Source organism: Balaenoptera borealis (genome assembly GCF_965194805.1).
Source record: "Balaenoptera borealis genome assembly, chromosome: 17".
In the NCBI taxonomy this organism is placed as follows: domain Eukaryota; kingdom Metazoa; phylum Chordata; class Mammalia; order Artiodactyla; family Balaenopteridae; genus Balaenoptera; species Balaenoptera borealis.
Window position 1 is genome coordinate 44,664,628 of NC_138876.1, and position 487,587 is coordinate 45,152,214.

Genomic DNA, 487,587 nt, shown 5'->3' on the forward strand with positions numbered 1-487,587 from the left:
TAAAGCAACCTCTTTGAGTTACTCATTTTTCCTGGATATCACCCGTGTATACATGGGGTATTTTTTTTTAATTAATTAATTAATTGTTGGGTCTTCATTTCTGTGCAAGGGCTTTCTCTAGTTGCGGCAAATGGGGGGCCACTCTTCATCGTGGTGCATGGGCCTCTCACTATCGTGGCTTCTCTTGTTGTGGAGCACAAGCTCCAGACGTGCAGGCTCAGTAGTTGTGGCTCACGAGCCTAGTTGCTCCGCGGCATGTGGGATCTTCCCAGACCAGGTCTCGAACCTGTGTCCCCTGCATTGGCAGGCAGATTCTCAACCACTGTGCTACCAGGGAAGCCCCTACATGGGGTATTAATGTTAGTAAATTTCTATTTGTTTATCTCTTGTTAATCTGTCTTTTATTACAGGAGCCTCTAAGAACTCAGAAGGGTAGAAGGATAATTATTTTTCCTCCCTTACATTGGCTTCAATCAATCTTGGAGAATTCTTGGCCAGTATCTTTACATATATTGTTGTACCCCCATTTCTCTCCTATTTCATTCTGGGATACCATTCCAAGTATTTCATAGAGTTTTACAGTGTCCCACATATGCCCCAAATGCCTTGATAGACATTTATTTCCTTAATGTTAATATGCTTTATTCCCAAAAACTACTCTGTTAAATATTTTAATTTATTAAGTTTACCTGTAGGAACTTCTATGATAAAATGATAATTCAGGCACTATTAAATTTAAGTCTAGGGGGGAAAAAAGTAGAATTTCACATCTTCTTTGTATATGAGGGCTGAAATAACTATTTTTGGTATTTTCTCTAAAGCAGAGAATGATCCTTTGAGATTTGCACAAATTCCCTGATTATAGACAGTGGCACCAGGAATGTTCAAACTGGATTTCTGCCAAATACAAAAAACAAAACAAAACAAAACAAACAAAAAAAAAACCCCAAAAAACTAAGGCAGGGTTTTTGGAGTTTAACAAACAAAATGTCCATTAATTTAGGCCATCTGGGAAGTGCTTCTTTGTTTGAGTCATAAAGTCAGGGATCTTTCTGCTCTGTGGTTTTTAACCAGATTATTTGTAATGATGAGGTTCAGATAGTCAATATTAGGCAAGATTATCCCAAACTATCATTTACTAATCTTTTCTATAGTGGATCTTCCAAAGTGGTCCTTTGGATACATGTTAGTTTTCATTAAACCCTGTTTACTCCTTCCTTCTTTCTTTCTTCTTTTCTTCATTTTTTCATTTGTTGTCCATTGTAAATTCTTGCCAAACCATAGTTTTTACATTTCTCCACAGGAAAGCACTATATTTAAACTTTAGGAATTTAAATATTACCTTCATGAGATTTTTCTTATTCACATACCACTTATACCAAAATTTACTTTTTAACTAAATTTAAGTAGATTTTTTATTTAGCCTTATCTTAAGCAATTATATTCATCAAATTAGTGGTTCTCAATCTTTAGCACACATTGGAATCACCTAGAGGGCTTGTTAAATAAAACAGACTGTTGGACATCACCCCCAAAGTTTCTGATTCAGGAGGTCTAGGGTAGGGCTTGATAATTTGCATTTCTAATAAGGTCCCCGGTGATACTGATGTTATTTGTTTGGGAGCCACATATTAAGAACCTCAACATTAAGTTGTGGTTTGTTGTGTTAATTATGCAAACACACATATATCCACACATGTTTTCTAATGCAGTTATAGATATTCAATACGTAATTATTAAAGTCAAAAATTTGTTTTGTGAACCACCAACAAATTTTCTCACCTATCACACTTTTTTAGGAGGAATTGTCTAGCAGATCTCACTTGATTTTCCTGATGAATAATCCTCTATCTGATTATTCTTACTTCTTCTCTGCTTTTCTTCTTTGATTTTAAAATTCTGAATGCCTATTATGTTATCTGACTACAGATAGAATGTCACTTGGCATACCCCATACACCCAGCATAGAGGGTTATCAGTTGCCCATTAGTTGCTGGGAACAAAAGTTTTGCCTCAAGAAACCTAGGGAAAATAAAGTGTCCAACATTCACTAGCACAGAAAACTCAGTTTTCACACTATGACTTAGAATAGCACTGCACCCTCTCTTCCCCTTACCGCTGCCACTAAATCATTATTCCGAATCCTAGAAGTCCATGTTCTTTTCATCATGTTACTACTATATTAGTGGTAAGTAATGAATTTGGAAAATTGCATTTAAGGATGGTTCTTTATTGACATATATTGACACTGAAGAATATAAATGCTGATTACACAAATAATATGGCAAGTAGATTACTGAGATATCAGTATTATTTTTATTATTGTCTAATGAACATTACTATTACTAATGCTCTTAAGTCAACAATGACAGGGTCACCAAAGTCAGAAAAGAAATGGAAATTCAAAGCATTTACTAAAACCATATCCAAGCCATTTAGGTTAAGACACTCAGTGCCATATTTTCACAAACAAAAGGAAAATGTACACCTTGCTTACTTTCACCCTTAGGATTTCCCTCACAATGCCTTTCTCATCTGGAATGTCTTCCTTTCTCACCTCTATCAATTCAAGCTTGAACTTTGCTTTAAGGCTCAGCTGGAACACCACTCCTCTAACAGAGTCTTCACCAGTCTTTTATTCCTTGGAACACCTAAAGCAATTATAGAATGTACCGCTTAGCACTTATATTCTGTTACATATTTTTCAACATTGTTTAATAAATATTTTTTCCTCAACTGAAGAGAGAAGGGTGTTCCCCACTGTCCCTGTAACTGTGTTAAGTATTTCTCGGTGATTCATTTTGATTGGGTTTATATATTCTAGTGAATCCTAAAGAAACATCTAATTATATTGCTTTTCTTGTTATTTAAATCAATTTCTTATTTTACTCATAGATAAAAATAGTCTGACCCCAAATTCTACTATTATTCATTATATGATCATATATAAAGTTTATATATGTGTATATTTTACCTACTGTCTTCTTACTAATTTTTCTTTAATTTATTATGGTCAATACAATGCAACTTTATAGAGAATTGGTCATTTTAACTCAAATTCTTTAACATTGTATCTTATTTTCAGATTAGATGCCTAAACAAATAAGCTCTGACTACTTAAAGAATCAAGAAAAATACCCCTAATTTTATAACTGTAAGAAAGAAATGATAATGCATGATATGATTTTTCTGCTTCAGAAAAGAATACATAATAACTAGCATCAGGAAAATTAAAGTTGTGGCTACAAAACATCATACGACTAATTTTTTTGCATTTTTCTTTTGTCAGCATGACATTTGGCATCATGTAGAAAATGTTAATGTCTACATGATGTCAAAATGCTTACTTTAGCAGTCAACTGACATGGGGGTGAAAATCAACATGATTTCTTTCCTATAGTTGATGGTATTTGACATTTTTAATGGAAACAGCTATATTAACTGATATTTTTAAAGTTTATATCGTAGTCTCTCAAATTTAGACTAACAGAGTCTGGAAAAACGTGAATATTATTTTGTGTCTGCCAGGAGACCCCTTGCCACTCTATTAAACCTATGGAGGATTTCTGGCTTAAGGGAGAGATGTTTTACCACTGTCGGATCTAGTTGAAATCTGCTGAGGAGGAGGGGGAAATGCTTTATTGATAACAAACAGAAATTGTCTCAAGAAGCTTCTACCTTTACAAATAAAAGCTCAACTGAAAACCTTTGTGATACTGAAAGCATGATGAATTGGTTCAGAGGAGGAAACAGACCACTTTTTGATCAGAAATGCCATCATTCAACATTTTTCCTTTGTGTAAAAGTACAGAAAATAGTATTAAACTAAGCAGTCATCAATATGTCCTGCCATATTCTAATTACACCATAATTTTTTCTTGCGTTTGATAATAATTCAGATTCTGACAGTTTCCTTTGAGGTGTGAAAACATTAACTTATAAACTCTAACACCTATTTTCCAAAAAAGTACTAAGGTAAAACCAGTATCTAATGCTAAGGGGAAATAAGTCTTGGAGCCAGAAGACTTGGACTCAAGTCTCTGCTACATCATTAACCAGTTCTGCTCTATCATTAACTAGTTATGTCACCTTGGGCTGCTTTAACCTTCTGACTCTAATTCTCTCATCTATAAAATGCAATTATTAATATATGCTTTAACCTTCTGTGGTGAGATTAAATGAAATAAGAGATAGAAATACTCTCTGTAAACCACAAAATGCCAAAATAATAAAATAAAATAAAAATCGGCAGCCCAGATCACTGACATCTTTGTTATTGTTATTCATATTACCTGAAAGCAAATGGGCTTAGAGCTATCGCACACTTTCATGTACTCAACATAGCCACAACCCAATCACTGCCCTTTAAAAATACAGATGTTTAAAGTCCCACCCTCTTGTGAATATTTAGTGTCAAGTTGGATAAAGCACCTGCATGATTGACTTAATTGTTTATTTTCTTTTGAATGTTAGTGCCGTGAGGGCAGAATCTATATATATGTATTTTCAATTGGTCAATCAAAAGAAAAGCCTGAAAAATTCACAAAAAATAAAAGGTGCCTTGCAAAGATGGCAATCATATTAATAACTAAACAAATAAACCTACTCCAGTGTCATTCAATATGCAATGGTGGAAAAGATTGTCAAATTCATAGAATCTTAAGATCTGGAAGAGAGCTTGGAAATTGAATTCTCTACCTCTTTACCTCATGAGATAATCCTCTCTACCATTTTACAGCCAGCCAGATCCTTTTCATTACATCCCAGCAGTCAAGTTTTTCTTCTCCACTCTACAGCTATGTGTTGCCTAGATTCACAGTCATTCCTCAAGTGGCATAATAGTTTTTCTAGATTTCTTCTGATTTTTTTCTGGGAAGTTATCACAAATTATTATGTCAACTCTTGGTGAGAGATCTCAGAGAACCATTTAGGGGTGGAAGGACTGAGTGGCAATGAAAACAACCTCTTTTGCCTGCTATTAAGATGACTTTTAAATGCTAAATAGTTTCAAAAGTTTTTTCAATCTAACATATATTTACACAATCCTAAATAAAATACATTTCATTTCTGTTTGTTAATATCTCTATGCCTCTATACAATTTTTTAATTAAACAGGCATTTTTTTTTAGTAGATATTGTAATAGTTTTACTCTACTAGGTATTTTCAAATCTGTTTATTAAGAGAAACTTCAAGATGGCAGAAGAGTAAGACTCAGAGATCACCTTCCTCCCCAAAAATACTTCAGAAATACATCTACATGTGGAACAACTCCTACAGAACACCTACTTGAATGCTGGCAGAAGACCTCAGACCTCTCAAAAGGCAAGAAACTCCACATGTACATGGGTAGGGCAAAAGAAAAAAGACAAAACAGAGACAAAAGAATAGGGATGGGACCTGCACCAGGGGGAGGGAGCTGTGAAGGAGGAACGGTTTCCACACACTAGGAAGGACCTTTGTGGGTGGAGACTGTGGGTGGCGGAGGGGGGAAGCTTCGGAGCCATGGAGGAGAGCTCAGCAACAGGGGTGCGGAGGGCAAAGCGGAGAGATTCCCGCACAGAGGATCAGTGCCGACCAGCCCTCACCAGCCCGAGAGGCTTGTCTGCTCACCCGCTGTGATGGGTGGGGGCTGGGTGCTGAGGCTCGGGCTTCGGAGGTCGGATCCCAGGGAGAGGACTGGGGTTGGCTGGGTGAACACAGCCTGAAGGGACTAGTGCTCCACAACTAGCCGGGAGGGAGTCTGGGAAAGTCTGGAGCTGCCGAAGAGGCAAGAGACTTTTTCTTTTTTTAATTTTATTTATTTTTTAATTTTATTAACATCTTTATTGGAGTATAATTGCTTTCCAATGGTGTGTTAGTTTCTGCTTTAAAACAAAGTGAATCAGTTATACATATACATATGTTCCCATATCTCTTCCCTCTTGCATCTCCCTCCCTCCCACTCTCCCTATCCCACCCCTCTAGGTGGTCACAAAGCACCAAGCTGATCTCCCTGTGCTATGTGGCTGCTTCCCACTAGCTACCTATTTTACGTTTGGTAATGTATATATGTCCATGCCACTGAAGAGACTTTTTCTTGCCTCTTTGTTTCCTGGTGCGTGAGGAGAGGGGATTCAGAGCGCGGCTTAAAGGAGCTCCAGAGACGGGCGCGAGCCGCAGCTATCAGCATGGACTCCAGAGACGGGCATGAGATGCTAAGGCTGCTGCTGCAGCCACCAAAAAGCCTGTGTGCAAGCACAGGTTACTATCCACACCTCCCCTCACAGGCGCCTGTGTAGCTCGCCACTGCCAGGGTCCCGTGATCCAGGGACACATTCCCCGGGAAAACACACGGCACGCCTCAGGCTGGTGCAAGGTCATGCTGGCCTCTGCTGCCGCAGGCTCACTCCGCATCTGTACCCCTCCCTCCCCCCAGCCTCAGTGAGCTAGAGCCCCCGAATTAGCTGCTCCTTTAAACCCGTCCTGTCTGAGCGAAAAAGAGACACCCTCAGGCGACCTACACGCAGAGCCGGGTCCAAATCCAAAGCTGAACCCTGGGAGCTGTGTGAAAAAAGAAGAGAAAGGGAAATCTCTCCCAGCAGCCTCAAAAGCAGTGGATTAAATCTCCACAATCAACTTGATGTACCATGCATCTGTGGAATATCTGAATAGACAACGAATCATCCCAAATTGAGGAGGTGGACTTGGGAGCAATGATATATATATTTTTTACCCTTTTATTCTTTTTGTGAGTGTGTATGTGTATGCTTCTGTGTGTGATATTGTCTGTAGAGCTTTCTTTTACTCTTTGTCCTAGGGTTCTGTCTGTCAGTTTTTTTTTTTTTTTACTTAAAAATTTTTTTTTTCTTCAAAATTATTTTTTATTTTAATAACTTTATTTTATTATATTTTACTTTATTGTATTTTATCTTCCTTTCTTTCTTTCTTTTTATTCTGAGCCATGTGGAGGACAGGCTCTTGGTGCTCCAGCCAGGCGTCAGGGCTGTGCCATTGAGGTGGGAGAGCCAAGTTCAGGACACTGGTCCACAAGAGAACTCCCAGCTGCATGTAATATCAAATGGCAAAAATCTCCTAGAGATCTCAATCTGAACACCAAAATCCAGCTCCACTCACTGACCAGCAAGCTACAGTGCAGGACACCCTATGCCAAACAACTAGCAAGACAGGAACACACCCATCCATTAGCACAGAGGCTGCCTAAAATCATAATAAGGCCACAGACACCACAAAACACACTACCAGAGGTTGACCTGCCCACCAGAAAGACAAGATGCAACCTCATCCACCAGAACACAGGCACGTGTCCCGTCCACCAGGAAGCCTACACAACCCACTGAAACAACTTTAGCCACTGGGGACAGACACCAAAAAAAACTGAAAATACGAACCTGCATCCTGCAAAAAGGAGACCCCAAACACGAAGGTAAACAAAATAAGAAGACAGAGAAACACACAGCAGATGAAGGAGCCAGGCAAAAACCTACCAAACCTAACAAATGAAGAGGAAATAGGCAGTCTAACTTAAAAAAATTCAGAATAATGATAGTACAGATGATCCAAAATCATGGAAATAGAATGGAGAAAATACAAGAAACATTTAACAAGGACCTAGAAGAACTAAAGAGGAAACAAATAGTGATGAACAACACAAAAAATGAAATTAAAAATTCTCTAGAAGGTATCTATAGCAGAATAACTGAGGCAAAAGAACGGATAAGTGACCTGGAAGATAAAATAGTGGAAATAACTACTGCAGAGCAGAAGAAAGAAAAAAGAATGAAAAGAATTGAGGACAATCTCAGAGACCTCTGGGACAACATTAAATGCAACAACATTCGAATTATAGGGGTCCTGAAGAAGAAGAGAAAAAGAAAGGGACTGAGAAAATATTTGAGGAGGTTATAGTTGAAAACGTCCCTAATATGGGAAAGGAAATAGTTAATCAAGTCCAGGAAGCACAGAAAGTCCCATACAGGAAAAATCCAAGGAGAAACAGGCCAGGAAACATATTAATCAAACTATCAAAAATTAAATACAAAGAAAAAATATTAAAAGAAGCAAGGGAAAAACAACAAATAACACATAAGGGAATCCCCATAAGGTTAACAGCTGATCTTTCAGAAGAAACTCTGCAAGGCAGAAGCGAGTGGCAGGACATATTTAGAGTGATGAAGGAGAAAAACCTATAACCAAGATTACTCCACCCAGCAAGGATCTCATTCAGATTTGACGGAGAAATTAAAACCTTTACAGACAAGCAAAAGCTAAGAGAATTCAGCACCACCAAACCAGCTTTACAACAAATGCTAAAGGAACTTCTCTAGGCAGGAAACACAACAGAAGGAAAAGACCTACAATAATAAACCCAAAACAATTAAGAAAATGGTAATAGGAACATACATATCGATAATTACCTTAAACATAAATGGAATAAATGCTCCCACCAAAAGACACAGACTGGCTGAATGGATACAAAAACAAGACCCATATATATGCTGTCTACAAGAGACCCATTTCAGACCTAGGGACACATACAGACTGAAAGTGAGGGGATGGAAAAAGATATTCCATGCAAATGGAAATCTAAAGAAAGCTGGAGTAGCAATTCTCGTATCAGACAAAATAGACTTTAAAACAAATACTATTACAAGAGACAAAGAAGGACACTACAAAATGATCAAGGGATCAATCCAAGAGGAAGATATAACAATTGTAAATATTTATGTACCCAACATAGGAGCACCTCAATACATAAGGCAAATACTAACAGCCATAAAAGGGGAAATTGACAGTAACACAATCAAGTGGGACTTTAACTCCCCACTTTCACCAATGGACAGATCATTCAAAATGAAAATAAATAAGGAAACACAAGCTTTAAATGATACATTAAATGAGATGGACTTAATTGATATTTATAGTACATTCCATCCAAAAACAACAGAATGCACATTCTTCTCGTGTGCTCATAGAACATTCTCCAGGATAGATCATATCTTGGATCACAAATCAAGCCATGGTAAATTTATGAAAATTGAAATTGTATCAAGTATCTTTTCTGACCACAACGCTATGAGACTAGATATCAATTACAGGAAAAAATCTGTAAGAAATCCAAACACATGGAGGCTAAACAACACACTATTAATAGCCAAGAGATCACTGAAGAAATCAAAGAGGAAATCAAAATATACCTAGAAACAAATGACCATGAAAACACAATGACCCAAAACCTTTGGGGTGCTGCAAAAGCAGTTCTAAGAGGGAAGTTTATAGCTATGCAAGCCTACCTTAAGAAACAAGAAACATCTCAAATAAAAGACCTAACCTTACACTTAAAGCAATTAGAGAAAGAAAAACAAAAAAAACACCAAAGTTAGCAGAAGGAAATAAAACATAAATATCAGGTCAGAAATAAATGAAAAAGAAATGAAGGAAATGGTAGCAAAGATCAATAAAACTAAAAGCTGGTTCTTTGAGAAGATAAACAAAATTGATAAACATTTAGCCAGACTTATCAGGAAAAATGGGAGAAGAGTCAAATCAATAGAATTAGAAATGAAAAAGGAGAAGCAACAACTGACACTGCAGAAATACAAAGGATCATGAGCGATTACTACAAGCAACTGTATCCCAATAAAATGGACAACCTGGAAGAAATGGACAAATTTGTAGATATGCACAACCTTCCGAGACTGAACCAGGAAGAAATAGAAAATATGAAAAGACCAATCACAAGCACTGAAATTGAAACTGTGATTAAAAGTCTTCCAACAAACAAAAGCCCAGGACCAGATGGCTTCACAGGTGACTTCCATCAAACATTTAGAGAAGAGTTAACACCTTTCCTTCTCAAACTCTTCCAAAATATAGCAGAGTGAGGAACACTCCCAAACTCATTCTAGGAGGCCACCATCACTCTGATACCAAAACCAGACAAAGATGTCACAAAGAAAGAAAACTACAGGCCAATATCACTGATGAACATAGATGCAAAAATCCTCAACAAAATACTAGCAAACAGAATCCAACAGCACATTAAAAGGATCATCCACTATGATCAAGTGGGGTTTTTCCCAGGAATGCAAGGCTTCTTCAATATACACAAATCAATCAATGTGATACACCATATTAACAACTTGAAGGAGAAAAACCATATGATCATCTCAATAGATACAGAGAAAGCTTTTGACAAAATTCAACACCTATTTATGATAAAAACCCTCCAGAGAGTAGACATAGAGGGAAGTTTCCTCAACATAATAAAGGCCATATATGACAAACCCACAATCAACGTTGTCCTCAATGGTGAAAAACTGAAACCATTTCCACTAAGATCAGGGATAAGAAAAGGTTTCCCACTCTCACCACTATTATTCAACATAGTTTTGGAAGTTTCAGCCACAACAATCAGAGAAGACAAAGAAATAAAAGGAATCCAAATCGGAAAAGAAGAAGTAAAGCTGTCACTGTTTGCAGATGACATGATACTATACATAGAGAATCCTAAAGATGCTACCAGAAAACTACTAGAGCTAATCAATGAATTTGGTAAAGTAGCAGGATACAAAATTAATGCACAGAAATCTTTGGCATTCCTATACATTAATGACGAAAAATCTGAAAGTGAAATTAAGAAAACACTCCCATTTACCATTGCAACAAAAAGAATAAAATATCTAGGAATAAACCTACCTAAGGAGACAAAAGACCTGTATGCAGAAAGTTATAAGACACTGATGAAAGAAACTAAAGATGATACAAATAGATGGAGAGATATACCATGTTCTCGGATTGGAAGAATCAACATTGTGAAAATGACTCTACTGCCCAAAACAATCTACAGATTCAATGCAATCCCTATCAAACTATCACTGGCACTTTTCACAGAACTAGAACAAAAAATTTCACAATTTGTATGGAAACAGAAAGACCCCGAATAGCCAAAGCAGTCTTGAGAAAGAAAAATGGAGCGGAGGAATCAGGCTCCCTGACTTCAGACTATACTACAAAGCTACAGTAATCAAGACAGTATGGTACTGGCACAGAAACAGAAATATAGATCAATGGAACAGGATAGAGAGCCCAGAGATAAATCCACACACATATGGTCACCTTATCTTTGATAAAGGAGGCAGGAATATACAGTGGAGAAAAGACAGCCTCTTCAATAAGCAGTCCTGGGGAAAGAAATTAGAACACTCCCTAACACCATTCACAGAAATAAACTCAAAATGGATTAAAGACCTAAATGTAAGGCCAGACACCATCAAACTCTTAGAGGAAAACATAGGCAGAACACTCTATGACATAAATCACAGCAAGATCCTTTTTGACCCACCTCCTAGAGAAATGGAAATAAAAACATAAATAAACAAATGGGACCTAATGAAACGTAAAAGCTTTTGCACAACAAAGGAAACCATAAACAAGACCAAAAGACAACCCTCAGAATGGGAGAAAATATTTGCAAATGAAGCAACTGACAAAGGATTAATCTCCAAAACTTCCAAGCAACTCATGCAGCTCAATATCAAAAAAACAAACAGCTGAATCCAAAAATGGGCAGAAGACCTAAATAGACATTTCTCCAAAGAAGATATACAGATTGCCAACAAACATATGAAAGAATGCTCAACATCATTAATCATTAGAGAAATACAAATCAAAACTACAGTGAGATATCATCTCACACTGGTCAGAATGGCCATCATCAAAAAATCTACAAACAACACATGCTGAAGAGGGTGTGGAGAAAAGGGAACCCTCTTGCACTGTTGGTGGGAGTGTAAATTGATACAGCCAGTATGGAGAACAGTTTGGAGGTTCCTTAAAAAACTAAAAATAGAACTACCATATGACCCAGCAATCCCACTCCTGGGCATATACCCTGAGAAAACCATAATTCAAAAAGAGTCATGTACCAAAATGTTCATTGCAGCTCTATTTACAATAGCCAGGATATGGAAGCAACTGAAGTGTCCATCAACAGAGATGAATGTAAAAAGTAGATGTGGCACATATATACAATGGAATATTACTCAGTCATAAAAAGGAATTAAACTGAGTTATTTGTAGTGAGGTGGATGGACATATAGACTGTCATACAGAGTGAAGTAAGTCAGAAATAGGAAAACAGATACCATATGCTAACACATATATATGGAATCTAAAAAAAGAAAAAAAAAAAAAAGATCAGAATAACCTAGGGGCAAGACGGGAATAAAGATGCAGACCTAGTAGAGAATGGACTTGAGGATACGGGGAGGGGGAATGGTAGGCTGGGACAGAGAGAGTGGTATGGACATATATACACTATCAAACGTAAAATAGATAGCTAGTGGGAAGCAGCCGCATAGCACAGGGAGATCAGCTCGGTGCTTTGTGACCACCCAGAGGGGTGGGATAGGGAGGGTGGGAGGGAGTGAGATGCAAGAAGGAAGAGAGATGGAGACATATGTATATGTATAACTGATTCACTTTGTTATAAAGCAGCAACTAACACAATTGTAAAGCAATTATACTCTAATAAAGATGTTAAAAAAAATCTGTTTTTTAAGGTTGTGACAAGTAGAGTTGGGCTTGTTTTACACATAAAATTAATGCATATATAGCATATTAATTTCATGTTCAGAAATTAATTTATAAAAATAATATTGAGTTGGCCAAAAATTTCGTTTGGGTTTTTCCATAACATCTTACAGAAAAACCCAAACAAAAGTTTAGCCAACCCAATATTTTCAGTATTAAGTTATGCTATTCTTCAGGTGTTCTAAATATCACTGTTCTTCCTCTGTCTTTTGCCTTTTTCTCAAATGTAATCAAGGACTTCACCAGAAAGGTATAACTATGTATTTCTATCTACAGGTGGAAATTTTAAAACATTTGTTTTATCAGGAACTGGGTAAAGCACAAGAAAAATTGAAAAGAGAAAAATTGAAAATACATTTTAACTCATATTCTCCAGTCCTCAGAAGTCTGTGACTTCAAAATAAAGTAGTACTTCCTTTGTTTTACTGATTTATCTTGGTACAGACACTCATCCTGTTTGACTTAGAGATGCTAGTCTTTTATTAGATTTCCTTCTCCCAGGTGCCTCTGGAAATCCTGAGAGCATTTGTTATGCTCTTAAAACATAGGCTATCAAAATCTTTTCTGGTACTCACTGGTCACTTGGACCCAGGACCCTGATTCTAGACCTTGTTCCCTAGTTCTGTGCTGAGCTTCAATTCATATGTATCTCTGGAGGGGTTCCCCTTCTTCTTTGACTTCACCTCAAGCATAGTGGCAAGCTCATGTCTCAATTCTCTGAAGCACAACAGGCGTATGCAATTTGTTTAACAAGGCTGTTCCAAAAAGAAACAAGAGAAGGGAACTGTAATACAGAAAACTTATATTTGGTTGTGGTTGTTTTTAGAATCTATAATCTCAAGCCACAGGTCAAAGGTCTCCTGGGACCATTTTTTCCATTAGATTTTGGCCTCCCTCACTGTGGTAAAAATCAACTTCTGTGCCATCTCTTGTCTTTCCTGTCTCATAGAGTTCAGCTTAATTCCTGGTAAATGGGCAAGGAGAATTTCCTAACTACACTTCTTCTGTAGGCTAGATGCCAACTCCCTGAGGCTAAAGAGAAAAGAAATAGCTTTCCTGTTGACACCCCCAGGAGATCTCAATTTCTGCCCTTGATTGACCTCTCCCAGCCTGATTCATGGTGCACATGCATTCTCTTCAGGGAGAAATTCACCCCCTTGCCACAGGTATTGGTCTACCCAGGCACCCTTAAGGACAATTCCACAATACAGAATTCCCTGTGTATTCCCCAAAGTGTAGAATACTGTGCATTGAAAAACATAAATGAAATCAACAAGGTTGGGGCTAGGTAGTAACACTTTAGTTTCTGTTTCCAGCATTTTGTGAGCAAATGCTTGCATGGGAAGCATACAAACAAATGAAGAAATAATAAGTGCTAACCAGGGCAATCTAAATCAGAACCACATTACCAAAGAGAACATTTGCTAACTTAGTCTTAAGTGTCTGCATGTAGATTATTTTTCTGATATCAAGAAATTCTCAAGAAGAAAACGTAGGTAACTTTCTGTATGTCTGAATAACTTTAAAAATCCCCAAAAGATAAACCTTCCCAGAATAAAGAAAAAAAAATCTTTCACAAGAGGAAAAGAAAAAAACTCCATCCTAGAAAACAGAAATTAAGTTCTAGTAATTTTTTAAAAGTCAGCATTTTAGAACAGTTCTAGGTTCACAGCAAAATCAAGAGGAAAAGACAGAGATTTCCCATATACTCCCTGCCCTGACACCTACATAGCTTCCCCTATTATCAGTGTCACCCACCAGAGTGGGTGATACATTTGTTAGAATTGATAAACCTACATTGACACAACATAATCACTCAAAATCCCTTATTTACATTAGGGTTCATTCTTGATGTTGTCCATTCTATGGGCTTGGACAAATGTATAATGACATATATCCATCATTGCAGTATTATACAAAAATTTTTCACTGTCCTAAAAAATCTTCTATACACTGCTTATTAATCTCTCCCCTTCCCCCAATCCCTCACAAACACTGATATGTATAGTCTCCTTATTTTTGCCTTTTCCAGAATGTCATATAGTTGGAATCATACAGTATGAAAAGTACTACTTTTCACACTGGCTTCTTTCACTTTGTAAAATGCATTCCATGTATTTTCATTGTTTGACAGCTCATTTCTTTTTTAGTTCCATTGTCTGAATGTACCACAGTTTATTTATCTATTCACCTATTTAAGGATATGTTGGTTGCTTCTGAGTTTTGGTAATTATGGATGAAGCAGCTATAAATATCTGTGTGCAGGTTTTTGTTGTGGACCTAAGCTTTCAACTATTTTGGGTTGATACCAAGGAACATAATTGCAGAATTATATCGTAAAAATATGCTTAGTTTTGTAAAAAACCATCAAACTGTCTTCCAAAATGGCTATATGATTTTGCATTCCCACCAGCAATGAATGAGAGTTCCTGTTGCTCCACATCCTTGTCAGCATTTGGCATTGTCAGTGTTATGGATTATGGCCAATCTAAAGGCTGTGTAGTGGTATTTCATTGTTGTTTTAATTTGCATTTCCCTGATCACATATGATGTGGAACATCTTTACCTATACTTATTTCCCATCTGTATTTCTTCCTTGGTCAGGTGTCTGTTAAGATCTTTGGCCCATTCTTTAATTGGATTGTATGTTTGCTTATTGTTGAGCTTTAAAAGTTATTTGTATATTTTGGATAATGTTCATCAGATGTGTCTTTTGTAAATAGTTTCTTCCACTCTGACTTGTCTTCTTGAACTGTTGACATTTCTTTCACAGGGGAAAGTTTTTAATTCTTTTTAAAAAAAATTTTATTGAAGTATAGTTGCTTTACAATGTTATGTTAGTTTCAGGTATACAGCAAAGTGAATCAGTTATACATATACATATATTGACTCTTTTTATAGATCCTTTTCCCATATAGGCCATTACAGAGTATTGAGTAGAGTTCCCTTGCTATACAGTAGGTTCTTGTTAGTTACTATTTTATATATAGTAGTGTGTATATGTCAACCCCAATCTCTCAATTTATCCCTCCCTCCCCCACCCCCCCGTTATCCCCTGGTAACTTTAAGTTTTTTTTTCTACATCTGTGATTCTACTTCTCTTTTGTAACTAAGTTCATTTATACCCCTTTTTTTAGATTCCACATATAAGCGATATCATATGATATTTGCCTTTCTGTGTCTGATTTAACTTCACTCAATATGACAATCTCTAGGTCTATCCATGTTGCTGCAAAGAGAATTATTTTGTTCTATTTTGTGGCTGAGTAATATTCTATTGTATATATGTACCACATCTTCTTTATCCATGTTTCCTACTCCTCCACCATCTTGATCCCCATTCTCCAGAATTTTTTTTAATTTTAATGAAGTTTAGCTTATCCATTATTTCTCTCATAGTGATGCATTTAAAAGTGTATCACCATTCCCAAGATTATTTAGGTTTTCTCCTGTGTTCTCTACTAGGAGATTTATAGTTCTATAGTTTTGTGTTTTCCTCTCAGGTCTATGATCCATTTTGAGTTAATTTTTGTGAAGAGTGAAAGGTTGTTTTAATAACTTAAAATTTTTTTTTAGTTTACATTGGAGTATAGGTGATTTGCTATGTTGTGTTAGTTACAGGTGCACAGCAAAGTGATTCAGTTATATATATATATATATATATATATATATATATATATATATATATATATATATATTCTGTTTCAGATTTCTTTCCCATATAAATTATTACTGAATAATAAGTAGAGCTCCCTGTACAATACTAGATCTTCGTTGATTATCTATTTTCTATGTATATAGTATGTAAATGTTAATCCCAAACTCCTAATTTATTCCTCCTCCCCACCTTTCCCCTTTGGCAACCATAAGTTTGTTTTCTACATTGGTGAGTCTGTTTGTTATAAGTTCATTTGTATCATTTCTTTAGATTTCACATTTAAGGGATATCATATGATATTTGTCTTTCTCTGTCTGATTTACTTCACTTAGCATGATAATCTCTAGGTCCATCCATGTTGCTGCAAATGGCATTATTTCATTCTTTTTTTAAAATAATTTTTTATTGGAGTATAGTTGCTTTACAATGTTGTGTTAGTTTCTGCTGTGCAGCAAAGTGACTCAGTTATACATATACATATATCCATTCTTTTTTAGATTTCCTTCCCATTTCGTTCACCACATAGCATTGAGTATAGTTCCCTATGCCATACACTGTGTTTTCATTAGTTATCTGTTTTATACATAGTAGTGTATATATGCCAAACCCAATCTACCAGTCCATCCTACAACCCTTCGCCCTTTGGTAACTATACATTTGTTCTCTACATCTGTGACTCTATTTCTTCTTTGCAAATAAGTTCATCTGTACCATTTTTCTAGATTCCACATATAAGTGATACTACACAATATTTGTTTTTCTCTTTCTGACTTACTTCACTCTGTATGACAATCCCTAGGTCCATCTTTGTCTCTGCAAGTGGCACTACTTTGTTCCTATTTATGGCTGAGTAATATTACATTGTATATATGTACCACATCTGCTTTATCCATTCCTCTGTCAATGGACATTTAGGTTGCTCCCATGTCCTGGCTATTATAAATAGTGTTGCAATGAACATCGGGGTGTATGCATCATTCAAATTCTGGTTTTCTCTAGATATATGCTCAGGAGTGGGATTGCTGGATCATACAGCAGCTCCATTTTTAGTTTTTTAAGGAACCTCCATACTGTTCTCCATAATGGTTTTACCAATTTACGTTCCCACCAACAGTGTAAGAGGATTCCCTTTTCTCCATACCCTCTCTAGCATTTATTGTTTGTAGATTTTTTTGATGATGGCCATTCTGAATGGTGTGAGATGATAACTCACTGAAGTTTTGATTTGCATTTCTCTAATACTTAGAAATGTTGAGCATCTTTTCATGTGTTTTTTGGCCATCTGTATGCTTTCCTTGGAGAAATGTCTATTTAGATCTTCTGCCCATTTTTTGACTGTGTTTTTTGTTTGTTTGTTTTTGTTTTTGATATTGAGCTCCTGAGCTGTTTGTATATTTTGGAGATTAATAATCCCTTGTCGGTTGCATCTTTTGCAAATATTTTCTCTCATTCTGTGGTTGGTCTTTTCATTTTGTTTATGGTTTCCTTTGATGTGCAAAAGTTTTTGAGTTTAATTAGGTCCCATTTGTTTATTTTTAATTTTATTTCCATTACTTTATGGATGGATCTAAAAAGATATTGCTGCAATTTATGTCAAAGAGTGTTCTGCCTATGATTTCCTCTAGTAGTCTTATCATATCCAGTCTCACATTTAGGTCTTTAATCCATTTTGAGGTTTTTTTTGTGTGTGTATCATGTTAGAGAATGTTATAATTTCATTATTTTACATGTAGCTGTACAGTTTTCCCAGCACCACTTATTGAAGGGACTCTTTTCATTGTATATTCTTGCCTCCTTTGTTGTAGATTAATTGATCATAGGAGTATGGGTTTATTTCTGGGCTTTCTATCCTCTTCCATTGATCTATATTTCTGTTTTTGTGCCAGTACCATGCTCTTTTGATGATGGTAGCTTTGTAGTATAGTGTAAAGTCAAGGAGCATGATTCCTCCAGCTCCGTTTTACTTTCTCAAAATTGCTTTGTCTATTTGGGGTCTTTTGTGTTTCTATACAATTTTTAATTTTTTTTGTTCTAGCTCTGTGAAAAGTACCATTGGCTATTTGATAGGAATTACATTGAAAATGTACATTGCCTTGGTTACTATAGTCATTATGACAATATTGATTCTTCCAATCCAAGAACATGGTATAACTTTCCATCTGTTTGTGTTATCTTCTCTTTCTTTCATCAGGGTATTATAGTTTTCAGAGTACAGGTCTTTTGCCTCCTTAGATTTATTCCTAGGTATTTTATTCTTTTTGATGTTATGGTAAATGGGGTTGTTTCCTTAATTTCTCTTTCTGACCTTTCATTGTTAGTGTATAGAAATGAAACAGATTTCTGTGTATTAATTTTATATACTGCAACTTTACCAAATTCATTAATGAGTTCTAGTAGTTTTCTGGTAGCATCTTTAAAATTTTTTATGTATAGTATTGGATTGGCCAAAGGTTCATCTTTAAGATTTTTTTATGTATACTACTGGATTTGCCAAAAGTTCATTTGGGTTTTTCCATAACTTCTTACAGAAAACTTGAATGAACTTTTTGACGAAGCCAATATCATGTCATCTGCAAAGAGTGACAGTTTTACGTCTTCTTTTCCAATTTAAACTCCTTTCACTTCTTTTTTTTCTCTGATTGCTTTGGCTAGGACTTCAAATACTATGTTGAATAAAACTGGTGCGAATGGACATCGTTCGCTTGTTCCTGATCTTAGAGGAAATGCTTTCAGCTTTTCACCATTGAGTATGATGTTATCTGTGGGTTTTTCATAAATGGCCTTTATTATGTTGAGGTAGGTCCCTCTATGCCCACATTCTGGAGAGTTTTTATTTAAAATGGATGTTAAATGTTGTCAAAAGCTTTTTCCACATCTATTGAGATGATCATGTGGTTTTTATTCTTCAATTTGTTAATGTGGTGCATTACTCTGATTGATTTGAGGGTATTGAAAAATCTTCGCATTCCTGGGATAAATCCAACTTAATCATGGTGTATGATCATTTTAAAGTATTATTGGATTCAGTTTGCTAGTAATTTATTGAGGATTTTGCGTATATGTTTATCAGTGATATTGACCTGCAATTTTCTTTTTTTGTTGTATCTGGTTTTGGTATCAGCATGATGGTGGCCTCATAGAATGAGTTTGGGATTGTTCCTTCCTCTGAAATTTTTTGGACTAGTTTCAGAAGGATAGGTATTAACTCTTATCTAAATGTTTGATAGAATTTGCCTGTGGAGCCATCTAGTTCTGAACTTCTGTTTGTTGGGTTTTTTAAATCACAGTTTCAATTTCATCACTTATGATTGGTGTATTCATATTTTCTGTTTATTCCTGGTTCAGAGATTTTACCTTTCTAAGAATTTGTCCATTTCTTCTAAGTTGTCCATTTTATTGGCATATAGTTGTTTGTCATAGTCTCTTATGATCCTTCGTATTTCTGTGGTGTCCATTGTAACTTCCCCATTTTCATTTCTAATTTTATTGATTTGAGCCCTCTCCCTTTTTTTTTCTTGATAAATCTGGCTAAAAGTTTAACAATTGTTTTCTCTTTTCAAAGAACAAGCTTTTAGTTTAATTGTTCTTTTCTATTGTTTTCTTGTCTCTATTTCATTTATTTCTGCTCTGATCTGTATGGTTTCTTTCCTTCTACTAACTTTGGGTTTTGTTTGTTCTTCTTTATCTAGTTGCTTTAGGGGTAAGGTTAGGTTGTTTATTTGAGATTTTTCTTGTTCTTCTGAGGTAAGATTTTATTGCTTTAAACTTCCCTCTTAGAACTGCTTTTTCTGCATCACATAGGTTTTGGATCATCGTGTTTTCTTTGTCCTTTGTATCTAGGTATTTTTTAATTTCCTCTTTGATTTCTTCAGTGATCCATTGGTTGCTTAGTAGCATATTGTTTAGCCTCCACGTGTTTGTGTTTTTTACAATTTTTTCCTTGTAGTTGACTTCTAATCTCATAGTGTTGTGGTTGGAAAAGATGTTTGATATGATTTCAATTTCCTTAAATTTACCAAGGCTTACTTTGTGACCCCACATGTGATCTAGCCTAGAGAATGTTCCATGTGCACTTGAAAAGGATGTGTATTCTGCTGCTTTTGGATGGAATGCTCTATAAGTATCAATTAAGTTCGTTAGGTCTAATATGTCATTTAAAGCCTGTGTTTCCTTATTGATTTTCTCTGTGGATGAGCTATCCATTGATGTAAATGGGGTTTTAAAGTCCCCCACTATTTTGTTACTGTCAAATTCTCCTTTTAAGGCTGTTAGCATTTGCCTAATATATTGAGATTCTCCTCTGTTGGGTGCATATATATGTATAATTGTTATATCTTCTTCTTGTACTGATATTTTGATCATTACATACTGTCCTTCTTTGTCTCTTGTAACAGACTTTATTTCAAAATCTATTTTGTCTCACATGAGTATTGTTACTTCAAGTGTCTTTTGATTTCCAGTTTCACTGAATACTTTTTCTATTCCTTCACTTTCAGTTTGTGTGTGTCTCTATGTCTGAATTGGGTCTCCTGAAGACAGCTTATATATGGGTCTTGTTTTTTCACCCATTCAGCCAGTCTTCATCTTTTGGTAGGAGCATTTAATCTGTTTAAATTTAAGGTAATTATCCATATGTATGTTTTTATTGTCATTTTGTTCATTGTTTTGGAATTTTTTTAAAGATATTTTTTCATCCTTTCCTTTTTTTTTTTTTTTCTTTTCCTGTGATTTGATGACCATCTTTAGCATTGTGTTTGGATTTTTTTCTCTTTTTTGTATGTGTGTATCATAGATTTTTGGTTTGCAGTTACCTTAATGTTTTGGTATAGCAACCTATATGTACACCTGATTGTTTCAAGTTGCTGATCTCTTAATTTCAAATGTATTTTAAATATCCTGCAAATATCTTCTCCTCTTCTCATGCTTACTGTTTTTGATATCATTTTCTGTGTTGATGCTTTCCTATCTTTAGTGTATGTTTGCTTCTACCAGTGAGCTTTTCCATTTTGTATTGTTCTTGTTACTAGTTTTGGCCTCTTCTTTTCTGCCTAGAGAAGACCCTTTAGTATTTTTTGTAAAGCTAGTTTGGTGGTGCTGTATTTTTTTTAACTTTTGCTTGTCTGTAAAGCCTTTTATTTCTCCATCAAATCTGAATGAGAACTTTGTTGGGTAGAGTATTCTTAGTTGTAGGTTTTTCCATTTTATCACTTTTAATATATTGTGCCACTCCCTTCTGGCCCGCAGAGTTTCTGCTGAAAAATTTGTGATAACCTTATGGAGATTCCTTTGTATGTTTGTTGATTTTCCTTGTTGCTTTTAATAGTTTCTTTTTTCTTTAATTTTTGTCAGTTTGATTACTATGTGTCTCTGTGTGTATCTCCTTGGGTTAATCCTGTATGGACCTCTCTGTGCTTCCTGGACTTGATTGACTGTTTTCTTTCCCATGTTAGGGACTTTTTTAGCTATTATCTCTTCAAATGTTTTTCTCGGACACTTTTGCTCTCTCTTCTCCTTCTGGGACCCCTATGATGCAAATATTGTTGTGTTTTACATTGTCCCAGAGGTATCTTAAACTGTCTTTGTTTCAAAGTAGACTTTAAAACAAAGTCTATAATAAAGGACAAAGAAGGGTTTCATATAATAATGAGGATCAATTTAAAAAGAAGATATGATTTGTAAACATATATACATCTAATATAGAGCACCTAAATATATAAGACAAAAGAAATAAAGGGAGAAACTGACATTAAAACAATAATACTAGGGCATTTTAACACCATACTTATACCAATGGACACTAATAGAGACAGAAAATCAATAAGAAAATAGTGAGCTTAAATGACAGAATTGCCAGTTGAACTTAATAGATATCTACAGGACACTCCATCCAAAAACAGCAGAATACACATTCTTTTCAAGTGCACATGGAATTTCTCTAGTATAGATCACACAATAGGCCACAAAACAATCTCAACAAATTTAAGAGGATAGCAATGACATCAAGCATCTTTTCCAACCACAATGGCATGAAGCTAGAAATCAATTACAACAAGAAAAATTGGAAAAACACAAACACATGGAGATTAAACAACATTCTACTAAAAAAAACAATGGATCTGTGAAGAAATCAAAGAAGACATTGGAAAATACCTTGAGACAAATGAAAACAAAAACGCTACTTTTCAAAATCTATGGGACACAGCAAAAGCAGTTCTAAGACAGAAGTTTAAAATGATACTAGTCTACCTCAAGAAACAAGAAAAATCTCAAAAAAATAATCAAACCTACCATCTAAAGGAATCAGAAAAAGAACTTGCAAAGTCAGCAGAATAAAGAAAATAATAAAGATCAGAGAGAAAATAAATAAAATATAGACCAAAAGAAAAAAAAATCAGTGAAACCAAAAGGTGGTTTTTTGAAAAGTTAAACAAAATTGATAAGCCTTTAACCAGGTTCATTAACAAGCAAAGAGAGAGAACCAAAACAATAAAATATAAGAAATGCAAAATGAGAAATTAAAACTGATAGCACAGAAACACAAACCATCATAAGAGAATACTATGAATATTATATGCCAACAAATTGGACAACTTAGAAGAAATGGATAAACTCAAAAAAACATACAATACTCCAAGACCACCAAATCAGGAAGAAATAGATAATTTGGACAGATGAATTACTAGTATTGAAACTGAATCAGTAATTATAAAAAAAACTCCCAACAAACGAAAGTCCAAGATCAAAAGGCTTCACATGGAAATTCTATCAGACATATAAAGAAGAGATATTATGAGACTGGCATGCTGCTGGGTATGCTAAGAGGGCAGCTTTCTTGCCTATACTTCTCAAACTATTCTACAAACTGGAATAGGAGGGAATACTTTCAAATTCATTCTATGCAGCCACCATTACCCTGATACCAAAACCAGACAACAAAAACAGAACAAAAAACCCCCACAAATTACAGGCCAATATTACTGGTGAACATAGATTCAAAAATTCTCAACAAAATATTAGCAAATCGAATTCAACAACACATAAAACATGATGAAATAGGATTTATCGCAGGGCTACAAAATTGTTCAATAGCCATAAATCAATTTATGTGATACACAACATTTACAAAACAAAGATTAAAAGCCACGTGATCATCTAATAGATGCAGAAAAAGCACTTGACAAAATTCAATATCCATTCATGATAAAAACTCTCAACAAAGTGGGTATAGAGGGAACATACCTCAACATAATAAAGGCCATTTATGACAAATCCACATCTAACATCAAACTTAACTTTGAAAATCAGGTACAAGACAAGCATGCCCACTCTCAACATTTCTATTTAATATTGTTTTGGAATTCTTAGCCATAGCAATCAGACAAGAAAAATAAATAAAGACCATCCAAATTGGAAGGGAAGAAGTAAAACTATCACTATTAGTAGATGACATGATATTATATGGCGAAAACTCTGAAGTCTCCACCAAAAAACTATTAGAACTAACAAATGAATTTGGTAAAGTTGCAGGATGCAAGATTAATATACAGTTGTATATTAATTGTACAGTCTGTTGCTTTTCTATACTCTAATAATGAACTAACAGTAAGATAAAGCAAGAAAGCAGTACCTTTTAAAATCACATCAAAAAGAATAAAATACTTAGGAATAATCTTAACTAAGGAAGTGAAAGATCTGTACTTTGAAAACTATAAGACATCATTGATGAAGAAAATTGAAGATGATGCTGATAAATGGCAAGATATACCATGTTTATTGGTTGGAAGAATTAGAATTGTTAAAGTGTCCTTACTGCCCAAAGAAATCTATAGATTTAATGCAATCCCCATCAAAATACCCATGACATTTTTCACATAACTAGAACAAACAATCCCAAAATTTGTGTGGAAACACAAAAGACCTGGAATAGCCAAAACAATCTTGAGAAAGAAAAATGGAGGCTTCCTGACTTCAGACTCTACTACAAAGCTACAGTACTCAAAAAAGCATGGTACTTGCACAAAAACAGACATGTAGATCCATTGAACAGAATAGAGAGAACAGAAATAAACCCATGCATATATGTCTTTTCACATATGATAAAGGGGGCAAAAATATACAACCGGGAAAAGATAGTCTCTTTAATAAATGTTGGTGGGAAAACCAAGGAGCTACATATTAAAGAATGAAATTAGAGCATTTCCTCATACCACATACAAAAATAAACTCAAAATGGATTAAAGACCTAAATGTAAAACCTGAAAGCATAAAATTCTTACAAGAAAATAAAGACTGCACTCTTTGACATAAGTCTTAGCAATATTTTTGGATCTGTCACCTCAGGCAAGGGAAACAAAAACAAAAACAAAAACAAAAAATGGAACTAATTAAACTTAGTAGTTTTTTCACAGTGAAGGAAACCATCAACAAGATGAAAAGACAACCTACTAAATGAGAGAAGATATTTGCAAATGATATGTCTGAAAAAAGTTTAATACAAAAAAATTTTAAAAATCATATAACAATATAACAAATACAAATAACCAGATTATGAAATGGGTAAAGATCTGAATAGGCATTTTTCCAAAGAAGACATACAGATGGGAAACATGAAAAGATGCTTAATATCACTAAACATTAGGAAAATGCAAATCAAAACCACAATGAAATATCACGTTATACTTGTCAGAATGGCTATCATCAAGAGAACAAATAATAAATGCTGGTGACAATGAGGAGAAAACGAAACCCCAGTTCATTGTTGGTGGGAATGTAAACTGGTACAGCCACTATAGAAAACATTATTGAGGTTTCTCAGAACATTAAAAATAGAACAACCATATGATCCAGCAATCCCATTCCTGGGTTATACCCAAAAAAACAAAAACACTGATTAGAAAATATATATGCACCCCAATGTTCATAAAAGCATTATATATAATAGCCAAGATATGGAAGTAACTAAGTGTCCATCAACTGATGAATGGATAAAGAAATTGTGATAGATAGATAGATAGATACATGTGGCTATAGATATAAAGAGAGACGGAGAGAGAATATTATTCACCCATAAAGAAGAATATAATCTTGCCATTTGCATTAACATGGATGAACCTAGATGGTATTAGGCTTAGTGAAGTAAGTCACACAGAGAAAGACAAATAGTATGGGTTTTCACTTCTATGTGGAATCTAAATAATCAAACAATTATATATTACAAAAACAGGAACAGACTCATAGATAGAGAACAAACTTGAGGTTACTAGTGATAAAAGGGATGTGGGGAGGGGCAAGATAGGGAAGGGGATTAAAAAATACAAAATAATAGGTATACAATAAATAAGATACAAGGAAGTAATGTACAACAGGGAATATAATGAATATTTTATAACTCTAAATGGAATATAACCTAGAAAAACATAGAATAACTATGCTGTACATCTGAAACTAATATATCATTGTAAATCAACTATACTCCAATTTTTAAAAAAAAAGAGGTAGAATGGCTGAATGGATGAAAAGCAAGATCCATATACATGCTGCCTACATGAGACTCACTTCAGATCTCAAGACACTCAGACTGAATGTGAGGGCATGGAGTCATTCCATGCAAATGGAAACAAAAAGAAAGCTGTGTAACAATACTTATACCAGACAAAATAGACTTTAAAACAAAGACGCTAATAAGAGACAAAGAAGGTCATTGCATGATGAAAAAAGAATCGATCCAACAGGAAGATAAAACAATTTTAAAACAATTTTAAATATATGTACACCCAACATAGCAGCACCTAAATACAAAAAAGCGAATATTTAACAAACATACAGGGAGAAATTCATAGTAATACACTTATAGTAGGGGATTTGAACATCCCACTTACCTCAATGGACAGCTCATCCAGACAGAAAATCAATAAGGAAACTTGGCCTTATACAACACATTACCAGATGGAATTAATAGATAAGTATAGAACATTCCAACCAATAGCAACAGAATACACATTCTTTTCAAGTGTACATAGAATATTCTCAAGGATACATCATATTCTAGGCCACAAAACAAGTCTCAATAAATTTAAGAATACTGAAATCATGTCAGGAATTTCTTCCAACCACAATGGTATGAAACTAGAAATCAATGACAAGAAAAAAACTGTAAAAAACATAAACATGTGAAGGGTAAGCTATATGATACTAAACCACCTATGGGTCACTGAAGAAACCAAAATCGTATCCAAACGACCTGGAGAGAAACGAAAATGGAAACAAAATGATCCAAAACCTATGGGATTCAGCAAAACAATTGTAAGAGAGACGTTTATAGTGATACAAGCCTACCTCAGGAAACAAGAAAAATTTCAATAAACAATCTAACCTTATACCTAAAGGAACTAAAGAAAGAACAACAAGCAAAAACCAAAGTTAGTAGAAGGAAAGAAAAATAAAGATCAGAGCAAAAATAAATAGAGACTAAAAAATAAAAAATAGAAAAAAATCAATAAAATAAGAGCTGGTTCTTTGAAAAGATACACAAAATTGATAAACTTTTACCCAGATTCATCAAGAAAAAAAAGAGAGGGGTCCAAATAAAGAAAATCATATATAAGAAAGGAGGAGTTACAAAAAACACCATAGAAATACAAAAGACCATAAGAGATTACTACAAATGATAAATGTCCAACCTAGAAGAAATAGACAAATTCCTAGAAATGTACAATCTCCCGAGACTTAATCAGGAAGAAATACATAATGTAAACAGATTGATTACCAATAATGAAATTAAATCAGTAATTTAAAAACTCAACAAAAGTCCAGGACCAGATGGCTTCACAGACAAATTTTATCAAACATTTAAAGAGGAGTTCACACTCATCCAACATCTAAAGAGGAGTTCACACTCATCCTTCTCAAAGTCTTCCAAAAAACTTAAAGGAAAGAACACTTCCAAATTCATTCATTCAAGTTATCAACACTCTGATATCCAAACCAAAGACACACACAGAAAAGAAAATTACAGACCAATATTACTGATGAACAATGATGAAAAAATCATCAACAAAATATTAGCAAACCTAATTCAACAATACATTAAAAGTATTATACATCATGATTAAGTGGGCTTTATCTCAGGGATGTAAAGATAGCTGTAAATCAATCAATGTGATATACCATGTTTAAAAATTGAAGAATAAAAATCATATGATCACCTCAATAGATGCAGAAAAATTTTTGATAAAATTCAACATCCATTTATGATAAAAAGTCTCAACAATAGGTATAGAGGGAATATATCTCAAAGTAATAAAGGCTGTGACAAACCTATGTCATACTCAATGGTTAAAAGCAGAAAGCATGTCTTCTAAGATCAGTAACAAGAGAAGGATGCCCACCCTCACCACTTTTACTCAACGTAGTATTGGAATTCCAAGCCACAACAATCAGACAAGAAAAAGAAAGAAAAGGAAAGGAATAAGTAAAACTGTCACTATTTGCATTGACATGATAACATGCATAGACAGTCCTAAAGAACCTACCAAAAAACTATAAGAACTAATAAATAAATTCAGTAAAGTTGTCAGATATAAAATTAATATAAAGAAAGCGGCTGTGTTTCTATAAATAACTACAAACTATCAGAAAGGGAAATTAAGAAAATAATCTTATTTATAATTGCATCAGAAAGAATTAAAAAATACGTAGGAACAAATCTAAATGACTTAAAATACCTATACTCAGAAAACTATAAGACATTGGTGAAAGAAATTGAAGATAATACAAACAAAAGGAAAGATATACCGTGCTCATGGATTAGAAGAATTAGTATTGTTAAAAATGACTCTATGGACTTCCCTCATGGTGCAGTGGTTAAGAATCTGCCTGCCAATTCAGGGGACATGGGTTCGATCCCTGGGCCAGGAAGATCCTACATGCCACGGAGCAACTAAACCTGTGCACCACAACTACTGAGCCTGCACTCTAGAACCCAAATGCCACAACTACTGAAGCCCCTGAGCCTAGAGCCCGTGCACTGCAACAAAGAGAAGCCACCACAATGAGAAGCCTGTGCACTACAATGAAGAGTAGCCCCCACTCACCACAATTAGAGAAAGCCCGTGCACAGCAACAAAGACCCAACAAATCCAATAAATAAATAAATAATAAATACATTAAAAAAAAAAGACTCTACTCCCTAAGGCAACCTACCGATTCAATGCAATCCTCATCAAAACACCAATGGTATTTTTCCTAGAACTAGAACAAATAATTGTAAGATTCATATGGAAACACAAATAGCCAAAACAATCTTGAGAAAGAAGAACAAAGCTGGCTGTCTCATGCTCCCTGATTTTGAACTGTACTACAAAGCTATAGTCATCAAAACATTTTGGTACTGACACAAACAAAAGACACATAGATCAATGGAACAGAATAGACAGCCCAGAAATAATCCTGCACACATGGTCAATTAACCTATGACAAAGGAGGCAAGACTATACAATGGGGAAAAGACAGCCTCTTCAATAAATGGTGTTGGGAAAACTGGATATCTACATGTAAAAGATTCAGAATAAGCTACTTTCTTATACAATATACAAAAATAAACTCAAAATGGATTAAAGACTTAAATATGAGACCTGAAACCATAAAACTCCTAGAAGAAAACATAGGCAATATGCTCTTTGACATTGGTCCTTGCAATATTTTTTTGGATATATCTCCTCAGGCAAGGGAAATAAAAACAAAAATAAGCAAATAGGATTCATCAAACTAAAAAGGATTTACACAGTGAAGGAAACTATCAACAAGAGAAAAAGGCCACATACTAAATGGGAGATGATATTTGCAAATGATATATCTGATAAGGGGTTAATATCTAAAATATATAAAGAACACATATAACTCAAAGTCAAAAAGCCAAACAATCTGATTATAAAATGGGCATAGAACCTGAATAGAAATTTTTCCAAAGAATATATACAGATGACCAGCAGACACGTGAAAAGATACTCAGCATCACTAATCATCAGGGAAATGCAAAAGAAAACCACAATGAGATATCACCTCACATCTGTCAGAATAGCTATCATCAAAAAGACAACAAATAACAAGTGTTGGCTAGGATGAGGAGAAAAGGAAATTCTCATGCACTATTGGTGGGATTGTAAATCTGTTTGGTCACTATGGAAAAAATTATGGAGTTTCCTCAAAAAATTAAAAATAAAAATGTCATGTGATCCAGCAATTTCACCTGGGTATTTACTCAAAAAAATCCTACTAATTTGAAAAGATATATACATACTAATGTTCATTTCCACATTATTTACAATAGCCAAGATATGGAAGCAACATAACTGTCCATCAATAGATGAATGGATAAAGAAGATCTGGAATACAGTGGAATATTTTTCAACCATAAAAGAGAATGAAAGCTTGTCTCTTGCAAAACATGAATGTATCTAGAGGGTATTATGCTAAGGGAAATAAATCAGACAGAGAAACACAAATACCAAATGCTTTCACTTAGATGTGGAATCCAAAAAAACAAAGTCAACAAAGAAACAAAACAAAATGAAAACAGACTCATAGATACAGAGAACAATCAGATGGTTGCCAGAAGGAAGGGAGTGGTGAGATGTGCTAAATAGGTGAAGGGAATTAAGAGGTACAAACCTACTTTTATATAATAAATAAGTCACAGGGATGAATTTTACAGCATAAGGAGCATGGTTAATAATATTGCAGTAACCTTGTATGGGAACAGATGGTTACTAGAATTATCATGGCAATCATTTCATAATGTATGCAAATGTCAAATCATCATGTAGTACACCTGAAACTAACTTAATATTGTACACCAACTATATTTCAATAAATAAAAGAAGTATTTGCATTGGTTAAAAGAAAGATTCTATTATGCATGAAAGAAGGGAATCGATGCTTTGGCTAACTTAATACAATCAATCCTTTTTTCTTTTTTCTCTGAGTGATGTCAGTTATTTTGGCATTTCTTGTTTCCTTAAGGTTACCAATAGCTGTTACAACAGATAAATCTCCAAATTTCGGTGGTTTAACATAATAAAAGTGTGTTTTTTCTCACATAACAATTCAATGAGAACATTTGGCACATAACTTTCCATGTAATGATTCAGGACAAAGAATCTTTCCATGTTCTGTCTACCACATCCCCTAAGGGTCTCAGGGTGTTTTGTTTACAGCTTGGGAGAAAGGGGAAGTGAAAGTAGAGAAAGCACATCTACTTCTTTATCAGTTTGGCTAAGAAGTGGTACATCTCTACTCATATTCCATTTACAAGAGGGAATTTTATGTCCCTCCCCCACCTACTAATATGCAGAGCAGAAAATGTAGTCATTTGGACAGCAGCTTCCTAGAAAATATTCTCCTTTATAGAATGGGAGCATGGATATTTACTAGACAGCTGAATGTGTCTGTCACAGTTCCCAATAGCTGGACACTTGGCCTCAGATAGACAAAATCATATGACAGTTATTGAGTGAATGAATGAGTGTATTTATGTGCATGTTTACATATTTGAGGATATATGTGTTAACTGAACATATAGAGACTACAGTGAACATTAGTTGTTTTAGTTTGTGGGATATTCCTTCCTACTGGTAACACATTTTTTATGGTTTGGCTAGAGCCACAAAACCCACTGCCAATTCAGGAACACATTGATCAGGCCTCGTGATTCAGAGTGGAATTGACCATTCCTCTGGTAGCAGTAATTGGCTCATGAACCAATCTGGGTTCTCCACAGGATTTAGTAGCTTAGAGGATGTAAATATAGGGCTGCCAGCAGCTATCATGCCCTTCATAAGAGTGTTCATTAGAAAACCTCAGAGACCATTGGAGAAGACCTAGCTCAAAGTTATTTTATTTTCTCATCTTCATTTATCATATGTCCTTCTTACTTGTACTCTCCCTGGTATGGTTCCTAAAGAATAAGCAGCAAGAAGAAAAGGAGCTAATTAATAATGAAGACAAGTATATAAACAATGGAGGGGAGCATCTGCAGAAGATGCTGGCCTGGTTGGCAGCAGAGAGGGCAGAGGCTTAAAGGAAGATGCCATTGCTCAGTAAGGTGTGGCCATATCAGAAAATATTTTTAAAGTTGGAAAAATTAGTGTGAGATTTCTTCTGTGGACAGTAGGTGGACATTAAGATTTTTGAAGAAAAGTAGAAATATTGAATCATAAAACAAGTAAGAATTTGTGAAACTTCAGAGTTAGGAATATATAGAGATCATTTTATCAAAAAATTTTTTCTCTATATTTAAATTCTGATTCAGAACTGAAAATTGGGTAATTAGAAGATAAATCTGCATCCTTGTGGGAAAATAAAAAATGGAATCATGCAGGGTGATATCAGAGTGGGCTTGGGCTAGGAAACTGGCCCTGTATAAGAATTATAGTAATTAAAATCATTCCATATAGAGTCCCAAAGTAAGGAAAAGTCATATGCACTTAGATTTCAGGTGAAAAAATGGAGATATGGTACCACTGACTAAAACAGAAAAGTTAAATGAGAATGCCAGTTTTGGAGAAATACCATCAGTTCTGTTTTAAATGTATACACTCAGAGAATGTTGAGTTTCTGAGTATAGCAAATCACACAGGAAAATTTTCCAATAGAAATAGTTATAGGGGACTTCCCTGGTGGTCCAGTGGTTAAGACTCTGCACTTCCACTACAGGGGGCGTGGGGCAACTAAGATCCCACATGCTGTGTGGCTTGGCTAGAAAAAAAAAAATGAACTAGTTATAGAGCATATAGTAAGGGCTAAGAACTATAAGTGATTTATTTACAGATACTATCAAATTTGATTCTCACAACACTTCTTGGGGTGCTTAACGAGAAGGTTTAATGGCTTTGCCTAAAGTCCCAGAACTACCAAGGGTCAGGGCTGGGAGTGAAGCCAAGACTCAGCTGTCTTCCAGGCTCATCCTCTCAATAATGACATCTCCCATTGTCTTGTCTTCCTAAAGATATTTTGGAGGAGTAACCAATATGACTCAGTGACTAACTACATATGGGCCCTGAAGGAGGTGAAACAGTCTTACTTCCAAAGTAAAGGTGTACATATGCATTGCAAAATCATTGGTATAGAGATGATTGTGTATCCTTTGAGAAGGGCATGGGGCAGTTCTCATGCTGTGGTAATGAAGTGAGGAATATGGAACAAAGACAAGATCTTAAGTATCCATACCCACAATAAGGTCCTGCACAGAAAAAAAGAACTAATAACAGGGCAGAAAAAGGAAACTCAGAGAAAGTGGAAGACTTAGAAATGGCAGGTTTTAAAGTATATAGTATCTTAGAAAGCCAGGAAGAAGAGGTTTAAAGAAGATGGATTTAATTACTCATGTCTAAGGCAACAAAAAAATCAAGGTACAATTGTGAAAAAATAGATTTGGCCATTATGATACCATGGGCACCTTAGTGAGTGCAGTTCCTTAGTAATGTGGAGCAAGCCTGTGGTGGTGAAATAGAAAGATAAAGGTACAGAAATAGAAACAGTGGGTCTAATTCTGCCTTCACATGGATTTTTTTCTTCATCTGCTTCTGTATCATATAATCATAACTGCATATAATCTATATTTCTACATTTGAAACTCTAATCAGAATATTCACTTCATTTAGACTTTGATCCTTTGCTCACTGGTTCTCTCAATTATTCTCAGGTCATCTGTCAGCTTATAAGCATCTCCATGCTCCAAAAAGAAGAGACGTTGCTGCCTATGTTCTAAATCCCAGTGACTTAGAACACGCAGAAATCCCTTAGATGGGGAAACAGTGGGAAAGATCTGTGTAGTGATAAAGGAAAGAGGACAGACTTGGTAGAGCTTTTTAAAGGAATTCTGTCTTTTCCCTACTGTTACCTGTCTGATCACAAATCACTCACAGCCAGATGGAACTAGATTTACATTATCTGACTTTCTGGCAAAGGCCAGACTTCTCTCACTTCTCAAAGAAAAGTATCCAGTCCTGCTGCAGAAGCAGCCCTTCTTTTAGATTTCAACATGGAATTTTTATGCTGTTTTGCTTGTTCCTCTTTGGTGTTATAAAACAGTCAAGCAAGATGAATATGGCTGGTAATTTATACTAGTAACTTGCATTGAATTGTACTTGGATGACTTATTAAATGAAGGATATGATCAATATTACATCTGTCATAAATGAAAAACTCCACTTTTGAATGGATTTAATCCATTCATTGTTTTATGAGCAGAGTGGCCTCCATAGAGAGTCACAAATCCAAATAATGTCACTGAGTGATGGATTTTATGTTCTCTTCTCAGACATGGCTAAAAAATGTGTGAGATCCTTATGCAGAATGAGGGTTCCCCTTTGGCAAAGCATTGAAGCACTGAAAGAATCTTTCATAGAAAAGTTTCATGAGACTATCAGGAAATGTCTTTGTTCAGCTGCAAAGATTATAAAAAGCAAGGCAGTAAATGGCAGATGGGTAAATATGGTCTCAGATAAACAGAACCTCTTGTTTCCTTACTAGTCCCTATGAAATCATTTAATGAAAGAGGCTAGATTTGGAAGTCTAATGTTCCTTCACTTGGTGAATGTTGTTTAGCTCACTCACTGTGTTTTGCAACAATGCCAAGGAAATTAAAAACCACAAAAGTTTCCTCATTTCCTGAACAATATTTCCTATTATACATAATATTTTGCATTAATTTGTAATGCTTAATCTCTTTTTGATGAACTATAATATCTTCCATACAAGACACAATCCATTTTGTGTAAACTCAACTCTAAGATAAAAATGGATGACTACTATTGTAGAGTTCTCTAGAACAATAGTAGTCATCCATTTTAAATTAATTTTAAATAAAATTAAAATTATTTAATTCTATAAGACCTCAATGAGATAGGTTATATTATTGTTCCATTTTTAGACAAGAAAACTGAGAAATAAATATTATATTTTTTGTTTTTTGTTTTGTTTACATATTGTCTGTGGCTTCTTTTTTTAAACTGAAGTATAGTTGATTTACAATATTGTGTTAGTTTCAGGTGTACTACAAAATGATTTGGTTATATATATATATATATATATATATATATATATATATATATATATATATATATAAAATTCTTTTCCATCATAGTCTATTTACAAGAGAGTGAATGTAGTTCCCTGTGCTATACAGTAAATCCTTGTTGTTTATCTATTTTATATATGGTAACATGCATCTGTTAATTCCATACTCCCAATTTATCCCTTGCTCCCTTCCCCTTTGGTAACCATCAGTTTGTTTTCTACGTCTGTGAGTCTGTCTCAGTTTTGTAAATAAGTTCATTTGTACTATTTTTTAGATTCCACATACAAGTGATATAATATTTGTCTTTTTCTGTCAGACTTACTTCATTTAGTATGATAATGTCTAAGTCCATTCATGTTGCTGTAAATGGCATTATTTCATTTTTTTATGGCTGAATAGAGAAATATTTTTAAATTGCTTAATATCAAATAGCATGCTTCAGAACTCCAGAACTCTTACTCTTAACCATTAAGTATAATTCCTCATAAACCTCGTAAATCACTTGTAGAGGAAAATTTCCGAGTGAATATACATTATTCTACTGATTAAAAGGGCTCATCAAGTGCCCAGTACAAGAGATGAAAAAAATATCTCACCAAAGCTCATCTTTTTGAAATCTCACAATAGGAGTGAGGAGTAGTAACTATAACTAGAGATTTTAGAAAGAATAAATATCACCTACAAAGGGATGGAGAATTATATGACATAAGGTATTTTAACAGCAAGTTTCAATGCTAAAAAATTTATACCCAGCCAAACTCTTAACCAATAGACAGTAGAATGAAGACATTTACAGACAACTATGGCCTCTGAAATTTTATCTGATATGTAGCTTTTCTTAGGGAGTTCCTTGAGAGTGTACTACAGCAAAAACAAATAAGTAAATAGAGAGGAAGAAACAGGTTTCAGGAAACCACAACTGAAACCCAAGAGAGCAGTAATAGGCCATCCCAGGAAGATGTCTGTGCCCCAGGCCCTGAGAACCCTGAGGAAGAACTGGATAAAATTCACTAAGGAAAAGGCTTACTCATTAAAATGTAAGAAATGATGGCATGTTTGTAAAGAAAAAAAAAAAAGAAAGAGGATTACTTTAAGTCATTTTCTTGGGGAATGGGAGAGAATGGATATTTCAGAAAGAGAAATCAATGGTTTGATTAATAATATACTGGGGAGGAGATTGGTTCAAGATGGTGGAGTAGAAGGACATGTGCTCACTCCCTCTTGCAAGAGCACCATAATCACAACTAACTGCTGAACAATCAACAACAGGAAGACACTGGAACTCACCAAAAAAGATACCCCACATCCAAAGACAAAGGACAAGTCACAATGAGACAGTAGGAGGGGCACAATCACAAAAAAATCAAATCCCATAACTGCTGGCAGGGGGGGTGACTCACAAACTGGAGAACACTTATACCACAAGAGTCCACCCACTGGAGTGAAGGTACTGAGCCCCATGTCCAGCTTCCCAACATAGGGGTCCAGCAATGGGAGGAGGATTTCTTAGCGAATCAGACTTAGAAGTCTAGCAGGATTTGATTGCATGACTTCAACAGGATTGGGGAAAACAGAGAATCCACTCTTAGAGGGCACACAAAAAGTAGAGTGCACATCAGGACCCAGGGAAAGGAGCAGTGACCAGACCTACCTGCTAGTGTTAGGGGGTCTCCTGCAGAGGCAAGGGGCAGCTGTAGCTCACCGTGGGGACAAGGACACTGTTAGCAGAAGTTCTGGGAAGTACTCCTTGGCATGCGTCCTCCCAGAGTCCATCATTAGCCCAACCAAAGAGCCAGGTAAGCTCCAGTGCTGGGTCACCTCAGGCCAAAAAAACAACAGGGAGGGAACTCAGCCCCACCCATCAGCAGAGAAGCAGATTAAAGTTTTACTGAGCTCTGCCCAACAGAGCAACACCCAGCTCTACCCACCAGCAGCCCCTCTCATTAGGAAGCTTGCACAAGCCTCTTAGATAGCCTCATCCACAAGAGAGAAGAAAGCAGAAGCAAGAAGAACTATAAGTCTGCAGCCTGTGGAACAAAAACTACATTCACAGAAAGACAGACAAAATGAAAAGGCAGAGGACTATGTACCAGATGAAAGAATAAAATAAAACCCCAGAAAAACAACTAAATGAAGTAGAGATAAGCAAACTTCCAGAAAAAGAATTCAGAATAATGAAAGTGAAGATGATCCAGGACCTTGGAAAAAGAATGGAGACAAAGATTGAGAAGGTGCAAGAAATGTTTAACAAAGACCTAGAAGAATTAAAGAACAAAAAAACAGAGATGAACAATACAATAACTGAAATAAAAAATACACTAGAAGGAATCAATAGCAGAATAACTGAGGCAGAAGAACAGATAAGTGACCTGGAAGACAGAATGATGTAAATCACTGCCATGGAACAGAATAAAAAAAAAAAAAAAGAAGGAAAAGAAAAGAAGACAGCCTAAGAGACCTCTGGGACAACATTAAACGCAACAACATTCGCATTATAGGATTCCCAGAAGAAGAAGAGAGAGAAAAGGGGCCCAAGAAAATATTTAAAGAGATTATAGTCAAAAACTTCCTTAACATAGGAAGGGAAATAGCCACTGAAGTCCAGGAAGCACAGAGAGTTCTAGGCAGGATAAACCCAAGGAGAAACAGGCCGAGATACATAGTATTCAAATTGACAAAATTAAAGACAAAGAAAAATTATTAAAAGCAAGAAGGGAAAAATGACAAATAACATACAAGGGAACTCCCATAAGGTTAACAGCTGATTTCTCGACAGAAACTCTACAAGCCAGAAAGGAGGGGCATGATAGATTTAAAGTGATGACAGGGACGAGCCTACAGCCAAGGCTACTCCACCTGACAAGGATCTCATTCAGATTTGACAGAGAACTCAAAAGCTTTACAGACAAGCAAAAGCTAAGAGAATTCAGCACCACCAAACCAGCTTTACAACAAATGCTAAAGGAACTTCTCTAAGTGGGAAACACAAGAGAAGAAAAGGAACTAAAAAAAAAAAAAAAACCCAAAACAAGTAAGAAAATGGTAATAGGAACATACATATCGATAATTACCCTAAATGTGAATGGATTAAATGCTCCAACCAAAAGACAAAGGCTCACTGAATGGATACAAAAAAAGAGACCCATATATATGCTGTCTACAAGAGACCCACTTCAGACTTAGGGACACATACAGACTGAAAGTGAGGGGATGGAAAAAGATATTCCATGCAAATGGAAAGCGGAAGAAAGCTGGAGTAGCAATACTCATATCGGAAAATATGGACTTTAAAATAAAGAATGTTACAAGAGACAAGGAAGGACTCTACACAATGATCAAGGGATCAATCCAAAAAGAAGATATAACAATTGTAAATATATATGCAACCAATCTAGGAGCACCTCAATACATAAGGCAACTGCTAACAGCTATAAAAGAGGAAATCGACAGTAACACAATAATAGTGGGGGACTTTAACACCTCACTTACACCAATTGACAGATCATCCAGACAGAAAATTAATATGGAAATGTAAGCTTTAAATGACACAATAGGCCAGGTAGATTTAATTGATATTTATAAGACATTCCAACCAAAAACAGCTGATTACACTTTCTTTTCAAGTGCACATGGAACATTCTCCAGGATAGATCACATCTTGGGCCACATATTCAAGCCTCAGTAAATTTAAGAAAATTGAAATCATATCAAGCATCTTTTCCGACCACACTATGAGAGTAGAAATCAATTACAGGGGAAAAAATGTAGAAAACACAAACACATGGAAGCTAAACAATACGTTACTAAATAACCAAGAGACCACTGAAGAAATCAAAGAGGAAATCAAAAAATACCTAGAGAAAAATGACAATGAAAACATGATGATCCAAAACCTATGGGACGCAGCAAAAGCAGTTTTAAGAGGGAAGTTTATAGCGATACAATCCTACCTCAAGAAACAAGAAAAATCTCAAACAATCTACATTAATACCTAAAGGAACTAAAGAAAGAAGTAAAAACAAAACCCAAAGTTAGTAGAAGGAAAGAAATCATAAAGATCAGAGAAGAAATAAATGAAATACAAACAAAGAAAACAATAGCAAAGATCAATAAAACTAAAAGCTGGTGTTTTGAGAAGGTAAACAAAACTGATAAACCTTTAGCCATACTCATCAAGAGAAAAAGGGAGAGGAATCAAATCAATAAAATTAGAAATGAAAAAGGAGAAGTTACAATGGACACCACAGAAATACAAAGCATCATAAGAGACTACTACAAGCAACTCTATGCCAGGAAAATGGACAACCTGGAAGAAGTGGACAAATTCTTAGAAAGGTTTAACCTTCTAAGACTGAACCAGGAAGAAATGGAAAATATGAACAGACCAATCACAAGTAATGAAATTGAAACTGTGATTAACAATCTTCCAACAAACAAAAGTCCAAAACCAGATGGCTTCACAGGTGAATTCCATCAAACATTTAGAGAAGAGCTAACACTCATTTTTCTCAAACTCTTCAAAAAAACTGCAGAGGAAGGAACACGCCCAAACTCATTCTCTGTGGCTACCATCACTTTGATAACAAAACCAGACAGAGATACTACAAAAAAAGAAAATTACAGACAAATATCACTGATGAATGTAGATGAAAAACTCCTCAAAAAAATACTAGAAAACAACACATTAAAAGGATCATACACCATGAGCAACTGGGAGTTATCCCAGGGATGCAGGTTTCTTCAATATATGCAAATCAATCAACGTGATAAACCATATTAACACATTGAAGAATAGAAGCCATATAATTATCACATTAGATGCAGAAAATGCTTTTGACAAAATTCAACACCGATTTATGATAAAAACACTCCAGAAGGCAGGAATAGAGGGAAACTATCTCAACATAGTAAAGGCCATATATGACAAACCCACAGCAAATATTATTCTCAATGGTGAAAAACTGTAAGCATTTCCTCTAAGATCAGGAAAAGGACAAGGATGTCCACTCTCACCACTATTATTCAACATATTTTTGGAAGTTCTAGACATGGCAATCAGAGAAGAAAAAGAAATAAAAGGAATACAAATTGGAAAAGAAGAAGTAAAAGTGTCACTGTTTTCAGATGACATGATACTATATGTAGATAATCCTAAAGATGCCACCAGAAAACTACTAGAGCTAATCAATGAAATTGGTAATTTTGCAGGATACAAAGATAATGCACAGAAATCTCTTGCAATCCTATACACTAACAATGAAAGATCAGAAAGAGAAATTATGCAAACAATCCAATTCATCATTGCAACAAAAAGAATAAAATACCTAGGAATAAACCTACATAAGGAGGTTAAATACCTGTACTCAGAAAACTATAAAACATTGATGAAAGAAATCAAAGATGACACAAACAGATCAAGAGATATACCATGTTCCTGGATTAGAAGAATCAATATTGTGAAAATGATTATACTACATAAAGCAATCTAGAGATTCAATGCAATCCCTATCAAATTACCAGTGACATTTTTCACAGAATCTTAACAAAAGGTTAACAAACCTTAAAAAAAATTGTATGGAGACACAAAAGACCCCGAATAGCAAAGCAGTCTTGAGGGGAAAAAAACAGAGCTGTAGGAATCAGACTCCCTGACTTCAGACTATATTACAAAGCTATAGTAATCAAGACAATATAATACTGGCACAAAAACAGAAATATAAATCAATGAAACAGGATAGAAAGCCCAGATATAAACCCATGCACTTGTGGTCAATTAATTTATGACAAAAGAGGTAAGGATATACAATGGAAACAGACAGGCTCTTCAATAAGTGGTGCCTGGAAAACTGGACAGCTGCATGTAAAAGAATGAAATTAGAACACTAGCTAACACCATACACAAAAATAAACTCAAAATGGATTAAAGACCTAAATGTAAGACCAGACACTATAAAACTGTTAGAGGAAAACTTAGGAAGAAAACTCTTTGACATAAATCACAGCAAGATCTTTTTTGATCCACCTCCTAGAGTAATGGAAATAAAAACACAAATAAACAAATGAGACCTAACTAAACTTAAAAGATTTTGCACAGCAAAGGAAACTATAAACAAAACGAAAAGACAACCCTCAGAATGGGAGAAAATATTTGCAAATGAATCAACAGACAAAGGATTAATCTCCAAAATATATAAACAGCTCATGCAGCTCAGTATTAAAAAAAACAAACAACCCAATCAAAAAATGGGCAGAAGACCTAAACAGACATCTTTCCAAAGAAGACATACAGATGGCCAAGAGGCACATGAAAAGCTACTTAATATCACTAATAGAGAAATGCAAATCATAGCTACAATGAGGTATCACCTCACACCGGTTAGAATGGTCATCATTTGAAAATCTACAAACAACAAATGCTGGAGAGGGTGTGGAGAAAAGGGAACCCTCTTGCACTGTTGGTGAGAATGTAAATTGATACAGACACTATGGAAAACAGTATGGAGGTTCCTTAAAAATCTAAAAATAGAATTACCATATGACCCAACAATCCAACTACTGGGCATATACCCAGAGAAAACCATAATTCAAAAAGACACATGCTCCCCAATGTTCATTGCAACACTATTTACAATAACCAGGTCATGGAAGCAACCTAAATGTCCATCGACAGATGAATGGATAAAGAAGATGTGGTACATATGTACAATGGAATATTACTCAGCCATAAAAAGGAATGAAATTTGGTCATTTGTAGAGACGTAGATGGACAGACTGTCATACAGAGTGAAGTTAAGTCAGAAAGATAAAAATGAGTATCATATATTAATGCATATATGTGGAATCTAGAAAAATGGTACAGATGAACTGATTTGCAAGGCAGAAATAGAGACACAGATGTAGAGAACAAATGTATGGGCATCAAGGGGGGACTTGGGGGGCATGAATTTGGAAATTGGGATTGACCTATATACACTATTATGTATAAAGTACGTAAGTAATAAGAACTAATAAGAACCTGCTGTATAAAAAATAAATAAATAAAATAAAATTTAAAATTTAAAAAAAAGAAAAAAAAAAAAAGAATCAAAATGGGCAGAAGTAAGAAAAAGTTATTTTGAAGCAGAAGTATTACCAGTTGAGAGAATTTTATCTTGTGCTTCTAAGCTGACCATGGTAGAAATTTATTTTATATTTCCGATTAGGCCACACCCAAAGTACTTTTTTTCTTATCACCTTTTGTTGGTTGGAAGGGACTTTCTTGTGGGTGATGCAGAATGAAGGAGGAAGGATGCTAAAGAGTTTTCCTTCCCTACCCCCGCCATCTTCACCCTTCACCCTGGCCCTATTGCCTAGAGGAGAAAGAGACTAGATTCCTTAACAGAATCGGCCAAAATGGCCTGGATCTAGAGTAACATTTTCTGCAAATTTCCAAGTCTATGCTCGCATCGTGGGAGGGAATTCATCAAGGAGGGATGAGGAGAGACACTTTTAGTAAAGGAATCAACATTTCAATTTGGAGTAGGAGTTAATCAAGTCAAAGTGAGCAGTAGGGAAATTTTTCCAGGCTGAGGGAGTAGCTTTGTCAGGAAGTGAGGAGACCATTTCACATTCTGATAAAGTGTTCTGTGTGACTACACTGTGAAAGATCTCAACTCATGTGAGAAAAATACACTAAAAAGGAAGAGAGCAGTTCAGAAAATCCTTGCTGGAGGAATGGACTCTTCAAACCTGAGCTATTCAAAATGAAACTGTTCTGAATCCATGTCCAAACATAGGGAATTTGGATGTTCCAATATTTTTTTTTTAAACTGAGAAAAGAGAACAAACACATGTGAATGGAGAAATAAAACTTTACATAAAAAATCCACAAAGCAAGAAAAATGGTGGAAAGCAAATGTGATCACACTGAGTAGAGATAGTTCCTATAGTGTTCAAACATGTTGAAGAATTAGCTATAGATTTGCAAGACCGAAGTCACATTAAGAGCATTTATAAACTATTTTCTCACTATGAAAGTCATGGATGTTGGATGTTCACATTTAACAAGGTAGGATTAGTGACCCACAGGGTGCATGTGCTGTGGCTTCAGGTGATACTTAATGGGAAGAATGTGTCCCAGGACCAAGTCAGGAAGTAATTGGCCCTTTCACAATCACAGTACATATCAAGGTAGCCAGGCCAGTAAAGAGAGACTTGAAGTGGGGTTCACTAAAATAGAGTAGATCGCTTAAATTCTGGTCAAAATAACACTCATTTGAAGACAATAACTGCCTTTGAAATCTGAACAATGAGAGTCAAGAAACAAAACAGGATTAATTCAGGACATTTTCTGATCTATACCAGGATTGCATCAAAAGAACTGTGTTTCTTACTCTAGTGGTGTACAAGCTGTGTGTTTTCACATAGAGGTTTTATTACTGCTTATGTTTTTTCTTATTAATCATATTCCATATATTTTGACAGCCTGTGTACTGTGTTCTTGTTTTATATCCATGAGATGAGAGAAAATTATTCAGGAAGCAAGTCAGCTATCATTTTTGACAAAATATACTCAAACATCTTATGGGAGCTCCTCCGCCCTCCAGAAGGAGACACAATTGACTTTAATATCAAAGTCACAACTGTAGGGAGTACAGCTTTTACTAACAGGAAAAGGTTGAGGCCTAAAGAAAAGAAGGTCAGGAGGAAGCAAGTTAGGGTTTAAGGAGAACTGGAAGCCTTTGAGAAGCACATATGGGCAATGGATTTTACTGGGCTAGAAGTTTGGGGACAAACATTAGTATGAAAAAAATGGGCATTTATCTGTAATTTAATTTAATTTTATGCAGAGGCATATATTCCCTGAAAATCCAAGTGGTTGAGGATTCTGTGACTTGAGGCCTCAGTCATTCCTCTTTCCCTCAGGGACATAATTAACAATTATTATTACTGAAATATAACTAACAAATATTTTTAAAATATTCACTAGTTATCTATATACAATGGCTCTAGGATAGAATGTTTCTCTTTGAAATAACAGAATTTTTAAAAAGCACAATAAAGAGCAGTTATTTCTTAAAAATAAAAAAGGGAAGATACACAAACTCTACTACTTTTTTTATTACAAATAGATTATAAATTCCTTTTACAAAATTAAGGAAGTACAGGTTAGGAAAACTGTACACAGTTTAAAAAAACTTTGAATCACATCATACCTAGCTTTTTAATCTGCCTTTTCATTTATATTTATATATCATCAAGAGTAAAGAGTCAGATACTTGGCTTCCTTTTGCTCCCCCCCTTCATTTATTTCTTTCATAATCAATCAAGCTGGTTTCAGATATTTTCTCTCAATTTTTTAATTTATCAAATCTTCAAAGAGTAACAAGGGAAAACACTAATCTGTATACATAGACAATGCAAAACTAAAATAAAGACTGTCCTCATCTTGGCCAAGAATTAAAACACTTAATACTGCTATGGAAAGAAAAATAGTCATTTCTTTTGATTGAAATACTAAACAATCTATGCAATTATCTAGTAAGAATAAAAATTCAGTAAGATGACCAATAATACTCTCTTTACTTTATATTAATACCTATTAGGCATTTACAGAGGAAAAGAAGACTCAACATCCTCTTTTTTTCCACATTCAGGTTTATGTTATTAAAATAAACAGATTACTTACAGTGGGGAATTTGTCTTGTGTTTCCAAATTCAATCTGATTGGGTAGTATTAAGCCTAGGAGCTTATTAGGAAACCTTTAAAAATAAGCTTATTCTCATTTCTGCTTGAATAAAACATTATTGTGAAATAAATCTCTTAGATGTGCAATTATATTATGTACATGTCTTAAACTTTATTTTACCTATTTATTTATTTACTTACTAAAAGTATATCCTGAACAGGGTGTTACCTTCATGGTCTAAATGTTAGTGAACTGTCATAAGTAAAAGTCAGTGGGCAACCAGGACTTCTGGAATATGAACTCAATCCCTCTCATTTTAATATGTCAGCCTACAGTGCTAACATATGTGAGTATATCTGCCATTGCTCTAAGAGCATATTACACCCCCCTATGTCTATCCTTCTTCCTCATTAGATTGGAAGCTCCCTGAGGATTGGGATCTTATCTTTCATGCCTTCATGTCATCTTCACTTCCTATCAAAACAATGGAAGTGTAGCAAAGTTGAACAAATATTTGCTAAATGAATTAATATATGTCATCCATTCACACCAGGTCATCAAACTACTTTTTTTGTTGACTTAGTGAGTATATGTCTTCAAACATGTCTGTTAGAAAGAATACCAAACCCTGAAAAAATGTAACACTATTTGAAATGTTCTATTTTATCACCACTCTGTTTATCTGTTCTCAAGGACTCATGGCTAAGACATTTTAGACAGGAAAATAGAACATGCCATGAAAATGAAAATAGTTTGAGATAAAATTGAACCTCACACTTATCCCATGCAAAATCAAATTAAGCCCTCCATATCTGATCGGGTTATTGAAATGGATGGCAGATAATCCCACAGAAAGATGATACTAATAAATAAATTTTGGGCTCCCAATGAAAAGGTGGGGGGAATTTGTATATTTCTCTCAATCTTTTTTCTGGTGTTTTTAGAACTTAATCTTCTATATTTGGGTCAACAAAGTTGGGAAGGGTCAACAACTCCCAAGAATAAAGGAGAAAGTAATAAGGTGGTTGTGGGGCTTTGTGGACTATAATTGAAATCCTTACTTTTTAACAGGAAAATTACTTTTACCCACATTTTTCTTTAGAGCTAAACAGACCCTTGAACTATACTTGAATCCCTCTCTTTAATATGTAGCAATACCATGCTTTCTTTGCTAAGAAAGCTGTACTGTGCTAGTATCAAAGTTGAGATGCAAGACTGGGTTGAATATCAAAATGTGTTTCTTTGTAGACATGTTGTGCCGGTTGAATCACCTATACACAAGGGAATTATTTACTTCATTTTAATTTATTTAAAATATCTTAGAAACCATTTGATGGCAAACCATTTTCACTGAAAAGGAAATAGTGACATCTGGTGGAATATTTTTATCTAAAAGCCTAGTCATTAACATTTCTACTCCCTCAAAATAAGTGTTTAAAATATGCACTCTTTCCCTGGAGAACAAATGTGCCTTTGTAATGGAACTGACATCTGCTATATATTATGATGTTACATTATGGTTCCAATACCAGTAACTAATTCCCTTCTTAAAATAAAAACATGGAGATTCTTCAGTTAATGTCCACAGCAATAAATCTTAAAAAAAAAAAAAAAAACCAGAAACTGATTACAAGGATTTGAGTCTTCTATCATTCTAGCCATTTGAGCAATACAATCTGAAAGTCACAAGCAATATGGTATGTACAGAGATATGTAAACATACTCGTATATGTATATGTGCATATATGTGTATGTATATATTAATTATATATTATATGCTTATGTATATATTAATTATATAATATATGTTATATTATTACATTATATTAATTATATAGTATATGTGTATATAATATGTGCATACGCATATATAATTATATGTACATATACATATATTAATTATATATTTACACTTTATATATTTAATAAAAATATATATATATACAACATAAAAACATAATTTGTGAGGTCAGGTAACCTGGAGAAAAGTGAAACATGCTTCTATAATGCTCAAGAGGGCTTAACCCAGACCATAATGAACTTGCAAATATTCAAATGCCTGTGTAGCATATAATTTTTAAATTAATTTATAATTGAGTTTGAATAGTGAACCATGAAGTAGTCATAAATTACAGTACTGAATGATGGTCTAGCCTGGTGCCCACATAGCAGCCACAAAGGGTAAATGTTTCCATGATTACTAATTGTACTACATGTCTTGGAATGTGAGTCATTTGTAGCTACTGTGTATTGCAAATTCTAAGTCAAATAAAGCCAAGGATCTCCTCTAGGTTACATGGTTCTTGAGAGGTAGTTTAGATCTTAGACTTGGATTCCCACAGACCTGGGTTAGAATCCTGGTTTCAAATTGGTTAAGTCATTTAATTTCTCTGTATCCCCATAAGTAAAATGGGGACAAAAGTGCAACTGAGTTGTTGTAAGTATTAATGGAAAAATATAGGTAAAACACTTTAGCAGAGTGACTGGAAAATAATGCTTATTTGTAACAGTTATGATTACTCTTATTACTCCCTTTCTATGTCACACGTTTTTTAATACATTGTGTAACACAGTATGTTGTATCACATATTTATTTTTGTGTAAAAATTTCTGACCTTAAGTACAAAGGTCATAGCTGCACAGCACTTGAGAGCTTGGAGTCTAGAGCAAAATCAGAATGTGGTTCAAATCTTGGCTCTGTCATTTACTGTGTGGTCTTGGGCAAGTTACTTAATTTTTCAGTGACTCAGTTTCATCAGTTATAAAATGAGGATAAAACTTTATCTTACCTCATACAGTTTTATTATGAGAATTTATTGTAAGGTTTTATTGTGAGGATTAAATGTGTTTATGCATGTGAAGCTTTAGAGCACTGCCTGGCAGAAGGTAAGAGCTTTATAAATATTACCTCTTAGTATTGCATTATCTAAAGTGTAATAACACAGAAAACAAAGAGAACACTTGGTCTACTATTCCAAATAATTTCAGTGGATGTGAGTGGAGAAGTTGATCTAAATTTGACTCCTAAAGTATAAATAGCCCAGAGGAGAATTCTGTGGCCACTGCCACTGATCACTTCAGCTTGCTTATCCATTAATGAGTATATGTACTCAACTGAAATGTGTAATTCATTTTTCCTTCTTATGTATATATAATCTCACCTTGGGCCTAAATTATGCTCACTGTTGGGATTCAGACATCACTGGGTATCTCTGGCTGACAGGAAGAAATTGCGTTGGGGTAGTATTGTGAGTTGGACCTAGATGGTAAATAGAAACCAAATCAAAAAGGGCCTTGAGTATTAAGCTTATCTATCAAATGGGAAAGTTGTAATGCATAGACTCTTGTTCTGGTCTTTCATGTAGCATTTCCTGTAATGGACATAAAGCCCTTTCTCCTATATCACATGGAAACGTAGAAGCTCAGGATTGGGTGAAACGAGCTCCTAATTCCAATATGAGGCAGGAATTCTGTCAACAGTCCTCTTGAGTGATTGTCCGTTCTCTGCTTGAACACCTCCGGTGACTGAGAACCATCGCCTCTTGAGATATCACATTATGCCTTTTAGAAAGTAATTACTGTAACTAAAGTCAAACGTGAAATATTGAGCAACCCATTTATCTCCCCTCTTCATCTCCAAAATCCAAGTAAAACAAGGAAAGAATTGCTTTTTTAAAATTCCACAAGAGTAAAGAACCAGGGATGTTAATTAAACTTTGGAAGTTGATTTGGCAGAATAGAGAAATGAGAAACTCAAGTCTGCAAGGCAGAAAACAAACCATGGAAAGGCTCAGGTACATCTGAAGTGTGATGTGGGGCTGAAAATGAGAAGTTATTGAAAGGCTTTTTAAAAAGAGTCAGTCACCCAGATTCTCTCCCTCACCTCATAAAGCCGGAGAACTATCCTCCCTCTTACCCAGGCATACTGAATTCCTTTCTGAAGATGTTGAACCATAAAGATTGTCAACACTTGGACACCAGGCACAGGGGATGGTGGAGGTGAAGCACCTTCTGAAAACAAGGGGATTAAGTGTAGGTCTGTATATTGAACACTGAGCCTCTCAAAAGGCCTTCCAGCACAGTAGTCACCACCCAACTCCTTCCCCAATTTCATCTGTGGAAATTTACCAGCCCAAGAGAAATATCTCTGATACTGATACTTAAGGACCTCCTTAAGTGATCACTCTCCCAAAATGATCACCTTGTGGTGAGGTCTACCATTTGCCTAACCTCACACACATCACAGAATTTAATTGCCTTGCTGTTGTGGATTCTGTAGTGTATCATCTAGATTCTCCCTTTAGGACTGAGGTGATGCTCCCAGTTGCTGGATGTATTAGTGGCTTATGGATCATAGCTGATTTCCTCTTAGGAAATCACCCCAAATGCAGAGAGTTGCCTTGCCCAGAGGACTAGCCCAAATCCTTTGATTTGTAGATGATTGCAGTCTTTCCCGGAGGACATCCCAAATCCAACGATTTGTAGATGTGAGGCAAAGAGGTCTGGCCCTCTTGCCTCAATTTAGTCCATCTCTGATGTGTCATCCCATACCAGAGCTTTCCTTGTGTTTGCCTGATAACTGATTGAAACCATATTCCCACCCAATTTCTCTCTCTCCCCCTCAGGTGTTGATCCCAAGAAAATCCCAAGTAAACCTGCTGCACAATCTATTTTCCAGGGAACCTAATTTAACAGACTCACTCTAGAATATGAAAGGATGCCCCAGTCTTTAGTTTTTAGGAAAGACTCTAACATGAAAGACTGATTCCAAATCAGTGCACAGTGAGGAGGAAAAAAAGGAACTTGAAGGAGAAAGGTAATGCAGAGAATATTAATACTAAATTATTCTCAAAGAGATAATACTTTATTCATAAAATGAAAAACAGGATGCTCTAAGAACAGAACTTTCAGAGAACAAAGACGAGCTCTTGAGAATTAAAAATACAGTAATAGAAATAAAAATTTTGATAGACTGAAAGATAGAATTGTGGAACTCTTCAGAATATAGAACAAAATACAGAGAGATGGAGAGTAAGAAAGACAGCATGAGAAACTTATATCTGGGAGGCACAACATTTTACTAGAAAAGTAATTTTAAAAGTAGAAAAGTTCTTTAAAAAACTAATAGAGAACATGAGAAAATTTCTCAGAACTGAAGGCCAAGAGTTTCTAAAGTATCCACACAATCAATAAAAAAGTTCCACATTAATGCAAGTCGTTGAGAAATTTCAGACTAGAAAGTATAAAGAGAATTTACTGAAAACTTTCCAGAAGGAGAATAAACAAATAAATGCAACATATATGCAAAGGATAGTCTCAGGCTTCTTACCAACAATCCTGAAAGTTAGAAAACAATGATGAAACCCATGCCTTTAAAATTTGAGAGAGAGTAATTTCCAATCCAGAATTCTAGGCCCGGGAATACTCTTAATCAAATTTAGGAAAGAATAGAGACATTTTCAGCTGGTCAAGTTTCAAAAATTTTATTTATTATACGTGAGGAAGCTTACTGGAAAAAATGTTCCATTAAAATAGGGAAATAGAACAAGAAAGAGGAAACTGTAAAATTCAGGAAATAGGTAAAGGGTATTGAAAGGACCACAAGTGCATCAAGATAGGAGCCAGTGAGCTGAAGGCCCCAAAGAGAATTTTGCTAAGAAAAAAGGGCACTGAAAGATTGACCGACAAGTTTTACTGCATTGATTGAAGCCTTGCAGCTCTGATGGAGAGTTTGAGGATGAATTAATAAAAGCACCCAGGGGAAATAGCAAAAATAGGATAATCATTAATTCTAAGGAAAACAAAACATTGTATAAGACAGAAAATATCATCTTAATATTTTATGTGACTCAATCATGAGCTATTTATATAAAGTACATTCTGAATATTGATTTAACCAGAAACAGTTATTTAACTATGCTGGGAGAAGGGGAGAAGAGGGGACAAGGTGATAGAGAAATAAATTCCCATTTTCTATACTAGAAGTCATTAGATTTAATGTTTTTAAAGCAGAATATGCATGATATTTAGAAAACAGAGGGAAATACTGGAAACATAAGTGAAAATAGTCCCTAGAGGTTGCTCTGGGGAGCAAGGATTATGGTGGGGAGAGAGAAGATAACTGTTGTTTTAAATTACATGCTTTGCAGTGTTATTTGTCTCTGTTAATTGTGTGTGTGTGAATTACTTTGATAAACATTTTTTAAAAAATGAACATTTAAAATAAAATTTCTTTCTTGTTCTGACCTAATATCTGTCTCTCTACCTTCTGGTCCTAATTACACTCTCCGTGACTCAACATATAAAAAAATTAAGACTTTCTCTTCACCATGACTATCCTTCAAGTACTTTAAACCAGAGCTCTTATTCTTCCTTCAGTTTGCATTTATAAGGGCTAAAATCTCCCATTTCATTCAACCGCGCCTTATGTGAAACCATTTGCTTCCCTGACTTGATTGCTTTTCTCTGTACTCAATGGAGTGGTATCTGGAGCTGAGGAAGATACTCTGGAGATAAGTCTGGCTAATTTACAGCAACATTATCACTTCTTTCATTCTGTACATTATAATCCATTAAAGGCAACAAAGATCACATTAACTATCTTAGAATCCAAAACACATTAATGCTTCATAGTGAAATTTTAAAGTCTCTTCCGCACATGTTTTTAAGTCACCTATCCTACGGGTAGAATTTGCTGTTCAGATCTTTTTTTTTTTTTTTTTTTGTCTTGGTAGAGAGCCTTACATTTACCTCTGTTAAAAAGTGTGACTTATTAAAGTCACCTTATTGTCAAACTGAAAAGAAAATATATTTGGCTCTTGATCTATTCATAGATGTTATTAGCTATCTCTTCCAAATTTGTGTCACATAAATGTGATAGCTGTACTTTCAATTCAGGTCTTGAGTAAAAATGGCAAACACCACCAAACCTAGCAAGACAGAGCCCTTCAGCCACTGGAACACGTGTTTCAGGTTACCAACCATCTGTTAGTCAGCTTTAAGTTACAAGTTGTTCAACTGTTACAAGATCATCGAATCTGGCCCAGAGCCAGATACACCAAGTAGGTAACAGTCCTATATTTTAGCCATTTTATTAGCCCAGTCATTAAAAAGATAAAATAATATAATTAAATGTATTACTCTTTATTCTGATACAAATTATACAAGCAGCTACTATCATTCCTACTTCATTAGCTATTCAGACACAGAACCATCATTTGACTTGTCTGTTATCTTATAGTGACAGACCTGGATACAAGTTTTGATTTTGGCTCCTGACTTCAAGCTCTATTCTTTAGAAGTGTCTTGGAATATATTATTATTGCTGTTGTTGCTGTTGTTATCTTAATGTGAGTTTGTAGGCCAAAGATTTTTATCTTCATTTTCATACCCTGAAATCCCACGTGGATATAGCATGGCTCAGTCCTGGAGGTCATGCCATAGATATTTACATTTTAACAGGCAAACCCTGGCCTCCCCAGGCCCAGCTATTCCCATTGCTTTCTGACAACTGACTGAAGATACAGCTTTAAGCCTTTAGATGTTCCTAGGCAAAGAGTCTGTACTTTGACATTTGCATTTATCTCATTATGTTTGACTGGCATATTGAGATCCATAAGCTTGTGGTTAATATACTGTCAAGGATTCTTAATTAAGCTGGTTGTACAAAAAAGGCATCAGAGTCTCTTGAGAAATGTATAATCTTTGCCAGTCATTCACTTTGAATTTGCCTTGCTGCCCTGGTGGTATAACAGTAGCACTACAGGGAAGATTGGAGGCTTGACATAACAACCAAAGGCTTATAACCCGGTTCTGCCATTTGAGTTGGGAGGCAAGGAAAACTGTCACGATAGAGAGGGAAGACATGCAGAATACCTAAGTTCATATTCCCTATGGACAAATGAAACAGAAAAACAAAATACATCACAGGCTAATCTGCCAGTTGTCATACACCGGGGAATTTGTGAACATTAACATGTTTACTTTTTACTTACTTTTTCCTACTAGCCTTTTCATGAAATCAGGGAAGCTGAGGCAAAAAACAAATCTCTACTGAATCAAAGCCACATATATGTGGCTGTGTACTGTAAGGCAGTGGGGCTCAAAGTTTGCTGCAGGGACCAGCAGGACCAGTATCAGCTGGCAGTTTAGAAATGCAAATTCTCAAGTCCCACTCCAGAGCTATTTAATCAAAAACTTTAAGGGGAGGGCCCAGAAATGGGTGTTTTAACAAGTCACCCAGGTCACTCTGAAGCACTTCAGTTTGAGAACCACTGCTATAAAGGAACCACTCAAATTTTCCAAGGTGGGAACCTCTCAAAAGAGATGATAGAGTGATTCTGAACAAGGCAAGAACAGCTCATGGAAAACTCTAGGCTGAGTATACTCAATTTTTCCCCTGCCTGCTTGACTGTCATTGCATTAGCATCCCCTGTGTGGCAAAAGCCACAGGGACCACAGTGTCCATCAGATGTCCTTAGGGGTTTCCTTTAGGAAGCAGCATTCCTATAGGAGAGGCATGATGCTTTTCTCCCCATGATCCATTACCTGCCAAAGTAACTTCCACCTTTGCCTTCTGTCTTCTTTGCTCTACCCCATGACCATGAGCCTTGTGAGAAAATTAATTTTGTTGACTTTGGACATTATGCATTCATGTCATTCACGCCTTCCCTCCCCTTCCTGTTCAGGATTCCTCCAGGCATCCCCTTTATGGCCTGACCAGCATGATGTTGTGGTTTAAATATAGGTCATGCAACGTGTAGTGTGCCACTGGGATCTAGGCTGCTCTGCTTTCCTTATACCCTGTTTATTTCTAATGATCCCATTCTCAGTTTTGTTCCAAACCCCTAGATGATGCTTCCCTGGCACACGATGGTTGAGTCGTCTCAGCTCTGCTATGCCCACTGAGAATCTGCTAAATACAGAGAATGAGTATTAGGCTTTAGTCCAAGAAGGGTTTGGTGACATTTCCCTTAATTGTCATATATACCAAATATCCCTATGGCATGCACCCCTGAATAGCAACTGTTCTACTAGGAGGCATATGAGGGTACATGCTGAAACAAATGCATTTAAATCTTTTCGATCTGTGGATTCCTAAGATGTTTTCCTTTTGCTATTCACTCACTGTGCCTAACCTTTGCCAAACAACAGCAGAACTATGATCTGGCCACAGGTTTTATTTGTTGCCTTTAGTCATTTTCAATTTCTTAGCAGAAGCAAATATGAGAGTAAAAGTCAATGGAAAGCAGGTTTAGGTAAGCTCCATTCTGTCCATACATATTGTCAAGAATCCCTGCATGTACTTGAGGCAAGGAGGTAGTTTCTGCTTGGATTTGGAACACCATAAATCAAATAACTATGGTTCAACCACCCCCAAGAGCACTGATATGGCTCCCTCCCAATATTTATTGCCACATGTAAGAACTTACAAATGCCAGCATAAGTATGCTGCCTGCACCTGGCAAATTATTTCTGGTTTGTCAGAAAATCCAGGGGCTGCTTTTGTTTGATGTTAGCATGGTTCAGTTATTGTTCCAGTGCCGTTTGAATGACAATCATTTCACAGTATCAGAAAAGGTGGGAATCACCAGGAGAACCTCCAGACCTCATATTGTATAATCCTTTTCTCCATAATGCTCACTGACAAGCCTCTCTTCATATGTGCCAGCATTTAAAGATTTCAAAGACAGAGGTGACCAGTGAGTTGTTTTCATAGCTATCAGGTATAGTTAGTTGAGTTGTCATTTTACATGGGTGAGAAAATGATGTGTTTGATGAACATTTCGTGAGTATCTAGTATGTGTCAGCTGCTGTGCTGGAGACAGTGGACACTGACCCTGCCCTCAGGAAGCTGACATCCTTTGGCACCATTTAGGAGTCCAAGTGGCTTTCTCCCTGCTTGTTTACCAACACACGTGTACCCCTTGATGTCTGAGTGGTTCTTAGCTGTTCTCTGTTGCACTGAGCTCTGTGGGATGGAGTTAGTTATATTGTCATTGTAGCATAGCTAGTGACAAGGTCATAGAGGATATGACCCAAGGCTGGCCATTCCAATATGGTCACATGATTCTACTAGAGCCAGTCATAGTATTTCCTAAGGCTTTTTACTTGAACTAACAAGGAGTCCAGGAAGATGTACAGGAAGCCATTCTGATGGCCACAAGGAGAGCCCCTGCCTGCAGAATGAAATCAAGTAGAGAGACAAGCAAAACAGTAAAAGAGAACCCTAATGATAATCTCTGATTTCTGGGTTGTAGCTATATCTGAAGTTGGCTTTGTTCCTAGAATTCTAAGTTTCATGAGACAGTAATTACTATTTAGCTCAAGCTGGCTGTAGATTTTTTTGATACATTCAAACCAAAAAAACCAAAAAAACAAAACCTATTTGAACATACAACTCCAAACTATCCCACAGAGCTATAGGAAATACAAAATCTTAGGCCAAGTCTGAGCCACATTGACTAGAATGAGGTTCGGAGGGCTGGTGGAAGAATTTATCAGTTTGATCAGAACTACATATCTAAAGAAGGGAACCAATTCTCAGGTTAAATAAACTGAAAGGGCATTTAGAAATGTATTCATTATTTAAAAAAAAGATTTATTTATTATTTATTTATTTATTTAATTTATTTTTGGCTGCATCAGGTCTTAGTTGCATCATGCAGGATCTTCACTGAGGCATGCGGGATCTTTCATTGCGGCATGCAGGCTTCTCTCTAGTTGTGGTGTACGGGTTTTCTCTTCTCTAGTTGTGGCGTGCAGGCTCCAGGGCATGTGGGCTCTGTAGTTGTGGCACACGGATTCCAGAGTGTGTTGGCTCTGTAGTTTGTGGCACACAGTCTCTCTAGTTGAGGTATGAGAGCTCAGCAGTTGTGGCACGTGGGCTTACTTGCCCCGCGGCATGTGGGATCTTAATTCCCCGACCAGGGATCGAACCCGCGTCCCTGCATTGTAAGGTGGATTCTTTACCACTGGACCACCAGAGAAGCCCCTATTCATTAGTTCTTACACACTATGTGCTTTTTTTTGTATAAATATGAAATAAGAAAGCTCCAACTCATATCCCATGTCATGGTAGTCACTGAAGAGGGAAGAATACAATGAGTAGAAAACATGGCCCTCGTTTCAAAGAGTTACTAACCTAGTTTGACAAAATTGATATATGCATATTTCCTGTTGCTTAACTAAAACCTAAAAGAAAAGTGATCAAAGTAACTCACTTCTATAGCCTGTTCTACTAGGACTTTTTAGAATATATGTTATGTATAGGACTACATAGGATCAACACATTTTCCCCAGTTAGACTCCAGCTGATGCTAGGATGCATTCTATGAAGGTATGTAATATGTAATATATGAGGTAATAGAAATAACACTGAACTGAGAGCCAGGAGACCTCCTGTAGATGAGTTGTTAGCCCCAAGTTGTCACGCGACTTAGGCTTATCATTTACCTGAGTTCTAGTTTATACATCTATTCAACAAGCAACTTAAACTTCATAGGTTCTAGCACTAAAAGTCAGAGATTCATTATTCAAAATATAATACCTCAGAATAAGGAATTAGAGTTGTCCCTTAAGACTATTGTTTCTTCAGTTACTCAGCCCACGTCACCACTTTGGTGAATCCCCTGAGCTCTCTAGACAGAGATATAGCACATCTAAGTATTCAAGATGGTTGAAAATAAAGAATGGAAAAAGATATGTTAGGCAAACACTAACAGTAAGCTTGTATAGGTATATTAAGAACATTATTAAACATATCATAATTTAACAAATTGTTATAAAGTGCCCACCACTTTATTGTTATAAAGTGTACCCACCACACAGATCAGGAAAAGGAGGATTACTGGCAGGACTGGCCCCCACCTGAAACCACTGTGCGTCTCTTACTAAGCACAATGCTTTCCTTCCCTCCTTGAGATATGACAGTAACTTTATGGTAAGAATGTTCTTGCTATACATTATATTTTTACCATCATTATTTTTCAACTGTATGTGAAACAGATTCATAGTACATACATTTCTTTGTGATTTGCTTCTTTAAAGTAACATTATATTTGTTGCAGCCAACTGCAATTTGTTCACTTTTATTATCATATAATATTCCATGTGTGCCAATTATTGATTTATTTTTTCACTTACCCTTCCTTGCCTTAGCTTTGTGATACTGGAGCTAGATCTTGCACATATTTTTTTTCTGCCAACTCACACAATATTGAGCTTTGTTAGTAGAGCACACTGGAGAGGACCTATAGGAAGAAGAGGCTTTTTCTTCCTGGTCCTAGTGTGTTTTCTTCTTGTTTTTGTGGTTCACAGCTGCCAGCTTCATCGGGGACACCTGGTGACACTCATGTCATGCATTTCAGTGACACCTCAGTGGATGACTGTTCAGGGAGTTTCACAGCACCCCTGCAGGCAGGCTCCTAGTGAGTTTCACTGGCATCCCAGTTCATGGTTTCCTGTATACCAACCCTGACCTGTCGCACCTCAGCAAATTTCTCTGACATGCAGTGGGCCACAGCCTCACCCTCCCCTTGAGGTGTGAACCTCACCCTTGTAGGGACCCTTCTTCCAGCTTCTTCCTTCCTTGGGTGCTTTCGCTCAACTCTAGGCTATCCCTGTATCTGCTCTTTCTATATTGGTTAGAATTCACTTTACCTCTCTTAGTAGTGTATATTCTGTTACTAATTATCTCTTTTATTAAATTTTGAAATTAGTGATATGGTTTCTATCTCCTGCCTGGACTCTGACTGATATATTTCATACATGCAAATATTTCTTAATTGTATTAGTTTTTTTCAAAGAACCAACTCTTGGTTTTGGTGATCTTCATCTTTGTATATTTCTGTTCTATATCACTAATTTCTGATCTTTATTTCACCCTTTCTTCTACTTTACTTTCTTTTACTAACGTCTGAGATGGATGCTCATTTTATTTGTTTTAATCTTCTTATTTTCTAGTATAGGTATTTAAGGCTATAAACTGCTTTCTAAGTACTACTATAGTTCCAACATGCATGTTTCTAAGATTTTGCTATCATTCAGTCTAAAATATGTTATTTCCATTTTAATTTCTTTTTAACTCATGGAAGATTTAATTTCCAAATATTTGGGAATATTCTAGTTCTCTTTTTGATATTAACTTTTAGATTTCATTTCCCTTTGTATCAGTTAACAGTCCCTATATGATGTAAGTTCTTTGAAATTGTTGATGCTTTTATGTCTCAATACATAGGAAATTATTATTTTCTATTTCTTGAGGTGATATTATTAGGTTCATACAAATTTTAAATTAGTATATCTTTCTGATGAATTTAATCCTTTTATCAGTATGAAGCAGATCTCTTTACCTCCCTTAATGTTTTGTCTAAAATCTATCTATTATTAGTGCAGCTATAAAAACTTTCTCTTAGTATTTGCCTAGTGTATCTTTTCCCATTCTCAGATTTTCAACCTTTCCATATTCTTAGGTTTTGGGTGTTTCTCTTTTAAATAGTATAATTGGATTTTGAAAAATTCACTCAGAAAATCTTTACCTTCCTTTTTTTCTACTTGCATATGTATAAATACTGGTATATTTGGGTTTAAATCCATTATCTATTTGTCCTGCTTGATAAATATTCTTTTTTCTCTTCTATATTACTTACTTTTATATTGCTGAATATTTGTAGCATTTTCCTTTCTGGTTTCAATATTTTAATGTTTATCCTAAGAATTAAAACATGCATACTTAAAACATCAACATTAAAACATGTATAATCAACATTTACCTTCCTCTCAGATAACACAAGGGCCTGAGAATATTTTACCAGCAATTTACCCTTACTCTTGACTGATATTTCACAGTTTTCCACGTATTTTGACTCAATAATTTTTAACTCTCTTAGACATTATTTTAACTGTTTTGTATATCATTGTTCATTTACATTTGCCCACATATTTACACTTTTTCCCTCTTAATTTGCTTTTGCATCTCACACCTTCCATCTGGGATCATTTTAATTCTTCCTTAAACATCTTTTGAATATCCTATTGAAATAATGCTATTAATAAATTATTTTAGATTCATTTCTTTGAAAATATCTTTATTTTGAAAAATATTTTTGATGGTTTTGGAATTTTAAGTGGACAATTCTTTTCCACAGCAAATAGAAAGTATCATTACACTTACTTCCACCTTCCGTTTTTACGGTCCAGTCAGATGTCAGTAGCTTAAACAGAATTTGGGTTTGGTTTGGTCTCTTCAAACTTTTAAAGATTTTTTTCTCTTTTTAGTTTTATGTAATTTTATTATGGTATGACTAAGTGTGGAGTTTTTAATTTTATTGTAGTTGGAATCCTCTGGGCCACTTCACTCTGTAAGTGGAAGTATTTCTTATTTCTCATTATTATATCTGCTCCTCCTTCTGTGACTCATCAAATGTTTGTTAACCTCCTTAGAGTTCCCCCCACATTTCTTGCCCTCTATTTCCATCTTTTTCCCTCTCGGTGTGTATATTGAGTGAATTCCTCTGATCAATTTTTCAGTTTACACATTCCCTATTTCTTTATTCTATCTGCTGCTGAACACTTCCATTAAGTTTTCTTTGTTTATTTATTCAGAAATAGATACAGCAATACAACAAACATAATACTCACACAGCTTCAACAATTATTTGCTCGCAGCCAGTCTTGCTTCATTTATATCTTTTCTCACTTCTCTCATACCCATAACATTTTTTTATACCCATAACATTTTGAAGCTATTCCCAGGTAGCATTTCACTTCATCTGTAAATATTTCAATGTGTTTTCCAACAGAAATATTTTTCTTCAAAAATAATCACAGTAATATTATCACAAATTAAATTTTAATTGTCTTTACTGTCACCAAGTATCCAGAGTTAAATTTCCTACTGTTTTATAATATCTTTTATTCTGGTGCTTTTGTTGTTGTTTTCCATTAAATCATTGAGCATATTTATAAGAGGTCTTTTAAAATCTTTATTAACTAATTTAATCATTTCTGTAATTTCTGGGCCTGTTTTTATTGACTGCTTTTTCTACCAGTTATGGGTCTTTTTTTTTTTTTCCTGCTTCTTCACATTTCTAGTAACTTATATTAGATACCAGACATCATAAATCTTATTTTTGAATATTGGATTTTGTTGTATCTCTTTAGATTTATGGGCTTTATTCTGGCAGGGACTTAGGGTACTTGTGAATCAGCTTGATCTTTTCTGGGGCTCTTTTTTTTTTTTTTTTTTTAGGGCTCTTTTTAAGCTTTTGTAGGGCCAGGTCAGAGATGCTTTGCTCTGGCCTTTGTTTATTCCCACTGCTAATATGTGCCCCTTTTATATCTCTACTTAGAGGCTGTATATTCAATCAACAAGGTCTCTCCACTCTGTCTAGTGCAAACACAAACGATTCCAAATCTTTGTGTTCAGTTTACTGTTCCTTAATAATTATTATTTTTAAGCTTTTTTTTTGCATATTCTTTGGAGTTTCACCTTACATATACACAGATGAGTATTAAAACAAAGATTCAGGGAAATCCCTATGCAGATTTCTGTAGCTCTTTCTCTGCATAGTTCCTTCCTCTAGGATATTCTACCTGCAAATTCTGTCTCCTCAACTCAGTAAAATTGCTGCACTCTGTTTGGGTTCCCTACCTCTGTATCAATTCAGAAATTGCCACCAGACCTACAGTTGCTGTAATTGTAGGGCTCACTACTTTGGTTTCCCATCTCTCAGATCACACAGTTCTGAAATCACCATTGTTCAGTGTCTGAAAACAGTTGTTTCATATATTTTTTCCAGTTTTATAGTGATTTATAATGATAAGGTTTAAGTCCTGTAGAAATTAATCTCTCATAATCAAAAGAAGTCTGATAATTATTTTCTTTTAACATAGAAACTATAGAAGTTTTATAATCTTTGGATAATTCTAATATCTGAAATCTGTTTCTGCTCTCTATTTTCTACTTTGGTTCTCACTTTTACTACCTTGTAGCCTTGATGTCTATTTATCTTTGGCAGAATGATAGTCACTGCATTTTTTTTTTTTTATTACATAGAGGTTCCCTAAGGCCCTAGGATGTATGTGTCTTCTACCAGAGGCATTTGGATGGGAATCTCCTCAAACCTGGGGCAAAAAGAAAATAAAGGGGAATATTAGTCTACTGTCATAAATTTTTAGATATTTTTTTCTCTTTTCTCCTAGTTCATTGCTTAAGTCATATTTTTCAGCATTTGGGGAGAAAGACAAAGATAGTTTTAATTATGGGTTGCCCTTATTTCCTCAGTGAGACCAGTCCTAGCTTAATGTGGGAGAGACTCTCTTATAAACTGTGGGTAGGATCTTTTATGAAAAACAAAAACTTGAGTTTAAGCTTCTGTTTTCCTTGCCACAAGAGGCCCAATAGTGTCACTTTCACATATCCTCAGCATAAAACAAACAACAAACGACAAATAAATGGCTTTAGTGTTCTGATATTCTGTTTATTTTGCCTAATTTTCTAGGTTTAGACTTTTTCAAATATTTAATCTTTGATATGCAGTTTCCTACTAGTATATATTAAAAATACATAAATAATATATAACTAACTTGTAAAAAATAAATAATAATATATAACATATTATTCCATATATATTAATATAATTATATATTGATATATAGTATATACTAATGTATATACTATATATTATTATAATATATAATATGTACTATAATATATATTAAATATGTACTATAATATATGTGATATATATGATATATATTTGGAAAGAGCATATAATTCCACTATATCTTACTGTTTTCAGCAAGAGAAAGTAATCTAAGTAATCTAATTCATCATTCCCAGAAATAGAATTCTTTCGAACCAATTTCTTAAAAGCTGAAATAATGAAAGGTGAAGAAATTGTTCTCTTTTTCCTTCTCAGCCTCAGTGCAAGGTGAAGTAGTGATTTTGGGTAAGCGTGACTGCTCTGAAGACCACTCTTCCCATGTGGGCTGTTCTAAAGTACAGGCTTAGAGGGATAGATAGTATTATCAGCTCCATTTGATTGTAGATCTATAAGCATATTCTTTTTTCATCTTATAACTGGAAGTCTGTACCTTTTGACCACCTCTAGCCATATTCTTCAATCAGATTTATCTATATAGTAAAGCTTATATTTGACCTCCAGTTCTCTGTTTCCTATGTCTTATTTCTCAATTGCTTCCCAAACTTGGAAAAGAAGAATGGTTACCTATTCTATCGAAACCCTTCCCCCCAAAAAGAAAAACACAACAGCATATATTAAAAGATATTTTTCCTTTTAATTCCTAGCTAAATTTGTATGTGGAATTATGAAAAGGTAGATGAAAAAGAATGATGCAAGAAAAGAGAAACAAATCCTATGTGCTAGTCATGGTCACTGAGATGGGAAAGAGGACTAGTTATTTCTTGTTTCTCCTCTGCTACCCAGAGAATAACTTGATGATCCCTACTACTAAGTCAAATGGTGCCCAAAAGATACCTTGCTTCAGTATGTGGTTTTACAGTTTGTGGGTCCTCAAGATAAGTATGTTACATTGTTTTATTACTCAGGACAACCAAAATCATTACACACAGCAGTGTTTCCTTCTAGCACTTTTACTCAATGACTGCTCTAAACCTCACCTGTTAAATATTCATTTGAGGGACCTCTTCATTCCTTTAACTTCTTTGGCCAGAAAATAAGAAAACATGTATGAAATAATTAAAGACATCTCAATGAGGTTAAGGTAAGAATTAAAGAAAATTGCTTAGTTCTTAAATACACCTAAAATAATGAGCCACAAAATCTCTGCTTTCTATGCACTCTCCAAATCATTCTGGTTTCTGGTGCCTGGGACAGGCTAAGATCAGCCTACACTGTAACTCAATTACCAGTCCACTAGTATCAGTTATGCATGATGAGACAACAATAATATTGGATGACAAGAGAGTCTGTGTTGGAGTGTAAAAAAGTTAAAAAGTCAGAAAGGTAAACAGAATCAGGGTCATTCAGAAATTTATAGGTCATTAAAAGGATTTTAAAAGCCATATGCTGTCTAGGAGGCAGCCAAGATAGAGATTGTAAGATGCGAGAAATATGATCTGTAGATCAAGTCCTAGTAACAACGCTGGCAGCAGCAGCATTCAAAACCATCTGCAGCCAGTTTAGCAAACAATCTGGAGTGCCACCAGGAACAAATTAAAATAGTCAGTCCTGAAAGAAATGAAAGCCTAGCATGGATGAGTGAAATGTTGTTTGCTGGAGAATGCAGAGCCTGTAGTCTTACAATATTCTAGAAACCATAAAAAGAATTTTTCACCACCAATGTAATATGGAGATTGAAAGTTAAATTGAGGGCCATAAAAAGAAACATGTGTGGAAAAACTGCCTTTTGAGGCAATGAACATGAATCCCAATCCCATTTGTTCTGCTAGCATAACGTGCAGCTCAGTTGGGAAGGAACAAGGTTAACTCTGCCACAGTCTGTAAGGGACACTGCTCACCTGGTCAGCCTTAGAAGCACAATAATGTTGAGTTTTGGAGCCAGCAATTTGAATAATGCCCCTTGATAATACCTAAAGTGGACTTTTAGATCAGAACTATATTAAGACTGCAACTCGATTTGTTAACACTTGTTGAGAATGAACTCACATCATTCAGTAAACTTATACTGATTCTTAAATAGCAAACAAAAGCAGAAGCAAACATACATGATCACTAACATTTACTAAATGCTTACTCTATAAGCCAACACAGTTCTACATGCTTTATATAAAGTCTAAGGTCATTCTGACATCATGAAATACTGTTATTATTTACCTGTTTCCTTTAGGCTAAATGCCTGGTTGTCGTATAACTCCTCTTCCTAACCCTTCAATGACATTGCGCAGGGAGAAAAATCCATGCCCTGTCCTTTGCAATCACTGGAGCAGAGGATTCCTTAGAATAAGTATGGGTTTCTAGCATTGCAAGTTTACGTGTAGAAACTGATGAGACTAAATGTACCTGATGATGAAACATTACCAGTGAAGTGATCATCCCCATTTTACAGATAAGAAAGCCAAGGAACCATGAAATTTAGTAGCTTGCACTTTAGTGCAGTGGTCCCTTAGTATTCAGGACCTCTCTGCCCCAACCCCATGGATACCAAAATCTGTGAATGTAAGTCCCTTACATAAAATTGTCTAGTATTTGCACATAACCTATGCAAATCCTCCCATATACTTTAAATCATCTGTAGATTATTTATAATCACTAATACCATGTAAACTCTGTGTAAACAGTTGCAAATACAATGTAAATGCTATGTAAATAGTTGTCAGCACAGGGCAAACTCAAGTTTTGTTTTCTGGAACTTTCTAGAAATTTTTTTTCCAAATATTTTTGATCCACGGTTGGTTGAATAAGGGCCAACTATGTGTTGCTGGGCCAGAATTTGAACTCTGCTGCTTTAAAATCTTATACAAATCTAACCTCATAGTGGTTCTGCATTGTCGTTGAGTTCCTCTTGAGCCAGCTACTCAACCTCTCTCCCTCTTTTTCTGTTCCCCCATGTGAATGAAAAATATTGCTTACCGTATCAATAAACAAATCATGTTGCAGCCATCAAGCCATAACATTACAGCTGCCCCGGGAAGTTAGCCCTGAGGAGACTCAGGAAGAGAAAGAACAAGATACTGGCCCCAGATAGCTGAGGTGCATATCAAAGGAATGATTTCAGTGAGTCCAGACTCTTGCATCTTCCCATACATAGAAAAAGAGCTAAATTCCTTAACCTGAGATATCTGGTTTTCTTTAATTAACAGTGACTCTTTTGATGTTCTGACTACCTGGTCTTTGTTGCAAAAACTCTTATATGTCCTGGGCTCCCCCTTGCCTCCACAGAGCAGTCTCTAAGAGCTATCTGAGATGCTGTGTCCGGGCTTAACTCCTCAGTTTTGTCCACTGAATAAAACATAATTCTCAACTTTTAGGTTGTGCATTTTTTTCAGTCAACACCCATTACTCATTATATAAATTTAGAAACTAATGATATGCTTCAGTATCTATCTGAAATTGTTCACAATTCAGAACTTTTAAAGACAAAATGCCCCGCAGGGAGATTTAAACACCTCCAGCTCTCCATCTCATTTCTGCAATGTTAGAACTCCTATGCTCATTCTAAGAAGTTGTCAGCTCTAGTTGCTTGCAAAGAGCCTTGTATAGCCTTTTTTCTGTCTTGGTAATGTCACTGAGGAGTTAGGGAGAAAAGTAACAGGATAAATTTGGCAGTACAAGCATACCTCATTTTATTGCACTTCGTTTCATTGTATTTCACAGATACTGCATTTTTTTACAAATTAAAGGTTTGTGCCAACCTTGCTTCAGCAACTCTATTGGCACCATTTTTCCAACAGCATTTGCTCACTTATGTCTTTGGGTCTCATTTTGATAATTCTCACAATATTTCACATTTATTATTTATTTCATACTTTATTATTTCACACTTTATTATTATTATATTTGTTATGGTGATGTGTAATCAGTGATCTTTGATGTTATTGCTACTACTCACTGAAGGCTCAGATGATGGTTAGCATTCTTTAGCAATAAACTATTTTTTAATTAAGGTATGCACATTGTTTTGTTTAGGCATAATGCTATTGCGCATATAGTAGACTACAGTATAGTGTAAACATAACTTTTATATGCACTAGGAAGTCCCAAAATTCATCTGACTCACTTTATTGCAGTGGTCTGGAAAAGAACCTGCAATATCTCTGAGGTATGCCTATAATAACTTTCTATTTGAGCTCTGCCTAAAAAAGTTTTATCCCATTGTATTGACTTCTTAAAAGTGTTAAGGATAATTTCTGTGTTATACTCATAAAGTCTATCCCCCTTTACTTCAGGAAAGAGTTACGAGTGTTGACCAGCAGCACCATCCTGGTATTTAACATTTCAGGCTCACTGTGTTGGCTTCACTTGCAGGCTCCAAAAGATCAACTATGAATCATGGGAGATTTGCAAGTGGGCTTAAACTTCCTCAGAAATAACCCTCACCCAAGCACAAATGGACAAGGATACATTAACTACAAAATGGTAATATTTGGTTAAACCACAGCATAACCAGTGAAAAATTAGATGAATATTTGAAGGTTTTTGTTTGTTTTACCATGATTCTCAGAAGAGGAACAGTAACAGGAAAAATCCATCTGCGAGGAAGCCAGATTTTATATGTAAATTCTGAGAAAGATTCAAAAGTCGGTTAAGATTTGCATATGATTTTGATATTTTAAGTAGGATGGGTGCCTTGTAAATTTGCTCTAAAATATGGTTAAGAGATTATTCTAACTTTGAAGATTACTGTTAAAACTGCATCTTGAGCCTAATTTATGATTGAGGAAGGACATTCTGATATTCTAAAAAAATGTAAAGTATCAAATTTACATACAGAGGTGTATTACTGACATTGATAGCAATTGATCCTGTGAATAAAGTTTACAATAGTCGTGAAGCTATTTTTATCTTTATCACCTCTTTACACATCAGACATAATATGGACTAGAATTAAGTGTTTTAATAGCTAATTCAGTAGACTACCACTGATGATTATTGCATTAAACTAAATACTAACTGCTGGTTCCCTAGTTTATACAAAATTTCACAGCAAAGGAAGAAACTAGGAAATGGGATGGAAATAAACTGAAAGAAAAAGAGTAGAAGTCATGTATTCAAAGCTTAAATTTGCCAGGCACATCCTAAATATTTTTACATTCGGTATTCATTTGATTGACACTGCACTATTAATGGCCCTTTAGAGAAGAGGACTCCAACTATAGTAGCCAGTGGGCAACAGGAAATTACCACTTAAAAGCATAAAAGTAGACTAGTACTATAAATGTTCAAGTCAGTGTTTTAGGATTCAGGATTTTGACATTTTCTGTAGATGGCATTATTGTTTCCTGAAGGAATATCTAAATGTTTATTTCAGTATTTTTTTTCAAGAAATATTTTCACATTCTCATAAGTGCCAGAGATTTCATATATAAATACATAATCATATATATGTAAATATACATATACATATACTCTGAAAATAACTGACATTTATATTAACCATTCAAAAAGTTGGGCAAATTTGAAACCTTGTGCATATATGTTCATAACAACATTATTCATAGTAGCAAAAAATGGAAACAACTCAAATGTTTATCAACTGATAATGGATAAATGAAATATAGTATGCTCATACAATAGAATATTATTCAGCAATAAAATATAATGAAGTATTGATACATGCTACTTGAACCTTGGAAACATTAAGATAAGTGAAAGAATCATAGTCTTAAAAAAGCATGATGTATATTTCCATTTATATGAAATGTCTAGAATAAACAAATCTATGGAGACAGAAAGTAGCTTAGTGATTCCAGGTAGTAGGGAATAGGGAGTGACTACTAATGGGTATGGGATGATAAAATATTATAAATATAGATAGTGGTAATGGTTGCATAAGTCTGTGAATATACTAAAAAAAAAAAACCCTCTGAGTTAAATACTGTAAAAAGGCAAGTTTTATGAAAAATGAATTACATCTCAATTAATTTATAAAAATATAACTATGATCACATTTAGAATAATATAAATTTGTCAATTCATGAAAGCAACATACATCAAGAGAAAATCATTGACTAGAGTCATGTGACATATAAAATTAGGACAATTTTGATGCAGTTCCAGTCTAGATGTTATTAATTTTAAGGGTAGAAAACTGATTATCAAAAAAGAGAATATGTGGGGCTTCCCTGGTGGTTCAGTGATTGAGAATCCGCCTGCCAATGCAGGGGACGCGGGTTCGAGCCCTGGTCCGCGAGGATCCCACATACCGCGGAGCAACTGGGCCCGTGAGCCACAACTACTGAGCCTGCGCTCTAGAGTCCCCGAGACACAACTACCAAAGCCCGCACGCCTGGGGCCCGTGCTCCGCAAAGCGAGAGGCCACCACAATGAGAAACCTGCACACCGCAGCGGGGAGTGGCCCCCGCTCGCTACAACTAGAGAAAGCCCGCGTGTAGCAGCGAAGACCCAATGCAGCCAAAAATTAAATAAATTTATTAAAAAAAAAGAGAATATGTGACCAAATCAGCTTTCATAGGCAAATAATTGCCAATCTAGCTTAAAATTTGAGAGTCACTTTAGTAAGCAATTTAAAAATATTATTTATTATCTTTAGTAAACAAGACCATTCTTTCATGGTAAATGAAGAGAAATCCACTCAATCCAAAAATTAAGCTAATATAAATATATTCTGTCTTTTATAAGAAGATGTTATTTTTACTCTCACAGGTAAATCTATTTTAAAAAGACCTAAATAATACTATCTGTGACTCTTTAGAATAGGACATGGTGCCCAAGAAGAGGACTTATATTCAGCTGGTACCACTGGTATGACCATACTAGTGGTTAAAATAGTGAAATAGTCTGTACTTTCTGGTAAATAGCCTCTACCTCTAGGCTCTTAGTGCCTCCCTGCCTTCCAGTTAACCTGAACTGTACCCTAGATTCCAGCCTCAGATCTCTCTATAAAGCAAGTATAGGATTGAAAATCTGGTGTCCATACAATGCAGTTGTAAATAATCAGAATATAACACCTGATTAGAAATAATAATCTGGCAAAAGCAACAGCTAATCAAAGCATAGCATTTATAGCTTATAAATTGCTTCCACACATTTTTTTAATTAAAGCATAGTTGATTTACAATATTATATTAGTTTCAGGTGTACAACATAGTGATTCCTGTAATGCAAAGTTGTTTCAACAAATGAAAATCAATCAATGTCATACATCACATTAACACAATTAAAAACAAGATCATCTCAATTGACAAAATTCAACACTGTTTCATAGTCATGACATTTAGCAAATTAGGAAGAAAATTACCTCGTAATACGTAATAAAGGTCATCTATGAATAACCCACAGTTAACATCAAATTCTATGATGCAACTAAAGCTTTTCTATTAAAAACAGGAACAAGATAAGGATGCCCATGTTTGCTACCTCTATTCAACACAGTACTGAAAGTCCTAATCAGAGCAATCAGGTAAGAAAAACAAATACAAGTAATCCAAATTGGAAAGGAAAATATTTATAAAATTATCTCTGTAGATGGAATGATCTCATATGTACCAATACTAATGATTCCACATTTTTTAAAAAAGCTGTTAAAACTAATTTAAAAATTCATCATTCACTTATGAACATACAAAAATCAACATCAACACAATTTCATTTTTTTACATGTAGTTGTCCAGTTTTCCCAGCACCATTTATTGAAGAGACTGTCTTTCCTCCATTTAACACCACACACAAAAATAAACTCAAAATGGATTAAAGACCTAAATGTAAGACCGGACACTATAAAACTGCTAGAGGAAAACATAGGCAGAACACTCTCTGACATAAATCGCAGCAATATCTTTTTCAATCCATCTCCCAGAGTAATGGAAATAAAAACAAAAATTAAAAAATGTGACCTAATTAAACTCAAAAGCTTTGGCACAACAAGGGAAACCATAAATGAAAAGAAAAGAAAACCCACGGAATGGGAGAAAATATTTGCAAATTAAGCAACTGATAAGGGATTAATCTCCAAAATATACAAACAGCTCATGCAGCTCAATATCAAAACAACAAAGAACCCAATCAAAAAATGGTCAGAAGATCTAAATAGACATTTCTCCAAAGAAGACATACAGATGGCCAAGATGCACATTAAACTGTGCTCAACATCATTAATTATTAGAGAAAATGCAAATCAAAACTACAATGAGGTGTCACCTCACACCAATTAGAATGGCTATCATCAAAAAATCTACAAACAGTAAATGCTGGAGAAGGTGTGGAGAAAAGGTAACCTTCCTACGCTTTTGGTGGGAATGTAAATTGGGACAGTCACTATGGAGAACAGTATGGAGATTCCTTAAAAAACTAAAAATAAAGCTACCATATTATCCAGCAATCCCACTCCTGGGCATATATCCAGAGAAAACCATAATTTGAAAGGATACATGCACCCCAATATTCATTGCAGCACTATTTACAACAGCCAGGACATGGAAGCAACCTAAATGTCCATCAACAGAAGAATGGATAAATAAGATGTGGTACATATATACAATGGAATATTACTCAGTCATAAAAGAATGAAATAATGCCATTTGCAGCAACATGGGTGGACCTAGAGATTGTCATACTGAGTGGAGTAAGTCAGACACAGAAAGACAAATATCATATGATACCACTTACATGTGGAATCTAAAAAAAATGGGTGCAAATGAACTTATTTACAAAACAGAAGTAGAGTCACGGCTATAGAAAACAAACTTATGGTTACCAGGGAATAAGGGGTGGAGGGATAAATTGGGAGATTGGGATTGACATATACCCAGTACTATATATAAAATAGATAACTAATAAGAACCTACTGTATAGCACAGGGAACTCCATTCAATACTCTGTAATGACCTATATGGGAATAGAATCTAAGAAGAGAGTGGATATATGTATATGTATAACTGACTCACTTTGCTGTACAGCAGAAACTAAGAAACACTGTAAATTAACTGTACTCCAATAAAAAATATTAGATAATAAAAAAATCAACACAAAAAATCAGTTGTGCTTCTGTACACTAACAATGAATAATCTGAAAAGGAAATTAAGAAAACAATTCCATTTACAATAATATTGAAAAGAATAAGATACTTAAGAATTAACCACGATGATGAAGACTTGTACATTGAAAATTATAAAGCATTACTGAAGGAAATTAAAGAAGACAAATAAAAAGAAAAGCATCCTGGATTTACAGATTGGAAGACTTAACATTGTTAAGAAACCAATGCTACCCAAAATGATCTACAGATCCACTGAAATCCTTATCAAAACCCAATGACTTTTTTTTTTTTGCAGAAATTGAAAAATCCACCCTAAAATTCACATGGAATATTAAGGGATCCTTAATAGCCAAACTAACCTAGAAAAAGAGCAAAGCTGGATTTCAAAACTTACTACAAAGCTACAGTAGTCAAAAAAGTGGGTTACAGGCATAAAGGCAGACATATAGACCAGTGGAATAGAATGGAGAGCTCAGAAATAAACCCTCACATTTATCTGCTTCTGTCAAAACTTCCACTCTTAGAAAATATCCCTGGGTTAAAATAGTCCATAACATTTATTTATACTTTTGGTTTACAGGATTAATACATAAAAATACATTCATGTTTTATTGGTCCAATAACTGTGTTGTGACTATATTGCCAATAATAACCTTTCTTGTCTCAGTAGTCTAGCTGGTAATGGTATACAGGGTCAGATAGATGGGTCAGGGTTCAAATCTTGCAGAAGAGTGGGATTTATATTAACTATGTGTACCAAGGAAGAGTTCTATGGTTAGAGAAATACACAGAGGACAAATTGAGAAGGGGATCTCATGATGCATGTTGTGTTAATACAGGCATACCTTGGAGATATTGTGGGTTTGGTTCCAGACCACTGCAATAAAGTGAATATTGCAATAAAGTAAGTCACAGGTTTTTTTCAGTTTCCTAGTGCATATGAAAGTAATATTTTACATTATGGTGTAGTTTATTAAGTGTGCAATAGCATTATTTCTAAAAAACAGTGTGATACCTTAATTTAAAAACATTTTATTACTAAAAAAATGCTAACCAGGATTTCCCTGGTGGCACAGTGGTTAAGGATCTACCTGCCAATGCAGGGGACACAGATTCGAGCCCTGGTCCAGGAAGATCCCACATGCCGCGGAGCAACTAAGCCTGTGCGCCACAACTACTGAGCCTGTGCTATAGAGCCACAACTACTGAAGCCTGTGAGCCACAAATACTGAAGCCTGCGCACTTAGAGCCTGTGCTCCGCAACAGGAGAAGCCACCACAATGAAAGCCTGTGCACCGCAACGAAGAGTAGCCCCTGCTCGCCGCAACTAGAGAAAGCCTGCACACAGCAATGAAGACCCAACGTAGCCATAAATAAATAAATAAATAAATGTATTTTAAAAAATGCTAACCATCATCTGAGTCGTTAGCAAGTCACAGTGGTTTTGCTGGTGGAGGGTCTTGCCTCCATGCTGATGGCTGCTGACTCATCAGGGTTGTGGTTGCTGAAGGTTGGGGTAGCTGTAGCAATTCCTTAAAATGAGGCAACAAGGAAGTTTGTCACATCAATTGATTCTTCCTTTCACAAACAAGTACTCTGTAGCATGCAATGACACTTGATAGCATTTTACCCACAGTAAAGTTTCTTTCAAAATTGGAGTCAATCTTCTCAAACCCTGCTGCTGCTTTATCAACTAAGTTCATGTAATATTTTAAATCTTTTGTTGTCATTCTAACGATCTTCACAGCATCTTCACCAGGAGAAAATAACATCTCAAGAAACCACTTTCTTTGCTCATCCATAAGAAGCAACTCTTCGTCCATTAAAGTTTTACCATGAGATTGCAACAGTTCAGTCACATCTTCAGGCTTCATATCTAATACTAGTTCTCTTGCTATCTCCACCACATCTGCAATTACTTCATCCACTGAAGTGTTGAACCCCTCAAAGTCATCCATGAGGGTTGGAATCAACCTCTTTCAAACTCCTGTAATGTTGATATTTTGATCCCTTCTTATGAATCGCAAATGTTCTTAACAGCATCTAGAATGGTGAATCCTTTCCAGATGTTTTAAACTTACTTTGTACATATCCATCAGAGGAATCACTATCTATGGGAGCTATAGCTTTACAAAATATTTACCTTAAGTAATAAGACTTTAAAGTCAAAATTACTCCTTAATCCATGGGCTTCAGAATGGATATTGTATTATCATGTATGAAAATAACATGAATCTCATTGTCATCTCCACAAGAGCTCTTGGGTGACCCAGTGTACTGTCAATAAGCAGTAATATTTTGAAAGAAATCTTTGTTTCTGAGCAGTAGTTCTCAACAGTAGGCTTAAAATATTCAGTAAACCATGTTGTAAACAAATGTGCTTTGTTTGTTCTAGTTTTAGAGCAGAGTGGATTCAGCAGAATTCTTAAGGGCTCTAAGATTTTCAGAATGGTAAATGAGCCTTGGCTTCAACTTAGAAGTCACCAGCTGCATTATGCACTACCAAGAGAGTCAACCTATCCTTTGATGCTCTGAAGCCAAGCATTGACTTCTGTTCCCTACCTATGAAAGTCCTAGATGGTATCTTCTTCCAGTATAAAGCTGTTTTGTCTACACTGAAAATCTATTAATTAGTGTAGCCACATTCATTAATTATCTTAACTAGATCTTCTGTATAACTTGGTGCAGATTCTACATCAGCATTTGCTGCTTCCCCTTACACTTTTATGTTATGGAGATGGCCTCTTTCCTTAAACTACGTGAACCAACCTCTGCTAGCTTCAAACTTTTCTTCTACAGCTTCCTCACCTCTCTCAACCTTCATAAAATTGAAGAGTTAGGGCCTTTCTCTGGATTAGGTTTTGGCTTAAGGGAATGTTGTGGCTGGTTTGATTCTTCTATCTAGACCATTAAACTTTCTCCAAATTAGCAACAAGGCTGTTTTGCTTTCATATCATTCATGTGTTCACTGGTGTAGCACTTTTAATTTACTTCAAGAACTTTTCCTTGGCTAACTATTTGGTGCAAGAGGCTTAGCTTTCAGCCTATCTCAGCTTTCAATATGACTTCCTAAGGCATGATTTCTAGCTTTTGATTTAAAGTGAGTGATGTGTGCCTCTTCCTTTCACTTGAACACTTAGAGGCCATTGTAGGCTTATTAACTGACCTAATTTCAATGTTGTTGTGTCTCAGAAAGTAGGGAGGCCCAAGGAGAGGGAAAGAGATGGGGAAGGGTTGGTCAGTGGAGCAGTCAGAATAAATGCATCTATTGATTAAGTGTGTCATTTTATATGGCACAGTTCAAGGCACCCCAAAACAATTACAAAATAACATCAAAGATCACTGATCACAGATTACCATAACAAGTATAATGAAAAAGTTTGAAATATTGTGAGAATTACCAAAATAAGACACAGAGACATGAAGTGAGCAAATGCTTTTGGAAAAATGGTGCCAATAGACTTGCTCAAAGCAGGTTTGCCGCAAACCTTCAATTTGTAAAAAACACAATTATCTGGGAAGTGCAGTAAAACAAGTTATGCCTATATGTCACTGGGTATTTGTTTGGATGTGGCTGGGTTGTTCCATGAGGGAAGAGTTTGAAAAGAGAAGATTGGTGAAACACTAAAAAGCAGGTGGTGAACGTGTTAATGTAGGCTCTTTACAAAGCATCTTGCTTGTTTGGGAGCAATGAGATCAAGTGTTGTAACCAAGCAGGACACATCATCCCCACCCTGCCATGTCCTCCACATTGTCTGTAGAAAAACTTTAGCCTCCTAGGCCTTCCCCAAGTTCCAATGAGTAAATTTATTCAGAGAAGTGAGAAAATGCATAAGGAAAGGAAAACAGTCAAGCAAGACAAAATAATAATTGTTTTGCCAATAAACAAAGTCAAGGACCTTTAGTTCCTCCTCAAGGGCTATAGATAATATTCTGAGCCATATCCTTTTAGCTGCTTTACAGATAGTGAAACCCCCACCAGGTGGAAGAAGTTAACTGTATGCTGCCCACAAGCATGTAGAACCTAGACCAGTTGGAACCAGAAAGTTGATGGTTTTGATTCCCAGTTATCTCACCACCAACCAGATAGAAGAATGTACACAAGCTGATCTTGCACCCCACAATCCCTCCTCCCTCACCCTCTCTTTAAAAACCTTTCTCTGAAAGTCTTTGGGCAGTTCAGGCCTTTTAAGCACTAGCTACCTAGACTCCTTGCTTGGTACCCTGCAATAAACCCTGCACTTTCCTTCACCACACCCAGTGTCAGTAGATTGGCTTTACTGTGCATGGGCAAGTGGACTCAAGTTTGGTTCGGTAACAGTGTGGCTCTCTACCACTTAGAGGTTGGGTGTAGTAGCACCATAATGGGGATACTGAGCATCTAATTAACCCCCCTACAACTATCCCATCTCCCAGAGTTAATAGGTGATGTTTCCCTTGAATTGTTGTTATATAGAGGTATGAGAGCTGTAGACCACAAGAAGTATGGGCTGCTATTTGGAGAGGTTTTAGTAGGTATGACTCCCACACTTACCTGTCCTTGGCTGGTGCTTACCTACTGGCTGATCCAGCCCCACTGAATGAGGTGTCAATTTCATAAGATATAAGTAATGTTTTTCCTACCTTTAAATCAGTGATCATTGGTCAGAAAGCTACAAAAGAAAAAAAATGACCCTTCTCCTGTTGCTTGGCAATATGACATCTTTATTTGAAAATTCTCAGCAGAATGTGGTAGAAATAGTATACTCACAAAAAGAAAAGCCAGTGCTATGTTATAGTGGGTTTTGTTACTATTTCCATTCCTTTAACAAAGATAGAAGTGAAAGGTGCTGGTGCTGTAAAAAGATGAGAATCTGCAATCTCCAATGTACAACTAATCAAGATTTGGATAACGTTATAGCCATTCAAAATGGGACAGGAAAATATGAGCACAACACTGAGGTTAAAGGGAAGTAAGGAAAACCATGAAAATCTTAAGACAACATTTGGAAGAACCAAATGCAACACCATCACAGGTACTTTGAAGAACTCTTTGTGATATTCAGATGCTATAGGAAAGAAGCTGATTAAAGAAGCAAGTAAATAGAACTCAAAATAAACATGATACTTTTCACAATTGACTTCTCACTAGTGCAGCAAACTAAAAATATTTCTTTCTGGACGATTAAGTTTTTTGGGAAAAAATTTTAATGTTTTTTATGTGTTTATCTTATATAAGATAATTTTTACTTTGTAACAAAACCAACATTACCACTAATAAAACATTGTTCTTTTATTAAATTTTAGAGTTTTGATAACAGATGCTTGCTGATCAAATAGTTTATTCACTTGGTTCCCAAGAAATTATTTGATACTTCTGGAATGTCCTATTATCACAGAGAAATACCTAACAATGCATACATATTACAATGATGGGCAAATTGAAGAAATTTGATAGGTAGTAATAATTATAATAAAAATAATGATTAAGATTCAAGGAAAACATGATTTTCCATATAAAAGTGGATACAATTCCTGTATTTAATCAGAAATCACTCAACATACAATTATTGAGTGCCTACTATGTGCAACTCTCAGCAATAATCTCTGAGAATAAATAGTGCATCAAACAAAAACTATAAAAATAGTTAACACAAAAAGAAGGCTCTTTTCTTCTGTTTACAGATTCTTTGGAACCCTATTTGCCCACATACAACATAAATTCAATTTGCATGATTTATAGCGTAATACTTTGAGTGGGATTTTTTTTTCCTTCAGTACTCCATGACCACCCCTAATGCAAAATTACTACTAATATCTATTTCTTTCACATATGGTTCCATCATTGCTGGAAAATGTTAAAGACAAAGAGATCTGTTCCTGAATTCTTCTTGAGAACTCTGAAATTTGGCTCACTATTCTTCATTTACTCCTCCAGCACTTCCTAGAAGAGAAAAATAGAAGTTGTTGGCCAGAGGCAAGAATATAAAGTTAGGAAGAAGTTGTGCTCTTTCAACTCTTTTTAGTTCACTGGTATTTCACATACATTAAAAAAAAAGAGAGAGACAGATAAAAGAAAAATGATAAGAGAAAGAAAGGAAAAGAAAAACCACTGTGGTAGCCCAGTTAAAAAAGTTTGAGAACAGTCAGCTCTGTCACAGTTTTTCTTTGAGAAATTGAGAAAAGGAAGGTCAAAAAGGAAAAAGTCTCCATTCAATGTTGTTTTGTAAATGGATTTCCCAAAGATTTTTCAGCTTTCCTATAGGAAAGAATCAGAGTTCATTGATTCAAATGGTCATCTCTGCCTATGGGATTAAAATCAGATGAACCTAGATCTTTTTCTTGGCTAAAATCCTCAAAAGAAAGGAAAAGGGATACAATGGTGGTTGACTACAGATGAGAAAAAGAACTGGTTTGATTCACAGCTTTTCTGTAGTTCAATGAAGAAAATTTTCTATTATTATTCCCTGAACTCAGCGCTGTATTGTATTACCAGGCTAAAATTATCTTTAGACTTGCTAATATATATATATATATATATATATATATATACACATACATATATACATGAATGTTTCTATTAGAATTAAAATGCTCTTTGCAATTATTTGATATCAATCTAGTTGGCTAGAATTATATACATCTATTTATCAATTTGGAGATTAATCTCAAGTAAAATAAAATAACATTAAATTACTAAAATTATTGCTTTGTGTTGGTTGAAGTGAACAATGCAAGATAATTTGAAAATGAAATGCAGAGGCTGTCTGGTTCAATTTCATACAAACTGACTTAGAGTTTTGTTTTGAATATTAGGAAACTGACCTAAACTGGGAAGCTACAAAGCTTTCTATGGACAATTGTGTATAGGTACATCAATTTATTATTGTTGATCTTTGAAAAATGAATATGAAGCTTAGCTCAGGTGATTATACATACCAAATTTGAAGGTGATAATCATAAGGGTATTTACCACGAAAACTTTGCCTCAAGACTTGGATGAGTCTCCACTGGATTGCTTCTTGTTAATATCAATCTCACTTCACAATGCCTAGAAACCCATGTCCTAAAGGAGATCTCCTTTTGGTTTTATTCCCATTTATTTTGTTAACTTATGTTTTTGACTAATACTATAAATTGACTTATTATACCTTCTATAAAATGGAAACAATAGCATTTGTTCTTTTCTTTGTTCCCATAGCATATATATAAAGTGATAATACGGAGCGTTTCTATAAGTACTTCCAAAAAATTGATAAGACTTCTCCCTGGGCACAAAAATAATCCTCCTTCAAAATAGTAAGCATAAATTGTAAAATCACCCATGATTTAACAAATATTAATTGTGCACTTTCTCTATCTCAGACACTGTGATCAGTGATATAAAAATGAAGAAGGCAGTGTCCCTTTTCTCAAAAATTTTACCACCTAATAAGGGAAATAAATAAATATAAAATGATAAATTCTGTATCTATGGTAAGGCCCCCAAAGCATAATGGTCAGTCTAATCTGAAGGTATCAAGAAGTAACTTGGTAAGATTTGATGTTTAAATAGAGTCTTGAAGGATGATTCTTCAAGCTCATCCACAAAAAATGAGGAGGAATTCTGTGTGCAAAGACACAGTGACATGAGATGGGAGTGTGTGAATGTGGTGCAGTATGGCTAAACATTAAATGTATGTGTGAGGATTATATGAATCAGTAATCTTTTGATTGCAAGAGAAAGAAATACAGCTCAAATGAACTTAAACATATAAGGAAAATCTGTTGATTTAAATAAACTACAAAAAGACAAAGATATTCTTTAAGGCAATAGGATCCAGAGTTCTATTAGGACTCAGTTTCTCCATCTTTGTCTCTAATCTCTTCTTTGTTTGTTATCTTATGGTTTGTTCCTTTCCACTATGCAGGGCTTTCTCTACAGTGTAAAGAACACAAGCACTGGGAGTTCGAGATTCACATCCTAACCTAACATCAAGAGAGAAGAAAGCTTTTTTCTTTCTTCCAGCTACAGAATGAGAATTTCTAAGGAAGGAGTAATAATAAAATAGGTCAGTGTGAGTCTTATAAAAGGGAGCAAATATAATAGCTACAACCTTATTACAGATAAGATAGGTCATAGATCATTGAGAATTCTTTATGCTATGCAAAGTTTGGTTTTCATCCTTTATCTTAAAGGACACCAGTGAAGGGTTTTAAATAGAGGAGTAATAGATCAGGTTTCTATACTTAAATCACAGAGTATGATAGGGTAAAAAGAGAGAGGGCAGGATGACAGGAGGTGGTTGCCTTGATCTATATGTGAGATGATAATGGCTTGATTTAGAATAATAGCAGTAGTAGTCTAGGAGAAATGGAGTAAATAGGAACTAGTGTTCACTAGTCATAGGTGTTTGAGAAGGAAAGTTGTATGGAATGACAAGAAGATTTCTGGTTTGTGTGCTAGGTAAATAATGGCACTGTTAACCAGAATGAGAACTATGCAAAGAGGAAAGAGTTTCATTTTGAATAACTTGAGGATTATGTGAGATATCGAGGTGATGTCCAGCAGCATCTTGATTATCTAAGTCTAGAGCTCAGGAGACAAGTCAGCTAAGCTGGGAATATAAAGTTGGGGGATATTCACATAGAAATGGTAGTTGAAGTCATAGAGGAGGCTGAGGCAGGCAAGAGAATATGTAAGGTGAGAAAAGAACAAAATACAATTGTCCCTTGATATTCATTGGGGACTCATGCCAGGGCCCCATGCAGATACCAAAATCTGAAGATGCTCAAGCTTTTTATACAAAATGGTGTAGTATTTGCATATAACCTACACATATCCTCCCATATACTTTAAATTATCTCTAGATTACTTATAATACCTAATACAATGTAGATGCTATGTAAATAGTTGTAAACCCAAGGTAAATTTTGAGTAAATGGTTTCTGGTGCAGGGCAAATTCAAGTTTTGCTTTCTGAAACTTTCTGGAATTTTTTTTTTTTTTTTGATTTGTGTTTGGTTGAATCTACAGATATGGCAACTGAGAATACAAAGGGCATACTGCACAGAACACTATTGAATTAATGGATGACTGTGATGACTATGTAAATTGTCCACTTCACTGAACTATATTTCCTAGAATTCTCTTTTTTTGGTACATTTCCAGTTGAAGTGGACTGGTGATTCTCTTGCTAGAGATAAGGGAGCAGAATGGAGGTGACAGCTATTTTGTGTTGTGGCCAAATATGTGGAGAATATTCAATGTGTTCTTGAGAAGAATATCTATTCTGCTTTTGTTGGGTGGAATATTCTATATATGTCTATTAGGTTCAATTGTCTATAGTGTTGTTCATGTCCTCTGCTTATTGATCTTTTGTCTGATTGACCTATCCATTATTAAAAGTAGAGTATTGAAATATACTATTATTTTTTACTATTTCCCTTTTCAATTCTGTCAGTGTTTGCTTCATATAGTTGGATGCTTTGCTATTTTGTATGTAAGTGTTTATAAGCATTATGTCTTCCTGGTGAATTGATTATATATGATTATATAATGTCCTTCTTTGTATCTTGTAATGGTTTTTGACTTAAAGTTTATTTTGTCTGCTATAAGTATATCCACTCCTACTCTTATTTGGTTACAATTGCTTGGTATATCTTTTCCCATCCTTTTACTTTCAGCCTATGTATGTCCTTATATCTAGAGTGAGTCTCTTTTAAACAGCATATATCAATAGACCTTGTTTTTTCACCCATTCATACACTCTATGTCTTTTTATTGGAGAGTTTAAACCCTTTATATTTGAAGTAACTGGTGATAAGAAAGAAAACCTTATATTGTCATTTTGTTTATTGTTTTCTGTATGTTGTATAGCTATTTTCTCCCTCTTTTCCTCTCTTGCTGCCTTTCTTGTGTTTAATTGATTTTTTGTAAAGACAGAGTTTGATTCCTTTCTTGTTTTCTTTTGGGCATCTTCTATAGGTATTTTCTTTCTGGTTACCATATGGATTATATAAAGCATATTATAGCTAAAACAATCTATTTTAAACTGATAACAGCTTAAGTACAGTGACATAACAACTCTACTCCTTTAAATTTTCCCCACTACTTTACATTATCAATGTCACAAATTACATCTTTTTTTTTTTAAACATCTTTATTGAAGTATAATTGCCTTACAATGGTATGTTAACTTCTGCTTTATAACAAAGTGAATCAGTTATACACATACAATATGTTCCCATATCTCTTCCCTCTTGCATCTCCCTCCCTCCCACCCTCCCCATCCCACCCCTCTAGGTGGTCACAAAGCACCGAGCTGATCTCCCTGTGCTATGTGCCTGCTTCCCACTAGCTATCTATTTTACATTTGGTAGTGTATATATGTCCATGACACTCTCTTACCCTGTCACATCTCACCCCACCCCCTCCCCATATCCTCAAGTCCATTCTCTAGTAGGTCTGTGTCTTTATTCCCGTCTTGCCACTAGGTTCTTCATGACCTTTTTTTTTTTTTTTTTCCTTAGATTCCGTATATATGTGTTAGCATACTGTATTTGTTTTTCTCTTTCTGACTTACTTCACTCTGTATGACAGACTCTAACTCCATCCACCTCATTACAAATACCTCCATTTCATTTCTTTTTATGGCTGAGTAATATTCCATTGTATATATGTGCCACATCTTCTTTATCCATTCATCTGTTGATGGACATTTAGGTTGCTTCCATGTCCTGGCTATTGTAAATAGAGATGCAATGAACATTTTGGTACATGACTCTTTTTGAACTATGGTTTTCTCAGGGTATATGCCCAGTAGTGGGATTGCTGGGTCGTATGGTAGTTCTATTTGTAGTTTTTTAAGGAACCTCCATACCGTTCTCCATAGTGGCTGTATCAATTTACATTCCCACCAACAGTGCAAGAGTGTTCCCTTTCCTCCACACCCTCTCCAGCATTTATTGTTTCTAGATTTTTTGATGATGGCCATTCTGATCGGTGTGAGATGATATCTCATTGTAGTTTTGATTTGCATTTCTCTAATGATTAATGATGTTGAGCATTCTTTCATGTGTCTGTTGGCAATCTGTATATCTTCTTTGGAAAAATGTCTATTTAGGTCTTCTGCCCGTTTTTGGATTGGGTTGTTCGTTTTTTTGTTATTGAGCTGCATGAGCTGCTTGTAGATCTTGGAGATTAATCCTTTGTCAGTTGCTTCATTTGCAAATATTTTCTCCCATTCTGAGGGTTGTCTTTTGGTCTTGTTTATGGTTTCCTTTGCTGTGCAAAAGCTTTTAAATTTCATTAGGTCCCATTTGTTTATTTGTGTTCTTATTTCCATTTCTCTGGGAGCTGGGTCAAAAAGAATCTTGCTGTGATGTATGTCATAGAGTGTTCTGCCTATGTTTTCCTCTAAGAGTTTGATAGTGTCTGGCCTTACACTTAGGTCTTTAATCCATTTTGAGTTTATTTTTGTGCATGGTGTCAGGGAGTGTTCTAATTTCATATTTTTACATATATCTGTCCAATTTTCCCAGCACCACTTATTGAAGAGGCTGTCTTTTCTCCACTGTATATGCTTGCCTCCTTTATCAAAGATAAGGTGACCATATGTGTGTGGGTTTATCTCTGGGTTTTCTATCCTGTTCCATTGATCTCTATTTCTGTATTTGTGCCAGTACCAAACTGTCTTGATTACTGTAGCTTTGTAATATAGTCTGAAGTCAGGGAGCCTGATTCCCCCAGCTCGATTTTTCGTTCTCAAGATTGCTTTGGCTATTCGGGGTCTTTTGTGTTTCCATACAAATTGTGAAATTTTTTGTTCTAGTTCTGTGAAAAATGCCAGTGGTAGTTTGATAGGGAGGGCATTGAATCTGTAGATTGCTTTGGGTAGTAGAGTCATTTTCACAATGTTGATTCTTCCAATCCAGGAACATGGTATATCTCTCCATCTATTTGTATCATCTTTAGTTTCTTTCATCAGTGTCTTATAATTTTCTGCATACAGGTCTTTTGTCTCCTTAGGTAGGTTTATTCCTAGATATTTTATTCTTTTTGTTGCAATGGTAAACGGGAGTGTTTTCTTAATTTCACTTTCAGATTTTTCATCATTAGTGTATAGAAATGCAAGAGATTTCTGTGCATTAATTTTGTATCCTGCTACCTTACCAAATTCATTGATTAGCTCTAGGAGTTTTCTGGTAGCATCTTTAGGATTCTCTATGTATAGTATCATGTCATCTGCAAATAGTGACAGCTTTACTTCTTCTTTTCCGATTTGGATTCCTTTTATTTCTTTGTCTTCTCTGATTGCTGTGGCTAACACTTCCAAAACTATGTTGAATAATAGTGATGAGAGTGGGCTACCTTGTCTTGTTCCTGATCTTAGTGGAAATGGTTTCAGTTTTTCACCATTGAGGACAATGTTGGCTGTGGGTTTGTCATATATGGCCTTTATTATGTTGAGGAAAGTTCCCTCTATGCCTACTTTCTGCAGGGCTTTTATCATAAATGGGTGTTGAATTTTGTCGAAAGCTTTCTCTGCATCTATCGAGATGATCATATGGGTTTTCTCCTTCAATTTGTTAATATGGTGTATCACATTGATTGATTTGTGTATATTGAAGAATCCTTGCATTCCTGGGATAAACCCCACTTGATCATGGTGTATGATCCTTTTAATGTGCTGTTGGATTCTGTTTGCTAGTATTTTGTTGAGGATTTTTGCATCTATGTTCATCAGTGGTATTGGTCTGTAGTTTTCTTTCTTTGTGACATCTTTGTCTGGTTTTGGTATCAGGGTGATGGTGGCCTTGTAGAATGAGTTTGGGAGTGTTCCTCCTTCTGCAATATTTTGGAAGAGTTTGAGAAGGATAGGTGTTAGCTCTTCTCTAAATGTTTGATAGAATTCACCTGTGAAGCCATCTGGTCCTGGGCTTTTGTTTGTTGGAAGGTTTTTAATCACAGTTTCAATTTCAGTGCTTGTGATTGGTCTATTCATATTTTCTATTTCTTCCTGGTTCAATCTCGGCAGTTTGTGCATTTCTAAGAATCTGTCCATTTCTTCCAGGTTTACATCTCTTTTTATATTTTTTATCCATTAACATTTTTATGAGTATATTTTTATGTTTTTATAATTTAAATTCTATACTTGAACTGAAAATAATTTATGTACCACCACTACAATATTACAGGATTCTGTATTTGTCTATATATTTACCTTTACCAGGGAGATTTATATTTTCACATCCTTTTATATTCCAGCCTAGGGTCTTTTATTTTAACTTGAAGGACTTCCTTTAGCAACCCTTGTAATGCATGCTTAGTGGTGATGAACTCCCTTAGCCTTTATCTTGGAAGTTCTTTATTTTTCCTTCATTTTTGACGGTCAGTTTTGCCCCATATAGTATTCTTGGTCGGCAGGTTTATTCTTTCAGTACTTCAACAATATCATCCCACTCCCTTCTGGCTTGTAATGTTTCTGCTGAGAAATCCTCTAATAATTTATGAGAGGACCCTTATATATAACAAGTCACTTTTATTTTGATGCTTTCAAGATTCTTTGTCTTTAATTGTGTGTCTCATGCATTTGTCCTTCTGAGTCAAATTACTGATGGGTACACTGAAAAATGAAATTCCTGGACTTACAAACCCAAGAGCAAGACCATACTTTCTTAATCAGTTAATTTCCCTAGGAGGTCCTCTCTTAACAGCAACCTGTGAGCTCCTTGAGAGTATCTTCCTTCTTTTTAGCTGACGTAGTTACTGCTCAGTCAATATTTGTTAAATAAGTGAATGAGTAAATGGCAAGCCAGCATCTTTAAATGATTGTTCAATAGTCCAACTCAACAATATGGATCATATTTGGAGGATTTTGAGTGTTTTTGAAAGAAGAATCACTTGAAACCAAAGGAGTGTAATGAAACACACCATAAATAATATTAATCTCTTTATTGTCTTAGAAACATTTTTCTAACATCTTACTTTCTTTATGAAGACAATTCTCACAAAAAGTGTTCAGCATTTGATAATACGGTTGCCCTGATACATTATTCTCAGAAAGAGGTCCTGAACCAGAATATGGCTTTAGCTGTTGTAGGGTGTGATGGCACCCTCTCAAAGTTCTGTGAACTCTGATCTCCTGTGGGTTGTTCTGTAGAGTCATGGACTTAGAAGTTAGGTCCATCTTGGTGTAGATGTTCCCCTAAGTTTTCATGTAGGTGTTGAATGACTTCTATTTTTTAAAAAAGTTCATTTTTTCCCCATTTTTGTCCTACACAGATAATATTGGTTGTCCATTAGTTTTCCAAAATATGTCCTCCAAAGTACTCATCCTGGCTCTTCAATACATTTCAAAGTAATATCAGGTAATATCTTTGAGTAGATAATAAAACCCACTCACTAAGTGAGTTTCTTTAGGTATCATGACCACAGACAAGAGAATTTCTTATTTAACTTCTAAAAATAGTAATAGAAAACAGTGGTTTCTTGGTGATATAATCAACTTAATATCCATAATCTTCAATACAAAACCAGTATTAACTAGAATTATGCATGGATTTTCCAACTTTAGAAAAAAAAATCAAGTGTACATTTTAGAAATCTTGGTCAATTTGGATGGAATGAAATTTATAGATCAGGCTATCTAAATTTCTCTGGTTTAGTTAGTGCATGCAAAGTAAGTTTATGCAGCTGAATTAATCACAAGCTCAAGCTAATGTTTTTTGCATCCTTTCTAATCAGGCTAGGATTTCTGTTCTATGAATGTAAACACAGAAAGTTCAACAGTTTTGCTAGGGGCATGTTCTAAGTCATGGGAATTAAGTGAAAAGTCATCTTTCATTCCCTTGCTGGACTAAAAACAGACTCCATCCTTAATACTGAGTTTTAGATAAGGTGGAATGTGCTGTATTCACAGAGCATATACTTTCTGAGCAACAACGAAGGTCATTATAGGATTGTCAGCCAAGTCCACAATGGTTCTTTGAATAGTGAAAAGTGGTTTTGCATATTACGCCTTGGGATGTTTCTTTACTTTTTTTCCCCTCCAGGAAGATTTTGTGGATTGTGATAATGCTCCACATGCTGACTTTTAGTGTGAGATTTGCTACTTGATGTGCCAGAGGTGATGGACAATAAAGCAGATAGCTTAAATTAATTTAGAAAGTTTGTGTTTTTCTCTAAGAGAGAAAATATTATATTACTTTAGAAGCCCTTATAAAAGATAGCAGTTGGGAAATTACATAAAGCAAAGTTCTTCACTCTTAAAGTTTTAGAATGTAACAATTTTGAAAAAAATCACAAAACATTGGTTGAGGTTTTGCATTTTAAATTTCTATTACCCCAACCCCTATATACCACAAACCCATCATGCTCTCTTAAATACATCAAAACGCAAGCGATTTCTTCTTCACTGTGGTGACTATAAAGCTTCATAGCATCAGCCGAAAGAATTTCAAGTGAAAATACTCCTCAGCTCCAAATCTGTACAATAGCTTTAGAAAACCTATTTCACTCAAATAATTGTGCGACAACTAAGAAATACTGGAATGTGATTCTCTTCTAATTTCTATAACTTTATGTTTTTGTCCAGTTTTCTGATATTCTGGGTATTTGGCAGATCATTGAATGTGGAAACTCTGCCTAAGGTCACCCAGGGCATTTGAAAACCATAGTACTCATTTGTTCATTATTTTATTTGTTCAACCATTGAACAAATGTTTATTGGACCCATCTTCAAGCTAATCACTGTACTAATGAACATATCTTTTCCCAAAGGCCCTAGGTGCTCTTCCTGGGAGGTCTCATCTCCCTCTGACACAAGTGATTCCCTCAGCTTTGCCCAAATCATGCTTCTCTGGCATTCTCAACACCAGTAGCCCAAGGATACATGGATAGTTGCTGCTCTCCAGTGGCAATGGATTCTATTATCACTATTAATATATTGCTCACCCAATTGCCCTTCTAGATCCCAGAATAGTGCCCACAACTGAACCAAAGGGCATTCCCCTTATCTAAAGAAATCTGTGGAGTTTTATGTATTCACTGTGCCCAATTATCCCATGAAGCCAACAATGTGTCCAACAAAAGTTAGACCCTCTCCCTTCCCCAGCTTCAAAAAGACACTTGGCTAACACTCTAGCTTACAACAGAAGCAATACCAGCAAACAGCTATTGCCCTCCTGGGATGGAACTGCCACTGTTGAGATACAAACACAGAAAGTAAAACTTCTGCCCTTGAGGGGCTCATAGCTTAGCTCAGTCACTGCTGTGTTACTTACCACTGCCTTTGCTTTATACTCTCTCACATATCTAGGTCTAGAGCTTCCTGATGCTCTGATTGGTACTCCCACTTGAGTCTTTTTAGCTCAGCTGATCACTGGAATTTGAACACCTTATCCCAAAGTTCTCTTTGGGTAGCAGATCTGATCTCAGACACTTTGGCACCCAGATTGTCAATACAGAATAGATGGACCCATGTGCAATTGACCAAGAGAGATCCCGGCATACCTGGCACTAAGGTACCTGGGTAACTGGCATACTTGTCATGGGCTCTAGGAGTGGCACATAACCCCTAAGCCTTACTAGGCTGAGGATGGGTCACCTGTATCACTCTTTTTTTCCACTTATTCAGTACCTACCAGGACTCAGGCTTAGTCCCAGGAATTTAGCATTCATTAGTACTAATCTCCACTAATAAATTCTTCTACAACATAGGTACAAAGAAGCTTTTGTCGCCCAAGGACACAAAGCCAAAATTCCAACCTCTTCAGCTTTCTGGTTGTGGTACTAATTCCCTGATGAGATTGATGTGCTACCTTGAAACTAACCCATTTGGCTGGTACTTGTGTAATCTGCTTGGTTCTTGCCAATTCCTTTCTCTAAGACAGAAACCTCTTCCCTAATACCCCAAGACATTCTCAAAGACCCTTATATTTGGCAGCTTTTATTTGGACAAATTCTATGGGTGCTGATGCTGCAGCTTACCTGGCTGAAAATATCTCCATCATCTGACTGCTGCTGACTTCACCCACCAGGTCTAACTCCTTGGATGATGATGATATGAGTGACATGGGAACCACCAGTTTTCAAAGTATCATACTCTATACTAGGACCTTTGCATTTAGTAGGTAATTTATTGATCACAAAAATTCTGTGATATGGACATTGTCATCTCTGATTTATGAATGAGGTCCAGAAAGGTTACGCCATTTGCCCAAGTTCTGTGACTAGAAACTGGATTCAAACTCACTGTAGTACTCCAAAATCCATATTCTGACCCTTAGGAAATAGTATGATACAGGGCTCCATTTAGAGGATCAATCTCTCTGATTTAGGAGTGACCCATCAGCCTGATTCTCCTGGGACTATCCTGGTTTTAACTGAGAAGCGCCTCTTTTCTCCAAGGAAACCCCTCAGTCTTGGAAAAGCCAGTACTATTGGCCCCTAGCCTGTGTTAGAAGCCTTAACTTTGGCTCTTCCTCTTTTTGTGGTACTACATGGTCAGTCCTGCAGTAGACCCAATGTAGCAGTAGACACGTGAAGGCCAAAGTAACTCCTTCCTGGTGTAACTTAGCAAAGATTAGAGGCTTCTAGCCCTCTGATATCGAGAGTTATCCAATTCTGAGACTGTTTTGATTTCTGTTGGTAAGGAACTAGGGGAGCATTGGGAAGCAATGTCCTTAACTCACATATTTTTTACTTTGTACTGTTGGTTTGTTTCTCAGTAGTAAACCGAAGAGACAACAATCTTCAGCTGAGCCCAAGTTGTCACTCTTGGCACTCTTAAAATCTGAGCCAGTTTTTGGTGAAATGGCCTTACTTACCTTCCCTAGCCCCTTTCTCTGTCCCATACAAGGCTAGGTTTCTGGAATGTTTTTACCATGGGAGCCATCTACAGCTTTAGAGCCCCCATGCTCTTGGGATGGCTCATGGTTGGATTCCTCCTCAGGTAGGCAGCAGAGGCCTATTTACCATGAAGTTATTGAAGCTTAAGCTTCAAGGTCCTGCACCTGCATTGTCTTTTCAGAGTCCCTGAGAAAGACTTCAGTAATGTATTCACATGATGGAACTTTTTTTAAATAATATTTTTCAAAAGTAAGACATTTTAACCTCAATTGATTAAGACAGGTGTCTCTTTCCATTCCTATGACTTCTGCATATATTGTACCTTTGATAGGTGACTTTAGCATAGCTGTGACTATATTTTAGGATTGGCTAAGGAAAAGGTAAGCTGGGAATATGCTGTATTAAATGAAATTTAGAAGGATGTTTTAGAAAGTTTCAATAAAACAAATGGAAATTACAGATAATTGATTTGACCTTATATTTTGTCTGTTTTAAAATTTACCTATTAAATATGTTTTTTAAAACTCAGATTAAAAATTAATGGAGTAGGAAACAGAATCAAAAATATGTAAAGGAAATTAAGACAATGATTCTACAATGAGAAATGAATTGCAGCACAACAAAAACTCACATAATACTAAAATCAGTAATTCTTTGTATGAGGGGATCATTTCCAAATAGAAATAATGAATAGTCACTGGTTTATTTGAGAATCCAATTAATGAAGAGAAGTAAACCATATTAACACATCTGAAGAAAATATTTAAATTGCCTGCTGATTTAACCAATATGAGCAATGAGAAAGATAATAAAATACTCAGAATACTACAGTATAACAAGAACACCAGTGACAAACTGGTTAATGCCAATTGTCAATTCAATGGCCACTTGAAAGTAGTCATTGTACAAGAAAACTTGAAATGCCCTGAAATGAGACAGCTAATACATAAAAGAAATTTTGATAGAGATTTTCACAACTTTGAAAACTATCCTAAATATCCACATAACATTATTAATACCAAGTCACAAATCTAAAGTATTTTCAAAATTACCAACACAAAAATACAATTATTACTCAACAATGCTAAAAGAATTAATAAATTTTCTATGTTTAAAAATTTACACTCACAGTCATCTAGAAGTTCTTGATAAAGAACAACGTTATCATTGAAAAATGTTGGAGAGAAAAGAGATGCCTAATGGAGCAAGATCCTTTGGGTGATGTGACAGGAGGCACCAAAAGGAAGAAGAGTTGAACAGAAAGCAAGGTTGCTTCTTTTGGGATTAGAGACAGGGAGGAAGGTTGGACCAGAGACAGTAAACCTGGAGGTGTGAGCAGGGCCAGCTTCAGGGGCCTGCGACTGTGCGGTGGCAGGGGCTCACCCTCACAAGGAGCCTATGTTTGCCCACTTTCAATTTCTTAATAGTGTTCTCTTTGAACTTGCATCTCATATGTGGAGTCCAATGGGACCATGAAGCACGCACATGAACAGAAAAGGTACGCCTGGCGGCTGTGAGCACACACTCAAGTTCAAGCCCACAGACACAACAGTCAACAGGCAGCCCACTGATATGCATTAAAGCATATCAGGGAGTTATTAGACTATTTCAAAGAGTTCAGAATTTCTGGGTTTGAAAACTGCAACACTGCCAAGGAAACGTCCATTAAATTGCCATGGTATAAATTTACATTTAAAATTAAATTCAGACTTAACACAGAACTGATTTGTATGAAGAGTTAAATCTTTTTAGAAAAATTGTTCCACGAGAATCATCAGCTCTAGATGTACTAAAATTTATATTTCAAAATAATTTGTCAGAAATTTATCTCAATGCTGTCATAGCCTATAAAATACTCTTAAGAGATCCCAAATTATCAAAAATTATATGAATCTTGCAGTGGAAAAGAGCAACTGATGTTGCTTTCAATTATATTGTTTGAAAATGAAGTTGCTGAAAGTAAAAATTGTGCCAACCTAATTAATGAACTTGTAGAAAAGTGAGCCAGAATAATCTTGTGATTAGAATGTCACATGAATAAAATATTGTCAAGTATTGTATTATATATAATTATGATACCAAAGATATTATTGTTTGTAATTTGTAAGCTTATGTTTTATTCATCTGTCACCATTACTCCTAATATATACTGCAGTTAATAAAATATTTTTAAAGGAAAAAAATTTACATAATTGCTGTCATTTGAAGTGGTGATTAAAGATTATGCAGGGAAAAAATGTTTTAAAAACATTATAGAAGTGGGATTTCCCTGGTGGTCTTAATACTCTGTGCTTCCAATGCAGAGGGCACAGGTTCAATCCCTTTTCAGGGGACTAAGATCCTGTGTGCCTCGGGGTGTGGCCAAAAAAAACCCAAAAAAACCCATTATGGAAGTGAATCCAGAAGTTAATTAACTAAAAATAATATTATTTTTCTAGGTTTGGTGGTGTTTGTGATATTTGTCAGTTTTGTTACATTTAAAAAATGTGATTTAAATTTTTTCTCAGTATAAATACTTATTTTTATACCTAATTTCATAATCTTTTTCTAGATTTGAGAGGTCACTTCCCATAGTTTAAGCTCCAGATCCCACAGAGCCTAGACCTGCTTTCTTCTTAGTTGCAATGCCTGAGGGCTGTAGATTCAATCAACCAAGCCAGCCTGGGCTATTTCTATATGCAGAGTCAGACTCCATCTTATGTAACTAGAACTTCTACTTCTTTCTTCAGGCACTAGCCTAAGAATTGAAACTACTCAAAACTTTCCTATTTTAAGCACAGAAGATAGTGATTCTCCAAAGCAACGTTTTGGAAGTATACTTATTAGGATACAAAAGTGTCCACCACTGCTATTTCCCCCAGTACATTTTAGCGTCTGTTTCTGAAGTTTTGGCTTAAATACTACAGAGCCCCAATAGATGTACAATCATGTATTAATTATTTGCATGCAGTTAGAAGATTTGACAGTAAGTAAAGTTTTATAAATTTAATCAGACTGATAGCAGAATCAGCTGGTTTTACTTTATTTATTGTCACTATGTTACTGTAGTAGCATTACAGCTGGAAAAATCCTAAACATGAGATGTCAAATATACCCAAATATACTCCACCCTATCCACCTCAGACCATCTGGTCCTTCACTTAACCTAGATTCTACTCATTTATCTATAGCATTAAGGAGTCTGGAAAAACTAGATCCTATTGTATAAAAAATTGAGGTGAATTAAATGCACCATAAATCAGTTTACTTAAAATAATTTCAACCTTTTGGGGACTATCTAGTTATTTACTAATATGAACAATCAAGTTTATTTGAAACATCTACCTTATTTATTAGAAACAGCCCAGGTCCCATGACAGTGAAGTTTGTTCAAATTATGACTTATTCCAAATGTATAACTTATGTATAACTTATGATTTCAGAACAACAGAGCAATAGAATGAAAAGGGTACAAGAGCCACACCTGGAGGTGACAGACTGAATTCCTGAGAATAGATGTTTTAGCACATGAAATTTATGTCAGAAAATAAAACTAATATAAACTATTTAAAGCGGTCTTTGGTCTTAAGGCAGCTGAATTTAGACTTTGTGAACACTGGATTAGGAGTCAGTCAGACCTGGGTTTAAAAGCTATCTGACATGGCCAAGTTATTGAGTTAGCTACACCTAACTTCCCTGGTATGTAATAATAATAATAATACTGACCTTATAAGGCTATTGAGAAAAATGTACATAATAGACACCAATAAATGGGAGATATCTTTAACCCTGTTCTAATAAAAGTTATACAATGATTTTTAAAAATAAGAGTGGTGGGCTTCCCTGGTGGCGCAGTGGTTGAGAGTCTGCCTGCCAATGCAGGGGACACGGGTTCGGGCCCTGGTCTGGGAAGATCCCACATGCCGCGGAGCAACTGGGCCCGTGAGCCACAATTACTGAGCCTGCGCGTCTGGAGCCTGTGCTCCGCAACAAGAGAGGCCGCGATGGTGAGAGGCCCGCGCACCGCGATGAAGAGTGGCCCCCGCTTGTCGCAACTAGAGAAAGCCCTCGCACAGAAACGAAGACCCAACACAGCCATAAATAAATAAATAAATAAGTTAAAAAAATAATAATAATAAGAGTGGTGTCTATATTATCTATAACTTCCATTGTTTATTATACTTCGTTTACCAATGTACAATTTTTTAATAATTAGGAGAAAAATTTGGATGGCAGGGAGGATCTTTCAAAATATATTTGTCAGGGAGGAATCTCAACCTTATAGGAAGGGAGGGAACAAACTTGCACCATTCCATAGATGCCAAATGTAGATGAGAGTTTATCACTCATAGCAGAGCACACAGCAGGGACATCAGCATAGTGGTGCCGGATCCCGGGTCCCCAAGTCCTACGGGCAACACCATGGGCCCAGATGGATGCCTAGAGCCAAGGGACAAGCAATCCTTGAGCAAGCAGCACACAAGCCAGTCCCACTCCACGAGGGAATGAGGCCATTTTGTGGTCATCCGAACTTGCTTAGTGGCCCATGTGGCTAACTATGAAGACTGCTCAGAACCAGGAGATGGATAAACCTTGCAGTTTATGCACATGGCAAGAATATTGAGGGACACTCAGGGCCCTGGCCAATTGCTTTCCCTGACAATGTTATTTTCAAGAAACAACAATCTTCCTTTGAAGTTAAACACTAACTGGAGATGATATTGTTTACATAATCTAATTCTGATTCGATCTTTTTACAAATTAAAGTTTATGAAATGATGAAGAACCTTCTTCTCCTCTTCCTACCTGTCTAGAAGTTTAGACTTTACAATTTAACTGGTATAGTATAATATAAACTGCTCTTGTAATACAGACTGACCATTTCATTTTGGCTATTGTGTTACCCTTTCTCATCTACACATGTTTTTTTCCAGATCAGTTTCTGCTTCCATCTTCTACTCAGCCATAGGAGGATGTGGTAAATGATGATACAAAAATACAAAAGTCCAGTAACAATCCACAAAGCATTAGCAGTTAAAAAACAAGTAGGTTGATTTTAGATTCTCTCATTGCCCCTTCACCTTAATAAATTGTTGGCAAAGTTACTGTAAGTCTCAGAACAATTTTTAACTTCTATAAAGCAAAAGATGAAAAAATATGTAAGATTATGCTAAATATCATTTAACACCATAGATTTTCAAAAGATCAACTGCCTTATATGATGTTAAATATAGTTGAATGTGGTCCCACATCTCTGCACCACTTGCCAAGTTTCCGTCGGATGCGATTTGCAACAACATATTAAACCTCCATAAATAGTCATTATAATGTAAACACTGAACACGCCTTATTGCAGCAGTGAAAGCAGCCTCTCCAAAATATATAAAACAGAAAGCAAATCCTTGAATTTCATCTCAGGGCAGAAGGTGGATTTGAATTTGGAAACATGCCAAATGGTAATTTTGGGCACAAATATTTCAGACAAAGCTGATCCATTATGAGTAATAACAGCATACATTAGTTTCTAAGTCAGTTTGCATATGCCACAGGAAGCACACCCAATTAGTATGTGAGGCCATTTACACTTCAGCAAAGTTCTGAAGAGTAAAGCATAACAATGTAGGTATAATCAAATTATAACTTCTATTTTAAATATACATAAAAATCAGACACAAAAGCAACAATAGGGAGAAAAAGAGAATCTTAAATGAATTAAATCAGCAAATTAACTTCTTCTTTTTCTCCTTCTTCTTCTTCTTTTTATTATTATTATTTTATTTTCACATAGCCAACTGCTATGGCTCTTGACAGTTTCCTTTTAGCTAGCTAAGCCTTAGAGGATTAAAGAAGACATTTGGCCTTTATGGTTTTCTGTGTCTGAATGTGTATGTCCTGAGGAGAAAAGGAGCTGTGCAAGAAGCTATTAAGACCCAGTGAGTGAGCACGGATGTGGAAGATCTGAGTTATGTTCACTGAAACAGATGGCGTGTCCCAGAATTCCCTGAGCTGCCTCAGGCTTTTGCTGGTGTCAACCCTGTGGTAAATGGGTTTTCATAATGAATTTACTGTTAATTTTCACACACACACACACACACACACACACACACACACACACACACACACACCATTAGAATCACATTAAAGGGCTGACTAAATGCCACCAAGACTCCAAGCATGACTGTCTTTTGTTCATTTGGAAGAAGCTCTGAAGAATCCAGAATCTCAAATCACTCATTCATGATAGCTTGAGGAGAATAACAGGCCTCCCTGTGGCTGGAGAGGGGCAAATACTTTTGGGGGTTCCCAAATCCCACTCACTAGAGCAAGGCTCCTAATTTTTTTCCAGATAATCACAGTAATGATCACAGCTCTCATTACCAAATATAGGGTATCTTATCAAACTAACTTGATTTTTAAATTTTTGTTTAGTCATTTCTCTCTAAAATATGTTTTAGCAAATAAAGCAAAAAACCTTTGGTTGGAATAAATAATGTAAATATATTAGAGAAACACATATTCCACAGAGACTACCAACTATGTGTGGAATATCTAGAGGATACAATAGCTTAATATAAATGCTCTGAAGGTAAGTATAAAAACAACAGAGAGAGTCACAGAGACTGACAGAAAGACAGACAGATAAGAGCATTATCAAAAGGGGACACTCGAAGTGAGATCTGTTTTTCAGAAAATAGCAAAGCTACTAGTACTGCTAAAAATAATAAAGACAGCAATCAATTCTGTTGATTGAGCACCCATTATGTTTCAAGCACTATACTAGACGGTTTTCGTACATTACCTTGTTTCTTTCTCATAAAAACGTCAAGAATAAAAGCTAAAAGCATTTGTAAATTCTTCCTTCATGCCAGGCTCTGTTGTCAACACCCACACCATCACCCCCAAGCCATGCTGTTGTCCTTTCAACGTTTTAACACTTGAGATTTTTCTTGCAGCTGAGTTTTCCTCTTGGAGTCGTCTTGTGTCAGCTTCACCTACCCTAAACTTGCTTTTTGGGGGATATCTCCCTCTTCTCCATAACTTCTCACTTAAAAATCTTCTCTAATAAGCGTTAGGTTCCCAACAGTCTCACTCAATCCCTCCTCTCCCCTCCTCCTTCCCAATCCCTCCTCTCCCCTCTTCCTTCCAGCTGTGTTATTCTCTATCATGGTGGTGACTTGCTTAGTTCCTCAGGGCACTTTCTCAATTTGTAAGTATTTATTTGCCTTACTTTTGTCTTACTGCAGTAAAGCATCTTAAGATCAGGTTCCAGCTCCTTTTCAGTCACCAGTCAATACACAGCAAATAACAAGGGATGTGGTGCATGGTTGGTACTCAATAAACATTCATTAGATGAAAGAATGTGCTAAATGCTTTGCATTAATTATCTCATTTACTGAATGATCTTCTTGTGAGCTTACTGAGGACAATGTGCCCTTGCCCACACAACTAATAAATGCCTATGGTAAAATCCAAAGCCAATTCTGTAGGACTGCAGACCATGACCTTATCCATTATATGCCCATTTGACAATCTCACAGATTCATAACATCAATTTGGTATAGATATTTAAGGCTGTAGATTGTTTCATGTTTTTTTAAAAAATAATCTTTCACAATTTTGGCCAATGCACAATTCTTTTCAGTGTTGCTTTAGCACTACTGCTCTCGAGTGTTCATCAGCTACATTCAGCTTAGTAGCTCATCAGCAACTTGGAGTAAAGTAGATCAAGAAAGGAAAAGGCAAGACATATAGCTTCTGCAATATATATAGCTCTCGCTGTATAGAAGCCCAAGGAATAAAAATCTCACCCTGTTTTAATACCTCAGTATGGGTTAAAGCCACATGAAAGATAAGGGGGCTTTGTTAGATGGGGCTTTGGTTAGAACCTGAAAGGAATCATCATTCTATTTTACTGAGGCTTCTAACTTTAAGCTACTATGATATATGTTTGTTTTTTTTAAAAGAGAAAGCAATGAAGTTTCTATGGACTGAATTATTTCCCCCCCCACCCCCCCACCCCGATTCATAAGTTGAAGCTTTAGCTTCCAATGTGATGGTATTTGAAGGTGGGGCCTTTAGGAGGTTTAGATGAGGTCTAGATGAGTTTAGATGAGGTCTTTAGAGTGGAGGCCTCATGATGGGATTTGTGCCTTTATAAAAAGAGACATCACAGAGCTTGCTTCCTCTTTCTCTCTCTAATGGCAGGCACCAAAGAAAGGCCATGTGAGGACACAGTGAGAAAGCAGACATCAAAAACCCAGAAACTAACACAGTATTGTGAAGCAATTATACTCCAATAAAGATCTATTAAAAAAAAATAAAAAAACCCAAGGAGAGAGCTCTCACCAGATACCGACCCTTCTGTCACCTTGACCTGGAACTTTCAGGCACCAGAACTCTGAGAAACAAATACCTACTGGTTAAGCCACCCAGACTGTGGTATTTTGTTATGGCAGCCCAAGCTGACTGGGACAGTTTCCTCTGCCAAAAGCAAAACCCCATATAGTGTGACTACTTGATATTGTTTCCCATACATCATTTATTTGTGACTTTAGGTCATGTCCTTATGCTACTATCTTCCTCACAGTCATTGACCTTTGGGATATTGGGGAAATTTAAAGAAATAGAGACTACTTGCATACTGGCTTCTAAATATTTGTTTGGTGACATAGCATTTCCCATATTTTTGGAACTGAGCATATTTCTATGCTAGGAAAAAAATTACATAAAAAGTTTTCACAAAACCATTAATACACCACAGCATTGTAATATTATCTCATATTTTTCTCCCAATCCCATCTTTATTTTATATATATAGGAAAAATGAGCAGAAGAGATTCTTAAATATATCTTATCTCCTAGATAGTCTAAGATTTTTATCTCTGAATTTGTCATTATGCTTTGAAAACTAATGATTTCAAGATCTATAGCTCCATAAATTTCAGATCATGATCAATAAATTATCATTTATATTTCACCCTTTAACATTTTAGACACTCTCCTGTGTGGCTGAACCACACTGACTCCAATTTGCCACCTCTGTCTTAGGCCCCAGTCCTAGCCCCACCCCTTTCCACATGACTGAGCTTTAGCCTACTCATAAGGAATGTACCCAAGCCAGATAAGTTCCCTATCAACATTTACTCTGCCTTTATCTGATATGAAAACTGAAGAATGCCTTTTGCTGATGCAGATAGTGGCCATGAGATCCCTGGTGGCGGGTGCAGATGTGCTTCTCCCTAATAGTCAGATTCTACTTTTAGCTTTGACCCCTTTAAATCCGCCTGTACCCTTTTCAGCACAGAATGCAGCTGCAAATCTCTCTGGACCATCGTCAGCCCAATCCTCCCTATATGTAAGTTACCCACAATAATCTTCATAATTGCATTTTATGGAGTTGCCTGCCTCGTTTTTTGGTATCAAATTTTCTTCTCATTTGGGAGGGTATTATTCAATATCTTCACCTTCCAACACTCATAAAATGAATCAATCAGGTGTACTTTATAACCTAGAAATATAACCAGCTGTTTATATCCTCAATTACTTTGTCACTTTCAATATTGATTTTGCCTCCTCTTGGCATTGGTCAAGGTGAAGAAGAGAATAATCTCTGGACATGTTATATTGTTTTTTCAACAGTGGCTTGAATTAGTTTTTTTTTTTTTTTTTTTTTTTTTTTTTTTTTTAATTTGTTTCTCCTTGATGTGCCTTTCCACTCTTAATCATGGAAAGAGATAGGATGCTATGTGGATATCCTGACCAAAGAATTTTGCTATGAAATTCATGAGATGGGGCATGTATGGCTGTTAGCATAACTGATGCCATCTTGGGCCCTTACAGTTTCTTCTGTCCTTTCACTGACTCTACTCAGGACTGTATTGTGAGTAAATCACTCTCTGTCATCAAGGGCATTGTAGTTAATATATATTGTTTGTTAATCATTAGGATCAAGTAGCCTCTACGGTCTATTAGTCCCCAAACAATGATAAAAAACTTCACTGACATATTCCCAGTGCCCACGAGACTAGTTATCAATTCATAAACTTTGACTTAGGAATGTACATTCTGTTTCCAAGCACCCACCTCCATACCCTAGGTTAACTATAAAATTATCCCAATGGCCCCTCGGTAGTGCGGAGTGCAGCTGTGAATGCTTTTGGATCGTTGTCTGTCTGATCTTGATCTCACTCTGTAAGTTACCCGACTGACCCATTGATTATATGGCTATGATGCTCAGTTCGGTGGGCACTTTTTGTTCCCTCTGTCCTCCAACAGGGTGAGGCAACTAGTTGTTTAGGTCACAGATTGGGAAGTGGGTGTTGTCAGGTCAGGGAGAGGAGAAAATAGAGACTGGAAGGAGGCTTATTAGTAGGGGCTGGAAGAGCAGTGAGGAAGTGCTGCTGGAGACTAGTAAGAATGAAACTGAGTTACATAGTGGCAGAACAACAGAGAGAATATTGCCTGCAGGAGTTTGAATATAGAAAATGAATTTATGTATCTGGCTAAGGAGAGTGTCAGGTAGCATTGAAAGTGCCATTTGGTTTTGGTTTTTGTTTGTAGCTGCGTCTTGTAAGGTGAGGGAAAGGAGAGATGAGTTAAGAGAGAAATTTTCAGTTTGAAAGCAGAATGTAAAGGAAATATAGAAAAGCTAAGAATTGCTTGGTTAAAATATAAAACCAATTCGCATTTCCATCCTGCAGAAGATTCTCATGTAAGAAATGATCTATAAATATATATAAATATAAAGTAAATATCTATTTAAATATGAAGTTATAAAACCCCTTGCTAAGATCTCAGAAAGACTAAGGGTGGTGGCTAGTTGATGCTTAATTAGTCAAAGGTTTTCTAAAAATCAAGTGTGTTGTCCCACAGCAGTTTTATATGCTCAAAGTAGATAGAGATCTGTTCCAAAAAGAATTATGTATATCACTTTTGGGGCATGGCATCAACCCCAATAAGATTCATGACAATTTGAAGAGAATGATATTGATGCAAACCCTGCCTCCTTGGACCAAAAGGAACAGAAACAGGAAAAGAAAGGCCTCTGGAACTTTAACTTTCTATGAAAACTAGAGCAGGCTAAGACAGCTACTCAACTGCAAAACCAGCTATTTCTATCAAAAAGAGAAGACTTCTTAGACAGCAGAACCAAAAAGCCTGAAGCTGAAGTCAAGATCCAAGAACAATGGATTTGAGAATCACTCCCAGGCTGCAGAACTTGACCCTAATTAAGGAACCTGCCTTGATCCCAGAGGAGGGAAAGCTGGTGACATGTACCCAATTGTTTTTCAAAATTACAAGAAAATCATGACTGCTATGTGCTTCCCACTCTTAGTCTCGTTGTTTTTCTTAAAGTTTTTTAAAATTTTAGATTACTTTTATATTTACTGAAAAGCTACAAAGATAATAGAGAATTCCCATATACTCCTCATCTACTTTCCCAAACTATTAACATTATACACAACCATGAAACGTTTGTCACAACTAAGGAACGAATATTGTAATTACAATATAGTAATATAGTAATTACACTACTAATAATGAAACTCCACAGTGTTTCATTATTAAATAGTGAAAATTTTCACTATTTCCCCCACTGTCCTAATGTTCTGTTTCAGAATATTCTGCAAGATACCACAGTGCATTCAGTCATCACGACTCTTCAGTTTCCTCTGTGATGGTATCTTAGTCTTTGCATTTGATGACCTTGACAGTTTTCAGGTGTACTGGTCAGGTATTTTGAAGACGAACTGGGGGTCTTTGACCCTCTAATTAAGTTTTTCAGTTTTTTTTAATGACCTAGAACCAGCCATCTCTCCAAGGAGCTCTGGTTCCTTCTATTGCTTAATAGAATTAGAAAGCAAGATGTGGGTGTTGAATATTCCCATTGCTCCATTCTTACATTTTTTGAACAGGAGTGTCTATTATGGTTATTCTGCCCCTCTCTTACCATTGTATACTGTGGTGTGTGACTGGAAGATCATTTATGTTTCTAGTTCCCAGCTCTTAGAATCAAAAGAAGCTGCACCTGAGGAACTGGACCTGAGGAGCTTCACCCACACTGAACCAGACACTGGTTATGAGATACTGGACTCAAAACCTGATACTATAATTGCGGTGAGAATTTGGAGTCCTTGGATGTGAGTGAGCATATTTTGCATGTTGAAGGAACGTGAATAATTTGTGTGAGCAGAGGTAGACTCTGATATATTGTTTGATGGTTAAAACATTATGCACATCTCTTTGTAAAGTGGCTTTGCCACTCCTCCCATGCAGAGATAGAGTCTATTTCTCCATTCCCTTAAAATTGAACTGGCCTTGTGGTGGAAGAAATGTGGTGGAAGTGACATTTTTTGAGTTCCCGAGCATAGGCCTTAAGAGCCTTGCAACTGCTGCCTTCATTCTCTTGGAATCCTATGACTTCTCTAGGCTTGTGAAGAAGCCCAGCCATGCACACAATCCCAGGTGAGCCCAGCCCTCAGTTAACTCACCAGCTGAATGCAGCAACATGAGTGAACCCAGGGGAGCCCAGCAGAATCCAGCCGACAAATAGAATCATGAGAAATGATAATTCACTATGTTTTGGAGTAGTTTGTTAAGAAGAAATGGATAATTAACACAGTTCAACTGACTACCAAAAAAATATCATATTTCTATTGATCCAATATGTAAGTTCTATTTACCCAAGTCAGGATTTTTGGTGGGCAATAAAATATAGTCAACTGTAATAGCAAGTTAATATCTTAATTTTCTCTTTTCATTTTATAGTATTTTTACTGATGACATATGGAATTAATGCTTTACTGGAAAAGAGTTTTATCAGTAAAAATTCTGAGAATTGTCACTAATTGGCAAGGTATTTGGAGAATTGAAACTTCTGATTCCCCCTCAGATGTCATCATAGAGATACCTGCTTACTCCACCTGAAACTAGAGATTAGTTCTCTGGGAGTCAAGGTTAGGACACTGCAGTGTAATTGTGACTGGAAACTGGCAGGCTTATATTGTTCAGTAGAGACAGCAACTTTTTCATGAAGAAAGTTCTATTTACCTCTCCAGATTTACTTCAAGTTACTGACCTTGTTTATTCTGTCCTAAACACCCTGGCCTTCTGAGTCCATTGAAGATAGATGCCAACCTCTTTTCCTTAGTTGATTCCTAGGTTTTTAATATCTTTACATAGTGTTAATTTGTAGTGACATCATTTCGTTCATCTCTTCAACAAACACATATTAAACATAACATTTAATGAACCAGGAATACAACAATGATTACTATATAACTGATGCCTTTAAAAAGATACAAATGAAAAATTATCATTAAATACTGTCAGTGTAACCTTAGAGAAGGGAATGGGTAGGCATCTAATGTAAATTGGGTGAATTGTAATAAAGACTCTCCATTATTTGACTACTGCTGACAGCTTTTAAAACAAACACCTTTCTTTCCCCCTCTACCCCACATCTGGGCAAACTTATAGGAAGGCTTGAGTGCTTCCTTCTTTGTTATGGGAGGTTCAAGAACACTTTCCCTGGCCACACTCCCTAACCACCACAAAAATCTCAAGCTAGTCTCCTTCCCTTGGTCTCTCAAATCATTTTTTATGAGGGTAGGAGGCCCGCCCACTATCCCCAGAAAGCTGATTATGTAAGTAACAAACATTTTCAAACCTTCTTTGTGCCTGTGTGGCACCATCATTCTCAAGCCAAATTTTGAGAAAGGGTAGCCATCTTGTCTCTAAAGAGTGACCACAAAAGAGGTGATCATGAAAGGTAGCCTGGATGATATTTGAACAGCATCTTAAACTGTGTGTACTTAGCATGTAGGATTATAATTCTCTTTTTACCTATTTATGTCTTGCCCGGAAGTAACTAATATCCTTAAAGGCAAGAAATTACTCATTCTTGTATCCATATCAACCAGCATGGTACATGGAATGTAGTAAATGTTCAAACACTTTTTGAACACATGAATGGTTTTCAGATGCCAAGAGAGAGCACGATTTTAAGGAAGAGAGGGTAGTTGAGAGTATGAAAAGCAAAGAGGATAAATAAGAAGTGTATTAAAAAGTAGCTACTGAGTTTGGGAATTTAGAAGTAAATGATCATGTTTTTTCAGAATCCTTTAAAGTGTGATGAGGGCAAAAGTCAGGCTGCGAAGGACAGAGATGGGCAAGTTGAGACAGTAAATGTTGACTACTGTTTTAGTGAATTGGAATAAAGATTATTCAGGCAAGACTGAAGATAAGCAGAGAGAAGAGCAAGAAAAGAAAGCTTGGCCAGGTGAGGAATTTTTTTTTTTTTTTTTTTTTTTTGAGGAGGGGAATAAGATAACAAAATTTTTTTTTTTTTTTTTTTTTTTAATAAACTATGGTTACATCCAGTCAAGCAAACGAGATTAAGATAAGACACTAGAAAGAAGAGTTAATTGATAGATCTTGCCGGGAAAGGCAAGATGGAAGTTTTGGATTTTAAAAAATGAAGCTAAACTAACAAAGGTGGGGAGGAGAAAATTGCATGTGGCAGATTTGATCTTGATTAGAAGAAAGTACAACTCAACCAAATATACTCAAACAATGTAAGTACATATGGATATGGATGTGTGTATCTTTTAGGTGGCTAGGCAACAGGACTTTGAGGGAGAAAATGCATAATGGCTTCCTAAAGTGGTGGAAACAAGGTTATCTGTGGAGGGCCCTGAGGAATAGGATTTAGAAGGGGAATTAAGGATGTGGTTATGGTTTAGAACACTGGAAAGTAGGAATGGCAGAATCACTGAGCACAGAGAAGTGAAAACATTGACAGAGAGCACACAAGGCCCACCTTGTGGTAGAGACTAGGACTTTTCAGGGACACTGATCTGCAGAAATGTGTATATATTTTTGTATATACCACAAGAATTGGGATCCAGGATCTCAAGACTATACATATTAGATTCCCCTCCATTTTCACTCAGACTGCAACTAATTTTTCTAACAATTATTATGTCCTGTTTTGCTTTATCCTCTCTCTCCCTCACATTGATGTTAACCTGGATGGTTTGTCCTGGGCAAGCAAGACATGGGAAGATGTGCAGAGAGGTCCCGCTCACAGCTCCTCTTGGACTTGGGTTGCAGAACATTGCTATATAACATCCACTTTAGAACAATTTCTGATTTCTTTAAAAAGAAAGAAATTTAAAAAAGATTGAGATGGAGTCCAAATACATATTTTTATTAATTTTTGGATCTTCTGAACATTTAATGCAATTAAATCAATTACCCATAGAAAGAGAATCACTTTAAAAAGTGGATAAGGAATATACTGAAGTAAGAATATTCCAGAAAAATGAAACCTGAAGACATACATTCACACATGTGGCAGTGATTCATAATTGAATATTATTTTCTCTGTAGTTATGATGGTTTACATCAACCCCATTCCCAAACTAAAAGTAGCTGAGTAATATTACTGACACCGTCACTTTATCCTAGCTCCATACGTGCAAAATAAAAGATTTTAATTACAATTCACTCTGGTAGCATTACACAGGAAATTTCAATGAAAGTGCTGAGAGAAAATAATCACCCATGGAGCCTTAGGCTGGAAGGGAAATCTCTCTCTCTCTTTATGAAGTGTTTCTAATAGATATGTGTGAGGAGCAGCTTGGAGGATGAGACCATTTTCTTATATGACTATATTAGTATCTTTCAGAAACAGTATAAATTTGTGAAACAAGGAGGAGACTGAAATTTTCCATGATGAAAGATATTAAATACAAACTGCCTGTCTTAGGAAATTCACCCAAGAGTATATGAATAGGGATAGTATGTTTCAGATACTTTCTGACTCTGACAAACTCATATTGATCAAAAGGTATGGTGAATTTGACACAGTTCTTTGCCATGTTATGCTCAGTTCTAGTAACTGAAGAATAGCACTGTAGATCCACTATATATCCACAATACACTGTGACTGATGCACAAGCCCAAATAAAACAAGTGGTGAACACATATGTGACTAAGACTTAGAGTACAGGGCTTCTTTCTAATACCAGACTAAAGAAAGCCTTTGTGACAGTGATTCCAAACTTTAGTGTGTAAAATGAAAGTGGATGATTTTTTAAAAATTCTTATCCACATAGTCACCCCAAAGAAATTCTGATCCACTAGGTTTGGGGTAGGGTGCTTAAATCTACATATGTAGAAAATACCCATGGTGATTCTTGTGCAGATATTATAAGGATCACATTTTAACCAAGATTTAGGAGACAGCTGGCACCATCATTTTCTTGGTTTTAATTGATTAAGCCTCTACTCTACTCTGTTAAGTGAGACCCTCACTACTTCAATCTTTTCATTGGCAGAGTGAAGAGGAGCAATTGAACAAAAAAGGTTTACACAAGGCAAGAATTGTATGTCAATTCCATTTTTGGCAGTTACACTGCTATTCTCAAATTTTAATTCCAGAGCCAAAGCCAAAGGCATGGGTCCAAGCTCCAGGAAAAGCTGATATGTGGGAAGAACTGTGTTTGGCTTCATAAACACCAGTTCCACCATGTCTGTGTCTTTGGAGTGAGGTGAAAGGGTGAGGGCCTGGCCATCCAGTTATGCCTGAGGCACACTGTTCAGCCTGTCTCCCAAAGCCACATCGCCATTCTCATCCCTGCCCTCAGCAGCACCCTGAACTCCAAAAGAGATCTTTAACCAGCCTTTCCTCATCAAAATTCATTCTGTGCTTTGTTTTTTCCAGCCCTTGATGACAGTGTCATAAGCTTATCAGATGAACCAGTTCTTCCTAAGGCTAACACAATGCATGGCAGGACTTACATATGTTCTTCCTTTCTTATAATATTTACTCCATCCTAAATAGGTGGTTAATGCTGAGAATCTCAGGTCCCTTGGAAGACTGATGAAGTATATATTTGGACTCAGAAGACAGCTAGATATTCCTAAAATCATAGGGTTTGCCATGCCAACCAACCTCCTCCTCATCTATTCACTACCTGCCTTTATCCTCAGCCTTTCCTCCTCCCCCAAAACCATCTAGTGCCTAGGCATTGCATTCACTGCCCTCCCTTCCCCATTCTCTCTCAGGCTTCATTAGCCTAAGGAAAGGCACCTTTATTTAAACAATAGATCCCTTGCTACAAATTAAGAAAATAGGGAGCATGGAAGCTTGAGAACTCTGTAGCATATAAATCAAGGTGTAAAGAAGTGTAGAAATAGGGCTGTTAAATATGGAAGTTGATTTGGAAAACATATTACAGTCTAATAGAGTCTGTCTTTCTTTACTTTTCTACCTTCACAAGGCCAGAAATTGCTTTAAAACGAAGAAGGGAAAAAAGGCAGCTCTAAAAGCAAGGGAAGTAAAGATACAATTCTATTTTTTTTTAATTGAAGCATTTTATTTTTTTAATACAACAATTGTTCTTGTTAAGTATAAATTCTTACTGGACTTATTCATTAGCCAATTTCTAAATGTGGCCATAAAAACAAGAGGCTCCAAATAGGAAAAAAATACTAAAAAGCTCTCTATACTTAGTAGAGAGACTGGTCTTTATTATTTAGGACAGAAAAGAAATATGTTTGACCAAGATAACTTTCCTGTTGCTGGATCAATAGAAAATGAGTGAGGATTTTTACATAATGAGCACTCTGAAAGCCATAATTTCAGAGCACTTAGCTAATTTGTAATAACCTAGTATTCTTTCCTTCTTAATAAACAAACAAAAAAACACAAAGAAACAAACAAAAAGGTGGAAAGCTCTCACTGCAGTTAGCATCAGGACTCTGTTCTGCACCTGTCTCTGTGACAACTGGTAGAATTAAGCATGTCTCTTGTTATTTTCTTTAACAATATGATAGTTAAGGGAAAGCTAACTAATTCAATTCTATCTTCAAAACAGGATGGCTAATCATTAGAAACCATCACCAGAATATAATATCTCAGCTTCTGAACAACCATTGGTATACTGCAAACCCATTCTGACCACTTCACATGTTTCATGGCCAGAATCTCATCTCAGTAGCCAGGTATGGCTAGTAATATCTATGCTAACCTACACTTTCTAGCATTGAAATGCTTTAACCAGACAGTTCACAATTATTTCTCATGTTTTTGATGCAAAAACATCACATTATATTAAATATAAATAAAATTCTAGTAAGCCTAATTTTCAGACATAAAAAAAGGAATTTTTTAATATATAAGAAATTTATAACTCCCTGCTATGGACTTGTGTCTCCCTAAAATTCATATATTGAAGCCCTAACCCCCAATGTGACTGTATGTGGAGATTGAGCATATAGGGAAGTAATGAAGGTTAAATAAGGCCATAAGGGTGAAGTCCTAAGCTTATAGGTTTATAGGATCCTTTAGAAGAGACCAGAGAGCACTCTCTTTCCACCATGTGAAGGACACACCAAGAAAGTAGCTGTCTACTACTAGCTACTAACTACAAGCCAGAAAAGAAGCTCTCACCAGAAAATTGACTCAGTTGCCACCTTGATCTTTGACTTCCCAACTTACCAAACTTTGAGAAGTAAATGTCTATTGTTTAAGTTCACCAGTCTGTGGTATTTTATCATAGTAGTCTGCTAAGACATTCCTGTTATCACCATTCCTGCCACCCTATCTCAGGACACAGCACCCACATTTCTGCCATACTTTCTATTTTCTTTCCTTAATTTATTCTTATTCTTAGCACATATTATCATTTAACTTATAATAAAGGTATTTAAAGTTTATCCCATTTATTTTGCCTTCCCTTGTTAGAATGTAAGTTCCATGAGGGAAGGGATGTTTTTTCTGCTTTATTCACTGCCATACCTCCAACACCTAGAAGAGTGACTTATCTTCTTGTTCTTTGAGCAGTAACCCTTAAAATGCTGGAGAATATTGAACTCAGCCTAGAAACTCAGGAAAGACAAACAACAGTATATAAATGAAGAACCCAAACAAATTTAAAAATTAAATTATATATTAATTAAAATTAGAACACAAAGGATTTAAACCTGGTGTAAAAGGATTGTGTAAATGTAGTGTTGCAGCAAAAAGTAACTTTATTAGCCTTCCATAAATTGGCATACCATACCTTAAAATTTTAGGTTTAAATTTTGTAAGAACAAATTACAAAGAATATTTAATCCAGGAATTTTCAACACATTAGACTGTGGTCAGTCTAAGACCGGAAAATGTAATATTTGCTTTACAGGAGAGTAAATAATTTGAAATAATGCACACAAATCCATTTAAACTTAGTAGTTACCGTATTTCAATTTATTTCCACGTAAATTAGTTGTTATATGCTGAGTCAGTGCAAAGGATTATTTAAAAGATAATTAAATGCATTGAAAAATATAAAAATATGTGTGACATATTAGATGATACGATTTTTAACTAAAAATCTTAAGATTGTACAAGCCTCACTTAACTCCCTATTGAAAATCTGGCAACAAAATCACTGCCAAAAAGCATATTTTACATTGAATTAGACGATCATCCCACAGAATGCAGAACATGCATTTCTAGGCATACGTATGTTCAAAAACATACTAATATATTTTGGTAACCACTAAATGTCAAACATTATCCATACAAGGTATTAACACATTAATGTTTTCATTAAAAAAGAGGGATTTCTTTCCTCATTACATTACATATTTATACAATAAAGATCTGTCACATAAATTACTGCAAAGTAATTCAAGTTAGACTTTATAACACTTGAATCATATAATCGGGAAAATAACCTTTAAAATGAAAGACAAATGGTAAAATTTAAGGGCATTTAATTTGCATAAATGTAATGTTAACTGTCTTTTTCCTGGTTACACACTTTATGGTTAATTTATATATGTCACTCTATTAGGTCCTTAACTGGTCTTATAGGTCAGTTTTAATTTTTCCCAATTTTATTTTACCATAATAAGTAATATGAAAGTAATTTATCATATACAAAAATAAGGTAATCTCATAAAACTAATTCATCATGATTAGAAACAGTCTAGCATCAGTACCATATTATAGTTCTTCTGTTATTAATGTCTGCTTTGAAATAAACGTTTATGTTTTAGAATCTTGTGTGTCTGAAACTCATAGTCAGTTATTAAGTTCTCAAAACTCAATCCAGGGGTTCCTACAGGTCTAGTCACTGGGACCTTAGTATGCAAGATAAGCCTTAGAACAAAGGGTTATTTATGGTACATGTTTTGGTCTTCCTTTACTTTGAATATAATAACATTTGACACCAAAGTTATTAGCTTTTAAGTTTTATCCATTAGATGTCTACTATAAACACTGAAATGCATTCAAATACATCTTCTCATACAACTATGTGTCAGCTTTGTTAATAAAATAGAAGAAACCATCCATTGATTACCTATAATGATTTTAATGCCATCTACAGTCCATAATCTCTAACAAATTAGAAAATGCTTACAGTGCATGCATTTAATAATAGACTAAATTTGCACAGAAATACATCAATTTACACATAGCAAAATATATTTCTTTCTTAACTTCCCTTGACTCATGTTTATGTGCCAATGACCAATGGATTAGAGATGGTGAATGTTGCCACCATCCACCACTGGAATAATTTAATCAGAAAAGGAGAGTGAAATTCCTTTCTTTAAGGAAATTTTACTTCTAATTATTACTTCCACATTTTCTTGGAACAGTATTTGATGGGAAGAAAAATTGGCTTCACTCATTTCAATCCAAATTAGTGATGAAAGGATTGAAGCTTCCTGTGGGAAAAATACTACCCTTTGTAGTTCATGTCAATCAGAATTGACATGGCTAAATAAGTTACAAGAATTTGAAATGTTTATTATTCCCCTTTCATTTTATTACATTGTCTGCCTAGGACTCAATGGTAAAAATAAGGGCCATGTGAATGTTTACTACACATTTGCTAGGAACCATTACATCACACGGCAGATATTAGAATTTACTCTTACAGATGTTCTCAAAAACACCTAAATTACCAGTCTTTTAATTTTGTTTTCAAGTTACTTCTCAAACTCACTTTAAAGTACTTGGCTTTTTGTTAACTGGTAATTTCTAGAACAGTTAAAATGGCTTAAGACTAAAACGTGCATCTACATCTATCTTTGAAAGTGAGATTTCTTCATAGGTAAATCAAATTGTTAGATAAAAATATGAAACTATATAATTGTATGTGACTGAAAATATATGTAGAAACATGAAAACAATAACTTATACAAGTCAGCCTGGCCTGTGGTATTTATTTGTCAATACACTGTTGGTTTAGTGGGTTTAAAGATAATCACTTACCTAAGCTCCCTTCTAACAAAAGAAAAAAAAAAAAATAGGATAGGAGATCTACCTATCTATACGGATATAGATAGATAAATGTACTATATTATATTGACTATCTCTCTGAAATAGGAAAGTCCCAAACTACTATAGTCAATCCTATATTTGAATAGTACAAAGCTATTCTACTGGTGATATTTTCTCTTCTAAAAATCGTATTTGTGAAAAAAACATAAAATGTGCAACTTCCACATTCTCCGATTCCAAAAAAACTAAAGCTGAAAATGGAAACTTTTATGGGGTGGGAATGTGGAAATTAGGGCTATAAGGTCTGAAGATCCTAAGCATTTCCAATATTCACAGCAAAACAGACTAATGTCAAGGACATGGTTTCACTGGGATACTACTTATGTTGAAAACATTCCTGAAGACATCCATGCATGGAAAGGTATGGAGAAGAACGGTTTCTAGTTTGTCATTTGTTTTTGTTTGACTTACTTTCTGTGAATTTCATAATCATATAGCATGAAGTAACATTTAAGCTTATTGATATTTAATGGCTTTTTTGGTTAGGGAAAATGGCACACTTGCTAAGTTGTTTTTATGTATTAGTTACAGATGATCCTGCATTTTTACAAATGGCTTGCAAATGTTCTAAATCTCTTATATGACAAAGTATTTCTCACTTTTACAAATGAACTACAACAAACTGAATTAACACAAAATACTTTGGTATGAAAAAAGGAAATAAATTCATGTTTACCTTTCAGTACACTAAAACTAAATGCATACTGATTTTTATAAAATAACTATACAATAACCTACAGAGTGAATTTGCTTACTAACAAAGATTAGATAAAATTGTTGGCAAATCTTGAGCAGTGGTTATGTGGTTACTAAGTCACATCACACTTATTTTAGTAGAGGTCATTTGTAGGATCTACATAACAAAAAATGTTGTGAAAATACTTGAGTATGGCCTCTTCGGGGCAGTTGCTAAAGAGAAGAGCTGTACTGCAGCAAAAGAGTCTCAGATTTCACTGTGGTCACTGAGTTTGCTCAAATTCTGAAATAGAAGGGGAAGAAATTAGCACTTGCTACGTACTTAACCCTTAAGTTGATATCATAGTCAAAGAACAGTAGTAACTGAAGCAAGCTGTCCAGCCAAGCTAAGAAAATAGATATTCTCTGAGGCATCAGAGTATAGAAGTTTAAAGCTCCAGGTTCTAGGTCAGACTGCTGACTTTGAAACTGGCTCTACCACTTACAAATGGTATATCTTCCCTGGACCTCAGTTTCCCTATTTCTAAAAATAGGTTCAATAATAGTATCTACTTCATGAGGTTGTGGCAAATTTAGTGAAGTAACATAGGTAAAGCTCTTAGCACATTCCTGGAACATAATGAGCACACAGTGAATATTAGATATATAACAGTAGCAGCAGCAGCAGCAGCAGCAGTAATAGTAGTAGTAGAAATGATAATAATAACAATAATGTTATTATTATTATTTTGTAAATACATACTGTTCTAATTGCACATAATAGAGATGACTCAGAGAGATAACAAATGCTGTTCTAGGGATAAGGAAAGGCCAAACAATTCAAAATCAAAGAAAAATTATGGGAAATCAAAGTTCTAGGAACAGTTCTAAAACTAACCATACAGCCCAGTATTGGAAGGTAACTTTGACTCTTCACACCATGTGAGTGTTGGGCTCTGCAAATAGTATTTCCAAAGGTGGCAATATGAGCTTAGAGTAAAGGGTATGAGAGCAGCAAAAAGCTATAAGGCTATATTTAGAGTTTTTGCATTTGACAGAGGTGGATTCCAATTCCCAGGATAGTAGATCCTGGAAGACGCATTTATTTTATAAGCAAGCAGTTTGCACTTAATAGGTGATCACCAAATCCTCTAAGCAGTGATATTGTTGGAAGATCCAAATTATTAAACAAGTCATAACTTGTCCACAAAAGGAATGAAAAAATTCCTTTACTTGTAGCAGAGGACTCTGAGGAGAGGGCACATTTTAATAGGTTTTTAGATGTCAGTGGGATAATAGGCTAATATAAAAAAAATGCAAAGCCCTTGTATTCTACATTCCAATTTTCTTATAATTCTGGCATGCAAACTTACTCAACTTACCTTATTTAAGTGGATGTTACTTATTGCAGCAGACACTGATTCAAAAAAAATTGGTTTCTCTGAATCTAGGTTTCCCCAGTATTTCATTGCTTTTATCAAGGAAGCTATAAGAAAACACAAGTGATATAAGGTTACATGGAGCAGCAGAAGGATTATGTCCAATGTTAGCCAAGGATACTCCCTTACCTGTGCAGTGGACTAATGATACATCCACACTCTTGTTCTTACAGTCCGTGTAAACCTGGAAGAATTAAAATAGTACACCCACAATTAATTCAGGATAGCTGGCAGGAAGGAATAAGATGAGCTTCAGAAGGCAGAATTTCTAGTAAAAAAAGCCAGTGTTTATGATACCACACCACCAGGGGGTGGCATTGTAATACATTCAGGCATACTCTGACCCACTTCTAAAAGAGACGGTCTTAGCAAAGGAAGATGAACGTCAGCAAGGCATTTACCTTTTTTTCTTTCTTTCTTTCTTTCTTTCCTTTTTTTAAAATAGATCTTTATTGGAGTATAATTGCTTCACAATACTGTGTTAGTTTCTGTTGTATAACAAAGTGAATCAGCTATATGTATACATATATCCCCATATCCCCTCCCTCTTGCATGTCCCTCCTACCCTCTCTATCTCACCCCTCTAGGTGGTCACAAAGCACGAGCTGATCTCCTTGTGCTATGCTGCTGCTTCCCACTAGCTATCTGTTTTACATTTGGTAGTATATATATGTCGATGCTACTCTCACTTTGCCCCAGCTTCCCCCTCCCCCTCTGTGTCCTCAAGTCAATTCTCCACGTCTATGTCTTTATTCCTGCCCTGCCACTAGGTTCATCAGTGCCATTTTTTTTTTTTTTTTTTAGATTCTCTATATATGCGTTAGCATACAGTATTTGTTTTTCTATTTCTGACTTACTTCACTTTGTATGACAGACTCTAGGTCCATCCACCTCACTACAAATAACTCAATTTCATTTCTTTTTATGGCTGAGTAATATTCCATTGTGTATATGTGTCACATCTTCTTTATCCATTCATCTGTCAATGGACATTTAGGTTGCTTCCATGTCCTGGCATTTTCCTTTTATGTAACTAAGTTTTGCTGCTTACATTTTTCATTTTATTTAATAAAAATAAAAACACCACCTTTCCTTCCCTATAAGAATGATATAAAATTGTTTTCAACCATCTTTTATTGGAAGTCAAGGACCCATCTGTGAATATGAAACTGCTTACCTACTGCTTACTTTAATATTTTACAACAATTTGTACACATTCATGGATTCTCTAAACCCCATCCATGGACAGTAAATTGAGAACCTCACTATAATCAAAGCCAAGTTTGATTGCCCAACTTCCATTTTTAGGGTCCACCAAGATGAGAGATCCTGACTAATTTTCTTGGCATACTGCAGGGTCTTGCCTTCTTTAAGTCCAAGAAAATCTCAAGTAGTAACAACCTTACTGAAGGCCCTGATCTTAAATTCACCCAGACCAAAGTCAGCCGACAAAACTCAGTAAATCCAGAAGTTTTAGTAACAGTAGGATGGATTTGGCTACATAATAGTAAAGTGTCATACATATAAAATGTAGAATGCTGCATTTACAAAACATTTTAAGAGTATGCATGATACACCCAAAAATTTCCCTTATATTCTTCCAGCAATAAGCAGTTATCTCTATGGTAGAAGAATTGTGGAATAATAGGAGACATCACTCTGAGCATAAATAAACAAGCAAATAAACAAATAAATAATACATGGCCTGAGACTCGCCATTGAATAAATGGCTCCCGTTTTTGTAAGATAAAATGACAATTCAAAGTGATCTGTCAGTGTTTTACTTTTTCTTAAGCTCAGTGAAGCACAAACACATTGCTATGGGTGGTTTGTTGATGCTGATAAACATATTCTCTATTTCACTAAGTAGAAGTGTCCTAAGTAGAAGAATAAATAGAACTCACTCCATTTTCTTCAACCTATAACTCTTAGGAGAATCTTCCTTATACCAAAGTGACTAAGAAAATAATCCAGGGAGTGTTTTTGGGAAGCAGGAAGACATGCATGGCTGAAGAGACTCTGTGGCTCTTTACTCTGGACCCTATTTCAGGGTGGCAGGAACTCAGAAATAGTATTAGTTGCAGTGATATTATTTTAACAAATGACTTTTGCAAAATGAGAACAAATAATAGAAGCTAGCATTATTGAATACTTACTAACTTCTAGAAACCTTTTTATATGCTTTATATACAATATGTCATTTCTAAGCTTCACAACAACTTGAAGTATTTCTACTTCCAGTTTACAAAAAAGCAAACAAATACTTAAACCCAGATCCTAGAACTAGTTATGTAGCTAATATTTGGACCTAGAATTTGTCTATATTTAAAGTCTATGGTCATAACATACATCATAATTTACTGTAACCATGATGAAATAAACTAAATAGTAATAAGGAAACTAAAAATAGCAAATTGATACAAAACTGCTGGTTTTGTATATACAGAAGGGCAAATGTCATTTTCTGCCAATTTAAAAATAAAATGCATCAGTTGACTTATTCCTTCATTATGTTGTGTAGTATTTTAAAACCATTAAGATGAATTCTTAAAAGTTTCTTTCTCAGCATGCCCAAAACCTAGATTATTTGAATTCCTCTGAATTTTCAACCTTAGATCTTAAACTCACTGACAATAAGTAACCATTTCCTCCTCTTTACTAACTCTAAGTCCTGATTTGCAATATCTAGAGGACAGCTAATAAATACTGGAGTATATTCAAAACAAATTTTAAATACAATTAAGCAAAAAATATACATACTGACTTTTCCCAGTAAAAGGACAATCCTAGTCTAGTATTGCTCAAAACATAATCCTTGGACAAACTACATTGTTCAAAATGATTATTCCTGGGCCAGAACCAGGACTCAGAAAACTGCATTTTCTTCCTTCCAGTTTTATTGAGTTATAATTGACATACATCACTGTATAAGTTTAAGGTATACAGCATAAGGATTTGACATACATACATCATGAAATGATCACCACAGTAAGTTTGGTGAACATCCATCATCTAATATAGATACAAAATTAAAGAAATAGAAAAAAGATACTTTTCCTCTGATGAGAACTCTCAGGATTTACTCTCTCAACAACTTTCATATATAACATACAGAAGTGCTCATTCTATTTATCATGCTGTACCTACATCCCTAGTACTTTTTATCTTATAACCAGGAGTTTGTACCTTTTAACTGCCTTCATCCAATTCCCCCTCCCCTCACCCCTTGCCTCTGGTAACCACAAATCTGATCTCTTTTTCTATGAGTTTGTTTGTTTGTTTGCTTTTGGAGTATAATTGACCAACAACACTACGTTAGTTCCTGCTAACATAACATAATGTTTCAAAATTTCTGTACATTTCAAAATGATCACTCCATCAAAAGACTGCATCTTAAATAAGCTCCCCAGGTGATCCTTATACACATAGGTTTAACAGTGTTCTTCTAGACCTTGGCAACACAGTAAATAAAAGTGCTGAACACAAGAAGCCCTCCAATGATGAGAGACTCTCTGTTTACAGTCAGGATTTAGATGCAAGAAAAGTATTGAGGTTGAACCCTATGCCAAATTGTGTGAAGTTTTTATGGTGAGCAACAAGAAATTAAAAGCATGTTACACATGGAAAAGGGTGATTTACCAAAAACAGCCACTAGATTTAAGGCCTAGGATATTTAAAATTCAATTATTTTGCATAATTTATTTCTTTTTTGAATATCTACTAAATCTGAAACAAAATCGCCCCCCCCATTTTTACAAAATGAATAAACTGAGATCCAGACAGGTTAGACAATTTTCCTAACACCTCCCAGCAGATGTGATAGATCTGAGACTACACTCTGTCACATAGTAAGCTGCTTCTCTTCACATAGTCCCACCCCATCTTTACAGGAAAGCCAGACTGAAGCTGACCTTTGTACTATCTTGAGTTTGAAAGGTTGGACATTTCAAATTTAAAATATGAATGAATAGAAACAGTTATGCAACACCATGGGAAAGCGATCATAATCTACAATGTGAGACCTTCTAAAGACTACTGGTTTTAACTCTTTAAAAGTCAATGTCCAATTTTGACTTTTGGCCATGAAGAGTAATTAATATAAAGACTATCCTATCGTCTGTAAATAAGTAGACAAATGGAGAAAATATATAAATTGTTTTCCGGCAATGGGAACAGGCAGCAAAGGACTGAGTTCTCTGAAAGAAAGAAAACAAATGAGGTGAGCTCTCAGATCATCTCAGCTTTCTGCTGCAAAGCAGTTTGTGGACCACGACATGATGAGGGGGGACCCAAGCAAAATGCAGCCACTTCACTGAGCAAGAAGACAGAACTGGCATTCAGGAAGGATTGAGTGGGTGAAATTTATGGGAGAGAGTAATGGAAAGAAGGGACATATGCAGGGAAAGAGCTCCAGAAATTGCCATAGGTTATGATTAAGTTTTTGGCTGAATACAAAGCCTCACACAGCATGAGACTGTATGAAGCCAGGGTAAGAGAACCGCTGGGGAGCAAACAGCCAAAGGCGAGGTGAACCAAGTTCCACACAGCAGAAGCTAATGGAGGACTGAGGACAGCTGAGAAATAGACACTGCTTGATCCTCAAGATCCTCTTTCATATTTAAGGTATTGAGGAGAAAATAAATGGAAATAAGAAAGGGAGTACGTTCCTTGTTGACTTAGTATTTACTCAAAAAAAAAGGAGGAAACAATTCCAGAAGTGTCTGAGTTTTCCTTGAATTGGCAAAATTAGGTGTTCCATCTAACTAAATGGAGGCTTCAGTTTTAAAGAAATAAAACTTTTATTTTTTGCAATCAGGATCATGGAGACCCCATGGAGATCATGGGGTAGAGGACACCACTGTCTGAGAGAATGGAGAAAACCCCCTGCACTGGGTATTATTTCAGAGACCAGGAATGGTTTCAGGTCAGACTGTACCCATCCACGATGTGAGAGACGACATCCTGCCATCATCAGGCCACTTGCTCATGGAGGGGACTTTTCTCCTCCTTTCTAGAAGCCTAGGAGTTGACTGCCCAGCATCTGCTATACCAATTACATCTCAAGTCTATGTTCTGTTCTAACACCCCACATGAATATCCACCTCTACTCCTCCCGCCCCCTCCAGATTCACACACAGTTAGAAACTTCACGGCATCTCCTGAAAAGAAATCTACAGTAGTGGGAGAAATAAAGTCTATGTCCTTTGGGGAGAATGGGTGAGATGAGTATTGAAACAAGCAGGATCAAAACCCCAGAGCTGAGAGAGAGGCTGGTGAAACCCTGTTACTAAAGGGAAGGGAAAGAATCAGTCCAAACACAAGTTGTGCAAATACCTCAACAAGCATGGAGACTCCAGAATAGTCAGAAAAGGTCAATCCACTGCAATCTAGGATTAAAGAACACTTCTGATTCAGGCAGGGTTGTGTTGCTTCTTCTGTAGGAGGAACAGAGTTGAGTTAGGGAGAATTCTTAGAGATTTTTACTATTGATATTGTTGAACATTGGGAAGATTAACGGTGGCCTCGTGTTTAACAAGGACAATTCCAAACACTTTTAATTTTTACATTTTTCAGTTAATTACTAATTATTTTTGAACTCTTTGATTTTTGAATATTCAAATGTTATCTCAGGTAATTATTACATAACTCAGATAGGAAGATGGGCTAACTTAATTACCAGTATCATTTCACAGATAAACAAACTGAAGCTCAGCAAGTTTAGATGATTCTGAAAGGAGACCTGGCAAGTTAGTGCCAAACACAGCCCAGAACCGAGGCCACTAGACATCCTCAAAATTCTCTTTGCAGAATATCCCACATTTTCTTTCATGCATATGCCCAGAGGTAGAGCCCTATTTTGTGGTGTCTGAAGTTTATACAATTTTCGTGTCACACTAAAGAAAAGATTCCATCTTGGAGCTTGTCCCTCAGACTTAGAAGCGTTCTGTGTGAGGGGCCTGAAAATTAAACTTCATTTGGTTCATAGTAAATCTGACTCTGAATGCACCTGGTGGGAATTTTGTTTTTAATTAGGAGTTCATGACCTCTTTTTCACTAATGTCCTCAGGGCCACAGTTTTCTCGTGTGAAATGACATATTTCTAAACAGTGACAGGCCACCACATCTGAGGTCCCTCTAAGGAGTGATAAGGTTCTGAGAGCAAATCATGTAGGCCAAGATTCCCCCACCATTAGTAGGGGGAATTCAAATAAACTCCAATTCATTCATTATTATGAAATTCTCTGAAAATATAAATTTTTAATTGGAATAGTTTTGCTATGTAAAATGTCCATGGTTTTCCTCTATAGTGGCTACAGAAAAATGGGAATATGGTTGTTTCTCAATTAGCATTGAAGGGAAGTATGAGGGAAAATGGGTATTTTTAAAAACTAAGAAATGCTAAAAAGTAATTTTTAATGTATTTTAAGAGTGGTATTCAGGTATAGGATTTGTTTCCAAGTTTCATCTTTAGATGTATATTCATATTTATTAATTGAAATAATAACTATAGAGCATGAGTATGTTCAAGAAATTTTTTGAAATGAAGTGAACGATACAAATGTGCAAGATCCTATTACTTTCTTCTAGGAGTTTATTTTAGTGCCAAGGATAATATTGGTAAATAATACATGATTAAAAATGAAAGAGAATGGACATTTAAAAGAGGAAGAAGTGTCTTTGGGGCAATCAGGGAAGGCTTCACACAAAAGTAAGCTTGAAGGTTATGTTTAATTCTAAAAGGTAGAAATAAGATGGAGTTGTAAGCATTCTAATCATATGGACAGCTTTAATTAAACACTAATGATAGTCTGAGATCTCAAACTTTTCCTGCTCCCAGTCAATCAATATTTATTGGGGGCCTACCTCATGCCAGGTACTCTAGTAGTGCCTTCTGTTTCCCTTTTTCTCCCATGAGAAGGAGGGCTGAGGGTAAGTATAGATTCAGGCTATGATACTGGCTCAAAATGGTAAATTAGAAATTCAAACAAAATGAAAAGTGACCACAACTTAGCTCTTCCACTGACCACTTGGTAGTAACAATTATAATTCAATATTTGCCTAACTAAAATAGGACCTAGCCCTACTATGCCAGGGCTCTTATTTATAACTCACATATAATGTGTCCCTGCTCATTATCAGAGATTGGAGAGAGGGTTTAAGAATACAGGAAAAATAAAAATATGTATCTTAAGCAAAGATAAACAGTGGAATGTTGATTGGTATTTATTCCTTTTATCTCCTAGTCTCACAGACACACACACACATGCACACACATACGCACACATATAGGTTGGCACTACATTAATTAGTTTAGAGATACATTTATTCCACCTTATTTAGAATTACAGAGGCAGAATTACTAGATCAATATTAAAAGATTGGCTAAGACATTTGGCCAATTATTTGTTTGTGATATGTATTTCCTTGCAATTTTTTTATGATTCATAAATATACTTTTATCCAATTTGGAAATATTTTATTGAATTTTCAGAGTATAAGAATCTATAACAATTAAATATCAGATAAGCTTTCCTACAAAAGTTCAATAATTCACAAGATAAACATACATAAAATATATAAAATGGATTAGATATTTCCTTACAAAGTTAGATATAAAAAACTTTAGTAAGACTAATCGTTTGCAATGTACCATGGAGTTCAAAATTTGAAGGGGTCATATGCAATTCTCCTGAATATATCTGTTTTAGAAAATAAACTGTATATGATTTTTTAAAAGACATCTCAGACCAGCTCTTTTTACATCTTTTCAGAATGTCAATAGTGTACATATCTTTTCAAGCTCTATGTTTAAAGAAAACATATTTATACCATGGCAATTGGCAAGTTCAACAAATCAGTGCTTTTCCACCACCCCAAGCCATAACCTCCACTCCAAGAGTTGTTTGTCAAAGACTTACCAGCACATCACTACGTAAATCTGGTACTCTTGTTAAACAAAGAAAATAATCAATAATGTTTAAAAATTCAATGGCTTGGATTAAATAAATAAATGAAACCTCTGACATATTTAGCAATAGATCTTAAAATGACAGTGATGCTCTACACACAGCCTGCTGTCTCTGCCTCCATCTTGAGTTGGGATGCTGTGCAACCACTTTGAGCTAGAAACTCTGGTCTGAAGGTGCTGGGTTTGAGGTCTCTGCAGGCTGCAACCTATAAGCCAGTGAAACTAGACTAAGTGCAAAACAAAAGAAAAAAAAAAGTGGCCTGGAACTGTACCAGCAATATTTTCAAGGTTCTCCTGTATACAATTTAATGAGTTTGGACATATGCAAACACTCATGAAAACATCACCATTATCAAGCTGAAGGTGTCATTACTGTGATCTGTGGGATGATTCTGCACACGAGCTGGTATTTCTCTTTCCTCTCATCAGACTTGGAGCTGTGTGGCTGGCAGGGTCTTGGTGCTCCAGCCGGGTGTCGGCTCTGTGCCTCTGAGGTGGGAGAGCTGAGTTCAGGACATTGGTCCACTGAGACCTCCCAGCTCCATGAAATATCAACCAGCGAAAGCTCTCACAGAAATTTCCATCTCAACCCTAAAACCCAGCTCCACTCAGCAAGCAGTAAGCTACAGTGCTGGACAACCTATGCCAAACCTCTAGCAAGACAGAAACACAACTACACCCATTAGCAGAGAGGCTGCCTAAAATCGTAATAAGGTCACAGACACTCCCAAAAAAGCCACCAGACGCAGTCCTGCCCACCAGAAAGACAAGATCCAGCTGCATCCACCAGAACACAGGCACTAGTACCCTCCACCAGGAAGCCTACACAACCCACTGAACCAACCATAGCCACGGGGGTAAAGACCAAAAACAATGGGAACTACGAATGTGCAGCCTGTGGAAAGGAGACACCAAACACAGTAAGTTAATCAAAATGAGAAGACAGAAAAACACACAGCAGATGAAGGAGCAAGGTAAAAACACACCAGAAAAAAAAAAAAAAAAAGAGGAAATAGGCAGTATTCCTGAAAAAGAATTCAGAGTAATGATAGTAAAGATGATGCAAAATCTTGTAAATAGAATGGCGAAAACACAAGAAACGTTTAACAAGGACTTATACAACTAAGAGAAAACGAAAAATGATGAACAACACAATAAATGAAATTAAAAATTCTCTAGAAGTAATCAACAGCAGAATAACTGAGGCAGAAGAACGGATAAGTGACCTGGAAGATTAAAAAAAATGGAAATAACTACTGCAGAGCAGAATAAAGAGAAAAGAATGAAAAGAATTGAGGACAGATTTAGAGACCTCTGGGACAACATTAATCACACTGACATCCGAATTATAGGGTTTCCAGAAAAGAGAAAAAGAAAGAGTCTGAGAAAATATTTGAATAGATTATAGTTGAAAATTTCCCTAACATGGGAAAGGAGAAAATCAATCAAGTCCAGGAGGCACAGAGTGTCCCATACAGTATAAATGCAAGGGGAAACACACCAAGACACATATTAATCAAACTATCAAAAATTAAATACAAAGAAAAAATATTAAAAGCAGCAAGGGAAAAAACCAAATAACATACAGGGGAATCCCCATAAGGTTAACAGCAGATCATTCAGCAGAAACTCTGCAAGCCAGAGGAAGCGCCAGGACATATTTAAAGTGATGAAAGGGAAAAATATACAACGAAGATTACTCTAACCAGCAACGATCTCATTCAGGTGTGATGGAGAAATTAAAAGCTTTACAGACAAGCAAAAGCTAAGAGAATTCAGCATCACCAAACCAGCTTTAAAACAATTGCTAAAATAACTTCTCTAGGCGGGAAACACAAGAGAAGGAAAAGACCTACAATAACAAACTGAAAACAATTAAGAAAATGGTAATAGGAATATACATATCCATAATTACCTTAAATGTAAATGGATAAAATGCTCCCACCAAAAGACAGAGGCCAGTTGAATGGATACAAAAATAAAACCCGTATATATGCTGTCTACAAGAGACCCACTTCAGACTAGGGACACATACATCCTGAAAGTGAGGGGATGGAAAAAGATATTCCATGCAAATGGAAAATCAAAAGAAAGCTGGAGTAGCAATACTCATATAAGACTAAAAAGACTTTAAAATAAAGACTATTACAAGAGACAAAGAAGGACACTACATAATGATCAAGGGATCAATCCAGGAAGAAGATAAAGCAATTGTAAATATTTATGCACCCAACATAGGAGCACCTCAATACATAAGGCAAGTGCTAACAGCCATAAAAGGGGAAATCAACAGTAACACAATCATAGTAGGGGACTTTAACACCCCACTTTCACCAATAGACAGATCATCCAAAATGCAAATAAGTAAGGAAACACAAGCTTTAAATGATACATTAAACAAGATGGACTTAATTGATATTTATAGGACATTCCATGCAAAAACAACAGAATATGCTTTCTTCTCAAGTGCTCATGGAACATTCTCCAGGATAGATCATATCTTGGTTCACAAATCAAGCCTTGGTAAATTTAAGAAAATTGAAATTCTATCAAGTATCTTTTCTGACCGCAATGCTATAAGACTAGTTACCAATTACAGGAAAATATTTGTAAATAATACAAACACATAGAGGCTAAACAATACACTACTTAATAACCAAGAGATAACTGAAGAAAACAAAGAGGAAGTCAAAAAACCTAGAAACAAATGACAATGAAAACACACAGACCCAAAACCTTTGGGATGCAACAAAAGCAGTTCTAAGAGGGAAATTTATAGCATTACAATCCTACCTCAAGAAACAAGAAACATCTCAAATAAAAAACCTAACATTACACCTAAAGCAATTAGAGGAAGAAGAACAAAAAAGCCCCAAAGTTATCAGAAGGAAGCAAATCATAAAGAACAGATCAGAAATAAATGAAAAAGAAATGAAGGAAACCATAACAAAGATCAATAAAATTAAAAGCTGGTTCTTTGAGAAAATAAATAAAGTTGATAAACCATTAACCAGACTCATCAAGAAAATAAAAAGGGAGAAGACTCAAACCAATAGAATTTGAAATGAAAAAGGAGAAGGAACAACTGATACTGCAGAAATACCAATGATCATGAGTGATTACTACAGGCAACTATATGCCAATAAAATGCACAACCTGGAAGAAATGGACAATTACTTAGAAATGCACAATTTCTGAGAGTGTACCAGGAAGAAATAGAAAATATGAACAGACCAATCACAAGCACTGAAAATTAGACTGTGATTAAAAATTTTCCAACCAAAGAAAGCCTAGGACCAGATGGCTTCACAGGTGAATTCTCTCAAACATTTCGAGAAGAGCTAACACCTATCCTTCTCAAATTCTTCCAAAATATAGCAGAGGGAGGAACACTCCCAAACTCATTCTACAATGCCACATCACCCTGATACCAAAACCGGACAAAGATGTCACAAAGAAAGAAAACTACAGGCCAATATCACTGATGAACATAGATGCAAAAATCCTCAAGAAAATATTAGCAAGCAGAATCCAACAGCACATTAAAAGGATGATAAACCATGATCAACTGGGGTTTATCCGAGGAATGCAAGGATTCTTCACTATACGCAAATTGATCAATGTGATACACCATATTAACAAATTGGAGGAGAAAATCCATATGATCGTCTCAATAGATGGAGAAAAAACTTTTGACAAAATTCAACACCCATTTATGATAAAAAGCTCTGGAAAGTAAGCAAAGAGGAAACTTACCTCAACATAATAAAGGCCATATATGCCAAACCCACAGCCAACCTTGCTCTCAATGGTGAAAAATGGAAACCACTTCCTCCAAGATCAGGAATAAGACAAGGTGGTCCCTTCTCACCACTATTATTCAACATAGTTTTGGAAGTTTTAGCCACAGCCATCAGAGAAGAAAAAGAGATAAAAGAAATCCAAAGAGGAAAAGAAGAAGTAAAGCTGTCACTGTTTGCATATGACATGATACTATACATAGACAATCCTAAAGATGATACCAGAAAACTTCTAGAGCTAATCAATGAATTTGGTAAAGTAGCAGGATACAGGGTTAATGTACAGAAATCTCTTGCATTCCTATACATTAATGATGAAAAATCTGAAAGATAAATTAAGGAAACACTCCCATTTACCATTGTAACAAACAGAATAAAATACCTAGTAATAAACCTACCTAAGGAGAAAAAAGACCTGTATGCAGAAAACTATAAGACACTGATGAAAGAAGTTAAAGATGATACAAGCAGATGGAGAGATATACTATGTCTTAGATTGGAAGAATCAACATTGTGAAAATGACTATACTACCCAAAGAAATCTACAGATTCAGTGCAATCCCTATCAAAGTACCAATGGCATTTTTCACAGAACTAGAACAAAAAATTTCACAATTTGTATGGAAACACAAAAGACCCTGAATAGCCAAAGCAATCTTGAGAAAAAAAAAAAAAAAAAAAGGAGCTGGAGGAATCAGGCTCCCAGAGTTCAGACTATACTACAAGGCTACAGTAATCAAGACAGTATGGTACTGGCACAAAAACAGAAATATAGATCAATGGGACAGGATATAAAGCCCAGAGATAAACCCACGCACTTATGGTCACCTTATTTTTGATAAAGGAGGCAAGAATATACAATGGAGGAAAGACAGCCTCTTCAATAAGTGGTACTGGGGAAACTGGACAGCTACATGTAAAAGAATGCAATTAAAACACTCCCTAACACCATACACAAAAATAAACTCAAAATGGATTAAAGACCTAAATGAAAGGTCAGACACTATAAAACTCTTAGAGGAAAACATAGGCAGAACACCCTATGACATAAATCACAGCAAGATCCTTTTTGACCCACCTCCTGGAGAAATGGATATAAAAACAAAAATAAACAAATGGGACCTAATGAAAGTTAAAAACTTTTGCACAGCAAAGGAATCCAAAAACAAGATGGAAAGACAACCCTCAGAATGGAAGAACATTTCTGCAAATGAAGCAACTGATAAAGGATTAATCTCCAAGATTTACAAGCAGCTCATGCAGCTCAATATCAAAAAAACATATAACCAATCCAAAAATTGGCAGAAAACCTAAATAGACATTTCTCCAAAGAAGGTATACAGATTGCCAACAAACACATGAAAGGATGCTCAACATCACTAATCATTAGAGAAATGCAAATCAAAACTACAATGAGGTATCACCTCACAGCAGTCAGAATAGCCATCATCAAAATATCTACAAACAATAAATGCTGGAGAGGGTGTGGAGAAAAGGGAACCCTGTTGCACTGCTGGTAGGCATGTAAATTGATACAGCCACTATGGAAAACAGTATGAAGGTTCCTTAAAAAACTAAAAATAGACCTACCATAAGACCCAGCAATCCCACTACTGGACATATACCCTGAGAAAACCATAATTCAAAAAGAGTCATGTACCACAATGTTCATTGCAGCTCTATTTACAATACCAGGACACGGAAGCAACCTAAGTGTCCATTGTCAGATGAATGGATAAAGATGTGGTACATATATACAATGGAATATTACTCAGCCATAAAAAGAAATGAAATTGAGTTATTTGTAGTGAGATGGATGGACCTAGAGACTGTCATACAGAGTGAAGTAAGTCAGAAAGAGAAAAATAAAAACTGTGTGCTAACACATATATATATGGAATCTAACAACAACAACAAAATGATTCTGAAGAACGTAGTGTCAGGATAGGACTAAAGATGCAGATATAGAGAATGAACTTGAGGAAACGGGGAGGGGGGAGGGCAAGCTGGATGAAGTGAGAGAGTGGCTTGGACTTATATATACTACCAAATGTAAAGTAGATAGCTAGTAGGAAACAGCCGCATAGCACAGGGAGATCAGCTCTGTTCTTTGTGGCCACCTAGAGGGGTGGGATAGGGAGGGTGGGAGAGAGATGCAAGAGGGACGAGATATGTGGATATATGTATATGTATAGCTGATTCACTTTGTTATAAAGCAGAAACTAACACACCATTGTAAAGCAATTATACTCCAATAAAGATGTTAAAAAAAAGACAGTGATGATACAGTTTGATAACAAAATTAATGAAGTCTTTTTTTACATCTCCTTACACAGCATTGTTCTTAACAAATGACATATGTCATATATAATATATTACATATTTCAAAATAAGCTAAATCTAAAATCCTTAGTCCAAAAATTTACATAGAAAAAGTTATCATTAATATCTAATCCCCCAAATTATATAAATTATGAATTTTTGAGATCTTTAAGCCATATTCTGTATTTACTAGAAAACATAATTGTTATTGGCAATATTTAATATAATTAAATATATATATTAAATATAATCTGAAAAATATTAACAACTATTTTATTTGGAAAATGTCAATGCACTGCTTTTCCTGAAGGAGATACATAAATTATTACCCATAACTAACTTTATGGCATGTGTTCTATCATCCCCATTCCTTAGCAAGCCAAACATGGCTGATCAATCATGGTAATTTTTCCACTTAGATCAAAGAAGACCTCAGAATTTTTATCAATTCAGTGCTGCAGGAAGTCACTACTAGTTCATAAGAAATTTACTTGTTGATCTGAACATAATATTCCAGTGAAAAAACTCTGTATATATTATTTGGAGAGATTGATCACTAGATCTAAATGATTAGGAACTGGTGGTTAAAAGGTACAGAAAATTATTTAAGAAATAAGTTTTTTCTCTTTTCTATCCTATCACATTTATTTCACTTGTAAATTATACTTGCCATTCTCTGTATTTTCTTGCAATTATTTCATTATTTAAGTGATGATAGATTGTTAACTATGAAAATGTTTGGGTTTAATCAATAGAGAAACAAAAATTTTCCTTCCATTGTTTCAGTGTGCTTGCTTTGTCTTTCATTTTTACATTCGAGGTTCCTCTTTTCTGCTCCTTTAATCAAAATACATGCACATTTTCACATCATCCAAAACAAAATAAAAGAAAATAAAAGAATTGTGCCATGTATTTGTGGATAATCATTTAAGTAAGCTATATTAAGAGAAGCAATTCATGATGTTTTTTGTAAATAAAAAGACATTCTTAATGGCAAAGTTACAATTTCACTCAAATGGAAATTTAAATACAATGGACATTTCTGAAATCTTCCCAAAAATAAGTGAAATTTTCTTTTACACTCTCAGTTCTGCCATTGTAATGATTTTATGGCTATATCCTTGGGTTCTAAGCTTCTAAGTAAATCAACCAGTGCAATAAAAATCACATTGTTATAGAAAAGAGTAAAGTGAATGCACAGCTAATATCCTGCCTTATACAAAATGAGGTAAGCTGGGAGCATGTACAAAAGAGACAACTAATCTGTACCCATGTGGGATGTGGTAAATGATGGGCTTTATCTACAAAACACAACATTTCAGAAAGAAATTAACCACCAGGTGTGGGTGAGCAATTAACTCCAGACTGTGCAAGCCAGCTCTTTCCTGCGGAATATTCATTAACTCCTTTTATTAAAAAGTATTCATAGTTGCATAATTTAGGAGTGCTTCTTTTATACTTCAAAATGTTCTTGACAGTCTGTGAGTCATTCATAATTTTTTAAAAGAAGGCATTTTCTGTTGATATCAAGTAACTATTGAGAAACAGATTTACATCTCAAACTTTTCAAGAAAACAAGGATATCAGAAATATTTAGGACAAACCAAAACACTATCATTTGAAAACATGTGCACATATTATTGAGCATCTCTCTAATTCATTCATTCATTCATTCATTCAAGCAGTCAATCAATATAGAAGTATTGGGTGCTTAGTCTAATCATTGTCATAAGAAATACAAGCAGAATGATGGACAAGAGAGATGATGGTCCTTACCCTCAATAGACTCACAACCAAGCTAGGAAACCAGTCAGTTGAACTAGTAATCTGAAGTGTTACAAAGACTGGGAAAGTTATGCAGAAAGTGCTAAGGAGGTACAGGATAGACCTGATATTATAGACAGAATAATGACCCCCAATTATGTCCATATCTTAATCCCTAGAACCTGTGGAATATGTTGCCTTACATGGCAAAAGGAATTTTGCGGACTTGATTAAATTAAGGATCCTGAGATGAGCAGATTACCCTGGATTATTGCGGTGAGGGAGGTCCAATGTAATTACAAGGGTTCTTATGAGAGGGAGGCAGGAGGGTCAGAGTCAGAGAGGGAGATATGGTGATAGAAGAAGAGGTCAGAGAGATATGAAAATGCCAACACTGCTGGTTTGAAGATGGAGAAAGGGGTCATGAGCCAAGGAATGTGGATGGCCTCCAGAAATTGAAAAGGACAAGGAAGTAAAATTGTTCTCCCCTAGAGTCTCCAGACAAAATACAGCTGGTTTGGGGAACTGGAAGCGGGGGGGCAGTTGAGGGAGGGGAGCTAATTTTGGTTTCAGCATCCATGATGACAGAAATCATGCCTGCTTTCTTCATCCTTGAATATACAGCATCCGTCATTGTGCCTAGGACTCAGAAAATGTCCATTAAATATAAAAATATTTGCTGAGTGAACAAGGACATGATAATACAGGAATGAAAGGAAGAATGGGACATGTAACCTGAGATTTGGAGGATAGTTTGAAGTTAAGCAGGTAAGAAGGTGGTGGAGGGAGACCTTCAAGATGTCAGAAGAGTAAGACGTGGAGATCACCTTCCTCCCCACAAATACATCAGAAATACATCTACATGTGGTACAACTCCTACAGAACACCTACTGAATGCTGGCAGAAGACCTCAGACTTCCCAAAAGGCAAGAAACTCCCCATGTACCTGGGTAGGGCAAAAGAAAAAAGAAAAAACAGAGACAAAAGAATAGGGATGGGACCTGCACGAGTGGGAAGGAGCTGTGAAGGAGGAAAAGTTTCCACACACTAGGAAGCCACTTCACTGGCGGAGACGGTGGGCAGGGTGGCAGGGGGGAAGATTCAGAGCCACGAAGGAGAGTACAGCAACAGGGGTGCAGAAGGCAAAGCAGAGAGATTCCCACAAAGAGGATTGGTGCCGACCAGCACTCACCAGCCTGAGGACCTTGTCTGCTCACTCACCAGGAAGGGTGGGGTCTGGGAGCTGAAGCTCCGCCTTTGGAGGTCAGATCCCAGGGAGAGGACAGGGGTTGGCTGCGTGAACACAGCCTGAAGGGGGCTAGTGCACGACATCTAGCCGGAATGGAGTCCAGGAAAATGTCTGGACGTGCCTAAAAGGCAAGAGACCATTGTTTCACGGTGCGTGAGGAGAGGGGATTCAGAGCACCGCCTAAATGAGCTCCAGAGATGGGCGCGAGGCAGGACTATCAGTGCAGACACCAGAGACAGGCATGAAATGCTAAGGCTGCTGCTGCATCCACCAAGAAGCCTGTGTGCAAGCAAAGGTCGCTATCCACACCTCCCCTCCCAGGAGCCTGTGGAGCCAGCCACTGCCAGGGTCCCGTGATCCAGGGACAATTTCCCTGGGAGAAAACATGGCATGCCACAGGCTGTTGCAATGTCATGCTGGCCTCTGCTGCCACAGGATTACCCCACACTCCGTACCCCTCCCTGCCCCTGGCCTGAGTGAGCTAGAGTCCCCTAATCAGCTACTACTTTAACCCCATCCTGTCTGAGTGAAGAACAGATGCCCTCAGGTGATCTACATGCAGAGGCATGGCCAAATACGAAGCTGAACCCCAGGAGCTGTGTGAACAAAGAAGAGAAAGGGAAATTTCTCCAAGCAGGCTCAGGAACAGTGGCTTAAATCGCCACAATCAACTTGATGAACCTTGAATCTGTGGAATACTTGAATAGACAATGAATCATCCCAAAATTGAGGGAGTGGACCTTGGGAGCAAAGATATGTATATTTTTTTCCTTCTTCTCTTTTTCTGAGTGTGTATTTGTATGCTTATTTGTGTGATTTTGTCTGTATAGCTTTGCTTTTACCATTTGTCCTAGGGTCCTGTCTGTCCATTTTTTTAAATTACTTTTTAATTTTTAATAATTATGTTTTACTTTTTATTTTAATAACTTTATTTTATTGTCTTTCTTTATTTTTTCCTCCCTTTTCTGCTGAACCATGTGGCTGACAGGGTCTTGGTGCTACACCAAGGTGTCGGGCCTGTGCCTCTGAGGTGGGAGAGCCGAGTTCAGGACATTGGTCCACCAGAGACCTCCTGGCTACATGTACTATCAAATGGCAAAAGCCCTCCCAGAGATCTCCATCTCAACGCTAAGACGCAGCTCCACTCAATGATCAGCAAGCTACAGTGCTGGACAACCTATGCCAAACAAGTAGTAAGACAGGAACACAACCCCACCCACTAGCAGAGAGGCTGCCTAAAATCATGAAGAGGTCACAGACACCCCAAAACAAACCACCGGAAGCGGTCCTGCCCACCAGAAAGACAAGATAAAGCCTCATCCACCAGAACCCAGGCACCAGTCCCCTCCACCAGGAAGCCTACGCAACCTACTAAACCAAACTTAGCCACTGGGGGCAGACACCAAAACCAAAAGGAACTATGAACCTGCAGCCTGTGGGAAGGAGACCCTAAACACAGTAAGTGAAGCAAAATGCAACGACAAAGAAACACACAGCAGAAGAAAGAGCAAGGTAAAAACCCACTAGACCAAACAAATAGGCAGTCTACCTGAAAAAAAATTCAGAGTAATGATAGTAAAGATGATCCAAGCTCTTAGAAATAGAATGGAGAAAATATATGAAAGGTTTAACAAAGACCTGGAAGAACTAAAGAGCAAACAAACAATGATGAACAACACAACTAATGAAATTAAAAATTTTCCAGAAGGAATCAATAGCAGAATAACTGAGGAAGAAAAACTGAAAAGTGACCTGGAAGATAAAATACTGGAAGTAACTACTGCAGAGCAAAAAAAGGAAAAAAAGAATGAAAAGTATTGAAGACAGTCTTAGAGACATCTGGGACAACAATAAAGACACCAACATTTGAATTATAGGGGTCCCAGAAGAAGAAGAGAAAAAGAAAGGGACTGAGAAAATATTTGAAGAGATTATGGTTGAAAACTTCCTTAATATGGGAAAGGAAATAGTTAATCAAGTCCTGGAAGCACAGACAGTCCCATACAGGTAAAATCCAAGGAGAGACACGCCAAGACACATATTAATCAAACTATCAAAAATTAAATATAAAGAAAACATATTAAAAGCAGCAAGGGAAAAACAACAAATAACATACAAGGGAATCCCCATAAGGTTAACAGCTGCTCTTTCAACAGAAACTCTGCAAGCCAGAAGGGAGTGGCAGGATATACTTAAAGTGACGAAGGAGAAAAAACTACAACCAAGATTACTCTACCCAGCAAGGATCTCATTCAGATTTGACGGAGAAATTAAAACCTTTACAGACAAGCAAAACCTGAGAGAGTTCAGCACCACCAAACCAGCTTTACAACAAATGCTAAAGGAACTTCTCTAGGCAAGAAACACAAGAGAAGGAAAACACCTACAATAATAAACCCAAAACATTTAAGAAAATGGGAATAGGAACATACATATCGATAATTACCTTAAATGTAAATGGATTAAATGCTCCCACCAAAAGACACAGACTGGCTGAATGGATACAAAAACAAGACCTGTATATATGCGGTCTACAAGAGACCCACTTCACACCTAGGGACACATACATTCTGAAAGTGAGGGGATGGAAAAAGATATTCCATGCAAATGGAAATCAAAAGAAAACAGGAGTAGCAATTCTCATATCAGAAAAATACATTTTACAATAAAGACTATTACAAGAGACAAAGGACACTACATAATGATCAAGGGATCAATCCAAGAAGAAGATATAACAATTGTAAATATTTATGCCCCCAACATAGGAGCCCTCAATACATAAGGCAAATACTAACAGCCATGAAAGGGGAAATCGACAGTAACACAATCATACTAGGGGTATTTGACACCCCACTTTCACCAATGGACAGATCATCCAAAATGAAAATAAATAAGGAAACACAAGCTTTAAATGATACATTAAACAAGATGGACTTAATTGATATTTATAGGACATTCCATCCAAAAACAACAGAATACACTTTCTTCACAAGTACTCATGAAACATTCTCCAGGATACATCATATCTTAGGTCACAAATCAAGCTGTGGTAACTTTAAGAAAATTGAAATTGTATCACATATGTTTTCCGACCACAATGCTATGAGACTAGATATCAATTACAGGAAAAAATCTGTAAATATTACAAATACGTGGAGGTTAAACAATACACTATATAATAACCAAGAGATCACTGAAGAAATCAAAGAGAAAATCAAAAGAAACCTAGAAACAAATGAAAATGAAAACACACAAACCTAAAACTGATGGGATGCAGCAAAAGCAGTTCTAAGAGTGAAGTTTACAGCAATACAATCCTACCTCAAGAAACAAGAAACATCTCAAATAAACAACCTAAACTTACACCTAAAGCAATTAGAGAAAGAAGAACAAAAAATTCCAAAGTTAGCAGAGGGAAAGAAATCATAAAGATCAGATCAGAAATAATTGAAAAAGATATGAAAGAAATCATAGCAAAGATCAATAAAACTAAAAGCTGGTTCTTTGGGAAGATAAATATAATTGATAAACCATTAGCCAGAATCATCAAGAAAAAAAGGGAGGAGGAGGAGCTTCAAGATGGCGGAAGAGTAAGATGTGGAGATCACCTTCCTCTGCACAAATACATCAGAAATACATCTACATGTGGAACAACTCCTACAGAACACCTACTGAACACTGGCAGAAGACCTCAGACATCCCAAAAAGCAAGAAACTCCCCTCGTACCTGGGTAGGGCAAAAGAAAAAAGAAAAAACAGAGACAAAAGAATAGGGATGGGACCTGCACCAGGGGGAGGGAGCTGTGAAGGAGGAAAGGTTTCCACACACTAGGAAGCCCCTTCGTGGGCGGAGACTGCAGGTGCAAGAGGGGGGAAGCTTTGGAGCCACGGAGCAGAGTGCAGCAACAGGGGTGAAGAGGGCAAAGCAGAGAGATTCCCGCACAGAGGATCAGTGCTGACCAGCACTCACTAGCCTGAGAGGTTTGACTGCTCACACGCCGGAACAGGTCGGGGCTGGGACCTGAGGCTCGGGCTTCAGAGGTCAGATCCCAGGGAGAGGACTGGGGTTGGCTGCGTGAACACAGCCTGAAGGGGGCTAGTGCACCATGGCTAGCCAGGAGGGAGTCTGGGAAAAGGTCTGGACCTGCCGAAGAGGCAAGAGACTTTTTCTTGCCTCTTTGTTTCCTGGTGCACGAGGAGAAGGGGTTAAGAGCGCTACTTAAAGGAGCTCCAGAGTCGGGCGCGAGTCGCGGCTATCAGTGCGGACCCCAGAGACGGGTATGAGATGCTAAGACTGCTGCTGCAGCCACCAAGAAGCCTGTGTGCAAGCACAGGTCATTATCCATACCTCCCCTCCTGGGAGCTTGTGCAGCCCAGCACTGCCAGGGTCCCGTGATCCAGGGACAACTTCCTCGGGAGAACACACGGCGTGCCTCAGGCTATTGCAACGTCATGCTGACCTCTGCTGCCGCAGGCTTGCCCCGCACTCCATACCCCTCCCTGCCCCCGGCCTGAATGAAGCAGAGTCCCCTAATCAGCTGCTCCTTTAACCCCATCCGGTCTGAGCAAAGAACAGAAGCCCTCAGGTGACCTACATGCAGAGGCAGGGCCAAATCCAAAGCTGAATGCCAGGAGCTGTGCGAACAAAGAAGAGAAAGGGAAATCTCTCCCAGGAGCCTCAGGAGCAATGGATTAAATCTCCACAGTCAACTTGATGTACCCTGCAGCTGTGGAATACCTGAATAGACAACGAATCATCCCAAATTGAGGAGATGGACTTTGGAAGCAAGGATATATCTATATTTTTTCCCTTTTTCTCTTTTTGTGAGTGAATATGTGTATGCTACTGTGTGTGATTTTGTCTGTATAGCTTTGCTTTTACCATTTGACCTAGGGTTCCATCTGTCCGTTTCATTTTTTTTTCTTTTTTTTTAGTATAGTTTTCACCACTTGTTATCATTGGTGGATTTGTTTTCTAGTTTGGCTGTTCTCTTCTTTCTTTCTTTTTTTTTTAATTAATTAAAACAATTTTTAAATAATTATTTTTGGTTTTTTTATTTTAATAACTTTTTAATTTAATTTAATTTAATTTTATCTTTTTCTTTCTTTCTTTCTTTTTTTCTCCCTTTTATTTTGAGCTGTGTGGATGACAGGCTCTTGGTGCTCCAGCCAGGCATCAGGGATGTGCCTCTGAGGTAGGAGAACCAAGTTCAGCACATTAGTCCACCAGAGATCTCCCAGCTCCACGTAATATGAAATGGCAAAAATCTCCCAGAGATCTCCATCTCAATGCCAAGACCCAGCTCCACTCAACGACCAGCTAGCTACAGTGCTGGACACCCTATGCCAAACAAATAGCAAGACAGGAACACAACCCCACCCATTAGCAGAGAGGCTGCCTAAAACCATAATAAGGTCATAGACACCCCAGATACACACCACCAGACGTGGACCTGCCCACCAGAAAGACAAGAGCCAGCCTCATCTACCAGAACACAGGCAACAGTCCCCTCCACCAGGAAGCCTACACAACCCCTGAACCAAACTTAGCCACCGGGGGCAGACACCAAAAACAATGGGAATTGTGAACCTTCAGGCTGTGAAAAGGAGACCCCAAACACAGTAAGTTAAGCAAAATGAGAAGACAAAGGAATACACAGCAATTGAAGGAGCAAGGTAAAAAACCATCAGATCTAAAAAATGAAGAGGAAATAGGCAGTCTACCTGAAAAAGAACTCAGAATAATGATAGTAAAGGTGATCCATAATATTGGAAATAGAATGGAGAAAATGCAAGAAATGTTTAACAAGGACCTAGAAGAACTAAAGAGCAAACAAACATCATGAACAACACAATAAATGAAATTAAAAATTCTCTAGAAGGGATCAATAACAGGATAACTGAAGGAGAAAAACAGATAAGTGACCTGGAAGATAAATAGTGGAAAAAACTACTGCAGAGCAGAATAAAGAAAAAAGAATGAAGACAATTGAGGACAGTCTCAGAGAATTCTGGGACAATATTAAACACACCAACATTCGAATTCTAGGGGTCCCAGAAGAAGAAGAGAAAAAGAAAGGGACTGAGAAAATATTTGAAGAGATTATGGTTGAAAACTTCCCTAATATGGTAAAGGAAAGAGTTAATCAAGTCCAGGAAGCACAGAGAGTCCCATACACGATAAATCCAAGGAGAAATGCACCAAGACACATATTAATCAAACTATCAAAAATTAAATACAAAGAAAAAATATTAAAAGCAACAAGGGAAAAACAACAAATAACACACAAGGGAATCCCCATAAGGTTAACAGCTGATCTTTCAGCAGACAATCTGCAAGCCAGAAGGTAGTGGCAGGATATATTTAAAGTGATGAAAGGGAAAAACCTACAACCAAGATTACTCTACAAAGCAAGGATCTCATTCACATTCATTGGAGAAATTAAAACCTTTAAAGAAAAGCAAAAGCAAAGAGAATTCAGCACCACCAAACCAGCTTTACAACAAATGCTAAAGGAACTTCTCTAGGCAGGAGTCATAACAGAAGGAAAAGACCTACAATAACAACCCCCCAAAATTAAGAAAATGTTAATAGGAACATACATACCGGTAACTACTTTAAGTGTAAATGGAATAAATGCTCCAACCAAAAGACATAGGCTTGCTGAATGGATACAAAAAAAAAGACCCGTATATATGCTGTCTACCAGAGACCCACTTCAGACCTAGGGACACATGCATCCTGAAAGTGAGGGGATGGAAAAAGATATTCCATGCAAATGGAAATCAAAGGATATTTGGGGGGCTTCCCTGGTGGCGCAGTGGTTGAGAATCTGCCTGCCGATGCAGGGGACACGGGTTTGAGCCCTGGTCTGGGAAGATCCTACATGCCGCAGAGCAACTAGGCCCATGAGCCACAATTACTGAGCCTGTGCGTCTGGAGCCTCTGCTCCGCAACAAGAGAGGCCACGATAGTGAGAGGCCCGTGCACCACGATGAAGAGTGGGCCTCACTTGCTGCAATTAGAGAAAGCCCTCGCACAGAAACGAAGACTCAACACAGCCATAAATAAATAAATTAATTAATTAATTAAATTAAAAAAAAATAGAAATCTGGAGTAGCAATTCTCATATCAGACAAAATTGACTTTAAAACAAAGACTATTACAAGAGAAAAGAAGGACACTACATAATGATCAAGGGATCAATCCAAGAAGAAGATATAATAATTGTCAATATTTATGAACCCAACATAGGAGCACCTCAATACATAAGGCAAATACTAACAGCCATAAAAGGGTAAATTGACAGTAACACAATCATACTAGGGGAATGTAACACCACAATTTCACCAATGGACAGATCATCCAAAATGAAAATACATAAGGAAACACAAGCTTTAAATGATACATTAAACAAGATGAACCTAATTGATATTTATAGGACATTCCATCCAAAAACAACAGAATACACTTTCCTCTCAAGTGCTCATGAAACATTCTCCAGGATACATCATATCTTGGGTCAGAAATCAAGCCTTGGTAAGTTTAAGAAAATTGAAATCATATCAAGTAGCTTTTCTGACCACAATGCTATGAGACTAGATATCAATTACAGGAAAAACATCTGCAAAAAATACAAACACATGGAGGATAAACAATACACTACTGAATAACCAAGAGATCACAGAAGAAATCAAAGAGGAAATCAAAAAATATCTAGAAACAAAGCACAATGAAAACACAATGACCCAAAACTTAAGGGATGCAGCAAAAGCAGTTTTAAGAGGGAAGAGTATAGCAATACAATCCTACCTTAAGAAACAAGAAACATCTCAAATAAACCACCTAACCATACACCTAAAGGAATTAGAGAAAGAAGAACAAAAAAACCCCAAAGTTACCAGAAGGAAAGAAACCATAAAGATAAGATCAGAAATAAATAAAAAAGAAATGAAGGAACGATAGCAAAGATCAATAAAACTAAAAGCTGTTTCTTTGAGAAGATAAACAAAATTGATAAACCATTAGCCAGACTCATCAAGAAAAAATGGGAGAAGACTCAAATCAATAGAATTACCAATGAAAAAGAAGTAAAAACTGACACTGCAGAAATACCAAGGATCATGACAGATTACTACAAGCAACAATATGCCAATAAAATGGACAACCTGGAAGAAATGTACAAATTCTTAGAAATGCAAAACCTTCCTAGACTGAACCAGGAAGAAATAGAAAATATGAACAGACCAATCACAAGCACTGAAATTGAAACTGTTATTAAAAATCTTCCAACAAACAAAGGCCCAGGACCAAATGGCTTCACAGGCGAATTCTATCAAACATTTAGAGAAGGGATAACACCTATCCTTCTAAAACTCTTCCAAAATATGGCAGACGGAGGAACACTCCCAAACACATTCTAAAAGGCCACCATCACCCTGACACCAAAAGCAGACAAAGATGTCACAAAAAAAGGAAACTACCAACCAATATCACTGATGAATATATATGCAAAAATCCTCAACAAAATACTAGCAAACAGAATCCAACAGCACATTAAAAAGATCATACACCATGATCAAGTGGGGTTTATCCCAGGAATGCAAGGATTCTACAATATATGCAAATCAATCAATGTGATACACCATATTAACAAATTGAAGGAGAAAAACCATATGATTATCTCAATAGATGCAGAGAAAGCATTCGACAAAATTCAACACCCATTTATAATAAAAATCATTCAGAAAGTAGGCATAGCAGGAACTTACCTCAACATAATAAAGGCCATATATGACAAACCTACAGCCAACATCATCCTCAATGGTGAAAAATTGAAACCATTTCCACTAAGATCAGGAACAAGATAAGGTTGCCCACTCTCACCACTATTGTTCAACCTAGTTTTGGAAGTTTTAGCCACAGCAATTAGAGAAGAAAAAGAAATAAAAATAATCCAAATTGGAAAAAAAGAAGGAAAGCTGTCACTGTTTGTAGATGACATGATACTATCCATAGAGAATCCTAAAGATGTTACCAGAAAACTACCAGAGCTAATCAATGAATTTGGTAAAGTAGCAGGATACAAAATTAATGCACAGAAATCTCTTTCATTCCTACACACTAATGATGAAAAATCTGAAACTGAAATTAAGAATATACTCCCATTTACCATTGCAACAAAAAGAATAAAATACCTAGGAATAAACCTACCTAAGTAGACAAAGGATCTATATGCAGAAACTTATAAGACACTGAAGAAAGAAATTAAAGGTGATACAAATAGATGGAGAAATATACCATGTTCTTGGATTGGAAGCATCAACATTTTGAAAGTGACTATACTACCCAAAGCAAGCAACAGATTCAATGCAATCCCCATCTAACTACCACTAGCAATTTTTACATAACTGGAACAAAAAATTTCACAATTTGTATGGAAACAGAAAAGACCCCGAAGAGCCAAAGCAATCTTGACAAAGAAAAATGGAGGTGGAGGAATCAGGTGCCCTGACTTTAGACTATACTACAAAGCTACAGTAATCAAGACAGTATGGTACAGGCACAAAAGCAGAAATATAAATCAATGGAACAGGATAGAAAGCCCAGAGATAAACCCATGCACATATGGTCACCTTATCTGTGATAAAGGAGGTAAGAATATCCAATGGGGAAAAGACAGCCTCTTCAATAAGTGGTGCTGGGAACACTGGACAGCTACATGTAAAAGAAAGAAATTAGAACACTCCCTAAAACCATACACAAAAATAAACTCAAAATGCATTAAAGACCTAACTGTAAGGCCAGACTCTATCAAACTCTTAGAGGAAAACATAGGCAGAACACTCTATGACATAAATGACAGCAAGATCCCTTTTGACCCACCTCCTAGAGGAATGGAAATAAAAACAAAAATAAACAAATGGGATCTAATGAAACTTAAAAGCTTTTGCACAGCAATGGAAAACATGAACAAGATGAGAATACAACCCTCAGAATGGGAGAAAATATTTGCAAATGAAGCAACTGACAAAGGATTAATCTCCAAAATTTACAAGCAGCTCATGTAGCTCAATATCAAAAAAACAAACAACCCAATCCAAAAATGGGCAGAAGACCTAAATAGACATTTCTCCAAAGAAGATATACAGATTGCCAACAAACACATGAAAGAATGCTCAACATCATTAATCATTAGAGAAATGCAAATCAAAACTACAATGCGATATCTTCTCTCACTGGTTAGAATGGCCATCATCAATAAATGCTGGAGAGGGTGTGGAGAAAAGGGAACCCTCATACACTGTTGGTGGGAATGTACGTAGATAGAGCCACTATGGAGAACAGTATGGAGGTTCCTTAAAAAACTACAAATAGAACTCCCATACGACCCAGCAATTCCACTACTGGGCATATACCTGAGAAAACCATAATTCAAAAAGTCATGTACCAAAATGTTCATTGCAGCTCTATTTACAATAGCTAGGACATGGAAGCAACCTAAGTGTCCATCGACAAATAAATGGATAAAGAAGATGTGGCACATATATACAATAGAATATTACTCAGCCATAAAAAGAAACGAAATTGAGTTATTTGTAGTGAGGTGGATGGACCTAGAGTCTGTCATACAGAGTGAAGTAAGTCAGAAAGAGAAAAACAAACACCGTATGCTAACACATATATATGGAATCTAGAAAAAAGAAAAAATGGTCTTGAAGAACCTAGGGACCAGAAGGTAATAAAGATGCAGACCTACTAGAGAATGGACTTGAGGACATGGGGAGTGGGAAGGGTAAGCTGGGACAAACTGAGAGAGTGGTAGTGTATATATATGGACATATATACAGTACCAAATGTAAAATAGATAGCTAGTGGGAAGCAGTCACATAGCACAGGGAGATCTGCTCAGTGCTTTGTGACCAGCTAGAAGGGTGGGATAGGGAAGGTGAGAGGGAGGGAGATGCAAGAGGAAAGAGATATGGGGATATAAGTATATGCATAGCTGATTCACTTTGTTATAAAGCAGAAACTAACAGTATTATAAACCAATTATACTCCAATAAATACGTTTTAAAAAGAAAAAGAAAAAAAGGGAGAAGACTCAAAACAATAGAATTAGAAATGAAAAAGAAGTAACAACTGACACTTCAGAAATACAAAGCATCATGAGAGATTACTACAAGCAACTCTATGCCAATAAAATGGACAACCTGGAAGAAATGGACAAATTCTTAGAAAAGCACAACTTTCAGAGGCTTAACCAGGAAAAATAAAAACAGATGAAACACAAGCACTGAAATTGGGACTGTGATTTAAAATCTTCCAACAAACAAAAGCCAAGGACCAGATGGCTTCACAGGTGAATTCTATCAAACATTTAGGGAAGAGCTATCACCTGTCCTTCTCAAACTCTTCCAAAGTATAGCAGAGGGAGGAACACTCCCAAACTTATTCTATGAGGCCACCATCACCCTGTTACTAAAATCAGAAAAAAATGTCACAAAAAAAGAATACTACAGGCCAATATCAGTGGTGAACATAGATGCAAAAATCCTCAACAAAATAGTAGCAAACAAAATCCAACAGCTCATTAATAGGATCATACACCATGATCATGTGGGGTTTATCCCAGGAATGCAAGGATTCTTCAATAAATGCAAATCAATCAATGTGATACACCATATTAACAAACTGAAGGAGAACAACCATATGATCATCTCAATAGATGCAGAAAAAGCTTTGGACAAAATTCAACACCCATTTATGATAAAAAAAACCCTCCAGAATGTAGGTATAGAGGGAACTTACCTCAACATAATAAAGGCCATATATGACAAACCCACACCCAACATGGTTCTTAATGGTGAAAAACTAAAACCATTTCCACTAAGATCAGGAACAAAACAAGGTTGCCCACTCTCACCAGTGTTATTCAACATAGTTTTGTAAGTTTTAGCCAGAGCAATCAGAGAAGTAAAAGAAATAAAAAGAATCCAAATCGGAAAAGAAGAAATAAAGGTCACTGTTTGCAGATGACATGATACTACACATAGAGAATCCTAAAGATGCTACCAGAAAAATACTAGAGCTAATCAATGAATTTGGTAAAGTAGCAGGATACAAAATTAATGTACAGAAATCTCTTGCATTCCTATACACTAACAATGAAAGGTCAGAAAAGGAGATTAAGGAAACACTTCCATTTACCATTGCAAGAAAAATAGTAAAACACCTAGGAATAAACCTACTTAAGGAGACAAAAGACATGTATGCAAAAAACTATAAGAAACTGATGAAAAAATTAAAGATGATACAAACAGATGGAAAGATATACCATGTTTTTGGGTTGGAAGAATCAACATTGTGAAAATGACTCTACTACCCAAAGCAATCTACAGGTTCAATTCCATCCCTATCAAACTACCAATGGCATTTTTCACAGAACTAGAATAAAAAAATTCACAATCTGTATGGAAACAGAAAAGACCCCAAATAGCCAAAGCAATCTTGAGAAAGAAAAACAGAGCTGGAGGAATCAGGCTCACAGACTGCAGACAATACTGCAAAGCTACAGTAATCAAGACAGTGTGTTACTGGCCCAAAAACAGAAATATAGATCAATGGAACAGGATAGAAAGCCTAGAGATGAACTCACGCACATATGGTCCCCTTATCTTTGATAAATTAGGGAAGAATATCCAATGGAGAAAAGACAGCCTCTTCAATAAGTGGTGCTGGGAAAACTGGACAGCTATATATAAAAGAATGATATTAGAAGACTCCTTAACACCATATACAAAAATAAACTCAAAATGTATTAAAGACTTAAATGTAAGGCCAGGCACCATCAAACTCTTAGAGGAAAACATAGGCAGAACACTCTATGACATAAATCACAGCAAGATCCTTTTTGACCCACCGCCTAGAGAAATGGAAATAAGAACAAAAATAAACAGATGGGGCCTAATGAAACTTAAATTCTTTTGCACAACAAAGGAAACCATAAACAAGATGAAAAGAAAACCCTCAGAATGGGAGAAAATATTTGCAAATGAAGCAACTGACAAAGGATTAATCTCCAAAATTTACAAGCATCTGATGCAGCTCAATATTAAAAAAACAAACATCCCAATCCAAAATTGGGCAGAAGACCTAAACAGACATTTCTCCAAAGAAGATATACAGATTGCCAACAAACACATCAAAGGATGCTCAACATCACTAATCATTAGAGATATACAAATCAAAACTACAATGAGGTATCACCTCACATCAGTCAGAATGGCCATCAACAAAAAATCTACAAACAATAAATGCTGGAGAGGGTGTGGGGAAAAGGGAACCCTTTGCACTGTTGGTGGGCATGTAAATTGATACAGCTACTATGGAAAACAGTATGGAGTTTCCTTAAAAAACTAAAAGTAGAACTACCATGCGACCCAGCATTCCCAGTACTGTGCATATACCCTGAGAAAACCGTAATTCAAAAAGAGTCATATACCACAGTGTTCATTGCAGCACTATTTACAATAGCCAGGACATGGAAGCAACCTAAGAGTCCATCGACTGATGAATGGATAAAGATGTGGCACATATATACAATGGAATATTACCCAGCCATAAAAAGAAACTAAATTGACTTATTTGTAGTGAGGTGGATGGACATAGAGACTGTCATACAGAGTGAAGTAAGTCAGAAAGAGAAGAATAAATATGGCGTGCTAACACATATTTATGTAATCTAAAAAAATAAAACAAAAAATGTTCTGATGAACCTAGGGGCAGGACAGGAATAAAGACGCAGACATAGAGAATGGACTTGAGGACAGGGGGAGGGGGAAAGGTAAGTTGGGATAAAGTGAGAGAGTGGCATGGACTTATATATACTACCAAATATAAAATAGATAGCTAGTGGCAAGCAGCCGCATACCACAGGTAGATCAGCTGGGTGCTTTGTGACCACCTAGAGGGGTGGGATATGCAAGGTCGGAGGTAGACGCAAGAGGGACTACATATGGGGATATATGTATATGTATAGGTGATTCAATTTGTTGTAAAGCAGAAACTAACACACCATTGTAAAGCAATTATACACCAATAAAGATGTTAAAAAAAAAAAAAAAGAAGGTGGTGGAAATGAACCTGAAAAATCACAATGCTAAGAGAGACGTTGACAGAATGCCTCTTGGTAATGGCACAATGTGACTAAAGTGTTTTGGAACACAACATACTAAACATGTTAATGGAAGATTTGTTCACATTTGTGCAGTTTTTTTTTCATTCAGAGCAATATGATGACTTCCATGTTATTATTTATGTAGTTTATATGATTTACATATTTTGATTATTCAATCCAATCTTCCTCTTCTGTAAAGATTGTTGGGAGGGGGTATTTTTTATTATCTTTCCTCTTTCCTACTCCCTTTCCCAGCTAATATCTCCTTTTGCTTTAGTTACTTCCAGATCTCTTCAGTGGTCCCCAAAACTCATGGATGTCTCCTGCTGGTCTCACAGTATCTTAAATTCACTATCTTCTAAAATAAACTTCCCTTTCCTTTTAGCTACCCTTCTGGATTTCCTGTTATTTATCCCAGTTTGAGCGTTTCAAAGCTTCAAATCATTATTTGCATTGCCCTCTCTCTTCCCCCAACACCCGAACAGTGCTGGTTATGTTAATTACATACTGAAATCTCTTTTAAGTCCATCCTCTATCTCCATTTTCACAAGCTTTCAACCAAAGCAGAGGAAGATGGCACTGTCTGTTACCTCCTTTTCCCTGTATTAGCACCAACCCACCCTTCTTGGTTGTGTTCCTGCAGACTGCATCTGGCTCAGAACTCTCAAATCCCAACCTTAAGCAACCTTTCCTGTACACACATCTGTCTTCGATAGGGACTTGAGTTCCTCCTCTGTCCCTAACCAAGTGCACAATCCTGAGAAAGTTACTTATCTATGTCCTCAACATTTTCATCAGTAAAATGAAGAGTATCCTATTACCTATTTGAAAATGGAAGTATAGTTACCAATTATCTATTTCAGTTATTCAGAAGAATGTCCTTTGAAAACTTGGAAGTGCTATACAAATATTAGCATTGTAATTTTCATTTACTGACCTAGTGTTCATTGGACAATGAAGGATAATGCAATGGAAATTTAAAATACATTTCTTCCCTTAGAAATCTAGTTAGGAGGAAAATATGCATGAATGAAACACTTTATAACCATGTAAGGTGATATGTGACTGAGTGAGGCATGTGGTAGTCTCTCCATGTTACTATGATTTCCATCTTATAGCTGAAGACACTGAATTCCAGGCTGCACTTGACTGTATATTCCCCTCTATGGATCTGGCTGACTTCTTCGTCTACCTGAGATTGCCAAAGAGTGTGTCCCTTCAATTTACTTTACTTCTTTATTAAACCTTGAAGAAAGTATAGTATTTGGATTGGCAAAAAAGTAGATTGTTTTAGAAGGGAGAATATAAATAAAGGATCAGATCCAGGGACGATAAAATTAGATGTAGGGGCCATGAACTGATTCATCTGATTGGGAAAGAGAACTTGTGTAATGTGTAGTAAAAGGGAAATCAGTTTGAGAAAATAAGGAAAGGTTTTAGGTGTCAAGATGAGTAGTGGGCACTTGATCCTCAGAAGGGAACCTTTATAATCTCTAATGCCTCAGAAGGCTTTTTAAAAAAAGGTGATTTAAGATTAATGTGTCATTACATCACAGAATAGAATAAAGCTGGGATGGCAACTACATCTCAACTTCTGTGTCAACACCAACCATTTGTAGCAACTTCTTGCAACTGCCTGTTTAGAAGATTCTCAAGTTACTTTGGCTCATAGGAGGAAGTGCCTTGATTAATTAATTCTGTCTGATGTAAGCATGGGAAACTGGGTATTTTCTACCCGTGGAGTAAGACCAAGACTGTCTCATAGCAGAAAAAATTAAAAATATGAAAGTCATACTAATTCATTTTGAATATGGTTAAGGACAGAATTAGAGTCACAGAAGTGAAAATGTAAAGGCAATAAAACCAAGAGTTATAGGTTTTACTAGTTAAATTGAGAGAGGAAACCAAGAACATGAGCAGTAAATGAAACCTGAGGATTTAAAGCTCAGGGAAGTGAGAACAGGAGGTTGCCCCTGAACAAGAGTGAGAGATGGGAGAACCTAGGATACTTTGGAGTGTCAGAAGAGGGGAAAGAAGGAAAATACCAGAAAAATATTCTGGTCAACTAGTCCTGGCTACTATAAAAGGGCCACTGGGTGCCAAAATTTCACAAGGACACAGCAAAGGTGACCATGCCCATCAGCTACTGTTCTGTGCAAATTGAGCCTGATTTAGTGATGCAGAGGTGAGAATGCCCTTAAAAAGTTTCCAGATTAGCAGAAAAGTGAGACCCTTAAGAAATGATCATTAAATAAGTACAATAACAGTATTATACAAGCGTCCTTTGAAAGCACAATGTAGGAGAAAGTAAATTTGCTACAAGAAGTCAGAAGAGACCAGAGAAGCTAACATCTGAGCTGCATCCATGTTGATGTGGGTCATGCAATTAATTCATATATTTATATGATATTTATTTTATTCTATTCTATATGTTATACATTTATTTAGAATACTTTACATAAATTAATATAATAGATATTATAATATGTATTTATTATAATAAGTATTTATATAAACATTCCATATGTTCTTTATCCACTGTACTGTTAATAAATATTTTAGTCGTTTCTGCATTTGGGAGAATGATAAACAAAGCTACTATGAACAATCTTGTATATGTTTCCAGGTACAAATATTAAGAGATTCCTTTTTTATTGTCTTTAGAAAAACAAAAATCAATATGTCAGCTTTTCCTGTTTTTTTTTTTAAGTTTATATAATGGAATTTGAATTTAATGTTTTCTTTCACCTTTTTATCTTTGCCCAATTATGTTTATAAGACTCATCTAGTTTTCATTATTGTATATGTATATAGTATAATAAATATATCAAATAAAAATTCAAATGTACAAATATTCCATAGTTATATATACCTGATAATTTTTTTTTGAAATATGAGCTGTTTCCAGATTTATGTAGTTACAAACAATACTGTGTGAATGTTCTTGTTTATGTAACTTGCTAGAATGTATAACTGGAAGTGGAATTGCTGGTCATAAGGTATGGTATCTTCAACTTTATATGATATTGCCAAACTGTTTTCCAAGATGGTTGTAACAGTTTACACTCCCACTAGCACTGCAAGAAACTATTTGTTGCTGTACATCCTCACCAATACTTGGTATTGTCAGACTTTTAAAAATATCAATTATATATATATATATATATATATATATATATATATATATATATAGTGTTTTATTATGAATTTAATATACATTTCCTCAATAATTATTATAAATAACAATAGTGAATTTAAGCATATTCTCATATGTTTATTGGTATATTTGAAAATGTCTCATTTTGTGAAATGCCTGTTCATGTCTCTTGCCCATTTTCCTAACAGGCCATCTGCCATTTTTACTCCTTGATATGCTGGGGAGTGCAATACTTTCTCCATTTTATTTGTTACACCTATCTCCATTTACTCTGGCTTATCTTTTTATGCTTTATATGGTGCCTTTTGGTAAACAAAAGCTCTTGATAATAATCTAGTGAATTTTAATGATAATGTTTAATATTTCTTATATATATTCTCCTATATTCTCTTCTAAATTTATAATTTGTCTACCACTCCTAGGACTTTGATCCAGCTGGTACTGATTTGGGGTATGGTATGAGATAAAGGTCTAATTTCATTCATTATGGATACATGATTGTCTCATCATTGTATATTAACAAGACTGTCTTTTACTCACTGCTCTGCAGTGCCACTTCTGTCACAAATAAAACACCAATACATGTGAGTTTTTTTCCTCACTTCTGTGCTCTCTACTCTGTCCTATTGATCTGTTCACTTATCTCTGAACCAGTACCACATTGCACTGATTATTAGGGCTTTATAATACATCTATACATACATAAGAAAACATGCTCTCCCGCTTGTTCATATATTTCAACAGTTGTGCCTATTCTTGGCCATTTGAGTTTTTGTACAAAATTTAGAATGAGCTTGTCAATTGCCATTAAAATGTCCTATTGGAATTTTAATTGTGATTCAATTTATATCTATAAATAAATTCGAGGACTGACATCTTTTCAATATTGTACATTCTGATCAGTGGACATTGTATTTCCTTCCATTTTTACAAAAAAATACCATTAATTTGTGTTTCAGGTATTCTTAATGCCTCATAATAAAGTTGTACACCTTCATCCTTTGTAGGTTTATACATCTTAAATTCACTTCTAAAAGATTAGGAGGATGAGAGGGAAGAAGAAGAAAAGAAGGAGGAAGGGGGAGGATAGAATAGGCGTGAGAAAAGAGAAAGAAGGAGGAAGAGAGAAAAAAGAGAGGAGGTTGGAGTAGGCAAGGAGGAGGGAGATGGAGGAGGAGAGAATGGGAGGAGGGAGGAAGAGAAGGTGGAGAGGAGAGGGAGGATGCAGATCAGGAGGAGAGAGGGAGGACAGAAGTAGGAGGCAGAGAGGGAGAAGAAGGGGAAGAAGATTTCATTCTCTGGCCTATATTCAAGTCAGAACACTTAGTTTTTTTTAAGCTAACTCACCATTGCAAATGCCATTGGATAGAGAATTGAGCAATGTGTTTTGTTCACACTGAAATGAAAACAAATATAAAGAAGAATAACATTATAAAAATTCATTTCTGTCCCTGAAAAAGAACATCATTCTTTTCTCCATAAATAACAAAGAAAACTAGTCTCCAATGATTATTTTTCCTAGCTTTTTTTCCAGAATGATAAATACAACAAACTAAAATAATAAAATAATTAGTTCTAAGTTTATGTTAGCTCAGTAGATAATTTAAATTATCAAGTCAGACTATCTTCTTTAGAACATTTTCTGCAAGATTAAGTTTGTTTTGATATTTGATCAGGAATTGAACATTTGTACATGTTTTTCATTGTAGCCTATCTAATCAGAAATTGACTTCATTAACACAGCACCCTCAAAGAGAGACCACCAACCATATATTTCATATTATACAAAAGTTAGTTGTTCACTTAATATGATAAACTCTAGGTCCATCCATGTTGCTGCAAATGGCATTACTTTATTCTTTTTTATGGCTGAGTAATGTGAAGTAAGCCAGACAGAGATAAATATCATATGATATCACTTATATGTGGACTCTAAAAAATAATGATACAAATGAACTTATTTACAAAACAGAAACAGACTCATAGACATAGAAAACAAGTGTATGGTTACCAATGGGGAAAGCGTGGAGGAAGAATAAATTAGGATTTGGGGATTAACATATACACACTACTATATATGAAGTATATAACCAACAAGGACCTACTGTGTAGCACAGGGAATTGTACTTAATATTTTTTAATAACCTGTAAGTGAAAAGAATATGAAAAAAAAGATACATATGTTTGTATAACTGAATCACTTTGTTGTAACCTGAAATTAACACAATATTGTAAATCAACCATACTCCAAAAAAAAATAAAAATTTTAAAAGTTAGCTGTTCATCTGAAGCTCCATGAAAATGTCCAAGAAAAAACATTCCTGATTTATGAAAATGCTGGAGAATGAAAACGACTCTATATCCTACAATTAAACTTCTTTGAAATTAAAAATAATTGATGCCTCTAAAATTATAACATGCTATGTACTTCTCAAAAATGTGTTATTGTTATTACTGTTAATGATGATAGCAATTGTTATTTCTTGAGTACTTACTATATACCAAGAACTTTACATTAATCATTTAATCCTCAGAATAATCCTATGAAGTTACTGAACTCATTTTTCATCTGAAAGTTGGAAAATTTCTGAATTTGGAAGACTTCTAAAGATTGAAATTGTTAAATAATTTGACCAAAGTCACAAAGCTAGTAAGAACTGAGTTAAAACCTGAGCTCATATCTTTCCACTCTGCACCCCATGCTTCAAACTTCTACATTATACTGCTTTTCCCATGAAATCAGATTTCATCTTAGAGGGTGACCACAAAACATCTATTTTCCCTTCTTAATCCCAGTGGTTCAACTTATATATTTTAAGTCTGATTCTGACAGTTATCAAATAATTTTCACCAGGTTATTTTACATTTCTAAGTCTCAACTTTCCTTTATTGTAACATTCAGGTAAAGTCAGTTACATCATGGGGCTGTTGACAATTAAGTTAGATAGCCCATTTAAAGGGACTTGCCCTTGAGAGACAGTCAACAAATGTGCTTCCTTTCCCTCCTCTTAAAATATCTTGTCTGAAATATCTCCTGCAGAAGAATTTTAAATCAGATACTCCACCCTCGAGAAGGTGGAGAATGACTCCACACTCCTTAATACAGGCTGCACATAGTGACTTGCTTTCAAGGACTACAGCATGGAAAGGGGAAAAAAGAGTAATTTTACAGTGAAGAAACCTGACAAATACTATCTCATCCAGGTGATCAAGGTCAACATCAACAGTGATAAATCATGTTTATATTATGTACCCTTGAAACAATGTGATGAAAATGGCACTTCACCTCTATAGTTTTCCTCCTGAAAACCCATATCTCCAGTCCTACCATGAGAAAACTAAGAGATAATTCCACCAGAGGGGCATTCTACAAAATACCTGACCAGTACTACTCAAAACTGTCAAGGCCATCAAAAAAGGGTAAGTCTAAGAAACTATCACAGCGAAGAGAACCTAAGGAGACAGGACAACTAAATGTAATGTAATATCCTGGTTGGAATTCTGGAGCAGTAAAAGGACATTAAGTAAAACTAAGTAAATCTGAATAAAGCATGGACTTTAATTAATGATAATGTACCCATATTGGTTGATCGATTATAATAAATATGTCACACTAATACAAGAAGTTAATAATAGAGGAAACTGTGTGTGGTGTGGGGTATATAGGAACTCTCTATACTAACTTCTCAATTTTCCTCTGTAAATCTAAAACTGTTCCAAAAAATAAAGTCTACTTTAAAAAAAAACCTTGTCTGAGCAAAAGAAAATTTTAGGTAAACAGCAGATTGAAACTTCTCTTGCAAAGTGAGACCACAAAATGGTGATAATATTACAGTGAATATCTGTAGCCTATATAATAATGAGCATGAATCCATCAAACACTAGCAGCCTGAGATCCTTCTAAGCTTCTCCATTCAGGGAGATATTTAATAGTGATATACAGGAAGTATAGCAGTATAATGATATAGAAGTATATAGTTACATAACCTAACAGGGGATCCTTTTTCAGTCTATATTTTGAATAGGATGTAAATCTTCCTGCTCTGGAATGTTTTAAATGCCCTTCCATCACTACTATCTGTTGAAAATGCAGCTGTCAGAGAAGAGAAGATCAAGTCCCTGGCAGAGCACTCCAGTTCAAGGCATAACTATAGACTGCTATGTTCAGCCTGATAAAGGGAGGCAAAGCTGCAGCAGAGATTAATTGATGCAGACTTGTTACTCCAAAACTGAACTTACAATAAGTGCATAGTCCTTAAAATAAGTAGATATCCTAGGCAGACAGTGTGTGACAAGGACAATATGAGATGCCCAAAAGAGCATCCATGCTCAAGACTATCCTTTTAAGCATTCTGAATGAAGGTTTACCCCAGGTTCCTCTGAGAGGAGGAATTCCAGAGTACCATCTGAATCCTTGGTGTGTCCTTTAAAATTCATAATATACAAATATACATACAATATTTGCTTTATTATCATTAGAGTAGAACTCAGTTTCAACAAATTCTTTCTCACCATCATAAAGTTCTGAATTAAAGAATCCTTTTGGGTGCCATTACGTACCAATAATCTAGATTCAATAAACTCTATTTGATTTTTAGACTCAATTTTCTGAAGTCCCAAGTAGGTAAAATCATATATGTAGAACCTTCTCACAGACGACTGTGTTAATGAGATTTGTTTCTAAGGTATACTACAAGGTAAACACATGCTAATTTGCAATTTCTGAAAATAAGTTGGAGCAACCTTAATCTTGCAGGAAAATATTCTAAGGAAAACACTATCAACTATCGATAAATAATTTGTTATAAGAATCCTCATGTCAGGTACTCTACTAGAAATGATAAAGCCTACAAACTAGTATATTATTTCAATAAGTAAATTTAAATTTTGGTAAAATAAGACCACAACTTCTTGTGGGTTAATTAGGTTATTTGACACTCTAGACAGATTTTCCCACAATATTGTTACGCATGGTGGTTATGAGCTTCACGTCAGCCACAAGAACCTACCTCTCTCATAATACAGTTTAACACTCTGTAAGGTATAGAATGGCTTTGTGATTAAAAATAGACCTAATATACAACTTGAACAATTAGGAATATATCTCCCCCTTTGGCGTAAGAGCAAGTTTTTCTCACCCCAAAATCACAGGTGGTAGTTCCTAATATTACAATGAAAGTGACATCCTAAAGATCAGGTGAGGGGTAAAGAAGGTCTGGAGATATATAGACAGGGCCAGCTTCATGGGCTTGAGCCCTGTGCAGTCACACAGGACCCCATGCTTAGAAGGGTCTCTCATTTGGCTTAATGCTCTGTTGTCACCATTTTGAAATTCCTAACAATTCTTGAACGAGGAACTTCACATTTTCATTTTGAACAGTGCCCAGCAAATTTCATATCTGATCTTGTATTTAGGACCTCTGTTGTGTGGATCACTATGAGGCCCAGAGGCAGACGCATGAAGCTGCAGAGACAGGAATGTGGAATTAGCTCCTGAGACACCAGAAGTGGAAGGGCCAAGGTCTCCTATGCATCTGACTGACTGGGAGATAGTATATTCTCAAGGATACAAGAGAAAAAAGAGATCTTTGTTATCTAAAATAGTCAAGAAATGCTTCATTGAGAGGGCATTATTTGCACTCAATCAAACTAATAATACTAGCTAAAATTTTATAGTATTGAGTAAGCCAGGTGCTATTCTAATTTCTTTGTGCATATTAACTCATTTAATCATCTCTAGTACTGATTAGGAAACTGAAACAGAAAAGATTAAATAACTTGGTTAGGGTCCCACCGTTCCTAAGTGGCTCACCCAGGCAGCTTAGCTCCAAAGTCCATGCTTTTAACATTGCAGAGAGCATAAGGATTCAAATGATTACAGATAGCTCATTCACATGAACTCATCCTGATGCACATTTGATTTGCTATCTGTGTTAATTGAGATAATTTATGGAGATAAAGAATGATGGCATTTAAAAATAACGTTATAATGATGGCAACAGTTTATACTTCTCTGAGTCATTTACCATATTCTCTTTTAGAGGTAGATCTAACTCTTCTTTCTCTTGGTAAAAAGATCCTTTGATTTAAGTGATTTGTCTTATTTATTCTTCTCAGGGTTATAGCATTTAGTACACATGTCCATTAGATATATGCTGAATTAATGAGTAAGTGAACAACTGAACAAATGAATGAACAAAAGCAATTACCTAAAAGCTAACTACAAGGGCCAAATAAAAAGTATAATACAGGGGGCTTCCCTGGTGGCGCAGTGGTGGAGAATCTGCCTGCCAATGCAGGGGACACGGGTTCGAGCCCTGGTCTGGGAAGATCCCACATACCGTGGAGCAACTGGGCCCGTGAGCCACAATTACTGAGCCTGTGTGTCTGGAGCCTGTGCTCCACAACAAGAGAGGCCGTGATAACGAGAGGCCCGTGCACCGCGATGAAGAGTGGCCCCCACTTGCCATAACTAGAGAAAGCCCTCGCACAGAAACGAAGACCCAACACAGCCATAAATTAATTAATTAATTAATTAAACTAAAAAAAAAAGTATAATACAATATAAGGTTTTGTGAGGGAAGAGGTCTCTAAACACTTCTATAACATATTATATTTACATGATAACGTTTTTGGGGCATCATGATATAAGGTTATCTGTAGCATGATATTGTAATCATGAAAGAGTTGACCCTACCTTGCTGATTTCATCAAGTGGCTGGTTGCTGGCATTTTCTTTTTGGATTATGTTCATTAGATCAGCATGAAACTTCTTTACATTCAGAAAAACAAGTGGGTTGTTTATTGAGATAATTTTCACCTGCTGCAGGGTTTCCTTTTACAAGAAAAATAAAGGAATAGATTCAGAGTTCTGAATGAAATAAATCCTACAATGAATCGAAATCCTACAAGTCCAAATGCCACTCATTTATGGAAGCAATCTCCTGGCTGATATTTTCATTAAAATTTCTTTGGAGAATTTAATATGCTATCATACTTCTCGAGGAAAATATGTACTTCCTCTTTATTAAGAATCATTAGTAACCATGAGATAAGTCTGCGGCTTTTCAGAAAAATGGCCCTTATCCCTACTAATTGGGTTTTGGGGAGGCAACAGCCTAGACTATCCAAAGAGTATCATGAAGACTTATCCTCCTAAAAGTACCTTTCCCACTCAGTCTAGAAATTTAAAATTCCTTTACCTAGCCATCAGTATTATAAAAAATGAAAATATGTCCTAAAGGGTCACTATCAGTCATTTACCTCATAATGACATAGTCTTCCTTAGGCTGGAGTATAACCTTACAAGTGACTGATAGTTCTAATTGAGAGAAAGAAACCAAGAGGTATTATCAGGAAGGTAATTTCACTTTGGGCAGGCCTAGATTACATTGGATTTAGGATGTAGGCAAGACATGAGGAAATGGGGAAGGAAAAATTTCAATACAAAAGGTGTCTGCTTTGGCCATTTGCCCAGGTCTTCCTGGCAATACCGTCTTCTCCATGACCTTTGGGGCTGGGATCTGTCTTAGAAACTGAGAGGATTGTAAGTTCTATGAAATGATAACTCCTTACCAACTAAATAAAGCAATATTCCTTCAGACTTTAGTACTCACATAGAGGAGGAGACACATACAGGCAGAGATAGAAAGATAAAAGAAAATATCAGATATGTGAATTTGGACAATTAGTTTAACCTCTCTTAGCTTCCTTGTTTTTTAAAGTAGGTAATTTTTTTAAACAAATTCATCATTTAATAAGTCTGAATTCATTTTTACCACATGGTATTGTACATGGTCAGCTGTTGAAACAGATTTCTTTTAAACAGATCTTAGTTTTAAAAAAGTCATAGATATTGTGAGTTCTGTATAAACTGGTGGATAGTAAGTTAGTTCCTTTGTTTTGACTTGTAAGCCGCAATTTCACTGCAGAATAAAGAATGTAGGCCAAAGAAAGCATAATCGATCACTCATATACAACAGTATTATTTCTATAATTTGAAGCTTTCTGAATGGATGGGTTCAAGCCTGATATAACTGTAAAAAGATTATTTAATGAAAAGACTATATGGAAATCATACAAAATGTTATTAACTTTAATCAATAGCTTAAACAGCACTATGTTACTAATTGCTATTCAAACCCAAAAGCCTGTTTTTGAATCCCCATGAAGGCGGCAGGGGTACACAACCATGCCACCTTGTACTTAGGGGAGTGTCAATATATATTTCAACAGAAACTTTGGCTTTAGGAAAGAATCACAAACTTTAAAATAATGGCTTTAATTGTCATTTTAAGTATACCACAGGGGAAAGTGTGCTTTAATTAAATATATATACCAGTGATGCTGGTAAGGTTGAAAGTTACTCCTAACTTTGATAGCTATAAAAACTAGTTTGTACATGACAAGACAATGAGAGAAAAAAAAGAAATTCCTTTGAAACAAACAAACAAACAAAAAAGTTCACAGTTTTTTGTATCCAACAGCGTGCATTTTATGACAATAACGTACAGATTGAGCACACTAGGTCTCTATATCCTAAAGAAAATGAGCATTTACATTATTCATGGGCTGTACTGAATTTTTAAAAAAGATCAACTATACACTCACCCCTTACACAGAATAAACTGTCCTGGGCTGTATAGCTTTAGCATCATCACTAAAGTTGTTGGCAAAAGGAACAGAGAACAAAACAAAACAAAACATTTTTTCCTTGGGAGTGGAGAATCTTTCATTTGCTGTTATAACCAGAAAATACCATTCATTAAGTCAAAAATGGAAGGGGGGAGGCCCATAAACACTATTTGAGCAAGCCGACCAATATACATTACAGTTTTAAAAATGAAGGATATATAGTATATGTTACAAGTCTCAAGTAGGCAGTGTCAAAATGACATCTATTTCTTTGCTTGCTTTGTGATCATACCCCTTGAAGGTGTTATGGGTCTCATGGTATTTGGTTTCTTTTTCTCTGCAGGCTTTAAAATCTGAAAAGAACACATTAGTGTTTCATCCACACTCATCATGGCACCTGCATTGTCAAACCCTCCACAACAATTGGGTGCAGAAAACAGAGTGACCAATTGTCTCTTTGCAAAAAATTTATATCCGTCTTCAACCACCTGATAGGCTCTACATATAAGATCCAAATCATACTTATGGAGAAATTTTGCAACCACTTCACCAAATGTGAAGGACATGCCTCTGTCATTTTCAACCCAGCCTAAGACATCTTTATCAGGGTCAGACCACAAAAGATCACAAAGAAGACCTTGATCTGGTACATCAATTGGTCGAATAATTCACTGAATCTGCTCCGTAGACTGAAGATCCTGGTGATAAACCTCCATGACAGCAGAATATTTTCTCATCCATGATGGCTGCTATCGGTAAACAGTTAAAGCAGTCTGTGAAATTTTTCCATAGTTTAATGTTGTATCTTCTTTTACATTCATCATAAAATCCATAAATTCTATTGATGCTGGCACATTCGTGATTTCCTCTGAGAAGAAAAACATTCTCGGAATATTTGGTTTTGTAAGGCAATAAGAGGCATATAGTCTCCAGCGACTGCTATCCCCTGTCCACATAGTCCCCAAGAAACAGGTAATTGCTTTCTGGCAGGAAAACACCGTACTCAAAAAGTCGAAGCAAATCATAGTATTGCCCATGGATATCACCACATATTTTGAGTGGTGCTTCAAGTTTTAGTAGGATAGGCTGACAGTGGAAGATCTCTCCGAACTTTAAGCAAAGTCCTCTGATTTCGTTCTCCTGTAGCTGTACAATCTTACCAGGCTTGGACTTTCTCACTTCCAGCAGCCATTGGATGATGCTGTTGATGTTCAGTTTATATCTTCCATTACGTTCCCACCGCCTACCCTCCCGCAGCGGCAACAACTACGGCTCGCGCCTTGGGATTCACGCCTCCTTTCCCACACCACCAGCACAGACATGGTGGTGGCTGCGGTGGCAGGGGCTCCCTGTTTCCTCCTTCTCTCCCCACTGGAACCACGAGAGCTAACGTAGGCAAAATTTTAAGCTAGATAATGTCAAAAAGTTTCTATAGCTACACAACTGTTTAAACTCTAGAAAGTGAGAAGATTTGCTGCAAATAAACAATTCAAGAAAACAAAAATGCTTAAGTTACCAAATTAACTTTTAATCACGAGGAAATCTCTTATAAGCCAAAAATAAAACAATTATTTGGCCTGTCATGTTTAGTTATGACAAAGACCCACATCTTAAATTGACTCACTAATCACACCACATGTTTGTGTCAATATGCTTTAAGATAATATACTTTTTAAAGATAGGTATTTATTAAGGAACAGAGACTCAAATGGGGCAAAAAAAGAAATTCTCAATAGAGTTGAATTCACTGAGTGGGGAGGGGTCTTCCAAATTGAGAATGAGTGTTTCATGTGAAGAAGGGGTGGGAGCGTGCATAAACAGAAGGGAGGAGTGACAGATCACCACTACTCTTGAAGTCAGCTAAAAATTCCCCCGAAGAGTTCATATTCAAATCTTTCTCTATCTTAGTGTTTTCCCTCTTAGTTTTGATACAAAACATTAAATAACTAGTGAGGTGTAATCTAACAAATTAAGATTTCCATGTGACACTGTTATTATTCAGGTAGGTGGCTAGACTGGAACAAATCAAGTTTTAAAGACATGGAGAAATTTTAGCACTTTCATCTTCCTACAAATACCCTCATTCACTTCCTCACATATTTAGCTTGAGAAGAAGGTATGACTTAGGTAGAATTTATTAACCAGTGTTCTTTAAACTGAAAAATACCAAACTTGAATTCTGTTTCAAAGCTAAGAATGTCAAGGCTATGGTACATGGCTGTACGTGTCGGGTGGATACACTGAGGACTTTAGAGGCCTGAGTCAGTCTGGGACTTTGCATGAGCATTAAATTCCCATGGAAAATGTAAAGGAAGAAAAGAAAGGGATAGGAAAGAAAGGTAGCATTGGTGGAAAACTTGAGCCTGGGACACCTTCAAAGAAGTCTTTGAACTCCAATAGCTTTCTATGAAGCAAATCTTTCCATACTTGTTAAAAAGCACAAGCCATTTCCCTAGGTGTCACAGAAGGACTCCTGCTGCTACTTTCTACTTCCACTCTACTCAGAAATACCCTGACACTGATCCTTCTTATAGGAGGCCAGTTGTCTCTGTTCTGAGGGCAATCATGAGGTACTAAAACAAGTAAAAATGAAAAATAAAGAAAAAAAATGTTAGTGAAACATTACAAAGCAGGTTCAAAGTGAGGCCATTTTTTTTAATTGACAAAAATTCAAGTTGACATTTTCTTTCTTCACTTTAAACTTGTTTGGGTCATCCTTCAGAACAAGAAGCTAGAACTCAAACATAATTGGCCTGCCTAAACATGGATTGAGTGAGACAATTTATATGTTGTTTCCTTAAAAAGGTGTCCACTGTGCAAGAAACAAATCCTAGTGGCATCAATTACCCTCTGCTAATAAAACAGAGGGTCACTGATTGTGTTAACAAATACCATGACCCCATTTTGCTTTATTCCCTTCCCTATTCCCTATCTTCCTCCATCATTTTATTTGGAATAGACTATTAATTTAGTTTGACTGTTTTATGTCAACTTAATAATGGAAAAGAGGTTTCCAAATACCTGAACTAGTCTGGACCATGATTATTCTGTGAACTGTACATCTATGAACCATGCTATCCTCTTATCTGCATGCTGATACAAGATTTCTGTTGTTGTTCTATTGATTTGTTGCATGTTGATTGCTATATTTATGGTGGTTACACATGCCACTGAAAGTTCAAACTAATCAAAAATAGAATTATCATTTTTAAAGTAGTAATTTATCTGCTTCTTATGATACCTTGAAACTATCTGACTTTTACAAAAATTACTAATTGCACGAAGGAAAAGGAAACTAAACTTACATCATCCATTTCTGTCTTCACTTTAAATTCCATTTCTTTCATATTTTTTATACTCAGAGTCTTTGCTCTAGAATTAAGGCAGATATAAAATACAATGTCATTTCCAAATTACTACATTAACCATGAAGAAATCAAAAGGATAAGCCATTTTGTTTTAACAATTAGAACGTATCTAGAATGGTTTAGATGCTATATCCCATTTGTTCATAAGACACTGGTAAATGTGTATCTTTCTGGGATCCTCAGAAACAGAGACATCTAAATAGAGATTTTAAAATGTAATTTATCTCATCTGGGCTCCCAGTTACCATATCTTCAAGCTAAAGAGGTGGATTGATAAAGAAGAGCAATAAGGGAGAAGGCTAGAAAGTATACGGTATTTAAGAAAATCTTGTTTCAAGGTAAAGGAAATAAAGAGGGAATCAATGGCAAGATTGGACCACATAACAATGAATCTATATATAGAGACTTAATAAAGATAGAATCTATAGAGGTAAAACTTAAATTTTTAAGAATATATTATTTCACAAAGAATTTCAAGGGAAGGATGAGAAGTGAGTAGAAGCATTATCGGATGATGAACATTGGGAAACAGAAAAATAATTGATCAAAATATGGAATGGTTTACAAATGTGCAGTAGGAAACAAAAAGAATGTGTTCTTTAATAAATTATCTAGAAAAAAGTAACTAGATTAATAAAGCTTCTGAAAAATTAAATTTGTTGAGGTTATTTAACTTTTCAAATGATTACATTGTTATATGGTTTGTGTCTCATTAGATACTATATCCATTCACTTAAAAAAAATAGCTCTGTGGTGCACTGTAGAGCTGTGGGGTTAATTTATTTACTTTAATAGATTTTATATATTCTATTTTATAGTTCTGACAAAAGATTTCTCCTCATTAAGACCACTGTTATTTTATATCACATGTACATAAAAACTTCTCTTTTTGTCTCTAAATATAAATAAAACATGAGAGTGTAATACTATCTATTCCACAGAAATAAAAGTAACTGGCAACAGTATATTTGCTGCTGTGTCAGAATAAACAACATTTAAATAAGATCTTACCTTGGGAAACGACCAATCACAATAGCTATGGTACACACAACACCAAACAGCAGCCCCACATTGGCAGCAAAGCATATTGTAAATATATATGTACTGACCCATATGCCCTGAAAGAGAAACAGGAAACAAGATATGGGTCCTTTGTAGTCTCATCTTTCTCGTGATTGCTAAATTCCTCACAATCTTCTTCTCTACCATTCCTGTGATGAAATCTCTCAGCAAGAATACATTACTCAAGGAGTGGGAAACAGAAGCCCAGGAACACAGAAACAAATCCAGGCCCCAGCGGACTCCCAGTGACAGAGGTTAAGGGAAAGGCAAAGGGAAAAGGTGCATTCTTTTTATATAGATGCTGCCAATCCTTAGTTCAATCCCCAACAAACTTTCTATTTAAGATCTGTAAATAGTTGGCTGATGTGCTTGGTTCAAAAGCATTCCATAATTTCCTACTGTTTTCTCATTTGGTGTATTAATATTACAAACAAGTGTTTGTAGATTTTTGGTCATTCTCAGCAATATTCTGTTTTCTGGGATTGCTATAAAAAGAATTTATACTTATTATTCTTATAATAAGGTAGCTTATTACTATTGATACATAGGACTCTCAAAGCCTATTTTTAAAATGACTGACTCTAACAGCACGACCAAAGCCATTTTTAGACCAACCACTATAAAAAATAGTTATACTTTTATTTGCAAGGGTTCACTTGTGAAATTGTGAAAGCTAAAAACTCAAGGCCACCTTAGTTCTTGGGAATATTTCAAAAGATTGCAAGAAAATTCTAGTTCTCCTTTAATTGGGATTCCAACAATATTGCAGTTTTGTCTACCACCTGAAATTACAATTTGAAACAGGATACTGTATTATATTGGCAATTCTAAGTTTATTTCTGGCAAAAATAACTTTAAAAGGAAAATAATTTGTGAAATCCAGAAAGCTATATTTTCTAAACACAAAATTCTGCATTTAGCAAATAGTAGACCAACAAAGTTTTCAAACTCTCTCTTTTCTCCCAAATTATCTGCATTACTTTATGCAAGTAATTCTAAGTTGATTTCTTTCTGTCCCAATAGCTGTATTACCATTTTAAAACATTTTTAACAACATAATTCAATTCCATATGCTAATGAAAAATAAATTTCTCTATAATCTGAAAACAGCACAGATTCTTGGAGGGGTGTAGTTTTTTTTTTTATCCAGACAAGTTTGAAACAAATGTTTCTAAAAGGTATTTTTTAACTTGAAATTTTTTACTTCTCCTTTGTCTGTATTATTTATCTACACTGAGCTTGAGTGGTTGAGCTATTTTCAAAAGCTAAGCCCTTGGAAGCAAATGGACAGATTTTTATCTGTAAAATTCCTTTTTGCTATAGAAGAAACAAACATTTGGGAATAAATAAGAAACCATATTTTAAGTGTTCTCATGTTAAGATCCATCACCTACAAATGTAATGCTGTTAGTACTTATTATTACACCATCCTGTCATCTAATAGGTTAGACACTGAGATGTTTTTCCTCTATTCAGGTGAATGGAGAGTCATTTGAATCTTCTATTTGTACACAGTGTGTTTTTTCCTTCCCAACTTATTACACCAGACTTGATTGTGTACAAAATAAGGCTGCAAATTTTTGATCGTTACTTCAACTTGCCATGATTGCTCTGTTTCTCACTCTTCCCCTGATGTTTACTGAACCTGCCTGGGTGTGGCAGAATAAGACTTCACCAAAAGCTTTATAAGTCCTGTTCCTCCTGGCCAACCTCCATGATTCAATATAGCATGGGGAACTGAGGATCCTGGTCCCTGCCATTTAAAAAAACACAGAGCCTGGAGGCTATGATTCATCAGAGGGACCAAAAATGTTGGTACCATCTGGTTCTATTTTTAAAGTGAATTTACTCTCCCACAATATCATCTATTGTAAGCTGGGCTTATAATGCTTAGTTATTTTCCAGGCCTACATTTATAACTTTGAAAAAAATATCAAATAGAAATTAGTAACATAGACAAGTAAATAGTCCCACTGGTTAGAATAAGGCCTAACACTATTCTGTAACAATTCCTAATAAAGATCCAAATCCTAGATGTCATAGCTATAAGGAATTGGGTTCTTGAAACACTTTTTTTTTTTTTTTGAAACGCTATTTTTTTGCATTGTGCATTCTTACTTGATCTCCTCCCTATTTGGCACTCACAGCCCCTAAACATAATATAACTCCAAAGTTGGCCTCAAGTAGGGAACACATAAACTCTTCCTTTTATAGAAAATGTATCAGTGTAAAACACAGTTCAGCAGCTACTCAATCACTTCACCTCTCTGCTCCATCTGTTATGCTGTTTTGGTGATTGATCCATATTATTAAATTTCTGTAGGTTTTAATTCTATCTCTACTGTTCAGTTACTCAAACTCTGTTCTAAGTCCATCAGTAAGGCTTCCATTTTGGATCCCTATTTCCTCATTATCTCAAAGAGGGTTTTGATCTACAACTCAAAGTAGAATTATTATTAAACTGTAAAAAATTTAAAAAAATAAAAATTTCTAATTTTTCTTTATTTTTTTAACATCTTTATTGGAGTATAATTGCTTTACAATGGTGTGTTAGTTTCTGTTTTATAACAAAGTGAATCAGCTATACATATACATATATCCCCATATCTCCTCCCTCTTGCCTCTCCCTCCCACCCTCCCTATCCCACCCCTCTAGGTGGTCACAAAGCACCGAGCTGATCTCCCTGTGCTATGCAGCTGCTTCCCACTAGCTACCTGTTTTACATTTGGTAGTGTATATATGTCCATGGCACTCTCTCACTTCGTCCCAGCTTACCCTTCCCTCTCCCCGTGTCCTAAAGCCCATTCTCTACATCTGTGCCTTTATTCCTATCCTGCCCCTAGGTTCTTCAGAACCTTTTTATTTTTTTTTAGATTCCATATATATGTGTTAGCATACGGTATTTGTTTTTCTCTTTCTGACTTACTTCACTCTGTATGACAAACTCTAAGTCCATCCACCTCACTACAAAAAACTCAATTTCGTTTCTTTTTATGGCTGAGTAATATTCCATTGTACATATGTGCCACATTTTCTTTCTCCTTTCATCTGTGATGACTACTTACATGTTATCTTAAACTTTCAACTTTCAAATTACTTTACACATACATAAATCTTTGGTAACTTTTCTTCGTGATATTTAGGTATATTCTAACTATTGAGTTATCTGGACATATTCTGTCTACTGGGTGATCTAGCATATATCCACAAAAGTCTGTGCAATGTTATCACTACAAATGCTTTGCCCAGATCATATCCCAATAACCCATGGCCTCTCACTGTTCAATTCCTTAACAACTAGAGATACCTGTCCACTTCAACAACAGGAGGCCATTGTCAAGCTAAACCCAACATCGCATTTAATTATCATGTACCTGCTATATCCATGTCACCTTTCTCAACATTATTTTCTTCACAAACCATACTCCCTACTTACTCCAGGTTTTCAACTATTACCTCTATGTAGGAGATTACAAATTATGAACCATTAAAGCAGTTTCAAACAGTCTACCAAATACCTTCAAACTCAATGTGTCCAAATGCAAACTCATTAACTTCACCCCCCAAGTCTTCTTCTACTGTTATCTTTCAGTTATAACACTAATATTCTTCAAGACACTACAATCAGAAACCTTGGAATAATATTTTACTATTTCTCCTTTTTCATCTACCTGTCCAATCATTTCCAAGTCCTATCAATTATTAATAAAAAATACCTCAAATTATACCCTCTTCTCAATTCACTGATAATGTTCTAGTTCATACTTTGTTATTGTTCCCTTAAACTGTTCTAACAGCCTCCTACTTAACTATCTGCTTTTGTTATCAACATTGTAAACCATTTGCCATACTGCTTCCAGAATAACTTTTCTAAGTAGATTTAGATAGTGTATTAAAATCATTTTTACTTTACTCCCCTCTATTAAACTCCACCCAAAGCAATATAAAAATGAATATATATGGAGGAAAATCCAACTTTGATGAAACAAGAACATGGTCACAACTCCTAACTATAAAATACAATGTAGACTTGCAAAATTTGTAAGATATCAAGGACACTGGAAGCCAACAAATTTATCCTCAAAGTTTAATCAATTATAGATTTCTCCATGAATGTCACAATTTTAAAAATTCTATACAATAATCTTCTGATAAGAGGTTTAAGTTCTAGGGGCAATAGTGGACCACCAGAGAAGAAGGAAAGGTACCCGTATGGTATCTATTTGATACTATATAAAGAAGAGCAGTAAGATAAAATGCCATTTGTATCACTTACAACCTAGCTTCCTAACCAAAGGAGACTGACAGAGATGAAACAAGGTGAAGAAGGTAGAGGAGACAACTAGTATCAGATCATCAGAGAGCCTGTGATTTGTGAGGCTTTATTTCAACTAGGGACAAATCTTCAGATGACATAGTTAAATCAGAGTCGTGGGATGCTCCACCTCACTTCCTACCTCCTGCCCTCCCCACATTATTTTTCAGCAAATAGCTACATCCACTAAGGATGCATCATAATCATAAAGGAATAATCAAGGAACCTATTTATAAAAATTGGAAAAAGAAATAAAGTAACAAAATAGAGACAGAGGATAGGTTTAGGCAATAAAATCTCAGGAAAAAACCCTCAAAAATAGATATGAAGAGTCAAAGAAGAAAAACTGGGAAAGAAATTGGATGGAAACAAAAATATTACAGAGATAAAAGCCATATTTAAAATTTACTAAATAGGATAATCACAACAAGAAATACATAATCAGAGATACAGTGAATAGTCCAGAGAAGCCATACACACACAAACACAAACACACACACACACACATGCACACCCCAAAATAATCACGGGAAAATGTACAGATTTTAAGAAACAAATTAAATTAAAAATACATAATTCATTAAGAGAACAGAACATATATATTTGAAAAAAATATTCAAAGACATATTAGAAGAAAAATTTTGTATGTAATTCTTGATTCCGAGATCACAAGGATATGTCACTCTCTTAGAAATTTGATACTAACTGTTCAACCACAAGAAATATTCTGACAACATTACCAAACTTTATGAGCAAGAAAGAAACTCACTGAGCATCCATTTAGAAAAATAAGCTCACATTAAATAATAAAAAATTATGTTGACCTGTGATTTCTCTGCCTTATCCCTCAATGTCTGAAGATATTTCAAGCTTAAAAAGCCTGGGGGAAAGCATTTTAGACTCAGCCAAAAACTTCCTTCTAGTATAAAAAGAAAACATGTTTTCACCATGAAGTAGCTCTGGGAATATAAAACACATGAGCCCTTCTTGGAAAACTGCTTTGTGATAACATACGAAATACAACTGGAGGAACTGAAATAAATAACTCAGGAATGTGAAACTGTATTTTTTTAAAGACTAAAGGTAACCACCAAATGCATTTAAGCTTCCATATTCTATAATTCAATGAATGACATCATTTTCCTCCAGTGATGTTCCTAACTGAAAACTTAGGAGCCACTCCAGACTGATGCACTTCATGTCATGAATTGGTGATGAGGGATAACTAATGAAACCTCTTTAGTATTTTTCAACTCTATTCCTTCCTCTTTAATCTCAAGTGTTAGTTGTGGTCCAGGCCTTCCTCATTTATTTGCCTGAATTATTAAAGGAGTGCTTCCAATTGTTGCATACTTCATCAGTTCGATCCATCTTCCTCAAATTACTCACATGACCTTTCTTATACATAAATCTTATTCCTATTTCTCCTTTCAGTGATGCCTCACTGCCTTCATGATGAAGTCTAATCTTTGCAGGACATAAGCAGGCTCTCTCAGTCCAACCCTTTCTTAACTTTTCCAACCCCATCTGTTACTACTCTCACCTTCATGCTATATGTTCTATCCATCATTTCCTGGAAAAAGCCTTCCCTGACACCTCTCCCCTTCCATTATGGTAATGTGCTCCCCCTTACGTGATTAATGAGTCCCTTAGAAATACCTTTATCATGGGGTTATAAATAGCTTGTTAAATAAGTTTACATCTCATTTTTCTGTTTCCATGTGCCACCTCACATATATCACCCTAAAAAAGTCATTATCCTCCATTAGCCTAGTTAATTTTGGTCTCTTGGACTGCCTACAAAATACTGTTCCTTCAAGTCTCAGTTCATATTTCAGCTCTTCTGTAAGTCTTCTGTATTAACCCAGTCCAAATTAAATGTTCCAGCCTCATTTTTCTCCAGTACTAAGTTTTTTCTTTTGCTTCCAGGTTATGTTGTATCTTGCTTCATATAATAGTTACTGTTTCTGTGCCTACATCCTGCACAAATATTAGTGTCTAAAGAGGGTAAGTACTTCTTTATTCATCTCTGAATTCCACATGGCACCCACTATTGTACCTTAGTAGAAGCTCAGTAATATTGAGACTTAAGAGGAATATTATCTTTTTTTAACATCTTTATTGGAGTATAATTGCTTTACAATGTTGTGTTAGTTTCTGCTGTATAACAAAGTGAATCAGCTATATGTATACATCTATCTCCCCATATCCCCTCCCTTTTGTGTCTCCCTCCCACCCTCCCTATCCCACCCCTCTAGGTGGTCACAAAGCACCGAGCTGATCTCCTTGTCTTATGCAGCTGCTTCCCACTAACTATCTATTTTACATTTGGTAGTGTATATATGTCCATGGCACTCTCTCACTTCGTTCCAGCTTACCCTTCCCCCTCCCCGTGTCCTCAAGTCCATTCTCTATGTCTGCGTCTTTATTCCTGTCCTGCCCCTAGGTTCATCAAAACCTTTTTTTCTTTTCTTTTTTTTTTAGATTCCATATATATGTGTTATCATACGGTATTTGTTTTTCTCTTTCTGACTTACTTCACTCTGTATGACAGACACTAGGTCCATCCACCTCACTACAAAAAACTCAATTTCATTTCTTTTTATGGCTGAGTAATATTCCATTGTATATATATGCCACATCTTCTTTATCCATTCATCTGTCGATGGACATTTAGGTTGCTTCCATGTCCTGGCTATTGTAAATAGTGCTGCAATGAACATTGTGGTACATGAATCTTTTTAAGAGGAGTATTATTAAAGTACATGCCAGCATAAGTAACCCCCCAAAGTCTCTCAGAGCAAAGGCTCTGAAGGAGGGAGAATACATAAATAATTGCATTTCAATATGGTGAATTCCATAATAGAGCTAAACAGAGGCTACTCATGAAATAATTCACCCATATAGGAGAGAGAGAGAATTTTGGATGTTCTTGCATAGATACATTTCTCTAGAACAAGTATATTAAATATTTATGTTAGTAAAATTCATATTTTATCATTGTTCAATATAATTTAATCTGTTCCTAGCAATATCCTATTAACATAATGCTCCTCTCAATGTAACCCATTTAAAAAACAATTCATGAGACTCTTTGTATTTAGAATGAATATGGTCACTATTAATATGTTTACCCTATATTAATGCAGCATACATTTCTTAGCAATTAATGCTGGCTTTTCATATATGTTATAAATAGTCATATTTCTACTAGCTATTCTTTGATGAACTTTACTTCCAGAATCAATTCATAATGGAAACTGGGAATCCCCAAACCAATCAAGTTAGCTAGCATTTCTTTAAAAGTTCTTAGACACATCAATCAAAATTTGACAGAATTCCATTTCTGTTTCTTATAAAGACATTTTACATTTTAATATTTTTACTGAGTTTGAAAAAAGATAGCTTGTAAAATGTAAGTTTCAAATGGCTAAAACTATTTTTTGTAAATGGAACTATTAAAGCTTATTTTGTAACATGTGTTTAAGCCAAAGATAGTAATTTTAGATAAAATTTCTACTTACCCAATCAATTTTATCCACATTCCAATATTTTTTTAAATCCCGAAACTGTATTAGCATTCCCTTCAGTCCCACAACAATAATACTTGCAAGAACACACTACAAATAAGAAATAAGTTGATGAAGATGCAAGATAAAGATTTTAATCTAAATTTTAAAGAATCATGGTATTTTTATGTCTTTGTCTTTGAAGTACTTACTAAAGAAAAGCAATAACCATTTAGAAGACTGAAGTAATATTCATTTTGTTTCGAACTAACCTATTATTGTACTTTAGGAATATAATAACAATTCTAGAAAATCACAGGGTACATGTTATGGCATTCTAAAAAAAAGGAAGAAAGAAAAAGAAAAGTAATGAATTATAAGGGTGAATGTTATAAGGCTGAATGTCCTCTTAACTTTATAATAATTATTCACTGCCATTTGTTTGAAATCTGTTTGTTGCAAAAATTAAATATTTATATCATGTATTTCTTTATAATTGTCTTGAGTATCAATTTTCTGGTTTCACCTGAATATATTTATAACTCTCTTGAAAAGTGAACTTGGTTATTGGGAGATCCTCTCATGAAAGTGATTTATTCTTATTACATGAATGAAGAATTAGAACAAGAAAGAACTGACACTGTCTCTGGATCTCTGAAGACCAGGATCTTACTCACATCATTTTAGTGCCCCAGGCTTCCAAAAAGCAAGGTAAACAAGTGTACTAATATTCTGAGTCACTTTGTATAACCATGCATCAAGGGTGGCAAGATGAATTTTGTTGCCTACTCTCTTGCCCAGCATGCATTTTCTAAGAGTACAAATTTTATAAAATTCTTCCAAAGTCTACTTCTTATAACAGACTTCCCTGGTGGTCCAGTGGTTAAGACTCTGTGCTTCCACTGCAGGGGGTGTGGGTTCAATCCCTGGTCAGTAAACTAAGGTCCAGCATGCCACATGCCACAGCCAAAAAAAAGAAACAAAGAGTGGCATGTCCTTCTTATAACAGAGATTGCCTAGTTCCATCTTCCAAATGAATACAGAATAAATCTAATTCCATGATGTCATTTTTATACAAAAGCCTAAGAATTAGAAAACAGCCATGGTACCCTCCCATACCTTCCCCATCAAATGTGGGCTCTTTCTACCTTTCCTCCATTCAACCATTACTTATGTCACATAAGGTTTCAGATTTAGGATCACTGAGGTTGTTCTTCAAAGAAAATTTTAAAATATAATGATTCTCATTAAAAATAAAGTTAAAAAGTAAATAATAAAAAGCACTACTTACCATGGGCAGCCAGTAAAGCAAGGGTCCTATTGCATAGATGACTATCAGGATGAAAATGCAAGATATTAGACAAGCCACCTGTAAAATAAAAGACAGTCAAAAAAGAAAGCTTGAACTTCCTTATTATTCCAAAGTTATAGAGGGAAAAAGATAATTCTTTGTTCTTCTTGATAAGAAGAAACAAAATGTTGGCACATGATTGTTAAATTAAATAGACTGTCATCTATATTTTGTAGCTGAAGGAACCCAAATGTGACAGCTGACAAACTGGTGCAATCAAATTAAGTCAGCAATGACAAAAAAGCAATTCTAAACAAAGAAATAGGACACCATCAACTTTTATCACACATCACAGCATGGCTTTTTTGTTTGTTTGTTTAATAGTGAAAATGACATTTCAGCTAAAAGTCCTTTAGCCTATAGTTGTTCAGCCTGGCCCCCCTTCTCATTTCCTAGTTGTTTGGGTAATAACTGAATATGCAGCTTAGGGTTTTTCTGTGCTGATGACAAATTTTCACAGAAGCCTTTACTCTCTTCGTTGGAGTCCTTTGTTAATATGAAACAGTTATATGGGATTAAGGGAGCAGTCTCTGCAGTGAAACAGACTTAATTTTATTAATCCTGAAAAGTCATTAGTATTGTGTTCTAACCAACTCAACTTGCTGACAAAAGGTAATTCAAAACACTCACTCCTAGCTATGCTCCACTTAATGGAGAACAAATTTCACATAAGCAAATGCTCATGTCTTAATAGAAACATTTAGCCAAACTGTCAGCCTTACAAGAGAAGAGAGGGCTTTCACAGGACCAGAAAGATACCTAAAATATCTTTATGGAGAAATCAAAGGAAATAAAGCCTATTAGAGTGGCTAAAAATAAATATATAAACAAATAATCAATAGCAAGGGCTGGCAAAGACTCAGAGCAACTAGAGTTCTCAGACACTACTAGTGGTAATTCAATATGGTACAGCCACTTCAAAAACAGTTTGGCAGCTTCTTATGGAGTTATGTATGACCCAGAACTACCTAAGAGAAATGAAAACATACACCTATGAAAATACTTACATGTAAATATTTATAGCAGTTTTATTCATAAATACCAAAAACTGTAAATAACTGAATTGTCCACCAGTTGGTGAATAGATAAATTTTGGGACATCCATACAATAGAATACTACTCAACAATAAAAAAGAACAGACTATTGATACATGCAACAGCATGGATGAAATTCAAAACCATTAAACTAAATGAAAGAAGCTTGATACAAGTTCCTTCCGTATTAAGTGGAGCTCATCTACAGCACTCCCCAGCATATAAAGGGGGAAAAGTCCTTCTGTGGGAAATAAGTCATTAGAGAACTAAGGATTGTCCATAAAAGAAGTTATAGTACACAAAACTGTCACTAAACTGATTATTTAGGAGTAACTGGTAATTTTACATGATAATAATTTTTAAATAACAAAATATTATGCCTGTAACTCCACTAGACTGGAGAGAGCTAGTTGTCAGAAGGCAGATTACAGGATTCATTCAGATACCCGTGTGACTGAGTATATCCATGTTTATGTGGAAGGAAAAAGACACCAACCACTAAGGTGCACTTCATATCAAAAGACAATGGCATGAGGAGGACTTTCAAAGATGGTGGAGGATTAAGATGTGGAGATCACCTTCCTCCCCACAAATACATCAAAAATACATCTACATGTGGAACAACTCCTATAGAACACCTACTGAACGCTGGCAGAAGACCTCAAGCTTCCAAAAAGGCAAGAATATCCCCACTTACCTGGGTAGGGCAAAAGAAAAAAAAAAGAGAGAGAGACAAAGGACTCAGGATGGGACCTGCACCTTTGGGAGGAAGCTGTGAAGCAGGAAAAGTTTCCACACACTAGGAAGCCCCTTCACTGGCGGGGGAGGGGGAGCTTCAAAGTGTCAGAGGAGAGCGCAACAGGGTGTGGAGGGCAAAGTGGAGAGATTTCCACACAGAGGATCGGTGCCAACCAGTAGGTGGGGGCTGGGGCTGAGGCTTGGGCTTTGCAGGTCAGACCCCAGGGAGAGGACTGGTGTTGACTGCGTGAAGACAGCCTGAAAGGGGCTAGTACACCACAGCTAGCCACGAGCGAGACTGGGAAAAAGTCTGGACCTGCTGGAGAGGCAAGAGACCACTGTTTTGGGGTGCTCAAGGAGAGGGGCTTCCTGCTCTGTGTGCCCACAGATGTCAGAGCACCGCCTAAGTGAGCTCAAGAGATGGGTGCCAAGCCACGGATATCATCTCGGACCCAAAGGCAGGCACGGACTGCTACTGCTGCTGCTGCTGCCACCAAGAGGCCTGTGTGCAAGTGCAGGTCACTACCCACACCTTCCTGGGACCCTGTCAGCACACTACTGCCAGGGTCCCATGATCCAGGGCCAACTTCCCTGGGAGAACACACAGCACACCTCAGGCTGTTGCAACTTTACACCGGCCTCTGCCACCGCAGGCATTCCCCACATCACAACTGTGACTAGCGTACCCCTCCCTCTCCTCGGCCTGAGTGAGCAAGAGAGCCCTAATTAGCCGCTGCTTTAACCTTGTCTTGTCTAGGTGGGGAAGAGACACCTGAGGGTAGCCTACATGCAGAGGCAGGGCCAAAACCAAAGCTGAACTGCAGGAGCTGTGCGACAAAAGAAGAGAAAGGGAAATCTCTCTGTGCAGCCTCAGGAGCAGCAGATTACATCCCCACAATTGGCTTGGTAAACCCTGCATCTGTGGAATTCCTGAATAGACAACAAGTGTTCCCAAAATTGAGACTGTGGACTTTGGGGGCAACTGTGGACTTGGGGTTTAATTTCTGTGTTTGACTTATTTTTGATTTTATGTTTATCTTAATTTAGTTTTTAGTGTTTCTTTTCATTTGTGGGTTTGTTTATTGGTTTGGTTGCTCTCTTCCTTTTTTGTTTTTTTTCACTTTTGTGAGCGTGTGTGTGTGTATGTTTCTTTGTGTGATTTGTCTGTTTAGTTTTGCCCTTTAAAAAAAATCAAGCATCTATATAAATACTCAGGAATATAAAACTGGTCAGAAGGAATTTTGGGTTCATGTGATCTAGAAAATATTCAACATTAAACTGATATCTGGTATTGAAGGTGGCTTAAGCTTGTTGATCTAATTAATATAGACATGTCTTTAGAGTCATTAATATTTAGCATAATACTTTATTGTACCTAGGAATCAAATAAGACCTTATTACATCTGTTGCAAGGAAAATAACTTGATAGGATGAAACTTTAAATGTAAATGAGATAAGAGCTTTCAGGTAAATGCTATAGGAATAATTATGTTCTGAAAATTATCTAAAATAGTGTCTCCAGATTTTGGTAACTATTACTTGCCACTTGGTTTTCACTAAAAATTAAGGTTTTTAAGAGTTGGGGACTCTAATTTAGATATGTAATTAAAGCTACTAAAAATAATAAAATCTTTCGCTATATAATAGGAAAGTGGGACATATGTTTTGAGTAAAAAGGAGTTTTATGCATGGTCAGACTGAGATTATATTAAACTTAATTGGGTAAATGGATTTTGTTATTAAAAGTAGACTGGTGCAGGACCAGACTTGGCTCCTCTCTGCTAAGAGAACAAGTTTACTTAGAATGCTGCTTTTGATAACATATTGTGTGAACTATCTTGCCGTTAACTGAGCTGTATTTGTTCTTAAATATTCTATCTGACCAAATGCTTTTTAAGAAAAAACGTTTTGATATTTTGGATGAATTTCCTATCAAATTCTAATTAAAGTTCTTTTGACTTCAGCTAGCTTTGGGATGCTTCAGAGGGCCCCAGAGAGCCTTCCTTATTGCATAGGTTTCACCTGTGGTGGAGCATTGGTTGGGATGTTCCCTTTTGAACTAGCCTTGGTCATTCATTCAGCTTTATCTCCGATGGGGCATTGGTTGGGGTTCTTCCCTTTTGGACTGATGAGGTATTGGTTCGGAATCTTCCATTTTTGTGGCTGAGGAACTGTGACCCCAAGAGACTGATTTCATAACAGGACTCGTGTGTGACAACAGCAGGGTATCCTTCCCTACTGCATTGGTTTTGCCTGCGGTGAAGCATTGGTTGGGATTTTCTTCCTTTTTGGGGGGCTAGGGAACTGTGACCCTAAGGCACCTCAGAGGGGGAAAAAAAAAAAAAATATATATATATATATATATATATATATATATATATATATATATATATATATTAAACTGACTAGAATTGGTTGGTATGCTAAATTACATGGAAAGCATTGTCAAATGAGCAATAAGCCTCCTCAGATTATATGGTATGAATAAATGTTATTAAAATAGATTTTCTAAAAATTATACAAAGTTTCTGAAATTTGCATATGTCCTGGTATAATGCTATAGTTTTAGTTGTTATCTTAAAATGCTGTATGTCATAACAACTTGGATAAGTTTCTTTGCCAAGAAGAATTCTAATCAGATCTTCAACCTTGCCTTTTTAAGACTTTTGTCATTCATAGGCAGCTTAGGTGATGATTTGCAAAACTGCCACATCATCAAGAAGGCTCATAAAAAGGAACATTTTTTAACAAATATGTTTCTGATAGCCTTTAGATAATACCACTAGACTGGGTAACAAATGACAAATCTGGATGAACTGATTACTTCATCCAGATCAACAGGAATTAATTACATGGGACTGAATGAACTGATGAATATGATTTATAACTATATGACTTTGGGAAATATACTAGCCTTAACCTTCGTTTTCCTTTTATCTTTTGTTTCCTTTTCTCTTATGTTATGACCTACAACAAGTTGATAAAGTATACCCTTGTAAACAAAGATGAAACATTTATCTTTTTCTCTCTACCTGATCCTGCCTGAATTTGGCTTCTCCAACTGGCTCTCCTGTGGACTTGATGGTTTATTGTAACTGGATTACAACCAGTTATACTAAGCATTGTTTTTGTTTATTCTTTGTTTCCAAATTGTTTATGCTTTGTGTCTTCCTGCTGCAGTATGACTTTGTCAATGTTACTACCTACATTACTTATATCCTGTCTATTTTATAAGATTGTTGTCTCTTACAGTGTGCAATCAGGCTCCAACAAAATAGATGATGGCTAAACATCCTGAGGAAATAGATCACATTTATGACTCTTATAGAATAATTGTAATAGTATGATTCTAAGTATGGGAAGAAGCAATAAGGGAAAACATTTCTTGGATCATAATAGATTAGAAAGACAGAAGATTCAGAGAATCTTTAATTATCAACAGGTCCTAATCCAGAAATTAGCACCTGGAGTGGCATATCAACAAGAATTTTTGCCTGATCTGGGATGAGCCTCCCAGTGCTGTGGGACAAAATTTGGTCGTGAAATGTCTCCCAAATACTGGTCAAATTCCAGACCAAGAGGAGGATCTGAGAAATTGAATATTTCCATTAGTCTGCCATCTTCTCAGACACCCATTTTTCTGAATAAAGTCGCTATTCCTTGCCTCAACACCTCGTCTCCCAATTTATTGGCCTCTCGTGCAGTGAGCAGAGCAATCTTGGACTTGGTAAAAATATCAGCAAAATTGACTAGTTTTATAATTATCAGATACTTTCATTTTTCATTAATTCTTTCCACACATAGTTATTGAACACCTACTATGTGCTAGGTCTTGGGCTGGACACTGAGGATATGGTGAACCAAAGCAGACATGGGCTGTCTAAGAGCTGAAGTCAAGAGAAGAAGGCAGACATCAATCATATAATCACACTGATGAACACTTAAAGTCCAACAGAGCTAAGGTCTCTGAAGAAAAGAACACAGTTGACCCAAAAGTGTCAGTGAGATCTGAAGAATGGGAGGAGTTAACTTAGAGGAGGCAGCCACAGAGAGAAAAGGAACAGACACTGGAGCCCACGAGGAAGGAGGAGCTGTGACTGGTGAGCTGAGATTGAGGTGGAGAAGAGTCCAAGATGAGGCTGTAGGGGGAAGCACTCAGTTTTGGTAACATAAAGGTCTGAATTCTAAGACCTATGCAAAACCTTTTATGGGTTCTAGGAGGAAGTAACAAGATCATATTTGTATTTTAAAAGATATCTTTCTACAGAAATACTAATAGTGTTTCTGAACAAGAAAGAGTCAGTTGGTGAAATAATTGACAAATGCAAGGTGGTTCCCACTGCTACTTTGATTGGCTATTATTAGCCTAAAAGTTGAAGGGTTTAAATTCTTCTAGATTAATTTACTGGGTATAAGTCTAGTACCTATGAGAGACAGAGCTATTTAAGGGATTTCTTTGTGAAGTCTTGTCACATAGAAAACTGGTTTCACAGCCTATTTAGAACAAAACTTTTAAGACTTGGCTTGCCCAGTGCCTTCTTCAAATCATGTCAGTTATCTCCACGTAAACTTAATAGTTGTAATGCCAAAATGACTACCATGGGAAAGCATCCTCGATTTGGGTATGCACATTAAATCAGATTCCTTCTCTGTACAATTTAATGGGAATTGTTGAGCAGATTAGCGACAATCTCAACAAGCAGAACAGCATGAAAATACTGTGCTGCCAAACTTTGTTTCCCTGAACTAGTGTTTTGTTAGGTACCTTTTGTTTCTTCTGAAGTCTGATGAATAGAATACCATGCAGAAATGATGAGAGGAAATCTAACACACTCATCCTTGTAAGAAACTAGGTGGAAACCACTATAGAATCCTAGAATTTTATAGATAGAAGAGTCTCCAGAGTAAGGAATGATACTTGAGTACACTATGTATTAAACATTCAAATTTAGGTTACAAGTATCTGAGAGTTTGCAAAAATGTTTATGCCAATACACATGATGAACTTATGCTTTAAATCACGAACTGTGTAAAAATCAATCAAATTGTCATGTAAAACAATGTTGAATGAGAATTACACATCTTTGATGATGAGTTGTGGCAATAATATGTCAAATTATTATAGATTCAGAATTTGTTGCTGCTTCCCCTCTGCTCCATGGTACATTCATCAAATTTTATTGGTTAATTTTATGCAATATTTTAATGTTCATTAACCCATCTTTCTCTAGCCACTTGCCCCCAACGTCAAGAACCATATCCTTTTCAAATTTACTCTTCTACAACCCCCAAAAAGGACTTAGTATAAGGTAAACTCCTAATAAATGTTTAAATTATCACGTAAAATGCTTTATAAATTCTCATTCAACTCCAATTTAAAATAAATGTGAATTGTTTTATAATGGTTAGCTGTTAATATTAATTTATTAAATTAAAATATACATGAATTTTCTTGTATAGAACAGTAGTTAAGAATGCAAGATTTGGAGTAGATCTATCTGGGTTCAAATCCCAGCTCTGCCACTTACAAGCTCTGTGACTTGGATAAGTCAGTTTAACCCTCTTTTCCTCAACTTTCTCATGTGGAAATCTAGCATAATAATTACACCTCCTTCATAGAGGTACCTAAAAGATTAAATGAGTTCATTTATATAAAATGTATGACATGCATATAACTCGATATATGCTTCCACCAACACCACCACCATCATCATCATCACAGAAACATCTTTATTACTACCATCGACATCTTATCAGTACCAAGCATAATAACTAGTATATAGCAGGTTCTCAAATGTCAAATTGATTTGAGTTCCTAAAAATACATAATTGTTTCTTAAAATCAAAATGTGCACAGACATCGTATTATTCATTTACATACATGTACATCTCTATAGACAGGAATGTCATTGTCAAGGACTGATTTTTCATACAGTTGTTTTCATTTTATTTAAAGGAAGTGAACAAAAATTTTAAAATTTCAAATTGACTGGTTAGATTAGCAAAACGTACAATCAGAGACACCGCTAGAGGGAGCATTTGTTCAAAGATTGACAACAATAAAGCTGCCATTAATACAGGATTTTTTTGTCTGCTCATTGAATCATTCAGCTCCTCAAGGATCTTTCCTAAGAAAGAGAAGAGATAGAATTCCTTGATACTAGTTTTAAGAAATTGAAGAAGTAAAAATATTCTCAGGACTTTAGAGAGAAGCTCATTCTTCCCACTCTCCAAGGAGAGTAAAGACCCATCAGTTCTTTTGTCCCTGCTGAAAATAAAGTTACCTGTGTCTTTGCTCCTGTGCTATATAGGACAGCAGTCCTTCCCATGGCAGCAGCACTTGGTATGCAGAAGAAAAATGAAGGAATCACATTGCTGAGGCCATGGGCCAAAAATTCCTACAGGAATGATAATAGGAGGATATATCATTTCCTAATCACAATCAACTTTTAGAGACCACCGGTAAAACTTGTCATGGAATGAGACTTATTCTGTATTCTATTTCTGTTCTCTCCACTGGTCGTAATTTAACCATTATTTTAAGAATAGCTAACATTTATTGAGTGCTTACAATGAGCCAGAAACTGTTCTAAGCACTTCATTGTAACAACCTTATAGGGAAGTACAAGGCATTTATTGTATCTGTTGTCAATTTCTCCTCTTTCAGGTCATTAGAATCAAGGTTTTGTTCCCGCCACTCCACCAGTGACCTCCACAGTGCTAAATCCAATGGTTAATTTCCACCCTACCTGGCCTGAGATTAGCATTTGACACAGTCGCTCACTACCTCCTCCTTAAAGGCTCCTTCTAGGACCTCTCACCCTCCTGGTTTTCTCCTACCTCCCTGGCCACCACTTCTCAGTCTCCTTTGTGGTTTCTTCTCATCTAACCAATCACAAATATTGGACCACTTCCCTCTCTAATCTTAGCTACCCAAATACACATTGACAGCTCCCAAATTTATATCTCCAGCCTAGACCACTCTTCTGAACTTCAGACTGACATAGCCAACCTGCCACTCAGCGTTTTCATTTGGATGGTTAACAGGTATCTCAAACTTACCTAATCAGGCTATGCTCTATATATTCCCACCCTGGTTCTCCCACATCCTTCCCTGTCTCAAGCTCCAGTTGCTTGAGCCAAAAGCTTTAGAGATAGTCTTGACTACTCTTTTTCCCAGATGGTGTCCACATCCAATGCAGAATTTGTCCCTTTCTCATCTCCTTCACTGCTACATCCTGGTCCAAGTCATCAAGTGTCATTTAGATTATTGCAAAAGCCTCCTAATGTTTTTCTGCTTCTGCTATTGCCAGTAAATAATACAGACAAAAATCCCTGGCCTCACAGACTGGAGTTCTAGTGAGGGAATGCTGACAATAAACAAGATGAGTATGGAAAGTAAAGCAGAGAAAGGAGTGGAAAATTTTGGAATTTAGGATTTTAGCTTACCAAGGAAGGGCTCCCTGAGAAGGGAACATTTGAATAAAGGAGGCATGTAGCTACCTGAGGGTACAAAATTCCTGGAAATGGGGACAGCAAGTACAAATCTCCTGAGCTAGAAACATGACTAGTGAACTCAAGGAAAAACAAGGCAGTAAGTGTGGCTAGAACTATGAAAGAAATATGAGATCATAGAGGAAAAGGGATGGTGACAAGGTCAGGTATGGCCTTGTAAGCCTCGGTAATAGCCTTTTAATCTGAGTACTATGGGAAACCACTGGGAGGTTTTGAGATGAGGAAAGACATGGTCTGCATTATGTACCACTGTATCCCTTGTTCCTAGACCAGTACCTGGTAAATAGTAGGGTTCAATACACATCTGTTGAATGAATAAATCTGCTTTTTTACAGATGACAAAACTGGGACACAGAAACAATTTCAGAGTGAGATTTAGATATAGGTACTTTGGCATTCTAACCACTATTCCATAGCTATCTCTGCAGACCTGTGCAGAAATGTAGGGCCACAGGGCTTGAGACAAGACACTAGCAGAGGTAGATTCAGAAACATGCTCAGTAAACTCTTCATCCTTTGGTATTCTAAGAATAGACCCTTGTAACCTTTAGTTTTTTACTAAGAAGAGTAATATTAGTGTTTTTTGTATTTTGAAAGTCAGCATGCAATGATAAATATATTTAGATTCTCTCCTAAAACCAAATCATCAAGATGTCCCTCTCTAAAACACAGAGTGTACTATAACCAATCCAAGAAAGTCAGATTTCCACCTTTCAATGAATGACTTAGATATTTTCTTTTGTTTTCTTCTACCCATTTGTGTTATACACATAGAAAAGTTGTATTTTTCATAAGTTCAACATTTTCTGGATCTGGGAATACACCGTACAGTGATACAATAGCTATGGAGAGGTGTGGAGAGGGGTTGGGGCATACTCCACCTGGTTGTCATCAACTGAATATTTGAATTTTTTGGCAGATCCTTGAGCAAGAGCCAGTGAGGCCACATAGCCTACAAGTGCCACTCCAAAAGCTTCAGTGATTACTGCAGAGAGGATGTTCATTGGGGGAGCTCTAGGTGGAGGAATGCTGTTGAAAGAAAGACCATATTGAACTCATCAACTTTCATGTTATTTCTGTAACAACTTGCAGTGAATTCAGCTATGGCAATGACTCTGAAGTTTACATAGAATACATGAAATATCCCTGAGAAAACCAAGCAACCTTGCCCTTAGAAGCCTTTTGTTTTCAACATTATTTAGCAGAAAAGCAAAATCACAAAGAACACCACAAGGACAGCTCCGTGTATCTAACTGGCATTCACTCACGGAGAATTCAGGTTATAGCACAGAAAATTTGACTAAACAAAAATTTCCTGTATCAGAACAAAAGCAAATATGGAGCATTCTTTCATTGAATCTTCCTAAACTTTTATTTGGCTGGCATTAGAAACTGTATTTCCTGCCTTGAATACTACAGTGCTGTATGCAAACACTAGTTTACTGTGAGCTACGATTCCTGAGCTAATCCTTAAATTTTCCGTTGAGTTTATAATCTTAATTATGTTTTTTAACATGATTCTTTCACAGTACACTTAACTATTGTTAAAAAAGAGACAACAGGCCCACAATGGAGTCACTTGTGCTAAGACCCATGTAAGCAAACCAAGAATTAATACCTAATTTAACTGCAGTTTCAGCCTCTCCCAGGAATGTAACCTTAGCCAGTCAATCTAGAATTACCTGGTCAGCATTAGCAAGGTAATTTGCCCTTCTGTCCCACATAGGAAAGTGACCTTGCCTGAAACAATCCACTCTTTGCTAGAAACATCCTTTTCCTGCCCTTCCCCTTCTGACTATAAAAGCCTTTCATTTTGTACAGCTCGTCAGTGTTCCTTTTGATTTGCTAGATGGGTTGCTGTTCAATTAAGAAATTGTTGAACAAAGTCAATAAGACCTCTAAATGTACTCAGTTGAATTTTGTTTTTTGACTCTATGTATCCCATGTTAAGAAAAATATCTATAAAGTGTCCAGCTACACTCTGTTGCAAAATACAGGACCACAGTTAGCTGTTTCTCAGTTGTAAATAACTGTTTAAATATTTCTTCCAACTAATACACAGTCATTGTCTTATTGTCTTTTTGAAAACCACTTGAGCCCAGTGTCATTGTTTATTTATCCCTGATGATGCTTTGTGACACTTACTTCCCCTCTTTAAAAAAAAACCCTCTGGGGCAAAAGTAGAAGAAAAAGGGAAAATAATTCATGCTGATTTAATACTGAGCATGTAAATTGAATGCTCAGCACTTTCATATTAGCAGTTTTATTTAATTCTCCCCACAATCTCCAGACCAAGTACCAGTAATGCAATGTATAGAGGAGAAATCATTTTGAGAAATGTATCTAAATCACAAAATGAATTCAACCTCAGTTCCATTTCTTATCAATGCCATGTTTTTTCTATGATTCTTTAAGAAGATGGGTCTGGAAAGGTTACTCAAAATAAAGAAGAATTAGACTGGATGGAGGAGAGGCATGATTTTTTTTTTAACCACTCCTTCAAGTTTATCCCCAAGTCAAATTGATTTGTACCATTACAAGCCCTAAGATATATGATACATAAAAGTGCTACCATTTCAAACTATAAGAACTTTTGTTTCATAAAAAATTGAGCTTGCCTAATTATTAATAATGATAAACTAACCTAGAGAAAAAAACAATAAACTAAATTTGAAGGTGAAAAGTAGAGAACCCTTTAGAAAACACAAGTTGATTCCAATAATCACTATTAGCCTATATCTTTAGCATAAAGGCTAAAGACAGGATTTTTTTAATTATCTTTTTAATCTCTGAGAATTTTTCTACTGTCCTTCCATTTTAATGTAGTTAGAAGCCAAACTTTGGGACTGGAAAATAAAAATATAGAGGACTCAGCAACTCTAACTTCATCCCAAATTTATAAATATTGGTGTATAGTACAGCCCATTAAAAGAGACATCCCCTTTCTCCCCTAAGATGACTTTATTTTCTTTCAGGCTATATTTGGAACAAAATTTTGTCTTTTTAGGGTGAACACCTCTTCTTCTTGTTAATCTTCCTCTTAGTGTCCTGAGGAAGGCTTTAAGACAGGTGGGGAACATGCCCTCATCTCCACTTCCACCCTCTCTTTCAAAATTGTACACCACTCATATCTATAGGTTTGCTATTTCAGATGATGTTTGTGTATTTTTACTATGTTTTAAGTGAAATAAAAATAGTCATAGGAATATGTGAGTGGATTAGGGAAGATTATATCCTACAGCATGACTCTAATTTGGAAATTCAATGCCTTGCTTTCTTTTTCAAATAATATGCATGTAATTTCCAAATCTTTTACCTGAAGCAATGCTGTATAAAATAGTTATCAACTTCCCAAGTAAGAGATAAGCAGTCTAAGAAGTTATTGTTTTCTTTATTGTGAACTGTTTGTTTCTATCATTGTAAAATAGAAATTAATTGGAATTTTGTCCCATAGAGAGCCTTTGAAAGAAATGAAATTCATACCCACCTACCCCCAGTTGCTTCCTCCATCAAAAAACAAATGAAAGAAAGAAAGAAAAGAAAGAAAAAGAAAGAAAGAAAGAAAGAAAGAAAGAAAGAAAGAAAGAAAGAAAGAAAGAAAGAGAGAAAGAAAGAAAAAAAAAAAGATTACATTACCCTTTTGGAATATGACCAACTACTTCTAATCCATATGTGTTTTCCATATTGGTACAATAACAAGTAAATGATGCAGCAATAATCTGTGTGGTTCCATTTGAAAAAAGAAAAAGAAAATTATTCCTGACTTCTCAAACATCTTAAAACTATTTTTAAAAGTAAACACTGTTCATGTGCCCCATGATTTTCTCGAGTAATATAGCAGTTGCACAGATTTTTAAAGACTAAGAAGAATTTTAAAAATCAAAAAATCCCTCTGGGATTTGACAGCACTTAATTTGCAGTCTCAAAAAGTTAATGGTATTACAATAATACAACTTTTCTTATATCCTTCCCAATTGTGTCTGATTCTGAAGGGGAGCAGAACACAGACTATAGGAGCATGTGTGTGCATGCGTGCATGCTTGTGTATGTACAAATACCACAATCCAACCTAAATACTTGTCTCTTGTAATATGAAGGGATGCTTTATAACACAGAACGTTTTCCCTCCATTGCAGCAACCACCTAAGAGTTTAAGATGTTGCATCAATATTCCTAATGTAAGTTAGTAATCAATGATGATTTACTGTCTCCTTGAATAATTTTGAATTTTGAGTTTTGCTATTTCTTGAAGTAAAATATCCTAGTTAATAATGTGTCGAACTTGATACTTTTGAAATTACCTCCCTGGAGTCTCAGGTACATGACTCTCTGTTATATGATATCATGATATATAATAAGTGAAACCAAGTGTTCTCTGAAAGTATCCATGATCACCTTTAAAATGTATGTTCAGAATTCTGTTCAGCATTTGTTTTTACCAGCCATGCCACCTTAATGTTTTCCATCCATTTTCACATTCTTTTTTCATTTTTCTGATAATTTAATAGGTGCTGTAAATTTCACATGGTTATCATATCAGTTTGGTATAACTATTTATATACTACACTTTTTTGTTTAAAAAAGACACATTAATTACCTATTTAAAGTACAAATTTACCATATACATGGTCAGAAAAAAGATATAACAAAATCACACTAGCAAAATAAGGAATATCTAACAATGCCGATAATATTATTTTGTAGGGATTTTTCCTGTGTATTTCTGTTCTCTGTGGTGATATTTAACTGAATTTATAGAAGTTTTTAAAACATTGAATAGACTTAAAAAGCAAAAGAGTCTTGAGGATATTTTTTAAACGCAGCAAAACTCTACAGGTTATACTTTAAACTTTATAGATATTGTGCTATAATTGTATTTTCTACAGAATATAGTAGTAGTTAAAAGTTCAGGCTATTAGGTTGGAATCAGAAGTATTAATGTATCCAAAAATTCCTAAGCCAATAATAAACTTTAATTGCTATCAATTTTCATGAAATATTTATATCAAGTCAGAAAATACTGTGAGCTGTAAAAGAAAATACACCATAGGCACAAGATGCTGGATCCTTATTGAAAATGGAAGAATATATGGTGTTTAATACACATAGCCAATATTAAAATTAAGTAATCTAAGTCACTAACTTGGTCTTTCAGCCAGTGCTTTAGAGGGTTCTAATCTGGTCATCCTCCAACTGTTGCTCTCCCCATAAAATGGGAGTTTTGTGGGGGCAAAGGGAGGTACCCAACTCAAACCTGGACTCCTCTTTCTGGACCACACCCTGAATCATCAGGAATCTATAATTTCCTGCCTAAATGGCTCCAAGCCTACTTCCAGAATACCTTCACCAGGTCTATCCTTCCAGTGTAGCCCAAGGAAAGGCCAAGGGACAGTTGTGGGGCAAGGGTATCCACATTTATACTTATGAATCCCACTGTAGATGAGATATAGCTGAAGTAGGAAGAGAAGAGGCAGGCCAAGGGACTGGCTTTCCCCTTGCTGCCACATTCTGGCAGAACCCAAAGGATTAGGAGAATTCTCTATTTTAACCTGACTTTCAAGGTAATCACTAAGGTATTTTAGTCAAGATAGGAAAATAGAACCTATTTTATTTAACATTTTGATCTATAACTCTTAAGTATTTGGGCCTGCATTATTATTTTTGCCTTAGGTCTTACACATATTAGGGGCAACACTGTATAAGGAGTACCTTTTATTTTTTGTAAGGATAATTCTTACAATTTTTGTATTGAATGAACAACTGTCTTATTCAGTGTTTTATTCAGTATTGAATAAAAAGAGTTCAAGAGTCTTCTTCCCCAAGGTTATTTTCAATTTCTGGTTTCATGAAACATATAATCAAGCTTTTTTTTTTTTTTTTTTACAAGGTGGGGCATATATTATAAAATATTATAGGAATTCAAAAGAGGCATACGCTACATCCAAACAATCAGAAGAGGCTGCTTACCTATCCTCAATTGATATTACAGAGAGTTGCTTACTTAACATTTACATACTTAACACTTAAACTATATTCACTGCTTGACTTTTTCTCTTAACAAATCTGATGAATTATTAATAAAGTCCCATTTATTCCAAAATCCAAGGAAACTTCAAACTCATTCATGACATATTTATTAAAATAACACATTTAGGGAAAAAAATCAATACAATTGTATACATCATTACTGAAAACTGTATACCATCATACAAAAAAGGATTTTATTTTGGGAAATCAATTCCTAATTTATGGCAAGTTTTACTTTACTTTCAGAAATAAAACCACAAAACAACACAGGATATAATAAGCATTCCTTAATACCTATAGGACTTTGGAATAAAATATGTTTCACAGTTGTTTCCATGAAAACTACTAATAATCATAGTACCCTCCACTTGTATGGCTTATTTGAAATACACACACATATACAAGCACACACACATTATATAGATTATATATATGTATCTCTACAAATTATACAAGGCCTAATTATGGAGAGAAGCCATCCATCTTAGTTATGCAGAAAAAAAGTCATATCCCTCAGAGACAGTTGCCAATGTGCTAGCCTTATACATTTACATAAACCTATACCATTTCAACAGTATGAAGGGATATTTCAATAGGTGAAATTATTTAGACACCACTTGTCATATACATGTATATAACACAAAGACCATTAAAAAACTAAAGCCAATTAATAATGAGTAAGTTAGTAGACTGTGGTTGGTTTAACATTTCATTTTCAATGTAATGCTTTGTTTAGTTAAGAGTTTCCATTAGAGGCACTTAAAATTTCAAAATGTATTTTTTAATGCCATAAGCCTTAGGAGCAAAGTATGATTTGTTGCTTTGACAAGTACAACAACAACAAAAAAATCTTAGAGATTCAGCCCTGGCTAGTGAAAATCATGAGTATCCTTTAATAAAGCAAAATTGGGTCAATAAAAACAGTGTCAATAAATTTATCAATCATTAATGGACATTTGTCAATTGATAATAATTCTGTGCATCATACCATACAAATAACATATCAATAGGATGTGGTATCACTTTTTGTTGCTTTAGGAGAATCATGCCAGAAGTCTTTTAGGTCTCATCCTTAGAAATGTCTCCTTATTTAAAATCTTAAGCTACATGTTCTCTTATTTACCTAAAAAAATACAAGCATCTGTGAAAATTGAAAACATGTGTGCCTCCTTTTTAAAATTATTGACTCAAAATATTTCCTGTCTTTACATTAATGTATAGCCATGCAAATTAGCCCTGCTTTAATGAGAGACAGGATTAGCTGTGGCTTACTTTAGACAATAATGTGAGCCTCTGCAGGTTACCCACAGCAACTGCAAGCATTGCAGGGCAGAATGCTAAATGTTGATTCATACTTACCAAGACTAAGTCAACAGGAAGAACAATTTTAATTTTCCTTTTAAACTGTTCATTCAGCTCTTTAACCAGAACAAGCACCACGATGCTCAGCAAGGATAAGAGCAGTGCTTCCAGTCGCACAGACTTGATGTTTTCAAAGACATATGCATAGATCTACAGTAATGAGGAAAAATACAAACAAAATTCAGGATCACCCACAATATATCAAAACTAAAATCTGGCCCCCAAATGAACTCAGTGATGTTTTGTAAAAAATAGCTGAAGGGGTGGGAAGTGGAAAGGTGGGACATAGAAGGGTAGTCAGTGCTGATATAGAGCAAGCTATAATTCATTTGCATGTACAAAATTGCTTTGCCCTTGATTCTTCCACCAAACACAGTGTTTGTTCCTTCCTACATAAGGACACTACTACACTTCCAGCTCCTCCCCAGACACTTATGGGCAGAGATGCTAAAACTCATTAACTACATGCAGATTCATCATTAAGAGCAAGTGAGGGGACTATAGGCTCCCTTGAACCCCACCACTCTTCTTCAAACCCAAGAATCAAAATACACACATACTTTAAATATCAATGGATATATCTGGAAGCTAATAGCTCTGTGTAAGGAGGTATTTGTGATAATCTGTATCTTCCAAATTTTCTCTTACAAAGATGTATGACTTGTATAATTTTAAAGGTTTCACATAGGCCTTAAATACTTATCTTCAAAATGTCTCAACTCCTCCTTTTCTTCGAATATGTTAAATCGGATTTTTATAAACTCATTTCTATTCATCCACAGCTGATTTATTAAGTGTAGTTTCAAGTGATAAAAACTAGTTTTTACTTTAGCATAGAGACAATTCTTATAGTAGCCCAATTTGTTGGTGTTCTTTGCCCTCTCTTTTTAGTATCTCAAAGATAATTTGACCATAACTAAAAATATTGGATTAAGATACTATATAGACAACAGATCAAGAGAATTTATATAGACTATGTTCCTCAGCATCTCCTAAAATTCTGCTCAGTAGGTTTCCTAATTGAACCCATCTGATCCAGGGATCAGGAACATACCTGGTGTAAATGAGGTACATCAGGCTATCTGAATATGGATTCTATATATTGAATACTATCATTAACACTGTAACTCTTTCAAACAAACAAAGAAAATATACTCAGTTAACATGGAGCCTTGTTGGGTGAAAGGGATCGGGGTAATGTAGAATCCAGAATCTCCTTTGTCCACACAGTTAGAAAAAATTGGTTGTGTAATCAAATACATTAAGGAATAATTAAGATAGCTTTAATTGTTACCTTTTTCACAGCATTCTAGTATTCCACACTCCTTGGAAAGAAAATCAGGTACTACAATATCATGGTTATCTGAGATGCAGACAATATTTTTCCTCTCTGCCTAAGCTGTGGATAATAACTGTTCACAGAACTCCTACAGCAAGTGAAGAAGCAGGTTCCATTTCTCATGGTTACCCCTTACTCAAAGCCCAGGACAAAAATCCAAAATGCTACTCAAAGAAATATATTCTATAGCAGATGGAGTCAGAGGGATGTCAAGAAAATTTGGTCCAAATACACAGCTTTCTGATGATTTATTATGATCCTAAGATAAAATTGAGACTATCATTCAGATGATTTGCCAAGAATAAAACAAGCATCCAAACGTTTTAAAGCATTTAGAGGCTTATTCCTTCTGTTTTATCCATGGTATTAAAAGTATGCCATGACAGTGCTTGTATAAGAAATCAGAGAAATGTGAAAAACTCTCAAGCCATACCAAATTTGCTGTAATGTGCATTTCGAGAACATGTGTTTGCAGTAATAAAAATGGCCACCCCAGAATGAAAGGAATGAGAAACTCTCCCCAGGGTTTTTATTGTCTGTCTGAATTAAACTACAATTTGTAGAGCAAATTACATCTCACAAGATGCTCCAGAAGAACATGGAGGTGGGCAGAGGCTTGTTACAACCAGCACGAAGAACACAATAGAAAAATAGGCTGATGAGGAGTTATACTAATGACTATCATGTGGACCCACATGGAGAAATCACAGCTAAAGATGGCTTGTAGGAGATGGGTGACATTTGGAGATAGAAATAGGGACAGGGACAGGCGTGTGCAAACACACACACATGCACACGTTTACACATGCTCATTTAATATAGGTCTAGGCCTCCTAAACACACATTGACATTTCTCATTTCTAGTATAAATCGAGTCATTTGGGTATGCTATCACACACTACACTTCAGTAGATAAAAATTCCTATTGAAGATCATCATTCATTTCCCAGACCTCAGAGAAGTAATGATAGTTTATATGTGTATAGATAAATAAGTAAACTATTTCATCAGAACTGACCAATCTGTTTTATAAAATAGGAGTTTAGCTCATTTTGAGACTATAATATTAGTAATTCTTTAAACTGGCCATTTAATATAACTTGACATAAAATGAAAAATATCAATATATATAAACAAATGCATTTTGAGATATTTCAAAGAATGAAAATTGCCTATCCAACATATACATATATTATTTTTTATAATTTTCTTTAGAGAGGAGACTTTTCTGAAGCACTTAATGTACCTTTACACAAACACATTCATACACACCACTACTTATATAATGTGTTTTTATCTGATTTGGACATTCTTAATACATTTTTTTTTTTTCACTGATGGATTCTCAACTCCTAGAATAGTGTCTGGCAGATAGCAGGCACTCAATAAATACTGTTGAATGAATAAAAGATTTGGTCTAACATAGTAATAGTAACAATAAATCTGTAAATAGGAGTAGATGTTACCCTGAATAAGCAAAATGACAGAAGAACTCACACTCCTCTTTTCTCACTATCAATACTTAGCTATATCATATTAAGGGGATTTGTAGTTATCATTTATTCATTCACTCAACATATTTTTTCATGTTCATTCTGTTTATATTTTTTAAATTTTTATTTTATATTATAGTTGATTAACAATGTTGTTAGTTTCAGATGTAAAGCAAACTGATTCAGTTATACATATGCATGTATCTATTCTTTTTCAAATTAATTTCCCATTTAGGTTATTACAGAATATTAAGCAGCATTCCCTATGCTATACAGTAGGTCCCTGTTGGTTATCAATTTTAAATATAGCAGTATGTATAAGTCAATCCCAAACTCCCAATCTATGCCTCCCCCTCTATCTTCCACACTGGTAACCATAAGTTCATTCTCTAATCTGTATGTTTCTGTTTTGTAAATAAGTCCATTTGTATCATTTTTTTAAGATTCCACATATAAGTGGTATCATAGGATACTTGTCTTTCTCTGTGAGACTTACTTAACTTAATATGATAATCTCCAGGTACATCCATGTTGAGGCAAATGACAATATTTCATTCTTTTTAAAGGCTGAGTGATATTCCATTGTATATGTGTACCACATTTTCTTTATCCTTTCATCTATATATGGACATTTAGGTGGCTTGCATGTCTTGGCTATTGTACACAACACTGCAATGAATATTGGGGCGCATGTATATTTTTGAACTATGGTTTTCTCTGGATATATGCCCAGGAGTGGGATTGCTGGCTCATATGGTAACTCTATTTTTAGTTTTTTAAGGAACCTCCATACTGTTCTGCATAATGGCTGTACCAGTTTACATTCCCACCAACAGTGTAGGAGGGTACTCTTTTTCCCACACCCTCTCCAGAATTTTTTGTTTGTAGATTTTTTGATGGTGACCATTCTGACTGGTGAGAGGTGATACCACATTGTAGTTTTTATTTTCATTTCTCTAATAATTAGCGATGTTGAGCAACTTTTCATGTGCTATTTAGCCAAATGTATATGTTCTTTGGAGAAATGTCTGTTTAGATCTGCCCATTTTTTGATTGGGCTCTTTGTTTTTTTGATATTGAGCTGCATGCACTCTTTGTATATTTTGGAGATTAATCCCTTGTTGGTCTCATTGTTTGCAAATATTTTCTCCCATTCTGGAGGTTGTCTGTTCATTTTTTTTTATGGTTTCCTTTCTGTGCAAAAGTTTTTGAGTTTAATTAGATCCCATATGTTTATTTTTGTTTTTATTTCCATTACTCTAGGAGACGGATCTAAAAAGATATTGCAGCGATTTATCTCAAAGAGTGTTCTGCTTATGTTTTCCTCTAAGAGTTTTATAATATACGGTCTTACATTTAGGCCTTTAATCCATTTTGGATATTTTTATGTATGCTGTTAAAGAATATTCTAATTGCATTTTTTTACATGCAGCTGTCCAGTTTTCCAAACACCACTTATTGAAGAGACTGTCTTTCCTCCATTGTAGGGTCTTGCCTCATTTGTTGTAGATTAATTGACCATAGGTGCATGGGTATATCTCTGGGCTTTCTATCCTGGTCCATTGATCTATATTTCTGTTTTTTGTGCCACTACCATACTATTTTGATGATGTAGCTTTGTAGTAGAGTCTGAAGTCAGGGAGCCTGACTCCAACAGCTCCAGTTTTCTTTCTCAAGATTGCTTTGGCTAATCATGGTCTTTATGTTTCCGTACAAATTGTAAAGTTTTTTGTTCTAGTACTGTGAAAAATGCCATTGGTAATTTTATAGGAATTGCATTGAATCTGTAGATAGCCTTGAGTAGTATAGTCATTTTGACAATATTGATTCTTCCAATCAAAGAACATGGTATATCTCTCCATCTGTTTGTGTCATCTTTGATTTCTTCATCAGTGTCTTAAAGTTTTGGAGTACAGGTCTTTTGCCTCCTTAGGTAGGTTTATTTCTAGGTATCTTATTCTTTTTGATATGATGGTAAATCGGATCATTTCTTTAATTTCTCTTTCTGATCTTTCATTGCCAGTGTATAGAAATGCAACAAATTTATGTGTATTAATTTTGTATCCTGCAAATTTACTTTACTCATTGATGTAGGAGATTTCTGGTAGCATTTTTAGGATTTTCTATGTATAGTATCCTGTCATCTGCAAACAGTGACAGTTTTACTTCTTCTTTTCCAAATTGGATTCCTTTTATTTCTTTTTCTTTGCTGATTGCCATGGCTAGGACTTCCAAAACTATGTTGAATAAAAGTGGCAAGAGTGAACATCCTTGTCTTGTTCCTAATCTTGGAGGAAATGCTTTTAGCTTTTCACCATTGAATATGATGTTAGCTGTGGGTTGGTTAAATACAACCTTTATTATTTTGAGGTATGTTTCCTCTATGCCCACTTTCTGGAGAACTTTTATCATAAATGGCTGTTGAATTTTGTCAAAAGCTTTTTCTGCATCTACTGAGATGATCATATAGTTTTTATTCTTCAGTGTGTTGATGTGGTGTATCACATTGATTGATTTGTGTGTACTGAAGAATCCTTGCATCCCTGGGATAAATCACACGATCTTGGTGTATGATCCTTTTAATGTATCGTTGGATTCAGATTGCTAGTATTTTGTTGAGGATTTTTCTGTCTATGTTCATCAGTGTTATTGACGTGTAATTTTCTTTTCTTGTGGTATCTTTGCCTGGTTTTGGTGTCAGGGTTATGTTGGTATCATAGAATGAGTTTGGAAGTGTTCCAAACACTGCAATTTTTTGGAATAGTTTCAGAATGATAGGTGTTAACTCTTCTCTAAATGTTTGATAGAATTTTCCTGTGAAGTCATCTGGTCCTGGACTTTTGTTTTTTTTGGAGTTTATTAATCACAGTTTCAATATTAGTACTTGTGATTGGTCTGTTCATATTTTTTATTTCTTCCTGGTTCAGTCTTGGAAGGTTGTATCTTTCTAAGAATTTGTCCATTTCTTCTAAGTTGTCCACTTTATTGGCATATAGTGGCTTGTAGTAGTCTGTAATGATCCTTTGTATTTCTGTGGTGTCCATTACAACTTCTTTTTCATTTATAATTTTATTGATTTGAGCCCTCTCCCCTTTTACTTGATGAGTGTGGTTAAGGTTTATCATTTTTGTTTATCTTTTCAAATAACCTGCTTATAGTTTCATTGATCTTTTCTATTATCTTGTTCATCTCTTTTCATTAATTTCTGCTCTGATCTTTATGATTTCTTCCCTTCTACTAATTCTGGGTTTTGTTTGTTCCTCTTTCTCTAGTTGCTTTAGGTGTAAGGTTAGGTTGTTTATTTCAGATTTTTCTTGTTTCCTGAGGTAAGATTGTATTGCTGTAAACTTCCCTCTTAGAACTGCTTTTGTGAAGATGGTAGTGGGGCAGGACACAGAGTTCATGTCTCCCCACAACTAGGGCACCTGCCAGACACTGTTGGGGGACCTTGATGCCCAAAGAAATGGGAGGAACCCCCAAGTGACCAAGTAGGATGTGGGGGGAGTGAGGGGGGAGGAGAAGTGGAGGCTGGACAGGACTGGTGCCCCTGAGGGGTGGCTGGGAGGGGAGGGGTTCCCACGCCTGGAGGGACCCTCAAGGGTCTCGGAGGATCACAGGGGAGCATGCCTAGCATTTTGCCTGCCCAATTGGACCCCAGGAAGCCTGCAGGGCTCCAGGCCGGGTCTTCCATTCTCTGGGGCCCCCTCTGGCCTCGTGGGTCCTAGGGGCATTGGAAGGAGGGAGAAGGGGGAATAGCAGCAGAAGCAAACATGGAGGGGCACTCTGGGATTGGAGGATCACGGGAGGTGTGGGGGACATTTCCCCCACCCTCTTGAGCCCCAGGAATGCTGCTGGGCTCCTGGATCTGGTCCTGCATCCTCTGGGGCCCTCTCCAGACTTGTGGGTCCTAGGAGCCTGTGAGGGAGGGAGGTGGGGGAAAGAGTAGAAGAGGTGGATGGTGGGTGGGTGACCTTCTACAACAGGAGGATCAGGGGAGGTGCAGCGGGCCTTTCACCTGCCCACTCAGCCCTGAGAAGCCTGCCAGGCTCCCAGGCCAGGTCACCTGCCCTCCGAGGCCCCCTCCAGGCCACGTTGGTCCTAGGGGAGTAGGAAGGAGGTGGGGGAGAAGAGGAGAGGCAGACGAGGAGGGGCTGTCTGGGATCTGAGGATCAAGGAAGGCATGCAGGGCACTTCCCACACTCACTTGGGCCCTGGAAAGCCTGGTACTCTGCCCTTTGGGTTCCCAGGCCTGGTACTCTGCCCTTTGAGGCCACCTCCAGCTGTAGGGGTCCTAGGGATGTAGGAGGGAAGGAGGAGGGGGGAAAAGGAGGAGAGGTGGTTGGGGGGAAAAGGAGGAGAGGTGGTTGGGGGGACCCTCCAGGGCCAGGGAATCAGGGGAAGCACCGCAGGCATTTCCCCCACCCACTCAGGCCCAGTGAGCCTGCTGGGGTCCTGGACCTGGTCCTCCACCCTCCAAGGCCAGAAGCACTGATGGGCGCCTTGTGCTACACTGAACCAAAGTCCAACCCCCTAGCCCCCTTAGCCGTGTGCATCCTAAGCATAGGCTCTGCCCACCACCTAAACCCCGCCCCTTCCTAAACCCCGGCCCCACACAGTGAAAGCCTTTTCTGGCTTTTTTTTCCTCCTCTTTTTCACTATTGCGGTTCTGTTTTACCTTCAGTTGTTGTTTCATCTGTATTTTTATTTTTTATCTTTCTAACATATCTTTTATTTTTCTAACCTTATTTTATTTTTACTCTTTGCTATTTACTGCTCCTTTTTTTCGTTTTTTTCTTTTTCTCACTCTGCATGGCTTGAGGGATCTTGGGACATGAGCTGGGGGTTGGGCCACAGCTCCTGCAGTGAGAGCTCTGAGTCTGAACCATTGGACTAACAGAGAACCTCAGACCACAGGGAATATTCATCAGAGTGAGGTCTCCTGGAGGTCCTCATCTTGGCACTGAGACCCAGCTCTACCCAACAGTCTACAAACTCCAGTGCTGGATGCCTCAGGCCAAACAACCAGTAAGACAGGAACACAATCCAATCAATCAATAAAAACATGAGATGACAAAAAAATATGTCACAGATGAAGGAGCAAGGTAAAAACCTACAAGACCAAATAAATGAAGAGGAAATGGGCAACCTACCTGAAAAAGAATTCAGAGTAATCATAGTAAACATGATCCAGAATCTCAGAAAGAGAATGGAGGTATGGATTAAGAAAATAAAAGAAATGTTTAACAAAGATTTAGAAGAACTAAAGAACAAACAGAGGCAAACAACACAATAAATGAAATGAAAACTACACTAGAAGGAATCAATAACAGAATAACTGAGGGAGAAGAACAAAAAAGTGAGCTGGAAGACAGAATGGTAGAAATAACTGCCGAGGAGCAGAATAAAGAAAAAAGAATAAAAAGAATTGAAGACAATCTCAGAGACTTCTGGGACAACACTAAACTAACCAATATTCGAATTATAGGGGTCCCAGAAGAAGAAGAGAAAAGAGAAAGCGTATGAGAAAATTTTTGAAGGGATTATAGTGGAAAACTTCCCTAACATGGGAAAGGAAATAATCAAGGCCAGGAAGTGCAGTGAGTCCCATACAGGAAAAACCCTAGGAGAAACACACCAAAACACATATTAATCAAACTAACAAAAATTAAATTCAAAGAAAAATATTGAAAGCAGCAAGGGAAAAGCAAAAAATAACATACAAAGGAATCCCAACAAGGTTATCGGCTGATTTTTCAGCAGAAACGCTGCAGGCCAGAAGGGAGTGGCAGGATATACTTAAAGTGATGAAAGAGAAAAAACTACAGCCAAGATTACTCTGTCCAGCAAGGATCTCATTGTGATTTGATGGAGAAATCAAAAGCTTTACAGACAAGCAAAAGCTAAGAGAATTCAGCACCACCAAACCAGCTTTATAACAAATGCTAAAGGAACTTCTCTAGGCGGGAAACACTAGAGAAGAAAAAAACACCAAAAAACAAACCCAAAACAATTAAGAAAATGGTAATAGGAACATACATATTGATAATAACCTTGAATGTAAATGTATTAAATGCTCCAACAAAAAGACACAGACTGGCTGAATGGATACCAAAACAAGATCCATATTTATGCTGCTTACAAGAGACCCATTTCAGACCTAGGGACACATACAGACTGAAAGTGAGGGGATGGAAAAAGATATTCCATGCGAATGGAAATCAAAAGAAAGCTGGAGTAGCAATATTCATATCAGACAAACTAGACACTAAAGTAGTGTTACAAGAGACAAGGAAGGACACTACATAATGATCAAGGGGTCAATCCAAGAAGAAGTTATAACAAATATAAATATTTATGCACCCAACATAGGAGCACCTCAGTACATAAGGCAGATTCTGACAACCATAAAAAGGGAAATTGACAGTAACACAATAATAGTAGGGGACTTTAACACCCCACTTACACCAATGGACAGATCATCCACACAGAAATAAATGAGGAAACACAAGCTTTAAATGACACAATAGAACAGACAGATTTAATTGATATTTATAGGACATTCCACCCAAAGGTGGCAGAATACACTTTCTTCTCAAGAGCACATTGAACATTCTCCAGGATAGATCACATCTTGGGTCACAAATCAAGCCTCAGAAAATTTAAGAAAATTGAAATTGTATCAAGCATCTTTTCTGACCACATGCTGTGAGACTGGCAATCAATTACCAGAAAAAAAAAAAAAACTGTAAAATACACAAATACATGGAGGCTGAGGAGTGCACTACTAAATAACCAAGAGATCATTGAAGAAATCGAAGAAGAATTTAAAAAAATACATGGAAACAAATGACAACAAAAACAAGACAACCCAAAACCTATGCAATGCAACAAAAGCAGTTCTAAGAGCGAAGTTTATATCAATTCAATCTCACCTCAAGAAACAAGAAAAATCTCAAATAAACAGTCTAACCTTACACCTAAAGCAACTAGAGAAAGAAGAAGAAAGAAAATCCAAAGTCAGTAGAAGGAAAGAAATCATAAAGATCAGAACAGAAATAACTGAAATAGAAAAGAAGAAAACAATAGCACAGATAAATAAAATTAAAAGCGGGTTTTTTGAGAAGATAAACAAAATTGATAAAACTTTAGCCACATTCATCAAGAAAAAAAACCAGACAGGACTCAAATCAATAAAATTAGAAATGGAAAAGGAGAAATTACAATAGACACCACAGAAATAGCAAGGATCATAAGAAACTACTACAAACAACTATATGTGAATAAAATGGACAACCTGGAAGAAATGGACAAACTCTTGGAAAGGTACAATTTTCCAAGACTGAAACAGGAAGAATTAGAAAATATAAACAGATCTATCACAAGTATTGAAATTGAAACTGTGATTAAAAATCTTCCAAAAAGCAAAAGTCCAGGACCACATGGCTTCACAGCTGCATTCTATCAAACATTTGGAGAAGAGGTAACACCTATCCTCCTCAAACTCTTCCAAAAAATTGCAGAGGGAGTAACACTTCAAAGTTCTTTCTATGAAGCTACCATCACGCTGATACCAAAACAAGACAAAGATATCACAAAAAAAGTAAATTAGAGACTAGTAACACTGATGTACATAGATGCAAAAATCCTGAACAAAATATGAGCAAACAGAATCCAACAACACAGTAAAAGGATCATAGACCATGATGGAGTGGGGTTTATCCCAGGAATGCAAGGATTCTTCAATATACACAAATCAATCAATGTGATACATCATACTAGCAAAATGAAGAATAAAAAATATATGATCATCTCAATAGATGCAGAAAAAGCTTTCAACAAAATTCAACACCCATTTATGATGAAAACTCTCCAGAAAATGGACATAGAGGGAACCTACCTCAACATAATAAAGGCCATATATGACAAACCCACAACAAATATCATTCTCAATGGTGAAAAACTGAAAGTATTTCCTCTACGATCAGGAACAAGTCAAGGGTGTCCACTCTTGCCACTATTATTCGACATAGTTTTGGAAGTCTTAGCCATGGCAATCAGAGAAGAAAAAGAAATAAAGGAATACAATTTGGAAAAGAAGTAAAACTGTCACTGTTTGCAGATGACAGGATACTATACATAGATAATCCTAAAGATGCCACCAGAAAACTACTAGAGCTAATCAACGAATTTGGTAAGGTTGCAGGATACAAAATTAATGCACAGAAATCTCTCACATTCTTATACACTAATAATGAAAAATCAGAAAGATAAATTAAGGAGCAATCATATTTACCATCACAACAAAAAGAATAAAATACCTAGGAATAAACCTACATAAGGAGGCAAAAGACCTGTATGCAGCAAACTATAAAACACTGATGAAAGAAATCAAAATGACACAAACAGGTGGAGAAATATACCATGTTCTTGGTTTGGAAGAATCAATATTGTGAAAACGACTATACTACCCAAAGCAATCTACAGATTCAATGCAATCCCTATCAAACTACCAATGGCATTCTTCACAGAATTAGAGCAAAAAATTTCACAATTTGTATGGAAACACAAAAGACCCCAAATAGCCAAAGCAATCTTGAGAAAAAAAAAAAAAAAAAAAAACAGAGCTGGAGGAATCAGGCTCCCCAACTTCAAACTATACTACAAAGCTATAGTAATCAAGACAGTATAGTACTGGCACAAAAACAGAAATATAGATCAATGGAACAGGATAGAAAGCCCAGAGATAAACCCACACACTAATGGTCACCTAATTTATGACAAAGGAGGCAAGAACATACAATGGAGAAAAGACAGCCTCTTCAATAAGTGCTCCTGGGAAAACTGGACAGCTACATGTAAAAGAATGATATTAGAACACTACTTAACACCATACACAAAAATAAACTCCAAATGGATGAAAGACCTAAATGTAAGACTGGATACTTAAAACTCTTAGAGGAAAACATAGGAAAAACACTCTGACATAAACCACAGCAAGATCTTTTTTGACCCACTTCCTAGAGTAATGAAAATTAAAACAAAAATAAACAATTGGGACCTAATGAACCTCAAAAGCTTTTGCACAGCAAAGGAAACCATAAACAAGCTGAAAAGACAACCTTCAGAATGGGAGAAAATATTTGCAAATGAAGCAATAGACAAAGGATTAATCTCAAAAATATAGAAACAGCTCATGGAGCTCAGTACCAAAAAAACAAACAACTCAACCAAAAAATGGGCAGAAGACCTAAATAGACATTTCACCAAAGAAGACATACATATGGCCAAGAGGCAAATGAAAAGATGCTCAACATCACTAATTATTAGAGACATGCAAGTCAAAACTACAATGAAGTATCACCTAACACTGCTCAGAACGTCCATCATCAGAAAATCTACAAACAATAAAAACTGGAGAGGGTATGGAGAAAAGGGAACCCTTTTGCACTGTTGGTGGGAATGTAAATTGATACAGCCACTATGAAGAACATTGTGGAGGTTCCTTAAAAAACTAAAAATAGAACTACCATATGACACAGCAATCCCACTACTGGGCATATACCCTTAGAAAACCATAATCCAAAAAGATACATGTACCACAATGTTCATTGCAGCACTATTTACAATAGCCAGGACATGGAAACAACCTAAATGTCCAACAATAGATGAATGGATAAAGACGACGTGGTACATACATACAACGGAATATTACTCAGCCATAAAAAGGAATGAAATTGGATCATTTGTAGAGATATGGATGGACCTAGAGTCTGTCACACAGAGTGAAGTAAGCCAGAAAGAGAAAAACAAATATTGTATATTAATGCATATATGTGGAATATAGAAAAATGGTACAGATGAACTTATTTGTAGGGCAGGAATAGAGATGTAGACATAGAGAACAGACATGTGGACATGGGGGGTAAGGGGAGGGTGGGATGAACTGGGATATTAGGTTTGACATAAATACACTACCGTGTGTAAAATAGATAGCTAGTGGGAACCTGCTGTATAGCACAGAGAGCTCAGTTCGGTGCTCTGTGATGACCTAGGTGGGTGGGATGGGGAGGTGGGAGGGAAGTCCAAGAGAGAGTGGATATAGGTATATGTATATAGCTGTTTCACTTCATTGTACAGCAGAAACCAACACAGCATTGTTAAGGAATTTTACTCCAATAAAAAATTAAAATTAAAATTAATAAATTAATTTTAAAAAGAATTGCTTTTGCTGCATCCCTTAGGTTTGGGATCATTGTGTTTTCATTGTTATTTGTCTCTAGGTATTTTTTTATTTCTTCTTTGATTTCTTCAGTGATCCATTGGTTGTTCAGTAGCATATTGTTTATCCTCCACATGTTTGTGTTTTTTTTACAGTTGTTTCCTTGTGGTTGGTTTCTAACTCATAGCATTGTGGTTAGAAAAGATGCTTGATATGATTTTAATTTTCTTAAATTTACCATGGCGTGCTTTCTGGCCCAGCATGTGATCAATCCTGGAGAATGTTCCATGTGCACTTGAGAAGAATGTGTATTCTGGTGCTTTTGGGTGGAATGTTCTATAAATATCAATAAAGTCCATCTGGTCTAATGTATCATTTAAGGCCAGTGTTTCCTTATTGATTTTCTGTCTGGATGATCTGTCCATTGATGAGAGTGGTGTTAAAGTCCCCCACTATTGTGTTTCTGTTGATTTCTCCTTTTATGGCTGTTTTATTTGCCTTATATATTGAGGTTCTCCTATGTTGGGTGCACATATATTTACAATTGTTATATCTTCTTCTTGGATTGATCCCTTGATCACTATGTAGTGCCCTTCTTGGTCTCTTGTAACAGTTTTTATTTTAAAGTTGATTTTGTCTGATATGAGTATTGCCACTCCAACTTTCTTTTGATTTCCCTTTTCATGGAATAACTTTTTCCATCCCCTCACTTTCAGTCTCTATGTGTCTCTAGGTCTGAAGTGGGTCTCTTGTAGACAGCATATATATGGGTCTTGTTTTTGTATCCATTCAGCCAGTCTATGTCTTGGTTGGAGCATTTAATCCATTTACATTTAAGGGAATTACTGATTTTGTATATTCTTACTGCCATTTTCTTAATCGTTTTGGATTTGTTCTTCTAGGTCTTTTTCTTCCCTTCCTCTTTTGTTCTCTTGTGATTTGATAATAATTTTAGTGCTGTGTTTGGATTCCTTTTTCTTTTTTGTGTGTTTATCTCTTGTAGATTTTTGGTTCACAGTTATCATGAGGTTTTGATACAGTAGTCTATAAATAAACAAGATTGTTTTAAGTTGCTTGTCTTTTATTTTCAAATGCACTTCCAATATCCTGCATTTGTGCTCTCCTCGTCTCACGATTGCTGGTTTTGATATATTTGTGTGTGGATGATTTCCTACCTTTCCTGTATGTTTGCCTTTACCGGTGTGCTTTTCCATTCATATTTTTCTTTTTACTAGTTGTGGCCTTTTCTTTTCCACCTAGAGAAGTTCCTTTAGCATTTGTTGCAAAGCTGGTCTGGTGGTGATGAATTCTCTTAGCTTTTTCTTTTCTGTAATACTTTTGATTCTCCATCGAATCTGAATGAGGGCCTTGCTGGGTAAAGTATTCTTGGTTGTAGGTTCATCCCTTTCATCATTTTAAATATATCATGCCACTCCCTTCTGGACTGCAGAGTTTCTTCTGAGAAATCAGCTGATGACCTTATGGGAATTCCCTTGTTTGTTATGTTGCTTTTCCCTTTGATGCTTCTAACATTTTTTCTTTGTTTCTAAGTTTTGTCAGTTTGATTACTCTGTGTCTTGACATGTTCCTCCATGGATTTTTCCTGCCTGGGACTTTCTGTGCTTCTTGGACTTGGGTGACTGTTTCCTTTCCCATGTTTGGGAAGTTTTCATCTATTATCTCTTCAATTATTTTCTCAGGTCTTTCCTCTCTCTTTTCTCCTTCTAGGACCCCTGCCATGGAAATGTCAGTGACTTTAATGTTTACCCAGAGGTCTCTTAGACTGTCCTTATTTCTTTTCATTCTTTTTTCTTTATTCTCTTCCACAACAGTGATTTCCAGCATTCTGTCTTCCAGATCACTTATCCGTTCTTCTGCCTCAGTTATTCTGCTATTGATTCCTTCTAGTGTATTTTTCATTTCAGTTATTGTATTGTTCATCTCTGTTTGTTTGTTCTTTATTTCTTCTAGCTCTTTGTTAAACATTTCTTATATCTTCTCGATCTGTGCCTCCATTCTTCATCCAAGATCTTGGATATCTTTACTATCATTACTCTGAATTCTTTTTTGGGTAGATTGCCTATCTCCACTTCACTTAGTTGTTCTGGGGTTTTATCTTGTTCCTTCATCTGGAACATATTCCTCTGCCAGCTTATTTTGTCTAACTTTCTGTGATTGTGGTTTCCATTCCACAGGCTGCAGGACTGTAGTTCTTCTTGCTTCTGCTCTCTGCCCCCTGGTGGGTGAGGCTGTCTAACAGACTTGTGCAGACTTCCTGATGGGAGGGACATGTTTCTGCCCACTGGTTTGTGGAACTGGGTCTTGTCCCTCTGGTGAGCAGGGCTGTGTCAAAGGATGTGTTTAGCAGGAAGCTGTGTGCTCAGGAAGACTTTAAGCACCCTGTCTGCTGATGAGTGGGGCTGTGTTGCTGCCCTGTTGGTTGTTTGGCCTGAGGTGTCCCAGCACTGGAGCCTACAGGCTGTTGTGTGGGACCCCCTCTTGGTGGAAAAATGGCAGCCTCCAGGAGTGCTCATGCCAGTGAGTACTCCCCAGAACTACCACTGCCAATGTATTTGTCCCTTCAGTGAGTCACAACCACCCCCTGCCTCCACAGGAGACCCTCCAATTCTACCAGCTAGGTCTGAACCCAGCTCTTATGAGGTCACTGCTTTTTTCACCATGTCCTGGTGCACATGAGACCTTGTGTGTGCCTTCCAAGAGTGGAGTTTCTGTTTACCCCAGTCTTGTGGAATTCCTCCAATCAAACACCACTGGCCTTCAAAGCGATTCTCTGGAGGCTCCTCCTCCCATTGCTAGACCCCCAGGCTGGGGAGCCTGATGTGGGGCTCAGAACTTTCACTCCTGTGGGAGAACTTTTGTGGTATAATTATTTTCCAGTTTGTGGGTCACCCACCCAATGGGTATGGGATTTTATTTTATCATAATTATGCTGCTCCAACTGTTTCATTGTGGTTTCTCCTTTTTCTCCTTTTTCTTTGGATGTAGGATATTCTTTGTGTTAGTTTCCAGCATTTTTTTTGTTGATGGTTATTCAGCAGTTAGTTGTGATTTTGATGTTTCTGTAAGGAGAGGTGAATTCACATCCTAATACTGCACCATCTTTCTGAGGTAGCCCCTGGAAACCTGGAGATCCCATCATGACATGGCTACTGCTATTATTTGGAGAAGCAATCTTACTCAACATGTTTATTAAGGTTCTACTTGTGCAAGACATTGATCTAAATTTTAAACCTATTATTACAGTAAATCTCAAGTAATCCATCTTTGATATATGTTATCTGATCTAAATAATCAGGTGTTTAATCACTCTGTTTTTATAAGAATGAAGCAAAACCCAAAGCTAAGAAAACCTCATATTCAGGATTTAATTAAGAAAAAAAGGAGGTCATACCCTTTAAAGAGTATCTCCTTGTACAACTGTTACTGAAGTTCTAAAGAAGGCCCTGCCTAGAAACACCTGTGCCCAGAGAAAAATAGGTTTGTGTTTCACTAGAGAAACAACAAAGTGATAGTATAACCAGCAACATTTAATAAATCTGACAGTACACTACTTTGTAGTAGGTATTAAGTACTGATCTGAAATCTATGAATCTTAATTCCCAATATACGACTTTGAGTCAGTCATCGACCACAAATCCAGGAATATCTCCAGAAAAATGGTAACATTCATACATGCTTGTTACCATGTGTTCAGACTTTGGTCTGAAAACACATTTGGCATAATCTGTGCATAGACATTTGTCTAAAATCCAGTGACCAGTACCCTTATAGGAGACAGAAGAGGAGCAGACACACACACAGAGGGGAAGGCCATGTGGTGACAGAGGCACAGTTTGGTGTGATGCAGCCACAAACCAAGGAATGTCTGGAGCTACCAGAAGCTAGAAGACAAGGAATGATTCTCCCCTAGAACCTCCAGAGCATGTGTGGCCCTGGTGACACCTTGATTTTGGACTTCTTGCCTCTGTAAATGAGAGAATAAATTTTTGTGTGCTGTTACCATGTTTATGGTAATTTATTACAGTAGCCATAGGCTACAAACACAGTTACCAAGTAAAATGCTTCTCACTGCTGAGACAATGCAAAGATGGTGTAATGGGCTCAATTGTGTTTCCCTAAAATTCATATGTTGAAGCCCAAATCCTCAATAACTCATAATGTGACCCATAATATTTGGAGACAGGGCCTTTAAAGAGGTAATTAAGTTAAAAATGATGCTTTTAGGGTGGGCCCTAATCCAATCTGACTGGTGTCTTTATAAAAAGAAGAGCTTAAGACAGATAGAGAGACACCAGGAATGCACATGCACAGAGGTGCTACCATGAGAAGAGGCAGGAGGGTGGTCATATACAAGCAAAGGAGAGAGGCCTCAGAGCAAACCAGCCATGCTGGCATCTTGATTTTTGATTTCCAGCATTCAAAACTGTGAGAAAATACATTTCTATTTTTTAAGCCACCCAGTCTATACAGTTTGTCATGGCAGCCCTAACAATACAGAGGACAAAGGGACTCACAGCTTTTGCCTTTGGAGTTCCCTATATACCCTAGTAAATTCCTTCCTCTTCAAGTTAACAAAGATAAAAGTAACCAAGATAAAACACAAAATGAAACTAAACAGAAAGCTTTTAGTAACAGTGACTAAACAATTAGTACCATTAAGAGAGACAGCCAACTGATTAAGCACTTGTCACAAATACGCATGGTGGATAGCTGTGGTAAGGATTTCAACTACAGTGCCTAACAAAGGCAGTATTTAGAAGACACTTGTCAGAGCTAGAAAGACCTTAGAAATCAACCAGTTGAATGTACTCATTCTACAGATGTAGAAACCAAGGCTCCAAAGATTTGTAACTTACCTTATCCTAGGAGACTTGGCTTGTGAGTGACAGAGTCAAGACTGTGACTCAGGTTCTCTGAACCCTAGAGCAACACATTCACCAATGCCTCACACACTATTCTCTTCTTTCAGTCCAGCAAACAATTTTTCCAAACTTCCCTGGTGCTTCCTTTTTCCCTTGGGATATATGGAGGGGAGATGCCACCCTTTGAAAGAGAGACTATCATGGAGCATGGAGTCTTTGATTTTGTTTGTTAGTGGTGGGATTCAATGGCACCTATCTGCTTCTCAGACAAACAAGCTCTACCCACCTGCTGCCTTGTGCCTTTAACACCAGCAGCAGAATCACATCAATCCAAGGGAAGCAATAATGCCTTCCAATTTAATTCTAAAAACTGTGAGAACAGGAACCATGACTGTTTTTTCTTAACATATACACATTTGGTGAAAGTATACTTGTATCTATACAGTGCATTCACCTTAGTTCCTTCTCTCCACCTCGAATGGAAAGAAATTTTTATATTATCCCTACCACAAACATATGGTGGGAGGGCAGACTGAGATGGAAAGAATAGGAGAGATTGTTTAAAATTCATCACTTTCTAGAAGAGTGGGGGAACTAACTTTTCCAGGCACTAGGCTAGCCAATTATATACAGTGACTCATTTAATTACTCAATTAATATAAGGTGAGCATAATCACTTCTTCACTCTATCACATTATCTGCTTCAATTACACTGCCTGGTTTTCTTCTTTAACACTATCTGAGATTATCTTGTTCACCAATTTTTCTCCTCCCTTCCTACTTCACATCGCCCCTACCTCAGCATTTCAATAAAACTCCATGAGAACAGGGATGTTATTTCTCAACTGTATTCTCATCACCTATGAGGTGGTCAATTAACATCTGTTGAGTAAGTCCATTATAGTGGTTCTTAAACTCTTGAATCAAGGATGCACACTAATCTTTTCCCATCCACGTGTAGATTATTCTGTTGAATATTTCTGGTTTTGAAACCTCACATTTAGTCCAACTCTCCCACTTTTCAGATGAGACTGAAGTCTGCTGCGGGCCCCGGCTTTTGTTTTTTAAGGTAGCTTTCACATCCTTGGAGCCTTTAAACATGAACCACAATTGCCCAGGCACACCCTCTCCCTGCTCCAACTTGCTTTCAACTTGATTATATTTGTCATTTTTTTTTTTTTTTATGTTTTTTTTTTTTTTGGCCGTGCCATGCAGCATTCGGGATCTTAGTTCCCTGAGCAGGGATCAAACCCATACTCCCTATAGTGGAAGCACGGAGTCTCAACAACTGCCCTGCCAGGAAGTCCCCAACTTGATTATATTTGAATTCTACTTCTAAGCAGATCTAGATTCCTGCTCAGGGACCATTAAAGCCATCTATGATAATTCCAAAATTGATGTTGGCACAAGTTCTCTCTGTTCTTAAGAATTTGATGTCTCCTATAAACTTTGCCTACTTATCTTTAAATAATTTAGAATGGTTATTGTTAAGATCAAGCTCCCCTAATCCCTCTACTTCCCAAAGTAGCACACACTAATAGAAAAACAAGACTAATATTGTTTAAAGCTCAAACACAGTCTGTGTTTTCATGAACACAAACACAACCCCAAAAGGAAGAAAAAAATTACAACATTCTATTATTCTTTACATCATTTTATATGCATATTTCTGATCAATAACTGCTTCTTACACTGGGAATTTATCCCAGTAAACTACGGCTTTAAGGAATACATTAAGTCTCCAACCAAAATGTGATCTAGGGGAAGTATGGTATGTTAAACAGCTAGAGACAGCATGGGTGCACAAAACTCACTTGCACCAAACTCACAATCAAGCATGCCAAGGCCCAAGTGGCATCCAGCCATCCCTTGTTTAGAAAACCAAGTTTAATTTGAATTACTTAAGCAACTGGATTTTGTGCTGATGCATTTTTCAGTGAATTGTGGGGGATGGAAAGCTTAGCCCAAGATAATTGAATTGCTAAAATATTTGCCTTCTGATTTAGAATTTTAAAGTAACTTTTGTTACAAATTCCCATATAATTGTTTCATATCCAAATTAAACCTGCCACATTTTCTCTCCCCTATAACCCTGATTGATTCAAGCTGCAGATTAACATTCCTTTTCTCTCCCCTTCAATTTATTCTGTCCATTTTTCAGGGTGTATTGAACGTCCTTACAATTCACAATAGAAATATCACAATAACTGCAGAGAAAATGTGGGCTGTCATAAACTACCAAAGCATGTTCTTGATTCAGAAATCCCAGAGGGCCTGTGTCTTCAAAGTAGATTTGTTCTCCACATATAAGCCTCATTTGTACATATTTAATTGTGATCTCATTCTCTATGGAAGAAAATGTTTCATTGGCTCTGATTTCCTTCTGATGTTTCTATCCCAGTTTGTTAATATTCTTGGTTCCTGCTGCATAGCCTTCAGAGCTACCCAAACTAGAAAAGTGCTTTGCTTGTACTTCAGGGATGGGAGTGGGAATAAATTGCTTTCTGGTTCTGAAACTCCTCAATTTTAAAAAAGGAAATAAAAACTTCCCAAAGAGGGTAGGTGAATATATTGCCAAGCTTGTCTTGTGCTCTTGGGTTTAATGTACAGAACTGTACATAATTATTTAGAAGAGTTCTCATATAAAGCCATGTCAGTGAAAATAGCTTTGCCAAATTTATCATAGGCTGCTACAGGCTGAGACACTGGCGCCACCTCAAAGAAATTCACATTTGCTAATATGAACTAGTAATTTTTGTTTTATTGTGCCTTTTGGAGGGAAACATCCTTTCTAATAAAAAGATACATCATCATTTCTTAGTATAAAAAATCAATTTTTGTATTGACAAGAATAATTAATCTTTTCCCTGTTATCTCTGTGGGACCAACTAGCAGTCAAAAAATTTAAATTTGATAAAAATTTTTATTTGGTCTTGACCTGCTATCTTCCTGCTCTCTGATTGCCTTCTCCAGGAGCTTTTAGGCTTCAAAAATTCACATAGTGAGACTTTTTCTCTAGATTTTGGTTTTATCAGTTAGAGAATTTGCCTTCTAATGAGTATTAAAATAAACTTCAAAATTATTTTTCTTTTTAAAAATATCTCTCAAAAGGGAGCCCTAGTGCACTGTTAGTGGGAATGTAAATTGGTGCAGCCACTATGGAAAACAGTATGGTGGTTTCTCAAAAAAACTAAAAATAGAACTACCATATGATCCAACAAGTCCACTTCTGGGTATTAATCCCCCAAAATGAAAATGTTAATTCAAAAAGATACATGTACCTCAATGTTCACAGCAATATTGTTTACAGTAGTCAAGATATGGAAGCAACCTAAGTGTTCATCTGTAGATGAATGAATAAAGATGTGGTGTGTATATATATACCATATATATACAATGGAATACTACTCAGCCACACACACACAAAAATGAAATTTTGCCATTTGCAACAACATGGATGGATTTGGAGGGTATTATGCTAAGTGAAATAAGTCAGACAGAGAAAGACAAATACTTTATGATACCACTTATATGTGGGGTCTAAAAAATAAAGCTAAAAAATATAACAAAATAGAAAAAAATTTTAATTTGAGAACACAGGAATTAAATGATTTAACTGGTGAGCCAGGGTCCAAAGACAAGTGACTCATAATATTATTGCTTCTGCTTGTTTTACAATATATTGCAGAACTGTTTATAATTTATTAAATGGGTTTATAACTGGTTGGGGGGGGATTGAGCTGAATAGATGGAACTATTTTAAAATAAAAATAAAATTAAAAACATAGCATTTCTTTACTTCTGATGACTAACCCTCATTAATAGCAGCTAGTTTTTACGTTTTATAAATTTTGAAATCATCTTTATTTGTAAGTTGAAAAAATGATATAATTTTGTTTTATTATTTAGATTTGCTTATCTGATAACAGTCCTCTAGAGAGGAAAAGGATTAGTATCTATTACTTATATAGCACTTTTTAAAGTGCACTGACATAGAAAACGAACTTATGGTTTCCAAAGGGGAAAGAGAATGGGGAGGAGGGATAAATTAGGAATCTGGGATTAACAGATAAACACTACTATATATAAAATAGATAAACAACAAGGACCTGACTGTATAACACAGGGAACTATATTCAATACCTTGTAATAACCTTAATGGAAAAGAATCTGAAAAAGAATCACACCTGAAACAATGTAAATCAACTATAAAAGTCAAAAAAAAAGGATCTATTGGAAGTGTGTTCTATAATCTGAGAGGGAAGAACTGAGCATGTAACACTAACCTTATCTGATTCAAATTAATCCTTTAAAATGTTCCATGGAAACAAGAACATCTGCCAGCCCTAAGTAACCAAAGAGACAAAGATTTTAGCTAATCAAACTAGAGAATTAGATTCTCTTAGTAGAACAGAATCAGGCATCCACTAGGAAGAAGACACGGTAGAAACCATTGCAGTGGCAGATGGAAGATACCTCAACATGTAGTGACCTAAGAACAAGATAAAGACAAAAGGCTATGTTTTCTCTCAAAGTTGACCAGAAGCACTGCTATTACTGAAATTAATTAATGCACATTTTGATTGGTCAATTCTGAATTGTTTTAGGAAATTTGAGTGTTCCAGCTGAGACTATTGGGAGTGGTGACTGGCTTATTGTATAAGAGTCTCAAATAGTCTAGATATTAATTTATGTTCCAAGGAATATCAGTAACATATTCTTTATCCTTCATCAGCCTGAGTAGCTTTCATAAAGGATATAACAGTTTTTAGAACTTAGAAGCAGAAAAAATCCAAAAATGTGTTAAATCACTCTCCTCTAGGTTCTTTGACCTGATGATCAAGGCCTCTATTTTGTCCTCTGTTCTATACCTCTGTGCTGAGTTCAGCTCTCCTCTTTCACATCCCACCTAAATGATCCATGGGCAAGTTCAGATTCTTTTTTAGCCTAACTACACCAAAGCACACCTTCCAAATGTCCCAGTGTAACCTATGCATGATGCAAAATCTATTTCTTAATCTAATGCTCAGATCACAATTTTTGACATTGCAATATCAGCATTAATTTTGAAACCTTGGCAAGAACCAAAGCATCATTCCTACCTAGGTGCCTAACAGTGCAGGGCTCTGAGACTTTGAAAAGCAAGAGCAACTTTTCTTTGTTTTCCATCTGCACAAAGCATACAAACTTCCACCAACTGAGTAATGCAAATTTAGTCAGCCATCTAACAATATTTCTAAATCTCATTACATTTCAGTATGAGAACTTACAAAAGACCCCCAAAAGTCACATTACAGTGTCTGATCTACAAGGCAAAGAAAAAATAGCTTGCAGTTTACCTTCCAAGGAAACAAAATTTTAAAAAGCATACACAAAACACTTCAATGTAACATTTTATGCACATTGCCACCAGAGAAACGAGCTGAAAGACCAAATGTTCTCATATCCGGCTATCCAGCTTCTTTTAACACAATTAGTGAAAAGAGGAATGATTATTTGTGTAATGTGAATATGACTGAAGTAGCCAACTTGTAACCTGCACGCATTTCTTTACACTGCTCATGCACAGACAAGCATGCTGTTCCCAGCCAGGAGATCAGGACAGAATCTAGTACTGATTTGGTTCTGTTGGTGCACACCTGGCATCACCAAAAGTTTTAACTCAGCCAGTCACCTGATAACTTACAGCTATTTTGGTCTACTTTTGTTTGATCTGGAGCTTGGAATTATATTGTTTCCACTTCCAGTTTTAGTGTTCTTGTTTTAGTTTTAAGCTTTCTTATAATGAATGAATCACTGAGCAAGATATTACCTAAATAACAAAAATTCAGAAAAAGCTTCCAGCTTTGTGTTGTCAATTACTATCTATACTAACTACTTTACCAACTAATCAGAGAAACACACAAACAGAAAAGTGATACTATTTTTCACATATCAAAATGGCAAATTTTAAAAATAGTAATAATCAGAGTTGACAATGATGAGAGTAAATATTAATTGGTACAGCTTTTCAGATTGATATTTGGCAAAAATATTTTAATCCAGTGATTCCATAACTAGGAATTGATCTCAATGAAATGATCAGGGATGCAAACTAGAACATAGGAATAAAACAAATCTTCATTGAGCTGTGTATAATGGTGAAATACCAGAAACCACCTCAATAACAGGAATTAGATAATTTATTAAACTTCTATATGTAGAGCTACTATTCAGCCATTCCTTGATTAAGAGCAATAATTTTATGAATGGGAATACTCTCATTATAAAACATTAATGTAATTCAGTGTAGAACATTACATTGTAGTAGACCAGAATATGCCACTCCAAAATATGCCTCTTTGGTATAAGAATTATTTTTAGCTTATTATTTTGAGAAACAGCAGACACAGGGAACCTCTGAGAACAGTATAAGTTACCCTTTCATAGAGAAATTTACATTTATATAGAAAATCTCTGTTTGCAAGGGTGTCTTCCTCTCAGTACCAGGAAGAAAAAGATGACTCTAAATCACAAGAGATTCTTACCAATGGAGAAGGCACCGATTTAAATCTGCATAATAAACCTTACCCATGTTCACTGTATTTTTCATGGTCACCTTCTCATAACTTGCTTCCCCCAACTCTTATTCCTTTGTTTTAATTGAAGATGGTATTTAAACCCAAATCCTAGCCACTTCTTTTGAGTTACTAATCCCAGAGTTTCTCCCATGTGTATATGAAATATACATGCTAATAAACTTGTTTGTTTTTCTCTTGTTAGTCTTTTGTTACAGGAGCTCTAGTTCCTCAAGGATAGAAGGAAAATATACTTTTCCTCCTCTACAATACAAAATTAAATAAAATGAAGTCTGGTTGCTCTCAACTTCATTAACAAGACATTGATTGTCTTATAAAACTCCAGTAGGATGTGACTTCCTGAGCAGTCATAGATTTTAGGTCAGCTTCAAAAAGAGACCAAGAAGAATGGGGAATTATTAGGATAATATGTTGAAACTGGACACATGTTCCTCTCTCAGGTTCAAGTGACTTTTAATAACTGATTGTCTGCTATTGGGACTCCAGACCCCAATTTTGACCAAGCCTCTGATTTGATCTATACCAGGGTTCACAATATGGAAAGAATGTGGTAAGGTGTACTGTTGTTACACTGGGCCACAAGCCTGGTAGATGGCTTCCATTAGAAGTTAGCAACATATCTGGTCACAGAAAAATTCAAGTTATTTTTTTCCAACCATGTTCCCAAATTATACCGTATTTAATTGTTTGTTACAAAGAATTGCTCCCCAAATTAGTAGGTTTTACTAATTAAACTAGTTTCATACCCTTAATCCCATTAAAAATATCCTAAAAGATTTTATTTAAGCCCAAGTTGCTTTAAAATAGAAAAATCTCAGCATTGTAATTAACCAAATTTTACTATGTGAAACACACACACAAAATATATGAACAAAGACATATGGAAAAACTCACATAAAAGAATCCAAGTGGTCCAGATATATATGGCATTTTCATTCCCAAGAGATATTTGACTTGTGAAGTCACGACATGGGTGGCAGCCCCAGTTGTCATCGCACTGATCACAGGCTCTGTAAGCAGGAATGTGGCACTACCCAGTTGTAGCACAAACATGGCCACCTAAGAGGACAAAGGAAGATGAAACTTCCCAAGCTTCCTAGAGGATTAATATCTGACACATTTTCATTTTCAGTACACAGATATAGGGAACTGATGTGAAATGTGTTCCTTAAATTTTATATATTCAATAGCTTGAGTTTTCTTGAGAACATTACTAGTTTCCAAGATTTCCCAGATGTTTTTGGGTATGATTACAAGTGCTTCAGTTAAAGTTAACACAGTCTTTTTCTGAATATTGACTTATTTTCTCTTTTCCCAATAATATATGTTACAAAAAAGAAAATATGTTCAAATCAGTTAATATATGGGGTTCTGTGGGGAAAAATAAAATTTGCGTTATCATATCTATATTTTTTTAAAAATCCAAAGGACATGATTCACTACTTTATACCCAGTAGGCTTAAAACTTTAAAAGCATTGAGGAGAAAAAGCCATTTCTTGAGTTTCTGCCAGGTTCTGAGAAATGGAAACCTACTGTTTTGACTAGATACTCCATCAAGTAGCTTTAAAGGGCAAATATTAATAGGAAAACATCAGGACTTATGTGTATATGGAGAAGAGCAAAAGACAGAAATAGGTTAAAGGTATATGTCTTAAGAAACCCAGGAATCAGTAGGAAAGTCATTCTCCTTAAACTTTTCCTTTCTGCTCCTAGCATCATGCTCCATTGCAAAACTATTTCATGGCCAGACAAAATCATCTCATCTGAGTAGAAGCTGTGCATTGAGCTCTGCTGGGCAAAAGATGGCAGCAAAAATCAATTCTCTTTTCTCTACTAACTACTAACATTGCAATGATTAGTTCAGAGAAAGAACTTTTAGGAGATGGCCCACTCTTTGACTGAATGCATCCATGTAAACTCAGTCATAGAGATTTGTTGTTTTGAAAGTAACATTAAATTATATTCATGAGTATCCACACTGGAAAATGAACACAAAGTGGGTCACGCTGATATATCCTCTTAATGTGTTAATTATAATATTTAGGTCAGGTCTTAAAATTCTTGTTGGAAAATAAGATTAACTATTAAAGAAAGCAAAGGAAAGAATAACAATGAGATCTCCTTCTATCAAGAGGTCACAGTGATAAAAATGAGAAGTATAAAGTGCTATCTAAGTACCACCAGAGCATACATTGCAAAATATATCATTTCCATCATATCACAATGCCCCTTGGCCAAAAGCAGTAATACTCTAAACTTGTATTAGGGTGGAGTTTTCTGGGCTCAAATCTGAAAACTTAAGTTCTGATTCTGGCTCTAACACATCCTAGTTTTTGTGACTATAGAAAGTCTGTTAAAAATGTCCAAGCCTCATGATCTATAAATAATTAGAATGATATCTGCCCTATTGATATTGCAGAATTGTTGTAAAATGAATATGAAATAATATATGAAAGAGCTTTGAAACCTGTAAAATGTGCAACATATGCGATGTACCTTGAATGTCATAAGGTGCCATATATATTTACCCAGCATGGAAAACTAGCCACGAGATTTCAAAATGTAGAAAGAGCCACACCATATTTTCCATTTCTGGAGAACATGAACAAATTTATCAGTGCAAAAAGAAATGTATTTGAACTGTTTGCATCTATGTGTCAGTTTGTCAAATAGAAATGTCCCAAGGGAAATACCCAATCAATCAATAGTATAGGTACAGTTGGAACACACTGATTCATAGTCTGTTGATCTTCATCCTGAAAACACAATTAGTTAAGAAAAATATTGAACCAATTTTTCCCAAGTATCTTTTACTAGTTAATTCCAAATTATGACACTAACTCTTAAAGGCCATGAGCATGAAATTAGCATATTATTGGGGTAAGATGAACTCCAGAGAGTTGGATTTTCATTTCAGCTAAATGCAGTATACAAGCAATCCAAATCTTTGAAATTATGAAACCTGTTTGCATATATGGAATTTTATGCATACATGGAATGTTAGAAAGTTCTTATCTGTATGCCAAGAAATCTTATTTTCATTTATGTTGAGAAGCAAACTCCTTTGGGAGGCCTCTTATAGATCATCACCATTTTACTTTCTGGTTTTTATTTGTTTCCTACCCAGCATCTACTTAAAAGGGTTAATGATTTCTCATGCCTGAGAAACAAACATCACCTAACCTGAAGTGAGTGATACACCAACAACTTCCAGCTAACCACCATCTTCTAGTAGCAACTTCTTTGCCATTTCCACAACCTGAAAGCTACAAATGGAAGGGTATGGGAAAAGTTCGAGATATAAAAAGAGTTCAGCCCTTTCAAATGTTCAAAATATATGTACCTACCTTACAATATAAATCAAAAAGGTGAAGTATCCTCCTTTAAAACTTATCCAAATACTCAAAGTATTTTTGTAATATTCTACTCGTACACATTTTTATACTTTAAAAAAAAATCTTCCCAGCAACGAATAAATTCCTAAAATGGAGAATTCTTGACTTTGAAAGTTCAACAAGCCCCTTAAGACCTTATTTCTGATACAAAATATTGTGTATGTGAAGGATGATTGCAAACATGTGAGATTTAGCTAAAAAGAAATTACTTTCTTCTGGATGACAACATTCTCCATAACCCAAAACAATGGCAGACATTTTAAGAGGGAAAAAGAGGAAGAGGAGGAGGGGGAGGGATAGGACAAGGAGGAGAAAGAAAAGAAGGAGAAATTTAAGAACTCCCCTTTCCCCAGCACCCAAATTTCAACAGTTTATTCACATCAAAATTAGGGATCTAGCATACAGAGGCTGAGGTACACAGGTTGAAGGCAGCAAGTACCTGTGCAACACAGGCTTTGTAAGAGGTGCCCACAGATGGAACTGTTGTTTCCAAGATTTTTCTGGAATTTAAGTATGCAAAATGAGGATCCTTCTAGAATATTTCGCTTGGAGGCCTAGTGTTTAAATTTTATGCCAATCTTAAGCAATTTTTAAGCTAATGACTTAATAAAGAGCTACATCAACGCCTTTTACTAATAATAAGAATGATGATAATTCTAATCTGGCTAGCCAATTCCCAAAACTTGCCCATGCAACATTTTATGAGAAAATAAATTTCTTACAATATATTTCAGCTGTTTGTAGTAATGTTGATGTTCTGGGCTAATGCTGAAAACCTCTGACACACATTATCAAGGTTCACTAGCATGATACTATTTGGTAATGCTTTTATAAACACCATATGTTCTATATAAATTGAATGTATGTCAGATTTCAGGCCATTTTTTGCAAGTGGCCTTCAAGTAGTGAAAAAAGAAAAGAGTGCATGGCAAACAACTATACTACCCAAGTGGATGGAATATTGCATGCATTTCAGGTTTTGTCAGTTTGTCTGCAGTCTGGCTCTCACATTATAACAAATCACTTATTTGTCTGTTCAGTGAATATTTATTGAATACCTACTAGGGGCAAGGCACAACACTGTTGCAGAATACAGAGATAAAGATATAGTTCACACTTTGAAAGACCTTATAAAGTGAGATGAAATGTTGATGTTGGGAGCAGGGAATGTTAACCAGGAGCATAAAGAACTGTAATGCAGGTGTTAATAGGAAGGTAAGGTCTAAGAAGCTGTTTGAGTGGGAGCTAAAACCCTAAAAGCCCTTTGTTCTCTACTGAGTATGGTATGCAGCTTTGAGGGAGAGAGCTAAATTGCTCGTGATAATAGGAGAACAACTGAGTACTGTGTAAGGATATGGCAGAAAAAACCTCTGTGTGACAAGAGAACATGAGAAAAAAATGTCAAATGGATGCCTATGAGGTTATGTGCTGTGGAATTCAGAATATAAAGCCCTTCTCCATAATATTCAGTAATAAAAAGGAATGGCCTATCAAGCCATGCAAAGACATGGATGAATCTTAAATGAATATTGTAAGTGAATGAAGACAGTCTGGAAAGGTCACATACTGCATGATTTCATTTATATGACTTTCTATAAAAGGCAAAACTATAGAGACAGTAAGCAGATCAGTAGTTGCCAGGGGCTTAGGTGTTGGAAAGTATGTAAAAGGCGAAACATAGGGAAATTTTTATGATGGTGAAACTATTCTGTATGATACTATAATGGTGTATATATGACATTAAGCAGTTGTCAAAACCCATGAACCTTAATGTGTGCAAATATTTAGAAAATCATTTGGAGGTCAGGAGACCCCAGGATGGAATGCAGAATGTGACAAAGAATCTAACTGATGACCAATGCTTCATTTATTCTCTATATATGTTTTGCCTTTTCTAGAGTGTCATTTAAATGGACTCATACAATATACCGATTTTTCAGACTTGCTAAATGTATGAACAAATCTCACTGAAAGGAATGCAGAAAATGTGCTCATGTGAATAACTCTGGAAATTGGTAAAGAATGTAAAACCAAAGGTAAAAAAGAAACACTGTACTTGAGTTGATACAGTTATTTCCCATGGGGGTAGAGGTTAACAATTCTGAAACCACTATAAATATACACTGGAATTGAAAAATCAAGTAAATGGATGGTCGACAGTGGGAGCCAGGTTTCTCACTATTGAATAAGTTATAGACAAGCAAGGGGAGAAGGCTAGAATGATCAGTATGGGAGGGATAAGAGTTGCAGACATCAATAGGAAACCATGTTTAGTTTAACACAGATATAGATGGATACATTTAGAAATATATAGGTATGTTTACATACTTTTGTTGATATACACACATATATGTCCTTGCTGTGTCAGCTGAAATGGCTTAGAAGCCAAAAACACCCCTGTGGCACACCTCACACCCAGATCTTAATCTCTAATACCATTGTCCAATGAAAGAAACCAGATCTCCTTAGAAAAATGGTTGATTCTAGGACTAGGGTAGGAAATATACACTATGAGCCTGGGTCATCTTGTAGTGCCAGAAAGTGAAAAAGAACTCCAAAATTAAATAACAAACAAACAAATAAATAAGTGGGAGTATATTAAGGAGGGACATAGAAGCCAACTGAAAAAAAGCTCCCAATGTTCAAAGCTAGAACAATCTGAAGAACAACATAAAGTAGTATTGAATTATAACCCAAAGGATAAAATAAATATGCTTGAATCCATACTGATATAAATGATTGATTAAATTTTAAAATGGGAGAGCTGGAAAACTACTGTTCAGAAGAATTCCAGTAATTTATGTAGATAATCCCCACTCTTTATCTTAACTCTCCTTTAACATAACTCTCACATGTTAAGAGTGGGCTGGGCATATTGACTTCTTTCCAAAAAATGCAGTATGGAAAAGTGGAAAATAGAGTAACTTAGAGAAACCTAACAAACTAACACTAGTTCAACCAGGTGATCCAGGTTAACATTAAGAGTGATAAGTTATGTTGATAGTCGATACTCTTAATAAGATGTGATGAGAATATCACTCTGTCTCTTTCATTTTCCTCCCAAAAACCCACAACCCCAGTTTAATCATAAGAAAAACATCGGACAAATCCCAATTGAGGGACATTCTAGAGAATACTGACCAGTAGTCCTCACAACTGTCAAGATCATCAAACACAAGAAAAGTCTCAGACATTTTCACAGTTAAGAGGAGCCTACCGGGAGACAAGACAACCAAATGTAATGTGGTATACCAGATGGGATCCTGGAACAAAAGAGAACATTAGGTAAAATTTAAGGAAACCTGATTACCATATATGGACTTTACTTAACAGCCATGTATCAATCTGATTCATTAGTTGTGACTAATACACCATGCTAATGTAGATATTAATAATAGGGGAAACTGTGGGTGGGTGGGGTATGTGGCAACTGTGTGTACTATCCTTGCAACTTTACTGAAAATCAAAAATTATTCTAAATCAAGGTTTGTTTTTTAAAAAAAGAAAGAAAAGGAAAGAAAACCTCCTCTACCTCTCTCACAGAAACTTCAGGTAAGTCTACATTTCTCCAACATGCATGTGTTGTTTAATATGAATTCCTGAGTTCTGCATACATGGGGACAGGGGAAAAGAGGGACTCTAGAAGCTCCAGGCAGCTGGGTTTCAGAGGCATGATATGTGTAAATAACCACACCAAGACAAGTCTGCACACATATAAAAGAGAGGAATAGAAAACGTGCCACTAGTTTTCAGAAGGAGAATGCAATACTGCTGGACAGGGATAAAATTGTATCTTGACACCTAAGGAATCCAAGAAGAAAGAAGTTATTAGAAAGCATTTCAGAAAGAGGGAAGAATATGAGTATAAAGCAGGACAGCATGGGATATGCTCAGAAGACATGGCATTGTGAGTTTAGAAGAACAACTAGCCAAAAGGGAGTAATAAAAAATAAAGCAAGACATTTTGAAGTCAAAGTATATAACACCTTAAAAATAGTGAAAAGAGAGTTTTCCAGGTGTGAGGGTCATCACTCTTCCATACATTTATTAAACACTTAATTTTGCAAACAAGTGTGGCTCAAAACACTGGCTCAAAAATCAGAGCTGTGCTTTGGTAGGATCAATCTGATGATAAAATGTGAAACAACTAGCTGGTTTAAAAGGTTAGTATGAGAAGAGTAGCAAGAGGAAAAAGGACAAAAGCAGCTAAACTGGACATAGCAGGAATGGAGAACAGATATGAGACAAATATTGAATTATCCAGTAGGCAGACTTATCATATGTTTAGGAAACAAACACAAATTATTTTTTATTTGATTTTTTATTGTGGAATATATCAGAAATTCACAGGGCTTAAGAATTATTTTATTTGGAATTGCATGTTTGAAGGCAGCCTCATAATCTTTTCAGTTCTCAGACTTTTCTAGATAAAAAAAGCCGCTAAAGCAAGAGGCAGTGGGAATCAGAACTGCTAGGGATGGACAACAATTTGACTCTTCTGCCTTCCATTCTGCTCTAGCTAAAGAAAATGAAAAAGTTTTAAAATGGGATGACTGGAGCATGATATTATTAAAAGAACACAGGAGTGGGGGTTGTAGGAGTGGTTGTATTTTTATTTTTCTTCAAGTGTTGTCTGGGGGATAGTTGTGAGAAGAGGTGGGAGATTTCATTGACTAAGTCTTCACATTTGAGCTAGATGGATCTGACAAAATCCATGGCCAAACTAGACAATTATAATACATTTTCTTACTCTTTTTTCATTAAGAATTGTGTTAAAATTTAAATGGCTATAGACACATTCCCTATCTTCTTGTGGGGGATGGAGGGAGAAAATGATAAATTAGAAAAGGTAAAAATAAAATCTCAATTTAATTTTGGTTATTTGACATAGTGATACTACTAGCATTAAATTGATCTTATTCTTATACAAGTTATTCAACACATATTTATTCTCTACCAGCTGTTAGAATTATAGAGGCCAACAATCTCTGTTCTATAGAAACTAACAGTCCAGAGAGACATTCAAGATGGCGGAAGAGTAAGATGTGGAAATAACCTTCCTTCACACAAATACATCAGAAATACATATACATGTGGGACACTCCTACAGAACACATACTGATGCTGGCGTAAGACCTCAGACTTCCCAAAAGGCAAGAAACTCCCCACGTACCTGGGTAGGGCAAAAGAAAAAAGAAAAAAAAAGAGACAAAAGAATAGGGATGGGACCTGTACCACTGGGAGGGAGCTGTGAAGGATGAAAAGTTTCCACACACTAGGAAGCCCATACACTGGCAGAGACGGGGGATGGTGGGGGAGAAGCTTTGGAGCCACGTAGGAGAGCACAGCAACAGGGGTGCAGAGAGCAAAGTGGAGAGATTCCTGCACAGAAGATCAGTGCCGACCAGCACTCACCAGCCTGAGAACCTTGTCTGCTCACCTGCCATCCGGGACGGGTGGGGGCTAGGAGCTGAGGCTAGGGATTTGGAGGTCAGATCCCAGGGAGAGGACTGGGGTTAGCTGCGTGAACACAACCTGAAGGGGACTAGTGCACCACAGCTAGCCGGGACGGAGTCCAGGAAAAAGTCTGGACGTGCCTAAGAGGCAAGAGACCATTGTTTCATGGTGCACGAGGAGAGGGGATTCAGAGTACCGCCTAAAGAAACTCCAGAGAGAGGTGCAAGTGGAGGCTATCAGCGCAGACACCAGAGACGGGCATGAAACGCTAAGGCTGCTTCTGCAGCCACCAAGAAGCCTGTGTGCAAGCACAGGCCACTATCCACACCTCCCCTCCCAGGAGCCTGTGGAGCCCGCAATTGCCAGGGTCCCGTGATCCAGGGACAACTTCCCCGGGAGAATACACAGCACACCTAAGGCTGTTGCAACGTCACGCCAGCCTCTGCCACCACAGGCTTGCCCCACATTCTGTACCCCTCCTTCCCCCCCGCCTAAGTGAGCCAGAGCCCCCTAATCAGCAGCTCCTTTAACTCCGTCCTGTTTGAGTGAAGAACAGATGCCCTCAGGCGACCTACACGCAGAAGGAGGGCCAAATCCAAAGCTGAACCCCAGGAGCTGTGCGAACAAAGAAGAAAATGGGAAATCTCTCCCAGCAGCCTCAGGAGAAGCAGATTAAATCTCCACAATCAACTTGATGTCCCTGCATCTGTGGAATAACTGAATAGACAATGAATCATGCCAAAATTGAGGTGGTGGACTTTGGGAGCAATCATATATGTATATTTTTCATTTTTCTCTTTCTGTGAGTGTGTATGTATATGCTTCTTTGTGTGATTTTGTCTGTAGAGCTTTGCTTTTACCATTTGTCCTAGGGTTCTGTCTGTTCTTTTTTTTTTTTTTTTAGTATAGTTTTTAGCACTTGTTATCATTGCTGGACTTGTTTTTTGGTTTGGTTTCTCTCTTCTTTCTTTCTTTTTCTTTTTTTCTTTTTTTATTACTTTATAATTTTTTTATTTTTAATAATTATTTTTTATTTTAATAACTTTATTTTATTTATTTTTCTTTCTTTCTGTCTTTCTTTTTTTCTCCCTTTTCTACTGAACCGTGTGGCTGAGAGGGTCTCGGTGCTCCGGCCAGGTGTCAGGCCTGTGCCTCTGAGGTGGGAGAGCTGAGTTCAGGACACTGGTCCACCAGAGACCTCCTGGCTCCATGTAATATCAAATGGTGAAAGCTCTCTGAGAGATCTCCATCTCAAGGCTAAGACCCAGCTCCACTGAACGACTAGCAAGCTACAGTGCTGGACACCCTATGCCAAACAACTAGCAAGACAGGAACACAACGCCACCCATTAGCAGAGAAGCTGCCTAAAATCATAACAAGGTCAGAGACAGCCCAAAACATACCACCAGACGTGGTCCTACCCACCAGAAAGAAAAGATCCAGCCTCATCCACCAGAACACAAGCACCAGTCCCCTCCACAAGGAAGCCTACGCAACCCACTGAACCAGCATTAGCTACTGGGGCAGACACCAAAAACAATAGGAACTATGAACCTGCAGCCTGGAAAAGGAAACCCAAAACACAGTAAGCTAAGCAAAATGAGAAGACAGAGAAACACACAGCAGATGAAGGAGCAAGGTAAAAACACAACAGACCAAACAAATGAAGAGGAAATAGGCAGTCTACCGGAAAAGGAATTCAAAGTAATGATAGTAAAGATGATCCAAAATCTTGGAAATAGAATGGAGAAAATACAAGAAACGTTTAACTAGGAACTAGAAGAACTAAAGAGCAAACAAACAATGATGAACAACACAATAAATGAAATTAAAAATTCTCTACAAGGAATCAATAGCAGAATAAGTGAGGCAGAAGAACGGATAAGTGACCTGGAAGATAAAATAGTGGAAATAATTACCTCAGAGCAGAATAAAGAAAAAAGAATGATAAGAATTGAAGACAGTCTCAGAGACCTCTGGGAAAACATTCAGTGCACCAACATTCGAATTATAGGGGTCTCAGAAGAAGAAGAGAAAAAGAAAGGCACTGAGAAAATATTTAAAGACATTATAGTTGAAAACTTCCCTAATATGGGAAAGGAAATAGTCAGTCAAGAACAGGAGGTGCAGGGAGTCCCATACAGGATAAATCCAAGGAGAAACATGCTAAACAAATATTAAACAACCATCAAAAATTAAATACAGAAAAAATATATTAAAAGCAGCAAGGGAAAACCAAGAAATAACATACAAGGGAAACCCAATATGGTTAACAGCTGATCTTTAAGCAGAAACTCTGCAAGCCAGAAGGGAGTGGCAGGATATACTTAAGGTGATGAAAGGGAAAAAACTACAACCAACATTACTCCAAACAGCAAGGATCTCATTCAGATTTGACAGAGAAATTAAAACATTTACAGACCAGCAAAAGCTAAGAGAATTCAGCACCACCAAACCAGCTTTATAACAAATGCTAAAGGAACTTCTCTAGGCAGGAAACACAAGAGAAGGAAAAGACCTACAATAGCAATCCCCCCAAAATTAAGAAAATGGTAATAGAAAAATACACATTGATAACTACCTTAAATGTAAATGGATGAAATGCTCCAACCAAAAGACATAGACTAGCTGAATGGATACAATTACAAGACCCGTATATATGCTGTCTACAAAAGACCCACTTCAGACTTAGGGACACATACATCCTGAAAGTGAGGGGATGAAAAAAGATATTCTATGCAGATGGTAATCAAAAGAAAACTAGAGTAGCAATTCTCATAACAGACAAAATAGACTTTAAAATAAAGACTATTACAAGAGACAAAGAAGAACACTACATAATGATCAAGGTATTAATCCATGAAGAAGATATAACTGTAATATTTATAATTGTAAATATTTATGCACCCAACATAGGAGCACCTCAATACATAAGGCAAATACTAACAGCCATAAAAGGGGAAATCGACAGTAACAAAATGATAGTATAGGGGATTTTAACACCCCACTTTCACCAATGGACAGATCATCCGAAATGAAAATAAATAAGGAAACACAGCTTTAAATGATACATTAAACAAGATGGACTTAATTGATAATTATAGGACATTCCATCCAAAAACAACAGAATACAATTTCTTCTCAAGTGCTCATGGAACATTCTCCAGGATAGATCATATCTTGGGTCACAAATCAAGCCATGGTAAATTTAAGATAATCGAAATCATATCAATTACCTTTTCTGACCACAACACTATGAGACTACATATGAATTACAGGGAAAAATCTGTAAAAAATACAAATGCATGGAGGCTAAACAATACACTACTTAATACCAAGAGATCACTGAAGAAATCGATGAGGAAATCAAAAAATACTTAGAAACAAATGACAATAAAAACACAATGACCCAAACCTATGGGATGTAGCAAAAGCAGTTCTAAGAGGGAAGTTTATAGCAATACAATCTTACCTCAAGAAACAAGAAACATCTCAAATAAAAAACCTAACCTTACACATAAAGTAAGAAGAGAAAGAAGAACAAAAAAACCCCAAAGTTAGCAGAAGGAAAGAAATCATAAAGATCAGATCAGAAATAAATGAAAAAGAAGTGAAGGAAACAATAACAAAGATCAATAAAACTAAAAGCTGGTTCTTTGAGAAGATAAACAAAATTGATAAACCATTAGCCAGAATCATCAAGAAAAAATGGGAGAAGACTCAAATCAATAGAATGAGAAATGAAAAAGGAGAAGTAACAACTGACACTGCAGAAATACAAAGGATCATGAGAGATTTTTACAAGCAACTATATGCCAATAAAATGGATAACCTGGAAGAAATGGACAAATTCTTAGAAAAGCACAACCTTCTGAGACTGAACCAGGAAGAAATAGAAAGTATAAACATACCAATCACAAGCACTTAAAAAACTTCCAACAAAAGCCGAGGACCAGACGGCTTCTCAGGCGAATTCCAACAAAAAAAACTTCCAACAAAAGCTCAGGACCAGACGGCTTCTCAGCCGAATTCATCAAACACTTAGAGAAGAGCTAACACCTATCCTTCTCAAAATCTTCCAAAATATAACAGAGGGTGGGAAACTCCCAAACTCATACTATGAGGCCACCATCACCCTGATACCAAAACTAGACAAAGATGTCACAAAGAAAGAAAACTACAGGCCGATATCACTGATGAACTTAGATGCAAAAATCCTCAACAAAATACCAGCAAACAGCACATTAAAAGGATCATACATCACAATCAAGTGGGGTTTATCCCAGAAATGCAAGGATTCTTCAATATACACAAATCAATCAATGTGATATACCAGATTAAAAAACTGAAGGATAAAACCATATGATAATCTCAATAGATGGACAAAAAGCTTTCAACAAAATTCAACATCCGTTTATGATAAATACCCTCCAGAAAGTAGGCATAGAGGGAACCTACCTCAACATAATAAAGGTCATATATGACAAACCCACAGCCAACATCTTTCTCAATGGTGAAAAACTGAAACCATCCCCTCTAAGATCAGGAGCAAGACAAGGGTTTCCCTCTCACCACTATTATTTAACATAGTTTACGAGGTTTTAGCCACAGCAATCACAGAAGAAAAAGGAATAAAAGGAATCCAAATCAGAAAAGAAGAAGTAAAGCTGTCACTGTTTGCAGGTAAAATTATACTCTACATACAGAATCCTAAAAGCTCTACCAGAAAACTACTAGAACCAATGAATGAATTTGGTAAAGTAGCAGGATACAAAATTAACACACAGGAATCTCTTGCATTCCTATACACTAATGATGAAAAATCTGAAAGAGAAATTAAGGAAACACTCCCATTTACCACTGTAACAAAAAGAATAAAATACCGAGGAATAAACCTATCTAAGGAGACAAAAGACCTGTATGCAGACAACTCTAAGACACTGATGAAAGAATTTAAAGATGATACAAACAGATGGAGAGATATACCATGTTCTTGGATGGGAAGAATCAACATTGTGAAAATGACTATACTACCCAAAGAAATCTACAGATTCAATTCCATCCCTATCAAACTACCACTGGCATTTTTCACAGAACTAGAACAAAAAATTTCACAATTTGTATGGAAACACAAAAGACCCCAAATAGCCAAAGCAATCTTGAGAAAGAAAAATGGAGCTGGAGGAATCAGGTTCCCGGACTTCAGACTATACTACAAAGCTACAGTAATCAAGACAGTACGGTATTGGCACAAAAACAGAAATATAGATCAATGGAACAGAATAGAAAGGCCCGAGATAAACCCACGCACATATGGTCACCTTATTTTTGACAAAGGAGGCAAGAACATACAATGGAGAAAAGACAGCCTCTTGAATAAGTGGTGCTGGAAAAACTGGACAGCTACATGTAAAAGAATGAAATTAGTACACTCTCTAATGACATACACAAAAATAAACTCAAAATGGATTAAAGACTTAAATGTAAGGCCAGACACTATAAAACTCTTAGAGGAAAACCTAGGCAGAACTCTATGACATAAATCACAGCAAGATCCTTTTTGACCCACCTCCTAGAGAAATGGAAATAAAAACAAAAATAAACAAATGGGATCTAATGAAACTTAAAAGCTTTTGCACAGCAAAGGAAACCATAAACAGGATGAAAAGACAACCCTCAGAATGGGAGAAAATATTTGCAAATGAAGCAACTAATAAAGGATTAATCTCCCAAATTTACAAGCAGTTCATTCAGCTCAATATCAAAAAAACAAACAGCCCAAACCAAAAATGGGCAGAAACCCTAAATAAACATTTTTGCAGAGAAGATTTACAGATTGCCAATAAACACATGAAATCATGCTCAACATCACTTATCATTAGAGAAATGCAAATCAAAACTACAATGAGGTATCACCTCACACCAGTCAGAATGGCCATCATCAAAAAATCTACAAATGATAAATGTTGGAGAGGGTGTGGAGAAAAGGGAACCCTCTTGCACTGTTGGTGGGAATGTAAATTGATACAACCACTATGGAGAACAGTATGGAAGTGCCTTAAAAAAAACTAAAAAATAGAACTACCATACAACCCAGCATTCCCACTACTTGGCATATACCCTGAGAAAGTCATAATTCAAAAAGAGTCATGTACCACAATGTTCATTGTAGCTCTATTTACAATAGCCAGGACATGGAAGCAACCTAAGTGTCCATCAACAGATGAATGGAAAAAGAAGATGTGGCACATATTTACAATGAAATATTACTCCGCCATAAAAAGAAACGAAATTGAATTGTTTGTAGTGTGGTGACTCTATGACCTAGAGTCTGTCATAGAGAGTGAAGTAAGTCAGAAAGATAAAAACAAACACCATATGCTAACACTTATATATGGAATAAAAAAAAAAAAAAAACAGGTTATGAAGAACCTATGGGCAGGACAGGAATAAAGATGCTGATGTAGAGAATGGACTTGAGGACACAGGGAGGGGGAAGGGTAACCTGGGACAAAGTCAGAGAGTGGCATGGACTTATATATACTGCCAATTGTAAAATAGATAGGTAGTGGGATGCAGCTGTTTAGCACAGGCAAATCAGCACAGTGCTATTCGACCACCTAGAGGGGAGGGTGGGAGGGAGATACAAGAGGGAGGAGATATGGTGATATTTGTATATGTATAGGTGATTCATTTTGTCATAAAGTAGAAACTAACACACCATTGTAAAGCAATTATTCTCCAATAAAGATGTTAAAAAAAAAAAGAATTGGTATGTTTAGCTATTGATTCTATATAAAAAAAAGAAACTAACAGTCCAGAAAGGGAGGTAAATACATGGAAAATATTTTCTGGTAGATGAGAAGTCCTATAATGTAAGTTATGAGCAATGTCTCATAGAAGAAGTAAGGATAATCACTTAAAACCATATTAAGAGATGTCAGTGAAGATTTGTCTGAGATGATTATATTTAAGCTGAGCCCTGAATGACATACAAGTGTTGTCATATAAATGGTGTTAGAAAGGACCTTGAAGGTCTCAAGAATGGCAGGTACACAGTTGTACAGCCAAGTCCATTGCCCTACCAGATACCAGACAAGTCATGCCTAGCACACAGGCTGCTGCTACTCTTAAGGAGATAAAATGTTGGAGAGAACTAGCACAATGCCTGGCCGGAGCAGGTGCTGGATTGAATTTCCTTGCTTCCTTTCTCAGTATTAGTTTAAAAAGCTGTGTAGCATAGCACTTAAGAGACTGTATACTTGAGTCCAACTCCTACCCGCCAATTCCTAACTATGAGATTCTAAATAAGTCGCTTAACTTTCAATATGTTCATCAGTATATTGAGAAGTATAATATTATTTATTTCATAAAATGCTGATGGAGATCAAATATATGAATACATGCAGTAAGCTTAGAACAGAGTTTGGCACATAGTAGGATAATAAATATTATTACTCTTTTTAATATGAGGAATTTTCAATCTATAATTTTAAGGATGTTATAATCCTAAATTTATTAAGTGAATTGCATCTTAGATTTGCCAGGTACAAACACAGCTGGAAAGATTTAGAGTAAACAGAGTAATGGCTTCCTGTCTGTAATGGTTGTGAAATAGTAAAACATCATCAAAAGGGACTTTAGATTGTCTTCCCCAGCATTACAAAAGAATAAATTCGATTTTTCTGGAAGGAGTAAGAATGATGTGTTGAATAAGCAGGCTAAATGAGTTAACATCTTAAATCCGTTCTATACTCATGATCCTATTATTTAGAAAATGCAAAAAAATATTTAGTACAAAATAAAAAGTAAATGGAAAATCTCTTATTTGGTCTGCAGCTGGTTTTTATCATTTGTGAAGACATAAGACTATGTGTTTCCAGAATGTACCAGTATGAAATAAAAGACTCTGTCACTAAACACCCCCACCTATGCCACCCCATGCTTGTGCAACTGTTGAATAAAGGAGTCGTATATCCCCACATCCTCCAGGGCAGAAATCTTGTCCTGTGGTTGCTTCAGAAAAGTAAAGCTTGGGGAAATTTCCAAAGGTAAATGGATGGAGGACAATCCCAGACTCCTCTAAGTTCTTGGGAAAAGGAATGGGCAAAGTGCCCATTATGGAGAATAATAAGAGCTACAGGGAAAAGAGAACAATGGTTTTTAAAGTGCCATAATTTTTAATGAGTGTTTGTTTCCCCAACAAAAATGCTTATGAGTGTTTGTTTCCCCAACAAAAATGCTTTGTTTCCCCAACAAAAATGGTTCCACCTTGCCTTGAAATTAACACCTCATTGCTATATGCAAGCAATCAATTCCTCTCTTGGCTGCTACCGTTTTTTGGCTAGAAAATTTTTCCTTGTTTTGAAAAGTAACAATAATAGTGCAAACTTACATCAGTAACATTAGCGTTTCTTTGTAGAATGAGACATTTAATGTATCTTATAAATAGATGACAGAAATGGAAATAAAAATATTCCCAGAACAGTTAGTTCAGTCACAATCAGATAGTGCATGAGTTCTACTCACAGAGGTCCCTACTGTGTTACAAAACCATTACAATAAAACTAGAAAATCAACAACAATAAAGTTATGCAGAGGGAAATAAACCAGACAAAAATAATACAATGGATACATTTTTATAAATCTCTAGAAAATATAAATTAATCTATAGTGCTTAGTGGTTGATGAGAAGGGGGTTTCCTAAAGGAGTGAGAAGAAGGTCAAGTATCAGGGGAATAATTTAAGGGAGTGACAGATATTTTCATTATATTGATTGTTGTGATGGTTTCATGGGTATACCCATATGTCAAAACTTACTCCAAATATGTGGAATTTATACTTCGATAAAGATGTATTTAAAGAGCCCATAATGTAATCTACAACATAGAAACGTATCACATTACATCACTGTGGTGTAAAAGTACATTTTATACTAGCAACATAAAAGAAATAGTAAGGGAGAAGAGAAATAGGAAAGATTTATTTTACATGAATGACAATGAATGAGAGGTATTTGAATGTATTATGACTCACATATGTACAGTTTACCTAAACGGTGATCAAACCACTACAAGGCAACGTCTGTTTATTTTGATGAAGGCAACCTACAGTAATGAATGCACCATTTTTAATGCAAGAAAGATCAAGTAGACAATAATAATAATAATATTAAAGACATAACAACATAATCAGTAAGGTAGACATTAAGAAACACTTTTTCCCCCAAGTGCTCATGAAACATTCACAAAAATTTATTATATATTAGGTTATAAGGAAAATGTTTGTAAATTAGAAAATGTAGAGCTATTACAAATAATAATCTCTGACCACAATGCAACAACAGTAGAAATTATAGACAAAATTGAAAAAAAAAGCCTCATTCATTTGGAAATTTAAAACACTTTTCCTAAATAATTGTTGGGTGAAAGGAGAAATATGAACTGAAATCACAAAAGTTCTAAAAAAATCAATACTGAAACACAATCATAATCTATAGAAACTATTTCAAGCGATAAGCATAGGAAAATTCATAGTCCTAAATGTTTTTATAAATAAAAAAATTTTAAGTTATAATAAATAAATTGAATTCTTAGCTCAAAAACTAGAAAAATGATAAACTAAAAAAATAGCAAAAGGAAGGAAATAATAAAGATAAAAGCAGAGATACCAATAGAAAAAAAAAAGATCTACTATTTCAAAATCCTGTTATTTAAAAAAATAAAGAATTAACAAAATAGACAAACCACCAGCTAATTTGTTCATGAAGAAAGGATAAAAGCACAAATATAAAAATAAGAATTGACCAAGGGGAAAAAAGATTAAAATAAGAGATTATTTTAAAATCATAAGAAATTAAAGACCTACATACAAATGAATTTGAAAAGCTACACGAAAATGATAATTTTCTACAGAAATTTTCTAGCAAAATTCCAATTGCCAAATTTGACAAATTAGAGATAGAATGCTTAAACTGATCAACTTTTGTAGAAGAAATAGAGTACATTATCAGTAAGTCACCCCAAAGAGCACCAGGGAGCAAATGATTTCAATGGGAGATTCTTTAAAGGAGGATTCTACAAAACCTTCAAAGACTAGATGTTCCAAAAGTATGATACATTGCTTAAGAACATTGGAAAAGAATGTTAAGAAGAAAGAAAAACATTGATAACTAGATCTGATAAAGATAGTACAAAAACGAAAACTATACACCAATACCACTGAAGAAGAATAATGCAAAAGTACTAAATAAAAATTTAATAAACAGAATCCAAACCACAATAAGAATAAAATAGAGGTGTGGCCAAGATAGTGGAGTAGGAAAACCCTGAACTCACCTCCTCCTATGGGCACACTAATATTACAACTATTTACAGAGCAACTATCTATGAGAACAACCTGAAGAGTAGCAGAAATGATGTTCCACAAACAGAGATATAAAAAGGAAACCACAATGAGATGGGTAGAAGGGGCAGAGATGCAGTACAGTCAGGAACCACACCCTAGGTAGGCAACTCACGAATGGGAGGACAATCACAATTGCATGGGTTCTCCCCAAGAAGTGATGGGTCCTAGTCACACATCAGGCTCCCGAGCCTGGGGGTTCTACACCAAGAAAATGAGGTCCCATAATGTCTGGCTTTAAAGACCAGGAGGACTTGCATACAGGAGAGCCCAGAGAGTTGTAGGAGCAGAAACTCTCTTCTTAAAGAGTGTTTGTGAAGTCTCACATGTTCCACGTCCCAGCATGAAGGCAGTGATTTAAAATGAGCCTGGGTCAGATCCAACTGCTGATCTTTGAAAGTCTCCTAGAGAGGCAGGAGGTAACTGGGGACACAGATGCTGGGGTCAGCCATTTTTTGGAGCTTGTTCTACCACAAAGACACTGGTGCTAGCAAGTGACATTTTGAAATCCTCCCGCTAGTCTATTAGTCCTGAGGGCATACTTGTCCACCAGTGGGCCAGCACCATCCTGGGCCCACGACAGCTAGCCACCTGGGGATGCAGCCCTGCCCAACCGTGACACTGAACCACCCCAGGATCTCCCAAAATTCATGGCCAGCTATCCCACAACCACTACATGAAGCAGGTTCTTAAAATAACCAGGCCAGTGGCTAGGCCCACGTATACCCTAAAAGGGCCCACACAGCTCATATAAGAGGAAACCTTCAATCATATAGCTCTGGTGACCAGAGAAGAGTGTGCTGCTGAGCCCCACATGAAGTCTCCTACATAGTCACTTCTCTAACATACAGAAACATAACTGACCTAATAGATAGAAAGAAACACAGAGATTTGGGCAAAATGAGGAGACAGAAGAGTATGTTCCAAACAAAGGAGTAAGAAAAAAGCCCAGAAAAAGAACTAAACAAAGTGGAGATAAGCAATCACTTGATAAAGAGTTCAAGGTAATGATCATAAACATGCTCAATGACCTTAGGAGAAGAATGGATGAACACAGTCAGAATTTTAACAAAGAGTTGGAAAATATAAAGATAACCAAAGAGAGATGAATAATAAAATTAATTAAAAATACCCTAAAAAAAAAAATCAAAAGGATATTAGATGGTACCAAAGAAACGAATCAGTGAACTGGAAGACAGGTTAGGGGAAATCACTCAAGCCAGACAGAGAAAAGAAAAAAAAACGAATTTTAAAATAAGGATAGTTGAAGAGACCACTGAGACAACATTGGGACAACATCAAGCCAAGTAACATTAACATTATAGGGATTCCAGAAGAATAGAGAGAGAAAGGCACAGAGAACTTATTTGAAGAATTAAATAAATTAGAAAATTTCCTAATCTGGGAAAAGAAACAGAAATCCAGGTCCACGAAGCACAGAGAGCTCCAAACAAGATGAACCCTAAGAGGTTCACACTAAAACACATTATAATTAAAATGCCAAAACTTAAAGAAAGAATTTTAAAAGGAGCAAGAGAAAAGCAACTAGTTATATACAAGGGAACTCCCACAGAGCTATCAGCTGACTTTTCAGCAGAAGTTTTACAGTCCAGAAGGTAGTGGCATGACATATTCAAAATAATGAAAGGAAAAAAATCTATGACCAAGAATACTTTCTCCACCAAAGATATTTTTCAGATTTGAAGGAGAGGTGAAGGGTTTTACAGACAAGCAAAAGCTAAAAGAGTTCAGTACCATTAAACTGGCTTTAAAAGAAATGATAAAGAGACTTCTCTAAGTGGAAAAGAGAAGACCACAACTAGAACTAAGAAAATCACAAAAGTAAAATCTTATTGGTAAAGATAAACATATAGTAAAGACAGCAGATCAACCACTTATGAAGCTATCAGAAAGGTTAAAAGACAAAAGTAGTAAAATCCTCTATATCCACAATAAGTAGTTAAGAGATACACAAAACAAAAATATGCAAAATAAGATTTCAAAGAAATTAAGTGTGGGGGGGATGAATAAAAATGCAAGGTTCTTCAAATACATTTGAACTTAAGAGATCATCAACTTGTTATACATGAACCTCACGGTAACCACAAAACAAAAACTTATAATATATACACACAATAAAGAAGAAAGGAATCCAAGAATAACACTAAATATTGTCATCAAATAACAACGGAAGAGAGCAAAAGAAGAATAAAGAAACAAAAAACAACTACAAAAATAATCAGAAAACAATTAACAAAATTGCAATAAGTAGATAACTATCAATAATTATTTTAAAAGTTAATAGACTAAATGCTGCAGTCAAAAATCCACTTCACAGAGTGGCTGAATGGGTTAAAAAAAACAAGACTCATATATATGCTGCCTACAAAAGACTCATTTCAGAAATAAAGACACCCACAAACTGAAAGTGAGGAAATGAAATGAGGAAATGAAAGTAAACAAATGAAAATGAAAAGAAAGGTGAGGTAGCAATATTTATATGACACAAAATAAACTTTAAAACAAAGACTGTAATAAGACACAAAGAAGGAAATTACATGATGATAAAGGGATCAATCCAACAAGAAGATATAACAATTTTGAATATATATGCACCTAACATAGAAGCACCTAAATACATAAAGCAAATATTAACAGAAATAAAGAGAGAAGTTAACAGTAACTCAATAATAGTGAGAGACTTTAACAACCCACTTACATCAATAGACAGATCATTCAAACAGAAAATCAATAAGGAAAACTGGCCTTAGATGACACATTAGACCAGATAAACTTAATAGATACATAGAGAACATTCCATCCAAAAGCAGCAGAATGCACATTCTTTTCAAGTGCACATGGAACATTCTCCAGAATAGATCACATGCTAGACCACAAAACATGTCTCACTAAACTTAAGAAAATTGAAATCATATCAAACAGCTTTTCTGGCCACAATGGCATGGGACCAGAAATCAACAAGAAAAAATGCAAAACCACAAACACGTGGAGGCTAAACAATATGCTACTAAAAAACCAATTGATCACTGAGAAAATAAAAGAGGCAACCAAAAAATACCTGGACGTAAAAAGGAAAAACAATGATCCAAAATCCACGGAATACCACAAAAGTAACTTTAAGAGGGAAGTTTATAGTGATAAAATCTTACCTCAGGAAACAAGGAAAATCTCAAAAACAATCTAATCTACACATAAAGGAAGTAGAAAAAGAAGAACAAACAAAACTCAAAGTTAGTAGAAAGGAAAAAATTCATAAAGATCAGAACAGAAATAAATGAAACAAAATAAACAAAATTGGGACAAACCTTTAGCCAGATTCACCAAGAAAAAAAGAGAGAGAACCTAAATAAATAAAATAAATAGAAATAAAAGAGAAGATACAACCAACACCACAGAAATACAAGAGGTCATAGGAAATTACTATGAACAATTATATGCCCATAAAATGGACAACCTAGAAGAAATCAATAAATTCTTAAAAAGTTCAATCTACCAACTCTGAATCAGGAAGAAATATAAAATATGAACTGACCAATTACCAATAATGAAATTGAATCAGTAATTAAAACAAACAAATAAATAAAAGTCCAGGATCAGACAGCTTCATAGGTGAATTTTACAAAATATTTAAAGAAAAGTTAACACCTATCCTTCCCAAACTATTCCAAAAAACTGTAGAGGAAGGAACACTTCCAAACTCATTCTATGAGGTCAGCCTTACCCTGATACAAAAACTAGGCAAAGACACCACTAAAAAAGGAAATTACAGGACAGTATCACTGATTAAAAATGATGTTAAAATTCTCAACAAAATAATAGCAAACCAAAATCAACAATACAGTAAAAGGATCATATACCATGATCACGTGGGATTTAACCCATGGATATAAGGATGGCTCAGTATTCACAAATCAATCAATGTAATACACCACATTAAACAAAATGAAGAATAAAAATCATATGATCATCTCAATAGATGCAGAAAAAGGTTTTCACAAAATTCAACATCCATTTGTAAAAATCTCAACAAACTGGGTATAAAAGGAACATACCTCAACATAATAAAGACCATATACACCCCACAGCTGACATCATACTCAATGGTGAAAAGCTAAAAGCATTTACTATAAGATCAGAAATAATACATGGATACACACTGTTGCCACTATTATTCAACATAGTATTGGAAGTTCTAGCAACAGCAATTAGACAAGAAAAAGAAGTAAATGAAATCCAAATTATAAAGGAAGAAGTAGCAAATGACATGATACTGTGTATAGAAAATCCTAAAGACACCACCAAAAACTATTAGAACTAATATAGGAATTCAGTAAAGTTACAGGATAGAAAATTGATATACAGAAACTTGCTGTTTGTATACACTAACAATAAACAATCAGAAAGAGAAATTAAGAAAACAATCCCATTTACAATTGCATCAAAAAAGAATAAAATACCTAAGAGTATATCTAACCAAGGTGGTAAAAGAACTGTCCCCTGAAAACTATAAGACTGATGAATGAAATTGAAGATGACACACACACAAAAAATTGTAAAGATAATACTGTGCTCACAGATTGGAAGAATTAATATTGTTAAAATGATCAGACTACCAAAGGCAATCTACAAATTCAGTCTTTATCAAAGAATCAATGGCATTTTTCATAGAACTAAAACAAGTAATTCTAAAATTTGTATGGAAACACAAAAGACCCAGAATAGCCAAAACATCTTGAGAAAGAACAAGAAAGCTGGAGGTATCATGCTGTCTGATTTCAAACTATATTACAAAGCTGTAATAATCAAAACAGTATTGTACTGGCACAAAAATGACACATATAGATCAATGAAGCAGAATAGAGAACCCAAGACCTCACATTTATATGATCAAGTAATCTACAATGAAGGAAGGAAGACTATATAATGGGGAAAAGATAGACTCTTCAATAAATGATGTTAGGAAAATTGAACAGCTAAATACAAAAGAATCACTTTAGACTATTTTCTCACATCATATACAAAAATAAACTCAAAATGGTTTAAAGATTCAAATGTAAGACCTGAAACTATAAAACTCCTAGAAGAGAACATAGGCAGTACATTCTTTGACATCATCCTTAACAATATTTTTTTGGATGTCTCCTCAGGCAATGGAAATAAAAGCAAAAATAAACAAATGGAACCACACCAAATTAAAAAGCTTTTGTATAGCGAAGGAAACTATCAACAAAGCAAAAAGGAAGCCTACTGATGGGAGAAGATATTTGCAAATATATGTCTGATAAGGGGTTTATATCCAAAACATATAAAGAACTCATACAACTCAATATCGATAAACAAACAACCCAACTAAAAACTGGGCGGAGGACCCAAAAAGGCATTTTTCCAAAGAAGACAAACAGATGTCCAATAGACACATGAAAAGATGCTCAACATCACTTATAATCAGGAAAATGCAAATCAAAACTACAATGAGATACCACCTCACACCTGTCAGAATGGCTATCATCAAAAAGACAACAAATAACAAGTGTTGGCCAGGGTGTGAAGAAAAGGGAATCCACATGAAATGTTGGTGGGAATATAATTTGGTGCAGCTACTATAGAAAACATTATGGAGAGTCCCCCAAAAATTAAAAATATAATTACCATTTGATCCAGTAATTTCACTTCTGGGTATTCACTTGAAGAAAACAAAAACACTAATTCAAAAAGATATATTCACACTAATGTTCATTACCACATTATTTGCAATGGCTAAGATATGGAAGCAACCTAAGTGTACATCAACAGATGAATGGATAGAGAAGATCTGGTATGTATATACAATGGAATATTACTCAGCCACAAAAGGGAATGAAATCTTGCCACTTGTCACAACATGAATGGATCTACAGGGTTTATGCTAAGTGAAATAAGTCAGACAGAGAAAGGCAAATACCTCATGATCTCACTTATATGTGGAGTCTAAAAAGCAAAACAAAGAAAACAAAATAAAAACAGACTTATAGATACAGAGAGCATATGGGTAGTTGCCAGAGGAAGGTAGGGTGGGAGGTAGGAAGCGAAAGAGTTTCAGGTGATTAAGAGGTACAAACCTCCAGTTATATAATAAATAAGTCACAAGGATGTGATATACAGCGCAAGTAGTATGGTCAATAATACTGTAATAACTTTCCATGGGACAGATGGACTAGACTAATCATGGTGATCATTTCATAATGTATACATATGTCAAATCATTATACAGTACAACTGAAACTAATTTAATATTGTACATGAACTATATTTCAATTTAAAAAAGAATAAAATACACCATGATCAAGTGGTATTTATTTGAGCAATATGATGTTGGTTCAATATTAAGGAATCCATTCATATAATATACCACATAATAGATTTAAGAAGAAAAAAATCATATACTTGTCTCTATAAATGCTGAAAAAGCCTATAACAATATTCAACACTTTTTCGGATTTCTATTCAAAACACAAAATTATAAAACAATAAATAATTTCTTAACATAATAACATATATAGACTTTATTTTTAAGGCCAGCATCTTAATTGAGATGCTAATGGCATTTTGAGTAAGCTTAAGAAAAAGACAAGAATGCCCACTGTTTCCACTATTATTTAACATTATAATAGAGGTATCATCTAATGCAATTGGACACGAGAAATCACAAATTATATGAATTTGTAAAGAAGTAAAAATATCTTTAGAAAATACTAGAGAATCAATGAACAATAAAATGAATTTAAATAATGAACTCAATAAGCTATCAAGATATATATAAAAAATCAATAGCTTTCATAGACACAAACAATAACTAACTAGATGGCATAGTGATAAAGAAAGCCTCATTTGTAGTAGCAACAAAGATGATTAAATACATAGGAATAAACTTGACAAAAATGTGCAAAACCCACGAGAGGAAACACTTCTGAAAGACACAGAATTATGGTTGAACAAAAGGTAAGGCATCCCTGTTATTGGATAGGACAACTCAACATCATAAATATGTCAGTTTAACACAATCCCAATAAAAATGTCAACAAACTTTTGTATGGAGCTAGACAAGATGATGCTAAATTTTATAAGGAAAAACAAACGTATAGGAATAGCTGGAACATACTAAGAAATAAAAACTACAAAGGTGGATTACTGCTGCAAGATAGTAAACCATACTATAAGTCTCCATCTCTAAAACAGGGTGGTACTGCCACGAGGATTTTATGTATAGACTAATAGAATAGAATAGAAAGTCCTGAGCTAGATCTAAATAAATATGGATATAATGAAGGTTGCATCTTAAAACATGGAAACAAAGATGAGCTTCTTAATAAATGTTGCTGGCATAACTGGCAAGCCATGTAGAAAAAAGATAAAGTTAGATCCATCTCATGCCACACACAAGAATAAACTCCACACTGATTATGAAACTAAATGTAAAAGAAAAATTATATATAAACATATATATAATAGAAAATAATTTAATAAATTAATGTGGAAAAATATGGTGAATTCCTCTGTAAACTCAGTGTAGGAAAAAAATTTCTAATGCTGACTCAAAATCTGGGGGCAAAAAAAGAAAGAATTCATCAATTTGACTATATAAATTTTTTTTAATGGCATGGTAAAATAAAGTTAAAGAAGAACTGTCAAATTAGAAGAAAACATTTGCAGCATATATCACAGATAAAGGACTAATATCCATAATACATAAAGGACCCATAAAATTTGAGAGGTAAAGGACCAAAACTGTGATAGAAAAATGGGAAAGATATATGAACAGACAATTCACAAAACTGATATAAATGGTCTTAAACATACGAAAAAGTGTCAAACCTCTCATAATTTAAGAAACACAAATTACCCTTGTAATATAATTTCTCACCTACCTGATTGGCTAAAATTGAAAAGTCTCACAACACATTCTGTTGGTGAGGCTGAGGGAACTCTCATACATTTCCATGGGAATGCAAACTGCTACAACTCGTTTGGAAGGGAATTTGACAATCTCTAACAAATGTACATATGCACCGACTTTTTGGATCCAGGAATTCCATTCTAAGACTTCACCTTGAACAGATACCATTAACATTATGAAAATTCATGTGCACATACATAGCAGCATTGTTTACAATTGCAAAATATTGGAATCAACCAAAATGCTCAAATATAGATGTGTTGAATCACTATGATATATCTATATAATTAAGTACTATGCAGCAATAAAAAAGCATGAAGGACCTTTCTATGAGCTGACATGGAATGATTTCTAGGATATATTGTAAAATAAAGTAAAATACAAAAGAATACTACCTTTCATATGACAAAATGTGGCAAATAAGAAAATACACATGTATCTTCTCATTGTGCAATAAGAAAAACTAGAAGTATAAACCTGGAATGAATGAGATGGGTTACCCCCAGAAGGTGAGTGAGACTAGGATAGAAATGATGAGGATATGGGGAGTGAAGTGTGACGAGACTGAAATTCTATGAGTGTGCCTTCTTTTAAAATGCCCTCTTGATATAATCATAATTAAAATCAACAAATGTCAGACTCAATTATTTTTTTTAATCACAAAATTATTACCTGGCATAATGTTTGCTATTTCTTAGGTTTCAGATTCCTGAACTAATATAGGCATATCTCATTTTATTGTACTTTGCAAATACTGTGTTTCTTTTAAAAATTGAAGATATGTGGCAACCCTACATCAAGAAAGTCTGTGCCATTTTTACAACAGCATTTGCTCAATTTGTGTCGCTGTGTCACATTTTGGTAATTCTCTCAATATTTGAAAAATTTTCATTATTATTATATTTGTTATGGTAATCTGTGATCAGCGATCTTTGATGTTACTGTCACAAGCCTCTGAAGGTTCAGGTGACGGTTAGCATTTTTTAAGCAATAAAGTATTTAATTAAGGTATGTACATTGCTTTTCTAGACATAATACTATTTAATACTTAATAGACTATAATATGCTGTAAACATAACCTATATTTGTACTTGGAAACCAAAAACTTTGTGACTTGTTTTATTGCAATATTCACTTGAGGACCTGGATCCAAAAGATCCAACAGACCATAGGGTTTTGGTTGACAACAGACAGATGGCTTTGGAGGTCAAATAAAGTCCAGCCATTTGTTTAAAAATTGGCTAAAATATAGGTCACATGTCCAGGATCAGAGCTAATGAAAAGGAAAGCAGATGCTTGATGAAGTTACAAGACAAAATATGTAACTCTGGATCAGACCTTACAAGTAATAAAAGGCCATGAAAACCAAACTATTTTTACTATCTTTGATAATATCTTGTTTTAATCTTGTGATTCTGTGGAGTTTCATTCTGGGAAATGAGACATTTATTTTTATGTTACTAGAATTCTGGCATTTACATTTATATTTTATTATCATTTAAATTATTAATCCAGGAAGCAACCTAAATGCCTATTGACAGATGAATAGATAAAGAAGATGTGGTACATATATACAATGAAATATAACTCAGCCATAAAAAGGAATGAAATTGGGTCATTTGTAGAGACATGGATGGACCTAGAGACTGTCATACGGAGTGAAGTAAGTCAGAGAGAAAAAAACAAATATCGTATATTAATGCATATATGTACAATATACAAAAATGGTTCAGATGAACCAGTTTGCAAGGTAGAAATAGAGACACAGATGTAGAGAAAAAATGTACGGACACCAAGGGGGGAAAGTGGCAGCAGGGGGGTGGTGGTGTGATGAATTGGGAGACTGGGATTGACATATATACACTAATATGTATAAAATGGATAACTACTAAGAACCTGCTGTATAAAAAATAAATAAAATTCAAAAAATAAATAAAATAAAATAAAAGAGGTTGCTCGATCTTATTGCTAATTATATATGCTCTTAGAGTTTTAAAAAATACTAAAACTACTTGTTCCTAAAACTACTTGTTCCATGCTGAATGGGATAAGAGAAGGTCCAAACCTAGGAAAAATCATAAATTCAAAGAGAAATATGAATGGATAACAATGGGACCAGAAGAAGTAGTGATAATATCTTTGCTGTGTTAACACAGAGATTTTTATTTTAAATGAACATAAATTAAGGAAAATCTATACCAAATCTATGGCAACATATCCAAGTCTGAATCACCAGTTCACATGGCTGATTATTTCTGAGATGGACACAGATAATAGATTCATGAAGGGGACTCACATAGGCCAAGCTAGGAAGAAAAGGCCACTAACCTTGCTTTTGCAAGTCTCAGAAATAGGCTGACATCATTCATGTCATGTTAAAAATAAATAGCAAAGGTTATAAGGTACCCAGGCAACAGGTTTGTATTTCGTGAAACCACAGACTCAGCCACAGAATATATCTATTGGCCTTCTAGTCTGATAATCTCCTAGGTAAAGCTACCACTCAGATGATCTGTTTTCTGAGGAACTGTGAATGCTGGAGTTCTTTGTCTTACATACTTAATTCTTCCATCCTTTTTACATAGCTAGAAGGCAATGTAACTCTAAGAATTTTAATGTTTCTTTCCCTCTAGGTTATATTTTTCTTCCTACCATCCAATTACAGGCAATCATCAACTATTTTTCTCTCTTCTTGTAATTTACACCATCTTTGACCTTGTAAATAATGTAATACTGTAAAATAGAGCCTCTAGCAACACAGAAAACAGCCACCAAGGAAGTTAATGTATACCTAAGCCAGTTTAAAATGAGAGAGTAAGCCAAAATGGCTATCAAGTAGGCAACCCATGTCTAATAGTCAGTACTTGTCTACATTTATTTTATTTTCACTTCTGAGTTATCTAATTTTGACAACTGATTAGAAACAGTAAATTACACTGTCTGATATTTTTTTTATCTTCTAAATTTATTTATTTATTTATTTTTGGCTGTGTTGGGTCTTTGTTGCTGTGTGAGGGCTTTCTCTAGTTGCGGCTAGTGGGGTCTACTCTTCATTGCAGTGCGTGAGCTTCTCATTGCGGTGGTTTCTCTTGTTGCAGAGCATGGACTTTAGGCATGTGGGCTACAGTAGTTGTGGCATGTGGGCTCAGTAGTTGTGGCTCGTGGGCTCTAGAGTGCAGGCTTAGTAGTTGTGGCACACGGGCTTAGTTGCTCTCTGGCATGTGGGATCTTCCCAGACCAGGGCTCAAACCTGTGTCCCCTGCATTGGCAGGTGGATTCTTAACCACTGCATGACCAGGGAAGCCCCCATAGTCTGATATTTTGAAGAAACAGATAGACTAGAGCAGATCTGGCAACAACAAACATGCTTGATGCTGAAAGGGGCAGACTGGTACAGATCTGAATACCAAACCCTCACACCAGCAAGTCTATGGCACAAACTAAATATCATTTGTTAACTGATGTAGACAGTAAAATCATAAGATCTGAAAATTGGGAAGGATCCTAGCAATCTAGTCATGTCTCCTTCCCATTGTAGGAATTTTTCCTACATTATCCTATGGTGATGATCTGATCACTGTGTGAATACACGGACTACATCATTGCCTTACAAGGAAACCCATTCCCTTTTAAAAAAACATTTTATAGAAAGCTCGTTCTTGAAAAGTGAAGAACTCCTTCCCTGTAAATCCTATTTATTGATTTTAATTCACTTATTCAACTGGCACTTATAAAGTAACTACTCTATTTAGTAGACAATATTTTCATAAAGATAAAACACATCTGCCCTTTATCCATGTAGAGAGACAAACCCATGAACAAGAATAAAAATAAAGCAACAGAGTAAGTGCCCAAGGTGGGGGAGTAGGGAGACCCTGAGCTCACCTCCTCCCACAGGCACATCTAAAATTACAACTATATACAGAGCAACTATTGATGAGAAAGACTAGAAGACTAGCAGAAAAGATCTTCTACAACTAAAAATATAATGAAGGAACCACAATGAGATGAGTAGATGGGTAGAGACACAGTATAGTTGAGACTCACACCCCTAGTAGGTGACCCACAAACAGGAGGATAATTACAATTGCAGAGGTTCTCCATAAGGAGTGAGGGGTCTCAGTCCCACATCATGTTCCCTAGCCTGGAGGTCCTGCAGTGGAAAGAAGAGCACGCAGAATGTTTGGCTTTGAAGGCCATTGGGGCTTATTTTGGGGAGTGCCAGAGGACTGTGGAAATATAAACTCCACTCTTAAAGAGCACACACAAAATCTCACATACTCTGGAACCTAGGGCAGAAGCAGTGATTTGAAAGGAGCCTGGGTTAGACACATTTGCTGACCCTGGAGAGCCTCCTGTAGAGGCAGGAGGTAACTGGGACTCATCCTGGAGACATAGACACTGGTTGCAGCCACTTTAGGGAGCTCATTCTACCATGAGGACACTGGTGCTGGCAAAGGCCATTTTGGAATCCTCCCTCTAGCTTATTAGCACTGGAACCCAGCGCCACCCACCAACCTGTAGGCACCAGTACTAAGATGCCTCAGGCCAAGTAGCTAATCAGGCAGGGACACAGCCCCAACCACCAGCAGCACTGCTGCATTAAGACCCTCTGAGACCATAGCCACCGTGGGACAGGTCCTACCCACAGATGGCTGACACACCAGTGCAACCATACTAGCCTGAGGCCACACCCCCCATGCCTCACAGCCAGAAATAGGGACCCAGCCCCACCCACCAGTAGACCAACATCAACTCTGGAAAACTCAGGGTCCTGAAGCCAGAGACCCTGGGACCCAGCTCTGCCCACCAGTGGGCAGGCACCAGCCCTAGGACTCACTGAGCCCTGGCACCACCCATTAGTGGGCCAGTACACCAATGTCAGATACCCAGGGCCCTGCAGCCAGAGACCCTGGGACCAAGCTCCACTCACCAGTGGGCCCACACTAGCTTTAAGAAATGACTTCAACCACCAGTGGGTGGACACCAGCCCAAGGACCACCATGACCCTGCAGCTTGCGATGTCATGACACAGCCCACCCACCAGCAGACCAATGTCAGCACTGAGACACCTTGGGCACCTCAACCAGCCACCCCAGGAACCTGCCCCACCCACCAGAAGGTTGACACCAGTTTTGGACACCCCAGACTCCCAGCCAACTGTGTCAGGAACAGGTCCTGTCCAGCAGTGAGAAAACTCCAGCTCTGGGACCCTTAGGGCCCTGTAGCCAGAGACCCCAGGACCTGGCTTTACCCACCAGTGAGCTAGCACTAGCCACTGGACCCCCAGGGACCAGGCCCCACATACCAGGAGGCTGACACCAGCTTTGGGAAACCCCAGACACTGCAGCCAGCCACGTCAGGAACTGACCCCACCCACTAGCAGGACAAGACTACATCCAAGATTATTGGGCCCACAACCACGCACCCCAGAACCCAGTTCCACGTACCAGCAGGCCAGCACTAGCCCTGGGACCACCTGGGGCTTTGCAAACAGCCACATCATTACCAGGCCCTGCCCACCTGCAGCAGGCAGTTTTCCCAAAAGGCAGGGCCTAGCAACCAAGCTGGACAGACCATCTACAGTAGTCAGCCCGCAAAAACAGAAGGATGCAGACAGCTCAATAAGGGGCACACCTACAATATATAGAACTGGTGATCAGAGAGTAGTGTGCTGCTGGGACAGATAGGACATCTCCTACAAAAAGCAACTTCTCCAAGGTCAGGAAACATAGCCAACCTACCAAATTCATAGAAATAAAAATAACAAATTAGGCAAATAGAGGTAACAGAGGAATATATTCCAAATGAAGGAACAATAAAAAAAAAAAACAAAGTGAAGTGGAGATATGCAACCTCCCCAATAAAGCTTAAAGGTAATGATCATAAAGATTCTCAGACAACTCAGGAGAAGATTAGATGAACAGAGTAAGAAGGTAGAAGATTTTTAGCAAAGAGTTAGAAAATATAAAGAAGAACCAAACAGAGATGAAGAATACAATAACTGAAATAAAAAAACACACTAGAAGGAATCAACAGTAATTAGAAGAATGGATTAGGAAGCTGGATGACAGAGTAGTGGAATTCACTGAAACTGAACAGAAAAAAGAATAAAAAGAAATGAGGACAGTTAAAGAGACCTCTGGGACAACATCAAGCATACTAACATTCACATTTTAGGAGTCCCAGAAGAAGAGAGAAAGGGGCAGAGAACTTATTTGAAGAAATAAGGGCTGAAAATATCCCTAACCTGGAAAAGGAAACAGACATCAAGGTCCAGGAAACACAGAGAGTTCCAAACAAGATGAACCAAAATAGGTTTACACAAAGGCACATTAAAATAACAATGTCAAAAATTAAACATAAAGAGAAAATATTAAAATAAGCAGGGAAAGGAAATTAGTTATGTAAAAGAGACTTCCCATAAGGCTATCAGCTGACTTTTTGGCAGAAACTATACAAGCCACAGGGAGTGGCATGATAAATTAAAGTGAGGAAGGAGAAAACCCTACAACCAAGAATACTCTACCCGGCAAGACTGTCATTCAGATTTCATGAAGAGATGAAAAGTTTTAAAGACAGGCAAAAACTAAGAGTTAAACACCACCAAAGCAGCTTTACAAGAAATGTTAAAGGGACTTCCCCAAGTGAAAAAGACCACTAGATACATAAAAATTGAGGAAGAAAAAAATCTCATTGGTAAAGGCAAATACATAATGAAGGTAGTAAATCAACCACATATAAAGTTAGCTGGGAGGTTTAAAGACCAAAGTAGTAAAATCATCTAAACCACCATAAGTAGTTAAGGGATATTTTTTAAAAGTTGTAAGATATGAAACATTAAATGTGGGGTGGGGGATGCAGGACTGTTAGAATGCATTTGAACTTAAGAAATGAACAACCCCAAATAATCACATATACATATAGAGGTTGCTATACATAAACCTCATAGTAACCACAAACCAAAAATCTATAATAGATACACACTCAATAAAAGAGAAAGGAATCCAAAGATAACACTAATGATAGTTATCAAATCACAAAGGAAGAGAACAAAAGAAGAATAAAGGAGCAAAAACATCACAAAACGATCAGAAAACAATTAACAAAATGGCAATAAGTAGATAAATATTAATAATTACTTTGAAAGTTAAAGGACTGAATGCTCCAATCAAAAATCCACTCTACATAGAGTCACTGAATGGATAAAAAAACAAGACCCATATATATGCTGCCTACAAAAGACTCACTTCAGAAATAAAGACACCTGCAAACTGAAAGTGAGGTGTTGGGAAAAGTTATTCCATGCAAATGAAAATGAAAAGAAAGATGAGGTAGCAATATTTATATGACACAAAATAGACTTTAAAACAAAGACTGTAATAAGAGACAAAAAAGGACATTACATAATGATAAAAGGATCAATCCACGAAGATAAAACAATTGTAAATATATATGCACTCAACATAGGAACAACTAAATACATAGAGCCAATATTAACAGACATAAAGAAAGAAATTGACAGTAACACAATAATAGTGGGAGACTTTAACATCCCACTTAAATCAATGAATAGATCATCCAGACAGAAATTCAAAAAGAGTGGCCTTAAATGATGCATTATACCAAATGGACTTACTAGTCATATATAGAACGTTCTATCCAAAAGCAGATGAATATACATTCTTTTCAAGTGTACATTGAACTATATTCAGGATAGATCCCATGCTAGACCATAAAGCAAGTTTCTGTAAATTTAAGAAAACTGAAATCATTTTAAGCATCATTTCCGACCACAACACTTTGAGACTAGAAATTAATTACAAGAAAAAAAAACTGCAAAAACACAAACTCATGGAAGCTAAACAGTATGCTACTAAACAAAATTTAAAAATCAAAGAGGAAAAAATGAAAAAGGAAATCAAAAAGTATCAGGAGATTAATGGAAATGAAAAGACAAGGATCCAAAATTCTATGGGAAGCAGAAAAGGCAGTACTAAGAGGGGACTTTAGAGTGATACAAGCTTACCTCTGGAAACAAGAAAAATCTCAAATAAACAACCTAACCTGATACCTAAAGGAACCAGAAAAGGAAGAACAAACAAAACACAAAGTCAGCAGAAGGAAAAAAATTATAAAGATCAGAGAGGATATAAATTAAATAGAGACTAAAAAAAAAAAAATTAAAAGGTCAATGAAACCAAAATCTTGTTCTTTGAAAAGATAAAGGATCATAAAAGATTACTAAGAAAAACTATATGCCAATAAAATGGACAACCAAGAAGAAATGGACAAATTCCTAGAAATGTACACTCTCCCAAGATTGTACCAAGAAGAAATAGAAAATACAAATAGACCAAATACCAGTAATGAAATTGAATCCATTAAAAAAAAAATAAAAAACAAAAAACAAACTACCAAGAAACAAAAGTCCAGGACCAAACAGCTTCACAGGTGAATTCTAGAAAACATTTAGAGAAGAGCTAACATTTACCCTTTTCAAACTACTCCAAAAAATTGCAGAGGAAATAGTGCTTTCAAACTCATTCTACAGCACCAGCATCACCCTGAAACCAAAACCAAAGGTATCAAACTAAAAAGAAAATTACAGGTCAATAGAACTGATGGACATAGATACAAAAATCATCAACATAATATTTACAAACCCAGTTCAACAATACAGTAAAAGGATGATACAGCATGATCAAGTGGGATTTATCCCAAGGATGTAAGGATGGTTCAATATTTGCAAATCCATCGATGTGATACACCACATAAACAAAGTGAAGAATAAAAATTGTGATCATATCAACAGATGCAGTGAAAGCTTTTCATAAAATTCAACACCCATTCTTGATCAAAACTCTCAACAAACTGGGAATAGAGGGAACATACGTCAACATAATAAAGAACCTATATACCCCACAGCTAACATCACATTCAATGGTGAAAAGCTGAAAGCATTTACTCTAAGATCTGAAATAAGACAAGGATGCCTACTCTCACCACTTTTATTTAACATAGCATTAGAAGTCATAGTCACAGCAATCAGACAAGAAAAAGTTAGTAATTCAAATTGGAAAGGAATAAATAGAACTGTCACTGTTTGTCCATGACATGATAAAATACATAGAAAATCCTAATGACACCACCAAAAAACTACAAAGAATTCTGTAAAGTTCCAAGATACAAAATTAATATACAGAAATCTGTTATATTTCTATAAACTAACAATGAATGATCATAAAGAGAAATTAAGAAAACAATCCCATTTACAATTGCATCAAAAAGAATAAAATACCTAGGAATAAATCTAACTAATGATGTAAAAACCTGTATGCAGGAAACTATAAGACACTGATGAAAAAGTTGAAGATGACACAAACAGGGACTTCCCTGGTGGCACAGTGGGTAAGATGCCACACTCCCAATGCAGGGGTCCCGGGTTCGATCCCTGGTCAGGTAACTAGATCCCACATGCATGCCACAACTAAGGATTCTCATGCCACAACCAAGGAGCCCATGAACTGCAACTAAGGATCCTGCCTACCACAACTAAGACCCAGTGCAACCAAATAAATAATAAATAAATAAAATATTTTTTATAAAGATGACACAAACAGTTAAAAAGATATATCATGTTCATAGATTGGAATAATTAATATTGTTAAAAGGACATACTATCCAAGGCAACCTACAGATTCATTGCAATCTGTATCAAAATCCCAATGGCATGCATTTTTCACAGAACTAGAGCAAATAATCCTAAAATTTATATGGAACCACAGAAGACCTCTAATAGCCAAAGCAATCTTGAGAAAAAAGAACAAAGCTGGAGGTATCACACTCCCAATTTCAAACTATACTACGTAGCTACAGTAATCAAAACAGTATGTTACTGGCACAAAAGCAGACACATAGATTAATGGAACAGAATAGAGAGCCCAGAAATGAACCCACACTTATATGGCCAATTAACCTACAACAAAGGAGGCAAGAATATACAATGGGGAAATGACAGCCTCTTCAATAAATGGGGTTGGGAAAACTGGGCAGCTACAAGCAAAAGAATCGAACTGGACTACTCTCTTACACTATGGACAAAAATTAACTCAAAATAGATTAAAGACTTAAATGTAAGACCTGAAACCATAAAACTCTAGAAACAGGCATTATGTTCTTTGGTTCTGTTTTTTTTTTAATTAAAAAAAAAAAATTCAGGTAGTATGCTCTTTGACATTGGCCTTAGTAATACTTTTATTGGATATGTTTCCTCAGACAAGGGAAACAAAAGCAAAAATAAACAAATGGGATTCATCAAACTAAAAAGTTTTGTACAGCAAAGTAATCTATGAACAAAACAAAAAGGTCACCTACTGAATGGGAGAAGATATTGCAAACAGTATATCTGATAATGGTTTAATATCCAAAAAGGTATAAAAAACTCATAGAACTCAACATAAAAAAAAACATACAACCCAACTAAAAAATGGGTAGAGGATCTGAACAGACATTTTTCCAAAGAAGACATACATTTGGTCAAAAGACACATGAAAAGATGCTCAACATCATTAATCATAAGGGAAATGCAAATCAAGACCACAATGAAATAGCACCTCACATCTGTCAGAATGGCTATTATCAAAAAGACGACAAATAACCAGTGCTGGTGAGGATGTAGAGAAAAGGGAACCCTGGTGCACTATTTGTGGGAATGTAAGTAAGTGCAGCCACTATGGAATACATTAGGGAGGGTCCTCAAAAAATTAAAAATAGAAATACAATATTATCCAGCACTTCTACTCCTGGGTATTTATTCAAAGAAAATGAAAACACTAATTAGAAAAGATATATGCACTCCTATGTTTATTGCAGCATTATTTATAATAGCCAAGATATGGAAGCAACCTAAATGCCCATCAGTAGAAGAAGGAATAAAGAAGATGTGGTCTATGTATACAATGGAATATTACTCAACCATATAAATAATGAAATCTTGCCATTTGCAACAACATGGATGGACCTAGAGGGTATTATGCTAAGTAAAATAAGTCAGACAAGAAAAGACAAATACTGTATGATTTCAATTATATATGGAATCTAAAAAACAAAACAATAAATAAACATAACAAAACAGAAGTAGAAATATAGAGAGAACAAATAAGTGGTTGCCAGAGGGAGGTGGGTGGGGAAAGGAAAGAAATAGGTGAAAGAAAATAGAAGTACAAACTTCCAGTTGCAAAACAAATGAGTCACAGGTATGAAATGCACAGTGTGGGGAATATAGTCAATAATCATGTAATATCTTTGTATGGTGACATATCTTAACTAGACTTATTATGGTGATTATTTTGAAATATATAGCAATATTGAATCACTATATTATGTAACTATAAGATAAATAAGTACAATGTGATAAATGTAATTAACACTGCTGTATGTTATACATGGAAGTTAAGAGCGTAAATCCTAAGTGTTCTCAGTACAAGAAAAAAATACTTTTTTCTATTTCTTTAATTTTGTATCTATATGAGATTATGGATGTTCATTAAACTTAAATTCCATGATGTATGTATGTCAAATCATTATGCTGTACACCTTAAGCTTATATAGTGCTGTATGTCAATTATCTCAATAAAACTGGAAGAAAAATTCAATTGACAAGAAAAGTTGACTTTAATAAAGCACCAATTGCCTTTTCTTTGCTACTGTCTCCCTTTCTTTATTCCCAAGTTTCAGTATACTTACCTGAATCACACCTCCCAAGAAGGAAACAGCTGCAGCAACACCAATCCTTTGCATCTCAAAGTCAGATAAGCCCAGCACACTTGTGTTACTCTGTGTGGTAAGGTTCTGACTGTTCAGAGGGACAAGCCGTTCCACTGCATTAGCTGATATTAAGGATGTCAAGGCAAACGTGCCTAAAGCGGGTGGGGGGGGATCTTCTGTTAGTAACAGACTCAGTAAACATTATTGGATTCCACCATTAAAGTTGAATCCATGTTGTAAAACCAAAACAGATCTATTAGAAGCACTCTCTTCTGCACCCCCACTATTCCACCGTTCACTCCATGGAAGAAACAGAAACCCACCTTTTTATATACACATATTTCTTCCACATACAGCCACGCCATCTACTTGCTATTCCCTCCTAGGCCATACATTTTCCTACCTCTCTGCAGACCTACATAGAGAATGTCCTCAGGACAGGGATTAAGATCATGGTGTGGATTTGAATTCAGCTCCTCCATACATCACTATCATGATTTAGAGCACATTACTTTGAGTCTAAATCACCTCATCCATAAAATGCGGGTAATAATGCCTATATTTTAGAGTTTGAGAAGAATATAAATGAGATGATAAATATGAAGACCTCAGTAGGCTCAGTGGAAAATATGACTCTTTGCTGAATCTGGGGCTCATTGACTGAAATGCTTGCTCCTCCAATCTACTTATGAAAACATTCTTGTCTTTCCTGGTCTGGCTCAAATTCCATATTCAACATAGATCCATCCCAGGCCAGGTTAAATCTTTCCATTCCCTGTGCTCTCATAACAGAGTACACCTTTATTATAGTATAACAACAACATGCTGTGGCCCATAAAATGATGAAACATACCATTTCTGTCTATTGTAACTAGATAAGTTTCAAAGGTATTTCCCAGGAATTGTCCTGGCCTGACACAAATGCAGGACCATTTTCAGTGTGTTCCCTTCTTCCCACCAAGAGTTCTGATGCTCTTATCTTGGCACAGCATGTCTGAGAACGTAGCCACACTGGCAGGGAAATGCCATTTCCCAAAGAGAGGGTTCAGCAATTTTGGATTAAAGAAACAAATTGCAGCGTGGTGCAAACATTCCCCCAACCCTTTACCTAAAGACCTTACTTTGCCCCAGGTCATAAATGACGCTGTGTAAAAAAGGGCCTGTCACAAGATGTAGGCATCTCAACAAATGGCATTCAGCCTCATAGGGCAAGAGAGCCAAGTCAGACAGAAACAAGGTCTCAGTGGAAAGCCGACACAGACAATCCTTTGGTTTTACAGGATAAGCGAGGCAGTATGTGCTGTGATTCAGAATAGTATGGTGATCGTAGCCTCCAATAAACCTCACCTTAAATCTCAGTACCATCTTAATCTCTTTATCTAAAGACAGAAATCATTCCTCACCCAATGGGGTTGTGATGAGACTTAAATGAAATAATGTACTATACCACATATCACAATATATTGCATGTAGCTGACACCTAAAAAAGGTAATTCTTAATAAGATTAAAACCAGAATGCTCTGTTATAGTCTGTTATTCAATGTTCACTGTTCCATTGAATTGATGGTATATAAATACATACAGCAAATTGAATATAGTTCTCTTAGGGAGCTAAGTCATTCTCAATAAATCATCAATAAATATCAACTGTCATGATCACTCTTCTCATCATATAGTACTAAATGCCATAGGATCTGCTCTTGCCTTATTTTTTCAAGATATGCTACAACAGAATTTCTCAAAGTCTGATATTCCTGAAAGTAAAGAAGTGTGTATTTTGGTCTTTAAATCTAGAACATAGAGCAAAATGATTTGTACAAAAGCCACTGAACAAATGACTAGCGAACTGAGAACAAAAATGATCTAGAGTTAATTTTTGAGTTTAGGCCTAGCTTTCCTAAGATTTGAAAGAAGATAAGAAGGAATTGAATGGTAAGAGAGAACAGCCATCAAAAATGTTTTGTTGAGAAAAGAAAAGTGAGTCTCACCTGTGTGTGAGTCACATCCCAAGAAATTCTCTAGAGAGAGACATTGCCAGCAATGGATATGGGGCTACCTACTGCGCCAACATGGTTATGGGAGTATTGCCTCTTTTCAAAGGATGACACTTTGCTGTTTCTGAGACAGTTGAGAACAATCAAGGATGTTGAGGCTGCTGGTGACTATATGATGATGTTGTGAATGACATTTTACCTTCTCTATCTTATTGGTCTTGCTTTGTCTTTATCTCCTCCCTACTACTCCTCTGCTCTTTCCTTCACTTTCTCAACTTTTCATTCTGGTTTAACCTACTAGTGGTACCCTTAAATACCACTAAACCCATCTAGTAGCTTAAGAGTGGGTGGCAAGACCTAATAGGAAGTGAATTGGGGCCTCAGAATTGGACAGGCCTAAGTTCAAATTCCTAGTCAAGTTACCTAACCTCTCTCAGCTTGCTTATTTGTAAGATGATGATAAAATATATAGCTACAAAATTTGGGTAGAGATTAAATGATATTTCATATATAAAAACATCTGTCACAATTCCTACCACATTTGGTAAATAATTGTTTGCTTATTTTCTTTTCTTCTACAGAGTATTCTATGGTCTCCCTAATCTTTTCTCTAAATTAATGAACATATTTTTCTCTTTAAAATTTTTTTCTCTAATTTAGAATATAATTATATCCTACAAATTGTCACATATGGGTTATCTTCAACAATTTTTTTTCCACTGGATTGATACCCAAGTTTCTGTTCTTTTCCTTTTTATTCTAAGTTATGTTCTTTGCAAGTCACAAGAAGCAATCAATGATTTATTCCTTTTTAAAATATATATGTATTTTAAATTAAAATAAGAAAATTGTGCTGTTAAAAATACAGCACATTTGGTGTCTTTATATTCTAGCTTTTGAATTATTTGCTTTTAACGATACCTCAAGCATTATTTATTATTGCATTTAGTAATTCATTATTGCATTCTGATTACCTGAGTTAGAGGTAAAATCCCAGATAAAGTAATTTTTCTTTATGAAAGCAACATCAATCTCTTAATAGTAAAATAGTAAAATGGAAGTAGGCATTCCCACACGCATATATACACCAAAATAAAGTACAATAATATTATTTAAAAGAAAAATATGTTCTCTATACTAAATGTTTGCAGAAAATTTAGGTTGGTTCCTATAATTAAGATCATAGGAAGGTCAAAAATAATTTGCTTGTATATTTCTCCTGATATATATATTATATATATATTATATTTAATATTATTAAATTTGTTAAATACAGAGCCTTATATATATATAAATACAATACTATGTATATATTGTGTATATATATAAATATATATATATATATACAATATATATATATATATATATATATAAATACAATACTATGAGGAAAAAGGATCATTTCTTCTTTACTCATTCTAAAGAATTCTAAATCTGTTGGGATAAAAAGAGAAATGAGGAGGTCCAGATGACTCTGTCTTTTGGAGAAGTGCTTATGCAGAAATAAAATGCCTTAAGCATTTATTGTGCTGTACAGTATCTATAGTAAAGTCTGTAAATTATATGTATTTTGAAATGTATATTATTTACCTAGTAGACTACAAGATTCCTATAGCTGTTAATAATATTTGTTAAATACAAAGTTTTATATAAATGGCAATTTCAAAACCATGTCACCAGTAAAATGTTTATGATTCCTTAGGAAATAAAGTGGTTTATGTAAATACATACTTAGGTATATCAAGTTAAGTATTTTTGACTTCTTAAAGTAATTATGGTCTATTGGGAAAATTTTTTTTACCTTTTCTTTTATCCTTTGTTTAACAGAGATGTTTTGAGTTCAGCTCTAAAAATAATCTGCTTTTTCTTGCTAATGACATATTTAAATGTTTTGAAGAATGAAAATAAATTTCCCTAGGAAATTAGGGAGCAGGAAATTTTGAATGTAATAGGCTTCAAGAACTTCTAATTTATTATTGTGCTTTTCTCCCTTTACATCAACAGTAAAGGAAACTGCATTCTTGAGCAGCTGGTTGTAAAGAGGAAAAGCTTGGGCTTCAGATTTGGCCACACCTGGGTTGTGACCCATGCACCTACAACTTAATCTGTGCTGTCACAGAAAACTTTATGAAATGAAGAGGTATTTTTAACCTAAATATGCAAATAATGATGTCTATTTAAAATAATTGTATTAAGATAAAATAACATATGTAAAGCTCTTAATAAAGCATCTAATAAATAGTACATCTAAGGTTCTCAAATTTAAGTACATATATACACATACATGTGTAGATAGATAAGTTTTTTTTAAAACCTGGAGATTGTGTGAAAATGCTCATTCTGATTGAATAGATCTGAAGTGAGAACCAAGATTTTACATTTCTAGCAAGATTCCACATAAAACTGATCCTGCTGGTTCGCGGACCATACTTTAGGTAGCAGTGTTGTAAATGTCTGATAATTGTTGATCCTATCCTCCATGACAAAGTTGATTACATAAGAAGCCAAATTTACATAAATAAGACATTATTTTATGGGTTAATTTCTGCATGAGAAAATGCATGTATCAATGTGGTAGGCAGAATTATGGCCTTCCAAATGCATCCACATCCGGTAAATACCTTATGTTACATGTCAAAGGGTAATTAATGTTGCAGATGGAACTAAGGTTGCTAATAAACTGACCTTCAGATAAGGAGATTATCCTGGATTGTCCAGGTGTACCCAGTGTAATCACAAGGGTCCTTTAAACATGGAGGATGGAAGCAAAAGATCATAATCAGAAAGAGATTTCCCTGCTGACTCTGAAAATGAAGCATTTGAGCCAAGAATTCAGGAAGCCTCTAGAAGCTGGAAAAGTTAAGAAAACCAAATTGTTCTCTAGAACCTCCAGAAAGAAATGCAGCTCTACTGACATCTCAATTTTAGCCCTGTGGGCCTCATTTCAAACTTCTGATCTTTAAAACTATGGGATAATAAATTTTTCTTGTAGGAAATAAAGTTTTCTTCAATAACACAAACTGACCACTGAAGAAATAGACACAAAATGGTATTACTTGCTTATAGACTGATATCTTGCATAAACAAAATGGATAAAAATGCCTCTATGGATATTTCCCCTTGAGTACTTTTATTATTATTACCATAATATTTAAGATTAAGGTATCATTTTTGTAATGATAGCAGCTTTTATTAATTTTTATGTAGCAAGTAATAAATTAGACACTTGTACATCAATTATCTCATCAATACAATCATGATTTTTTTTTGCCATTTTACTATCAAGAAAGCAGCAAATAGGCCTTTAAAACTTTGCCCAAGCTCATGCAGATAGCAAACACCAAATGTGACACACACCCAAGTCTATCTAACTTCCAAGCCCTTGTTTTTAACCAGGCTGCTCTATTATCAGATTACTTGTTCACATTTTATTTGGTAATGAAATGCTAGGCAATGTAAGAGATATACTAATTAGAGGACATTGTAGAACCTAGCTTGGAAGAACTTAAAAGATTGTTTAATCTAAATATTAATTACATGGAAAATAATTTTTAATATTTGAGTAACTAAATTTTATAGTCTTTTCTTCAAAGTGCTTATTTTCATTTCATTGTAAATTCAGAACATTTATCCTTCTCTTACAGTCTTTTTACAACTTAAAAATGAACAGATTCTCTAACAATAACCTTGGTTACATAGTAATATAGCAATAAATCACAGTATGTGTTGAGGCACAGAAAGTTAAATGTCTTGCCCTAATATTTGCTGATATTATTTGCTGATAATATTTGCCCTAATATTTTCAGTAGTAAAGTAAGAATTACATTGGAAATGTAATCCGTAACAAATGATCACTTGAGTCCCTTTCATTAGTAATATGAGAAGCATAAGCATAGACAGAAATTATTACCTGTGGCAACATGACGTCCCATTCCAAATATGGCGTAAATGATGGCAGGAAACAGAGACCCATACAAACCAAACACGGGGTGCACAGATGAGAGAATAGCAAAGGCCAACCCTGTGAAGAAGAACCACGGTAAATAGGACCATCTTATAACCCCAAGATACAGTCCATTACAAAGTAGAATGGATATTGGTTTATTTAATGATGAAAGGAATTATGATGTAATTATTCTACTTGCTCAGTGAAAGACTAGCATCATTGTCCTAAATAACAGAAAATTTACTCATTAGCTCATATTTACATTTCAATTCTAAAACCATTCTTTTTGGCCTACTACTTTTTACTTGATTACAGAGATGGCTACAAGAAGACATTAGCTCAGAGTGTCTTCCTGGTAAAAGTGAGAATCATTTTCACAAGTTCATTCTATTCACACAATAGCATCTGTGAAATAGGCAGAACTAGTAGAAATACCACTGACAAATAAGAAGCCTGATATGAAAGGTAATTAAGGCTGGGGCAAAAAGGATGCACACATTCAAAGGTGCCTGGTTGTCTGGCTAGCTGGCTGGCCTAAGATTGTGTATCCCAGTGTTGGGCCAGTGTGTGAATCCATGCATATCTCATAACTAGACCCCAGCCTATATTCAGGTACAATTTCTTAGAGTGAAAAATAATCAACTTCATTTATTCGAAGAATAAGTAAAGTGTACCTTAAAATTGTTCATTTCTGTTCTCCTTAGATACTACTGCCTGCACAGTTTGTTTGTCACAGGCACATAGAAAATTTTCCTAGACATGTCTAAATTACCACTAGCTATTTAAACGTGACCACAGTATGCATGAGGATAAATTGATTAAAGTGGTCTTGTTTGCCGCTGATCCTTGGCATTAAACAGCCAGTTCTGAGGCAGGAGATAGATGGGCCCCAGGATAGAGATTTACAACTTGCCCGCCTGTTTACATTCCTTGGGGAGAGAAAAAGATGGGCTTCAGGCTGGACACTTACAACTAGCCTCCTGTTTACATTTCCTGAGACAGGAGATAGGTGGGCTCCAGGTTAGATATTTACAACCAGCCTCCTGTCTGCACTTTGAAATAGAAATAACAACAGAATAGGGTAAATAGCTAGGCTTTGTCTCCTGAGGACACTCTAAGATAACAGTCATGGCAGGAACAGAGAGGGGCTAAACCCTGTCTGAGTAAAGATCAAGAGGTCATGCATTTCCCATCCTTGGGGCAAGGGAGACACTGCGCATGCGCAGAAAGGCTCAAAAAGGAGGGGGCACCACCCAATAATATGTGATGCTAAGGCCACCCCTGGGCTGAAATCCATTATGGAAAAAAGTTGCGCGTGCATATTGGGAAGCGTCCTACGGCAGGTCAGGTGTGGAAGAAGAAACCAGATAATTGGCCAAAGGTAAACAAAGACCCTGAAGAACTGCCCTATATAAGTGATTTAACCGCCTCTTTACTGCTCTCCTCCTCATTAGGGAGGACGCCCACACCCTTTCTCTCTGGGTGTGCGTCTCTGCCTCGCTTCTATCTTAACAATTTCTTTGTGTTCTATCCCACTTGTTGTGCTATGTCTCTAATAATAAACTTTGTACCTGTTTTTACAGTTTTTGCCTCCATGAGAAATGCATTTTTCACTGGGGGCGAGAGCCGAGGAAAAATAACTTCTAGCCTCTAGCCCTTGATGGTCTGGTGGCTAAAGTTCCTGGTTTTCATCCAGGCTACCCAGGTTCAATTCCTGGGCAGGGAATTAAGCCACTGCTCATGCTGCCTCTCCAAGATCAGTTCAGCTAGGTTCTGATAATCCGTTCAAGTTTACACGGTTTAATGATAGCCATTTGATTGAGCATAATGGACTTGACAAGCTACAGAAAGATTTGAGGAAGGAGCTGGCATTAGAACCTAGATTACCTGAACATTAGGCCAGTTAATTATTCACACTATGGAGCCTGGCAATCTGGTTCCCATATCAGTACTTTCTACTGTTTAACCTTTACTATTTTAAAGTTAAATTTAATCTCTTTAAAATAAATAAACTCTAGTTTTACATCAAATATTTTGTTTTAAGAAGTACAAGATATTTCAGTTACAATTAAAATGCATGAAAGATCTACCAATAACCAGTCCCTTCTTCAGTGTTAAAAACCTGCTTGGGGAAAAAAAAAAAAAAAAAAAAAAAAAAAAACCTGCTTGGGTTGCTTGTTTGCTGACAATGTATTCCTAAAAGTCTGGTAAAGACAAATAAAAAGTTGTTATAGAAGAGTCAGTGGCAGAGGCTGCTCTAGAATTTCACACAGGCAGGATGAGAGGCAGCAATCTTGCTGTTGAGAAAGGTCGTGTGAAAGTGCAGGTCTCCAAGCCAGGTTAACAGTATAAAGCTAAACTTTCCCCCACCCCAATAACAAACACCTCCTGGCATTTATTATAGTGTAAGCAACTGTGTAAAAACATTGTGTGCATTAAATCAGTCATATGGAAAGCTAAAAAGCAACTTTTTCTCATCCATTTTCAGAATGAGTTACCTGATAAAAATTACCTATCAAGAGACAGAAATACAGAGTGCTTCCAAGTAAGAAAAAATGTTGCCCACATTTCAGATCACCCAGATCTACTAAATCAGTGATGGGGGGAAAGGGAAATATGCATGTGGCATATTTAACAAAAGCACCTTGGCTGAATTGCATGGACACTAAATTCTGAGAGATGAGGTAAATACCAACAGAATCAAGTTTGCCGGAAGTACCCTATTTGGCTAATTTCTACTCCACCTGCAACAGCAAACGTAAATACAAAACTAGAAGCAGCTGGATTCTCTCCTCTTGCCTTGTGAGTAGGTACTTTTTGTTTGCTTTATTACAAAACTCATCTCTCTCTTTCTCTCTCTCTCTCTGTTCATCCCAAGTGAAATCTATAAAAAATTAGTTCAAAAACAGAATTTCTTTGGATCTCTTATTCCTATCAAATTAAAATAGGAATAATCGTGGAAAACATTTCTAACTGCAATCTTGAAAAGATCTCTAGACCTATAAATGCAAAATATCACTTCAGTAGATTTTACAAGAACGATCTCAAAGACCAGAAATCATGTAGACACTTCCTTTATCTCAAATGACACTGATACTGAGCTTTCACATTGAGCAAGTGTTGTACACTCTCAGTGAGAATCTACTTCTCTGCTAATATGACAATGAACAATGGCCAAAATGAAGGAATGAACTAATTCAGAAATGCAATGCTTTAAAATTTCAAGTACCCCTTCCATAGATAACTAAAAAACCCAAACGACCCTCCCATACCCACCTCCAAAAAGGAGAGGAAACTGCATAAAGTTTTCTTTCTCTGATTCATTTATTATTCTGGTTCATACTGTAACCAAAATACATATTTTCATACAAACTAAAATATGTTAAATCCTTCAAAAATAATGAAAATATTAACTAGTTAGAGTCACTTAAAATTAGTAGAATTATCTACACTTTTCTCCATGTTTAATGAAACAGGGTGTTCAATTCAATCAGAGCAGAATTAGAACTCTCTATTACTTTGGGGGAAAATTGCTGCAAATACTGATAGATATTTGTATTATTTAATCTCACTTAGATAAGAGCAAAAGCAACACAACAAACAAAAGTATAGAAGAATAAAAACAAAATGGGTATTAGGCCAAAGGGTGCCAAAAGGGGACAGAGGAGGAATGAGAGGAGAAATGGAGAGAGAGAGAGAGAGAGAGAGAGAGAGAGAGAGAGAGATTGATTGGAGGAGAAAACCCATAACGAGATCTTTAGATAACTGATTATTTTTAAAAATCAAAAATCATGTATTGGTAATGCAAGTCTGATATATCCACTAAAGAATGGTCACTAGAAGACTTTGAAAGATGCAATTTTTAAGAAAGCATGTTTTATAGGTGTGATAACGGTTATTATAGTAGAAGAGACTCCATATTCCCATGTCAATATTATCAGCAGTTTCAGGGCTTATGAACACTCCCCACCTTTTGAGGGACCCTGAGTGTGAAGTTGGACATTTACCACTGGCACCCCTTGCCCCTCCAACCCAGGCTACAGTGAAAATGGCTTCCCTAGACTGAGTGCCTGACTTCTGCCAAGGAAGAACACAAAAGCAGGTAGTTAGCTCACTCTGCCTCTGCACTTACTACAATCTCTTGGCTGAGATTGCTAGAAAGTAACCAATCACTGCTAGTGAGAATGAGAACTGTTTATCACAGAGATGATATTTTATATTTTAAGATACATATTTTTATTTCAGCTTCAGACCAGTTTTATTTGGATTTGCATGATAGCAATTATTTAGAAAATTAAAGAAAACTGGAACTGCAAAAGATCATGTCTAGAAATTGAATAGTGTATCTGAAGTTGTTAATTGGTGCTGGAATTACATACAGAGAGCTGCTCTATTGGGGACTTTATATTTTCTTGGCTTAGTGACCTCACTTCTTTATTGAGAGTCCAGGCAGCTAAGACTCAGAGGCACTGGTTTATTCCCCTCAAGCATGAATACAAGAACAGCAGTATTTCATAGACTGTAGCATTTAGTTATGGAGCTTCAAATACTACCCAGAAAACTACAGTTACCACAACTCAATGAAACAACTATTCCAGTAGAATTCACTGCTCCCAGAAAGTCAATTCTTTTCATGAAACACCTTTGGGCTTTCTTAGGCGTTGAACTGTTCCCCACTCTGATTTATATGTTGAAATCCTAATTCCTAGCACCTCAGAATATGACCTTATTTGGAAATAGGGTCATTGCAGATGTAATTGTGTAGGATGCAGTTATCCCAGAATACAGTGAGTTTATAAACCAATATGACTGATAAAAGAATGCCATGTGAAGAAACATAAGCACACAGGAAGAATGCCATACAAAGATGAAGGCAGAAATCAGGATAACGATTCTGCATACCAAGAACACCAAAAGTTGCCAGAAAACCACCAGAAGCTAGGGGAGTGGCACATTAACAAATTCTCCCTCACAGCTCTCAGAAGAAATCAACTCTGCTCATACCTCGATTTTAGAATTCTAGCCTCCAGAACTGTGGGGTAATAAATTTCTGTTGTTTAAGTCACCCAGCTTATGGTATTTTGTTATAGGACCCCTAGCAAACATACAAGTATTAGTTTTTGGAGGGAGCAGAAAGTAAGAGGTCATTTGATGCTGTGGTGTTCAATCTCACATTCTGAACAGGACTGAAACACTTATCCTTAAAAAATATTAAATAATATTACCAACTTTGAACTTCCAATTCATAATCCCTAAATCTATATAATATCATTAAAAATTCGTATTTTGAATCATCTAAAATAGCATCTAAGCAATTTAGTTCCTAAATAATGAGTGTCTAGAAATTAAGTTGCTAAATGTTAAAGATAGTCTTCTGAAGACTGCTTACTCAAAACTCAGAAGTGAAAGGTAAAGTCCCATTCCATCTCTATTATACATGGTACCATCACTAGAAGTTGTGTTGGGAGGAGTCTCAAGGGCACTATTCTTAGTACTCAGCTTCCATAACCTTAAGGAAATGGAGCTTACTGAGTGTCTAAAGGCAAATATGAGTAAATTTGGGCCAACCACATTTGGAACTGTGGTCAGTCTTTCAAGGCTTTGTAGAACTGAGTTTCTACAAGAAGTAACTTCTTCCACAAGAAGTAATACAATTTAATTGTCTCATTAGTTTCTCCAATTTCTAGTACACAAGAAAGAAAATAGTTGTAAAAATACTAAGAAAGCTGAAACCATGCTGACCTGCTCAAGCAAAGCTCTTACAGGCTCTTGGCCTCTGCGCCCAGCCCATATCTAACCTTACCTGCTGCTAAATCATTCAGTAGCCTTGTGTAAATTAGAAAAAGGGACCCCCTGCTAGATAATCTAACCAACCTTATTTGTGAACAATGACTGAGGAAATGCCACTCTCCAAAAAGCACTGATAGCTTCCCCCTACCTTCTACAAAACTGGAAAGCTTTGGTCAATTCTGAAAATATTCATTTCTCAAAATCATGTTAAAGCACTGTATTCATTTTTTGGAAGTTGCCAAAGAGAAACCAAACAATGATTTTCAAGTCTAAATGTTGAGCTCACAGGTGAATTACTACATTTGGCTATAGTAGAAGAGGAGATATTTATTTTAAAACCAAAGGTAAGATTTTTTATCCTAATAAGTCAGACTACATGATAAATCATAGCATTATCCCACCAGAGTGCATCCCTGTGCACAATCACAAGGGAGCTAAGCTAGATCCAGGGAAGAGTCCACCACCATTGAAGAGCTTCCTATGCATTCCTGTTCACATTTGGGAGGGGGCAGCTCAGTGGTGTGGCACCAACCTCTCTGGCCCTGACCCAGCCTCTAACCAAGGTGCACACACTGGGGAAAAAGTAAAATCAGCACAGAAGTGCAGCCCCAAGCCCTCAGATCATAGCTACCTCCCACCTCCACCTCAAACCAAGGTGGAGATTGCCATCACACTCGAGAAACCCAACTTTGCTACTGCTCCAGCCCCTCAGGCCCCAAACCCAATTGGACTGTGATGACCACCAAGTACAGTAGAAGCCTGACTTGCACCTGGCTCTGGCTCAAGCCCCTCCAATTCCAGACCACCCACTAAGGTGGTGGCTGCCAGCACAGAGGAAGAGGAGCTCACGATCACTTCAGATACAGCTCTCCCACCAAAGACATGGGCACATGCAGACTACATAGGGATGCTCACACACAAGGGCACTGGGAACATGCAGACTGCATAGGGATGCCTTCAAGATCAGGATAGATAAGTGTTTCACATCATTTCATAGAGTCAGAGAAAGTTAAACAAATTAAGAAGACAGAAGAATATGTTTCACATGAAAAAATAAGAAAAAAGCCCTGAAAAAAACCTAATGAAACAGAGATAATTTACCTAATAAAGAGTTCAAAGCAATACTAATAAGAATGCTAACTGAACTGGGGAAAAGAACAGATTAACATAACGAGAATTTTAACAAAGAACTGGAAAATATTATAAAGAACCAGTCAGAGCTAAAGAAACAATAACTGAAATTAAAAATACACTGGAGGGAATTAATAGCAGATTAGGTGATACAGAAAAAAACATAAGTAATCTGTAATACAGAATAATGGAATTCACACAGTCAGGAAAGCAAAACGAAAAACAAATTAAAAATAATGAGGACAGTTTAAGAGACCTCTGGTACAACATCAAGCATACTAACATTCACATTATAGGGGTCCCAGAAGGAGAAGAGAGAGAAAAAAGAGTTCAAAAAATATTTGATGAAATTATGACTAAAAACTGAAGAATTAAACAGATGTCCAGGTACAGGAAGCACAGAGAGTCTCAAATAAGATGAAGTTAAAGAGACCCATACAAAGATATATCATAACTAAAATGGCAAAAGGTAAAGATTTAAAAACAGCAAAAGGAAAAAAAGAGTCACATACAAGGGAAACCCCATAAGACTATAAGCTGATTTTCAGCAGCAACTGCAGGCCAGAAGGGAGTGGTGTAATATAATTAAAGTCCTGAAAGAAAAAAAATGTACAACCCAGGATACTCTCTCCAGCAAGGTTATCGATCAAAACTGAAGAAGCTATAACTTCTTAGAGAAGCAAAAAATAAAAGAGTTCAGCAATACTAAATTGACCTGACAAGAAGTGTTAAAGGGTCTTCTTTAAGTGAAAAAGAAAAGGTTACAACAAAAAACAAGAAATTACAGGAGGAGGAAAATTCCACTGGCAAAGGAAAATTTAAAGACTGTGTTTCAACAATTGAAATAAGCTAGTACAAAGGTTAAAGACAAAAATTGAAAAATCAGCTATGATTGCAATAAACAGTTAAGGGATTGACATGAAGATGTAAAATATGACATCAAAAACATAAAGCACTGCTGTGGGGGAGGAAAAAAGTATGGAACTTTTAGAATGTGTTTGAGTTAAATAAGTATCAGTTTAAAATAAGTAGATATAGTTATAGTTCAATATATATGAACTCCATGGTAACCAGAAATCAAAAACTTACAATAGATATACAAAAACTAGAGAGAAAGGAACATAAACATAACACTAAAGAAAATCATCAAATCACAAGTGAAGATACTAAAAGAAGAAGAAAAGAACAGAGAAGAACTGCAAGAAAACAAATAACAAAATGGCAGTAAGTATATAACAAACAATCGATTTAAATGTCAATGCACTAAATGTACCAATCAAAAGACATAGGGTGGCTGATTTTATAAGACAAAACCAAAAACACCATTCTATATGCTTCCTACAAGAGATTCACTTCAGAGCTAAGAAACACACAGACTGAAACTGGGGATGGAAAATGATATTCCATGCAATGGGAAATGAAAAGAAAGCTCGGGTAGCAATATTCATATCAAAGTAAACTTTAAAACAAAGTTTATAATAAAAGACAATGAATGATATTATATAATAACAAATAAATCAATACAAAAAGATGATACAATATTCACAAACATATATGCACCTAATGTAAGAGCACCTAAATATATAAAGCCAATATTAACAGACACAAGGAGAAATTGACAGTAACACAATAATAGCAGGGGACCTTAACACCCCACATACATCAATGGACAGATCATCCAGACAGAAAAATCAGTAAGGAAAGAGTGGCCTTAAATAACACAGTAAACCAGTTGGACTTAATAGATATCTACAGTACATTCAATCCCAAAACAGCAGAATACACATTCTTTTCAAGTGCACATGGAATTTCTCCAGGATAGATCATATGATAGACCAGAAAACATGTCTCAACAACCTTAGGAGGATAGAAATTATATCAAACATCTTTTCCAACTACAATGGTGTGAAACTAGAAATCAATTACAGAAAGAAAAATGGAAAAACACAAACATGGGGAGACTAAACAACATGCTACTAAAAAAACAATGGATCAATGAAGAAATCAAAGTGGGAACCAGAAAATACCTTGAGACAAATGAAAACGAAAACACAAATTTCCAAAGTCTACGAGACACAGCAAAAGCAGTTCTAAGAGAAGTTTATAGTGATTAATCCCTACCTCAAGAAACAAGAAAAATCTCAAATAAACAATCTAATCTACCATCTAAAGGAATTAGAAAAAGAAAAACAAACAAAGCCCCAAAGTCAGCAGCAGGAAGGGAATAGGAAAGATCAGAGAGGAAATAGAGACGAAAAAAGCAACAGAACAAAAAATCAATGAAACCAAGAGCTGGTTTTTTGAAAAGATAAACAAAATTAATAAACCTTCAGCCAGGCTCACTAAGAAGAAAGGAGAGGAATTAGAAAAAGAACAAACAAGCTGAAAGTCAGCAGAAGAAAGGAAATAATAAAGACCAGAGAATAAATAAATAAAATAGAGATCAAAAAGGCAATAGAATAGATCAAAGAAAATAAGAACTGGTTTTTTGAAAGTATAAACAAAATTAATAAATCTTTAGCTGGGCTAACTAAGAAGAAAAGAGAGGACCCTAATAACAAAATAAGAAATGAAAGAAGAGAAATAACAACCAATACCACAGAGACACAAAAAACTGTAAGAGAATAATATGAACAGTTATATACCAACAAATTAGACAATCTAGGAGAAATGGTCAAATTTCTAGAAACATACAACCTACTAAGACTGAATCAAGAAGAAACAGACAATCTGAACAGACTGATTACTAGAACTGAAGTTGAATTTGTAAAAAAAAAGTGCAGGACTGGACTGCTTCACAGGGAAATTCTACCAAAATATAAAGAAGAGCAAATACATATGCTTCTCAAACTATTCAAAAAATTGAAGAGGATAGGACACTCCCAAATTCATTCTATAAGGCCCAATTACCATGATACCAAAACCAGACACTAAAAAAGAGAAAAGAAAATTACAGGTCAATATCTTTGATGAATATAGATGCAAAAATCTTCAACAAAATGTTAGCAAACCGAATCCAACAATATAGAAAAAGATCATAAACCATGATCAACTTGGATTTATTCCAGGGATGCAAGGATGGTTCAACATCTGCAAATCAATCAATGTGATACATCATATTAACAAAAGGAAGGATAAATATCATGTGATTATCTCAATAGACACAGAAAGAGTATTTGACAAAAATTCAACATTGATTCATGATAAAAACTCTCATCAAAGTTGGAATAGAGAGAACATATCTCAACAAATAAGGTTATTTATGACAAACACACAGCTAACATCATACTCAATGGTGAAAGTCTAAAAGCCTTTCCTCTATTTTCAGGGTAAGACAAGGATGCCCACTCTCTCACTTCTATTTAACATAGTATTGGAAGTCCTAGCCACAGAAATCAGACAAGAAAAATAAATAAAAGGCATCCAATTTGGAAGGGAAGAAGTAAAACCATCACTATTTGCAGAATGGCATGATCCTTTATATAAAAAACCCTAAAGTCTCCACCAAAAACTATTAGAACTAATATATAATTTCAGAAAAGTTGCAGGATACAAGATTAACATACAGAAATCTGTTGCTTTTCTATACACTAATAATGAACTCACAGAAAGAGAAATTAAGAAAAAAATCCCATTTAAAATCACATCAAAAATAATAAAATACCTAGGAATACACTTAACCAATGAGGTGAAAGACCTGTACACTGAAAACTATAAAACATGAAGGAAGCTCTCTTAGAGAAGATGGTGGAAGAGTAAGACGTGGAGATCATCTTCCTTCCCACAGATACATTAGAGATACATCTACACGTGGAACTGCTCCCACAGAACACCCACTGAACGCTGGCAGAAAACGTCAGACCTCCCAAAAGGCAAGAAACTCCCCACGTACTTGGGTAGGGCAAAAGAAAAAAGAAATAACAGAGACAAAAGAATAGGGACGGGACCTGCACCAGTGGGAGGGAGCCGTGAAGGAGGAAAGGTTTCCACGCACTAGGAAGCCCCTTCGCGGGCGGAGACTGTGGGTAGCAGAGGGGGTAAGCTTCGGAGCCACGGAGGAGAGCACAGCCACAGGGGTGTGGAGGGCAAAGCGGAGAGACTCCCGCACAGAGGATCGGTGCCGAGCAGCACTCACCAGCCCGAGAGGCTTGTCTGCTCACCCGCCGGGACAGGCGGGGCTGGGAGCTGAGGCTCAGGCTTCAGTCGCAGGGAGAGGACTGGGGTTGGCGGCGTGAACACAGCCTGAAGGGGTTAGTGCACCACAGCTAGCCGGGAGGGAGTCCGGAAAAAGTCTGCAGCTGCCGAAGAGGCAAGAGACTTTTTCTTCCCTCTTTGTTTCCTGGTGCACGAGGAGAGGGGATTCAAAGCGCCACCTAAACGAGCTCCAGAGACGGGCGCGAGCCGCGGCTATCAGCGCGGATCCCACAGCAACAGGGGCGCAGAGGGAAAAATGGAGAGATTCCTGCACAGAGGCTCGACCGAGCAGCACTCAGCAGCCCGAGAGGCTTGTCTGCTCCCCCGCCGGGGCGGGCGTGGCTGGGAGCTGAGGCTCGGGCTTCGGTCGGATCGCAGGGAGAGGAGTGGGGTTGGCGGCATGAACACAGCCTGAAGGGGTTAGCGCACCACAGCTGGCTGGGAGGGAGTCAGGGGAAAAGTCTGCAGCTGCCGGAGAGGCAAGAGACTTTTTCTTGCCTCTTTGTTTCACGGTGCGCAAGGAGAGGGGATTCAGAGCGCTGCCTAAACGAGCTCCAGAGACGGATACGAGCCGCAGCGATCAGCGCGGACCCCAGAGATGGGCATGAGACTCTAAGGCTGCTGCAGCCACCACCAAAAAGCCTGTGTGCGAGCAAAGGTCACTCTCCACACTGCCCCTCCCGGGAGCCGGTGCAGACCGCCACTGCCAGGGTCCCGTGATCCAGGGACAACTTCCCCGGGAGAACGCACGGCGCGCCTCGGGCTGGTGCAACGTCACACTGGCCTCTGCCGCGCAGGCTCGCCCCGCCTCCTCCGTACCCCTCCCTCCCCGCGGCCTGACTGAGCCAGAACCTCCAAAGCAGCTGCTCCTTTAACCCCGTCCTGTCTGGGCGGGGAATAGACGCCCTCAGGTGACCTACACGCAGAGGCGGGTCCAAATCCAAAGCTGAACCCCGGGAGCTGTGCGAACAAAGAAGAGAAAGGGAAATCTCTCCCAGCAGCCTCAGAAGCAGCGGATTAAAACTCCACAAACAACTTGATGTGCCTGCATCTGTTGAATAGCTGAATAGACAACGAATCATCCCAAATTCAGGAGGTGGACTTTGGGAGCAGGATATATTAATTTTTCCCCTTTTCCTTTTTTTGTGAGTGTATATGTATATGCATCTGGGTGAGATTTTGTCTGTATAGCTTTGCTTTATAATAGCTTTATTTTACTTCACTATATTATATCCTCTTTCTTTCTTTCTTTCTATTTTTTCTCCCTTTTATTCTGAGCTGTGTGGATGAAAGGCTCTTGGTGCTCCAGCCAGGCATCAGGGCTGTGCCTCTGAGGTGGGAGAGCCAACTTCAGGACACCGGTCCACAAGAGACCTCCCAGCTCCATGTAATACCAAATGGCGAAAATCTCTCAGAGATCTCCATCTCAACATCAAGACCCAGCTTCACTCAACGACCAGCAAGCTACAGTGCTGGACACCCTATGCCTAACAACTAGCAAGATAGGAACACAGCCCCATCCATTAGCAGAGAGCCTGCCTAAAATCATAATAAGGCCACAGACACCCCAAAATACACCACCAGACGTGGACGTGCCCACCAGAAAGACAAGATCCAGCTGCATCCACCAGAACACAGGCACTAGTTCCCTCCACCAGGAAGCCTACACAACCCACTGAACCAACCTTAGCCACTGGGGACAGATACCAAAAACAACAGGAACTCCGAACCTGCAGCCTGTGAAAAGGAGACCCCAAACACAGTAAGATAAGCAAAATGAGACGACAGAAAAACACACAGCAGATGAAGGAGCAGGGTCAAAACACACTAGACTTAACAAATGAACAGGAAATAGGTAGTCTACCTGAAAAAGAATTCAGAATAATGATAGTAAGGATGATCCAAAATCTTGGAAATAGAATAGACAAAATGCAAGAAACATTTAACAAGGACGTAGAAGAACTAAAGAGGAACCAAGCAACGATGAAAAACACAATAAATGAAATTAAAAATACTCTAGATGGGATCAATAGCAGAATAACTGAGGCAGAAGAAAGGATAAGTGACCTGGAAGATAAAATGGTGGAAATAACTACTGCAGAGCAGGATAAAGAAAAAAGAATGAAAAGAACTGAGGACAGTCTCAGAGACCTCTGGGACAACATTAAACGCACCAACATTCGAATTATAGGGGTCCCAGAAGAAGAAGAGAAAAAGAAAGGGACTGAGAAAATATTTGAAGAGATTATAGTTGATAACTTACCTAATCTGGGAAAGGAAATAGTTAATCAAGTCCTGGAAGCACAGAGAGTCCCATACAGGATAAATTCAAGGAGAAACACGCCAAGACACATATTAATCAAACTGTCAAAAATTAAATACAAAGAAAACATATTAAAAGCAGCAAGGGAAAAAGAACAAATAACACACAAGGGAATCCCCATAAGGTTAACAGCCGATCTTTCAGCAGAAACTCTGCAAGCCAGAAGGGAGTGGCAGGATATACTTAAAGTGATGAACGAGAAAAACCTACAACCAAGGTTACTCTACCCAGCAAGGATCTCATTCAGATTTGATGGATTTAAAACCTTTACAGACAAGCAAAAGCTGAGAGAGTTCAGCACCACCAAACCAGCTTTACAACAAATGCTAAAGGAACTTCTATAGGTAAGAAACACAAGAGAAGGAAAGCACCTACAATAACAAACCCAAAATATTTAAGAAAATGGGAATAGGAACATACATTTCGATAATTACCTTGAATGTAAATGGATTAAATGCTCCCACCAAAAGACACAGACTGGCTGAATGGATACAAAAACAAGACCCATATATATGCTGTCTACAAGAGACCCACTTCAGACCTAGAGACACATACAGACTGAAAGTGAGGCGATGGAAAAAGATATTCCATGCAAATGGAAATCAAAAGAAAACTGGAGTAGCAATTCTCATATCAGACAAAATAGACTTTAAAATAAAGACTATTCCAAGAGACAAAGAAGGGCACTATGTAATGATCAAGGGATCGATCCAAGAGGAAGGTATAACAATTGTAAATATTTATGCACCCAACATAGGAGCACCTCAGTACATAAGGCAAATATTAACAGCCATAAAAGGGGAAATTGACAGCAACACAAACATAGTAGGGGACATTAACACCCCACTTTCACCAATGGACAGATCATCCAAAATGAAAATAAATAAGGAAACACAAGCTTTAAATGATACATTAAACAAGATGGACTTAATTGATATTTATAGGACATTCCACCCAAAAACAACAGAATACACATTTTTCTCAAGTGCTCATGGAACATTCTCCAGGATAGATCATATCTTGGGTCACAAATCAAGCCTTGGTAAATTTAAGAAAATTGAAATCGTATCAAGTATCTTTTCTGACCACAACGCTATGAGACTAGATATCAATTACAGGAAAAGATCTGTAAAAAATACAAACACATGGAGGCTACACAATACACTACTTAATAACGAAGTGATCACTGAAGAAATCAAAGGGGAAATCAAAAAATACCTAGAAACAAATGACAATGGAGACAGGACGACCCAAAACCTACGGGAGGCAGCAAAAGCAGTTCTAAGAGGGAAGTTTATTGCAATACAAGCCTACCTCAAAAAACAGGAAACATCTCGAATAAACAACCTAACCTTCCACCTAAAGCAATTAGAAAAAGAAGAATAAAAACCCCCAAAGCTAGCAGAAGGAAAGAAATCATAAAGATTAGGTCAGAAATAAATGAAAAAGAAATGAAGGAGACAATAGCAAAGATCAGTAAAACTAAAAGCTGGTTCTTTGAGAAGATAAACAAAATTGATAAACCATTAGCCAGACTCATCAAGAGAAAAAGGGAGAAGACTCAAATCAATAGAATTAGAAATGAAAAAGGAGAAGTAACCACTGACACTGCAGAAATACAAACGATCATGAGAGATTACTACAAGCAACTCTATGCCAATAAAATGGACAACCTGGAAGAAACGGACAGATTCTTAGAAATGCACAAACTGCCGAGACTGAACCAGGAAGAAATAGAAAATATGAACAGACCAATCACAAGCACTGAAATTGAAACTGTGATTAAAAACCTTCCAACAAACAAAAGCCCAGGACCAGATGGCTTCACAGGCAAATTCTATCAAACATTTAGAGAAGAGCTAACACATATCCTTCTCAAACTCTTCCAAAATATTGCAGAGGGAGGAACACTCCCAAACTCATTCTACGAGGCCACCATCACCCTGATACCAAAACCAGACAAAGATGTCACAAAGAAAGAAAACTACAGGCCAATATCACTGATGCACATAGATGCAAAAATCCTCAACAAAATACTAGCAAACAGAATCCAACAGCACATTAAAAGGATCATACAACATGATCAAGTGGGGTTTATTCCAGCAATGCAAGGATTCTTCAATATATGCAAATCAATCAATGTAATACATCATATTCACAAATTGAAAGAGAAAAACCATATGATCATCTCAATAGATGCAGAAAAAGCTTTCGACAAAATTCAACACCCATTTATGATAAAAGCCCTGCAGAAAGTAGGCATAGAGGGAACTTTCCTCAACATAATAAAGGCCATATATGACAAACCCACAGCCATCATTGTCCTCAATGGTGAAAAACTGAAACCATTTCCACTAAGATCAGGAACAAGACAAGTTTGCCCACTCTCACCACTATTATTCAACACAGTTTTGGAAGTGTTAGCCACAGCAATCGGAGAAGAAAAAGAAATAAAAGGAATCCAAATCAGAAAAGAAGAAGTAAAGCTGTCACTGTTTGCAGATGACATGATACTATACATAGAGAATCCTAAAGATGCTACCAGAAAACTCCTAGAGCTAATCAATGAATTTGGTAAAGTAGCAGGATACAAAATTAAGGCACAGAAATCTCTTGCATTCCTATACACTAATGATGAAAAATCAGAAGATGAAATTAAGAAACCACTCCCATTTACCATTGCAACAAAAAGAATAAAATATCTTGGAATAAACCTACCCAAGGAGACAAAAGACCTGTATGCAGAAAATTATAAGACACTGATGAAAGAAATTAAAGATGATACAGATAGATGGAGAGATATACCATGTTCTTGGATTGGAAGAATCAACATTGTGAAAATGACTCTACTACCCAAAGCAATCTACAGATTCAATGCAATCCCTATCAAACTACCAGTGGCATTTTTCACAGAACTAGAACAAAAAATTTCACAATTTGTATGGAAACACAAAAGACCCCGAATAGCCAAAGCAATCTTGAGAACAAAAAATGGAGCTGGGGGAATCAGGCTCCCTGACTTCAGACTATATTACAAAGCTACAGCAATCAAGACAGTTTGGTACTGGCACAAAAACAGAAATATAGATCAATGGAACAGGATAGAAAGCCCAGAGATAAACCCACGCACATATGGTCACCTTATCTTTGATAAAGGAGGCAAGCATATACAGTGTAGAAAAGACAGCCTCTTTAATAAGTGGTGCTGGGAAAATTGGACAGGTACCTGTAAAAGTATGAAATTAGAACACTCCCTGACACCATACACAAAAATAAACTCAAAATGGGTTAAAAACCTAAGTGTAAGGCCAGACACTATCAAACTCTTAAGAGGAAAACATAGGCAGAACATTCTATGACATAAATCACCGCAAGATCCCTTTTGACACACCTCCTAGAGAAATGGAAATAGAAACAAAAATAAACAAATGGGACCTAATAATACTTAAAAGCTTTTGCACAGCAAAGGAAACCATAAACCAGATAAAAAAGCAACCCTCAGAATGGGAGAAAATATTTGCAAATGAAGAAACTGACAAAGGATTAATCTCCAAGATTTACAAGCAGCTCATGCAGCTCAATAACAAAAAAACAACCAACCCAATCCAAAAATGGGAAGAAGACCTAAATAGACATTTCTTCTAAGAAGATATACAGATTGCCAACAGACACATGAAAGAATGCTCAACATCATTAATCATTAGAGAAATGCAAATCAAAACTACAATGAGATATCATCTCACACTGGTCAGAATGGCCATCATCAAAAAATCTAGAAACAATAAATGCTGGAGAGGGTGTGGAGAAAAGGGAACAGTCTTGCACTGTTGGTGGGAATGTAAATTGATACAGCCACTATGGAGAACAGTATGGAGGTTCCTTAAAAAACTAAAAATAGAACTACCATACGACCCAGCAATCCCACTACTGGGCATATACCCTGAGAAAACCATAATTCAAAAAGAGTCATGTACCATAATGTTCATTGCAGCTCTATTTACAATAGCCAGGACATGGAACCAACCTAAGTGTCCATCATCGGATGAATGGATAAAGAAGATGTGGCACATATATACAATGGAATATTACTCAGGCATAAAAAGAAATGAAATGGAGGTATTTGTAGTGAGGTGGATGGAGTTAGAGTCTGTCATACAGAGTGAAGTAAGTCAGAAAGAGAAAAACAAATATAGTATGCTAACACATATATATGGAATCTAAGGGGAAAAAAAAGTCATGAAGAACCTAGTGGCAAGATGGGAATAAAGACACAGACCTACTAAAGAATGGGCTTGAGGATATGGGGAGGGGGAGGAGTAAGATGTGGCAGGGTGAGAGAGTGGCATGGACATATATACACTACCAAATGTAAAATAGATAGCTAGTGGGAAGCAGCCGCATAGCACAGGGAGATCAGCTTGGTGCTTTGTGACCACCTAGAGGGGTGGGATAGGGAGGGTGGGAGGGAGATGCAAGAGTGAAGAGATATGGGAACATATGTATATGTATAACTGATTCACTTTGTTATAAAGCAGAAACTAACACCATTGTAAAGCAATTATACTCCAATAAAGATGTTTAAAAAATAAAAAAATAAAACAAAGATACCCACTGTATAACTTAATTTTTTTGTGTAGTTTGAAAATAGATAATAGAGGGGCAAAATTATAAATGAGAAGACATCCTAACTGGCAAGAAATGAATAATGGTGACTTTTTTTTTAACATCTTTATTGGAGTATAATTGCTTTACAATGGTGTGTTAGTTTCTGCTTTATAACAAAGTGAATCAGTTATACATATACATATGTTCCCATATCTCTTCTCTCTTGCGTCTCCCTCCCTCCCACCCTCCCTATCCCACCCCTCTAGGTGGTCACAAACCATCGAGCTGATCTCCCTGTGCTATGCGACTGTTTCCCACTAGCTATCTATTTTACGTTTGGTAGTGTATATATGTCCATGCCACTCTCTCACTTTGTCACAGCTTACCCTTCCCCCTCCCCATATCCTCAAGTCCATTCTCTAACGGTGACTTTTTATTAAGATAGGAGCACGGACTCAAGAGTTAGAAAGACACACATTTAAATACTTCCTATGCTTTATAGAAACTGTATTACCTTGCAATACAAGCAAACTAATCAGCTTTCCTTCATCTGTAAAATATAAATAATATCAAACTCTTGGGTTATTATGAAGATTCAATGATATAGCACGCAGTGAATGTTTAGCACAGTTTGTGGCACATTTTAAGCATTTAGCAAATGTAATATATACTATTACCAGGGAGGTTGCCACAAGGACAATGGGCATTCAGATACATTAGAGAGACATTAAGAGGAAAGAATTTATAGAACTTGAATAATTGAATATGGCTGAAGGGGGAAAAGGCAGTAAAGATCCCCACTAGACTTCTGGCATAGACAACTGAATAGATGGGGGTGACTTTCAGCATAATAAAGAATAGAGTATAAGGACTATTTTCCCCTTTTATTGCTCCCTAGCTTTTAGTAAACTCTCATACAGACATTTTATCCTGTGTCACCTCTGCCACATGGTAAAAGCTATTGTTCGTTGATGCTCAGGCCAGTATTAAAGCACATCTCTCCTTCCTCCCACACCCTAAGCTAGTGTAGCAGGGGGTATGAGAGGCTCTCAAGGGAAAGAACAGGAGCTCTGGTATAGGTACTTCTTCCCACTGGCACAGCCCTCTTCCCCTCTCAACCAGAATCTCTGGGTTTTATTTTATCAAGGAAGGTGACATGTCATCATGTGATGGGGCAGCCTGAGGGGCTGTTGTGCAGTGTGCTACTCAGTGTCATTCCCAGTCCCACTCAGGTTATGTCTGTTATACACAAAGCAAACTGGAGAACAGAAAGCAGTGAGGTATGAAAGATGGAGCCCAGCAGATTTACATTTCAATCCCTCTTAGCAGTACTAGAATTGAGGGCAAGTCACCCAATGTTCTAAACCTCAAACTCCTCTTCTCATGAAAAGAACTATAAATATAAAGTATGAAATATCTATCTTGCTGGGTTTTATAAAATTAGAGACAATTTGTGTAACACATTTAAATTGTAATAACCCTCAAATGTGTAGTTAAGGTGATTAGAAGTAACCCAACTTAAACCTAATTAACAACAACCAAAAAAGTGTTTGCACATGCAAGTGAAAAGTCATAAGTGTACTAGCTATCATCAGTACTCAGTTTCTCTCTGCTATGCCCTTTGCTGGGTGGCTTCATTTACAGGCTTTGGAGGCCCAGGGAAGTTGTAGAGGCACATCATCCTTACTGTTAGTAGTCTCAGCACAAAAGAAGATGTCTTTTCCTTTCTTCCTGAAAGGTTCCACACATGTCCTAGGATCCAGAGTGATTGGACCTTTCAGGTCATTTGTATTGCCATCACCATTTTAAAATAAGAAATGACTGGTTTGTTGTATTGTAAACCCCCTTGTGCCTAGGGGGGAAATTGTCACCATTGAACCAATCACTGGCCAGGTGTATGGAATTGTGCTAATTATCAAGACGAGCCACAAGTCTTCACCTGGACCAACAAGTGTCTGGATGCAGCTCTCAACACTGATGCACATTAGAATCTGGGACAATTTAAAAAAGAAGAAACACAATGCCTCCATGTCTGGGAACTACTCCCAGGAAAGCTGATTTAATTGTTTGTCATGCAGCCCAGGTACCAATGTTCTTTTAGGCCCCAAGGTGGTTCCAGTGGGCCCCAAATTTGAGAATCCTGGTTGAGGGAGACTTATTTTACTGACCATCCTAGAGCCAAAATTAGAATCTCACCTGAACCATGTATACCAAAAATGGAAGAGGGGTTGTTCCTCAAAACAAATCCAAGGCATAATTACTAAAAGAAGCAAGGATGGATCCTAGCTGGCAAAAACAGAAGTCTATTACTATATACGTCACACACCTTATCTTCACAGCCACTACACATCTGTTTGCTGAAAACCTTCCCAAGTTTTCAACCCTCTAAAATGGAAGGTCATGGTTCTTCCTTGTGAACAGGTCTAAATATTATAGGGAGTATTATTGTAAGTGCAGAAATATATAAATAGCCTTTTAATATACAAATCACCATTAATTTACATTTAAGAAAAAAAGGAAATCAGAAGTGCTGAATGAAGCCTAGAGCTATGGGTAAGAGCATGTGTCATGGGATGAGGGGAAGTGGAGAAGTGAAAAGCCAGCAGAGAGTTCCTAGCTCCTGGGTACATTTTTATGGAGGTCAGGGAAAGTATAATTTAGATTTATTTAGCAATATCTGGCTGTCATTGTTCCTGGAGAAAAGTTACTAGATATAATAAATCATTATAATCTCTCTACATTATAATCTACATGTTTATAGTGATTAAGGGGGTTAGGTTAGAGATATGTAGCTAATGCTAGGATTCTTAACCCTCAGGGCTGAGACCATGGAGGGAAAAATTCTCAGATAAGCCTTTAATTTTCAAAGTGCAGTATGCTTCAGGAATTTCCACTTATCGTTCCACGTGTCACTAAGCTGCCCTCAGGAGTGCAATGAAGCTCAGCTTCCACACATTTTGGTGCCAGTAATGCCACAAGTTTTACATAATTATAAGGAACATACACCCTTTGTCTATGGCTCAGAACACTGTGGTTTGAACATCAGGCAACCCTATGGCAGCATAAAATTTTCATGGTTTGGCAACAAAAATTCTAGGTGATCCCTTGGAATGCAAGTCAAAACATTCTCATATTCCTCCTCAGTGTATTAGGTACTTATATGGCAAGTCATGCATTTTAGGTCTCCACCCTGTCTCAATGCTTGAGTTTTTCAGATTGGAAAAAAAAAGAAAATATTTCCTGCAAGTGGTCATGCAGGGTAGAATGTGAACTAAATACTCTAGAGTCATACTGCTTAACTTGCCAACCATGTTAGTGACAAGTTTAAGTCAATGACATTCTCTAGGTTTTTTTTTCACCTTAAAACTACATTCCGTAGTGAGGTCCTACAAGATGTCAGTTAAAGAACATTGTGGTAGATGCCAGTTATAATGGTTTTCACCTGATGTTAGTACTGAGCGCTCCCAAATGTTTTTAATATTTTAAAAAAACACAAATCATTTCTAAGAAATATTTGAACATGGTGAAAGAATGACCTAAAATTCCTTTTCTTTTTTTCTTTGAAATGAGCACACATACACTTATATTTATTTACTTTGGGGAGTAAATATCTACTTTGGGGACTCCTTTAGAAGTCTGGTATAGCCTATGAACCCCTTCCCAGAATACTTTCTTAACATAAGTAACAGAAAATACATAGAATTATAAAGACATGAAGTATTCACGCTCTCCCTGGCCGGGCCTAAGCCACGCCAGACTAGGGACAGACGTCCCTGCCCCTCGCCTCCCCTCCCCCCAGCCCTGTCGAGGGGTGTGTGGAAGGCAGGGGTGCGGCCTCCGGCCCTGACCCTCAGTCTCCCGCCCACTGCCTCACAGCCTCGGGGGAGCTGTGGTCCTCTGACGCAGCAGACACTCTCGCTTTGCCTCCTTGGAGTGTGCCTCGCCAGTGGTTCTCCCCGAGGTTGGGGGGGTCCCGGGGGGGGTCCCGCCCTGCGCTGCGCTGCGCGCCCCTGTCGGTGCCTGAGGGTGCCTCTCTGGGCCCTCTGTGGTGCCCCTGGAGCGCTCCAGGTCATCCCTCATGTGCCTGAGGCCGAGCAGTGGTGTCATTTCCCTTTCCCAGCGTGCTCCTCTCATCCCCGCCACGGTGGTGTGTCCCGTGAACAGCTCTCTTGGGGGGTTCCAGACGGTAAGAGAGGCGTGCCTGTCCCCCCCTTCGGTTGAGCTAGGTGTCACCTCGTCGTGGTCGTCCTCTTGCGGTGTGCCCTGGGGAGACTGACTTAGGCCGGGCGAATGCCACGTGTGCCCCTTTGTGGGGGTCGCAGGCGGGCGTGGGGGTGATAGCGGTGGGCCAGGGCCTGCGAGAGGGGTGCTGTCACGTTTCTCGGGCGTGCTCCCCCCCCCTTCAAGAGCCCGCTAGACGAGCCTGAGAGCAGCACAGGTCGTTCCCCAGCCCTGACCGTGAACACTCCTGTGGGCCGTGTGCTTACCCATACTGCAGAAGCCCCCGTCCTCTGCCCAGTAAAGGACTGGCGGCTCGTGGAGCGCCTCCGTGGGCCCGAAGGGAAGACGATGGGTGGGGGACGACGCGCCCTCGGTGAGAAAGCCTTCTCTAGCTATCCGAGAGGGAGCCTTGGGGTACCAGACCCCCCAGCTGCTGCCCCTCCCAAGCGCAGTGGCCACTGTGGCGAGTGCCAGAGCACGTGGACAGAACCCCTTGCCTTCCCCAGATGGGTGTGCTGGCCTGCAGTGGGGCCCAGCACCTGCTCTTTGAAAAAGAAAAAAAGAAAAAAAAATAGAAAGAAAAAAATTAAAAACAAAAGAAAAACAAAAAAAGAAATGAAGTATATTAGAATATATTAATGCAAGTTCACAGACCTGAAAGTTGTGCAGATTTAAGTTAAGAGCCTAGTCTTAAGTATTCTCTCTTAAAGGTTTTATTCAAGAATGAGTTCAAGGCATTTCAACAAAACATGTTAGAAAATGTCTTGGCAGGGGATACAAATTCAGACACTCATAGGGATAGGCAGATAATAGGGATACTAGGAGGAAGGGTGGTAGCAGATGTGTGAATGGTGGGAACTGTAGCAAAATACAAAGCACATGCCCTGTCCACAGGGGGAGCCAGCAGGTTTTTACCACATGGGAACATTGGCCCCTTATGGCCAGGTATTTCCCTTTTTCAAGAGAAGCCAGGCACCTAGATTTTCATATGAACTATACAGAAGGATTAATGTTGGTTGGAGGAAAAATTCAACACTGGGACGAAGGAAACACAGACAAATCTTTTACCAGATTTGTCTGGTGGGTTATGAGTTTATAAATTCAGGAAAGTAAGGGGAATTGGAAGAAATTAATTACTCACATTTTTATGTATTTTTTACTATCGATATCTTTATTACATTTATTTTGAAAACATAAGAATTAATTTAAATTTAATTTCCTTCCTAGAGTGGCAGCATGTTACCGTAGAACAATGAGAGGCTTCAGGAGCTAAATTGTTTATTTAATGATATCGAGAAACATTTACTGAAAACCTATGTTACTGAAAACCTATGTCGATGCACCAGGTACAAGTCGGCAAAAATATAAAGATTAAGACATTCTTTCCAAAGCTTACCCACCAGTGCATAAAGAGTTGTACCAAAAGATTACAATACAATCTGTTAAGGCCTATTATAGAGATATGTAAAAAGTACAAAGGGAGTAGGAGGTAAGAAAACATACATCTTTCCCAGGAGATTGGGAGGGATTATCAGAGGAATGATCTCTTTGAGTAGAACTTTGCATTAAGGGGTCCAGATTATTAATGATCTAATAGATTATTCTGAAGAATCGGGCTTTTATCCTAGAGAAAACAGAGGGTCACTGAAGAATTCTGAACGGGGAATTGATGTTTAGATTTTTATGATCATTCCAGCTACAGTATGGAATGGCCTACAGGAGGAGATAGAGTAGAGAATGAAGACCCACAAGATGATGATTTCAATAGGTCAGTGAACTAGGGCAGTAGCCGGGAACATGTAGTAAGACTATTAGTTTGGAAAGATATTTAGGGAATAGAAACAACAGAACCTGGTGGTTGATTGTACACTAGATGGTAGAGTAGCAAAAGAGAGGGAAGAGTTGTGAATGACTTGAGACTCTGTGAGAGTCTGGTACAAAGGTGAGAACATAGTCCCTGGAGCCAGACCACTTGGGTTAAAATTCTCTCTCTTCTAACTCATTTACTGTGTGACTTTAAGCAAGTTATTTATTCTCTGTAAGCCTCAGTTTTGTATATATGTCAAGTGTTCTTTTGTGTCTAAAAATTACTGTTATTATTATTTATTATTATAATTCCGGTTAGGATGGTGGTATCATTCAGTTTGTTTCTTTTAGAAGACTAGCATTGCATTTGAAGTGCTTTTAGGAGATTCTAGGTTTGTATAGTTGAATACGTGGATCTCGGGTTGAGAAGAAAGTTTCAGTAGTACAGTGAAGGTGGTTAGAGCCTCTGATGCAGATAAAATAGCCTAAGACATTTTCAGAGAAGAAGGCCCAGGGTTTGAGTCTCCAGGACACTAATGTTTAATGGGTAGATAGAGTAGGAAGCAAAATCTGCAAAGGCTCATAATAAGAGAAGGCCAGAGAGGTAGCAGAATGTAAACAGAAGAGCAGTGTCTAAAGCGCAAGAGAAGAAATGGTTTTAGAAAGGCTATAGTCAACACAGAAAATACTACAGAGGAATCAATTATGATGATGACTGATAAGTGTCTATATTTAACAACTAGGAAATCTTTAATAAAATAATTTAAAATGGCTCCTTGGTATTTGACATATAGAAAAGGCTCAAATGTTAGTTTCCTTTAACCTTAATTTTAAATGCATTTCTAGAGAAAGAAGAATTAAAAACAACTACTGGATTGAATTATATAATTTTTTGTATTTGTAGGTTAAAAAACATTGAATTCAACAATTTCATGTAATTCAACTATGTTGAATAACTGAAAAGCTGCTTCAAAGACTGGTAGAGTAAAATCAGATCTTTGTTTCTATTGTTTGCATTATGATGCAAGAGCAAAAATTACCCCTTTTTTCTTCTAATTTTTCCTAAATAAATGGAGTTTATAATGATTGCCAATACTCTATTCATATGAATAGCAGGTAATGATATCTAAGTGCCTTCCTTACTCCATGTTCTACTGTAGTTATTTCCCTTGTCACTCTGCCTTTGAGTCTAAAAACTACAGGGGTGAAACCTAAATGCAAAGGTAATTTAAAGGAAAGGATATTCGCACCTTTCCAAAGAAATGCCTTCTATTACTAATAACATTGGTATTATGAAAAAAGTCTAGTTATTTTGGCAGTGTAGAGTATAAAGCATAGAATGTTGAGTGTTAGCTTTGGAATCAAGTTCTGACTCTACCACTTATCAGGCATGAGGTCCAGGGAAAATTATTTACTTGTCTAAGCTTCCACTTTCTCATATGGAAAATGGAGGACTGCTATCATTTGGGATTTTGTTGTGATAGGGTAAGATGATAATGTATATAAGGGATTTACAGCAATGCCCCTTACAACAAATGGTAGCTTATGATATTTACCCATAGTGGGTAAGCATGAGAAAGTTTGAGAGAATTGTTTTTAAAGTACTTTTAGAAGGATTAGTCTGTCCATACACCAACAAAAACCTTTAAGTTCTTTCTAGCAGTGCAGCCTTCCTTGCCCAATCCCTGGGAGCCTTCCAAGAGAACCAAGAGCCAGATCCATAACTTTCAAGACACAAGGGCTGAGTAAGCTTTGTGCTTCTCATCAGTCGGGGGCTGGCCAACATATTTCTTCATAACCAGTGAAATGCATGACTCATAAAACAAAACCCCTCAATATTTATATCCAAAGAAAAGCCATACAATTAACTACCAAAGACACATAAATGATAATGCTAATGATGTATCACAGGTATCTTTATCATATCCCCAAATTTTCTTATTAACCTGGTATTTAACAAAGATGAAAAAAATTTAGTTTTAGAAATATATTTTTCTTTCACTTTACAATAAATTAAAGCAAAATAAATTTATAAAATATACTGAAACTGTCTGGTGAAAAAGTCCTTGTAAGCTCATCACCTTAGTTTCAAAGTCCATGGTAGTGTCTCATTTCGAATTTAAAATTCAATAAATACAATCCTAAAAAATGCCTTAACCTGCTATTTACTTTGCATTTTTATGAAAGACTACTATGCTTTGCTTTTGGCAAAATGGTCATTAAACATATAATAGAAGACTATTCAGGGAAATGGAATCCCAGAAAGTACGATAGTATTATGGATCTTAAAGTAAAGCTGCCAGTGCATATGTTCCTAATCATACTGAAAACAGAAACACATAAACCAGTTTGTTCCAGCTACAGAATAATTCAATTAGAAAAGTGCTTATAATTTAACGGTATGAATAATAGTTCAAGCCAGGGAGGTAGTAAAACTGCAAAAAAAATATAAATCTACAGAGTCTGTGCCAAGGAACATTTTACAAATTCTCAAGGCTGAAAAAATCAGTTCCTTTTCTTGCTACAGGTAGAAAATTATTACCTGAATTAATTTTTAAGAATACAATGAATATACCTTTCAGGAAAATACACACACAAAAAAACAGATACATGCTCATACACTGTATGCACATTAGTTACCTAAGAGCTTTCACCAAGAGAAACACCTATCTAAATCCAGAATATCATTTATAATCTGCTTTGGGAAAGTTAAAATCAGACTTCTCACCAGTTTAAATTTTGTATTGAGAAACAAACAGTATGTAATGTGATACAGAATTAAATCAGCATGTGAAAACATAAGCTCTAAGGACACACAGGATTCTCTCTGCAAATAATGATCTTGGCAAAGAGCCTCCTTTATGTACAGAAAGGTCTACTCCTTGCTTATAGCAACTCTCAAGACTACAAAGGTAATTGTATGTTGCTAATTAGGTTTACAAATGACTTGTTCAAGCCAGGAGATATTTTATAGCTTGATTCAGCTTAAGTAGGAAGCTGTATCAGCAAGGTCAAACTATAAAAACTCATTCTCCCACAATTACTGAAATTATTGATCTTTACTCATGTAGTATGAATTTTAACATTGCAAATATATAATGCCATTAAAAAATTGGTTTGATGCTTATTATGTATCAAAAAATAGCAAAAAAAAAAAAGACAACTAGGAAAACATTTGTATACAGATATTCAATGTGTTTATTCCCCCAAAGTTAATTAAAATACATTTCATTAGTAGATCTTAGGTCACAATACTCTTCCAAGAAAGCAAATTGATATCTATTCTGCATAAGACAGGAAAATCAAATGCAGTACGTTACCTTGTGTCACCTGTTGAACTGCCAGCATTATCCCAGACACAGCGTCTGGAAGCAAATTTTCTTTCAGATTGTAATGTGTTGCCCATTCCAAAATAGGTAGCCGCCTTCTACACCACTGTTTAAAGTCTTCACAATGGGGCATATGCATCTTGCTCCAGAGCACACTTTTCTTTTTTCTCTTTGCCTCTGTCATTTTCAGATTACCTCTTGTAGAAGTAAACTTCTTTAAACAAGAAAAAAATCGTTGCAGAACACCTCCTTTCAATGCCAGGCTCCAACTCGTCTGTGGTTTACAATGTCAAAGCAATCCAGAAAATAAATCAATAAAAGAAAGAGGGAGAGAGACAGCACTTAAATATATGCAGCCAGGCTGTATGTGTTATTATGGTACAGCTAATTATGCTAGATGAAAGATACAGATTAAAACCTTGAATTCTTATTTGAATGAGATGGAGAAATGGTCCCTGTTAGTATAATATTTTTCTCATCTTGGAAAAGTAATGATTCAGTGTTAAGTTGGTGTAGAGTTCTCTTGCCAGTAATTCCCCTTATATTCACTGTAGTCTTATGTTTTGGCTTAAATCCCAGCAGCTAATGAGGTAGTTCTGGGCATGTGTTGGAAGTGGGCTGGGTTATGCTAATGAACCCAGGAAGCATTTAGCTATTCCCGTCTCTCCCTACAAGCTATGCAAAACCATAAAATTGCCAGAGAGGTTTGCCATGCAAAATGTATTCAGAGAATCTAGATTTACTTCTTTGGGGAGTGTATATTTTCAATATATCAAACAACTGCCAGTTCTAAAACATTCAGAAACATAAGAGGCATTGCTAAATGTCCTTATTTTTTTTTGCCTGGGAGACGAGATTTTCATTCATACAGAAACATTCAGACAGCCACTGCCCAGTCTGGGAACAGAATAGCCAGTTCTCATAAACAAACTGAAATTTTATTTCATGGGCTAAGAAAATAAGCATACAATGAACAATTATTTGTGGCAACAGTTCTTTCCTGTCTCTGAATTGTTCATTCAGTTTCCTCTATTTTTCCAATTATATAATTCTCACACTCGTGCTCTTGTAACTGAAATTTCTGAGGAATGACATATGGTTCATACTACTGTTTGAAATGTCCCCAATATTTTTTATGATTCTGGCCTATTTTCACAAGACTTTTGGGGGGTTTCTCTATTTTAAAAAAGATGTTACATTTTATAATGGAACAGTCAGGCTGTCAAAGACCTTTATTTTATGATTGTAAGGCCCAGCCCCCAGAATAAAAAGCCTACATTTATGAGCTGTGCCATTCGGATTAAACCAAAAAGCCAATATATTAACTAAAATTGTGAAGCTAAGAAAAAGAACACCATGTATAAAGTTTGCTGGAGCCCTTTTAATGCCTATTTGTCCAGAGAGTAGAGATCTGTTTTCTGGAAGTCTTTAGAATAACGAAGTACTTGGACACCTTGGCTACCTCCAAGGTTTCCTGCTATAATATTTCCCATTGTTTTTAAATCAAGGTGAAGATCCACTCTCTCAGTCTTCCAAAAATGACATCACTGGCTTTCTATCTGTGCAAAAATACCTCTCTTTTTATAAATCCAATGAATCCTAAATATGTAGTGATATATGTACACTTTATTCATGTGTACAGAATAGAATTTGCTTTGTGTTTTTCCAAATGTTTACATATGTTACATTTATGAACCTTTCATTAATTTAGATTTGGAGTCCCATCAGAGACTCAGTTGTAGTATTTTAGCCCTATTCTTCTGGTGTCAGAAGTAGACTCATCAGATAAGGAAATCCACCTTTAATAGAGATGCTATGTTGCTTTTTCTTCACAAATAGCAATCTAACTTTGTTTTATATACTCTACTCATTACATAAACAAAGAAATTCAGAAGCTATATATAAACTGAGTATTATTACTTTTATAATCAAAATAAACAGTAAAGTTTTTTTTCTAAACATATCTAGGTGAAAAATTCAAATCCATGTTAACAAAATGAGAAGAATAATTGAAAGCTTAAATACTGAAATCACCAATCAACAGCTATGATTTGTGTAATTTCAATCATGTAAAAAAAAATTGTGTTCAATGTTAGTAACAAAGAATTCACATGAATATAATTTTTAGAATTAAAGATGAATCTATATAGAAATATCTAATCATATTAGTGCCAGCAATTGCTCTAAAACATCCTAAGATCAAGAGGGAAAAGAAATTAGTTTGATAAAATAGTTCTGTAGTCTCTCAATAAAAGAAAAAAAACTCCTAAAAGTTACAGTAAATCTTTCCTAAAAATATTTTTTTTAAGTATAAATCTGGAATTACAACTCCAGGTTTTCTTCCAACTCCATGTGCTTAGACATTATTTGAAACATGCCAAAATCTCACTCCAAAGCATGGTATCAAGAGTAGGATTGATTTATTATAACCAGCAATACGAAAAAACCTTTGTGAAAAAATTTATTCACACCCACAAGACTCTTAGAGCACTTTACCCAGCCCATATAGTTCAAGAGTAAACATATTTATTCAAAAGTTTCAATGGCTAAAATTAGCTTAAAGTTCAGTACTACATGTCATCTATATAAGATATCTCTTCCCAAATCTCCAGGTAACACCTATACAAATAAAAAGTTGAACTTATCTTCCACCTCCCATGTAGAACAACAGAAAAATTCTTCTTCCTAAAATATTTTGATCACATCCCTGACATGTTAGAACTTCCAGTGATTTCCAATATTACACTTAAACTTATTAGCACAAGCATGTGACCATTTCTCCACATCTCTACCCCTCCTCTAACTACATATCAACTCTATTTAAATCAGCAAGTATTTATTGATCAATCACATTTTGCTAGACTGTGGGAAATGTGATAGGAGGATGGGGGAGGGGAAGATATTGTCTATTTTCTAGGGGTTATTTAGTGAAGGAAATAGAAAAAGACAGAATAGGATAAACTAACAATCAAGTCACACAATAAGTGTCATGGAAGCTCAAAGGATAGAGAGTTGCATTCCCAGTGAGGAAAAGGGCTTCCCACCTTGCCTAGACCCTGTGTTCTAGCAAGTTAGTATACTTGCTATCTGCTGCACACTGACTCTTCAGTTTATCTCTATACTAATTTCCCTAGTTCCATGGTTTTTTCCTTGTCTAAACATTTACTCAATACTTACCTCTTCCATGAAAATTTCCCTGGCTTCCCCACAGTCCTGTTCTTTCTGAACACCCAAGATCCAGGTAACCAGGCTATTCATGGGTATACAGCTATAGTCATTTTCACTGTCTATTGATTTTCTTCCTCAAAATTTATTGCGTGTGATTTTAACCAGCTCATGAGATTGTAAATTCCTTGTGAGTAGGGATTATTCACATAACTTACTTTGTTTCTTTCCTCAGGATCTAATGGAAGGTTCTGCAGACATAAGATCTACTCAGTAAGTATTAACATATGAATGTCCCTACTCTTGAAATTACCAAAGAATCATTTAATCTATCTCAGCCTAGTTTCAAGACTGTGCTGTTAAATAATCAGGAAAATAGGTAGAGATAGAAAGAGAGTTAGAGATAGTAGTGGGAAAAATAAGGAGAAATTCTGTTTTTACTTGCTCAACCTCTCCCTATTCTTTCATAATATAAGGAAAATCCTATCTTTTTCAACACGATTCCTTTTTCTTATATTATAGAATCTGAAGAATGTAAAGAGGAAAAACTAGAGTAAATGCAGAAGAAGAAAGAGAAGAGACAAAAGAGAGAAAACCTCATGGACAGGAGTTTCAGAGAGAGTTTTAGAGGGTTAGTGTGTGACAGGAAAATTGCTCTGGAGCAATTATGAAAAAAGGGAACTGAGCCAGGCACAAATGAAGAAAAATGTTAAAGAAAAACATTTTAAGAAAAGTTGTGCACTGTAAACTGGATCACATTTAATAGTTTATGAGAAACACTAGTAAAGACTGAAATTCTTCTCACATTACTTTTTATTGTGACACTATGCTTCTTTGAATGTGGTCTATATGGAGACCAGAACACCTAAAGCAGTGATTTATATTCACATTACACTTGGAAATGTAGACTCATAAATATTAGAGGGCATTAACTCCAAACTCAAGCCTACTTCAGGAAGTTGATCTACAGCATTCCTAATAAGAGGACATTGCAAAAGTTTCCCATCCGAGTAGGTAAGTAGTAGCTGAAAGTGAATCCATGTTCTACTAAGTCATGTAACTGACATGGCAATACATCAACACAGAGAGAGCAACTTTAATTAACTCATCCACTAGATATGGTACCTTTTTCACAATTTACCTAAAATGTCATATAGGCTGGCCTAGCCCTGAATCCAACCTATGTTTTAATTCTGCTAATGACTGTAATTGACAAGCTTAGAAAAATAGCTTTTTCCAATTTTCAGACATTCTAATTGTTAGAACATTTTTTCCTATTAGCAATTGAGCCAAGATCTGCTATTTAAAATACCCACTCTTGACCAAAGGACAGACAGCAGAAGCAAGAAGAACTACAATCTCACAGCCTGTGGAACGAAAACCACAATCACAGAAAGACAGACAAAATGAAAAGGCAGAGGACTATGTCACAGATGAAGGAACAAGATAAAACCCCAGAAAAACAACTAAATGAAGCAGAGATAGGCAAACTTCCAGAAAAAGAATTCAGAATAATGATAGGGAAGATGATCCAGGACCTCAGGAAAAGAATGGATGCAAGGATTGAGAAGATGCAAGAAATGTTTAACAAAGACTTAGAAGAATTAAAGAACAAACAGAGATGAACAATACAATAACTGAAATGAAAAATACACTAGAAGGAATCAATAGCAGAATAACTGAGGCAAAAGAACGGATAAGTGACCTGGAAGACAGAATGGTGGAAATAACTGCTACAGAATAGAATAAAGAAAAAAGAATGAAAAGAAATGAAGACAGCCTAAGAGACATCTGGGACAACATTAAATGCACCAACATTCACATTATAGGGGTCCCAGAAGGAGGAGAGAGAGAAAGGACCCGAGAAAATATTTGAAGAGAATTATAGTTGAAAACTTCCCTAACATGGGAAAAGAAGTAGCCACCCAAGTCCAGGAAGTGCAGAGTGTCCCAGGCAGCATAAACCCAAGGAGAAATGCACCAAGATACATAGTAATCAAATTGACAAAAACTAAAGTCAAGGGAAAAATAACAAAATACTTACAAGGGAACTCCCAAAAGGTAATCAGCTGATTTCTCAGAAGAAACTCTGCAAGCCAGAAGGGAGTGGCATGATGTATTTAAAGTGAAGAAAAGGAAGAACCTACAACCAAGATTACTCTACCCAGCAAGGATCTCATTCAGATTCAACAGAGATATCAAAAGCTTTACAGACAAGCAAAAGCTAAAAGAATTCAGCACCACCAAACCAGCTCTACAACAAATGCCAAAGGAACTTCTCTAAGTGAGAAACACAGAGGAGAGAAGGACCTACAAAAACAAACCCAAAACAATTAAGAAAATGGTCATAGGAACATACATATCAATAATTACCTAAAGTGTGAATGCATTAAATGCTCCAAACAAAAGACACAGACTGGCTGAATGGATACAAAAACAAGATCCATATATATGCTGTCTACAAGAGACCCATTTCAGACCTACAGACACATACAGACTGAAAGTGAGGGGATGGAAAAATATATTCCATGCAAACAGAAATCAAAAGAAAGCTGGAGTAGCAATACTCATATCAGATAAAATATACTTTAAAATAAAGAATGTTACAAGAGACAAGGAAGGACACTATATAATGATCAAGGAATAAATCCAAGAAGATATAACAATTTTAAATATTTATGCACCCAACATAGGAGCGCCTCAATACATAAGCCAAGTGCTAACAGCCATAAAAGGGGAAATCGACAGTAACACAATAATACTGGGGGATTTTAACACCTCACTTATGCCAATGGACAGATCATCCAGGCAGCAAATTAATAAGGAAACACAAGCTTTAAATGACACAATAGACCACATAGATTTAATCAATATTAATAGGACATTCCATCCAAAAACAGCAGATTACGCTTTCTTCTCAAGTGTACATGGAACATTCTCCAGGATAGACCACCTCTTGGGTCACAATTCAAGCTCAGTAAATTTAAGAAAAGTGAAATCAAATCAAGCATCTTTTCCGACCACAACACTATAAGATTAGAAATAAATTACAGGAAAAAAATATGTCAAAAACACAAACACATGGAGGCTAAACAATACGCTACTAAAGAGCCAAGAGATCACAGAAGAAATCAAAGAGGAAATCAAAAAATACCTAGAGACAAATGTCAATGAAAACACAAACATCCAAAACCTATGGGATGCAGGAAAAGCAGTTTTAACAGGAAAGTTAACAGCAATACAATCCTACCTCAAGAAACAAGAAAAATCTCAAATAAACAATCTAACATTACACCTAAAGGAACTAGAGAAAGAAGAACTAACAAAACCCAAAGTTAGTAGAAGGAAAGAAATCATAAAGATCAGAACAGAAATAAATTAAATAGAAAAAAAGAAAACAATAGCAAAGATCAATAAAACTAAAAGCTGGTTCTTTGAGAAGATAAACAAAATTGATCCACCTTTAGCCAGACTCATCAAGAAAGAGGGAGTGGACTCAAATCAATAAAATTAGAAATGAAAAAGGAGAAGTTACAACGGACACCACAGAAATACAAAGCATCATAAGAGACAATTACAAGCAACTAATACTGATAAAATGGACAACCTGGAAGAAATGGACAACTTCTTAGAAAGGTATAACCTTCCAAGACTGAACCAGGAAGAAATAAAAAATATGAACAGAACAATCACAAGTAATGAAATTGAAACTGTGATTAAAAATCTTCCAACAACTAAAGTCCAGGACGAGACGGATTCACAGACGAATTCTTTCAAACATTTATAGAAGACCTAACATCTATCCTTCTCAAACTCTTCCAAAATATAGCAGAGGGAGGAACACTCCCAAACTCATTCTATGAGGCCACCATCACCCTGATACCAAAACCAGACAAAGATAACAAAAAAAGAAAACTACAGGCCAATATCACTGATGAACATAGATGCAAAAATCCTCAACAAAATACTAGCAAACAGAATCCAACAGCACATTAAAAGGATCATACACCATGATCAAATGGGGTTTATCCCAGGGAAGCAAGGATTCTTCAATATACACAGATCAATCAATGTGATACATGATATTAACAAATTGAAGGATAAAAACCATATGATAATCTCATGCAGAAAAAGCTTTTGATGCAGAAAAGGCTTTGGACAACAGTCAACACTCATTTATGGTAAACACTCTCTAGAAAGTAGGCAGAGAGGGAACTTACCTCAACATAATAAAGGCCATTTATGGCAAACCCACAGCAAACATCATTCTCAGTGGTGAAAAACTGAAACTATTTCCTCTAAGATCAGGAACAAGATGCAGATGACATGATACTATAGATAGAAAATCCTAAGGATGCCACCAGAAAACTACTAGAGCTAATCAATGAATTTGGTAAAGTTGCAGGATACAAAATTAATGCACAGAAATCTTTTGCATTCCTATACACTAACAACAAAAGAACAGAAAGAGAAATTAAGGAAACAACCCCATTTACCATTGCAACAAAAAGAATTAAATACCTAGGAATAAACCTACCTAAGGAGGTAAAAACCTGTACTCAGAAAATTATAAGACACTGATGAAAGAAATCAAAGATGACACAAATATATGGAGAGATATACCATGTTCTTGGATTGGAAGAATCAATATTGTGAAAATGACTATAGTACCTAAAGCCATCTACAGATTCAATGCAATCCCTGTCAAATTACCAATGGTATTTTTTACAAAACTAGAACAAAAAATCTTAAAATCTGTATGGAGACACAAAAGACCCTGAATAGCCAAAGCAATCTTGAGGAAAAAAACGGAGCTGGAGGAATCAGACTCCCTGACTTCACACTATACTACACAATATGGTATTGGCACAAAAACAGAAATATAGATCAATGGAACAGGATAGAAACCCAAGAGATAAACCCATGCACCTATGCTCAACTAAGCTATGACAAAAGAGGCAAGGATACACAGTGCAGAAAAGACAGTCTCTTCGATAAGTGCTGCTGGGAAAACTAGACAGCTACATGTAAAAAATGAAATTAGAACACTCCCTAACACCATACACAAAAATAAACTCAAAATGGATTAAAAACCTAAATTAAGACTCGACACTATAAAGATCTTTTTTGACCCACCTCCTAGAGTAGTAGAAATAAAAACAGAAATAAATGGGAGCTAATGAAACTTAAAAGTGTTTGCACAGCAAAGGAAACTATAAACAAGATGAAAAGAAAATCCTCTTAATGGGAGAAAATGTTTGCAAACGAATCAATGGACAAAGGGTTAATTTCCAAAATATATAAACAGCTCATGCAGCTCAAAAAAAAACAAAACAAACAAACAAAAAAAACCCCAACAACCTAATGAAAAAATGGGTGGAAGACCTAAATAGACATTTCTCTAAAGAAGATATACAGATGGCCAAGACGCACATGAAAAGCTGCTTAACATCACTAATTATTAGAGAAATGCAAATCAAAACTACAATGAGGTATCACCTCACACCAGTCAGAATGGCCATCATCAAATAATCTAGAAACAATAAATGCTGGAGACGGTGTGGAGAAAAGGGAACCCTCTTGCACTGTTGGTGGGAATGTAAATTGATACAGCCACTATGGAGAACAGTATGAAGCTTCCTTAAAAAACTAAAAATAGAATTACCATATGACCCAGCAATCCCACTACTGGGCATATACCCTGAGAAAACCATAATTCAAAAAGACACATGCACCCCAATGTTCACTGCAGCACTATTTACAATAACCAGGTGGTGGAAGCAATCTAAATGTCCATAGACAGACAAATGGATAAAAAAGATGTGGTACATATATACAGTGGAATACACTCAGCCATAAAAGGAACGAAATTGAGTCATTTGTAGAGACGTGTATGGACCTAGAGACTGTCATACAGAGTGAAGTAAGTCAGAAAGAGAAAAACAAATATCGTATATTAATGCATATATGTGGAATCGAGAAAAATAGTACAGATGAACTGATTTGCAAGGCAGAAATACAGACACAGATGTACAGAACAAACATATGGACACCAAGGGGGGAAACAGGGGGGTGGGATGAATTGGGAGATTGGGATTGACATATATACACTAATATGTATAAAATAGATAACTAATAATAACCTGCATCAAAAAATCTACCAACAATAAATGCTGGAGAGGGTGTGCAGAAAAAGGAACCCTCTTGCACTGTTGGTGGGAATGTAAACTGATACAGTCACTATGGAGAACAGTATGTACGTTCCTTAAAAATCTAAAAATAGAACTACCATATGACACAGCAGTCTCACTACTGGGCATATACCCTGAGAAAACCATAATTCAAAAAGACTCATGTACCACAATGTTCATTGCAGCTCTATTTACAATAGCCAGGACATGGAAGCAGCTTAAGTGTCCATTGACAGATGAATGGATAAAGAAGATGTGGCACATATATACAATGGAATATTACTCAGCCATAAAAAGAAATGAAATAGAGGTATTTGTAGTGAGGTGGATGGACCTAGAGACTGTCATACACAGTGAAGTAAGTCAGAAATAGAAAAACAAATACCGTATGCTAACACATATATATGGAATCTAAAAAAAAAAAAAAAAAAGCTTCTGAAGAACCTAGGGGCAGGACAGGAATAAAGACGCAGTTGTAGAGAATGGACTTGAGGGCCCAGGAGGGGGAAGGGTAAGCTGGGACGAAGTGAGAGAGTGGCATGGACATATATACGCTACCAAATGTAAAATAGATAGCTAGTGGGAAGTAGTTGCAGAGCACAGGGAGATCAGCTTGGTGCTTTGTGACCACCTAGAGGCATGGGATAGGGAGGGTGGGAGAGAGACGCAAGAGGGAGGGGATATGGGGATATATGTATATGTATAACTGATTCACTTTGTTATAAAGTAGAAACTAGCATACCATTGTAAAGCAATTATACTCCAATAAAGATGTTAAAAAAAAAAAAATAACCTGCTGCATAGCACAGGGAACTCCACTTTGCTGTATAGTAGAAACTAACACAGCATCATAAAAACAACTATACCCCAATAAAAAAAATTTTAAATAAAATAAAATACAATAAAATGCCCACTCTTTAGTCTTTATCCTAATCCCTGTGACACATAACAACCTCTCAGGACTAATTCATTTAGTGCTATCCCCAAAAAAGCTCTGATGCTTTTATGATGCTGTTCATTTTAGAAAAACTGCTACATTTAAATGTGGATGCACATATATGTCAATTACAGTCCTTAACAGTGCAGTTAATATTTTACTCATGATAAGCCAACCAGTAAAGAAAAATGAGCACAAACCTGTGCTCTCAGTGTTGATTGCTAACGTAACTTACTTTGCTCTCTTCGGATTAAATAACACTTTACTATCTGTTGCTTTAACATGTTTTTTCTTCTGCCATTAGTTTATGTTCTGTGACTTATTTTGCTTCATAATAGGGGTCAAAAGGAAATAGCTCTAGTGAAGTAAAAAAATGCCTAGGGAAAAGAATCACTTGTACTTTCAAATGAATGTTTTACCAGGATCCAAGGCATTTTCAAAGAAAAAGGAGGGAAGGATGGGGGGAGGGGAGGTAGGGAGGGAAGACAGAAGGTGTTATGGACTGCAGGTTTGTGTCCCCCCAGTATTTTTATGTTGAAACCCTAACAACCAGTGAGATGGTATTAGAAGGTGGGGCTTTTGTGAAGTAATTAGTTTTATACAAGGTCTTGAGGGTGGAAACCATGTTGGGATTAGTGTGTCTATAAGAAGAGAAAGAGACTAGAGCTTGCTCTCTCAGCCATGTGAGGATACAGCAAGCAACTGGCAATCTACAAGCCAGGAAGAGGTCCTCACCAGATATAGAATTTCCTGGTGTCTTGATCTTGGACTTCCAAGTCTTCAGAAATGTGAGAAATAAATGTCTGTTGTTTAAGCCACCCAGTCTATGATATTTTTGTTATAGCAGACTGAACTGAAAAAGAAAGGAAGTAAGGAAAGAAGGAAGGAAGAAAGGAAGGAAAGAAGGGAGGGAGAAAAAAGGAAGGAAACAATAAAGAACAGCAGTTCACTAAGGATTAGTAAAAGCTCCTTCTCATTTCTGACCAACAATTGATGAACAGTAAGTAAAATAAACTATGGCTGGGGACACAGCATGACATGAAAAGATCTGATGATACCAAGAAGGAATTATCCCATGCAGTGCTAGAAATTCACTTCCTTAGAAGTGCATGATTGTAGATCTATGACTGCTGCTTCAGCTGTCCTATTTGTAGGAGCAATAACACTCATGCTGAAGGAAATATGTGTAAATATTTATATGTCCTTGTATTTAATGTGGATTTCTTATAGGCAGCATAGAGTTGGGTCTTGTTTTGTAATCCATTGTCACAATCTCTGCCTTATTTGGAGTATTTAGACTATTTATATGTAACGTGGTTATTGATATGGTTGGGTTTAAATCTATCAATTTTTTATTCTGTATTTATCTCATCAGTTCTTTATTTTTTCCTTTTATTACCATCTTTTGAATTATTTTTATGATTCTATTTTACTCCTTTGTTGGTTTATTAACTATAACTCTTATTTTGGTGATTGCTTTAGAGTTTATAATGTACATCTTTAACTATTAAAGTCTATCTTCAAATGATAGCATACCACTTCACATTTAGTATAAGGACATTACAACTGCATAATTCCATTTTCCTTTGTACTACAGTTGTCATACATTTATGTCTACATGTGTTATAACCCGAAAATAAAATATATATATTTTTTTGCTTTAAAGTTGCATATCTTTAAAAGACATTAAAATAATTTTAAAAGTCTTTTATATTTACCTGCAGAGTTACCATTCCACTATTCTTCATTTTTCGTTGGATAGTTCCAGATTTTCATTTGGTATGATTTTCCTGCCTGCAGTACTTACTTTAATGTTTCTACTAGTGCAGGTTTGCTGGATAAATTATTTATATATCTGAAAAATGTTTTATCTTCCCTTTGGTTTTTTTTTGTTTGTTTTTAATTAATTTTTATAGGAGTATAGTTGCTTTACAATATTGTGTTAGCTTCTACTGCACAGCAAAATGAATCAGCCATACATGTACATATATACCCTCCCTTATGGATTTCCCTCCCATTTCCCTCCCACTACAGTGCATTAAGTAGAGTTCCCTGTGCTATAGAGTATGTTCTCATCAGTTGTCTATTTTATACATAGTATCAAGAGTGTATATGTGTCAATCCCAACCCACCCCTTTCCCCCTTGGTATCCATACATTTGTTCTCTACGTCTGTGTCTCTATTTCTGCTGGGTAAATAAGGTCATCTATAACATTTCTCTAGATTCTACATATATGCATTAATATACAATATTTGTTTTTCTCTTTCTGACTTACTTCACTCTGTATGACACTCTCTAGTTCCATCCATGTCTCTACAAATGACCCAATTTCATTAATTTTTATGGCTGAGTAATATTCCATTATATATATGTACCACACCTTCTTCATCCATTCCTCTGTTGATGGACATTTAGGTTGCATCCATGTCCTGACTATTGTAAATAGTGCTGCTATGAACATTGGGGTGCATGTGTCTTTATGAATTATGGTTTCCTCTGGGCGTATGCTCAGTGATGGTATTCCTGGGTCATATGGTGGTTCTATTTTTACTTTTATACGGGACCTACAAACTGTTTTCCATAGTGGCTGTATCAATTTACATTCCCACCAACAGTGCAAGAGGGTTCCCTTTTCTCCACACCCTCTCCAGCATTTATTGTTTGTAGATTTTTTGATGATGGCCATTCTGACCGGTGTGAGGTGATGCCTCATTGAAGTTTTGACTTACATTTCTCTAATAATTAGTGTAGTTGAGCAACTTTTCATGTGCTTCTTGGCCATCTGTATGTCTTCTTTGAAGAAATGTATATTTAAGTCTTCCACCGTTTTTTGATTGGGTTGTTTGTTTTTTGATATTGAGCTACATGAGCTGTTTATATATTTTAGAGATTAATCCTTTGTCAGTTGCTTCATTTACAAATATTTTCTCCCATTCTGAGGAATGTCTGTTCCTCTTGTTTATGGTCTCCTTTGCTGTGCAAAAGCTTTTAAGTATAGTTAGGTCCCATTTGTTTATTTTTGTTATATTCATTTATCTAGGAGGTGGGTCAAAAAAGATCCTGTTCCAATTTATGTCAAAGAGTGTTCTGCCTATGGTTTCCTCTAAGAGTTTTATTGTGTCTGTCCTTACATTTAGGTTTTTAATCCATTTTGAGTCTGTTTTTGTGTATGGTGTTAGGGAGTGTTCCAATTTCATCACTCTACATGTAGCTGTCCAGTTTGCCCAGCACCACTTATTGAAGAGGCTGTCTTTTCTCCATTGTATGTTTTTGCCTCTGTTGTCATAGGTTAGGTGACCATAGGTGTATGGATTTATCTCCGGGCTTTCTATCCTGTTCCATTGATCTATATTTCTGTGTTTGTGCCAGTACCATACTGTTTTGATTACTGTAGCTTTGTAGTATAGTCTGAAGTCAGAGAACCTGATTCCTCAAGCTCAATTTTTCTTTCTCAAGATTACTTTGGCTATTTGGGTCTTTTGTTTTTCCATACAAATGGTAAAATTTTTTGTTCTACTTCTGTGAAAAATGCCATTGGTAATTTTATAGGGATTACACAGGGGAAAAAGAAGAAATACAAACACATGGAGGCTAAACAACACGCTACTAAAGAACCAAGAGATCACTGAAGAAATCAAAGAGGAAATCAAAAAATACCTTGAGACAAATGACAGTGAAAACATGACAACCCAAAACCTATGGGATGCAGCAAAAGCAGTTCTAAGAGGGAAGTTTATAGCAATCCAGACTACCTCAAGAAACAAGAAAAATCTCAAATAAACAACCTAATATTACACTAAAGCAACTAGAGAAAGAAGAACTAACAAAACCCAAAGTTAGTAGAAGGAAAGAAATCATAAAGATAAGAGCAGAAATAAATGAAATAGAAATGAAGGAAACAATTGCAAAGGTCAATAAAATTAAAAGCTGGATCTTTGAGAAGATAAACAAAATTGATAAACCTTTAGCCAGATGTATTAAGAAAAAAAGGGAGAGGGCTCAAATCAATAAAAGTAGGAATGGAAACGGAGAACTTACAACTGACACCACAGAAATACAAAGGATTATAAGAACAACTATATGCCAATAAAAATGGACAACCTGGAAGAAATGGAAAAATTCTAGAAAGGTATAACTTTCCAAGACTGAACCAGGAAGAAATAGAAAATATGAACAGAACAATCACAAGTACTGAAACTGAAACTGTGATTAAAAATCTTGCAACAAAGTCCAGAACCATATGGCTTCAGAGGTGAATTCTATCAAACATTTGGAGAAGAGCTAACATCCTTCTCAAACTCTTCCAAAAAATTGTAGAGGAAGGAACACTCCCAAACTTATTCTATGAGGCCACCATCACCCTGATACCAAAACCAGACAAAGATACCACAAAAAAAGAAAATTACAGACCAATATCACTGATGAACATAGATGCAAAAATCCTGAACAAAATACTAGCAAACAGAATACAACAGCACATTAAAAGGATTATAACCATGATCAAGTGGAATTTATCCCAAGGATGCAAGGATTCTTCAATATACACAAATCAATCAATGTGATACACCATATTAACAAACTGAAGAATAAAAACCATATGATCATCTCAATAGATGCAGAAAAAGCTTTTGACAAAATTCAACACCCATTTATGATAAAAACTCTCCAGAAAGCGGGCATAGAGGCAACCTACTTCAACATAATAAAGTCCATATATGACAAACCCACAGCATACATTATTCTCAATGGTGAAAAACTGAAAGCATTTCCTCTAAGATCAGGAACAAGTCAAGGGTGTCCACTCTTGCCACTATTATTCAACATAGTTTGGAAATCCTAGCCACGGCAATCAGAGGAGAAAAATAAAATAAAATAATACAAATTGGAAAAGAAGAAGTAAAACTGTCACTGCAGATGACATGATACTATATGTAGAAAATTCTAAAGATGCCACTAGAAAACTACAAGAGTTAATCAATTAATTTAGTAAAGTTGCAGGATACAAAATTAATACACATAAATCTGTTGCATTTCTATACACTAACAACAAAAGATCAGAAATAGAAATTAAGGAAACATTCCCATTTACCACTGCAACAAAAAGAATAAAATACCTAGGAATAATCCTACCTAAGGAGGTAAAAGACCTGTAAGCAGAAAACTATAAGATGCTGATGAAAGAAATCAAAGTTGACACAAATAGATGGAGAGACATACCATGTTCTTGGATTGGAAGAATCAGTGTTGTGAAAATGATTATACTACCCAAAGCAATCTACAGATTCATTGACTTTGTTTTTGAAAGATATTTCCATTAGGTGTAGAATTCTAGGTTGGCAGGTATTTTTTGCTGCTATTGTCATTTTCTTTTTGTTTTAGTACTTTAAAGACATTGCTCCACTGTCATCTAGCTTGCATTGTCTCCAACAAGGAATTTTTTTGCCATCTTTATTGTTCTTCTGTACATGTTTTCTTTTTTTCTCTAGAGGCTTTTAAGATTTTCTCTTTAGGTCATCTTAAAGCACCGAGTTGATCTCCCTGTGCTATGCTGCTGCTTCCCACTAGCTAACTATTTTACATTTGGTAGTGTATGTATCTCGATGCTACTGTCACTTCGCTTGGGATAGGGAGGGTGAGAGGGAAGTGCAAGAGGGAGGGAATATGGGGATATATGTATGCATACGGCTTCTTCACTTTGTTGTATACCAGAAGCTAACACAGTATTGTGAAGCAATTATACTCCAATAAATATCTATTTTTTAAAAATTAAAAAAAAAAAGATTTTTATTTACCATTGGTTTTAAGCAATCATTATGCTGTACCTTGGTATTTCTTCCTTCCAACATATTGTGCTCTTATTTATTTATTTATTTATTTGTGCTTGGCGTTTGTTGAGCTTCTTATATCTGTGGGTTTACAGTTTTTAACACTTTTGGAAAATGTCTAGCAATTATCTACCGAAATATTTTCTATCCTACTTCCTTTGGAAACTCCAAATAAATATATATTAGGCTACTTGATGTTGTCACACAGTTTAATGGTGCTTTGTGTATTTTTTTAAGACATGTTTATGTTTCATTTTGAGTAGTTTTTATTACTATGTTTTCAGGTTCACTAATTTTTTACTCTACCATGTCTAATCCAGTGTTAATTCCATCCATCTTTTTTTTCATCTCAAAAATTAAAAGCCAAACCTGAATTATACTGATAGGTGGGACAAGATCAACATTTATTCCCACTATTGTGGCTGAACTCGTTGCCACTTGACGCTCTGTGGACCATGGAATTTTCACTCTGGGTAATGGAAACATGAACCTTGTGTGAGTCCCTGGGATTGCTCCTTCTAATCATTTCCCCAGTGTCTGTAAATTCCCTACATTTCTGTGCTAATCTTTACTTAGCTTAACACTATGCACAGGTGTAGATTTCTGGGGCTCTCTCTCTGGCACTCTGCCATGTGAAATCTAGCTACTTCAGCCTCTCTAGACTTCCAGGTCCTTCTCTTCAACTTAGGGAGACTATCTCCTCCTGGGTTCTCCTCCACCTTCATACTCTGCTGCACAATGGCCTGGAAACTCTCCTAGCAGTAAATTGGGACAATCACTGGGCTCATTTCATTTGTTTCCAACCTCTCCAAGATTATTGTCTTTTGTTGCCCAATGTCCAAAATCTTGACAATATTATTTCATATTTTGTCAGGTTCTTATTTGTTTCAGGCAGGAAGATAAATGTTCCTGCAACTCCATTCTAGCTGGAAATTATCATATAATATGACTTTTTATTTATTTATTTATTTATACATGAAGAAGGATTTTTTTTTTTTTAATTTGGTTGTGCAGGGTCTTAGTTGCAGCAGGTAGGCTTCTTAGTTGTGGCATGCAAACTCTTAGTTGTGGCATGCATGTGAGATCTAGTTCCCTGACCAGGGATTGAACCCGGGCCCCCTGCATTGGGAGTGCAGAGTCTTAACCACTGTGCCACCAGGCCAGGGAGGTCCCCATGTAATATGACTTTAAAATTGTCCATCATTATGATCACCCTCCTCATGATTTGCTACAGCTTGCCAATTTTCCTTTTAGTATGTGATACCAAAATTTAACAGTGCTTAGCTGTGTTCTGGCTTGAAAAGTATAAACAATACCATACAATTAAACTCTTTTTCCAAACCTACTCTGTTAAGTGATATATTCTCCATCCTTTATTATGTAGGAACCCTTTTATAAAAATCTAAGCACCCAGTTTTATATTAAACCTTACCTGATATATTGAATCTGGTCAATTAATTCGTTGTGACAAAATCTTTCTGAATCTGATCTAGTCATTATTAATACTGATAATTATGTACTTCACTTAAACATATTAGCTATTCCTCCAAACATTGTTACCTGTATTATTAGTCAGCTCAGGCTGCCATAATAAAATACCATACACTGGGTAGCTTAAACCACAGGAATTTATTTCTCACAGCTGTGGAGACTGTGAAGTATAAGATCAAGGAGCTGGCCAATTTGGTTCCTGATGAGGGCCCTCTTCCTGGCTTGCAAAGAGTCACATTCTCACTTTGTCTTCATATAGCAGAGAGAAAGCAGAAGTACCTCATGACATGACCTAAAACTAATTATCTCCTAAAGGCCTCATCTCCAAATACCATCATATTGGGGGTTAGGACTTTAACATATGAATTTTGGGAGACATAACACAGTCCATAGCATTACCCAAAAATTGATGAAGCATGTCATATAAGTCCTTATTCAAATCAATAAATAAGAAAACCCAGATACATCTACTAGACTCTGTCCTTCAGACTGAAATTTATTTAGTAGGAATTGAGAACAGTCAGTCAAATATAATGTTTTTTTCATTTTGTCCACAAAGGTATCTTAAGAATTCATATAAAACTTATTACTGAAGTCAAATATGTCTTCAGTAGTCATGTAATTTTTCAGTTTAGTACTTCTATTAAAAGAGATAATAGAGTTTGTCTAATAACTTCATTAGACTTTCCCTCTGGGTACAGAGTCTCATCTAGAAGGTATCATAATAACAGAGAAAAAAAATCGACTCTGGGATTGTTGTGTTACTCAGAAGAAGAATGCCTAAAATACTCCATACAGCCTATATTTCTGCAAAGGGATCATCAAAAAAGCAAGTTTCCCCAACACTTTCAGTGTTTGATTTATGCAATTACTTTTAGTGCAAATTCAATACTAGCACGGCTCTTGTAGCGTTACCTCATTAGGTCTTAAGTCTTAAAGTTGAAATAGTATCTAGAGGTAACTCCTAATGAAGAGGATTCAAGCAGTGTGAAAACATTTTTATAACATTCCTGAGAAACGGTCACTCAGCTTTTTATGCATGAAATAAGGAGCTAGTCTAAGATTCAGGACTGATAATTACTCTTAGGGTCTCACTTACTTGCAACAAGAAGTATTTTTATCAAAAGATAATTATTGTGTATATGAAATATGAGTAAACTTACAAAACTGAAAAATAACCAAATGCTCTCATATATATATATGTATTAAAATATCAAAAATTAAAACCCAAGTTTCTACTTATTCCATTGCTTTTACTTTCCGTGGTCAGCTTCCATGGTTTTGCATACTTTGTGCCAAGGAGCAATAGGGCAAAAAGTAGAACACCTGCACTTTGATAAGAATTCAGAAGCCATTTATTTTTTCCAGTAATTTTAATTTTTCTGATTATTACATAATCAAATTACTATTATAAAATAGAAAGTTTTGCAAAGTATAGAAATGGTGGTGTTAAAAAAAAAGATATGTTCCATGATCACACTGTTGATTAAAATTTTGACATAGTTCCATTTTTTTCTATGAAATATTTTTCTTTACATAGTTGAGACAATACAGTACACATAACTTTTTTTTATTTCACTGAACATTATAAGCCTTTGCTATATCATGAAAAACTCTTAGAGAACACCATTTTTTTCATGAGTGCACAATATTCCCTCATAAATATGTACCAAAGTTTACATAACCATCTTCCTAGGAATAGATCCTTTGGTTCTTCCAGTTTTATGGAGTTTTTTTTTTTTTTCAAATAACACTAGGATACACATCTTACTAATCATGTCATTTTTTTTTCGTGGATATTGTTCTCATGCTCCAATGAGGCTTTTTGGACTAACATCTTATGCCAGCCAAGATGTATAAGAAATTCATCTTTTGAGTGGTCTTATTGGGACATTCTTCAACATGTTACATGTTGACTTCCACAATACTTAAGGATGTCTAGTTTTCTGGATGAATTGACTTCCCAATGGGAATTTAGAGCACTTACACTTAGAATTTCCTGGGACCTTCAAGCCACGAAACATATTTCTCTTTTGAGTTAGTTTTTTCTTGCTGGTTTACATTCCATACTTAACGACATAATTCAAATATGGGTTGCTACCACTAATGTCTTATTACCAAAATGTACATAATAATATTCAGAAATTCTCAGTGCTCAAGCTTATTTGTCCCCATAGGAAGTCAAATTGGGTGGCTAAGTATAACTCAGACAGTGGAGTCAAATTAAAAAAAAGAAATATTTATCATTTATTGGAAGATGTAGACAAATACTTGAATAATTTTAGCTTATTGAAAATTCAAATCTTTGAGGTACTTTTTAGGCCTTCCATAAAGCATTTCTTTCACTTCAAGAAGTAGCATGTAGGGAATAGTACCAGAGTTCTCATTCTCCCAATTAACTAGTGGCATAACTGAAATTTACATGAGAAGTTTCAAGATCTATATTGCACATAGATTACAATGATATTTTGTACCATATTCACTATATATTTGGCAGTAAAAAAAAACCAAACAAAACATATACTAGAGGAGATAAACTAAGCCCGGGCAGCATTACTTTTTATTCACGTCAAAAGGAGAACAAGAATAAAGAAATAGTTGAACTGTTGTATTATGAAGCCAGATAATCAACCAGCACATTGGCGAACAAAGCTAAAATTCCATGCCAACTTTTCAAGGTCTTTGAGGGGAGGATTTAGATAAGTAGAGTACCAAGGACAATGTCTGGCATATGGGAAAAGCACTGATAAATGTTAGTTGTTAGTGCCTATAAATTTCTTTCATTAGTTGCTAAGACGATTTGAATAATGTATTTCAATAGTTTTGAACTGACTTTTTAATATGCCTTAATACATTGAAAGCATAAAGTAAGAAAACCATATATGTCTTACTTCCCATCATTATTCAGTTAGAATGGAATATTTTCTTCTTCTGGGATGAACAATCTTATCCAGTTTATATTTTTTGCAAACCAGCCTACTTAGATTCCAAATAGAATAACAACCCAAATCTATTTCTATCTGCCTTGCTTGAAATCAAAATTCTGAATTGGACTATGACATTATTTATCCTCAAAAAAAAAAAAAAGGTCATGTATCCCTGTTTAGTTTGAAGATCTGCATGTCAGCTCCATTCTTCCTTTTCAGACTCTAACCTTTGTCATGTCCTCAAGGTGATCCTGAAATGCCTAAACTCTTGACTTTATTTTATCTTCTGGTATTTATACCTTCTACATTCTGAAAATGATTAACAAAAAGGCCATCCATATCCTGGGTCAAACAGATGAATTAGTTCTTAACTGAATTACTGAAATGAGTTCAGAAGAATTCTGAAGCAGTGCATCCATGCTCAGCAAGAAAGTTTGCATAAATCTCTTAGTGATATATGCCATGGTTATTGATGGGAGTGTAAACTTAACATTATTGCTCTAGCAGTTATTAATCTAAATCAATTCTTTATGAGAGCCAGGAGAAATATTTTCATCTATAAACTGCTTTTAACAAATTGACTGGGGGGTCTCAACCCAATCTATAAAAACAAGGTTTTACTCTACCTAGAAACTTAAAACTCGTGTGAAGTAAGAAGTGATGAATATGCTTAGTAGCACATAGTATTTATGCTTGTCAATTCTTTCAGCTGTCTATAGAGAAGGGATTACTGTTGGTGGACAGCCTATTAAGCTGTACTTAAAAGAAAAACTCCACTTAATTAAATTTATAATCCAAAAGTCTCCAATCCAATGAACAGTCTTATTATTTGAAGCCACTGTTTTAATTGGTTGCTTTAAAAATTACACTGGATGATCAGAATGTTTTCTGATACATCTCCATGGATTATTCATTCCCAAGGAAGTCCCAAGAATGAGGGAGAATTATACTTCAGGAGACTTAACATAATTAGGATTGTAAAACCAAGAACAATAGATTTAAAAATTCAAGGTCTAAACTTCCCTTCTGGAATTGATTTCTGAGATTAGGAATAAGGTAGATTGTATGTATTATCTTTCTCACATTCTAATCAGCATCTTAAGCAGATAATGCCCAAAACAGTGAATGTAGTGAAAGTACCTATATCACATTCAGCAACAAAGCAGTTTCTGAATCTGATGACCCATTTCAGGTATAGGAGAAAAGAATTACTTTCATATCTAACCTCCATTCTCATGGACTAGAAGATCACTGTCAAATAGCGACCAGCTGAAAGCAGAGAGCTTATCAACTTATTCATAAGTCCAGAAAAAAAGAACCCCACCACAGAATATGCCTTTTACTTCTGGCATCCCAGGATAATCATCAGTTAAGGGGATGAAGGTGAGAAAGATGAAATACAATTCCTTTACTGTCAATCTTAAATCCTTTTGAAGAATCCTCTTCCTTTTGATGATAATGTAATCAGAATGAAAATCAAAAGGAATAGAGAGATGCAAGAATGTAGTAGAGGTAGAAGCCACGTAATATGGCAGAAAAATTGGAGGCCAAAAAATGTCAAAGAGAAATGTTTTTATGTGGCTGAGTATATTATATGGTGATGTCATTACTACAATGGAGATACAATTCTCATTCTACAATGAGAATCTGAGAATCTATCACAAGAAGAAGGTGATGATTCATCCAAGAGAAAAAATACAGAGACTAAAATAAAGAACTAGAGGTGGAACACCATCAAATAGAGAGGAAAAAAAGTAAGACGAGGGCTTAGAAAAGTATGGAATTTAGCAATTAGAAAGCTGTTGAATGAGTTTTAGGAGAAAAGTTTTATTACCAGTTGCAGTTGTTTGAAGAGTAAATGGGTGATAAGAAAATAGGGTCTACTCTTTGAAGAAGTATAACCAAATAGGGTACAGAAGAAGCTTGAGGGTTTTTTGAGGTACAAATCTCTAATCACTTTTATAGATGGGAAAAAGACATGGTAGTGAGAAAAACAGTGAAAATGAGACAGGCATGATGATAACAAATGGAGCAAGTCTGGAGAGAAGCAGGAAGCAAAAGGATAAAGGATACAGATCACAGGATCATCCTCTAAAAGGACAAATACATATTCCTCAGGAATGGAGGGGGAAATAGTGAAGGGAGAGAGTCCAAGATAGAAAGGGAGAAAATTGAGTGAGTTTTGTTAAACTGCCCCAAATTAACTGAAATAATAGATAAGGTAATGTTGACAGATTTAGCAAATTAAAATAAAGGAGACCTACTTAAATTTGTATTTCAGATAAATAAGAAATAATTTTTATTTTTAATATAGATATGCCCCATGCAATACTGGGGACATACTTATACAAAAAATGTATATATTTATTGTGTACCAGAAATACAGATTTTTGTATGGGACATACTTATGCTAAGAAATCATTTCTCTGAAACACAAATTTAAATGGGAATCCTGTGTTTTATCTAAGAATCCTAAGTTAAGGTTTCCTCCTGTGAATAAAAATATTAGTAGGTATACCAAATAGACCCAGAGTTTTTTCACAGATATGAGTTTCCAAAAACACCTTTTAAAAAGTGCTTTGTGATGACCTAGATGAGTGGGATGGGTGGGGTGGGGGTGGGAGGGAGGTCCAAGAGGGAGTGGATATATGTATACATATAGCTGATTCACTTCATCGTACAACAGAAACTAATACAATATTGTAAAACAACTATACACCAATTAAAAAAAAAAGTGATGGAAAGGAAACTATATTATGTTTATGTTAAACTCACCCTACTATTTTTCCATAGGCCCTCTTATTTTGATATAGACAACTTGATTGGAAATACATACCATCACAGAGCTCAGGTGGCAACCTATCACTAAGCTCGCTGTGTGACTAGCAGCCACATCTGTCAATAAAGGGGCCAGAGAAGCCGTCAAACAATGTTTGAATTTCAGTTCTGCCACTTCTTAGATTTGTAATCTCCTACAAGTTTGTTTGAGAGAAGGATTAAATTAAAGTACAAAGCACAAAGGTCATCACAGAGTTGACAAATTTTAGACATTGGCCTGGTGGTGTATGGTACTAGGAGTAGCAACAGCAGTAGTAGTACTTAGTAGTTTGTTTTATTATAAACATGTGTAGATTTTATATAATAAATAGTACTGTCAGAACTATTTGTAATAATGCTGATGATCAGTATTAGTCCAATTTCAGGCTAATATAAACAATAGTGCTTCCTGTATAACTTGTGTAGCTAATGGAGCTTCCTGCACTAACTTGGTGAAGCAACAGTGTCACCTAGTGGTTGTCAACAACGAACGATTACGAACACCTGGATAAAGGTTGCTAGGGCAAAATCTGCACAGAACTTAACGAATTTATGTCAGTGATGACTTTTTTTTTTTTTTTTTTAAACATCTTTATTGAAGTATAATTGCCTTACAATGGTGTGTTAGCTTCTGCTTTATAACAAAGTGACTCAGTTATACATATACAATATGTTCCCATTTCTCTTCCCTCTTACATCTCCCTCCCTCCCACCCTCCCCATCCCACCCCTCTAGGTGGTCACAAAGCACCAAGCTGATCTCCCTGTGCTATGCGGCTGCTTCCCACTAGCTATCTATTTTACATTTGGTAGTGTATATATGTCCATGACACTCTCTTACCCTGTCACATCTCACCCCACCCCCTCCCCATATCCTCAAGTCCATTTTCTGGTAGGTCTGTGTCTTTATTCCCGTCTTGCCACTAGGTTCTTCATGGCCTTTTTTTTTTTTTTTTTTCCTTAGATTCCGTATATATGTGTTAGCATACGGTATTTGTTTTTCTCTTTCTGACTTACTTCACTCTGTATGACAGACTCTAACTCCATCCACCTCATTACAAATACCTCCATTTCATTTCTTTTTATGGCTGAGTAATATTCCATTGTATATATGTGCCACATCTTCTTTATCCATTCATCTGTCGATGGACATTTAGGTTGCTTCCATGTCCTGGCTATTGTAAATAGAGCTGCAATGAACATTTTGGTACATGACTCTTTTTGACCTATGGTTTTCTCAGGGTATATGCCCAGTAGTGGGATTGCTGGGTCGTATGGTAGTTCTATTTGTAGTTTTTTAAGGAACCTCCATACTGTTCTCCATAGTGGCTGTATCAATTTACATTCCCACCAACAGTGCAAGAGGGTTCCCTTTCCTCCACACCCTCTCCAGCATTTATTGTTTCTAGATTTTTTGATGATGGCCATTCTGACCGGTGTGAGATGATATCTCATTGTAGTTTTGATTTGCATTTCTCTAATGATTAATGATGTTGAGCATTCTTTCATGTGTCTGTAGTCCATCTGTATATCTTCTTTGGATAAATGTCTATTTAGGTCTTCTGCCCATTTTTGGATTGGGTTGTTCGTTTTTTTGTTATTGAGCTGCATGAGCTGCTTGTAAATCTTAGAGATTAATCCTTTGTCAGTTGCTTCATTTGCAAATATTTTCTCCCATTCTGATGGTTGTCTTTTGGTCTTGTTTATGCTTTCCTTTGCTGTGCAAAAGCTTTTAAGTTTCATTAGGTCCCATTTGTTTATTTGTGTTCTTATTTCCATTTCTCTGGGAGCTGGGTCAAAAAGAATCTTGCTGTGATGTATGTCATAGAGTGTTCTGCCTATGTTTTCCTCTAAGAGTTTAATAGTGTCTGCCCTTACACTTAGGTCTTTAATCCATTTTGAGTTTATTTTTGTGCATGGCGTCAGGGAGTGTTCTAATTTCATACATTTACATGTATCTGTCCAATTTTCCCAGCACCACTTATTGAAGAGGCTGTCTTTTCTCCACTGTATATGCTTGCCTCCTTTATCAAAGATAAAGTGACCATATGTGTGTGGGTTTATCTCTGGGCTTTCTATCCTGTTCCATTGATCTATATTTCTGTTTTTGTGCCAGTACCAAACTGTCTTGATTACTGAAGCTTTGTAATATAGTCTGAAGTCAGGGAGCCTGATTCCTCCAGCTCCATTTTTCGTTCTCAAGATTGCTTTGGCTATTCGGGGTCTTTTGTGTTTCCATACAAATTGTGAAATTTTTTGTTCTAGTTCTGTGAAAAATGCCAGTGGTAGTTTGATAGGGAGTGCATTGAATCTGTAGATTGCTTTGGGTAGTAGAGTCATTTTCACAATGTTGATTCTTCCAATCCAGGAACATGGTATATCTCTCCATCTATTTGTATCATCTTTATTTTCTTTCATCAGTGTCCTATAATTTTCTGCATACAGGTCTTTTGTCTCCTTAGGTAGGTTTATTCCTAGATATTTTATTCTTTTTGTTGCAATGGTAAATGGGAGTGTTTTCTTAATTTCACTTTCAGATTTTTCGTCATTAGTGTATAGAAATGCAAGAGATTTCTGTGCATTAATTTTGTATCCTGCTACCTTACCAAATTCATTGATTAGCTCTAGGAGTTTTCTGGTAGCATCTTTAGGATTCTCTATGTATAGTATCATGTCATCTGCAAATAGTGACAGCTTTACTTCTTCTTTTCCGATTTGGATTCCTTTTATTTCTTTGTCTTCTCTGATTGCTGTGGCTAACACTTCCAAAACTATGTTGAATAATAGTGGTGAGAGTGGGCAACCTTGTCTTGTTCCTGATCTTAGTGGAAATGGTTTCAGTTTTTCACCATTGAGGACAATGTTGGCTGTGGGTTTGTCATATATGGTCTTTATTATGTTGAGGAAAGATCCCTCTATTCCTACTTTCTGCAGGGCTTTTATCATAAATGGGTGTTGAATTTTGTCAAAAGCTTTCTCTGCATCTATTGAGATGATCATATGGTTTTTCTCCTTCAATTTGTTAATATGGTGTATCACATTGATTGATTTGCATATGTTGAAGAATCCTTGCATTCCTGGGATAAACCCCACTTGATCATGGTGTATGATCCTTTTAATGTGCTGTTGGATTCTGTTTGCTAGTATTTTGTTGAGGATTTTTGCATCTATGTTCATCAGTGATATTGGCCTGTAGTTTTCTTTCTTTGTGACATCTTTGTCTGGTTTTGGTATCAGGGTGATGGTGGCCTCATAGAATGAGTTTGGGAGTGTTCCTCCCTCTGCAATATTTTGGAAGAGTTTGAGAAGGATAGGTGTTAGCTCTTCTCTAAATGTTTGATAGAATTCGCCTGTGAAGCCATCTGGTCCTGGCCTTTTGTTTGTTGGAAGATTTTTAATCACAGTTTCAATTTCAGTGCTTGTGATTGGTCTGTTCATATTTTCTATTTCTTCCTGGTTCAGTCTCGGCAGTTTGTGCATTTCTAAGAATCTGTCCATTTCTTCCAGTTTGTCCATTTTATTGGCATAGAGTTGTTTGTAGTAATCTCTCATGATCGTTTGTATTTCTGCAGTGTCAGTGGTTACTTCTCCTTTTTCATTTCTAATTCTTTTGATTTGAGTCTTCTCCCTTTTTTTCTTGATGAGTCTGGCTAATGGTTTATCAATTTTGTTTATCTTCTCAAAGAACCAGCTTTTAGTTTCATTGATTTTTGCTATTGTTTCCTTCATTTCTTTTTCATTTATTTCTGACCTAATCTTTATGATTTCTTTCCTTCTGCTGGCTTTGGGGGTTTTTTGTTCTTCTTTCTCTAATTGCTTTAGGTGGAAGGTTAGGTTGTTTATTCGAGATGTTTCCTGTTTCTTGAGGTAGGCTTGTATTGCTATAAAGTTCCCTCTTAGCACTGCTTTTGCTGCGTCCCATAGGTTTTGGGTCGTTGTATCTCCATTGTCATTTGTTTCTAGGTATTTTTTGATTTCCCCTTTGATTTCTTCAGTGATCACTTCGTTATTAAGTAGTGTATTGTGTAGCCTCCATGTGTTTGTATTTTTTACAGATCTTTTCCTGTAATTGATATCTAGTCTCATAGCGTTGTGGTCGGAAAAGATACTTGATACGATTTCAATTTTCTTAAATTTACCAAGGCTTGATTTGTGACCCAAGATACGATCTATCCTGGAGAATGTTCCATGAGCACTTGAGAAAAATGTGTATTCTGTTGTTTTTGGGTGGAATGTCTTATAAATATCAATTAAGTCCATCTTGTTTAATGTATCATTTAAAGCTTGTGTTTCCTTATTTATTTTCATTTTGGATGATCTGTCCATTGATGATAGTGGGGTGTTAAAGTCCCCTACTATGATTGTGTTGCTGTCGATTTCCCCTTTTATGGCTGTTAGTATTTGCCTTATATATTGAGGTGCTCCTATGTTGGGTGCATAAATATTTACAATTGTAATACCTTCCTCTTGGATCGATCCCTTGATCATTATATAGTGCCCTTCTTTGTCTCTTGTAATAGTCTTTATTTTAAAGTCTATTTTGTCTGATATGAGAATTGCTACTCCAGCTTTCTTTTGATTTCCATTTGCATGGAATATCTTTTTCCATCCCCTCACTTTCAGTCTGTATGTGTCTCTAGGTCTGAAGTGGGTCTCTTGTAGACAGCATATATATGGGTCTTGTTTTTGTATCCATTCAGCCAGTCTGTGTCTTTTGGTGGGAGCATTTTATCCATTTACATTCAAGGTAATTATCGATATGTATGTTCCTATTCCCATTTTCTTAAATGTTTTGGGTTTGTTATTGTAGGTGTTTTTCTTCTCTTGTGTTTCTTGCCTAGAGAAGTTCCTTTAGCATTTGTTGTAAAGCTGGTTCGGTGGTGCTGAACTCTCTCAGCTTTTGCTTGTCTGTAAAGGTTTTAATTTCTCCGTCAAATCTGAATGAGATCCTTGCTGGGTAGAGTAATCTTGGTTGTTGGTTTTTCTCCTTCATGACTTTAAGTATATCCTGCCACTCCCTTCTGGCTTGCAGAGTTTCTGCTGAAAGATCAGATGTTAACCTAATGGGGATTCCCTTGTGTGTTATTTGTTTTTTTTCCCTTGCTGCTTTTAATATGTTTTCCTTATATTTAATTTTGGATAGTTTGATTAATATGTGTCTTGGCGTGTTTCTCCTTGGATTTATCCTGTATGGGACTCTCTGTGCTTCCAGGACTTGATTAACTATTTCCTATCCCATATTAGGGAAGTTTTCAACTATAATCTCTTCAAATATTTTCTCAGTCCCTTTCTTTTTCTCTTCTTCTTCTGGGACCCCTATAATTCGAATGTTGGTGCGTTTAATGTTGTCACAGAGGTCTCTGAGACTGTCCTCAGTTCTTTTCATTCTTTTTTCTTTATCCTGCTCTCCAGTAGTTATTTCCACCATTTTATCTTCCAGGTCACTTATCCTTTCTTCTGCCTCAGTTATTCTGCTATTGATCCCATCTAGAGTATTTTTAATTTCATTTATTGTGTTTTTCATCGTTGCTTGGTTCCTCTTTAGTTCTTCTACGTCCTTGTTAAATGTTTCTTGCATTTTGTCTATTCTATTTCCAAGATTTTGGATCATCCTTACTATCATTATTCTGAATTCTTTTTCAGGTAGACTACCTATTTCCTCTTCATTTGTTAAGTCTGGTGTGTTTTGACCCTGTTCCTTCATCTGCTGTGTGTTTTTCTGTCGTCTCATTTTGCTTATCTTACTGTGTTTGGGGTCTCCTTTTCACTGGCTGCAGGTTCGTAGTTCCCGTTGTTTTTGGTATCTGTCCCCAGTGGCTAAGGTTGGTTCAGTGGGTTGTGAAGGCTGCCTGGTGGAGGGAACTAGTGCCTGAGTTCTGGTAGATGAGGCTGGATCTTGTCTTTCTGGTGGGCACGTCCACGTCTGGTGGTGTATTTTGGGGTGTCTGTGGCCTTATTATGATTTTAGGCAGCCTCTCTGCAAATGGATGGGGCTGTGTTCCTGTCTTGCTAGTTGTTTGGCATAGGGTGTTCAGCACTGTAACTTGCTGGTCATTGAGTGATGCTGGGTCTTGATGTTGAGATGGAGATCTCTGAGAGATTTTTGCCATTTGGTATTACGTGGAGCTGGGAGGTCTCTTGTGGACCAGTGTCCTGAAGTTGGCTCTCCCACCTCAGAGGTACGGCCCTGATGCCTGGCTGGAGCACCAAGAGCCTTTCGTCCACACGGCACGGGGGGATGACTATGCCAACAGGGCAGCCGTAGTACAGGCAGAAGAAGCAGCAACTGGGGCCAGACAAGGAGGCTAGAGCAGAAGAACTGAGGATGTTATGAGCATCAGAAACCTGCTGGTGTTGGGGGGGGTCTCCTGTAGAGGCGGGTGGTGGCTCTGTTTCACCGTGGGGATAAGGACACTGGCAGCAGAGGTTCTGTGAAGTTCTCCTTGGCGTGAGCCCTCCCAGAGTCTGCCATTAACCCCACCAAAGAGCACGGGTAGGCGTCAGTGATGACTTTGATGGTAATTGATATTTTCCATAATATATTACATCAAAGTCGTCTCACTTTGCATTAAAATGATGCACACACTACCCACAGAAGGGTATTGGCTATCTGCTGCTTTTACCTACCTTCACCTAACAGTCTAACATACTTTGTTAAAGAAACAAATTCCTGCTGTCCAGGATATTTTAATTATAAAATTACTCATAGTTTTTGAACTTCTCACAGCATCTCCTAACTCTACTATTCCCTGAAAACCTCAGCAGAAGGGGAGGAGATGGTGGGGAGAATTGGAAATATGAAGCTTGAGGCCTACTTAATTACCAGCTTCAAATTTATTTTCCTTCTATGCAGGTTAGAGGTTTCTCTTTTCTTTTGCATGCAGTCAAGAGGATCTATGATTTTCTTTGGGAAAAGAAAAGATGTTACTTTTCTAAAACTCAAATTGAGATATAAATATTCAATTACAAATTTTGTTTCTATATGAGCTGGGAACCAGTGTCTACTCCAGTTATATTTTATAGCTTCTGTCCTGAAGGCCTCTCAAGGAGATAAGAGACTTATAGCTCTTAGGGTTATGCATGTAAGTAAAATTTTTAAGAAGTAATGAATAATGCAGCTTGTGATCACTTCCAAAAATGTCAAGAGAAATTAAGAATCCCAAGTAGCCTTTGGGGGAGATTTTACTCTGACCCTACTTAATCTACTTCTTATATGAGACTATTATAGAAGTCCCAAACCAGAATCCCATGGACTAGTGGTTAACAGATGGTTAAACTAAGTAAACATTGCATTAAAATTGGTAATATATCAACTCAGATATGACTCAAGAGTTATTAATCAATGACTACTAGAAATATTTCCTGAGTTTGTGAGAAATACACACACATACACACACATACACACAATTTCAAACATTCGTTAGGAATCATTCCTTTTAAAGAACCAAACTTTATTAGACATATATTTTAAATCCCCAAAGATTCTTAATTATCAAAATATTTCTGTGGCTCCCAGACTTTTCACAGTTCTTTCTTCCCCAGACTCCATCCAAAAGCTTTCATAAATATTTCATGGCTGACATTGTTTCACAATGTTCCTGGACTGGTGGGAATTATGACTTTCTCTTTTTCTCCTGATAAGAATGAGTAAAAATATTCACATGGATAATTTATTAGAAAGCACATGCCACAGTCCCTAAAACCAGTCCTAAACATGAACAAAAGTCCTGTAAGATTTCTTTCTATCTCCTCTAGTTGTTCCTTCTCCTCTTGATGGTTATTTTTAGGACTTAGGGGGACTAAGCTATCAATACCAGAGGTAGATAGCTTAGATATAATTCTACCATGCAGAAATCCCAGGCATAGCAACAAGGCCAGAGCACTTCATCCCACAAAAACCTCCAACTCCAGCATACCTGGGAAACCACCTCACTAATTCATGTCGCGTCTATTTGCAGGACATCAATGACTGCTACTAGAAGAAAAGCTAAATTTGAAGTAACAGGAGATATCACAGAATCCCCTTGAACTAATTTATGAGTCAGTCAAGGAAAAGAATGACATGCTCTCCTTGAATGTATGTACTGCTTATCTGAATATGTCTGAGAAAACCAAGTAGCAACACGAAGACTGTTTGTCCATAACATGTGTATTCATTGAATAACACTGTTTTCAATCACGATCATTTACCATCTGAAAAAAATACAGGGTCTCATTCAGGTTTAGCTGTCTTATTTAAGAGCACCAAACACTTAAAAAATAACTTCTCAATTCCTTCATTAGAATTGAGAATGGACCAGGTATTTTATGCAGATGAAAAGAAGGCAAAGATATGTGCCCTTCACTGCTAAGTCTCTCTGCAACATTTTCATAAATAACAGAGGAGCCACCCAATTTTAATCGATGCAAGAACTATGACATATATGTGTGTGTATACATACATATATAACTGCTTTAGTAATGACTTAATGATAAGCAACTATTCTACTTCATAATCTACTTCTTAAGGAATCTATAAAATTTTCTAATACACAAACCAACTAATGAAGCTTTTGGGGCGCCACTATGAAAAAATAACAGGTTTAAAACTTTCAGCAATAATTTTTTAATAAATTTATTATAAGGCTAACAGATTTTATTAAAACCAATTAATTTATAAGCTAGTGATCTCCAAAGTATATATATTTTTTAAAGTTTGTTTTTTGTTTGTTTGTTTGTTTTTTGTATTTAATTAATTAATTAATTTATTTATTTATGGCTGCATTGGGTCTTCGTTTCTGTGCGAGGGCTTTCTCTTGTTGCGGCAAGTGGGGGCCACTCTTCATCACAGTGCGCGGGCCTCTCACTATCGCGGCCTCTCTTGTTGTGGAGCACAGGCTCCAGACGCGCAGGCTCAGTAATTGTGGCTCACGGTCCTAGTTGCTCCGCGGCATGTGGGATCTTCCCAGACCAGTGCTTGAACCCGTGTCCCCTGCATTGGCAGGCAGATTCTCAACCACTGCACCACCAGGGAAGCCCCAAAATATATTCTTAACCAACATTCCACACCTATAAGGATGGTGGTCACACTGTGAAGAGAAAAAAAAAAAAAACAAACAGATACTCTGAAAATTTCAGAGAACTGAGAATTACAGGCATACCTCTTTTTATTGTGTTTCACTTTATTGCACTTCGCAGGTATTGCATTTTTCACAAATTGAAGGTTAATGGCAACCCTGTGTTGAACAAATCTATCAGCACCATTTTTTCTAATAGCATTTGCTTACTTCATGTCTCGGTGTCACATTTTGGTAATTCTTGCAATACTTCAAACTTTTTCATTATTATTATATTTGTCATGGTGATCAGTGATCTTTGATGTTACTGTAAGACTCACAGAAGGTTCAGGTGTTGGTTAGCATTTTTTAACAATAAAGTATTTTTTAATTAAGGCATGTACTTTTTTTTTAGACATAATGCTATTGCACACTTAATAGACTATAGTCTGGTGTAAACATAACTTTTGTTTCTTTTTTTATTGAGGCATAGTTGATGTACAATATTATATAAATTTCAGGTGTACAACTTAGTGATTCACAATTTTGAAAGGTTATATTCTACTTATAGTTACTATAAAATATTGGTTATATTTCTTGGGTTGTATTATATATCCTTGTAATTTATTTATCTTATACGTACATAGCAGTTTGTACCTCTTAATCCTCTACACCTATTTTGCCCCTCCCGCATCCCCTCTCCCCACTGGTAACCACTAGTTTGTTCTCTATAACTGTCACTCTGTTTCTGGTTTGTTATATTCACTCACTTGTTTTATTTTTTAGATTCCACATATAAGTGATATACAGGATTTGTCTTTCTCTGTCTGATTTATTTCACTAAGTTTAATATCCTTCATGTCCATCCATGTTGTTGCAAATGGCAAAATTTCATTCTTTTTTATGGTTGATTAGTATTCCATTGTATGTATATACTACATCTTCTTTATCCATTCATCTGTTGATGGACACTTAGGGTGCTTCCATATCTTGGCAATTGTAAATAATGTTGCTATGAACATTGGGGTACATGTATCTCTTCAAATTAGTGTTTTTGTGGGGTTTTTTTTTTGATAAATACCCAAGTGTGGAATTGCTGGATCATATGATAGTTTAATTTTTTAGTTTTTTGAGAAACCTCCATACTGTTTTCCATTATGGACACACCAAGTTACATTCCCACCAACAGTGTATGAGAATTCCCTTTTCTCCACATCCTTGCCAAAATTTATTTGTGGTCTTTTTGATGATAGCCATTCTGACAGGTGTGAGGTCACCTGTGGTTTTAATTTTCATTTCTCTGATGATTAGTCATTTTGAGTATCTTTTCATGTGCCTGTTGGCCATCTGTATGTCTTCTTTGGAAAAATGTCTATTCAGGTCTTCTGCTCATTTTTTAATCAAGTTGTTTGTTTTTGATGTTGAGTTGTACAAGCTGTCTATATATTTTGGTTAACTCCTCATTAGTATATTATTTGCAAATATTTTCTCCCATTCAACAGTTGTCTTTTTGTTTTGTCAATGGTTTCCTTTGCTGTGCAAAAGCTTATACGACTAGGTCCCATGTGTTTATTTTTGCTTTTATTTCCTTTGCTTTAGGAGACCGATCCAAAAAAAATATTGCTATAATTTACGTCAGAGAACCAAAAATTTTTGGTTCTCTGACATAAATTGTCTAGAACCAAAAATATCTCCAAGGTGTGCCTATATGTATAACAGTTGAAAAGAAGTTAAACTAAGTTAAATATGAAAATGAATTTCAGATTCACAGCAAAATTAAATCCATTCTTTTCATTGTCCCAGTCTTCTACATCTGCCATCTAATCTATTTGGAATAAGCAGATGTTTCTGAAAACTCAGATTTAGAATACCATCCTTAAGGGTGTTGGAGAAGAAAAGAGATAAAGGACAGAGTAAAGGAGGGTCACAGGGCTAAAAGGCAATAACTGCACTTAAGTGTTTAAAGAACAGCATTTGTGTAGCAACAAGGAAATTAAAGAGATATGTTGTAGAAATTCTGGTTTTCTGGAAGACTCTGTGGGCAAGGTATAGACATAGTTGAAATAAAACACATTGAACTAAGCAGGGAGCTAAGAGTTTAGGCTTTTCCACTGACACACTGTATGATTTTGAACAAGTTACTTTACTTTTTCAGGTTTCAGAAACATATTTGTTTGAAAAGCAAGATGTCAGGTTATATGCCCCTCTCCCATGTTTTCTGAGGGGAAAGCTGCCTACTGTTTTTCCACACTGTCTCTTCAGTGATCAACTTCTTTATTCCTTTTTCTCTTCACATTTCCTCTTCTCTCCTTCTGGGGCTCACTCTGCTTTACAGTACTTTACAGTCCCCTTAATGAAAGGGTCAATCTGATGAGTCTTAACTAGGCTAACATAAATTATTCTTTGTTTCAGGGTTGCTTCTTCATCAGGCTCTCTAAAGCATACTAAAAATGCAAAATTTAAATACAATCAGTCATGAAGGCATCTTTCAAATCCAGGGTATTCTCCACCAACTTGGGAATATTCCCAATATACTTCAGCTCTCCCAATGAACACTGAGCAGCATTCTTGGCTAGAGTTGTCAGACCTTAATTTGTCAGTAATCACCAGGTTTAGAAATGCATAGCACTTCTTGGAACCACAGGACCAAAAAAAAATCTCAAGAGATCACCTCGTTCAATCATCTGTATTGTCTAAACGTTTTTCCCCCTAGACAAATTAACATTTTGTATACATTGAAGCTACACAGAATTGTATCATAAGCCTGCTAGGCATAGGCAGTGCCTGATTTTTTATATAATACTTAGAGTCCTGTGAGTGTTAATTCAACAGACACTAGCACCACGAAATAGACAAATTTAGCATACCTGGAAACATCTTCACTACTTTTCCCCCTCCTTGTCACCTACTCAAGCATTCTGGCACTATGGTTTCCCCATGCCAAACCACTGTGATTACCTTAGATGCTTCTGAAATTCAGCAAGACATGCTCAACTAGAACTGATTATGGGACATACACCCTGGAAAATATATCAGTACTAAGCAAATAGGAATCCCCTTAGCATTGTAAGAAAAATAGTACAGTGGAAAAATACTTTTCTAACAAATAATTCCTTTCATGAAATGAGAAGTTTGGAATTAGTGGTAAGATAACTGGTATCTGGTACATGAAAGATTCTCTCCCTTTCTCTATATACCTCGCTAAAAATATAATGTATCAGAATTCTATTTCATAACACAGATCCTCATATGAACAAAAATACAAATAACATATTATGAACAGATTCACTTGGTTAGATAACCTCTGAAAGTACTTAAATTGAAAGAATTTAATTCCATGAGTATTTCTATCAGGTAGGTGCCCACATATACTTTTAAAATACATCCAGGAGAGTTAAGATGGTGGAGGAGTAGGAGGATGTGGAGTTCATCTCTTTCCACGGATGCATCAGGAATACACCTATAGATGCAACAATACTCACAGAACACCAGCTGAACACTAGCAGAAGACCTTGGACACGGGAAAGGACTATAAAGATCCCTGCATAACTGGGTAGGACAAGAAAAAGAAGAGAGAAGGAGGAGGAGAGGAATCGGGATGGGACCTGCACCCTAGCACAGGGGAGCTGAAACAGAGGAGAGATTCCCGAATTTGAGGAAACCTCTTTCTGATAGGAAAATCGACTGGGACAGAAGGGAAGCATTTGAGTCTGCTGGAAGAGGGTGAAGCAGCCAATCTGTGGCAGACACGACAGAGTGAGAACTACACAGATGCTCCATACCACAGCCCTATGTACCCTGGACTGGGATGAGTGTTCACAGATGTGCAAGGGGGCTGGGAGCTGGAGAGTTGGGATTGGAGAACAGGCCCAGGGTGAGAACTGCTGTTGGCTGTGGGGAGACAGACTGAGGGGGTGGGAGGGAGGAAATCCATAGCAAGGAATGCCTATGGAGGAAGACTGGATTGCCATGGAAGCAGGCACTACTGCTGAGTCCCACGCAGGGAGAGGAACCACTATTGTAGCCTCTCTCTCCCCACACGCCAGCACCTGCATGGACAATAAAAGAAGCCCTCTCAGGGCTGGACCTCACAGGCCGGCTTCAGGGCAATAAAAACAGCCCCCTCAGGGCTGGTCCTCATGCACTTATGCCAGGAGCTAGAAAAGACCCTCACTAGGGCCATATCTCTTGTGCCTGTGGCCACCGGCTTCCCTGAACATTTGGTGCATCCCAGGGCTTCTGTGATCTAAGCAGTCATACCACCTCTGCACCCTGTTCTCACTGGGGCAGACCCAAGAGCTCCAAGGCAGCCTCAGGACCAGACTCCTCTGGGTGGACCACATGCTGAGGTGGGGATAAAACCAAAGCTGAACCCCAGGGGTGGGGTGACTAAAGAAGAGGATCAAAAAACTTTCCATGAGCTGCACAAGCTGCAGATTAAATCCCCACAATCAACTAGGTAGACCCTGTGTCTATGTAATATCTGAGTAGACAATGAGTGTTCCCACAAATGAAAACAGTCTAGCTCTGGCATCTGAGGACTTTGGAGGCAAGTACACGCAGGAATTGGGCCAGATCAGATTCTGAATGGTCCCCACAGGGCCCACAGTAGGTCCAGAGAGCTGTCCGGAGGCAGAGGAGGGCCTCTTGGAGAGGAAGAAGTGGGCTGTGGCTCACAGTGTATGCAAGGACACTTACAGCTGAGACTCAGGGAAACATAATTATTACTATTATTTTTAATATGTTTTGACTCATTCTGCTGTTGGTTATGGCTTTTTTTGTTTGTTGTTTTAACTTTTTTATTTAGTCTTTTGGGATTTTCGTGTTTTATAACATCTTTTTTATTTTATTTTTTATATATTTCTATTTTTACTTTGCTTTTCTGTTGTTCTGTGTTCTTTTCCCTTATTTTTTTCTTCTTCTTTTTCTTTAACATATTTTTTTATACTTCTGTTTCTACTTTGCCTTTGTGTTGTTCTGTGTTTCTTCCCTTTTTTAAAATTTTAATCATTTTTATCAGTTTGTTCGTTTCTGTGCTTTATTCTTCAGTGGGCACACTGCTTTGGTTTTTTTTTTTAGGTTTCATGTTTTTGATAGTTTTGATTTTAATTGTTTGATTTCACTTTGGGTTCTTCTGTTTGTCTGGTTGTTCTCTTGCTTTTTGTTTTATTTGGTCCTGTTTTTGTTTCTTTTGTATGTGTGTGTTGCCTTGTTTCTGTTTTTGTTTGTTTGATTTTGCTTTTACCATTTGTCTGGGGTATTGTTTGTCATTTTTTTATTCTTTAATATTATTTTTTTAAATTTCTATTTGTACGTTGCTTTTCTGTTGTTCGGTCTTTTTCTTTTATCATTTTTGTCAGTTTGTTTTGTTTCTTTGCTTCATTCTTCAGTTGGCACTCTGCTTTGGTTTTGTTTATTGGTTTTGTGTTTTTGTTAGTTTTCTTTTTAATTATTTGATTTCATTCTTGGGTTCTTTTGTTTGTCTGTTGTTCTCTTGCTTTTTGTTTTATTTGATTCTTTTTTTTTTCTTTTGTGTGTGTGCGTGTTTCCTCATTTCTGTTTTTGTTTGTTTGATTTTACTTTTTACCATTTTTCTGGGGTTCTGTTAGTCTTTTTAAAAAAATTTTTTTAATCCCCTTTATTGCCAGGACAAGCGAATTGTGAGGTCTTTGTTCTCCGACCAGAAGTCGGGCCTGAGGCTCTGGTGTGGGAGAACTGAGCCCAGGATGTTGGACCACTAGAGAATTCCCAGCACCAGGGAAAGAGCTCACATGGAGGCCACTATCTGAACCCAAAACCCAGCTCCACCGAACTGCCTGCAGCTCCCAGTGCTGGACGCCTCACACCAAACAACAAACAGGACAGGAACACAAACCCACCCATCAGTACACAGACTACCTAAAGTCACACTAAGCTCACAGACATCCCAAAACACACAACCTGACAGGGCCCTGCTTATCAGAGGTAAAAGACTCAGTTCTACCCACCAGAATGCAGGCACCAGTCCCACCCATCAGGTAGCCTACACAAGCCACTGGACCAACCTCACCACCAGGGGCAGAGAACAGAAGCAAGAGGAACTACAACCCTGCAGCCTAGGGAAAGCAGACCTCAAATACTATAAATTAGACAAAATGAGAAGAGAGAGAAATATCTTGCAGGCAAAGCAGCAAGATAAAACCCCACAAGACCAAATAAATGAAGAGGAAATAGGCAAACTACCTGAAAAAGAATTCAGAGTAATGATAGTAAACATGATCCAAATCTCAAAAATAGAATAGAGAAAATACAAGAAACATTTAACAAGGACCTAAAAAAACTAAAGAGCAAACAAACAGTAATGAACAACACAATAAGTGAAATTAAAAATACTCTAGAAGGAATCAATAGCATAATAACTGAGGAAGAAGACCGGATAAGTGAACTGGAAGACAGAATGGTGGAAATAACTGCTACAGAGTGGAATAAAGAACAAAGAATGAAAAGAATGCAGCACAGTCTCAGAAACCTCTGGGACAACATTAAGCACACCAATGTTCAAATTATAGGTGTCCCAGAAACAGAAGATAAAAAGAAAGGGTCTGAGAAAATATTTGAAGAGATTATAGTCAAATACTTCCACAACATGGGAAAGGAAATAGTCAAGTCCAGGAAGTGCAGAGAGTCCCATAAAGGATAAACCCAAGGAGAAACACGCAGAGACACATATTAATCAAACAAACATTAAACACAGAAAAAAATATTAAAAGCAGTAAGGGAAAAGCAACAAATAACATATAAGGGAATCCATCTAAGATTAACAGCTGATCTTTCAGCAGAAACTCTGTAGGCCAGAAGATGGTGGCAGGATATATTTAAAGTGATGAAAGGGAAAAACCTACAACCAAGATTACCCAGCAAGGATCTCATTCATATTTGATGAAAAAATCAAAAGCTTTACAGACAAGCAAAAGTTAAGAGAATTCAGCACCACCAAACCAGCATTACAACAAATGCTAAAGGAACTTCTCTAGGAGGGAAACACAAGAGAAGGAAAACACCTACAAAAACAAACCCAAAACAATTAAGAAAATGGTAATACAAAAATACATATCAATAATGACCTTAAATGTAAAAGGATTAAATGCTCCAACCAAAAGACACAGACTGGCTGAATGGACACAAAAAAAGACCCATATACCCACTGTCTCCAAGAGACCCATGTTGGACCTAGGGACATATACAGACTGAAAGTGAGGGGACAGAAAAAGATATTCCAGGCAAATGGAAATCAAAAGAAAGCTGGAGTAGCAATTCTCATATCAGACAAAATACACTTTAAAATAAAGACTATTACAAGAGACAAGGAAGGACATTACCTAATGATCAAGGGATCAATCCAAGAAGAGGACATAACAATTGTAAATATTTATGCACCCAAAATAGGAGAACCTCAATACATAAGGCAAATGATGACAGCCATAAAAAGGGAAATCAACACTAACACAATAATAGTAGAGGAATTTAACACCCCTCTTACACCAATGGACAGATCATCAAAATGAAAATAAATAAGGAAACACAAGCTTTAAATGACACATTAGACCATATGGACTTAATAGATATTTATAGGACATCCATCCAAAAACAATAGAATAAACATTCTTCTCAAGTGCACATGAACATTCTCCAGGATAGATCACATCTTGGGTCACAAATCAACGCTTGGTAAATTTTAAAAAATTGAAATCATATCAAACATCTTTTCTGACCACAATACTATTAGACTATATATCAATTACAGTAAAAAAGAATCTGTAAAAAATACAAACACACAAAGGTTAAACAATACTAAATAATCAAGAGATCAATGAAGAAATCAAAGAAGAAATCAAAAAATACCTAGAAACAAATGATAATGAAAATGTAATGACCCAAAACCTATGGGATGCAGCAAAGGCTAAGAGGGAAGTTCATAGCAATACACTACTACCTCAAGAAACAAGAAAAATCTCAAACAATCTAACCTTACACCTAAAGCAATTAGAGAAACAAGAACAAAAACACCTCGAAGTTAGCAGAAGGAAAGAAATCATAAATATCAGAACAGAAATGAATGAAAAAGAAATGGATCAGATCAGAAATAAATGAAGGAAACAATAGCAAAGATCAATAAAACTAAAAGCTGTTTCTTTGAGAAGATAAACAAAATTGATAAACCATTAGCCAGACTTATCAGGGAAAAAAGGGAAAAGACTCAAATCAACAGAATTAGAAATGAAAAAAGAGAAGTAACAACTGACACCACAGAAATACAAAGGATCATGAGAGACTACTACAAGGAACTATATGCCAATAAAATGGACAACCTGGAAGAAATGGACAAATTCTTAGAAAAGTACAACCTTCCAAGACTGAACCAGGAAGAATTAGAAAATATGAACAGAACAATCACAAGCACTGAAATTGAAACTGTGATTTAAAATCTTCCAAGAAAAAAAGCCCAGGATGAGATGGCTTCACATGTGAATTCCATCAAACATTTAGAGAAGAGCTAACACCTATCCTTCTCAATATCTTCCAAAATAAAGCAGAGGGAGGAACACTCCCAAACTCATTCTGAGGCCACCATCACCCTGATAATAAAACCAGATACAGATGTCACAAAAAAAGAAAACTACAGAACAATATCACGGATGAACATAGATGCAAAAATCCTCAACAAAATACTAGCAAACAGAATCCAGCAGCACATTAAAACTATCATACACCATAATCAAGTGAGGATTATTTCAGGAATGCAAGGATTCTTCAATATATGCAAATCAATCAATGTGATACACCATATTAACAAATTGAAGGATGAAAACCATATGATAATTTCAATAGATGCAGAAAAAGCTTTCAACAAAATTCAACACCAATTTATGATAAAAACTCTCCAGAAAGTGGGCAAAGAGGGAATGTACTTCAACATAATAAAGGCCATATATGACAAACCCACAGCAAACATCATTCTCAATGGTGAAAAACTGAAAGCATTTCCTCTAAGATCAGGAACAAGCCAAGGGTGCCCACTCTTGCCACTATTACTGAACATAGTTTTGGAAGTCCTAGCCACAGCAATCAGAGAAGAAAAAGAAATAAAAGGAATCCAAACTGGAAAAGAAGAGGTAAACCTGTATTGTTTGCAGATGACATGATACTATACATAGAAGATCCAAAAGATGCCACCAGAAAACTATTAGAGCTAATCAATGAATTTGGTAAGGTAGCAGGATACAAAATTACTGCACAGAAATCTCATGCATTCCCATACAGTAACAATGAAAACTCAGAAAGAAATTAAGGAAACACTCCCATTTACCATTGCAACAAAAAGAATAAAATACCTAGGAATAAAGCTACCTAAGGAGGAAAAGAACTGTATGCAGAAAACTATAACACACTGATGAAAGAAATCAAAGGTGATACAAACAGATGGAGAGATATACCATGTTCTTGGATTGGAAGAATCAATATTGTGAAAATGACTATACTACCCAAAGCAATCTACAGATTCAATGCAATCCCTATCAAATTACCAATGGCATTTTTCACAGAACTAGAACAAAAAAGTTTACCATTTCTATGGAAACACAAAAGACCCCACATAGCCAAAGCAATCCTGAGAAAGAAAAACAGAGCTGGAGGAATCAGGCTCACGGACTTCAGACTATACTACAAAGTTACAGTAATCAAGACAGTATGGTGCTGGCATAAAAACAGAAATATAGATCAATGGAACAGAATAGAAAGCCCAGAGATGAACCCACATACATATGGTCACCTTATCTTTGATAAAGGAGACAAGAATATACAATGGAGAAAAGACAGCCTCTTCAATAAGTGGTGCTGGGAAAACTGGACAGCTACATGTAAAATAATGAAATTAGAACACTCCCTAACACCATACACAAAAATAAACTCAAAATGGATTAAAGACCTAAATGTAAGGCCAGACACTATAAAATATAAAACTCTTAGAGGAAAACATAGGGAGAACACTCTATGACATAAATCACAGCAAGATCTTTTTTGACCCACTTCCTAGAGTAATGGAAATTAAAAAAATAAATAAACAAATAGGACTTAATGAAACTTAAAATCTTTTGCGTAGCAAAGGAAACCATAAACAAGATGAAAATATAACCCTCAGAATGGGAGAAAATATTTGCAAAGGAATCAATGGACAAAGATTAATGTTCAAATATACAAACAGCTCATGCAGCTCAATATCAAAAAAGACAAATAACCCAATCCAAAAATTGGCAGAAGACCTAAATAGACATTTTTCTAAAGAAGATACAGATTGCCAGCAAACACATGAAAAGATGCTTGGCATCACTAATCATTAGAGAAATGCAAATCAAAACCACAGTGAGGTATCACCTCACACTGGTCAGAATGGCCATCATCAAAAAATCTACCAACAATAAATGGTGGAGAGGGTGTGGAGAAAAGCGAACCCTCTTGCAATGTTGGTGGGAATGTAAATTGATACAGCCACTATGGAGAACAGTATGCATGTTCCTTAAAAAACTAAAATTGGAACTACCATATGACCCAGCAATCCCACTACTGGGCATATACCCTGAGAAAACCATAATTCAAAAGGATACATGTACCACAATGTTCATTGTAGCACTATTTACAATAGCCAGGACATGGAAGCACCTAAATGTCCATCGACAGATGAATGGATAAAGAAGATGTGGCACATATATACAATGGAATATTACTCAGCCATAAAAAGGAATGAAATTGAGTTATTTGTAGTGAGGTAGATGGGTCTAGAGACTGTCATACAGAGTGAAGTGTCAGAAAGAGAAAAACAAATACCGTATGCTAACACATATATATGTAATCTAAAAAAATGGTACTGTTGAACCTAGTGGCAGGGCAGGAATAAAGACACAGAATCTAAAATCCTGCTTTCTAAGCAGCTTTGCTCTTTTAGCTTTTGTAGCTCACTGATCCACCACCAACCCCCATGTTTACTTATAGTGTTGTCCTATTAGCCATCTTCACTCACTCCAATGCTGTACCTAGAAACAGGGCACATGTCCTGGACTCCCTTCCACCATAGGGGACTTCTCTGGACCCTCAGGACACCCACTGAGTGGGATGAGAATTATTTAAAAGTCTCCTCCTTAATCCTGGTGTGCCAGGGCTGGTTTAGGTCTCAAGGGCCCTCTTGAACTCCAATAGCTCCAATAGCCTTCATGAGATATGTAGCCCTGTGGCCTACAAGAAGGCTCCCAAAGTTCCAGCAGCAAGTGTGCAGAAAATCTGCACAGGGACTTTCTCTGTGCCAAGAAGCAAAACAATTCTTTAGCAAGTGCAGGAGACTTCCAGCCATTTATTATCTCACAGCTGCAGTCTAGAAAATAACCTACACAACAAGGATCATGCAAAGAGCTATTTTATGAAAAAATGCCAATGAAGGTTCCAAGTGTTTTAGAGATTTTAGAAGCTTTATTCAGCAAAAGAAAATTAAATCTACCTTCATTTAAAATTTTCTCAGTAATCTCCATTAACAAATATGATAGTATAAAAGAAAACAATGTTTTTCAACATAAATTTCAAAAAAAGCAAATATCCTTAATGGCTTATTCCTTCGATTATAGAAAAACAATTATCAGTACTTTACCTAGATCTATTGATTTTTTAAAAAATAAATTTATTTATTTATTTAATTTTGGCTGCATTGGGTCTTCATTGCTGCATGGGCTTTCTCTAGTTGTGGCGAGCGGGCACCACTCTTCGTTGTGGTGCACATGCTTCTCATTGCAGTGGCCTCTCTTGCTGCGGAGCACGGGCTCTAGGCTCCCCGGCTCTAGAGTGCAGGCTCAGTAGTTGTGGCGCAGAGGCTTACTTGCTCTGCGGCATGTGGGATCTTCCCGGACAAGGGATCAAATCCATGTGCCCTGCACTGGCAGGTGGATTCTTAACCACTGTGCCACCAGGGAAGTCCCAAGATCTACTGATTCTTTACCCACTGGATTCAACTAACATCATTCTGAAAACTTGTTAGAGCTCTTGGGTAATTACATAGAGAAAATCTGTCTTGGATTATGTAAACAAAGGAAACACAGAAATGTTAATAATCAGAGATTATTCTTGAATTATTACTAATCCTAAAATATATATTTTTCTCTTTGAAACTACTTCCCCACAACACAGATGATAACAATGTACAACAGTAAAAGAGACTTGAGTTTTTACTCTTTTTTTTAACAACTGATTATCGATTTATTAAAAATGTTGATTTAAGCATCTGCAGTGGTGACTTCGACCTCGACTCCTGGCTCAATATTGATGGACGTGATCTGCTTGAAAATCTCAGAAGGACTGTGCAGGTCAATGAGTCGCTCGTGGATCCTCATCTGGAAATGATCCCAAGTCTTAGAACCTTCACCACAAGGAGTTTTCCTTGTAGTTATTCTCAGAGTCTTAGTAGGCATCCGAACGGTCCTTTCACTTTGAGATTCTGTTCCTTAGCGTGTCTGATCAGTTCAGCACATACCTTCTCCAAAGACTTCACGTTGCGGCTGGTGAGGGTGATTCTAATCCGGTGAATCGCCACCTCTGGCTCCACGGAAGTCTTTCCGGTATCTGTAAAGCCATGGCTGCGGCACGGCTTCCTGACTGACTTGTTCCTCAGCTAGGGCGAAGAGCAGTGAGTCAGGAGCATGAGTGGGTGGCCTGAGGCTCTGCTGCAGTGGTGACCACGTCTTCCTCCAAGAACTCTCCTATGTCTTTATGAGGCAAATGTGAGTGAACCAAAAAAATTCCAGAGAGTACCCACAGAAGAGAAAAAAAGAAAAATATTAAATCCAAAAAATTCACGAAAAGTTAATGCTCCAATTGCTTCAACTTCACTTGAATAAATAAAGGTTGGTTGTAATTGTTAGAAAATAAAAATATTTTGCAGTGTTTCACATTCCAACAATGTTTCAAAAGTATTATAGATTGGCAAGAAGAGACCACAAACTCACATGCATAGAGACACCCACATTTATGTGGAGTAAGATTAATTTCTGATTTAATAAAATAATGATTCAGAACACAGGGTCGTCCCAAAGGGCAGAAGCAGATGCATCCTTCCCAGTCTAGTTCCCATGGTGACACTTGATGCATGACCATGCATCCAGCAACACTAAATCTCCTGACCTCAGAGTCATGCTTTCTCTTTAGCACACATTCAGTTATTTGGTGCTTTCTAGCATCATCCTGAACTTTATGTCTTTCAAACACTCAATTGATTCCTATTCATTATACCCACAGAATTCATTCCCTCACTTGTTTCAGATTTTTAATCAAATATTACTTTATCAGACACAGACTACCCTGTATAAAAAGTATTCTCATAATTTCTCTATCTCTCGAATCTTATTTTACTTCTCTTCAAAGTACATATCACCATATTATTTTTCTGGTTTTATTGTTTGCCTCCCCCACCCCATCAGAACATAAGCTTTCTGAAATCAGAGACCCTGTCAGTTTTGTTCATTGCTATATCTTTAGAACAGAAAACAGTGCCTGGTAGACAGTAACCCCTCAATAAATATTTGCCTAATACATGAATAAATAATTTGTGAAGAAGAGAATCAATTCTATTTTAGATATGTTGAAATTGAAGAGCTTGGAAACATGGGTTAAAAATGAAGAAAGAGATTTAGCAGCTACCCACCTAGGTGTGATAAATGAAGCTAAATGAAACTGATAAGAGTAGGTGAGTTCCTTCAGGTAAAGAAAAAGTGCTAAGAGAGAATAAAATGGGACTAAGTAGAGTAATCTCATAGAACCCTTGTTTTTGAATGAAGGTATAGAAGAGAATTCAGTTAAAGGTATGAGGAAGAGGCCATCAGAGAAATAAAGAACGATCCTAAGGCATACAGTTCCAAGAGGCAGAAGATGGTCAATCGAGCCCAAACCTACAGAGAAGAACAGCCAGATAAGGAGCAGCTGGATTGGTAGGAAGTCACTGATGACCTCTGAAATACCAGTTTTGGAATAGGGCAGAAACTAAGTCTCGGTGCCTTGAGACATGAAGAGGACGGGGTGAAAATGTGGAGGCAGAGAGTCAAGAGTCTCTTCATGTCCTCTGAACTTCAAGAGTACCTGAAATATTTGTTGAATAAATGAGTACATAGAAAAATGAATACAGTTTTCTCCCCAGAACCAAGACAGCACATAAATTGCAGCTGAAGTCATGAGATTTAAATGGTAAACAAAACACTCTTTTCAACAACATAGGTTGTATAAAAATATTTCCCTAATCAAAATCAATTTTCTCAGTAGTTTTCCCTCAATAAACATACAGTTTATTCCTGTAACTCACTTTTAAGTGAGCTCCTATGACTTTCATTTGTACCTTGTTTTTTATTTTTGCTTAAAATGCATTCTTGGTTAATGGAGCCTTTAGAAATTTACCTCGAGGCCCTGACTCTGTCTCAGTGGGGACTGACCCTTGATTTCTTTGGAATTGATAGCCTCTCAGCTGTGCTCCGTTGATTTAGCTTCCCAGGTATGCCAGAGGCAACCCTACCGCATGAAGGAGTATTTCCTGAAGTGAACTAATAAAGGGCCTAGTTAGGAAGGTAACATGGTAATAAAATATATGTAAGATGAGAAATCACTCAGCTTTCCACAAGAATAACCACCAAATAGTTACATGAAGAAACATGTTTCTAGTGGGGTTTAAAAATAAATTATAATTAAATTTCTTGCTTTTCTGAACCCACAGCAAATTTATCTTAATCTGTCCCTGGGGTTCTCAAATAAGAGTGTGCATCAAAATCACCTGGAGGAGCTGTTCCACCACAGACTGCTGGGCCATACTCCCAGTTTCTGATTCCGTGGTCTGGGGTGGGGACAGATAATCTGCACTTCTAACAAGTTCTCAAGTGATGTGGATGCTGCTGGACAGAACCACACTTCCAAAAAGTACTGGTCTATGCAAATTGTATACATATTTTCATAATTTTTCCCCTACTTTTCTGTCATCCTTCAGAGAAAAGGAGTCAAATTCTCATCCCAGCACTACTTCCCTGGTTTCTGTCAGTTTCTCTTGTGGAAAAAAAATTTTAAAGCTTTAAAAGCAAGAACAAAGTGATGTTAGGAGTAACCAAGCCTGGCTTTTCAGCTTCTACTCATTTTTAAGTGGAATGAAGGTTTTATCTTAGTCAATAAGACGTTAGTGTCCCTTAGGAAAAAGAAGATGGTGGTATGACACTCCTGATTTCATATTATACTACAAAGTGAAAATAAAACATCATGGTATTGACAGAAAAACATATACACAGATCAGTGGAACAGAATTGAGAGTTCAGAAATAAACTTACACATAAATGGACAGTTAATTTACAACAAAGGAGCAAAGAACATACAATGGAGAAAGGATAGTTTTTTCAATAAATGGTGTTGGGAAAACTGGACAGCCACATACAAAAAATGAAACTAGACCACTATCTTACATCATACACAAAAATAAACATTAAGACTTGAATGTAAAACCTGAAACCATAAAAATCCTAGAAGAAAACATAGGCAGCACACTCTTTGACACTGGTCTTAGCAACATCTTTCTGGATATGTCTCTTCAGGCAAGCAGGCAAAGGAAAAAAAAGCAAAAATAAAAAGGACTACATCACACTCAAAACTTTTGCACAGCAAAAGAAACCATAAACACAATGAAAAGACAACCTCCAAATGGGAGAAGATATTTGCAAATCATATATCAAATAAGGCGTTAATATCCAAAATATATAAAGAACTCATAAAACAACAAAAAGCCTGATTTAAAATGGACAGAGGATCTGAATAGACATTTTTCCAAAGAAGACGTACAGATGACCAACAGGCACATGAAAAGATGTTCAACATCACTAATTATTAGGGAAATGAAAATCAAAACCACAATGAGATACCACCTCCCACCCATTAGAATGGATATTATCAAAAAGGCAAGAAACAAGTGTTGGCAAGGATGTGGACAAAAGGGAACCCCCATGCACCGTTGGTGGGAATGTAAATTGGTGCAGCTGCTATGGAAAACAGTATGGAGGTTCCTCAAAAAATTAAAAATATATATGTGTCAAACCCAATCTTCCAATTTATTCCTCCCTCCTCCTCTTACTCCCCAGTAACCATAAGTTTATTTTCTACATCTGTAACTCTACTTTGGTTTTGTAGATAAGCTCATTTGTAGCCTTTTTTGAGATTCCACATATAAGTGATATCATATGATATTTGTCTTTCGCTGTCTGACTTACTTCATTCAGTATGAGAATCTCTAGGTCCATCCATGTTGCTACAAATGGCATATATATACAATAGATAACTAATAAGGACCTGCTGTATAGCACAGGGAACTCTACTCAGTACTCTGTAATGGCTTATGGGGAAAAGAATTTTAAAAAGAGTGGATATATGTCTATGTATAACAGATTCACTTTGCTGTATACCTGAAACTAACAGAACATTGTAAATCAATTATACCCCAACAATTTTTTTTTTTAATTACAAATAGAACTATTACATGATCCAGCTCTTCTACTTCTGGGTATTCATCTGAAGAATATAAAAAGACTGGTTTGAAAAGATATATGCCCCCTATGTTCACTGCAGAATTATTTACAATAGCAAAGTTATGGGAACAACCTAAGTGCCCAAAAATGGATGAATGGATAAAGAAGATGTGACCCATATATATATATATATATATATATATATATATATATATATATATATATATACAACTCAGTCATAAAATATAAGATGCAATCTTGCCATTTGCTACAACAATGATGGACCTTGAGCATATTATGCTAAGTGAAATAAGTCAGAGAAAGACAAATACCATATGATTTCACTCACATGTGGAATATAAAACAAACCATAATAAAATAAAACAAGCAAAACAAAAACAAACACACAGATACAGAGAACATATTAGTGATTACCAGAAGGGAAGTGGGGTGGAGGAGGGTGAAATGGGTAAAGCAGGTTAACTGTATGGCAATGGATGGAAACTATTGGTAGTGAGCACACAGTAGTGTATACAGAAGCTGAAATATAATGTTGTATACATGAAATTTAATGTTATAAACTAATGTTACCTTAATAAAAGAAAGAAAAAAATGATGTTAGTGCCACTTAGAAAATAAGAGCTCAAATGAAATCATACAAATATAGTTGAACTATCTAGCACTAAAAAGTGATTCTTTTTCATTTGCAAAACAGGCATAAAATAAACACTTGTCCCCATCAAAGTCCTTAATACTATTTAGAAAAGGAGGGTGGTATTCATAAAATGACAGAAGAAAATAATACTCATTTGCCACATTGATCTTTATTTTTCCATTTTTTATTTTGTTTTTAAGTCAAAGAAGAAACAGCACACTTAGAGTCTAAACAGTCTAAAGGTAGACTGTAGTGCTTAAATTGGGACCTTCACAATTAAATTATTTTTCTTCCTTTACTCAATGTATTGACAAAGAGAAGAGCATGGTATCCTAAGTAGGGCATAATCTGACTGTGCAGAGCTGACGGGGCAAGTCATGTGAGGCTCTAAATGAGCTTCTTACCTGCTCTACACTTGAGCAATTCCAAAGAGATTAGGGTCACGTTGATTAAAACATTTGTAAGAACAAATTAATATTCGAAGTGGTACCAGCTGTAGATTTCTGCTTATTTTCCAGGTCTAAAAAGTAAAGATTAAAAATAAAATTAAGGCAGTACTCAATAAATATTTTTGAAAAAAATAAATATTAACTATCTCAGAGATTTCAGAACATTAATTTCTAAAGAACACACTAAACAATTTATGCTTGATTTGCTCTTTTCCCACACACAAATAAACAAACTTAACTAGCTAAGAAGGGCATACGCAACACTAAACAAAATTCAATGATAAAAGATTATCTACACTTTTATCCAAAGATATTATTACATTGTCTAGCTATAAAGTGTTTGGGATGAAGGTGAAAAACGATACAGAATCCACACAAACCTGATTCTGATCTACAGGGATGTTAAGTTGATCAATCGGCAGAGACTAATTGAACACCTCAGTAGACATCTCAGTTTTACCTGTCTAGCATCCATTTCTCATGGAAATTACTCTTCCTAATACTCTGTTCATTGTCTGCAATGTTCATTAAGATCTTCACTGGCTGGGTTTCAGGCAAGTTGACCAATATATGACAAGTTTTTGTACTTAAAATATCTCTGATCTTAACTTCTCAATGTACAAAAAAAAGACAGTCAAAAACCCTGTCAGCCAACTTAGTGTACATGTCCTGACCACTATATTTGAAACAATGGCATCCTCAAAGCTTACCATTTATATGTTTTATAAACAACTTTTGAAGTTGTTTATAAACAACATAGCTCTCAGAGAGAGAATCCAAAACAGAGTCACAGCTTAATTTGTTGATAATGCTACTTAGTTTTATCATAACCCACTGGGCTATCATCATCACAATCCACAGTGAGAGATTTCATTACTGTTCTGTTCACTCTTCTACAAAAGAACTTTGAGGGCCTATTCAAAGGTTCAAGCACCTAAGCATAGTTATTAATACATCCTTGAGAGAGTAATAACCTTTCAGCTCTGGTGATAAATCAATGGGGAGCCAAAGTCATACATCATATCACATTTACATCCACCTCCAACAGTGACTATGAAGGGCTCAGAGAATTCACAGCACTATTCTAACAATAAGTATTTGGATGAAGGTGAAAAAATGGAATCTCTACAAATCTGACTTCTTTCCTAGAAGTTTACGTGATCACCCAGGAAACATTTACTGAAATTCCCAATGGGCATCTTGTTTTTGCCTGTCAGCATCCATTTCCCATCTGCCAGCACAAAAGCCCACCTTTTCCTTTAAGGAACTACCCATTCTCCAATTTAAGTGCAAATGTCATGAAAGTGAGAGGGCAACTGATCCCACCTCCCGTCTCAAGACATAGCCATGTAACTCAGGCAGAGCACATGACCCAGAACAGTCCAATAAAACCAATAATCATCAGCCCCAAAGCTTTCCCTGAATCTACTGAGAGAAGGAAGCTCTTCCTCTACAACCAGAAGGCATATTTTAGGGAGCTCTCACCTGAGAGCAAAGCCAAGACAAAGGAAAGCAGGAGGACAAATTCTTGATGAAAAATTTGGATACCTGATCCAGCATGACTAAATATTCAGCCAAACCCATCCCTGGACCTTCTTCATTACTTGAATTAGTGTTCGGTTTCTTTAACTTGCAACCAAGAGTTCTGAAAAATTACAAGCAACCAAAAACCTGCACCCCGTTAGACAAAGTGGCAAAGATACAAAGATATATAACAAACAATTCCTGCCTCTAAGAATCTTTCAGCATCTAGTTGGAAAGATAAGACATAAACACAAAAAATAACTAGAAACATAAGGCTCAACACAATGATAGGTTCTATATGAGTACAGAGAAAGGAGATACCACCACAGACTGCATATTAAGCAAGACTTTACAATATAACAAAATGGTGAACAAGATGTTGAGGGATGTCCAGGATGTGGCTACCTGGCAAAGGTACAAAAGGACATTTAGAAAAGGTGAACTATGAGAGCAGTAATTCAAGAATGTGCATTTTGTAACTGGGGAAAAAATACAGTATAAACAGTAAATGGATCATAAAATGTTGAGTCATGGGATATCAACAATAAATATATTAGTCCAGGGACAAAAAGAATTCATAAGTAGTTGTCCAATGATAGACACATTATGTATAATATTTCAGATCTACTTTATATAAGATCATATTGATTAATTAGATTATAATGGCTTAATGTTAAAATTGTGCTTGAAGAACTAGTGACAAAAGCCAAAACCTAAATGTGGCCTTTTCCCTTTCTGTATACATAGAAGATAACCCTCTCATCCAACAAGCTATTCTTGTCCACTACTGTAATACATCTCATCTAGAACTAAAGGGCTATAAAAATAAACCATGCTACATGAACTTCACTCAACTTCTGTTTAAGAAACTAGGACAGAGGCGGTAAAAGACAAACATACACCAAGGAAGTAAACGTGGCCATACAGCTATCGCATTTGCTTTGTCCAGTTTCTCCATGAGGTGAAAAGTTTATAATAGAAATTATTAAAGGCATTTTCTATTTCCACTGTGGTTTTAACTATTTTCCCTTGGGTCATTAAGAAATTGTATGGGCAGAGTTTCCTTTGGCTCTTGTTGCAAGCAGGAATGCAAAATGTCTGTGTCCCTCATTCCCCTACTTGGGGGTATTATTGTTTAGTTAATTAGAATACAATGTTGTATTAATTTTTTTTTTTAATTTGTGGTACCAATCTGTATTTATAGTTGTCACATTCATGGTGATCTATGTATAGGTTTAAACATTTTGACTGCTTCAAGTAGTCATTCACCAGTTACATTAATATTTTTTGAAACATCTTTATTGGAGTATAATTGCTTTACAATGTTGCGTTAGTTCCTGCTGTACAACAAATGAATCAGCTACATGTATACATATATCCCCATATCTCCACCCTCTTGCACCTCTCTCCCACCCTCCCTATCCCACTCCTCTAGGTGGTCACAAAGTACCGAGCTGAATTCTCTGTGCTATGCGGCTGCTTCCCACTAGCTATCTATTTTACATTTGGTAGCGTATATATGTCAATGCTACTCTCTCACTTCGTCCCAGCTTACCCTTCCTCCTCCCCATGTCCTCAAGTTCATTCTCTACAACTGTGTCTTTATTCCTGTCCTGCCCCTAGGTTCTTCAGAACCATTTTTTTTTTTTTTTTTTAGATTCCATATATATGTGTTAGCATATTGTACCTGTTTTCTCTTTCTGACTTACTTCACTCTGTATGACAGACTCTAGGTCCATCCACCTCACTACAAATAACTCAATTTCATTTCTTTTTATAGCTGAGTAATACTCCATTGTATATATGTGCTCAATTTCTTTATCCATTCATCTGTTGATGGACACTTAGGTTGCTTCCATATCCTGGCGATTGTAAACAGTGCTGCAATGAACATTGTGGTACATGACTCTTTTTGAATTATCATTTTCTCAGGGTATATGCCCAATAGTGGGATTGCTGGGTCGTATGGTAGCTCTATTTTTAGTTTTTTCAGGAACCTCCATACTGTTCTCCATAGTGGCTGTATCAATTTACATTCCCACCAACAGTGCAAGAGGGTTCCCTTTTCTCCACACCCTCTACAGCATTTATTGTTTGTAGATTTTTTTGATGATGGCCATTCTGACCGGTGTGAGATGATACCTCATTGTAGTTTTGATTTGCGTTTCTCTAATGATTAGTGATGCTGAGCATCAGTTCATGTGTTTGTTGGCAATCTGTATATCTTCTTTGGAGAAATGTCTATTTAGGTCTTCTGCCCATTTTTGGATTGGGTTGTTTGTTTTTCTGATATTGAGATACATGGGCTGCTTGTAAATTTTGGAGGTTAATCCTTTGTCAGTTGCTTCATTTGCAAATATTTTCTCCCATTCTGAGGGTTGTCTTTTTGTCTTGTTTAAGGTTTCCTTTGCTGTGCAAAAGCTTTTAAGTTTCATTAGCTCCCATTTGTTTATTTTTGTTTTTATTTCCGTTTCTCTAGGAGGTGGGTCAAAAAGGTTCTTGCTGTGATTTATGTCATAGAGTGTTCTGCCTATGTTTTCCTCTATGAGTTTTGTAATGTCTGGTCTTACATTTAGGTCTTTAATCCATTTTGAGATTATATTTATATATGGTGTTAGGGAATGTTCTAATTTCATTCTTTTACATGTAGCTGTCCAGTTTTCCCAGCACCACTTATTGAAGAGGCTGTCATTTCTCCACTGTATATGCTTGCCTCCTTTGTCAAAGATAAGGTGACCATATGTGTGTGGGTTTATCTCTGGGTTTTCTATCCTGTTCCATTGATCTATATTTCTGTTTTTGTGCCAATACCATACTGTCTTGATTACTGTAGCTTTGCAGTATAGTCTGAAGTCTGTGAGCCTGATTCCTCCAGGTCCGTTTTTCTTTCTCAAGATTGCTTTGGCTATTCAGGGTCTTTTTTGTTTCCATAAAAATTGTGAAATGTTTTTATCTAGTTCTGTGAAAAATGCCATTGGTTGTTTGATAGGGATTGCACTGAATCTGTAGAATGCTTTGGGTAGTGTAGTCATTTTCACAATGTTGATTCTTCCAATCCAAGAACATGGTATATCTCTCCATCTGTTTGTATCATCTTTAATTTCTTTCATCAGCGCCTTATAGTTTTCTGCATACAGGTCTTTTGCCTCCTTACGTAGGTTTATTCCCAGATATTTTATTCTTCTTGTTGCAATGGTAAATGGGAGTGTTTCCTTAATTTCTCTTTCAGATTTTTCGTCATTAGTGTATAGGAATGCATGAGATTTCTGTGCAGTAATATTGTATCCTGCTACTTTATCAAATTCATTGATTAGTCTTATTAGTTTTCTGGTAGAAACTTTAGGAATCTCTGCGTATGGTATCATGCCATCTGCAAACAGTGACAGTTTTACTTCTTTTTTTCTGATTTGGATTCCTTTTATTTCTTTTTCTTCTCTTATTGCCATGGCTAAAACTTCCAAAGCTCTGTTGAATAATAGTGGTGAGAGTGGGCAACCTTGTCTTGTTCCTGATCTTAGAGGAAATGATTACAGTTTTTCACCATTGAGAATGATGTTGGCTGGGAACATATTTTACCAAAGGCCATTATCAGCTTTGTATTGAATAGGAAACTTTGCATGTGATTATTCTCTAACTTAATAATTACTATTTCTGATACACTATCTCTCATGGTTATTAATTGTTTCCTGGAAATTTTACTAAGAAAAATGGACTCATCATAATTCCTTGGTGACATAGTTTTCCATCTAGAGTCATCAAACTCAATAATGTTATATGAGAAAAGAACGTCTCTAATACCTTATCTCTTGATACCCATTTAAGTTTCTATTTCCATTTGTGGCATCATCTCCAGTATAACATATATTTCTACCAGTATAAAATATGTTCATTTGAAATAAGCTTTTACAAAGGAATTACAACACATACTCTTATAGTAGACATGTCTTCAGAAACCTCAATTAATAAAACCTCACAACTCTGTTAAAAATAATTACTGCTTTGGTCATTGTTTACAGTTAGAAATTGAAACACTAAAAGACCCTTTCTGTCAAGCCAAAGTCAGAGAAGAGGCAAAGGAGTTGGTCTATCATTAGACATGCTTTTATATCTTTTTACCAAAAGTTTTAAAATGTGAAATGCTATATAAAGTCTAAGTTTCACTCTTTACTCTTCACAGTGAAATGCATTATTTCCTGAAACAAATAAACATATGATTATAATCCTCTTGCTATTTTATGGAAAAGTAGTCTTGTGCTTTAAGTTTGAATATGCATGTTTACTAAATTTTATATTTGTTGAATAGTGGAATTGAGAGATGTTTTTAAAATATTCCTAAGTGATAATCACTACCATATTTTAAACTTTGAGAAGTCAAAAATTATCAAAATATATATTTATATCATACAGTATAAAGTAAAGCTTTGGATAAGGTTTCAATATTACATGAAGCACAAGGAATAGGAAATAAGTGATAGATGGTTTCCTGTTTTCTCAAAAAATGTTATAATGGTAGGCAGGATAAAGGCTCCCCAAAGATGTCTAGGTCCTGTGACTACATATGTTACCTTACCTGGAAAAAGTTAATCACACTTTGCAGGTGTGATTGATATAAGGATTTTTTTTTTTTTTTTTAACTTAAGGATCTTGAGATTAGGAGGTTAGCCTGAATTATCCAGCTGGACCCAATTTCATCACAAAGATCATTAAAAGTGCAAGAGGGAGGCAGAAGAGAAGGTCCAAGGCATGGGGTCTGAGAAGAACTAGATCTGCCAATGCTGGCTTTGAGTATGGAGGAAGGAGATCATGAGCCAAGGAATGTGGGTAGCCTCTAAAAGCTGGAAAGAGTAAGAAAATGAATTCTCCCCTGGAGTCTCCAGAAAGGAATGTAGTCCTGTTGACACTTTGATTTGAGCTCAATAAGACTCATATTGGATTTCTGACCTACTAAACTATAAGATAATAAATTTTGTTGTTAAGACTCCAAGATTATAGAAATTTGTTACAGCAGCAATAGAAATCTAATACTAGCATCATGTTCCAAATTAGCAGGACCAAGAAAGGCATGACTATGAGAGCCCCTCTCCCCATTTTGGAATCAAGGCACGCTGGAGCTAGAAGAGACTTTGGTCTAATCACTTCATTGTCCAGATGAGGAAACTGGTCCAGATATAATGAGAAGTAAGGTGACTTACCTTAGATCTCATAGTTCGAGGCAGAGACATGACTAGAATATAATTTCACTAAATTCTAGATCATTTTTAGTCATAGTATGCTTCCCAGCTTCTTTCACCAATGTAGTGTTTTGATTATAGTTTAATAATAATTTGCAGAACTGTTTGGAAGAATGAACAGTTATTGGAAAGTGCACATATTTTCAAATAAAGCATAGAAGAAGCATATTGCTTTGCTGTTCTGGTCTGTCTCCAACTGATGGCTAAACATATTCACTTGAATTATCCAACCATCAATTGAAACTCAACAAGTCTAAAATGAAACTTGAGTTCCTGCCTCCCAAATCAGCTCTATCTGGAATCTTCTGGTTTTCTCCCTCAGACCCTCTGAGGTTTCCCACATTCAATCAATCGCCAAGTTCTGCCATCCTTCCTCCCTCATGGTGCTTCCTTTCCTTGCATTTCTACTGCTACCCCTTATACCCCACTAGGCAAGCACTCTAACAGGTCTCTGTTCCTCAGTTTCTCTTCTCTTCAAACTCCAATTAACCCAGCACAGCACTGCCAAATGATTCCTTCTAAGGTACATCTTTTTTTTTTGTATCATTGACTTGTCCCCACACATTCAGGAGGACTCCGTTTCCAAACAGGATCAAGTTCAAACTCTTTATTCTATCCTTTGACAGGTTCATAGAATTTGACCCTAATTTTTTTTTATGTCTTTCTCCCACTCCCAGCCACAAACCAACTTAATTGATTTACTTCCTTATGAACATGACTCATTCTCCAAATTGTTCTCTTCTCCTAAAATATCTTCTCAGCTTCCTTCTCCATGTATCTGAATTCTATCTATGTCAAGGCCCTGTACAAGTTCCAGCATCTGCCTGGGCAATTCCTAGGCCTGACAACCTACAGTGATCTCAACTTACACTTTGAAGCCCTAAAGCAATTGGTCTCATTTAACATTTTGTTTTTATAACTAGTGTCTTTTACATCTTTACAGAGTTTAAACTCTTAGATTTTAACCATTGGGACAAACTAGGTTCCCTGCTTATTTGCATTGTACTTAGCACCCAGAGTTCCCTGCTTTAAACAGGTTCTCAAATATTTATGGAATGACTGAAAGTAATTTTAAAAATACAAGATGAACATTCAGAATGACAACTCCTCTATTCCATCAGTGATAAGCGCCAGCAATGAGCACTCCTCTAAAGTTAACTGCTCCATTTAGGAAGTGCAGCCATACATTCAGGATTGCCTAGGACAGTCCTGGCTTCCTGCTGATTTTCCAGTTATTAATAATGTTGCCCACCTTCACTCTCAAAAGGCTCTTGGCTTAGATGATACATTATATATGGTCATTCCACCCTTAGGGTAGTTTGGACTGTAGTAAGGGCAGAAACCAGAAAGAAAATCCTGCTCATGTTCCAGCCACCCATCCAGCTATGCAGCATTCACTCCACTACAGAGTGATCCTGCTCTTCATCACCATCTTAGCATAATCAGTGTCCTTTGAATTTCACGTGGGAGGTTCAAACATTTTGGTTATGCACAGCTTCAGATAAATGTGCTGCAGTGAATACAACTTAAGATTCTTTAGCAGAAAAAAAAAAAAATCATGTATACTGAATGCAACTGTTAACTCTACCTAGCAGTTTAAGAACAAAAGGGAGAGTTCCCTAAAGGGAAACGGCAATTCAATGAATTCCCAGAGAAGTAGAAGCAATCAAGAGACAGTGTGCGAGATCATTTATACTCTAATTGTTTTGCTGTTTTCTGAATAAAATGATAAGAATCATTCATGCCATTTCAATTTTCTGAACAATAAATACACATTATTTTCATGATTGTTTAGAATTAGAAATGTGATGCCTTCTGATGCTCTAAGTGTCCAATTTACATTAAATTAACTAACCATTGCATGTTTTAAGACCTACATTTATTTTCACAGTTGACTGGTTGAAATGATCAGTTTCATAAATGAATGTCAGTGGTATATAAACAGTAATAACTTTTTATTGCAAAGTAAGGTTTTGCTGTGTAAGTAGTGAGTAAACTTATTAAATGTAATCTTTGTTTCATTACTGACAGCTTGTCTTTAGACAGCTTGTCTAAAAACAGGAATTAAGGCTGCAATTTTTCATTTATTTTCATAAAGTAGATCAGCTTTTTCACTCATTTGTAGTGAAACCTACTCAATCTAATCTCTTTTGAATGAAGTTTTAATTACATTACATCATTCAACACAGGGCTGAGAGTTCATGTTCCATACTGTTTCCTCCTCAACTCTTCAACTTTAAAGGCATCTAGGGAAATGTTATGTTCAACTAGTGTAACTATGTGAAATGAAAATATCAAATGCATATATTGGGCACTGGATCACCCAAGTATTTGGAAAGAATTTTGAGACTATTTAGTAACCTCTAAGTCACTGGTTCAATTATGACCCAAGTTGGTAGTAACTAAAAAGGATTAATTTTTGTTGCTGTTTTGAAGCATTATATCATTAGTAGTTAACACTTAAATATCAATTACATTGAAATTATTGACAATTCTATAATTGCTAAGGACTAACTGAATGGCAAGGGCTATAACATTTGAAAAAAACAAAAGCATCTGAATGAATTATGGTAAAAGTTAATATTTGAGATTGTGTAAAATTTTTCATCAACTATTTCCAATCCTCTTCTCACTAATTCATAAGATAAGCATGGCATAATTTCACATTCACCTGAAAAGAAGCAATTACAATTGGATATTTGGTTGTTTCTAGCCTTTTATATCAAGAACAAAGGCCCATTTGTCATCGTGTCTCCCTTCTTCAACTGTGCCCACAGATAACAAACCCATCAGAGACAGAACATTCTGTAAAGCACAACAGGGTAACTAGATGTTGGCATTATCAAATTGGGTTCTTCCTTCATGCTAAAATCTAAAGGTTAGCATCCTGAAAAGACAGTAAAAAGCTGAATTTTTTTTAACAGAAAGGGAGGCTTCTAGGCAAACTAGTCTTTGTATACTCTCCCTTTACTTGAATAGAAAAATAGCATAAAATCCTAAATGTATGCAAAAGCAACTTTTTAATAACACGGTTAATCTGATTATCATCCCTATGTATTTTGTGTATGTTCTCACTCTAGAAACAGGGAACTAAACAACTCCATTAAAATAATGTTTCACAGAAACAGACTCACAGACATGGAGAACAGACTTGTGGTTGCCAAGGGGGGTGGGGGCAACGGATAGACTGGTAGTTTGGGATTAGCAGATGTAAACTATTATATATAGAATGGATAAACAACAAGATCCTACTGTATAGCATAGGGAACTATATTAAATATCCTGTGATAAACCATAACAGAAAAGAATATGAAAAAGAAAAAAGAAATATACATATATATATATAACTGACTCACTTCACTGTACAGAAGAAATTAACACAGTATTGCAAATCAACTATACTTCAATAAAATAAGTTAATTAATTAAAAATAATGTTTTGATTGCCAAGCATCTAGTAATATATATTCCAATCTAAATTTTTATCCAATTGTTAGCCATTTTAAAATATGCTTACATTTATTTAGCATAATTTATAAATTCATACTATACACTTGTTCTAATTGTAATTCCATTGTCATATACTTTTTTCACTACATATACTTACTGTTACTTGTTTAACTTTTTCAATTATTTTAAAGGTTAGAATCAGTGATTGTTTCACAGCAATTTTCCTTTAAAAATTTTTCTTCTCACCAATTTTCCGACACTTCCATGTACTCTGCCTGTCAACTTACCTAGGAATATAACTATATTTTGAGCTATTTTCTCTTTGTACACTGAAGATATTATGCTATCTTTTTTCTGGAATCTGCTTTCAGTTCATTGTCATTTCTTTGTAGGTGATCTATTTTCTTAAAATTTTACCTTTAGCTCTAAATAGCTTCCCTTTTGTAGTGTACATTTTTACCGAAATGTGTCTAGGTATGGATTTATTCTTATTCTACTTGGCACTCAATGTGCTTTTTCAATGTGAGGGATCATGTCTTTCTTCAATATTTTAATATTTTATTCCATTAATAAGAATTTACACCCAGGTCTCTGTTTCTTTTTTTTTAATTGAAGTGTAGTTGATTTACAATGTTGTGTTAGTTTCAGGTATACAACAAAGTGATTCAGTTATACAAACATAAATGTCCATCTTTTCAGATTCTTTTCCCTTATAGGTTATTACAAAATATTGAGTAAAGGTCCCTGTGCTATATAGTAGGTCTTTGTTGGTTATCTATTTTATATAGAGTAGTGTGTATATGTTAATCCCAAACTCCTAATTTATCCCTCCCCTCACCCCCTATCCCCTTTGGAAATGATAAGTTTGTTTTCTATGTCTGTGGGTCTGTTTCTGTTCTGTATATAAGTTCATTTGTATAATTGTTTTTTAGATCCCACATATAAGCAATATCACATGATATTTGTCTTTCTCTGGCTTACTTCACATAGTATGATAATCTCTAGGTCCATCCATGTAGCTGCAAATGGCATTATTTCATTCTTTTTTATGGCTGAGTAATATTCCATTGTATGAACATACCACATCTTCTTTATCCATTCATCTGTCAATGGATATTTAGGTTGCTTCCATGTTTTGGCTATTGTTAATAGTGCTTCAATAGATGCAAAAATACTCAACAAAATACTAGCAAACCGAATCCAACAATATATTAAAAGGATCCTACACCATGATCAAGTGGGATTTATCCCCAGGATGCAAGGATTTTTCAACATCTGCAAATCAGTAAGTGTGATATATCACATTAACAAATTGAAGAATAAAAAACATTTGATCATCTCAATAGATGCCGGAAAAGCTTTTGATAGAATTCAACATCCATTTATGATAAAAAAAAAATACTCTCAAGAAAGTGAGAATAGAGAGAACATAATAAAGTCCATATATGACAAACCCACAGCTAACATTATACTCAGTGGTGAAAAGCTGAAAGCATGTCATCTAAGATCAGGAAGAAGACAAGGATGTCCACTCTCACCACTTTTATTCGACATAGTTTTGGAAGTTCTAGCTATGGCAATCAAAGAAGAAAAAGAAATAAAAGGAATCCAAATTGGCAAACAAAAAGTAAAACTGTCACTATTTGCAGGTGACATGATACTATACATAGAAAATCCTAAAGATGCTACCAGAAAACTACTAGAGCTCATCAATGAATTTGGTAAAGTTGCAGGATACAAAATTAATACACAGGAATCTCCTGCATTCCTATACACTAACAACAAAAGACCAGAAATAAAATTCAAGGAAACATTTACCGTCACATCAAATAGAATAAAATACCTAGGCATAAACCTACCTAAGGAAGCAAAAGATCTGAACTCCAGAAACTATAACACACTGAAGAAAGAAATCAAAGATGACACAAACAGATGGAAAGATATACCATGTTCTTGGATTGGAAGAATCAGTATTGTCAAAATGACCATTGTATCCAAGGCAATGTACAGATTCAATGCAATCCCCATCAAATCACCAATGGCATTTTTTATGGAACTAGAACAAAAATATTTTAAATTTGTATGGAAACACAAAAGACTGTGAATAGCCAAAGCAATCTTGAGAAAGAAAAATGGAACTGGAGGATTCAGGTTTCCTGACTTTAGACTATACTACAAAGCTACAGTAATCAAAACAGTATGGTACTGGCACAAAAACAGAAATATAGATCAAGGGAACAGGACAGAAAGCCCAGAGATAAACCCACACACCTATGGTCAATTAATCTATGACAAAGGAGGCAAGAATACACAATGGAGAAAAGACAGCCTCTTCAATAAGTGGTGCTGGGAAAACTGGACAGCTACATGTAAAGGAATGAAATTAGAACATTCCCTAATACCACACACAAAAATAAGCTCAAAATGTATTAAAGACCTAAATGTAAGACCAGATGATATAAAACTCCTAGATGAAAACACAGGAAAAACACTCTTTGACATAAATCACAGCAATATCTTTTTGGATACTTCCCCTAGAGTAACTGAAATAAAAACAAAAAATAAACAAATGGGATCTAATTAAACTTAAAAGCTTTTGCACAACAAAGGAAACCACACACAAAATGAAAAGACAACCTACAGAATCTTTGGGGGTTTTTTAACCATTATGTTTTTAACTCATGCTATATTCTTATGCCACTGTGTTGCAGTTCTTATAATGCACTCAGACATATTTAATTGATTAAAATGTATTCTTACTTTCCTTTTAATTTTTAAAATGAAATTATGTAGATACAAAATCTCTTTATTCTCCTATTCTTTCTTCCATCCTTATTGTTTCTTCAGTGATGACTAATGTTAAGCTGTGCACACACTTGTGTGTGTGTGTGTGTGGGTGAAATCCTGAAGGAAAATTCTTCCATTTATCTGGCCTGAATACCAGTCATTCTATGTTCCACTCCACAAGCCAAGAGAAGAAAAGCCTCATATCTCTTTCACATGATAGTCTTTTAAACATAAGAAGGCAACTGTTTGAATAATTGTATTGATATCACCATCAATCAATGAATTTATTTACACTTTCTCTTATGGTTCAAAATAAAAATGTGCATGCAATCTACAGTGCAGCAAAAAGTGACCTGAAGGTTGTATCAGGAGGTGTAAACTAAAGTTCTAATTCTGTTATTTCATAGATTTGAAATTTGTGAAGAAACTACTTAACTAACTTAGTTGCCTCACCTGTGAATGGAGACAATGAAAACTAAGTCACAAAGTTAATAAAGAGGACCGGGACTCACATTATTCAAATGTCACCTTCTCAGGGAAGTTTCTCTTAAGCCTCCTGCTATAGGCTGAACGTTTGTGTCCCCCACAAAATTCCTGTATTGAAATCGTCATGACTAATGTATTAGGAGTTGGGGCCTTTGGATCCAGCAGAAGAAAAAGTAAAAATAATCCTATTTCTTGCACATCTGTCTTTGATAGCTTTAAAATTTGTGGGCACTCTTCCTGGTTTTGCCCCTCCCCCACTGATTGCATTTTCTTATTCTCCTTTGCTGACTCCTGCTTCTGCCTACCCTTTAAATACTGTTGTCCTCAAGGGTTCTGTCCTTCTGGCCTTCTCACTTCACTGTGTAAATTTCCTCAGGCAATCTTCATTCCCATGGCTTCAAGCGTCACACTTACATAAACAATCTTTTAATCCACATCACCAGCTCCAACCGGGGTGGGATAGGGAGGGTGGGAGGGAGGGAGATGCAAGAGGGAAGAGATATGGGAACATATGCATATGTATAATTGATTCACTTTGTTATAAAGCAGAAACTAACACACCATTATAAAGCAATTATACTCCAATAAAGATGTTAAAAGAAAAAAACAAAACAAAAAAAACCAAACAAAGCCTCATCTTGCTACTCCACTGCTTCGACAACTATACGTAGCTGAATTGTATCCTCCCCAAAATTCATATGTTGTAGTCCTAACCCCCAGCACTTCGAAATGTGACTGTGCTTGGAGATAGTCTTTAAAATGGCAATTAAGTTAAGATGATGTCATTAGGGTGGGCCCTAATTCAATATGACTGCTTTACTTACAAGAAGAGGAAATTTGGACACACATCTGTAGAGAAGGAAGATAATATGAAGACACAGGGAGAAGACAGCCATCAACAAGCCAAGGAGAGAGACCACAGAAGAAACAAAATCTTCTGACACCTTGGTCTTGAACTTCTAGCTTCCAGAATTGTAAGAAAATAAATTTCTATTGTTTAAGCTACTCAGTCTATGGTACTTTGTTATGAGAGCTGTAACAAGCTAATATAGTAGCTTTTGAAATTAAGTTCAAACTTTACATACAAGAGCCATCCTGATCTCATACCTCTCTCTAACCTCATCTCCCATACTTCACACTCAGTGAGTTCCCTGTACTCACTGTACAATTTATTTGCACAATATTACCTTTGAACAGGCAGTTCCTGCACCTAAATTGCCTTTCCACTGGTTCTTTATCTATTCTGATGCCTCCCTATCATTCAAAGCACATTTACAAGCAATGCCTATTAAAATAATTTTAATGTGTATTAGATATTCTCCAAGTACCAAGCACAATCACTGTGCTAGGACTCAGGGATACACCAGAGAATGTTCCCATTTAATTGAGATCCCTTCTTCTCATGCACCCTGTGCACACCTCTATCACAATACCTATCACAAGAATATAATCATTCTTTCTTGTCTAAAGGTATTGATTTTTAAAAATACCCTTATCAAGTAGCTACTATGTACTACCTTTATTAAGCACCTGCTGTACTAAGCATTGTCTACCGCATGTCTCACTCATAACAGCCCTGTGAAAGAGGTACTATTTTTATCCTGATTTTAGAGATGAAAACTTAGCCTCAAAGAAGAAATTAAGGTGACACAGGTAGTAAATGGTAGGCCTGGTCATCAAGCCCAATTTGTCAGATTTCAATTACCTTACTATATCACTTCTCCTAGGAATATGTAAGTTCCTGGAGGGCCAGAGCTATTATAACATTGCAATTACTCTACTTGAAATGAGACTAGCAGCTCATCAGATGATTTTGACTGGGAATCTATCAGAGCAAGAACATCTTTCCCAAGAAAGATATTCATTGGGAAAAAATGAACATGGCAAGTTGTGGAAGGTGTTCATGTCATAGCCAGTGAAAAGTAGAGTGTTTTGGAAACTTTTGCCAAATAATATGACATGTGTTATACTCATTAGTGTAATAATCTACTCCAGAATATAGATTGGAATATAACAATCTATTCCAGATGGTGATGTGAATAATTCACAGATAGGTTACATAAGCAATCAAGATTACAGATGTATTCCTATCTTGAGAATGAACATACACTTCAATTTTCATTTTTCCACTAATGGTCTCTCTTTTCTCTTGGTGTTTAATGTCCAGCTGGTTTGACTTTTAAATTTCTCCTCAACCATTATTTCACCTTGACATTATCCCTCATTGGTAACAGCTCTGCCAGATTTTTCTCTACAATACATTTGATGTAACATATTAATAACCTAATAGAACACAGGAGCTGGTATTAAAATCCAGTTCTTGGGCTTCCCTGGTAGTGCAGTGGATAAGAATCTGCCTGCCAATGCAGGGGACATGGGTTTGATCCCTGGTCTGGGAAGATCCAACATGTCATGGAGCAACTAAGCCCATGTGCCACAACTACTGAGCCTGCGCTCTAGAGCCCATGAGCCACAACTACTGAGCCTGCACATCACAACTACTGAAGCCTCCATGCCTAGAACCCATGCTCTGCAGCAAGAGAAGCCACCACAATGAGAAGCCTGTGCACTGCAATGAAGACTAGCCCCCACTCGCCACAACTAGTAAAAGCCCATGTGCAGCAATGAAGACCCAAGACAGCCAAAAATAAATAAATAAAAGAAAAATAAAAGAAAAAAATTAAAAGAATTTTTTAAAAAATCCAGTTCTTGTGATTCATCAGTCATTCTTAGAAATAAAATATGTACCAGGCACTCTGTTAAGCTCTCTCTATATAATGGGTGCCCATTCTAAACACTCCTATTCAACATACTACTTGAAATCCTAACCAGAACAGTCAGGCTAAAAAATAAAATAAAAGGCATCCAAACAGAAAAGAAAGAAGTAAAACTATCTTTGTTTGCAGATGATATGATCTTATATATAGAAAATCCTAAAGACTCCTCCAAAAAACTGTTAGAACTAATCAACAAATTCAGTAAATTTGCAGGATACAAAATCAACATACAGAAAGTAGTTGCATTTCCATACACTAACAACAAAATATATGAAAAATAAATAAAGAAAACAATCCCATTCACAATAGCATCAAAAACAATAAAGTTCTTGGAATAAATTTGAGGAGTAAACAAATCTGTACGTGGAAAACTACAAGACTTTGGAGAAAGAAATTGGAAGACACAAACAAATGGAAAGATATCCCATGTTCATGGATCAGAAGAATTAATATTGTCAAAATGTCCATATTATCAAAAGCTGTCTATAGATTCAATGCAATCCATATCAAAATTCCAATGACATTTTTCAAAATTTCCAATGATATTTTCAAAAATAGAAAATATAATCCTAAAATTTATATGGAGCCACAAAAGACCCCAAATAGCCAAAACAACCCTGAGAAAGAAGAACAAAGCTGGACATATCATACTTCCTGACTTCAAACTATACTACAAAGCTACAGTAATCAAAACAGTACAGTATTGACATTAAAATAGACACATAGACCCATGGAACAAAATTGAGAGTCCAAAAATAAACCTCTGCATATAAGGTCAACTAATATTTTACAAGGGAGCCAAGAATACACAATGAAGAAAGAATACTCTCTTCAATAAATGGGTTGGGAAAATTGGATAACTACATGCAGAAGAATGAAATCAGAGCCCTATCTTACACCATTCACCAAAAAGAATTTGAAATGAATTATAGGCTCAAATTTAAGGACTGAAACCATAAAAGCCCTAGATGAAAATATAGGGGAAATAACTCCTTGACATTGGTCTCAACAGTGATTTCCTGGATATGACAGCAAAAGTACGAGCAAAAGAAGCAAACATAAGTAAGCAGGATTAAGCCAAACTACAAAGTTTCTGCACAGCAAAAGAAACTCAACAAAATTAAAAAGTAACCAATGGAATGGGAGATAGTATTTGCAAATTATATACTTAATAAGGGGTTAATATCAAAATATAATAAGAACTCACACAACTCAATAGCAAAAAATCTAACAACCCAATTTAAAAATAGGCAGAGGAACTGAATAGACATTTCTCCAAAGAGGACATACAACTGGACAACAGGTATGTGAAAAGGTATGCAATATCACTAATCATCAGGGAAACGCAAATCCAAACCATGATGAGGTATCACTTCACGCCAGCTAGAATGGTTATCATCAAAAAGACAGGAGATAACAAGTGTTGACGAGGATGGAGAAAAGGGAACCCTGGTTCACTGTTGGTGGAAATGCAAATTTGTACAGCTACTATGGAAAACAGTATGCAGGTCCCACAAAAAATTAAAAATAGAACTATCATATGATCCAGCAATCCCACTTCTTATTATATAGCCAAAGAAACTGAAATCGGGATTTAGTAGACATATCTTCACTCTCATGTTCACTGCAGAATTACTCACAATAGCCAAGATATAGAAACAACCTAAGTGTCTGTTAACAGATGATGAATGGATAAAGAATATGTGGTATATATATATATATATATATATATATATATATATATATATATATATAATACAATTGAATATTATTCAGCCAAGGAAAATAAGGAAATCCTGCCATTTATGACAACTTGGATGGACACTGAGGGAATTATACTAAGTGAAATAAATCAGACAGAGAAAGATAAACACTGCACAATAACACATATGTGGAATCTAAAAAAGACAAACTTAGAGAAATAATAAAGTGGTAGTTACCAGGGGTTGGGGGTTGGGTGAAATGGAGATACTGGTCAAACTGTACAAACTTCCAGTTATAAGATAACAAGTTAGAGGATCTAATGTACAGAATGGTGATTATGGCTGATAATACTGTATCACATATTTGAACATTGCTAAGAAAGTAGATCTTAAATGTCCTCATCACAAAAAAGAAATGATAACTATATGACAGGATGGAGATAGTAGCTGATTCTATGGTGGTAATCATTTTGCATTTATAAATGTATCAAATCAACACATTGTACACCTTAAACTTACACAATATTATCTCTCAATTATATCTCAATAAAGCTGGAAAAAAACCCATTATATCATCATAGAGGTCAATTCTTAGATACAAATGAAGTTAGTACTGGTCGACTTAGATAAGGACAAAGAATAAGAGGAGGTCTTATGCTCATATTCACACAAAAAACACCATTTACCTTTGATGGAGGAAAAAACTCAACACATTCCAGCCATACGGTTAAAAAGGACTTTCCACATATTGCACATTTTCTTCCCTGAGAGATTATGTTCCTGACCTGTGGGTACCATTCTATGGCTTGCATTAGGAACGGATTCTTTTCTGCTAGCTGATTCATTATCAATCTTGATGTTATTTCCTAGATTAAAAAAGAATATGGTTCCTCAGATTATTCTCAAAATAACTGGTTTATGTTACATTGATTCTCATTACACTAATTTATATTTTTGGCTTATTCCTCACAGTTTCTGTTAAATTAGTTTTCTATAGTATATATAATGACTTACATTGTCAATGACTGGCATTGTAAGTTTAGTGTTCAACATTATATGAAAAGGAAGTTACTTCCATTGTAATATCTCTATGTCTCTGACATACAGGAATCCAAGTTACAACAAATTTACATTATTAGATAAAGTTTAGGTTCAAATTTCGTACCTCTCATTACAATAGGCAAGGACAGTACAAATGTTCAGACTGGACCCAAAAACTCAGTCTGTCATATTTACTAAGCTCTAAACCCTTACTACTTAAACTGTAGATCATGGATCAGTAGAATCTGCACCACCTAGAAGCTTATTAGAAATTCAGACTTAGTTGCACTTCAGACCTACTGAACCAGAATCTGCAGTTTAACAAGGTTCCCCGGGTATTTTGTATGTATGTTAAAGTTTGAGAAGCATTGGACTAAGTTATCTACTGCATTGAGTACCTGAATTGAGACAGGCTGGTAAAGAGTACTGATTTCTATTACCCAAATCTCTGAATTCGGTATGTATTAAACCTATCCACATAAATATTTCCAGATACTTCACTTTAGATGATAATAATATTATAATATTAAATAATAAAAGGGGTGGTGAGGATGGTCACGATGACCATCAACATCATCAGCTTAAAGTAAAAAAAAATATACATATATATATAATACATAACTATATCTTCACTGACCAAGCAAACAAAATAAACATTTGATTTACTCCATTAAATGCCCCTCATTGTTTGTGCCAATAGCATGAAGTTCTGTGTAAATGTTACAAAAACACTGCATGAATTTTAATAGTGTATAAGACTTTTTTCCTGGCCAAAGTGAAAGATTTCCCAGTGGTATTAAGGTAGTCCACATCAGGTTCTGATAGGAATCTTTGGAAATACATACATACATACATACATACATACATACATACATACATACATACATACATATTGGGTTGGCCAAACAGCTCATTTGGTTTTTTCTGTAAGATGGCTCTAGTAGTGCTTAGTTTTCTTTAACTTCATTCAAAACAGTTTTGTTAGATAGTATTGTGACAGCTGTCATATCAGCGTGCATTTAAAATAAAACTTACCAAAATTGGTGGGTTTTTGTGTAGCCATTTTAATACTGAAGATGGCAGAAAAAAGCAACATTTTCAGCATATAATGTTTTATTATTTCAAGAAAGGTAAAAATGCAACTGAAATGCAAAAAAAGATTTGTGCAGTGTATGGTGAAGGTGCTGTGATTGATCGAACATGTCAAAAGTGGTTTGCGAAGTTTCGTGTTGGAGATTTCTCGCTGGACGATGTTCCTAGGTCAGGTAGACCAACTGAAGTTGATAGCGATCAAATCGAGACATTAATTGAGAATAATCAATGTTAAACCACATGGGAGATAGCCGACATACTCAAAATATCCAAATCAAGCGTTGAAAATCATTTGCACCAGCTTGGTGATGTTAATCGCTTTGATGTTTGGGTTCCACATAAGCTAAGTGAAAGAAACCTTCTTGACCATATTTCCGCATGTGATTCTCTACTTAAACGTAACAAAAACATTCCATTTTTAAAACAAATTGTGACAGGCGATGAAAAATGTTTACTGTACAATAATGTGGAATGGAAGAGATAACGGGGCAAGTGAAATGAACCACCACAAACCACACCAAAAGCCAGTCTTCATCCAAAGAAGGTGATGTTTTGTATATGGTGGGATTGGAAGGGAGCTTCAAGAAAACCAAAGTATTAATACCAACAAGTACTTCTTCCAATTAGACCAACTGAAAGCAGCACTCAATGAAAAGGTCTGGAATTAGTCAACAGAAAACGCATAATCTTCCATCAGGATAACGCAAGACCGCATGTTTCTTTGATGACCAGGAAAAAACTGTCACAGCTTGGCTGGGAAGTTCTGATTCATCCACTATATTCACCAGACATTGCACCTTCGAATTTCCATTTATTTCAGTCTTTACAAAGTAGTCTTAATGGAAAAAATTTCAATTCCCTCGAAGACTGTAAAAGGCACCTGGAACAGTTCTTTGCTCAAAAAGATAAAAAGTTTTGGGAAGATGGAATTATGAAGTTGCCTAAAAAATGGCAGAAAGTAGTGGAACAAAACAGTGAATACATTGTTCAATAAAGTTCTTGGTGAAAATGAAAAATGTGTCTTTTATTTTTACTTGAAAACCAAAGGAACCTTTTGGCCAACACAATACATACATACATAATCTTTCACTCATCTATCCCACTTAAAATCTTTTAAATAATAACAAAATCCTATAAATTCCTGTCTCCCTGTTCCTTATTTCTCTATCCATTCCACTTAACAAACATCTGGGAAAGGTGTCATTATACAAAAACAGCCCTGAGCATTGGTTCCTAACTGCCTGATCCTTCAACAGCATAACCTCCTACACACTTCAGCTTATTCTCGGGAATGGTTACATAATGAGGTCATCCTTTCTGAAAGAATTACCCTTTCACACTAATATTACAGGACTCCTAAATTAAATGTTTATTATCACTCCTCTTACTACTTACACAAAGCATAGATTGTGATTCTGACTGAAACACTGATTTTAGAGGTAAGTTTTAGCTACCAGAATTCAACAGCTAGTCTCACTATAAAGCTGCAGAAAACTAATAGACAAGAATTCACACCCCAAAATAGCAGGTGGTAGAATTTGCTGAAGTACATGGGATGAATAAATAGGTCACAATTCATACAGTTCACTTTTTCCGTTTATGATTTCTGGAACCAAACATGTTTGTCGCACTCAGTATGTCTCTTGACAACTCTTACATTACCCATTATTTATATCCTTCTCCTACTTGCTGCCAATGTGTTGCTGTGGAAGAATAACATATATCATTGAAATATAAAGTTATTACTTGAAAATACAAGTGTATATAAAATAAGATACTTTTGGTATGACCAATAGTAAATTTCAGGAAAACTCGTAAAGATACACGCAATGCAGTTTTTGAGAATACACAAATTAATGATGGCCTAATCTCGGCGTTATTTAAAAGTCAAGAAGTCTTCTATGACAAATAAATTGTTCCTTTTAAATAGTTTATATGCTATTCTGTTAGAATATTTGTTACCTAACTATATGTAGGTCAGAGATTATTTCTATGTTTAAACCATCATAGATTAAAATTAGTTTCAGGTGTTTCTTTTATTTTTCCTTATATATGATGATTTCATTTTTCCTTATATATGATGATTTCATTTGAGTTATAAAATTATCCATATACAAATTATATTTATATAAATATAAAAAATTATAAAATGTAAAAACAAATGTGAATCCTTAGAAGTAATATTGAGCTTTGGAACTATTGTATGATCAATTGTTACTGTATGATAGGCACTAAAATGTAGCATGAAGAGCAAAGATACTGAGTCAGAGTCAGATAGATAAATAGGTGCAAATCCTGGCTCTGTGACCTATCAGTGTGACCCTATTTGGACAAGTCTGATTTTGGATCAGACTTCTCTGATCTTGGATACCTCACCTGTAAAATAGGGATTTTAACTTCTCTGATCTTGGATACCTCACCTGTAAAATAGGGATTTTTTTCCCCTAATACTATCACGTAGAGTTCAGAGAATTAAATTACATAACACAGGTAAAACTCAGTCTGGCATCTGCTGATGCAGTATATTCTAGCTAATATTTTGTTATAATGTAGTTATCAATGTTAAATTTTAGTTCACAAATCTCTGAGGTGAGGAAAAGTCTTTAAAAAATCTTAACCAATGCAGAGCCTGAAACAATCCCTATAGCTTTTGACAGCCCAAGTAATTTAATCAGTAATGTTAACCAAATATCCAGTAGAAATGATTTTTACTTTAAGTACAAATATAAAATGTATAATAAATTTATCACCTTTCTAAGAAAAATTCTTAGAGATACTTTCAAAAATACCCAAGTCATTTATATATTGTAAACAAAAATCATTACTTCTACTAAATAAACAAAACAAAAACCCAAAACTGTTGTGTTCCTGGGTCCTTAGTTTTGAAATGAGAAGGAAGAAATATTGCTCTCTCACCCTGCTCCCGGGTCCCAGGCACAAGGTAACATTCTTGCTCTCTAGTGCTCCCTGTAAGACACCTGCCACATTGGGTTAACCACTCATCCATTCCCCTCCACAAACCAGAACCTCTTCCAACCAGAGACTACCCCTGTTTCTCTTTCCCTCAGTTTCTGGCAGCCCCTTTCTGAGGCAATACTGCAGCATGGAGTCTGGAGCAAAACTGCTTAGAATGGCATCAGCATTCCAAAACTTACTAACTCTGTGAACTTGGACAAGTTATTTAACCTCTCCGAGTCTCAGTTTATCTATAAAAGGGGACAATAACAGTACCTACCTTTCAAGGGTTAATGGAGGACTAAATTAGATCATTCCTGTTATGTGCTTAGAACAATGCCTTGCCCATGGTAAGCATAATAAGTGTTAGTTGTCTATTATTATTATTGTTGTTGTTATTATTTTACTACTACTATTCTGAAATACTTGATTCAAGGAGATAATTAGGTTATAAGGAATTAAACAAATTAAATACTTCAGTTTTTAAAATCATTTACAATTAAACGTCAAGTAAGTTTTTTTTGACTTGAGAGTGGGAAATAATACTGTTTGTGGAAATATAGATCAATTCTCTGGAAAAGAATTTGAAAAGAGCTAATCAGACTTTAAAAGATGAAAGTTCTTTGGCCCAGCAATTTCACTCACAGGGATAATATAGACATAAGAAAAGGACAGTCCTTGTAGCCTTGTTTATAAAGACCAAAAAGTTATAAATTTATTAATAATCTAAACAGCCAACAGTAAGAAAGTAGTTTAAAATATTATGGTGTAATCATATACCAGAATATTATTATGTATTCATCAAAAAAGATGTCATAGACATATTTCTTATTGATTGGAAAGATATTCACAATATTTTGAGTAAAAAAAGCAGGTCTCTAAATAGTATGTGGAGTTTGAAATCATCTTTGATAACAGAAACTTCTGGATTTATGGAAAGTTCTAGCAGAATAAATGTCAGAGAGAACAGTGATTGTAACTCTGCATACTGGATTTCTGATTTTTTTAATCAATTTCTATTGCCTTTTTTCTAATTTCTCTAAATAAGTTTGTATTACTTTTATAATAATTTTTTTTAATAAGTATGGCATTATAACTAATATTTTCTTCCTCGCTTATCTGTGTTTTCTACTTTTCTGCATTAAACATATATTACTTGTGCAATAAGGGGAAAATATTATTTTTTTAAACTAAACTGTCAAACAAGGTTGGTTGTTTCCTGTAACCAGGAAACTTGAATCCTATGCAATTCTTGAAAGTTTTAAGACAATTCTGCATGTTCAGCTATAGACCTAAAAGGACCTGAGGAGTCCAAATTCACGATGGAGACTCATACTCAAATGTGGAAAGATCTGAAATCTTTAACTCATCTATCACCAAAATACACACAAAGAGAGTCTTGTAATGTATTTCCCTATTCCTTCCTTTAATATCATCAACTTTTTTGACTAAAGGGAGCACAGTTTCTGGATCATATTCATTTATCCACTAGGAATGGGGACAAGTGAAAAGAGGATGGAAGAGACAAAAGACCCCAGTAAGAACTAATCAAATATATCCTTAGATAATACTGAGAAAATACTTGGAGGTTAAAGTGAAAACAAATTCCTTTGTTTTCAACAAAATGTTTTCATCCAATAAAATGTTTAAATGTTTCTGAATTTGGTCACTCTGAAAATCAGATAGGATTACATTGGATTCTGCAAGCAAGTCAAAAAGATTATGACTAGGGTCCACAATGCCAATGGATTATGGTTGTATGAATCGTTCGCTGGCTTGGCAAGAATGCTTTAGAAGAAAACTCTTTCAAACTTAAATCATGGCTTTAGTTTGAAGACCTGTGTGAATGCTATAAGGCTTCACCTGTAGACTCCAGATGTCCTCGTGTTTTACAGCATTAACCGGCTGCTTCAGGAACAGTGGGTTTCCCTCACAGTAGAACTCCCTCAGCTTCAGATCTTGAAACTTTCAAAACAAAATAAAAACTTCACTACACAGCAAAATAAACTTCATTTCTGAGCCTACATCTTCAATAAAATTAGACTAAAATTACTTTATTTATGACATATTCCACATTAGTATTTTAACAGCAGGGCATAATCTAGTTATTAGAAACATAAGAATCTTTATGTTGGCATGGATGGCAATGACCTTAGAGGTCACTGGTGACATCCCCCATACTAGACAGCTGAGAAAAGTTGTTCAGGATCAGAGAATTGTTAGTAATAGAAGAGAGGCTAATTAATCAAATGCTGGGAACAGTTTGCAAATAATAAGTTTGTTAGGAACCAAATATGATGAAAAATAACACTCTAATATACACCAAAATCTAGGTCTCATATATTGTCTTATGATCCATTCATTTATGATCAGTGAGGAAGGTAAGGGAAACAGAGGAACATCAACAAATTATCATTATATTGAAGTACAGTTGATTTCTCTGTTGTGTACAATGAAAATAAAAAAGAAAAATATACAATTCACAAGAATATTGAATCTTCTATGAAGAAAACCTAAATTCAGCTGGATTCTACCCCTTGAGTAGAAAAAAAGGAATTCTCTTATATTAATATTATATCTTTTTGAATTATGGTTTTCTCAGGGTATATGCCCAGCAGTGGGATTGCTGAGAAAACCATAATTCAAAAAGACATACATATCCCAATGTTCATTGCAGCACTATTTACAATAGCCAGGACATGGAAACAATCTAAATGTCCATAGACAGATGAATGGATAAAGAAGGTGTGGTACATATATAGAATGGAATATTACTGAGCCATAAAAAGGAATGAAATTGGGTCATTTGTAGAGATGTGGATGGACCTAGAGACTGTCATACAGAGTGAAGTAAGTCAGAAAGAGAAAAACAAATATTGTATATTAATGCATGTATGTGGAATCTAGAAAAATGGTACAGATGAACCTATCTGCAGGGTAGGAATAGAGATGCAGATGTAGAGAACAGACATGTGGATATGGGGGAGGGAAGGAGAGGGTGGGACGAATTGGGAGATTAGGATTGACATATATACACTACCATATGTAAAATAGATAGCTAGTAGGAACCTACTGTATAGCACGGGGAGCTCAGCTCGGTGCTCTGTGATGACCTAGATGGGTGGGATTGGGCAGGGGGAGGGGGAGGGAGGTCCAAAAGGGAGGGGATATATGTATACATATAGCTGATTCACTTCGTTGTACAGCAGAAACTAACACAACGTTGTAAAGCAACTATATGCCAAAAAAAAAAAGAACAGGATTAAAAAAAAAAAAGAAAAACTGTGTCAACAGAAAAAAAAAAATTACACCTTGACTCCCTTGAGTTCACATGACTTTGAACTCATGTGGTTTTCAAAGTTAAACTCATTTAGGGAATTACTTTTCTGAGACTTAGTTTCAGCTGTGAAATGGGGACAATAAGACCTATCTTCAGTGGTGTGCAGATAAAACAGTTCTCTGGAAAGAAAAAAAAAATGCCCTGATTTGTGGCATGCTTTGATTCTATGGTGTAAATACTCCTATCATAGCTGATTCCAGTCACCGAACACAGAGTTGGGAAGAGATGTTGAAAATTGGTTCTTGTGAGCCAGGATGAGGTAGTGCCATTACACCACTGCATCTCACAGTTATGGAAGAATTAGAGAGATTTCCTTGATTTCAGCCCATGGTTTGAAACACTGCACTCAACAAATTAAAAATAATTGATTTAAAACATCTTTCCAGGGCATCATGTCATTAGATCTAAATGTCTCACGAAATTTCTACAACATAGACAAGATTTTAAAATAAAATACAGAGTTTAAGGCCACATTGGAATCACCTACAGACATTCTGACTTTCTTAATTCAGTTTCCTATGTTATCCACCAACAAGGAGCAACCTAGAGAGTTGAACCTAATGGTAGCCACAAGTCAGTGCTGTGCTGAAATGAAAAGAGCACTTCTTGTGCTTAATGGAAGCATCATTTTTTCCTTCTGGCCCTAAAGAATAACATTCTATAATTTATACCTTAACTCATATTCCTTTTATAAAAATCTGATACAAACTTGACTAACTTGGTATCTGCAAAAGCATTAACACATGTGAACCTCATTTCAAAGTTGACCACAGTTCAAAGGGCATACATTTTTCTTTAGGGGTCATGTTTCTCTTCCTTCAAATCCTATCACTATTCTTCCATCAAACATGGTAGTGAGTTACCCAGCTTGCTAACTTACTACACATAATGTATCAGAAAGAAATTATCTTAATGAAAAGAAATTAATAAAGAAATTCATTAGCATGTGTTTTGCAGCAGGTAGGTTTCAATAACCTGAAGTCACACAATCTCTCAAAGTCCACTCTGAATATTCCCCAGAGCAACATTTTTTAATACCCTCTCTCTATATGCCCCTCTAGGTTTCCTGCCAGCCTAACTTCTTAATAGAACAATATTCTTTGCTAGCGTCATCACTCCAGTAGCATAATCTCTTCTGCTAATAAAATGTTGTTACAGCTTTTCAGAGTTTCTTTGCACAGGCCTACTCAAACTACCAGTGTTATGAGTTTAATCTCAACTGGAACAGTTTTGTCCCTCCCGCCCTCTCAGGGGTCTACAGATATTTTTCATTGTTACAACTGGGGGAGGGGGCAGTATTACTGGCATCTCTTTAGTAAATACCAGGGATGCTGCTAAACATCCTACAATGCACAGGATAGCTCCCGCAGCAAAGAATTATCAGGCCCAAAAGAGTGTTGAAGTTGGGAAAACCCTGGTTTAGAGGTATAAGGTCATAAACATTCACTGACCATTTATCTGGAAAGGGGATTTGCAGCTGGAGAGAAATGAAGGTTCAAATGAGGGTTTTTATTTTTTTTAACATGAAGACTTGATCATGTAGAAGGTAAGTACCAACATAGAGAAATTAATTTAGAGGAGAAAGGAATAATTGAAAGAGTAACAATCAGGTGAAGAACACAGAAAGACTTTTGAAAATTAACATCTTTGAATTATCCTTTCCTCCGTGGCCAGAAGAAAAGATGCAGGCATGAATAAGTTTGAAGGTGTGGAATTGGATGTGAAGGAATCAGACATGATCCCTTCAATTTTGTCTTTGAAATAGAGAATAAGACCATCTGCTAATTGAGTTGTGAAGCAAGGTGTCTATGTGGAAGGAGGCATGAAGAAGGTGGTGAAAGTATCGAATAGGTTTTGGAAAAGGAACCTGGCATGGGACAAGGAAAAATATTATACAGGGGTGCTGAGGGACCACACATTTATGGTAATACCTGTCCATAGATTGTGTGCTCTCCTTTAACACCCAGCAGTCTAGATACGACATTAAGAATCTGCAGAAGTATATGTCAGAAAACAAGGGCATGAGCTCATACGTACTAAAAAGTAACTGAATTGGACTGGGTCCTTTATGGTTTAGACCAGATAGAAAAAGAAATAGTACAAAGTTTCGATGGACTAAGAGTAAAAGAAGATGTAGAGGGACATGAAGTCTGTGATCTAAAAGGAAAGATATGGCTATAAAGCAATAAGAGAGCTGGAACATAGGAGGAACCAGGGGTCAAACTGCCATACTGGACTTTAATTCTTCATATTTAGAGCAGCTGAAGATGATGTTGCGATCTAGACATGACTGTGATGGTGGTTTGCTGAACTGAAGACCTGAAAAGCTCATTAAAATCAAGGAATCAAGGAACTTTGAGCCTAAGTTGTTTGTATTGACCACCTTTACAAAACAACTTCTTGAGTAATGTTCTCAAATATTTGGCTGTCTACTGGACATCTCCAGATAAGAGTCCCACAATCACCATAAATTCTAACATTCAAAAGTCGAACTCTAATTTCCCCCAGTTTTCCTTGTTCCTTTCCCCACATCAAACCTCCTGCCATGTCCTGTCAATTCTACCCTCTTAAAACTTCTAGAATTTATCCTTTCTTTCCATCCCCCTATCCACCCACCTCCTCGCCACCTCTGCACAATCTCTTCTCCTATTCCCTGACCCAGTCACTAATCCCTCTGGCTTGATTGAGGCCCTCATCTTACAGGAATTATTGCAATAGTACTTATATTGGTCTCAGTGCAAACTTTTGCTGCCAAAGTGGTCTTTTAAAATGAGAAGCTGGTCATAATACAACCTTGCTTAAAACTTTTCAAGGCACTCTTTTGTCCATAGGATAAATTCAAAAGCCCTAGTATATCATACTTGGTTCTCCTTGGCCTGTTTTTCCAACCATATATCCTAGTAAGCTCTACTTTCACCCTTATACACCAGCCATTCTGTAGTACTTAGGGGTCTCATAAGAGGCCTGTGTCTTAACTTACAATTATTACTCATGCTGTGCCCATTACTCAGTCCACTCCTGGATCACCTCTTCACGACTAAAATATCACCCCTGTAAGCTTCTGCAACTTCTATCAAATGTTTCTGTATCTCCTTAGGCCTAATTAATCATACCACCTGTACATACTATGAGGCAATCATTGTTGAAAATTTGTTTTCATCTATCAGGTTTGGTCTCTTTAAGAGCTATATCTTAAGTGACTATTTAATGCAAGCTCTAAATTCAGTACCTAGTACATAGCTGAGGCCCAATAAATAATCAACCACACACAACTCTCCCTGGGCACTCAAGATTTGCAAAGGCCTTCTTCTCCAGACTTGGTCAATTGTTATAAGTGTTCCTGCAAAGCCCCAGGCCTCAGGAACAATGTATAAGTTCAGCAAGCCCTTCTATTGCTTCAGGCCAGCCTTAAGTAATGAGGGAGATCAGAAGAGGGCTAATTTAGGAAGAAATTTGTTAATGTTAACAAGGAGAAGGGAGGCTGAGATTTCACATGAGCTCAGAAACAGAACTGATAAATAGGTGATGGCAAATAACCACGGACCCTTCAGACCATCTCAAAGCTCACAGGGTTACCCTTTAGCAAGAATTGGAATTTATAAATATGCTAACAGTTGACTTGTGAGGAGGGTAAGGTTTTAAGTGTTGGGACTATGTCATCCAAAAATATATAATTAGCAATTCTGAAAAAAGGACATGAATAAGATCTGTGACCAATGAGAAATTCAGGAAAATGTATGATAAACTTGATATCTAATCAGAATTGTGGAGTGATTCAGCTGATGATATCATTTGAACATAAGGAAGCCAAAAATTCTGTTGTGGGAACCCCTGTCTCACACACTGTGCATGAGTGGGAGGGAAAATAGGCAGAAAGTGACCTAAAATAAGAATCCTTCAGTATCTGCTGGATAGTTGACCCAAGAGAAGACCCCCTGAGGGAGTTGAAGAGAAGTGGCCAAGAGAGGTCTGGAGGGAAGGAGATAACTGAACCCCCAGGATCTAAACATATACACACACACACACACACACACACACACACACACACACACACACACACACACACACACACAACACACACACAGCCCTTCCTCATTCTGGTGGCCAGGGAGAAGCAGCTGAAGGCCCTTAAGCTCATGCTTCTCCCTGCCTTCAATATCCTGGGCCTTAAAGCTGATGGGACAGTAGCTCCAGCATCCTCTTCAGCCTCTTGATTTAAACATCATTGTAAAAAGGAAAATTGATCTGGGAGGACTTATTTGTTATTGCCTCACAATCCCCATCCATACCTGCTTAAGATCCCACTTCTATCCTTGAACCACCTGAGAACCAGTAACTGAAGAGGCCTCTGCTTCCACTCTGCCCTGTATTTTCCACCTCCAACAGTGTGATCTTACAATGTAAATCAGATCACAACAGTACCTAGCTCAAAACCATCCAGCACTACCTTGCTCAAAATGATCTCATTTCTCATTCAAAATGAAATGCAAATCCCTCAAGCTGGCCTACAGGACTCTGTTATGATTGGACCCTGTACCATCTCTTTGACCTTATATCCTACCATTCTGCCTCTCCCTCTTCCTTTCCACCTCCTCTTCCCTCTCCTCCCTCCCCCTCTCCCTCCCTCTCTCTCTCCCTCTCTCTATTTCTCTCTCCCCTCTGACAACATTGGCTTTCTTTCCAAGCGTTTTTTGCCTTGGGACCTTTGCACTTCCCTCTTCTTGGAACACTTTGGTCTCAGATTTGTCCATACTATTAACACTCAGAATAAAATGAAATCATATGTTTAGCAGTTTGAGAGGGGAAACATTTATAACTCAAGGATCTGATAACCAGACAAGTTTTCATTAATGTGCAAAGGCAATGGAAAGACATTCTCACATGCATGAGAATGAAAGAAACCAAAGAAAATTAACCAAAGAAAATTACTCAAGACACAGTAACTGAAAGAGAGTAACAAAAACCAAGAATTTGGGTAATACATTCATTTTGCCTGTCAAAATGCAAAGAATAAAAAGTCAAACACACACTGCCCCAATACAAACAATATTGGGGCAATCTGTTTTTTGCAAAAAAATAAAATTTGCAATGTCATTAAAAAGTCTGAAAATTGTTCTTACTCTTTGTTAATTCTACTGATAGGAATTCATCCAAATAAATATTTGAAATGGGAGCAAATATGTATACACATTATGTGTTTCTCAGAATTATTTAAAATTGTAAAATCCTTTCCTATATTAAAAAAAATGTATGATAAGTTATATTACACATGTAATATTCAGGCATTCTGCCTTTTGACTCTCTATGTCTAGCAAAACCTAAGCCTGGGTCATCCATGCCATTAGCTTTCCCTGTCTCTGCACACAAGCAAATAAGTGCTGTTTGCAGTTATACCTTAGGGCAGGCAAGAATCACAATAAATTCATCTTCACCAACTTCCAGTATGCCCTCAGTGATTGCTGGAAATTCTCCTCTAGTCAACACAACTCCATGTTTTCTTTGCTGGTTCATCTTTCTTTGCCCAACCATGAAATAGTTCTCCCCTGAGCCTAGCACATTCTCTTTTCACTTTATTTTTTTTCCCTTGGCAATCTTAACCATTTCCATGACTCAATGAAATCTCTATGCCAATGACTCTGGTCCACAACCTACAGCCAACTGCCTACTCAAAATCTTCACTTGGATGTCTTAAATATATGTTAAATTCACTGTGTCCAAGATTGAACTCATGATCTGCCCTCCTAGAGTTGGTCTTTTTCCAGTGTTTTCTATCTTAGACTATAGAAAGCTTACTAGCCCATCACTGTTTCTAAATTTATCTCGTAAATGTCTCTTGAATCTGTTCAGGTCTTTCCATTCCAACTTCCACCACCTTAGACCAAGTTATTGTCACTTCTTTCGTGGTTTCAGCAAGAGTCTATCAGAAGTCCACCCCATTCCCTTTGTCCTCCCTTCCAGTGTGTCCTCCGCACTTCGGAAATATGATCTTTTCAAAATACAGATCTGATTATGTCACCCCCTACCTAAAACCCTTTAGACTTGCATTGTTCTTCAAATAAAAATCAAAATCCTTAGCAAATTCCTTGGTCGTGGCCCCCTCTTAAATTCCTTCCAGTTCCCTGAACAATCCATGTTCCCTCCCATACCAGGGCCTTTCCACATGCTGTTCACTCTTTCTGGAATGGGTCCTTCTCCTTCATCTAATTGATTCCTAATCATTCTTCAGACTTGAGCTTTGTCACTCCTTCCAAGAAGCCTTCCCCAAATTACCTGTTTAGTCAGGCTCCTTTTCTCTCTCATAGACCAGTGGTCCTTTCTTTTAACGTACTGATTTCAGTTTGTAATTATACATTCATAATGTTAATTATTTGATTAATTGTTTTTCCCCTATAGTACAGGGAGAGCAGAGACCCTGTCTTGTTTCCTCACCATTAAATGCCCAGTTCTTAGTACAGGGCTTAGTATGTAATATAAAATGTTACAGAAAGAGAAGATAGACTCAGAAATCAGATTGCCTTGTTTGAATTTGAGGTCTGTTAAACATACTAGAAGCACCAAACTTTTCCTACTCCACACACACACACACACACACACACACACATACACACAAACACACACACACTTTCTACGTGAAATCACCTACCCAAGGACCCTGCCCTCTACAGATTTTACATGGTATGATTCTACTGCTTGGACACTTGAACAGGGACTTGATTTTTGAGCCAAAGAAAGCTAATCACAGGCCTGAACCAATCATCTGGGATCCAACAGGTTGGCCTAATCATATACTCTTTGTGGAATTTGAACCAAGAAACATGGAAATTTGTCATTTAGCTCTGGAAACTGGACCAGAACAACTATTATGGCAAGGAGCTGGAGAGTCCACAGTGGGCTATGTATAGATTGAAGTTAAAGGGGAACAGAAACAAGGTATAAGTAGAGCAAGCATTTGGAATATGGATACATTATTCCAACAGTATAATAAGTGTGATGAACTAACAGTTCATGCTGCTAAGAATCCCAGAAGCTTGTTGACCTGAGAACCACACACTTGCTCCAGTATCTCTGAGCTCTGCCCAGCCTTACCATATTCCCTGCTTGAATCCCCATGAGATCCTCCTTACTCTTCCCTATGAAACTTTAATTAAACTCCATTTAAATTGCAGCCAAAGAACCAAAAGAAAACATGCACACGAATTTCAACATCATAGAATTCTCTTGCCCTACCATCAGCAGATAGACAATTCTAATGTCTCTGAATTGCTTAAAGTAACCTTCTTATGTGCTTTTCTGTGAATCCTCCTTTGCAAAACACAAAAATCTACCTCTTCCTTCTCTAAATCTAGCTAAGACTTCCAAACTTTAGTCACTCACTCTTTAGAAACAGTCTTCTTTTCAGGTTTTGAAAGCAAAATATATAATTAGTACCTCTCCACTGGATAGGGGAGCCATACATCTAGAGACGCTTTTCCACCCATATTTCTAAACCTCACAGACCTGGTTACAGAGAAAAAGCAGAAATTAGTAGTAAGCAAACTATAAAAGGCAGTAACAAAGAAATCAAAGTTCCCAACCTCTGCCCTGGGATAGTCTACAATTTAAACTGAAAAATTCCACTTTAAAATTTATTCAGACCAGGCAACAATTCAGAGCACTGAACTAGAAGAAAGATAGTCAAAGAGTTTGTGAAAGCTGTTTATGGTCTGAAAACCAATTGTGAGATCTTTGATCTTCTATTTTTTTTATTCTGACAGGAAATTAAAGTTTGAGTGACCAGATTCATGATGGGAACTGCAGAAAGAATGTCCGTTTGTAGCTTCTCCCTTGGTTTCCAAATGAGCCCCAATGTCGTTTTAAATAAAGTCTCTCAAAGGCATAACACCTTTAATTCCTCCTGATATATTTTTGTTCTTCTTCATTTATATTAAATATCACTGTTTCAAGGGATTCTTGACTGTTTTTATTTACCTTCTCTTAAGTGACTGCTATTTTAACCAAACATTCTTTTCTTTTAAGCTTTTCATATAACTTCATCTATACTTAATAGTAGAATAGAGAAAACACTGGGCTCAAATGCTGGGGACTGGTTTCAAATCCATTTCATCCACACAACCCCTCCATACAAGTCATTCAAATATCTGAGCCTGTTCTTCATGTATAAATAGATATAATAATATCCATCTCACTGGATTTTAAAGGTCAAATAAGGAATGTATAAAGTACTTGGTAAACTATAAGGCATCCTAGAAAAATGAGGTACTACACCAACATGTAGTCCATTGTCTAAAGTAGGCAAGCCATATTTATTACTTTTCTCTCAACAGAAGAGTCTCTTGTTAGGGTCAGCCAATATTTTGTCTTCCATTTTTTTCATTACTTTGCTTCATTTAAGCTCTACCAGACAAGGATAAAGGCAATTTCATATGCTGCAAATCTACTAGCAAACTGATACATGTACTTCTAGTTTCAAGATGGCAAAACTAAGCATATTTAGCAGTTTCCCTCTCCCATGCCAAATCCTAGAAATGATGAGAAGATAACCTTTAAGAAAATAAATAACCACTTAAAAACAGGGTGATAAATTCTCACAGGAACAGAAACTATGTGTAGACAGTAACAAGTGAAGGAGGAAGCATCAACCCAGGATGAACATGGAAGCCCGAGGAAGAATTCCTACAAAGAAATAGAATTGAGGTAATTCAATACACAGAGGTAGTAGAGGCCTCCAGAGAGTATGGGATAGTAGAACAACAGACAGCAAGATTACTGAACTCTTTCAGAAGCAGGCAGACACTGTGAACTCACCCACACACTCTCACCCCTATGGCCACACTCTACCTCCCACTCCTATAGCTCCTTTCCCTGAATCCCACACACCTATAGCCTGGTGAGAACAGTGTTTTGAATAGAGAAAGGTGGAGGAGCTTCAAGATGGCGGAGGAGTAAGACATAGAGATCACCTTCCTCCCCACAAATACAACAAAAATACATCTACATGTGGAACAACTCCTACAGAACACCTACTGAATGCTGGCAGAAACCTCAGGCTTCCAAAAAGGCAAGAAATTCTCCACATAACTGGGTAGGGCAAAAGAAAAAAGAAGAAAAAGAGACAAAGGACCTGCACCTCTGGGAGGGAGCTGTGAAGGAGGAAAAGTTTCCACATGCTAGGAAGTCCCCTCACTGGCGGAGATGGGAGGGAGGGGAGCCCCAGAGGTGAGGGTAGCAACGGGGGTGCGGAGGGAAAGCAGAGAGAATCCTGCACAGAGGATCAGTGCCGACCAGAACTCACCAGAGTGAGATGCTTGTTGGCTCACCTGCCAGGGCAGGTGGGGGATGGGTGCTGAGGCTCGGGATTTGGAAGTCAGACCCCAGGGAGAGGACCGGGGTTGGCTGCATGAAGACAGCCTGAGGGGTCTAGTGCACCACAGCTAGCTGGGAGGGCGTCTGAGAAAAAACCCAGGCCTGCTGAAGAGTCAAGAATGTATTGTTGTGGTCGGCTTGAGGAGAGGGGTGGGTCTGCCATAGGAGCTTCCTGCTCTGTGCGCTCACAGACAGCTGGGCACCACCTACGTGACCTCCAGAGGTGGGCACGAACCGTGGCTGTTATCTCTGACACGAGAGGGGGGCGATGGCTGCCACCACTGCCACCAAGTGTCCTGTGTGTAAGTGCAAGTCACTGCCCACACCTTCCCAGAAGCCTGCACAGCCCTCCACTGCTGAGGGTCCCACGATCCGGGGCCAACTTCCCTGGGAGAATGCAAGGCACACCTCAGGCTGTAGCAACTTCACACCAGCCTCTGCCACTGCAGGCACTCCCCACACACCCCAATTGTGACTGCTGTATCCCTCCCTCCCCTCCCCTGGCCTGAGAGAGCAAGTGAGCCCTAATCAGCTACTGCTTACATCGCTTCTTGCCTGGGCAGGACACAGACACCTGAGGGTGGCCAACAGACAGAGGCAAGGTGAAAACCAAAGCTGAACTCCAGGGGCTGTGGGACCAAAGGGAAATCTCTCTGTGCAGCCAGAGGAGCAGCAGATTAAACCCCTGCAACTGGCTTGGTAAAGCCTGCATCTGTGAAATATATGAATAGACAATGAGTGTTCCCACAATCGAGGCTGTGGACTTTGGGAGCAACTGTGGACTTGGGAAGCAATTACATGGGGGAGGTAAGGCCAGATCAGAGTCTGAGCTGGCCCCACAGTGCCCACAGCAGGGCCAGAGACCTACTTAGAACTATTGGAGGATTTCCTGGGTAGGCAGGGAATAGCAGTGGCTCACTGTGGGGGCAAGGACACTGACAACCAAGGCCACAGGAAAATATAACTACTATTACTATTATATATACTTTATCTTATTTTTCCATTTTATTCTATTATTGTTCTTTTTAATTATTCTTTTAATTTTTATTTACTTTTTCTTTTCTCTTTTATACTTTTATTTTTAATATGTTTTTTATATTATTATTTTCCTATTTCTACTGTACTTTTTCATTATATTGTGTTTTTTCCTTGTTTTTCTTTTTTCCTTTGTTTTGTTCTGTTTTTGTCTTATTTTTAACTAAATTTTACATTTTTCTATTTTTACTTCTTTGTTGTTTTCTATTTATCTTTTTGTTTTCCTCTTTCTTTTGTTTTTACTTTTTTTATCGTTTTTGTGTGTTTCTTTTATGCTTTCTTTGTCTTGTTTTAGTTTGCTCTGCGTTTGATTTGTTTTAGATTTTTTGTTTTTGTTAGTTTAGTTTTTAGTGTTTGTTTTCATTATTGGCTTTGTTTATTGGTTTGGTTGCTCTCTTCTTTTTTGTTTTCTCTTTTTTTTTCTTTATTTTTTTTTTTTTCAGTGTGGGTGTGTGTTTCTTTATGTGTTTTTGTCCGTTCAGTTTAGCTTTTACCATTTGTCTTGGGGTTTTGTTTGTCTGTTCGTTTTCTTTTTTTTTCTCTCTCTCCTTTTCTTTTCCCTTTTCTTCCATGCCATGCAGCTTGTGGGGTTTGGTGCTCTGGCCAGGGATTGGGCCTGAGCCTCCAAGGTGGGAGAGCCAAGTCCAGTACATTGGACCAGCAGAGAACTCCTGGCCCCATGGAATATTAATCATTAAGAACTCTCCCAGAGGTCTCCATCACAACACTAAGACCCGGCTCCACCCAATGGCCAGCAGGCTCCAGAGCTGGACGGCTCATGCCAAACAACTAGCAAGACAAGAACACAACCCCACCCATAGCAGAAATGCTGCCTAAAGTCATACTAAGCTCACAGACACCCCAAAACACACAACCAGATGCGTTCCTGCTCATCAGAGGGACAAAATCCAGCTCCACCCACCAGAACACAGGCAGCAGTCCCCCTCACCAGGAAGACTACACAAGCTACTGAACCAACTTCACCCACTGGGGGCAGACACCAGAAGTAAGAAGAACTAGGAACCTGCAGCATGTGGAAAGGAAACCCTAAAAACAGTAAGTTAAAATGAGAAGACAGAGAAATATGCAGCAGATGAAGGAGCAAGGTAAAAACCCACAAGACCCAACAAATGAAGACGAAAAAGGCAGTTTACCTGAAAAGGATTCAAAGTAATGACAGTAAAGATGATCCAAAATCTTAGAAATAGAATAGAGAAAATACAAGAAACATTTAACAAGGACCTAGAAGAACTAAAGGGCAAAAAACAGTAATGAACAACACAATAACTGAAATTAAAAGTACTCTAGAAGAAATCAATAGCAGAATAACTGAGTCAGAAGAACAGATAAGTGAGCTGGAAGATAGATTGGTGGAAATATAAAAAGAATAAAGAAAAAAGAATGAAAAGAATGGAGGGCTCTCTCACAGACCTCTGGAACAACATTAAGCTCACCAACATTTGAATTATAGGGGTCACAGAAGAAGAAGAGAAAGAGAAAGGGTATGAGAAAATATCTGAAGAAATTATAGTCAAAACTTCCCCTAACATGGGAAAGGAAATAGTCAATCAATTCCAGGAAATGCAGAGAGTCCCACACAGGATAGGGGAAACATGTCGAGACACATATTAATCAAATTATCGAAAACTAAATACAAAGAAAAAATATTAAAAGCAGCAAGGGAAAAGCAACAAGTAACATACAAGGGAATCCCCATAAGGTTATCAGCTGAATTTTCAGCAGAAACTCTGCAGGGCAGAAGGGAATGGCAGGACATATTTAGGGTGATGAAAGGGAAAAAACTACAATGAATATTACATAGCCCAGCAAGTATCTCATTCAGATTCAATGGAGAAATCAAAAGCTTTACAGATAACCAAAAGCTAAGAGAATTCAGCACCACCAAACCAGCTCTACAACAAATACTAAAGAAACTACTCTAAGCGGGAAACACAAGAGAAGAAAAGGACCTACAAAAACAAACCCAAAACAGTTAAGAAAATGATAATAGAAACATACATATTGATAATTACCTTAAATGTGAATGGATTAAAAGCTCCAACCAAAGTCAACTGGCTGAATGGATACAAAAACAAGACCCATATATACGCTGTCTACAAGAGATGCACTTCAGACCTAGAGACACATACAGACTGAAAGTGAGGGGATGGAAAAAGATATTCCATGCAAATGGAAATATAAAGAAAGCTGGAGTAACAAAGCTCGTATCAGATAAAATAGACTTTAAAATAAAGAGTGTTACAAGAGACAAGGAAGGACACTACATAATGATCAAGGGATTAGTCCAAGAATATATTACAATTATAAATATATATGCACCCAACATAGGAGCACCTCAATACATAAGGCAAATGCTAACAGTTAGCAAAGGGGAAATTGACAGTAACACAGTAATAGTGGGGGCCTTTTGTGTTTGGCTGAGTTTGATCTTTGTTGCTGTATGTGGGCTTTCTCTAGTTGTGGTGAGCAAGGGATACTCTTCATTGCAGTGCACAAGCTTCTCATTGTGGTGGCTTCTCTTGTTGCAGAGCACGGCTCTAGGCATGTGGGCTCAGTAGTTGTGGCTCATGGGCTCTACAGTGCAGGCTCAATAGTTATGGTGCACGGGCTTAGTTGCTACTTTGCAGGTGGAATCTTCCTGGACAAGGGCTCGAACCTGTGTCCCCTGCATTGGCAGGTGGATTCTTAACCACTGCACCACCAGGGAAGTCCAAAGTTTTTATTTATTTATTTAGTTGCACCAGGTCTAAGCTGTGGCTTCGAGGCTCCTTAGTTGTGGCATGTGAACTCTTCATTGCAGCATGCATGTGGGACCCAGTTCCCGTACCAGGGATTGAACCCTGGCTCCCTAAATTGGGACTGTGGAATCTTAACCACTGCACCACCTCATTTACACCAATGGACAGATCATCCAGAAAGAAATTAACAAGGAAACACAAGCTTTAAATGATACAATAGACCAGATAGATTTAATCAATATTTATAGGGCATTCCATCCAAAAACAGCACATTGCACTTTCTTCTCAACTGCACATGGAACATTCTCCAGGATAGAACACATATTGGGTCACATATCAAGCCTCAGTAAATTTAAGAAAATTGAAATTGTATCAAGTATCTTTTCCGACCACAATGCTATGAGATTACAAATCAATTACAGGAAAAAAACTGTAAAAAACAAAAACACATGGAGGCTAAACAATATACTACTAAATAACCAAGAGATCAATGAAGAAATCAAAGAGGAAATAAAAAAATATCTAGAGACAAATGATAAAAACACAACAACCCAAAACCTATGGGATGCAGCAAAAGCAGTTCTAAGAGGGAAGTTTAGAGCAGTACAATCCTACCTCAAGAAACAAGAAAAATCTCAAATAAACAACCTAACCTTACACCTAAAGGAACTAGAGAAAAAAGAACAAACAAAACCCCAAGTTAGTAGAAGGAAAGAAATCATAAAGATCAGATCAGAAATAAATGAAATACACACAAAGAAAACAATAGCAAAGATCAATAAAACTAAAAGCTGGTTCTTCGAGAAGATAAAAAAAATTGATAAATCTTTAGCCAGATTCATCTAGAAAAAGAGGGAGAGCACTCAAATCAATAAAATTAAAAATGAAAAAGAAAAAATTACAACACACAGCGCAGAAATACGAAGCATCATAAGAGAGTACTAAAAGCAACTATACGCCAATAAAATGGAAAACCTGGAAGCCATGGACAATTTCTCAGAAAGGTATAATCTTCCAACACTGAACCAGCGAGAAATATAAAATATGAAAAAACCATTCACAAGTACTAAAATTGAAACTGTGATTAAAAATCTTCCAACAAACAAATGTCCAGGACCAGATGGCTTCACAGGTGAATTCTAACAAACATTTAGAGAAGAGCTAACACCCATCCTCCTCAAACTCTTCCAAAAAATTGCAGAGGAAGGAAGACTGCCTAACTCATTCTGTGAGGCCACCATTTCCCTGATACCAAAACCAAACAAAGATATTACACACAAAAAAAGAAAATTAGACCAATATCACTGATGAACATTGATGCAAAACTCTTCAACAAAATACTCCCAAACAGAATCCAACAGCACACTAAAAGGATCATATAACATGATCAAGTGGGGTTTATCCCAGGAATGCAAGGATTCTTCAGTATATGCAAATCAATCAATGTGATAAACCATATTAACAAATTGAAGGAGAAAAACCATATGATCATCTCAATAGATGCAGAAAAAGCTTTCGACAAAATTCAACACCGATTTATGTTAAAAACCCTCCACAAAGTAGGCATAGAGGGAACTTACCTCAACATAATAAAGACCATATATGACAAACCCACAGCCAACATTGTCCTCAATGGTGAAAAACTGTAACCATATCCACTAAGATGAGGAACAAGACAAGGTTGCCCACTCTCACCACTATTATTCAACATAGTCTTGGAAGTTTTAGCCACAGCAATCAGAGAAGAAAAAGAAATAAGAGGAATCCAAATGGGAAAAAAGAAATAAAACTATCACTGTTTGCAGATGACATGATACTATACCTAAAGAATCCTAAAGAAGATGCTACCAGAAAACTACTAGGACTAATCAAGGAATTTGGTAAAGTAGTAGGACACAAAATTAATGCACAGAAATCTCTTGCATTCCTATACACTAATGATGAAAAATCTGAAAGAGAAAGTAAGGAAACACTCCCATTTACTATTGCAACAAAAAGAATAAAATACCTAGGAATAAACCTACCAAAGGAGATAAACGACCTGTATGCAGAAAACTATAAGACACTGATGAAAGAAATTAAAGATGATACAAACAGATGGAGAGGTATACCATGTTCTTGGACTGGAAGAATCAACATTGTGAAAAATGACTATACTACCCAAAACAATCTACAGATTCAATGCAATCCCTACTAAACTACCAATGGTATTTTTCAAAGAAGTAGAAAAAATATTTCACAATTTGTATGGAAACACAAAAGACCCTAAATAGCCAAAGCAATCTTGAGAAAGAAAAACGGAGCTGGAGGAATCAGGCTCCCAGACTTCAGACTATACTACAAAGCTACAGTAATCAAGACAGTATGGTACTGGCACAGAAACAGAAATATAGATCAATGGAACAGGATAGAAAACCCAGAGATAAACCAGAGCACATATGGTCACCTTATCTTTGATAAAGGAGGCAAGAATATACAGTGGAGAAAAGACAGCCTCTTCAATAAGTGGTGCTGGGAAAACTGGACAGCTACATGTAAAAGAATGAAATTAGAACACTCCCTAACACCATACACAAAAATAAACTCATAATGGATTAAAGACCTAAATATAAGGCCAGACACCATCAAACTCTTAGAGGAAAACATAGGCAGAACACTCTATGACATAAATCACAGCAAGATCCTTTTTGACCCACCTCCTAGAGAAATGGAAATAAAAACAAAAATTAACAAATAGGACCTAATGAAACTTAAAAGCTTTTGCACAGCAAAGGAAGCTATAAACAAGTTGAAAAGAGAACCCTCAGAATGGGAGAAAATATTTGCAAATGAAGCAACTGACAAAGGATTGATCTCCAAAATATACAAGCAGCTCACGCAGCTCAATATCAAAAATACAAACAACCCAAGCCAAAAATGGGCAAAGACTGAAATAGACATTTCTTGAAAGAAGATATACAGATTGCCAACAAACGCATGAAAGGGTGCTCAACATCATTAATCATTAGAGAAATGCAAATCAAAACTACAATGAGGTATCACCTCACACCGGTCAGAATGGCCATCATCAAAACATCTCCAAACAATAAATGCTGTAGAGGGTGTGGAGAAAAGGGAACCCTCTTGCACTGTTGGTGGGAATATAAATTGATACAGGCACTATGGAGGACAGTATGGAGGTTCCTTCAAAAACTAAAACTAGAACTACCATATGATCTAGCATCCCACTACTGGGCATATACCCTGAGAAAACCATAATTCAAAAAGAGTCATGTACCACAATATTCATTGCAGCTCTATTTACAATAGCCAGTACGTGGAAGCAACCTAAGTGTCCATTGACAGTTGAATGGATAAAGAAGATGTAGCACATATATACAATGGAATATTACTCAGCCATAAAAAGAAACAAAATTGAGTTATTTGTAGTTAGGTGGATGGAGTTAGAGAATGTCATACAGAGTGAAGTAAGTCAGAAAGAGAAAAACAAACACCGTATGCTAACACATATATATGGAATCTAAAACAACAAAAAAAGTGGCTCTGAAGAACCTAGTGGCAGGACAGGAATAAAGTCGCAGACCTAGAGAATGGGCTTGAGGACACGGGGAAGGGGAATGGTAAGCTCGGACAAAGTGAGAGAGTAGCATTGACATATATACACTACCAAATGTAAAATAGATAGCTAGTGGGAAGCAGCTGCATAGCACAGGGAGATCATCTCGGTGCTCTGTGTCCCCCTAGAGGGGTGGGATAGGGAGGGTGGGTGGGAGACACAAGAGGGAGGGGATATGAGGATATATGTATACGTATAGCTGATTCACTCTGTTATACAGCAGAAAGTACCACACCATTGTAAAGCAATTATACTCCAATAAAGATGTTAAAAAAAAAAAAAGACAAATGCACCCCAGTGTTCATTGCAGCACTATTTACAATAGCCAGGTCATGGAAGCAACCTAAAGGTCTATCAACAGACGAATGGATAAAGTAGATGTGGTACACATATACAGTGGAATATTACTCAACCATAAAAAGGAATGAAATTGTGTCATTTGTAGACATGTGGATGGACCTAGAGACCATCATACAGAGGGAAGTAAGTCAGAAAGAGAAAAACAAATATCATATATTAACGCATATATGTGGAATCTAGAAAAATGGTACAGATGAACTGGTTTGCAAGGCAGAAATAGAGACACAGATGTAGAGAACAAACTTATGCACACCAAGGGGGGAAAAGGGGGTTGGCATGAATGGCGAGATTGGGACTATCATATATACACTAATATGTATAAAAGAGATAACTACTGAGAGCCTACTGTGTAGCACAGGGTACTCTGCTTCGCTTTGCTGTACAGTAGAAACTAACACAACTTTGTAAAACAATTATACCCCAATTAAAAAAAAAAAAAAGAAGGACTTCCCTGGTGGCTCAGTGGTTGGGGATCTGCCTGCCAACGCAGGGCACACGGTTCGAGCCCTGGTCTGGGAAGATCCCACATGCCGCAGAGCAACTAAGCCCGTTTGCCACAACTACTGAGCCTGCGCTCTAGAGCCTGCGAGTCACAACTACTGAGCCCACGTGCCACAACTACTGAAGCCCGTGTGCCTAGAGCCTGTGCTCTGCAGCAAGAGAAGCGACCGCATTGAGAAGCCCACACGCGGCAGCGAAGTGTAGCTCCCACTTGCTGCAAATGGAGAGAAAGCCCGCGTGCAGCAACGAATACCCAACGCAGCCAAATAAATAAATAAATAAATAAATTTATTTAAAAAAGACTAGAGGAAAGGTGAGATTGGGCCCTGAGGGGCTAGCAACACCAGGGAAGACTGAGTACCTATCAGAATGCAGTATACCTGCTGGAATAGTCCAACCATTTTTGCACTCTCAATACACTGACCAATGCAAGCTCCTGTAAGAACTTTTCCTTCTCCCATAACTTGAACTGAAAAGACAGCTGGCAGTCTTTCAGTTAATCTCGAGTGTCCCAAATTAAATAAGCTGAAAATTGAAAAATGAAATCACCTGATAATCATTGAGTGCCAATATCATTAGAGATAACAGATGCAAGAATTTATACCAGGAAATAAAACTAATAGGACAGGATTGTTAAATAAATAGTATAATTAATATCTTCAAACTAGATATGTGAAACGTTGCTTGCTCAAAGGAAGAATAAGAACCTATTTTAAAACTTGGAAATGTTGAATTATATAAGCTTTCTGAATCAAAATTTGGCAATATTTATCAAGTCAGTAAAAGTATGCACAATTTTTGATCCAGCGACAACACTTCAAGAAATTTTTCCTAACGAAGTAATCAATGCTCTGTACAAAGGTTAGCTACAATGGCGTTCATTGAAGCTTTTTTATTGTGGCAAGAAGTTTGAAATAGCCTACCTGTCAAAAAATAGAGGACTGCTTAAATATATACAATATCAACACTATGCAGCCATTAGAAATAATGATATAGGAAAATACTTTAAACCATGGGGAAATGTTTACAATAAAAACTGAAAAGGCATGTTATGAAACACGTACATGAATAATACGCTAATACAATAATATTAATAATACTAACACATTAACCTGTGTGAATATTCCATTTTGGGGAAAAAATCTATATGTGCATGTGTACACATGCATTCACAGACTTTAAAAAAAACCTGGAAGAACAGGAAGAAATAAACCACAGTGAAAAGAAATTTTTAAATGTTTTTCCAGGAACGATGTAACTTACATTACCCTAATTCTGATTACCAATCTGCAAACCTTGAGAAGACAAATTTGGAAATGGCAGCAATAGACACAGACTCATCCTATACTGGGTTAAAAGACTGGAAATACAACTACCCCGAAGTGAATAAAATTTTCCCAGGGCTAAAACTATTTCAAGGATTTCAAGAAAGCTATCTCAACATCTGTGGTGATTCTAAGATTTTCTCAGAAGTTTGAAAACTCTCCCACATATCTTGTCCATGAAGTATAAAACTAGGAATGTAAGAAATATTTTTTCAAGTCCTGTGCTGGTTCAGCTCATACATTTCAACAGTAAGGGTCAAAGCTGACAGCACCCCCCAAGGAGGTGAAAATTGGTTTTGGGGGAGGAGATAAAAATATTACATATTACAATGGTTTGTGGCCCTCAAAACTCAATCCTGCCTGACAGTATAAACACATATGCAGTATATATCTGGTACTAAAATTTAATGGTGTTGGGGAGGGGCTATTAGGGGGAAAAATGTCTAAAATGCTCCTGGAGGTGAGGAGGACAATGAAAAAAAGGCTGAGAAACACTGGTTCATCTATAGAACATAAAACTCAAATTCTTTTTTTTTTTCCTTATAACTTCTCTCTTAGTTAGAACTTAGAATAAAAGTATTCACTGCTTTTATTTTTTAATTATACATGTGCACACACATACATGTACACATGTTTCTTTGTGTTAGAAAGCTCTATCATTTGCTCTTCAATAGCTCGCTTCTATATTGAACTTTCTAGACCAAAAAGAATATTCTATAAAGTACTAGATTTTTTTCTAAGCATTGTATTGCTTTTTGTTTGCAAATATAAGTGTTTAAAGCTTTGAAGAAGTGTATACTTATAGCTATTAACATTACCCCAAGATCTTAGACATAGTTTTTTAAAGTTGACTCTGGAATCATTCACATTATTGTGACTCCTGTAATAAAGCACAAATTAGGGGTTAAAAATATTTAACCATTTTTTATCACTTATTGAGTCCTTTATAATATGAAGAACATGCATTAATTATGATATATTAATAAATTATAATATTGAGTATGCATTATAATATTATCTTCATGTTTGTCACTTTATAGTCTCATAATAGCTGCTAATTCTCAATCAAGTCCAAGCAACTTAGAGAAGGAAAGATCAAGAGGTGAGAGGTAAGAGAGATTAGTGCGAACCAGATAAGTCTGTCCAATTTTACTGGGAAAATAAAAGTTTTCCTAGAAGTCTCACCCAAAAGATTTCTACTTATTTTTCTCTGGCCAGAGCTATGACACATGGCCACTCCCCCTGGAAGTAGTTCAAGAGAAGAGGGTTGGAGATGGGGGCTTCAACCAGCTACCCAAAAGCACTTAAGTCTCTTTGATTACATATCAGCCCCTCAAAGTGCCTTTCTTGACAGTCCCACTTAGAGTAGCAGACCCCTCCTTTATGTCCTGGTTTGTTCTTGCACTGTTGTAAGCACTCAGAATAGAGAGGTGCACAAAACACACAAAATGTCCTCTCCTGGGCTTACAGTGCCCTATGTGTTTTCTTTATAAACTACCTAAAATTATAATATTTTTGTTTACTTGCTTATTATCTGTCTTCCCTTCTAGAATGTAAGCTCTAACAGGGTAAGGAGTTTGTTTTATTCAACTCTGTCTTCAGACTGTCTAGAACAGTTCCTGGTATACAAAAACATGTGAATGCATACTGAATAAATGAAATACTGAAAGAGGAAATTAGGCTTGGGGAATTTAAGGATTTCTACCCAAGATTAGACAGCTAATAAGTGGCAAAGCTAATAGTTTAAGAATCTCTGACACAAAAGAAAGACATTATCTTTTAAAATTCATACCAGATCCTCCTTATCTCAATCAGCAGTGCCAAGACTACTGCTATTGATGTGCTGACTGGTATTGGCTCAGGAGAGCTAATTATGAGCATCAATCTGCAACCTAGCTTTTAGTGATATCATGTCAGTAACTTGAAACAGTCTATGTTGGAAATATTTACTCCCAGCAACTGGCAGATTCCACAGATCAGGGCTCCCTCCCCTGACCAGAGAGCTGGTTGTTAAACATTTGCCAGCAAACCACTGGATATTTCCTTCCCACCCCACTTCCTGTCTCTATTAATGCTAAAAGCACATACGTGAGCTATCCAGACTTCTTTCCCTATGAGCAGTCTTTATTTGGCTGCTTCTGTGGAACTCACTGAGTTTTCAGCATGATGCCCTTCTTTTGCTTTCCCCAATTTCCAAATCTCTAAATCTTTGAACAAGAATCACAGCACAACCAGGATGGAGCAAATAAAAACTAAAAATTGTGACTACTCAACAAGCAAAGCGGGCAAGGTCACCAGGATATAGGTGGGGAAAGAGAGCAACAGAATTTATAACCAGCTCTGTGTCTATGAAAATGGGCCGGAGCAGAACCTTTGAATGACAGCTCATGGTTGGCAGTCCTGGGCTTACTCCGAGGAGGAGTTAGTGCTGGACTGACTCTATTTGTTTTTCCCCAAAGGACATTCAATGGAACTTGTATTCTAAAACAGTGAATACCTGAATAAAAATTATATGGGAGTGTTGTAAAAGAATTTCATTAAGTGGCTGCTTGCACTCTAATATTAAACACTAGATATATGTTTGTTTTATTTTATCTTATTCTTGCTTTACAGAGTATGTCTTTGATCCAGGAACATAAATTATAATTCCTCTTCCTGCCATACAGTTTTTTAAAAACTTCTAATATTAAATAAGATTTTCAACAATATTCATCCCATGTTCAATTTTTTCCCAACCCTTTTTCCCATTCATTCGTACACAGTCTGTGTCAGATTGCCCCAGGTGTATGTAAGGAATATGTAAGGAACCCTAACCCTAGGAGAAAAAGTAGGGGAGGAAGCAATAATTACACTTTCTAGCACAAGTTATCTTAAGACCTCAACATCATGGTGGCAGTCTCATATCACTGTAATAGTGTGTATGGGGTGGGAGAACATGCTTGTGCTTTGATGGTGATAGGCAAAGATAGGAATTAGGACTAAAATAACACATAAAGCAGTAGCTATGTTTCTGGTGATTTATATTTGCTAGCACAGTCATTTATCACAGCAGCCAGTATCATCTGTATTAATATCCCATTTTTTTTGGATAAAGTAACTAAAGTTCAGGGCTTTAGAAAACTTGCCTATAGTCACACAACTAGGAAGTTGTGAAACTGGAGTTCACATACAGCCCATGGAAGTTCATGTGTCTTCTACTACACAATGCTCCCTCCAATGAAGACAGCACACTAGCTGCTCTTCATTCTGTTATGACCTAAAAAAGAAGTCACTACCAAAATCTTGACTCACCACATTTCCCTTGGAAAGCTAACTTGTAAATCCACCAAGAAAAACCTGTCTTCTTCTATGGCCAACTCAGGGATCTCTTGCATTGGGCTGTTATCTGTGGGAATCATAGGAAATCAAACATAAGTGTCAGAGCCAGAATTCAAACCCTGGCTTGTCTGGTTCCAGATTCTGTCTGTCTGCTGTTTTCACCCATCATGCTTTTCCACTAATGTAAAAAAGAAAGATCAAAATATATCCAATATTACATAGAAATAGAATACTTATTAACTGCATGTGTTTATTAGAGTTGTGTATGTGACTTGATGCAACTGTAATTCTTGGGACAGAGATACACATGGAAGAAAGTCTCAAGAACAGATAACCACTCAAACACTTGGAAGAATCTAGCCAACAAGCAATTTTAAGAGATTAGCACCAACACCCTACTTAAAACATAAGAAAGGGAAAGTAAGCAAAATTTTTATATTTTGAAACAAAAAAACTACAATATCAAAAGCCTCACAGTCTTCCCACAGTGACACATTCAACTTTCCTCAGTGTCACCTACTGTCTTCACATCTTTGAGTCAGTTCCGTGACTTCCACTGCACAGCTTAATTGTCTAAGCCTTCTATTAACACAGTGTCCTCTGTTTGTAATTATTTCCTTGATTTATAGCTCTTTCTTGTTAAGTGTATCCTCCTAGCAAGACACACCTGCAATCTCTTTGAAGTTCCCCTTTATGTCAGGAATGCCAGCAACAGACTCTCAGATATGGTGTCTGAAAATACCGTCCAACCCCAACATCCTTTCCTCCTCTCAACAGTTAAGTTTAGAGGTTCCTTTTGCAGCGGGGAATCAGGATGCTACCAACTGTTCCTCCTAATTACCAGGCACAAAATGTCTGTTTCAGCAAGAGCTTTCAGAGTCAACTGCTAATCTCAACTCCTCACCTCAAATGAACATATGTTTTTAGTTCTCTTAAAGAACACATTTCCAGGAGTCTTGACTTCAGTTTTCTAAAGTAAGCTAGAGACTATAGGAGTATAGGGGGCTAGGCAGAAGGGTAAAGAAGGTTCAGAGATCAGTCCTTTCTCTGGCTAGTTCAGCTCAGCCATGCCTTCCAAAATAATTAAAAGAACATAAAATCTTAACAAACAGGAACAATATACGATAATCTGGCATGGTATGTTTCTAAAAGTACTACTAGTAATTAAGTATATTTTGGCTTTGAAGCAATCTAGGTTTTAATTTCAGCTCTGCTATATAATGTTGGGAAAAGTACATTAATCTTTTCCAAAGCTCAGTTTTCTCATCTGTACAATGTCAATAGTAATAGTACATAGTTTATAGAACTATAATGAGGATTAAATAAGATGATGGTCCTAAAGTGATTAGCACAAAACCAATCACATACTTTTCAAAGAATATTATTTATTATTGTTTGTTTTTATATAGTAACTTTTACATATCTCCCTTGACATATTACTGTTTCTAGCAAGCATCTGTGACCTAGGTAGATGAAACTCTCACTAACAATCCTGAGTATATCCCTCCTGTGATGGCCTTTGCCTATCCCTGATGGTTTTTCCCTAATTATCTATGGAATTTTCTTGCCAGAATTTCCTAAAGGAAAGCTGCACTAGTTCTAACAAAAGAATGAACTATGTGCCTTCTGGGCCTAGTTCTCTGACACTTCTGGGTAGTTGTCTTCTTGATAAAGAAGTGACTTTTTCCCTTTATTATGTTCTAGAACCTTCTGTCTTTACTGTCACTAATCACTATACCTGTCTCACCATTATACCTTCTCTGCACACTACAGTGTGATTTTCTGCTTAATGGCACTTAGAGGAAAAAGCAAGAGAAAGCTAAATTTTTGGAGTAGCAGGCAGTTTTCCATAAATTTATTTGATCCTCACTTCACAAAAATCCTAGGAATAATGAGAAAATTGATGCTCCTCCCTCCTACCCTGATTGTTGATTACAAATAAAATGTTCTGAAACGCCATGCAATTTTATATAGAGAGCTTTGAAATTCTTTTTTTTTCTTAACATCTTTGTTGGAGTATAATTGCTTTACAATGGTGTGCTAGTTTCTGCTTTAAAACAAAGTGAATCAGTTATACATATGCATACATATATCCCCATATCTCCTCCCTCTTGCATCTCCCTCTCACTCTCCCTATCCCACTCCTCTAGGTGGTCACAAAGCACCGAGCTGATCTCCCTGTGCTATGTGGCTGCTTCCCACTAGCTATCTATTCTACATTTGGTTGTATATATAAGTCCATGCCACTCTCTCACTTCATCCCAGCTTACCCTTCCCCCTCCCCATGTCCTCAAGTCCATTTTCTATGTCTGTGTCTTTATTCCTGTCCTGCCCCTAGGTTCTTAGGGATACCTTCTCAGTCAGGACTTGAGTTTTTATTTTTGTTTTTGTTTGTCTTTTAATATATTCTCAATTATCTTCCAAGAACTTTAGATGGTTTATTATATAGAGAAAACCTATACATTAATGCCAATAAAATTAGAGTTCAAAAATATAGGAAAAGATGATTCTAAAACTGTAATCTCTAAATTTTTTTCTGAACTTCTTGGCATCCAAGGCAAAAAGATTATTAAAGAGTTTCTATAATTTTTATTATCTTTTAAAATTAAAAAGGAAATAGAACTTTAATAGAAATGTAATGCAGCTATTAAACAGAGATTTACCTTAAGTAAGTCTGGAAGATAGGAACACAGAGTCCTCTGGAGGATAAATGGAGCAGGAAAGCAGTATCTGACCAAACAAATAAAGTGGAAGTTGAAGGAGGTAGGGACAAAATGCAGATAAGTGTTCTCACACCAAACAGAAGATTCTTGAGACCTTCTCAATGCTTGTGACTTATGGGCATTAGAAGAAGAGTAGGAAAATCAAACAATGGCTAAGATCATGCCATTCAGTCACTTATTCATTCAACAAATATATATTGCATGCTTACTATTTGCCAAGCACTATTCTAGGCAATAAGGATATAACAATGAATAAACAGAAAAGTGTCCTGTTCTCATGGGAACTACATTCCATTGGGAATAAAAGAATGGAGCATGAAGACAAACAATAAACATGTAAACAAATAAATAAACATATTTATAACAATAGTAAGTGCCATAAAGAAAATTTTTAAACTGTTTTAACAGAATGATGAGATAGATGGCTACTTTGTTGGGTGGTCAGGGAAGATTTTTCTGAAGAGTTAATATTTGACCTGAGACCTGTTATGATACAAAAGAGCCAGCAATAGGAAAATCAGAGAGAAGATTATTATTCCTCAGAGAGGCAGGAGAGAAGGAGATGATAATGCCACTTAATTAGAGAACCAGACCTAGTACCTATGCATCACCAAGAGAATGGTTTAAGCCAGAGTAAGAGTGTTTTGCTACTTAAAATTTTGATACCTGTAGAAGAGTCCTAGAAATGAGCAGAGGTAAGTGCTCATTAAAGAAAAGGAAATGTATAGGTTATTGAGGAAGGTAAGTAAGTTTTTCAGAATGAAGTTACTCAAGTTTTCTCAGTATCTTAATGAAATCTATCAAAAATGCCCAATTCCAGTAACAGAAAACAAGGTAACTCAGACAAAACCTCTCATTACATTTTACATAAGTAAAAATATATTAAAAATCTTCTTAAGGGCATCAAAGAGCTAATAAGACCATCAGGAATAACCAAGACAAGATCTAGGAGCTGACAGGTATCTAGAGAAATGAGTCCTACATTTAAAACCACTTTACCACACTGAGACCAGAAAAGATTTTCACATAAGAATAAGAGTAAATCAGAAATTATCCAACCCCCCACAGATAGAAGCCCAGCTTTGAATTATCTAGGTGACTCTTAAGCATTGAAACTAAACTAAAGTAGTACCAAATTATTAACATCTCCATCTTACTAAAGAGGTATCATATTGCTTCCGCATGGCAAAAGCAAATGAAAACTTCTCTAGGAAGTTACATCATCTGAGGTCTCAAATTATTTTCAAAAATAATTTTTCAAATACAACGTCCAGGATGCAATCAAATCTAAACAATCATATGAGAAGAAAATATGGTGCACTGTGTTGAATACTGTCTCTCTGGAGAACTCTGATACAGATAAATGAAACTTCACAAATAACAGAGAACAGAAATCAACCCAAAAGTACTCTCTGATATTGGATCTATCAGACTCAGACATTAAAACAACTACACTTAACATGTTCCAGGAAATAAAAGCCAGCCTTAACAATTTCAGTAGATAACTGAAAAATGTAAAAAGTAACATAGTAGGGACTTCCCTGGTGGTCCAGTGGTAAAGAATCTGCCTTACAATGCAGGGGATGCATGTTCAATCCCTAGTCGGGGAACTAAGATCTCACATACCACGGGACAACTAAGTTCACGTGCCACAGCTACTGAGCTCACATGCCTCAACTAGAGAGCCTGCATGCCACAAACTACAGAGCCCACACACTGTGGAACCTGCACGTCACAACTGGAGAGAGAAAACCCGCACACCACAACTAGAGGGTAGCTCACACGCCACAACGAAAGATCTTGCATGCCTCAACAAAGATCCCACATGCTGCAACTAAGACCCGATGCAGCCAAAAATAAATTAAATAAATAAATAATAAATAAATCTTTAAAAAAAAAAGTAACATAGTAGATTTGAAAAAGAACCAACCAGAAATTGTAACACTGAATAAAACTGAAATCAGTAAAATTTAAATAGCACATTAGACACAGGTGAAGAGTAAATTATTAAACTGTGAAGTATATCAGGAGGAACTATCTAGAATGAAGCACAGAGAGACAAAATGATCAAAAACAGAGAAGGGAAAGATAAGACAAAAAAAGATAAAGTGAGAAGTAATAACACATAGGGAATTAGAATTACCAAAGAAGGAGAGAGGAAGGCAGAGCAATACTGGAAAAGACAATGACTAAGACTTTTTAAAAAATAATGAAATACATCAATCTACATATTTAAGAAATCAAATAAATTCTAGGCAGGATAAATAAAATGAAATTTAAACCTACACACATCATAATTGAAATGTAGAATATAAAGATAATGAGAAAAATTGTAAAGCTACCAGGAAAAGAAAAACAGATTAAGGAGAAGCAACAGTAATGTTTGTAGCAGACCTATCAACATCAAAGATGGAAGCTAGAAGATAGTGAAATGAAATTTTGGAAGTAGTGAAATATAATACTGTCAATTCAGAATTGTATACCATGTAAGAATTATTCTTCAAGAATAGGCTAAAATAAAAATAGTTTAACTCAAACCAAAACTGGAATAATAAACCACCAGTAGACTCATTCTAAAGGAAAGGCTAAAAAATGTAATTTGAGCTGAAGGTAAATATAAGATCCCTAAAGGAAGATTGGAGATACAGGAAAAAATGAATAACAACAAAAATGTTAAACATGCAGATAAATCTAACTGAATATTATTTGTGTAAAATAATAACAACATCTTTGAAAATACAAAAAGAATTATAACACCAAATATCAAAGAATGGAGGTGAGTAAATAGATTAAAACTCTCATAAAATTCTTGCATTGTCTAAAATGGAGAGTATAAGTACCAATTAATAATTAACTTTCATAAAGCAAGTAAGATTTTTTTAAGCTTTTAAGGTAGTCAATTAAAAAAATAAGTTGTACAAAATTCCCTTAGACAGATTTTAAAATGGATTTGTAAAAATATCCAATCATTTCAAAAGGAAAGAAGAAAAGTTAGAAAAAGGAATACAGAACAAGCGGAACAAATTAAATATATATAGGAATAAATTGATTTAGTCCCAAATAAATCAGCAATTACATTAAACTCAGATGAACTAAATGCTGCAATTTAAATACAAATATTATCACGCTGGATTTAAAAAAATGAAGAGTCGTATACTATTTATACGAAATATATCTAAAACCTAAGGATATAAAAAGGTTGAAGGTAAGGAATTAAAATAGATGTATCCTGCAAATATGAATCAAAATAGAGCTGATATAGCTAAATTAATATAAGAAAACTAAACTTTAAAGCATAAAGCATTAGTCATATTCAGAATATATGGGCATGGGGCCAAGACATCAAAATTTTAATAAGCACCACTGCTGATTCTTATGCACTCTAAAATCTATTTGATAATGATATATTTTATAAGAATTATAGCCTGGAAAACCATAGAGAAATAAATAGTAAATCCCTAAAACCAGGGTTTCATAGAGTTTACATTTACATTGTTGATGGGGGTATGGAGGGGGGGGTCAATAGAAAGGACTAATCATCTAAATGAAAACCAATGCCTAAATAGGCTTCATAAGAGCTGCATTACTTGATTTCAATCAAAGCCTTTCTTTACAATTTTTCTCATTTTTTATTAGGTTTACTCCTTGAAAAATACTGGCCCTCATTTTGAAATCATTTAAACTCCACTTTTATCACAAAGCATAAAAGATAGCAGCTCTGACTCTCTTTATAAGCAAATAACCCTAACCTCCCTTTCTCCCAACAAGTGAAGTGGGTGTAGCTTAAATTTTGGAATCCCCATTTTGAAGATAAGCAACGTCACTTTTATCTCTTGAATCATTTTCTTTATATACTTGACTAGAAGAAAAACATTTCCAAGAATAACTAAATGATAGCTAAACACTGTTCACCAACCACCATAAATGTGGAATAGGGTCCTTTGAAGCACTTACAGGCATTCAGGACCAGCCTGTCTTTAATTCCATAGCACATATAGAAGTTGAAAGGCAGAACCCAGATTATTTAATTTAGCTAAACAGGGAAAAACATTTATACCCCCTAACTTAGGTTTTTTTTAAGCCCTCAATTTTGAATCAGAGTTTTAACAAAACCCTCAGGGCATCCAGAGTAATATTTTATGGATTTTCTCTATGTTTTTCATTTCAAAACGTCTATCTCATGAAATTTTAAAATTAGAATGGCAAAAGAAGCAATCACATATAATCCAACACCCTTCTCCTTGCCCACCGCCTCCCCCCCCCCACATATAAGAAAGCAGAAAACATGATCTCATTCTCGTAAATGTAGTGACAGGCAAAACATGTAGTCAAGTTTTGGAACTCACTAATTCTATATTAGCTAAGCTTACATCACTTACATAAAACGATAGAGCCCACAAGGGGTTTTCATTAGTCAAGCATTGACTTGTGTCCCATTTTTTAAAGGTAATTGAATGTTGTTTTAAATGTGTATCTCTTAATAAATTGAGTCACTGAGGCAGCACTGACAAAGAAAAATATACTATTTTCAAATTAAAGTCAAATTTTAGAGACGATGTAATAAGCTTCAAGGATAAGGTATAGTTTTCCTTAATATTCAACTGAGACGGAAAATAAACTATAGATATGGAACAAGAAAAAAGTTGATCTCTAATGTTTCTATTCAAAAGAGGCAGAAAAGCAAAGGGGTTGGAGGTAGACAACTGGAATATCTCATGGCTATTTGAGCAGAGTGAATACTTCAAACCAAAACACTAGAATGTGGAGATATTTGGAGATGTTCTTGTCCACAGCTTTATGAATGTTTCCCTGAATATCACTTTTATACTTTTATACTTGCAAAAGAGTTTCAAATGTTTTGATAGAAATTTTGGTACAAGTCAAACATCACAATTTCATGTTCCCAAGTGCCTTTCCCACAACTGTCTTGGGCTTTTGACCACTCAAGGACATTTTTGGTTATAGACATGTTGAAACTGTATATAACAATTCTCAAAGTGTCCAGTCTATTTCACAAAAATATTTATCTTAATCCAAAGCTAAATGACCTCCCTGTGTGTATGTGAACATATTTGTGTGTAACTGCTCATACTTGGAAATAATTCTACTGAAGGCAGTTGAGCTCATTTGAAAACGATGAGAATCATACAAAAATAAAATGGCTTTCATCACTTGACTTTGGATTAAGCCCAAAAAGTAAAACAACAAAAGGCATTGGAACATTTGTGAAATATTTAGGCTTTAGAAATTAGACAAATATGAAGCCAAGAGCAACACTAAACCAGGTTCTATATGCTAGGTATCAGGCAAGTGTCTGGAATCAAGGACACAGCAAGATATGCTTTCACTGGCATGGATCAAAATCAATCAGCATTGAATTTAGAGAAATGCAAATCAAAACCACAATGAGGTACCACCTCACACAGGTCAGAATGGCCGTCTTTAAAAAGTCTACAAATAGGGCCTCCCCTGGTGGTGCAGTGGTTAAGAATCTGCCTGCCAATGCAGGGGATGCAGGTTCAAGCCCTGGTCAGGGAACTAAGATCCCACATGCCATGGAGCAACTGAGCCCGTGTGCCACGACTACTGAGCCTGAGCTCTAGAGCCTGTGAGCCACAACTACAGAGCCCAAGTGCCACAACAACTGAGGCCTGCGTGCCTAGAGCCCATGCTCCACAACAAGAGAAGCCACCGCAATGAGAAGTCCATGCACCGCAACAAAGAGTAGCCCCTGCTAGCTGCAACTAGAGAAAGTCCACACACAGCAACGAAGACCCAGTGCAGCCAAAAACAAATAAATAAATTTATTAAAAAAAAAAGTCTACAAATAACAAATGCCGGAGAGGGTATGGAGAAAAGGGAACCCTCCTACACTGTTGGTGGGAACACAAGTTGGTACAGCCACTATGGAAAACAGGGGAGGTTCCTCAGAAAAGTAAAAACAGAATTACCATGTGATCCAGCAATCCCACTCCTGGGCATACACCCTGACAAAACTATAATTCAAAAACATGCATGCACCCCTATGTTCATAGCAGCACTATTCATACAATAGCCAAAACATGGAAACAACCTAAATGTCCATAGACAGATGAATGGATAAAGAAGATGTGGTACAAATATACAATGGAATACGACTCAACCATAAAAAAGAATGAAATAATGCCATTTGCAGCAACATGGATACAACTAGAGATTATCATACTAAGTGAAGCAAATCAGAAAGAGAAAGACAAATACCATATGATATCACTTATATGTGGAATCTAAAATATGGCACAAATGAACCTATCTGCAAAACAGAAACAGACTCACAGACATAAAGAACAGACTTGTGGTTGCCAAGGGGAAAGGGGGTAAGGGAGGGAAGGACTAGGAGTGTGGGATTAGCGGATGTAAACTATTATATATAGGATGGATAAACAACAAAGTCTTACTGTATAGCACAGGGAACTATATTCAATATCCTGTGATAAACCATAACGGAAAAGAATATATTAAAAAAAGAAAGTCTCTATGTGTATAACTGAGTCACTTTGCTATACAGCAGAGGTTGGCACAACTTTGTAAATCAGCTATACTTCAATAAAAAAAATCAATCAGGGTTTCCCTGGTGGCGCAGTGGTTGGGAATCTGCCTGCCAACGCAGGGGACGCGGGTTCGAGCCCTGCTCTGGGAAGATCCCACATGCCGCGGAGCAACTGGGCCCGTGAGCCACAACTACTGAGCCTGCGCGTCTGGAGCCTGTGCTCCGCAACAAGAGAGGCCACGACGGTGAGAGGCCCGCGCACCGCGATGAAGAGTGGCCCCCGCTCGCCGCAACTGGAGAAAGCCCTCGCACAGAGGCGAAGACCCAACACAGCCAAAAATAAAAAAAAATAAAAAAAAATAAAAAATCAATCAGCATTGCTTATGAACAGAGAAACCATTTTATTAATTTATTTATTTTTACTTTTAATTTTTATTTTCATTTTGAAACAACATCAGAATAACAGAACATTGCAAAAGAAGTACCAAGAAGTCCCATAAACCATTCACTAAAATTCCACAAATGTCGTTATCTTACATAGCACTGTACATGGCCCAAGACAGGGAATTATCAGATACAATACTATAGGTTGTACTAATACACAGGCCTTATGCAAATTTCACCAATATTCCCACTAATTTCCTTTTCCTAGTCCAAGGTTGAGTCTGGGGATCACACAATGCATGTAGTTGTCATGTCTCCTTAGTTTCTCCAACCTGTGACCATTCCTCAGTCTTCCCTTCTCTTTTATGATCTTCACATAATTGATCACATATGATCTTCAATAATAACTGTCTATTTTTTTAACATCTTTATTGGACTATAATTGCTTTACAATGGTGTGTTAGCTTCTGCTTTATAACAAAGTGAATCAGCTATACATATACATATAGCCCCATATCTCCTCCTTCTTGCATCTCCCCCTAACCCTCCCTATCCCAACCCTCTAGGTGGTCACAAAGCACAGAGCTGATCTCCCTGTGCTATGTGGCTGCTTCCCACTAGCTATCTATTTTACATTTGGTAGTGTATATATGTCCATGCCACTCTCTCACTTTGTCCCAGCTTACCGTTCCCCCTTCCCATGTTCTCAAGTCCATTCGTTATGTCAGAGAAACCATTTTAAATTAAAAGTATTCAAGGAAGGAAAGGACATAGAGATAAGTAGTAGGTGACAAGTTGTGTAAAGGGTCTAAGAAAAGGAGAATTCAGTTAACAAGGGGTCCTGTTTTCAGAGGGATCTCGTTTGACAATCAGAAACCAAGTCAGCCATGAGGAAGGGGGAAAGGATGAGACAGAAATAAACAGAGAATCAAAGGTTAAGATCCAGGGAAAGAGGGACCTCTTTCAGAGAGATAGTTTATTAGTAATATTTTGTTGATTAACCAAAGTAGGCCAGAAGAATGTAAATTGGTCTGTAGAGGAAAATAACCCAAAATAGTGTGCTGCTAACAGAGACTGCACTCCCCCCCCTCCCCCTATACCCTTGCATACAGAACAGTTGTTACCCTGCAAATTGCATGTTAGAAACTTTCAGGTGCTCTCATGGCTTTGAAAGACATCCCTGCATTTGGGATGGATTCAGCAGCAGGTAGCTCAGACCAAACTTTAAAATTAAAAGAAAATAACATTTAATATCTATCATGGGCCAAGCATTAGTAAAGGATTTATATATGTTATTTCATTTAATTATTTGTTCGTTCTATATTTGTTAAGCACCAACAGTTGTATCAGATACTTTCCCAGCAATGTTATGATACAAGTGGTTATTAATATCCTCAAGTTACAGAGGGAAAAGGGGGGGGCAAAGAGTAATTGAGTTATGTGCTCAGGGTCACACAACTGGTAAATTGACAATCTAGGCATATTTAATTTTTGTTTGGGAAGAGTATATTCAAATCTTCTCTTCATTCAAACGATTTGTGCTTCTGGGAAAGTTGCTTACATTTTTTTTTTTTCTCTCCTGTGTTTCTCATACTGTAAAAGGGAAAGTGCTCACACTATTCTCAAATTTGATTTATGATAACTCTGGTGTTTCTTGAAGGAAAAAAGGGGGCACTGATGAAATGGACTAGGTGCTATAACCATTATCCCCCTTAAATAGTCCAAACACAATTTTTCTCATAAAAACACTATGTGCCCACAAAACTTTAGGATATACAAATACTTAAGATTCTTAACTCTGACACAGAATCTGTTTATGGAGAGCACAGATTCAAATGAATATTGTTAATATGAATTTGAAACTGAACGAGCAGCAACTTTGGAAAATGTAGCATTGGCTGTGATTTATATCTTTTAAGCACATTTCTTCAATGTCTATTCACCACAAAGTGCTTTCTCACAAGTTGTCATATTTATACGTGTCCTTGTAAATGTTTTAGCTAAACCTGAGTTTCACTTCTAGATCCCATGTAAATAGGAAACTTTATGAAGACAAAACTCAGAAACAACTAAAAGTTACATGGTAAAGATTTGGCCTTGCCAAACTTTCTCCAAAATAAAACTTAGTGTTTAAAGTCACATGCTAAAAACCTCTCCAATTTTTAGATTGACTGATGAATACATGTTTAAGAGGTTATGTAATGGCATATATGCACCAAGTACATCCAGAGTGGCTGAAGAGGATTCAGCTTCCAACTTTATAGGCAATCCTTGTGCTCACATACCAAAATCTTAGTTTCTATGTAAAGTACTTTCCAGAGTACACAGAATTCTATAGTTCCTTGAGTATCATTTTAGTCAAGGACACAGGGAAATCCTCAGAACCCAAATTCTCACTGAGATGAAAGAAATGTCTTATTTATTTGTGTAACATAACAGGGATTGCCCCTGCCTGTCACTCCTGAGGCAAAGAATAGATTCCTCAGCATTTATTTTCTCTCAGAGGCAGGGTTCTAATATGGGCTTGCAGCAAAAATCTTGAGTGCAAGTCCAAGCTCTACCACAGCTCTATACGTCAGACCAGTGGTTCTCCAAGTGTGGTCCACAGACTTAAAGCAATAGGATCACCTAAGAAATTAATGGAAATAAAAATTCCTGGATTCTCCAAACTACTGAATCAGAAACTCTAGGGGTAGGGCCCAGATATCTGGGTTTTAACAAGCACTCCAGAGATTCTTTTTTTTTTTTTTTTATTGGGGTATAGTTGTTTTACAATGTTGTGTTAGTTCCTACTGCACAGCGAAGTGAAGTAGAGTTCCCTGTGCCATACAGCAGGTTTTCATTAGCTATCTATTTTATACATATTAGTGTACATATGTTAGTCCCAATCTCCCAATTCATCCCACCCTCCCCTTTCCCCCCTTGGTGTCCATACATTTGTTCTCTACATCTGCGTCTCTATCTCTGCTTGCAAACCAGTTCATCTGTACCATTTTTCTAGATTCCACATATATGCGTTAATATACGATATTTGTTTTTCTCTTTCTGACTTACTTCACTCTGTATGACAGACTCTAGGTCCATCCACCTCACTACACATAACTCAATTTCATTTCTTTTCATGGCTGAGTAATATTCCATTGTATATATGTGCCACATCTTCTTTATCCATTCATCTGTCAATGGACACGAAGGTTGCTTCCATGTCCTGGCTATTGTAAATAGTGCTGCAATGAACATTGTGGTACATGACTCTTTTTGAATTATGGTTTTCTCAGGATATATGCCCAGTAGTGGGAGTGCTGGGTCATATGGTAGTTCTATTTTTAGTTTTTTAAGGAACCTCCATACTGTTCTCCATAGTGGCTGTATCAATTTACATTCCCACCAAAAGTACAGGAGGGTTCCCTTTTCTCCACACCCTCTACAGCATTTATTGTTTGTAGATTATTTTCATAATGGCCATTCAGACCAGTGTGAGGTGACACCTACAACTTGTAGTGTTGATTTGCATTTCTCTAATGATTAGTGATGTTGAGCATCCTTTCATGTGTTTAATGGCAATCTGTATATCTTCTTTGGAGAAATGTCTATTTAGGTCTTCTACCCATTTTTGGACTGGGTTGTTTGTATATTTGATATTGAGCTGCATGTGCTGCTTGTATATTTTGGAGATTAATCCTTTGTCAGGTGCTTCATTTGCAAATATTTTCTCCCATTCTGAGGGTTGCCTTTTTGTCTTCTCTATGGCTTCCTTTACTGTGCAAAAGCTTTGAAGTTTCATTAAGTCTCATTTGTTTATTTTTGTTTTTATTTCCATTTCTCTAGGAGGTGGGTCAAAAAGGATCTTGTGATTACATTATACAGTGTTCTGCCTATGTTTTCCTCTATGAGTTTTATGGTGTCTGGCCTTACATTTAGGTCTTCAATCCATTTTGAGTTTATTTTTGTGTATGGTGTTAGGGAGTGTTCTAATTTCATTCTTTTACATGTAGCTGTCCAGTTTTCCCAGCACCACTTACTGAAGAGGCTATCTTTTCTCCATTGTATATTCATGTCTCCTTTATCAAAGAGAAGGTGACCATATGTGTGTGGGTTTATCTCTGGGTTTTCTATCCTGTTCCATTGATCTATATTTCTGTTTTTGTGCCAGCACCATACTGTCTTGATTACTTTAGCTTTGTAGTATAGTCTGAAGTCAGGGAGCCTTATTCCTCCAGCTCTGTTTTTCTTTCTCAAGATTGCTTTGGCTATTCGGGGTCTTTTGTGTTTCCATACAAATTGTGAAATTTTTTGTTCTAGTTCTATGAAAAATGTCATTAGTAGTTTGATAGGGATTGCATTGAATCTGTAGATTGCTTTGGGTAGTATAGTCATTTTCACAATGTTGATTCTTCCAATCCAAGAACATGGTATATCTCTCCATCTGTTTGTATCACCTTTGATTTCTTTCATCAGTGTCTTATAGTTTTCTGCATACAGGTCTTTTTTCTACTTAGGTCAGTTTATTCCTCGGTATTTTATTCTTTTTGTTGCAATGGTACAAGGGAGTGCTTCCTTAATTTCTCTTTCAGATTTTTCATCATTAGTGTATAGGAATGCAAGAGATTTCTTTGCATTAGTTTTGTATCCTGCTACTTTATCAAATTCATTGATTAGCTTTAGTAGTTTTTTGCTAGCATCTTTAGGATTCTCTATATATAGCATCATGTCATCTGCAAACAGTGACTGTTTTACTTCTCTTTTCTGATTTAGATTCTTTTAATTTCTTTTTCATCTCTGATTGCTGTGGCTAAAACTTCTGAAACTATGTTGAATAATAGTGGGGAGAGTGGGCAATCTTATCTTGTTCCTGAACTTAGTGGAAATGGTTTCAGTTTTCCACCACTGAGAACAATGTTGGCTGTGGGTTTGTCATATATGGCCCTTATAATGTTGAAGTAAGTTCCCTCTATGCCTACTTTCTGGAGATTTTTTTTATCATAAATGGGTGTTCAATTCTGTCAAAAGCTTTTTCTGCATCTACTGAGATGATCATATGGTTTTTATCCTTCAATTTTTTAATATAGTTCATCACACTGATTGATTTGCATATATTGAAGAATCCTTGCATTCCTGGGATAAACCCCACTTGATCATGGTGTATGCTCCTTTTAATGTGCTGCTGGATTCTGTTTTCTAGTATTTTGTTGAGGATTTTTGCATCTATGTTCATCAGTGATATTGGACTGTAGTGTTCTTTTTTTTGTGATATCTTTGTCTGGTTTTGGTATCAGGGTGATGGTGGCCTTGTAGAATGAGTTTGGGAGTGTTCCTCCCTCTGCTATATTTTGGAAGAGTTTGAGAAGGATAGGTGTTAACTGTTCTCTAAATGTTTGATAGAATTCACCTGTGAAGCCATCTGGTCCTGGGCTTTTGTTTGTTGGAAGTTTTCTAATCACAGTTTCAATATCAGTGCTTGTGATTAGTCTGTTTATATTTTCTATTTCTTCCTGATTCAGTCTTGGAAGGTTGTGCTTTTCTAAGAATTTGTCCATTTCTTCCAGGTTTTCCATTTTATTCGCATAGAGTTGCTTGCAGTAATCTCTCATGATCCTTTGTATTTCTGCCGTGTCAGTTTTTACTTCTCCTTTCTTGTTTCTAATCCTATTGATTTTAGTCTTCTCCCTTTTTTTCTTGATGAGGCTGGATAATGGTTTATCAGTTTTGTTTGTCTTCTCAAAGAATCTATTTTTAGTTTTATTGATCTTTGCTATCACCTCCTTCATTTCTTTTTCATTTATTTCTGATCTGACCATAATGATTTATTTCCTTCTGCTAACTTTGGGGGTTTTTTTGTTCTTCTTTCTCTAATTGCTATAGGTGTGAGGTTAGGTTGTTTATTTCAGATGTTTCTTGTTTTTTGAAATAGGGTTGTATTGCTATAAACTTCCCTCTTAGAACTGCTTTTGCTCCATCCCATAGGTTTTGGGTCATCGTGTTTTCATTTTCATTTGTTTCTAGGTATTTTTTTATTTCCTCTTTGATTTCTTCAGTGAGCTCTTGGTTATTTAGTAGTGTATTGTTTAGACTACATGTGTTTGTATTTTTTACAGTTTTTCTCCTGTAATTAATATCTAGTCTCATAGCATTGTGATAAGAAAAGATAGTTGATAACAATTTCAATTTTCTTAAATTTACCAATGCTTGATTTGTGACCCAAGATATGATCTATCCTGGAGAATGTTCCATGAGCACTAGAGAAGAAAGCATATTCTGTTGTTTATGGATGGAATGTCATATAAATATCAATTAAGTGCATCTTGTTTAATGTGTCATTTAAAGCTTGTGTTTTCTTATTTATTTTCATTTTGGATGATCTGTCCATTTGTGAAAGTGGGGTGTTAAAGTCCCCTACTATGATTGTGTTACTGTTGATTTCCCATTTTATGGCTGTTAGCATTTGCCTTATGTATTGAGATGCTCCTATATTGGGTGCATAAATATTTACAGTTGTTATATCTTCTTCTTGGATTGATCCCTTGATCATTATGTAGTGTCCTTCTTTGTCTCTTGTAATAGTCTTTATTTTAAAGTCTATTTTGTCTGTTATAATATTTTGTTTTAAACCTCACATCAAAAATAAACATCATTATACCACCTGATGATGACCATTAAAACTTTTTCTCACTTTTGTCCAGTCAACTTTTTTTTCAAATGACTGCAGTTTGAAAAATAACCAGTCTCCTGAGGGAAAGAGGAGCCAGAGAAAAATCTTTCTTAAAGATAAATATATATATATATAAATAATTGCTTCAAGGTAACTAAAAAACTCAGTGACTTACTTTTCTCCCTGTTGAAACAGCTGAATCATAACTACTTCAGACTGAGCTTTCTATTCTTTCTTTTAGAATCTAGAGAGATGTTGGTAACCCTTTCCTCCTAGAAATCCCTCTATGATATCTTAATCCAAAATCCTTCTGCAGTAAATGACAGTGTGGGTTTTTTTTTCTCCATCATTAAAAGTTATTAAAAAAAAAAGTTATTAAGGCAGCTGGTTACTGTCTCCCTTCATATAATGAACTCAACAATGAAATTACCACCTACCTACCTCCTTTCTCTTTCCAAGCTAATTAATGTCACTTTCTTTAATTTTTCTAGTTTTAAATTTCTGTCTTTATATTTTTCTTATGATCTCTCTAAGGCCCACTTCAAACATGAAATCCAAAGTTCTTACAGGACAACATTCATATTTGTTTACTTGTCTCCCCAGAATTTCCTGAGGATAGAAATTCTTCAAATCTTCATGACCAAAACAGAGAAGAGAGTTTAACTTGGTTGAACTGAATTGTCATATAAGCCTCACTTAGGAGAGTTATATCTATCACACATACAGGTGCTAGATAGAGTACTAAAACTCGTTGTTCTACCCAAATATAATGAGACATACCCTCAAATTGTATGTCCACCTAGAACTTCAGAATGTGACCTTATTTAGAAAGAGGTTTTACAGATGTAATTTGTTAAAATGAGAGTATACTAGATTAGGGTGGGTCCTAATCCTAGGGCTGGTGTCCTTACAAGAAAACAGAGACATGTTATTTTAATGCCCAGTTTGTGGTACTTCATTACAGCAGAACTAGGAAACTCGTAAACCAAGCATCACTGTTTCCCCCACTATCTGAGCAACTGGCAATGTTTCCTTATGGTTCACTGTCCATCACAGGCAATGTCTCAAAATTGTTACTCCCTCCAAAAAAAATACAAATAAAAGACATTTTGTTTCAAATCATCCTTTTCCTCAAAGGCTTGTTCATTCAAAATCCACATCCAATTCCATCAATATAATAAAAAATGTAAGAAAAAGTGAACATATGATAAGAAAAGGTAAAAGGACACCCAGTCATTAAAAATCACATATTTGAAGAACTTTCATTTAAGGAAAGTGCTCAATATATAATGTTAAAAGAAAAAAACAAGATACATATTTCATATGAAATATGCTTTCAATTTTTTAAGTGCACATATAAAAATAAGATACTTGAAGAAAAAAAAAAACAACAAATACTCTTTGGGAGGCAAACCTAAAGATACCTTATATTTGGCTCTTTCTATCCTTATTTATTTTCTGGATTTTCTACAATGAATTAATTACTTCTATAATCAGAAAAATGCTATTTACACAAGGTTATTTGAAGACAAGAGAACTAAATGGAAGAAAAAAAAACAGTTATCTTTAAAAAAATCTTAATCCCTATTCATCCAAGAAGCACAGGACTATTGCAAACTATTAAAATGAATAAGTTTGACATGTCTTAGATAGGAATTGGATATCAAATAATTTTATCTGAGACACTGAAAATTTCCTCAAATTGTGCAATGGTATATCAAATCAAGAAATCAGCCCCAGAGTTTTGCTTTCTCTCTACTGATCTTTCTACTACCAATGACACCTTTTACATACTTAGATGGTACTTCTTTAAAAAGAAAATTCAGGGACTTCCCTGGTGGTCCAGTGGTTCAGAATCTGCCGTCAAATACAGGGGATGCGGGTTCAGTCCCTGGTCAGGGAACTAAGACTGAGTGCCACAACTACTGAGTCTGCATGCCACAACTAGAGAGCCCACGTGCTGCTACTACAGGGCCCATGTGCTCTGATGCCTGCACGCTACAACTAGAGAGCCTGCACAGCATAACTAGAGAGAAGCCCACATTCCACAACTGGAGAGAAACCCATGCACCACAACTAGAGAGGAGCCCGTGTGTTGCAACGAAAGATCCCGTGTGCCACAACTAAGACCCAACGCAGCCATAAATAAATAAATACATAAATAAATAAATAAGAAAATTTGTACTGGGAAATTAAGTATCATGAAACCAATCCAGACATAGTATAACGTGAAAAACGTACTATTCATTATTAACCACCTTCTTCAGTGCCCACATCCACACACTTTCTTGTTTCCATATATCTAATTCCAAAAATGGCACATCTAATCTCATTCAAATACCTATGCCCAACTGAAAATGCATCATCCTCTTCTCAAAGAAAGACACCAAAATCATGTCCAGTTTCTGAATTGTGCTCTGAGTTTAAGATCTCTGTGGGCTGTGAATTCCTCTTGGTGGGTTTCAAATGTGGCTCCTCATGGTCCAGCAAATGATAAATGGTCCAGCGAAATGATGAATGTGATCATCCCGACAAGCTCACAATACACAGGAAAGGATAAACAATATTATATCACCAAAAGACCTCCCATTTGAAAGATAGAGAAGGAGAAGGGCCGTGGAGAGGTGAAATGATTTCCTGTTCTGTATTAGAATGAAGTCCTCAGGGGACAGCCTGATTTTGAGGACCTTCCTGCCACACCTCAAGGAAGCAGGAGGAAGACTCCCTTTCTGGAACTACATTGCTTTGGCACCTCTCTTCTTGTTGGCATATTTTGAAAGGATGGTGATTACCTTTGCTTAGGAGCATTTATGGTTCTCTTTTCAGACGCTGGCACTTTCTGGCAATAAACTCCTTTAAAATTCTTAAAAAAATATATATGCTTTAACAGACTTTTCTAAAGAACACACATGTAGAGGTCCTGGAATGGATACTCTTATTATTATTCTGTATTTCTTTGTTGTTTGAAACTTTAAGAAGAATGTATAATTTGTACAACTTTCAAAAAAAGTTTTAAGTTTAAATCAAGAAGAGAAAAAAAGAGATAAGGAAAGAAATTAAAGTCTCAATGCACTAGATCTGACTACATGGTAATAAAAGAACCAATGCATTTCTAATACAGTTAACTCACTATCTGATGATGACGGCATTTTTCTTAATAATCTAGAAATTCTTTTGATTCAACACATATGAACAAATAATTATAACAGTCCCATTGTCTTACTGCAGATCTCCATTTAATGTACACTCTTATACAAAATTCCTGGTGAAAATTCAGTTTCAAATATTTAAAAGCCATGTGAATAAAAACTAAACTTCTGTGAAACAACTGCATTTTCCAAATAGCACACCAAGTTTCAGGTCATAAAATAGCAACAGTCTTAAATAAAGCCCTATTTAAAAAAAAAAAAAAAAACAACAATAGCTGTGAGGCAGTAAAATAAGCCACTTAAAGACACTTCTACAGAGCACATTTTCAAATCTTTGGGTTAATACTACACTTCAGGGCAATAGGTATATGGAATTTCCTTTTGCTTTTCTCTCTGTTTTTATGTATGTTTGAAAATTTTTATAATAAAAATAAGTTTTGAGAACATGTACCTCACAAGGTTAATTTTTCCTATTAATGCTAGTAGACAGTGGATGCTCACTATAATTATACATATTACTAGTATTTCACTATTGGTATATATTGTACATACAACATATAATCATAAGAGCTTCCATTCCTTGAATGCCAACTGTGAACAAAATGCTTTAAATCATTATGTAACTTAACAACCTTCCTAAAGTTAATGGTATTAATATACCCATTTGACAAATAAAACAGCAACCCAGAGAAGTTAAGCCACTTGTTAAAGATTTCAAAGTTAGTAAATAGAAAGTTAGAACTTTAAACTCATGTGTATATGACCCCAAAGTCCATGTTCTTCATTTCTATACTATATTGCTTCCTAAAAAGGATGGTCTAATTATTTTTAAAGTTCACTACCATTATTTTGAAACTTACTCTCTTTCACTGATGATAATCATGGCATAACCTAGAGTCAGTCATTTATCCTCTTTGTTCATCATTTCCTCATTAGTTGCCCCATCTAATAAAATGTGGAAATTTTATTAACTTGAACCAGTTGGACCAAAGCTCAGATGAATTCACAGAATATCTTACTTCAGAGTTTTCAGAAAATTCTGAAAGAGATGTTACAAAGGTGATACTAACTCAGATTCTGCCAAAATTACTCTAAATTAATGGAATCTAAGTAATGGTGTTTTATCAAAATTCTAAGTACAGAATCACTGTAGAAGAAACTGTGAATTCACGATACTACTAAGGCAAATACTGAATGTAGTTTAAGAACATTATTTTTATTTATTTGTTTAACATTTATTCAATTGGAATTTAAGACACTGCAGGTATAAAGTTTAAAAAGAGTACTCCTTTCCTCTGTAAGATTACAGTCTAATGGGAAGACAGACTTGAAAAGAATTACTCTACTTTGTGGTATGTACAAACTATAACGGTACCAGAGAAGAAGTAGCATCAGAAGTCTGCTTTGGCAATCAGAGAAGGCATCATAAGGCAGAAAAAGAGGTAAACTAAGACATGAATAATATGTTGTAGCAGGATGAATAAAATCTTGCAGCATTTATCAGGTCAGCATTAACAACATCCAGTGCTTATTAAACATTCAAAACTGTATTTTTGGAAAACAGTTTGGCAATTCCTTAAAAAAATTAAAACATGGAATTACCATATGACTCAGCAATTCCACTGCTGGGTATATATCCAAAAGAAGTGAAAGCAGGGACTTGAACAGATATTTGTACCCCCATGTTCACAGCAGCATTATTCTCAATAGTCAAAAGGAGGAAGCAACCCAATTGTCCATGGGCAGATGAATGAATATACAAAATGTGGCATATACATACAATAGAATATTATTCAGCCATAAAAAAGAGGGAAATCTGACACAGGCTATAACATAGACAGACTTTGAAGGCATTATACTAAGTGAAATATGCCAGTCACAAAAGGACAAATATTGTATGATCCTATTCATATGAGATTCCTAGAGTGCTCAAATTCTTAGAGACAAGAAGTAGAATGGTGGTTGCCAGGTGTTAGAGGGAGGGAGGAATGGGAAGTTGCAGTGTTTAATGGGTGCAGTTTCAGTTGAAAAGATAGAAAACTTCTGGAGATAGGTGGTGATGATGGTTGTGCAACAACATGAATATACGTAGTGCCACAGATCTGTACACTTAAAAATGGTTAAAATGGGGCTTCCCTGGTGGCGCAGTGGTTGAGAATCTGTCTGCCAATGCAGGGGACACGGGTTCGAGCCCTGGTCTGGGAGGATCCCACATGCTGCGGAGCAACTAGGCCCGTGAGCCACAACTGCTGAGCTTGCGCGTCTGGAGCCTGTGCTCCGCAACAAGAGAGGCCGTGACAGTGAGAGGCCCGCGCACCGCGATGAAGAGTGGCCCCCGCTCGCAGCAAATAGAGAAAGCCCTCGCACAGAAACGAAGACCCAACACAGCCAAAAATAAATAAATAAATTTATTAAAAAAAAATGGTTAAAATGGTAAACTTTATGTTATGTATAATTTACCACAAAAAGCTCTACATTTTTTCTAAAACACAGAAATTACACTCATTTTTCCTATTTGAGTCATCTTCAGTGTAAAATATTGCTCAGTGGGTAAAAAGGACTGAAATCTCAATTTTGTGTTGATCAATCAGAAAAATTAATTAATGGATCAACAACTATTTATTGAATACCTTGTGGATTGATGGGCTTCTAATTATTACCTTGCAGTGGAAACATGCTCACCCCAACATGAAAAATTGCCATTTCTTTACCAGAAGTTAGAAGTTGCTAAGACCAACTGCTTCTCAGTTATTTGAAATAAAGCAAAAAGTCAAAATTCATCTCCAAATGAAAAAAAGTGCATTTTTCATTGTTTATGGCTTAAAAACAACTAAGAGAAGTGTCTCTTTTGGATTAATTGCAAGGGATAAAAATTTATGCTCTGGAACGTAATATTTTCAAAAAGTCTGAGGTGACCAAAAACAGTATATGATTAAAAGAAACCACTTAACCATAGCTAATATATTAAAATATTTATGCTAACAATCAGAGTTCACTCCGTTCAAACAAGTTCAGCAGGCACAGAACACAAAGGAAGGAATGGGAAAGAACAGGTCTTGAAATTCTAGAACAAAGCAAATCTTTGAGTTATCTGTATAATTCAAGGTTCCAATTACTATAGGTTTTACTGGCTGCCTATTTTTTCTATTCCCAATAGCATAAACAAAATTATTTTTCAATTGTATTTCAAGTTGACTCTACTTACTCCTGGTGGAAACATCTGAATAACATTTCCAGCTATGTCTAGGATTCTTAGGTTGAAAAGATCACAAAGTCCCTGTGTCAGGAAACAAAAGAGAGAGAGAGCTTTTTAAAAGTCTAATATGTAGAATCATAAACATTTCTTGTAAGTTTAAACTTGATGAGGTTGACCACCTTTCCTAATTACCTGGTCAATTCTTCAGTATATCTCCCCAGGGAGATCACTATGTCTGGATCACCAGATTCTTTCAATCCTCCATTTCCTCTGACCACTCCAGGGCAACATAACATGGTGACCAAGAACTAGACTATTTGTAGTAAATATCTGTAGGTTCAAATTCATCTCCGACACTTACTATATATCTATAGGCAAATTTCTTAATCTTTGCACTTTAGTTTCTCCATTTGTAACATGGAAATGTTAATGGAACCCACTGTCTTCAATATGGATGCTGAATACATTAAATAAATTACTAATCAAAAGTGCTTACTAAAGGGCTTAATACATAGTGAGCACTTAGTAGACATTTCTATCATTAAAACAGAAAGAACCTTTGGGAGACAGAACACAGACGTAATCTTAGAAAACTATTTTTATCAACAATTCCACTGGCATTTATTTCACATCTACCTTTTGTGTGGCATTGTGCTAACACAACCCTTTCCTTATAAGGGAAATCTGTTAGTCTAGCCACATGCCCAATGTGACTGGATGAGCATATACCTTCATATGCACGTGTGCAGACATACACATAATTTATAATGTACCAGAAAATGATTCATAATATGTTCAGTAACAAAACAAATGAGTATTTTCTGTAATGTCTTATCATTTATAATTTAGACCAAAAAGAACAATGATAGACTGAATCATATTAAATGTACAAGGACATAAATGATTATAGGCATTCTTTACATGATAATTCAGGACAGGACTGACTAGCATTCAAATTTTTTAAAGTCTAAACGCCTTGGGTTTATAAAATTGTGGTTAGACTATTGATTTGAAATACGGACTTTTAAATTAGACAGACATGGATCTGAGCTCTTTTCCTGACCTTTGCAAACTATGTTCAAGTCACAAAACCTCTCTGATCTTTATTCTAAAATGGGTATAATAAGAGATACATTATAAAGTTGTTATGAACACTAAGTAATATAATGCTTCATGATGATCCTATTGCTGCTGTTACTGCTTTTCCCTCAAATAAGGCAGACATGTTTTTAATAGGTTTAATATGTAATTCCAAGACAGTTTTTTACTTGCTTAAACTAAGTCGAAATTTTAAGGAATATAATAATAAAATTTTTGAAATATACTTATTTATAGCCTATACCTTGGTATATTTTTACATATCACATTACAGGGTGCACAGAATTTTTAAAGGGAATACATTCTTTTTAAAAAAATTTATTCATTTATTATTTATTTGGCTGCATCGGGTCTTAGTTGTAGCGTGGGCTCTTCATTGCAGCACACGGGCTTCTCTCTAGTTGTGGCACACAGTCTCCAGAGCACGTTGGCTCAGTAGTTGCAGCAGGTGGGCTCTCTAGTTGTGACGCGTGGGCTCAGTAGCTGCAGTGCACAGCCTTAGTTGCCCCACGACGTGTGGGATCTTAGTTCCCCGACCAAGGATCAAACCTGCATCCCCTGCATTGTAAGGCGGATTCTTAACCACTGGACCACCAGGGAAGTCCCAAGGGAATATCTTCTTGAGAGAAAAGTGAAACAGTAGGAATTAATCTGCTTTTTTTATTCCTCAAGTTACTGTATGACATGCATTTCCTCCTACCAAGTTAATTCTAATTTGTATAAGTAAGGAAGGTAAACCTGTTGACAGGTTCTTAACAGGAAATGGTACTCTTAAACTGGGAAATTTGAGGAGAGTTTAATAAAGCCACTATTTATAAAAGTTTGACAGGGTTCAGGGAAATCAATGAGGTTCCCTAAACCAAGAAAGGTAGTTCCATAAAACCACAAGGTTCTCAAAAGCTAGCAACAGCAAGGAGTTCTTTAATACCACAGGCCTAAAGAGTCAAGGGAATGTAATAATGTCCATTGAGGATCACCTGACATTTGCTATGACCCTCCAGAAAAGCATGCAGGCAACTCACAGCACCCTATTAGAGAGAACACCAGGGGAAAACTATATGGTACTCAATATCCCACTGCCCTTCACCTCCTGCTATTGCCCCTCATTGGCCATATCCTAGAGGAAGTCTGAGGACAAAGGAGCTCATTGATGCCCATAGGGGTCAGTCTCCCAGGCACAGAACAGGTTGGAAAAGGATGGAGAGTGGATGTAAAGGAAAAATGGAAGATATCTAGTACTTACTCAAAAACCAAAAAGTACTAATATTTTGTGCTGTATATAGAGTTGCCAGATAAAATACAGGACACTCACTTAAATTTAAATTTCAGGCAAAAAAAAATAAGATTTTTAAAAGGTATAAGTATGTCCCATGCAATATTTGGAACATACTTATACTAAAAAAAATTCTTCATCGGTAATCTGAAATTCAGATTTAAGCATTCTGTATTTTTATTTACTAAATCTGTCATCCCTAGCTTTGTGAAAAAATCCAAGTTATAACCTTCCTTTGTCATAGGGATTTGGGAACTGATTATACCTAATCAGAGGGAAAGCAAATGACCTCTTGTACTCAGATGCCCAAATCTATTCTACAACTGCTCCTTATCATGGTGTAATGAGTTCTTCACCAACAAAAGAAAATTTGGTTCCATCTTTTGCTTACCTCTGGCAAAGATTCTATGTTGTTCCTGACCAGAAGAAGCTTCTGGAGCTTCTTCAAGAAATTCATCTCTTTGGGTATGCAAATGAGCTGATTGTAGTTAAGTTGAAGTTCAGAAAGATTCTCAAGGAAACAAAGTTCTCTAGGAATGCTGGCTAGCCGGTTATGATTTATACTCAGATATGTAAGGCTTTTTAATCTAAAAAATAAAGTGTATGAATGAAATTCACAAGAATAAGAAAGTCCATTGTACAGACCTCACTTATCAGAGCCACGTATCAATTCACATTTTTTGTAGCTCACCTGAGCTTTTCTTCAGTCAAGTGTTCACAACTACTATGAATCATTTGAGCATAAAAAAAACTGTGTTGTAATTTAACTTTTAAAGATATTTTATAATCAGATGGCTTATGTTAAAAGTTAAAATTTTATCTAATCAAAACTTAGATTTAAGAAAAAGAAAATTCTATCTTCATTCTTTGTACATATACACTAGCTATACTGAAGAGGAAGCCAGAGGACAAAGGAGGACATATACACACACATGGATATAGATAGGTATAGATTTAGATATAGATTATACATCCTGTACCACTTAGTTGCTGCAGAAGATGCAAAGACAGATCGGCCACAAATTCTGCCCTTATGTATATCATTGTCTAGAAGGAGATATTAGATAGAGTCATAAATTGAGGATAGAAAATGCCAACAAACAAGGAGAAAAGGGTTAAGATTTGAGCCTGTAATTGCAGATATAGTACCTGAGGTCCCTCACAAGCATTTTGGAAGAACCAACATTTTGAACTTGGCCTTGAATAATAGAACCTGTAAAATTAGGGCAACAGGAAGGCATAGCAAACTGAGAAAATATTAGTATTTTGAATAAAGAAGCAGGAACAAATTAGCACTACTGAGCACCAACTATGTACTTGTGCATTAAATTTAATCTACAGCACAACCCTAAGGCTGGAGTTATTACCCTTAATCCAGAAATGAGGAAAATAAAGGACCAGAGGCAGTGAATAACTTACCCAACTTAAACATCAGAAAACCATGTCAAGATTCAAATGCAGATGTGTCTTCTTGCAAAGCTAAGAATGAAGATTTATAATGCTCTCAAGCTGTTGAAGTTAAATTAGTAACATAATGAGGTGACATTTCTAGACAGTTTAAAATGGGGGACTGTTGCTTATGACAATAGTCAGTGCTAGTGAAAGAGATTTGGGGGAAGATTCTATGAACTTGATGGGGGAAGAGTCTATGAACTTGATCGTGGAAGCCATGTGAATACATGAGACTGACAGAAAGAATAACAACAACAAAAGATCAGAAGGAGATAGAGAGGAAGCAGATGGAAAGATTCTTGAGAAATATGAACATCTGACAAACAAACAAACAAACAAAAACCAAAGGCACCCAGAGAAGGCATGAGCAGAAAAATAGATGAACCTGGTTAACAAGGAATTTCTAAAGGTATGAGAGGAAAGTATTTCAAAATTAAAAATATAGTCAAAATGTTAAAATGTTAAAGAGAGGTACTGCAAAAAAAAAAAACCAAACGAACCTACTAGAACTAAAAGCAGGGTCACAGACTACAAAGTCACTATTTAAAAAATCTATTTTATGTCTATATTGTAGCCACAAACAACTGAAAATAAAAGTTTTCAAAATTCCATTTACAATAACATCAAAAAAAAACACTTAAAATAGTTAAGAATACATTTAACGAAAGACAATATTGTACTTTGTTCTCCAGAGCTAAGCTTACTAAATTGTGAAATCATAACGTGTTATAGCTGCAAGAATTTCAAAGTTCATCTCCTCACAATTCTTCCTTTAGAGATGAGAAAACCAAGGTCCAAGACAGTTAAATTACTTGGCCAAGGTCATAAGGCTAGTTGCACAAAGTTATGACCTGAACCTAGTTCACCAGATCTTCCAAGGTGTCCGTTTTTCATTACATGACCAACACATAAATCAGTTGATAAGCTGAATGAGTGAAAAAGCAAGCAGACAACTATTGGCATTTTCATTACCATAAGTATTCCTCTTCTTCATAAATTAGATAGCTTCAAATTTTTTTCTAGTTGCTCTGATTTAAAACATTACTTTTTCTGTAAAAATCTATCTGGGGAAAAATACATTAGCTAGAGGTATAAACAAGTAAATTGGAATAGACTTTAGGTGTTGCAGAAAGCCCTTTGTTGAGAACTATTCATAGTTTTGTATCCTTTAAAAATCTGGATGTTCTTATGTTGTAATACATCTGTTTCTGTTTGACAGGCAATAGAGTCTCCAAAGTAAACCTGAGTAGGGTTCTGTCTCCATCTGTCAGAAGAAAAGCCCAAGAGGGTGTTTTGCCTGCAGAAGGACAAGGCCTTCAGCTGACTTCAGAAAGTCACTGTAACAGCAGCCCATCTATGCAAATGTGCAGGATAAGGAAAAATAGCATTTTGTTTTTGTTTTTGTTAATGATAATAAAATGTGTTTTTTTTTTTTTTTATGAAAACGACATATTGGTTTTAAAGTCATTGCTTTCATATTACCTTTTCCATCAAGCTGAAAATGTTTTACAGTAAAGTTTAATGTCCCCAATTCTGTAGCAGAGCAAGCTCCAAGAACCCCCCAGTTAGGAAATCAATAACACAATCAACTTTAGAACTTTGTTTCAAACCCTCACTTTTATACTTAGACTACCAAGTCATGCTGTTTCTCATTTCTCTGAAGTGTTTAAAGAATCATTTGCTTAAAATCAGTGTCTTGCCTCAGTCCTTCAGGTGCCTCTTTGCTATGTATAAATCCCACAAGGACTTGAGGCTAGGCATACCGTGTTCAAATGACCAGGATGGGGAGAAATGGCAGTTGGCGGCATGGGGTGTGGGGGGTGGTAGTGGTAACCAGCTCTCACTAGAAACAAAATTACCTGCTGATTTCTTGAGGAATCCATGTAAGCTGATTGTTGTTCAGATTAAGCAGGATCAAATTTTGTAAGCCATCTGTTAGAAAATAATTTTAGTCACTTTAGATATCTGTTAGAAAATAATTTTTAGTCACTTTTCTGTACATCTTTGTTTTCCTTCTGGTTTCTTGCCTTGGCCAAGGCTCTTTGGGTTGCTGGTAACTGATACCCTCTCAGATTAACTTAATCAAAAAGGCAGAATTTATCCCAGTTAGAAAGCTAAGTCTTGACACCTGAGGATAGAGGGTACAGCCAAACTCACCACAAACTGGACCTGGAAACTATTATAAAAGGCACCGGAACCCAGGGTTTTAGTTTTGTTTTTGAAACTCAGAACCGTAGTCCCATAAATGTTTGCGAAATGCATGAATGACGTCCAAAGGGTCTTCCTGACGAGCCGAACTCATCCACCAACCAGGAAAACCGCACAGGAAACCAGCCCATCGCACCACGGCCCACAACTCCCTGGCGAAGAGGGTGAAGTTGACGTAGAGTGTGTTCAACTCTATTCCAGAGCCAGAGTCTCCTTGAAGTTGAAGGAGTAGATGGGCGCTGGTGCGTGAAACAGCTACTTGCTGATCTTCTTCACCGGAGACTGGAAGGAGCTGGGGAATTCTCTGCTGTATTTCGTGGGGAACAGGTCCTCTTGGGTCACCAGCTTCTGCAGGGAGCTCAAGACAAAGTCGACGTACTAGGGGACTATGCACTTGCCGTTCTTCCTGCCCTTTGTGCCGCTAGCACTGTGTGTGGCCCATGACCGTCGTCTGGCACCCCTCTCCTATGCAGAATGCTGGGCTTCCCCATCCTGCACGAGGACGTCGTGGAGACCGTCGCGGTGTTGCTCGCCAGCCCCTGGTTGAGGTCGATCTCTCAGGCAACACCACCAGCACCTTGAACTCGAAGTCGGACTTCGATTCCGGACTTGGTGTACTCCGCTTCCAGGTACATCTTCTTCTCCCCAACAGGCTTCTCATTGTTGGGCTTGGCTTTTAGACGTCCCCATGAGCCAGTCCATGGCTGCGTGGGCCCACCGCACCCTATGTCCAACATGCTGGACCTTGTGGCTGCAGCGGGAAGTCATATTAATATAAACATATGTATATAAATATGCGTAAGAGATACATAAAATATAATTTTAGGTATATATGTACACACACACACACACACACACACACACACACACACACACACACACACAGTAGTCCTTTGAACAACATGGGGGCATTAGGGGCGCCAATCCTCCACACAGTGGAAAATCCACGTATAACTTATAATTGGTCCTCCCATCTGCTCTTTCTCTGCATCCCGGGATTTAAACAACCCAGGGATCTGCAGTACTGCAGTATTTACCATTGAAAAAAAATCCTGGTATAAGTGGACCTGCGGTTCAAACCTGTGTTGTTCAAGGGTCAACTGTATGTGTTGGCTGTGTATATACATAGTCCTTTGGCTGCTCTTGGTAGTCACAGAAATGCTCATGCTTGAGTCTCCTGGGTTTCTGATGCTTCTGAATCACTGAGCCAGGTCGTGATGTCCAAGGAAACCCATACCAGCTCCAGGCTAATAGTCTGTCTGCCCCCAGGAGCTTCTCAAAGTCTGGTAGATAATACTCTCTGGGAATCTCTGCAGAACATAGAGTTCCATTTCTCATTACAGATTCTCTCAGCTTCATATTCATTCTCTTTCTCTTTCTCACTTCCCCTCTCCTTCACTCCTCATTCTTTCTCTTTTGAACATATTTTCTTTACTTTTCCATGTATCCATATAGCTGTCCCACAACTCCTGCATTTGAATGATCATGGAGTAGACAGAATTCTCAAATTGAAATGGCTACAGCAGGGGTCCCCAATGCTTGGGCCATGGACTGCTACCGGTCCATGGCCTATTAGGAATGGGACCACACAGCAGGAGGTGAGCAGTGGGCGAGTAAGCGAGCGAAGCTTCAACTGTATTTACAGCTGCTCCCCATTGCTCACATTACTGCCTGAGCTCTGCCTCCTGTCAGATCAGCAGCAGCATTAGATTCTCATAGGAGCGCGAACCCTACTGTGAACTGCGCATGCAAGGGATCTAGGTTGCACACTCCTTATGAGAATCTAATGCCTGATGATCTGAGGTGGAGCTGAGGCAGCGATGCTAGCGCTGGGGAGTGGCTACAAATACAGATTATCATTAGCAGAGAGATTTAACTGCACAGAGATGATAATAAATCAACTGCTTGCAGACTCATATCAAAACCCTATCAGTGAGTGGCAAGTAAAAACAAGCTCAGGGCTCCCACTGATTCTGCATTAAGGTGAGTTGTATAATTATTTCATTATATATTACAATGTAATAATAATAGAAATAAAGTGCACAATAAATGTAATGTGTTTGAATCATCGCAAAACCTTCCCCCCTCCTGGTCTGTGGAAAAATTGTCCTCATGAAACCGGTCCCTGCTGCCAAAAAGGTTGAGGACCACTGGCCTACAGGAACCAAGAAGATAACTCAAAACACAGCAGGGGGCCTAGCAGGAGTTCACCTGTCAGGCATGCGCTGAACTGGTAAGCACATGCGTTTTCCAACACAGCAGCTGCATTTCAGCCAGCTCCCAGAAATTGCTGTCACATGGGAATGTGAGTCCAGTGTTGCCTAATCTTTCTTTTTTAAAACAGACAGACAGAAAAGAGCCAGAGATTCAGACTTTTATATGAACTCTCTTAATTTGGAAATCTGGGGACCCTAAAATATTTAGAGAGGCAGACAAAACAGAACTAACCTATTTGTGAACCAGATTCATCCCACGGGTCACCAGTTTGAAATCTCTCTCTTAGTTCATGTGATTAGCTCAGACCAGTAAAACTGTTTTAGGCTCTATCATAATCCCCAAGAAAGAGAATGTGACTGACCCAGCTTGGGACACATGTCTCACCCTGGTCCAGTCTACTTTGGTGGGGTGGGGGGATGGGTATAGTGCCATGTAATACATGCTGGACAGTGCTCAAATCCCTGACACCAAACTGCTTCTGCCCTTGGATAATCAAGACCTGGCATAGAACATAATTTATGTCACTCACATGGGATTTTCAAAGTTCAACAGCCCCAAATCAAGAAACAGAGAAACTACAGACATGCAGGGGCACTGTACACAGATTACATTATTTTTTAAACCTCAAATTTAAGAGCAACATGAGAAAAAATTTCTTTACAGAAGCCTAAAGTAGCATGAATTAGGTTGCTTAATATCATTTATAATACATCAGGTTTTACCTGTTTGTCCCCTCAGTATAGTTCATAAATATTATTGTGTACTTTTTTGCATGCCCTTAATTTTTTCTTATGTGTAAATTGTTTTCTTCCTAAGTAACTTATGACTGAACCCTGAATCTACAGCTTTGTATGTATAACGTGCATACCATTAATAAGAGTTTATTACAGTTATTATTCTGTGGAAAAATATTTCTGCAAGATACATGAGCTAATATTTTAAAGTACTTTAAAGAGATAGTACCAGAATCTACTTGTGCTCTTTGCTATACGCCTCTAACTGAGGGCCCATGAAATAATACCCTTAATAAATGCTGCTCAATGATAACAGTGATGATATATAGCACCCATGCCTCAAAAGTTCACAGAACTTTATAAATTCTATTATATAGTTCTAATTTTACTATCGGGGACACAAAGTAGTAAAATGCCTTACATGAGTTAATGAACCTATAAAAATTATCTGGATCTCTGTCATGTGTTCTGTCCTTAAGCATACTCTACCTATATTAAATAGGAAAAATGTCATATTAAATGGAGAAATTATTAGTTTAAGGGAAACACAAAGAAAAAAGGGCCATTTATTGAATCTCCTATCTTTTCTTTAAAATTCTCCCCAAGTTCATTTAAGCTTAACATCTTGAGCAAAGATTGTGACTTAGTGTTTTAGACAGTGTAAAAGGTGTAAAGAACAAGGAGAGCTGTGTAGAGCTTTTCTTGATTTGATTTTCAACTAGTTTTCTCTCTGGCCCAGAGAAAGGGTGCCCAGATTTGAGAGTCTAAATGTACACTGATTCTGAAAAGGGGAAAATTTACTAACACTAATGCTTATTTATTTTCTTAGATCTATATGTAAAGAAATATATAATATGGTAGTCGGAAAAAAAGTTGTTCCCCAAATTCCCTAATTTCAAGTGTAAATATCTCCAACCAAAAAGATTAAAATGTAAAATTCCTTCTTCACTTTAGTTTCAAATTGTTCAATATAAGGAAATTAAGTTTGACACTATAATTATGCTCTTCTTTGACTAACCACATACTCCAGATGCAAATCTATGAATCTTATTTCCAAATAAATGGAGCTTCTTCAAGGATGTAAGGTATTTCATCTCTTCTGGAACTTCTTCTAAAAGGTTGTTTCCCAGATTTAGTGCTGTCAACTGCAAATATATAGAGATTTAATGAACTCATACATTATGCACCTTACATGAGAAAAAAGAAATAATTAAGCCCCTTTGCTGAGATACATATAACCTAAAAAAATCAACATAATCTTAATTATTTCACATGTACCTAAAATTATCTATAAAAATAAAGGTCATTTGAATTCATGTTCAAACACTTTATGTTAATTTAAGCACAATTTAATTCTCAATTAAAGTACTTAACTTCATTAAAATTGTATTACAAACCATTTCACAGGTATTTAAAAACACAATTAATGATCCATTCATAAGTTACTTGAGCAACTCAGGAGTATCCTAACACTAAAAACTCAGCAAAGGGGCTAATTTCCTGAAATCAGAAATTAGCTGAAGACATGAGGTCCTTCTGTCATACTAATCCCAAATGAGCTTTTTCACTTAGGCCAATAAGACTTCTATAATACATGGATGCGGGTGGGGTGGGAGGGTGGCCTTTAACATCACTCTGTGATCACAAAGTTCATAAGAGAAACTATTGACATGATATGGTAGGGTAGGGAAGATCTGCCCTATGTACCTACTAATGTCAGATTGGTCAGACATAGGAAGGACCATACATAAAAGGAGTTAGAAAGATCCTCTAGATCCTCTAATCCAGGGGTCCCCAACACACCCCTATTTTAAGGAGGAAGATTCGAGTCAAATCCCAAAAGAATGTTAAGTAAAATAAAAGCATACAAGTAACCACTGGACTTAGCAACATGAAAGTTGTTGGTGACCTTGATAACAGGGGTGAAGTGCTGAGGAGGAAACTGAAGTATGCTGTGGAGAAAATGTGAGAAAGTGAAGACAATGACTGAAATACAATTCTTTAAAAAACTTTTGTTATGAAGGGACACTAGAAAATTAGGAGGGAGCCTGGAGGGTTTGTTTGTATTTTGTTTAAAATAAAATATAGTACAGTTTATTTATATGCTGATGAAAATAATCTTGTAGATAGTGAGAAACTAATGATATAAGGACAGGGATAATTGCAGAATCAAAATCCTTTAGTAGACGAGCAAGGATAGGATCCAAGATACAAATGGGTGATAGCCTTGGATAAGAGCAGGGACTTTTCATTCGGGAAGTAAGAACGAAGGTAGAGAAGGTAAGTGCAGATCAGGGCAGTGGATAGATTTGACGACTGAAAGATGAGGGAGTTCCTGACTGACAGTGTCTGTTTTTTTAATGAAATGTGAAACAAAGCCATCTACTTGGAGGAGGAGATGTAAGAGCTTTGAGGGAAGGTAATTTTGAAGAGCAATCTAGAGAAATGTAGTAGGGTGGCCAACAGCCACATCTGGTTTTCTGATTCAATTTAGCTCCCAAGATAATGATATAAAATGGGTAACTCAAGAAGGCATTTTCTCTGGGTGACACATTAACTACATGCCCCTTTGGCTTGAAAATGCTGCCATGTAAATTTTGAGCTCCACGACCAAGAATATGACATGTAGAAAATAAAGAGGGTTCAACTGAAAACCTTAACGTTTAAAGGATTTCAAAGTTAAAACTAAGATGAAGTGAATGGAACTGGGATTATTCTTGATAGAACAGAATAAATAAAAGAAAATTCATTGATGGCCTTTAAATTCATAGAGGTATCTTAAAGACCAGATGATTACACTCTGTCATCATGGCAAATATGTTAGAGCTTCACCCTAAATTACATAAAAATACAGAAAGGTCCAGAGACACTGTAGCAAGGACTGAGTTACCTTTCAGAAATACCTCAAGACCCAACCTAAATGTTTCATTAATACAATCATATTTATGTCTGTTGTGTGCTTGGTACTATTCTGAATGCTAGAGTGAAAAAGACACACAAGATCCCTCTCTCTTAGTGTTTATTTGTTGGGAAGTGAGAGAGACAACAAAATAAGTAACAAATCATAGCTCTTAGTGTTAAGTGCTATATTTAAAGGAAAGTAAACAGGATAGTTGGATAAAAAGTGACTCAGCGTCAGATTGAGTCATTAGGGAAGACTTCTCCGAGGAGGTGACATTTGAGCTGAGCTATTTAGGATGCCTTGACAAGACTGTTCCAAATGGTGTTTTACTCACAAAGGGTTTCATAAATAGAAGGCATCCAGAAAGAGCCCAGCTGTGTGTGGTTAGTAACTCTCCTTGGTTATGGGTAGTTCCTGAGGGAAGTTTTAGTCATATGAGAGACAACCACCTGATAAGCTTAAAACTTACAAGACTTCAGTAATTATCTATAGTGAAGTTCTGTTGGTATTCTCAGAGTGTAACTCTTCTGTCCTTTGGAAACTAGCACATTGTCATAGATTGAAAGACACCATTGCTACTAAATGGTTTCTCACGGACCCATGATCCAGGGAATTATAGCATCTTACAATCAGAAAGAACTTTCATAAGTCACCCAGTGCAACATACAAAATGCAAGTGAGCAACTATATACCTTCTTCATGAGCACACTTAGTAATGGGTGGCTCTTTTATCTTGTTAGGCAGTTTTATTTATGACTGTGTGTGTGTGTGTGTGTGTGTGTGTGTGTGTGTTTCTTTAGGCACTCTGTAACTTCTATCCAATTCTTCCCATAGGAATCATAAAAGATAGTTTTATTCCCCTGCCTCTCTCCTACGTAACAGTCTTTAAAATATTTGAACATTGCTATCATATTCCCCCTGAATTTGTTCCATTCTTCCTTAACCATTTCCCTCAGGACATAATTTCCAGACCCTTTACCATCCTGGTTACACTCTAATTTTTCTAAGTACTCCTCTCTAGAAACATGGTACCTAGAGTGAGACAGGAAATGTGATCTCATAGCATAGATCTGTTGGGACCATGGAATCTGCCTCAGGCAGATGACTACACTTCTGTTGCAGCCTAACATGGCTGCAACATGCACTCTTTCAGAAATGGGGCACATGGTTGGTGCATAATTAATTTTGTCTGTGGCCAAGAAAAACCTACTGTCAAGGAGATAACTCACATCCTGAACTTGTGCAATTGAATGCTTTTCTTAACTTAAATTTAGGAATTTACAGTTATCCCTGTAAAAATTTCATCTTGTTGGTTTTGGCTCAAAAGACATAAGTGGATGTGATGATGTCACTCTAAATTCAGAATCTAAACTGGACAATGTCAGTGGACAAATGAGATCTGTTTTTCCCCTTCCCACTTTGGCTAATGCACTCATCTTTCTCATAATAATATGGTAGCCAAACTTTGGAATCACCTAGAACTTCTCTCTTGCCACCTAAATTCAATCAGTAACCAAATCCTATTCTCAAAATGCCTTTTAGATGCATCATTTTCAAGTCTCATTGCAATTACCCTAACACTAGTCCTCATTACTGCCTGCCTGTAGCATTACCTAACTTAAGAATGTAAAGAATGGGCTACCTTATCATTTAAACTCCTTTTACCTGTCCTACTGGATTATATATAAAGAGTTGCCCGAATAATCAGTCCATGAGGAATTTCCCTACTTAGTATGCACTAAATGTTTCTTGGCTCCCTGTAGCCTCTTCCACATCTTTGTATGTTTGTCCCAAATAGTGTCTGTGTATCCCAACTCGTCCTAAATTTGATTTGATTTATTTAATTGCATTGGCCTACTCATACCTCTAAGTTATAACCTGTCTGTAGCCTGCCTTGAAATGGATGTGTGTGTTTCCTCTTACATCTTGGATATGAGGTAAGCATGTCAGTGTCCATTGATGCCTTTGGGTTATAGACTCTAGATTTAATGGGTAGCAATCTTTGGATAAAGAGAGAAGAGTATAAGAAGTTTGAGAAGAAAAAGTACTGATTAACTTATTAATACTAATGACTAACATTTAAATAGAATTTTATATGTGCCAAATACTGTGCCATGCAACCTTGTACATTGCCTCAGGTGGACTTCAAGGTACCCCCAATTTACAGAAAAGGGATCTGAGGTATAGGCTGTGATTTATGGTGAAATAACATAGCTTCACTCAGTGGCCTATACTCCTAATTTCTACATTACACAATTTACTTTAAACTATTATTAAAAAGAATTTATTGTTGCTTAGAATGATCATATATATGCACGTGATATATACATTCATTCATACACACACCCATTACACACACACAATAGAATTGTATGCAATATATGGATTTCTCTTTTTAAATATTCTTGTTCTGTGAGTTACACCATTTAGTCAGTATTTTGCAGTAGCAAAAGCACAGGCTTTGGAGACCATCTGCTATGCAATGTACTCACTATGGGATCTCAAGAAAGTCACTCCAATTCCTGTCTTCCTTTCTTTATTTTTAAATGGAGATACTAGCATCAACTTCTCAGGGCTGCCTTAAGGATTAGAGCCAATATAATGAAGTACCTGGCAAATAGTGGATATTATGAAATGCTAACTATAAACTTTTAGACTCAGGAGAAGACCATGGAACAAGATGTTAGACATACATGATGCTAGGAATGCTTCATATAGTATATATGTTGACACTTCGACTCAGTTTTCAATTTTTAAACCTGTTTTCTTAATGATTTCTAACTCCTTTTTCCAAAGATTTCTAAATTCACAGTCACTTTTGAATGACATTTTTAGGAAAGAGAAAATTATCTCTGTTATTCTGTTGGCCACAGGAATAATGACTTTCTGTTAATCAGTTAATTTTGCTGGAAATTTTTTTTTTTTATTATTTCTACAGTGACAATGTTCTCAGGATTCTCTTTCCATTAAACTATCACTATACCTTGGTTCTCCAATTATTATAATGGATTTCTGTGTTTAATGCTCCCCCTTGGCATATATCACCTTCTCCAGGAAGCCATCCTCCTTTTGTAGTTGCATAACACTGTGTACTTTCTATGGCTAATTATTACCTTCTGCTTTGTATTATAGTGACTCATGTATATATCTTACCTTTACTATAAAGTTGGAAATTTTCCAATGATAGGGTCTCTGTAATTCATCCAGCACTCAAAAAATAGTGTCTGGAATACAATAGCTGTTCAATAAATATTAGTTGAATGCTGTCTGCTTAGATCATTTCTTTAATAAGCTGATGGTTCAAACTGTGAAGATACTCATTATGGCTCCACATCATTTGTCTTTTTTCAAAATCAAGTATCTATTGAGCTCAGTCAGTGCCAATCTACCCAGCTGGATTCACTTCCTTCTAATGGGCTGCATGCCTTCTTTATTCTAACCATCTGCTCGTTCTCAATAACCCTATAATCAATACAATGTGATGCCTATCATATGTATGCCTAGAACTTGGGCCAGGCAACCTCTCCTAACATTTAATTATGCTGTGCTTGTAGCTATTAATTATCACTAGAAAACTCTATGCTATTTATTATATCTTTCAATTACTTATTTGATTTTTAAAATGATATCCATGACTAACTTGGACCAAAAACATTTTTTTTTCATGTAAAAATATACCAGCTCAAATGTCCATTTTTATTGGGAAGTCTTTCTAAACTAAATTAAGGCTTGGTGAGCTCAAATGTCCATTCTTATCGGGAAGTCTTTCTAAACTAAATTATGGCTTGGTGATACCATTTTGGAACAAACTATTAAATCATTCACCTGTAACATGTACAAATATGTTTGAGCTGGTATTTGAAATATTAATCCTTAAATTCCTTAAAGGACAGTGAATATTTCCATTCACTGTACCTAAATAGTACATAACATAATGTCACATTCTGTAAACTAGTTAATAAAAATAATTGAATCCAATTAATAAAAGAAAAATAAGACTTTTACATTTTTTAATTAGTTATGTATATGGCCAAGGTATGTGGGACAGGGCAGAATTAGGGCTCACTCTGCTAATTCTTTTTTTTTTTTAATGGACAATTTTTTAAAAATTTTTATTGGAGTATAGTTGATTTACAGTGTTGTGTTAGTTTCATGTGTACAGCAAAGTGAATGTTATACATATACATACATCCACTCTTTTAGATTCTTTTCCCATATAGGCCATTACAGAGTGTTGAGTAGAGTTCCCTGTGCTATACAGCAGGTCCTTATTAGTTATCTATTTTATATATACTAGCGTGTATATCTCAATCCTAATCTCCCAACTTATCTCTCCCCCCCTCACCCCCTGGTAACCATAGTTTGTTTTCTACATGCTTATTCTTATAAATGCCGTTTTTTTAGGAATCTAGCACTGCAGTGCAGTACAATTGCCAAATGCATCTTCTGAGTCCAGCTGGTCCTGAAAGAATTTATTTGAATAACTTGGCTAATTTCAAAACTATTATTTAATTTTTCAGTAACTTCTTAATTCTTAATATTGGGTTGGCCAAAAAGTTCCTTCGGTTTTTAAGTAAAAATAAAAGACATTTGTCATTTTCACCGAGCACTTTACTGAACAACGTATTCATAGTTTTATTCCACTACCTTCTTCCATTTTTCAGGCAACTTCATCATTCCGTCTTAACAAAACTTTTTATCTTTTTGAGCAAAGAACTGTTCCAGGTACCTTTTACAGTCTTCCAGGGAATTGAAATTTTTTCCGTAAGAGGAATTTTGTAAAGACTGAAATAAATGGAAATCCGAAGGTGCAATAACTGGTGAATACAGCGGATGAATCAGAACTTCCCAGCCAAGCTGTAACAGTTTTTGCCTGGTCATCAAAGACACATGCAGTCTTGCGTTTCCTGATGGAAGATTATGCGTTTTCTGTTTACTAATTCCAGATGCTTTTCGTCAAGTGCTGCTTTCAGTTGGTCTAATTGGGAGCAGTTCTTGGAATTACTTGTTTGGTTTTCCAGAAGGAGCTCATAATAGAGGACTCCCTTCCAATCCCACCATATACACAACATCACCTTCTTTGGATGAAGACCAGCCTTTGGTGTGGTTGATGGTGGTTCATCTCACTTGCCCCACGATCTCTTCCGTTCCACATTATTGTATAGTATCCACTTTTCATCACCCATCACAATTTGTTTTAAAAACGGAGTATTTTCATTATGTTTAAGTAGAAAATCGCATGCAAAAATACGGTCAAGAAGGTTTTTTTTGCTTATGTGTAAACCAAACATCAAGCAATTAACATAACCAAGGTGGTGCAAATGATTTTCAACGCTTGATTTGGATATTTTGAGTATGTCGGCTATCTCCCATGTGGTTTAACATTGATTGTTCTCAATTAATGTCTTGATTTGATCACTATCAACTTCAACTGGTCTACCTGACTGTGGAGCGTCATCCAGCAAGAAATCTCCAGCACGAAACTTCGCAAACCACTTTTGACACGTTTGATCAGTCACAGCACCTTCACCATACACTGCACATCTTTTTTTGTGTTTCAGTTGCATTTTTACCTTTCTTGAAATAATAAAGCATAATATGCTGAAAGTGTTGCTTTTTTCTTCCATCTTCAATATTAAAATAGCTATACAAAAATTCACCATTTTTAAAATTTAATTTTTTTATACAGTAGTTTCTTATTACTTATCTATTTTATACATATTAGTGTATATATGTCAATCCCAATCTCCCAATTCATCCCACCACCACCACCACCACCACCACCACCACCCGACCCCCCGCTTTCCCCCTTTGGTGTCCATACATTTGTTCTCTACATCTGTGTCTCTATTTCTGCCTTGCAAACCAGTTCATCTGTACCATTTTTCTAGATTCCACATATATGCGTTAATATACGATATTTGTTTTTCTCTTTCTGACTTACTTCACTCTGTATGACAGTCTCTAGGTCCATCCACGTCTCCACAAATGCCCCAATTTCGTTCCTTTTTATGGCTGAGTAATATTCCATTGTATATATGTACCACATCTTCTTTATCCATTCGTCTGTCGATGGGCATTTAGGTTGCTTCCATGACCTGGCTATTGTAAATAGTGCTGCAATGAACATTTGGGTGCATGTGTCTTTTTGAATTATGGTTTTCTCAGGGTATATGCCCAGTAGTGGGATTGCTGGGTCATATGGTTATTCTATTTTTAGTTTTTTAAGGAACCTCCCTACTGTTCTCCATAGTGGCTGTATCAATTTACATTCCCACCAACAGTGCTGGAGGGTTCCCTTTTCTCCACACCCTCTCCAGCATTTGTTGTTTGTAGATTTTCTGATGATGCCCATTCTAACCGGTGTTAGGTGATACCTCATTGTAGTTTTGATTTGCATTTCTCTAATAATTAATGATGTTGAGCGGCTTTTCATGTGCCTCTTGGCCATCTGTATGTCTTCTTTGGAGAAATGTCTATTTAGGTTTTCTGCCCATTTTTTGATTGGGTTATTTGTTTTTTTTTAATATTGAGCAGCATGAGCTGTTTATATATTTTGGAGATTAATCCTTTGTCCATTGATTCGTTTGCAAATATTTTCTCCCATTCTGAGGGTAAAAATTCACCACTTTTGATAAGTTTTTTTTTTTTTTTTTTTAATGCACGCTATTACAGCTGCCACAATACAGTCTAACAAAGTTGTTTTGAATGAAGTTAAAGATAACTAAGTGTTACTAGAGTCATCTTACAGAAAAAATATGAACGAGCTGTTTGGCCAACCCAATACATCAAGTCAGATTTCTCAAAACAATTATACTTTTATTGGAAATAGTTTCAAGGTCCATCTAATCTCTAGAGAATCCCTGTGACCTCTAAGACCTGTTCCCTTAGAGCCCAAAATTAATCCCAGTGTCATGAAATTGGCACTTCCTACTCAGCAATATTAGAAGGAATCTCTGGCATTCACAGCAGAAGCATTAACAAGGCATTACCTTTTAGCATCCTGTCAGAAGCTTCTAAAGGAAAGACTAAAGAAGCAAGGATAAGAGTTCCAAATCTTGGAAAAGGGGAATTGCAACACAAAACTCATTCAAGTAAACTGTAAAACTTTCAAGTGTTTGGACGAACTAAGTATTTGGATGTTTGAATCGGGGTAGAGGCTAAAATTTTCTGAGTAACCAACATGGTTAAGACACTATATATGAGATAAGTCAAGGGAGGCACAGAGAGATTATGTGCTCAGTTGGCAAGTGAGAGAAGAGGGTTGGGGCTCCTCTAGACATCTGACAGCTAGAGAAAGAAGCAGAAGTTCCAGTAGGGGTTCAAGAGGCTTAATGCAGGCTTGGGCATACAAGCAGAGGCAAAAGAGGAATGAAAGTAGTGTAGAGAGAAGGAATTCACTAGGTGCCTGTGTGCCAGGACAGGATACAATAAACAAGTATGAGAAAGCCCTGTTTTTATAGCAAAGCCAGGCTTAGAAACAGGAGGCATTACCTACTTCATGCAGGAAGAGCGCATTTCCAGTGGATGGGACAGGAGAAAGGACAGGCTTGATGCTGACAAACAGTACAAACGATGTCAAATCCTTTCTGTTCTGCCAGACTTAGTGAGACCCAGAATGTCCAAGGAGGGAGAGATAGGGAAAGTTGTTGCATATGCTTTTCCTCTTGTGTTCCTCTGCATAACTCCCATCCTTCAGATCTTACCTCAGTTGCACTTCTCAGGTCTACCTTCTCTGATTTCTCTGACTACAACTCCTCATAACACAATATAATTCTTCTTCATGACACTTTTCACAATTATAATTTTACATGTATTTGTATATTTGATTACCTTTCCCCAGTAAACCTGAGAGTAGAGACACATGATGTTTTCATTCCTTTTTGTATTATCAGCATCTAGCAGAGTGCTAGTCTACTACTAGCAGGCACAACAACTATTTGTTAAACATAGGAAAGAAGGAAGGCAGGAAGGGAAGGAGGAAGGGAGGGGGGTGACTGGGTTAGGGGGTCATCCAAAAGGACAGTAAAAGTATGAAAAGGAGAGACTAGGGACGCAATAACAATTTACAAACTACCCAACTCTGCTTAGAGTTGCCTTTATTTACTGTCAATTCTTTATGGTCAAATAAAAAGCTATGGCAGACCACATCTTTGTCCTGGGCAGCTACACATGTGAACCACTTAAGGTGAACATTGCTGTACTACCATTGGACTTTATGATGCATATCAACAATGCTGTACACAATTAGAGATAATGGCTATTTGTTTCTTTGGAGATTTTAAACCTATCATGATAGCTCTGTGTTTGATTAAGTTGGACTTTGAAAATGGCTTACATCCCATTTCACTCAAATTGACATTCAATGGTTTACTAAGTGCCAGGCACTAGGGACAAGACAAGGTCTCCACCCTCAAGAGTTATAATAAAGGGCATCTTTGAAAATTGTTGATATACCAGCACTTCATTAGTCCTAGGCCAAATGTATTCACCATAAATTATAGGACATTAATCCATTTTTTTCATGTCATTAGAAGTGATTGAAAATTTCCAGTTTCATTAGTCAAATTAGCAAAGAAAAAAAGAATAGAATCTGTATTCTCTAAAGAATCTCCTTCCATTTTATCATTGTTGCTAGTTAGACCACAATAGCCACTCTAATTTATTTCAAAGTTTCATGTTGCTAGTTAGACTACAATAGCAACTCTAATTTATTTCAAAGTTTCAATGTCAGGCATTGAGCTTACATATATTAACATTTAATTCCCAAATGAAGACAAAGACCTTATTTTTTTTTTTCACATCTCTATCCTCAGGACCACCATAGACACAAGAAGATGAATGTAAATATTTGTCAAAAGAATGGATATGTAAACAAATGGAGAGTGGGAACAATTCATGTACTGTTCAAACCTGCCACCTTTAGGCAATCCAATTTTTGTTTTTAGGAACTATAAATTGAACAACACACCCTGGTGAATTTCACACTAAGTGTATAGAATAATAAGACAATAGAGCTGAAAACAACCGCAAAAGAGACCTCATTTTATACATGTATTCACTGGTTGACCTTGGCAAATGACTTAACCTTTCTGGATCATAAATTTTATTAACCATATGAGAGTGATAATTATAACTTTCTTGAAAATGAACAAAGAGTTCCTAACATTGTGTCTGGCTCTTGGTATATGGTGGATGCTGTTATTCTATTTGATACCATTTTGTGAGTGCACAAATTTTGTAATTATTACTTTTGTTTTAGGAAGTTAAATATCAAGCCTATTTTAATGCTGTGCATTCTGTGGCAAATATAACCCCAAAAATCAGTATATTGGGGCAAACTGGACTTCCTATGATGATAAAAGAAAGACTAACCCAAAAGTCAAGCACAGTATAGACCCAAAAGAAAAAAAAAAAAAAAATAGATAGGGGGAGTTTCAAGCATTATTAAAAGCACGACCTGTAGCACCACAAGAAAGAATTCAAACCAACTTTTAAAAAACGCATTCGGGGATTTTATAGAAAATTGTTAGAGTAAGAATTATGATCATCTTTGAACAATGACATAAGTATCACCAAGATATGAAGACCACAAGGACACTTGGCAGCATTTCAGCTGAATGCCACAATGCACCCTGCCTGCTTTATCTGCTATATTTTTCTCCTTAGCACTAATACTACCTCACATCCCACTTGTTTTGCATGTTTCTTTCTTGCATCTCTTCTGACTAGAACATAGCTCCATGAAGGCAGGTATTTTCATCTGTTTTTTTTTTTCTTTTTTTAATTGCCAAATTACCTGAGACACAAATGGTGCTCAATACTTAAGTGTGGCTTTGAATAAATGAAGGCAGAAATTGAGGCCCGGTGAGATTAAATATCTTACGTTTAGTTGGTGAGTGGCTGAACAGGTTCAAGTATCAGGATTTGCAGACACTCTTCCAGGGCTCTTTGCAGCTCTCTAAGCTCTCTCTTTTCTGAAAGTTTTGTCTTCCTTTCTCTTAGCAACTGGGAGAGTGAGCAGTATTTCTGAACTATGTAAATAATCTCTATCCATCTTTTGAGGGTTTCTAGCACATTTTATTCAAGGTGCTTCTAGAACTCCCATTATAAAGGGAAAATGGATTTTTTTCAAAACTCCACAACATTGGAGACTCTACATGAAAAAAATTGCTAGTTCATAGCAGTGAAACAATAATGCCATTAGCCTGAGTCTGACTTGTAAAGCACTTTAAAGATAGACCACAAGAAGCCTAGTTTCTAATCAGTTGAATTCTTCTTTAAAAGTAAAATGTGACTTCTTCTTTCAAAGTAAGGGCTGAGCTGAGCCAACACCCTGTTTAAGGAAATTGAATTGGGAAGTCAAAATTTAGGGTCTCTCCTAAATAGTCAAAAGATGAGGAGGAGAGTAATGCGGGAGCCACAAGAAGACAAAGTAATAATGATCAGACTCTTCGGCTTTTTTTCCTGAGGGAGTATATTTTACAATCTGTAATTTTTTTACTAAACAACTATTAAACGGAGAGAAGGATACACATGTTTTCAGATATGCAAGAGTTCAAAAAATTTAATTACTACATACCTAGACTAGGGTGCTATCTGGAGAGTTATTTCTACAAAATAAGTAAACCAAAAAAGTAAACCAAAAAAGAGGGAAAACATGGTTCCAGGAAACAGTGGTTCCAATTCAGGAGCCGCAAAGGGATATCCGGGCTGACAGTATCCAGCAAACCTAGATAGTAATCAGCTTAAATTGGGGCAGGAGGACAGAGGCTCCTGGAAGGAAGTTACTCAAGGAAAAAGCACGTTTGATAGGGTATGTAATATGATCACGTTTAAAATAAAATGAGGCCATGATAAAGGCAAAAGGCACAAGAAAAAGTGAAAGACAATTAGAAACTCCAAGGGAACAAAAATGGTATATGAGGAAGAAAATATAATCATAGTACATTAACTGGTTCCATATAAATGATATTTACTTATTAACAGTATACGTTTTAGAATTTTAGAATTCTCCATGAGACAAAGATTTAATCATGGTGATAACTGAATAGATTATAAATACTATACATCTCATAAAAGTAAGAAGTTTATAATTTGTGAAGAGGAAGAGGGAAGGAGAGCTGAAAGTGGATTACAGATGCCAACATTGCCATCTTACCAAGTGGGGAATAAAAAGAGATTGTAGTTGATGAAAAAAGAAACAGGGGTTTCCCTGGTGGCACAGTGGTTGAGAATCTGCCTGCCAATGCAGGGGACACGGGTTCGAGCCCTGGTCTGGGAGGATCCCACATGCCACGGAGCAACTGGGCCCGTGAGCCACAATTACTGAGCCTGTGGGTCTGGAGCCTGTGCTCCGCAACAAGAGAGGCCCGCACACCGCGATGAAGAATGGCCCCCGCTTGCCACAACTAGAGAAAGCCCTCGCACAGAAACGAAGACGCAACACAGCCATAAATTTAAAATAGTAATAATAATAATAATAATAATCTCCTTCATTTAAAAAAAAAAGAAACAAAGGTTGGGAGATTGGGATTGACACATAACACTACTATATGTAAAACAGATAACTAATAAAAACCTACAGTATAGCACAGGGAACTCTACTTGATACTCTGTAATGACCTAGATGGGAAAAGAATCTAAAAAAGAGTGGGTATATGTATATGTATAACTGATTAACTTTGCTGTCAGCAGAAAATAACACAACACTGTAAATCAACTATACTCCAATAAAAATTAACTTAAAAAAAGAAACAAAGGTGTAATAATATTAAATTTAAAAGATAACTATGGAGAAACTAAACATATTAATATAAATATATTTGGAAGATGAAGCATGATATCTAAAATGGACAAATCAAGAAAACAAAAGAATTAAAAGTGGTTATCAATAGAGGTCAAAATTGTGGGTGAGGAGGAGTGGATCAGAAGAGAGTTACTTTTTATTATAAACCTTTTATATTATTTGATTTTCTTAAAACAATGCACTGTTACTTTAATGGAAAAAAATTCAAGCAGAGGTGGAGAATTGGCTCTTGGTTCAGTCAAATTTTAAATTCCTTTGCAAAAAACTCCTCTGTCTCATTAGAAAAGTCCAAATCCCAAGGATGTCCACTCTCACCACTATTATTCAACATAGTTTTGGAAGTCCTAGCCACAGCAATCAGAGAAGAAAAAGAAATAAAAGGAATACAAATTGGAAAAGAAGAAATAAAACTGTCACTGCAGATGACATGATACTATACATAGAGAATCCTAAAGATGCCATCAGAAAACTACTAGAGCTAATCAATGAATTTGGCAGTTTCAGGATACAAAATTAATGCACAGAAATCTCCTGCATTCCTATACACTAACAAAGAAAGATCAGAAAGAGAAATTAAGGAAACAATCCCATTCACCACTGCAGCAGAAAGAATAAAATACCTAGAAATAAACCTACCTAAGGAGGTAAAAGACCTGTATTCAGAAAACTATAGGACACTGATGAAAGAAATCAAAGATGACACAAACAGATGGAGAGATATACCATGTTCTTAGATTGGAAGAATCAATATTGTGAAAATGACTATTCTACCCAAAGCAATCTACAGTTTCAGTGCAATCCCTATCAAATTACCAATGGCATTTTTTACAGAACTAGAACAAAAAATCTTAAAATTTGTATGGAGACACAAAAGACTCCAAATAGCCAAAGCAATCTTGAGGGAACAAAATGGAGCTGGAGGAATCAGGCTCCCTGACTTCAGACTATACTGCAAAGCTACAGTAATCAAGACAATATGGTACCAGTACAAAAATAGAAGTATAGATCAATGGAACAGGGTAGAAAGCCCAGAGATAAACCCATGCACCTATGGTCAACTAATCTATGACAAAGCAGGCAAGCATATACAATGGAGAAAGGACAGTCTCTTCAATAAGTGGTTCTGGGAAAACTGGACAGCTACATGTGAAAGAATGAACACCCTAACACCATACACAAAAATAAACTCAAAATGAATTAAAGACCTAAATGTAAGACCGGACACTATAAAACTCTTAGAGGAAAACATAGGAAGAACAGTCTTTGACATAAATCATGCAAGATCTTTTTTGACCCACCTCCTAGGGTAATGGAAATAGAAACAAAAGGGACCTAATAAAACTTAAAAGCTTTTGCACAGCAAAGAAAACCATAAACAAGACGAAAATACAACCTTCAGAATGGGAGAAAATATTTGCAAATGAATCAACAAAGGATTAATCTCCAAAATATATAAACAGCTCATGCTGCTCAATATTAAGAAAACAAACAACCCAATCAAAAAATGGGCAGAAGACCTAAATAGACATTTCTCCAAAGAAGACATACAGATGGCCAAGAGGCACATGAAAAGCTGCTCAACATCACTAATTATTAGAGAAATGCAAATCAAAACTACAATGAGGTATAACCTAACACCGGTTAGAATGGGCATCACCAAAATATCTAGAAACAATAATTGCTGGAGAGGGTGTGGAGAAAAGGGAACCCTCTTGCACTGTTAGTGGGAATGTAAACCAATACAGCCACTGTGTAGAACAGTATGGAATTTCCTTTAAAAACTAAAAATAGAACTACCATATGACCCAGCAATCCCATTCCTGAGCATATACCCTGAGAAAAACATAATTCAAAAAGACACATGCACCCAAATGTTCATTGCAGCACTATTTACAATAGCCAGGTCATGGAAGCAACCTAGATGCCCATCAGCAGATAATGGATAAAGATGTGGTACATATATACAATGGAATATTACTCAGCCATAAAAAGGAATTAAATTGGGTCATTTGTAGAGACATGGATGGACCTAGAGACTGTCATACAGAGTGAAGTAAGTCAGAAAGAGAAAAACAAATATCATATATTAACGTATATATGTGGAATCTAGAAAAATGGTACAGATGAACTGGCTTGCAAGGCAGAAATAGAGACACAGATGTAGAGAACAAACTTATGGACACCAAAGGGGGAAAGCAGTGGAGAGTGGTGGTGGTGGGAGATTGGGATTGACATATATACACTAATATGTATAAAATAGATAACTAATAAAAACCTGCTGTATAAAAATAAATAAATAAAATTCAGGGAAAAAAAAGTCCAAATCTGTTCTACAAATGCACTTTTGGAAGTTATTATTAAAGGGGGAGTTTTTGAGTATTACCGTATTTCTTGGAAAGATATGGCCACAGACTACAAACTCAAATAATTTTGGAAACCTAAGAGGAAATGAGGTAGGTGAAGGTAAGAAAATAGAGTTTTGTTTTTTTTTTGTAACTCTGAACTCAAAAGTAATGAACTATAATCAACTACAATGACTTGGCTGGTTATAGGTTGTTTCAGTGCTGATGACAGTTTAGAAGTGAACAAAAAGAAAACTGCAAAGTTAATATCCCTTGCCTTCTCCCAACCTCAAGATTTTAGCAGCTGGAGTTTCACATTGTTCAGCAGAAATGTTTAACACAAGCATCTGGGATTCATTCTGTTGCTCTTTATAAGAATATTCTTTATTTAAAATACTAACCTTCTTTTAAAGACTACTTCAGAAGAAATGAATGTTCCCTCCTTCCCATTTCCTGCCAACACTCCATTTCAATGTTCAGCCTGCTCTAGGAAATTGAAAAGAACTCCCTTCTTACATCAGAAATATCTCTTCATTCCATATGCAAAAGCTTCAGGATAGTCCCCAGGGTGAACAGCATCTCCAGGATCCTCAAACCCACTTCCAGATGGAGCCCCCAAGGTAGACAAGTAGATCCAGGCTCCCAACCCCTTTCCAGATGACAGCCTCCAGAAAGATGAGTGTGGCAGAGACCTAACCCTCTGATTCCAAATGTGGGTCACAGAACACGTGGATAAGTTGTAACATCTTCTCTCCCTACCATATGTAATTCACTAAGGGAGAAAGCCTTCTGATCCCTTTCCAGCAACCATCCACATTAAGTCTCCAGGGAGCTAAGTCTCCAGAGATTGAAGGCTTCTTGTTTTCTCAACTCTTTTCTCTCTTCCTATTTTCCATCCTCAATTGAAAAAGATAATGCTGTTCCTCACCTGGGTCAAGGTGCTTATCTCTGGGCACACTTTGGGGATTCGGTTATTCTGAAGGTCTAGAGTCTTCAAGCCAGGCAGTTTTTCTAACATTGAGGGCATCTTTGTCATGTTCTTTCCATTTAAGGTAACGATTTTAGTGCTTTTACCGCCCTTCAGTGCTCTTATTAACAACCTTTCAGCCATGGGCTTGGAAGAGAAATAGCTTCCTTATTACGCATCTTTAGAACCTCTAATTGCAGAATTGGTGTGTCATGGAAACAAAAACATTCTGAGATCTACCATGTTGAAGGTGGGAGGCATTAGATAGTTTCCTGTGTAAAAGGTACAGAGGGAAAATAACTGATTCCAGGTTTGGGGCAGGAAATGTACAAGATGAGCCTAGAATATCTTGTGCCAGAGGCAAAGAAGTTACCAAGGACTAATGAGATCACATCAAAGGACACAGAAGCCACTTCTAAGGGCTCCCACTAGTCTAAAATGGGAATATTTGAGAATCAGAAAGAATGATGAGTGGACCGAAACATCAAAATAATTAAAATCTAAGAATTCATAATGGTATTATAAAAATAAAAGAAACCCATTGACTACCTTGGGACTTGCTAGGGAACCAACTCAAAAGACTGAAAAATGATAAAGGAAAAAAAATGAAGCATTTATTCTGCTTTTCCAGTACAAACTGCATTTTGGTGTAACCTAATAAAGTTCTTACTCATAGAAAAACAGAAGCCAATAAATGAGGAAGAAAAAAATAGATTTAGGAAAAATCACCATTTTGGTAAATCTAATGAAATACTGGATATATGTAAAGATCACAATTGGGTGCTAAAAGCATTAGGTGAAAGGTTGATGAGGAAATTTGTGAGTAAGAAATCAGGCTAATAACTTAACTTACTAATCAATTTTAGCACCACTAAAATTGAGACAATCATATATTGTTTTTAAGTCTCATGATGTCATACAATAAAAATTACACAGCGCCACCTATAAAATATTCTTGCCTAAAAACTGAATCTGAGTTTAATCATGCTTCTATATCTAAATACCATTTACAGAAAATATGAGGACTAGAAAACAAACTAAATTAATCTCAGACAAGCAGTCAGCCAAATCTAGAACATGGGAAATTCTGCAAGGCAAATGACACAATGTTTAACCAACAAATCAATGTCATTAATAAAAAGAAGGGGAAACTGTTATGAAATGAGACTTAAGAAAAATAACAGTCAAATGCAATCTGTGAATCTTGTTTGGATCCTTATTTGAATAAAAATATTTCTAAGTTGATTGAGGAAATTTGATCATGGACTGGGTATTAGATGATAGGAATTGCTTATTCTGTTATATGTAATAATTACATGGTGGTAGTATTTTTTTAAATGTACCTAACATTTAGAAATGCATCTGAATTTTCAAGTGAAAAGCCATGATGTCTTGAATTTTTTTTTTAAATAAGCAGGGCAGAAACGTGGGTGGAAGAAACAGATCAAATAAGATTGACCAAACATTGGTAATTATTGATGCTCAGTAATGGGTACATAGGGGCTGATTATACTGTTCTTATTATATTTTGTATAATTGAAAATTTCCAAGTGAAAGATTCGGACAAAGACAAAAGAGTAAGGGAGAGGAGATGAAGCCAATGATATTTGATTAGAACCCCATTTGGGCCAGTTATGAGGCTTGGAGGCATTTGGGCTACATATATATATCACATTTAGACTGCTGATTTTCAAAAACATGAATACTGTAAAATGTATTCCACAATGAAAGTAGTCAGAACACAATTCCATCTTCCTTTGTAATTCACAAATCCCTTTATTCATTCATTCAGCAAACATTTAGGAGTAGCTACTATGTGCGACACTGTTCCAGGCACTGGGGATAGAGGAGTGAATTAAAATGACAAAAACCCCTCTCTCAATGAAATTACATTCTAGAAGGGGGAGAAAAGCAAGCAAGATAAATAAGTAAACTTAGTACATTAGATGGCATTGGGTGCTTGGGAAAAAATAATAAAAACAGGTTAAAAAAACTAGGAAGTGTGGGAGTGAGGAGTTTGCAATTTTAGGATGACCTGAGAAGGCTTTACTGCGAGGGTACTATTAGAGACAGGAGCTTTTCCAATAAGAGGGCAAAGCAAGTGCCAAAGTCCTAAAGAAGAATCATTAAATTTATAAAAGGCTATTATAATGAACATCAATATCAAAAAAAAGAGGTGCTGATTAATAGATTTCCAATTGCTAGAATGATAAAATCATTTTTCAGCTACTTAATCACTGCTCTTTTTATCTCTTCCAAACCTATCTTCCAGTGTCTTTTGATATTGTTTTAGTTTCCTAAGAACAATCATGCTGTTACTATCTAAACAAAGTGATCATAAAGCTTTGGTTCTTTTTTTTAAAAAAAAGTCTCATGGACACTCATCTCCTCTAAAGTAACGCTGTATGGCCTGTACCCCAGCTGACACTATCTAAACACTGGTGATTTCTTCCTGCTTTAAATGGGTAAAGAGGTCACCACAATCGAATACTGCTTTTTTATTAATTTGCTTAACATAGAAAATCTGGTAAACATTCTTAATTCCTCCTCCTGTCTTACTTCCAATATGCAATCAATTCTATTAATACTGCCTTTTCCAGTTATTTATTGCTGAGTAACAAACTACTGTGAAACTTAATGGCTTAAAACATTTATTTTATTCACAAATTACAATTTAGGCAGGGCTCAATGGGGACAGCTTGTCAATGTTTCTCTTGGTGACAGCTGGGGTCTGGGGCAGAAATTAAAGGCTCATTCACCCATATCTGGTGGTAGGTGCTGGTTGTTGGCTGGAACTTTAGGGCAGTTAGCGAGAACACCTACCTGTAGCCTCTCCTATGTGGCCTGAGCTTCCTCCCAACACAGTGGCTTGGTTCTAATGGAGAGCATCCCAAGAGACAAAGTGGAGCAGAAGTTATATTGCCCTAGCTTCAGAAGTCATGCAGCATCACTTCTGCCACATTCTATTCATTAGAAACAAGTCACTGAGGCCAGCCCATATTCATTCAAAGGAAGAAGAATTAGACCCAACCTCTTGATGGTAAGTAGACATGTCTTAAAACCCACAATAGTCTATCCCCTGGCCATGAGTTACATACATTCCTCCAACACACAAAATAGAGTTGCCTTCTACCAAGAGCCCACCTCCCCAAAAGTTTCAGTTATTTAGAGCATCAGATCCCAAAATCTTGTCATCTAAATCAGGTACAAAGTGAATGTGGCTTCTCAGGGGCAGTTCCTTAAGTCCAGCTCAAGTACAGTTCATCTTGATCTGAAGACCTATGAGCTAAAGAGACAAGATATCTGTCCCCACATACCCAGAATTTAACAACTGGTGAAACATGGAACAGGCAATAGACAGTTCCACCCAAAAAAGTAGAAAATTAGAGGCACAAAGCAGCCACTGGATCATAGCAATTCTGGAACCCAGCTAGATATATGTTGTCAGTTCCTTGATTAGTGTTCAGTCCTACTGCCTGGGACTAGCTCTTGGTTCCCCTTTCTGGGCTCTTGAATTTGTCTTTCTCTTTCCATAAAACACAGCCCATGTTTGCTGAATTTCCTCAGACTGCTTCCTGTCCATAGAAGAGTCCAAAGGCCTCTCTTCATTTTTTTCTTTTTTGGTAACAACTTTGCATTATAATTCACATATCATACAATTCAGCCATTTAAATGTATAATTCACTGGTTTAAGTATATTCACCAAGTTGTTCAACCATCACCACAATCAGTTTTAGAATATTCTTATTACTCCAAAAAGAAACCCTGGATCCTTTGGCAATCTCTTTCCCATCCACCCAGCCCTAGTAACCACTACTCTCCTTTCTGTCTCTATAGATTTGCCTATTCTGGACATTTTATGTAGATGAATCATATAATATGTGTCTTTTATTCAACATAATGTTGTCAAGGTTCATCCATGTTATAGCATGTACCAGTACTTCAGTCCTTTTTATTGACTAAAAATATTCAATCATATGGCTATACTATATTTATCCACTTATCAGTTGACTTACATTTAAATTGTTTCTACTTTTTGGCTATTACAAATAATGCTATGAATATTTGTGTACAATTCTCTTGGGCATATATATAGGAGAGGTCATATGGTACCCTTTGAGGAACTGCCAGACTGTTTCCCAAAGTGGCTGCATCAGTTTATATTCCTACCAGCAATGCATGAGGGTTCATCTTTTCACTTTATACTGTCACTTTTGACCCAAACTCATACAATCCCTTTAAAAACTTTGTATGTTTGCCTTGAAACAGTTCATAAGTCACTCCATCAGACAAAAGCAACACCCAAAAATGTCTTTGCAATAGCCCTTCTCTATTTTGGGTTCCCATGTGAAACTACTATGAGACAATAGCCTTAAGAATTTTAGAAGCTCTCTCATCTGTTGTTTAGAAAATGTCTTTAATCTTCCTGAGGTCTTAACAAAGCGTTTTACAGTCATGCCTTTGGCTTCATCTTTGGAGTTCATTTTCGTGACAGTTCCCTATCTGGAATTCATTCCTTAATTTTAGCATCATTTACTGTCTGGAGAGGCTAGGAATGAGAAAGTTTTGTTTTGTTTTTCAAACCCCAAAATTCATGGCTCATTTATATTTAATAATTTGTCCTCTTGCTTGCCTTTCCCCCGTCATTTACTATAGGCAGCTAGAAGAATCCAGATAGTTCCTTAGGTAGATCATCCAGTTGATGAGATATACTTCTTATTTTCCATGTTAATGCTGCTGGCATCACTGCTAAACTTTCTTCTACTATGTAAGAGAAGTCACCTTTCTTCCAGGTTCCAATAACATTTTCCTCATATTCCTTTAAACCCTCACCAACAGCCTCCTTGACTGACAACAGTCTCCTGCTAACAATCTCTTCAAGGCCTTTCTTACTTACACCTGAGGCCCAGTCCCAAAGCCCATTACATGGTTTAGATAATTTGTTATAACAGCAAATTCTGTATCAGGGTTCAATCAGAGAAAAAGACCAACGAGGAATCATATAGACTTTGACCTTAGGTAATTATAGAAGCTGGTTAAACCATCTGTGTAGGTCTGTTGCTTTTGTGTCTGGTGCTATGCCTGTCCCAGAATTGAGATGCTTAAAGAAAAAATCCAACTGAAGTGGGAGAAGCTACAGGCTCAACTGTTAATTCACGCTAGTGAAGTGAGCCAGTAGACTAGCAACAGGATGCGTGATATTAACACTACATGCCTCCAGTTTTTTCCAGTTAACATTGTATTAGTTTAAGGTGTACAACATAATGCTTTGGTATATGTATATGCTGCAAATATTACAATAATCACATATTTATCAAGTGCCCATTACATGCCTAGGCAGCATTATAGCACTGCGGCACAGGGGACATAGTAAGGAACAAGATAGGTCATTTCTTTCATGAAGCCAACATTTCAATATAATAAATGCTAATTTAAATAAATACACGAAGTGGCAAAGAACCTGATTTTGTTGGTTCAAGGAAGATTTCCTGCTGTTGACTGCTGAGTCCAGTCATAATATGTTTAAAAGGACTAACTAGTTGATGAAATAAATGTGAGGGGGGAAAGAATTTAAAAAGGAGCATGAAAAAAAATGTTCATGGCATGAAATACACAGGGCCATGGGGAATATAAATAATTCTAGTGCGTAAGTCTACAGAAAGGAGTGATGGAAGTTGATGCTGGAGAGGTATGTAGGACCAGTTGTGAAGGACCTCCTTTAAAAGCCACAATAAGGAATGTGGACTTCATCCCATAGGAATGGGGAGCCACTGGAAAGTTTAGGTAGGGAAAACAGTAGCCAGATTTGCATTTCTGGCAGTTCACAGCAGCATGAAGGGAGAGTTTATGAGAGTTAAGACTGGAGGAGGGACAGCAATTATGAGGCTTCTGTACTATTCTAGGTGAAAAAGGGATAGAGAGGAAATGATAAAGCATAATTTGGGTAAGATTGTGACTAGAACCTGATCTCATAGGTACATTAGATGGGATGAACCGTAATTTAGGATGTGAGTGGGGAAATGAGAGTTGGGCAGGGTCAGGCTGTGGCACAGGTCCAGCCTTATGAAGACATAGGAAGAGAAAAGTAAAAAAGGAGATGGGGTTTACCATTTCAACGTTTTGAGTTTTGACCTGCATCTTAAATGCATTCCCTATGGATGCCCAGATGAAAGGGTTGCTAATCTCTTTGCTGTATGTGTTAGCTTTGTGGAATGTCAGCATCCAGAGCTTTCCTAGCAACCAGAAATCAATCTATTTGGCAGGATAATCTGATGAAAAATCACCAGGTTTTTAGACAGCATCATCCTGTGAATTCAGCACAGGACAAGGAACCTTAAATTGAATGTTAATCCAAACGGAGCAATTGACTTATTATGGAAACTTAAATAAGTCAGTCAAACTAAGCTATATCTGTCTTGTCATCAGTAAAACAACAAGACAGAATACCAAACTATTCCACTGAGATGTGTGAGAAATATCTAACTAATGACTGTAAACTACTGTGGAAGTATAAAGTGCTATAAGAATGCTAAACTAGCATTCTAGAATCTCAAGGACCTTAAAGTAAAAAAAATCACTAATTTTATTAACAAAGAGAGGGCTTGTTCCATTTATTAATACTATATAATACAGAGAACCTGGGTAATTCCTACTCTTATAGGGGTCCCTATGACAAATTAAAAAGGCTTTGAATGCTACAAAAATGCATGGAAAACTGTAGTTCATAAATACAGGTTATGGCAGAAACCAATACACTTATTTGTTTTGGCAAGCTTATTTTGTGATTAAAATGTGGTCTGAGACTTGGGGCACAGATAGTCCCAAGGTAAAAGTTTCCAAACATAAGCAGATGCTTCATGTACTAGAAATCTACTGTAGAAATTCTCTCTTCTGTAATAAACAAGGGTATTGTATTTCTCTTGGTTTTCTGTTTAAATATGGAAATGGAAGTTTTGATTTAAAGGGTTTTGGATTCTCAAAGGCCTGCCTTCTATAGTCAGCCTTGCCATTTACTAGCCGTATGGTTTAGCAAGTTATTCATTCTTAACCTCTTCAAGTCTCATCCCCATTATCTATGAAAACAGGGTATTGGGCATACCAACCCCTGCTGGACCTTAGCTCCACTATCCTCTTCCTTATCCATCACTACTTCAACCTAACACACAGCAGGGAGACAAGTCCTTGGTGCAACAGGCGTATGTTAGCACCTTCTATCAGTTCCAAGAGTAGTGCTTGCACACTTTAGATTTAACAAAAGGTGAAGATCTTGATTTAAATGTCTATGTGAAGCTGTACAAAAGAAAACATAACTACCTTTACTGAGAATTTACTGTGTCAGGCAGTGTACTAAATTCTTTATATAAGTGGACTTATTTAGTCCTTACAGAAGGCAGGGGTTGGTATTTTAAGCAAAATCAGGAGAAAGATTATAAGTCATTCCTGTTCAGAAAAATAATAAACTCAGCAGGCTTGTACAAAGGCAGTAATTTGTTTCAGTAAGGTATACTAGTCATCCTGATTACACTGAAATAAGACAACTGTAAACTTCTTCCTGGTCAGCATATTAACCAAGGTTTTCTTTTCTTTTTTTTTTTTTGGTCTGTATACTTATTTTAGAGGACCATTATATTTTTTAGATTCATTAAAATCAAATTGTCCTAATTGACACATGAAGGTAAATTAACTGTAACACACTATCAGAAGTTAAGAAAAAAGAAAGCTCTCTTGGGTTCCATTCTTCCTTTCAACTAACCAGAAGACTTAAGAATTCATCCAAGGGTAATATAAATTAGAAAGCAGCCCTTCTGTGAGCAAGCAGAATTCTCAGCCCTTCTGTGAGCAAGCAGAATTCTAAGCCACTATCTTGTTCTATTCCTAACGGCCCATTAGCCTAATGAAACTCCTCAGTCATATCCTATCCTCTCAGCTGATCTTACAACTATCAACAAACATTAAGCAATTAATATATAGGCCAAGCAATGTGCTAGATATTTTAATAGTAATCAGCAAGTCCTTGTTTCTAAGCACTTAAAGACTAAGGGGAAATAATAACAACAATAATAATAATAAACAACTAAATGTAAATAACTAATTATAAGTGTATAGTTACTAGAAAGCAACATGCATCAAGTGGGGTACCTAACCCAGCCCAGGTAGGAGAACTCTGGGGAGCTTACCTAGGTCGGTGCTATTTAAGCTGAGACCAGGACAGTAATAAGCTAGGTGAAGCAGGTTGCACCCAACTCCGAATGTCAGTCCAAAGGCCTTACAGGAGGGAACAAGATGGGGTAAAGAACAAGAACTGATGTTTCTAAAACTTACTTTAAAAAATGAATTAGAAACCCTGTGAGTTCTACTTTTTCCATAAGATAGAGAAAGATATATTTCAAACAGGACTTAGAAGAATCAATGTATGTAAAAACACACGGACATGAAGAAACATCTCTCTCTCATTTGTTCAGTAAAAGTAAAAACAGTATGAAATTACAAACTAAATTTTCAGAAAAAAAATGTCCTTCAGCTAGTTCATGACAAACTATACCAAGACAATGTATTGACAAATACGTGGCAGCACTAATTTGCACAGATTTCCTTCTTACTGCTTCATATTCTTACACACAAATGTTTATTCATTTTTCTTTTCTTCTTTAACACCCAAGAGTTTTAGATAGTTTTCTAATTAATTTGCCTTTCATTATTTTAAAATAATAAAATAATATAAATGTTATAAATATTAGAATCTGTGACTATTACTTTCAATTTTATATGAGGACAAAATAAAGGCTGAATAAAATTCTAAAACAAAAGTTTTCTCTACTTCTAAATTCTAAAATTATTAAAAAATAACAATTTGAACAAATGTTGATTTAATCATTCATCTTTTATTTTTCTTTTAGCAAACATCAGATAATATGAACAAAATTTTATTGCTCACTATAGTTACACACACTCTTTTTTGCTTTATATAAGTTAGAAAACATATTTAAGTGGATAAAATTCTTGGCTAAAGACATATTCCAGAACTCTAACATATACTTTTCTGAGTTAGGACAAAAGAAAGCTTATCAAACTTCCCTAAGAGACCAGCATCATACAGCAAATTAAATTAGTATATGCTGCTATTAACATCTGCCATTTTTTAAAGACTTTAATTTTAGTCTTTAGGTTACAGCTAAAATAATTTTTATCTCAAGTTTTAAGAAAGAAGAGAAGCTGACCATACAAATCCTGTTCATTAGCATATTGGTCATTTAAAAAATAAAAAATAATAAAAATTTAAAAATATACCTACAATCAAGAAAATTCTACTCATCCTGCTAGAAGAAAATAGCTACCAATAAGTTATTTTAGAATACTTTAAATATAGATGGAATTTATAATAACTAGATTTCTTTGTATCTTGTTTTATTACTTCTTAATGCTTCTCTTTTAAAGTAACAGATTACTTCAAAATAAAGCCAAGCTGCTTAGTATTTTACAATTTTATTCTTTTATAAATTTCAGACCCCCAAAAAAATTCAGATCAAGGATTACAAAACAAGCAGCCTTCAGAATATATTTTGTTTGGCAGGCAGAATGGTTTTAATCTTTGGCAGTTGAATACCTTCATGTAGTACTTATTTGCTCTAGATGACCACAACAGCTCCTGCCAGGTTCCCACGCAGTCACCTGCTGGGCATGTGATTCTGATACCCTGTTTTTAATATTATAAAACCCAATATTTACTTATAAAAATTAGTTGCATTCATGGAGAAAAAATTCAAATTTTATAAACTTGATGCAAAATCTTACTAGTTATTTTCTTATTTGAGAAAAACAGATCAAACCAGAAAGGTCTCATTTTTATAATACCCCCTTACATAACAAATTATCAGACACATTTGTACATATGGGTACTATCTTCTTAGAATATTGTTACAAGTAACCTAAAATCTGAGCTAGACAAATCATTCAACTGAAAAGTATTGTACTGATTTTATTATACAGTGTTGGCTCAACAGTGGCTTTCAGCCACATAAAAAATGCCCAAATACTTGAGACAAATATTCTCAAATATTTGAGGAAAGGTGACATTAATAAGGCTAACAAAATAACAAGTTAACAAAGGCATTCTCTAATCCTAGAGAATGAAGCAAAGGGAGAGATCTTGTAAGACAAATTGTAAAAGAGGAAGAATTTGAAGTAAATTTGGCCTTGGACCCTTTTATATTGCTACCCCTTCAATTTGCACAAGTTAAAGAATAAGAGAGACTAAAAACTATTTCTTAGTGGAAAAGACTGCAAGGAAAGCAAAGTAGCTGAGTAGTGATGGAGAAAACACAACAAAGAATATAAAAATTTATAGTTAAGAAGATACTCAAGAAATGATGGTACAACCATTCTGAAGTTAAGAAACAGAAAGGAATAACAAATGAATTAGGAAGGCAATAATCTGCTGAGTCTTTTTAAGTTATATACAAATAAAAGACATCTGTACTTCTTTAGAGGTTTAAATATGATTGGAAACATATTGACCTATGAATTTGTCTCATTTCTTAAAACATAACAACTGATTCCCATCTGAATAAATATTTTTAAATTCTTTATTAAAGCAAGCTTCTTAGCTGCACTTTGATGGGGTTATATAAAAAGTGTCACAGCATTAATCCCATCAACACCAAAGTTACTGCAATCACGTTCATTTATAAGCATTCATTAAATTTGCTATCACCATCACCACATTATTGCAATGTCAAAAAGACTGAGTCATTTCACTTCTTCAAGAAAAATTACACTGACACGGTTACTGAAAGCTTTCAGTAATAGGGAGAAAAAAAGAATTTTAATTATTTCAACACAGAACAGAATGTTCAGGATTCTATATTTAATAAAAATATCAGCAAACAGGGTACCATCTTGGTCTATAAATGATGTTCTCCACAAGGGACTTACAAGTGTTTTTAAAACACCACTAAGGGGACATTGGTGAAAGTTTATCTTTGACACATTTTTTAAAAACCTGTTAGTAGCTTTGCCATAAAACTGATTTAAGGTAGTTGTTTTATTTCGGAAACATTTAGAACAATCCAACACTTGGTATTAATACTCAGGTCAGCACACTGTACTAAAACATAACAGCAACATTTTATAGACTAGCTGCAATTTTCACTAGCTGTGTTCACCAACCGTTTAACAGAATTGTAGTGTTCTCCTAAGCCATATGCATGTCTCATATAACTGAAATAAAAAAAGGAGAAATAGTAATTTAGATAAAAGTAATTCAATTCACTGTATATAAATGTTTATTATGTATATAAAACCAAGTACTTTGAATTAATCACTTCACAGGTTATCATTCAATAGACTTCATTACTTAAAAGTTCAACACCATTTGAAAAGCATCAGCAGTCAGTAAGATCTGGTTCAATAACTCTGTCTGCTGAGTTTGTCAGGTAAAACACAATCATTGGAGTGAAAAAGGAAAAACTGAGATGCTGAGTGCTCAACAAGCTTAAATTATTACCTAAACCCAAGCCATTAATGACTACCTTAGTAGGCTTAGCTAATGAACACTAAAGCCAATGGCAAACTCTCCATGCTGTGTTTCAGAGAACTCTCAATTATGCAACATGTTTTTACAATATGAAGAAAAAAATCTCTAAGGAATAAACAATCAGGCAACATGAATGTATTTCAGCTTTTACACCTGTTGAAACTTTTAGCATTATTAATGTCAAACCAGAACAACATGAGAACTAATCCTAAAATTTTGTAACCTTTAGAAATGACTTTATTCTTAAATCATATACAAGATTAAATCACTAGAGGTTTAAACAATTATCTAAATCACATATTTTGACAATGCTTTCTAATTCTGTAATTGCCTTTTACATAAAATAAGCAGAATTAATGCTGCTGAAGATGGATTTGTTTTGATTAATCAACATATATAACCTAAAATTTTTTCATAATCCTTTTTGTCTTAATCATGAAAAATATTAACAGTAGGAATTTCTAGGTACTTACACAAGTATTAATGGGTTTTTTGGATATTCTTCACCAACTACAAGAGGAGGAGAATCTGCCTGTATTATCTCTATTGGTGTTTGTAAAATGTGAGACAGGGCTCTTAGCTATAAAAGAGAAAATGTAAAACCAAAAAAACAGACAAACAAACAAATATGTATATATTAGTAGGGGAAATAAAGAGGTAAATCTTATTCAAATCATAAACTACTGAATTTATGCATGAATAGGGCAACCAGTCAGAGCAGGGATCTACTCTTGTTCCTTAATGTACACCAAGAGCCTGGCACATAGTGGGCACTTAATACATATTTGTTAAAAATCAAATAAATATAATGTTTACTAAATCAAATGCATAAGTTTCAAGTCCTGGATGTACAACAGCTTTTTGGAAATATCTATGCCATAGTTAATGAAGGGGATGAGTAAATTGAGTTCATTATACTAGTCTCTCTACTTTTGAATATGCCTTGAAAATTTCCATAATAAAGGATTTTTTAAAATACCATTACTCAGGCACCAGATCAAATCAATTACAATTGAGAGGGGCTGGGGGAAGGACAGAGGAAGCAGGAAAGAATAGGAGGTTTATTTTTTTTAAAGCTTTTCAGATGACTCTATTGTACTAATGTTGAGAACTGCTCTATAATTTTCAAGGCATGAGTAGAATGAGTTAGGTTATGAACTGTACTATCCTTTCATGGAATTTCCAACTGATTAACATACAATTTTAAGTTCATGCCACATGATATAAAATTAGAGCTTAAAGTTGGATGAATAATAGTTAATAATGAATACTGGTAGTAACATTTTTTTAGACTTACTTTAACCAAGCACTCTAAGTGCTTTATGTGTATTAATTCATTCAATCCTCACAATAACCTTACATGATAGGTACTACTGTTATACATTTTAAAGACTATAATTACAGGTAGAGAAAGGTTAAGAGAAGTCAAGCACAAGGAAACAAAATGACTTGCAACTGAACTGAGAAGTCTGACTCTAGAGCTCAAGTTCATAAACAAATTAATCATTTAACAGTTTTCAGTCATAATGCCCTGATCTGTTTATTTGTCCCATTATAACAGAACATGGACCTTTTAGGAAATTTTAAACAAAGGTAAGAAATTAATTCAAGAATATGGAAAAGGTTCTGTGCTACACAGTAGCAAATTTAATCCCATGTTCCATCTCGTAAAATATTCCTTTGAGGCACTTTTTTCTTATACCTAAAATAACATTTTTTAAAAGCTAGCATGGAATGGAGGGTGCAAAACAAGCTCTGGAAATCTTAACATCCCATCTAAGTCTTCAGAAATCATACAAAGAATTTCTCTTTAATAATTTAAATTTACCCCATTGTGAAAACAGCAACTCTTAGTTCAAATGAATTCACAAACAATTTATGAGAAAATGTCCTTCAAAAGATGTTTTAAAAGGTTTTTCTCAATTTAAAAAGAGTCAGTTAGGTCTCTAGAACTCAAATTAATTTGAGATTCTTATTAAAAAGTTCAAGCATCTTTAATTACTCCTAATGCAGTCACAAAGCTAACCTTCCCGAGTTTCAGAGACCCAGGAGAGGCATACAAAACAAGTGGACACAGTTCCCTCTGGTGGCTCAGAAGAGGTACAAATATAGCACTGCTAAGAAAAAGACTTCGAAGAAGCAATTATGTCATATCTCCAAACAACATAGTTCTTGAAGTGAAATAGAGCCACAAACTATTTAAGATGACTAATCATAATTACACAATAATATTAATTATATTGCTAGATTCATCTATCTGGCACTTTAGCTTACAAACTTCTATGCATATACTCTTTGCCTTATTTAATATCCACAAATGGCCTACCATGTACATATAGGGGTTTTATTATCCCCATTCAATAAGGAAAATGGAGCTCAGGAGGTTGGCTGACTCCCCCAAAGTCACAAAACTGAGAAGTACAAGGAAAAACCACGACCTAGCCCCAAGTCTTTCCCTCTTACTCCCTGACTTCTAATACCCCAGGCTATCTCATCACCACTTGGACCACTTAGGTGTTTTATTTTGCTTTAATGAAACAAAGTTAACAGTAAGATAAATAATTAGAACTTAAAAAAATCATGATTAACTCCCTACAAGTGACTAAATATATTGTTTTCTTACAAGTGAATTTTAATGCATCAAATACTGCTTTCAAGTCAGTCAGTATCAACTAGGAACTCAAGACACAATTGTAATTGATGTATTGTGGGAGGATTTGACGTGTATTCTCACATTAAAATATTGTTTTCTATTTCTGATGTAAGAGATGTTACTTTTCCAATAGTGATTTTCATCAGTTGAGCCACTTGGGTAAATTTTACTGTACTTGAGTAAACTCTTCAGTTTCATAGGTCCAAAAATTCAAATATATGGCCAGTAGCAATATCACAAATGGAAATACGCAGATGCAACACTAGCCTCACCAACACACTGATCAAACACTGGGCTATTTAAAATGAAATAGTGCTTCAGTTCCCAAAGGTACATACTTAAATTAAAGGCCTAAGAATATTAACTCCCTTTTTCAATGCTTCATCAGTAGAGAAACAGGAAATATATAAAGAAAAGGAATCTTGAAAGGGAAATTTGGATCATCTGAAAAATATGTCTGAAAACTACAGAAGGGATTTTTAAAAATAATTTAACAATGCCACTATGAATAATAACAAACTTACCTCAAGCTGACCTCCCCATGCAGCGGTGTTTATGATATCATCACAGTACTTTCTAAACTCTTCTGTAGAAAATAGATCAGAATATAGCACTTAATAATTTTTAGAACTCATGTTAGATCCCTTTTATACCTCCCACAATTTCTGATGAAACTGCCCAAGTTATGAACTTCCTCCTTCTCTACCTATATTCTCCAGAATTTAATCCACTTCCCAATCCAAACTTAATTCACCCAAACTTTCCATCGAAGAGCAAAGCAATTCATCTCTGCTTCTCTCCCTCAGCCTAAGGCCCAGGGACTTCAACTACATTACAAGCCTACCTCTCTCTTGACCCAAGCAATGACCCCAAAATTGCCACCATATTCACGTTTTAAAGTCCAAATCTGCATCTGAAAGTATATGCTGAAAGACTAAAAAATGCATCCTTTATAATATCAGGTTCACTATAAGACCCTGTAAGAAATGTGAGAAGAGAATCAGAGTAAAAGTAAAATGAGATGAAACTCCTTTCCCAGTGATAGCATCAAATAGTGCCTTCACATATTTTAGAAACGTTTAATTTATTTGTATCAGTATCAGTTCTAGCCAAAGAAAGGTCTTCCTAGATCAGTCCTGAGAGGACATAAAAGACCTAATTTCAGAGTTTAATGGCATATCTTGAGCATACACACTTTTATACAGAAAGTTAAAATGGGAAACTAACACCTCTAACTTCCTGTTTAGAGGAAGGGGAAAGAATTATGGGCATCTAGAAGAAAATATGTCCCGTGTATCTGTCTCATTCACTGTCTCATATCCAGTGCTCAGAACAGTGCCTAGAGTAGTTCTTGGCACACTGTGGCCTTCAATAAATATTGTCTAAAGGAATGAAGGTAATTAAGTCTTTTGTCTTTTTCTCTGATTCACCATGCTGAGTTGCCACCTCCTCTCCACTTCCCTACAACTAGCAGCTGGGGGACTCCATTAAACAAGTCAACCTTAACCATCCCCTCCCTCTTCAATACATCCTGGCCATATGACTTGCTCCCAGTGGATACTGACACACCTGCTGTCTTATCTCAAGGACTAACTTTCTCCCTTACTTCCCTTTCTCTTTAAGAAACTTTTTCAGATTTTCACTTGCTCTCTCCTTTATTTGCTAGTTGTACATTTTTTTACCTTCCCAACTATCAAAGGTATTATAGAGAATAATAAGGCAGGTTATTAACTCATTTGTTTTTGGTTTTGCAAAGTCAAATTTTGCCTGAATATTATGGCTTATTGAGAATAAAATTAAATCTCCCAAACTACAGGATAAAAGGAGGAATTAGTTTTCCTAATCATTCTATACTGGTGGTTTTCAGGCCCTATACTTCCAGAGACTAGTCAAAGCTTAACTTTGTGAAATAGAACTTATTAACACACTTTTAAAAATAGTAATGATGAATCCTATTCCTATCTTATATAAAAGATTAATATATTTTAACTACAAAATAGTTAAGTACTTAAAAGATCTTAATAAACCAAAATGTGCTAGTATCTATTAAAGTTATAGAAAATAATTTTGCCTAAATGTTGAGATATTTTCCCCCATAAGGACCATTCAGGTTATTTTTATTATCAGTTCCAGGAAGCATTTTATTTAACAACCACCACAACCACGACAAAACATAGTAAAGAAAAATAAATTACCTGAAGTATACATATCTCCCGTACTAGCATTTGTTAAAAATGGCAGAAAGTCTTCCACGTGGCTTTGCATATAGTCAGCAGTCTGACATCTTAAGGCAGCTACAGTCAGACTGCAGTCCTGTTCTTTCAGTTGATCTTCAATGGCTCTATACATACAGTGGCCATCAGATGGAATCTGTTTAATTTCCAACTGTCTAGCTGCCAATATTTGAGCAAGTTTTTCACTTTCTACATGTCTAGCTCCAGTTAAGTTTTCAATTTCAGCTTCAGCTATCCTTTCTTCCCGCTCCTTTTCCAGTGCAGCTTTTTTGTCCTATGAAGAGGACAGTGTAGGAAAGTTAATTCCTAATAATTGGGACTAATTTACATTTATTATGGGGATGAAATATAAGATTCTCAAAAACATTTTTCTCCCTTCTCCCACAAGCACTATCATATTGATGATCTCATCACTTGTAGAATTTTCTATATTGTGAACTCCTTTAAAGGCAAATATTATTTCTCATCTGTGTGTACAGCACCTAGCTCTGTACTAGGACAAAGAAAGCCCTCAAATTTTTCTTTGAAGTCTATTTAATAACTACATGCCAAGTATCTAAAAACTTTACTTACCGATTTCAAAGTACTATCTTAGGACTGAGTTGTCCTAGGGCTTAAAGCAACATCATTGTCATACTTAAGTCCAAGCTAATCCAAACTTTTTAACTTATCACTCCACCAGTGAGGTCTTAATGTGCTAAATCACCAGCTCACCAGTGAGGCATTAACTGGCTAAGGTCTTTAGAAGGGTATAGGAGCTCTATTTATCCAGCTTTAAAAAAAAAATGTGTACATACAAACACACGCACATTTAACTAAAGTAACAGATAAAAGCATTCTTCTTTATAAAAAAGTTAAAATATTACAGATAATCTAAAGTTCCCCTGCCAATCCCAGTGCCTGCTCTAGAGTTCTGATGTGTATCCTTCTAGATTTTTTTCTATGTATTTTAATAAATACAGATGTACTCATAGAAAATGTACAGAAAACAGTATTTTAACAAAAGTCCCATCATACATTACACTCTGCAACTTGCTTTCCTTATTCAAATGTTATAATGGGATGGGGAGAGGGTAATGAGAGATTTGTGACATGAAGGGTGGATAAGAAGTAGAATGGGAAGGTTGGGAAAAAAGAGAAAAAACTCCTCACACTTGGAATAGCAAGGATCAAAAGACAGAAAGCACTATATGTTTCATAGCTGAACACAGTTCACATAGCTAGAGTAGAGTACCAGAGAAAAGTGTCAAGAGATGAGGTTGGGGGGCAAAAAAGATGGTATATAGTTAATATATATTAAGTCTATGCATACATAGTTTAAAAAACAACAACACTAGAAGGAGATACACAAAATATTTACAGTGCTTTTCTCTGGATGGTAGGATTACAAAATAAGTTTTATTCTGCTTTGTGTGTGTGCCTGCATGTGTATGTGTGAACATCTTTCTAACTCTCTATGGTATGTTTTACTTGTATACTGGGAGCAAGTGCTTTTCAATTTAAGAGAATAAAAATAGTTAAACTACATTCTATCAATATAAATCTTGATATTGGTAGCAAACTACAGTGAAGGATTTAGATAAACCAAGAAAAAGAAGGAGAAGGTAAAGATTTTTATGTCCCCAGCTCTAACCTTTCCTTAGGACAGAAGATGTGAATGGAAAGGCAAATTTCAATTTCACTTAATGCCACCTGCTTCTACTACATGCCTGTTATGTGCCATGCCAGATAAACCTAAAGTGATGTCTAAGTTACCTGAATCAAAAGCAGTATTATCTTCTTAATAAAACATAAATCTATTTGCTTTTTCTTCCCAACTCCAACCATGCCAGAAATACCATGAAACAATTTATTTCACTGCATACCTAGAACTGCGGATCACAGTGGCATAAAATCTTAAAACACAAGATGGCACTATTACTTTTTAAAAGACTATAAAAAACATTTTCAGAGGGGAGAGGAAGGATAAGCACCTTGAATATCATCTAATCCAAAACCCCTCATTTTCCTCTTCTGAGGAAACAGCACGCAGAAAGATTTCCAAAGGCCATACAGCTGGTTAGAAGCAGAGCAGGGACCAAGGACAACACAGAGAGCTCCTTCTATCCAGGCACCTGAATCAGAATAAAAGTTGGAGTAGATGGGAGCTGGAGTTAATGACGTCATGTACTAGTTACTGGAAGACTGGAACTTTATACTCTCTGTAAAACCTTAATTTAAGCCTCTAAAATACCAATCCAATCATTTCATTTTTTCCCTCATGCTCTGCTTCAATATTACAAAGCAATTGTATTTCCTTTTCAGGGCACTAGGTAGGAAACACACTGGATTTTTTCCCAACCAGGCAGAGTTTTCCAGTGGCATGAGGCACTTTCCTTTCTACAACCCTAGTCCTGGAGGTAGAATGGCACCAATAAATTCTAATGAAAATGTATGTACGATGAAAATAGCACATAAATCATAAATACATTGTCAGTAAAACTAGAGTCATGTAGCAATAATATAGCAATACAGCAAAAACAACTCTGAAGAGAAATCTTAAGAGCTGGGTACTAGTGCAGGGGTTGTATTAAACTTTCAGCATGCCACTGAGACAACCTGGGCCTCAGCTTTCTCATTTATAAAATAAAGAAATTGAACTAGATCTCATTCCTGCTCTCAAATTTCCTATTTTTGGAACCCAGTTCTTCTAAGTTCTACTTTGGGCTCTTTCCACCATACCAGTAAGTTTTCACTGAAGTCCTTTGAAGTAAATAAAATACTCCCTATGCTTTTCTAGATTGAAAATACGGGATTTGCTCTACAATATTCCAATGATAAATCTTCATAAAGTTTTGTCATGTTTTTCTACCAGACAGTTGTATCTCTCCCAAAGATGACATCATTAGTTAATTGACTTTTTATTCCTTGGTGCCTCTGGGGAAAAAAAAAAGTGGTTCAGCATAAGTCTAATACCCAATTATCTACCCTGTCTTCAGGTTCCATTTTCTTAAATACTATAAACTTTCAGTGTTTTCTGTCCCAAAATCCTATTAATATAACAAAGCAATAAGAAACTTTGGGCATTACTTATAGGGTGTTTTCTCTGCCAAGTGTTGACTCAGCAGAGAAGTGTTGCCAAGCAGCTGACTATAAAAGATACTACATTTTTTGAGGGTATAGCTGGAAAAGGTATGCATTTCAGCTATGCAATATTTTAGGAGAAAAGTAACAAAATGTTTGAGAAAGGTAAGGGAATTAGTTTGTTTTGTTGCCTAAGGGACCAGGTAGGGTGAAAAAGTGTTGATAAAGACAGGAAAGAGTTGTGTCATGTTTTCCAGAATTAAATAGTTGCTACTCTAAGATACAGCAATTACTAAGTAGAGGCAAATCCAACAAATATTTTGTTATGTTTCTGCCAAGCAAAACTTCTGCCCTTCACTTTTCATCTATAGAAGATAGATGACAATAATAAGGCTATAACAGAATACGTATCATAAGTAGAGATTTGGTGAACTAAATAACCTCCAAAATACCATGAAACCTAAATTTCATCAGTCTATGAAATTCACAATTATAATAATTACTCAAAAACAAAATTTTACAATAGTATGAGAAATGTTTGACAATTTGCAACTTAAGCAACTTTCAAGCAAACAAACAAAAAAACTTGTCTTAGGTTGAATTTCTTAAGAGGTGTACTATGCAGTATTTAACACAGTGAACAATACTATCATTTCTTGACCCAGTAGTTCTCCAGGCCTTGTTTTAGGGCTTTGGAAACAGTAAATTATTTAATATTCACAATAACTCTGTGAAGTAGGTATTATTTTCCCCCATTTTATACATGTGAAACTGAGGCTTAAAAAGGTTAAGAATCTTACCCAAAGCCACCACAATGGAATTAAAACCTCCATCTGACTGACAGCAAATTCCATGCTCTATTAAATTATGTACTACTAAATTATAAGATGCAAAGCTAGTTTAAACATTTAAATCCTAAAAAACATCAAGTGTTAATAAAACAATATTTGGGAAAGAAAGATTGGATTTAAACCCCTTGTTCTTTTTCAAAGTGAAAAGCCCTTACCTATCTAATCTCACGCCCATAATTTTGATATCATAAACTTATTACGTCCAATAAATCAGTTTCCTTACAGCTCTTTTCATTCCCATATTTGTTTTTGTGCATGCTGTTTCACTGACTTTAAATATCCTAACTAAATAACTATATTTCCTTAAATACCAACTATTTAACACTTAGCACAATGAGTTTTTCCTTCTCTGAATTTTCATCACAACTAACCAATACATATATAACTACATAATTCTGATATTTTGTACACCTATATATCTTGCTTAACTTCTAGATTCAAATTCTTATTTTACCACTTAATACCAAAGTTTTTAACCAAAGCTGTACATCAGTATCACCTGGGCTCACACTCTTCAAATTCTGAATTATTAAGTCTGGAATAATATATTTGTAAAAAATATCCTTTGCACACCCCCTTTCCTAGCCCCACCCTCCTATGAGAACTGCAAATTGGACATGTTATTTTATACTGCCTCAGGGCTGTTTTCTTCTCTAGAAGCTGGGGATAAGAAATCCTACTTCACAGGATTACTGTCAGGACTAAATGAGATTTCATATAATCTAAAGCCTAATAAATGTTAGTTCAGGTCCTCTGGCAAGAAACTCCATTTTTTTTTCTATTCACTTCCAATACAACACCTAAGATAGTATTACACACACAGCGCTAACAAATACTAGGTGACTTTCATACCCGTCTCTTTTGTGCTTTTGATATCCGAAACGGCTGATTCTCAAGAACCAAGTTTGAAATATTGACAGCAACAGAATCTATCTGAGGGAAACAAAAAACATTAAAAAGTTAATGAAAAATACCTTTAAGTTATTATTCAAAGTATTAGATTACTAAATTATTATCGAAAGTCACAAATATGTGTCATCCCACAATTCAAATTTGAATAACAGCACTAGATACAATACTAAACGAGACATGGTTCTGTCTACTTTCTCTGTATTTAAGGGAGAATTGTCAGATTCCCAAGAACTTTCCTTACAGCTCTTCAAAGACAATGCTCATTCCTGCATGGTTTCCTTCTTTCTTAGAATGCCTACTCCATTCATCTAAATACTTCCTATAAGGGCCACAACTCATTCAGCATTCCACCCTTCCCTTCTCTAAATGTTATACTTATAGAATATGTAAGGTTCTGTCATTATTACTTTCATAACCTCAAATGTGGTGGCAAAGGCCTTTCTCTATCTTAATTAGCCAGAACCTGATGAGCACTGCTTCTTGACCCTGGTAGGCAGTTGAGATTTTTCTATCCTTTCCCATCTACAAACTGAAAAACTTATAGGCAGAAAATTTAATTTATAATTATTGTTAAGATATTACAACTAATCTTTTTTTTTATTACTTTTTTTTTTATTTATTTTTTTTATGTCTGTGTTGGGTCTTCGTTTCTATGCGAGGGCTTTCTCCAGTTGCGGCAAGCAGGGGCCACTCTTCATCACGGTGCGCGGGCCTCTCACTATGGTGGCCTCTCTTGTTGCGGAGCACAGGCTCCAGACATGCAGGCTCAGTAATTGTGGCTCAACGGGCCCAGTTGCTCCGCGGCATGTGGGATCTTCCCAGACCAGGGCTCGAACCCGTGTCCCCTGCATTGGCAGGCAGATTCTCAACCACTGTGCCACCAGGGAAGCCCATTACAACTAATCTTAATCACCAAATGGCTGTTATGTGTTTGCTAAAGAACAAAATGCTAGACTTACAACTATCAGGATTAGTAGTTAGTATTTTATTACCACAAGTATAAGTTAAGCTAGTTTTTAGTATGACACATACATGAAACATATCAAGACCTCTAATACCAGAGTCAGCAGTCCCTAAGGCTATGGACCAAATGATCAAAATATCAAAATCAGATTAAGACTTCAAAGAATGTTTATCAACTTTAGTGAAATTGGGATTCTTATATTTTTCAGAGGAATGTGCTAATTTTACAAACTGCCATACTGACAACAGGCTAGATACAAAAAAGCATCTGGAAAAAAAAAAAGAGAAAGCAGTGACAAAAGAATTCAGGTGACATTCAGAAAGAAAACAGGCTTCAGTTTAAGAAAAAGAAGATCAAGTAAAATGAGAGTTTGTATTTTAACAGTTGGACAATATGTAGCTTAACAATTAAACATTTTTGTCCTTGGAAACCTAGGAAAGAAATCTCAAAATTGAAAGGCCTGAGAGAGGAAACAAAACTACCTCACTAATAGAAAAGATAGGGAGACAATTAGGAATACCATGATTGTAAAACACAAACACCTAGAGCATCATGCCTTGTTACTTGGAAATAAAAGGCACGGAAAGCCAGGCTCTTGAAAAAAAAGTTAAAGAAAATAAAACTATGTTTAATAACTGTAAATCAGTACAGACAAGCTGTTTTCCCTGTCAACAGCAGACCAAAAATGAACCAAATAAAATAAAATTTATTTATGGTAGATAAAATTTTGCATAGACATAAGAACTTTCTAACTATCAATAATGAGAATGAGGTTATGTAGTCTATCATCTTTGGTATCTAAAACCCATGCAATAAGCTACCACTCTAGATAAAATTATAACAGATTTCAGTATTCACATTCTGGAGTAAGACAGCTCTCATTTTGAATTCAGGCTTTGGTACTCAATGGCTGTTATAAATGTAGAACAAAGTTTTAAATCTCTCTGAGTCTGTTTCCCATTTGAAAAATGGGATTATCTACACTTACTTCAGAGGTAATACTTCATAGTGTGTTATTATGAGAATTATGAGAAAATTAATGTAATATGTTAAACGAAGTGTGTGGCATACAACACATTGTGTATGGCTACAATGATGAAATAAATATTAGCTAAAATGATCACAGTTAACATGCTACAATCTACCCACGAAACATTAGTAAATTTCCATTTATTACAACTTGTTCATAAAGCACTTTTAACTTAAAAAATGATTTCACATTTGTTATCCCATTTCTTAAAAAAAATCTGTGCTTAAACAGCAGTAGTATTTGTATCATATGATATGTGAAGAACTTATGCTCAAGATTAAGTAAATTTGCCCAGGTTACAATCCTATTTAATGGCAATTCTGAGACTAGGAGACTGGTCTTCCAACTTTCATTTGGTAAAGCTTCCTTTAGTCCATTTTATCAATCTGTTCATCTTTGGGGCAATAGTTAAGATAGGGGACTTTTCTTTGCTGGCCTTCCTTAAAAAACACACTACCATATAAACCTGGTCGGAAAAATATCAATGAAAGGTGATGGCATGAACGTGACTAAGTGACTTCTTTCCCTCCGATTTTATGATTTTATATAATAGTGTAGTAGAAGTGGCAGTTGCTTTCAAAGGTAGACAAAGAGAAACATTACTTCACCTACTTTACTCTCCTTAGAAGTCAGCTTCAATTGCTCCAGCTCCTCTTTATGTTTCTGTTCCATTTCTGCTTCTAACTTAGCAACATCTTCAATAAGTTGCTTCCTCCTCTTTTTGTCATTCTTGGGGACAGCATTCTTCATACCCTGAATTTTGGCTGAAAAGCCACCAAAACCATTAAGTCATAAACCCAGGGATTAAGAAGAAATATGAAATAGTAACAATAAGGGGATGGTAAACGGAGAAGGGTATAGAAAAAGTAATTATGAAAGCAAGAAGAGTAATTACACAACAGATAGTTACAGAGAAGGGTCCAGATGAAGCTAAGACACCCCTTCAAAAAAAAAAAAAGAAAAATTTTATTAACATAACCGTGAGTTTGTTTGGTGTGGGAGGAGGAAAAACTTTAAAAAAAAAAACGTAAATTTTTAAATCTTTCAAGTACCCCTTCCGAGTCCTCAAAATTTAGGTGAGATATTTCAAAACGCACCGAGTAGGGCAAGTGTCGGCAAGTCGGGCAGGAACAGGAAGGGGAGACAGGAAAGGGAGTCTGGGTCCAAGACGGTGGCTTCCCGGGGTTTTCAGAAACCCACACCCGGGCGGTGGCGCGGGGTAGGGGGAACGCGGCGGACCGGAGAAGAGGAAGCTTCTGAAGGTTTGGGGGATTAAGGGACCTTGGAAAGGCGGTAGGGAAGAGACCACTGGCTACTTTGGAGACGCCTAGGAGGATCCAGATCAGAAACCCCTCAAGATTTCCCAGAAGCGACCCGCCACGCACCCTTCCCTGGGTCCTGGCGACTTCTAGGTTCCCATTCCCCCGTCACCTTGCAACTCCTTCTTCTCTTTGCGATGCCTTCTCACCAGCTGCTCCTCCTCATCAAGCTCCTCAGTCAAAACTGCCTCCATGACGACCAGGTAACCCGGCACAGTTGCTGAAAGGAACCAGCACAAGCGGCTAGGAGCACCTTCCACCCTTCAACCCTCACCCCGTGTGCCATTGGCCGCAGCTAGGATCCAGCCCCGCCTTCAAGGCGGTACCGGATCTAAGCTGAGTCATCGGAGAGAGGAGGAAGAAGAACCGGATGCTGCGCGTGCGCACTCCCGTGACCCGCGCTAATGCGGCGCGGCGGGGCGGGGCGCGGCGGGGCGGGGCGCGGGTGGAGCACGATGGCGTGCTGGGGTTTGGCTTAGCCGGCTGAAGTTTGCAGCCTTGCAATTGATCCGCGCTACACCCCGTTCAGCAGTAAAGCTACACCAGTCTATTGGCCCTGACGTGAGGCGGGCAGAGATGACGTAGCGGGAACTGTTTTGGACGTTTGTTTTGTTTTGTTCGGTACTTCGGAACATCTACTTTAATGGGACCACTTTTGGTCCCATTGCTAGGAAGTACTATTCAAAAGGTAAGAAGGAAAACATAAAACATTTCAATAAAACGGTGAATAATTAGCAGTGAGAATCTTTGTGCTGATCCAATCAAACAGTAGGGAATTAAGTTCTGTTTATTATTTTCAAGGTCGTAATACCGCCGTTCGGAAGAAAGACAACTAAGTAATTGAGAAAATACCGCCTCTTGAATATAGCGGTGGAAATAGATGAGGTAGTAAGAATTGAGTATCATATCACACAGGAGCCTAAAGACCTATGCTCAATGATAAAGAGGCTATTGCCAGAGAGATTGAAAAGTATCAGGAAGCTGACAGAGATAACAGAAATGTGCAAACCTCATAGGGCACTAAATGGAATTACTGAAGTTAACGCAAAACAAGAGAAATTTTCATGCAGAAAAAAAAAGAAAAGAAATCAAGTAAAGTAAAGTGAAGAAGAGAGACCTAGAGCACCTGCCCAGGAGATAAAATCTACGCAGAATAGGAATACCTGAAACAGAGGACAAAGCAAATGAAGCTGAAACTATAAGGAACTAACTGAAGAAAAATGTCCGGAGTTGAAGAAGGAACTAGATCTGCAAATTGAAAAAGTTCACAGGGTACCATTAAAATTTAATGAAAAGAAAGCAACACCCAGACATATCCTGGTAATATTTTTTAATTGGAAGGATAAATAAAAAATTCTACAAGTATCCCAGACAGAGAAGGCAAGTTACTTATAAAGGGGCAAAGTTAGGCTGACCTCACATTTTTCTCTTGCAACTGTAAATGCCAGAAAACAGTGGAACAATATCTACAGTTTTAAGGGAAAATAATTTTGAACCAATTATATACCCTGCCAAATTATTTCTGTACCAAGGCAACTGGAAGACATTCACAGATACGCAGGGGTTGAGAAAGTATATCTTTCAAGTACCATCCTTGAAAAATTTGCTGAATAATGTACTGCAGCCAACAAAGAACATGAATTAAAATAACTTAAAAGTAAGGAGGCAATTGTATGAAAAAATTAGTGGTAAGCATTAGTTAAACAGCATTAAGGTTACATTGTTAGGTAGAGTTATAGAACTAAATGCTAAAATTTGTAAGTTGGGTTTAAAATTTCAGTTTATAAACTGTGAAAAGGCAGGCTAAACGTTCAATATATTGAGCAAATAAATACTGTTTTATTTTTAGCATGCAATGTAGACAAAGATACTCATGTTCTTAAGCCAAACATAAGTAAAATAAAAGGACTTTGTCACTGTGCACAGAACCTGTAGAATAAAGGCATACCAAATGCTAATCTGGCAAAATGGGAAAACCAGTCAGTACAGTTTTGTTTTCCCTAGTTTTAATTATAGAAGGGGGAAAAGTAGCAAATTTGTCTGTAATGCTAATACTGGTAGTGTAAAAAGAAAATTTTTTAATTACTCATTGGAGAGATCGTGAATTAAAACCTTGTTTTATGTGCATCTTGCCTACAGAAAATCAATACCTACTGCTTCATGTAGTAGTAGATCATTGTAAGTAAATTTGACAATGAGATGTGTTACAAATAAAAATAGAGCACATATTCCAATTGGGTTGTAGAGGAAGTGGTGAAAAACAACAAGGAAGCATTAAAATTGGCATAAGATAGATTGACATAGGTACTGATGAGTCATCACACTCGTAAACTGGTTAAATAGTCCTATTTAAAGAGATTAAAATTGGGTCAAAAATCAATCTATAACTCTGGATACTCACATTTGTATAAAGCAAAGGATAAAAGAGTTTAAAGATAATGGAAATGATAAGTCATAGAAATGGAAGTAGGGAGCAATATTTTTATTAGAACTCAAGCTATAACATATTTATAAAACATACAGTACAGGTGGTAACATTTAAGAGGCTTTATGTGGCAAATAACATGGCATTCATATGTAAAATAAATGTTCAATACCTTCATGTGAATGATAGTTTTACTGATGTATATATGTTTTTAAAAATTGTATTTAAAATTAGTACATTTTATGTACTTAAAATTAATAAAGTAATCCTTTAATTAAAGAAAATACACATGGCAAAAATTGTTGGACTATGACTTCAGTACTTACAGTCTTTAATAAGTCAAGTAAATGAAAAGTTGAGATAGTTAAGGAGTAGTTAAGTAGTTCAGAGGTGTGTGTGTATTTGCGTTCTTTTCAGATTGTCCTGAAAAGTGACTTTATTTCTAAGTGACTTATATACTAAGGTGCAGGGAAAACTTTAATATATTTCTAGAAAGCACAAATGATCACATTGCAAAAAAGCCTAGGAACTATGTTCAAATGTGAAAAATCACATATTTGGAATTTTTTTAATGTTATGAATTACCTTTGGGTCAAAGAGGAGATTATAATAAATGTGATAATTTAGGATCTGAAACAATAAGGACATTATGAGTTATATGTTATGGGATGGATGTACAAAAGTCAAGGAACTAAGAATGAAAACACTAGATGAAGAATGGAATATGCACCTAGGAAAGACATAGTTACTGGACTTTCTAAATTTTGCTACCTTCCAATTCTAAGTAGTGGATTTACTTCAATATAAGCTATTCTAAGTGCCATGGTTAGCTTCTTAGTGACAGATTTTTCCCAACTGAATTTTACCATAATGGATTCTAAGGAGCTAACAGTTGACTGTCAAAGAGAGAGAAGCCAAATTCTCTTCTCTCACCATCACCTACTGCCCTCCTCCCCGTCACTGTTTTTATTCTTCCTTTCTCAGACTTCCATGTAATACTTCTTGCTCCACAATCTTTTTATTGAAAAGTATCATCCTCAGAAAAGCAGCATAAGCATTGCCTGGGAGCTTGTTAGAAATGTGGTATGTCAGGGTAATAGCAACACAGGATTAGATTATAAAATGTATTATTAAGCATCTATAAGCCTTCTCAGTTCACACAGTGCATTGTATATTATGAATGTTTAATAAATGTTAAGTAGTGTTAGAATCTAGAAACAGGTTTGCTTAAGCAGTGTTATTGTATGAGAGATTTTGTGCTTGAGTTGTAAGCTATTGCAGCATCCCTATTTGAATCAAAAATTTGGTTGCATTTTCCAAATATTTCAGGTGAGAACTGGTACTTCTATTTTTCCTTGTAAGGATGGGACACAAAGAAAACTTCAGATTGAACAATCCAAACTTTAAAATGTTGAGGGAGTACAATTTAAAATGGTAAAGGAAGAATGAGCCTTTCTCTAGTGAATAAAATAACCATGGAGTAGATTTAAATTAGATATTTCAAGGTTTCTGGATAAAATCAAAGATCCATTTACAGCAGCTATATATAGTTGATAATGGGTGGATAAATAGGAGCATTGGCAATACTTGGAACAGTAGCTCTAGTAAGTTATAGACAGGACTTTTTCTATTCTTGAATGATCTACTCCCCTGAAGGTGATGACACCCTTGTATTAGCAAGGGTGGGCAAGACCAGCGATGCTCAAATATAAATATGCAAACCATTTGCCTGGGAAGATCATATTAAGTTGCAGATATTGATTCACCAAGTTTAGGGTAAAGTTGAGATTCTGTATTTCTTGCAAGTCCCTGTGGGTTGTTGATGCTGCCACTTTGGGTACCTACCGTACTTTCAAATAGAACAATAATAAAACCTATGTTGTATCTACTGTCCATGAAGGTGAGGCTCAAAAAAAAAGTAATTGGCTTAAGACCACATAGTAAGTATCAGAACCAAATATGATTTCAAGACTAATTCATGTCATCTGTACAATCCTGCCCTCATCCATACTACAGCACCTACTTAGAAGATTGTTGTGTGGATAAACTTTATATAATAAGGAAGAAAGCTCATTACTTCAGGTAAGTTACATATTGCAGAAAACAATGGCTCATGCAGGGGAAAATGAGTTTTGTTTGTAACATGTTGAGCATGATTTGTGACAGGGACATTTGTGGATAAGTCAGACAGGTATTTAGAGATTCAGGTCCAGAGCCAGAAGAGATATCATGATTGGAAATTTTGGTTTTAGTTTTCTGACTTGAAGGTGGTATTTGAGGCCATGAGAAATCACCCTGGAAAGAATGATAGGAAATAGAAGAAAAAAGGAAAGGAGGTTAAACCTTAAGGGACACACCTATATTTGATGGGTAAGTATTACAGAGGAATGGAATATTTAGATTTATAGTTCCAACTGAATTAAACATCAAAAATAAGGCACTTCCGAGAAGAAGTGTCTGGAAAGAGAGAGAAATCTAATGAAACATGAATGGTTGAAGAAAGTGTGTGCATCTCATCTGCCCAAGGATTGGAATGTGTGTGACTCACCCACCGTATGACTTGGGGACAGACAATCAAGCCCCTCTGAACCTCAGCTCCTTCACAAATTGGGATGGACAAGTGGCCTCCCACCCAGGAGTTTGTGAGAATCCCTTTTCTTTGTGTTCCTCTATTTCTCTATCCCGCTCTCTCCCCCTTTCTTCCTAACACGTGTCTGTTGAGTATCTATTACATGCCAGATACCTGGAAGAGCCCTGGGAATGCAGCTTAAATGGGGCTGGGTAAGGATGGGCCCCAGTGCTGGGGCCCAGGTGACTCAGCCTTGGCTGGCCAGTCAGAGAGCACTTAGTTCCAGGTGTGAATGGGACAGTGGTCCTCCAGGGAGCCCGGAGCACCGCAGGATGTTGACAGCAGGCATCCCTGGGTCAGAGGGATGCCTCTCCTTCTGTATTTCTCTTTGACTCTCTCTCTACCTCTCTGTATCTCTTGATGTGTCTTGCCATCTCCCTGTTCTGTTGGTTTTTATTTCTTTCTGTGTCCTTAGCTGTCGTCTTCTCTCCTGTATTAACTCTCTCTCTTTTTAAAAATAAGTCTGGCTTCCTCATTCTTTCTCTGTCTCTCTCTGTTGACTCTATCTTCTTCTGTATGTTCTTTCTTCCTGCTTGATGTCTTCCTGTCTGTATTTCTGCTTCTTTGACTCTATTTAGGCATTAGGTTCTCAGTCTATTTCTCTCTCTCTCTCCCCTTCTCCCTCTCCCTTTATGTCTGTTTCTGTCACTGTCTCTCTCTCTGGCTCCCTCTCCTTTCCAATCTCCTGTCCAGACACCCAGAAACAGGACTTGTCCAAGGGATGGGAACCAGCCAGAGACCCAGCTGCATTCTCCCCTGTGACTGGACCTACCAGTGACCAGTTGCAGGAGCTTTACAGCAGAGCTCATTCACCCTTCAATGAGGTCATTGTTGTGAACTTGAGTTGTATGCCTGTCTTCTGGAGTATTTCTCTCAGTAGCTCTGTCTAATCAGGTTTGGGTGTTAATTAAATAACTGATATTTGCATGTTTGGTGGCAACTTGGTGTCATATTAAATTTTAATTTGGTCTAAAAACAAAAAGCACTACAGTCAGCCCTATACTTTGAGTTGAATAATGAGCAGGAGGGCCTTTTATCTTTGTACTAAATTTTTTTAACTTATAATTTGCAAACTACAAAAAAATCTGTAATAACACATTATTCCATTATAGATTCTAATTTTTTAGTTCACTGCTACATATCTACATCTAGTTGATTTTTGTTACTGGTGGTAGTTATGTTCTTTAAAGTTTCTCAAACACTGAATTAGTGAATACTATATCATTGTCCCTAGGAGAAATATAGAATTAGGTTTCTGCAAACCTCTGATCACATTACTGTCACCAACTGATGAATACATAACCTTAGGGTGTCACCTTATTTTAAGATACCTTATTTAATATCTGTCGTTCATTCACTAACATTGAACTCATGGCCAACAGAACTATAACTCATAGCCTGAATGAATCTTACCTAACACATATTTTCTCTGTAAGGTACTTGAGAACAATACATAGCACTATACTTAGGGACCATTTTAAAGAGCAAAATCACCCATAAAAAGCACAAAATTGCAAAAAAACACACTAAATATATCCTGAAAAGGACACTAGTTTACAGTATGAGAACTGAGACAAGATAGGGTGTCACCTTGTTCCACTTCATCAGGGATTATACATGTCAGATGACAAATTATTTTTGCTGCTCTGCACATGCACATACCCATGAACGGGCCATTAGTTTTGATTTGGGGGTTACTAATCTTAGTAAGTGAATTCACAAATACAGAATCTGTGAAAAATAAGTATGGACTAATTCATTCAATGTGTTTTGTTCAGAATTTTTCCAACTTGAGTTTGGGAAGCCATGTTTCCACTAATGAAGCCTAAGAATTCTGGCTTTTTTTTTTTTGAGAGCGTACAGCACTGATGACTCCCACAGAATTAAGGATTGCCACAAAGGTTCTGAAGGACTTATACACGGTTACCATGAACTGCTCAGAAGACTCTGCTGTGTTCCTTTCTGTTGGCCCTGAGCCAGAAAGTCTAGATTCCCAGTAACCATTATTTTGTTGTCCTCTCTGAGACAGAAGGAGAAGAATATTCCCAACATAAAACAGGACAGGGCTTTCCTGGTGGCGCAGTGGTTGGGAGTCTGCCTGCCGATGCAGGGGACACGGGTTCGAGCCCTGGTCTGGGAGGATCCCACATGCCGCGGAGCGGCTGGGCCCGTGAGCCACAATTACTGAGCCTGCTCGTCTGGAGCCTGTGCTCCGTGACAGGAGAGGCCGCGACGGTGAGAGGCCCGTGCACCGCGATGAGGAGTGGCCCCCGCTTGCCACAACTGGAGAAAGCCCTTGCACAGAAATGGAGACCCAACACAGCCATAAAAAAAAATAAATAAAAATTTTAAAAAATATATTAAAAAAAAAAAGGACAAATTTAAATCTAGAATACCTGTCCCAAATGTTAATTTCAAAGAACTCTCAACAAGACTAAAGGATGGTACAAACCCATATGCCGAAAAAGATACAGGAAAATTGAGGGTTTCCATTTTCTGTTTGGTTGACAAGACTGCATATTTGAGAGATATCATGCAACCATTTATGAAAAAAGATTGATATTCAAGAGTCACAAGTTACCTCAGCAGGGTTACACACACAGCAGAAGAAAATCGGACCTCAGTTTTGATTAACTGGCAATTTTGAGCCTCTCATCCTAAAGGCTATCATAATGATAAAAAAAGAAATATGTTTCTTATGTGGGCTGCCATAACAAAATACCATTGATTGGGTAGCTTAAACAACATACATTTATTTCTCACTGTTCTGGAGGCTGAGAAGTCCAAGGTCAAGATGCCAACAGATTCTGTTTCCGATGAGGGCTCTCTTCCTTGCTTGTAGACAGTTGCCTTCTCATTGTTTCCTCATATCTTTGGGAGTGGGGGGGGCAGGGAGGGCAAGGTGTCGGAATGGGAGAGAGAGTGCTCTCTGGCATCTTCTTAGGAGGATACTAATTCTATTGAATTAGGGTTCCACCCTTATGAACTCATTTAACCTTAATTACATCCTTATGCAGCCATACTGGTGTTAGAGCTTCAATATATGAATTTTGGGGGAGACACAATTCAACCTACAGAAATATGGGAAGGCAATAATACATTTTGAGACATGAAGCCTAAAACAACTGCTAGTTTACCAACACTGAGCTCTTAGGCAGCACCTTTTTACTCAACTATTATATGCTAAATATTTTATAATAATAAAATGTTGAATGAAAATCAACTTGGAAGCATGAGTTTAAGAGCTTTTTGGCTTCTGAAAAAAAAATTATTTTAACTGGACTTCTACATTATTTTGTTTTAAAGAAGAGCTGAAATATTCAATTTATTTCCATAATATGCCTTCTACGATTCCTAAAATGGACACAGTGCTTTATGATTATAAAATCCTTATATATTATTACTATTTTAAAACCTCAATTCATTAAGATAAGAAAAAACTACTACCATCATCAACCCTATGTTAGAGATAAAGAAAATAAGGTCCAAGAGGTTCAAAATGGAGCAAATAATATAACAGTGATGAAATGATCAATAAATTCATTCAATGTGATTAACCTTTTACATTTTATGAAGGCAGCTTAATAATCATACCAAAACCAACAATTGAATTTCTAGAAATTTATCCTGGAAAACAATAAAAGAATATACAAAATTTGGAAAAATTGGAAACAATGTTTATGTCCAGTTATAAGGACTTAGTTAAATACATTAATGTATAATCATTAAAAAGAGTAAGATCTATACTGAATGATAATGGAAAGGGCCTCATGACATGTAGGAAGGAAAAAAGCCAGTTAACAGCAAATATAATAATACATTTTTTACATTTTTTTGTGTGTTCATATATCTTTGTCTCTCCATCTATCTAGAAAATGTAGATAAATATTTGGATATTGCAATGTTAACAGTACTTACATCTGAGTGGTAGCTTTTTGGATAATTATTTTTTTCTTTATCTTTCATTAGCATGTTCTTGTTAACAGAAAAATAAAGCTATTTTACTCTTTTTAATTAAAACATTTCTGCAGAAATTTTGAACAAAGTATAGATGATGATAAGTGTTATCCATTATCCCACCATGCAGAGATGTCCTGAGAACAGGATATTTCTTTCTGGAAATTAAATTACTTTTCATATTTTGAATAATACTATATATAAATTTCTGCTTTTTGTTCACTTGCAATTATAGTAATTTCTCTAAGTCATTTACTCTTCAAAAACATTTTTAACTGCTGCATATTTTCCCATCACATAAAACAGCTGTCAAAATCACCACTTTTCAACCTATAACTTGCTTAATTTCTCAGTAATATTGGACACTATTGACTATCCCTTCTGTCCACATTTCTACTCAAACGTGAGTGAAGCCTGCCTTGTTCCTGCATATAAAAAGAAAACAATGTGCTCTCCCCACCCAGCTTTCCTATTTCCCTCTTTAACCTGCTTAATGTCTCTCCATAACAGTTATCACCATTTGATATATGTATTCTTCTTGAGTGTTGTCTTTTTCCTCCCTTAGCTTCCATGACACACCCTCTCCTGCTTTTTCTCCTTTGATTTTTGGCTGTTCCTCTATCACTCACTGAAATTTGCTGGATCCCTCAGGGCTCTGTCCCAGGCACGTTTGTCACTCTATACACTTTCTGCCAATTTCAATTCCCATGGTTTAATTACTACATCTCTTTGCCAATTGGACCTTTCTTCCAAGTGCCAGCAGGGTCATACGTACATATACAGCCCCCTGGGTAACTTCACTTGGATTGCCCCTCAGTTACTTCGGATTTAACATGATTAAACTGATCTAAATTTGTTCTCCAGATTTTTTGTTTGTTTTGGTTTTTGTTCTTTTTTTGAAAAAATTTACATATTTACAGAATTTTTTTTTTTAATCTCAGTAAACGGCATCACTCCACATACTAGAAGACCCCACCTATTTTTGTTCCTGCATTTATGTCTGATTTCATCTACTCCCAACCCCAGACTTCAGCAATTTTGGTCTTTTTTTCTGTTTCTTCTTGCCACAGGAGTTTTTCCCTAGGTGCTTTTTCAACTTGGGGAAAATACTCACCAAATTTTGTAAAACTGGCCTTTTATCATCATTCAGGTAAAAATTCATATGTTTCACTTTATCAAAGTTACCTCAACTACTCAACAACCTACATGGCACCCCTGCCATCAAGTATATAGCACCTCTCTCAAGGCACTGCAATCACTTTACCTGCTATATCACTGTCATAGCCCTAATTACTCTCTAATAGCATCTTCTTTTAACCTTTTATCTTTTTAAAGTTTTATCTATTGAGGTATAATTGACATACAATAAATTACAACCAATCAACCAATAAATGGCACCACTGTCGAGAGGACAGTTGCTTACATCAGAAACCTGGGTATCATTCTCAACTACTTTTTTTCCCTTACCCTTTAATTGCAACAAATCATTAAGTCCTACCTTTTAAATATATCTCATATCAATCCACTTACCTCCAGTTCCACAGGCACCACTCTAGGTCCAAACCAGAATCATTATTCACCTGTATTACAAAAACATGCCTCTCTCAAGTTTATTCTTTATAACACAATAAGAGTTATCTTTAAAAACTCAAGCCAAATTTAAGATTCAATTTAAGATTCTTAACTACTTTTCCAGTAAGTGTATACTTCTTAATATGCTTCTCAAGGCCATCTCCAGTCTCATCCCATTCCACACTCTGTTATAATCTGTTTAAGCCATCTGGATTTTGGTATCTTGAACTCCCACACTTTTTTTTACAAGGAATGGGATACATTTGGAAACAGTGATTTCTCACCACTGCAAATATTGATCTGTCATCACTCCCCGACCACACTATCTAAAGTAATTCACAATTCTTATCCATTCATTCTCTATTGGAAGTACCCTATTTTTCTCCTTTGTAATACTTTTACTTGTCTTCTCTGTTTCCTGCACTTGAATATACTTCCACGAAGCAAGTACTAACTAGATCTGTCTTCTTCACATTTCTGTCCTCAATACCTAATATGGTGCTTAGCATATAGAATTCCTTCAGTAAACATTTAAATAAATCAAGCATGGACAGGATAATCATTTAGCAATAGTAAAGGCAGATAAAAGAACATTTAAGGTTCATTTCATCTTTGAACTATACAGTTATGGAAATATTGTCTTATATTTTATCTTCAATATTTCTCAGTGGTAATTATAAGATGAAAGATCAGATCTTGTCCCTGCAATGAGGTTTTACCCAATGGCAAATAACAGAATACCAGTAAATGAAAATAAACACCTTACAGAACTTTCTCTTTTGCCCTTTTAACTTTCTAGTATGTCTCTTAATTTATATTCTGTTTCACTTTCTTCAAATATTTTCAGTTGCAATGTTTTAAAATCTCTCATTTTTGTTTTCTCACCCATTTCCAAATCCTTTTTGCTAAGTTATTTTTCTTCTTTTTTCATGAATCTTTTTTTGCCTGTTATAAAAAATTATGTGACATTGAGCAAGAATTGTAATATGGTGGAATCTGGTGTGGTGGATATGGCAAACTTGTACTTAGCATCCATTCCATCTTCTCCTTAGATGTGAAAGAAGTTTTCAAAGACTTGAAAGTTAAATACTGTACTTCTTCTCGTATAGGCTTCTGGATGCAAATTTCCATCTATTAGAGACACTAGCCCAAGACTAAAGGAGGTGTGCTCTTTTTTCTGTTATTTCAGCTGTCATTACTAATTAGAACATTTATGGAAAACTTGGGTGGAACTGCAACAGTGTTGCAGTGTCCAGTGCTTTAGCCTCATCTCTAGGTATCTTTAGGGTCTCTGATCAAAGCCACAACTATATGTTCTTAAATTGAACATATCTTGTGGCAGCCTCTGTATTAGCCTCTTTACACCTCAGTTTCCTATTTTAAACTGAGGGGGTAGAAAGAAGAAAAGCCATCTGTTTTGAATTATTTTTAAATATAAAACTATTTTTTCAAATGAAATCTTATGCAGAGGTCCAATATAAATTTGGTGATGGTGAGAGGGAGGTATGGGGAAGAGAAAAGCTGAACTTGTAGTCGTTCCTCACAACCGGGTTATTTTCTCCATTTAAAACAGATTAAAATGGAGCAAATGAAACTAAAAAGAATGAATAGTGTGGACTCCTACCTACTCTTCGATAAACTTCAGGCACCTTGTGGAAACTATAGAAGTTTAGTTTGAATATCACTGGGTACATCTAAGGCAGAAGTTTTTAATCGGCTGTACTTTGGAGTCAAATGAAGAGCTTTGCTTTGATTAGTTTTATTTCTAATACTGATGTCCTGGTCTCTCTCCCAAAAAGTCAGCTATTGAGAACAGGCAGGTATATTCTTTTAAGAAACTCTCCAGTGACTAATGGGATTGGAAATAACGTCTCTGGATAGAGTTTTCCTGATTCTGAGTGCTTGTCTTTTCACTGATTTTCATTAAGGCAAGTCTCTCATCTCAATCTGGGTCCTTATTTTGTTTCCTCCACCTACAACTTCTCCAAAAGTCCTTGGATTTCCCCAAATTCTTATATTCCATTATACCTCTATTCTTTGTTACCTAACTTATCCCAAACCAGCATCATATTCCAAAACAAAACACTGTTTCCTAGGCTTTATTACAAGCTGTTGTTCTTCATACGAATACATAGAATAATTATTTAATGATTGGAAGATGAGCCTTCGAGTCAGGGTTGAGTTATTTTATATCTCTTCCCCATATTAACTCTAAAACTTACTAACACTTTGGACAAGTTAGGGAAAAGTGATAGTATTACTACATAGAATTATCATAATAATTTGGTAGGGTGAGGCCTACAAATTGTTTGCATGGTGACTAGCACATAGAAAGTGCTCAGATTGTTAACAGTGGTTCCCATACTAAATGCTCCAATCAAAAGACAGAGGGTGAAAAAAAAAAAAAAAAGACAAAGGCGTCTGATTGGAATAAAAAAAACAAGACCCTTCTCTATGCTGCATAAAAGAGGCTCACTTCAGAGATAAAGACACACACAGACCGAAAGTGTGGAGATAGAAAAGATATTTTATCCAAACAGAAATAACAAGAAAGCAGGGGTAGCAATACTGATATCAGACAAAATAGACTTTAAAACAAAGGCTGTAACAGAAGACAAAGAAGGGCATTATATAACTATAAAGGAATCAATACCAGAAGAGGATATTACACTTGTTAACATGTATGTACCCAATGCAGGAGCACCTAAGTATATAAGGTGAATGTTAATAGACATAAAGGGAAAAATTGAAAATAATACAAAAGTAAAAGGGGACTTTAACACCCCATTTACATTAATAGACAGATCATCCAGACAGGAAATCAATAAGGCACAAGTGGCCTTAAATAACACAAGAGAACATATGGACTTAATAGATAGCTACAGGACATTCAATCCAAAAACAGCAGAATACATTCTTTTCAAGGGTACATGGAACACTCTCAAGGATAGATCACATGATGGGCCACAAAACATGTCTCAACAAATTTAAGAGGATTAAAATTATATCAAGCATTTTTCCAACCAGAACTGTATGAAACTAGAAATGAATTACAGAATGAAAAATGGGAAAAGAATAAACGCAGAAACGAAACAGCATGTTATCAAAAAACCAATGGATCAATGAAGAAATAAAAGACAAAATCAGAAAATATGTCAAAAATAACTCCAAAATCTATGACATTCACAGAAAGCAGTTCTAAGAGGGAAGTTTATAGCAATATAGGCCTTCATCAAGAAATAAGGAAATCTCAAAAAAAAAAAAAAAGAAAGAAATAAGAAATCTCAAACAAGCTAACCTACCACCTAAAGAAATTAGAAAAATAACAAACAAGATCAAAGTCAGAAGAAGAAAGGAAATAATGAAGACCAGAGAGTAAATAAATGAACTAGAGACCAAAAAGGCAATAGAATAGATCAAAGAAAACAAGAGCTGGTTTTTTGAAAGGATAAAAAAAAATTAATAAATCTTTAGCCAGGCTCATTAAGAAGAAAAGAGAGGACCCAAATAAACAAAATAAAAAATGAAAGAGGAGAAATAACAACCAATACCACAGAGATACAAAAAATCATGAGAATAATATGAACAGTTATTTACCAACAAATTAGGCAACCTAGAAGAAATGAGCAAAATTCTAGAAACATACAACCTACTAAGACTGAATCAAGAAGCAACAGACAATCTTAACAGACCAATTACTAGAATTGAAACTGAATTTTTAATAAAAAAATTCCCACCAAACCCTCTTCCACTATTGGTGGGAATGTAAATTGATACATCCACTATGGAGAACAGTATGGATGTTCTTTAAAAAGCTAAAAATAGGACTATGACCCAGGAACCCCACTACTGGGCATATACCCTGAGAAAACCATAATTCAAAAAGAGCCATGTACCACAATGTTCATTGCAGCACTATTTACAATAGCCAGGACATGAAAGCAACCTAAGTGTCCATCGACAGATGAATGGATAAAGAAGATGTGGCACATATATACAATGGAATATTGCTCAGCCATAAAAAGAAATGAAATTGAGTTATGTGTAGTGAGGTGGATAGACCTAGAGACTGTCATAGAGAGTGAAGTAAGTCAGAAAGAGAAAAACAAATACCATATGCTAACACATATATATGGAATCTAAAAAAAAAAATGGTTCTGATGAACCTAGGGGCAGGACAGGAATAAGGATGCAGACGTAGAGAATGGACTTGAGGACACAGGGATGGGGAAGGGTAAGCTGGGACGAAGTGAGAGAGTAACATTGACATATATACACATATATACCAAATGTAAAATAGATAGCTAGTGGGAAGCAGCTGCATAGCACAGGGAGATCTGCTCGGTGCTTTGTGACCACCTAGAGGGGTGGGATAGGGAGAGTGGGAGGGAGATGCAAGAGGGAGGGGAAATGGGGATATATGTGTACATATAGCTGATTCACTTTGTTATACAGCAGAAAGTAACACAACATTGTAAAGCAATTATACTCCAATAAAGATGTTAAAAAAAAATTCCCACCAAAAAAATGTCCAGGACTGGATGGCTTCACAGGGAAATTCTACCAAACATATAAAGAAGAGCAAATACATATCCTTCTCAAACTATTCAAAAAATTGAAGAGGACAGAACACTCCTAAATTCATTCCAGCATACCCCATTACTCTAATACCAAAACAAACACACTTAAAGAAAAAATTACAGGTCAATATCTTTTACTGAAACATCTTCAACAAAATGTTAGCAGACCAAATTCAACAATATATAAAACATACACCATGATCAAGTTGGATTTATTCCAGGGATACAACAATGTTTTAATATTCACAAATCAAGGTGATACACCACATTAACAAAAGGAAGGATAAAAATCACATGATTATTTCAATAGATGCAGAAAAAGCATTTGAAAAATTTCCACATCAATTCATGATAAAAACTCTCATTGAAGTGGATGTAGAAGGAACATATCTCAACATAATAAAGGTCATTAATGACAAACACACAGCTAACATCATACTCAGTGGTGAAAAGCTGAAAGCCTTTCCACTAAATTCAGGAAGAAGAAAAGGATGCCCACTTTTGCCATTTCTATTCAATATAGTATTGAAAGTCGTAACCATAGCAATCACACAGGAAAAAGAAATAAAACGCATTCAAATTGGAAGGGAAGAAGTAAAACTGTCTCTATTTGCAGATGACATGATACTCCTAAAGTATCCACCACAAAACTATTAAAACTAGTAAATGAATTCAGCAGTATTGCAGGATATAAGATTAATATACAGAAATCTGTTACTTTTCTATACACTAATAATGAACTAACAGAAAGATAAAGTAAAAAAAGAAATCCTGTTTAAAAGCACATCAAAGAATAAAATATCTATGAATAAACTTAACTAAGGAAGTGAAAGACCTATACTTTGAAAACTATAAAACATTGATGAAAGAAGATAATACAAAGAAATGGAAAGCTAACCTACGCTCTTGAATTGAAAGAATTAATAATGCTAAAATTGCCATACTACCCAAAAAAAGTTACACATTTAGTGCCATCCCTTTAAAAATACCCATAACATTTTTCACAAACTTGAATAAATAATCCTAAAATTCATATGGAACCACAAAGACCCCAAATTGCCAAAGAAATCTTGAAAAAAGAGAACAAAGCTGGAGGTATCACCCTCCTAGAATTCAGACTACACTACAAAGCTACGGTTCTCAAAACAGCATGGTACTGGGACACATAGCTCAGTGGAAGACAATATAGAACCAGAAATGAACCCTCACACCTACAGTCAATTAATCTACAACAGAGGAGGCAACAATATACAATGGAGAAAAGACAGTCCCTTCAATTACTGGTGCTAGGAAAACAGGACAGTTACTTGTAAAAGAATGAGATTAGAATATTCTTCACACTGTATACAAAAATAAAGTGGATTAAAGACATATGTTTGAGACCTTAAACCATAAATCTCCTAGAAGAGGACACAGGCAGAACATTCTTTGACATACACTGTAACAATACCTTTTTGATCTGTCTCCTAAGGCAAAATAAATAAAAGCAAAAATGAACAAATGGGACCTAATTAAACTCAAAAGATTTTACACAGCAACGAAAACCATCAACAAAATGAAAAGACAACCTATGGAATAGGAGAAAATATTTACAAACGATATAACCAACAAGGTCATATAAAGATAAATATATAAACAGCTCATACAACTCAATATCAAAAAAAAAACAACCCCAATCAAAAAAAGGGCAGAAGAACTAAAGAGATACTTTAAAAAAAAACCTGTAGATGGCTATCAGACACATGAAATGACGCTCAACATTGCTAAATATATAGAGAAAAGTGAATCAAAACGACAATGAGATACCACCTCACATCTATCAGAATGGTTATCATCAAAAAGACTAAAAATAACAAATGTTGGCAAGGATATGGAGAAAAGGGAATCCTTGTACACCACTGGAGGAAATGTAAATTGGTGAAGCCACTGTGGAAAACAATATGGAGGTTCCTCAAAAAACTAAAAATTGGAATACCATATGATCCAGCAATTACAATCCTAGATATATATCCAGAAAAAATGAAACCACTACTTCCAAAAGACACATACACCCCAAAGCTCATAGCACTATTTACAATAATCAAGATATGGAAGCAAGCCACATGTCCATCAACAGGTGAATAAATAAGATGTGGTATGGAATATTACTCAGCCATAAAATAGAATGAAATAGTGACATTTGCAGCAGCATGGATAGACCTAGAAAATATTGTGCTAAGTGAAAAAGAGTCAGACAGAGAATAACAAATACCATATGATTTCACTTGTATGCGGAATCTAAAAAATAAAACAAATATACATAACAAAACAGAAACAGATATACAAAACAAACCTGTGGTTACCACTGGGAATAGGAAAGGGGAGAAAGATGGGGTATGGGATTGAGATACAAACTACTATGTATAAAATAAATAAGCAACAAAGATATAAAAGACAGTACAGGGAATTATAGCCATTATCTTGTAATAACTTTTAATAGATTATAATCTGTAAGAATAACAAATCACTATGATGTACAACTGAAACTAATATTATAAATCAACTATACATCAATTAAAAAAAAACTATTACGGTTACCAAATATGTCAGTAAATGTATTCAGTTTTCTCTCTACATATAATTTAATAACTGAATTTTTTTGTATTTTATTTATTTATTTTTATACAGCAGGTTCTTATTAGTTATCTATTTTATACGTATAATGGATATATGTCAATCCCAATCTCCCATTTCATCCCACCACAATAACTCTGAATTTTGAACCATATAACATAGTGTGGATGATTTCTTCATTTTGCCTAGTCAACAACATTTATTAAGTACCTGTTATGTAATGTGAAAGGAACTCAATAGTCATTCTTTCTTTAAATATCCCAAGTATACGTGATCAAAGGTTCTATCAGCTGAAACTGAGAAATATCCATTAGGATGGAGGAAACATACATTATGAGGGATGCATCTAATGTAATAGAATATGTGTTTGACCTACACAGTATTTCCACATATTTATTTTTTAGGCAACCAGTAAGAATGTTTTTATTATTTTTATGTTTTATTTTTTTGAAATATAGTTGACAGCCACATATTTTTAATTAAAGTATAATTGACTTACAATATTATATTAGTTTCAGGTGTACAACATAGGGATTTGGTAGTTTCATAAGAAAAGGGCAATAAGAACATATGTATCAATAATTACCTTAAATGTAAATGCGTTAAATGCTCTGAACAAAAGACACAGACTAGTTGAATGGATACAAAAATAAGACCCATAAATATGCTATCTACAAGAGACCCACTTCAGACCTAGGGACACATACAGTCTGAAAGTGAGGGGATGGAAAAAGGTATTCCATGCAAATGGAAATCAAAAGAAAGCTGGAGTAGTAATACTCATATCAGCAAAAACAGGCTTTAGAATAAAGACTGTTACAAGAGACAAGGAAGGACACTACATAATGATCAAGGGATCAATCCAAGAAGAAGGCATAGCAATTGTAAATATATATGCACCCAACATAGGAACACCTCATGATATAAGGCAACTGCTGATGACCATAAAAGGGGAAACTGATGGTAACACAATAGTGGGGGACTTTAACACCCCACTTACATCAATGGACAGATCATCAGGACAGAAAATTAATAAGGAAACACAAGCCTTAAATGACACTTTAGACCAAATAGACTTAATTTATATTTATAGGTCATTACATCTGAAAGCAGCAGAACACACTTTCTTCTCAAGTGCACACAGAACATTCTTCATGGTAGATCATATCATGTATCACAAATAAAGCCTCAGTAAATTTAAGAAAATTGAAATCATACCAAGCATTTTTTCCAACAACAGTGCTATGAGATTACAAATCACTTACCGGAAAAAAAATGTAAAAGACACAAATACATGGAGGCTAAACAATATGTTATTAAATGACAAATGGATCACTGAATAAATCAAAGAGCAAATCAAAAAACCCCTAGAGACAAATGAGGATGAAAACACAGAGATCCAGAACCTATGGAATGCAGCAAAAGCAGTTCTAAGAGGGAAATCTATAGCAATACAATCTCACCTCAAGAAACAAGAAAAATCACAAATAAACAAACTAAGCTTACACCTAAAGCAAATAGAGAAAGAAGAAGAAGAAAAAACTTTGTAGAAGGAAAGAAATCACAAAAATCAGAGCAGAAATAAATGAAATAGAGATGAAGAAAACAATAGCAAAGATCAATGAAACTAAAAGCTGGTTCTTTGATAAGATTACCAAAATTGATGAAACTTTAGCCAGACTCATCAAGAAAAAAAGGAAAGGGTCCAAATCAATAAAATTAGAAATGAAAAAGAAGTTGCAACAGACACCACAGAAATACAAAGGATCATAAGAGACTAGTACAAGCAGCTATACATGAATAAAATGGACAACCTGGAAGAAATGGACAAATTCTTAGAAAGGTACAACATTCCAAGACTGAATCAGGCAGAAATAGAAAATATGAACAAACTAATCACAAGTGCTGAAATTGAAACTGTGATTAAAAATCTTCCAGCAAACAAAAGTCCAGGAGCAGATGGCGTCACAGGCAAATTCTATCAAACATTTAGAGAAGAGTTAATCCTTATCCTTCTGAAACTCTTCCAAAAAAAAGAAGAGGAAGGAACACACCCAAGCTTATTCTACGAGGCCACCATCACCCTGATACCAAAACCAGACAAAGATATCACAAAAAAAGAAAACTACAGCCCAATATCACTGATGAACATAGATGCTAAAATCGTAAACAAAATACTAGGAAACCAAATCCAACAACACATTAAAAGGATCAAACATAATGATCAAGCGGGATTTATCCCAGGTATGCAAGGATGTTTCACTATCTGCAAGTCAATCACTGTGATACACCACATCAAGAAACTGAAGAATAAAAACTATATAATCATCGCAATAGATGCAGAAAAAGTTTTTGACAAAATTCAACATCCAGTTATGATTAAAAACTCCAGAAACTGGGTATAGAGAGAACTTCCCTCAAACATAATAAAGGCCATATATGACAAACCCACAGAAAACATCATTCTCAGTGGTGAAAAACAGAAAGCATTTTCTCTAAGATCAGGAAGAAGACAAGGATGTCCACTCTTGCCACTCTTATTCAAAATATTTTAGGAAGTCCTAGCAACAGCAATCAGAAAAGAAAAAGAAATAAAAGGAATCCAAACTGGTAAAGAAGAAGTAAAACTGTCACTGTTTGCAGATGATATGATATTATACACAGAAAAACCTAAAGACACTACCAGAAAACTACTAGAGCTCATCAATGAATTTGGTAAAGCTGCAGGATACAAAATTAATACACAGAAATCTCACATTCCTATACACTAACAAAGAAGGATCAGAAAGAGAAATCAAGGAAACAATCACATTTAAAATCACATCTAAAAGAATAAAATACCTAGGAATACCTTCCTAAGGAGTCAAAAGACCTACACTCAAAAAACTATAAGGTACTGATGAAAGAAATAAAAGATGACACAAACAGATGGAGAGATATACCATGTTTCTGGATTGGAAGGATCAATATTGTGAAAATGACTATACTACCTAAAGCAATCTACAGATTCAATGCAATCCCTATCAAATTACCAATGGCATTTTTCACAGAATTAGAACAAAATATTTTACAATTTGTATGGAAACGCTAAAGACCATGAATTGCCAAAGCAATCTTGAGAAAGAAAAATGGAGTTGGAGGAATCAGGCTCCCTGACTTCAGACTATTCTACAAACGTACAGTCGTGGTACTGGCACAAAAACACAAATACTCATCAATGGAACAGGAGAGAAAGGCCAGAGATAACCCATGCACTCACCTAATCTATGTCAAAAGAGGCAAAAATATACAATGGAGAAAAAACGGTCTCTTCAATAAATGGTGCTTGGAAAACTGGAGAGCTATATGTAAAAGAAAGAAATTAGAACACTCCCTAAAACCATACATAAAAATAAACTCAAAAAGGAATAAAGACCTAAATGTAAGACCAGACACTCTAAAACTCTAAGAGGAAAACATAGGTAGAACACTCTGACATAAATCACAGCAAGATCTTTTTCAATCCACCTCCTTGAGTAATGAAAATAAAAATAAACAAATGGGGCCTAATTAAACTTAAAAGCTTTTGCACAGCAAAGGAAACCATTAACGAAATGAAAAGACAACCCTCAGAATGATAGAAAATATTTGCAAATGAAACAACCAACAAGGGATTAATCTCCAAACTATACAAACAGCTCATGCAGCTCAATATCTAAAAAACAGTGAACCCAATCAAAAAATGGGCAAAAATATAAATAGACATTTCTCCATAGAAGACATACAGATGGCTGAAAAGCACGTGAAAAGGTGCTCAACATCGCTAGTTATAAGAGAAATGCAAATCAAAACTACAATGAGGTATCACCTCACACCAGCCAGAATGGTTATCATCAAAAACCCTACAAAGAGTAAATGCGTGAGAGGGTGTGGAGAAAAGGCAACCCTCCTACATTGTTGGTGGGAATGTAAACTGGTACAAATGCTCTGGAGAAGAGTATGGAGGTTTCTTTAAAACTAAAAGTAGAGCTAACATATGATCCTGCAATCCCACTCCTGAGAATATAACCAGAGAAAACTATTATTCAAAAAGATACATGGAGGAGACCTTCAAGATGGCAGAGGATTAAAACGTGGAGATCACCTTGCTCCCCACAAATACATCAGAAATACATCTACATGTGGAACAACTCCTACAGAACACCTACTGAACGCTGGCAGAAGACCTCAGATTTCCCAAAAGTTTTTTTTTTTCCTTTTTCCCTTTTTGTGAGTGTGTATGTGTATGCTTCTCTGCATGAATTTGTCTGTATAGTTTTGCATTTACCATTTGTCCTAGGGTTCTGTCTGTCCTTTTTGTTTGTTTTGTTTTTTTAGTATAGTTTTTAGCACTTGTTATCAGTGGTGGATGTGTTTTTTGGTTTGGATGCTCTCTTCTTTCTTTCTGTTTTTATTATCTTTTAATATTTTTATTTATAATAATTTTTTATTTTTTATTTTAATAACTTTTCTTTTCTTTCTTTCTTTCTTTCTTTCTTTCTTTCTTTCTTTCTTTCTTTCTTTCTTTCTTTTCTTTTCCCTTTTCTGCTGAGTCATGTGGCTGACAGTGTCTTCATGCTCTGGCTGGGTGTCAGGCCTGTGGCTCTGAAGTGAAAGAGCCAAGTTCAAGACATTAGTCCACCTGATACCTCCCGGCTGCACATAATATCAAACAGCAAAACTCTCCCAGAGATCTCCATCTCAGTGCTAAGAGCCAGCTCCACTCAAGAACCAGCAAGCTACCGTGATGGACACCCTATGCCAAACAACTAGCAATACAGGTACACAACCTCACCCATTGGCAGAGAGGCTGCCTAGAATCATAATAAGGTAACAGACACCCCAAAAACACCACTGTATGTGATCCTGCACACCAGAAAGACAAGATCCAGCATCATCCGCAAGAACACAGGCACCAGACCCCTCGACCTGGAAGCCTACACAACCCACTGAACCAACCTTACCCACTGGGGGCAGACACCAAAAGCAACGGGAATTACGAACCTGCAGCCTGTAAAAAAGAGACCCCAAACACAGTAAGTTAAGCAAAATGAGAAGACAGAGAAACACAAAGCAGTTGAAGGAGCAAGGTAAAAACACACCAGACCAAACAAATGAAGAGGAAATAGGCAGTTTACCTGAAAAAGAATTCAGAGTAATGATACTAAAGATGATCGAAAGTCTTGGAAACAGAATGGAGAAAGTACAAGAAACGTTTAACAAGGACCTACAAGAACTAAATAGCAAACAAACAATGATGAACAACACAGTAAATGAAATTAAAAATTCTCTAGAAAGAATCAACAGCAGAATAACTGAGGCATAAGAAAGGATTAGTGACCTGGAAGATAAAATAGTGGAAATAACTACCACAGAACAGAATAAGGAAAAAAGAATGAAAAGAATTGAGGACAGTCTCAGAGACATCTGGGGCAACATTAAATGCACCAACATTCTAATTATAGGGGTCCGGGAACAAAAAGTGAAAAAGAAAGGGACTGAGAAAATATTTGAAGAGATTATAGTTGAAAACTTCCCTAATATGGGAAAGGATATAGTCAATCAAGTGCAGGAAGGACAGAGAGTCCCATACAGGATAAATCCAAGGAGAAACACACCAAGACACATATTCATCAAACTATCAAAAATTAAATACAAAGAAAAAATATTAAAAGCAGCAAGGGAAAAACAACAAATAACATACAAGGGAATCCCCATAAGGTTAACAGCTGATCTTTCAGCAGAAACTCTGCAAGCCAAAAGGGAGTGGCAGGACATATTTAAAATGATGAAAGGGAAAAACTTACAACCAGGATTACTCTACGCAACAAGGGTCTCATTCAGATTTGACAGAAAAATTAAAACCTTTACAGACAAGCAAAACCTAAGAGAACTCAGCACCAGCAAACCAGCTTTACAACAAATGCTAAAGGAACTTCTCTAGGCAGGAAACACAAGAGAAGGAAAAGACCTACAATAACAAACCAAGAACAATTGAGAAAACGGTAGTAGGAACATACATATCGATAATTACCTTAAATGTAAATAGATTAAATGCTCCAACCAAAAGACATAGACTGAACGAATGGATACAAAAACAAGACCCATAGATATGCTGTCTACAGCAGACCCACTTCAGAAGTAGGGACACATACAACTGAAAGTGAGGGGTGGAAAAAGATATTCCATACAGATGGAAATCAAAAGAAAGCTGCAGTAGCAATTCTTATATCAGACAAAATAGACTTTAAAATAAAGACTGTTACAAGAGACAAAGAAGGACACTACATAATGATCAAGGGATCAATCCAAGAGGAAGATATAAAAATTGTAAATATATATGCACCCAACAAAGGAGCACCTCAATACATAAAGCAAATGCTAACAGCCATAAAAGGGGAAATTGACAGTAGCACAATCATAGAAGGGGACTTTAACACCCCATTTTCACCATTGGATAGATCACCCAAAATGAAAATAAATAAGAAACACAAGCTTTAAATGATACATTAAACAAGATGGACTTAATTGATATTTATAGGACATTCCAACCAAAAACAACAGAATACACATTCTTCTCAAGTGCTCATGGAACATTCTCCAGGATAGATCATATCTTGGGTCACAAATCAAGCCTTGGTAAATATAAGAAAATTGAAATTGTATCAAGTATCTTCTCTGACCACAACACTATGAGACTAGATATCAATTACAGGAAAAAAATCTGTAAAAAATACAAACACATGGAGGTTAAACAATACATTACTAAATAACCAAGAGATCACTGAAGAAATCAAAGAGGGAATCAAAAAATACCTAGAAACAAATAACAATGAAAACACAATGACCCCAAACCTATGGGATGCAACAAAAGCAGTTCTAAGAGGGAAGTTTATAGCAATACATTCATACCTCAAGAAACAAGAAACACCTCAAATAAATAAGCTAACCCTATACCTAAAGCAATTAAAGAAAGAAGAAGAAGAACAACAAAAAAACCCAATTAGCAGAAGGAAAGAAATCATAAAGATTAGATCCGAAATAAATGATAAAGAAATGAAGGAAATGATAGATCAATAAAATTAAAAGCTGGTTCTTTGAGAAGATAAATAAAATTGATAAACCATTAGCCAGACTCATCAAGAAAAAAAGGGAGAAGACTCAAATCAATAGAATTGGAAATGAAAAAGGAGAAATAACAGCTGTCATAGCAGAAATACAATACAAAATATCACTGATGAACATAGATGCAAAATCCTCAACAAAATACTAGCAAACAGAATCCAACAGCACATTAAAGGGATCATACACCATGATCAAGTGGAGTTTATCCCACGAATGCAAGGATTCTTCAATATATGCAAATCAATCAGTGTGATAAACAATATTAACCAATTGAAGGATAAAAACTATATGATCATCTCAGTAGATGCAGAAAAAGTTTTGACAAAAATCCAACACCCATTTATGATAAAAACCCTCCAGATTGTAGGCATAGAGGGAACCTACCTCAACATAATAAAGGCCACATATGACAAACCCACAGCCAACATTGTTCTTAATGGTGAAAAAGTGAAACAATTTACCCTAAGTTCAGGAACAAGACAAGGTTGCCCACTCTCACCACTATTATTCAACATAGTTTTGGAAGTTGTAGCTATGGCAATCAGAGGAGAAAAAGAAATAAAGTAATGCAAATTGGCAGAGAAGAAGTAAACTGTCACTTTTTACAGATGACATGATACTATTCATAGAGAATCCTAAAGATGCTACCAGAAAACTACTAGGACTAATCAAGGAATTTGGTAAAGTAGCAGGATACAAAATTAATGCATAGAAATCCCTTGGATTCCTATACACTAACAACAAAAAATCAGAAAAGAAATAAGGAAACACTGCCATTTACCATTGCAACATAAAGAATAAAATACCTAGGAATAAACCTACCTAAGTAGACAAAAGACCTGTATGCAGAAAACTATAAGACACTGATGAAAGAAATTAAAGACGATACAAACAGTTGAAGAGATATACCAGGTTCTTGGATTGGAGGAATCAACATTGTGAAAATGACTATACTACTGAAAGCAATCTACAGATTCAATGAAATCCTTGTCAAACTACCAATGGCATTTTTCACAGAACTAGAACAAAAAAATTCACAATTTGTATGGAAACACAAAACACCCCAAATAGCCAAAGCAATCTTGAGAAAGAAAACTGAGCTGGAAGAGTCAAGCTCCATGACTTCAGAATATACTACAAAGCTACAGTAATCAGGACAGTACTGGCACAAAAACAGAAATATAGATTAATGGAACAGGATAGATAGTCCAGAGATAAACCCACGCACATATGGTCACCTTATTTTTAATAAAAGAGGCAAGAATATACAGTGGATAAAAGACATCCTCTTCAACAAGTGGTGCTGGGAAAACTGGACGTCTACATGTAAAAGAATGAAATTAGAACACTTCTTAACACCATACCCAAAAATAAACTCAAAATGGATTAAAGACCTCAGTGTAAGGTCAGACATTATAACACTCTTATAGGAAAACATAGGCAGAACACTCTATGACATAAATCACAGCAAGATCCTTTTTGACCCACCTCCTAGAGAAATGGAAATAAAAACAAAAATAAACAAATGGGACCTAATGAAACTTAAAAGCTCTTGTACAGCAAAGAAAACCATAAATAAGACGAAAAGATAGTCCACAGAATGGGAGAAAATATTTGCAAATGAAGCAACTGACAAAGGTTTAATCTCCAAAATATACAAGCAGCTCATGCAGCTCAATATTAAAAGAACAAAAAACCCAATCTAAAATGGGCAGAAGACCTAAATAGACGTTTCTCCAAAGAAGACGTACAGATTGCCAACAAACACATGAAAGGATGCTCAACATCACTAATCATTAGAGAAATGCAAATCAAAACTCCAATGAAGTATCACCTCACACTAGTCAGAATGGCCATCATCAAAATATCTGCAAACAATAAATGCTGGTGAGGGTGTGGAGAAAAGACAACCCTCTTGCATTGTTGGTGGGAATATAACTTGATATAGCCACTATGGAGAACAGTATGGAGGTTTTCTAAAAAACTAAAAATAGAACTACCATGTGACCCACCAATCCCACTACTGGGCATATACTCTGAGAAAACCATAATTCAAAAAGTGACATGTACCATAATGTTCATTGCAGCTCTATTTACAATAGCCAGGACATGGAAGCAACCTAAGTGTCCATTGACAGACACTATGGGTAAAGAATCTAAAAAAGAGTGGATATATGCAAATGTATAATCAATTCACTTTGCTGTACATCTGAAACCAACACAACATCTTAAATCAACGATACTCCAATAAAACATTTAAAAGAAAATTATAGTATTATTTTTTAGCTCTATTAAAATTTTTCCTATAACAATTTGTCCAGTTAATTCTACTCTATTTACATATTTCCTCAGACAATTCCACTCTGTTATCATTGTATAATAGTTAGTTTAATTTTTCAATATTGAAGTCATCTTTAAAACATTATATGAAACTGTTTTACCATATAGTATTTATTTTTAATAACAACATTCATGATTTTTATCACCTTTATTGAGGTACAACTGTCAAATAAAATTGTATATATTTAAAGTACAAAATATGAGGAATGGATATATATATACATTGTTAAATGATTGCCACAATCATGGTAATTAATACATCTGTCACCTCACATATTTATGTGTGTGTGTGTTGAAAACTTTTGAGGTCCACTCTTAGCCAATTTCAAGCATAGAATACAGTATTACTAACTATAGTCACCATGCTGTGTATTTGATCCCCACAACTTATTCATCTTATAATTGAAGGCTTGTACCCACCATTCTACTCTCTATTTCTAAGAGTTCTTTTTATATATTCTATATTTCACATGTAAATACAATCATTCAGTAATTTTTTGTGTGTCTGGCTTATTTCCCTTAGTATAACATCCTCTATGGTCATTTTGTCACAAATGGCAGGATGTCCTCCTTTCTCATGGCTGAATAATATTCTATTTGTGTGTGTGTGTGTGTGTGTGTGTGTGTGTGTGTTTGTGTATCATATCTTCTTTATCCTGGACAATTAGGTTGTTTCCATATCTTGGCTTTTGTGAACAATGCTGCAGTGGACTTGGGAGTGCAGATATCTCTTTGAGACACTGATTTTTTTCCTACAGATATATATTCAGAAGTGGGATTGCTGGATCATCTGGTAGTTCTATTTTTAATTTTTTAAGGAACCTCCATCATGTTTTCCATAGTGGCACTACCAACTAACTTCCCAATAATGAACAAGAGTTTCCTTTTCTCTACATCATTAAGAACACTTGTTATTCCTTGCCTTATTTTTAAAATAAAAGCCATCCTAAGAGTGTGAGATGATAAATCTCATTGTTTTGACTTGCATTTCCTTGATAATTAGTGATGTTGAGCATCTTTTTGTGTACCTGTTGGCCATTGTATGCCTTCTATTGAGACATACCAAAAAGTGTATTAAAATTTTTAATATTAATTAAAAATTAAAAAAATATATTTATAAATTAAAATGTGTATGAGACAGGCTGGTATGTGGGACCTGGGACCCTTTGCTGCAGTGCTTGCAACTGGACAAATGTCTCCTCAAACAAGAAAATATCAAGAAAGTATATGGGATTGAAAATAGCTGCGGGCATGTGCAGTTGGGGTGAATTATGGACAACAAGATACAAAAAGACCAAAAATCCAACTGTCATTTCTGAAGAGACAGGAGCAAAATCAGGGTGTTGGGAGCAAAAGCAGGGTACTGCGCATGAACCCTGCACACAGCACCATCAAGGGGATAGGCAAACCAGCTAAGCCACACATCTGGCCTGACCCATGGACCCGCCCCTACCCTTTCCCTATATAAGGAACCAGCTCCCTCCAACCCCCACCTTGGGGAGTGAGCAAGGGAACGTGTTACTTGTTTTCATACCCTCCTGCTGCAGCAGGAACCCCAGTAAATCTTTGCCTGAATTTCTTGTCTGGCCTCTTATTACTTTCTGTTGATTAAGGAAGGCCAAGAACCTTGGTCAATAACAGACTTTGTGGCACCCAACGTGGGGCATTTGTCTCCTTCATGGGAGAGGATCTGGGTACATCTGGGACCACTGAATGAGGCTTCCCTGTGGGTGACAAACGGCCACCTGAACCTCTTGTTTCAGCATCACCACGTTTAGTAAGTCTGCCTTCCTGGTGCCTGAGGGCCTCGGTACCCTCTCTCAAGCAAGATTTCCCCTCCCCTTTGTCCCTTTCCCTCTCCTACTATCTGTTTCCTTCTCCTTTCTCTGTCCTCTCCTACTTCCCTGTCCTATCCTTCCGAGAGAGTGGATGTCAGGCAGCTACAGCATCTCTCCTCTCAGCTTGTGAGAACTGCTCCCTCTGGCTGGCAATGGCTCACCTTGATGAGTGACAAGCAGAGGTGGGAGAGGCTTGCCTCACACCATGCAGATCTTAGTCCAGTGGGCTCTCCCTGATGGGAGATTTATGAGAATGATACATGTTTATCCGCATATTGTGTAGTGGCTGGAAGTCTGAGAGTCCCAGTATTCTCACCTTGATTTTTCTCCTGTCTCTTTCTTTTTTTCAGTCTTTTTTGTCCCTCCTCCCTTTACCTCTCCCTTGATCTTTAGGCTTGTACTCCCATACATCCCCTTTATCCTGAAAACTTCTTGTTTGTGCCTTTAAGTTTCTGTCATTGGTACATGTTGAGTAAAATGATCTTTGTCTTATGTAGTTTTGTCTGTCTAACTGCTCCTGCAAGTCTCTGCCAAAATTGTGGGCACGGTGGAACACTTAAGCATTAAGTGTTGAAATAAAAACACAGTCCACATTGCCTGAGACTCCAGCCTTGGGCTACTTAGTGGAATTTTAAAGAGAAAAAAGAGAGAGAGAGAGAGAGAGAGAGAGAGGGAGGAGCTTTCATTTCTCTCCACTGCCTTTGCAATGTAACTATTCTGCCTGGGCTCTCAGGAAATATTTGATCCATCTGTAGTCCCCCAGACAAAGGGGGAAAGAAAGAGACCTTATTAAACTCAGGCAGGAAAACTATGAGATCTTTGGTTCTGTCTGTCTTTATGTAAAAATTAGCTTGAAAATGAGCTGTATTTAACTGGCTTAAAGGAAATTGGCCACTTATATACATTCTCAGAAATACAAAAGAAACTTATCAGAATACATTTCAGGTTCATGTGATCTGGGAAATACTCAATATTGAATTTATATCTGGTATTAAATCTAGCTTAAACTTGTGGGTTAATTAATACAGACCTGTCTTTATAGTCATCAACATCAAGTATAATACTTTTATTGTACCAAGGGTTACTGAAAGTCAATAAGTGCACATTGTTTCTGTTATGAAGTTTGTCAACAAGGAAAATAACCAGATATGATTAAACTTTTAAGTAAATGTAACTGAGATAAGAGATTTTTGGTAAACTCTATGGGAATAATGCTGTTTTGGAAATGTCCATCTAAAATAGCTTCTTCAGATTTTGGTAACTTGAAGCTGTATTAAGTTAAATGATACAAGTTTGTTGAATAGCTAGGTCATTCCCAAATAAGATACCGAGACATCAATTACTAACCAGAAAAACTAAAGAGATATAGAACTATTAAAGTATATGTTTGGTGACACCCTGAGATGTTTTCTACCAATAAGACAGTTCATGGTTGCTTAAGGAAATTAGGATGTGTGTTTTCAGTAAAGAAGGCATAAGGAATGGAATTGCATTTATTAAGGGAAAAGAAAGTAGGTTTCTCATAGAGCTGATTGTTTCTGGATGGAAAAAATAAGGGACAAACGAATATGGATACAGAAAGTGATGGAGGGTTTGTGCATGGTTGGGATTGGTTAGGTTTAGATTGAATTTAATTCAGTAAAATTAATTCTGTTGTTAAAAGTAAGCAGGTGCAGGACTAAATTTGGTTCTCTCTCTTAAGAGAACAAAGTTTTCTTGAAATGCTGCTTTTGATAGCAGATTGTGTGAATTTCCTTCCTTTAAAGGATCTTTTTTGGCAGTCCTGCCTCTGGGACAAGTCTGAGGCAGTTCAGGCTGTACTGAGGCTTTGGTTTTGCTATGACTGGTATCATACAGGTGACCCATTCAACCTGCCTTCCCTACTTGAATTCTCGATAACTTTAAAGAGCCAGGAGAGAACAGAGTGGTGCTATAGGAGGAGAGACCACAGGAGATATGCCAGCCAGGAAAAAAAAAAGAATTTAAAAAGATCTTTTAAAAAGACAATCAGGCCTAAGGATTTAATCAAACATGCCTGCGTAATGAAGCCACCATTACAATCCAAAAGGAGGGGTTTCAGAGAGCTCCCAGGTTGGTGAAGCATAATGACTCTATGTGCCACTGTGCTGGACTCCAAACTCCAAGAGGACTGAAGTTACTTTGTTCTCGACCTCACCCTATGAATCTCTTCATCTGGCTCTTGGTTCCAGTGGTATAATATCCTTGGTAATAAACCACTCATCTGCCATGTGTCTGAAAGGGTCTTGGTGCTCCGGCCTGGGGTCAGGCCAGGGACAGAGCCTCTGAGGTGGGAGAGCCGAGGTCAGGACATTGGACCACCAGAGACCTCCCGGGACCATGTAATATCAATCAGCGAGAGCCCTCCCAGATATCTGCGTCTCAATGCTAAGACTCAGCTCCACCAAACGGCCAGTAAATTCCAGGGCTGGATGGCCCATGCCAAACAACTAGAAGACAGGCACACAACCCCACCCATTAGCAGAAAGGCTGCCTAAAATAATACTAAGTTCACAGACACCCAAAAACACACCACCGGATGCAGCCCTGCCCACCATAAGGACAAGATCCAGCCCCAACACGAAGAAAACAAGCACCAGTCCCCTCGACCTGGAAGCCTACACAACCCACTGAACCAAACTTACCCACTGGGGGCAGACACCAAAAACAATGGGAACTACGAACCGGCAGCCTGTGAAAAGGAGATCCCAAACACAGTAAGTTAAGCAAAATGGGAAGAAAGAGAGATATGCAGCGGATGAAGGAGCAAGGTAAAAACACACCAGACCAAATAAATGAAGAGGAGATAGGCAGTCTACCTGAAAAAGATTTCAAACTAATGCTGGGAAAGATGATCCAAAATCTTGGAAATAGAATGGAGAAAATACAAGAAACGTTTAACAAGGACATAGAAGAAATAAAGAGCAAGCAAACAATGATGAACAACACAATAAAGGAAATTAAAAATTCTCTAGAAAGAATCAATAGAAGAATAACTGATGCAGAAGAACAGATAAGTGACCAGGAAGAAAAAATAGTGTAAATAACTACCACAGAGAGGAATAAAGAAAAAAAAAAAAAAGAAAAGCATTGAGGACAGTCACAGAGACCTCTGGGACAACATTAAATACCCCAACATTCGAATTATAGGGGTCCCAGAAGAAGAAGAGAAAAAGAAAGGGACTGAGAAAATATTTGAAGAGATTATAGTTGAAAATTTCCCTAATATGGGAAAGGATGTAACCAATCAAGTCCAGGAAGCACAGAGAGACCCATACAGCATAAATCCAAGGAGAAACACAACAAAACACATATTAATCAAACTATCAAAAGTTAAATACAAAGAAAAAATATTAATGCAGCAAGGGAAAAACAACAAATAACATGCAAGGGAATCCCCATAAGGTTAACAGCTGATCTTTCAGCAGAAACTCTGCAAGTCAGAAGGGAGTGGCAAGACATATTTAAAATGATGGAATGGGAAAACTTACAACCAAGATTACTCTACCCAGCAAGGATCTCATTAAGATTCAAAAGAGAAATTAAAACCTTTACAGACAAGCAAAAGCTAAGAGAATTCAGCACCAGCAAACCAGCTCTACAACAAATGCTAAAGGAACTTCTCTAGGCAATAAACAAAGACAAGGAAAAGGCCTACAATAACAAACCCAGAACAATTAAGAAAATGGTAAACAGAACATACATATTGATAATTACCTTAAATGTAAATGTATTAAATGCTCCCACCAAAATACATAGACTGGATGAATGGATACAAAAACAAGACCCATATATATGCTGTCTACAAGAGACCCAATTCAGACTTAAGGACACATACAGACTGAAAGTGAGGGGATGGAAAAAGATATTCCATGCAAATGGAAATCAAAAGAAAGATGCAGTAGCAATTCTCATATCAGACAAAATAGACTTTAAAATAAAGACTATTACAAGAGACAAAGAAGGACACTACATAATGATCAAGGGATCAATCCAAGAAGAAGATATAACAATGGTAAATATTTATGCACCCAACATAGGAGCACCTCAATACATAAGGCAAATGCTAACAGCCATAGAAGGGGAAATCAACAGTAACACAATATGGTAGGGGACTTTAACACCCCACTTTCACCAATGGACAGATCATCCAAAATCAAAATAAATAAGGAAACACAAGCTTTAAATGACACATTAAACAAGATGGACTTAATTGATACTTTTAGGACATTCCATCCAAAAACAACAGAATACACATTTTCTCAAGTGCTCATGGAACATTCTCCAGGATAGATCATATCTTGGGTCACAAATCAAGCCTTGGTAAATTTAAGAAAATTGAAATCGTATCAAGTATCTTTTCTGACCACAACGCTATGAGACTAGATATCAATTACAGGAAAAAAACTGTAAAAAATACAAACACATGGAGGTGAAATGATATCCTACTAAATAATCAAGAGAACACTGAAGA

The 487,587-nt window shown here is 36.1% G+C and overlaps 2 protein-coding genes, 2 long non-coding RNA genes and 2 pseudogenes across 8 annotated transcripts; 1 reads left to right on the forward strand and 5 right to left on the reverse strand.

Annotated features, from left to right (window-relative positions):
* Window positions 1-100,466: 100,466 nt before the first annotated feature.
* On the reverse strand, window positions 100,467-429,595 carry SLC26A7 (solute carrier family 26 member 7). Of its 2 annotated transcripts, XM_082363299.1 has the most exons (19): window positions 349,789-353,296; window positions 281,092-281,374; window positions 253,666-253,776; window positions 247,740-247,912; window positions 209,675-209,839; window positions 184,266-184,418; window positions 180,516-180,598; window positions 177,761-177,908; window positions 175,649-175,762; window positions 167,532-167,609; window positions 166,256-166,351; window positions 158,365-158,471; window positions 157,291-157,357; window positions 152,049-152,186; window positions 146,699-146,747; window positions 116,245-116,345; window positions 111,040-111,094; window positions 110,854-110,957; window positions 100,467-109,775 (listed from the first exon to the last, which is right to left on the reverse strand). In XM_082363299.1, the coding sequence occupies exons 1-19, from the start codon at window positions 349,945-349,947 to the stop codon at window positions 109,740-109,742; spliced, it is 2,220 nt and encodes a 739-aa protein (XP_082219425.1). In that variant the 5' UTR covers window positions 349,948-353,296; the 3' UTR covers window positions 100,467-109,739. The 2 variants fall into 2 exon arrangements, with proteins under 2 accessions (XP_082219425.1, XP_082219426.1); XM_082363300.1 differs by lacking the exons at window positions 100,467-109,775; window positions 110,854-110,957; window positions 111,040-111,094; ... (13 more) ...; window positions 253,666-253,776; window positions 281,092-281,374 and adding exons at window positions 325,973-331,216; window positions 356,054-356,155; window positions 402,447-402,518; ... (2 more) ...; window positions 412,438-412,564; window positions 429,401-429,595 and having other exon boundaries at window positions 349,789-349,968.
* Window positions 152,117-157,025, reverse strand: LOC309614623 (serine/threonine-protein phosphatase PP1-gamma catalytic subunit B-like; annotated as a pseudogene). Its single transcript has 4 exons — window positions 157,007-157,025; window positions 156,497-156,558; window positions 154,278-155,251; window positions 152,117-153,387 (listed from the first exon to the last, which is right to left on the reverse strand). The product of its transcript is annotated as a serine/threonine-protein phosphatase PP1-gamma catalytic subunit B-like (transcript).
* Window positions 313,180-328,351, reverse strand: LOC309614624 (small ribosomal subunit protein uS10 pseudogene; annotated as a pseudogene). The gene is made up of 2 exons: window positions 328,316-328,351; window positions 313,180-326,173 (listed from the first exon to the last, which is right to left on the reverse strand). The product of its transcript is annotated as a small ribosomal subunit protein uS10 pseudogene (transcript).
* Window positions 429,596-438,301: 8,706 nt separating the features above from the next.
* Window positions 438,302-454,317, reverse strand: OTUD6B (OTU deubiquitinase 6B). Of its 2 annotated transcripts, XM_082363341.1 has the most exons (8): window positions 454,111-454,315; window positions 453,292-453,443; window positions 450,626-450,706; window positions 445,821-446,133; window positions 444,150-444,211; window positions 441,446-441,552; window positions 440,606-440,656; window positions 438,302-439,133 (listed from the first exon to the last, which is right to left on the reverse strand). In XM_082363341.1, exons 1-8 carry the CDS (start codon window positions 454,190-454,192, stop codon window positions 439,046-439,048), a joined length of 936 nt encoding a protein of 311 aa, XP_082219467.1. In that variant the 5' UTR covers window positions 454,193-454,315; the 3' UTR covers window positions 438,302-439,045. The 2 variants fall into 2 exon arrangements, with proteins under 2 accessions (XP_082219467.1, XP_082219468.1); XM_082363342.1 differs by having other exon boundaries at window positions 438,302-440,656; window positions 454,111-454,317.
* A 106-nt stretch (window positions 454,318-454,423) lies between these two features.
* Window positions 454,424-456,722, forward strand: LOC309614698. The gene is made up of 2 exons (XR_014236363.1): window positions 454,424-454,686; window positions 454,800-456,722. It is a non-coding gene; the product is annotated as an uncharacterized lncRNA (long non-coding RNA).
* A 19,551-nt stretch (window positions 456,723-476,273) lies between these two features.
* On the reverse strand, window positions 476,274-487,381 carry LOC309614703. The gene is made up of 2 exons (XR_014236370.1): window positions 485,579-487,381; window positions 476,274-484,915 (listed from the first exon to the last, which is right to left on the reverse strand). It is a non-coding gene; the product is annotated as an uncharacterized lncRNA (long non-coding RNA).
* Window positions 487,382-487,587: the final 206 nt, after the last annotated feature.

Excerpts from the sequence above, each read along its gene's own strand:
- SLC26A7 (XM_082363299.1), bottom strand. The coding sequence starts at position 349,947 with ATGAATCAGCTAGCAGAAAAGAATCCGTTCCTAATGCAAGCCATAGAA. Across the intron at positions 281,375-349,788 it reads AGTTTTTTCCTCCATCAAAG|ACGAGTTGGAGCCTGGCATT; the intron begins GTAAATGGTGTT and ends TGTAAACCACAG. Across the intron at positions 166,352-167,531 it reads TGCTTTACTGGCTGCCCATG|TGTGTTCTTGCAAGTATTAT; the intron begins GTAAGTAGTGCT and ends TCTTATTTGTAG.
- OTUD6B (XM_082363341.1), bottom strand. The coding sequence starts at position 454,192 with ATGGAGGCAGTTTTGACTGAGGAGCTTGATGAGGAGGAGCAGCTGGTG. Across the intron at positions 453,444-454,110 it reads AGAGAAGAAGGAGTTGCAAG|CCAAAATTCAGGGTATGAAG; the intron begins GTGACGGGGGAA and ends GTGGCTTTTCAG. Across the intron at positions 450,707-453,291 it reads TGACTTCTAAGGAGAGTAAA|ATAGATTCTGTTGCTGTCAA; the intron begins GTAGGTGAAGTA and ends TGTTTCCCTCAG.